This window comes from Ambystoma mexicanum, chromosome 3q (genome assembly GCF_040938575.1).
Source record: "Ambystoma mexicanum isolate Mex_15411 chromosome 3q, UKY_AmexF1_1, whole genome shotgun sequence".
NCBI classification, from domain to species: Eukaryota; Metazoa; Chordata; class Amphibia; order Caudata; family Ambystomatidae; genus Ambystoma; species Ambystoma mexicanum.
In genome coordinates, this window is record NC_090926.1 from 230,852,711 (window position 1) to 231,275,646 (window position 422,936).

Sequence of the window (422,936 nt, forward strand, 5' to 3'; positions counted from 1 at the left end):
ACTGACGTGTGCGCCATGCACGGGTTTGGCGCACATCCCGAGGAAGACACGCGCAGGGACTTCCATGAATCACACGCATGCGCCTCTTTTTTTCCGCTTGCGCCTGCTTGCGCGTAGATTTTCGGCGCACGTTTGTTCCATGAATCGGCCCCTTAATAACATCGGCGGCCATCTTGGAAAAACACTAGAGCGGTGCTTCCCAACGGCCGTCGAACGTAACGGCACCTGTCAATGGCGTCTCCACAAATCCCAGAAGCGCCGCCCGACAGGAATCATGACACACTCACTGGGATTGTAGTCTGTTTTCTCTTTTAGTTGAGCACTTCATTATTTGTAAATTCTTCTTCATCACAGTAGTGTTGGTTCCCAACCATTGAGCAATCAATACTACTTGCTCAGTATTCATCTTCTTCACAGTAGTTTTACTATATAGTTCATCAGTTTGGATCTTGGGTCTTATGTCACAATAACAAACAGATGCTCGGTTTGATGGATTGTTCTGAAGTTCTGATGTCACTGCTGTTCCAAAAGAGAGGGCCCCAGGGCATTCCTCTGTGGAACTGGAGTCCTTGTTCCCCTGAAGTCCCCCATGCAGCCACCGCTAGGGGGATAATTGCACAGCAGGCTCACCTCCATAGCCTCACAAGGAAAAGCTTCCCTCTGGGCAGAAGTGACTGAATCCCACGATTCATCACATTTCTCATAAAATACTTCCATTGGAAATTGAACTTACATTTTTACTCCCTGAAAAATCATTTCACTCCCAACTTTAAAAAATAAGGAGTAAAATGCTCCCACTTCCAAATCTTAACAGGAGCACTGTGTCAACTGTTTCTGATCTTTTGGGTCTATTGTCTGCGATTCCCCCCCATCCCAATGTGTCTGTCCAGTGTAAAAGAGGCTACGCTCTGCCTTTTCTGTAACCCAGTAGTCTAATTTATCTGTAGTGCTAAGCGTGTTTTTCTTACCCACTAAAGGATTACAGGAACTGTCCCCCTCAGCTCCCCTTGATTTCTTTTCTAGCTCTTCCTCCTCTGCCATCCACTGCTTTTTTTCAGTGTGGAACAAATCCAATTATCTTGCCTCTAAGTGTGGGCCAGTGCATCCCAGAAAACAAAGATATTCTGCAGCGTGCCCTTATTCTCATTCATACAGTTTATCAGTTCCTCTTTAATATACTGTTGAAATGTTATGTCTTGAAGGAAGGACGTATTTAGACACCATCTTTTATCTTTAGGTGCTCCCTCTCCTATACAAGCCAGGGTTCAAAATTGCTGGGGGCTGGGGGCTATTTAGCTCCTTCTTCCAGTCTAGGAGATCCTGATTAGCTTGAAATCAACAACTATCAGAAGCTACCTTTCGCTCCCCAGGCAAATGGTACCTTACAAACATGCATATGTGACATTAACTTTGCGTATTTGACAATGCTAATAGAGAAGAATTCAGACATGTCTAGTACATATTTAGACAATGGATCGTACATAATGGGAAAAAATGTAAGTGTGCATCTCATGTGGAAGTTAGATTTGCAGTTTGCTGGGTACTCACTTCTAGTTCCCCAGTAGAAGCTCCTGTCTACTGGGAAATTCCTGACACCAAGGAGCTAGTTTTAGCTCCTGCTCATCGCATCTTAATTTCGAACCCTGCAATCCAATATCAGCCAAACATCAGCATGATCAGACACAAATATCATCCCGATTCCGGCTGACATCACCACTAGTAGCAATGTTTCCAATATCAAATAATCAATTTGGCATGATGTACCATGCAAAGCAGAATGAAATTATATTTTTATTCACTGGACAGATCCCACATTTTAGGAATAATAACTCTTCTTTAGCTCTGCCCTCTGACTACAGCGAACTACCAGGTGATCTGTCTAATCTCCTAACTAGTAGCCCGTTAGAGTCACCTCCCAGTATTATTTAATCAACCTGGAAACAACCCAATATTTCATTCGGTCCTTCAAAGAACCCTCTTTGGTCAGCAGTTGGTGCATAAATGTTCATAAGGATAAACGGCTTACCTTACAGAAGTATCTCTACAGCTATATGCCTATCCTCTGTGTCTGTAACTTTCTTGCATATTGCCATGTGCAGATGTTTTCCAAACAATATGTCAATCTCCCTTGCTATAGCTCTAGAACCACTTGACACTTTTCGATCATAGGTTTTTAGTCAAAGGATGCTCCGTCTTTTTCTAAAGGATGTGTGTCTTGTAGAAAGACAGCGTCTGCTTTTTTCTTTCTTTCTGGTGTCAGCATCTTTTCTCCTTTCTGTGGACTGTTCACCCCTTGCAGGAAAGGAATTGTATGTGCGATGCCATTAGTCGCCTCTCATTAATTTATCTTGCATCTTTCCTAATATTAATCTCCAAGAAGAAGGTTAAGAGAGACTTCTGTTTTCCATTACTAAGCATGCCTCTTTACATATTTGATGGTCATTCTGAAACCTTGGTTCAATTTTCGAAGTCTTGTATGCACAGCCCAAACCTATATTCCCCCAAAAAAAGAAAAGCACTTAAAGTCGCGTGAATGCCTTTAATGGTTCCTGTGCACACAGGCTGTCAATTGTATGCCAGAAAGCACTTTCCTCCAAACGTTGTTGTGTTCCAGTTTAACTCATTCACATATAGAATTATACTGACGAGTAGACTCCAAAGGGTAAGAAGTCACACTTACCCGGTTAGCTTGTTGTGTTTCTACCCAGTGCTTCCACATATCCCTTCCGTGTGGCTCGGCACCCCTCATCAGCTTTCCACTTCCTGGTTGTGTGATGTCACTAGCAACCAGGGGTGTTGCTAGGTCTGGAAAAGATCCGGGGCTATGCTCATTTTGGGACTGTCGGGACTGGGGGCTACCTAGCCTTTTGGTTGTAACCCCTGAGCTTCTATCCGGGGCTACAACCAAAATACCCGGGGCTCTAGCCCCCTCAGATCCTCTAGCAACGCCTCTGCTAGCAACCATGGAGCAAAGCACGCATCATGCAAGCTGCATAATACTGTCCGCATCCAATGAGATCTCGCATTGGGGATCAACTGCGGTGTGTAGCCCATGGAGCAGAGCGCACGTCCTGCACATTAAATAATAAGGGTGTGTATCCTCAGAAATCCATTTTTTTAAAAAAAAATAACTGCCTAAATGGATTTGCGCCATTTTCTCCCATTGAAAGTATGGGGCATGCCCATCAAGACGTTAAAACGTTCCACGTGATTGTATAGCCCGATCCCGTGCTTAGAAACCAATCTCTGGTGTTAAGTGCTTTATAAAAACAACACCAGGGGACCACTCCAGTGGTGATAGTGCGCGGTACAAATATCCTTTAACATTAACATAAAAGAACAATTATAAATATTTTGCTGGACATTGCTCCGAAAGCGCCCCTGACTGCACTTCCCAATCCAAATAAAAATATAAATTTAACCAAATAACATAAAACAGAAACAACAAAACCAAACTATATTACACCTATATTGAATGAACATTATATTTATTATATTTATATTTTCTTTTAATAGGATCAAGAAATTGCAAGGCCTTGTTGTGATCCGCACATCTATGTATTTCCTCTTCATAAATCAGCGGCATGGTGGCCGGATGCAGCATGTAATAGTGTATTGCCATGCTAGGGGGGGACTAAGGGGGCTATAGCCCCTGATCTTTTGGTTGTAGCCCCGGATAGAATCTCAGGAGCTACAGCCAAAAGACTAGCTAGCCCCCAGTCCCAACAGTTCCGACATCAGCGTAGCCCGGTCTTTTCCAGACCTAGCAACTCATAGAAGCTTTGACTCTTTTTATTTTTTATTTTTTACATTTGTAAAGCGCACTGCAGCCCGAAGGCATAGAGGCGCTGATAAGCGGTGCGTAAGAAGGCTTGATTAAGGGTTACAAAAAATCCGCCCCAGAAGAGTTCTTAGTATATACATACAGTGTTACAGATACATAGGTCCAGGGTCAGGGTAGCGAACAAAAAACAGGCACATTATTTGAAGAGACTAGTCTTGATGGCCTTGCGAAAGGCAGTGTGAGAGTCGAGTCGTCTGATGTGCGGTGGAAGGGAGTTCCAGAGGGTGGCTGCCATGGTGGGAAAACTTGTGCCACCAGCACGCACTCTGCAGGTTTTTGGCACAGTTAGTAAATTGGAGTAGGCGACTCTGGAGGGACTGGAAGCACAGGGTTTAGAAAATCTCTGGACGAGATATTTAGGGGCCTGATCGTGAAGGCATTTGTGCGTGAGGGCAAGGGTTTTGAACAAGATTCATTCGTTGACTGGTAGCCAGTGGACCTCACGCCTGAGGTCAGAGATGTGGTCCCTGCGTGATAGTCCAGTGGCGGCCCTTAGGGCATTGTTTTGGACTAGTTGGAGTTTAGCAGGTTTTTTCCTGACGTCCCTATTAGAAGGGCGTTGCAATAGTCCACTCTTGAGCCAATGATTGCCCTGGCGATAGTTAGGCAATTCTGTTGGGAGAGGTACGGTCTGATTGCGTTGAGCAGTTTGGAGTAGTACGCTGAGGAGGATGCAATGGCATTGACCTGCCTGTTCATGTTCAAGTTCGGGTCCAGGTAGACACCCAAGGTCTTGACTATTTGGGAGACAGGGATTGGAATGTTATCTATGGTGAAGGAGTTGTATTGCTTGTCCAGCTTGCCCAGGGTGGACGGGGAGCCAATCAGCAGAAGCTCGGTTTTCTCGCTGTTGAGGTATAACCAGTTTTCTGCCATCCAAGATTGGATCGTGGTGTAAATGGAGTTGAGCGTGTTCAGGTCAGACAAGTAGTCCCCGGAGAGGGGGATAAGCACCTGAGTGTCATCAGCATAGTTTGTGTATGAGATGCCCAGGGCGTCAAGGATCTTGAACAGCGGCCTCGTGAAGAGGTTGTAGAGGTTTGGGGTGATGCATGATCCCTGTGGGATGCCACATTGGATGATGCTCGGGTCAGCGCAGGAAGAGTCGGAGAAGACCTTCATTGCTCTGTCCTGCAGGAAGGAGGTTATCCAGTTGCAGGCAGTCGGGGAGAAGTTGGCTGTGGAGGCAAGATGGTGGCAGAGGGTCTTGTGATCCACCAGATCGAATGCAGCTGATAGGTCCAGAAGGAGGAGTAGAGCAGCTTTGCCTGCATCTCTGAGGTCGTCCATCTGGTTTTTGAGGACAAGAAGTGCTGTTTCGGTGCCATGTGTTGGCCTGAAGCCTGACTGCCGAAGACCAAGAAGATGGTTATCTTCGAGGAATTTTTGAACTTGCAGGTATGCTATTACTGCCTTTCCAAAATTATTGAAAAACAAGATCATACTGCCCTCCCAGCCCTAAGCGCCCCCCCCAAACAATGTGTAATCCCCTTGCCCTCTTAACTGTCCCCGCAGGACTGCACGCATGCTGCACAACCACACATGTGGCCGCCTGCCCAGGGAGCAGAGCTTGGAGAGCTGCCAGTTCTCTGCACGGTGTCTCTGGGGAGGTTTGGCCATGTTCCACTTGAGCGGATTAGATAGCTTTGTTTAAATACTGTCATTCATTAATATAATTTGGACACACCCTGATTGTGTCCACTAGTTCATATATACGCCAACTTCCAGGCACGGATCTGCGCTTTGAAACCACTACAGTGCCGATTCGCGCAGTGTAACACGATGTCTAACATAACAGAACACATGAATTGATTTTCTATTATCAAGAGATAATTTTCCTATCGATTCATTTTTTTATCAGAAATGGGTTATTATGTATCAGAAATCTATTGTTTTTTTGTCGCAAATCAAATTTTAGATTAGATTTGTTTTTGTCACACATCCATTTTTGGTGCAAACAGTAGAGGTATTGTTTTTGAAAAGCACTTTACAGTGAACCTTGTTAGGTTAACTAGCTGTGTACTAAATTTAAAAAAAAAAAAAAAAAGAATATTCCTGTTTTGCTATTTTCTTGTCCCCTCCTGCACTTGACTTTCGGTGTGAGCTTTCAGTTTGGCAAGACAAAAAACAAAAAAGCCTGACCAGGTGAGAGGCTAGCGCAGTGAAGTACGGTAGGCACTCCGCTCACTACTCCTAGTTAGGAAATATACCTGCATGAGAAAATGTATAATGTATGATATGTAATGAACGATATGTACACTACTGCTATTCTCCTTTGTAACTAAGCTCCTCACAATTAAGAGCGCCGCGATGCCCAAGGGCTGCGTGTGCGCTATACAAATGTAAAAAATAAATAAATAAATAGCAGGGGCTGGTCAGAAGGCACTCAACCGTGGGGAAACAGCTGATTTAGGGGGAACCTCTATCTCCCGATGTAGGTTTAAAGATGGAAGAGAAGGCTAACCAGCCTTCTCCAGAGGGTGGAACATCGTCACCACGTCTGCAACCTGCGCTTTTCTGGATGTGTTGCACTACAGCCCCCTTCAGCTTTAGCCAGTATAATCAATAGTCGGGGTTCGTGAGCGGGGTAGTCCTGAGCACCTTGAGCCGCAGGCTGCAGAACCCTGGTCCCGAGGCTACCTGGTCAGATCAGCCCCAGCCATCATCCTCAATGATGAGGGATAGTGGGAGTCATAGTCCAACACCTTTGGTGCCATGAATAAGCCTCGCTGCATTACAATGTGCACCAGTAGTTTCACAGCATTGTAAACAATAGGGTGTCCAGTGATAAAAGTCGCCTGTGGAAATGGCCGCCAGGGAGCAACATTTCCCAAAAAATGCACCATCCTTAAAATCAAACAATTTCCCCAAATAGTCTACGATGTCAGTTTACAATATAAAACTATACCTCTCCTAGAATATTTGGGGAAAGTATTTCAGGGGTCAGGAAAAAAAAGTCACCTACCAGGCGACTTCTTCCAGGCGACATTATCACATGGAACCAGTAACAGATGCTTCCTGGAAACTCACATGCAGGTGAACCTGGCATCACAGGATGAACCCACTTAATTGGCAGAGGTAAGGTAAGCGTCATGCAAAGGAGCGCACTCAAGAGGAAAATCCTAAAGGTCATCAAATCAAGGTGAAGAAACCACTACCCCCTTTTCCCACTTAACATTACTACTTCATTCATACGCTTGTTTCTTAAAAGTGTGCTTAAGCCAAGCTCTAAAATCAAAATTCTGTAAGTCCTGCCGGGTTAAGTGTGTGCCATTTTGTATTCCTGTATACACTGTAAATGCAGTAGTCACAGAAATCATGATGATATGAATGTAAGCCCAAATAATGTTTATTTTAAATGTGACATGGTACAGTATGAGATCTCTGTAATCTGCCCTGTGGGTGGTACTTCTTTGAAGACCAAAACAGACCCCAGAAGGGTCTTAGTGATAAAGCCACATGTTTGTAATCACCATTTGACACAGGCATACATCGCTATGAATGATGTAGACAAGATTTTCACATCAAATACGTAACATTGACTTTTCAGAGATACAGGCCACTACTACGCTGTTTGTGGTGTCTGCCTTTGACTCCAATCAAAGGTCAGCCCATTAGGGGTGCATTGCTGAAAACAATGAGGCAGTCTGAAAAAAAGATTAAAGTTGTGCTCTTCCCCACGACCAGTAGGCCACTGGGCTGCTGGAGTACCTTTGTGGTAGCACCAGTTGGCTTAGATTTGTACCTGAGGGCCAGTGCCTCAAGACTGAAGCTACAAGGGGCACAGGGATTCCGCAAAACAGACATGCTGGGATGCAGAAGAGGCTACGTGGCAACCTTGAGAGACCTTCAGCCCTCAAACTGTCGCCCCCTCTCTGTGGAGACGCTGCTGCGCCTGCGTTAAGTGTGGCTAAGGGGCACTGATAAGACCACATGAGGATGAAGACTATTAAGAAAGCACAGGGCGCAGGCATGCCTTTCACCTCCGCTGGCCCAATCAGACGAACTAGTTGGAAAAAAGAAAACCATTTATAGGTGAGGGGCCAGAAAACTCAGGAGTGGGTGAAGAAAAAGGTAACCCACTAAACTCCTGCCCAGAAAAAAACAGGTATGGCACGGGTTTGCAGGATGTGCTAATGGGGAGCCTTACTAAAGAATGAGAAATAGTTAATGTGTGCCTGGAAGAACTGCCGACCAGTGGACATGGGCGGGACAGGCACCTAAAGAAAAGTAAAGTATCATGAGTCTCCGAGAGGTCCAGGAGAGCAGAGGCCGCTGGGAGACCCGCCTGGATGGGAGTCTTATGAGGAAAAAGACATTGAAACTCTTCTAACGCCGTTCAAAATCAACATGCGTTTCTACCCGGAGGACGCCACGTGAAGCAGGAGCTTCACTCTGGGCACCTTGACTGGGGCATTCTAAACAGGGAGCACGTGCTACTAAGGGCTCAAAGCATCAAGATCTTCACACAACAGTGTTTTCTCTGCAGGAAGGCAAGTTGCCTCATTGGACTTTTGAACACTTGAAAGAAAACAGAGAGTGAAGGGAACATTAATGAAGTTAGTAGATAAAGGAAAGAGGAGAAACTAGTTTCACATCTGCTTTTGGGTGTCGCTGATTGAAGCAGATTTGAAACTCTTGCATTTTTAGACAGAGTCCTTCCTAAAGGGCAGTCCACTGTCCTTACAACCACTCAATGTCAATCTGGCTCTCAGGGTATTGTAGGGGGAGTTGCTACCTTTGTGAAAAGTGATCTCTCCCACTGACTAATGTTTCCCCTTCTCGTACCCACAGACATCCCAGAAAACCACCCTTGCTTGTCTGAGAAGGAAAGAAACGACAAAGAGGTCCTGAGTACTCTTGGAGCCTACCAGGACTACCAGGGAGCCTGGGGTGACAGCCAGAGCCCCAGCAAATGTCATCCATGATTGTGGTTAACTAGATGTTGTGTTAGACCCATTCTGATGTACTTCTCTGGATATTCCGCTGGTTTTGAATCACTGCAAACTGGGTCGAGTAATGCAGCGTTGGCTGGACAAGATACCATAGTGGTGCACAGCGATACCCGCAGGTTCCCTGAGGACAAGCTCAACAATCTAACCATCAAGTAATTTGTACAGTTGAAGAAAGGAGGAATAAGGGAATACAAGAGCGGCATTCACACGTCGCCCCTGGTTTTTCTTAGCATCTTGCCATGCATTTTCTGGTCTGATTGTCTGTCTCTCTTTGGTGTTTGCGCGCCCTGAGGCCTGCAGGCTTAAGACGCGATGGATCAAACATTTTAAATAAAGAAAGAAAGACCTTAGTGGAAAAATGCAGCTGTAACCAAAGTTCACAAAACAGGAGAGGAGTTAGCTCAGGGGGTAATAGGTTGCACTATGAAACTCCAGGCGCAAATTGAAGGGTAAGAGCCCATGATAAAAGAGGGGTAACTTCAATAGTTTGGTCACACTATGATACTGGTGGCCAAAGGTCAGCAGTAAGACGTCATAATATATAAGACTGAAGCAGGAGTTAAGGAGCAACTTTGTGATATTGTACAAGAAGGGTGCTGAATGCAGGTAAGATTTCTCATCTGCAATACAAAAAAAAGCAATATACAATGGTAAAGCTGGAGACCAAGACGCATTTGCCAGTAAATAAGCTCCTGCCTTCTTGATGGAAAATGTCACTGAATGTATTATTTATATAGTTTACAGAAAGAATCATGCGGATTAAATCGAATATTGAACCTCCAAATTCACCACCAGCAACTCCCATAGCAAACACAACCTGATGAACGGAGCAAGTGCCTGTCTTATGCAAACACTTTACACAAATTGTGACCATCTTGCATTATACTCCTTCCTTCAGGGATGGTTTCCCTTTGACTAGTCGCGTTACCTCCTTTAGTCTCTTGACTAGCAGAAAAGAGTACAGTTATTGCCCCTTTTAGGTATCTTTCATGCTTTAAATTCCTTCCAACCCACCTCTCCTACCACATCACAGAAAGCGGTCTGCTTGCCTTGAACTCTGCTAAAGGTTATTGATGAGGCTCTCGCATTAGTCTTAGCTTCCTCTGACATACCAACCCAGGGCAGTGCTCAGTTGTTCCCTAGGTTCGTTTGCACTTAACAGTATCCAACATAGAAATACAAATTCTCTCTGCATACTTGACGATGAAAGCGCCCATCCTATCAGTCCTCTGAATTACTCAAACACTGCTAATGGCCACGGGAGACAATTGGCCATCCTGAAAACGTGTACGTTCTTTTGAGCAAGAATTCTAGACTGGTTCTTCCCATTCCGAAACAACAGAGAATTGACAACGGAATGTTCAAATCAGACCCCATGTCATGTGGTGTTTCTACGCATTCTATGCTCTGTTCACCACATGGGCTGTTTAATCCGAATTTAAAACTGCTGTCAATACTGATGGAGAACCAAACTCATTGGTAAGTGACAAAACTCAACTTCATTTACAAATGGCTTTCATCAAAGAAATCCACTGCCTCAAAGTCTAGTTGACCAAAATCGGAAACGGATTTGGATGGTGGAGGGCTTTTTAAAATGAACCCCATAAACATCTGAATTAATGTTCATGCCCATTAAACCGACAAACCCCAACAATGTAAACTCAAATTTGTCCCCTAACCACAGATCCATTGTCTCCTATCATTGCAGCACATCAAAATCACCTGCACCACTGTTTCACTCTCGCATGCACCTCACACAGCATATAAATCAAATCATATCAAATCTGCTCATTTGCAACTTCACTTGCTAAGGAAACTCAAATCACGGATTTGTGACTCCAACGCCAGTGGTTGTCCGTCGTTTTTACCAGAGAAACACTGTTCTCCCGGATCTCACAGCATCTAACTTGACTTCACTGAAAGCAATCCAGACCACTGTCAAAATAACCACAAATGGACATGAACTCCACCAACATACCAGTCCAGGTTTAAAATGCCTAGCCTGGCTGCTTATAAAAGTAAAGTTCCAAATTGATGACTGCGACAGGTGGACTCTGGGGGGGGTTGAAAAGTTGGGGAACTGTCTATGTCCTGAAGATGTGAGCCTTCTCAACATGTTGTGAGTCTTTGCAAATCTGCCTCGCTGTGTTGCACAGAGAGATTTCATAGAAGCCAAAGTGATCATGCAGGAATTTGTAAATTCAAGAAAAGAGGTTTCGTTTTCCCCTGACTTTCTTCTGTATATGACTGCATTTTATTTGCATCATCGACTGTAATGGGTCATCCCACCAAATAAACCTGCAGATAATGCATGAAGATGCTTCTACTTTTGAATTATTTTAGTTGAAAAAGGATTTGCCAGTAAACACATCACTGTTAATCACAGTGTATCCCGAAAGCTGTGGATCTTAACCCATTTTCTGATACATGTGCTTTAGCCTCACTATATAAGGCCTTAAATAATTTCATAAACCTTGGGCCAAAACAGAGCTCCCGTAGGACCAATTGTGAATAAGTCCAATTCACTATGTCGACTGCGTTCTCGGCATCCCAACTAACTGCTGCCAGTTGGTCGGGACAGTCTACACATAGAAGAACAATATCAATACGCTCTCTCATGTTGTCGTGAATATGTCAACGCCTAATAAATTATAGACACGCACAATAGACACACATTGTTCCCAACAATTTAATGTCAGTATTTAACAAAGATAGCTTATAATTGTCACATTTTGCATGGCCTCGCCTGTTTTTGGAATTAGTGTGATCAGAGCTAGTTGGATAGACTCAGGTATTTCACCCGTCCTGATGATCTGCCCAGACACCTGCCCAGACATACAAGAGGGAATTCTACCCCTACACTATTTATTAGTTGCGGCAAACCTTGCACAGGATGTATTGCTCTTAGTATTCCATTCTGGAGCAATGCAAACATGCACATAGACAGCAAAGTTTTACATTGGTAAACCTGGAGGGATTCTGTTTTGAAGAATATTAACCAAGACTGGTATGAAAAAACCGTAATCTACCTTTTTCGTCCCAAAAAGGACTCTATCACAGAGTCTCTATGGTGGATGCTTTCTTCTGGGATGTCTGCACCATAGAAAACGCCCACACACATTGCTTTCCACGACACATTGCTTTCCACGACACATTGCTTTCCACGACACATTGCTTTCCACGACACATTGCTTTCCACTCTTCTTGAATATTCTCCCAGCATGCATCTTCTTCGGTGTAAACTGCCTGGTTTACAAATCCCTGAATGGAAAAAAACAGGAGTAGTTAATTTCTCTTACTTAACAGAAGACTTGGCCTGAGTGTTAAACATAACAATGCAACATAGGAACAGACCGTCCACACGATTTTCTGAAATCATATGGGTCCTGGCCTATCCCAGAACTGCCAATCGGTGTTTGCTTTAAATGATATATGATGTGATGGTATGGTTGTTAGGATTTTGTTACTACTGTTTTATTATATATTATTGTCTGTCTTATTGATTATTCATCCGACATAAGCTTGAAGGATTGAGCTGCAAAGAGTCCTCCACCACAAGAGCTGCACACCCGTCAACATGCCCAGACGGAGCCCTCACATGTGTACAGAAGAAAGCACCGGCTGCACCTTGGAGAACCGCAAAAGACTTGTAAACATATCCTAATTGGCTCCAGAAAGTTGACCTCCATTTGGATTCAGTGGGAAGACATTCCATAGGTGATCTTTCCCATTGCCTGTTCTATTCTGAAAACAAAGACGAGGGCATCAGAGCGCCTGTGTCTACATCAATAACAGATTTCATCTCAATTGCAAATCGAACTTTTAATTCATAATTTGTGACAACAGCTCTACACCCCTAAAGTATATTACAGACATTTGACAGATGTTCACATTTTTGGCTTGTTGTATTTGAAAGAGTAATGTGATTACCAGTTCACAACACAAATCTGCCCCATTGCTTTTAAATAGTAATCAAAGCATTTGTGGCAGACACAATATTTCTTTGCAGTTTGATATAATCTAGAGGAATGTAGTGTTTTGAGCACTGAAAATAAACATCTTTCGGTAAACGATCAATAAAAATGTCTGTCTATCTCCAAGACTTTCCCTACGTAGTCTAGGACTGGAGTTTGTTTATATGATTGCACCAGTCCTAAAATATGTTCAGTGGTCCTCGAAGTCCCAGCATGAAGCTCTTCTCTGCAGGATATCATTCTCTGTGATCTGGAGGGACTGGCACTCACAGTATGCAGTGCTTCTTAGCAGTTTGCCTTTCTCCGTGGGCTCTTGGAATTGCCTCTCAATGTCTTCTCAGTATACTCTCAGGTGGGGATCGTGCTTGGCTTCTCTCAGTTACCTCATCTTCCACTCATCCTGGTGTCACAATACGTATGCTGACCCGCCTTCTCATCCCTGTGTGAACGGTGGCATGCTTCATCTCCCTTGCTCCACTAGCCTGGCAAGGCCCACCTGTCTGGACCAGGTTCACATAGCCGAAGCAGGTCATGAGACACGCCTATCCTCTGTGTCCCACTTATGTCTGCTCTCAACGTCCTCCAGTGTGGGCTGTTATATGTATGGCAGGGGTTATTTCCATATCCAAGTCACTGCTCAGCAGTCCTGCGCCACACAATCCACGGACCTTGGTTCTGCCTCCTCTGACCCTCCATGGTTCTTCCAGAGGCATCATTGCTTGTCTCCAGCTCCACTCTTCCCAAAGATGATACGCCCGGTGATGGTGCCACGTAAGACATAGCCACTTTTTCAGTTGGCTAATCTGCCGTGGCGGCGTCCCCCGATGGAGTCAAGGAAAAGAGACCTCCCATAAACCCTTCCTCCATAGTTTCCTGCGGCCACTTCATCACACATCAGTATCATCCACTACTGTGGAGTCTTAGTGGCTATAACATTAAATCCAAACTGAAACCATTCACTGATGACTGGATACAATAACATTGCAGATGAACTCAATTTGATATCATGAGCCACAAACGAGGATCAATGCACACCTCTACAGCATTTGGAGAACCATCTGATCAATATTGTGTTCACTACTATGGTTTTACATTACCTCCTTCTCCCGTCTTCCTCGTCCCAGTCCAATTTGAATGAGGGCCGTTGGCCGTGGGCAGATCCTTTACCAAAGCTGCTGTTTTCTTTTGCTTTGTTTTTATACTTAGCCCCACCCCTTATGGGTTTTTAGACAGCTTTGTGTGACCTTTCTCCCAAAAGAGATACATGTAGCGACATCGGGGACAGCGGGTGGGCATAAGGTGGCGTATAGAGCAAAAACTCCCCCAAAATATCAGTGACCGTGCTGAGCGGGTGCATCGGAGAAGGATGTGTCTGCCCTGTAGGCGGAGTCTAACCTCAGACTGAGGATGCCGTCAGAAGACATAAGGTTAAAAAGGTGCATGGGACAGCCTCCCGATTGCCTAGCAATGTACTTTCCTGTGCCAGAGAAGGTCTTTAAACAGTGGTAAATCGCACAGTGCGCTGAAGGTTTCCTGGTTGATGTTTCTGTTGGTGTTATCCTGCATGTATGCCTGCAACTCCTGAGACAGGTCGTTCCAGGTCTCTGGACAGGCACAAAAAGCACGACGGCAAGCGCAGGCATTGTTCAACGTCTGTCTTGCACCTGTCACAGACCTCCCATGGGATCAGATTCAGGTCATGATGGAAGCCACTGTGGGCATGGCCCTGCCTAAACACTTTTGGCCACCAGGCCCCACGGGGTGGTGAGCCTCCCCCAAGGGAGCAGTACCTTAGGAGGGGGTGGTGGCTACCTTGGGAGACCAGGGGGAGGGTGCTCGAGAGTATGGGAATAAGCATATATCTAGAGGTGTGGTGGTGTGAAATGGAGTATGTGTTCCACAATCTGGGTATTCAAGAGGAAGAGCCTTCTACCCATGTGGATGCTAAAATTAAACAATTAATAATAACACCTCCCAAAACTGGTCTCCTCCCGAAAATGCTCTACACTTTAAAGAAGTTGGCAGAACCCGAAAAGACCAGGGTATCTAGGTTCCTCACAAAACTCTACCCTTTAAAGAACTTTGAGACTAATTAGCCACCTAGTATAAAAACTGATTGGCTCCTGCCTACCTGTCCAGATCATACTGTGGTTGCTTCAGAGGATGTCGCCCCAGCAGACCTGGTGAAAACAAAAGTGGCAACTGCTCTAAAATTGTCGTATGCATCCACTAATTTTGCAATAAGAGCCTCTAGCTATCCACACATGTCATGCAGGGACTGTTGAGTATCTGTTCAGTTGTGTGGAAGGCAGTGGAAGAGGGCACTGACTGTTCAAAGAGACTCAAGGTTATAGAAAGACAGGCCCAACTGTTGTTGGTTGTAGTTGCTTGTGCTACTGCATTGTCATCAACTGTCACTGTGGGGCTAGACGTAGGTTCTGGCTTAGATTTTTGACGGTGGATGGGGCCTAGAAAGCTTCTCTGTTAAGGCTGCCATTTTTGGGACAGAAATTGTTCATGCATAAACTGGAGAAAATGTTGAAACATGCCCAGAATGACAGTAAACTATCGCTTTCCGATCAGCCTTGACAGCAGCTGTGTTGGAAGGATTCTCCCAGATGCTATCAGGGTTCTTCCATGTCAAGACCTCAAAGGGGCAGATGTAGGAGAAGAGAGGCTTCAGTCCTAAAGGCTTCTAGAACTCGATCCACTCCCAACCCACAACCTTCTTCCTGACTTTGGGAAGTACATCCCACAATGGCCTGAGCCCAATTAGGTGCAGAATACAGGGGTTCTTCAGCCAGTGGTGTTCCTCCATTTCCTATAAATGGGCCCTGGATATCATACAAGGGGTTGCCAAGATCTAATTTTGTGAGAAACTGTTGTCACCAATACTAAGACACTCCAATGCCAAGTCTGCTGGCCAAGAGTTTGGCCGTGGTCTGGGGTGTGGAAGACCTGCTGAGGAAGGGTGCAATACTGAGAGTCTGCCAGCAAGAGTAGAACTTGAAAAACCTCAACCGCTACGTCCATCACCTTTTGGATTGAATCAGTGCAATCCATTTGCAATATACTACATCCAGCAGAGTTTATGGCTTCTATCCATTTGAAAGACTCCTACTTTCACATCCCTATTTCTGCCAAACACAAGCAGTTTCTCAGGTTTTGTGAATGTGGTGACCATTTTCAATTTGTGGCTATTCCATTCAGGTTGAAAACAGCAACAAGGGTCTTTCCAAAGGTTCTTGTTCCTCTGGTGGGACTCCTGCATGAGAAGGGGATTACAGTGCATCCCTAAATCACTGATTGGCTGATTAATTCTGCTTCAACGTCCCAAACAGCGGCTGACGTGGGCACATCTGAGCCCTCCTGGAAGCCTGGTAATAAACTAGAAGAAATCTAGCCTGATTACGAAAAGGTTGCTTAACCTTTTTCCTCTGATTCCCCTAATCCCTCAAGTTCCTGACAAGATACAAAGAGAAGAGACTCAGGTTCTGCTGATGACTCTCCTCTGGAAAAGTAAATCCTGGTTCCCTCTTGTTCTATGACTTGCCACACACCCACCTTGGAGTCTCATTATAACTCTGTCCCAGCCTGCCTCCAAGCATGCACAGAAGCCTGCACCTGTTGATTTAGAAACTGACATGAGCACTGGTCCTATCCCACCTGGATGGGGGCAAGGCACTCCTTGAAGGCCTCCCGTCGTCCTCCTCTGTGCCCCTCAGAAGTGTCCTTCACGCGTATGCACGCCTCATCAAGGGTGTAGGCAGATATGACCACATCACCCCGGCCCTCATCGACCTTCACTTGCTCCACTGAATGCACACATCACCTCCAAGTCTTGCTGTAACATCTATAAGGCAGCTGCCCTCAAGTCACCAAGCTACCTTGTGGAGAAACTCAGCATCTCCAGCGGACAGCGCACCACCAGAAGCCAGGACACATGTCAACTTGAAATCTGCTGCTGCAAAAAGGAAAGGGCCAGAAAACAAGCCTCTCTGCCTATGCTCCAAGACTATGGAACCTCCTCCCGTCAGCATCAAATTAGCCCCCACGGTCCTACAATTCAGAAAAGAACTCAAGCCCCACCTCTTCAAGGAATCTCTCTGCCTCAACACCTAGGCCATCGCATTGCCCCTCGCGCCACCTGACTCACTAGACGCCACCCGCCCCTCTCCTCCCAGTTACCCGGTACAGCTGTATCCCTCCTCTGTGCCCCTCTGTGCCACTCTGTATCCCACCCCCCACAGTATATCTGTTCTGTTGTTACCTCTGCAAAGCGCTCCGTTGTGTATCTGTATTGTTGAAGCTAGGTCCGCACTCAATAACACCATCATAGTAATAATAATATCAAAAATGAGTCATGGGTGCGCTCGCTGTACCTTTCACAGACGGGAAATGTCCATTTGCATATCAGTCTTTGTCCCACCCACATGGGCAGTCCAGCACCGAAATGGACCCCTTGCTCACTGTGCTCAGAGAAGCACAGCTTCACCTCACTGATGAGGCCCAACAAGGCAGAAACACGTGTATGGGGCTGCTGTTGGTACTCTTGTTCAGAAGAGAATTACTATAGCATTTCGGTGCTGCACTGCCCATGTGGGCGGGACAAAGACTGATATGAAAATTGATATTTCCCTTCTGTGAATGTACAGTGAGCTAAAGTGTGGCTGCAGACTCTCGAGTGGGTACCTTCCCAAAGAACAGGTCATTTAGCCATGTCCGTTCTCCCAGAGGAGCACCTGTGGACTATTTTTTTTATTATTAATAATAATAATAATAATAATAACAACAACAACCTTCAATGGCCACTATTAGCCATCGTAAGTGCATCATTTTGGCATAGGAGCAACTGCTGGTCCCTTTGCCCAGGTTCCCCGTGGCAGGTCCACTAGAGGAGTTGCTGCTTCTTGGACAGAGTTGAAGCGTGTATCTCTATAAGAGACCGGTTGGGCGGCTACTTAGGTTTCTCCCTCGACTTTTGTCCACTGTAAATTGCCACTCAGAGAAGCATTTGAGGTTTCTTTTTTGTGCTGACTCAAAAGTTGGATTTCATCAAATTAATTGAAATAAAAGTGTAATTTGCTTTGCAGTTCACCTGGTGTTTAAGTGGTCCTATTTCAGTTTTCTGCTTACTTAACGATTATCTTCATTACTCCAAGTCTAAGTATTCCTCGTTGCAGTCACCTTCCCCCACCCTTCCTGGCAACCTGACTGAACTAAGTTTTGGATTTGGTTGGTATGTTCAGGGAGTGCTGTGGGAAGACAGGGCATTTATGGTCTCTCCACCGAAAAGGCAGGGCTAGGCATACAAACAAAGCAAAAGAAAGCACTAGCTCTGGAAAAGGATCTGCCAGGGACCCATTCTTATTGGACTGGGACGAGGAAGACTTGGAGTAATGAAGATTACTGGTAAGCAATCAGGGCATCAACATCCATTGCATCAATTTGTCGATACAGGGTACCTCTATCCATATAGTTGTCTTTGCCTAGTTTACCTTATGTGCGTTGTTTTATATTCCTTCTCACAATTTGTTTTAAAAAGGTAAAATATCAAATTGATTTTGTAGACTTTTCAGATTCATCTTTTAAAGCTCCCACCCCCCTCCCTTTCATCCTCCTTCGGCTGAGATGACTTTCTCTTTCTATCTTGCACCGTGCATTGTTACCACTTGTGTTGTCTCTTGGCTTATACACTAATATCCGTGACCAGCATGAATTAGAAGTACACAACACCAGGCCACAAGCGTACCTGGTTTGTTTAAGTTCTGAGGTAAGCACAGCTGTTGCCAAGATCTACATTGGCCGTTGCCACAGTGCGCATTGCAAAGCGTGATCAGAAGGTCATGCAGATCCTTTGACCCGTTGCGCTTTCAGTGCCTGAGTTCCGGAGTGAAGTGCGCATGCGCTGATGGCTTCCTCGTGCTTTGATGCTGTGGTGTGCAGTATCCCTTGGCAGAACCTCTGTGGAGCATCTACTTCTTGCTGCACATTACATGACACCCTTCGGAAGAGCGTCGTCTGAGCAGACATGTAAAAGACAGAAGATGAACAATGCATGCGAACATTTATTTCCAAATCCTGATGAGCAGAGAGATCACTACGTTAAATCAATTTTTCACGCAGCGCATATTGGAAAAGCATAGTGAAGAGCGCTGTGTCAGCGACTATGTATCCACCACAGCGCTTCGAGGCCACACTCCTGTCAATAGGCGCTATACAAATATCAAATAACACGATTTTTCCTAATTGTCCTTTTGTGTGGTTTTATTAGTCACCATAACATTGCACACATGCCAACCTTAACACTTCCATTCGGGAGACACTAATCCAGACCAAGTTTAACTTTGCATTCTGGTACCTGTAGTCCTGGATTTCCCCCTTTATAAACCCAGGACTACAAGTCCCAGAATGTAAAGTTAAAAACAGGGCAGGACTTTTGTCTCCTGGATTAAATGGATAACATTGACATATATGGGATTGAAATGGTTTCGCTCAAGGGATTTGAGGAATGTTTTGGTAAAAATACAACTCTTCCTACGATGACCAACTTGGATCACCTTCTTTGTCAAGTTTCATTTTCACCGGCACCTCATTACAGACATCACCGTTGGCTGAATGGGGAGATGAGAACTCTAGAAGTGACATGGCTGTGGTGAGGGGTGCCCATCACTGTATTTATTTATTCTTTATTCATTTGGCATTTGTAGAGCGCTTCAAGCCCGTAGGAATCTGTGTGCTAGGTTAATAGGGAAGACAAGCGAACACGCCTACATTGGGTTGGAGGCTGGTTACAGTGAGGCGCCGCTTGTATACGAATTGATCGTTTTACAACTGCTCGAATGACAATTGACCTTTTCACAATTGACCGAATTGTGAAGGTCAATTGTACCATATATGTGGGGGGAAACCCCCCACAACCCCCCACCCAACGCCAAACCCTCCAAAATCCATATATATATATATATATATATATATATATATATAAATATATATATATATATATATATATATATATATATATATATCTATATATATATATATATATATATTACCAAACCAATATATATATATATATATTCGGTCAATTGTGAAAAGGTCAATTGTGACCCTTTAAATTCAGTCAATTGTTCATTCCAACAATTGTAAACGAACAATTTGGGTAATACCGAGGCGCCAACTATCACTTACGGAGTTATTCATCAAAAATGCAAGAGAAGAGTGCATTACACGTTAGGTTAGTGGCTTGTTACACAGAGGTGCCAACCACCCCATATGTGTTATTTATAGAGGAGATAGGAGAAGAGTGTAGGCATGTTAGAGAGAGGCTCCAGGCCGGCCTGTGGTGGCGTTACTATGTGTTGGGGTGGATGGTTAAGGGGGAGGCGGGGAGGTGTTGGGGTGTTTAGGAATTGTGCGTGAAGAGCCAGGTCTTGAAGTTTTTGCAGAAGGTCCTGTGTGAGGGCTCCGATCGGAGCGGGAGCGTGTTCCAGTGTTTGGCTGCAATTACTGGGAAGCTACAGCCACCTGCTTGCATCTGGGGACGGCAAGGAGATGAGTACATGTTGCTCGGATGGGCCTGTTGGATTGATGTTTCGTGAATTTGCTGGAGAGGTATAGGGGCAGTGACTAATAGGCATGTATGTGTCAGAGAGAGCGTTATATCACACAAACGTGCCTTAGCATTATCCGGATGCACCCCCGACCCGCTTATAGGTCGGGAGGGCTTGTGCACCCAGGCTTCTTTGGCTTGTGGCATGTGAGCAGTGGTGGAGCCAGCCTCATAAGTTTCAGAGGGCTTGATGGCCAGGGTTGCCACCACTGCTGTAAGTGTTATGTATAATTGGGCGGGGCTCTTACGGGGCGTGGATGAAAAAAAAGGGTATGGCATAGCAGCAGGCCCGGCTCCAGGAATTGTCATCTGGGTAGGCCAGGGTTGTGACCAGGGGGGCCCACATTTCATTGGGTGTGGGTGTAGGAGTACCTTAATCAAAGTGCTGACGCTGATCCAGATTTCCCAGATCCGTGATCCAGCACATTTCTTTCCGTGATCTGCAAAAATACATTTGCACACCTCCATAAAAAACAGTACATAGCAAAAGAGAAGCAAGGAAAATAGTGTTGCAACATCAATCTACCTACGTTCCCTTCCCATCCGCTCTCCCCTTTCTGTTATATCCGATCCTCCTTCACCTTTCACCATCCAGTCACCTTCCTTCAGCTGCCCTAACCACTGTTCCTATGTACCTCCTCTCCCACCTATTCACACCAGCACCCACCATGCCTTTCCTGGCCTGGCTTGGGAGAATTGAGGGTGATGCCTCCTCCCCTTCCTCTGAGAGGGCTGAGCAGTGAGGCCCCCAGTCTTTGTACCATCTCAGATGGTGTCTGCCCAACAATACCTTCCTGAGCACTGTGGCTACTCCCAGCAGGCCGCGGAGGAGATGCTTGTGCTACCTCCATCTTGTTGTGAAAGATAGACCCTCACCCAGAATACTGAAGCAAGGAATAGGAGATTTTGTTTCCTACTAAATTACATTTTTTTCAAACTTCTTTTTCTTTCAGGAACAGAACATTCTATGCCCAATCAATACTGGTAGTCTTGTTGATCTTAACAATATTTAGAGCACAACAACATATCCTCCAATGACATACACATGTATACAATCCTCCCTTCACCCTACATTCCACAACCCCCCCCTTTTCCAACTGAACCCCTACAGTAGTCCCATTCTGAATGTCTCCCATCAATGGTTCATGTCCAAAATTACATTTTAAACACATGTTATTTTTTGTTGCATTTTTGCAGCACATTTTAATTGAGTTGAGAGTGCAAGGCGGTACTAGGGCTGTAAGGGCTGCATCAGGAGGCAGACAGTGCTGGTTGAGGGCTTTCCGGCCTCCTGGTATCGCTCCTGGTGGGGCATGGCATGAAGGAGAGGGCTATGCTCCCCTACCATGCCCCTGTACATCATTGTCTGGTACATACTGTTTACATACTGGTTTTACTATGCAATTGTCCACAATTACTTTTTGTTTGATGTGTTTACTTTGATTTGGTATTGAATGACACAATTTTGTTCAATAAATGTGACCCGGAAATGTTCGAAGTTAGATGTGTGTGTGTCCTAATGCCCGTGCTGCCCATCTATTAAACCATGAGTGAGGATTTTTGAAATAGCTTATGATGCTTACTGAATCACTTCTAGTGGCACCTAATTTTAACAGGCAAGGCATAGTGAAATTCAAAAATATGCTCAGGATCACACACTTTGGTTAAGAGGTAAACCCATAATTCAAGCCTACCGTGAAATGTAGATACTTGACCACACATCTTCTGAGCTCAAGTTGGTACAAATATGTGTTGAAGTTTGTCTTTGAATACCTAAACTAATACTCAATTTTATACAGATTACTTTAAAAAATGCACAAGTCACATGATAAACCAACCTGACAATGTCTTTTGTTTAGAATCCTAAACTGCATAGAGCAGCATTCTCCTGTTTGCATTTTTTTCAAAAGGAGCCATTCATTAATTTTCATTGTTTCCACCAAGTACTGTAAAAGTAAAGAGTAAAACATAGGCGAAAATTGCCTTTGCTCTTTTCTTTACCACTACGTGTCTGGAAAAGTGTAAATCACTTCCACCATTAACGACTGTGGGAGTCATCCACATTGGATTTCTTTTGACTCTGCCCACTTTTACCAGGTTTAAAAGTCAGGCAGATCCCATAGGAATCCATTGGTTTTCCGCCAATGTAAACATACTTGCTGGTGGAATACCAATCGGATTTGGCAGGGGGACCTTGTTAAGTCTGATCTGGTCTGCTCTCCAACTTCTCCTGTGTAATCATACAAAATCCTGCTTCTCATAAAAAGCAGAGCTAAATGCATTTAGCACCACTTCTTCCACTCCGCTTGACCTGGAAAATAATCCCTTATGACTGTAGCTTTATTTTCCCCATCCTGACTGGAACCCTAGAAGCTTCAGCATAGCAATTAATGAGAATTTACAAAAAATCCCATACAGCCACAAAGTGAAATGAAATGATTGACAAGGTCATTGTTTCACACAGCTTGTTCTGTATCCCCTTAATTACTAATCACCAAACAATCACACTTAAACAGCTTCTTAAAACTCTCTATATTGTTTTTTTAAAGTGCCACAGCAATGATCACTGCCTTGTTACCTTTTCTCATCTCTAATGTATTTATTTATTTAATTTATTTATAAAGCACTAGGACAGTGGCCCGGAGGCATAAGAGCACTGACATGACATACAATATAAAACATAACGCCCAGAGAGGCCTAAGAAGAAACCTGAGAGAAACTAGTGGAGGCCAAGGATCCATTTACTCAAAAAGAAAGGTTTTCAGGACATGTTTGAACCTGGGAAAACTGGCACACCGCCTCAAATCAGGTGGAAGAGTATTCCGTAAGTGAGAACCTGTGGCTGCGAAGCATTCATTTTGCACCTGTACCAGTTTGGCCTTTGGGGTGAAAAGCAACCCTGTGTTATCAGATCTTAGATTACATCTGTGCTGCCATATAAGAAGGGCTTATTCCATACATGCAAGCATGTGCAATGCAAAGGGTACAGAACTTGATTCTCTTTGTAATGGGGAGCCAATGTAATGCTCTGCGTGCTGTTGAGATATGATCTGTTTTACACATACCCATAATGACCCTCACTGCGTTGTTCTGGAAAACTTGCAGACGATTGCGTTCTCCTTTGCCAACCCCAAGCAGACTGCTGGCATGGTAGTCCAGGCGGCTCCCAATGATCGCCCTAGCTAGGGTGCCACAACTGGAGGCCTCAGGGAATGGTCTGATTTGTGCCAAAAGTTGAATGTAGTATGTTGAGTTAGACACTAGGCAACTGATAGGGGACCTCATCGAGAGCTCTTGGCCAATAGGGAGTCACAAGGTTTTTACTTTTTTCAAAGTGGGGAGCAGACATTCTGTGATTTAAAAGAATTAATAGGACTGATCAAGCTGGCGCAACTTGGGGCTCGTGCCAGGATAATAATCTTAGTTTTTGTGTTATTCGGGCTAGGCCATTATACCGAATCCAGAGCTGGATTTGGTTGTATGTGGCATCAATGACATCGGTGTCTTTGGAGGGGTCACCTGATAAAGGGAAAAGACACTGAGTATCATCAGCATAGTTGGCATAGCACTTCCTGTTGTAAATAATCTGTCTCTGAGACACGTTAAAAAGATACAATCTCACTGGTAGGGCCTGTTTAGCCCTGCTCTATGTATTTGAAGGGAGAGGGAAGAGCAGGGGCGGCATTGGTATTTGTCCCTTTTCCAAATGTTAAATCCACCTCTGATTGCACTCTTTAGAACATATTTAAATGCTGTGTTTTTTTAGTTATAAAAGATGTACACCTTTTATACTTTGCCCGCAACATTATAGAAAACGCTCTTCTTTTTTGTGATTTTACGGCTGTTCATGTTTAATTTCCAGCACTGCCTAAACACTGAACACCCAAGATTTACATCATACTTTCCAAACAAATCCCACAACACGCATGACATATTCTGTTTGCATACAAACTCTGTAAAGCTACTCAAACAGAATGAGGTTATCAAGTTAGTACTTATCTGTTTGAATCATGAAACGTTCTGGCGGAGTAGACTAGGCTTCCAAACAAAGATACATTCTATTTAGGTCGGAACCCCACTGGTAAGTATGCATGAGAAGATCTGAAACTGGTCAATACTTGCCAACCTAGCCTTATCATTTTCAGGTAGAGCCTTGTTGGACCAGCTCAGTGAGGTGCAGCTTGATTCCCTAGGTGTAGCAAGCAAGACACCCACATCTGGGCATATACACATTCACTTAGGGAGACAAATGGAAGCCAACATGCATTGGCAAAGCCAACAGCTCAGGCTTTTGATTAGGCATGGATAGGCATTTGCCAGGCACTGCCACAAGGGTACCACATAAGGGTACCACCTGGCCATAAGATGGGAACAGCTGGAAAATGGTGCCAGTAACTGGGCATATGATGGAATTGCCTGGCAAATGTCTGCTAATACCTATACGCAAGCCAAAACTGATGGCGTTCTGATTGCTTGTTTAAGATAGGACTTCAGTGCAAGTCACGGAGGCATTGACAAATATATAGCTTATAAAATCAACTGGCTGAAGAAACACATTAAGAGAATTTTATTTTGTATTTTATTTATTTATATTTTATTTATATTGCGCTCATACACAGGTGTATCAGAGCGCGACCAGGCAAAGGGAGGGGAACAGTGGAGAGAAACAAAGACAACGGTCTTACTAGGCCCAGTGACATTGAGAATGAATTAAACCAGGAGCTCATTTACAGAGGTAATTAAGTAATTAAACACTCAAAATAATGCTTAGATACAACACTGGCAGGCCCTATACAGCAACACGTTTGGTGTTACTTTGTGACAGAGCTTGCTCAAAAAGTTCGAGAAAGCTTAGATTTTGGTGGTGAGACATTAACATAGCCATGGCTAGTCATTAGGTGGGTAAATGACCAGACACACCCATAGGATGTGTGTTTCTCCTCACATTCTATCACCATCCTATCTGTGTTCCACTGTGTGCGTTCTGATTGTACCTAATAGGTAAAAAGTCTCTGAATCAATTAGAACCACTGTCATTGCTCTGGCCAGCCTTCCATGCCGTTGTTTGCATATCCGCCTTGGCCCTGTCACTAATATCAAAGCCCGTCCCAAACTGCTAGACCACAGGGCCTAAAAATCCATGCGGTTACTTGTGTTCCAGTGCAGATGGAACACAGCCTTGCAATTGAGATTGAACTGCACCTTACACCAAAAGTCATTTGCTAATGGCTTGTCCCTTTCTCTAATGGCACAGACATACTACAGAATTATGGCATGGAATGTTGCACGGAGCAATGGTAGTGGTAATGTTTAATTCAAAGCCTTGCATCTATCACTTTTTGATTTTTCTACACTCTCCTCTCCAGAATTACATTTTTGTTACTACCAACCTTGTGTTTTCACTTATACTCAAGTAGTTAATGCAGCAGAATATATACTTACAATGTAATTTGAAAGGGCCCCCAGTCAGTTGACGCACCTTCTGCAGAAACTAGTGTTCAAGCAACTTTACCTGTCATTTATATTGTTTGATATAGTTAACCATTGTATTAAGCATGATGTGAAAAACCACTATGTTCCTGCACAGAATAAACATACTTTAAATTACAGAAACCAAATTGTGATTTAGGTTTGAGAAAATAGTAGTAGGCAGCCTGCTTGTATACGTGTGCTACCTCACTTAGAGGTGTGAATGGCCCTCCATCTCCCTGGTCATTTGTACCTTCATGGCTCTGGGGGGGATACATCATTGTCCAGGGCCAGAAAACAAATCCTGGCTGGGCCTCCTGCAGTTCAGCCTCTCAGAATGATGTCTCTGATGTTGCTGATGAATGTTTAGAGTGATCCACCCCCTCACTCCCTTGGTTACCACTGACATGGCCTCCTGTCTAGGGGGGGCCAGGGGCTGGCTCTGGGGGGGCCTGGCCCCCCTGACCCCTCTGCTGGAGCCGGGCCTGCATAGCAGGGGGCCGGCACCGCAAATTACGAGGCAACACTTCCCTGACCTGAAGTCACGCATGTTAGATCACACCTCTTTTCTGCCCGGTCCCGTAAGAGCCCCAGCTCAATTTTGCAAAAGGGTTGTGGCCCAACAGGTGGCATTCATGTCAGGTCACTGCTGCCGCTAAATAGCGGCTCCGAACCCTGCCAGGCACCGCTTTGCATCGATCACCACCCATGGCACTGGGATGCGAGGGTGATGATCCGTTCATCTCCAATGAAAAGGGTGCCTGACTGGGGTCGCCACAAAGGAGGAAAAGTCTAGGCTTTTTTTTCTAAAGCCTGAATCTCTCGCTTATACAAGAAAAAAAATGCATTAGCTTGGAGTATGCTGTGGTTAGCATGGAAATCTAGGGAGCATGGCAGGGTCTCCTCTCAAACACAATTTTCGGAGACTGGCTATCCCCGGCCCACTTAAAGCCCTGGTAATCAGAAACTGGACTTGCGCCCCGCCCAGATTGTATAAACCCTGTCCCCTTTCACACGCCCTTTGTATAGATTTGAAAACGTTAGTTCAATAGCGACAGAAAAAAGATCTGAATTGTTTAAATGAATAATTATGTAAAGCTGAAATGACATTTCACTGAATTACATACATTTTGTGAGCTAGAAAAGATGAAATGCTGAGTTTGTTCTGACAACATTGGAACCAGTGCGCACTGAAAAATGATCCAGAGGACGCTTTTCAGATATTATGTATCAAAAATATTTATTTCACATGATAAAAAATGTACAAAAATGAATCAATCATGTATCCATCAACACTCAAAATCACATTTAGGTTGCAGGAAAAATAAGATGTAAAACATTGCCGATGACAAAAACTCACTCCTGCATTGAACAGTTCAGTCATTCATCAACAATCATTCCCATACATACATCTACATACAAAAATACATATGCCAAAATGTATTTTATATATAAAAAGACATTCTCATGGCCACACGGAGGAGATTAAGAAAACATTTCATAATATTTCAACAATTTTAGAACATGTCGTCAGCAGTTGGAGTGGATCTGGATAATAATTGTTACAGTTCATTTGATTGCATCTCCAACTGTCTTCGGTTTCCGACCGGTTTCGACGTGTTGAAATTATTTAATCCACGTCTTCATCAGGGAAGAATAGTGTACCACATGTGCGGCCGTTAGCTCCAAGGACACAAAGGGCTAGCCTGCAATGGAGTGTCTGTAAAAAGTGACACAAATGTCTCACGAGTTTTAAGAAATCATTTTTCACTCCCACTTCATGATGCTGCAACCAGTTATTACATCAATTTGCAGCATAAGATGACTGTAGTGGTCTAATGTGATGCCAGCAGACACGGTGCATATTCTGATTTGGCTGCACTTCAAGAAGGACATGTATGGCTCACGCGACCATTCAGAAAAATACGCGTCCTCCGACTGGCAACCGTAATGCTGTCTCAAAGTACATTGGACCCAGTACTGTCATGCTGATCACATTTTAACAAGATGTTTACTAACCCACTTAACCATCCTGTCTGATCAATAGATGACAATGATTTAAATTCAGAAAATGTTATTCATTTCAAAAGCAGCTGTAAAAACATTCCTGTAAGGTTTATTTTAAACTTTTAAAGCCAGTGAATTGTTGGTATAGCTCAGCCGGTTAAGAACCCCCACAAGAGCTCTAACTACAGGTTTCACATTAAGCCACATAAGTGGCCACATTAAGCCACCACACGATCATTCCAAAGAATCTCACGGGGAGGACATGATAATTATAAAGTGTACACCAATAACAGAGTGGTCTGTTGCAATGTTTAAGAAACTTTGCCATTATTGCGCTACCAAATTAATTTCATCAGAACAAGAACGTTTAAAAGCTGGTTTAGACTGATCTAGCACTATGCTGGCTTTGCCAAATTTTTAGAGGCATGGACCAGTCATGAAATCTGATAGGTTCTCCACCGAAATTGAAATAAGACAATTCCTGCATAATATCATATTACAGGTCATTTTTGGGGAAGACGCTGAAGAAGCTGTTACGAAGGACACTGGACTATGCCCTAAGCAGGGACGTAATTTCACCAAAATGCCAGGGGTAGCGCAAGTGACATCACCTGACCTTTGACCTTTGATGACATCACAAGAAGTGATTGTCATTTGACCTTCTCACCTCACAGTGACACCACGGAAAGCAATGGAACACGACCTTTCACAGCTTGACAAAAGAGGAAGTGACATCACATATTGTTCCTAAGTACACTACGAAAAATATGGTTGCGATATCACTATAATGTTATATATATTTAATACAAGAATGGATAACCATATGTATCGTTAATATCAGTGTGTATAGGCCCACATTACCAAATCACTCTGAATGCAAGCAGACGTCCAATGCCAAATGATAATGATATGTTATACCATAGCACTAACGCTTAACCGCTTTATATTGAACAAATATACATACAATATCACCCAACCTGTGTTGGTACTCATTAATCTACCTCAGAAGGATGAATGGCTGAGTTGAGTTGTTTAAGCACAGGCTAAATCATTGACTCACCCTCTTAAGTGTGCCTGGAAATATACCTTTATGAGTCTAGCAATTATTGCATAGAATTCCAGAAAGACAAATTATTTGTTATTCCTATTCTTTCTTATTTAGGGTCACTGCTCAAAGTGATACACTTGTGGAACCCCCTGTTTTTTAAGAGGCCTGAACAAAAAAGTCAGCCACTCCAAAAATAAAGAGCCACATGAAACTTGCCACAGCCCAGGAGCTTACATTAAAAAAGAAAATACATTTTTTCTCGGTGTAGCAAGGGAGGCCTCAGGGGTTGCAAGTGCGACCCCTGAAAACCCCCAAATGACTAATCTGGCCCCAAGTCGACATTCATGCCACAAGAGAACCAACTCCCAGGGTGAAAACATCAAGTATGAAAAGCGTGTATTAAATGATTTAGTGGCCCTATCCATGAAAGCCAAGAACACACAACACAACCTGTCCATGCAGAAAGACAGGCCTTGAAAAAACGTATTAACGACAGAGATGTGGTGATAAAACCGGCAGACAAAGGAGGTGTGATTGTCATAATGGGAAAAGACCAGTATGAAAGAATGGTTCTCGCTATGCTTAGTGACCAAAAAAACAATCGCACCCTTCATCAAGAACCGACCATGAAAGTCAAACAGATTATCACTGAAGTAACGTTGTTTGCCCTCAATAGCGATTGGATCACTAGAAATTCATACGACTTTCTTAACACCACATCTAAGAGAACACCCAATGCCTATGCCCTCACGAAAATGCCCAGGAATAGCACTAACCCCCCTGAGGAGGCCCATAGTGTCTGGGTGTGTTTCAGTATTGGAACCCTTGTGCAAATATATTGCTTTCTTCCTGAAACCACTTCGTCAAAACACTAGAGCATAGCTCGAGGACACTACCGCAGTGATACATACCTTTGAAGGAAATTAATTTGATGACAATAATGAGCTTCTTGTGACCATGGACATTCAGTCTTTCTATACCAACATTGCTCAAGATGGGGCCATTGACTGTATTCGGCAGATTCTATTTATGCATACAAACGCCTACGAAGCTCCCACTGAACTCATTATTAAAGTTAAGACTATCTGATGCAATGATGACCACACGTTCCTTCAGATGAGAACGTCATTATTTGGAGGGATAACTCAGTTACAGGTGCATGAGCAAAATGGCCGCCAGCCTCTTCTTGGTCCTCCTAACTCTCTAGCTCCAGCTGTCTCTCCATGCCCTGGATCTTTGCCCTAGTCTGAACTCTAAGCTGTCTTCCTTCAATGTTCCATGTTGGAACCATTACTCATTTCATATCACATACTCCTATGGGCTCATAACACATTAACTATTTACACAAGTAAGTTGGCTGCTGAGTTGCAGTCTGTGGCAGTCTACTCTACAGTCTTTCTACAGTTGCTGCTGCTTTTGAGGGTTGGACATAAAAACCCCTCTATACCGTGGAGCGGCCGCGGAGTTGGCCGCTGAGTTGCAGTCTGTGGCAGTCCGTGTGCAGGAGGGGGCAGGAGCCACTTAAACCTTCATGGAAGTTAGGCATTTCGACAATCCAACCTCGCCAACATCAGGAGGTGACGATGAGGAGGCCAGGTGGACGAGAAGTTCGAGCCAGAGCCTAAGGCCAGCTCCCCTTCGCTTAGACCTTTCACGACCACCAGCTGTGCGCCCTCTACCGAGACCAAAGAATCTACAAAAATCGAGGGTTTTAAGCGGCACCTCTTTAAAACTCATTGACATCGCTACACCTTCAAAACATCTGAATTCTGTGTCTGGCAAGGAGGCTCTACAAAGATCACTTGTGCCATCCATAACAATCCAGGGGCAAAGTCTACACGCCACGCCTCAAGAAGGCACCCACGGGGAAGACGCATGTCAGTTGGACTCTACGGCGGCTGAACCGAGAAAATCAACAACGGAGCAGGGAATTTCGCATGTCCAAAAGTCCCCAGTGCAACCGACCGAAGGGTGGGCTGCGAGTGAACTTCTTGCGGCTTCCCAACTTCGTCAGCCCGACATAGCCCAGGAGGGCTTGCACCAAACTGCCTCTCCCACAAACCCCGATCTTACCTCGTGGCCGGGTTCCCCGGTGACGGGGCTGGGGTCGGGTAGTTCGCCGTGCACTGGTGGGAGTCGCCCAAGCCCCAGTCGGGACGCGGACCTGACGTCGGGGAGGACGCTAGGCGCGGTGGAAGTGAGGGCGAGTGAGCCCGAAGCGAAGTGTTTGACGGAGGTGTCATCAGAGCAAAAGGAGGCCCGTGGGATGGTCCTCAAGGGGGAGGAGCCAAGGACAAACAAGCAACAAAGGAGGGTGAAAATAGAGAGATAAACGGGGACGTATGGAACCCTCGTTTACAAGATTTAAATGAAACTTCTCCCACAGACCAACAGACATCATTTAATTTAAAAAAAAAAAACAGTAAAACCCACTCACTCGGTAAAGCACAAACAAAAAAATCAAAACAAAAGGAAAAAACCATTGGGTAAAACCCTGCATCAAAAAAACAAACATTACAAAAGAAATTCATCAGAAAAGATGCTGGGAAACACTGCAATAGCCAACTGGCTAAAAGCGTACTTTGCCAGTCAAGGCAAACGAAAATACGACGTTTTGCTCGAGCTGACAGATGCAGAAATGCTGGATGACGAGATTGATGGCCCAAAGGCACCAAAGTTTCCTTATACACCAAAAGAAAGGATGACAGATTCTGTCGGCAATGAAAGAAACCAGGTAGTTTGCCCACCGTTGGGCAGTGCCAACGGAGCGCAAACAGTACCACTGGAAAACGAAGTCGTGTTTCAGCAAATCGATCTCCAGAGAAGATGCTTTTGCCTGCCCGAGAAATTTCAACGACAACCAGTACAAATGAGTCTCAGCACCTTCCACTTTTTCTTCAACCTAAAGAAATGCAGCCAACAGATAATGTAACAAAGGGTGAAAGAAATAGGCCGCTCATAGAGAAGCAACCATCACCTCATCCTCAGTCTCCGATGAAAGCAAAAGTCCAGCGGCCTTTTTCTACTGTCTCACTTGAATTAAAGTCTCCGGAACCCTTATCTAAAACAGCATCTTCTATCCTACAGGGTCCTGCCCATACTCCACCTCGAAGGGAAAGCATGGGACCTGGTCAAACAGAAGAGGGATCAAATGAGACCCCTCCAAGGAAGCGAGACCTGACAACATTAATGTCAGCATTGACTATTGCGCTCGCCCCATTTGGAAAGTTATATGAAGCAATAAATGACACATTAAAGGATCAGACTACACTGATCGCCATGACTCACACCAAAATGACCTTTTTTGAAGGCTACATTACCGCAAAAGAAAAAGTCGACAGTGCAATTTATGACAAAATCATAAGCGACCTTAAGTGTCCGAAGTCAAAAATCTCAACTTTCTCATCACATCCCATTGTAATAAAAGACTCAAGAGAAAGTGCAACACAAACTGATCAAATTGTTGGAAAAGTAACAGAAATGAGCACACAGACACAGTCAGTCGTCAACCAACTTGCAAACAAATTCTGCTTCAATTTTGAGAGAAAGCTTTCAAATAACCAAAAATCAAAAGAAAAAACAGATCCACCGAAGCATTTTTTATTCGAAGGCATGACAAAGTAAACACTCAAACCTTGCCTGAGAGAACCGGCTTCAAAGCCTCCTCAATTGCAAGTTTTAAACTGCCCATTGAAACCATCGAAAAAAAATCAGTTATTCTGATCCTGTTAACCTAAAGAAAGTAAGCAAAACACCAAGCACAAAATCTATGACAGCAGGTTCTTCGTCTCAATCCTCAGCTTGCCTGACACGCGAGCCCATCCACCCCCCTCAAGGGGAATGTAGCGAGACGGTCTCAAAACCAAACATGGACACAAGTCCCATTACATCTCCAATACAGATATGTCATTTTGCCAGGAGCCCATCAGAAGATTCACAGTCTCACTCTCCTGTCACAGTTGTCGACTTCCTACGAGACGAAACGATGATGAACATTTCCACGTATTCGTCTCCTGCAAGTGAAACTTCACCTAACACTGAAAAGCAAAATGAGGCGAGTTGGCCTAAAAACCACGAAAACGCAACTCCTCCAACGCCTAAAAAACGGAGGACGTTCAGTGAGCAAATAAAAGAGCGGTCGAGTCCAAATCAAAGACACCCTAGAGGTCCAGACGCCACATGGAAAAAATCAGTGGCAATCAAACGAAACTATGCAGACCTAAAATCACCAAAAGACAAGGAAAACAGTCGAAAAGAAGGTCAGCTTCTGCAAAACAAACCTACCTTCCCCACAGAGCGGAAAGAAGACTTCTACCTTAAATCCAGCATCCGAAATCAAAAAATGGCAAAGCAACAAAGACTGGCTCTTGCGTCAGTCTTTAAACTGGAACAGATCCCGGACAACTTTGAAAAGATTACCCTAAATAGGGGTACTGTTCTGAAAATTCTGAAACATGTCAAAAACTTCGAAGACCTAAAAACAAATGATCTGCTACTGGTAGAGCCCTATCATAAGGACAAAAAAGCAAAGGCGTTTTTACACGCAAGTGCAGAAGCCAAAGGCAGACTGACTAAAGAAGGTAAGGAAGATCTCCTGAGAAAGGGGTACTTGATTTCTGAGATAAAAAGAGGGCAACCCGGACCAAATTCAGAGTCCAAAAACCCCCCGCAACAACACGATAAAATTTATTACAGGTCCAAAACTGAATTTAATGACCGGAATTGGTCATCGACCCAAAGAAGAGATTCACCTCATCGATCAGCTAATAGAGAAAAGCCGAAAAATCGAGTCTCAACTATTAGCAAATTAGCAGATATAGACTCATACAGAGCCAATGAAAGACTAGAAGAAAGAGTGCAAACCAAGAAAAGAACCTTGTTGCCCTTGAGAAAAAGGTCGGAACAAAAATTGTCTGACAGAGTTATGAATCAATCAGCACCTAAAATTAATCTACCAACTTTTGCCCCGATTAAACAACTACTAGCATGGTTCCCGAAATTATCCTCTGGGCAGACAAAGAAATAGCAACAAAAGCCGTCTAGCATCAAGGCGGATTTCAATAAAGTAGATGCGAGTCCAAAAATAAAAAGTCTGCCACATGATCTTCAGTCACGTTCACTCAAAATGTTGTCTTGGAATACTAGGGGTTTTAACCATCTCACTAAACCTGGAGCAATAAACCTTGGAGCATTCGATATTATCACTCTTCAAGAGACTTGGCTTACCACCCCCCCCGACTATTGATGGCTTTGCAGTTGCAATCTCCCCGGCCAAGAAAGGTCGTTTGGGCCGTCCATCATCTGGGCTACTTGTGGCAGTCAAATCTGGCTCAGGCCTTTCAATACAGAAGAAGCTGGCAGCAACCCAATCCTACCTTGCAGTCTCAATAAAGTGGGATCAACTAGACAGGAAGAGCCAAACCTTAACCTCCCTTGTGATAACTGTTATTACGGTCTACTGGAACCCACAAGCCACTTCGGACAGGCTCTTCATTGAATCCATTGAGGGAGAGATAGACAACATAATGACAACCCAAAATAGTCCACTAATAATTCTAAGTGGAGATTTAAACGCCAAATGTCCGACTGATCCCTCAAGAACCACATCACCCCGTCCGAATAGCCAGGTGAAATCTCGTGGAAAGAAATGGGAATAACTTATGGCTTCAAGAAATCTTCGCAATATTGACCACTAACTTCCGCAGATGGTCCACATCCCAACCTGGGAAAGGGGCGCCCTGAATGGGACAATCGACTATATATATGTCTCAGAGGAGATGCTCTGCCGAATCTCATCTTTTGAGGTTTTAAGGGCTGAGGCGAGTGATCACAACATTTTGCAAATCGTATGGCCTACGGGAGGAGAAGACATATTGATAATGCCAGTACACATTGAATCAAATATTCAAGGAAATCGCCTAAGACTCACTGCCAACCGAATAGAGGAACTGTCCAGAAGCTACAAAAGCCATTGTCTACGGGGTAGTAACGAGTCATTAAAACCTACTGACTACCAGCCCTTATTGATTCCCTTCATGATTCCCAGAAGGCAAACCCGAAAGCTTATCCAGAATCCTATTCACACCTATGACAAGGAATTAGCATTAAAACGTTCTACCTTGAGAAAGCTAAAGAAACTGACAGCACAATCAATCTCAGAAGATCCTAGAAACCTCTATTTGAAGGAACAAAAAAAGTACAAATCTTGGTTACGCTTCCGCAGAATTTTCCTATACCAACAGGACTCTGAAGAAATGCTTAGAAAACTGGCTACCAAAAATTTGGGAGCCTTCTGGCAATTAATAAGAAACTCTAATGAAGGAGAAATCGCAAAAGGTTTAAATAATGTCCCAGAAGAACAATGGAAAGCACATTTTGCCCAAATTTTCCAAATTCCTAGTCAAGTCACAGAAGATCCGATGACGGAGGCAGACCAAACCGCATGGGAAGATTTTTCGGATAAAGAAGATATCATACTGGCCATAAAGCGTCTGAAATCGTCCAGAGCTCCAGGGCCAGACGGAATAACCAATATTGACCTAAAAAATCATCCAGAGAAATGGACAAACTTTATAGAGCAGGTATTCAAAAACTGCAGCGCTACAAGATCGATTCCTAACTCTTGGCGCACTGCAGTGATTGCACCAATCTACAAAAAAGGAGACAGAACCGACCCGAGAAATTACCATCCAATAGCACTCCTGGACGCAATCGGGAAACTTTATGGGTCATTTCTTCTAAGGATCTTCCAATCATGGGCAAAAACAGCACCGTGCAGAGACCCATTTCATACAGGGTTCTTGAAAAATTCGGGGACCACAGCGAACATCATGGCCCTGAGCATTATGAAAGCAAGATCTACGCAAAGACTTGGAAAGGTATATGTTGCCTTTATTGATCTAACCCAAGCGTTTGATCAAATTGACAGAAATCTGCTTTGGTCAAAATTAGGCAAATGGAAGTGTCCACTTAACATCCTTGACCCAATAAAGGCTTTCCACGATAAGACATCGATCAGGGTCAAGCTGGATGAAGCAGGAAGGCTTTCTGACGAAATCTCGACCCTTAGAGGCGTGAAACAGGGCTGCCCACTGGCCCCGGCTCTATTCATTTCCTTTTTGGGTGACCTTAAAGACAATTCGGATGCGATAAGATCTTTTCCTCCGAAAATTGGAACTACACCTGTGACCCGCCTATTATATGCCGACGACATCATCCTTTTAGATCAAACCGAAATTGGGCTTCAAAGGCAACTTGACAACTTGGGCAGCTACATATCGAACAACAACTTAGAAATTAACAAGGAAAAAACAAAAATTCTGATTTTAGGCCAACCAACAAAGAAGAATACAAAATCGTTTAAATGGTACATCGAAAATTCGCCTGTTGAAGAGGTAAAACTCTTTAAATACTTGGGGGTGTGGCTGGACAACTCGAAAACAGAAGCCTCAATGCAACAACACCTATGGGACAAGACCCGAAAACTAACTACACAGGCCAGAATAATCGATCGAAAATACGGGCGGTTTTCACTTCTCCCTGTTATTAAATTCTACAAGAGCAAAGTAATACCAAGTTTGACGTACGGTTGCGAAGCAATGCTAGCGATTCCTCTGACAATTTGTCCTAAACTGGAAGCATACTTTAGGCGCAAAGTCCTTCAACTCCCGAATTCCACAGGAATCTCGATCATCAGAAGAGAATTGGGAACTCTCTCCTTAAAAGCAACAATCGAAGCGGGAGAAATGGTGCTTTTCAGAAAAATAATAATGCTAGAATCTCCGCCGCTATACAAAATAATAAACTCTGAAATTACTGAAGGACGAAGCAAGGCCATTTCCTGCTGGGCAGCAAAACAGCGAGTATCTCTGGCCAATAATGGTTGCAGTTAAGAAGACCTAATTCAAAATCCTACGAGAATAAAACGCAAGATGGACCAACTTGATTGGATAGAGACCTTGACACTGGCTGGAAAAAACAAACTCCTCTGTCACGTGAACTTTGAACCAAAAAAATTACATACAGATTTCCTGACAAGTCGTTAAGATCCGTCTTCTTGCGTTCTCGCCTTAATTTACTGCCGACAAATGAAATAAGGGCTATTAGAGGCCAATCTCAAACAAACCTCTGTCGATTGTGTGGAACGACACGTGAGCCAGAAACCGTAAAGCATCTTCTTCTACATTGTCCCAAAACAATAAAGTGGGGAAGAGCTTACTTGAGACGACTAATAGACAGTGACTTGTTGTATGAAGAAAAAACCTGGTGGAATCGACTGATGAGTATATCGAGGACAACTTGGGCTTTGGCAACTTCCAAAATATTAAAGAATGCTTTAGAGTCTTGTCTACGCAAATCAGAGGGGCCAGAAGGAGCAAATTCCAGTTTACCGAAAGGTACAAGTTGAGCGTGAAATTCAATCAGACTTTTAAGTTCAAAAGGGTAACTGCAAAGCCCAAACAATAACTTCAAGTCGAATTAAGCTTGCGAAGAAAGAACAGAAAATAAATTTTGACTGACTTGTTCGTCCTGTTTTTGCAAAATCATTGAATTGATAGAAGCAAAATAAAAAAAATAAAAAATAAAAACCAATATAAAACACCTCCCATATAAAACAATGAATTCACAAAGGTGGACCCCTAAAACTGAGTTCACCCTCCCAGCCCATGCTACGCTTTCCCTCCTTCGGCATGAGCCAGTCTTCCCTTTCTCCGCACCGGGCCATCCTCCAACTCCACAGCATCCACCCATATTCTCCTGATGACCAGCGCCCCCAAAACCTTCAATCACACTTTGGTGCCTATCCTGGCTTCCTCAAACTTTGGTACCTATCCTCACAAATACTCTGCCACCTGTAACCATGCCAGGCTCCAGGAATTTTCATCTGGATGGCCCAGGTTTGTGATCAGGGGGACCCAAATGTCATTGGGTGTGGGTCTAAGGGTACCCTAAATAAAGTGCTGGCATTGATCCAGATTTCCCAGATCCATGATCCAGCAAAACATTTCTTCCCAAATCTGGAAAAATAAATTTGTAAACATTCATGTTACAATAAATATATGGCAATTGTGTATATATAAAAAGAAAATGTGCAACACTATGTTCTTGGTCTTTGGGCATTACTGATCACCAAACCCAATTGCAAATTAGAATCATGCAACATGCGCCTTTGCAACAAATGACTAATGTTCGTCTCGGTTGGTCACCATTTTCAGTGTTTTTGGAGGTTTAATTTTTGCATCACATTTTAATTAAGTTGAGGGTGCAAGAGAGTGCTAGCATGTGTCATAAATCACCAAAGTATCTAATGAAAAGGATACGGTAAACCAAAAGGATATAATTGATCAGGTCTTCCGGATCCTTGAATTCACATGATTTGATAGTAGTGATGTCAATTTAGACCTTCCAAATGATACAACTCTCTGACTGGTAAAACAGGCAGAGAGAAGGATCACTGGAAAGGGTGTGGGAGAGTAATAGGAAGGCAGCCTAGGAAAAATAAAGCATCATGATAAACTATCCCAACTAACCTCTCTGATAGAATGGCAATAACGCTAATTCCAACACTAACCTGTAGGTTTAGAACTGGAGTATCCACCAAAGTCTATGAAGAAATCCAGGAAAAGAACCAACGACAAAGGAGGGAAGGTTAGTAAGGGAGACTTATCCCAAACGGCACGAGGCCCACGCTAGATACCGGGTTGGTGCACCACAGGATAGCGTCCATAGTTCTGTGCACGGTCACCTTCAAATAAAAGTTGTAGATAAACCTTCCTTTCCCACAAAGAACAGAACAAAATTGAAATGAGTCCACCGATTATTTCCTCACAGGTTCAAACCAACCGCGTGCTGGATACACGCAACAAGAGTATACGCCGCCAGTACAGCTGCGCTCGATGAGTTCCAACGTCCACGTGTGATTTTACACGCGAACCAAGTACATGCAGCCGGGACAGCTGCGCTTGAAAACTTCCACCGTCTGCGTGAGATTTTACACACAAACAAAGTGCACGCAGCCAGGCCAGCCGCGCCTGAAGAGTTCCAGCGTCCACGTGGGATTTTACACGCGAACCAAGTACACGCAGCCAGGCCAGCCGCGCTTGAAGAGTTCCAGCGTCCGCGTGGGATTTTACACGCGAACCAAGTACATGCAGCCAAGTCAGTCGCGCTTGAAGAGTTCTGGCGTCCGCGTGGGATTTTACACACGAACCAAGTACACGCAGCCAGGCCAACCGCGCTTGAAGAGTTCCATCATCTGCGTGGGATTTTACACACGAACCAAGTACACGCAACCAGGCCAGCCGCGCTTGCAGAGGTCCAGCGTCCGCGTGAGAGTGAAAGTGGAAACTTACACGCGAACAGGAAAACAGCATGCTAATGGAACAGGAACCCACGTGTGAGAAGACACACTAACGAAACCTGCTGAAGGCAGATACAGGAGATCGCGTGTGAAGGAAACACGTCGATGAAGGCCAAAGAAACAACTGACGGGATGCGAAGACGCAGATGAAGAGTTCAACTACCAAGACGCCAAAATGTTCAATCAGAAGCAGCGAGCCACGTATCCACGCTGCTTATGAACGTTCTGCCGTAACACAGGTGACTATCCTGAATCACGTGAATTCAGCGACGTGAATAATGCAGACGTCGTTTTCCCGGTAGTACATCAAACAACCTCCATCTCGAATAAAACGGTCTAGCAGTTCTATGAGCATAACCCGTTCTGCGTACAGATGGAGTTCCAAATCCAGAGGTAAAATGTCCAGCATGCATGACAGTGCCACCCCCAAAGGAGCGGCATCTCCCCTCTTCAAGTGGAATTTTCTCAATAAAGCGGGAGCATGGATATTGGAAAGAGGTTCCCACGATCTGTCTTCTGGGCCATAACCTTTCCAGTCCACCAGAAAATAAGGCCTGCCCGACCGTAATCTCATATCCAGTATTTCCTGTACCTCAAATTTGTCTGATCCTTTCACAGAAACAGCAACAGGCTGTATAGGCAGTCTAATAGCTTCGGAGCATGGTTTAATGAGTGAGACGTGAAATACTGGATGCACTCCCCATCGTTGTGGCAATGCCAGGCAGACAGCAGTGTTAATCACGTTGAGCACCGCGTATGGCCCTATGTACTTAGGGAACAGTTTATATTTTCCCGGTATCTTCAAGTTCTTAGTAGACAGCCATACTCTCATGCCTGCTTTGTAGACTGCTGTGGGTTCTCTACGAGTATCAGCATAGTACTTATCTCGTTTTTTAGCCCGCTCCAATTGCTGTATTACCTTCGCCTGTATAGTCTTTAGATCACTGATATTATGAACGGCTGCAGGAGTGTCCAAAGACAAATCGGAATCCAACGGAATGGATTTGGGGTGTTGCCCATACAGAGCATAGAAAGGAGAATGGTAGGAATTATTGTAGGCCAACTCTGCTGCTGGCAGGACCGTGATCCAGTCTAACTGAAACTGAAGACACAAACACTGCAGGTATTGTTCCATAGTGCTATTAGTCCTCTCAGTCTGTCCGTCTGGGGATGATAAGCACTAGACATCCTGTCATCAATAAGCAATGTTGAGGTTAGCTCTCCAAAAACGGGAGGCAAACTGTGAGCCCCTGTCGGTAATTATCACTGAAGGTAGACCAAAAAACCGGAAGATATGCCTGATGAATAAATCAGCCAGCACCATAGCTGTTGGTACCCCAATACAGGGAACAAAAAGAGTCAATTTAGTAAAGTAGTCCACCACAACCCATATGGTATTGTAACCATTATTACTTGGGAGTTCCACCACAAAATCCATTGATATCATGTACCAAGGTTTGTGAGGAACAGGTAAAGATTGTAGTAAACCCACCGGTTTGCCGGAGTGTTCTTGCATTGGATGCATCCTGAACATGTAGAAACATAATCAATTACATCTCATGTAATAGAAGGACACCAACACCATCTCTTGAGCAGCTCAAGGGTTTTCTTTTGTCCAGGATGGGCTGCCACAATTGAATCGTGTCCCCAAGTGAGAGCCCGGTTCCGAGTGGTATCTGTTGGTAGATAAAGCACTCCTTGTGTGAAAGGCAAATCGTTGGGGATGTCTAGATTCAATTCCTGAACCAATCGTGGATTTCGTTTCACCCATTCCTGTAATTCATGTTTGAGAGAAGACTGTGCAGAACAACTACATATCACCTGATCTGCCAACAACGTATTTTGAACCGGAGGTTCTTCCTTCCCCTCCTCACCGATGCGGGATAAAGCATCTGATTTAACATGTTGTCTGGCAGGGCGATATGTGATTTGAAAATAAAATTGAGAAAAAAACATATGCCATCTAGCCTGGCGAGCAGTAAGACATTTCATAGTTTTGAATGCCTGAAGATTCCGTTGATCTGAATACACCAACACCTGATGTTTGGCCCCAAGAAGATGATGTCGCCATTCTCGAAAAGCATCCTTGATCACAAGCAATTCCCGTTCAGTAACGGTATAGTTCTGTTCATATGGTGTCTGCTTACGAGAAAAGAAAGCAACTGGATGCTCCTCTTTGGTTTCTGCACAGATATGTGAAAGAACTGCTCCCGTAGCGACACTAGAAGCATCCGCTTCCACAATAAACTGACAATCAGGGTCGGGATGCTGGAGGACAGGTGCAGTGGTAAATGCTTCCTTTAGTGTCTCAAATGATTCTTCTGCGTTCGGATTCCAACAAAATGGTACTTTGGAACTAGTCAAGGCTGTCAATGGGGCCACTATTTTGGAGAAGGTACGGATAAATCTGCGATAGAAATTCGCAAAACCTAGGAATGACTGTAGAGACTTGATATTATGTGGAATAGGCCAATTCAATATAGCTTTCACTTTGGAACGGCTCATTCGGACACCATGGTTGGTGATATCATAACCCAGAAATTCAACTTCCTGTGTATGAAAGACATATTTCTCTGCTTTAACAAAGAGTTTGTTCTCTCTGAGCCTTTGTAGAACAGCGGACACATGTTTTACATGTTCTGAGAAAGATGATGAATATATCAATATATCATCCAAATAGATCACCACGTACTGGTCCATCATGTCTCTGAAGATGTCGTTCATGAAGAACTGAAACATGGCAGGAGCATTACAGAGACCAAAAGGCATCACCAGATATTCGTATAGGCCGTACCGCGTCTTGAAAGCAGTCTTCCACTCATCGCCTTCACGGATGCGAACCAGATTGCATGCTCCCCGTAAATCTAATTTAGAAAAGTACACAAAAGTGCCAAGTTGATCTAACAAAACATTTATCAAGGGTAACGGATATTGGTTCTTTATGGTGATGTCGTTTAGAGTCCTGTAATCTATGCAGGGCCTTAGGTCTACCTCTTTTTTTGGAACAAAGAATAATGGAGAGGCAGCAGGCGATTGGGATGGCCGTATGAAACCCATATCAAGGGCCTTATCAATGTAGTCTTTTAGGACAGCATCTTCTTTGGGAGTTAAAGAATAGACACGACCAGTAGGTATCTTAGCCCCAGGAATTAGATCAATCGGACAGTCATACTGTCTATGAGGAGGCAGCTGTTCTGCCTGGCCCTTGTCAAAGACATCTGCATATTCAGTATATTCACATGGTATGTGTGTACTGCTCTGATGTACGACACTGATAGAAAAACCTCCCTCCATAGAGGCCAGAATATGTGATTTGGATGGCACTCCTTGACTGGTAAAGCAATGTTCGTTGCAATAGACATAAGGATATTGAATCAATCCCGTGACCCAGTCAATGGTTGGATTATGAAGAGTCAGCCAGGCAAGACCAAGCAATAATTTGTAATGAGGAGCCGCGATGACATCACTGCCAGGAGTCTTACAGGTGGCCAGCGACCTGATAGCTTCCCTAACATCCTCTGTAGTGATCTCCATTTCCAAGCTCCTCCCGCCAGAATTTTATAAAGCTTACGAAGACATCATCACTCCGATACTACATGAGGTCTACACGGAGGCATACGAAGTAGGGATACTCCCTAACACTATGAAAGAAACAATCATAATCCCCATGCTTAAGCCCAACAAACCGCCCACGGACTGCGATTCATACCGCCCATTAGCAATGCTAAACTACGACAGTAAGATCCTAACCACTATCCTAGCCAACAGACTTGCAAAGGTGGTGGGAACCCTGATTCATGACGACCAAAATGGCTTCGTCCTGGGACGCAACACACGGCCAACCTAAGAAGACTTCAACACACTATGGCGGAGACCGCCGCGATAGACAAGGATCTTGCGGTACTCTCACTCGATGCCGTTTAGGCCTTCGACTCCATATTCTGGGAATGGCTTGGAGAGGGTTTTGTGAGATGGATCAAGGTGCTCTACAACTCACCAATGGCAAGAGTGAAAACTGGAGTGATGACCTCGAAGCCCTGGGAGATCCAGAGAGGCACTAGGCAAGGGTGCCTGCTATCACCGATGCTATACATCTTGGGCCTGGAACCAATTGCCATCTATTTTAGACAACAGTTCTTCGACGCAGGCATTAAACTGGGCGACCAACACTCCATAATATCCTTGTATGCCGACAATGTACTCTTGTATGTGAAGGACCCACAAATAAATGCACAAGTCATATTAGACGTCCTCGACAACTACGCACTTTACTCAGGAATCAAGTTTAGCAGATCGAAATCCTGTGCATTCCCGCTGGCAAGACTCAGTCGCCTAGCAAAAACTGATTTACCAGTGGTGGGGTTAAAATGGCAACCCGAAGCATTCCCATACCTGGGAATAAACATCCATCATACCCCAGAACTCACACACGACCACAACACCGAAATGGCGCTGAAGGGACTCTGCAACTCTATGAAATTCTGGTCAAAACTGCCACTTGCAATGATGGGTCGAGCGTACATTACAAAAATGATAATTCTCCCCCGCTTCCTATACTTCTTCACGAACATATGTTACTATATCCACCCCACCTTCTTCAAGACACTTGAAATATTAATCCAAGACTTCCTATGGGGCCCTTCCAGACACAAACTACCCCTCTCAGTCCTCACGCTATGACACAAAGAAGGCAGAATACAACTCTTCAACTTTCAGATGTACTACTTAGCTGCACAGCTCAGCCACGTGATAAGGTGGCTTCAAGACGAACAAAATAATGAATCTGCGCTACTGAGACAAATACCCTCCAATCTCTTCCCCAAGGAAGTACTCTGGAACCCCCTCAAGCAGACACAGAATGTCCCCATGATAGCGAAATTAGGAAGACAGATCTGGACCAGAACTCGCTCCATTCTACAATCGAGCCAACCATATTCACCCAACTCTCCCATCCCAGCGGATGCATGTAAAACCACGACGGATCTGAGGGTAGCAAGAAGCTGGGAGAGTGCCGGGATCTACGTATGGGGGGACATGTTCGAAGAGGACAAATTCAGAGACTTTGAATCGATGCAGGTGTTCGAAGGACTCTCCAGCGGCCAATTTCTATGGTATCACCGACTCAAACAGATCGCCAGAAGCAAATGGGACAGCTGGCCCGAGGAACCCACTCCGGACCCATTATTACAGGAGATGTACGAGCTAGCGGACGGATGGAAACCGGTAACCCGGCTCTACAGCCGATTGATGGACAAACCTAACCCCAAAGGCATAGCACTCAAGAAGAGATGGGAAATGGACCTGGGCATCACACTACCAAAAAAGAATGGGAAATAATGTTATTGTACCCAAAAGAGGTGTCCCGCAACGCCAGGTTCAGGCAGATACAACTGAATACCCTATACAGGACGCACATGACCCCACAGCGAGTGGCTAAATTCAACAGGAAAGCCTCACCGAATTGCCCCTGGTGCTGCAGCGATACAGCCGACATGATCCACATGTTTTGGACCTTCAACAGGGTAAAGACACTCTGGTCCAGAGTTAGGCAGACCTGCACAACTGCTGGCATAACCAGATATGAGTGGGACCCGAAAGTCTGCTTATTAGGAGCTCACCCCAAAATAAGCAAATACAGACACGTAGTCAAACTGATGGACCTATCCTGCATCCTTGCGAAAAGAACTATAGCTATGGCCTGGAAGTCCCCAGGGGGCCCGAGATATGAACGTTGGATTAAGGAACTAGAGAAGTGGTCCGAGGCAGAGACCAGAGCATGGAAGGAAGGGGCCAACTATGGAACAGACGAAGCAAACAGCACCCTCGAATCATGGAAGGCCCTCCTAAGAGATGTGCCCTTTACTACAGACCACAAACCCCCCTGAAGGGAACCCCAGAAGCAACATAATGCCAGGAAGAGGCTCACCTAAACTTCCAAAGACGCCCGACTTGCCCCAACCTCGGCACCCAAACTCACGAATTCACCTACCTCTGCCCTTGTATAGACACTGAAGATACCACAACTTCTAATGAAGACTGTTTTGTTTGTTTGTTTAACACCTCATTTTTTGTTAAATGTTAACTATATTTAAATGCTAATAAAATACGTTTAAAAAAAATGAGGTGCTCCCACTTTTTCCCACCCCTAGGAGGACTATTGGGTAGCAGCCTCACCTCTCTTATTTTAATGCAATGGCTAATGTTGAAACATTACAACTCGGTGTCCGCCTCTCATTTCTGACCCCTCAAATATATTATTTGCTTCTCTGTTTCCATTTATTTGCATTACATGCATTCACATACTGGCAGTGCTCCAGATAAGATTTTGAAGAGAGAGTATTTTACTCCCTATTTTTGAAAGTTGGGAGTAAAATGATTTTTTAGGGAGTAAAAATGTAAGCCAAATTCCCAATGGGCAGAAAAAAATATGTTTTAACTGAGAAAGGTTTTTGTAATCATTATTTCTTTGCACCTAGTTATGCATGTACATTAAAAGATACATGTTTACTTTGTCCGATTAGGCTGTAATAACAGCAGTTTCTTCCTGTGGTACGACGTGCACTACTGGTCCAAATATATCCATGGAGCTGTATGAGTGAAAGCTGGGGCACAAGGTCATATGTGTCATGCGGCAGCCTTGGAAACAGTGGAATAAGTGGAGAATCCATTGTTTTCCCTACACGTTACTTTCAAACGCACATTGGCAGTCTTGTGTCTGGACCAACATGGCAGCCACCTGTATTTACTGGGATGGAGTCACTGGCTCGGCGCGTTGCAACCCTCCTCATTAACACAGGTAAGGTGCTTCTTAGTACTCGCTCCCTTCCTTGTCCTCCCCTTCCCTTACTTTCTTGCCTATTATTTCTACTGTTTCGCGTTTGCCGCCCCTCGGCTTATGCTACTCTGCCTACAACGCCGCTCCACGGCTTCTCAGCTACTCTTAGCCTCCCGCGGCTATTACTTTGCCTACTATGCCGTTCCACGGCATCTCAGCTACTCTTAGCCTTGCGCAGCTATTATGTTGCCTACTACGCCGCTCAACGGCATCTTGGCTGCACTTACATTGCCTCTGTTCCGCTTCCCGGCATTTCCATTGCTGAGCCGCAGTTGTTGTTCTAGAGGCTCCTTGTCGCCTGCAGTACCTGAATTTCCTTGTTGCCACTGCGGCACCTGCTTCTGCTCCTTTGCCGTCGCAGCAGCTGTCTCATTTCAGCTCCCAGGCATTTTCCTTGCGCAACAGTTCCTGGTGTAAGAGATACTTCCTTTCTCTATTTACTCAGTGTGCTGTGCCACACTGGAGACCAGCTGAGGCGTACCTGCTATTCCCACAACTGCTCTGCGACTCTATTGAAGTTCCACACTTGCCTGGAGCCTTTTCTCAGTATTCACTCTATCCTTGATCCTCCGTCACTCGAACCTGACTTCTACTCCTTGCCCTACCTGTTCCTTGGACACCTGTCTTGTCGTCTAAACCTTGCTATCAAGGAAACATACCAGATAATCCAGGAAGACATCAACCATCCACCAGCACAACGTCACAACCAGGGTTTTTCTGCCATTTGGCTTTTCCCTGGGCTGGGGCCGGCTCCCCGGAGTCCCCACTGCCTGGAAACCCCCAAACATCAACTAAGGCACAGTGGCGTAAGGGAGCTCGCCCTTATCTCTTCCAAAAGAAGAAAGGAAAGAAGGTAGTTTCAAGAAGAAAGAAGACGGAAGAAGCTACAGAGGAGACAGAAGACCCAGAAACCTTAGGTGAGGGCCCAGAAGGGGAGAACACCAAAGATTCTGAGAATATGCATCTGTTTCCCATTTTTTGTTGGGAGCATTTTTACTCTCTATTTTTTTGTGGGGTGTGGGGGGAGTATTTGACTCTTTTTAGGGAGTAAAAGTGGCTGTTACACCCCTTATCTGTAGGGCTGCATACAGGTAAGGGTTTTGGTTTCAATTCACTTTCCCTTCTTACAATTAGTCTCTTCACTTTCTTTTGTACTTCAGTCTGCTTTACTATTATTTGCATTTGACGCACCCATCAATATGCCCCAGGGTCCCCACTATCCTTGGGTTGACTCACCAGCGCTTTGTGGCATTCTCGGGCTCATTGCGGTCAATCAGTGAAGGTACTCGTCCCGATTTCCCTTTGTGGCTGCTTTCTCAGTGTCCTTTTTTTTTTCTTCTGAGGCTTTCCTTCAGCATGCCAGTTCGGTTTGGGCTCTCGCAGGTAAGGGTCTGCGTTCTGCGGTTGGTAAATGCCCATAAGTTTCATCCTGTCTCCTGGCTTCTCTGCAGCGCATCCCTTTCTCGCAGCGTTAAACTTCTTCCTCTGTACTGAGCCACATGGCTGCACCACACCTGTTCGGAACCTCGAGCCTTACAAAGAGGCGGTCTGTACTCTCGCCAAGAACAGCAGCCTTTGACACAGGGCTGCCGGTCTTTAAATTTCCCAAGCATAGGTATTTTCGGCCAACAGCTAGAGCGCTGGCTGGGATGCCTTTCGGTCTGCACTGCTCTTCTCCTCTCCCTGATCCCAGATCTGGGATAAAGAGTTGTAAGGAACTCATGGTGGCAACAGAAAAGACAGACACAAGTGATCACAGTTCAAGAGTGTTTATTAAACTGTATATGCAGGTTGGAAAACACCTAATCTAAACCTAAATCTAAGATGGGAGCAAGCTACGACCATCAAATAATAATAAGGCAGTCCTAGTGGCATCTTGTCAAATAAAAAGGGCCTATACTAAGAAAAACCTAATGCCTGATGCCAGTTGTTACGCTAAATACAAAAGAAGTGTGGGGTAATGTTCATCGGAAAAGAAGGAAGTGTTCTCAAAATGATAAGTCAGGACATTAGCTTGGGTTCTCCCTTCCCCACTTTTTCAGCCTGGGACAAGGTAAGGCTTTGGAGCACAGCACATGCTCGAGCTTTCCCAGCACAAGTTAACAGTTCCGCTTTCAGTTTATCAGGCTCGTCAGTGGTTAAGTCTCTTTTCTAAAAAGTCTCTTGCCTCCGAGGATCTGATGTCATCAACAAAACAACAAACAAAAGTTCCTTTCAGAATGCACGTCGGGTAACGCCTTTTCACTCTTGGATCCCCCTTGTGCGGGCTCAGACCCTTCTCGATTGTTAGCTTCCCTCCACCGGGTTCACTATAGCTTTCAACACAATCTTCATCTGTAACACTCACACATCTTAATGTCTTTTAAACAGTTCTCTGTGGACATCCCTCTGCAGGGATCACACTTGTCAACACACTGTTAATCGGGACTTCAGACTTCGCCCCCTCTTCTCGGCATCCCTCGATCAGATACACTCTTGCCAACTTTTATAAAGCGGGAGTTGCTTCCCTTAGTTTCACAATCAAACACTTTCAACTGTACAGAGGATTTTACGAGACCCTTATATGACCACTTTGACCCCCTTTTTGCCTTTCTCCTAAGGCCTTCTGTTTACTGTAGTTCAACAGCAGGGTAATCGCCTAGAGTTTCTCGAGTGGACACCTATATTGTGGTTGACTCTGCTATGCTGTCTTTCCCCTTGCGTATCAATAGTTATTTGTGCTTTCTTTAATCAGCCGCTTGTTACTTTCGTTCAACACAGTCTGGTTTCTTTATCGGCTCTCCCCTCGACTCACCAGCTGTGATGAACTGTTGGTCTTTCTTGTCTGTGGAGTCAAGGCCAGAACCATTGGGCCACGCGCCTCTCCCGAGCTAGGCTGTCAGCGGAGGAGGCGCCTGTGTACTGTTGACATCTACTGTAACATATGCTGGCTATTGTTCACGGTCTTACGATTCCTTCTCGGGAGGTTTCACAGGCCTCGGTCAATAAGAGCAAGGTTACTTCTTTCCTTGGTTACCTCTCGATTCGTGCCGTCTTCCTCCTCCTCTTGAACTGCCGTGCTGAGTTAGCTCCTCCGTCATGCAGTATGTCTTGCTCGTACTGTGCTCTCATGCTCCAGCTTTATCCCTGTGGGGAAGGGTAAGAGCCGACAGGTGTGAGTGATTCAGGTCAATTGCCTGACTTTGCCTGACCCTGGTGTTGGGACATGTTAGGTACATGGCTCGGGTGTTAGTCCATCATCCTTCATGATATGCGAAAGTGTTCACGTCAGAAAAAGGGAAGGGGTAAGAGAGGTTGAGTCTCCTATGAAGTAGGATAGGGAAGAAGAGGGGTAAATAGGAGTGGAATACCTCGTCTCACCCGTCGGCATTCCACTCCCTACGGACCCCCCATCCAGGTGACCCTCCCACACTGGTCCACCGCCAGGAACTGGATCCAATAGTGATGGCCGTGTCTTGGCCACCTGGGTGACAGATCCCCGGGGACTAGATTGGGAGACACCTTCAGGTTCTCACAGAGTCCATTGTTGATGTTTGATGAAAAGAGTTTGGATAATCAGTTTGAACATGCCTGGATGGTAAAGCAGTTCTGGATGATGAATAGATGGAACTGATAGAGGCAATCTTGCTATTTCCACATGGTAGACAATGGTTGGTTGTTTGGTTTATATGCTTTGGTAAAGAGTCTTTTCTATTCTTCCAAGGGGGAGGTGTAGAGGATATCGGGTATGAGAGAATTATCTTCAAGGGCAAATGGAGGATACTATGTCTCATCCAATGAAGCCATGACATTCCCCTGGAGACTGCCTCCTCCCATGTGATCCTCCTTCCTATAGCTGCCGACAGGTTCAGGATCAGGTAGTGGCTGCCGTTCCCTGGCCACATGAGTGGAGGTCACAGCTGGGGTATAGGGGATGACTCCATTGGAGTCATCACACTTTGCTGACACAGCCTATAGGTACACTCAGTGGCAGCCCCAGCTCTGCAATGAAATATTAGCCATGTGTAGTTTCATGGTGACTAATAGGAGTACACAATTAGACAGCCACAGACATTTGTATGGGTGGTAAGGTGAAAGGCTCTTAGCCTTTTCAACGAAAGTCTGCTATAAACATGTCCCCACAGAAACGAAGAGTTAGAGTACCTCTTGCATTGGGCCCCCCCGCAACCTCAACACTCAAAGGTTGTTTTCTGTGGGGGGGGGATGACACACACAAAGGGAGATCCTGCCGGTAAGCGTAAGCCCAGGTAGGCCATTGTACCTGCTGGTCTAATGGAGGAGGCCATATTCAGTATGGCCCTCTTAACCGATGAAGTCTCACCAGGCCAGGGACGGTTCTCCTGGGGAGGCCCCAGTTCCCGCCAATAATCAGTTATTTTTGGAACTTGTCTCCATAAATGGAGAAAAATATCTCGCTTTGCATGACACGACTCCTAGTGTCACCGTTTTCAGGAGACAATGAGAGCAGGAAGATATGACGTTCCTTCAGATGGCATCACTTCTCACCAGAGGAGAGAACACCCTCTCTATGAGACTAGGGAGCTGAGGACACTAACCAATAGTAAAATGAGGGAGGATCTCATGGAGAGAGGCTCCTCTCCTGGGGATAAGGATGTGATTGGGAGGCACAGTCCCGTTAAACCCCAACCCGCTAGGCTGACGCTAGCGGGTTGGGGTTTAAGAGCAGGGAAGGGGGAGGATGGAGAAGTGCAGGACAGAGGAGAAAACAAGAGTGCAGCCAACGGGTGGCAAGTGCAAGTACTCATAGGTGCAGCCAGCAGGTGGCACATAAGTGCAAGGGAGGGGACTTTAGGGTTACAGATACAGACCTCAAGTGCAGCGGAGCCAAGATACAGTGCAGGATTGCAGCTGGACATGCAGGGACCTGGTCCTGAATTCAGAGGGTGACCAGGTGTCCAGTGCATGGAGCAGGCAGGTGATCAGCAAGGGAGAGGAAGAGGGAAGGCAGAAGCAAAGAGAAAAGTCTTGAGTTGTTTCCGAAACCGGAGATGGTTCTGCTCAGGTTTCAGAGAGGCAGGGAGGCTATTCCAGAGGGAGGCCCCAGCAGAAGAAAGAGATCTGCCCCAACTCTGTGCTTGGAAAAGCGACTGACCCTCAGAGAGTTGGAGGTGGAAGAGCAAAGGGCTCAAGAAGGCAGATATTTAGGAAGACAGAGTTGGATGTAGTGTGGTCCCACGCACCAGAAAGTCTTGTGGACAATGCAAAGGGTCTTGAACTTTATCCTTGTCACCACTGGGAGCCAGTGAAGGAATTTCAGAGCTGGAGAGATACGATCCCTGGGCTCTAGGCCAAGGATAAGGCTTGCAGTCCTGTTCTGGATGAGTTGCAGAGAACAGAGCCTAGAGGCAGGAAGATTTAGAAAGAGGCTGTTGCAGTAGTCCAGTCTAGAGAGAAACAGACCTCTGGAGACAGTGCGCTTCTGGGGAAAAGTTAGGAAGGTGAGGAGGTGCAGCTGATAGTTTGACTTCTTAGAGATGTCGGAGATTTGAGAAAAGAAGAAGGAGAGTGTGGAGTCGAAGAGGACCCTGAGGTTCTTAGCCTAAAAGGTAGAAGAAGGAAGAGGGCCTATGGTGGGCACCCAGAGAGTGAGAGGAAAGGAGGGAGCTGGTGTTCTGATGAGGAGGATCTCAATCTTAGTGGCATTAAGGCAGAGATCATTGGCGGCACACCCCTCCTGTATTGCAGAAAGACAATCTGGAATGAGAGAACAAGTAGAGGTGGCTGATGGCAACCTGAAGGAGAGCTGAGTGTCATCCGCATAGCACTGGAAGTTGGAACAGAGGACGGCTATGCAGTGGGCAAGAGGTGCCAGGTATTGGTTGAACAGCCAGGGAGAAAGATTAGACCCATGGGGAACACCACAGGTAGAGAGAGAGAGATAGTGGAGAGGAAGGACCCGAGTTGGACCTGGGAGGGTCGATCAGTGAGAAAGGAGGTCAGCCAGACCAGGGCCTGATTGGTGATAGCCAGGATATCATTGTGCCAGTTGAGCAGTATGGCATGGTTGACCGTATCGAAACCGGAGGAAAGATTGTGGAGAATGAGAACAGAAGGAAGGTTAGAATCAAGGTTTGAGAGCAGGTCTTCACATATGTTCAGGAGAGCAGTTTCTGTGCTTCTGGCCGCTCTGAAGTCAGACTGAAGGAGACAACCAACAGATTCAGTGTGTAGGTTAAGCTGGGAGATGGCCAGTTTTTCAAGGAGTTTGCCCAGGAAAGGAGTAATGGAGATCAGGCGATAGTTGGCCGGACAGGAGGGATCAGCAGAAGGTTTCTTAAGAAGGAGGTGCACAAGGGAGTGCTTCAGAGGGGAAGGGAAGATTCCAGTGGTGAAAGAGCGATTGCAAAAAACAGGCAAGGCTGTAGCGAGGGTGTCAATGTGGTCCTTGATGGTTTTGGAAGAACAGGGAAGAACCTGTTTTGACAAGACTTTCATAGTTCAGACTTGTCTAGAAACATCATCAGGGGTGAACAAAGGAAAGGAGGAGAGGTAGCCACAGGAGGGCCAGGAGAGGAAGAAGGGGGTGGAGAGGAGGAGAGGGTGGACAGGATGTCCTGTGTTTTAGTGATGAAATGAGAAGCCGGGGCCATGCAGAGGGCCTGAGAAGGGGACAAGAGAAGTATAGACTGCAGCAGGATTGGCCAGCTCCTTGCAGATTTTCAAGAGTTCGGCTGAGTTGTTAGATGCCGCAGAGATGTACGGGCTTGGATGTGCGCTCTCTTCTTAGCAAAGACAGAGAGTCTGTATTGCCTTTGGAGAAGGCGGCAGGCCAGTTTGTCAAAGGGTGTACCTGTTGCCCTCCATGTCCTCTCAGCCACCCTACACTTGTGTTTAAGGTGACGAGGTCTGAGTCGTACCAAGAGTTGCACTTGGATTTGGGTTTCAGGCGGATCCTCATGACAGGGGCAAGTACATCAAGAGGATTAGACATAGAGCAGTGATGGTTACAAAGGGCTGTGTCAGGGTGTGAGTCAGCCAAAGGTGCAGAAGGAGGAGAGAAAGTGGCGGCGAAAGCCTCAAATGACACACGCTTCATGGGTTGGATGACCGAGAAGGTGGGTGGCAGAGCTGGATAGGCTTGGCCGGAGGGGTAGAGAGAGAGAGGGATGAGAGGAATGGAGAAAGGGATCACTCCAGGAGAGAGGAGTGGTGAGAGGGTTAAAGAGGAGGAGGTCTGAGGAGATCAGAACATCCAAGATGTGCCCTGCAGAGTGAGTCGGGCCAGAGGGGTGAATAGAGAGAGAGAGAGAGAGTCACAGAGGTTATGAATGAGTCCAGAAGGACAGGAAGCATCCAGGTGGATGAGGAGGTCTCGGAGAAGGAGAAGTTAAGATGTAGAGGCAAGGAGGGAGGAGGCGAGGTCCGCCCAGTCGGAGAGGAAGGAGGTTACCTGGCCAGGCAGCCGGTAGATAGTGGCCACAGTGAGAGAGAGGCCAGAAGAGAGAGAGAGTCTGCAGACCAGGCATTCAAGGGAGGAGTAGTCCTACATAGGAATGATAGAGGCAGGGATCCACTCCGGGAAGATCAGAGCTACACCCCCACCAGGACGGTTGGTTCTGGGTATGGATAGTATCTTGTAGCCATCAGGAAGGGGAGTGTCAAAACTTGTGACAGATCTGGCCGTAAACCGCGTCTTCGTCAGACCGAGAACATCCAGGTCAAATTCTTCAATGAGACGGCAGATATCAGAGGAGTGTTTGACAGCTGAGCAAGAGTTGAGAGTGGCAATGTGGAGCAGGTTGGCATCTCTGAAAGACTTCTGTGGTGGGTTACAGGCTGGTCTGCGGTATGCCCTGAGGAAGTGTAGAAAGAGCCAGGGGATGGGAAGAGGAGGAAGGAGGAGAGGGCAAGGTAGCCAAGGAGGAGGAGGATGCCAGACAGGTGGCAGAAGAGGGAGGCCACAGGGCAGCCAGAGAAGCAGCAGAGGGTGCCAAAGAGGTAGCGGAGGATGGAGGAGGCAGAGGAACCAGAGTGGGGAAAGAAGGGACAGCAGGAGAGGAAAGGAAGTCGATAAGGCTCGGGAAGCGTCTTTCAAAAAGGATGAAGTTGGCCTGAGGGCCTTGGACCAAGATAGTGCCATTTAGATAACATGTATGATGGTCTTGGAGGAGTGGAAGGGGGCCAGGAGTGCCTCCCACTGGGCCACGGGTTGCCACCATTAATGGGTGAAGAGAAGAAAGGAGAGAGCACAGAGGGTCCATAGCCCTGGCGAGGGGATGGCAAAGAGGATGTCGGTGAGGGTCTGTCTGGAGGAAGCACTGGTGTAGGTATCAGCGATCGGGAGGCCTGGGTTGGAGACCAGGATATCCCTTTTGAACTTCTTTATCCTAGACTTAGTGAGACGGACAGGATAGTCAATAAAAAAGCAGTTGGATGGAAAGGACAGTATAGTCAATAGAAAAGCAGTTGGAGAAGATAGGTGAGACAGAGAGCACCACAGAGGATGCAAAAGAGAGGGTTTGGGGAGGGGTGGGGAGGAGAGTGGGGGAACTAGTGTTGGGACACAAGGAGGAGGGGAGAAAACAGACAGACAGTGACAATCCAGAAGAAATAATAGACAATTAGGTTCACGTGGGACCTAGAAGGAGGAGTGGACACAGCAATCAGTAACAAAGCCAAATAAACAGAGCAGGTGACCAAGGGAACCTAAAAGAAAGATTTGTGCAACATGGATGCAGGCAGTACAATGTGAGGAGGCTCCCAAGAAGTAGACACCAAATTAAAGCACAACCAACCGAAGGCCTCTTACTGGAAAGAGTGAAAACAACAATAATGCAGGCAATTCAATGTGAACAGTAATCAGGAGAGCAGTCGACAGAAAAGGAAACCTAGAAGACGAAAAGAGCACAACAGAACACAGGGCAGTATGATGTAAACAACAATCAGGATAACAGGGCATCAAACACAGAGTAGTCAACAAAAGAACCTTAGAGGAAGGAAGAGAACAACAGAGTGCAGAGCAATGCACAAATGGAAAGGGAAACGGCTGGGGGGAGGGAGAGGGCAGGGGAAGGCGAGGGTTAGGGCCCTCAGGGGAGCAAGGACATGCAGCTGATGTAGGGATACAAGGGAACCCACAGGATCAAGGGATGTGCTGGAATACACGCAGCCCTAGGGGCGAGAGCGTCCGTGGTCAAGGAAGCGAGAGAACCACGTAATCGATGATGCACGGGAGAGCACGTAGCCTAGGGGGGCGAACGAGCATACACCATCAAGGACAATGAGGGAACCACACAATCACAGGGTGCGCTGAAGGACACGCAGCCCAGGAGGAGAGTGAGTGCACGCGATCAGGGATAGCGAGGGAGCCACGTGAACGGGGAATGTGAGGGCATGCAAGCAACAAGGGGCTGGCGAGCCAAGCGAATTGCAGGAAAACAAGGGAACCATGTGATCACAGGGTGCACCGGAGGACACACAGCCCAGCAGGCAAGTGAGCGCATGCAATCTGGGATAGCGAGGGAGCCACGGGATCGAGGAATGCGAGGGCATGCACCTAAAAAGGGGAGAGCGAGCCAGGCAAATTCAAGGAAAATTAGGGAACTGCGCAATCACAGGGTGCGCGGGGAGCATGCATGGGAGGGGGCTTGAAACAGGAGAATTGGGAGACCCTCTAACTAACTTCCCTAATGATCCAACAGTTTTGAAGACCTATTGTAAAAATTAGGCCTTTGATATAAAAAGAAACCAGAACATTAGGGACTTCAAGTCCCATAATGCTGTAGGTACTGGGACGAGGAATCGGGGCTCAGAGGCACAGAAATGCAGTGCAGTCTAGTGGTTTTAATGACCCACATCTGAGCTGGACTTTTAAATATTTAAAGTCCCTTCAGGTGCATGCCATTAGATTAAGTAGGAGAAGTAGGAGGAGTGGAAGCAGCAGAGGCAGAGAAACAAAGACGCCGGAGCAGCTACTGTATTTGCAGCGGATTATGGTGCTGAGACAGTCGAAGGAGTAGAAAACCTGAAGTGCAGAAGTTGCGCAGCAGGAAGCAGTGCTTTGGCATGCTGTTGCTTGGAAGAGTGAGGCTCTCCCTTGTCCTGTGCCCTATGCCGATGGCTGGCAAGCACCGGAGTACAAAAGGAGCAAGACAAGCTCACTTTTCGAAAGGCATAGACCATAGGAGTGCGACCAGAGTTGCTTGAAGCCCAGGAACCGACTGACGAACCAGACATTGAAGCAGCAGTGGGACAAGCAGACGCATAGACAGAGACCGGTGAGTTGGCCTTTGTTAGGTGACCCTGGGGCGCTCCACAGTTGACCGCTGACTGCTTGCAACCATTTTGAATACCAAACTAATGACATAAAGCCATATTGGTGTGATACTCATATTAAGAGAGAGCAAGAGGAGAAAGTTTGCAACTATCATTGCCAAAGTAAAAAGGAGGCCATATATGAGCAAGACAACAACCAGCATTGCCTAAGCCAAAGAAGGACAATTACAAATAAAAGGGGAAACAGTTTTCATTAAGAGATAAATTGGAACAAGAGACATTACCAGCAGTTAACTGGTGTGATAGTAGGAGACCAAAGGTGGCAGGGGAGCAGCCCTCCTTGTAGAGAGTGTCAAGGGGAGAGGAACATAGCCTGCATTAAATGTGGCAAACAAATCAGTGGAGCAAACTACATCAATGTGTATTGTATACTCATGGAAGAAATTGTGAATCTCACTTTTGTTGAAAGCCAAAGACTTTTCTAAAGTTGGAAGCAAGCCTCACCACAGAGTACTTGTAGAATTGGTAGGAGTTTTTGTGTTGGCAGACAAGTATTCCAGGAAAGTGATTATTAGTGGTAGCCCTGACAGGTTAGCGGACCAGGAAGAAGATACTGAAGTACTGCATTGTGGTGGAAGATTGTGGTGGCAAGAGAGTGGCAAGTCTACTAATGTGTTTATGATAAATTGTGCTACAACCATTCTGACAAAATATTATTGTTTATCAAGAAGGAATGTGGACGTAGTTGTTCTTCAAAGAGGAGAAGTTTATTGAATATTGATATTGATATTGATATTTTATTTCTATCGCGCTCATACACATGTGTTTCAGAACATGACAAGGCAAGGGAAGGGGAACAGGGGAGAACAAAAACAACAATCTTACTAGGCCCAGTGACATTGAGAACGTGCAAGTGCATGGTAGAGGGAGAAGGGGGAGAAGTGCATGGAATGGGGAACAAAAGGAGAGTGTGGAGCGAGAAGGAAAAAAACCTAAAATAATAATAAAATAATAAATAAAAAGGCAACAAACAATGGGAGTGCAGCCAGCAAGTGGCAAGTGCTGGGTTTATGGCAGCAGGCCATGTAGGTCTGAAAGTGCAGGAAGAAAAGGGGAGGTTCTGTATGGGTACAGATACAGACCCCAATGCAGGGGGTGGCTCGGAGGCAGTGCGTGAGGTTGGCAAGATGAGCAGGTACCTGGGCCAGGAGGACAGGGGGAGGCCAGGTGCATGGTGCCGAGGGAGAGTAGAATCAACAGGGGAGAGGGGAGGAGAAGGCAGAAGCAAAGAGGAAGGTTTTGAGGTGCTTACGGAACCGGAGATGGTTCTCCTCAGGTTTTAGAGTGGCAGGAAGGCTGTTCCAGAGGGAGGCCCCAGCCGAAATATTTACTCGAAGTGTGAAGACAAAGGACCGGCTGATTCAGAGTCCTGCAGGCAGGAGGTGTAACTCCCGCCAGGTCTGACCTGGCGGGAGTAACGCCACCCGCCTGCAGGCGCAAATGGAAACACCAGCTCCATTATAGACGGAACCAGTGTTTCCATCGTCCCCATTCCCATGGAGTCCTATGGGACTCCATGGGAATGGGGACTCACAGAATTCCGCCTCTGGAATTCCTGGGTCACCAGGGTCGTAATGCCCCGTTGATTTCGGTCTTTCCGCCACGGTTACCGCCAGACTCGTAATGAGGCCCAAAGTCTTTTTAGTTTTGTGGAAACTTTGGACAATCATTTCGAAGAGTGATGAATCGTGTTTAGCAAAAAGACAAATCCAAGTGAAAGACTCATGGAGTGAAAGGAACTTTGTGTTGCCTTTTGAATGGAACTTGGCTATTGAAAAGAACTTTATTTATTGGAACTTTAATTTCGAAATTCCTGCATTAATCATGGGGAAAGGGATCCTACCCTGGTTACAAGGATACATAGTTACAAAGTTTATGTTTGAATATAACTGTTATTTGGTTGAGCTTGAATGGCCATATGATACCTGTATGGTTTTGTTGTATGTATATGTGTGAGGGACAGATATCCTTTATTATAGTGTTTTCCTTTAGTCTTAGTTTAACAGGCAGGGAAATCCCTGTTAGGTTAGTGAAAGTGAGGCGTTTATCATACACTTATTATTTAATAAAATGGCTTCTTGTGAAAAATGTCTATCTACTTGTCCACCTCGCATTTCTGACCCCTCACAGGATTAAAGTCTGTCAGTAGGGATCCAGAAACCAGACACCCCTTGAACCGTATGCAAGGTGTTACCTTCTTAAGTACAATCCTAAGAAATCAAAACATGTTGTTAAGAAAGATTTCCCTTAAGTGCACGTTTCCCTCCTTTTATAGACCCCCAAACTTTTTGCTTTTTTTTGGGTTACCTAACCTGACTTTTTCCAGTGGAGCACAGCCTTCAGCTACACTTCCCTGGGCTTCCGCTCATTTGTTATGGGGAAACTGACACGTCCTTCAGGCTGTGTTTACTGGGAAACTTTGCTTCCCTTAATCTTTGATTATGTTACCATTTCTTGATAACTTTGTTCTATGTGCCAAGTACCTAACAGTACTGTGCATAAGGGTCCTTCTGTGTTGTGGCCCTAGCCACCCTCTAAGGATTTTTTGGTGTTTGTACAACTGTGCCTAAAATGAACTAGTGGCAGCAGTTTACTTTTGAGGTATTTTAACTTTGTTTTTATTGACAATAACGCATTTACCAGATCCGAAAATGGCTAAGTCTTTTGTTCTGTCCTTTGGCAATTCTGTCCCTTTACCCTCCCCCAGGTCGAGAGACCGGGGTATTCCTTATTTGGGCATGCAGCCCCCTGCGAAAACTACATCTTTTGCTGGCTCCTGCATGTCACGTATGATAGTGCCCCGGAAGAGGGTTGCCAATCCACACTAGTGGTGCCAATATGTCTGGTAGGCCTGAATGACTGCCAACACCGTGGGTCACGATTGGCCCATTCCTGCCATGCATGCAAGAGAGCAGATCTTCCATTGGTTATCTGAGATTTGGGCGCAAAACAAATCTTGGATAAGAGAAGAGGCTCTGCATCCATTCTGTTTGATCACCTGAAGTTCACACCGAACTACAGCAGGAGCCAAGTATCCTGAACAAAAGAGCAGACTTGAGGAACCACCGGAGACGTGCTGGAAGGTTTGGCGCCCTGACACTGCTGTTGTCCCATTGGACCCCTGCTTTTGTATCACACCAAGAACCTTTGGAGTAGTGAGACCAACTACTCTCGGCACCTCCTGCTTACCTTTGCAAAGAGCATCTTCGGAAGTGTTCCTGGGCCGTTCAGTGAACTGACCAGCTCAAACCCGGGGTATCGTACAGGAGTGCCACCATCCCGAGTTGAGACTCAAGACTCTGGCCAACGCTTACTTGTGGTCCTGGGCCCTCTCCTGTCAAACTTCAATGCCCTAGCTCTTATGGGTTGCGATTTATGAGAGTGCGCCACGCCACAAGCATTTGCAGTTCCTGTGTCGCCCTTCTGTGGTGACTGTCGCTGAAAGTGCCTGCAGACCTGCCCCACCAAGTCCTAAGACGTGCTGCACTGGAACTACCCCCCACCTTTCTTTGAAAGTTGAGCAACGGCTACTGTCCCACCATGGACGATCGTCCCGTCCCGCAGCCGCTGAGAGCCGGAGCGTCCTGTTACTGCAGCGGTGAAATCTACTAGCGAAGCAGACTAGACTGGCAAAGTTGGTCTGGATTGTGTCGAGGGTCTGTGAGTACTTGCATCACTTACAGGTCGCCCCCTGGCATATCCATCCGTTTTTACGCACAAGAATCCCTCAAAAAATACTCACCTTAGCTGGGATACCCTGCGCTCTCCAGCTATTCCTGAACTCCGAAAGTCACTCTATCTGCAAGGGCAGACCCTCCTCAGTGTGTAGGGCTCTAGTCTTCATCAACTCAGCCCCCTTCCTGAACAGCTACAGCTCCCTGAAGGGAACCCGCTTTTTTTGCTTTACGCACGACCGCGTGTTAACGCACTGCTGTGCTTTGAGCATAAGACTTCTTCGGGCTGGACTGCATAAGATAGGGATTGACTTCAAAGAGCTTCCTAATGCGATATCTGTGTTGATCTTACCCCTTCTGTTGTAGGTTGTGGTTATTCACACCTCATCAGCATTAGGCTAAATGCATTTCTTATATATGTTAACTAGTGAAAAAGTGTGTGTGGTAACTGTTTTATTATTACTGTGGTTTAATCGTGTTCAGTTATAAGGCCTATAATAAATGTATTTTTGATATACATCTGTCTAAGAGTAATCTGTGGAGTTTTACTGTGTGAGCTCATTGTGAGCTTTTAATCACTCTCATCACTCCTGAGACTTATGGCCTCATTCCGAGTAGGGCGGTAAGGGATACCGGGCACTGGTAAGGAGACCGGTGCCGGTAATCCCTTACCGCCCTACTACGAGTTCCCTTAGCGGGTCCCTTCCTTAATGCCTGGTCTGACCAGGTGTTAAGGACGGGCCCCGTTAAGGGACTTCAGAGCTAATAACGGTACCCCTATGGGGGCTCAAATGGGAATGGGGAATGTTTTTTTCAATGGGGACTTACCGGTCCCACAAAGGTCGGACTACACCGGTAAGTCCCCATTGAACAAGACCAGTGCCGGTACCATTATTGGACCAGTGCAAATAGCGCCATGACTACCTCCAATCTCGGAATGAGGCCCTTAGTCTTGACCACCTGCCAAGCTACCATAGCTTGGTCTGGTTTGCCCAGAAGGTTCCCCTGTTCCACTAAACTAGGGTGGCCTCATAAACTTCTGCCCACCAGGACAGAGTTTAGAAATCCATCTTAACACCGGTCACCCAGGCTTCTGAGCATAATTGACGAGAACAGAGTTCTCTGGAGGGTAATCATTGATAGAGATGAGAGGTTCACCTGGGCACACCCCAGAATCATCTGGTGCTGGCCCATCGAGCCAAACCCAATCATCCTCTGTCATCGGACTGTTACCCATTGCTGTTTGGTCCTCAGCAGATCCTGCCCAGACTCGTCCTTTCAGTTGATGACCTTAACTTTGCCTTTCTCAAGATAAGAAAAACATTGTTGTCATTTTCTTGTCGCTTGAAAGAAAAACAAGAAAACCAAGAATCCTTTGAGACTGTAAACCATAAAGAAATAGAGAAATCAGTAAAACATGTTGTGATACAGTTCCCAGGCCAATTCCATAAAAGGGTGATACTTGAAAGTCAAGAGGGACCCAGGAACGGCTTCATTGTCTCACTTGGGACACAGCAAGAGATGTGCAAAACTCAGAGATTGTGAAAGCTGCCATAAAGGAACTACACATCTTATTAAGTACTGGGAAAGACATTGGGGAACCAACTAGGAGAAGGAAGTCATTCTCCTAGCCCCAAAAGTACTTTATGTAACTATTTGATTCTCTGTTGGGTTATGGAGAATCCGAACCTTTATAGAACTTTTGCTTTGAACAACTCCAGAGGCATTTTGACGCTATGCATACAGGAGAAGGGAGTCATTCTCCTGGATTACAAACAGTAGCTGGACTTTATGGTGTTTTGTTGTAATGACAGGGATGAGGTAGGAGGATTTGTGACTGGGACAGTGCCTTTTTGTTTTGACTCACACAGACTTCCTGACGAGCACCTGAGTTTCTTTAGTTTAGGTAGCAAAATCCTATTAGCGTTAGGGATAGATTTGGTTTTTCATTTAATAAAATTCTATAGCAGCCACTACGGCACCACTTGGACAGTCTCTTCATTTCTTGTTGCCACAAAGGGTAGTAAAACAGAAGCCCAGATAACGGGGTTTGATACTCTTAGCTACTGCCCCTTTGCAGTTGTAGAGCTTAGTTGGAGGCGAAAGACCTCCATGCACTGCACTGGAGACAAAGGCTTCATTCAAGTAGGGTTTCAATTTCTGGAATGTGGAGGTAATAACCTCCCGATCCAGCTATGGTCGAAGCAGTCACTAGAGTGAGAGCTCTCAGAGCCGCAAGAGAGAAAGTGCTTGAGGCCCTAGGCCCTGAGGCTTTTTGTGCTGGAAACCATGATAGAGCAGTCTCACCAGTAGCTCCCCGTCTAGACCTGAAGTTCCCTGAGGTGCCTACTCCTGTGGGAGAGGGCCCAGCATCTAAGGTGTCTACAAATCTAGCATGGGATTCAGCGATCTCAGTGTTGCCCACTAGTGTATAACAGGAATCTGAGATGGTGGACCAGGTAATTTCAGACTTGTAGAGCCTGGCAGAACTGAGCAAGTAATCCTCATGTACAGGCCCAGGTCAGGTTGAATTTTACCAGGTACAGAGGGACAATCCCACTCTGGCGAGTCTGGGGAAGCAGACAGGAGACCATGCCCGGGTGAGAGCCCTGATTTATTCCTGGAAATGGAACAGGCCCAAGGCAAGATCCCTTGTCTGTTTCAAGTCCAAGAATCCAAAGGCAGGGCGCAGCTAGGAGGTGGTTGCTCTCCAGGCCGCAGGAGTTTCCTACCGGACTTGGCTGCTGAAGATCCAGCTGGTCACTTAAAGGTGACTGATAACTTTTAAGATCATTTTAACAGGCTCCAGGTGGTTGTTAAAATGAAGGAAACAGTGAACTTCCTCCCGTCTTGCCCTAGGTGCTGGTAAAACAGAAGGGGCAACAGAGACCCCTTTAAATCCATACTCTGTGTTTGGGTGGTATGCTGATAGGATAGGGACATTTCATAGTTGGGATTGTGGAGGATCAGGACACAGACGCAGTAATGGCGTGTTCTTACTGTGACGTGTATTTAAAGTAAAATAAGGCCTATCTCTCCCTATAACTGTGGGCTGTTCCCTGCCCATCTTTCTAACTAAGGTGCTTGTCAGTCAGGATAAATATCCAAGAACAAATCAGTCCTCTGTCCCATTGTAAGCTATCTGACCCTACTACTATTATAACTAACTAAGGTCAGGAGAATGACTCCCTTCTCCTGGTGCTCATCTTTTTCACAACTTTCTTATCACTTCTCTTACTCCTTTCAGTAGAACATCTGCAAATAGTCTCTAATGATTCACTATATCAAGTTCTGCATTTCGTTTAAAGTGGGCATAGGGCTTCCTCTTATTCTTCCTAGCCTTGCTTTCTTTGCTCTATCCAATGGACCATATGCAAATAGTCCTTTGTCCTCCACTGCATCAAGTTCTGCCTTTCTTATGGGGACTGGTATTTCCCTGGTCCTAATTCTTTCAGGTTAGCTTTATTCTATTTAGGTTCCTTTTCTCCCCTTTGCAGGGTTCCTGACTCTCTGTTCCATTCTTCTTTTCTCTTTCATAGTAGCTCAAGTTCCAATTACCATTTCCCCATTCCCAGGGTGCAGTTTCATGTACGAGTATGAGCCTCCTGGTTTCACAGGTTTGTTCTACCAAAATGTCTCTCTTTCTTGTACTCTCTTTCTTATTTTCGAGATATGGCTGGGCCTGGCCTTTTTCCCAAAGTGATAAGCCTTCACTTATTTTATTCCCACTCTATGGTTTTCGTTATTTTTTATTATCTCACTCGAACAGTTCTGTTTTGCTGGATTACTCCCAATAGTTTTCCCACTAGTACGGGGATGAGTTTTGCTTAACTTATAATGAGTCCCACTTGGCTTGCCGATATTCCCATTCCTTGTTTTACCTTCTGCGCTCTGGGGCAACGAGCAGCGGTGGTGCCTGCAGGCCCTTGGATTCTCTTTCTTTCTTGTCGCCTCTCTGTGGCTTGCTCTCCACAGCGTCTCCTTCCTGGATGTGCCGGTGTCATCTTTGGGATGTCACAGGGATCATGACTCAAACTGGCAATCGTTTACTCCCCTGGATGGTGACAGGTATAGGGTGGTATAGGCAGACTGTCCACCACTCTGATTATGTGGTAACGCCACCACCGCTCTTTCTCCTCTGCCTTGCTTGGCTTTCTTCTGCTCTTGCATGCCAGTTGCTCAACGTTTCTGGTTCTGCGCTAGAGCGGCTCTGACGCACGTTGGCTCACGGTCTCCCAGAGTCCTCTTCTGCTTTGTTACACACAGGGAGCTTTCCCTGTGGCGCTCGGCTGCCTCTTTGCTCTCACCCTTCTCTCTCTCTCTAGTTGGTCTTGCATCTCTTTTTAGCCTCCTCGTTGCAGTCCATTGGAGACTTGAAGTTAAAGGGATATCTTCCATTTATTGTTGTACATAATATAACTTCAGGTTATCTTCATGAGTTTGATAACAGTTTGGTATATTGTATAAATCCATATAAGCCATCACTTGGAGGCCATCGGGAGTTCCTCACATGATTGAGGGTCATTGATCCCAAAGGGGGAGTCTCTCCCTTTGAGGTCCCACTTGTTGCGACTCCTAGGGAGGGTGTTGCAGAGCGTGCTCCCCTCCCTAGCCTTACAGGGGGGCTCCCCACAATTCGTCACAGGATTCTCCAGGAAACTCAGATCAATCAGAGGGCCTGACTTCATGTCTTTGGCTATGCAGATATCACAGAAAGATCAGCAAACCTCTGCTTGCCCAACGGTTTTTCACAGCTGGAAAGATGGTTTGCGGAGGGTCCTAGTTCCAGGACACCAAGATACCTATGCCAGACAGGCACCTGCAAATCTGGAATTGGAAGCAGAATCAGTGCAACGGAGCTAATAGGGAGTTTATCAACCAATTGCTTACCTTAGCAAGTGGCTGGTGGAAAGAGAAAGGAACTAAGCAATAGTCGAGATCTCTACAGAGATCACTTATGGACAGACCGCCTAAGCTTGGAAATCAACACTTCAATGCAGATAGCCTCAGCATGTTTTCTCACCTTCAGGATGAGCCAGACACTTAGAAGTGTGGTGCTCAACCTTTTTGGCTAAGGGGCACGTGGCAAAATGCCATCTGGTTAGGGCATAATAGCCTGAGAGTTTTCTTACTTTTAAATACTAATATGAAATGGGTAATTCTGTTTCTGAAAGGGCGGTCTGCTAAGCAAACCCCCTTTGGTAAATCCCCCATGCCATAATTATAGTGCAAAGATCTGCTTTTGCTGAGACAGACCACAAGCACCCTCAGCCCCCGTTCTGCATTGGTACTTAGCAGGTTCAAAGGTCACTTGCATCCCTGAAAGCTGTTGTGGCACAAAGCTCATTCATGCAGAGGTGGCTTTTTAATCATCCCGCCTCTGATCTAAATTATAATAATTGTATGCTTTATCAGTCTGGTGGCACGTACATATTTATAAATAAGCCATGTTTGGTTGTGGCATGATGGCTGACAATAGCACAACATTATACAGCTACAGCAATTTGATATTACACTTAGGTCAGCACTGTGAGCAGGGTCAGGTGAGATAGGACTGATGTAAATTTGTGTCTGCTCTCACTCCACTATAGCCATGTGGAACAAGAGCCAGGATACTGCATCTTTGATTCCCCTGCAAGAAGGGAAACACTTTTCCGCAGGCCCTAGAACTTCCCCTGGGATGCCTCCCGAGAACCAGTTCCTCAAAGGAAGCACTGACATAAAAAAGCCACTCTCATAGCAGTATTATGACTACTATAGCCTGTTTGTAGTGAGAAGGCATAGGAACGTGGAGGAGTTGGTGTAGACAGAAGAGAGAGGTGGGCTGAGAGAAGGGTCCCACCAGTTTTGTTTATGTTAAGGTTATTTTCCTGTTCCTGTCCCCTCCATGTCAGCAAACAAAATACTCTGGGCATGAGGTCATAAGGCAAAGGGCACTTGTTACAACAACCTGGACTGAGCTTGTTACAATAGGTTTTCTTTGCACCAATCCCCTGTGAAATTTTGCCTTTAAAATGAGAGGGGCATCCTCTCATTTTGTATTAATCTTTGGGCTTTCAAAAATACTTGTTCTGTTTGAACCTTAATAAAGTTTGTTTTAAAAAAAATAGCAATACATCTGGATACTGTCTATGCCAAAGACCTCTGCCAAGGAGGCGTCCAAGGCAAAGTTAAGCTCTGTCCCCTAACGATACCCAAGGAACAGTGGGGGTGAAATTCTGAGGACCAATATCTGCCTCACTACTGGCTGTGGCTCTGGAACCAGCACTGGAGATGGAGGACTCCCTATAAGTGCCAACCAAGTTCCGAAAGTGCAAGAGAAGAATTGAGAGACTCACATTGTCTCTGGGGGCCCCTGGTTGAGCCTTCCAAGCAAACCAGAAGTCAAGGAACAGCTATGTGTCCTGATTGCAGCATCAAACCGACTCAGACATCACCTGCTTGCCCTAACGTTCTTTGTACCACGTGCAGTTACTGATTGTAAACCTCACCTTATGTTGATGGACCCAGTTGCCCAGGTCACCTACCCAACGCTGAATCACTGCCTGAGAAAGCACCTTAAAAGCCTGGCTTGAAGTGCTTGAGCTGCAAGAACAAGATAAAAAGGTGTTTGAAGAGGCCGTGTTCACCTCGTCTATTTTAAGGGACCACGGTGCATTTTAAGCCCAGCCTTTTTTCTCATTTAAATACATATCGTTGAACAATGACATTGCTGCTGAAATATTTTACTTGGGCATCCCTGCCTTTCAACCTTTAGTGCCTCTTTATTCTCAAAGTTCTGCATTTTGTGTGCTTCTCTTACTGTGGTGGGCTTTTAGTGCATTTAGTTAGTTGACTGCCTGTACTGTTTTTTTCAAAGTTCCTATATTTTTATAGAAATGATTGGACATTCTTTTAATTTGGAACTATTTTTCTAAGGCTGTTTGGGTTGCTGCTGTTACAGATCTCTAAGCTTTTTGTGTCCCTGAGAAGGGTGAAAACAGGGGATTTTGTTTTTGGTGGGTGAAAGCCCTTTGAAATGCATTGACGGTAAAATGCTTGGCGAATAAACTCATTCCGTGTTGGGTGACACCGGCCAAAAGCGTGTGATTTGAGAAGTATGCCATCATCTCAAACCCGTCCTGAAGAGAATAGTCTGCTCTTGGTCTTCGCCCATGTTACTAAAAGCAGTGAGTGGCTGTTTCACCTTTACAGAGCTCTCAAGCTTCCCGTGGCCATGCATGAGAAGGCCACCTATACCTGTTTGTTTCTCCTTGCATTCTGGGATTGCTGCTTTGTCTTTGTCATTAGATTTTTTTTTTTTAAACACATGTTCCAGAATTCCAAGCGAAACAGAACTGGATGTCCACCTTAGGCCTGGCCACGAAACACTTGAGAGCTTTGCCTTTAGGGTTGGGATCAATGCTGGGTTAGTAGTAGTATGGCGCTGAGTAGGTGGTGTGACTACTCATTCCTGTAGGCCTTCGAAGTTGGGCGTCCTGTCCAGTAGTTAGCGGTTACTTCCTAGGAGGGGGGATTAGGCCATGCAACCTAGTCTCAGCTCTTCTGCATTGTTTGGAGAACTTCTTTAACCTGGACCCATTTTCACCCACCCAAAGAGCCAAAAGCATACCTGTTTAACTCACTTTTGGCGGGTGACACCCACAAGAGTCGAATCCCCTACACATCATTCCCCTTGATGGGTGTCCATGGAGAGCACACCAACAAAAGGAAAATCTTCTTGTTTCATCCGCCTTTTCATTTAGAAACAACCTCTGCTGGTGCTGGTGCTTACCTGGTCCTTTGGAGCTGCAGGGCTGTCCTGCTGACCGCCGTTTCATCCCCGCTTCGTTCCCTGGAGGGGCGGAGCCTGCTGGAGATCACGTGATCCTTCACGTGACAAGATACAGACTGAAAAAGCACCCGCGGTCAGGCGAGCGGAGCGTTTCATTTCAGAAACAAACCTCTGCTGGTGCTGGTGCTTACCTGGTCCTTTGGAGCTGCAGGGCTGTCCACAGCACTGAGACTCCTGCTGACCGCCGTTTCATCCCCGCTTCGTTCCCTGGAGGGGCGGAGCCTGCTGGAGATCACGTGATCCTTCACGTGACAAGATACAGACTGAAAAAGCACCCGCGGTCAGGCGAGCGGAGCGTTTCATTTCAGAAACAAACCTCTGCTGGTGCTGGTGCTTACCTGGTCCTTTGGAGCTGCAGGGCTGTCCACAGCACTGGGACTCCTGCTGACCGCCGTTTCATCCCCGCTTCGTTCCCTGGAGGGGCGGAGCCTGCTGGAGATCACGTGATCCTTCACGTGACAAGATACAGACTGAAAAAGCACCCGCGGTCAGGCGAGCGGAGCGTTTCATTTCAGAAACAAACCTCTGCTGGTGCTGGTGCTTACCTGGTCCTTTGGAGCTGCAGGGCTGTCCACAGCACTGGGACTCCTGCTGACCGCCGTTTCATCCCCGCTTCGTTCCCTGGAGGGGCGGAGCCTGCTGGAGATCACGTGATCCTTCACGTGACAAGATACAGACTGAAAAAGCACCCGCGGTCAGGCGAGCGGAGCGTTTCATTTCAGAAACAAACCTCTGCTGGTGCTGGTGCTTACCTGGTCCTTTGGAGCTGCAGGGCTGTCCACAGCACTGGGACTCCTGCTGACCGCCGTTTCATCCCCGCTTCGTTCCCTGGAGGGGCGGAGCCTGCTGGAGATCACGTGATCCTTCACGTGACAAGATACAGACTGAAAAAGCACCCGCGGTCAGGCGAGCGGAGCGTTTCATTTCAGAAACAAACCTCTGCTGGTGCTGGTGCTTACCTGGTCCTTTGGAGCTGCAGGGCTGTCCACAGCACTGGGACTCCTGCTGACCGCCGTTTCATCCCCGCTTCGTTCCCTGGAGGGGCGGAGCCTGCTGGAGATCACGTGATCCTTCACGTGACAAGATACAGACTGAAAAAGCACCCGCGGTCAGGCGAGCGGAGCGTTTCATTTCAGAAACAAACCTCTGCTGGTGCTGGTGCTTACCTGGTCCTTTGGAGCTGCAGGGCTGTCCACAGCACTGGGACTCCTGCTGACCGCCGTTTCATCCCCGCTTCGTTCCCTGGAGGGGCGGAGCCTGCTGGAGATCACGTGATCCTTCACGTGACAAGATACAGACTGAAAAAGCACCCGCGGTCACCCTCGCGGCGTTGAGCCCGGCAGGAGTGGAGGGCGTCGGCTGTTGTGCGGCTGTTTGGCGAGCTGCAAGCAAACATCACAGCCTAGAATCGTGTAAGAACCGAACTGTGCTGAAATCGAGAGACCAGAGGTAAGTCCTCCAAATGGCTGATCAAGGCCCACAAACCCGTGCTAAACTAAAGCATTCATTACATAAGCGAGACGATGATGTCAACAAGAGGTCACAATGTGAGCTAGGAGGCAGACCTGATCAAACAGGGTCGCTAGAAGGGTACGATTGGTCAAGAGGAGAACTCGATGAGCGTGAGGAAGCCCAAACAGTTTTATGTAATGCACTCACTGAGTCAAACCAGAAAGTCTGCTCTACACTAGCTCCGCATCAAATTTGTGAACAACCAAACACTCTGGCACACATTGTGTCAGAGAGACTAACAATCCCAAAAATAGCCTCCAGACCAATTGATGCTATTGATATGTCTCTTTCACGACCATTGTTTAGAAATGAGCTTCCACTTGGTCCTCCAGCCGACGCAGATGGCGCATTGCCGGGTGAGGCGGAGGTCTTGTCCCGTGCGGCAGCAGTGCAAGTGGACTCTAACCCCACCGCTAAGACATCGACCGATAGCGGGGCCTGCGGGATTATGGCGAACAACATGGAAAGCGTTCCTACTGTGATTGAAGTGAACATAACGGCCTTTCAATCGCCGTTTGATGTAACTGACATTGAGCTACTAGAATTAGAAGTACCTGCAAACCAGCATGACTCAGACCTGGTCAAATTCACTTTTCCCTGTAATGTCCATGATGTCAGTGCAAGCCGCTCCAACTTTGTACACTCTGCACCTATAACACGTGATGCAAACCAAGACCGGGAGCAAATATTTAAAATCCCACAAGTGACAAATACACTCAATCTAAGTCAAGAGCCTATATTGGAGTTGAACAAACTAAAACCAAAGAGAGGAGAAGGCGTACTCGGCAGCCCAACACAAAACACGTTGTTAAGTTTAAACGCCAAATTGCCTTTATCTGAGTCCTATTTTCCGAAGATAAGCACACTTGGAATAGACTTAGCAGGCCGAGAAGCTAGGCTGACTGAACGCCTAAAAGCCGACTTTGAAATAATGAAGGGACGCCTGTCAGAGAGCTTTATAAGTGATAAAAACAAACAAAAAAAAACAGTGTGCTCCTCAAACGTCATATCTCGGATGGATGAATGGTCATATGACCACTCAAACAGTATTGCTCGCCAGTGTTCAGATGGACAAACTCAGAACATAATTAGCAATGCAAACTGTGGTGAAAGTCCACTCTCCCGGAATCAAAATACCATCAATCAAGTAAATACTCTTAACCTGAATCGTCCCACAAATTCCACGACAGCAATGATCTCCTCGCAGTGCTCTACTCCAAACACTCAACAACACATTAATAGAGTATCCAAGTCAGGGAAAGGGACCTCAGACTTCAGAGCTCAAGAAATTTCTGAATCAAGCTTATTGCCTGATGAAAACAACTCTGTCCACCATCAAAAGGAGGCCCTTTCATTTTCAAAATCAAATCTGTCAGCTGCTGCCGCGATACAGATACACAACAACGTTCTCGCAGCTACTTCAATAGCGCTAATTCCATTTACAAAATTATATGACAATCTCCACGAAGCAGTCCAGAATAATGGTGCATACATGGTCCAGCTTAGCAATAAGCTTTCCAAACTAGAAACCATGAATTCAATGATACAAGACCGTCTCGACAAAGAAGCAGAAATTACTAATTTGTGGTTCAACAGACTGAACGAATTTACAGGAAAGGACACTGCGGACAGAAAAATAATGATGGACACACTATCTGCATGTATAACACACCTATTAGACGCTAAGTGTGTAAAGCAAGTCAGTTCGAGTAATTTGAGTACCAATGAAGGCAAAAATTCGATTCCTACACCAAACTTGCCTGAAGCTGACGCAGCGCCCACCTTTATTGACGGGAGTTATCAGCCAAACTTTGGAAAGGGCATAAAGATCCTTGAGCGGATTGTGACTTCCGCGGACCAGTGCACCGTTATTTCGAGTAACAACAGTACCGGCAGCACTGCCAATCAACCTTATAGCAGCTCGAAGGAAGTACCTGCCCTAGACTCAATCGTCAATGCAGTAAAACCAGCAAGCAAACAGCTCCATGAAATAATCGAAATACCTCAGTCTCAAGTTGTTGCCCCGTGTCTGGCAGTAAAAACATCATTTGGAATTTTCAACGGGCCAGCAAAAACGCTGACGACGCAGATACCAACGCAGAATCCACAAGGGAGCAGCTCTGGACCAATAAACAAGAAACAAAAAGAAAAAAAGAAGCACTGCATTGCAAATAAGCAAACCAGTAAATCAAAGAAGTTCATAAGAAATCTGACTACACCTGTCAAACTTGGATTCTTCAAAAGAGGCACAAATGGCGAGTCAGCAAAATCTAGTCACATAAAAGCTTCGAAATTAGTGGAATCCAAATCAATGACATCTCAAAAAAACAACTCTAAAAAACGTCAGAGAATAGATTCAGATGTCGAATCCGCTCATTCACAGTCGTCAACTGATGATTTATGCAATCTCTCTACATATGACGATGAGATTGAGGAAGAGTCAAGCGGTGAGGCATACTCTGACAATTCAATCGTCGAAAATGAAATGGAAGGCGCGGGTAAAATGGCTAGGAAGACTACACTTAATCCTTGGCTTGCCATTCCAATGACCAGTAAAAACGAAACTGTAGCTGAACATGCGAAACCGAGAGCACCTAAAACACAACCAACGGGAAAACCAGTAGCCCTCCGCCATGCAGCCAAACAAGTACAACGCCCTGCCAGTATTGCGCAGATTCCGGAAACGAAAGAGAATCTGAACCCGAAACAAACGGCCTCACAGAGACTTAAAGCACAAAAACATATCGATCATGTAATGCCCAAGGAGAACAATGCCTTGGTAACAAAAATTCTTATTGAAAATGTTTTTGTAGATGAAAACGAGGTCAATCTAAATAGAGGAAACGTCATTCGGCTTTTTCACTCAGTTCCAGCACTTAGAACTGTGTCCTCTCAGGACATCCAAATCGTCGAGTACATCTCTGAGACGTATGCAGACAGAGTCTACCTCCACATAAAATCACAGGCGGTGCGTAAGACCATTGTATCGGCAAAAGATGAACTCTTGTTTCTGGGCTTTGAAGTCTCAGAAGTGCGGACTGAAAAATCTTGTATCCAGACAGAAAATAAACAAAAAACTATGAATACATCGGTCAATGCTAATCGTCGTGATGAGCTACGTCAGCACCTATCGACTGTATCAGGATCACAACCGTCGACAAGTAAATGGAAATCAGGAAGGTCTAATTATTAGCTATGCCAGACTCGGGAAGAAATCCCGCTAACACTGATTTCCTGGAACACACGAGGTTTCCATCACTTGTATGCTGACTTCCCAGTTGATTTGACCAACAATTTAGCAATTTGCCTACAAGAAACATGGATGAGGACCTTACCGATCAAAGATGGTTACGTGACTCTGTTGAATCCGGCAAAGAAAAATACACAGGGCCGCCCGTTTTCAGGACTTATAACCATGATCAAAATTGGAACCGCTTGGGAAATTATAGAAACGGACAACCCAAACATATTCGTCCAAAGTACGTTATTACAACATCAGAATGGGAAAAACTCTAATAGCCAGTACATCCTGTTAATCAACATATACTGGAACCCCGCCCAGATAATTTCAGAAAAATTCATATCTTCTGTAACAAAGTCCATAGACAAATATCAACAATTAGATGGTGAAATTTGCATTATTGTCTGCGGAGACATGAACACATCCTGGTTTGATTCAAATAGAAGTCGCATCGCAGAAACCAGGAAAGAATTGCCATGCCAACAATCGCGAAGTGTACAATGGTCACTCGCAATGGACGCACGAGATTGCGAAATGATAAACGGATGTGTAGAGGGCGACATACCACCGAAATATACCTGGAATAATATGGGTCACAAAAAAATATTGGATTATTTTTGGATATCAAGGCATTCATGGCATAAAATCAAGAACTTGAGAATTCTGGAGACAATAAATAGCGATCACGATGCGCTAGTCCTATCCATGACTCTCCCTTCAAAATCTACAGGTATGAAAATGAACCAGAACTTAGAGATAAATAATGGACGAAATAGAATAAGAATAAACAGCAAACAAATAAACAAGCTGCACAAAGACTTCCAAAATATGACACGGTCCAAGGACACAGTGTTAAATTATTGTGCGCTCTTACCATGCAAGAAAGAAACTTCTCTTTGGAAGTTGCCATCAGACAAAACGCACGCCCATGATTGGAGTCTTAAAGTCAAGACGGAAAAAAAGAAATTATATAAAGACATACACAGACTAAAAATTGAGGGAGGGGTAGGCATTGATATAAGGATAAAAAAACGCAAACAAAAATACCGTAATTGGGTGAAATCCTATTCCCTTATGCGCGATCAAGAACGCGGTGAAGCCATGTTGAAGCTTATAAAATCAAACAACTGTAGAGAAATTTGGCGAATAATGAACAAATGTTCTCGCAATCAAACCGACACAATGGCTAGTGGAGTCGCTGAGAGTGACTGGAAGAACCACTTTAGCAAAGTGTTTGCGACCGAAATTACCCACATGACCCCAGCACAAATAGAATCCAAAGCTAATTGGGATTGCGTTGAGAACATCGAAGACATCACTGCTGCCATACTAAAACTCAACAATTCCCGTGCAGCGGGTCCAGATGGTATTACAAATATGATGTTAAAAGCAAACAAACAAGAATGGGCGGCTTTCATCTATATGCTGTTCATAAAGATTGCAGAGCTCAGAAAAATCCCGCCCTCGTGGACAACAGCGATTATAGTACCCATCTTCAAGAAGGGAAATCGGACGGATCCGGCAAATTACCGCCCAATCGCTTTACTCGATATAATCGGAAAGGTATTTGCTGGCTTCCTACAAAAGAAACTCTCTGCTTGGGCCAAGTCGACGAACATCAATGACTGCCGTCAAACTGGCTTTACCAAAGGAGTCGGCACAGAAATCAACTTGACCTTGGTAACAATATTAAAATTGAACTCCCTTGAAAAACGTTCAAAGTTATTCTTGGCCTTTATCGATATGCATCAAGCATTCGATACAATAAACCGTACAAAACTATGGCAGAAATTAACTACGTGGGGCTGCCCAGAGAACTTAGTAGAACCCATTAAAGCTCTACACACGACGACATCTATACAGATCCGATTAAACGAAAAAGGAAACCTGTCGGATTCAGTGATGACCCATAGGGGGGTAAAACAAGGATGCCCAATTGCTGCGTGTTTATTCAAACTCTACATTGCAGACATGCCGTTGGCACTGAAAAATGTAAAGTGTTTTCCACCTAAAGTAAACGGACAGCACATTAACTGCTTAACGTATGCCGACGATATTGTTTTAGTCGACACAACCCAGATAGGACTTCAACGCCTTTTAACTAAACTACATCATTACCTGACAATAAATGACTTAAAAATAAATGTAAATAAAACCAAAATAATGCAAATTGGATCGGTAAAAGGCACCAAAAATAAAAAATTCGTGTGGAAGATCGACGATAATCCAATTGCTGAAATCAATGATATCCGATATCTTGGGATAACGATAAATAAATCGATCCGAGAATGGAGCTGGGTCCAGGATATCATACAACGCATGAAAACGTTGGCACTTCAAGGGCGCCGAATTCATAATCTTTACGGAAAATTTTCGCTAACACCCGTTAGAATATTCTACCACCAAAAAGTAATCCCCGCCATCACCTTTGGGTCAGAAGCTGGGTGGAACTTGGATCATCAAATTTGGCCCAAACTAGAAAGTTTGTTTTGGAAGACAGTGCTACAGCTACCAAAATATGCTCCAATTATCGCCATCAGACACGAGTTGGCTTTAAATGAATTATACTCGAGTGTCCTTTGGAAATCTCCGGCGCTCTTACGAAAAATGCAGATCCCAAATCCTGAACCATCATATGAAATATTTGACACATCAATTGGACATCCAAATACAGACGTAACCTCAAAATGGGTCCGAGGCCTACGGGAGATCATGCTAGCTGCAGACATTAAGATGGAGTTGCTCTTTGCGCAACCACAAATTGCAAAACGCAAGATACATGAATGGGCTTGGATGTTAAACTTAGAAAAACTAGATAAGCTAGCATCTGCGCTAAAACTTGGACCTATCAAGAACCAACGGAACGTAATGCCAAACTATTTGGTGCAATTTCCATCACGTTACCATCGAGATAAATTTCTCCGTTTGCGATTAAATGTCATCAACGTAAAGGAAATGCTATTCATGAGACATGACCAGTCTGCTATGGACAACATCTGTAGATATTGTGGAACTGCAGTAGAATCCTCTCGACATTTAATAACAGAATGTGTAACGCTTAAAGATCTACGATCACTCCATCTAGCGAAGTTCGCACCCTTGGACATGAATATGGATGAGTGGTGGTTTCATGTTTTAAGTGGAAGCTCAGTCCACTTGACATGTGCAGTCGTAAACTTTATGGACTCAGTGATACATTGTCTATGAAAAGACAGTGATGTCGACGACAGTGAAGACCGGCATGTCCTCCAGAATACAAACAAATAGAGATGGGAAAGTGAAAATGGGATTAGTTGCACCAAAGGTCATATTCAAAGTGAATGTTTTGTAACAAAAGTTTGTAATAAAACTATAATTTACAAAAAAAAAAAAAAAAAAAAAAACGGTTGAAAGCCATACAAAAAGCCTCGGGCATACAGGCACCGAGTACATGGGGGCAGTTGACCCCATACTTCTTGGACCACGGGGCAGGAGTGCCATTTTGCCCTTGTGGATATTCTGCATGTATCTGTATGGGGCTGACAAAAAAACTAAAACTAAAAAAAAAAGGATTGAGTGCTGTGCGTTTTTAGCTCGCTCGGCGCAACAGGGTTTCTGGCTCCTCTCCTGCTGGGCTGGGGCTCAGGGACGTTCTAGCATGATTTTTGCAAAATTAGCAAGTGCCTTCAACTTCAAAGGCTAGAGCCTTAATTGCGGGGTATAGGTGCAATGAGAGGGGTAGACTGGGCAAAGCTGTTTGGAAGGCAAAAGTGGGGGGGATGGGGTTCAGATCCAAAAGCAAAATGCTGTGGAAAGACAGCTCGGCCGATTAGGCGACTGTTGCAGAAATATTATATGTTTAGGTCTGCTTGTAAATCCTATGCCTTTTTTTTCAATTCTTGCTGTGAAATGTGCACTAAATGGGAATGGTACGTCTCTCTCGCTTCCCTCGGTGTCCGGAATTTCTGCAATTCTGCCCCTGAAGCGAAAAGGATGCCTCAGACTACGGCAGTGAACAAAACTAATGACGGACTCTATCTCCGATCTACCCTATGAATAGCAATGAGGCGACATCTTTGAAGAGAATCCTTTACCATCCGGTCAGGGGGTGGAGTATGACAGAAACGTTTTCACTGGTGTAGCTTATGTACGGTTTAACTCACGGACTCGGTTTTATTTATAGAAAAAAACATCCTTGTTATAGGGTGGTCTTGAATTCACATCGCGTTAGTGATTTTGTCAATGTACTGTCCGAAGATGAAAGAGGACCTTAGAAAAAATTGGAGTAGACGAAGAACGCGTTTTATCCGTTCCAATGACACATGATACGATAACTTCGTTTTCGCTCCACCCCTAGCAAAAGTGGGACGGGAATAGAGTAAATGAACTTCTCAAGCGTGCGCCAATCAGCTCGCAGGCTAGCCCTAACCAATCAGAGAACAGTTTGCAGCTGGAACAGGGTGGTTCTTCCTTGCCTCAGGCTATCAGATGTCAGTCGGCGCAGTGCACACATAGGTATTAGAACAGTACGGGTTACTTGAAAACTGGGCATAGCAGGGTAGCTCCTTGAACTTCAATATTCTTCTTCATTACATAGAGGCCAAAGCAACCGTGTACAAACCTCAAATGTCCTGTTAATTTATAAGCAGGACATATGTCCTTCGTTCAACTCCCTTGAATCTCACTTTACTCCCAGCCTGCACATCTCACTGCAGGCTATCAATACCTTACAAACAACTTCCCTCAGATCTGCCAGGTAACCCCGAATTTCTGACTAACTCCCGTGCCAGGACAGCATGTGTCCAGCGCCCACTACAAGAAAAAAGGTAAACGCATTTTTTTTGACTTTTTCATCACCTATTATTGTTACTTGCCTTTTGTGCGAAGATCAGCGCCGTGACACTTATTGGGCGCTGCATATAAATGCAATAAATAAATCCGTCATATTTTGATGTTTTTCAAGTATTAGAAGCAACGTGTTGAATGTCACGACCTTTTGATGTGTTTTGCTTGAGGTTAATGTTATTTTATATTTGTTGCTTGCACACATACCTTATTTGTATCAATAATGTGTGTACTTTAATATATAGTCCCTGTCCTTTATTTTTCTTGCAAAGTTAGTGTTCTTGGGGCATTAGGATGGGGATTTGAAGTACCTCGCTGGGGTGTTAGCGACACAACACGCCTCTGCTTTGCCTGGCATAAAATGGTCCTGCTTTGCTCACAACAGGAAGTTTCTGGTGTGAGAGGACGTGAAAACTATTTCTGTGCAACACAAAGTACATGTTTTAAGACGCAAAACCGAAAATGTTTGTTGTGCGCAAAAGGCAAAATCTCTCTGAATCGTGTGAAACAAAAGGTCGATATGCATATACACATTCGAAGTAAATCCATACGATACAAACGCAATTGTGTGTCAAATGACTCACTCCAGGGGTTTAAATAGATTGTCTCTGAGGGGGTGATAAAATGTATCTTTTCTGTTGGCAGTCGAGCTGAGTATACGCGAAAAATTAGGACTTACGCTGCCAGCCCTCCAGGAAGCTTTATATAGCCATACTGAAAGTTTACGCCACTTTAAGGGATAACGTTTATCCTGCTTGAGGTCTTCTGGCACCACTGTGTGAGGGATTGGGAGTTTGGATTTAGGAGGCAGGGCCTCTTGCCCAGGATTTTATAAGTACCTCAAATTAAAGAGCAACATAGATTCCCCTCCTGCATTACTACTTCGAGTCACCTTGACCCTGACAGCCTTGTCATGGAATCTGCTTTCTCTTAATTGCTGAACCGAAAGATGCAGACCAATTTATATGTACCAGGAATGCAAAGGCATCCGATTTGGTAATCTAATCGGAAGACTGGTTCTTTGTGTGGAGAAATATTCATTGCTGAAAGCTACCGATATCCAAGTTAGTTTTTCATGAATAAACTGTATTATAATTCTGCTAAATCACAAAAGAAGTATCCTTCTTTGACGAATAAATGCTCAAATAGGAGCCAATCACATACGTCAGTCATGTTGTTGCAGCTATCAACTCTTGTCAACTATGGGTGATACTGGGAATGCTGTTTGCAATTAACTACACTTTTATTATGCGCTTAATACCGGAGACCAGTCTCTAAACGGGCAACGGGATTCAAAGCTGTGTTGCTCTGCATTGTCTTGCTGCAAAGAAAGATAAGCACATTGCCCTCAAGCTACCCTCCCAGTCCATTACAGAATCACACACAATTAAGTAAATTAAGGAAAAACAAAGGTTTTCGAAGTGTCTGGCCCCATGTATGTTGTGACCGAAAGGCATTTTAACCCTGGTACACCTAAAAGAGGTGGGCAAGACAAGGCAACGCAATATTTGGTTGTTGATGGAAACAGCCAGGAACTTATATGTTTATGATGTGTTGGGCCAAAGAAATGGAAAGGGTCTGCATATATCAGTGGGGGCCAACCAGGGAAGATCACAAAAGAGCTGGCATTTGGCTGTGGCAAGGGAAAGAGTCCCTGTGACAGACACCAACATGTAGAGGGAAGGAAGAAGGGGAGCATGGTGCACAGTGATGTGATTGGTTATTTAATACCCAGAGGTTTCTTAGCATGGACCCGGGGATCAAACCTGCGTTGCTCCGTACCGTCTTGCTTCCAAGGCGAACACGTTGCCGCTGAGCTAGCCTCCCGTGGGATGCACGACTTGCTAGGAGATGTTTTACTCCAGTGTTCAAAATTAAGATTCAATGAGCAGGAGCTAAAAACAGCTTCTTGGTGTGGGGCATCACCCAGTAGGCAGTAGTTAGGAAATACAGCTGGGGAACTTGGAGCGAGTAAACAGCAAATCTAACTTCCACAGGAGAGGCACACTTTCTCTTTTGCCACTATGTATGATCCTTTATGTTTAAATGTGTCCTATTTCTTCATATAATTCTCAAATATAATGTTAATTTATGTATACTTGTAAGGCACCAGTTGGCCTGCGGAGCCAAAAGCAGCTGCTGGTAGCCATTTGTTTAAATCTGGGCTAGAAACAGGAGCTACATTTCTCCCAGCAATTTCGAACCCTGCATGGGGCGTTTACCTGCATTCGTATGATCAGCTTGAGATGCATGGGAAACCTTGATTGGCAATATTTGATGCGAGACAGCTCTGAACATTCAAATTCCCAGAAAAGGGTCCTTCAGGATTTGGTCAAGGAGGCTGAAAAAGAAATTCCTCCCGACTCCTGAAGCTGCAATGATTAGTTCTGTCACGTCCATCCCAAATGTGTGCTCTTGTAAGTTAGATCTTTTTATAGGCTTGGCAGCCACTCTGATTCCTTGCTTGCTGGAGTTGAGAAGGAAACTGAAAAGAGTAATAATGGGTTTGGAGACTTGTTTACTTATTGAGAATAACTTGGCAGACAAGTTCTTAAAACTTGTGAGTGTTATGACTTTCTACAAGGGCTTTCGCTGTCGTGCGGTGGTCCAGTTAGGTCAGAGTGCGATCAGTAAGGGGCCTGGCGTCAGGGGACACTCTGGGGCTCATTTTGATTGTTCAATGGGTAGAGCAAAGCGATTGTAATTCAGTGGCAGATATGTCAGTAAATTACAAAGCATGAGGTTTTCATGCATTTGCTTGATGGGACTGGGAGGATGTACTTGATGTCCGCATTCTCCTTGCTGATCAGCTATGAGTATTAAATGCAGATGCTTCTCGAACTGCTGTAGGGTGAGTCCCAAAAATCAATATTATAAAAGTAATCCAATGAGCCAAAAAAAGTGCACGCAAGCAAGAAAAACAGAAGTTTATTACATGCAATCGCAGCTGGGAACAATCCACAAATCATTACATCATTACATGGCAACTTTTCTAATGAGTCACAGTGTACGTTTTTATACAATGTTTCAAGATGTATGAACATTCATATTCGCTGATTGGACAGTCTTAGTTGCTCTAAAGATGATTCTATACAATACCTAGCCCTATTGGCTTATCCTATCAACGTGACCGTTCTAATGACTACCTTGTGGTAATGATCTCCTAATGGGGTCACCTTGTTTCACACCATTTTTGATTGGACAGTTGAAAGGTTACAATGTTTCACATACAGCTTGACTGATTGACTATGGCCCTGCGTATGCCCTTTGGAGGGTCGCTTCCATCATAATTGACCAATAGAATTGTTAGGTGTGAACAGTTTGGCAACAAAAAAGAATGCTTCACATCCTTTCCCATGAGACGCGAAGGTTGGTACCAACTTACTGTTCTCACCCTTGTGACTGTTCAATGGGCAGTTAATATTGGGACTTCTCGTTGAAAACATGTTATCCTTCGACTTCCTTTCTCATGATGTGTCTGCATGCTTCTTGGCCTCTTGCTCTGGGAAAATATGTACGTCTAAATGGTGTATTTCTGAATGCATGGAAGTGTATGGCCCTATTACTTGTGCATGTCTATATTTTGAGGGTTGTCGGGAATCAATGTATTATCTTTAATATATTCTCTTTTTATGTGCAAGAAACCCTTGGCTTCTCTTGGTCCTGAATATCGGTTTCTTCCTAGCCTGAGGGCTTGTGTTCTATGTTTGTGATTCCACTCCTTTGTGGATGTTTTGCTACTGGGGCAGTATGTATCTTCTCCCTGATCAACTTGTCATATGCACTTGTCTGCTCAGTTCTTATTCTTTGCAGCTGTGACCTTCATCTTGCTAGTTTCTGAAGCACAAGATAGGCATATGACTTGTTACATGTTTCATTTACTCAGGGCCTGGGAACCTGTTGCCCTTCTGCTTCTTGCCCATCACATGTGAAGCTCTTGAACTCTTCTTCATGTGATTTTCACAAAGTTGTAACACCTAATTAAATCTTTGCTCCTCATCTGGAGCTTGGGAATGAACTTTGCCTTACTGCGCTGACCAATCACAGCAAGTCTTTGCACCCTGTATGGGGCTGCTGACCTTGTCTGTGCGTCTCTAATGTGAGCTGGAACCTACTGTGTGAATTCTGAGGCATATTGAATCTAAATTACCTGCAAATCAATCTCAATCTTTGCTCAGGGGGAACGTGCCCGCCTTGGATGCCAGACGACACGGAGCACCACATCTTCGATCCCCGGGTCTGCGCTTAGAAACCTCTGAGTATTAAGCGTGTTATAAATACCCCATCATATCACAGCGTCTTATATTTGCTACCTTTTTTAGTGTTTCTAATGATTGCTTATATGACTACTTGAAGCACTTCTTGTGTCTTTGTCTTGCTTACTTGTGTGTGCATGCCTGATTAAGCCTAATGTTTGCCTACATGTTAGTAATCGCTGCCAGCATCCTAAATGAACTAAATTCTAAATGTATGTGTGTGTCTTGCTGGCAACTACTATCTCGCACCGAAGGGAGGTGGCCGGAGTGTCAGTGTGTCATGTCTGATGTCTTGGCCTCTGGCCTTCAGTGTGGTTTCAGACTCGTGATTCATGGGCTTTCTTTGTTTATATTTTCTCTCACGTGTAGTACGTTGGACGTTCATCCCAACATTTCCACCACTTCTGTTCCATCCGTAACACATTTCTCCATACTCCTTGTACCTTAGTTCTTGCTCCCTTGCTCAATCATGTTTATCCTTTTGGGACCCATATTTTGGGACCCCCGCCCTCCTTGCATAATCTCAGGGACTACATTTTAAAAAACTGCAATCTCCACCTGCTGTGGGATCTATGTAACATTCAAGGTCATTTTCAGGATCAGGAAGTGGTGTCCAAAGGTTTTCTGGCAGGCCTATTATGTGCTCTATTTGCACCATTCTGGGTTTTGGTTTTATCTCAACCTTGGCTGTGTCCAAGGAGAAGTGTCATCCTCTACCCTAACTGCAAGTAACTTCACACTGTCTCCGAGACACACACCAGATTATTATTACTTAGTTGAGGCTCCAAATTAAGGTTAAAAAGATTAGAATGGGTACTATTACACAACACACATTTGTCAACCAGTTCGGCATACAGGACAATATTTCAGTAAACCAGTATTGCTCTTTTTGATTCCTCTTTGCTCGCCATTACCTATCTTTAGATGATGTAAAGCCTTTATTGCTATGGACAACAAGCCATTGTCCTGGTCATTTGGAGGCACGTATGTGCAACATGTACTTCCTATCTTTTTGCAGGTCGCCACCCTCTATGGCGGTGAGGTCAAGCGCCATACAATTCTGCAATGCCATGATCCTAAGCACCCACATCACTTCTCACACAGCATTGAGACCATGCTCTGTTGCATTGGCAATCTGAACCCGGTCCCAGTGGACAATATGGAGCAATTTGGCATTTGTGGCAGCCTGCATTTCAGGTTCTAACAAGGATTCAAAGAATAGTTCCGTCTTTGTGAAGAGGCAGTACTGCGTTGGTAACTCTTCCAGGGCTTTGTCTCCTTCTTAGATAAAATCATTTGATCATTTTCTACTTGACAATGTCTGAGAACTGTTCTGTTTTTTTACTGTTGGGGGCTCAACAGGGGACTGGGTTTACCTTTTGGAATTGAAATGTGTTCTTCTGGGATAAAAGCACTGGGGGATGCAGATTCACTAGGGAGCACCCCCCGTTCCATGATGACAGTAGATTGCAGTAGGCATTGGTCCCTCACTGCCAAAAATATCCATTATGATGGCTTTGCCGTCTTGCATTGCTGTCATGGTGAGTCTTATTGTACATGATGTTTTTACCCATGGGCATGCTTCATTTGCATCTGAAACAAAATGAAATCGATTGAGTGCCTGTGCTTCTATGGTTCTATGTGAATAGACCTCTTTTTTAAAGGTCTCAAGAGAAAGACAGATTTTTTCTTTTGTTTGGAGGTCTTTGTCTTTTGAGCCGCCCATTGTTGTCCCCCAGACCAAAACACACCCATGCATGTACAAACCCCCAGCCCAACACCCACTCCCCCAAGCCAAAACACACACACCCACACACTTACCCGTTCTCCTGGTCCTGCGCTTCCATGTCCCGACCTGCCTGTCAGCCCCTGCGTGCACTCGTGTGCGGCAGGGGCGTGACAGTTTGATTTAGAAAGACCGCTCTGTGCGGTCACGGAGCGGTATTTCTAAATCTGTCTTTAAGTGACCGCTTTTAGTGGTTGTTCGCGTTGCTGCAAACTCTTTAACTTGTTGACATATGATGCCCGTACTTCTCTGCATTTTCCATCTACATCCTTTATCACATCTTCTGCGTACACCACCAGTCGCCCTGCTTTAAACACTGCTTGCTTCTTCACCCATTTTCTTTTTTTTGTTTAAATATATACAGCTGGGGTCTTACTGCACATTTGTTGTATTCTCTGCCTTTTTTCCCTTCACATTTGCTTTTGTCGATTTCTTCAAGCCTTATTTGTACTGGGTCTCCCTGGAACTACCCTTGTAACTTGTAGAGTATTGAATGTGCCAAGCACTGTGCCTCTAATGTTTGCACCTCTCTGGCTATGAACAATCTGGGGGTGCCAACCACATGCGGGATAAGCCAGCAAACATAACATGTCATTATACTGGGCTCTACCTGTTTCTTTCATAGTGTTATACCAATGTTTACTCCTTCAGAATGATGTTCACCTGTAATTTCAACTTTTATGCTTCCTTCTTTTTGATGGTTTCTTTTTGTCTGGTCACGAGGTTAGCTCGAAGTGCTCTTGCATTCATAATTTCACTCATTACTATTCCTATTTCTAATCCCTACTGTCAGTTGCATTATAGAATACGAAACAAGAGAGAAAAACAAACAATATATACCTATACACAGCTGTATCAACCTTTTTGCTTTTTTTCTACCTCTCAGCTCTTGTTCGCCCAAATGGTCGTACTCTTCTAAGATAAAATGTCATAGTCTCTACTCAACTTTGGTTGTTGGTGCTGTTTCCAGTGTCTGCTTCTTGTTGGAGCTCTGTTGCTGTGCTGTTATCTTTTCTCACATCGGACAGGTCCACCCACGCGTTTGTCTTTTAGCTTCACCGCAGTTGGCATAGGTGGCATAGACTACTTTATAGGGACTGGTGAATTTGGGATTCTTCCAAGTCCGGTTGTGCTGTGTAGCGGTCTGGTGTATACTTGGTCGTATGGGTATAGCTGTGTGGGCTGTGTCGTTCCTGTTTTGCTTGAGTTCTCTGGGGCCCTGTAGTGCACCTTGGTTGTTACCTGATGAGACAAAACTTTTGCGCATGTTGACAGATTCTTAAGATGTGCTTTAAACCCTTAACTGCTGAGGGGTTTTCCTCCCAGTGCTGAGCCCTTGTTTTTGGACATTTCGCTATGTTGGCATTCAATCCCTTGTAACAGTTGTGCTACAAGTGATATCCTTGCCAAATGTGCACCCTTTTCTTCCCACATGCAGGCAATCATATCGCCACCAAGGCTTTGTGGTTTGCTGTGGCGGCTGTGAGAAAATAATTAAGTGTCAATGTTGTGTTTTTTGATACAATGCCAATGAAGTGATTTACAAAGAAGACTGTGGTTTATTTCTTAAAAGAGCTAGGAACAAAAGGCCTGCAGTTCTGAACTCTCCATTTGCCAAGCCTTCAAGAACAGGTTGAGTGGAAACAAAAACATTTATTTTTCGTCAGTGTACCTTCAGTTTTGTGGGAGGTAGGTGAGTTTTCCCTTTTTTATTTTTAATAGAACATGCTTGCACAGAATGGAAGGGGAGGGTAGGAAAGCTCAGTGGGAACACAGAAAGGCATACATTTCTGAAAAGTAGATGGAATTCAAAGTTCAGGAAGGGGGGTCATTTGCGCACTTTGGGCAACAACTATGTACCCAAAATTCTAATAGTTTGGCAAACAATTTGAAAAAAAAGACAGAAATAAAAGTATGTGCTTGACATGTTTGCACTTGTATGGTAATGGCTTCAATTAATTTTCTGTAAAGCAATGTACCACCACATTTCCCCGACTCTTCCAGTCAGGAAAACGCACATTGTTCGTAATGTTTACCAAAACAAGCATTACCATGAGCCGAAAACCAATCCAGGGTACACACTATTTGTATGCTGATGTCCTAAACTGATGTACTTGGCATTTGAAAATAACGAAAACCAATCTGATGAAGAATGTCAAGCATACATTTTCTGAAAGGGCACAGGCTGACCTTTTGAAGGAAAGGTGACTTGCGCAGCTCACAAAAGCTTTCAGTGCCTAAATCAGCAACTTAATGTAGGACACATTCAGGGAATGAAAAGGGTTGTGTAACAAACCACAGTAGGAAATGTATAAAACGTTATCACAACGAAAATAAAACGCACGTCTTACCATCCCACGTTCCCAAAGGTGTCCCAGTGATGAAAACTGCACCTCACGTGTGGGTGCACTGACCTGGGTGCAAAAGGAAAACCACTGGTACACCACACCCTGGCGGAAGACTGGATTTGGCCTTTTGGACAAACCACACATTTGGGCCTGAGGTGTCGCAGCCAAAACGGAAAACCGGGAACCCCATGCGTTTCCAAAAAGAAGACCCCTGTGGGAATCCAAAGAGTTTTAACTTGCGTAAATCACGCTTGAATGCATTACCCAGAATGCCCACCGAAGTGCAACATGTGGGGAAAATAACATAGTTTTGAGACATTTGTGACCAGGAAACCACCGAACCACGTGGGCAACAACTCATGTCCTGCCTTCCCATGTTCCCACAGGTGTCCCGATGAAAATGGTACCTCACATGCGTGGGTGTGCTTACCTGGGCGGAAAAGAAAAAGGGTAAACCATTGGTATGTCAACTGTTCTGAAAAAGCAAGATTCATTCTGCCCCACAGATTTGGGCCTGGGGTGTCACAGCCACCAAGGAAACCAGGGAACCCCCCCTGCATTTCTGAAAATAAGAGACCCGTTGGAATGCACAGAGCCATCACGTGTGTGAATCGCGCTAGCATTTCTAACCCAGAATGCACTGCAAAGTTGTAAATGTGACAAACAAAAGACATTTCCCACTGGGAAATGACTGAAACGCTAGCAAAACAATGTGACATGGGCAGAGCTCCAGGCAGGCCAGGTGTACTACTTCTGGCCTTGGCGTCTGCCTCTCAATGGGTCGGCCACCCCCATGCTCAGCAACATTCATGGGAGCCCTGGCAGGGTCCCATTCCCTCCCCGCAGGGAAAAGCTGTAACGCAGCCCGGCCAGAGCCCTAGGACGGCCAGGGGTGCTGTCCATGGCCTTGGTCGTCTGCCTTGCACATGGGTCGACCGCACCTCAGCCCAGCAGCAGTCATGGGGCGACCCAGCAGGGTTCCTGTTCTGCCCGGAGGAAAAAGCTGTAATGCAGCCTGGCCAGAGCCCTAGGGTGACCGGGCGACAGTCATGGGGAGCCCCAGCAGGGTCCTGGTCCCTCCCTGGAAGGAAAATCTGTAATGTGGCATGAAATGACCACCGCTGGGCTGACGGGGGGCGGACTCACGTGCAAGACAGACTGCAACCTCTTCCGTTCTAGAGCTCTGGCCGAGTCGTGTTGGAGCTTTTCACTATGTGGAGGAATGGGCACCCTGCCGGGGCTTCTTGGGACCTCCGCTGGGCTTCGGGATGGTCGACCTGTCCAAAGCCGGGGGCAGCAGCCCCGGCCGTCCTGGAGCTCTGGCTGGGCAGCACTGGAGCCTTTCCCTCTGGGAAGTTACGGGGTCCCTATCGGGGCTCTCTGGGACTGAGCCCCCCTCCCTCCCCCCACTCCCAAAATCATTTTCCTGGTGGCCTGTTGGCCTTTGCTACATCCTAGGGGGTGGCAAAATGGGCCATGTCCTTCCACCCCCCCCCAGGGAAGCAACAAGGATGTACACCTCCTTAGGGGTGTGGGGGGAATTTGTGGGAGGGCTGGCCCACTGATGTCCGCAGATATGCTACTCTACATGGAGTAGAATGTTGTTTTTGCCTTCCTTGGGGGGGAAAATCGGTGCAAAACAGCACCCATCTGAAGGCAAAACAATATTTTCACCTTTTGTAACAATTTTCAGAAGGGGGTGAGGGTGTGGTTGGGGCCCCCCATCCCCAGAAGTGAGTGTGCGGGTGGGAGGCCCCACCCACAAAATTATTTCCCTGGTGTTCTAGTGGTCCTTGCTGCTACCCAGGAGTGACAAAATGGGTCCTGAACTCCAACTTTGCTCCAACATGGAAGCAGCAAGGATGTGCACCTCTTCGGGGGATTTGCACAACACTGGTGCGCAGGCCAGCCCCTTTATTCCCCCAAGTTTGCCACTCTGTACAACGTGATATGTTTTACCTAGCATGCGGGGCAAATCGGTGGAAAACACCACCACTTTGCCCCCAAAAAATGCAAAACATGTTGCCATCATACTGGAAAATGTTAAGATGGGGTGGGGGGGCTCTATTTGGCTAGATGGGGTGGGGTCTCTCGCCCCCAAAATAATTTCCCTAGTGGCCCTTGCTACTTCCCAGGGGTGACAAAATGGGTCCAGACCCACAATTCAGCCCCCCCCCAGGCAAGCAGCAAGGATCTGCACCTCCTTGGGGGATTCTTGAGGATGCAGGCCCAAAGGCGCAGGGCTAGCCCCTTGAGGCCCCCAAGTTTGCTACTCTACATGGATGTTGTTTTGCCGTCCTTGGGTGGGGGGGCAAAATTTGCCCCCAAAGTAGGCAAAATAACATTGTGCCATCTTGTTGACATTTTTGGGGAGGTGGGGCTGTTTTCCTCAGGGTGGTGCCCCCTAAATCATTTCCCTTGTGGCCTAGGGCGCCTTTCTGCTTCCCAGGGGTTGCAAAATGGTGGCAGGCCCTAAGTTCTGCCCCCCCCCCAGGTGAGCAGAAAGGATCTGCCTCTCTTTGGGAGCATTCCTAAGAAGGCTGACCCCACAGGCACAAGGATAGCCACCTGATGCCCCAAGTGTGCCTACTTACATAGTGCAATATGTTGTTTTGCCTTCATTGGGAGCAAATGGGTGCAAAACATCACCCACCTGCCCCCAAAGAAGGCAAAACATTGTGCCACCTTGGGGGTGGTGGGGCTGTTTGGCCTGGGTGCCCCTCACCCCAAAATACATTTTCGGGTGGTACAGTGGGGATTGCTGGTCGAGGATAGTTTGATCCTCGACCAGCAATCTGCTTGTGGGAGGGCTTGTTGGAAAGGGTAGAGCCCTCCCCCCCCCTTCACAGCTGGTGTCAGGAGTGTCAGTGCTGAAACGGGGGGGGAGGCAATCCACCCCCCCAAAGTTAAGTGCTGCGGCGGATGCAATACCTCGTACTCTGCAGTTAAAGGGTTACTTTCTGGTCCCCATGGATATCCACTCTCTTGTGAACGTCTGTCACTGTTTACCTTGGGGCAACAGGCATGTGCACCTGCCTACCCGGCACCACCTCGTGTGGTGACAATTGGTGGTCCTTGCTTGGCTGGTTGCGTAGGCTGAAGAGTGCTAAAGCCAGAAGCCAGCTCTTCTTTAGCATTGCACATATTTTAGATGCATTCTTCAATCAGCAATTCAGTCTCTAAACAATCCTGCTGGCTTGTGGGTGGTACGCTGTGCAGAGCTTGTGTTTGATAACCAGTAATTTTGTAATCTCGTTAAAGAATTTGTTTGTTCGGACCTCGGCACACTGCATATTCCCCACCCTGGAAATACCTCTGATCAGAAATGGATCTGTGGATTTTGCATCAGCGTTCACATATGGACCAGCCTCAGTTCATCCGGAAAATGGGCATGCAATAACTGTCATGCAGCGATAAGTACTGCACCTGTTCATTATGTCAATGAAGTCGACATGGAGTTCCTTGAAAGGCCCTGGTCGCTGGGGTAATGTTGCCCTGAGTGTTCTTAATGTGTATCCAGGGAGGAGCATGTGGCAAGTGGTGATATTGGCCACACATCTATCCACTTGCTCTGCGTGGTTCAGTACGAACCATTCCTCGCTGATGTCTGCAGCGATGTGCTGCTTAGATGAATGATTTGGGTTGTGGAGTTGGCCTATGGCAACCTTTAGTAGTTCCAAAGGCATTACTACTTAATTGGTGCTGTTTTGTCTCCATGCCATGTCTGTGGGCGATAATGTGCATCATCTTTTCACCCGTGGTGCTTTCTCTTCAGCTGGTGCTTGTTCCTGCAACTCTACAATGTGCGCCATGCACACTGAGCTGTATAATTCTGGTAACTTCCTGTTGCACTGCTATGACAGGTTAGTTGCTTTCCATTGGAAAGGGCTTTTAAGCTGCTTGTTTGGCAGCTGCGTTTCCACACAAAATAGCATTTTTTTCCTTAGGTGTGTGCTCTGCACTTCACAATCGCTACATGGAGAGGACATTTCAATGCATCTATTAATCTGGCTTATAGTGCGGCATGCTGAACTGGTGATCCATCTATCTCTTGTACCCTGTCCGCTTCCATCTTGATAGACCTGAATGTAATGTGGATCCTACATAAGCTGAATCTGTTTTATATGGTGACGCCATTGTCCGATGACTCTTCAAGTGCTTCTGTGAGTGCAATAGTTTCTGCTGCTTGTGCTGAGAAATATGAAGGTAGTGTTTTTTGCATTACTGCCTGGTATTCCTCCTCTTGTCCCTCCACGACGTCCATGTATCTTACCCCTGCTGTTCCTGTGTGCCTTTGACCATTCTCCTGATTTATTGTTGCTGACCCGTCTGCATAAAATACTTCTCCTGTTTAAAGTACATCCTCACTCACCCTGCTGCAGTCTTCTGGCTCTTCAGAGTGTACAGTCATGTATCTGATCTTGTGATTCAACAAGCTTGGCTACAAACTATGCTGAGTTTACAATGTGGCACCTAACTTTGTTGTTTGTTTGGGCAATATTATTTCATTCCCAGACGCTCTGTATGGTGAAGGTGGACTTGTTTCTCTCTAATATGGTGAACTGCATGCTCATATAATGTTATTGGGCAACCCATTGTGACGTTGGCAGAGTTCTGAATTGCAAATGCAGCGGCTGCCAGAGCCTGTTTGAATGGGAAATGACCCTGCATGACTGGATCCAAGAGCCCACTGTAGTAGGCTAGGGGCTTGTGTTTCTGGGAAGATAACTGTGCGAGGACTGCTGTAATTTCCTGTCCATTGGCATGTGAAAACATATAAAATAGCTTATTGTAGTCTGGTGTTGCTAACAGCGGTGCATTGCTGATTTTAGGTCATGAAAACATTGTCATCTTCCCTGTCCATTGAAGGGTTCCTTTCTTTTTCTGGGCATCTTTAAGTGCCTGCAGCGGGAGCCTGACGTATGTGGAATAGTTAAAGATCCATGACCTGTAGTAGTTGCGTAGCCCTAGGAATTGCTGCATCTAGTTTACTGTTTTGGGCTGTGTGGTGTGTTTGATTGCAGTGGCTCTGTCTGGTGTTGCTCTTCTCCCTGCTGAGGAAATTATCTGCCCTATTTACAGTACTTTAATGGCAATACTGTAACTTCTCGTTGCCCACTTTGTATACTTTGTCTGCGAGAAGTTGTAAGAGTTTGTGCCTTCTCTGCATTGTTCTTCTGTGGTGCCACATACTAGCAGATCCTCTACGTACTGCAGCACTGTGCTTGGCATCTGTACGTTCCCTAGCTCCAACTGGAGGCCCCTATTGAAGACACTAAGGGACTCGCAGTACTCCTGTGGTAAACGTGTGTACTGGTACCTCTGTTGGCAGTGGGAAAACACAGTAAGATACTGGGAATCTGGGTGTAAGGGCGCAGAGAAAAATGCATTTTTAGGTTAATCACTGTGAAGTATGTGGCATTTTCAAGGATGCTGCACAGTATTAAGGCTGGGTACTAATGGATACTCTGCTTCTACTATATTGTTCAGGCTCGATATCAAGTCTGAATCTCCATGATGAGCCTTTTGCCTTCTTCACTGGGGAACGACCCAAAAATACCTTATTTAAAATCCCGAATGGGAGATTTGGCCAAAAAGTTTGACTAAATCCCCCATTCGGTGGCAAGGGCTGTGGGGGTGTTCCCTGCACCGTTTTGTTCACTATACTGTGAGTGGGTGTTGCGGGGGTGTCCCCTGCAGCCGTTCCCATAAAAAGTTAAAAACAATTAAAAAAAGAAAGGACCCTTTCACAGAAGTGAAAAGGAACAGGCTGCAGGGACACAGCGAGTAGGCGACACACAACGAAGTGTACCACCACAAGGTAGGTAGGGGGTGGGGCAAGGGCAAAGTCTAAAATGTTCAGGGGAGAGAAGACCAAAAGTTATTTTCGGAAAAATAATTTTCGGTGTTTTCTCCCTTGAACATTTTAGTCACGGGGCCTCATTACGACCCTGGCGGAATGGGTTAACGGGTGCAGCAAATGGCTGCGGACCCATTAAACCCATTCCGCCTGATTACGAGGTTCCCTCGTGGGACGTCCTTACCGGGTCCCGCGAGGTGACCAAGGAGCTGACAACGGGCCGGTCGTAATCGACCAGTTGTTAACTCCCTGCACCCATTCCCATTGAGCCCTATGGGGGCTCAAAAGGGAATGGGGAAGGTCTGGGCCCGGGTTCCCTGAAGGAGGAATTACCGGGCCCTCCAAACTTGGAATGGCCCGGTAATTCCCCATTCAGGGAACCCGGACCCGGTTTTGGTGGCAGCCATGCCCTTGCTAAGGGCATGGCTACCGCCAAAGTCGTAATGAGGCCCACGGTCTTAAAACCCCATTCCTTCACTGGGTATATGTGCATGGCGATGTGGATGGTACTATGATGTACTACATCTGGTTTTAGTTTGATTTTCACTGCTCCAATGCTGTTCAGTAATCCAGCATCATGGGGGCTGCCTGTCCATAGTCGACTGGGCACTGCTGGCAAGTCTTCATACAGTTTTGGTGGTTGTGCTGTTGCAACTAATATTACCTGAAATGTGTATACATTGTCACATGGTAGTACAACCCAGAGAGGTACCATAAACGGTATTTCCCCTTCTGATTCCCTGTCTGCGAATAAATGCTTGTCAGTTATATCTCTCAATGGTAGTGTGGGGTTTATGCATAGTACTGTGCGCAATTCTTTTCCCTCTCTATCTGTTAGGAGGATGGCATCTCTTCTGGTGATCACTGCATCTGTATGTAAATTGCCTTCTCTTGTGGGACTGCTGGTCTAAATAGGAATTTTCCACTGACCAGCAAAATATCATGTGTTGTAATCCTGATAGTCATCCAATCAGAACTGTTAGTGCAGACATGAACATTTGTTTATGCATAGGTAGTGCTCGAATTGCATTTGTACTGCATAGTGCTTGTACTACTGCGGCTACTCTGGTATAGAGCATGCCAGGTGCGGTGCATACTATTCCTGGGTGTCTAGTAAAATGGTTGCGGACAAAAATCCTGCAGCCGTAAAGATATTTTTTGTTGCACTTTTGAACGCAATTATATGTGGGGGCGTGTTAGGGTAATCATTTAATGTAAGGGGTGTATGGGGGTGATGTGGGGGGTCTCCCCCGCATATAACTGGGTTGCTAAGGGAAAACAAAATGGTATTTTCGGCCACATAATCTTCCCATGACCATATCACATAGAACCTATTCCTTTTGTGAATTAAATGGTCATGTTTAGTTTACTTAATAGGTCTCTACCTAGTAGGTTTACTTGTGTCTCTGTACGTTACAGTAATGGTGCTAGAGTTTGCTGTGTCTCTATGCTAATGGGTAGGTCTTCTGTGAAAGAAACCTTTGTTACAGTCGTAGAGAATCCCTGCATGTCCATACATTTGTTGGTCCAAGGAAACCTTCCTTCCTTAATGCAGGACATAGTAGCTCCTGTATCCACCATGAAGGTGAACATCCTGTCTCCCTTCAGTCCCACCTTAGGTTTGACTGATGGGACTTGGTATGTCAGGGCTTACTGTGAGCTGTCTTACGGTAAATACATATTTGTCCCCGCAAGTGTTAATACATTGTCTCCCATGACACATGCTCCTGCTTAATGTGTTACTGCCCCTTGTGGCAGTGCATTCTGCTTTCATGGCTGTGTTATGGCTTGGGAAGGTGCCTGCTGTGCGGTATTTGGGGTTGGGTACTGTATGGGCCGTCCCTGTGGTATTGCGTCCTTTTAACGACACCCGTTTTTCCGACTGGTGTTTTGCCGCAGAAGGTTTGCTGAAAATTCCCATCTAAATGTTTTGGGGGGGGGGGGTGGGAAAGGGTAAATAAAGGGTTGGGGAGGTGGGAAGGCAAGCAAATAAATAAATAAAAGAAAAAGGGGCAAAAATAATGTTTAAAAAAAAAGTGTTTTTTGGCAAAACTCCAGCAGCAAAACACTGTCGTAAAAAAGGGGGTCAGTGAAATGACATGCAACCGTCCCTGGGGGGCTGCTATCTGCATTGAACCTGAATTTTGTGGCTGTGCAGATCCCTGTATGCTGGTGAACTGTAAGATTAATCATAGGCTAGATACTGATTTGGGGGTGCACCTGGATGATATTGCATGGGTGGGCTGCTTTGGCAATCTTCCGCTACATGTCCCATTATTCCACATGTCCACCATGGTCCTCAAAATCGTGGCCTCAAACCTCCAAATCCTCATCCTCGCTCTCTTTGGGAGCTAACACTGGCTCCTTTTAGCCCTCCCGTGTTTCATCTGTCATTTCCTGAATTACCTGCCCCCCCCCCTTGCAAGGGTTCCTGTTCTTGTCACCCATCTGTGGCCTTCGTAATGACTGCTCCTTCCATTCTCACCTTTGCTAGCCTTTTTTTGTGCATTAACTTTGCTTCTGCATGGTCTGCTTGTTCTTCCTTTTTCTTTCCTGTGCGTTTGCTTGCAGTAGTGCACTATATGTGCTTGTATTTCACCCCATGCTTTAATGCCCACTATTTTATCTAGCTCAGTTTGTACCTCTGTTAGGAGTCCCCTGCATAACGCATGGTAGAATATTGGTATGGGTTTATTCCATGCTTAACCTGTTTCTTCCCTCCACATTTTCTGACTTGAATGAATGTATAATGTTGGGTCTTCATCGGCTCGCATTGTGCACCCTGTGATTGATCCTATGTCAGGTTTGTCCGGGAACTCGTCTCAGAGCATCATATACATGGGCTTGACAATTATTAAATGCAGCCCCATTGTATGCATCATTGTCTAACCAACCTCCTGAGTACCCTGCTTTTTCCCAAATAGTGTTTGTCTGTTCCCCTAATCTGGTGATGAGTAAGCTCCTCATATCTTCCACTGCTAATGTGACTCCCGCTGTCTGCTTTTCAAGTGCATAGATCCACTTTCCTGCTCCTGTTGTGAGAGTGGGAAGTGTCTTTACCAAGTAGTTTTTGTCCATATGTGGCCCAGGCACATACTGTCTTCCCATCCCCTTCTTTATTAATGGTAATTGGGTCCCCTTTTACCCTGTGTTGTACATTTTTCCCTTTTCTTCACTCTTGCCACTGCTATTGAAAAGGGTCATGGTCTAAGTCTCCCCCTCACATGGAGTGCTTTCTCTTTGCTCTCCCTGTGTTGCGCAGTCTTCCTCGTCTCCCTCCTGATCTGTCACTTTATGCAGCTTGCGACTCATCATCAAAGTTTTGTTTATTCTGCCCACTACGTGACAAGCTCACCTCATGTCTCCCTTCTGTCTGCATGGCTTCCATTTCTAGCTTCACATACTTGATTACTGCTCTGTTCATTTTCAACAATACTTCCCCTGGTGTCCATGTATCAGCATTTATTACGGGACACAGTCTCACTCGTTCCATTCTCTTTGTTACCCTTTGAAGCTCATCCTCCATTTTTTGAATAGCTTCTTCTAAATCCCATACGCACTTGGTTTTCTAGCTTCGTTATAAGTGGATCTCGACCTTTATTATTCTCTGCAGCGCCCCAGGATGCTGTCGGTTTTGAATCTGTTCTGGGTTTGTACTGGGGATTTGTATATCCCGCAGTGGGTGTTTCAGGATATGTTCCAATTGTGGTTGAGTCTGTTGGCTCTGAAGGCACTGGAGCCTGTGCAGAATTGGTGCTTTCTCTGAATGGAGACAGGCTGACGACTGCGCAGGCGTCGCAGCCTGTGTCGTGCTTGTTCTGTTTCTGGTTAATGGTGGGCCGAGGCAACAACAGGTGTTTTCCCTTTTGCTGCTTCCCCTCCTTATGATCTTGTCGTACACCTTGCATAGTGCTAATATGCTCTGCCTCTTTTGTAGCTTTTTACTTTTGTAAGCTGATAAGTGTGTGTATGCATGTGTTCGATAATCACCTTTTCTGATGCTTGTGAAATCTGCTTAGATCACATGCTATGCATATGCCGACATCTAGTGGAAGCTGCAGAGTATTACAGTTGTTTTTCGAAACTCTAAAATGGAAGTCGAAAAGGGGCGTGCCAGTAATAATATCCCTATTGTGACGTCCCCTGTACCCATGATCCCTCACGCGTGTAGGTCCCTTAGATTGTTTTTTCCCGCCATCGTGAGCGGTCGCATATTTGCGGAGTGCATTTTGGCTTACGCCATTGACCTTTTTATAAATTAAGATAGTATCTCTTTCTGTCCTTTACTGACGCTGTGAAGACTCCAGGAACACTACAAAGCTGACAGTTGGATGAAGATTTTGACGGTGCCACCCGGCCTTGGAAGGCCCTTTCGGCCTTGGCCTTACAGTAGGGAGAGTGGGGGCTGGTCATAAACATGTATATTCCCATCATTTCCCATTGTCGCTCAGCTGAGACTCGACCTACCCCCGGGGACAAAGCCAGGGAGTCGGGATTGGTCCGTTCTGCTGATGAACAGACCCCCATGGGCCCTACCTCCACCCCTATCTCCAAAAAAGTTAGTTTCCTCTGAGAGCAGGGATCATAAAGAAAGCACAAGTCCAGCTCCTCTAAGGATAAGGACTCAGGGGATAGGAGAGACAGACCAAGACAGCAGTCATCCACCCCAGAACCTGTGGTTATTCCTGCACAAGACACCTATGGGGAGTCTGATCAAGTAGAGCAGCCTAATCCTATCTGTGTAAATGAGGAAGTGCTTTTTGAGGAAGAGCTATATCCCACCTCTACCCCTGCCTACCCAGGGGCTGTCCCCAGTTCCGCCTCATTGTCCACAAAGGATATTGATAGTCATGAGTCGTATGACTTGTTTGGCTAATTTTTTCGATGAACATCCACATGTTCTCACAAATCTTGCCAACACGCCTCCTGCTACCCAGACATCTGGCTCAAACACAAGAGACGCAGCCTCTCAGTCACAAATACCAGCGCAACCGGCTAAGAGAAGAGCTTTTCTCCCAGTGGAACTGTCCGTGGAGCCAGTCCCCAAAACTCCCAGCCTCTCCTTGGCCCTGTACGACCTGGATGCAGGGGGTGATGCATACATGGATGAGGATGACCCTTATTATGATGACGTCGATGAGTACGACGTTGGGGGCTCGATCAGAATCAAAATGACAGAGTCGGTAGTTTTTGCAATGGACTCTCCGGTCCCGCAAGACTTTACCCGACTCCCCTGTGGACAATCAGCCCCTGTTAAATGATAATCTCCTAAGGGCTGCAGAGCATTTCGGGATCGAAACGCAAGAGATCCAACAGGAAAAAGATTTTGCAGAAAATATTTTGGGCGGCAAAAGACCCGCAGCCCAATTCGTACCCCTGCTTAAGTCAGTCCAAAGGATTCAGCCTTCCTTAGACAGGCCTAATGAAACCAGGGCGGTAAACCCCAGAATTGAGAAGCCCTTCCGACCCTTTATATATAAGGGGACAAAGTCGGCCAGACTCTTTGGTAGGCACCACTACCAGGAAGAGAGCTGGTACCCCTTGGAATCCTCCGAAGCTCCCCCCGGACAAGGAGAGCAAAAAACTGTATGCCATGGATAGAAAGATAGTCATCAGCGGCATACCAAGCGCGGATAGCAAATAATTCCACCTTACTATCTAGCTACGACTGCACCAAATGGGACGAGGTGACGGCCCTGGCATAGTCAGCACCAGAGCCACTTAAATCCAAACTCTCCCTTTTGGCTGCCGAAGACAGAGCTACAGCTGGCGTTCTTCTGAAGAAAAACTTCGACGCAGCGGATAACACTGGCCGCGTAGTTGCAGAAGCCACAATTCTAAAACGCCATGCCTGGCTTAGACAGTGGGGGTGGGTTTAAATTGGAAACTCAAGCTACCTTACTCAACATGCCTGGTGAGCAGAATGTGTTGTTTGGTAAAGCAGTTGACGACGCTCTAAAGTCCGCCAAGGAAGAATATGAGACACTAAAAACCCTTGGCCAACTGACAAACAAACAACCAGGCCAAAGAGGTGGCAATAAAATAATTTTTTTCGCTTTCGGCGTCAAAATACACAGAGGCACCGGATATAATCAAAGCCAATGTTCCTCATGGAACACCAACCAACAGGCTACCCAGGGTTACCCCAGAGGTCAGCGCAGGGCTCGCGGAAGGAGAGGTTCCCCTACCAGAGGTGGAGGGACACCTTCCAAGCAATGACGTCCTGCTACAGGTCCCCTCCTATGCCTCCCCAGTCGGGGGACGAATATCTTTTTTCACCCACGCATGGGAGGGTATAACACCAGGCAAGTGAGTGCTGTCGACGGTGGGTTACTGTATAGAACTCGAGGGAAGACCATCAAACCGCCCAGAAAAAAACCATCACAGGAAGAACAACTCATCCTTCTGGAGGAAGTCAAGGCTCTACTCCTCAAGGACGCCATAGAAGTCGTGCCGTACAACGAGGTAAACAAGGGTATTTATTCAACGTACTTCCTTGTTCCAAAAAGATGTGACCATGCGCCCGGTACTAGACCTGCGCCCTGCAAACAAGTTTGTCAAGCCACAAAAATTTCGCATGACAACGCTACAAGAAGTAATCCCTCTGTTAAAACAGGGGCGGATTACATGGCAACATTGGACATGAAAGATGCTTACTTTCATATTTCAATGTTCCCAGCGCACAGAAGATTCTTGCGGTTCAAAGTAGCAGACCAACACTACCAGTTCAAGGTGCTGCCCTTTGGGATAGTCTCAGCTCCAAGGGTGTTCACCAAGGTACTGGCGGTGGTGGCAGCGCACCTACGCAGGGTGTCAATCCCAGTGTACCCTTACCTGGACGACTGGCTGATCACGAGAGAAACTTGCAATCTTTGCAAGCTAAACACGCAAAAAACTAGTCAAGTCTGGTACCAAACACATCGGAACAGTTCCTAGGAGCTGTATTAGATACAAAAACAGGCTTAGCCTTCCCATTCATGGAAAGAGTACAAAACATGCTTCAGCAAATACCCCAGTATCAAGCTAGTCTCCGGATAAGCGTACGGAAAGCTTTGCGTCTGCTAGGTATGATGGCATCGTGCATTTAACTGGTCTCTCACGCGTGCCTGCGCATGCGACCAATGCAGGAGTGGTTGGCGAAACAATGGTCTCAGGCAAGTGGTCAGTGGGACGATGTAGCGGTTGTTTCGCCAACACTGGTTCAGAACTTCGCTGGTGGTCAAGGGAGAATCTGCTCAAGGGTAAACCTTTCCACGAACCGGAAGAGCAGCTGATCGTCGCAACAGATGTGCCACTTTCCGGGTGGGGAGCACACTACCTTCACCACACAGCACACGGACTGTGGTCACAAAAGACTGCACAAAGGCACATAAAAATACTAGAGTTATTGGCAATTCTCAAGGCACTACAAGCCTTCGAAGAACATCTGACAAACCAGTCGGTACAAGTCCTAACAGACAGCACTACCGCTATGTTCTATGTCAGCAAACGGGGAGGTACACACTCTCCAAATCTGTCCAAGCTGGTGCAGAAAATATGAAAGTGGGCACTCGGACGAGGGATTTCCGGATCCTCCAAACATGTTCCAGGGGTACTCAACGCTATAGCAGACTCTCTCAGCAGAGATCCTCTGCCAAGAGAGCACGAGTGGCAACTGCACGCAGACATAGTAGACCACATCTTCTCTCTTTGGGGCTACCCCTCTCTAGAATTGTTCGCTACAAAAGAGAACAAGCAATGCCCAGACTTCGGGTCCAGATTCCCCCTACCAGACTCCAAGGGGAACGCCCTATGGATGAATTGGTCAGGGAGATTAGCTTACGCATTTCCCCCAACTCCATTAATCAGCAGGGTAGTGAACAAGATACACAGGGAACGGATGACACTCATCCTAGTTGCTCCTATGTGGGTGAAATAACCATGGTATCCACATCTGCGCAAACTGGCGATGTGCGACCCCATAATAACTCCCGTACCAAGTCAACCTGTTGACTCAACACGGGGGGTCAATACTACATCCACAACCTCACTCTTTCAACCTAGCAGCGTGGCTCCATAGAGTTCGGACACCTTAATCTTCCACAACGGTGTATGGACATCCTGAAAGAAGCACAGAAGCCGAACACCAGACACTGCTATTTCCACAAGTGGAAGAGATTAGTCATTTGGTGTCAATCTAGGCAGATAAGCCCATTAGAGTGTACTCCATCACACAATCTTACTTGCATGCTCCACCTATTGGATTCAGGGTTGGTCTTTAATTCTCTTAAAGTCCACCTAGCAGCTTTATCAGCATACACCACCTCTCAAAGTAAGATCTCATGGTGGAAAGTGCCAGTCATTAAAGGCATTCATGGAAGGAGTAAAGAGACTACACCCTCCAGTCTCTAATCCCCCGCCTGGTTGGGATCTAAATGTAGTACTAGCAAAACTCATGGGACCCTCCCTTCGAGCCTTTGCATCAGGCTACTCTTAGACACATAACCTATAAAACTGCCTTCTTAGTGGCAATTACCTCCATAAGAAGAGTAGGCGAACTCCAAGCCTTTAGCAAAACAGAAAGGTGATGGCTGGAAGGTTTTTAATTAATCATAACCACGGGCAAAGCTCTGGGCAACCCTCCAGACCATCATTTTTCAGCCTGCCAAGCCATTGCAGAAGGGGGAAAAACCATATGCAAATCAGGCTTGGTCCTACCCCAAAAGGGGCAGTCCACCCCGAACTGCTAGGTCGCATCCCTTCTGCACGAGACCACAAGCATCCCCAGACATGTTTCAGCCTTGTTGGGCGTCATCAGTGAGGAGTAGCTTGGGTCTCTAGGCCCGGCAGACTTGGGACCCACGTCTGGGCATACCCGTCCCACTCGGGGTGACTTTAGCAAAACAGAAAGGTTTGTCAGTGCAGGACCCTTTCTTTATCATTCATAAAGACAAATTGGTTTTACGGACGCACCCTAGATTCTCACCTAAATTAATTTCCAAGTTTCACGTAAACCAGTCCATCGAGGTCCCAGCCTTCTTCCAGAAGCCAAGGAGCTCAGCTGAGGTCAAACTCCATACACTAGATGTGAGGAGGGCGGTTCTCTACTACGTAGATCAGACCAAACCGCTGAGGAAGACTGATCAACTGTTCGTCTCCATGGCTACAGGCAGACGGGGAGAACGGGTTTCCAAAAGAGCCATCTCCCAATGAATAGTCCAATGTATACAATTATGCTGTTCATTATCAGACAAAACACTGCCTAGAACACCAAGCGCCCACTCCACACGAGGTACCGGGGCCACTATAGCCTTCATTGCAAATGTCCCCCTAGACAGCATTTGCAAGGCAGCTACATGGAGCTCGGTTCATACCTTCACTCGGCACTACTGCATTGACACCCATTCCAAGACAGATACACAGGTGGGACAAGCGGTTCTAAAACATCCATTTGCTGCTACTCCTTCTCCTGACCCACCACCTTCTCATAACACTGCTCGCTAATCCATGCATAGCATATGATCTAAGCAGATTTCACAAGCATCAGAAGGAATACATTACTCACCGTAATCGTATTTCTGGTGCTTGTATCTGCTTAGATTCACATGCGCCCACCCTTCCTCCCCTGAGAGAAGGTGCATAGATGTTACATGATCTTTTCATATATCTGCTTGGATACTCTGTCCTCACGCTAGTCCTCATGCTACCTCATGTTGGAAAAAATACAATCTGAGGGACCATGTGTACAGGGTACGTCACAATAGGGATAGTATTACTGGCACGCCCCTTTTTGACCTCCATTTTCAAGTTTTGAAAAACAACTGTAATACTCTGCAGCTTCAACTAGATGTCGGCCTATGCATAGCATGTGAATCTAAGCAGATACAAGCACCAGAAATACAATTACGGTGAGTGATGTATTCCATCGTGCATGCCTTCTGCTGACCAGGCTGTAAACATTTTCCCCTCAGTCCCTGTTGCCCACTCTTCATTATATTATTTTATCTGTATGTCGGGAGCTCCTCATACATATGGTCAACTGTTCTACACATTGTTAGGAGAATAACAGTGACGCACGGGTCAACTAGCTATCACAATAAATGAAAACGCCAAATATACCAAAAATGATATCCTGAAGTCGCCCCCTATGGCGCACCCCTGAGTTGCCACGAAAAAGACACAAAACAAAAATTCAACTGACTGTGCGTCCCCACACAACAACCCACAAAACATTGTGTGCCCCCAATGCTGTCTTTATTTAACACTCTATGCTCATTCTTTACACTCGTACCAAACTACTCTTGCCTCCAAATGCCAACTTTTCTTACTGCACTACACAGCATCGTCAAAAGATCAACACTTATACACACAGTGGTTTATTTTTGATCCTCTCGTTCCCTTACCTGTGGAACAGAGCAATACAGTCCTCGCTAGTGCAGGACTTCCCACTCTTATTTAAGCACTTCAATATCTACAACTACTGCTATTGTGACATCATTGCTCCTCCCTGGGGGAGCCCTCTTCTATTTCTACTAAAGTCAGAAACATATCTCTAAAGGTTTATACCACGTGGTTCACTCTTCACACACTCCGCTCTCGTCCCAATACTCACTCTCCTGTCTGTTCTTGCATCAGGTGCACTTTGCTCTCTGTTCTTCCAACGCCGTCTCGCCTACCCAAGAACACCTGCACACCTGGGGGCAGCGCCACATCCTTCAGCGATCAGGCAAGCCTCTGAACAATCTCAGCGATTGCTGGCCTCCTCGTGGTCTCTGCATTTTTCTGCTCCCTGCTGGCAGGTGCCGCTTACCCAGAGACTGCAGCAGAGGAGCTCTGGTCCCTGGTAAAATCTGGGAATCACAGCGGTTGGGTCACCAAATGTAGGGTAAAGCCCATAAATCAACATTTTAAAAGTAATCCAATGAGCCACTAACAGTGCACCGAAGCAAGAAAAACAAAAGTGTATTACACACAACCACAGCTGGGAACAATCTACAATCAATATTACATCATTACATGGCTCCTTTTATGGGGAGAAGTGGAGTTAGTTTTACATAATGTTGAAAATTGTATAAAAATACATATTCACTGATTGGACAGTCTTGGTTGCTCCTATGGGTGATTCTATGCAATTCCGAGCCCTATTGGTCTATCCTATCCATCATGACCATTCTAATGACTACCTCGTAGTAATGATCTCAAAATGGGGTCATCTAGTTTCACACAGTTTTTGATTGGACAGTTGACTGGTTAAAATCTTTTGCATACAACTTAATGGCTGATTGGCTACGGCACTCCGGATCTCCCGAGGAGGGTCGCTACCATCATAATTGACCGATAGAAATGTGTGCTGTGAACAATGTGGCAACAAAAACATAATGCTTCACATCCTTTCCCATGAGACTTAAAGGTTGGCACCAATTTACCGTTCTCACCCTTGTGACTGTTCAATGGACAGATAATATATTCGACTTCTCGTTGGAAACATACTACCCTTTGACTTTCTTTCTCATGATGTGTCTGTATGACTTTATGGGGCATGCTTCTTGGCCTCTTCCTCTGGGACCATGTGCACAGCTGAATGGTGTATTTCTGGATGCATGGAAGTGGATGGCCCTATTACTTGTGCATTTCTATTATTCGAGGGATGCATGGAAGTGTATGGCCCTATTACTTGTGCATGTCTATTTCGAGGGTTGTCAGGAATCAATTGGTTATCTTTTTAATATATTCTCTGTTCTGTGCAAGGACCCCTTGGCTTCTCTTGACTCGGAATATTGATTTCTTCCTGGGCTGGGGACTCGCATTGTTCTGTGTTTGTGGTTCCACTCCTAGGTGGATGTTTTCCTACAGGGGGCAGTATGGGTCTTCTCCCTGATCAACTTGTCTTGTGCACTCGTCTGCTCAGTTCTTATTGTTTTCAGCTGTGACCTACATCTTGCTAGATTCTAAAGCAAAGTATGATGAATCAGTAAGCATTCCTCCCAGAAACCTGGCCAGGGAAAGATAGACGCTTCCTGATCCCGCTGTTGGGGGTGGTGTATTGCAGGTGCATCATATTGGGGGTGGGTGGGGAACAGGCCAGGAAGACTGGGAAACCCTGTGTTCAACCTTTCCCCGTAATCTCAAACTTTTTAAAGCTGTTTGCCAAACAGCAAAAGTTAAAAGAACTAAATTTGTTGTTGGGGACCATGAGTCCCATAATCCCATGAATAATGGGACGAGAATCCCATGAGTACTGGGACAAGCAAGAGGACTGAAGAGGTATGCTGTAGCAGTAGTCGGGCAATTAAGCCTAACCGACTGCACCTGAAGGAACCTGGGAGGCATAAAAGGCCCCCTTGGGTACAGGCAATAAGGAGGAGCTGGAACAGTGACTGGAGTGCATGCTGTAGTAGCAGAGGCAGAAAGAAAAAGACAGTGTTTTCTATCCAGGCAGAAGTGGGAGAACCAAAGGGACGCCAGAACGTTGATGCAGCATTTGTCACCTGCTTGTTCTGTGTTGGTCCTGTTCCCCAAACCCTTTTCAGAGGCTGCGCAGCAGAGGGCATGCAAGGAGGTTGCTTTTCCCTATGTGAGCCCAATAGTGAATATTGCCATTCCAGAAGTGTGTCGAAGACCGAGGCGAGGAGCTGTGGACAAGCCGTGGGTCTCAGGAGCAAGAGAGGCTCCTTAGTCGAGTGGCTGGACTGAAGACACCTTCAGCGAGAATGGTTGTGGATCCCTGTGAAGCAAGAAGCAGTAGAAGTTGTGCTTGAAGTCGTGGAAGTTGTACAATCCGCAGAACATGGATCATAGAAGCCGGTGAGTCAAACCTGACATTCTGATTCCTTGCCCGAGCTCTGCAGGTCACAGCGAGCTGAAGCGGTTTGTTGAACTTTTCACAATGGGACAATGAGAAAGTAGCACTCGCGTATGACAGTAATTTCTTTTTTGACTCGCATGAAGAGTGCATGCTGCAGAAAGCCATTGTTGAATACTTTAACCCCTTAACTGCTGAGGGGTTTCCCTCCAGTGCTGAGCCCTTTTCTGGACATTTCGGTATGTCAGCATTCCGTCCCTTGTAACTTTTTTGCACCCTTTTCTTCCCACATGTAGGCGGTCATAACGTCACCAAGGATTCGTAGTTTGCTGTAGGTGGGGTGTGAGAAAGTAACAAAAAAGTGACCAAATGTGTTCAGAAAATAACAATAAAATGATGGTCAAAGAAGCCTGTGGTTTTTCTCTTCTAAGAGCGAGGAACAAATGGTTTGCAGTCCTGAATTCGCTTTTTCTACGGTTCAAGAACAGGTTGAGCGGAAACAAAAAAAAACATTTTTCATATGGTTAACGACCGTTTGAGAGGTAGGCGATTTTTTTTTTTTTTTTAGTTTGTTTTTTTTTTTTTTTTAAATTTATTTTCTTCCCCTTTATTTTATTGTTTTTTTAGGGCATGCTTGGATGGAGTGGAAGAGGAGGGTAGGAAAGCTCAATGGCAACACAAATGGATACATTTCTGAAAAGTACTAAGTTCAGGAATGGGTAATTTGTGGAGATCAGACTATGTACCTAATATTCCCATAGTTTGGTTAAAAAAAAATGAAAATGTGACAGAAAAGAATGAATGTGCTGGACATGTTTGCACTTGTAAGGTAATGCTTTCTGTGAATTTTGACAAAAGCAATGCACCGCTACAATTCCCTGACTCCTCTAGTTAGGAAATCGCCCATTTTTCATAATGTTTTCACAAAACAAGCAATACCACGAGCCAGAAACGGAGCCATGGTACACAGGATCTTTATGCTGAGGCCCTAAACAGATGTACTTGGCATTTGAAAATAAGGAAAACTAATGTAATGAAGAATGGCAAGCATACATTTTCTGAAAGAGCACAGATAGACCTTTTGAAGGATAGGGGACTTGCGCAGATTACAAAAGTATACAGTGCCCAAAGCAGCGACTAAATTTAGGTCACGTTTGGTAAATGAAAGGGTGTGTAACGTAGTGCAGTAGGAAATGTATGAAAACGTAATCAAAATAACAAATTTCCTACCTTCCCACATTCCCACAGGTGTACGGATAAAACTGATACCGCACATGTGTGGGTGCACTTACCTGGGAGCAAAGGGAAAAGGCTAAACCACTGGTACATCAATTGCCCTGGGGAAGACAGATTTGGGCCTGGGGTGTTGCAGCCACCAAAGAGGTCCCACTTGTGCGAATCGCCCTAGAATGTATTACCCACAAGGCCCGGCAAAGTCCAAAATGTAGGGAAAAACCCCACAATCTTTAGACATTTGCCACCAGGAAACCACCGAAACACGCCTGCAACAACACATGTCCTACCTTTCCACGTTCCCACAGGTTTCCCTACAATAACGTTACCTCACATGTGTGGGTGCGCTTACCTGGGAGGAAAAGAAAAAGGGTCGACTTTCCCCAGGTCCAGCAGCAATCCTGGCAGTGTCCCCATCCTCGCCACCCCCGGATGGAAAAGCTGTAAGGCAGCGGAGCCAGAGGTTACGGACGGCCGGGGGTGCTGCCCCTGGCCTTGGACGCCTGTCTACCATGTTGGTTGACTGTTCCCAAGTCCACTGGCAGTCCCAGGGAGCCCTGGAATGGTTGACATCCCTAACTGGAGGGAAAAGCTGTAATGCAGCACAGCCAGAGCTCCAGGATGGTTTGGGGTGCTGCCCCTGATCTTGGGCGCCTGCCTCCCATGTGGGTTGACGGTCCCCAAGTCCAGCAGCAGTCACAGGGAGGGCTGGCAAGGTCACCATCCCTTCCCAGAGGGAAAAGCTGTGACGCAGCATGGCAAGAGATCCAGGGCGGCTGGGGGTGCCAATTCCGGCATATGGCGCCTGTCTCCCATGTCGGTCGACGGCCCCCAAGTCCAGCAGCTGTTCCAGGGAGCCCCGGAATGGTCCCCATCACTCCCTGGTGTGAAAATCTGTACTATAGCGCAGACAGAGCTCCTGAACAGTCGGGGTGATGTGCTCGGATATGGGCGCCTGTCTCCCATGTGGGTCGACCGTCTCCAAGTCCAGCAGTGGTCCCAGGGATCCCCGGCAGTGCCCCATCTCTCCCCAGAGGGAAAAGCTTTAACGCTGCCCAGCCAGAGGTCCAGAACGCCCCATAGGTGCTGCCCCTGGCCTTGGGTGCCTGTCTCCAAGTACAGCAGCAGACCTAGGGAAACTGGCAAGGTCGCCATCCCTCCACAGAGGGAAAAGCTGTAACATGGCACCGCCAGAGCTCCAGGACGGCTGGGTCTGCTGCCCCCGGCCTTGGGGCCCCTCTCTCGAATGTAAGTTGAACGTCCACAAGTCAAGTCATGGTAACAGGGAGCCCCTCGGGGTCCCCAGCCCCCTGGAGGGAAAAGCTGTAACGCAGCCCAGCCAGAGCTACAGGGCACCCAGGGATGCTACCCCCGGCCTTTGGTGCCTGTCTCCAATGTGGGTCGACACTCCACAAGTAAACAGTGATCCCAGGGAGCCCCAGCAGGATCCTCCTCTCTCCCAGAGGGGAAAAACTGTAGCACAGCCCAGCCAGAGCTCTAGGACAGGGTGTTGTCCCCGGCCTTGGGCAGCACTCCCGGCCGTCCTGGAGCTTTGGCCGTGCCACGTTACAGCTTTTTCCTTTGGGAAGAGATGGGGACCCCGCCAGGTTGCCCCATGACCGCCACTGGACTTTGGGACGGTTGACCCACATGGGAAATGAGTGCCCAAGGCCAGAGGCAGCACTCTCCGACATTCTGGACCTCTGGTTGGGCTGAATTACAGCTTTTCCCTCCTACGAGTGATGGGAACCCTGTCTGGGCTCCCTGGGACCACGGCTGTGCTTGTGGACGATCGACCCACATTGGAGACAGGCACCCAAGGCTGGGACACCAGCCATCCTATAGCTCTGGCTGGACTGCATTACAGCTTTTCCCTCTGGGGAGGGATGGGGAAAATGCCAGGGCTCACTGGAACTGCCGCTGGATTTGGGGTCGGTCGACCCACATGGGAGACAAGCGCCCAAGGCCATCAGCGCCAACCACCCTGAGCTCTGGCTTGACTGCATTACAGGTTTTCCCTCCAGGGAGCGGACCCTGCTGGTGCTCATTGAGACTGCTGCTGGACTTGGGGGACGGTGGACCCACAAAGGAGATGCGTACCCAAAATCAGGGCTCATGTGGGTTGACCGCCCCCAAGTCCAGCAGTGGTCCCAGGGATCCCGGGCAAGGTTCACATCCCTCCCCGTAGGGATGAACTGTAACACAGCCCAGGCAGAGCTCTCGGGTCGCTGGTGGTGATGTCTCCGGCTTTGGGCGCCTGTCTCCGAGTACAGCGGCAGACCTTGGGAAACTAGCTAGGTCACCATCCCTCCCCGGAGGGAAAAGCTGTAATGTGGCACCACCAGAGCTCCAAGACAGCCGGGGGTGCTCCCCCCAGCCTTGGGCACCAGTCTCCAATGTGGGTCGACCATCCACCAGTCCAGTGGCGGTTCCAGGGCACCCCGGCGGGATCCTCATCCCTCCCTGGGGTGGAGAAGCTGCAACGCAGCCCAGCCAGAGACCCAGGACGGCCGGGGTATTGCCTCCAACCTTGGGCGCCTGTCTCCAGTGTGGGTAGACTGCTGCCCAGCCCAGCAGCTGTCCCATGGAGCCCCATCAGGGTCCCCAGCCCTCCCTGGAGGGCAAAGCTGTAGCGCAGCCCAGCCAGAGCTCTAGGACGGCCGGGGGTGCTACACCCGGCCTTGGGTGCCTGTCTCCCATGTGGGTTTACTGTCCCCAAGCCCAGTGGCAGTCCCAGGGAGCCCCAGCAAGGCCCACATCGCTCCCCAGAAGAAAAAGCTGTAACGCAGCTCAGCCAGGGCTCTAGGACGGCTGGGGGTGATGTCTCGGCCTAGGGTGCCTTTCTCCCATGTAGGTCGACTGTCCTCAAGCCCAGTGGTTGTCCCAGGAATCCCTGGCAGGGTTCCAATTCCTCCCTGGAGGGAGAAGCTGTAGCGCAGCCCAGCCAGAGCTCTATGACGGCCGGGGGTGCTGCCCCCGGCCTTGGGCGACTGCCTTGCACGTGCGTTGATTACCCTCAACCCCCTCCAATACGAGAGGTGGTCATGGGGCTGCCCGGCGGGGTCCCCGTCCCTCCCAGATGGAAAAGCTGTAATGCAGCCCAGCCAGAGCTCCAGGACGGCCGGGGGGGGGGGGGGGGTTGTCGAAAACTGATCGATTTGACATTTTTTTTAGAAAAATGATCAAAAAGTTGACCAACATAAACTGAAATAACTTGGCTTACGGTTTTGATTAAAGACCTGCACTCTTAATCTAGTTGCACTTTTCGATTGCAAATGTATTATTTTATCTTAGACTCATGTACTATGTTGGCATAAAAAGCTGTATAGTGGTTTTGCTATGTAATAGCATATTTTATTTTTTGGGGGGGATTTGGTTGTCGTTACCATTTATGTGCTTTGTGATGTGATTTGCTTCCTTTGTTGTTTTTTTTTTTTTTTTTTTAAGGTTTGTAAAAAACCAATAAAATAAAAATAAAAAAAAAAAGAAATTGTGGCATATTTTCTTTTGGCCCTCACCCACAAAATCAATTCCCTAGTGGGATTGATGATGGAGGATAAAACGATCCACGACCAATAATCTGCTTGCGTCTCCCCTTTCCAATAAGCCCTCCCCATGCAAATCAGGCAGAAAATGGCCGAGCAGCACACAAATGTGTGTCTGCTATATTTGCCTAAAGGCTTCAGCATGCAAATATCATTTCCTGACTTCATCACGTTCCCCCCAGGCACGGAAAGGGGAAGTCCTCCCCTTCACTGCCTGGGGGTCGGGGAGATTCGAGCTGTAACAGGGGGGCTAACTACCCCCCAAAGATAAGTGCTAGAAAGGACCAGATATTGCGTCAAGCACGAGGTATCTCGCCCTCAGCACTACTTTTTCAGTGCTGAGGGCGAGATACCTCGTGCTTGACACTTAAGGGGTTAAACATTGTAAACTATATGAAAAAGTGGTTGTGTGCCTAATTTCACTTTTCAAGGAAAGGGTGACCTTTACATCTATATTCACGAGACCCTTAAATGCTCATAAAAGATGTAAAGCATTTAAACATTGTATCTACAGTTGGAGAGAGCGAGCATTGCCCAAGCCAAGTGTATTCCCCTATTAAGAGTGAAAGCAGCCTTTCTTAAAGCTAGAAAATAATCTGACCAAGACTGTTGGCCCAATTGAAGTTGAATATAAGTGTGCATGCAAAGTTGGGGAAGGGAAATGTTCTGCTCATGAATATTATTTGAAGTTGACACAATCTAAATTGCCAAACTCTTTTAGGTTCAGATAGAAGGGGGTCATACAGGCAAACGTAAGTTGTTGTGGCAGACAGACAAGGGAGCCAAAGAGTCTGTCCCTTTTGAAGAGAGAGATTCAGAGGAAGACTGTCTTGCTGCCAGCACACCACCTCAGTCGTGCGCAGGCGCCTTCCACGTGTTCACCTGCCTTCCAACCCCTATTCCACAACACCTTACACCACAATGTCCTATGCACCAACCTATGGGTGATGTCACCAAGCTAAAGTTCAAATTAAGAAACAAAAGTGCACACAATATAAGTTTCTGTTTTCCCCCACTCCCCACAACAAGCCCAAAACCCCAAGATAATCCCACAGCTGTCTTCCCACCTCACCGGGGGTGGAGTATTCTCTTTATTTCTTGTGTTTTACTGCAACCGACATGTTGCGTGACGGCTGAAACGCCTCTCTCCGGGAGGCTTAACCAGACAAAACACCTTCCGCAATCTAGGATAGCTCCAGCTGACCCTTAAGGGGGATCTGTCATCTATGCCCCGAACTAAAACGGCCAGCACCTAGGAATACCAAGTATATACATATTGTCACAGTTCGAGCCTACTGAACTCACAGTCCTTGCTCATCACCAGAGCCCTTGGCCACGGTACCCGAACAAACACAGAAAAGGGACTCTACCTCGCTCAGGTCCCTACCACCATGCATGTGCTAAAGTAGATTTGGTAGCACTATTGATCTGTTATGTGGACCACAATTACATTCTTCTGTGTTTGTCGACTCTCCTCGGCCGCTGGTTCCCCGTTAATCGCTTTTCTTAGCCTCTATTCTGCGTGGACTCCTCGCCGACTGCGGGTGGGATATAGATTTCTCAAGGTGGCTCCTGATGGCCGATCTCCGGTTGCGCTGTCCGGTTATCTCGCAATACCCGCGGGGGTCCTGCAGCCTTTTTGATACCATCTGACATCACGGTTGTCGTCATTTTTGGGAACAGTCTCAAAAACCTATCTTCAACCAGGATAGGTCGTTGAGTAGTAGCTGCCCATATAGGAGCCTATAGGAGACTGGTGTTATTCGATGAGGTTGTGTCAGGTAGTACGCTTGGCCATTCTCAAAAAATGTGTTGGTGGGTAAGCCCTGTGATTGGTCGGTGACCCCCACTGTCCACCTCTAGGGACCTTGGTTATGATTGGACAATCTACGAGCACCAAAGCCTGGGACTAACATTGTTCCCAGCCCGCTGATCACTTTAGAATGGTGTCTTGTGCAACTATTTATCTACAAGGTGCAACTATGTGTCAGTGCCATAACGGTGTGTAGCCCATGGCTGCAATGAGCGCGCTCTGGTTCCCAACGCAGAACTGTAGCGTGCATGTAACAACTTTTTTGCAGCTATTGGCTGGACAGTGGAACAGGTTGCTCGTCCCAGACACCATTCTTGGCAGCTCCTCAGTTCGGCCAGATCACGTGCTTTGCCCTCTTCACTGTTAACCCACACAGCGCCCCTCAACCGCTCCTCCAATGTCGGTGCCATGTGGCCAATTCACATCCTCATTGTTTTGCCAGCAGGCACCCCAGGTTCAGAACGCGTCTCTTATGTCTCTTGGACGCCACCCCACAACCCAAACTAGCATCCCTTAGATGTCGCCGGGACAGGTATTTTTGCTATTTTGAACAATTTATCACAAACCCTTTACCATAATCTAGAGAGTCTGGCCAGTCACATAACATATGTACATATCTCCTTACCCCTTCACTGTGTGGAATACCCCCTCCTTTCTGATGACTGGGTCCCTTCTATTTTTGTCTTCTATGTTTTTCCTTTGTGGGCGCCCTGAGGCCTACGGGTTAGTGGCGCTATAGGAAAGAGAAGAAAAATATAGCCAGCGGCCCCTATGTTACATCGAGGACAGAGGCTTTTATCATTGGGGTGGCACTTTTTGGGTTTTGCTGGTGTATAGTGTAGTCTATTTAATATTTTAAATTGTATAATTTTGAACCTAGCATTTAGCGTGACCTGGCACTTCTTGTGGCATTCATTATCAGTGGTTTCCATACCCAGGTCTCTAGCACATTTGTCTCTCGCTTTGACTGATGTCAGGTGTTTGGTCAGTAACCATTTTAAATAGTTGCTACTATTCAGCAGCATCCATATGAATATGCGATATATGCTGCTACAGGATTTCTCTGCTGGTTCCAGGGGGTAAGTCGACCATTTCTTCGAGAACTCCGCCCTCAACCTGTAGTACTGCAGAATTTCTGTGGGTGTGCTCCTGTGCTTGTCCTTACAATTCTGCATGTGCAGAAATTTCCCCATGATCCATGTCACCTGTAGTGTTGTAATTATGTCTATCCCAGTTTGCCAGTAAAGTTTTATCTCAAGTTGGCAGAATGCCCGGCACCCTCCACATTTGTAGGATTTTGTACTAGTGGGTAGGTGCGCCTTTTTTAAAGAATATCTTGCACCACAGTAGTGCTGTTCTCACGCGGGTCAAACTGGCAATCATCAGTACATTCTTCTCCAACCAAGAATATTTTAAGCTCTGCTTTTCCAGCGGCAGCACGCTCCAGCTTAACGTGGGGCGGTTCTCCACCCATCCCAAACCAATAGGAGGCAAAATGTGCTTGGACTGCTCTCCGATATATTTCAATGTTCACGCCCATGTATCCGCCTCGGTGATATGGTATATGGTAATGCTATGTCTTCCCATATTTTTCGTGCATCGCCGTAGTGGCACATGAACTAACACAGTAGCCAATGTAGCGTAGTGAAGAATGTCTGACCCGGCCACAGAGATATATTTGATATGATATGATAGTTTATTTATATAGCACCTATACGCAATGTGTTTCAAAGCGCCTCAAGGGAAAATACAATGACATTCTTACAGGCCATGAACAATAAGAATGTGAAATTAACTATCGTACTCGGCCTGGCGACATTTCAGATAGTGCAAGAGGTAAGACATAGATAAGGGAGGGGGAGAGGAGGGAAGGAAATGGAAACAGACAGGCGACTACCGTACTAGGCCTGACGACATTTCTGGTACAGCTGGCGATTAACAAAAGGTGAGGGAGAGGGCTGCAGAAAGGGAGGGGAGGAACAAAACAAGCGACTAAAGTACTAGGCCTGATGACATTTCAGATAGTGCTGGAAGGTGTGTGTGTGGGGGGGGTGGGGAGAAAACAAGTTGGGGAAGGAGAGGAGACCAACAAGATTGCTATCATACTAGGTCCAGGACAATTTGAATAGAGAAACTGCATAGAAGAAAGTAAGGGGAGGAGATGAGAAAATGGAGAAAGAGAGAGGAGGAGAGAACAGAGCGTGAGCAGTGAAAAAGTGGAGAAGCAAGAGGGGAGAACGAATACAATTGCAGAAGTCAGTAGTAACACATAATGTTGCGAGAGAACAGCAAATACAAGCCAGGATTCAAGATGAAAATGGGAACAGCATGATTCGGGACCACCATGAGTACAAGATGCAGGGGACGTCCAGCATGAGGGTTGCTAGAGGGTGAAGCACCGCAAGTCAATGAAGTCCATAAAAGTCAAATCCAAGCATTGGCAAAAGGTGTTGATGGTGAAACCAGAATGTATCAGGACAGACTCTTGCAGAGGTAGGATGTAGGGAGGGGGAGAGCACGGGAGGAGAGGATGACTGGTGAGGGTAGGGGAGGGGAAGCAGGGTAGAAGACTCAAGCAAAACGGCACCACCTGTATGCAAGAAGGGGCGGGCATAACGGGACATTTCGGGGGCACCAGAGGAGGGTGGGGGGCACTATGGAAAATCACAGGGGGAATAGAGGGGGGTGGAAGGAACAGAACATCACGGGGGGGGGGCAGAGGGGGTGGAGAGGTACAAGGGAACATCACTGGGGGACTAGAGGGGGGTGGAAGGAACAGAACATCACGGGGGGGGCAGAGGGGGTGGAGAGGTACAAGGGAACATCACTGGGGGACTAGAGGGGAAGGGGTTAGCTTGTCCAATGAAGATTTTGAAAGCACAGAGAGATGGTTTTCTGCCATGGAATTATTGCAACAATTTCTCACCTAACATGGAAGCACTTACTAACCAAAGAAAAATAGAATGAACACCTGTTAGGTGAACACCTGATTCTCAAATACAATCCATCCCTATATTTTATACATATACTCCCAGAGTTGGTGTTTATTTCACTTCAACCTCAAATGGGAAGCACTTATAGCTTCAAGGTTGGCACCAGTGTTTTATATATTTGTATTTCTGTGAGGTTCCAATACATCTGAACTTCAAAACTGCAATGTTCAGCCAGTGGGTTTGCATCACTGCATTAAGAATAAATATAGTAATTTGGACAAAATCATCATCATCCTCATCTTAATCATGGCCATTCTACATGCCAGCAACAATGGTACGTGTCTACATTTGCTCAGTTTGGCCTCAGGTTTCCCTGAGTATATACCTTATTTGTGTTCTTGTAAGGGTTTCCTGCTGCGGGAAACCAGAACTCCTACATATTTAATACAGTCTTGTGCCCGTTTGAGTTGGTATTTATAATGGGGCTTAGCGGCTTTTTCCATCAGGGGAAACATCTCGGACTGTAAATACAGAGAATTCACCAGCAGGGTTTGAAATTGAGGGAGCTGGGGGCTATTTAGCTCCTGCTTGTAGCCTAGAAGACCCTTGTTAGTTTGACACCAACAGGTACCAGGAGCTACCTTTGTCTCCCCAGGCCAGCAGATGGCAAACAAACACATCTGCGATTTTAACTCTGTGTATATAAACATAAGGACACACCTATATGACATTTTAATTATAGGAGGTCATAAATAATGGACAAAATGATATGTTTGCAACTTATATTAAATTTAGATTTGCAGAACTCTTATGTACTAGCTTATTGCTCCCCAGTGGCAGCTCCTGGTCACTGGTTAATGTTGAATACCCAGACGCTGCTTTTAGCTCCTGGTCATCCAATCTTAATTTAGATCCCTGTGCTAAAGTGCATAATATCAACCATATTCGGATCCAGGTTGTCTTGCGGATTTCTTATAACAAGCACTATATCATTGGCATACAGGGAAACAATTACCAGGGTGCCAGCTATACTTATCCCACAGTTAGCATGCCATGCTCTGATCAGGTCAGCCAGAGGTTCTATGGCCATCACAAACAATAAGGGGGATAAGGGGCAGGCTTGATGTGTCTGCCCCTCCCCTTCCCCAATGTGAAGGGCTCAGATACTATTCCATTCACCAGCACTCTGGCCAGAGGGTGGGCGAGGAGGAGTTATGGGGGGGAGGAGTGGGGTTCTGTGTAAAATACTTTCACAAATTCTACAAATTGGGTACCAAACGTTCCCCTGGTGCGTGTTGGGAACAGAAATTCCCAGGACATCATGTCAAATGCTTTGTGAGCATCAAGTGAAACCGCCACTGTGTTAAATAATTCCGATCAGATTGGAGGCATATTAAATATCCAGTATGTATTCAACGCCATTGACCTTCCTGAAATAAAGCCAGCTTGGTTGTGAAGCACTATGAGGCATCAAGGGTGGGTATAGCATATATTTTGATATCAATCCACAGTCCTCGGCTGGCTTTCCAGGTTTAAGGAGTAACATAATGGTTGCTTCAGTAAGCATGGCTGTAGAGACTCCTCCCATACCCTCAGCATGTATGGGGTACGGGGGAGGCAGTCCCCTAATGACCTCAATCCAAACTGGGGTCCACTACCTGAGGAACAAGTGCATGTTTTGTACGTAAATTAAGTTTTATTGTACAAAAAACCAGAGGCAGTTGGATAGTCCTGTGGAACCAATCCAACTCGAGTCTACACAAACTACTTCAATTGATACATTTGTATACATTTTAGCAACCGTAAAAACACTCCCAGATATTGTATTACCACCCACTCACCCCTCAAACATGATTGAAAAAGATGGAACTTCTTTGTAAATGTTTTGTCCAAATTCATTTTTTCTCATGTGGTCACTGTCGATCTTTACGACCCTCTAGTGATCATATTTGAAGTCCGCCTTTGCTGGGGATTGGTCTATGGTAGATAGGGACATCCTGGTACAATGAAACATTCACATGTTACTAATCATTACTTAGTAAAAACTACCAGAGAGCCTTTTACCTTAAGTGTAATTGCACATGGTCTGCTTGGATATTGTAGCGTTATGTGGAAGGCCTGTACAAACATGTTACTCTTTAACAACTGATTGCAATCTCATCCGCCCCAGACTGCTGGCTCCTCTTCAGACATTCTAATTCATGCAACCACTACTCCAGCACGTACAGCCTGTAGTTTCAACCTGTGTAAACAATTGACCGCAGGACACCCTGACCTCGGGCCCCATCTTTATTGCCAGCGCAAATGGTCAACCCCTTCTACGCGACTTCAATGCAATGAGCAAGATTACATCTGTTCCCCAGAACTGTTAAACCATAAATCTTCCTCCTGTTTGCAAGCTGTCCTTTTAATGGATGACTTGTTCTTCCTCCGTCCCTGCTACCTAAGATTGTTCAATTGCTAACTACAACGTCTGAATAAACTCGCAAAACCCCACTTACTAAATCTATATAAATCCTTATTAAGCTTCTTTATGCGTTCCTCTGTGTGATCAAAACTCCTTAGATACATATCACTCCATGTGTATGTTTTTTAAATGTTATTCCTTCTTTACTTCGGTATTGCAGGACAGGCTCCCTCCCCATGTGCATTGAAACCCTTTGACTCCCTGTTTCCCTATATTTCAGAGCACCTTGTGTGTAATTCGTGTTCATGTTGCATTTGCGTTTTTAACATTGTATCTTTCTACATGCATGCAACTCTATATGTATAAATCCTAGACAAACGGGGACACTGAAAGTAACACATCCCATCCATAATTATTAAAATCTTTATTTTGGTTGTGAGACCATAAAAGAAACACATAAGACATAAAAAACATAATACTTCATTATGCATTACTCCTTGTTAAATGCTAAAAAGAGTAAAACCTTCATAACATTATATTGATCTTACTGCGATTCTACGTGCCCTAGGGCTTATCATAAGGAGAGTAAAACTTGCAGCCTCAAGGTTATCTCCCTGCAAATTTGTAACCCGCCCTGGCACATTGTAACCATGCTCTGTGGATGTATTGTCACATGCAAATACAACACAGACACTTTGAGGGTTGCTTAGGTATGATGGCGCCACTCCCGAATGGCGAATTCCAGCCAAGAGTAAATTTGTTTTGAAGTAACTACATTTTAACCTCGGAGTATTTTTACAGATCAGCATGAAGTGCATTACATTTTCTGTTGCCGCCTTACACATTGGACACAGGGCGGACTCTTGGGGATTCTAGAGCGAGGTAGTGCTTGCAACCGCCAACGTTCCTATACTGAAACAAACGATGGTATAAAGATCTTTCATGAACCGGTCTCATTAAATCAGCATAAGCTATAGTACCTTTGGACATTCTACAACTGACATAATCATAACCACCAGACAATTTCAAGGCACCATGAATTAAATCGCTCCTTAGCCGGCTGTTCACAGCAAAATTAACGGCCTTTTTCTCTATTGCATGGCAGGTAGTCGGATTTTCCCATGGGCTACTCGGGGCAGGTCAAATAGCCATTTTGTTTTATATGGATGAACCATTTCAAGCTTCTCCCTCCCTCCAACAAGCTCATAAAATGTAACCGGGCCTATGGATACAGTTGCAATCCTTCCTTGTTCCACAATCTCAGCCAATATTTGATTGGTTCATACTAGGCCCTGACTATCACAGGTAAAATGCCCAGCTCAAGATATATTAAGGGGGCATGGGGTACCTGAGATTATTAATAGCAGCTTTGTTTTAACAAGATATATTAAGGGGGCATGGGGTACCTGAGGTTATTAATAGCAGCTTTGTTTTAACGTTTTCTCTTGCAGCATTGTAGCTTGTTAATAGTCACATAGCCCCAAACATTTGCACTGTATGCAGCTCGGGTTCATTGTTTTTGGAATAGATTCAGAGCAGGCGAAACTGCTCCTCTACCATGCTGCATAAAAAAAGGAATTTATAGCCCCATTATATTTTGACATACAAATATTGGCTTTTACCATTTGTAGCACCAAACTCCCAAATTCCTGGAACCGGATTCCCAGGTAATTAAAATGGCTAACCTGTTATAGTGGAACATTGTTAATTTTGATGGCTACAGACCCTCGTTTGTGTAGACTGGGCCAAAAGACCATAATCTTGGACGTTTCTGTATGTAACTCAAGTTTCAGGTCTATACATTTATGCAAAAAGGTTAAAAGGGCCTTTTTCAGACCTGATGGGCTTGTTGATATTATATCTGCGTCCGCGACATAAAATGGGGCCAGGTATTTCACAGAGCCCATTTTTGGGCAGTCCTGGCACTCCTGTAACACAGAGTCAATGATTTCTTGGACATGCATGTTAAAAATCAGGTGTGCCAGGACAGAGTCCTGTCTTACTCCACTACATACATTAAATACTTTTTCCCGTTCCCCTGCCCAACCCAAAGCAAACTTTTGCTTCGTTTTGGGAATACAGTTGGGAAATAATCGTGATTAATTTCAGGGGGGCTTTTCGGGCTCCCAATATATACCAAAAGTAACTCTTGAGACCGAGTTGAATGCCGTTTTAAGGTCCAAAAAAGCAACATATCATTTTATCTTGGATATAAAAACATATTTTTGGATTACAAGAAATAAAAGAAAACATTGATCTATGGTGCCACTATTCGATGTACCTTCCACCTGAAGAGTGCTTATTTAGCGTCAGATCAAGACAAGACTGTAGGTGGCCAAGTATAATCTTTGTAAAGATTTTCCCAGCCTCATCCAACAATGAGATGGGACGATAATTAGAGGGCAGATCTCTTTGACCCTTTTTATATAGAGGAATAATCTCTGCCGTACGCCATGTGGGAGAGATTAAGCTTGTGAGAACAATAGCATTAAAAAGGTTATAAAAGACCAGACCCCACACAGTTTCCTCCTCTTTATAAAGATCAGTTGGAATCGGGTTGGGACCTGCAGCCTTAGCAATCTTCACAGCTCTTAGCGCTGCCCTAATTTCAGACATACTTGCACTTAAGCGTGGGCAGTCCCTAACTCAGCGTTACCCTTATTTACCTCATCACCAGTGTGGAATTTATAAAGATTAATCAGATAGAATACCACATTGCAATGCCTGGTCTCCATTCAACTTTTACTTACCACCAACGTCCAAAAGTATTGTTTGATTGATTTGATTTTGATGAATTTATAATGCGCACCAGACAGAGTGAACCGTATTCGGGCACAGATGACAACTATTGTCCCCCTGTTCCAGGGCATTATGTATAACCTGCCATTTTTTTCGCTTAAGAAGTAATTCTTTTTTTACTCTGATTAGTTCCTTATATCTTGCTCTGAATGCATCCAGTTCAGTTTTAAATGCCACTACCTTAGTTTTGACACGTTATGATTTTCGTTTTGGCTGCAACACATTCTCTATCATACCATCCTGTGGTAACAATGGCCCTTCTAATTTGGGCTAGGGTTATTAGTGAAAAAACCGAATCACAAAATCTCGAAAACAAAAATATCGAATCCAAAATCTCGAAAACAAAAATCTCGAATTTTTTTTTAATACGTTTTTATTTCGAAATGGGGGGGTTCCCCCCCAACCCCCCTTTTTTCTTTTTTTTTTTATTTTACCCTTTTTTTATACTTACCTGAACCCACAAATACATATAAATAAATAAATAAATAAATAATTCGAGATTTTTTTTTTCGAGATTTTGGTTTCGATATTTTTGTTATTCGAGATTTTGTTTTCGGTTTTTTGACCAACTACCCATTGCAACATCGCGCCCAGTTCACCGCCACCCCCAGTCATCAATACGGCGCACGCAACATGAACCCCTGGTAATCATCGAGACCCTTCCTGGCCACCCCAACTTTAGCAAGGATTTCACCAAACGCTTAGTAAAAGCATGTGCAGAGATTGGTCTTGTTTCTGGGCAGCACTTCTATTGCTTTTAGAATTTCCTCTACAGTGAGTGGGAGGTTAATCTGATCTCTTGCAGCCTCTGATGGCTTAGAAATGGGAATCTCTCATAGTGCATGTATTTCCTCTTTCCTCTTATTGGCACGGTGCAGGTTGCTGTAAAAGACTTGAAATATGGAATTCATCTCCTTATCAGTGTGATGTATATTCCCCCCTTTCATCCTGTATAAGTGGTATGCAGTTGTTCTCTTTTCTAGTCGTATCAGGTGTGAGCCCCCTACCCCTGCTGTCCCCCTCGTCATATTTCCTGACTGCCATGGGCCTAGCAAAGTATTTGACCTTCCTGTCTGCATGCTCCCTAAACTGGTCTAGGGATGTTTTGATGTCTAATTGAATCTGGCTCGGGGCTATTGCATTGGTATTTTCCAGTGCTCTAAGTTTTGTTTTGCATGATGGTTCAGGACTTCCATTTCAGTATACATGGCTATGCCTTTAATATGAGCCTAGAAGGCTTGCCAGACTGTCCCCAGGGTTGCTGCCATATTATCGTTGTGCATAAAATACAATTGTTTGTGGTCCCCAAAGCTGGCTTTCAACACAATGTCCGGTAGCGCAGCTGATTTATATCCCCATGCAGCATGTCCTCTAGCCGGTTCCCCCAGTGTCCTCTCCAACCTAATGGGTGAATGGTCTGAGTAAGTGCACGGGGGCATCTTAATTTGTGTTATGTGCCTCACAAGCTAGCGTGTTAAAGTATCAGGTCTATTCTGGAGGCCATGTCATGTACTGTAGAGTATCGTGTGCATTCCTGTGTCATGGGGTGTAGTGTCCTCCACCTGTCGCAAAGCTCTAGTTGTTCCATGCTTCTCCTTATCCTGTTGGTTGCTTTTGGTCAGTGGTCTAGGCACAGTGCCTGTGCGGTCGACATTTAGGTCTAGTATAGTGTTCAAATCCCCACCGCAGATGGTCAGTACTAGTGGATATGTCTCCATCAAGTCATGTATTGTATTAAAAAATTAGGGGGTCTGTTTGGACCATACGTGTTTACTAGGAGGGCTTCAATGCCCTCTATGCTGCACTGTACCACCACGCATCTCCGATCTGGATGAATGTGTCAGTTGATATGACATTTAGCGACTTGTGTATTAAGATGCATACACCCCGAGATTGAGTCGAATAATTAGTGAAATATTTGTTACCACCCCATGCTTTGGCAACATTTTCTTTTAGTTTGTCGGTGGTGCGTGTCTCTTGAAGAAAAAGGATGCCAACTCTGTCTGGTCACAAAGGCCATGCGCATTGATTTCATGAGATTCCCCATTCCTCTAATATTCCAGCTCATTATGCAAATATCAGCCATTATCGGGTGGTGTGTAGTTGTAATAGCAATATATCCCTGCAATGTCAAGTTGGAATGTACCATCACTGTGTACACAATTAGCCAACCGGAGCACAGTGAGTGTTAGCATTCTGTCTGTGTGCCTTCTGTAATTTCTTGTGTTGACCCCGAGGCCCAGAGATCGCCATTTGCTTGCCTTTTCCCACCCGCCGCCCTTCCTGCTTCCCTGTCCCTCCCGCCCCACCCCCTGATCTCATTGGTCAGTGGGTGCTACTGCTGGAGCCCTCTCATTCCCAATCCCTCTTCCTGGCTGCCTTCCCTGCTCCCGCCTCCCTGCCCGCCCACCGTGCCCTGATTGGCCCATTGGCTGTAGTACCAAAGCCATTACTAGCCTTTCCAAGGCAGCCCTCTGCCCGTGCAACCCCATCGGCTAAGGACCCCGAGGCAAAGGACGGCTCCTACGGAGATGGTTCCAGAGAGTATCTGCAGGTATCCGCAGGAGAAGCAAGAAGCCAGTAGCCTGCCGTCAACCAGCCACAACCAAAAAAGTGAGTGTTTCTCACAGTTAGGGTAGGGACTGAAGCAAAACTTCATGCCAGAAAGCCTTACCACTTCCAGCTAATTAGCGTCACTATGTAAAGCTGATTGTAGAACGTGTGCCTAATAACGTACTCTGTGGTATAGTTGAATCTAGAAAATGTGCCTAATAGCATCACTGTGGTATAGTTGAATCTTGATATTATAACCAAGCCCTAATCCTGCCCTCGCCACACCATGAGTCCATCCCACCCAGCTAGTTCCTGAGAAAGAGCCTTACTCTGGCACGCTTCCCCCTCCCATTCCAATCCAGCCCACCCCATATCCAACTCTCAAGCCAGTAGAATCCCCCATCCCAATCCACCCCACCCTCTACCATGCCCTCACCCCACCGCTGACCCAACCATCAAGCCAGAAGAGCCCAATGGCACACCGAACATCTGAAGACCCCTGTTCCTCCAATGCCTTCCACTCACCCACCCCCCAGCACGCCCGCACCCCCTGGCCCACCAACGAACCGCCCACTCACCCCCCCAGACCCACCTTGTCCGGCCACCAGCCCCTGCCCTTTCCTCATGACAACTCCCTCTAACATCCTCCACCGACCTCATACCTTCCCTTCCCAAAAAGCTGCACGTCTTGCTCTGGCAAGAACAGTGGCTGCACACCATCGCCCTCCGACACCCCCCCTCTCACTCGCACCAACCGCAGTAAAAACTTGGAGAACAAAAAGGAAACGATCCTGGTCTCCTTCAATCTCCCACCACTCCTCGCCCCTCCTGTCGCGACCCATCACCTCATTCTCTCAATCTCTACCATCACCACCCTCCTCCCCTTCTGCACCATGCTTCGAACCCCTCACTTGAATTTTCACCAGCCACACCTAGAACCCCTTACGCTTCACCCGTCCAACCCCATCCTCCCCACACCCACCACCTCCTCTGCCCGCCTAATCTTCTCAACCACCATCGACCAACCCGCCTCTCACCTTCCAGATTCTTCTCACTCCCCGCTCCACAGCTCCGACCACCCCCGCCACCCCTCGCTTCCTCCCACCCACTCCTTCCCAACACCACCCCTCTAACCTCCACAACTTCCCCCATGCCGAAGTAAGATGCATCCTGTTCAATGCCTGATCTGTAACAAAAAACAGACACAGCATCTTCGACCTCTTCGCCTCAGACAAACCCGACCTAGTCTTTATCATGGAAACCTGGTTCTCCGACGACTTTACCCCCATCGCCAATGAAGTCTTCCGCCCGGACTACTCCCTCATCCCACTCAACCATCCCTCTAGAGGAGGAGGAGGACTAGCAATCATTTTCAAGTCACACTTCTCCACCTCAATCATCGACTCCCAGACAATCATCCATTCCTGCGAATCGCTTCTCGTCAAACTATCCGTACCACCATCGTTCTCCCACAGCTTCCTAATCATCTACAGACGCCCTGGCTATGACGGACAATTCTCAAGCAACATCTGTGATTCAATAGCCACCATCCAAATAAACCATCCCACCCTCACTCTACTAGGGGATTTCAATATCTGGCTCGACATTCCCACCAACCCCATGACTCACTCACTGGTCGACTCCCTAGCTGTGCTTAACCTCTGCCTTCACATGAACGGCCCAACTCCCTCTAAAAGACACACCCTTGATGCCATATTTTGCTCCCATGACCAGATACATCTAAGCCCCCCTACACCTATCATCTGGCCTTATCACTTCATTGTGCCTTTCACCATTCTCTTGCCCACACCCCCTCACCATTCCTGAACCAGAACCCCCAAATCTACGCAAATGCTGGAAGAAACTAAAAATCCTCCCTGACCTAGCCGATGCGCTACTCCAAACTCCTCCCTCAACCACCCCACTTAATGCACCCGTAACCACTGACTCCTTTGACTCGTGGCTCAATATCTCATTAATCCCGCTTACCCCCACTTGCCAATCCTCCGCTCGCCTCAGGCCTTATCCCATATGGTTTTCACCAGAACTGAAGACTGCAAAACAACTGTATAAATCCCTTGAATGCAAATGCCAGAATGATAAAACCAACCTAAGTAGATCCAACCTGGCCCGTCACCATCGCCACTACAGATCCGAAAAGCAAAGAAAGTCCACTACAACTCCAGAATTCTCAACTGTGAAAACCCCAGCAAGGAACTCCACAAAATTAATTTCTGAATTCACCAGCCCAACCTGTACCACCACCCAATCGATCCCATCTCAGTCACTCTGCTACTCACTCTCTCTCCACTTCTACACCACTGCTCTCGACAGAACAAATTCACTAAACAAACTACCCGCCATGTCCTTGCCAGGTAATCCACCCGCCCTACCAGTCACCCCCATGCCTGCCACACCAAGTACAACTCAACCCACCTTCGACTCGTTCACACCAATATCCAGAGACCAATTTCTCAAACTTCTCTCTGCCCGGAAACCACCTGGCTCCCCCCTAGATCCCTGCCCCAATCCTCAAAGAAATATTCTCATCCACCTGCGCAGGAAAGTACGCAAGAACCATCATAAATGACGCCCTCTCCTCAGTAATCTTTCCCGACGCCTTCAAAACTGCTCATGTCAAACCTTCTAAAAAAAACTTCTAAAAAAAAAAAAAACTTCCCTCGACCCCAAAAACTACCGCCTCATCTCAAACACCAGGTTCCTTGCTAAACATCGATCGAACCGCATACTCCCAACTAAATGCTTTGTCGAATCCAACAATCTCCTAGACCCTGCACAATCAGGCTTCAGACCTCGACACGGAACCAAAACCACTCTGACCTCAATTTCGGATGACCTTAAGATCACTGCAGACTCTGCGGGATGCGCTGCACTAATCCTTCTCGACCTCTCCGCCGCCTGACCCAATCAACCACTCAATCCTCCTTGACCGCCTCCACTCCCTAGGAATCCATGGAAACGTTCTCAAGTGGATAGCATCCTTCCTCAAGAATAGGAGACAAATAACCCTCCTCTACACCTTTGCTTCCGCCGCCCGACCAGTCAATACCGGAGTTCCACAAGGAGCATGCCTATCGGCCCTTCTGTTCAACCTCTATATGTCCACCCTCCCAGGAATAATCCGCCCGCACAATATCCTGTGCTATAACTACGCCGATGACAACCAATTAATCCTAAAACTCCTCAACTCAAATCCCAACGGTCAGCCCGACCTCGCAGGCTGCCTCCTTGACATTGATCGCTGAATGACCATAAACCACCTCCTCTTAAACCCCACTAATACCGAAATCATGGTGTGCGGCAACACTGAGCTTCTCCCACATCCTCTACCATGGCCATCATCCATGGGCAATCCACCCTCCACCTCAACCACAGTAAAATTGGATGCACTCTCAACTCTGACCTCACCCTCTCTCGCCAAATCGACGTCTTTAAATCCTGCCATTTCCACCTCAAATTCCTAAGATGCATTTTTCTGTACCTCTCCTTTCCCAACAGACTGCCTGCTATCCAATCTATTGTAATGTTGAGACTGGACTATGCCAACTCCCTCTACCTCAGGGTCCAAGCATACCATCTCATTAAACTACAAAGAGCACAAAACGGTGCAGCCAAATTACTTCTAGCGCTTGGCCCAAGAGACCACACCTCTCCAGCTCTCAGAACTCTCCACTGGCTCCCAGTTGGACGAAGGGTGACTTTCAAAACACTATGCATCTCTCACCGAGCAGTGAATAAAATTGGCCCTCTATACCTACAGGACAATCTAAAACCCTACCGCCCACCGCGCAATCTAAGATCACTCCTTTTAGGGATACCAAACACCAACTCAGTCGGGGTAGGAGGATCATCATCATTCTCACCCCTGGCCCCCTCCTTATGGAACTCACTTCCACTTCACATTAGACACACCGAAGACTGTCTGTCATTCCGCAAATTAATGAAAACATGGCTCTTCCCTTAAAGAATCAACGGATGGAGCAAATGGAATGAATAGCCACAACAAACAGAAATTCAAGGTTGCTTGAACAAAGAAAATAAAAGAGCAAAGTGAGCGGATAGAAAAACTAAAACGGATAGTGTAACTAAAATGAATAGATTTAGCGAAACGTATAGAGTAATTGAAATGAATGGAATAGATCGAACTGAGAGTGGATGGATCGGGAATGGAAAGGTGGAACGGATGCAAGGAATGTAAAGGTAGAACAGATGAATAGATAGTACGTTTAGAGTGGGTGGAACGATTAGAATTGATGGAACGGATGAAGTGGATGGATGAAATAGATTGATGGATTGGATGGATATGAGTGGATGGAACGGACGAATAGAACGGATTAGAATCGATGGAGTGGTTGGAAAACAGAGTGGAGGAATGATGGAGTCGATGGAAAGAATGGAAAGGATTGCATGGATGAAGTGCATAGAATGGATGAGGTGGGAGGAATGGATGAGTAGATGGAACAGATGGAATGGATGGAAGAGTGCATGGAGCGGATGGAAAAGTGCATGGAGCGGAAGGAAAGGATAGAGTGAATGGAGTGGATATAGCTCTGTATATCTCTACATCTCCTATTTATGCTATGCATATGCTAAGTAACTGTATCCCCATGTTATCTGTATCACATGTTTACCCTAGCCATCCATCCATCCTGTCGCTTTATATACGTATGCCGCTATGTACGCCGCCTGTCCTGCTCTCGTGCTTGGTCGCAGGTGTATTGCTGATAACCACCATATCACACTACTACGCTTACTCTTCCCTATACACCATCATTCAACTAGAACACAGCTATGCTATGACCCATTCGGCCTAGCTGTTCTCATACTAACATGACCCCATGAACACCTCATCATCCTAATAAAACCCAGCTAGCTGAGCACATACCGGCTAGCTAAGGCTCTCCTCAATCCCAACGCAGCCAGAACTCAGTCTGGGTGTCCACCCTCCACATTCCAACTGATTTCCCCAGCATCACACCTAGCGCTAAGAAGCAGCTATCATGCAACAACCACACCAGCTGCACACATATCCGGTGCGCCCACGCGCCCTATGACTCACGACACTCTCTCTCTCTCTCTACTGACTTGAACTGCGGTTCCCGAGGGCATTCAACCTACCAGCTCTTTGAGGTCATACCATTTGAGGCGCTATATAAATGCCAAGTAACATAACAAAACAAGTACAACATTTGGTAACCTTTATCTACCCCAATTCCTTCCCGCCCGATCACACTCCCAATCAGTGCAATGCTAACCCGGATAACACTTATCAAACCCCCTCAACAAGTCCCAGCAACCTAGCATGGGGGGCTAAGGGGAACTGCTATCGATATTAATGGCCTGGTCATGCTACCTTTGTCACCCGCTCATAGCAAGGGTCTTATTTGTACCAACATTCTGAATATGTCCATTCAAAGCAACAAGAAAATGCTCAGTGTCCAGTATTACCTGACGAGGCTGCAGCATCTCAGTTTCTTCATTCCCGATTCCACAACATGCGTAGACTTTCCTGTATCATCGTTGTGGCCCACTGGTAAACATCCCACTCCATCTCCACCACATAATCACTCACTGGTGTACCCTCTTCTCCCTGAGCACTGGGTATGTTTGCCTCGATAAATTTCACTGCCTCTGCTGGTATTGTGAAGAAGAAAGATTTATCTTTCTACTGTATCCACAGCTTAGCTGGGAAGAGTACTGCATGTTGGACGGATCTCTACCATAACAATTTCTTCACCCCAGCAAACCTGTGTTCCGCCTGTACTGCCGTCGAGAAGTCTGGGTATATGCGGACCTTACTAGGCTTGTACTACAATGATCCCTTTGCATGAGCCAACTACAGTATCTTGTCCCTGTCTCTGTAATTTAGTAACCGGGCTATGATGGGCTTGGCACAGCTCCCGGGATTGGCCTCAATAGCGGGTGTGTTGTGCACTTGCTCCATGACTAAGTTAGAGGAGAATGACAGGTCATCCATAATTTGTCGCAGTAGGCATTCTATTAGTTCCTCAATTGGTCTTTAGCCCATATTCTCAGGGAGTCCTATTATGAAAATATTGTTCTACCTCGATCACGATTCTAGGTCATCACATTTTTGCAGTGCCGTTGAAAGTCCTTGGAAGTCTTGGCCACTTGGCCTTTCAGATCTTGCATATCATTCTCAGCTGTACTAATTCTGACCTCTGCTTCATTTATTCTGGTGCCTCTTGTTCCATTTTGGCTTTAAGGGAGCCACTGCTGACCGTTATATAGTCTAGTTTGGTGTTGATGGACAAAAAAACAGTTTGCATGCTGTTTAGTAGTTGCTGCATATCTGGGGTATCCTGATCCGTCTGCACCGATGCCTCGCCAGGTGCCGCACTAGTTTCGGCACATGTCTTAGGTGCCTTTTCTTTTAAAAGCCTCCATGTTGCTCTACTTTTTGTACCCACCACCTCCCTTAGTCATGGTAAGTTCATGGACTGGAGCCCAACAGCCCTTTCAATTAAAGGCTGATTTTCTGGGTGGGTCCGCAGCTCCGTCTTATCACACGTTGGGGCCTTATGCTCCTGCATTCAGGCCTCCGAGATGGAGGGACTAGCCCGCCTCACTGTGTTATCAGGCCCACGAGTCAGGGAGGCTCCTCGGGCCTCACCCCACCCAGGATGTTGCTGTGCCATGCCCCGTGTCATTCATGCTCCCTCCAGGGGCCTCCCGTGTGCTGCACTTGCATGGCCATCGAGCAGCTGTACCGCGGCACTGTCGCTGTACTGTTCAGCTCAGTTCTGAAGCAACTCTCTGGCAGCTCCCCACTCCCACCAGGTCACCGCAGCCCAGCGGCCAGCGTCGCCCCGTAGCTTGCAGCCTCCAGTCACGTGGCATACACCACACGATCCGCAGCCCCACTGATCAATTCCAGTATCTCGGTGACGCTGGGCTCCACGATCACTGCTGTCAGTGTAGGCTTGTTTCCCTTTCATGGGCTCTTGCCGGCGGGCTCCGCGGCCGCCTTTTTCTAGGGCATATGCAGGTTTCAGCAGGTGGCATGGACGGAGGCTCAATACAAGGCAGCTATTTAGCAGGCTGCTCAACTGTGCCCCCTCCCTGTTTCTAATTCTTTTTTTGCGTATGGTTGATTTAGGATTTCAGACTACAGAAAATTAAAACGGGCAGAGAACCACGCAACCATAGATTAGATTTCATGTACATGCTTGTTGGACCAGGACAGTCGGTTAGCAAAGGGGTTGACATTATGTGTCTTGGAGCAGTACTACAGTAGAATGACCCAGAATTAATTGGGCATATTCACTTGTACTATACTAAACTCACCCATCCTGTGTGTTGTAACGGGCAACCCTCTAATGTAACTGATTATAGGGCATGGCACATGTTAAGCAGATACTAGTCAAAGATATTTGTGAGACGTGATTTGCATTTTAGAATGTGACTTGCGGTAGCACTTAAACAGTAGCTTGCGAAAAGGTGGTCGGAAAGGCATCCCATACTGTACACTGAAATAATGGGAACTTCTTCATGAACCCCTCCTCCCCCATAGCACACCACCTTCAAAATCGCTGCTGAGCGGAAGCGGAAGCTGACCTTTTGTTACACTTCCCTCCACGCTGTTCACCTCTGTGTGCCCAGCCGAGAACACACTTTTAACCCCAAGTCCCACTTTGTATGCTGTAGTATTCAGACCATCTATCAAGGGTACTCAGCACTTACATGCTCGGGACTCTCTACCTGGTTTTACACATGGATTCAGTTGAATAGCACAAGTTTCATATTATGAATGCTGATTTTTTTAAAGTGAATATAACAGCTAGGTGGCAATATGTATGTTGAATCTTTGCCTATCGTGATTAGATTTAACTCCACCGAAAGGGCTGAAAGACTTATTGGTACTCTCAAAAGATCCTCGCACCTGCAGGTTGCTTGTTCTTGCTTTCGATTACCACTTTTCGGACTTTATAATATGAGCAACTGTCCAGCTGCAAATGTCTTGTGTAAGTACGTGAGATCAAAACTCATAGGTTCATCAATGTGCTGTGCCTTTTTAGTGGGTTTTGAACCCACATTAAGTAGCCCTTTAGGTGTGTCTACACCACTTCGATCTGATTTAAGTAGTGTCTGAGACGGAGTCGGAACCCAAATAAGACCCTGCACACAATGAATCCTTTACCAGAGGAAGGTTTTGGATAATTGTGTTCTTTTTATCCTTAGTTTTCGTGCACTTGGTGATCAAACCATTTCCATGTGGGACCAGCACACGACAGACAATATGCTCCGTGAAGAAGGCAGTGCCTATTATGTCCTCAAAGAGGACTATTGCACCTGGAACTTTCTTTTTCCAACATCACGACTCCAAGGTGACTAAATACTGCACTGTACAAACAGCAACAATGCATGTGAATACTTCCCAAAATGTAAGGCTGCTTTTTAACCTCATGTTACAGCCAAGATTCTCTCGGGTACCATGTTTAGCACACTGGCGGGGGAGCCAGCCAATCAGTCGGCTAGGAACGTGGGCTTGAACCGCCAGTGAAAGCCTGCGTTCCATCCTGCCCGACGGCCGGCTCACCCACTGCCATCTTCTCCCCCACCCATGTCCCGTTTTGTGTGGGTTTTGCCCCTTCCCACCCCTCACTTAGCGTATTTCTGCAGCTGCGGCACTCCCCGCCGCTCCTTCCTCTCTGCTCCTGCTGCCATCTTAGAAAAGAATGTTCCTTCGTTCAACGGGGCAATTAAGGAAAATGTATTGTTAAATGTTAAAGGTATTTGTACCGCGCACCGTCACCAACGGAATTGGTCCCTAGGCGCTGTGGCGGATCTGCAAACGATAAGGTGGGATGGGTTAGTAAGGTGAAGAGGGAGTAGAATAGTGAGAGGAGTGGTGTTCTGTTGGCAGCTTCAACTCGGTATACACCGGGTGCTGAGCTTTGGTGCAGGTATTGGATCGGTGCCAGTCCGCGTGTGCTGTTGCTCCGGCTTATGTGTTGGTGCAGTGTTGTGAAGTGCGTGCGGCTTGTGGTGCGAGAGATGGTTGTGTGAGTTTTTGGGTGAGATAAGTATGCAGAGTTTGAGGTTATATTTGTTAGTGGGTTACCTGACTTTTAGCATGCTAACATTCACAGTTTTGTCTAAGTGTGGCACTTGTTTGGCCTTCACAATCCTATCTAGACACGGCGAAGGCCGGTGTTCACAGCTCCAAGTGTGGCACATGTTAACAATCAGGTTTCATCTAGGCGCGGGCATGCTATCCTTCAATCAAAGTCCTATCCAGTTGCGACGCAGGCTAATCTTCACAATTCTATCTAAGTGTGGACAAGCTAATATTTATAATTCCATCTAGATGCGACGCAGGCTAATGTTCACAATTCCATCTTGATGCGACGCAGGCTAATGTTCAGGATTCCATCTAGGTGTGGGCATGCGAACATTCACAATCTTATCTAGATGCGACGCAGGCTAATGTTCACAATTCTATCTAAGTGTGGACATGCTAATATTTACAATTCCATCTAGATGCGACGCGGGCTGAGGTTCACAATTCCATCTAAGTGTGGACATGCTAATATTCGCAATTCTATCTCAGTGTGGACATGCTAATATTCGCAATTCTATCTCAGTGTGGACATGCTAACATTCGCAATTCTATCTCAGTGTGGACATGCTAACATTCGCAATTCTATCTCAGTGTGGACATGCTAATATTCGCAATTCTATCTCAGTGTGGACATGCCGATATTCACAATTCCAGCTAGATGCGACGCAGGCTAATGTTCACAATTCTGTCTAAGTGTGGACATGCTAATATTATGGCACTCTGTTATTTGGAGGTAAGATAGAGTGGCAGTGGTTTTCTGGAGTAGAGTAATTGCTCTGCTCCCCACCCATGCCACACTCAGTTTTTGTCGGTGTCTGTTGGCTGCTGGCTTCATTGGCTTCCCCTGCGGACACCTGCAGACACTTTCTGGAGCCGCCAATGGAGCCGCCGTTTATTTTAATTTTTTTTAGCACCCTGGATTAACACTTTGGCAATCCAGGGTGCTAATAGCCTTAATTCCCCCTTCCAGGGGCTGGAAAGGGGGTGTTCCTGGGGGTCTGTAATGGTCCTCTGCCTGCGTTATCCGCCCTCTCTTCACTTGGGCCGATAACTTGGGATGCTGGCCCATTACCCCACCCTCCCCCGTTCCAGTCTCTGGAACAGGGGATTAACGCTGTAGGAACAGTTTCTTTTTTTCCATTATAAACCAGGACTCCAAGTCTGAATTAGCATTTACAGATTGGAATGGAAATGTTGGCAAGGGTAGTCAGTCTTAATATCGTCCCAAAACAATATTGTCGGGAGAGAAATATTATTTTTGTTCCCACTATCCTGCACTTTTTCCATATATTCTAGAATTGGATTTTGCTGACATAATCGCGCCAGTCCTGGCCAGTTTACTAGGAGAAACACATATTGTGGATCCGAACAATATTTTTTCAAATGTTAAAATGACACATAACCTTTGGCAGTATAGTACAGTATGCCTACTGTAGAAGTAGAAACACCTCTCATAAACAGCGGGCACCTCCACCCACGTCAGGGCAGCTATAAACCGTAACTCGGGTTGCTGAGAACTCGTCCGTATCTTTGATCCTGTGACAAGAGGGCAGCAAACCGTCACAGTTCGTTCGTTATCTTACTTTAACATGGAGTTAATGATCTCAAAGAAGCACACAAAGTAGCACCCAGAGGCGAGAGGTAAGGTGTTCTGGAGTAGAGGGTGAGCGTGGAAGGGTAAGGTTAGTCAGTGGGGCTATGGAGCATGGGACAGGATCAGAGCCCCCACTACGAGACTGATATCAGATTAAGGAGCATGTTTGGTCGGTGGGAGAGGAGCATGTGGGCAACGTCCCCTCCCACAGAGGGAAAAACAGAACAACGGAGCTGGCGTTTTTCATTGAAAAAACATATTTGGACAAAGTTGAAGTAGGGAGTATCAGTGGTTGGGGTTCAGTGGGTGTGAATAGCTGGGCTGCATTCTTGGTAGGCATCCATTCGGGGAAGACATAGAGTCAATCAGGAGTTTGCCACCCTACTGCAAACGGGGATGGCTCGCATGTACGGACACACTGGCCTCCTATAGTGTAGTGCACAACACCCCATAGCATCCTATTTGCTACAGTACAACGCTTACCATACTGCTCTGTGATTCTAGTCTTCTTTGGCTGTGGTTTCTAACTGAGGTGTTTGTTGATAGCAAACCGTGTGTAGCAAACCATGAGAGTTGTATTTAATGCCAATGTGTAGTTTGCTTCACACTCCTGTATCATTGCTGTAACCGTCCCAAAGATGTTTTTGGAACCGAGAAACCCTCTCATTGTAACCCTGAATCAGGCTTGCGTACAATTTCATGTATAAGCGCCTTGATGCATTTTGGGCTGTATCGCGCTCTACAAATGCAAATAAATAAATAGTGATGATCCATTGTTGGATTTCTCTAATGGAATCGGCAGCACCCAAAAGCTCCTTCACTGTGGGGCTTTTCTCTGGGCTAATTGATTTTAGGCATTCCCATTAGAGGAAGTACAGCAGGTGAAGTGGCTGACAGGTTTCCGTGCACAACGAATATATGTACGGCAGTCTTCAAAACGGGTTTTTTAAATGGGGTATGGAGGAGGAGGAGGGGTACATAGGGCACATCAAGGCCTTCAGTTTAATTGTTTCATTGCCTACCTTTATTGACATTTTTCATCCTGGCTAGAGTGAAACCATTCATGTGAAAAGGTGCACAGACCTTGCAAGAGTATGGAAGTGGAATGGTGGCACCCTTGCCATTTCTGTGGGGTGCCCTCTACGCATAGCAACCCAATCCAATATTCACATGAAATAATTTTTAAAAAGGCATCCAAAATAGCATGCCTTTTAATAGACACCATTAGAATATTCAGAGTGTAACAGACGGAAGAGTCAAGCTATACCAAACCGTGAGGTGAATTACTACTACACCACGCTTACCTACCGTAGCTTTGACTATTGCACACAGTATGCTTATACAGTATGTTTTGTTTCTAATTGTCAACAGTTAAACAAAAGTGGACAGGGTTGAGCACAGACCAGATGGTTTAGAGATGCCTTTCTGTGGGCCTGCTCCTATTTTTCTACTTAATGCATTGTGGAACGTTTCTTTTTTTTTTTTAAATGACGAGTTTACCTGGTTGTTAGTATTTTTTGTTTGTCAAAACAAGTGTTAGTTGCCAAAGGTCTGAGAACCTGGGCAGTTTCATAGATGGCCAAATGAGTGCGCAGAGACCCTGGACCACTAACCCATGAGCGAATTGCTTCCCCAAGAGTACAAACAGTAAACGTTATGGGAAACATAAATTCACGTGCTGCCAGAAAGGGTCTCCTATCTGGGCCGACAGAGCATTGCGTATCAGACAATATTTCACCCCTCCCTTTCAAACTATTAGTATGTCGGTGTGCCAAAATTGATGTAATTTTGTTACCACTGCTATTTTACTGCACCGCAATACTCTGATGACCCCCATATTTTACTTTCTGAATTCCACATTTTAGAACCAGGTAAGCGGGACTAAATACCAGTTTCTCCACTTGACCAATGTATGGGAACCTGGCCAAATCACTGACCATCACTGGTCCTTAGTTTCATTATGTGACAAAACAGGTATGTTCTTGAACAGATTCCTTTTGGATATACACTCAACTGAGACTCTCTCATCCATGGGTTAACCGAGTTGAGTGTTCAATACAGAGAGTATTTATTAACCTTTTTATATAGTGCCTTCCATAGGCTCTCGTGTCACTCACAGATGCATCCATTTTGAGCCAAGGTTCTCTCCTCGTGGATTAAGTTTTTGTTTGATTATTCACTTTTTATGCGTACCAGACCCGTAAGTAACATGGCGCAGCAGTAGGAGAATGCAAGGCTTACATGGTTACAAAATATACAATAAAGGCTTACATAGTTTACGTGGTTATAAAATATACAAGATGTACAATAAAGGCTTATATGATTACAAAAATATGCAATGTACAAATATAGAAGTTACAGAGGCACAGAGTTTAAATGAGAATATAAGGAGAGTGAGACTCAACTGATCTAGGTACGGAGTTGGCATAGAGGGTTGGATACTAGGGGTCGGTAGATATGAGGTGTTTGATGGCATTTCTTCTGAAGAGTGGGTAAGGTTGGTCTACTCTTGGGTCTAGTGGCAGTAGAATCCAAAATTTAGTAGCCTTCACTGGGAAACTATTAGCACCAATTGTGGTAAGTCTGTATCTAGGTATGGCCAAGCAATTAGCATTGCCAGCTCTAGTAAGTCTGAGAGAGATTCTTTTATGAGGTTTATCTGTGAGGTAGCTAGGGGCAGCATTATTTGGAGCTTTGTGAGTCAGTGATAGCATCTTTAGCTGTATTTTGTCACCAGTAGACAGCCATTTATGTTGGCGTCTAATGGAGCAGATATGGGTTCTCTCATTTATGCCAAGTGCTGCTCTCAAGGCATTATTTTGTAATGATTAGAGCCGCTGAATGGTAATTTTATTAGCGCCACTGTATAGGGCATTACAGTAGTCAATTCTAGATAGTATTACGGCTCTGGCCAAGATCAAACAGCTGTCATTGGAGAGGAATGGCTTGTCAGCTCTTATCAGCTTGCAAGTGTAAACTGTGGTGGAGGCCAGGGATGTTACCTGTTTATCAAAGGACAGGGTGGAATCCAGGTAGAAGCCAAGGGTTTTTGGAGACTTTGATGGTATTCCCGTCGATGTTGAATGAGGAAAATTCCTGACCTAGTTTTTTGATGTTGGCATGTGTTCCCATGATTGAGTGGCCATCCATGCCTGGATGATCAGATACACCCTATTCACCAACTCCGTGTCCTTACTATGATCCCCAGAAAGCGGGAGGAGAATCTGTGTATCATCTGCATAATTGGTGTAGATGATACCCAGATCGTCCAAATCATCAAACAGGGGCTTGGTGAAGATGTTGTATAGAGTTGGAGGGACGCAAGAGCCCCGAGGAACACCGCACAGGATGGGGGTAGGGTCTGCAGCTGTCGATGTAGAGAAAACGCTCATGGTTTTCTCGCTCAGAAATGATTAAATCCATCTGATAGCCTCAGGGGAGAAGTGAGCGGCAGAATCAAGTTGTCTGCAGAGGATTTTATGGTCCACAAGATCAAATGCAGCTGAGAAATCAAGTAGGAGCAAGAGTACTGACTTCCCTTTGTCTCTCAGCTCATCAATTTGGGATTTTAAATCAATAAGGGCAGTTTCCGTTCTGTATAGAGGGCGGAAACCAGATTGTCTGTCTCCTAGGAGTTTATGCAATTCTAGGCGTTTCTGAATTTGGTTATAGGCAGCTTTGTCCAATATTTTGAGTAAAAATGGTACTGTGGTAATGAGACGGTAGTTGGTAGGGATGAGAGGATCTAATGTCTGTTTCTTGAGGAGAGGGAGCACCCAAGACTGTTTTAGGTTAGCAGGGATGGAACCTGAAGTAAAGGAGGCATTAATCAATTTGGCAATGAATAGATATAGTTCCCTGGCAGCATCTTTTATTAGTTGCGCTGGGCAGATGTCGCCTTTGCAATTAGAAGGCTTCAATGAAAGGATGATTTATTTCTACTTCCAGGGTAGACATTTTGTTGAAATGGAATATATTATCATGTGCCTTCAGTGGGTCATTAGGCTGAGGGTTTTTAGGTGAGTGCTGTAAGTGAAAATCAGAGATACTACAATGCTAGTAATGTGGGTGTAGAATTGTTGAGGTGATGGATTGAGAACGCAAATGAGAATATTGTGTAGGAGACGATCTCTGCAGAAAAACAGGAGACAATCCGAAGTTAAGAATTCTCAAATTCGTTTTTATTGACTGTTGTATTTTGCTCTTTTATCGTTTACAAAAAAGAACATTTCTTAGTATGTCGGAGGGATCATTTGATTATGCTGTTTGTTTATTGATATGTTCTTTGATTGAATAATTTTGATTTGTGTTCACAGAAAGTAATAGTTAAACAGAGATTTTAATTTAATGACATACTAATAAAGAGATTTGAAAAAAAAAATAAAGAATTCTCAAATTGTAGCTCTTGTGGTTGTCTGGCGTATGCAGAAAGAACCACTTTTATTCATGTTCATTAAAAGCTCAATTATCCTGCACCAATAGGGACCAAGTGGTGCAGAATATTTAAATAAGCCAGATAACCAAATGTCCGTTTTTTGGATGGCTGAATGGTGGAGAACAGAGGACAAAATAAGATACGTTTCTTAACCTTCTGAAACAAATGGATGCCTGGAAGTTTCATAATGTTTTAGTCGTCAGTGAGTAAGTTGGCTCTTTTCAACAATTAAGATCTTAAGTTTTATATTGGGTCCATTCAATCCCATTCCAAGATACTTAGCTTTGGCAGTGGGCATGCTTTTCTGCATTTGGCAACTTGAGGTGACGCACTCAATTTGCCAATTGTGGGAAGGCAAACCCCTCTGACAGTGCTGACCCCCTATTCACGAAACCAGAGTCATTGAAACATTTGTCTCATCATCCAGGTGATTGGTCTTCTGTTTCTGTTTCACCTCTATCAAGGACAAATTTGCAGGAGAGTTTGTTTTAGTTGAGGCAATTTTGGATTAGAAATCCTTGGCCCATGCACTCGTAGTTGTGGTTAATCTGAGAGCATGATCTCTCCAGTAGTAATGAAACAATTTATGGTTGAGTTTGTGCGATCTATATTTATTGGTATAGCCGACACGTGTTTCGACCCTCCAGGGTACTTTTCAAGGCTAGTTTATATACATTTGAGAAATACAATGTTAGTCACCCAGATAGTTTGTGTTCAGAAATTGTTGGCCGGTCCCATGAGGTGGACCCGGTGGGGTGTGAACAAGATTGTTAGTGGGCGCTTAGGTGCATGTGTTAAAGTAATGAATTATTGAGTACACATCGTATATTAGGTAAAACATGAAGGAAGGCGAGGCGCGCACTCCAGGTCCTGGTCAATTAGACCTGTTGCAAAAAATATATATATTTGGGTTTAATCCCAAAATGAACAAGTTGCTCAGTGTTACCAGGGTTAGATCCCTTCAGCTGCAGTTCTGTTGTCTGTAGTTGTACTCCATAAAGCGCTTTCTTATCTCAAATAATCATCAGGAATGCTGAGTTTTATTAGCAGGTGTTACTGATTAGTCTCAAAGACTTCTGGTAGTTGTAGTGAGAATGTTTTTCCAGTACAGGTGGCCAGCAACCGACACCCCTCCAATAGCACAAGTCCTTCCCAAGTTTGGGGGAGGGGAGAGAACCATCTTTATGATTCTACAAAGTGGGGCACAGTCACCCCGGTGCTGGTGACTCTGGAGCCCGGAACTCCCATAACAGTAGGTAAAACATTTATTTAATTTTTGCAACAGGTTTAACTGACCAGGACCGGGAGTGCGCGCCTCACCCTTCTTTATTTTTGCACATAATGCTATGGCAGTCCCGGGCTCCAGAGGCAGCGCTACGGGGTGACTGTGCCCCACTTTGGAGAATCATAAAGATGGTTCTCTCGCCTCCCCCAAATTTGGGAAGGACTTGTGCTGTTGGAGGGGTGTCGGTTGCTGGTCACCTGAACAGAAAAAAACTTTCACTACAGCTACCACAATCCTTAGAGTCTAATTAGTTACACCTGCTATAGAAAACACAGCCTCCCTGATGATTATTTGAGATAAGAAAGTGCTTGGAGGAGAACTACAGACCACAGAACTGCAGCTGATGGGATTTAACCCTGTGAACGCTAAGTACCTGTTTTGCAGCAGAAGGGATCTAACCCTGTGAATACTTGTCCATTTTGGGATGTGACCCAGCTATTTATTTAATTTTTGCAACAGGTTTAACTGACCAGGACCGGGAGTGCGCGCCTCACCCTTCTTTATGTTTGCACACATTGTATATTACAATCAAGATTGGTGTAAAAACACAGTAGTGGCCATTTAGCAGTTATGGTGACAACATACATAAGATTCGAAATGCAGCATGGCAATAGGATCATACAGATGAGAAGGGAAGAAAGGGGGAGAGAGAGTTGAGGTTAGATAGTGTTGATATTGGGGCCCCAATTGTGGGCCTATGCGTAGTGCAGCAAATGAGTTAAAGTAAAAAGACAGGGAGGGCTAAGCTTACCAATTATTACTTGGAAGGTTGCTCAGTGAGCAGATTATCCTGGTGTCCGTAACTTGATGTAGTGTTCTTAGAAGTTGACATCCGGAGCTACAGGTGGTGGCTGAAGGGACGTCCTGGAGCACACTCCAGTTAAAGTTAACCTGAATGGTGTTTGGGATTGAGAAGGCAATTAAGGCAAGGTTAAGTGCCCAGCTAGGAGTTGTAGTAGTTTGTCGGTGGTCCTGGATTGTGCGAGTTGTGTGCTGTATAGCCCGTGTTGCGCGGGTAGGCAGGTGGTATGCCTCGGTATTGGTGATTGCAAGGCTGGATGGTCATGATCTGCGAGTTTGCGAATCGGCAGAATTATGTTGGGCTCTTTAGCCAAACATGCAACGTCCGTCTGATGGATCATCTGGTTAAGACTTTGCTACTCTTATAGGTGGGCTTGTGGATGCCTCACAGTGTTGTCTAGTGAGGGGATGGTTGTTCTGCTGCCCAATGGACGATTGTCCAGATTGGGGAACCAAAGCAGGCTCAGGACTAAGAGCCCAGCCGCGCAGCCTGGTTCCTTGGAGGTGCCAGCGCTAGTTTTTGTTAAGTGCGCGTTGGCCAAAACCCTGCCGTGAGGAACGCATTGTAGTCTAGCTTGTAGACATGTCGGCTCTATGATATACGAGCTGATAAGTGGTGCGTGCTAGGAAGCACGGTACGGACAGTGCGTGTAGGGGTCAGCTGGTACAGGACTGTGGCAGGCCCAGCTGGTCAAGAGTCTCAGTTTGAGATGAAATAAATGGTGACTGTGGGGAGTAATTAGTGATGGGCGAATTTGTTTGTGGTACTTCTCTGTAGAACCGGGTTGGACTCGCTCAGTCGACTGTGCGGCTTGCACTATCATTGCAGTGCAGGCCGTCAGGCCGGGCTACCTATTTACAGAGCTTGCACGTCAGCGTGGTGACGTTTCACAATGCGCGTAGATTTCATCTCCAACTGAGACACACGAAAAGGCAGAGAGGCCTTAATGAGAGCAAGTCTTCTGAAGTTGCATAATAACCCTCCATGCGGGTGAGTTTGGCGTGCTAGTCCCGATTGGTGGCCTCTACTTTATTGGTTTAAGCCGGATAGCAAGGAATTGATGTTTGGAGTGGTATCTCCGGACCCCACTGTGACGAGTGGGCATCGGTTTGTAGTGAGCCGGGGCGGGGGGGGGGGTAATTGATTGCATGGTTGTGGGTGGCTAGGGGGATGGGCAGGGGGACGTCAGCTATGTTGCCCTAGTTAGAGCCCAGGCCAGTTATGGTTGGCCTGGGTCCCATATAGTCCACACACCTTCATATATAACGCATCATTACATGTAAGCATTGCAGAGTTGGTCCTGGAGGGTGACTCATCTATTTTATACATCAGTTAGTACCCTTAATGCTACTGTTAATTTAAATCGGTTTGAAGCAATTATTCACACAAAAACATTAAATTCATGTTCTATCTGGCTGTCATCAATCTGTGACGTCATGAGTCTTGCTTCTTGTTGTCCGAGGAGAACTTCGGATGCCCTCCCCTGATGTTGCAGGGGACCAGTTCTAGTCCTGCGAAGCGGATGTCCTTGTTGTTTAACTGGTGCTTTTCCTGCCAATGGGTGGCAAGAGGATACCTCGTGTCCTGTGAGCTCAGCAAGTTCAGATGATCCCAGAAAATTGCCAAAACCCAGCCAGGGGCAGCAGGGCACTGTCCCAAGTATACACTTGTACAGGCAGCAGGACAACCCCAAACTCACCCGATCAAGAGCAGTGTCTCGCCTCTTCTAGTGTTCCTGCTTACCCTTTTGTTTTAGTTAAGGTTATCAAAAAGCATACAGAAGTCAATGGGACAACCTTCCCAAACCAGAAACTCATTGTCTGCACATCTTAATTCATTTTCTTTCTCTCTCTCCCCTCATCCTTGACTTGTGATTTTGCCTGCTCTTGCCGTTTGTCACTATTGTGGTGTGTGAATCACAGTAGTAAACTGCCAACATTCTTCAACCACACCCACTGAGTTTTTTAATAACAGACGGGCTGTTCTGAGATCCTTTTTTTTTTTTTCTTTTCCAAACCGTTTTATTCACATACAAAACAAACGGGCCAGCCAACAGATATCCACAGTGACTCCAGGACCTTTTGTGCACAGCTTCCAATATTAATTACAAACATTCTTCATGCCCTCAAAACCTAATACTACCAAAAAGAATCTGTAGCATGTACACGGTATGGTTACAATTCAGCGCCCTCTGTGAACAGTTGTGTGTGCCTCTAATGAGCCCCCCATTTCCTGTAACATATGTCACTCCTTGACTGATGATACCGCCCAGGTGGACATGTTCATGGGCACTTACTATCCGAAGGGGCGAACATTGCCTGTGTCGATCTGTACTTATATTCCCTCATCCTGCTATATACCGCTCTATACCACGCTGTGGTCTCAGCTATCGACCAGCGCTTTAAGTCTGCCCACTGTGTTTCGATTCGGGGTCCCCTGGCTGACTTCCAGGCCATTGCAATTCTGCCTTTAGCTAATACACAGATTGCCTTTCACCCTAGAGAGGTGTTATGTGCTTTTTCACCCTCTGGAACATCCCCAACAAGCAGGCCTCTGGGGGCCCTGTGTGCATCTTTATCCTCCCTACTGGTCACCCTGTTTAGTGCATTCAGACAGTTCCCATGCCTTAGAAATCTGTTTTCCCCGTCCTCACTCTGGCTGTGGGTGCAATATAGACTAGCTTGACACACCGTCAGAAGCCAGCCCCGATGCCAAAATGTTTTAATGTCTTGTGCAGCCAGTCCCATCTGACCGAGTCAAATGCCTTGACTGCGTCTAATGGGGCCACTGCGCAGTCCACCCTAAGGAGTTTAGGAATATTGCATGGTGAAGTCTACTTAGATTCCATGAGGTGCTCCTACCCGGTACATACCAAGTTTGGTCAGTGTGTATCAGGGCCACAATCACTCTACATTTGCCAATAGGGCTGTGAGAATCTTGCAGTCCTGATTGACCATGGAGATGAGCCTATAAGAACCACAATATAGCAGGCAATTGCCAGACTTGAGAATAGACACTATGGGTGATTCCCTCAAGCTTTGGGGCAATACTCCCATAAGCCTCTTCTAGCATCTCTAAGAGTTAAGGTGCTAGTATTTTTGCATGTGTTTTGTAAAATTCCCCTTGCAGTCTCTAGCCCTCGGGTTTTGGCAGTCAGTAAGGTTGATGTTACAGTACGAATTTCATCCAGGGTGAGCGGAGCGTCCAGCATCTCTGCTTGCACTATATCCAGCCTTGGAAAGTCCATCTGAGCCAGAGCACCTCTGATGTCTTTCACAACCTTTTGGCCATGTCGAGTACAAGGATTCATAATATCTTGAGAAGACCACATTGATCTTGCCCAGAGTATTTACAGTGGTGCCTCTCTCACAGTTAATGATGCTAATCGTTTCCCTTGGCTCTTTCCTGCGGCATAACCATGCCAGTAGTCTTCTGCGTTTGTCCCCTTCTGCGTGTATTTGATGAAATCAAATCTACTCGGCCTTTCCCATTCTCAAATGCATTTCTGACGCAGTGCTGTTCATTCCACCGTCCCTTCCTCCTGCCCTTCCCCGCCACCTTCTGCTGCCACAATAGCGGCCTCTGTGTCCTTGAGTCTCCAGGATATACTTCCTGAGACAGCCTCATCTTTCCAATAGCCCCCCCTCGCATTACAATCTTAAACGCGTCCCATAAGGTGCTAATTTTCTTAACACTGCTGTATTGGTCTCAAAGTACTCCCCTATCTTATCCTCCAAGTATTCCCTGCGCAGTTCTTGCTTGCTCTGCCAAGGAGGGCTTTGCAATAATCTAAACACAGCATTACAATGGCTCTAACCAAGGCTTTGCAGTTCTTACTGGTGACGTAGGGGTTCACCAGTCTGAGTAACCTCAAATGGTATCAGGATTTTTTAATGACATTTTCCACATGGGGTTCTGCTCCCAGTGACTGATCTGCTAACACTCGCAAAGTTTTAACCTGACCCGAGAGTCTTGATACGATGCCCATCAATAAAAAACTCTTGACTATTCAGGTCCCAATTTTGTCCTCGCTTGAGAGGATCCAAAGACCAGTAATTCGGTCTTTCCACTGTTAAGGCAAAGCTAATGTTCTGTCATCCAGTTGCTCACTGTTCAATAAATGCTCTGCATGATTTTTGAATACTCAGTGTAGTCTCCACTCAATTCAACTAGCAACTGAGTGTCATCGGCATAGTTTGTAAATCTGGCCCCTACTTTGTCCAGGATGTTACACAGAGGACGCAGGTGAATATTGAAAAGTGCAGGGGAAAGACTGGCTCCCTGAGGGACTCAACATGTGGACAGTATTTGTGCAGAGAATGCCTGTCCCCAACACACTCTCGACGTCCTACCGAACAAGGACTTCATCCACTTCACTTCTAGTGGCGAGCAAAGACCTACCGAAGATAGTGGGGCCAATAATTTCTTATGGTCCAAAAGGTCAAAAGCTGCCGCGATTTTGGCATGTGCTGCTGTGATTTTTATCTATCAAGACTTGTTGGACTTTGGAACAGTCATCCATTGTAGGGGAGAACAGGTCTGATTTAAAGTGGGGTTTCTCTAAGGTTTTCAAGGTTTCGAACAATTTCCTGGTATTATTAGAGGAGCCCTCAATTTCAGCATCAAATAAGTTTTTCCTAGTTTTAAAATTGTTATCCTTATACTCCTTGTCTATGTTCTTCCAAATGCAATCAAGTAATGAAATTGGGTGATAACTTTCAGGACTGTCTCTTCCCCCTTTTTTTATTTATAAAATGGAACTATTGTTCTGGGGACTTCCCCTGCGCGAATAGCGGCATTAAAGACTACTCAAAATGGGAACCCATATGGCCATTTTATCTCTGTAGAAGTCAAAGGCTATCGAATCGGTACCTGCTGCTTTCAATTTATTTTTGTGAAACCAATGCCCCTTCCACTTCTTCTCTAGAATATACAGTTCATCTTTGGAAACCCTGATTTCTCCCATTTTGGTACTTAAAATACTATTGTTGTTTTGCATGCTTCCATGCTGGCTCACACCCTCCCGAAGAGTATATACAGCCTGCCTTCAACCAAGGCTACCTTAAAAGGCAAAGGAGGTATACCTGTTGGGCTGTACCCTTTTCTCCTTTATGATCGAGATCATTACTGTTCTAGTAGGCGTCTGGGGCGGCGTAGGAGCTATAGGGCGCCAGTCTTTAACCCTTCATTCTACTTGGGTGCCAGGCTTTCACTGCATACAGAAGAATGGACACCTGACCTATCGCTCTATTTGTCCATCTTTGCTTTCATTGACATGCACTTTTGCTTATCAGTCTATTCTTGTCGAGGCCACTCCTTCCCTTCGGGCTTGGAATTTTCAGTATTACTATTGCTCAGTTTGCTTGGAGAGAGCGTTTAAACACTTTCCCCACAGGATTGGAAGTCTGAAACATCACTAAAGCCTACATACAATCCTCCTTCCCACCGCCCTTTCTGCGATGCTGTCTACATCCATTTCATAGTCCTGTGCTATACATGCATAGATGTGCCTAATACCCAGTGTTACTCGCAAGTCATTCACTTCAATGTTAACCAGGCCATCCTTCATCCCTTTTGATAAATGTATGGGCTTGACGAGTGGTCGGAAGTTTCAAGAAAAAAAATCATCAAATTGAAAAAAGGATGCCCCAAACAAGGAGCTGAAGTAATCGGAGGCTAGCAAAAAAACTTCTTGGGCGAACGTGTCAGTAGTCTAGACCAAAAGGTTAATTGGCATCTGTGGAAATCCGTGTGTAAGATAGAGCTCAGATGTTCAAACCCTAGCAGGACTTATCAAGCCCCTCATCCTTGTGAGTTTAATAACAATGAAAAGCATTGAGAAAGGAAAGTTACACTTGTCTTTGACAGGGAAATAAATTAAAATGGCCGCAGAGATTATTTTCCTAAAAATGAAAGCTATTATCATTATAACCCTTAGAATGTTTTAAGAAAAGTTTCTTACAATTGTTCAAGTTCACGACTGTACAGATCAATTTACCACACAAATCGGTTTGGATAGTCTTTGAGTCTTTATAATGCTGCGTTCCAAGGCTATGGGCAGCGCACAGCAAACTCCCTCCAATCTATACATTTGAATTAACCTGCCAGTGTCATGTGTGTTTTTTAGGTACAGTGTAGAGGCGGGGGCGGGGGGTTTAAGGAGGAGGGTTAGACTACATTTGCCTGGTTTTAAAAACAGTACTGTTATTGCTTCCTAATTTCCTTCATAGAAGGCGTGTTCTTTGTAGTCTTGGGGCTGGATCTCTCCCTTATCTGCTGTATTAATCCTCCCACTTTTTTGTCTGTCTCATGTTCTTTAAGACATTTACTTCTGCTTTAGACAGATTGTGCTCTACCGTACACCTTTGTTTTGTGATTGTATCCAGTTTTACCAGCTCTTCCATAAATGTTTGTGAAAATAATTATGGTCGGCTGGTGAGGAAAGTGCTCTCATGAGTTCAAACCCGTGGAATGATTCTCAATATGGGTTCTCGATAGGAGTTGTTGGCCCAAATGTAACTTCCACATGAAAGACAAACTGTAACTTTAACTTTTGTCCCATTGTGTATGATCCATTATGCTCCAAATGTCTTATAGATGTGCCCAAATGCTCCTTTATACACAGACCAAAACACAGAGAATTAGGTATGGCACCATTGAGCCTAGGGAGTCCGCAGAAGCTCTTGGTATCAGTTTGTGTTCGTTAATCCATCTCTTCTAGGTTACAAGCAGGCGCTAAATGGCTCCAGCTATGTCCTGTTTCACTGGTGTCACAATGGCAGATTACTTCTTGGGTCCGAAGCATGCATCCTGTGGTTACCGCCCCCCCCTCCCCCGGGCCACATGGGTTTTTGCTTTGTTTGCATACATTAACACTGCATGCCCTCCATATAATAACTTGATAGCGCTTACATGACCTTTTGCATAGCATATTGATCTGTTGGACACTAACCTGGTAATTCCTTTTGCTTTATAGCTGTTAGAAACCGACCCTGCAATCACGTCGCCTGGAAGACAGCTGCTGGTAAAGCAGGAATAGAGCAGTACTTCTACACACTGGGAGGTAAGAGACTTTATATGTAATTTCTGACAAAGAAAGGCTGCAAACATCTCTTTCACCCATGCCCGGACAGTGGTTTGCCCAGAATTTAGTGAGTGGATTCTTTATCCACCCGCTGCGACAGTTTATTTAACCCGAAAACAAGTCTGTTAAAAATGTGTTATTGCCCACTTTGCCGAATGGTAGTTTTGCCGAAGGTTTTATTACCGCATTTTTTCCCCACAATTTTATAGATTCGTTTTGTTAAGGTATCTAGAAAGAGTGTGGGGGACAAAACGGGGAGTTGCCAGAGAGTCACCCCCGCTTCTTTTGCAAATTGCCATTGGCAAAAAGAAGGCAAACCTTCATGGATCAAGAAATTCGACTTTCTAGATGCAAAAAGCTGCATAGAGTGCAAGGACATACTATCTGAGAAAAACGTCCTACTTTCTTAGGATAACATTCAATGTTTTTTTTTTTACTGAGCATATTCTGCATACAGCACTCTGCACAGGAGCTTCACACAGACCACCCCTTTGGTGTTGGTCAATCTTCTTGTGTGGCTCCAAAGTCTAAATTCTCATCTGGTTCTCTTTTCGAGTAGCAACTAACAGATGGCTTCTAGTTATCCAAGTATATCTACTGATGGGAGCCCTTGGCCCCACATCTTGTCTACCCCTCTCTGGGTGTATGTTCCCTGCCTTCTCATCAAATGTATACATCCTACCCTGTCTATCCCAGCTATCTATGGAAAAGCTGCTCCATGGATTCTCACGAACTTCTGGAGTGTATCGTTGTTTCACACTTTAACATAACATATTCATCTATATGTGTTGTAATTATCCAGTGCCCTGTTCTCACCTGGTGTTTTGCATTTATTTGAAGCAAATTTGCTTGCCCCCAAGTACACTCGTGCATGCCTCTCAACGTTTTGTTCTAAGTGTTTATCAATTACAAATATTCTCTATTCTTAAGTGCACAATATTTCCCATCATACAGATCAATCAAATGGTGTGTATAGGCTTTGAACCTCCTACAGCCCCCATCTCACTAGTTACGTGACCCCCAGCTTGAGCCGGACCTCCTTAAGCTCCGGAAACTGCTCACAACTCTGCTCTTCTCTACCTTTTCCCCCTCTTCCCCTTTCTTGCTAATCACCCCACTGCCGCTGTGACCAGTGGCCTGATCCTCTTGAACCTTACAGGCTCTCAGGTTCTTCCTCTGCCATTATCAGCACCCCCCCCCCATTGCTGGGCCCCTGAATCATGACTCTGCATGCCATCCTTGAGAGCAGCTGCTTGTACTAGCACTTAGCCTGAGGTGCTCCTCCTGGCTCCCTTAAGCACTTTCCTCTTGGGCCTTCTCCACTCCTCTGCTCCACCGTTTGATCCCCCTCCCCCGCACTTCTCTTCATTGCACTTGCACGGCCAAATGCCACAAAGCCTAGCACGACTGTGTGTGTATGTGTATATATATATATATATATATAATATATATTCCCTGTTCCCTTCCCATTTGGCCTTTTGGCACTTTGAACACACAATCGTGTTGCATAAAGCACCTTACAAATGATCGATAAATAAATCTACTCCTTAAACCAGAGCAATATGATATCACTGTAGTATAAATCTTAGAGCCTCCCCAGTGCGACAATCCAAAGCTTTTTTTTCCTGCAGATGGAGGAATGTGCACCTTAGTAGAAAAGGAATCCATTTGGCTGTTGTGAAGATCCAACTAGAAGTCCCTTATCCGTAATGCTTGCATAAACATTGATAAATTAGTAAGATTACCTCTGCCTCGTTATTATCCACACTTGTGGAGCCTCAGCAATTAAGGTGTCAATCTCATTAAGAAACTCTGACACCAAGGTAGCGACATGAACATTTAAGATGTGTATGCTTCCAAACCTCTTAGCTCGGCATCAACCATTTTATAACATCCCAACACCTTTGTTCCACCAGATCCGGTCGACTTTTAACAACATTAGTTTCTCAATCAGCATTGCCATTGCTCCAGGGCTGTTCATAAAGATAGAATTAAAGACCTGTTTGAGTAGACTGCTGAAGAAAGGAACACTCCAGCCCCAACATGGCGTGGCCTTCTGGACTGCCCCTGTATGCTTGTCCGATGCAGTAGCTTCACCTGTTGTCACCGCTAGAGGGAGCAGTTGCCCTAGAAATACAACCAAACATACCACATAACGAATCTTCCCTCACGCACTTTGCCCATGTACATGGGCATTGAAACTAGTATTTAAATGACTAGGCTGTCTTTCATTAGCGCTTTTTAATTTGAAACTTTGTTGAACTGGAACGGTTTTGGCACGAGATTGTTTTAACATGAATGCTTTTGTCTTTAAAAAAGTGAAAGCAAAGTCTGTGCTTTAGCTTTCACTTTGTTAAATTATGTTAGAGTGTCGTGTTGAAGGAAATCGTGCTAGGAAATTGCATTGCTGTTTCTTGAATGCGGAGAAATGCTTTCTGTTTCCCTTGCTGCTTCTGAATTATGAATGTCTGCAATGCAGTCCATACCCGTGGTTATGGATTACGTTCCGAACATTGTGATTGGCTGAGAGGAGCTCAGCTATAACTTCCATGTGCCCATAATGTGTCTGTATTAGACTCCCAAACTATTTTCTCATCCATCCGTCACATTCATATTCAGTGGTCTTCAAAGAAACACCAACAGGTCTCCCTGATCCAGTTTATCGCCATCGAATAGTAATCTGTCTCATTGCAAGCCTGTATTGTGGATATCCAGTTACACCCCAACACACTCCTCTACCAACATCTTCATGCTACCAACAAAGAAGAATCTGTCACCCAGAAATATTGCAAACCAATACAGCAACGTTAAAATATGGAGAAATTACTATAATTAAACTGGACGACCAACCAGACATTGATGGGCCTGCTTAACTGGTTTTCTGGGTCTACACACAACTATATGGCAGTTGCAGGTCCCTCCGGTTGTGACCTTTGAATATATCCGTTATAGCTTTCGTTGTATGTCTGCCCTTATCTTTGACATCTCTCCAACAATCTAGCAGTTAAGCCCCTGCCAATATCAGCAGCTGCCCCTTCGTTTTTTAAATCATTCTCACCACCTCAATTCTACTCGCGCCCAAACCCATCATCTGACTAAGCAACTATACTAATGGTCTTAACTTGTACTAAGCTTTTAGATAGTGTGAGATGCCAGAGTAACAAAGACAGACACACTGGGGTGCTTCACAATGCTTTTTATTTAAATAATGAGAGGGATTGGAAGAAGACCTCACTATCCCTAACTCTGAGGGGTGTCCCTGCCTCAACAAAACTAAATAATGTACCAGTCTTTGGCAGGATGCCAAAATGAAATGTACACAGTCCTGTGTCCAAAACCTACTCTGTCCCTCACATTTAATATACCACAAAAAGATTACTTAGGAAAAAAAACAATACTTTTCTGTCTTCCTGCAGCTGTTTCATGATTCTTATGCCTACAGTTCTTGAGGTAGATGTTATTTGACAGGGGTCACTCCCCTTCCCTGGTCTTTAACCACTCTCAGGACTTGGAAACCCAAGATGCCAGGGGGATACTCCCCTTCCATGGTCTTTCCTTATTTTGTGCGTGTTGGTCACTTGGTAGGATCTCCTACCCAAATGCACAAAAAGCGATTGTCATTGGACCAAACCTTTACCCAGTTAGAAACGGTTATAAGCATAGATTCCTCATGGTGTCTTGGGTGGCCTGCAGTCTTGTCATACATAAACAATGATATGCCTTTATATGTTTGTGCCCGTTTCCCCCAGCCCATTTGAAAAAGCAAGTATGTGATTTGTGGTGCCAACTTGCCAGCTAACCTTTTCCCCAGCACGTTAGAAAATTCAAGTATAAATTGCCTTCAATAGTTGGCAAATGTTTATATTCGCTTTGCCTTCACACACCCTTTTCCTGCACTTTACTGCTTGTATGACCCTCAGACTAAAAGGGAAGGTCTCGAGTCATTCTTCTCCACCATCCGGCAAATTTGGCACCAGTTTCCAAAGCTCTGATTCTCTGGGCTCCTTCTCTACGTTTGTAGCAGACTAACTAATTCCTTGGAAGGTATGGACGGTTAAACGTTCTCTTTCCGTCTGTATCCTGCCTCCCAGTTCCACTGGATTACGCGAGGCCACTGCTGGTTGTGCTGGCGAACGCCGTCTGCACTCACGCCCTGCTGCTTAATGTGTCCCACTGCTAATGAGCTGTTCTGTTGCGTTCGGCTCAGTCGGCCAGCCTTCTCCGTAAGAAGGCTTGTGGGGCTCAAGTGCCGGTCTCCTCTCCTCTTCGGATCACAGTTGCTGCTCGTATTCACCCAACATCTTTTCTCATTTGGCCCGCTTTGCCAGCATTTCACACCGTCCTTCCTGTCAGTACAATCTCTTCTTCCTCAGTGGTTCCCACCATTCGGGTACCCAGAAGCACCACCTCCACGACTACCACTGCTTCTGCCAATCTCTCCATGCACGTTATTTTCACTGCTGCTACTTTCTTCCAACCAAAATCCCAGTCCTTCTTTCCTTTTCTTATTGACTTTATCAATCAAGATTTAAAAAAAGGACTAAAGTTTTGGATGTTGGCTTTCCCTCCTTTTCCCTCCGATGCAGCCTCCTTTTCCCAGTGTTTCTAGATGGAGGTTTTGCTTTACTATAATACATATACCTCTATGGTATATATGGATTTAATTTGTAAGAGGTGGGATTTTGTAGTATTTGTCATGGTTTTGGTGTGGGAACTCCATTCCTTTTTACTGATTCTGGCACGAAGTCTCCTGATTTGTCACAGTAGAAAAAGCTCTCCTCTTGTGGTCAAATGCAATCGAAATGTTGTGATATTGGATTGATTGCGAGTCTGTTTTTCTTTTCAAAGCTATTTGTCAAACTTAATTGCTATCTGAATTTGTAATCTATAACTTGAATACTGAAAACCTTGAACACAGGATTGGAACTGAAAATGTGTTTTTGCGGTTTCACATATGGATATCAATAGTTGTTTGTGTCTGCCAACGTAAAGGTGAGTTGGGCCATTCGTTGAACGATAAATCCATCCGACTCCCCACTACATATGAATCCTCTGGCATCCTTTCTGTGAATGCATCTTTAAGTGATCCACTCAATGTTAGTTATTTTTGCCTGTTGAAGTGTATATATTTGAAGAATACAAAACCCTGTAGGAGTTCCTTGCAGAACATACTTAAGTAAATGAAAATGTATTAATGATAACTGTGTTGCATTTATCGGCTTTAAAAACATCTAACTGGCCGTCTGGTAATTTAAGGACCTCCACAAATGTAACTATCCTTTTCAATCAACAACAGTTTTCTTAATGATTTCATCATGCGGGCATCCCAAATACTTCCCCCGGGGCAGCCATGCAGAGGAGTCTTTCAGCTTCTGGGATCTCATTCAGCTCGAAGTCCATCTCGTCCACACTTCTCTTCTAATTATTATCCCATTTATTTCGATGGCCTGCCACCCCCTTGTACTGACAGTGCTTGGTGCAGGTGGGGGGACATAAAGGGCTCAATGACCTTTTACCTGACTGCAAGCAAAGCCGGGCGATAGGAAGAGGCAAGAGAATCCAATGGTGCCACAACCCACCTTCAGGCAGTCCAGTTATTCCATCTCTTCGCAGGTCCATGCTGAAAGCCCCTTCCCCAGACTCCTCTGCAAGATAATCTTCATTGCAGTGTCCCCTTCATCTAGTACCAAGTAGCTGGCTGAAGTTAAGAATGTCAAGCACCCTTGTTCTGTGGACATTGAAAGTGTGGTTGCCAGGTGTCTCCTAGCAAATTTTTGATTCTAGTGTTTTAGGTGGAAGCAGATTGTAGAAGGCTTCTAGTCGTCTGTCCTTCACGCTCTCTGGATCACAACTGGAATACAGTAGTTATATATGTTGTTTGAGTCCAGCCCGCCGTACTAAAATGCTACCATAGTGCGTGCTGTGGTTTCTGATGCCTAGGCTGCTGAATGGTTTAACCAGTATCCAGTGATTTGACTGACACGTTTTTTCGATGGATTGATTAACTGAAACAAATCCATCTAAAAGCAGATTTTTATCATTTTTTATTTGGCTATTTTTTACGATAGATTTTTTTTTTTTCTTTCTGTAAAAACTCCACCTAATTTGTTTTCGGTAAAATCACAGTGAACCCGTTTAACCACATGCAGGATGCTTTCGGATGCTGTGGGCCTTGTTGATATGGACCTGAAAGGGTGGTGATGTAGTATTTGGCAGGCGGAGGGTGAGCTTGGAGGGTGAGCTTGGAGGGTAGCAGAGACAGTTCAGTGGGGCAGGCACAGGGAAGTTGGAGGTTTGGGAAGGAAAGCACGGCGGTCATGTGTGGTGTCCCTTTCCCCTCTCTCCCGAAAGGAAAGACATGGTGGATAATTGCATGAAAGCATAGGATATCAGGGGTGCTTCTACAGGGCATTAGGCGGGCTCCCTTAAGTTCCCTTGTAGCAATAACCGATCATGCCGCTGGAAGCCAAGCCCCCCTACCCCCCCCCCCCCCCCCCCCAAAGCCTGAATCGCTTGTGCATAAGCCAACCCCTGCCAGGGATAGGCACCACAATTAATGAAGAAAAGGCAACGGCGCTAAAAGCAGATTTAGGCTTGCGAGAAAAAAGTCCTTCGCTTTAAGTGGCCTTGCCTTTTCTCCCTTTTTTTGAAATTGTTTTTTTTTTTTAATGTAAAGCTGTTCCCAGCCAGGCACCCCTGAAATGCAGGGATCAGTGCCCTCGAAACTCCGGGTGAGTGTGATGATTGCAGCCTCTCTGGGATGCCTGGCGGAGGTTAGTGCCACACAAAAGGAAGAAATGATGAGACGGGAGGTGACACCTATCCCACATTGCCGAAATCAGGCCCTGCCCCCTTAGGCCACCCCTTTGGAGACCCCCGTCCCCCCCCCAACCTCCCCACCGCTCGATTTCACATGCCCTAACACAAGGAAAGGGTCCGGTGATTTGTTGCTCATTCTGTAATTCTTTTTTTTTTTTTTTTAGAAGGTGAAGCGCAAACTGGTCGGTCTAATGATGTCGGCATTAATGCACCCATAGTATTGAGACCCAGGAGAATTTGAACCTAGACCCCTGTCTTTAAATGATGTTTTCTCATCATTCAGTGGGTCTACTACACAATGGCTCACCCGACCCAGGATTCGCTCTAAAGAGCTAGCGCACGCTGTATTTGCCTGATACATAGCAGCCCGGTCAAGTGGCACAGCGCGCTTGCTTTGACATTGGTGCAGAGTCCCGACATTGGTGCTTCGAATCCCGGCGGGGCCAAACTCAGCCTTTCATCCTTCCGAGGTCGATAGAGGTCGATAAATGAGCACCACACACCGTGGGTAATAATAAGCAGCGGTCAGATAGCCGAGGGTTCGTAGCGCTATATAATTGCCAAATATATCCAACGGGCGAAGTGAGGTGTAAGGGTGACTACTTACAATTCTGCATTGCTAATTCACTGGCCTATGCACCACTTGTTGCTGTTCTACACCCACGGAATGTTCGACTCCCGGAACACCCAACAACCCTGGTTATGCACATTGCTACTTGGACAATCTCTTCTTGCAATTTGGAGTAACTCTGACCTCCCAGTAAGGACATTACTTGCCCTCTTGCCCTTTCCAGGACTCCAACAAGTTTATTTGATTTGCCAGGTTCTTCACCTCTTCTGACCTTGCTTCAAATTTTGTGCCATGCTTTGTTTTCAATGGGCCTGGCTACCTCTACTGATGCATTCGTACGGCACTAGGTACTTCCCGACTTGAAGCGCCTTCTCACCGGCCCCCCTCCAACCCCTGAACTGACAGTTTTTTTTTTGTGGTGCCTATAGCTCCAATCGGTTTGCAAGCTCACTTAATTACATTTAGTTGCAAGAGATGGCCATTGGCAAAAGAAGTTCGTGCGCTAGTCCTTTTTCTCCTCGTTAATTTCGCCTTTCTCTAGTCAAGTTACCTCTAAGAGCACTTGAGGCCGGGGGAAAGGGGATACAAAGGTGAGGGGGCGTGGGGGGGGGGGGGTTAAGAGGAAAGGTGGGGGGGGACACAAGCAGTACCTTAAGTGGCTAAAGAAAACGAGTCAGGGCTTATCAAGGGGCTTGGCCTAAGGGGGTAACCTTACAGAGAGCCCCCCCTCCACCCGCCAGGGAGCCCTTTGCAGAGATCAGTACCCTCTCCTCTGTGGGGGAGGAGGTGCTGATCTCTGCATCTACTTACAAAAGGGATGCCTAGCAAGGGACTGCACAACCACCAGGCATTTCTGTAGCTAAGAGATCACTGCATCTCTTAGCTAAAGAAATGCCTTGCAAGGGACTGCACAACCATTGAAGCTGAAAAGGTGATGCTCTTGTGGGAGCTTCTGGCGTTTAGAAAAAAAGGCCTCGGTTTCCAGAGGCCTCACCTTTTTCTTCATAATGGTGGTGCCAGCTCACAGCCATCTCTGGTGTCGTCGCCACCCTTATGGAAAAAAGATATTTTTTTCTGAAGCCTGACGCACTCGCTCCACTTTTTGTCACAAAATCAATATGATCGGCTGAGGATTATTTGTTTTAGAGTTGGGGTTGGCTCCATCCTAGTGACCAGGGCACTCGTAAGTTAAAAATGCAAATGCTCTTTATTGTAGTTTCAGCACCTATGAATTTCTTCATAAACCTGTGCATTTTGCTTGCTGTATTGTCCTGCTCCTTTTCCCTTTAGCCATTGCAGCACTGACTTGGCTTGTATTTCTAACGTTATCCCAGACAGACCACTCCCTGATTGCTGCCATTTTTTCATTCAAGTAAAACGGGCACAGGACAATTCCTAAAAACACGCTTGCCAGTGTGTCATATTTTTAGCCGCAGTAAAAATTATAGGTTTACAGCCATACCTTTTTCGTTTGGCCACACTTCTTGGCAGCTATGTAAATTACAATGGATGATATGGTTGTTGCTTCACGTGACTTCTAAATCTTTCCTGGATCGTATCCTCCAGAGCAATTATACAGGGCCGGGAGGTTGCCTTTGTATGGTACAGAGATGACGGATATCCCTCCAATGGTTCTTCTACCGCAGGGGTTTGCAACCTGTGACTCTCCAGAATGTATTGGACTACAACTCCCATGATCCTTCATCCTTGACCAGGTTGACTAGAGCTCGAAGATCAAAACATCTGGAGAGTCACATGCTGCAGATACGAGTCTGACTATCAATACTACAAACTGGAACAGATGTCCTGCAACCTTAGCAGTAATTTACTAAGACTCCATGGCTGGAGAGGTCTGGCAAGTTGCATTTGATCATTTGCAAATTTGTCCCCCCAATATTCTCCAGGCAGGAGCACATTTTCAAATGAGGAGTCCGGTCCATTCAGATCCAACAATATTCTGTTATGGAGCGCAGAGCGCAGGGACAATCCCAGGCTCTTTCCTTGAGGCCCTTGCTTCTCCGGTGATCAAACGGAAATGGAAGCCTGTAGTCAGTAAATTAGTGTTTCCAAAAAGGTTGTGGAGCTGTTCCCATGTGCAGCCTGCCCCTACTCTAAAGATGCAAGACAGCTGTGCCCTTGACGGCAAGTCTTCCAAGTCTGCTTTTTGTTCCAGGTGAGGCTGTTGTAGCCCTGCCACTTGCCTAATTGCCACCAACACCCTTCGCTGAATTCTGATGCAGCTGTCTTCGTGGTGCCCTGCGCATCTGACACAGCTTTGGGTTTGTGGTCATTGACATTCCAGGATGTCCCTGTTTTTTGGGTCCACGCTCCTGGGGTCCACCATTACAGTGGTCTGTGATGACTTTTAGAACAATGTGAGTTTCTCATTCAAGGATATCTACTGAATTGTAACCAGTTTCCTTGTCTGTGACGAGGTGACTCAGAAGCTTCATTGTCCTGCATTCCTCGTGGGTACTTACCGGGCTATATTTAACGGAGCTAGTCCCGAAGAATGGTGCTTCGCAAATCTTCCTGTTACCTGTGGCTTTTTACCTGGACTCTGCTGATCCGTCAGTGAATGTTGACCAAAGGATTTCATCGGATTGGAAATGTCTTTTGACCGGTGCATTTTCCTCCACCACAGTGGTCTCATTCAACTGTAGCTTTGTTTGAATGCCACGGTCTTTGTTCTATGGGGTGCATCGTGGCATCCTGGACGATTCGCCCATTTCTCTGCTCCATGAAATTGTTGGACGGCACTACTCCTGAACCGGTTCGACCGGATTTTGCCTTACCTAAGCCACTTGGTCGCTTTCCATCTTCAGTGGCCCGAGGGGGTTTTGCACACACCAATACTGAATTGTGCAGATCCAGGATTGGAAAATGGTAGCAGTGAAGGGAGCAGGGTGGTCAGGATGTTAGCATAGGATCTTTGTTATAAGGGGCCAGTGTTCCATATCTTCCCTTGCAGCTGGAAATTGAATTCTTTTGAAGAATTGTGGGTGTTGCTGACATACGCTTTCTGATTCAGCCTGATTCAGTACGGCCCTCTATGTAATGGCATCATGTCCCATGGAAGTAGACTCACTGTAACAGTAAACAAGTACAATTGTACTGGAATGGGGTGCCGGGCTCAACATTAATATGACCTGTGTAGCTTATGCTTGTAGCTCAGAAGAGCTTGCTTAGTTTCACACCAACAGCTACTTTTGACTCTTCAGGGCAACTGGTTCCAGACGCGCCTACCTTCCTGATAATAACACTACTTTGAAATGTGCATAAAGGAGCATGTAGAAGTCATGAAAAACATCATGGGTCCTATTTAACGAGACAAATCTCCCAAGGACGTTGTATTTGTGGCACACCATATACTAGCTCCTAGTTCCACAGAGGCAGCTTCTGCTTTTAGCTCCTTCTGATGACATCCTTATTTCGAACCCTGGTGATGCCCTGTGTGCCATTTTGAATGGCCTGTCCAACTGCCTGAACCCTTTTGCCTGCACCCTTCCCAGTTAGCACTACCCCTTAATGTCCCATTTCTGCCTGCACCTTTCTTTGCCCAGCAATCTTTCGTACCTTTACGAACTTGCCTGTAACGCTCCCTGCATTCATTCCATTTGCGCCTGCAATGCCCTCAACTCCTCACCCCCCACCCCCCCCTTACAGTAACACGCTGCCTGCAATATTCTCTTCATGGAACTCTCTGCCTGTACCCTACCCACAACCATACAATGCATTTTAGCCTGATATGCGCTCTATCCGCACCCTGGCTGGATCTTTCCTAGACTGCAATCCCCCTTCGACACCCTGCCTGCACCCCTCTGCCAGCCCCTTTCGCAGCAGTGCCGAAATGCAAGCATACTTCAGCTGCATTCTAAGGGCTTGCTTCCTCCTGCCGTGCCCTACATGCGATTTTCCTCGCACAGGCAGTGCGTCGTCCCCCCCCCCGCCCTCGTGTGTACTTCCTCTGAGCTTTTTTTGCATTGTGCTTAGTTAGCATGAGCTTCCTCTGCAGCGTGGGCCTCAATCACCAGTGCCCTATCTGTGAACTGTGCTTACTGTAGCAGAGCCTTGAGTGTGTCGTTCCACCAGAAGTGTGCTTAATCTGGGTTTCCCAGAGTACAACCGCATCAATGTGAGCTTCATCGATCTGTGTCCACCATGTAGGATTTCTTGATCATTACCCATAGTGCAGTGGGAAAAGTCTGTTATTCGCAACTTGTGGGAAAAGGTCTGTGTCTTCCCCCACCTCCCCTGTGATGTCCTCTTTAGTTGTAAAGTCTTCTTTCTATTGTTTGTTAGGAAAGGCAGACCCTATCTCCATTCTGTTATGGTGTGGGTTGCAACCCACGTGTGGATAGTCGGAGCTGATGCCCGTGCGCACGTACGCGCCTGATTAGTAAAGAGAAAGCAATCTGATCTCACGTCTCTGTGCTTTATTGCATTGAAGTACTTGTGCGTTATATTAAATGTATTCATGACAGAAGCTAACAATGGCCACAAGGATATCCCCACGGAGCGCCGTATAACCGCCCTCCACGTTCTGCTCGAACTAGAGCTTAGGACTGCCACAAGCTCCAGCTGCATTGTGCGACTGCACCAGCGGCACGGGATGCCACGCCCTGCAGTCGGTCTCCCGTGGCTCCCACCCATGCTATTTCTGAGGTCGCCGAGCCTTGGATGCACACAACGGGATCACTGCCACGGAGGAAACTAACAGCATGTGAATCAGCGGAAAGAAACACGCTCTAATTCACGCGAGCCCCACCCAGGCACTGCCACAGAGATACATCTGGCAGCCCACAACGTGAATGTAGCATTATCTGAAGTAAAGGGACTAACTTGTCAATCCACATCAATGCCAAAGGCTGTCTGCAAGAGACAAAGCACCTCTCCCAACTCACGTGCAGCAAGCTGGGGAGAGCATGGACTCTAGAACATTCTTTCACAACCACACGCCCAGTCTCAAGGACAGCTCACCACGACATCAAAGGCGAGCACTTGTGATTTGCAGGCCTCCCCTGCCGCCATGTCTAATAATAATGTGGGCAGCAGCTCTAAAAGCACCCAATCTAGTTCAACTCCCTGCAATCCTGCTCCCAGTGAGGAGGGAAGCCACGATTCACTGAAATTGCAGGCCGTGCAACATTTTGACATTTCAGATACAAGCAGTCTGGCGCCAAGATGGGCCAGGTGGCTCAAGGAGCTACATATATATATATTGATGCAACTGGTGTCAGAGAAGAACGCTGCCGGAGGAGAATATTAATGCACTCTCTTGGCCCGGTAGTAAGAGATATTGTATTTGAGATGCCGGAGAACACAACAGACACATTTGAAGGCGTAATTGATTCGCTGAAAAACTACTTCGCACAGCTGAAAAACATAGACTAAGAGGCATATTTTCCATGTGACCACGCTGGATAAAGGTGAGAACATGGACCACTCTGTAATGAGATTACAGAAAAGAGCAAAGTACTGTGATTTTGACCATTACTCGACAGAAGAGGCCCTCAAATCACAAGCCATCGCAGGTTGTGAATCTCCAGAGTTCCGGAAAAAGCTGCCTTGAAAGCGTAGAACTCTAGATGAAATCCTCCAACTTGTGAGAGCGGATTCCGCACTGTCTTTGCAAACAGTCACTTAGCAACATTAAAATAACATAATCTGCATCATCAGCAGCTTTGTGCCCCATTCGCATGTCGGAGAACACCACAGAACAGAAATGCTACCGATGTGGATACAAGTTCCCACTTGTCGGCCTCTGCCTGTCCGTAGGGCATCATTGGAAGTGGTTTTCCCCAACACACTTGTCACAATTAGTCTGCAAAAACATTAAATTCTTTCAATTAGCAGAAACCAGCAGAGACGCTAGGAAGCAAGATGGACGTAGCTCAACGCAGGAAATCCACGACAAAACACGTGGCGATCTCCTGCAACCTGCAGACGCAGCTCACACAGCAGAACCCGAGAGTCATCACGCAGAGATAGGCGACATGAGGACAGAAGAGACAACTCCAGTCGCTACAGGAGCAGAAATGAGTCGCAGAGACGGACACCTCGACAGAAAATCAGCTATCTGGAAGAATCCCCGAGACGACAAAATGAATCAACTCCTCCTCATCGAGTGGAGATCGAAAGAGAGGATATGTACATGCGCTTGGAAACAACACTGCCGCGGAATACAGTCCGACATTATTGTTGCAGATAAATGGACAGAGGCGGGAATTCCTCATTGACACCGGAGCCGCGGTCGATGTCATCAATGAAGATGCATACAAATCTCTGGCCACAAAGAAAGAGTTGAGCAATATGGCTCAAATAACCTCTCAACTGCAAAGGCATGTTCACAGCCACGTGTCAATATAAAGACACAAGCTTAAAAGTTAAAATATATGTAATTAAAGGAGAAGTACCAGGGGGAAGCATTCTCAGCTTTCGGTCAGCCATTCAAATGAGTTTAATACATGTGATGTACCAGATGTCCGCATATACAACCAGCCCAAAGAAACGGTAAAGAAAATGTACCTGGCACTGTTTAAAGGTCTTGGAAAACTGAAGGGCAAGCAAATCAAGCTACATATAAACACACAGATGCCACCAACGGCTCAACACTATAGGTGCATACCCCTCAACATTCTGAGGCATGTGAAGGACAAGATACAGTCCTTACTGGAACAAGGCATTATTGAGCCAGCATCGGGACCCACACCCTGGGTGTCCCCCATCGTGCCTGCACCAAAGAACACCACCAGCATCCCTATCTGTGTAGATATGAGAGCCCCCAATGTAGCGATAGAAAGGGAACGACATCTAGCGCCCTGGATGATGGACATGCATCTACTGCATGGAACAGAGTTATTTTCAAAACTGGACTTAAATAAGGGCCATCACCAGCTAGAGCTGCATTCGTCATCCAGATACTTTACTACTTTCTCTACACACCTGGGGCTCTTCAGGTACAAGCGACTCGGCTTTGGAGTATCATCGGCAGCTGAGATATTTCAAAACGAAATCCATCAGGTCATCAAACGTATCCCTCATTGCCTAAACTACAGCAATGACATCATGATATTCGGCACCACGCAAGAGACACATGACGACACGCTAAGGAGAGTATGCACAGCGCTTGAGGACGCTCATCTGACGTTAAACGCTGACAAGTGCGAGTTCAGCAAATCGACACTAAAATTCTTTGGACATATATTCTCAAGCAACGGCCGATAAACCAGACCCAGAGAAAGTACAAGCATTTGTGGAAGCCCCTACTCCCACCCCCGTTTCTGCAGTCAGATTGTTTCTGCGAATGGCGAGCTACTGCACCAGATATATTCATGATTTTGCGTTGGTTAGCACAAACCTCCGGTTACTCAAGGGGACAGAATTTTCCTGGTCCAGTGTGAGTGAGGAAGCTTTTCAGGAAATCAAAAAAGGTATTGCTTCAGCATCCTGCATGGCGTATTACGACCCAGAACTCAACACGGAAGTGACAGTTGATGCCAGCCCTGTCGGTCTGGGGGCTATCGTAAAAAAACAGGTGTCTCACCTGACTCGCCGTGACGCATGGTAGCATATGCAAGTAGAAGCCTCTCTGTGACAGAATGTGCCTATTCACAACCGGAGAAGGAGAGCCCTGCAGTTGTGTGGGCATGTGAACATTACCATCTGTTCCTATATGGACGTCCATTTACTGTCATCACTGACCATCAAGTCCTTACCACCATCTACGGCAAACCAACGGCCAAAATGCCACCATGCATCTCAAGGTGGGGACTCTGGCTGCAAGAATATTCATTCAACATAGTACACCGCCCGGGGAAAGACAACAACCCGGCGGATTTCCTATCCCAATTTCCCCTTCCATCTCAAGATGAGAGGCAATCCATCAAAGCCAACCAATACATAAACTATCTAATAAGCAATGCACTGCCCAAATCCATCACGAGTGCACAACTGCTAGAGGGTTTGAAAAATGACCAATTACTCCAGAAAATACAAGAGTGCGTAACGTTGGACCAGTGGCATACCAAAGGCAAACATGGTCGGCCCCTATCTGCCGATGGAGAGAGACACTTACACACATTCAGACTCAAAAGGTGCACGTTGTCTGTCTCCAGAGAGACTGTTGCTGAAGGAACACAGGATTGTTATCCCTGCAAATATACAAGAGCAAGTGCTTGCAGTGGCTCACTCTGGCCATCGAGGTACTGCCTCAACAAAAATGCAACTTAGAACCAAGGTGTGGACGACAGAGTAGAACAAGTATTAGGCAAATGTATTGCGTGCAAGGCGGTCGCCCCATGCACATTCCCAGAGCCTCTCAAGATGTCACCAATGCCACTACAGGTATGGGACAAAGTTGCCATCAATATGTTCGGCCCATTAGTCAATGGCAAGTACGCACATGTGATCGACGAAATGTCCAGATTCCCGGAGGTTTATCTAATTCATTCCACCAGTGCCCAGGCAGCGATACCGGCTTTAGACAAAACGTTTGCTGATTACGGAATTCCTTTGATCGTGAAATCTGACAATGGACCCCCTTTTAGCAGACACAATTTCGACATGTTCGCAGAACAGTTGGGTTCCAACATCATAAAATCACACCCTTGTGGCAGCAGGCAAATGGAACAGTAGAGAGATTTATGGGAAACCTAAAACACTCTACAGATATGCTCAATCACCAATGGTTCATTTATACCGGCAATATGCACCTTGTTGTGGGACTACAGAAACATCCCTCATAGCACCACAGGAGCGTGTCCCTCTGCGCTAATGTTTGGCCGAGTGATGAGGACCACATTGCCACACCATCCCAAAGGCTGCTCTACCTACAACATGTGCCGGCACTGCACAGACTAAAGACAACGAGAGCAAAACCAAATTGGAGTACGCTGACCAGAGGTGAAAAGCAAAGACCAGAAATGTTCAAATAGGAGATCAGGTACTGGTGAGGCAAACTAAAGACGCTAAAGAAGTTCCAGCCTTCAAGCCAGAACCAATGACTGCGACTCACATGCAAGAATCCATGATAACGGCGGCCAGACCCACTGGCATGGTCACCAGAAATTCGTCATTCTTTTGAAGGCGACTCGCCTCTTGGAAGCTGTGACATCATAGGAGGAGAGGACTCGTCTGACTTGGACTCTGAATAATACCTGCGCTGCCCCTTTTGCAGGGTGGTCCGCAGGCCTTCACGGTGGATCGAGGAAATGAACAGAGACATCAAGTTTCTTGTTAAGCAAGGGGGAGATGTAATGTCCTCTTCAGTAAAGTCCTCTTTCTATCGTTTGTTAGGAAAGGCAGACCCCGTCTCCTCTGTGTTGTGGTGTGGGTTGCAACCCGTGTGTGGATAGAGGCGGAGCTCCCGCCCATGTGCCAGTTCGCGCCTATTAAGTAAAAAAGTAATTTGATCTCACGTTTCTGTGCCTTATTGCATTGAAGTACCTGTACATTATATTGAATGTATTCATGACAGAAGCCAACATTCCCGGCCGTGGTCACCTGACCCACCTCCATGGTCCATGGGTTCCTGATCCAAGAGTCGTACCACAGTCAATTCTACAAGTCCGGCTGTGGAGCGCAAGGGAGTCTGGGTGGTCCACCTGGAGGCTGGCCAACGACCTAGAGCAGGGACAGCGAAGACACCAGCAAAGGATGCCAGTCTTCAGGAAAACCTATGCTGTCAACTGCTGAGAGTTCCCTAGAGACAAAGCTACCGGAAACAGAGTTGGGTCGTTGTTTCATACAAGTCATTGGCCCTCATTAGGACCCTGGCGGAAAGGGGTTTACGCCAGCGTAAACCATGGCGCCCCTTTCCGCCTGAGTACGAGTTCCCGTAGCGCCATGGTGATTTTTACGCCTGCTTTTTGCAGGCGGAAAAATCCATGGCGCTACGGGACTTGTTGTTAATTACGCCACCGTAATTTACGGTGGCGTAATTAACGCCTTCCCCACTTCCATTATACCCTATGGGGCAAAAATGGGAATGGGGAAGGGTAAATGGGGATTGGGGACTTACCGCCCCGCCAAGGTCGGAATGGGGCGGTAAGTCCGCCAACCCCCATGGCGGAGTTGGCAGCTTAGCGCCATGGACCATGGTGCAAATTGCACCATGGTCCTCCGCCAGGGTCGTAATGAGGGCCATTCTCTTCCAGTGAGGCCAAGAGCCGCGTTTCTCGGCAAGTGGGGCTACCGATGCGCACCCAGTAGTAGCCAAACACGTGCTGAGAAACCATTTTGTTGGAGGTAGGGAGGGAGAGATAATGCCAAAAGGAGAGGCAGTCGCCTCACCTTTGAGCAAACCCATTGGGAGAAGTGCTTACAACTGGGACTAGAAAGTCCACAAAAGAAGACTCGGAGGAGTTTGGAAACTCAAGCCTCTCCCATGTCGTGGAATGGGAGCCAGAACACGAGGATCTTGATCCAGTCCAGTCCAGTCCAGCAAGAGTACAGGATTGACCAGCTCTATGCCTGGATCACTCAATGGTTGCTAAGAAAATGATGTTGAAAGAGTTGAGGGATAAAACGTGTTTGCGAAAAAAGTGTCCACGTGTGATTGGAAGGCTACGTGTCTATAAAGTGAGATTTCAAGAATTGAAGAAAAAGGAGAGCGAGAGAGAGGTGGTGATTTTCAGGGTGTCAAGGAAGTGAGGCGAATTTCTGTCATTCAGGAGTTTCAAAGCGCCTTTGCCTATTCCAATGCAGAGTTGACCAGCTTTGTTCGAAGAATGTGGGCTGCTATGAAAGCCAGTGTGAGTACAGTGGAAAAAAGGCGTAAAGGAGACACGCGTCTCCTGTGTGTCCTGGAAGTAAAGCAGAGCCACTGCAAGGATGAATCGGCAACACCTAGATGTGTGTGCATGTGCGTCTCTGTGCCATTTCCTGCCATAACTGTAAGTCTTGTATCATTCACATCGTTCTGGTATTTGTTGAAACTTTACATACGGAGAAACTGCCACTCTTAGTTGGTAGTCACTAAAAGGTGCTTGCTTTAACAGCTTGTCCCAAAGGGTAAGAACTGTCTTTTTTCAAACACGACTTCATGCTTGGAATGAGAGTTTTAAAGTCCTAAATTGTCCTACAGTCAAACAACCCTATATCCTGGCAAGGACAATCTAAAAGCGCAGAGAAAGAACTGTACATCTAAAGGTTATTGGCTCGACGTGCAAACTTACAGACCTAGCTGATGTGTAAAACCGTTTTGAAAAGATGAACACAATTGAACGTTTGTATCACATATAACTGCCCAGTCTTCTTTGTTTATCATCAAGTTTGTCACAGATGGTGTTTGAAGTGGGATACACAATGGAACATGCCACTGAGGCCACACTCACTAAAATCTGAGGCCTACTGGAGGAATGGCACAAATATGAAGTACTAACGATTACCATAGTCCAGATGACCGACTAGCTACCATCTTAAGAGACCTGCAATATTTGGATTTGTAGTTCAAAACATCTCAAGCCAATTGGCCCTATCCACATAGTCAATGATGATGGGAGATGGAGTTGATAACTTTGGAAGAAACGCAGGTTGCAGACTACTTTTCAAGGTGGCACACAGGGCAATGGGCCTTAACGTGTGTAGTGCCAACAGATACTTAATTCCAGCCCAATCCAGATGCATGGTGCTGATGGACCTGAAAATGCACATCCCAACAGGGTATGTGGTCTGATTTTGACACACATCTGGGCCGCATCATCTATGAAGACATCTGGTGTGGAATGGCAGTGGCTGCAGTGACTAGAATGGGGCTAGGAGTGGAGTCCTATTAGGAAAATAGCATGCATCTTATTGGTGTTAAAAAAAAGGGTTAAAATAACACTGCTTTTCGTAGAGTCGTTCCGAAACGTGCACAAACCATATAATAAACCAACCTGGCAATATATGAATAGTTACAGTATCATGTTGAGTGAAAAGAGTTTGATTGTAGCTTTTGTTCTCAACCCGTTTAAGTGGCTACAATAACCAGAAGGCAAAGGAATATGGGCCTAAAAAATTGCCTACAGATAGAAATACTGGAAAAAGGGCTCATGGTCATCATTTTACACAGCACGCCGATTTAAGCATCCCTCCTATTTCTAATTGCTCCAGATTTGCACCTTGGAAGGGACATTGAACAGTCCCAGTTAACACGGTGTCTGCCGCCATTTAATTTAATGTTAATTGCACTTTAATGTACTTGAATTTAAAACCAAACGCAAAAAGACTAGGTGGATCACAGCTCTTCTGAATGTCTGAGCGCTGACAAAAGCTTAATACTCTAGATGTGATCTTGTACAGCGACATAGGCTTTTGGTTTTTCCCAGGTCTGGGTACGGGTCAGGCATTTCTTTGCCAGATTTGCAGTCAGGGGAAACCTGGCCAAACCTGGATATCCTACTCTGTCATTGTGGAGATCAGCGCCTTTCAATTCAGAGGTGCTCTTATTGCCCAGCTGATTGGCAGCACAGTCTTCTACCCTTTTGTCATAGAATTAGACAGTATCTAGGCACCGAGGGGGCAAGGTTCCACAAAAAACCCAGACTACCAGAGGACCCTCCTGTTGAACTACTGACTTCTGTAGCAGAAGGGAGACTGAATCCCTATCTTCTGACTTCCCTACTGCCCATGAAAGGATTTACTTGCTCAAGATGGATTTGATTTCAATCAAATCGTTTTTAACCAGTATTTTATTCCGGATTGAAATCACTTGATTTAAAATTAACTTTCAATCAAATATGAAAATGTGGTATTTTTATTCAATGTATAAACATTCATATTTGTTGATCAAAAGTTTATATGGAAAGAATTGGCAGTACTGAGCCAACTCCAAAATCAGAGCCTGTGTGAGCAGCTGCTATGTTGACCATGAAACTAGGATCACCACTTCCAGAATTTCTTGCAACTTACCCTGCAAAAGCCAGTTTGTACACATACTTGTTTTCCATCAAATTAATTTTGCCACAGCCCGGGTTTCCAGGGCCCAGCTTTTGCACTGTGGGTACATTTTATTGTGCTTTCTCCCCCTCACTACCCACCTTTTTATTGCTGGGAACGTCCCCATAATAACCCTCCTAATAATTGTGAGATCGCTCCCCTCGTCTGTGACATTTCATTTAACGGAAAGACCAACATTGTGGATTCTGTGTTTTTTTTTATTTTTTTAGCAAGCATTTTTATTACAAGCATATATAATATGTTAATAAAACAAGCATGCTGCTTTTTAAATGTAAACATTCAATTGTGTGTGTTCTGGTTTGTTTTTGTTGAAATTGTTTTTAACTAGTTAAATGGAGTATTAATAAACTGCCTGCCAAGTCAACATGACCAACTCCCAATATTGGTTTCTGCTGCTAACTCCATTATCTCCACCTTTATTTTAAGTTGGTCCCACCCCGCCTAAATGCGGCCCTCATCAACGCCAGATCTACCCCTGCCCATGCCCTTGACATTCATGACCTGATCACCGCCCAGAATATTGACCTGCTGGCCATTACCGAAACTTGCTTCACTAAGCTTAGCCCTATCCCTAGCAAAATCTGACGGCTTCACTATCCTGGGAAATGCCAGGACAAAAGCCAAAGGAGGGCGGTCACCCTTATTTTTAGAGATACCCTACCTATTAAACCCATCACGTCACCTATGGCAGACAACATGGAGCTACTCTCTGTGAAACTCTCATCCTCACCAATGGGGACTTCCTCTCTATCCACATCATCTACCGTCCACCTGGCCTTACCGGCTCTTTCGACAAAGACCTTCTCCATTCAATAGAAGGTAATATTAAAGGGATGGTCTAGTAAAAATTTTTATTTAAAAAATAGATGGGCAACATAAAAAAAGAATACTAGCATTCTCTGTTTTAAAACTTCCTATGTAACATTTTGAGCTATTCAAGCTCAAAATTCGCAAAAGCAAGCACATGGGCGCATCCATTTTGTGAAATGGAGGCCCTCCTGTGCTGGCTTTTGCTTTTGCGGCACTAATGAAGGAAAAGCCAGCCAGCTGTAGTAAACAAAAGCTACCGCTGGGTGGCTTTCCCTTCATTAGTGCTGTCGGCGGAGGACGGGGACCGGAGACCAGAGCAGGAAAGCTGCAGCTGAATCTCGGCAAGTGCTATTTTTTTTTTTTTTTAAATAAGCACTAGCTGCGTTTTTTTTTTCTACGTTTTCCGGGCTGGAGGAGCCCGGAAAACTTAGAAATAAAACCGCAGCTTTAAAAACGTTGTATTTTACAACGTTATTGTGTTGGAAAACGCTGCGGTTTTTCTTTCCAAGTTTCTCAGGCTCCTTTTTCTCAGTAAATGTTTACTAGACCATCCCTTTAAAGCCACTACCAGAGCTATAATACTAGGTGACATGAACCTTGGACGCGATGACCCGCTAGACCACAGTGCCACCTCCCTTGCCAATACGCTCTCTGACCTAGGCTTTAAACATTGTGTCAGAGCACGAACGCACAATAAAGGCAGAACCTTGGTTTCAGTGGCTGATCTTAATAGTCAGATCACCATTTCTGTGAAAACTGTGTCCCTGGTCGGATCATCACATTCTCAATTTCACCTTCTCATTGTTCAAGTCCTACCTACATGCACCCAGGGCCCTTCCCCCTACGTGCACTCGTAGTGCAAAAAAGATAACCAAAGAAACCATTTCCCCCAATATCACACCTCACCTGCTGGAACACATTGTCTCGACAGACTCCAGAGTTCTAGCAGACATCTACTCTAACACCTTAACCAAGGCAGTTAATGCTGTTGCCCCCCACTGGCACTGCAGAAAGCTAAGCCAGTTGCCCATATCAAGGCCTGGTTCACCCCAGACCTTCTGGCCTTATGATTAAAAAATATGACATGCAGAAGCTGCCCGGAGAAAGGCGTCAGCTAGAGAATACAAGTCGGCCATCATCGCAGCCAAATCAACTGACTACAATACTAGAATCACCAATGCCAGCTCCCAAGAAATCTTCCATATTCTCAGAGAAATAGAAACACCAGCTGCCCCGTCTCCCCCCCATCCACCGTCGAGAAAGACGAGCTGGGGTTCATACGGACACGAGAGCCAAAATGCACACCTTACAAAAGAAAATACCTCTAAAACAAGATCTCATCAAAACTAAGGCACCCTCAACTAGGGTCTAACTCCCCCCCCGTCCGCCCACCCCGATATTTACATTTCAGAGAGATTTTCGGATGAAGAAACCATGAATATCAGAAAGCTTAAACCCTCTAGATGCAAAGGTGATATCTGCCCCGCGACTACTATTAAGGACTGCGCCGATGTCCTAACACCATTCATTACCAGATTTATCAGTGCTTCCTTTTCCTCTAACCATGTACCTACCTGAAAGAAATGTGCGTCCTCACCCTAACCTAGACCCGCTAGCTCCCAACAACGACCGCCCGATTACCACAGTTCCATTCCTACTAAAAATCCTGAATAGGGCAGCCTACAACCAAATTCAACCCTTTCTTGAATCCAACCATATCCTAGGAAAGCATCAATCTGGCTTTCGACCTGGGCACGGAACTGAGTCAGCACTGTTAGACCTGAAAAATCAACTCGACATTTTCAGATACGAAGGAAAGACGGCCCTCTTCTTCTTCTTCCTCCTCCCTCTCCTCCTCCTTGACCTATTGGCTGCCTTTGACCTGGTAGACCACAAAATGTTGTGTCACCACCTCACAGATGCAGCCAACTTCTCCCAAGAAGCCATGGCCTGGGTCGCATCGTTCCTTGAAGGGAGATCCATGAGAGACTTCTCGGACTCAACCAGCACCTCCCCTGCACCGATACCCTGTGGTGTCCTGCAAGGTTCCTGTGTATACCCCCACCGTTTACAAAATATTTCCCAAACCCCTCTTTGACCGCCTGGATGACCTCTGCATAGTCTACACCAACTACGCCGATGACACCTAAATTCTCCTCCCACTATCAGGGTCCCATGAAGAGGACACCTTGACAATTAATAAAATGTTCCTTACCATTCAAACCTGGATGGCAGTGAATCACCTTTGTCTAAACAAGACGGAGATCCTAGTAGTAGGGTCCTCTACCATGCTAAAGAAACTCTCCCCGATACTCCTCATTCCTGATGGATGGCATCAAAATTCCTGTCTCGGCGTCTGTTAACACCTTGGGTGTGCACTTAGATGCCACCCTCTCCCTCACCAAACAAGTCAGTGCAATCGTCTCATCAGCTGCATACACAGCCAAACTTCTAAACGCAGCCAGACAATTCCTCACACCAAGCAGCTCTCTCACCATTGCACGATCAGTAACCGGAGCAATACTTGACTACTGAAATGCCCTCTTTGCATGTACATCCAGAAAGAATATCTGCAAAATGCAGGCAATACAAAACAATGCTCTACGCTCGGCACTCAATATTTCCAAAAGAGACCATATCTCAGCAGCAAGGAGGCCAGGAAAAGATTAACTTCAAAATCCTCAGAATCACTCACAAATGCCTATTGAACACAGCCCCTGAGTTTTCGGCCCAAATCATCAGAGCCAACACTATCGAACCCAAGAGGTCAACCTACATCCACCGCATTGCACCACTGAAATTTAAACGTGCCAGAGGAGGAGGTGCTAGCTTCCCGGTTGTAGAGGCATCTCACTCTAACTCCCTTCCGCCCTCTTTAAGAGCAGAAACTTCTCACTGGGCTTTCAGGAAAACTGTAAAAACTTGGCTCTTTAGACACCACTTTGTCCACTGACATTGGGAGTGAGGCGGCGAGGTTCGGTTCTGCTCACCTCTGTTTTTCTTGATTGGTTTCACCCCAAGTATATGTACTGTGTAACTGGTTCGCAACAGCTCCTTGATGCCCCTGGGCAGAAGCGTGTTACAAATGCAAATAAATACATACAAAAAGAAAATGATCTGTAAGAGAAAAGCAAGGGTTCCTGCTTTTTCAGGGTTCAAACAATTTGGGTCAAACTAGTAAATATACTGAAGCTACTGCTGTTAAGGGAGATTATAGGTTTGAAAGTCTCAGAATCCAAGAAGTTTAAGTGACTTCCACCAGTTCACTGGCATGACATTCTTTATAACCTATTCTGCAAATTGTATTAATCCTTTGCTCTGAAGTTCATTATATTCGTAGTTATCGGAGGATTATTGCTGTCACAGCCAACTCCTCTTCCTCAACAGTTTAAGGCTCGACGCCTTTCGACGGAAGATTCGGAATATTTGTGAGAAAATAAAGTGCAGCTGGGATTTCCATTCTTTTAATTAAAGCTATATTTTACAGTACATGTTTACTCAAAGTATATACACTTTAAAAAATCCAGTATTTCTTCTTTTTTATAAATGATTTGTATTTGCACTTCCCTTGCACTGGTATACCTCTCAATAAGTCACTGCATCGAATGAAGACCTAAAGAAAGTCCATGAGTTATTTACGGAGGAGAGAAATGCCTTTAGTAGCTAGTCTATCCAGATGAACAGGGGGATGGACAAAGTCAATGGCAGCTACTGCATTCAAATCCATTTAAGTAAGGAACTTAAAGAGCACATTGTTCACTCGACGAGCCAACTTGGAGTTGAAGCATTCAACATTGAGACGGTTGAAACATCAGGAGAAATGATGATTATTGTGGAAAAGACAAATATTTTAAACTGTCAGCGAAAAGCATAATCTGAGAGGAGTATAAATTGGACAAGTAGCAGATTTTGTAGACTTGCTACCTGGACTGAGAAATATATTACACCTGTGGTGAGGCAGACTAATGAGACCACTGACTGGTATGACAATGTTTTATTAATCTAGTGGTTTTGTGGTACAGTAGATTCCATACCTATTGGTTCAAGGGAAATTGCTATAACCAAAATTAAAAGAATTCCCATAAATAAAACTCATAAATGTGGGTTTCTTGTTCGACCGCCACCTTGGTAGCTTAGTTTCCAAATTATAAGTTCCAAATGTCTATTCTTAACAATGTTTGTCTCCTCTCGAGGCACCGTCTTCAACAACAGAAAAGTAAAAAATAAGATGGTAAATTAAGTTAAAGTTCTACATTTACACTCCCCACGCCCACCCATCCTACATTTACCCCCCAGGCTACCTAACGCTAGTCACAAAAAGTTCCATGGATTGCCCAAATCAATAGTTCAAAACCTAGAGTATAGACTTATTCTGTCACAGCAAACAGACCGGATTAGGAAACTTCTTGAAGCGGTTATTCACAGTCTGATCTCATCTTTGGGCCTCTCTGCTTTAATGAGTTTTCGTAAGCCTTTTCAGAGCCTCAGGTTTCACGACTCCTTCTCTGGTTAGGCGTTTGTCAGGATTACCACTACCTCTGGGCTTTTCCCAACCTGTTGGATAATCAAAGACTTGTTTCAGAAGACTGGTCTCTTCTGGACCCTTTCTTTGTCAGGGTACACAGTCCTTCATGGTCCATAACTTCTGAACCTCAGCCTTTACTCTGCATTGAAACCAGTCCATACTGGACCTTGGTTTCTTCTTGGCTTCAAACACATCCCTATTGGTTCTTGGCTTTTCGCAGGGTTAATATGTGGTCTCTAGTGGATGACTGCGCTGCAGAGTTTGCAGCTTCACACTGACCGAATATAAGATAAGAATGGAAAAGTGACCCAAGACTAGGCTCTCACTAAGGGTTTCCAGGTTTCCAGCAGCAGTCCTCTCCCTGGAGGACCTTGGTAGCTGAGAAGCCTAAAGAGGGGAAGAGGTCTTAGCTGGATGAGTTTGGAGACCTTGGTAGTATTTATTTTTAGATATAAATCCTAGGATTTATTTTTTATTTTATTGGTCATTTGTTAGGCGCTTATAGAATTACCAAATACTTGGCTTTATGTGGACCAAAGAGAACTTTCTATACCTGTGTTCACAATTAATGACCAGTGTTCTTCAATGCATTTGAAATTGTGTTTAGTTACTGTGATGCTGGAAATGCATCGGAGAGACAGGGCCTCCGTATCCTTGTCCTTTACGGCTTTTTATCGTGTGTTATGTCGTGTTTTCCGCGCAGGAGTTCATTTGGGACTCCTGGCGGTGCAGCTCTCTTTTGGTTTGGTGAACAGACCCATGGGATACCCTTATGGCACCCATGGGAGGGGGTACAACCCTGTGCCCCTAGTGTATGTTTTTGGGCACCTGTGGGTGGCCCACAGAGCAGGGTATGGGCTGGTGGCAGCTCCATGCTGAATTCGACAGGTGCTCTGAACATCCTCTATTTGGGATACCCAGGCCCTGCCATTGGAATCACTTGATTCCTGATAGGAAACAAGATGGCCCCTGTGGCCTCTTGCTTTCTATTGCTTGTTACCTTGTTTTCCCAAAGTCCTGGGAAGCCCTGACTCTGTCCCTTCCCCCTGACCGGCTGTTGGGTGGAAGTTCCATATATGGTGGTGTTGTGAAGTCCAGGCTAGACTGGCTGGAGCCTTCCCAGTGACTGTATGTTGTGGGTGCGACCTGGGTGAATGGAGTGTGTGACGAATACGCATTCTGTGTTGTGGGTGTCTAGTATCTGGTGGTTGATGCAATGACTGAGACAGCCCTGCCCGAAACTGGTATGAATACAGTGTGGAGTGTTGAATGTCTGGGTACTTGTCCCAATACACATAACTTGTTGTGAGTGTCTGGAGAGGAGTGAATGGCCTGAATGCAATATGCACCTGATTGGCTGCCTGCCTGCATGAATGCCCTTCTGACCGATTGGTTGCCTGAGTGTGACCCAGCAGAATGAATGGGAGATCAACTAGTATATCTGGGGGCCTCTCACTGCTAGAATTCGTGTTCAGAAGCTGAAGAGTAACTGGAGTGAAACTGAAGCTTGACCTTGAAGCCCTGCTGGAAGAGAAGAATTGATGTTGCTCTCTTTCATCAATCTGAAAGCTGCTGTTGTCTCCAAGGACTGACCCAGAGAGGACCTGGTAAGGCGCCCTCTTCCCGAGCTATGAGGCGCAGTGCGTCAAATCTCAACTTTTTCGTTGATGGCTTTGGTTATTTCATCCTCCATAATAGACTCAGGGTCTCCAAGTCGACAGGTAGGAGTGAGGGAAACTGCATGTCATGCAGGAAAGTGTGCACCTGGGCAATGTTTCTATTTGGGGGAGCCGCATATAGCGTTTTGTAGAATTCTGTGAATCGATAGTTAATGGGACCATCACCAAACATCAAGGATCCGTCTTTGTCCTTAACAGAATCAATTAATTGACTGCTTTGTCTAACTTTCAGGGCAAGTGCTATCATATGTGATGGTCTATCACCATCACTTTAGTACGTCTGGGATTGACTTGGTGAATGTTTTCTGTGTCCGTACAGTGGTAACGTGTGTGATTTCTGTGCAGTTTCACTATCTGAGCATACACCCAGGGGTCTCCAGTTATTTTATGTGTCTGTTCGGCCTTACCCATGTCCGAGGTCAATTGTGTATCGCAGGCAGCCCACGAATGCAGTTTGTGAGCCCCACGCGATATGCACTGACCACGCAAGTCTGCTTTGTATGCGTCCCACCATCTGTGGGCCCCATAATCCCCTGGTAGATTGTCCTGCCAAAAGTGATTTGTATGCTGTCTGAGATGTTCTACAATGTCTGTATGGTTAAGGACCATCATGTTCAGCCGCTTAGAAGGGGCACTTTGGGCTTCGACTGGGAGAGAGTTTTGAGACCACAGGTGTGTGATCAAAGAAGAGTATCGGTAGAGTGTCATATTTGTCAACCATATGCATGTTATTGGATGAGAAACGGCAGTAGTCCTGTCTCGAATAGCTATGATGAAGGTTCGAGTAAAAGATGAAGTCCCTTGTCACCCCGTGTGTATGGAGCCGAACATTGGTCAGTCGAAGCTCAGACATCAAGGTGCGTAGGGTCACACTTTTCTTTAGGGTATGTGTTGTTGAGTGGGCCTTAACTTGCCTTTACAGGCTGGGGTCAAAAGTAAGGTTGAGATCACCCACCAGCGTCAGCTGATTTTAAAGAGGCACAGGTTGAAAAAGTATGCGTAAAGAAGCCAGGATAGTTGGTAGCGGGGGCATACATATTCAAGATCGTAATTTGCTGATGTAAGAGGCTACGATGTAGCAGGATATAACGACCCTCTTTATCAGTAAGGGTGTTCAGAACTACAAAGGGTAGACACTTGTGAATTAAAATTGAGACACTGTGCTTCCGATGGTGCAGTGAATGCACTGCCTCCCCAACCCAACCCTACCTCTGGAGAGTTTGTCGATTCAACTGCGTCTAAGTGGGTCTCATGTAGTAGAACAATGTCCCCCTGTAAATCCCTCACATAGTTGAGCAACCTGCAGCTTTTTATGGGATGCCCGAACCCCTGGACATTAATAGTAATGCATGTGAACACGATGATAACGCTGTGTAAAGGGAGTTTTGGGAAAATCAGGAGACAAGCAGTGCATCAACAAAGATGTTCCCCTTCATTACGCTATCATAAAGAAGAGACCAAATCACCACCCACACAAGAACCACCTAAATGTTGTGCACAAAATAAGCATGAAGACCGCGCAAGCAGATTTGTACATGCCAGGTTTGCACTACCTGTTTTCCCTAGCAACCCAACAGACCGAAAAACTGAAATATTGGGGACCTATAGGGCCCCAACACAGGAGTATAGTAGGCAATGCGGAATGTGCCAGAGGACAGACCAAGTCCTGCCACCTGGTTACCGCATCGAAAGCCACCCCATCATGGGGGACTGTTAACCAAGCTAGAACTATGGTATGACATAATGCATAGGGAGTGGATGTAAGCCTTGCATTGTAAAGGGTATCGCAGTCAATGAGCAGTAGTCCGTAATACAATATGACATAATACAATACTACCACACCACCCGGTGCAACAAATGGGTGCAGGGGAGTGATCTGTGCCGGATGTCTGGCTTCAAAGGGTCGCCTAACATGAGAAATACCCCAGAGATGCAGAGGGTATGCGTTAAAGCCTGTAGCGGCCATGTGGGGCGAAACGTTGCAATGGTCATTGGGCCTTTGCTGATCCACGGAATGATATGGCCCCCAAATCAGGAGTTCAACATTAGGAGAGCCTGAGCTCAGACCACTTTAACATTGTGAAGGACGACATGTGCAGGGGGATTCCATTTCCAAAGGAACCATATGGTCACACTATTCCCCCAACCGGGCATGTGCAAAGCATAATCGTGTTCATGGAGCCACCCCCTCCTTGCACATAAAAATGCACTCACAGTGGCGGCTGGGGCCCCAGCCAGCGTGATTTTCCTTAAAGTAAATGGCAGTCCATGATGCAGTCTTCATTTTTTCAGACGTTTATCCTGGTCACGTTAAGGACTTATGGGCTCTCTAGACATTCTGCCCCCTTTGTTGTGGCCGGACATGTCCTGGTGCAGCTGCCCGTCACGTGAGGCCCCTTGGGGCCTCTGCCTTTGTAATCTGCATATCGGCAGACACCAAGTCAAATTGGTGCAAAAATGGCCAGGCCTCGATTGGGGTATCAAATGAGTGCAACTGTCGATCTAAGTGAAGGCACCAAGTAGCTGGGAGATTCTATCCTTTAAGTGATTCAAAAAATAGGATTCAAGTCCCTTCTGCGCTTGAGACTTCAGCTGTGAAGTTGTTAAAAATACGTATAGTGGAGTTCAATTGTGCCCGCTATGCGATACGCCTTGAGAATTGCCAGCTTGTGTTGGAAATTAAGCAGTCTTCCGGTGATTATGCACACGTGCTCGTCTGCAGCTAATTTTGAAATTTGAGTCTTGTGCGTGGACTCGATGGTGAAACTTTGGGGATCTGTACGTTTCTTTTGTCCTTGAAAGAAGCCATAAAAAATAGTTCCATATTGGATCCCTTGGTGTTTTTAGGGACCCCCACCAGCTGGGGTTATTGCGTCTGGATCTGTTTTCTTGATAATCGACCCTGGCTCCTAACCGCTGTACTTCTTTGATCATTGAATCGACCTCCGCTGAGAGGGACTCATGGTTGTCCTCCAAGGTGCTTGCACGTTCATTTTCTGTTGCACACTCAGCTTGGGTGTTAAGCCAGCTATCGATAATCTCTAGCTCTCTTTATGATATCCTGCACCCTACGGTTGATTTCCTGCATGCGTTGTCCAATATTTTTCAACTCGAGGATCGCTTGTAGCTGCGATAGAACATCCATCTTCACTAACCTTTTCGATGCCCTTTGTGCTTTGGTCCGTGATTGCCTCTCACTGGTGTGCTGTGGCTCTGAATCCAAGGTATTCACAAGGATATCCTATGGAGTTTATGATCCGGCTGTGGTCACTAGTATGAGCTCAGGAAATGGAGTATGCTAATTGTCGTCCTGTGTGGCTGGAGCTGTACACACAGAGCCAATATGCGGCACTGCGAAGCCCCGTTTTCATCTGTTCAGGGGAGTGAGGTAATTGGGCATTAACAGACATGCATCAAGCTGGCCTGCATTTAGGTGTCGGGCTTTAAATCCTGCAGGGTTAGCAGCCACCTATTAAGCCCCTATGGACGTGTCTGCAGCAGTAGGGCATTGTACTCTAGATGTGTATGCAGTAGAGGCTCCAGCGTGTCACAAGGACACAGTAAACCAAGCAAACCCAGCATGATGGCGGAGTGTGAGATGTACTGAAACCAAAACAGGGAGTAGGCCTGCCATTCATTCAAGAGCTCCGCACTCAACCACGGTGTGTGCCCCCAGTCGCTTGCTGGTCATACAATTGACCTCCGCTCCTTGCCCCTCTCCACTGGAACTCCCTTCCACTCTCTATCCGTTCCATCCCCACCTATTCCTCCTTTCGGGTCTCCTTGAAATCTGTTCTTCTCCACTCCCCTCCCTGACACTCCTATCCCCTCCTTCCACCTTCCTCTCTCCTCCCTTTTACCCTACTCTTCTTACCTCTCCCTGCTCCGTTCCTCTTAAGTCCCCTTTCCTCCTCTCTCATCCTCCGCCTATTCCTGTTTCCCACTTCCTTCCCCCCTTATACACCCTCTCCTCCCTCGTTTATCTTCACTGGCAAATTGTTCTACTTACTGTATTACTGGTTTGATTCATATTTTTTAATTGCTTCTACTGTTTTTTATTTTATCCTTGTTGTTATAATGTAAAGCGCTTTGGCGTAAAGCGCTATATAAACACAATAAACATAAACACACAATTGTGCTGATGAGATCCTACCTATACAGCAGGCTCAAGCGAGGACCCACAAACCCCGAACCAGCAGAAAGCAGCCTCCGGGGAGCTAGACCACATTGGAGCACACCGGCGCTGATGCAGGACCTTGCATCGTATCTCACTCTTCCAAAGGTGGTGACCGGCGCTTTGGTGGCCCTCCCTCCTACCGCAGCTCCAGGCACAGTAACGGCAGGTGAATCCATGCAGTGCACTGGAGCGGGGAGACCTCGTAGCTCAGGGTGTCTCAGCCGTGGCCCGCTCCACTGAGTTGGCCTCTCGCTCCTGCAGCCAGGTCAATGAAGTAGGTGATCTTCGTTGCCCTTAATGGGCTTGCAGGTTTTGAATCGAGCCCAGACTCGGGGAAGCATCGCGCCCGGGGTCCGTAGATCGTGGCCACAATCACGGTGGTCATATCCGTGCTGCAGTGGATCTATCTGGAGCGGGCCTGCTTATCGGCAGAGCTGTCGGGTTGCTCCCATCTTATTTGGGCTCACTAGCGCCTCTCCCTACACTCCTGTTTCAAACTAACCTTTGCATGATGCTCTCTAACGGCATTTAACATCGGGGTGCCCTATACTGTTAGGATTTGGGGCAAAAAATACTAGTATAACACAAACGTGTCCTAATAATTAGATTCAGAAATAGTTAAATTCATAAATCAATCATTCGTATGTGGTATCCAACATTAATATACCTTCCAATTGGGTTACAATTGTTCAGTGATTCAATTCGTTGGACATTGATGTGTTGGCCGTTTCTCATTGGCCTTTGTTTATTATTTATTTTTTTCTCCCAAAATTTGAACTGTCAGAGCTAAACCATGTCAATTCTCGTCATTATCACAGTGTAATGACCCGGGACCTTGGCACGAGGTGACGCGGAGGGCCTTTTGTTGATGAAAGGTCATTATCCCAAGTGATATTGACCCCCTACTGAGTTCTACAAGGCTTTTGGCACATACTGGAAATAGCATAGTACGTTTTAAAGTTGTGGTGTTGCAGTACAAAACGGGAGTTTAATAGTGAGTAGAGTAAATGGGTGAAATGTTAGATAAATGTAGTTTTATTTTGTAATCGAATGTGGCTTTAAACGGTAAGCGTTTTAATTGTAAACTTGGTTGAACAGTTTTAAAATGAACTTGCCTTAAGTGTATATAGAAGTGAACAGGTTCTATACAGAAGTAAAAGCATTGTTGTATGTTTTACTTTTCATTTGGTGCGTTAAATTGTTTGCCTTTGATGTTGAAGGTGCAGTGAAAAACGTATACACCCAGAGAAGTTGCCTTGTTGAAAGAAGTTGCACTGCTATTTCTTCAATGCAGATCTATTCTTTTGGCATGTTTCCGTTCTCCTGAAATTGGAATTGTTGGCATGCAGTCGATAATAGCAGTTATTGACTGCGTTGTGGACATTTTGATTGGATCAGAGGAGCTCAATAAGGACTTCCTTGTGATAGTAAACTGAGTCACTTGTTGCCAGTCCAGGGACACCCATGCGACTGCCCCTGCCTGTGGCCCTATCTGGGCCCAGTTCACTGCTTTCAGTCCTGCTCAGATGGTCCTTTCCACTTGCTTGCTAATGTCGAGGAATATATGCGGCCTGAAACCAATTCGGCCTACAAATAGACATGCCTTAATTCCTTAAACTAATAATAAACCGACTTCCTGTCACATGGCTACAGCAATGCCCCAATATGTGTACACCTAGCAATAGCTTGGGGGCCATTGGAGCCTCTCCCCTTTGTAAGATCATCAGTCAAAACTGGGTAGGCCAGGTAAACGTTGACTGAAAGCTTCCAGTTATCCTTCTTCGTATGTGACTAGTTTGTCTGGCCTGTTTTTCTGTGCATTCTGGTTTTTATAGGTTAGTTATTTTTTTTTCTGCCAGTACCAGGAGGCCATTTTGGGCGGACTTCTCACCCTGAAGCTGGAGGCAACCCCAAACTCAGAGAATGGACTGTCTGGAAAGAAGATTGACTAATGTTGCCATACTTGTGAATAAACTGAGCTTTTTATGGTCCACTTTTGAGATTCCTGACGTCGGGGGATGCCATCCGTTTGTCAGACCCTCATTTGTTAAGTGTAAAGACCTTACCTCATTTTGCAGCACAACCCGCTATTTGATATCTGGCCAGTATGTGAGGGGCGGTGGAGTGGATGCTTCCACAGCCTTTCGAGGGCTCTGTGGCTTCATGTCCAAACGGTGGCCCTCCAATTGTGAGTTGACCTTCTGCAAAGTTAAAAGTCGACCTTCCCAAGGTCTAATGACTGTTTTTTTCGTTTTGTTGCGGCAGTCTAAACTTCGACTTTGCAATATCGATATTTTAGCAAGTCAACCTTATTTTATATTTGTTCCCACCTTCATGTCTCCCTTTCCCCCACTTACCTCTTCTCTTTCACGCAGGTTTTTTTTATACTTGCCTTTAACCCTGATACTAACGTTATTCCTACTTTTTGTCGACTTCTGCCCGTTTTAAAGTGTTGGCAGGTCGACGGTGGCAGTCCCAATGTTAGTTTCGTCTCCGCATTTAAAGTAGACTTTTGGTTCAGATACCTTTTCCACCAGTGCTTTGTGTGTTGGCATATGGAAGAGTGGCCTTATTCAAGCGGCGCGGCTTAACTATTGGCGTGCAGTTTCGGTAGGGGTCCCTGTCTCCCTCTGCTTTTGCTACTTAATTGTGGTGCTGACCCCCGCCAGTCATCCCTTTTAGAAATGTAGCGATGGAATTGTTGGCATGCAGTCGATAATAGCAGTGGGCGGCGCCTGATGGAAACCCCTCTGCTCTGCGCCAGGTCTCCCCTTGCCGACCCACCCTGTAATCTTGTCAGGAAAAAGCCAGTACTGCCTGTAGGTCATCCCCAAAGAGTCATTGTTAACCAGGGTTGGACTGGGGCATGACATTGTCTCGGGCACCAATGAAAAAAGGCCCCACAATTGCAAATGGCTATTCATTCCTTTTGTGACACTGTTTGAATAGTAACCAAGGGGGAGTGTTTTTTTTTTTTTTTTTTTTAAGTGTGATGCAAATTGTGCATTTTAAATAATATTTATTCAGCAACAGTGGTCAATACTACTAGCCGCAGAGTGAGTTAACTAACGAAACTGGCTCACATTGGCCAAAAAAATGGGCCACACCAGCATTTTGTGTTTTTGATTCGGCTTTGCCCTAATGCCCTATAGGCCAGTCCGAGCCTGTTGTCAACTATGTAGATGGCGTTTTGTCAGTGCGCTTTCTGCCGTCACATCAACCTGCTGAAAGCAAACAGCCAAGCCATGCTGTAAATATACCGTTTAATTACCAAACGCATAATTAGGATTCTTGTGTAATCTGTTTAACTTGTTTCGCAGACAGGTGTGTACTTAAATGTCGCGTGCAGATTTACGAAGTCTTTAATATTAGTAATAAAATGCTAACCAACGCTTTTGAGATCTTCTGGCAAGTCCTCAGGGCAGGGATCTCACACATTTAAACATATGAAAGCAAATATTGTCATTGAATCAGTCTCCTGTTGGGGTGTGTACGAAGTAAGTCAATCAATCAAGGTAGGCTGGGGCACGGAGGGAGTTCTTTTCAGAAAGCCTCAGCCACTTGTACATGGTGAGAGGCGTAGGGCGTGCTTGCCATTCAGAGCCTAAGCCTCGCGATGTGCGTGATATGGCTAACACTCTTGTCCAGTTTTCGTTCCTTGTCTGACCCACCTCCTCTTCATCCCCCATAGCCCCCTGAGGTGGACTAATAATGACTATATGATATGATAGTTTATTTATATAGCGCCTATACACAATGTGTTTCAAAGCACTTCAAGGCAAGGGAGGGAACAAGGGAAAATACAATGACATTCTTACAGGCCATGAAAAGTAAGGATGTGAAATTAACTATCGTACTCGGCCTGACGACATTTCAGATAGTGCAAGAGCTAAGACATGGATGAGGAAGGGAGGGGGAGAGTGGGAAGGAAATGGAAACAGTTTACTACCGTACTAGGTCTGCCATTTCTGGTAGAGCCGGAGAAAAGCAAAAGGTGAGGGAGAGGGGTCAGACAGAGGTTGTTTCATTTGGATACCATTTGTTATGGTCACCGATTATATTTGACATAATATTTATGTGCAAAAAAATGATCATTGCAGTTTATACCTAGAATTTGTTCCACTCCTTCAAAAGTCAGCAAGGGACAGGGCCAGAGGTTGGCACAATACATTGCCAAAACCCCTTAGCGACTCCATCAAACATTAGAAGGACAGTCCGTGTCCTCCCGATACCTAAACTGGCCTGCCCCCCCTGCCCTCCCCTTACCTGCACCTTTGGGCACTTCCTTGAACCATGCTCTGCTTTGTGCCAGTAGGCCTTACCGGTGAGGGCAAACCTCCCGTCCCCATGGACGGAAAATATGGTGTACTAATGAGCATGGAGTAGGACAAACATTTGCGTTACCCTAACACCATAGAGTGAAGGTGGCCTGCTGGCTTCTTGCCCCTAACCCCCTAATGTCATTGTCTTTTATGAATCTTACGATGGTGCTACTGAACACCTGCTCCAAACGCAGGTAGATGTACCCCATCTTCATGTAAGCGCTCCTCAAACGTTGACCTGCTCTGCTGTGCCAACTGCAGTTTGCCCTCCCCTCTGATCAGCTTTTGACCACTGCATTGTCTACTGAAGTGCTCGTATTCACCTCACAGACCTGTGCGTCCATCCCAACCTTGGTATTATTGATGACCATGCCATTGTCGCCTGTGGAAAGAAATGTGGTGCCAGCCACACTTATTTTCATCATAAGAGTTCACAAATTGTATGTGTCTTCTGACCAACCATGTCACCCACACCCAAATATACCACCCCGCAACCGGGGCATGGAGCGAATTGTCAGGTCAATAAATCCACGTTCAGTGGCGGCCGCTCTATTTAATGCACCACCGTCGTTGGCCAATAATGCACCTGCCCTTCATATGAATGAATGTCCCACTACTCAGTCCGATGCCCTGTTATTGCAGATGGAGGGTAAGACCCAACATACAAGCTGCTCACCAGTGAAATACTTGCAACAAACTCTGCACCCTTCCTCCAGCCCACCCCTTAGCCGTCTTCCCTATGCCCTCCTCCCACTGCATCCAACTCGATAAAGCACCTGGGATGCACCATTGATGCTGATCTGATACTTTCGCACCACATCCACTCTGTGCCCAAATCTTCCTATCTGCACCTACGAATTCTCACACATCTGCCCATATCTCTAATACCCACAAAGAGTCGCAGCAATTATGGCTGTCCCTCTCTCCCACTGTGACTATGCTAATTCCATTTACCTGGGCTCCCCTGCATATCCACTCAGAATGTCCAAACGGTTCCGAAACACTGGAGATGGGCTCCTCCTGACCCTTGACCCCCGAGAGCACATGACACCTGCCCTGTTTAACCTCCGCTGGCTCCCTGTCGGGCGACTGGCCACTTTCAAAGCCATGTGCATCACCCACGTGCCCTCCATACGACAGGCCCAGAATACCTTCAACACAAACTCACTCACTGCCAACCCAATAGAAACCTTCGAACAGGCACTGCACTCCTCCTTTGTCCTCAAATCTACTAGAATAGGGGGATCCTCCTTTTTCATTTAAGCCCCCACAATCTGGAACGCAATTCCCCTTAGCGTCCGCCGCTTCCTGACAAACCCATGCCCCACTTAGATTATTTAACCACCTGTCAGATGGGTGACCCGGGAGGATAGCTCAGCGGCAACGTGTTCGCCTTGGAAGCAAGACAACACGAAGAAACACAGGCTCGATCCCCGGGTCCACGCTTAGAAACCTCTGGGTATTCAAGCGCATTAAAAATATACAACCAAGACAAAAAACAATTACGCAACTAAAAAAATAAAAAGAACATTCCTGTAACAGCGCCTCAATGCCTGCGGGCTGTGTGAGCGCTTTTAAAATATAAATAAATAAACCCCTCTTGAAATGTAGTGAGTAGCGGAAACTCCAGCAGACCACAGGACAGAATCCACATCTACAAAACCAAGAAACAGGCCAGGACACACTGGTATGTATCACACTCCATGTTGATGGAAGATAGCCGAAGACACGGCCACCCGCCCCCACGCATCTGCTATCATACATTACATTAAGACACACCGCGCAACACCTCTTCCATAAGAATGCAGCTACGTTGCATGACAAAAATTCGGTCCAGCTGGACACATACCGAGTCGCCTCAACTCGCATACTCTCCTGACTATCTCGCAGCACCCATCCACATGCCAGCTCAACATGGGTAGCTAACAGGTACTTGGCCTCACCTACCTACCTTCGTATTGGCTAAAATGTAAACACTCATTCTAAACTCTTCTGACGAATTTCCCATACCTTGGACTCCGGTCCCCCGAGGTCATTCACCTACAACGCTTTGGGGCCATACTAATGTTATGTTATTTTGCATTTATATAGCGCCTTATGTACCATTGGTATGGTCTGAAGGTGCTGGTAGGTTGAACGCCCTTGGGAACCGAAGTTCGGGTCAGTAGAGAGATTAGAGAGAGTCCAAGGTGCATGTGCGCACCGGGTATGTGTGCAGCTGGTGCGGAGTTCATGTGGTAGCTGCTTCTTAGCGATAGGTGTGGTGGTTGAGAGATCAGGAGTATGTGTTCGCTCTGGCCGGAATTATCCAGATCGAGAGTGGCTGCGTTAGGCCTGAGGAGAACGCCTGGCTGGGGGTGTGAGACCAGCGATGTTTACTTAGAGTGATGGGAAGAGAGCGGCAGATGTTGGTATGAGAACAGATATACCGAATGGTGTCATAGTATCTCTGTGTTCTAGTTGAGTGGTGGTGTAAGGAGAGAGTAAGCGTGGGGTGTGGTATGAAGTATGCTCTTTCAAAGGTTCAATGCATTCCAAGGCATACTGTGTACGTCACGCATTTCTGAGCGGTCAGGTCCGTTCTATGCATTTTTGGTCATTTCTGGCGTTCAAGATCGCACTACACATTTACGCGCTCAGCCGCTCTCCAACTGTGAATCTCTGTTATAACCCTACATCTCACATTGACCCCTCTTCAGATAAGCCTGGCTGCTAAGTCACTCTACCAACTTGTGTAGTACATGCTTATATCAAAAGGTTGGGTCAACTATTGCCAAGACGACCAGGCTGGCACATTCTCCCACAGGGTAATGCATACAATCTTCCCTAACAGGAGCGCATGCTCCCAGGGCCGCACCCCTGCGCGCATATTCATTTAAAGGGACAGTGTAATTTTTCTGGTGAAATAAGGTTCCGTTCCTGTCCCTAGCGAGGGACGCCCATGTAGGATAGAGGAAAGGGGATGGGATGTAGGAGTAACATAGTTGTGTGTCCAACTTTGCATGGCTTAGCACTACCAAGTATCAAACATAAAACTGCCAGATCAGGAAAAAACATACAAATATGAGGAACGGGAATACATCGATAGAAATATACAAACATTACTTGAAGGAGGTGTCGGGAATGTAAACACAGCGTAATGAGTCCAGTACAATATGACTAATATGTATTCTGCAGTTAGGCAGCAGGGATAAGAGTAAGACTTAGTTTCATTTCCACAAAGGCTAGGTTAAGAGTGGCACTTGCCATATGGAGAAAAAGACATACATTCCTATTAATTAAAACAAACATAGAACAAGATACATTGGATTTCTCCATTTCTACAAATATTGAAATTCATTTTAAATGTTTTATTTTTGAAAAGCAGACTTACAGAGGAATTGTTTTTAGAGGAATCTTCATCAGATGCAGCAGGCCCTGCAATTTTCCTTAATAAAAACCAAGTCTTCTGGCAAGGATAGGCCATAACCTTTCATGACTTCTTGAAGACCATTGCATGCAACAAGGTGATCAAACATCTCAACAGAAGCCACTTCATGCTTCAGGCCCTAGACAAATGACAAATAAAATGGGGGCGAACGTATTACTCAGAACACTCAGACTGGTATCTATCTTGCTCCCTGAGGCGTACGTGGTAGCCTATGTCCTAAATGAATGGATTGTATACCCCACACACCCGCACACCCTTTAAAATTGCACAATGAAGAACCACTCAAATGTCTCAGCAGGGATTCGCCAAAGGCAACTCACTGAAATATACTTCCTGAATGCCTTTACCACAACAGGCATCACCTGGGGCACTTGGCAGTTGGATCTGAGTGCCCTTTCCCAACTCAAATGTGTTAGATTGTTCCAAACTAGATTCCACTTTGTCCTGCAACAGTGGTCATTTTTAAAATCCATTCGCTGCCCCAAACTGGTCTGATTTAGACACTGCCACCAGCACACTCACCCTGGATGCTCCATGGAAGGCTTACCTAAGGGCCGCTTTCCAAAAGTGTCTCAAAAGTGTGAACTGCATACGGTCTCCAATACCCCCACTCCCGGCAGCGCCCCGCCTCAGACTCCTATTTCTGAGCCGGCCAGGTCTCTGCCCCCGCTAGCCTTGGCACACTTAAAGCCCTGCATACAGTGGCTTCTTTTCTTGGTCTATTTCTGCAAGTGGCAACGCTTGACGTACCAAGCACCCATGTGGCAACTTAACAGCAGGCTGGGTGGGAGGAGGAGGGGTGTCTGTCTCTCTGTCTGCCTCCCCCCCGTCCTCAAGTTCACAGGAGGGAAAAGAGGGTCTCTTCGTGAATTACAACAACCGCTCCCCGAGGCACTAGAAGTCGGATCTGATAGAGATCGTCGTGTCGGACCCAGATGCGGTTCTGAGTATGACATACTATCCCATGGGAACGTGGTAGAAAAAGAATGGCAGCAACCCCCGACTGAATGCCAGGTAGCGTTGTGGAGGTGGGGCCCTTGGGGGACTGCAGTACTGCTTCGTGTGGCGTGATATTTACTGGTGCTGCTGCCTGGTAGCAGTAGTGGTGGAACTTGGAGGGTTGAGGGGTTGAGGTATGAAGGCGCACACCAGGAGAAGGGGGAAATAACTGGAGGCATTGATGGGAGTAGTCCCCCCCCCCCCGTTTAAGGTGCGTGGCCAGGGCGCACCACCCATCTGCCCGTCCTTTTAGTTTTGAGAGGAGAATGGATGTGCTGATGGGTGGGTGGCAGTCAGGGGTGGCGCCAGACATGGGCTTGGGAGGGCTTAAACCCTCCCTGCCTGGAGGTAGCAGGCATCACTCTGCTGTTACCTCAGACCCAGACCTAGAACCTGTCACATTTCTCACCCCTGAGAGCAGTGTATTTATTTAAGGTAATACACCACTCTCCGAGGTGAGAAAACAGGCATTGAAGTGAATGTAGAGGCAGAGGACAGAAGCCTGCCATGTGGATATCTGTAGACCCTCCCGCCGCCCCCACCCCACACACAGACACACCACCATGTTGCAGCTAAAGGCTTAACTGCTGGCTCAGCTTTTGCATGGCCCATGCTTTCAATAATTACCATTAATTTTAAAAAGTGTATTTGTGTGCATATGGGAATTGTATGTATGTATGCGTGCATGCATGCGAGGGAGTGTGTAAGTGGGTGTATATTTGTATGCTAGGGGGTGTCTGCAAGTGTACACCTATAAATGAATGCAGTGTGAATGATGTACACTGCACGTGTCTAAATGTTGTTGGTACTCCTATGAATGACCGATCAGCTGTGTGGGTGCGTGACTGGTAGGTGAATGTGTTTGAATGTGTCTGCCTCTGTGTGTATGCACGTTGGGACCTGGGGAGGGGCATTGGAGCATAACATTTTTTGACAAGAGCATGGTATGTTTTACTGCCGTTTTTGGGCACAGGAAAGCCAACTGGAGTGTTTGTGATAGTGGGTTTGAGTGGGGGTTGGGGGGATATACTAGTGGGGCTGGCCTGGCTGGGTCCTTCTGTGGCATGGAATGTTGTACTCGCATTAAGGTCAAAGCCAACATGAGTGTTCTTACATGGGGAGGGCATGTTGACTTATTTTGACTATCTTTTTATTTGAGTGGTGTTAAGGTCAAAAGCAACATAAATATTCTTACATGGGGGATATAACATAAGTGCAACAAAAGTGTTCTTATATGGGGGGGATTTGTGTAATGTCATTTAAATATCGCTTTCGCCAAAGCGTTGTACAGAGAACATATATTTACATAAAATGTACCACCCAACCAAAGTTTGCACTCCTTTAATGAGCTTTATTTATTTATTGCATTTATTGACAGCGCCAAAACCCGTATCACAGCGCTGGTACAACTTGGTGATCAGGGAAAACCCAGTACAGTATGTTGATGTTAATGTTAAAGGATATTTATACCTCACACTATCGCCACCGAAGTGGTCCCCTGGCGGCTCTGAAAAAGGCAAGGGGTGGGGTGAGTTAGTGGGACCAAGCAGGGAAAGTGCAAGAGAGCAGTGATGTGCTGTTGGCATCTACAGTTCGGTTAGCATCGTTCGCTAAGCTTAGGTGTGGTTGCCGGTCGGTAGCCGTTGTGTTCTGTTGTGCGAAGCTATGTGCGATTTGTTTTGTTGTTGCGGTGTAGTGAACTTGGTGCAGTTTGCTCTGCTTTAGGGTTATATTTGTGTTTGTTTAGAGTTTGAGAAGTGTATGCAGAGGGGTGAGATTGTTAGTGGGTTGGTTAATGGACTCGCTATCTAGATCAGATACGTGCGTTAATTTCTAGATGTGGCGTCTGAATATCTTCCCATTTCTGTCTATATGCCTACAGTCACAATCCTGTCTAGAAGCGACGCAAGCCAATATTTACAGTCCTGTCTATGCGTGACACCAGCTAATATTCACAGTTCTAGATGAATGTGGCAGTGGCTGATATTCATAATTCTATCTAAATGGGGTGCTGGCTAACATTCACAATCCGGTCTAGAAGCGATGCAAGCCAACATTTACAATCCTGTCTAGATGAGACACAGGCTATATTCACAATTCTAAGGTGGCCATGGCCAATATTCACCATTCTGCCTAAATGTGGCACTTGCTAACATTCACAGTTCTGAGGTAGGGTAATGTAGAGTGGCAGGGCTTTCTGGAGTAGAGTAATTGCTCTACTCCCCACCCATGCCACAGTTACCTTGCTATCTTCACTGGACACCTGCAGACACGATATGGAGCCACCTCTGTGGGAGCCGAACTTTGCCTTGGGGCCCTTCACCGCAGGGGCTGCCAAGATAGGTGAGTTTTGAGCGCCATGCGGACCAAATAGCCAATAGGGGCAGGGGGATGGCACGGGAGGTGGGATTGGATGGGGGAAAGTTGGAGAGGAAGCACTTTGCTCCAAACACGACCAGCAGTGATGCTTGATCGCTGCTGTGCAAGCCTAAGGCCTTGCTAACAAGGTGGCTCCAATCCACCAATCGGGAGAGGAGGCAGGTCAGGGAGGAACAGGAAGGCCCGGGAAGCGGGAAACCAGAGAAGATTGTAATGCGCACCGAGTGCTCACAATATAAACCCAAGCAAAATGGGTGAAAAATGGAAGGTGCCTTAGTAGGCACACCTTACCTTGCCCCAAACACGATACGCAGTGATACCTTGTTATATGTATTGCTACACAGTAGGCCCAAATGCACTCCTAATGGAAGAGCAAGTCCCAATCAACATTCATTAATACTTTGGTAGACTTTAACCTATGGAGGCTTTAGATATATATTTGTATACTCCTAACTACAAACAGTTAACATTTATGTTATGTCGCAAATCTTTCATTAGATAAATACATGATATTCTTCATTCAATAGATTCAGCCTCAAACTTAATTCTCAGAGAATCTTTTAATTCTCTAGTTTTACAACAATACAAGCGATACATTTCAACATTGTCTTTCATGACAATATCAAAAAACATTGACACTTCAAACAAAAGGTTGATACTTCAAACAAATAGAAAGCATAGCAATAACAAAACAGTTTTGTGTTTGTTAGTATAAAGTGTGTTAGACGCAATTGTCTCTTGGTGTGTTTGGCTCCCTCCAGGGAAACCCTTTTTAGATTTAGACAATAAACCAACGCGTTTCGGATCAAAGATCCATCTTCAGGGTGGGGGTTTCTCTGTTCCTATATATGGTGTGCTACAAGGAGTAGTACATTCCTAATTCTGGTCCTGTGGGTAATTCAAAGGGACATTAATTTATTTAACTAGCAAGAATAAAGACAAAGTGAGGCTAAACGTAAGATACAGGGAGGATAAAGTTACTGACCTCTCGAGGGCCGGAGAGATCCAGAATCTGATCTATTATGGAAACAATCACAAATAGGGAGCCAGGGTAAGTAACCTAAAAAGAGTCAGGTTTAACCTAAGTCAGAAGAAATGTAGTTAAAGCAGCACCGCTGCACTCACCCATTCTTCAGATGGCAATCATAGGAGACTGGGAGGGGGCCATGCTCGTTACGGCGGGAACCCTACAATTGAATAAGTGATATTTACTACGAATTTAAGTTCTGTTCAACGATGCCAATATGGATTCAGGTGGTGGACAATAGTCCAATGTGTGCCCGAGCCTCAGGGTGGGATAAAGGAGACAGTTCCCACTCTACTTCCCTTCATGCCTTCCCAGCGTGCCGCATGCATAGAGGTGCAGCCTGCCCATATCGTAATCTCATTCAGGTCAATGCCTACACTCACCGTGTCACAAAGCTTATCCAAGCGCGCTGACTGCTGTACTGAAAGCAGCACGGCCGCGGGGAGCGTTCAAGGTTGTCTCGGCAACCCCGCGCATGCGCACGGGGATGCCGCACGGTGACCATCTTGGTGTGGGATCCCCGGCTCAAACATCCGTTGTCATAGAGATGGGGATTTCGTGCAATTATGTAATTAGTTCGGTTTGCGTGTCGGCGCTAACCTCTACACTGAATAAAACGATCATCATGAAGGATTCAGGTGAACCTGGACAACTATGTTAATTGTGAACAAGAAGGAAGACTAGTGTGCATGGGGGCACAACCGCAGTATGAAAAAGCCGTGGAGTGCCCCCATGGCGCACCAGTCATTAAGTTCCCTCTAGGTAGGGTTTCCCGGGGACTGCGCCAAGGCCATTAGTCAGTGGTGTCAAGTATGTTTGCATGTGTGATCCATGGAGTTAACCCGTTGCATGTAAACTCACACAACGCTCTTCTGGGTACAGTGTTGCAAATAAAGGTGTCTACCATATGTTATGTAACTTTATCAACATATAAACATATCTTACCAATGAGGCTTTCGTGACCCATATTTAAATACTGCATTATTAAAACCTAGCACCTAGCAATTTTGACTACCTGAATATTTAGATCAAAGATTACATTGAAGTACTTCAACACTGACACCAACAACTTGTCAACATGTCTCATATCAGATTCCAAATTTGTTCTTAGCTCCGCACAGACAAAGAACATAAATGTAACACTGGTGCTGCATCCGTATGGCCTAGCCCACATTCGCCATATATGATGGCAACGCTCGTAGTCATGAGTATCCAGATAACAAAATGTAATTGCATTTACATAGAATGACATCATGCGGGTATTAGAAAAATCACATACACAGTCTAGTCAGCAGATCTAAGGGGTAAAGATTCAGATAGATGAAGTTAAAATCAATGTCAGCCACAGCGTGAAAAAAGGTTTTACAGCATGTAGAGTGAACATTGCAGATTCACATGAAACACATTAAGTCGAATTCAATGTTCATGCCTCGAGGGCTTAGTGAGTCCAAGAGCTCAATCCATAGGATCTCCCCCTCTGCTTCCAGCTGTTACCTGCTCTAAAATAACACATTTCAACTGTGCTACAGTATGGCGTTTTTCTGCAAAATGGGCTGAGACTGGTGACTTCTGGTTCCTAGTACGGATATTGGACTTCTGTTCAGTCCATCTCGTTTTCACCTTCCTAGTTGTCATTCCAACATAGTAGAGCCCACATGGGCATTTCAATGCGTATATGACATTCTGGGCATCGCAGGTACAAGAATGTTTTAGCAGTATGGGTTTTCCTGAGTGGGGATGTGAGATGGAATTTCCTTTTAATGATATTGCTGCAGTGTTGACAGTTGTGGCACGGAGGCGTGCCTTTAAATTGAGTCGATATCCCTGAAGGTGGAATCTCGGCTTTCACTAGACTCTTCTGTAGCGATTTGCTATTTCTGTATGCAAATGTTGGGAGCTCGGGAAACAGGTGTAGTAGTTGTGGGTCCGACTGTAGCATTGGCCAGTGTTTCTTTATAGTTTTTTTGATTCTCATGCTTTGCACAGAATATGTGGTAACATAGACCAGTTGTTCACCAGGTTTCTGTGGCTTTGGTACCAGCAAGGTCTCTCGATTGATATTTCTAACTTTCCCTGCTACACTCGTAATCGGGGAAGAATCGTAACCTCTTTCAGTGAATTTGGTTTCCAGTGCGGACGATTGGCGTTCATACTCAGTGTTCTCTGAGATGTTTCTTCTGTACCTTAGGAATTGACTGTCTACTGTTCTCTTAGGGTGGAAGCTTGTTGCCAATAATAGGCTGTTCCTGTCAGTCTTTTTAGTGTAAATCCTGGTTTCCAATTTAGCCTCGGCTGCATATATTTCCACATCCAAGAAATGAATATTCGAGTTAAATTTCTGTGGTAAATTTAATCCGGGGATTCATCTCCATCATCTGGAAGAAGTTATCCAATTTGTCACGTCGGCCTGTCCAAATCCCAAAAATAACATCAATATACCTGAAGTATAGTGATAGGTGTCTCATCCATCTTGGTGACGTGAGGACCTGCTCATTTACTAAGTAATACATGAATGCATTCGCATAGCAAGGGGCCATGGCTGCCCCCATACGGGTTCCAGATATTTGGATAAAGAAACGGTCCTGAAATTTGAAAAAATTATTTCTGAGTACCACCTTCAGAAGGGTGAGGACAAAGAGTCTGTCTCCTTGGCATTTGTCTGATCCTGATATGAGCCATTCAATAGCTTCCAAGCCGGCTTCGTGTGCTATGTTCGTATATAACAAGGTGACATCCATAGTGAATAGTAGCTCCCTTTCTTGTACAAACTGCACAGTATTTAATTTCTGCAAGAAATGCATTGTGTCCTTTACGTAGGTAGGTGTATCTTGGATCAGGGGTTGAAGGATTTTGTCCAAATATTGAGCAAGGGGTTCCAGGAGGCTTTCTGTTGCTGCTATAATCGGGCGTCCCAGCGGTTTCAAAAGCCTTTTGTGGATTTTTGGTAATATATATAGTACAGGAATAATGGGATGTTTATTCTCAAGGAACCGTCGTGTTTTCCCCTCTCACTTTCACTCAGGCCGGCCTCTCTTGGCCCTGTGCCCTCACCCACTAGTGAGGCAAAAAAAAAAATCTGGGTGTCTTCTTCAACTACTCTCTCCACCTCCTCTCACATCTTGGACATCTCTAAAAAGTCCCACTACCAGCTGCACCTCCTCAGAGGTATTCTACATTTTCTCAGTTTTGCCCAGAGGCTTACCGTCTCCAGAGGCCTGGTTCTCTCTAGTTTGGAATACTTCAACAGTCTCTTTCTCAATCTTCCTACTTCTACACTCAGACCTCTACAACTCCACCAGAACAGAACAGCGAGACTTCTCATTGACCTGAAGCCCAGGGACCGCATCTCTCCTACATTTGGGGGTAGATATTTATCCTCTGCAGGTGCTTCCCTCTGCAACAACCTCCCTGCTTCTCTCCGTCTTGAGCCTGATCTCCTTAAGTTCCGGAAACTCCTCCATGCCGTCCTCTTCTTTTCCTCTTTCTCTCTCCCTCTCCCTTTCTAGCCTCCTCTCTATTCTCGCCTTCTTCCCTCCTCCTCTTCCCTTACTCTGCTCCGTTTTGCTGACTGGTCACCTGGTGCACCTCCAGAGCAACACAGGTCTCGGGCTCCCCCGCCAGTACTTGCACTTGCCCCAGGCCTCTGCACTCTGCTCACCACTACTGCACTTCGGGAATTTGTTCCATGAGAAGGGTAACCTCTATGCACTTAACCCAGGGCCCTGCTGGACTGTGCGCATTTGCCCCCCCTCCCCTTTCACTGTTGCTAGGCCTAGTCGGCTAGGCTTCGCACAGTAGTTTGTATTTCTGTATGTTCTTCTCCCCCCTTATCACCTCAATCTTTGTCATGGACTTACACTATCTGAAACGTCATTGGCCTCGCATGGTAGTTTATGGTTTGCATGTTATTCTCCCTCTTCTCCTCCCTTTCTCGCCTTCCTTCTTGTCATGCACTTGCACTGTGAAAATGCATCCATTCTGTGTTATGCCGTCCGGCCTTGTTTGCTAGTAATTATTTGTTAGATCATTCCGAAACTTCGAGGCCTAAGAATGACTGTGTTTCCTTCCTTAAAGCGCTTTGAAGAACTTCACTTGTGTATAAGCGCTCTTCAAATCAACAATTGCAATTACAATGTCTGAAACCAATTTCCAAAATAATACATTGTCCTTGGACTGATGGGCATTGGAGGCCCTCCCACTACCCGGTCACAAACGCTTTCTATCTTTTTTGAGACAATTACGTTTTTATATTCTGCTCTTAACTGCCGAAGATTTGGCTAATCAACCCCCAGCGGGTTACCAATGCATCTTTCTATTTTTGGGCGGCAGGCCCCATCACACCATCCCTCCTTGTCAATGGCTTTTTGTTTAGTCTCTGGGCAGGGAACGGAAACGTATAGTAGGATATTGTCCTTGAGGTTTTCAAACTCTGCCAAAATTGCAGCATCCTCACTCACTGAAGTGCAGATAAGTTCAGTATTGTCAAGAACGGAAGCATACATTTACTGCCTGAGCTCAGGGGATAGAACCTTTGTCCATTTCAATGACTTGTGTGCATGGCCCTCAGACACACAGTATGTTGAGAACCCAGAGCAATATCTCCAGTACAGGGAACAACTATATCCCACAAGAGGCAAAGGCATAAAGGGAGGTGGTCAATTTCTGTCTTTTTAAGAACTTCAAAATTGCCCATCCGTGCCCAGTCAGTTGCAGAAATGAAGATGTAGGCAATAAGTGTGCTACCATTGTGCCCCATAAAGGTCTTATTTGCAGGTTGGTCATTGACACATCTGCCATTGCAAGCTCTTAAATTTAAATTATACATGATATTGGATGATTGAACAGCTAAACAGTGCATTCTTAGGAGACAGACCGCAACCAATGCTGGAATATCCCAAACCTGGTCTTGGGCATCCCACAACCCTTCCAGATCCTGAAGTGGTTCTAGCTGTACATGAAAGCCTCCTAACACTAGTGTAAGGTATTTTAACTGCAGTTGGGGGATGTTATTAGTTATCATAGTTTGAAATCACTACAAGCATGCCAGAATGTTCGAGCTCGATGGCCTATTGTAGATGTTAATTAAAGAATCGTCTTTATTGGTCTTAATAGTAAGCATTTGAACGTCTACAAGAGTGTGTTGTAACTACCTTCAACTTCCAGCACAGGGACGCCACAATCCAGACCAGCATTCCACCACATGGTCTTCCCTTTGGTCCCTTAGACGCAGGAATACAAAAGGACTGATATCCTTGGAGCATAACTAGGTTCGAAGCCCAAGTCTCCTGCAGGGCAATTATATTGAATTCTTGAATAAATGAACGCAACGTTGGATCATCCAACAATTTACTCACCCCTGCAAAGTTCAGGAAAGGAGAATAAACCCCTGTTCGCCTGGGGCCGCCAACATCACTCCGGCCCCTCCTCTACCTATTCAATCTACTGCCTCTAAATCGGCAGGGTTAACATCCAGCAATTGTGGGCGGGAATCACAGGCCCAATAGTTACTTTAACCTCTAGTACAAGCATATAAATGGGCAGATGTAGTTTCAGATCCCCTAGAGTGTTGCACTGAGATATGCAGGGCCAAATTCCTAAAACTAAAAACAAGTGGATCAGAATAAGTATGCATTTGCAACCCGTTTACGACATACTGTAGGTTTGTACCCCAAAGACTGCAGAATTCCAGTACATGTATATAGTAGCGAGACCATCGCAGGCAACAAGGGTGTTGCTAGATCTGGAATAGATCAGGGGCTGTTGGGACTCTGGGCTAGCTAGCCTTTTGACTGTAGTCCCTGAGCTTCTATAGCCCCTTCAGCCCCTCCCCCACCCCCTCAAGCCCCCAGCAACGCCTCTTGCAGGCAATGCAAATTCAATTAAAACCCAATTGGCAGCACTACTTCACTTTGGTAGGTCACCTTTATACACGATTGTGTTTTCGAGCTAAGGCTTAGAAACGACTTTGCTCGGAAGGACGAGCTTTCTTTACCCACCTGCTTGTTTTTAACTGTAGCATGATGTGCATTTAACTGTAACTGAACAAGATTACATCATGTGCATTGCCAATAGGTCAGCCTTTATACATTTGAATGCTATATTTTTATTGTCGATGTTTAGATGGGATATGCCACGGTTGGAGCTGTGTTGTGCCAGGAGTAGGCTATGGGCGCTGCCAGCATGTGTGCGCAGGTGCAGCCTCCATTTTATTTATTGGTTGTAGAAGGAGACCTAATAACTGCGTGTGTGTGTTCCAAAGTGTGAATAGACCAAAAAATAGCCTAATATGCTGGATTAAGAGGAAAAAGTTGTAAAGTTTGTAGAGCAAGCAGCAATTTAGTGAAACTAGGTGCACGTATATTGGGCATTTTTTTTTTTAAGGCTTCACGGGTTGCCCGGGTATTCGCCTTCTGAATGAAGCTGCCTGTGGGGAACGAATTCGCGTTCTACAAGTTTGGGGCTTGTACTGGAAACTTCCTTCATATGCTTATTGCTTCAGCAATTTTGGTCCGCGAGAATGTTCCTGGAGGGGCGTTGTCTTGATGCATGATTTGAAGGTATTTCGAGTCCTCTGTGGTGAGCTGCCTTGCGAGTGAAATTGGTCAGGGGGGTGGCCTTGGGAGACAGTGAAGCAGTACGGAGGCTTGACTCATGTTTTTGTGCGCCTTTGGTTTGTGGAGATGTCTTGCTACCTTGTTTTTTATGGCTTGAGGCAGGGGGAGTGGCAGGTCAAGGTGCATGATATTGACTGGACCAGACTAGAGTGGTTGATGGCCAGGCTCGGACTGGCCTATAGGGCAATACCCGAATTGCAGGCCTAACATGCTAGTGGGGGCCTGTTTTTTGGCCAGCGAGAGCCACTAGTTACTTCACTATGCGGCTAGTAGTTTTGAATAGTGTTACTGAACATAGATCCTTTAAAATGCAGAATTTGTAACACATTTGACAAAAATCTCCCCCTGGGGTACTACACAAATCAACTTGTCACAAAAGGAATATATTGCTATTCGCAGCTGTGGGCCATTTTTTAATTGGTGCCCGAGTCCGTTTTATGGCCCAGTCCGACCCAGTTGATGACTTTGAGAGACGCATATGGAGCGGAAAGATGTTGGTGGCCAGGTGGAGATAGTAATTGCAGACGCTTGTGGGCATGTGGGCATGTGGCTATGCTCTTTCTAATGCTTACTTGCCATTAAATGGAACTTCTAAATCGTAGGCCGGTTTGATTAGGGATGAAGGGGCTTACTGTATTGCAGGCCTCTGTCTTTGTATGGGCGTGGAGGGTGAATGCCGAGGAGTAGGTTAGTTGTACTGCTGCTGCAGGCTAGTTTGTTTTGGTTCATCCAATCCAGTGTCGATATTAGATCAGTACGTTTCAGCAGGAGTGACCGAGCTTTGCAAGTTTCACCTGCTTGCGTTTAATATTCCTGGTTGGACCGTATATGACCTGTGCTAGTAAAAGTACATGCGCATTGTTGAAGCACAGAATGTACTACAAGATCCCCTAAGGCAGTCAGCGGTCCATTGTACACTCGGACGATGCGCACGGATCAAGCTTCAGTTTGTGAACATTTATGAAGAGGGTGGATGTCAGCCAAGCATGGGCTGAACCAGGCACACCAAACTTGTCCTTCAACCGATACGGCTGTTGTGAGGAATTCGACCATCACCATGGTGGGGTGTGCACTCGCCTGGGCTTTTTTTGAAATTTTATATGAAATTGAATGATGGTAGAGCAACCGCTGTAAAATGTGGGGGGCTAATCTGCACACATTTTTCTATGCTCTTCGCCAGTGGTCCAAGCGTAAGAAAAAAAGTAGTGGAGCTATGTTCCCTGCTGGCCTGCACCCACTCCCCACAAACCCCATTGCCCTGCCCCCTCCCAAACACATGTGCCTGCCGTTTAAGGGAATGTTCAGTGCAGTGCACTGAAAGTGCAAGTTTCAACTGCTTCCTACACTGTTATTTTAACACGAAACCGTTCCGGAACAGTTTCTTTTTTAAAATAAAAGTATAGGAGCTGTAAAACGTAATTTTAAAAAGTAGAGGAGCACCGCTCCCGCTCACTTCGACCACTGCTCCTCGCGCGACATACACATGGGTGGACACAGTTTACAGGTGCAGTCCTCCCTGTCATATTTTGTTGGAATATGACACCTAGGAGTACATCAAGTCATCTCAAAAGGGGGAGGGCAAAACATTCCTTCTGCCATGGCCAGCCTAATTAAATAACAAAGGCTCCATGGATCCGCCCTATCCTTTGTTGGCCTTGCTACTTGCAGTGACACATAGTGATGAGTTAATTTAAGCGGGCCCACGAGAGGCCTGGTCACAGGGCTAACAAAAGACAGGAAACCCCAATACCTTTGAGAAGCATCTGTGTCAACCTGAAGCCAGCTCCTGTCTCTTAGTATCAGTGACCTGTCATGTCTGGTACATGTGTTTAGAGTAGGCACCCCCCTGCAGGGGAGTATGTCATTTGATGGAGACAGAGTCTGTTCTCGCCACAACTTCAAGGGAAAACTGCCTTTAATCAGGTACCACAGAGAGCTAAATTAACCAGAGAGACCCTTTGATCCACAACAGGCAGGAAGATGGATGGGATTTAGTAGTACATGTTTTCACCCCTTTACCTTTCCTGTTGCAAAGCACTCTGGTTATGATCTCACACATAACAGAAGCTTGTTGGTGGGCACCCAGGATTGGTTCATTAAGGTAGGCTTAACCTACACCAATCATTGGGGCCCATTTGGCTTTAAAAAAGGGTTGAGCCCCTCTTTTGCGAGGTCTTCTGAAGACTTTGCAAGGAGTAGAAAGAAGAATTCATTGAGACCCTGGTTAAAGGTACAGTCTGCCTTACATCTTCCACCAGTGAAGGAAGGCCAGGAACGCCAAGAGGGAAGCCAGGTCCCTCCCCTAAAGGGCTCCAGGCAACAGAGGGAGATACTGAATCTAGAGAACCCTCCAGCAGCTCCAGAACGGGTACCCAGTAAGCACAAAGCGTGCCCTGATAGGCTTTGCAAGCAAACTTCCTAGGTGGGAAGCGCCAGATAGTCTCTGAACCAAACCAAGGACATGGCCGTTGCCTGCAACACTCTCCTCAGCTTTGGCCCGTCCACCTTAAAGGACATCACAAGCCCAGCAAAGAAGCTAGGAGGAGTGCACTGACGAGCATCAACCAGCGTCCACCTTAAACAACATTTTTGAGGCAGTCGAGGCCCTCCAGCTGCAACCGACTGCACTGCTGACCGTTGTCATGGGGCAGTCGCTCACGCCATCCGAGACGTCTCAACCAGTGCTTCAGACCCGCCAACCAGCACTGTGACAATGATTCCTGACCATGAGCAGCCGTGAAGGCCAGCTTGCAGCCGTCCGTCCAGCCTCACTCGCGCCCTGTGACCAACTCAATGCTGTCGAGCACCAAGAACTTCTACAAGCACAAGGTACAGTGTTTCTGTCCCCCTGGTCCTTCTCAGAAAGCCCCCTAATGAGTGTACGACCCCATTGTTCCCCTTGTGTTGAAACCAAGTATCCTTGAACTATTGAGATTAATTACTTTACCGAGAACCCTCTTGTCAGTATCCAAAGTGCATCCCTTTTCCTTCTTGAAAACTGTCTGTCCTCTGCATTCCTTTATAGGGTGGGTTGTATTTTGTAGTGTGCTAGAACTGTCTGTTGAATAATAATAAAGTAGATATTTGTAAACAACCTGGACTGGACAGTCCCTTTTATCATTGGGTAATAATTGTATTTTGCAACAAACCAACGATCCACGAACATGCGAAGATAAGCCTGCCCTTCCATCCACGTTACAAAAATTGGACAAGGGGGTTTATAATTTGGTTGCGTTTCCAATCTGTTAGGATCCCTTCTAGTGTACTCGAGCTGTTGGGCTTATTGATGGTTTAGAAACCCATATTCATCCCTGGACCACTGGTTCCCCAGCAGTTGATTAGTCGCAGCTGTACTTGTAGTCCACTCTGTCAACTGCCGCTGACAGTTGCTGGTGGGTTACCATTCCAATCTCGGTATTCAATGCCATGCATGGGTATGAAGCAATAATGGTCATTTTTTTGTAAGTGGTCGGAGAAGGTGTACGTTTGAGTAAGGATTTCAAATTCCTGGCCTCGTTCTCATAATCAACACATTGCCCCATAAATCTTTATTCCCACGTTGCTCCCCTGTTTCTCTCTTCCCCGTTTCTCCCTCCTCCTTCCCCCTTTCTGCCTCAATTTTTCTCCTGACTACCACATCAAATGACTGAATACTGCCATCATTTGCTTAAGTACAATCTATCCTTTCTCCCTCCCTCTCTTGCCCCCCCTCCCTCTCTTGCCCCCCTCCCCCTCCCTCTCTTGCCCCCCTCCCCCTCCCTCTCTTGCCCCCTCCCTCTCCCTCTCTTGCCCCCTCCCTCTCCCTCTCTTGCCCCTCCCTCTCTTGCCCCTCCCTCTCTTGCCCCCCCCTCTCTTGCGCCCCCTCCCTCTCTTGCCCCCCCTCCCTCTCTTGCCCCCCCTCCCTCTCTTGCCCCCCCTCCCTCTCTTGCCCCCCCTCCCTCTCTTGCCCCCCCTCCCTCTCTTGGCCCCCTCTCCCTCTCTCTTGGCCCCCTCTCCCTCTCTCTTGGCCCCACCATGCCTAGCACTAGAATGCAGCTTCACACCACTTTATCAGCTCTGGCTGCACACATACCAAGTGCACCTAAGCACTATTTACTACACTACTCGCTCTGCTGACCTGGACTACGGTCCCCGAGGGCATTCAACCCTCAGTGCTTTGGAAATGTACCAATGGTAAAAGGCGCTATACAAATGCATAATAACCTAACATAATATTGTTTTGCCCTCCCAAATCGCAGTAATTCATATATATTGTTAACTTATTAGATTCTCCACTTCACTTGAAGGTTGGAAGGCAGTGTGCTTTTTAGAAACAAATTCATTCTCACTCCATTTAGATTTTAAATTGGGTGCTTATCTGGCCTCTTTATTAACTGAAATACTTGCTAAAGAATCAAAATACAGGATTAAAGCAAGAACTAATACATCACGTTAGCTGTGTTTTGTAACCCATCATCTTTGCCAAGCGCTTCATTGGAAACCCCAGGTTGGCAAAGAGCCACTTGCCACGGGAACGGACTGCCAGAAATACGTCTACTTTCAGTCCAGCAAAAGTCAAAGTGACCCAATTTTGCTCTCTCTCTCCCTCTCTCTGATATCTTTCTCTCTAATGTAATCAAGTATATCCTGGCATTGTTCCAGAGAGGTCTAGTGGCAGTACAATTCCACAGCTACTCAGCCGGTCTAGCCACTGAATCCACTGACTTGTAAACAACCCACGGTTTCATATGAGAGTCGACAAACCTTGCTTTCGGCTTGTTGCGGAATGCGCAACAAACTCTGCCTGAACACGGCTTTAGCTAATGTACACAGTGTTCAGAAATTAGCTTTTACTGAGACTTAGAGTCAAATGTCCACTTGTACACCCAGGATGCATTTCATATAGACTCCATGTTTGAGTCAAAGAGATCACATTTTTTTAATGCATTACAAACATTTGTGGTTTGTTACTAAAGGAGTGTCCTAAGAAACACAGGGCCTCCATACCGGGTTCCAGCTCTGGGTTCTGTGAATGAGGAATTACTGGGTCATTCCAACCTAGGAGGACTCGGTAATTCTCATTCACAAAACCAATCCCCATTCCCATTTGAGCACCTATAGGGTTCAATTGGAATGGGGATGGATCTAATAACGGACCCGTTAATAAGGTGCCCTTTATTAGCTCCTTGGACCCTCGCGGGACCCGGAAAGGATGTCTGGTTTTACCAGACGTCTGTTCTGGGTCCCGCTAGCGACCTCGTAATGAGGCGTCTCGTAATGAACAGTCCCGTACCACCACCCTTCATTACGGGAGCGTCAGCCTCATAATGATGCCTACAGTCCTGTTTTCCACCTTTTACAAACTATACCTGGCATGAGAGGGATGCACATCTATTTTTTCTTTTTAAGTGTAATATAGTGTACGCATTTCATACTCAAAACTGTTCTGATCCATATAAGATAGCTCAGGGTGAAATTGCCTGCTGAGGAGGTATTCTTGTATCCTACGGGTCTGAAATTGCAAGAGGTCAAAGCATTAATGCTTGTGCTGCAGCAATGTTAGTGTAACATGCAGGACACAACTCCCTCACCCAATTCTTTCTCTGGCCGTGCTTTGGGCCACGTTCCCGGCCCTGCGCCAAACAGGTGTTTATGAATGGCAAGTAGTGCTGGCGATTGGGCCGTCTCTCGCCAGATCCGTGATCCGGCACCAGATGTATAGCTGGATCCAGCCAGAATCAGCCACCCCAAACCCATGCTCTGCGCTGTAAGAGGATTCAATTCAACACTACAGCTAAGTCAACGCCTAGTCTATAATACTGAATCAAAACCCTTATTGATATATCTTTATGTCCAGTTCATGCGTTCTGGATGACTACCCCTATATAACACCCCTCTCTCAGAATCCCCCTGACCCCACTGAGCCAAGAAGTAGTTCTGTTTTGCAAGTTAAAAGGTTTATTTGAGAAGTAAAGCAATATATATCTATATCACGCTTTATAATAAATTAATAATTGGATATCACACTTAATCTGGTATGATAAAGATTAACAACGGAGAATCTGGCACTAGCACACTTCTTGATAATCACTAAGGAGTTGACATGAAATGGATAAGATAGCAACAATACTTTTATGGTTTCAAATGGATGCAATGTGGAATGAAATGTAGTAAAGAAAATAACTTGATAGGATTTCAGCAAAAGACAATGTAATCACTTTCTTGGACAATTCACCCCCCCTTTTATGCAATGCAGGGAAATGGAAGGAAGGAACACAGTTCTCAGAAATGCAATTCAAATGTAATTCAGTTCACCCAGCAACTTAGACTACAGACGTTGAAAACACAGGCAAAATGCTTTGATATGTGCTGGCAATGGAGTGAAAATATGTTAATGCTTTTAATTCTCTCTAGAGGTTCAGGGTGAGTGGTATCTAGTTAATATTAGTCCAGGCTCACTTTAGCAAGGATCTAGGGTGTAACTAGCAGGTTAAACGAATTTTTGGCAACTGAAAGGCAAGCAGCAGCAGATTTTTACACGCGAAGAAATTTGCAAATCGCGGCTAAATTTGCGAATGCGCCGAGCGCGATTACAGAGGAACTACAAGGACTATCACTATCGTTTTGGGGTCCTAGGAAAGCCTAGGATCTCAGCTTCCAGATGAAAGTTACTGAAAGTCTCTAGCACAAACGGTCAGGGAGATATGAGCGATTAAATAAAGGTCGTTTTTCAGATTTGAAATTTTAAAGTTCAAAAAGACAAGTGCAGCTTGCAACTAGAAAATGACGGACAGCTTTACAAATGACAGGTGACAGGAGACAGTTCTACTTAGATTAAAATAGCTTGAATTATATTATCTTAACTAAGAGATTGGTTCTGCACAGTCTTGCTAGGTACTCACACTATATTCTTGAATTAGAAGGGGCCACGCCACAGATCTGGTCAGGTTTTAGACTGGACTCTGGTCTCTGCACTTCACAGTGATCTGGGTCAGCTCTCTCTGGTTCTGCTAACAGGTCAGCTCTACTCTGCTGGTCTGGTCTGGGTCTCTGAAGTTGATGGAGGTAAAGTATGGATTTTCCCGGCAGAGCTTCCAGCTGCAAATGGATTTGAAGGTCCCTATCTGTCCTGTCTGTCTGCTTTTATGTGTTTAGAATGTGGGTGTGTTCTAGCATCACTGACCCTACCTCTCTCTCAGCTTCTAATTGGTCAAACTTCCATTTCTCACTTGATTGGGGGAGCTAAGTTGTGTCAGAGTGATGTCATTTTACAGCCTGCAGAAAGTCCACTCCTCCTGTCAACTTGCACACAGATCTAGATTTGAACCAAATACATATTTGCAGAGGTACATATTGTTTTAAAATTACACGCACCCATCATGCATTACAGGAGGTATACCCTGTTCAAACTCTGCTCTTCCTGGGGGCTTGCATTCAGAAATGGCAATATTTTGCACTTTTTAAATGGTTTCGCAATTTCGGACATTAACCCAAATTTACACACATGTGCGCAAGGAGTGTGGGCATTAGTTGATGAAGTGTCAGATTTTTCACATGCACACATTTTGAGTAATATCCTCTTTTCCGCTAAAACCCCCCTGAACATGCCACCGGTTCTAAAAACCTCTTAAAATGTGGGCAGAAAAATCACAAGAATTATGGTATCATTTATAAAATGTTCACATGTCCGCTCTATGAGTTATTCATCTTTTTAGAGTTATGTTCTGGCCCCAAAGGGGTGTGGTTTTCCTCCAGCACAAGGTTGAATTTCTGGTTTTTCCAGTTCTGCCAAGCCAGCTTGCTCTCACAGGCAGTGCCCCTCCCCTTTACTTCCAGGAGGAAGCTCCATTTACGACTGCCGCCAATAAAACATTTGCCTGAGTCAGGACAGGGCTTTGTTCAGAGCTCCTGTATTCTGTGGGGGCTCCCCTTAATTCAATTATCAGAGAGATGGCATATCCTTAGTGTGGCCAGCAAAAGGCAGATAGGCCTGGGAACACAGCTGTGACTCAAGTTTCACTCCTGATGGGGGTAGCTGCCAGGCAGAATTCAGTTCCTTAAGCCAGGTTTCAGATAAAATGTCACTTTTTGTTCCCCAGTTTCTGCATTCCAATAAAACTAAACATTTTCACATATGCAGCTAGAATGCTGATTCTAAGTTTAAAACTATGACATTTAAACAATTGCAACCTATGTGACACTCAGAAGTAGGTCACTCAGTCAATTTAAACATTTAGATTTGTAGTGTCTTTCAGTCCAAATTTACTTAAATTGCTGAAATCCACAGCTCAGCCAGTCTTGTTATAAACTTTCAAGTCACTTCAGAATATAACTTTACATTGGATCCACCTCTTAAAATGTCTTTCTTTGGCATATTTTGGGTTCATTTATTCAGTTTTAAACAAAAAAAAGTAAAATCTGGTGTTTTAAAACGCCGGCTTTTGGATAGTGGTGAGTACTGGTACTGCACCCCTTTTTGGGATTTAAGAAAATGAATTCCCAACAGTTATGGGTTTGCTTTTGGCAATCAGCATTGCCATTCCCAATGGTTTCAGACTACTGTGTGGGTAGTCCAATGGTGGTTTTAGGCAGTGTCCTTCTGTGCCCATAACATCGGCAAAAATGGGTGGCAGCCTATTCTTCATGCATTTCACTGTGCATTTTCTGGGAAGCTCTGGCCATCATGATGTTTTCCATGTCAGTACTGCACAGTTTTGAGGTAGGGCTCGGATGCATGGGTAAATACATCCCACAGCGCTCGGGCAGAAGAAAAAAAGTGCCCGCAACGGCATGGAATAGGGGGACAGAGCAGCACATTGCCGCCATGACCAGCCCCTCCAATCGGAATGTAGCGCACAAAACTGCTAATTATAGGCCATTAGTCACTGAATGGTTTTGTGCCTGCATTCTGATGGGAGGGGAGGTACAGTGGGGTGTGGGTATTTGGTGTGCATTTTTTTATATAAAATGGGATGCAAATTGTGCATTTTAAAGAATATTTTCTCAGCAACACTGGTCAAAACTATTATCTGCATAGTGAAGTAACTCATCACCAGTGCCATGGAACTGGTTTAAAGTGGAATTGATATATAGTTTGGAAAAGCAGCATGAAAGAAATTGCGCCATTTTAACTATTATTTTGGACATTTCCTTTGGTCTGAGGTCAACTGCCAGCTCTACCCCCTTAACCCGGCCTCTTCGGTCACCGCCCCCGCCAAACTCTGCCACGGCCCTCGGGGGGGGGGGTTGGGGGGGAACCAATTATTTTCCATTTCCACCACTAATGGCAAGCAGACAAAAGGAGAATAGAAACTCGGAACAGGTTAGGACAACAAAATTGTAAATTAGCAAATGTATATTGTGACAAGGCAACGTAGTCAAACTATGTGATTGGAAGGATCAAAAAAAGAAATGGAGAAATGGCTTACAATTAAAACCAACTCTGGCGTGGACGGTCCCTTTTGGACACTTAGCTGCACAACATCAATGTTTGCCCACAATAGCCTTGTTTGTACAGCTATCCAGTAATAAAAGAAGAAAGCAGTTACGTTCAGAAACGTCAGCTGATGGCACCCTGGATCACTGTGTAAGAGGCAGGGCAGCCAGGCTAAAGAGGAGCGCTCGGGCTAATATAACCGTGCGGATGACAGTGGCCCCAGAAAAAAATAGTTTATGTATGAGGTCGGGCGGAGGCTCCGCTGTAGAGCAGTGGGTGCAAGGAGTGGGAGCAGCTGTTGGTTCCCTCGGGAGGGAGTCGGGACACAGAGAAAGATCGGATCATTAAGCCTGCAAAAGTAGGGAGCGGAAGTTGTGTCAGTAGCGCCAGGGTGGGCCGTGGTGGTGAATGTTTTCATTTTTTCCCCCCGATGTTGCCCAATAACTGAATATATACACACATGCAGAGGGCGAGTATACAATGTTGGCTGTTTCCAGACACACTGGGTTGGTAAGATCCGATGCCCCAGCTGAGGAGCCAGGGGATCGCTCAAGGGCAACGTGCAGCCTTGTGTTTCCTGTTTTGTTTTAAGCCGCTTGTTTCATGCAGGTTTCTGGGTTGATGTGCCTGCTGTGTACGGCCACCACGTGTCATTTTGTCATGTCAGAAATAGACCAAGGAGTACAATTGATTTGGTGATGGTATGGTAGTTAATGTGTATTAAGTTTAGTGGTTTGCGATGCCTAGACAGGTTGCAGCGTGGTTGATGTGAAAGGTGAGTAATTGCTCGGGAGTGGTTACAAATGAGACGTGCTTTGTTGATTGGAATGCGCCGGTCGCCGGCGACCTGTGCAGCCTCGCGCTGCAGAATAATGAAAAGTACTAGCTTGGGGGCAGCATTTAAACAGGGATCAGAACGTACAGGCTGTCGGCTGTGTGTTTTTGCGCTCCGGAATGAGGCTTGGGGGTGATTTTGTAGGGTTGGATTTTGAGTTGAAGAACACAAAGAAAGCTTTGTGTGCATTCCGCTCGGAACGCAGTTAATCCTGGCCCGCCTTCTACAGACATATTATGGCTTTTAGTGTTGGCTATTAGGTGACGCTGAAAGCGCTAGCTATGAAGCCAAAACTATTGTCATTAAACTAAGAGCTTTAACATGAGAGCTTGAGGCAGAGGATTGAATTCAGGTTTGTTGTACTGCTTTTCAATGACGGTTGGCATATCAGGATGGATATGTTTCCCACCCATTTCTGCCCATCTCTATCAATATGATTTCCTTCCATGTCTACCCATCTATGGACAAACACCCCTTTTTGCTCTCTTTGGCTGATTTTCTACTGTGTGGTGAAGTTGGCAGCCATGTTTACTTCCAACATGGCGGCCGCGATGTGTTAATGTTATTAAAAAGTTATTTGACTAGATTGATGCTTCAAAAAATATTTACCACAGATTTAAATTTGTTACACATTTTAATGTATTTTGTATTTAAAATAAAGTTACTGTAATAATTACGTTTTGTATGAAAAATGTCCACTACTTGCGTGTGGGTGTCTAGTGTTTTCTGCTGTTAGCCTCTGATTGGATATGCTGTATGTTGGTAGGCTGCTGTGATTGGCTCGGCAGTATGTGATTTTTCCGGCACGCTAGCCCTTTTCTTTTCCCGCATTGGTAGCTTGTTATTGTTGGAAGCACCATGGCAGGTAGGGGATCAGACGCGGCCTAACAAAACCGACTTTATTCTGCTTCATGGGTAAAGTCGAGTTGTAATGTCGAGGCTATCCCTGGAAAAAGAAGGGAAGGCCTTCCATGCATCCCACGGCATCAGCCACTACAGGGCTGTAATGTGGGGCACATGGCGTGGAGCGTGCAACTCTGTTTACACCTTAACGTTAACCCAGTTTATTTTTTGGGGGTGGTGGGGCAGGTGAACTACTCACAAACCCTGTTGCGTGCAGCACAGCGCCCAGAGGTACTCCGAACAAAGGTCTGGGGTGGCACATCGCTGTTGCGACTCCATATCCATTTTCAGGAGTCCCAGCAGTTGCCTTTATCCATATTTCGTGCGCAGGGTCGGGAGCTCATCCTTGCTGCAGTCCTTTCCAGTAGTCCAGTCCGTATTATGTAGCTAAGCTTGTTTGGGACTTGCTGTGCAGCGGCTGCACTGGCTGCCCCGATTAGAAGTGTGTGACACTCCTATGTGACTGTGTTAAACGCAGGTAGTTGCATCTTTTGCATTAGTGCCCAACCATTCCTCCCTAGTGAGCCAGCTCACATTCAACCAAATGTGCAAAGGTAAGGCCAGTCTCCGTTGTAAAATGCAGAATGTTCATGTTAAATTGCATGTCGGAAAATGCTTTTATTTCTATGCGCTTAACCCCTATCCGCCTTTCTACAGTTATGCTGTTTTGCAGTGGGTGGCAGAAAATGTCATGAATCTGTCCTTCTGTCCAAGGGTCTCATCATGAACTGGCTTTGGCCATCGGCAGCTTGGCCAGTCCGTAGTATGTAGCTAAGCTTGTTTGGCACTTGCTGTTGAGGTTTGTTTGTTTATTTAGTATGGTGCGCAAAACCCAGAGGTAACAGGGCGCAACAGAGAGCAGGAAAATAAGTTTACATAAAAGCTTGGTTGCAGAATAAGGTACAGGCGAGTAAAGGCATAGCATTACATTTCATAAGAACTGGTGAGAGGACATTTATTTATTTCTCTCTCTCTCTCTCTCTCTCTCTCTCTCTCTCTATATATATATATATATATATATATATATATATATATATATATATATATATATATATATATATATATATATATATATATATATATATAGTTCATTATATTACAGAGGGTCAATTAAGGAATGTACATATATACAGTCAGGTTGGCATGGTTCAGTCAAGGGGGTCGTTGGATCGTAGCCAGGAGAGAGTGTTTCGAGTGTTTCGCCTAAAGCTATAGTAGGATTGGTCTGTTCTGATGAGTGGTAGAGCATTCCAATGTTGAGCAGCCATGACCGGGAAGCTACTGCCGCCCGTTTTTTTCTGTCTGAATTTAGGTAGTTGAAGGCAGTGAGTTAATCATTCTGGCGCGGCGGGTGGAAGTTCTTTTTACTATTCTGGCTGCGAGGTAGGGGGTGCAGCATTGTTTAAGCATTTGAAAGTGAGTGATGCTGTTTTGAGTGAGATGCGGTCGCAGATTTTGAGCCATTTGTGTTCTCTTCTTTTATTGGAGATGTGTTCCTTGGAGGGTAGGTTGAGAGCTGTTCTGAGTGCATTGTTTTGCAGGGTTTGAAGTTTGTTGGTGATGTAATTGTTGGCTCCTAGGTACATGGCATTGCAATAGTCGAGTCTGGATAGTATGAGGGCATTGGCGATGATGATGATGATGCAGCTAGCTTGCGAGAGGAATTCTCTACTTGCCCTGATTAACTTGCATGTTTAGGCAGTAGAGGATGCTAGTGAGTTTACTTGCTTTTTTAGTGACAAGGCTGTCTAGGTGGAAGCCTAGGGTTTTTACTGTTTTGGCGACTGTGATAGTGTTGCCATCGATGTTGAATGCCTCGTAGTTGGAGCAGAGTTTGTTTAGATTGGCGTTGGAACCGAGGAGCAGAATTTTGGTTTTTGTCATCATTCAGGTATAGGCCATGTGTGGCCAGCCATGCCTGAATGATGAGGTATATTTTGTTTACCAAGGCCGTATCTGAATCGAAGTTGCCCGAAAGGGGTATGAGGATCTGGGTGTCATCTGCGTAATTAGTGTATGTGACATCCAATCTGTCCAACTTGTCAAATAAGGGCTTGATAAAAATGTTGTAGAGGGTGGGGGAGACGCAGGAGCCTTGAGTTACACCGCAGGTTATTTTGATAGGGTCTGCTGAGGCTATTGAAGAGAAGACGCTCATGGTTCGATTGTCCGGGAATGATTGGATCCAGGTTATGGCGTAATTCGAGAAATGGGCAGCCAAGGCCAGGTGTTCGCACAGGACTGTGTGATCTACAAGGTCGAAGGCCGCAGATGGGTCGAGGAGGAGTAGCATGATGGGGTTTCCACAGGTCCACAGCAAGTGGCAAACAAACTACAGGTAGAGATGCGTTTTCCTTTCGGCACTGATAATCATTGAATATTACTCCTCTGATTGCAATGTCTGTTGGAGGCGTATTACTGCGTTTGTTTGCCATGTTTTGTTTTGGCTATTTTCCTTGAGTGATGACTAGTATTTAAAGCTTTTCTCCCGTGAGCAGTCTTTTGTTCGTACCAATGGCGGGCGTTTGAGAACAAACGATCAAAGAAGGTAAGTAATGCCTTGTGTTGTGTTTCCTTTGTACAGGAATGAAGTGTTTAAGTTAAAGTAACGCATTACAGTGAAAACATACACATGCGCTGCACTGTAAAAAACTCCATGTTATGCTTGTTACATATACAATATAATATATATTATACAAATACTTTCATCTGTCTTTATTTGAAATTAATCTGAGGTACAGTGATAGCCTTTTATTCTCTCTCATGTGAGGAGGTCAGCAGTGAACCCTAAGTGTATGTCGGGTTACATGTACATATCGCCTTGTAGTGTGTGGCTGTGAATCTGTTAATCGAGCAACTTTATTCTTTAAATTGAGCCTTGGCTTAGCAAGCCACAAACTACATTCAGTGGAGCTGATTTTGCCCCAAAGGTGACATCCAAGACCCTTGCATGCTGGTAACTGGAATACATTTTGTTTCTCCAAGCAGTATTTTTAGCTTTAGATAGTAGTTGGTGTTTTACACCTATAAACCAAACCTATGGAATACAGCTAGAATGGAGATGACGTATGAGGAGGCACACACACCCATGGACTGTCCATGGCCATTCTCATCCCTCTGATCATTCCCCTACATGATTTGCCCCACCCCCGCACAAAACGCATCCTCCTGGAATCTGTTTGAGCTACCTCTATCAAGCACACCTTAGCCTGCCAGTGTTATTTTTAGGCAGTTTGCTGAGAATTAATAGCTTAATTGCAGCTGTAAATGTACTACAGGTGGTACATTTACAGCTGCAATTAAGCTATTAATTCTCAGCAAACTGCCTAAAAATAACACTGGCAGGCTAAGGTGTGCTTGATAGAGGTAATATATAAACATGTCTTGACCGAGTGTTTCAACAGCCATTAAAGGCCTTTCAAATCGTATGGCCGATAAGTAGCATCATGGCAATGCCTCTCCGTGCACTGTCACTGTCTCTGCGCTGTCACTCTTTCTTGCTCCGCGCGCTGTTGCACATTCTGCTGTAGCACTCTCCCTATGGTGTCGCATTTGCTCTGTCGCTCTGTGTGCGCTGTTAATCTCTGTGTATGCTGTTGCGCTCTCTGTGCACTGCTACTTTCTCGCTGCGCTGTCGCTTTCTCTGCACCCTTAGTTCTTGTGCCCCCCCTCACTGTAGCAACCTTGAAGATATCCCCTCTAACACCTTATTTCCATCTTCTCCATCCAACCCTGACCGCTCGCAGCACTTGCTTTTTATTTCATACTTCATCTCACACCTTTGCTTTTGCTCTTATCCTCCCCCTCTCACCCTTTCTCGCTCAAGTTTCCTCTTGATCATCATTGTGGCACCCTCCCTCAATGGCTTCCTCCCTTTTCTCTATGCCCCTTGTCATTCCTTTCTACGCCTGCATCCCTTCTCAAAACCTCCCTTAAAACTTCCCACTCTTCCTTTCACCTTAGTGCCTATCAATGGAAAATGCAGAGAAGCAGTAAACGCCCAAACTATTGAGTTTGCCAATGCTTGTTAGTGTTAATGACGGAGCGCAAAGGAATTATTTCGGAACAATAACGAGTTTGTTCCTAATTGAGGGTATGTGTACGGCACTGTTTACTTTGCGCGAGTGCTAATTTAATTATAAACCGGCTCCTGGGCTCTTCTTATAACACACCTTCGCACTGTGGCAGTGTTGTGCCTCTGCATACTTCCAAGGGCGGACCCGGATTAAACCCGATAATGCTGCCGGCCAGCCGCGATTTAATTACTGGGATTTAATTGTTTTGCACGAAAGGCAGCTTTGCAAATCGACGACGGAATAGCATGCATAAAAATATACACACATACATCTTGGCACCGCAGCTATTATTTGCTAACAAAAAAATTGAAAAGCTTCAAGTGTTTTTGAAGGAGAAATGCTTGATTTTCTCGTCGGCAGAAAAACGCGTTTATCTAAATATTGCACGGCCCTGTTTCAGTTTTCCAGGCTCACTTTAAATATTTTTGGGATATTGGCTTTGCGGTGGCTGCCGGGCCGGACCCCTCGGCACGGGGAACCCAAGCCAGAGGACATGGGGTCCCGCAAGGTTCAACATTTCGGGAGATAGTTGCCTTCTGCTGTAACCCAGGAGAGCCTGCTTATCCCGACGCCGACAGCTAGCAGGAGCTAATGTTGCCTCCCCAGGCCTACTATGCTAAACGGACGCACCCAGGAAAACGGAGTGTTTTGTGACAACCTATATTTAAAGACGGGCGTGAGGTGTGGGGGGGGGGGTTATGCGTCTCTAAAACCTTTGAAGGGGGAGCCATTAATAATGGGCAGAACGATGCATTTGTCCAGTGCCGCGGAAAGAGGGGGACCCCCTTGAAGCTCAAGGGCACATGCCTGTAAGCTTGGGGAGCTGCCCCACGGGTTACAGATGAGTAGGGTGACCACAGTCCGGGGAAATCGCCCTCTGTCCCGGAGTCCCAGGATTTTTTTTAATTTTAAAAACCCTTTCCTGGGTTTTCAAGGTGGGTGGCTACAGTCCCTGTTTTTGCTGGGACCCGATTTCGAAATCTAGTCACGGCGCAACTCTTCCTGCACGAATGGGGGCTTGAAAAGCATTTCACGCCTCCATTTCCTCCCCCTTCCCCGGGGCTCTCCAACAATGAGACCAGCAACATAGAAGTAGGACTACAGTTTTATTTTTTATTTACACTACTCCTACTTCTATGGCTATGGCCTGTCCGGTTTAAAAAGAAAATCTGGTCACCCTACAGGAGAGGGAAGGGGGAAAGGAAGTGGGCTATGAGGCGCGCCACGGCCGCCCATACCCCTCCCCCCACCCCTCCACCGTTTCATGCCACAGGACACGCACACAAAGAGCCTGACGGGGAGGGGACCCAGCAAGAAAAATCAAAAACAAATGGTCCTAACTGGCGGCTGGCCTCCACACCTAAACCTCCAGTGTCTCTCCCCCTCTTCAAAGGGGGAGAGAACACACTAGCATTAGGTGAGGGAAGAGGCAGGAAGTGACGAACATAGGTGCTAAGTGGTCCATATAGACAGGGCTGCTGCACTGACCCTGCAGAAAGAACACTTTGATCTCAGTGTAACTGGACTCTGCATTCGCAGACCCAGCTTCTCGTTTTTCGATCTGCTTGAAATTTGCTTTCACTCTACTCGGAGGCGGACCAGCCCCCGCAGGGGGCGCCAGAGGGACAGCCTACATAGTGGGCTGTCCCCTCTGGCCGCCACCTTCCAGGAGGTGGCCAGCCTCTACTCTTCCTCCCCAGTGAGCCGGAAGAGGCGTCCCCCGGGGACTGACTTCCGGTCGGATTCCCGGGGGACTCATTTAAGGCGGGAGCTGCAGGCATTCAGTCTCTTTATCCTGCAGCTCCCGCCGTTCTTGATCCAGTGTTCCAGGGTTCCAGTTTGCCATCGTATTGCAGGGTAAGTATACGGCGCTTAAATAGTGGCAGGGTTTTGGGGGGGTTACCGCTCGCTGGCCGCTGTCAGCTTGAGCGGCCACACAATTGCTGCTTAATCATGGGGAAATGTACAAAACTGTACCTGTTTTCTTTCTATGCCAGCCTCGGCTCAGTTTGGTCATGACATGTTGTACGGGTTTGCATTCTGAACAGTTGGAGTGGCCACTGCGTCCCGTTGATTGAGCTGCGCAGGACAATAAGTGGTTTTTACGACTTGTATAGACGCTGGGTCATGGCGGATGCTATATTCGGGTGCGTTACAGACGTTCTCATAGCCGCCGCGCCATTGTACTGATTCTTGGTTTGAGTGGTGCAAACGTTAGCATGCCCGCTGCGCCATTGTAACAATTCTATTTTTATGATTGTGGCCCAAACGCTAGCAGCACTGTGCCAGTGTACGGATTCTATGTTTACAATTGTGCGCCAAAAGTTAGCATGGCCCCTACGCCAATGTACAGATTTTATGTTTGACTGTGGGGCAAACGTTAGCATGGCCGCCGCGCCAATGAATGGGAGCTATGCATGTTGCAAAGGTGCATTTATGTCCATTGGATGTTAAGAGTAGGTGCATTAACTTTGGCTGCTTCATCGCCAGTGGGGCTCAACGGGTATTAAAGTTGGGAGGCTACTTTCATAGCACGCGAGTATCATTCGTGCACGTTTCATAGTTTGTTTAAAACAGGGCATTGGTATGAGTATTTCCGCACTGAAACATGTTTGGCAGGTAAGAAGTCCTTGACGAGGGCTCAAGCAATAAGAGCCTTGACTTGCCATGCAGGCACCGGAGCCAAATCCCGCAATACGCGGGCACGTTGTGTTACACCGCACGTTGGGTCCATAGAGGCGGACCTGGTGCTGTTTCATGTGGTGCGGCGAAGTGCATCCACAGGGACAAGGCGCATGGGCGATCAATGTGCCATGCACGAATGGAGCATTTTCCAATGTATGCACTTCCAAGGGCTCATATATTACTTCCTGTTTTGTCATACTTGCTTCCTACACACCAGAGGGTGCTTTCTGCCACATGCAGGTACAAGCAGGCCTATGTTTACTAGGTCAGGGTAAGTATGGGATTTCTGTTGGAGAATCGGAAAGATTTCTGGTTTTAGGTGCTTTACGCATGTTTACGGAAGGTGAATTGCTCTGTTGACAGGGTAGCACAGCTTAACTCAGTTCCACCTGCTTCTCCTCAGAAAGTGGGTGCAAGTGCATGGGAAGACAATTGGAGGCACAAGTTTAATAATGGACAGAAGTCAATGTGCAGGCCACGTGCACCATACAAACAAACGCCTGTAGGAAATCAATGGTCCACCCTAAAATGTCGAATTTAAATACTAATCGATTTAACACAAACAATTTTTCTGTACTAAATATAGGTCTCGTAGTGAGCAAAGACACAAGCACGGAGTGTAAGCTTTCCCGCAAAACGAAGAAAGTCGGTAAGGCGTACGGGCCAATGTTTGTCCCAATAAATGTTCTTAGTTTCCTGACAACTGCATAGGGTTAAGTGGACCAATAGCCCCATTAAGGCACCAGTAGCCCCGCTTGGTATTAATTTTCAATTTTTGCCTCATCTTTAGGGCAATATGTCTGTGGAGGGATCACAGGACCTGTTCCACACCATCGACGAGGATCCCAACACCCCAGGTTCAACAAGGATGAGGACGAAGGAGCACTTTGGGCCTTGTTCCAGGAAAAAATGCGCAGTGAAGGGAAAGGATGGGCTAAGAAGCTTTTGAAGGGCGAGCAGCGCCCGCCCACTCAGCCTTGGTAGTAAATGCACAGATTTGCCCATCTCCTTTGGTGGACACTGCACCCCCGAGTGAGGTTGCCCCAAAGCCATTACCCGCTAAAAGGAAGCATCAGAAGAAGGGTAAGAATGCACTGGAGGAAGGTCAGGTGGTGCGCCGCCACAAGTGGCTGGCGAGCTTGCCAAAACGGGGGGGTGGTGGCAATTGCTGCACAGTCCATTGCAATGCCGAGTTCGCCAGTAGCTAATGGCGTGCTAACGATGGCTACTGCACCAACACTGGTGCAAGGCCCAATTGCTAGTCAAGCTGTGGCACCTCCAGGAGGGGGCATACTGGGCAATGATAGATTTGGTTTGCTTTTGGAGGAAATGTTTTTGTTGGTCAGGGGTGGTGGGGATCTACCCAGAAGGGTAAGCGGGCTAAGCAACGGTCTCCCCCTCCTGGCTTCCACCCCCACTGCACCCCCCATCATTCAGAGCAGCAGTACCTTGGGAGCGGCTCCCACCATGCCCTCGCCTGCTCAGCCTGCAGGTCCTCTTTAGATTGGCATATCTCCCGGGACATGAAAGAGCGGGTATGGTCAAGAGAGTATTTTGACATATTAAGCTTGTTGGCTGTAGAGGATGCCGGCCCTTACTTAACATTGAGTGCTGAGGAAAACAACAAAAGGCAGAAAAAATATCATCCAGAAGAGAACATTGCTAATTGGGAGCAAGCGTTCGCTATAATGTCTGTGATAGTGATGGAGAAGAACCCCGAACACGGGCCAGGTTTGGTAAAATATAGGGAGACAATTGTAAGAGAGGCCAAACAATATGGGTCTACAGGTTGGCTGGATTATGACAGGAATTTTAGAAAAATGATGGAAGATTGCCCTCAAATGACCTGGGACCAAAAAGAGATGGAGGGATGGGTCACTTATATGAGAGGGGAGCAGAGGACCAGTATTGTTTGGGCCGATTTGTACAAAGGAGGCAAGAGAAATTGGTACGGTAAGAAAGACCAGGGAGGTAAGGGTCGCCCCTTTCATGAGGGTCGCCCCTTTCATAATGGCCCCCAGGGACGGGGGGGGCATGATTCCAGAGTTGCCAGCCAAATTAAAACAGAGCGCAAGAGGGGCGGAAGACAGGCAACAACACATGCCAGTTCTTCAACAAAGGTAACTGTACTTGGGGCCCCAAGTGCAGGTACAACCACGAATGTGAGAAATGTGGGGGAGGCCATCCGCTGGTCAAGTGCAATAAGCGAGAGGGTGCCTCCGGGTGAAGGGCCCAGCGTAAAGGACAGTAATTGCCCACATGCAGAATTGCCTCCCCCGGTGACCAGTTCAAGGAGGCACAGCAATGATTTACAGACCAATGGGGATCGCCCCGCGAAGAGGCGGACCAGCCCTCGCATGGGGCACTAGAGGGACAGCCTACATAGCAGGCTGTTCCCTCTGTCCGCCGCCTTCCGGGGGTGGCCAGCCTCTACTCTTCCTCCCCAGTGAGGCGGAAGAGGTGTCCCCCGGAGACTGACTTCCGGTCGGGTTCCCGGGGGACGCATATAAGGGAGGAGCTGCAGGCAGTGAGTCTCTTTATCCTGCAGCTCCCGCCATTCTTGATCCCCACCCACCCACACCGTGTTGTTCTGGAATTGATCAACTAATGTGTGTCTAATTTTCCTATTTCTGTTACAGGCAGAGTATCGGGGCGGTCCTAGCCGATGAGGGATTTTCACGCTGCAGCTTTGGCGGCAGTGGCTCAGGATTGGCCGGGCTCGTGCCAAATCCATCGACGTGCACTGACTCATGCTTCTTGGGGCTTTATGCCAACAACCTCCTTGTCAGTGCTCCAAAGTGTCCTACTGCTAGTAACCGGTGTTGGCCTGGTAGTAACCAGAAGTGTGTTCAGCTTGTGCCTTTGCCTTTGGCTGGTAGGGTGACACGGTTCACCCTTACCTGACTGTAATGTAATGTGTGGCTGGGACCATCCCAAGTTTATTGTTGCTCCAAATAAACTGTGACCTTGTATATTCCGAATAACCTTACAAAAGTTGTCTGTAATTATTTCATGATGTGTGTGTGACATTCTGGCCACAGGAGGTGGGGGCGACCAATGGGGATCTCCCCGCTATCGGTCGAGAGCGAGTGGAAAAGCAGGTCGTCACAGCGAACCCTGGTTTTGCTTTGGTTCCTGCGCCGGAAGTGTCTTTACACCCCGTTTGGGGTCAGGGGCACTGTAAGCAGCGGGCCACAGTATTATACCACTGAGTGCTAAATAAAATGTTCATTCTTTTCTTTGCTCCGTTGCGGTCAGCCGAAATTTCCATGATGCCCAATCCAAGGTGTGAGACCAGCGCCAACTTGACGTGGGGGCCCAAAGCTTGTTTAGCCCATAGAGGGTCGGGGGCTCTGGAAGGGAAGCTAGGAAGTCCTGATGTCCTCAGCTGTACACGGCTAGGAGAAAATCCGTAAAACAAAGAGCAAGCCAGAAGCGCAGCAGTGCAGAAACACCTGCACCAACACTGAGTAACAAAAGGGGCCTATGTGACCGGAAACAACACCCAAATGACCACCCGACCTACCAGACTTACTGCTTGTAACTGGTGGAACGGGTACTCAAGGACCAGAAAAGGCAGCTGGCAAACTCTGATCGATCGAGGGGGGTGGATTTACGGCATTTGGAAACAGGGCAAAACAAAAGCAAGTCTTGGGCGAAAGTAGCAATTTCGGAGCGTTGCCGTTGCAAAGCAATGCAGTGCAGTGCGGCAGAAGACAGAGTGGTGCTTTTCTCGGAGGTCGCAGAAGCAAAGATTTAAAGAAGAGTTAGGAAGCCTATTACCGGGCAAATTGGTAGCAAGGCTTTAAACGTTGCAAGAGAAAAAGGCCTGCAACAGATTCTGGAACAAACTATCAGAGCAGTAATAATTCCTCGCATCGTTTTAGGAAACAAAGCAAATCACGTTGCAGAGGTTGCCTCCAAAGAAAAGAGACAAAAATATCTGGCAATTTAAAAGTTGGTTAATTTGGGAAAGCAATAAGCCAACAAGCACAGTGACTGATACCCAAAAGGGAGAAAAGTCAGACTGGATGGATGCCAAGTTGCTGGAATGGGCAGCAACAGCGTAGAAAGAATTTGGCTGGGCATATATCAGAAAGAGCCTTGAGGACGACTCATCTGACGAGAACAGCGACAATCTGGAAGAAGACATGATGCCAGCTATCAAAAAAAGAAGGCAATAGGGGGAGCAAAGATGCTGAGATGACTGCAGGATCAACATGGGTCCTCCACGGAAGGAAGCATAAGGAGAACAATAAAAGTACAGGAATATAAGGAAATGTTTAAGAAAATGCTTTTGTAGCACAAATCAATGCAAGATGTTGATTTACTGAGTAAAATAGAGAGAATGGAAAAAATGTCAGTTTTGAGTGCAACTAAAAGGGAAGACAATATTACAAAGGCAAGCAAGGATACCATAGTCGGTGAGGTTTCAGATCGCGACCAACAGACAGCCTACGGAGACGTGACCACCCCACCCACAAGGTCTGATTACCAGTAAACAAGGCATTACTGCAAATACACAAAGTAATTAAACAGTGGGAGAGCCCATGCAGAGCACACCCACAGTAGTCCCTAATGCACAAATAAACAGTATAGGGGATGGAGCGTTATCCCAGAGCACACCAACTATGGCAACAGCACAAGGGGTGGTATACAACCCACAGAGCTAGTAGCCAATAGTGCCTTATAACAAACGCACCAGCAAGTGAAGCTGTGGGCATAAGTAGAAAAGTAAACACCACATCAGACCCAGCAAGAAATTGGGCATGCATCACGAAGTGGGTTAGGCCCACAGAGGAGAATGAAACACAGACACTAACATGTCTTATAGAACTAAAAATTGAGAAAAGAGTTCATTGCAATATTCACACTGCTAGAATTCAAACAGGGAGGAAATGACTTGGTAACAGGATGAGGAGGAGGACAAAACACAACTAAAATGAAGCAGGTGGAGCAAAGTTTCAAAAACTCATCACAGTAATGCACCCTTGGGGGGTTCGGGGGGGGGGTTAAGCCTGGCTGAATTATGATAGGGAATTCAGATAGTTCATGGAGAAGTACCCAGAACTGGGCTGGGATGGCACCCAAGGGTAATAACACCATTTGTTGGAAATATGACATGGGTTTCTGCTCCTTTGAGAAGGAATGTAGATATAAGCACCAGTGCAGCAGATGCAGGGGAGACAACAGCATTTCCAAATGCACAAGAAAACCCCCCAAAGAACCGTAGGCATGAGGACCCATAGAAACCACCCCCACATTGGCCACTCACCCATAAAGGTGCAAGCTATGAAGGGCTGGCTGAACACATGCCTTGACAGGCAAGCCAGCAAATGTTGACAGGAAGGTTTCATAAATGGTGTCACCATCCCTTTCAAAGGAAAACGTTCAGGGGACATCCCACAGACCCTCAAATCAGCCAGGGAAAATCCAGAAGCAGTAAGAAATAAAATGGAGAGATTTGGATTCGGGGAGGATAAGTGGTCCCTAGGATGCACCACCTTTCAGTAATTTCATCTGCTCCCAGTTGGGACTGGTTCAGAAGAAAGCGGAAGGAAGATATCACCTCATACATCACCTGTCATCCCCCCCAGGCAGGTCAGTAAATGACGGCCTATCGGAGCTGGACACAGCCATGTCCTACACCAGTTTCCAAGAAGTAATTTGATTGGTCAAAAAAACACGGGAAGGCACACTCCTAGCCAAGGTAGACATAGAAGCCATTTTCAGGTTCTTACCAGTACACAACCATGGCTATGCTTTCAATTTGAAAACAAAATATATGTAGATAAATGCCTGCACATTGGGTGTACCATCTCATGCGCATTTTTGGGAACATTTAGTTGTTTCCTCCAATGGGCTTTCCAAAAGCACATGCGTAGGCATCCATGGTCCGTTACCTGGATCATTTCTTAGTCGTAGGGACCAGGGCTTCAGACATCTGCAAGCAGGCCCTAGAGAAATGTTTCTGATGCTTGTTAATCTGTTTAGAATCTCATGCTGTGCATATAGTCTGACATCCGCAGAGTATTGCATCTTGTCTTTCGAGAATTGAAAGGGGACGTCGACATGGATGTGCCTGTAACACTATCCCTAATGCGATGTTTAGTGTACCCAAAATCCCTCCCGCATCGAGGTCCCTCTGATTTATTTTTTTTTCCCACCCAGTTTACTGGTCGCCTTATGTGGAGCTCTTCCAGAGACATTGCTATATAGTTATACTTATCATTTTTATATTATTTTACCGTCCCTTCCCTCAATGGCTGTTTTCTGACCTACCCCAAAGCCTGCTCTAAGCACCTTTGACAGAAGTTCATCCGGTCGGCACTGCCGACCATGTGGCCGAGCCTTCTTTGGCGGCCTACACAGTAGGGAGAGTGGGGTCGAGGTGGACATTTCATTTTAAGAATGCCTTTCCTTTTCCTCTTTGTTCCCTTGGTCTTGTCATCACTGAATTATTCCTGCACTATGGACAGGACTCCATTTAGGTTTTGTCCTTCAGGCAAGGCAAAATTCCTGTGGAAAGACCCACAACTTAAGTGTAATAGGTGTCTTCCCCTTAACCACATTGAGGCGTTCTGTGCGGCTTGTAAGCTCCTGCGTCTGAAGACACTAAAGGAGTGCCGTTTTAAGCAGGGGGTGGCCTATGGATTTAGACCTGTCATTGGAATACAGGAAACAGAGCAAATTTGGACTTTACTATTTTCAGTAAAGGAAATTACAATTAGGCCATTTTCAGCATTTACAGTCCATGCATCTAGTTTCCACGAGTATTCCCTCTTTTGCAATCAAATTGACAATTGAATTTTATGTTTGCTTTCTCTCTAAAACCAAACGAATTGATAATTGATAATTGAACTTTTGTGTGTTCTTTTCTTCTTGACTAACATTTCTAAATTATGAAACCATTTGTGTTTGCAGCTATTTGTTTATTGCATTGTTTTTTATGTTTTTCCTTATGTTTTTCATTGTTGATAAACCATTCACATTTAGTCTATTCAAATTTCTCTGTGAAATAAACACAAACTTTTTTACAAACTTGCCCTCATTGTTTTCAGAGAACTCTAAAAAAATGTGATACCGATCCTGGTACGCCTTTAGAAATTTGTGATTAGAATCCTTGCAAATTCAGTTTATAGCAGTAGGGACCCTCTTGTTATAAACGGCCTATGGAATGTTGCAGGCCGATAGTAGTTCCCCCGCCGCTGGAGCCGCCCAGTGTGACGAAGGGCTTAGTGACGACCAGGGCTCCAATTCAGAGGCCATTGACCACTCGGCGGAGCATTCTCGCTCTGCGTCGTGCCTCCCCGGCCCCAATAGGCACGACGTGAGTCCTGTTATGGGGGGCTGTGCATCCCGGCGACAAGGACGCCTATTCTTCCCACACTAAAGACGCAACCCCCGGTCTGTCTTTCAAACAGTCGAAACGTTCCATAGCGCCAACGGCACACTGGTTAGTTTGGAAGTGTCTGCCGATCGTCAGGATCGGCAGCCCTCCCCGCAATCGCAGGTGTGGCATGCGACGTGCAGTCTAAATCAAAGGGTGCTACCACCAATATTCAAGCGACCGTCGACACACATCAGAAGAAGGCGTCAGCCCACAAGGCCCCAGTTATGCCGAAAACAACCGCGCAACCGCAGGCCCAGGACAAATACTTTCTGTGACACCTAGTATTACCGAAAGCATCGCAAAGATCGTTTCGGCGGCAAATCGAGGAGAACGGTCGAAGGACTTGTCAAAATCTAAGGATAAACCTAAGGACTCGTCGAAACCTAAAGATAGGCCTAAGGAGTCATCAAAAACTACAGATGGGCCTAAAGACACATCCGAATATATGCTACAACCGTCGGAACCTCAAAGACTTTTCAGGGGGCCCAGAGTCTCTTTTTTCGACGTTAAGAGGAAAATATTGACGTTCTAGCGAAGATCAACATGAGCCTTTCCCACCCCTAGAGTCCTGTGGTTCCTCATTATGGACCAGAGAGATGTTTGAGGGGTGTATGAATAGGTTAGAGAGATTTGTGGAGTTCTCAGAGAAGATCACACCCAAAAGGCCTTGAGAGGAGAGCCTTTTTACTCCTGTTGCAAAATTTCAAACGACCTTTGATCCCTCTCAGGAACAAGAAACTTATGACCTTACTGAGGAAGAGATCCCTGTAGACCAATTAATTCAAGATGAATACCCCTTTGGGGACCCTGTGGATGAAACGACTGGGTTGGCCCGATTTTTGCCAAGGACATCCTAAAAGAAAAGCCACCGGCCAGCCAGGCTATTCCATTGTTGAACTCAATCAAGAGGCGCTTGGCTCCTTCATTGTCGACACCCGCCCTAACAAGGGCTGTCGATCCTAGAGCCGAAAAACTGTTTCGCCCCTCCCATTCTGATCCCCTTTACATCAGGGGACATGCTACTCCAGATTCCTTGGTGGTAACTTCAACCAGGAAGAGGGTGGGGGGGGGGGGTCCCTCTGTCCACAGGGGAAGCGCCCCCTGACAATGAGTGCAAAAGGTTATACACCCTGGGGAAAAGTCACAACTGCCACAGCTTTTTCCACTCGCATAGCTAATGACATCACTTTGTTGGCTAGCTATTCAGACGCACAATGGAACATGTTACAAGAGGGCCTTCAAGAAGTCCATGAACCGTTATGGGCTCTCCTGCTTTCCAGAGTAGTTGAGGGCAAACAGGTTAATCAAAGTATTCTCAAAAATACTTTGGATGCGGCTGAAACAGCTGGCAGGACCTTGGCACAAGGTACCCTCCTGAAGAGACATGCATGGTTACGAAACTCTGGTTTCAAACCAGAAGCGCAAGCTTCATTGATAAATAAACCGGTGGAGGAGACCAACTTATTTGGGAAAGCTGTTGATGAGGCACTTGAAACAGCTAAAAAGGAACACAACACCCTCATCAAATCTCCCAGAGGCCTTCCGCAAGGAGAGAGACCGGTTCTAGACGGTCCTTTCGTGGACAATCTCGCTTCCCTCACAACCAATATGGCTCGGGAAATAACTGGTCCTTGCCACAGGGAACCAGCTACGCCACCCCGTATTCCCCAAGAGGTCAACGATATGGAAAACGAAGGGGTCGAAATTCCACCCCTAGAGGCTCCCCAGCCTTAGGTAAGAAATGACCAGCAAATACGGGTCCCCTCCCATGCCTCCCCGTTCGGGGGCCGGCTAACATTTCTTCAAGCATGGGAGGGGATAGCAGACCAGTGGGTACTCAAGACCGTCGCCCACGAGTACGGTATAGAATTCTGCCGGACACCCCAATTCAGACCTCCACGATCAAGACGCCTGACGCCGGAACACCTGCCCATCCTGCTACAAGAGGTCGAGATGCTGCAGGAAAAGAGCGCCATATAAGTCGTACCTCTTCTACAGGTAAACAAGGATATTTATTCAGTGTACTTGTTTGTACCCAAAAAGGATCTCACCATGCGCCCTGTACTAGATTTGCTAACAGCAAACAAGTTTGTCAAACCTCAAAAGTTTCGTATGGTCACTCTGCAGGAAGTAATTCCCCTGCTTACACAGGGAGACTACATGGCAATATTGGATATGAAAGATGCATACTTTTCATATTTCAATGTTTTCAGCGCACAGAAAATACCTCAGATTCATGATAGAAGATGAGCACTATCAGTTCAAAGTACTACCCTTTTGCATTGCCTCAGCACTGAGGCGATTTACAAAGATACTGGCAGTGGCTGCAGCACACCTGCGCAGGCTATCCATCCCAGCTTATCCTTACCTAGACGACTGGCTCATAACAAGGGATTCCTACGGAACATGCCTGTCAAATGCTCAAAAAACGATAGACCTCTTATTCAGCCTGGAATTCTCCATCAACAAGAAGAAATCCAGCTTAGACCCCAGTCAAGTCACAGTTCCTAGGGGCTCTAATTCCAACAAAGGACAGTGTTGTCTTCCCCTCCAATGAAAGGGTCCAAAACATGTTGTTTCAAATCCGTCAATATGTAGCCAGTCAGGAGGTGACAGTACGCAAGGCTATGCGACTGTTATGAGTGATGGCGTCATGCATTTATTTGGTTGCTCACGCGTGGTTGCGCATGTGTCCAATGCAAGAGTGGCTCAACAGCCAGTGGTGTCAGTCCAGCGGACAATGGGACGATCTAGTGGTCTCCTCGCCAGCCCTTGTTCTCTCTCTCTGCAGTGGTGGTCTAGGGAAAAACCTCTTGAAGGGAAAATCCTTCACCACCCCCGCAATAGAAGACACTCACTACAGACGCATCTCTCATTGGGTGTAGGGGCTTACCTGCTTCAGCAAACGGCACACAGTCTGGTCCTCCGAAGTAGCATCCAACCACATTAATCTGTTGGAGCTATTAGCAATATTCAAGGCTCTGAAAGCCTTTCAGTCACAACCGCAGGGAAAGACTGTCCTGATCCTTACAGACAGCACCATGGCCATGTACTATCTGAACAAACAAGGGGGCACTCACTCTCCAGGGCTGTCCAAACTGTCCCAGAACATTTGGAAGTGGGCTCTCAAACACATGTTCCTGTTGTCACAACATGTTCCAGGGGAACTCAATCATCTGGCAGACATACTACGCAGAGTTTTCCCATTACCCATGGAGTACGAATGGCGATTACACGAAGACATTGTCTCCAATGTTTTCACAGAATGGGTCTTCCCAGAGATCGACCTGTTAGGAACTCTGGAGAACGCTCATTGCCAAGATTACGCCTCCATGTACCCCCAGAACCGTTCCAAGGGGAACAGACTCTGGATCAAGTGGTCAGGCAAATTCGTTTACGCTCCCCCCTACTCACCTAATCAACAAGATAGTGCACAAGATGCACCAGGAATCAGTCACCATGATATTGGTGGCCCCCATGAGGGCCCGCAAACCCTGGTTCGCTCATCTGATGGAGATGTCCCTATCTCCTCCAATGAAACTGCCTTGCCTGTACAACATGTTGTTTCAAGACAAAGGGGATGCACTTCACCCATGCCCGTAAACACTGAACTTAGCGGCCTGGGTTCTGAGGTCATAGAGTTCGGGCACCTACAACTCCCTCAGAGATGTATGAACATGCTCAGAGAGGCAAGGAAATCTAAAACACGATGTTGATTCTCCTGTAAGTGGAAGCGCTTTGTCATCTGATGCAATTCCAAGAGCATCAACCCCATTGACTGCTCTCCTACCCACATCGTTTTGTACCTGACTCATTTACTAGACTCCGGCCTGGTTTTTAACTCTCTACAAGTTCACTTAGCTGCTCTTTCAGCCTACACAACGTCACAACAGAAGGTGTTGTGGTGGAAGATACCAGTTTTTAAGGCTTTAATTGAGGGAGTAAAGAGAATTCACCCCCCTTTTCTAACCCGGCTCCTGGATGGGACCTAAATGTGGTATTGACTAGACTTATGGGGTCTCCGTTCGAGCCCATGCATAAATCATGGATCTTACTTTCAAGACTGCTTTTTTAATAGCGATCACTTCCATAAGAAGAGTCCGTGAACTACAGGCCCTCTCAGTTCTAGACCCCTTTGTTACAGTTCACAGAGATAAGGTGGTTCTGCGCACTCACCCTAGATTTACACCTAAATTAATTTCAAAGTTCCATGTTAACCAGTCCATAGAGCTACCAACATTCTTTCAGAACACCTCAAACGTGGGGGAGAGACGCCTGCACACACTGGATGTATGCAGAACAGTCATGTTTTACATGGAAATAACTCCACCACTAAAAGACAAATCAGTTTTTCGTTTCAGTGGTAGCGGTGATTCTAAGAAGATTAACAAGCATCAGAAGACATGCATTACTTACCGTAAAAGCATTTCTGATGATTGTATCTGCTTAGATTCACCTGTGCCCACCCTTCCTCCCTACTCGGATGGAAGGAACATAGACGTCTACTGCTTTTTTTCTCTTTTCTGTACTGACGTCATAAGGCTCCCTCACGGCAGGAAAAATACAATCCGGGGGACCGAGACGCGTGATGGATTTTGGGTATACTACACGTCAAGTTAGCGATAGTGTTACAGGCTCGCCCATGTCGACGTCCCCTTTCGATTCTCGAAAGACGAGATGCAATACTCTGCGGTTATCATTGGATGTCAGACTATATGCACAGAATGTGAATCTAAGCATATACAGCCATCAGAAATGCTTTTGCGGTAAATAATGCATGTCATACAATTCACAGAAGCATGCGGCATCCCTTTAGCCTACGAGAAAACAGCAGGCCCGACGAACACAATATCGTTCTTAAGCATCGAGATACACGGTATTAGGGTAATGTAGGATCTGCAAAGAAAAAATACAAAGCCTACTAAAAACAATCAGTTCTTTAAGACAGAAAGGGAATGGAACGGTGAGAGGATTACAATCATTAGCAAGTAGTTTCAATTTTGGAGCGAGGGCAATACCGCAAGGAAGGATTTTTCCAGAAGCCTAGAGCTAAAAACCAGAGGTTTCAAAAAACCACACCTACACATACAATTGGGAGAAGAGGTCATAAAAGACTTAACCACATGGGAAAACTTCCTGAAGAATTTCCATGGCGCGGTCATATGATGCATGCCATTGAATACGGAAAAGAGAAGCGTGTTATTCACTGATGCCTCTGGCAGCAAAGGTTTTGGTGCATGTTTGGGGGAAAGTTGGTTTGCAGGCCCTTGGCCAAAGGCATGGCACATCCACGGGTTCACCACGTATTTAACGCTTCTGGAAATCTTCCCCATATGGATTGCCTTAAAGCTATGGGTCGCAAATTTAAGCAACACAGAGCTGGTAGTCTGGTTGGATAATATGACGCTGGTCTGCATCATCAATCGAAGGACTACATCATGCCAATGGGTTTTGAGAGTGCTAAGGGCTATGACCACAATTTCCCTGCACAACAAAGTAAAGAGAAGGGCGAACCCCATTGCAGTGAAGGATGTTGTTGACGCTGTATCTCGCTTGCAATGGGATATATTCTGGTGCCTCTGACCAGACACATAGAAGAGGATGACAGAAGTGCCAAAATAGGTTTAGGAGGTTCTGACAGGAAGCTCATAAATACAGTTGATTGGTGCATGCCGAACGGCCAATGCCAGGAGAAGAAATTAGCGGGCTACAAACGAACCTCAGAGCAAGGTGCCTACCGAGGCCCACTCCCTGTCAGATACCCAGAGGCCCCCACAAAAGTCTTGATGGGGCTGGCTAACAAGGTATTGGCAGAAAAGACAGCCAAACAATAAAGTGCATTAAAAATGTCACAAACACTGAAGACCTAAATGAGATTGAGATAGAGATCAACAAATGTGTTGCATATAGCCAGCATGAAAAGAAAGCATGGGCTTGGATGCACCTATTTTGTGAAGATAGCCTGGGGGAGAGACCCAACCCACAGCACACTAATAGATTATGCTTTCAAAGGGTGGGACCAATATAAGACGTCTGTTGAATTTTGAAAAACATTAATAATAAAACTGGGAGAAATATGTTCACACATATGAGACCAAGTTATTCAGGGCAGCTTTTGCGTTGGCATACTTTGGGCCCTGAGGGTCAGCATGCTGATAGCTTCTAATACAAGGGCCAAAGATGGGTTGGCCATGTTGGATGTGCGCGCAGGGCGGGACTGCATGACAATAGAAATGAGAAAAAAAAAAACTGGAAAGGTAGGTTGATCAACCTATACTGCATCGAGGATGTGGTCAACTACCTGCAAAAATCCATCACCATTAGTGGCTGTGACAGCACAGAATATGGAACCGACTCTTTCAGAATAGGACCAACAAACATGGGGTGGGGCATAGGGCCGCAAATGGGGTCAAGAAAATATGGGGCTGCATATTGGGGTGTTTTAAAAAAATGCATGAGGCCAGAACTAATCTAATAAATATCTCTCAACAGATGAATAAGCCCCCTACATATCGGCCTCGACCGTGGGACATTCCTTTGTGGGTAGGACAGGAAGGTGGACCGAGGAAACCAGAGACAAACTACCTTTTTAAAATCACTGTCAAGTCCTGGTAGGGCACCGGGGGCATGAAATGGGAGGACATACATGAGAGGTTAGCAGACCTGGTGGTTTTCAGGGACACCCCTCTCCCCTTCCTCAGGAATACCTGGTAATACACCTGGGGGGGGGGCAACAACCTAGTAAATATAGGAAGACAACTAACACAAGACATATGTACATCCCTTAAAGGGATAGCAAGAAATTGGAAGGACACAGAAATATTGATGTCCGAAATATGGCCCCGAAATATATGGAGGGGCCTCGTCAAACAGAGCCATCGGCATAGCTGGGATGAAGCTAAACAGAAGCGTAGAATAGTCTTCTCTGGCCAATAGATATTCCAAAAAGATGGAACCCACCGATTCGTAAAAGGGATGGAGTTATTCCACACAGGGATCCTTGAACATGTTAGCAACAAGGGGATGCAAATAGAGGGAGGGTGTTTTGGGGGGAACCTGAGTGGCCATGACCCCACTCCAGCATGGGCCTTGAAGGAATCTACCAGCAGGCACATGAATGCTTACTAATTTACAGGTCCCAAACACATGGACCTTGGAGCCCACGCGGGGTGGGGGGCGACCCTGTGATCAAAGAAGGGCAACTTCCAGTTCCTGGCACAAGTGCCCAAAAGTACAGAACTAAGATAACACTGCACATCTGTTTGTTGGTAAATACCCATAATATTATGTTTTATTAGTATTATGTTAAATAAAAAGCCACAGCCTTTTTATTGCCAACACAAAACAAGTTTCCGCGTATTATTTATGTATATACTGTATAGAGTGTATGACCCATAGGGCTAGTGATTCCACAGCTTAAGTACCATAGGCGAAAGTTAGATTTGGGCAACGCTATGTGCAAGCTCTTGTTTACCCAGCGATAGTGCCTGGTTGCCTGTCAATGCTGTGTACCTAGGAGCTGCCTCAGTTGTTGTTGAACTGTTTTGGCGCAGGGAATGGTAACTCGCAAGGACGTTACCTCAGGGAGGTGGAGGTTAAAGGAATGTATGATCCGTTGCCTTTCATCTATTACAAACTATACCTGGCATGAAAGGGATGGACAACTTTTGTAAAATTTTGTTATTGTAATATAGTGTGTGCATTTCGTACTCTTAAACGGTTCTGATCCATATAAGAGAGCTCAGGGTGAAATTGCCTGCTGAGGAGGTATTTTTGTATCCCGCAGGTCTGATATTCCAAGAGGTCAAGGAGTTAATGCGCGTGCTGTTGAAAAGAGGCTGACCAGCCCCCGCAGGGGGCACTAGATGGACAGTTTATGTAGGGGGCTTTTCCGCTCTGGTCACCCCCTTACGGGGTGGTCACACTCTACTCTTCCTCCCCCGCGAGACAGAAGAGGCGTCCCCTAGGGCCTGACTTCCGGTGGCGGGCACTTGGGGGGGGGGGGGGTATTGGGGAAAGCTTATAAGGTGGGGGGCTGCGGCGGGTCACTCTCTTTCCCCCGGCCTTTTGATCCCTGTGTCGAGTGTTCCTGGACCATTGCCGGGTTGTTCCAGGTCGGCCATATTTATTGTGAGGAGCCTGTAAGTTTGGATTATGGCTTGGGTGGCATTGGCCGATATCAGCCGGCGGTTATTTATCCCGCCTGATTATCCCACGTGGGTTTCCAGCCTTGATTGGCAGCCTTGCGCTCAACTTTTGCCTTGCGGGGATCCTATTGCACGGCAGCGCGTTGGCTGCTACGCCGGTAATGTTTATGGCTTTGTTTTTCTTGAATCGGCTGCTGAGCCGTAATAATCACGAAGCATGTTGCAAGTTGCTTTAGTGGTTTTAAAGTTTGCTTTTCTTCGAGTTGGCCAGATGCAGGCTTCGTTTTCGGCCAGCAGAAATATTTAATAAGTGTTGATGATAAGCGGCCTTTGAGCCGCACGTGTCAATGTCCGTATTTAGCCTTTACACCCGAAGTAGCGAAGGATGCAACAATCTTCAAATCATGTGCATCTTCTGAATTATAAGTAGGGTTGTTCATGGCTTCGGCACCGCGCGTTTCTTTTCATTGTTTGATGCGACTATTTTCAAAACACGTGTATGTACTGTGAATTATACGCCTGGTTGCTCATGGCCTCCGCCGTCACGTTTCATTTTGTATATTTACTTTGAATTATACACCTGGTTGCTCATGGCCTCCGCGCAGCACGCTTCATTTCAGCGTTTTGTGGACGGCCCTTCCATGGACTACTACGCATATTTCATTTCTATTGTTATGGTTGGTTTATGGCCTCCATTATGCATCTTTCGAATTCATTGTGTTTGCAATTGCGATCAGCTGCATTTTATATCCATGCAGCAGCAGCGATTAAGGTAGAACAGCGTGTGTTTTCTCTACCATGTTACCATGTTTTTGTTCAGCTTCCAGCACGTACTGAATGTACGGTGGAATGACTAATAAGTTATTGGCATTAGGCCACAGGTGTTAGGGAGAATTCTTATTTAAGGCAAATTTCCCTCACCTAGTGAGTCGCCCAGCAGCTTTGTTGGACTTCTGGAGTTTAATTTTTTTCCACTAGGTAAGAGTGTGAGCTTTTCCCCCAGTCTTACCCATGTTTTGCCATGTGTCCTTTACCTGTTTTTGTGATTGTGGACTCTGGAGTACACCACTTCAGCCCCCTTCTTTTGTGTGTTACACAGCACCTTCAGTGCAGTGACACAGGGTTGTCTTTTAGACTTCCCACCGACTCCATTTCTGGGGCTGACTACAGTCCCCCAGAAAAGGGTAAAGTTGCCATTAACTTTACTTAGTCAATTTACCACAGATCCTGTGCACCTCAATTTACCACGGATCCAGTACACCCCATCTTCCATGGAGTACTGGAAAGGGTTACTTCGTATCCCTTGTATCTGTACCTCCCAGAGCATTGTTTCGCTCTTTTAACATTTAGACTTGGCAGTGGTATCTACCCTAACTTTTCTACCGCAATTATACTATATAAACGTGGTATTGTTTAAGGCTATTATATTAGCCTCGAACTTAAACCCGCTTGACCAAATACTTTTTCTTTTGGCTCTGGTCGGGTTTATTCTCAATTTCTTTTTGTTAAAGTCGTTCTTCTGTTTTACTTTGCGCGGCAAACCAGGTTTGCCTCCTTTGTTCACCGTCTTTTGGTGGGCTTCAGCTCAGAAGCCCTCCTCCAGGCGCCTGGGTGTCTAGGTGGCCTGAATGTGAGGGAGGGGTGTAGTCACCCCCTAAACGGGGTATCGTAGGAAACCCAAGTCGCACTTTGCCATGATTGGTTGAGGTGGTTGTCCGGGCTGGACAACCCCCCTGCTGCGTGATTGACAGCCAGGCTGTGTGAATGGGGGATTTTCGCATGAAAGGCAGGTCTCTTGGGCTAGAAGTCAGAGAGTCGCCACTGAAACTACCAAGAACCGAAGAGAAGCGGAGAAGAAGTCTGCTGCTTCAGCTACCCTGTCCCGGTGAAGCCCTGCTGTAGTCCTGAGCTATCTACCCTTCGACAACCAGAGAAGATCCAGTCCGGAGTCTTCTTCCCTTGAGCTTGTTGGGGATAACCAGCTCATCTTCCACAGCCAGATGATCCTCTTCTTGGTCGAAATCGCTACACACTGCTGTAGTGGTCTGGATAACCACCTGAAGAGCGCCTCCTGTTTTTAAGGAGCGCACCTTTTATTCATCGTCTCTGCTGCCGGCTTCATCCCTGTGTGGTGCAGACCCTTCCAGACTTCCTCCTTCACATCGAAGCTCCAGAAACCGTGGGTCTGAGGGAAACCAACAAGAACACCTGCCAGGGCACCAGCTTCTCCATTGAATAAGGTACTGTTTTCTGCTTGAGGAATTAGGCTGAATCCCTTTTCTTCATTTCCAAGGCTTGCCCTTGTCTTCCTTCCTTCTTATAACTTTTGCTTCCTCTGTTGACAATATCTAAGTACTCCTGGCAACGTTGAATCTCGAACTGTCCGACTGTGTGGTCCTTGACAACAGGAACCCGGTTCCACTTGACACTGGCTCCGGCCTATTATCTCTTGAATTTCTGTCTGAGTGTTCTCTGATTCTGTCTGCCTTTGCAAAAGTATTGCCTATGATTTTTGCCCCCAACTCTCTTGTTAACCCAGGTGCTAAGTGTGTTTTTACCCCGGTAACGATTCTTACAGCGGATACGCGTTTCATTAGTAAGACCGAATTGTCAAAATGTGATTGCAACGGTATTCCTGGTAACGTCTTTTGTTTCACACCGGTCCGTTAAAACACAGGGTACTTACCTTGAGTTAGAGTGTACCAAAGTTAATTGGTTGGTTGTAGTATATTTTACGTGTGGTTTTGAATTAATAGAAGTGTTGCGTTTATAACAAATGGTTTAAAAATAAATGTACTTATATTTTTCTACCTGAAACCTTGAGTCAGTGTTTGCTTGAGTCACAGTAATTGTGGTCCTTTTGTGTAATCTCTGCTACTGCTCATATACTCTTGAGATAAGCCTGGCTGCTCCGCTACTGCTACCACTTTAACATAGTAGTACAGGCTTGTACCAAATGTAAAACTTGTATTACCACCTGTGGTTTTAATTGTGTGTAGTGGTCTTAAGGACACTGCACAGGAGTCTGCTTAACAGGCTGCAGCAGAGTCTAGGTAATTTGTTGGGGCAGACCCTTTGGGATAAAGGGAGCGCACAGGTGCCTTTCCGGCGGGGGTGCTTTGAGGTACTAGCATGAGTGGTTGGAAAAGAGGAATGTAAGGTGTGATTTCGGACGATTTTGTTCAAAACTGCAACTGTGGGTGAAGCACAGGGCGGGGGCATGGGGTCCTGGAGAGGGACTTCAAACACAATTTATTTAATTCAATGGTGTGCAAGGCGAATGTATTACCTGGATTTGCTGATTTGCAATGAATAGGAGAATGGGTACAGTAACAAGTAATGTCTTATGTACTAAATGCAGGTCATCTACCGTAGGGAGCGAAGCAGCATGTAAAGATGCTTTTGCTTCCCAGAAGGAACAGAAGAAAGTTGGTAAAGCATACAGGCCTGTGAATTGTACAAGTTAAATGGGTTCTGGTCCGGTGAAAAGGGGGCGGAGAGGATAAAGACCAACGGCCACAGCTGCCTCACCATATGGACCCGCTTGGTGTATTAATTTTCAGTCTTGTGCCCTCATATTTCTAGGTTGCTATGTCTGAAGGATCAACAGACATGTTCCATAGTATTGAGGAGGTTCCCAACAGCCTCAGTGCGAGCGAGGATGAGGACGAAGGTGAACTTTGAGCCCTGTTTCAGGAAAAGATGCGCATTCTGGGAAAGGTCTGGGCAAAGAAGATACTGTGGAGTGAACAGGCACCGCCCACCCAGCCCTTGGTCATCCAGGTGCAGATTTGTCTGCCCCCCCCACAGTTGTAGATACCCCCTCCCCTCTGATGTACCCCCAAAGGCACAACCCGCAAAAAGGAAGCGCCAACCCAGGGGTAAGAAACCACAGGCGGGGGTTCAAGAGTTGGGGTTACCGCATGTGGGGAGCAAGCACTTGCAACCTGTACTGTTCCATGTTGTGGAAAAGCCTGCAGCAGATGGCGGCGCGTGGTGCTGTCTACTGCACCGGCACCCCCTCCTCCACAGTGGGTAGGCAGGGAGCGCAACCCTGGTGCTCCCGAATGGCAATGTGCTGGTGACAGATTTAGTATAGGTTTGGTGGAAATGCTGATGATCAGGGGAGGGGGGAACCATTTGCTGCACTGGCCAGGTGGCAAGGGGCGTATCAGAGGGTCCTGTTGGAACACACATGTATATAGGAGTGGTGATGGCACCAGCAGCCACGACTTGTAGCCCTGTTGCCACACTGAGCCAAGGGGACAAGGCCGTGCCTGCATCAGCTAATCTGGCCCTTGTACCAGCAGGATCTGTGCAGCAGGTGGCAGCAGTTGTAGTGGGCACGCCCGCACCACTTGTCACCATTTCCCCCATGGTATCGAGCAGATAATCCTTGGCGTGGCACATCCCCCTCTGGGTGAAAGAGCGTATTTGGGCAAGGGAGTATTTTGATATATTCTCCTTGTTGATGGTGGAGAGTGCTGGGCCTGATATAACTATCAGCCAGGAGGATGACAAAAAAAGGCATAATAAGTATAGAGCGAAGATAAATATATTTAATTGGAACAAAGCTTTTGCCTTGTTGGCAGCGGTATGGTTGTAAACATTTCCTGAGCATTGGCCAGCCCTGTGGAAATATATAGAGTCAATTGTGAATGAGCAAAAGAAATGAGGCTCAACGGGGTGGATTGATTATGATGGGGATTTTAGAAAGAAAATGGCCTTGATCCCTAAAATTACTTGGGATCAGTAAGACATGGAGGGTGGGCTTCCTTCTTGGGAGGCAAGGAGAGGTCCAGCATTATGTGGAGTGAGTCAAACAAGGGTGCCCGGAGGCTTGGTATGGTATAAATGAACAGAAGGCAAATGGTTGGCCCTTTCACAAAAATGGTCAGAAAACAGGCGGCTACCCATACCGTTCTTTTAACAAAGGTAACCGCACATGGGGGCCCAAGTGCAAGTATCCCTATGAGTGTGCCAAATGTGGCAGAAGCCACCCAGTGGCGAAATGTTTTCATACAGAAGGGGGTGGCATGGGCCAGCGCAAAGAGGGCCAGTAGTGGCTTGCAGGTCAAGGGTCCCTCCCCGGTCGATTTACATTTTTTGATGGAGTATTTGAGTGATTATCCCAAGCATTATGAAAGAGATTTACTTCTTGGGGGTTTTATGGAGGGATTCCACATTCCCTACGAGGGCCCCCGGACTGTCCGGTTGTTCAAAAACATACCGTGTGCTGCTGATTAGCCCATTGAGGTAGGAAAGAGGATATGTAAGGCACTACAGTTGGCAAGTATTGCTGGTCCCCCGCCCCTAGTGTTGAGCTACAAATGTATTCAGATGCTGTAGGCAGCATAGGATTTGGCAATATCTTTGGTCAGGAGTGGTGTGCTCAGCGCTGGCTACAGCAATGGCACAAAAAAGGTAGGACAAGAAACATCATGGTTTTGGAAGTGTTCCCCATTGTGGTAGCCCTCATGTTGTGGCCAAAGGAGTTTGGTAACAGTGCGGTTCTGGTCCGGCAACAAGGCTGTGGTGCAAGCCATTAATCTACAGTCTGCATCGTGCCCGGCGGTACTTAGCCTGCTTAGGACATTGGTTGAGGTGTGCTTGTACAGTAATATTGAGTTTAGGGCCCGGAATGTTGCTGCTGACGCTCTTTCTCGATTTCAGTGGACCAAGTTTCGGAGGGCCCATCCGGCAGCCAAGCTGAAGGGAGCGCAGTTCCAAAAGAAGTGGTGGCAGTTGGTAGCTCTGTGATTTATGTGAGCGAGTGCTCACACCAGACGTCAGGTCTAGGTACCAGCAGACCTACGCTAAGTTCCTGAGTGTTACTGTGGTTTTACAATGTACTGAGTGCACTGTAGAGGAGCAGGTACGCACATTTGTGGCATAGGCGAATAGGGAGGGTAAGTCTAAAAGCTGGGCAGCAGCTCATCTACCAGTGGTGGCTTTTATTGCATATTGGGAGGTAAAGCCGATCCCACAAAAGGATTCTTGGTGCGCACCGCATTAAAAGGCTGGGCCAGGCTGTAGACCACCAAAAAAGATGGGCGCAAACCCATTTAATTTGATTTACTGGTATGGTTGCTGTCCGCCTTGGCCGGAGTGTTTTGATGCATATGAATTGTCCCTATTTGGCTTGCATTTGCATGGGCTTTTTTTCTGGGCTTTTAGGATTAGTGAGTTGGTCTCTGCCTCTAAGAAAGACACATCGGGTAGGGCCAATGCTTTAAGGGATGTTTTCTTGTTCAGTAAGGGAGCGGGCGAGGGGGGGGGGGGGGTCCTGATTAAGTGGAGGAAATGCAAAACTGACCGGTTGGGTAAGGGCACAAGTATAGAGAAGCATGAGTCCCCACTGAAGGACAGCTGCCTGGTGCACCTCTTGAAGATATTTTCTAACAAAGAGGACTAAGGAAGGTGGTCCCCTTCTACTGTATGCTGACGCCTCCCCCTCTCTGTTTCAATTCAGGAAGGTTTTGTTGGCAACCCTGGGGGCACTGGTCATCCATGGTGAGGGCTGGTCAACCCCCCTCCCCCCCCATGGTTTCAGGATTGGGGCAGCCACCATAGCATTTTTACAGGGGATGTCATGAGGGTGGGCAGAATGGAATCCGGCCGTTGCAGGCTGTATGTACGGCTCCAGATGGGCCCCAAGCCAGGGGGTAAATTGCATGGGGTCCCCAACAGTGGGTACCCTTCCCAGGTGCAGGGGTTTCGAACAGTGTCAAGATGAGGGGAATTGCGGGGGGGGGGCAGGAGCGAAGTAGAAATGTTTTATGACACTCAGATGTATACCAACGGATGATGCAGTATGGATGATTGCTCAATCCTTTATAACACGGGCTGAGAAGAAGGCGCTGCAATGGAAAGTTGGCCCAAACCTAGGATTTAGAGGGACGAAGGTGATATGGCTGGATACCATAGGCATGAGGTGTCACTCCTTGCTACCTGCCATACATGGTCAGCTGCAGTGTAGGCCGGCAACGAGAATGATGGTAATCCACTTTGGCTGTAATGACCTTGCCAAGTTGGGTCGGGGTCGCTTGCTGGCCCAGGTGTAGGTTGCCCTGCGCATAGCGTCTCAAAAGCTACCTGGTACAGACAAATTGTGGTCTGAGATTGCCCGGAGGCAGCTCTGGCATGGCACCCTTTCCCAGGAAGTGATGGAGAAGTCTAGGAGGCGCTTCAATAGGAGTGTGGAAAAATTCGCAAAATCTGAAGATCTGGGCTTTGTGGGACATTGCTGTTTGAATTCTCTGCCATCGCATTTTGCTGCAGACGGTGTCCACCTGTCAGATAAGGGAATAGATGTCTTCCTCACAGCAATACAAGTGGCATTGAGAAGGGCTGGCTGCAGATAGGAGTGTTGATGAGTATGTCTTAGTTGTGTGGGGGCATTGTGGGCAGGGGTGAAGCCACCCCCAAAGCGGGGCGGAATGTTGGGGTGTTCCTAGCCAGTAAGGGTTTTGATGCTTCGGCTGTGAGAAGTTCTGGAATTTCCAGGCTTGACCAAATCCAAGCGACGGACACTGACTCCCCTGCAGGGCACTTTAGGCTACAGCATCTCATGTCAGTGATCCTGAAAATCTTTACTAACTGGCAGTCACAACCAGAAGCGCATGTCCGCTTATGACCCACGGCAGATGGGGACTGGCAGGGGTTATGCTGTATATGTAATTCTTCAGTATGTGGCTGGGACCGTCCCACTTTATGTTGCTCCAAATAAAACTGTGACCTTGTGTTTCCAAATACTTTACAAAGTTGTCTGTGGTTATTGTGTGATGTGATATGACATGCTGTGTCCACAAGATTTGGGGGAGGTGGGGGCGGGCGGTCAATGGGGGATCGCCCGCTATGTTCGTGTAACATGCAGGACACAACTCCCTCCCCCAATACCATGGGAGCCGTGCAGTTCTACACTTTTCCAGCCCAACCCCGAGACTTCAAGACTGAAAAATCAAACCGCATTTTTGTTGCTTAAAAGAAGCATTTGGGGAGCATGGAGCAGTGACTGGTGGGGGTGTCAGTGTAGCGCCTTCTGTGTTCCTCGGCCTCCAGAGATGAAGTCCCCCCCTGAAGCAGAGGCAGCACGTCACGACAGCAGGCCCGTTAGAAGGCCCTAACGTGCTGTGCCCTCTTAAAGCCCTGGCCGGCAAAGGAAAAGACTCCACTGAGCAAAGGCCGAGCAGGGGACAAGGTGGGTCAACAGTGCTCGTGTTCAAGTAATTGGCAGCCTGCAACCGACAACGCCAGGTGGCTTGCTTGTCACTGAACACACGGAGGTGGCTCCGGTGTGGCAGGTGCAGCGTACGTGGCAGGGCGTGTAAAGAGGTTATGTGGGCACAGAGCCCGGGCTGGTTGCTATGGGGGTAAAAGCATCGTGTCCTTTTCTGAGAATGCACAGTACTGTTGGTCACGGCGAGCAGCACAGTGAGAAATAGGTGTACTCTGGGCTCTCTATAACGCCGCTTTCATCGTTGGGGGAGCGGGGGGAGGCCAGAGGCTCCGGGACGAGACTGGCAGAGAATCGTAAGTAATCCATGCCTTCGGACCGTGATGCAAGAATGCAAGTTTTAGTCTCTGCAGTTCAGAGTAGCAGTTTCCAGGCAAAGCGTCTCATAATTCTTAGTTCCTGAAAATGACTGCCTGGCTACCTACACCCGCCGGGGCGTCCTGTCTGTTCAGCAACACGTGGGAACTGCCTGTGCTATACTGAATGCAGGGGCTTGTCAGTGGCAGGGTTGGACTGGGGCATAAAATCGTCTCGGGCACCAAGTAAAATGTGACCCCACAGTTGCAAATGGCAATTCGTTCCTTTTGTGACACTGTTCGAGTAGTATCCAATGTGGAAGTTTTTGAGAAAATGGGTTGCAAACTGCATTTTAAAGAATATGTATTCAATAACACAGGTCAAAATTACGAGCCGCAAGGTGAAGTAACTTATCAAACCGGCCCACTTTTACCCAAAAAAACCTGGCCCACACTAGCATGTTGAGTTTTTGGTTCGGGCATTTCCCTATGGGCCAGTCCGAGCCTGGCCAGTGGTCTATGCTTTGCACTTCAGCCAGCGATCACATCATAAAACCCAAGCTAGCGCCCGCACCGAAACTTTCAGGTGAATTTACGTTCTCTAGATGCTGTGACTTTTTCGGTTGTTCATGCATACAGTGCCTTGCTACGGGAGAGTTTGGCGTACAGTCAGCAGCCCCTACATGGACACTACTTCAGCAATGCAATTCAAATGATTATTTAAAGATGAAGTTTCAAACATGCATAATAGCCTCATTTCAAAAAGAGAACTACACGTTGCTTGAACAGTGGCCCGGATAAACCCTTTAAGTGGTCTTTCAAATAGGGGTGTTCGAGTAACGATTCAAGCAAGTATTCCAACGAAGCTGGTTTTCAGCTGAATGCTTACTCGAAGCCGATGGTCCGTGCACCCCTACAAATCATGCATTTCAAAGCATATTTGCTTAGTAACATTGGTCATCACGAGTGTAGCATCTTATGAAACTGGCCCAGTCTGGTAAAAAATGTGTCCCGTTCTTGACAAAAAAACGGTCCCATACTGGAATAATGGACTGGCACTTCGGCTAGTCTCAGCTTGTTGACACTACGAAGCAATCAAGGTATCACTTGAATTTGCATCATATGAAATTATTAATTAATGTTTCATAACATGCTTCAAACCAGAGACCAATCTCTAAGCGTGGGACCAGGATTCAAACCTGTTTTATCTTGCTTCCAAGACAAACGTGTTGCCCTTGAGCTATCCTCCCGTCCCAGAACAGAACTTATGACAGAACGTGAGCTACGCATTCCACATACCTGTGCCAGAAACCATATCTTCAAACAACCATGAGAGAGATGCATATAGGTACCCTAACGTGCCCACCCAAACAGCGCAGTCCTCTTCACCCACCTAAGAAGCAGGGAATATGAGCTGTGCCGTGATGAGGTACAGTCGCCTGACAGGAGTCAGTTATGGGGTTGCCCCTAATTCATACAGGCTTCCATTCATAGCAGATGATGGGCATGTCACTGTGCGGGTTGTCAGCCGGGCATCGTTATGCCCAGCCCTCGAGGACTGGCCGGTGTCCGAAGGAGTGGCCATGTACTACAGTGACACTTCACGTGGCTAGGAGCCGCCCAGCCCCATCCGCCGTCTTACCAACACGATAGACAATTCACATGATGAACACACACACCCCGCGGGCCAGCAATGAAGCTGCCGATGTGCCACAGTGGCACACAGCAGTGAACACTTCTACCTCCTTGTCACCAATAAATGTAGCATCACTGAGTAAGTGGGCACAGGATAGTCCATAAAGCAGTGAGGCCATGCAGGTAATTATGAGATACCAATGTTTATTACAGCAAAGTAAACATACATATAGTTGCCGTTTGTTCCAGCTCAAGAATGAGGTTACGTACCCTAACCTCCCAAATTCCCTGACCGCAACAGTTACCAGTTTATTGGTATCCACTACAGAGTGTAATTTGCTTTCTGACTTTGAGAACATTCAGACATGTAATTGCAAATTTTAATATAGCTGGTACGATAGCTCAGTGGGTTGAGCGCTCGCTGGTGCGATGTGTGTGATCTGCAGGTTCGAATCCCGGCAAGGCCAATTCAGCCTTTCATCCTTCTGATGTCTATAAATGAGTCGCAACATAGGTTGGGTGACATTGTATGTATATTTGTTCTATATACAGTGCTTAAGAGTAAGTGCTATATAAGAACACATCATTATCATTTGGCCTTGGACGTCCACTTACATTCACAGTAATTTGGTAACATGGGCTTTTACACTGATATTAAAGATGCATATGGTGATTCATTCCTGTATGAAATGTATATCACACTACAGTGATATCGTAACCATATTTATCGTAGTGTACTAGGTAACAATGCTGTGATGCCACTTCCTGGTTTAAGGGGTGAACGGTTGTGTTCCATCACTTCTTGTGGAGTCAGAGGTCAAGGGTCATGTGATGTCACTTCCGCTACCCCCGGCATTTTGGTGAAATGACGTCCCTGTTCAGCCCCTTTGGTAACAATGCCCCCTCCCCACCACTCAAATCACTTGGTTTGCCCTGTTCCAGAGTTCACCAAGCACGTTAAAGCAGGCATTGTAATAAAATGTATAGACAAAGACATGGTGATAAACTAGTAAGCGCTCTTCGCAGGGGTGCACCTAGGCTAACATTTCGTGGGTGGCTAACCCCTAAAATGTTGGTGTAAGCACTAACTTCAGAGACTGTGGGGGAGGGGCAAACTCAAGTGTGTGGCGGCATCTAACTTTTTTACACATTCTAATGAGACTATCCTGTTGCTGCTTCAATGTTACAAGCATTCAACTATATCCTTCACTTCTGAAACCACAGACTTAAGACTGCACTCCTTCCAATCACTCCGCTGACATGCAAGTACTGCCCCATCAAAATTTCATTTGCCAAATAATGTATGCATACGATTGCAGATGCTAACAATGGAAATGCTTTACAATAGTCATTGTTGGGACTTTAACTGGGCAGTCGCAGCACTGTTTATTTTCTGTGTGCTGTTCTATCCGACTGTGCCTCTGTAGGTCAGGGAGGTGAAGAAAACATAGCCAAAAATTTCAGAGGGCAGTGTGAGGAATTCGACCACCTGCATGCTGCGTGCGCGCTCGCCTGGGCTTTAAAAAAACGTTTTTAAATGAAATTGAATGATGGTAGATCAACCTCCGGAAAATATGTGGGGCTAATCCGCACACATTTTCCGATGCTCACTGTATGACATGCACATCGACCCATGTACTCTGGGTGGTCACAGCCTACAGGCGCTTTCCCCCTTCATATTTAGTAGGGAAATTACATCCAAGAGGACATCAAGGGATTTCAGTAAGGGGAGGGCAAAACCTTCCACCGGCCATGGCCAGCGTAATTAATAAAGGCTCCATGGATCTGCCCTGCCCTTTTGTGAGCTCTGCTGGTGGCAGCTTCGCATACTCGGAGTTAATTCAACCATGCTCACGGGGAGCCTGGTCGCAGGACTAACAAAAACAAGAAAACCCCAACAACCTTTGATATGCATCTGTGTCAACCTGAAGCCAGCTCCTGCCTCTCCGTATCAAGGGCAGTGACCTGTATGTCTGGGACAGCTGATTACAGTAGTCGTCCCCACAGGGGGGACCCCATTCAGAAAATACGAGTATGTGGTTTGGCGACGACCGAAATTCTGGTCTCGCCGCAGCGTCAAGTGAGACCTGCTGCTTTAAAAAGGAACCACAGAGAGCTCAATTAACCAGAGAGACCCTTTGACCCACAACAGAGAGGAAGATTGGTGGGACTTAGTATTACACACCCCTTTAACTTTTCTGTTTAAAAGCACTCTGATTATGACCTCACGCATACAGGAGATTGTTGGTGGAGACACAGCATTGGTTCATTAAGGCAGGTTTAGCCTACATCAATCACTGTGGCCCATTTGGCTTTAAAAGATGGTTGAGTCTATCTTTTGGGCAGATCATCTGAAGACTTTGCAAGGACTAACCAGAAGAACTTGGCATTGGACCCTCGCTGAAGGTACAGTCTGCCTTACATCTTCAGCCAGTGAAGGAAGGCCAGGACATCCAAGAGGGAAGCAAGATCCCTCCCCTAAATATCTCCCTGGGAACAGAGGGAGCTACTGAATCCAGAGCACCCCATCCAAGGAAGGATTGGATCCCCCAGGAGTTCTAGAACCAGCACCCAGCCAGCACATGGCATACCCTGCTAGGCTCTGAAAGCAAGCTTCCTAGGTGGGAAGTGCCAGAGAGTCTCTGAACCAAACCAAGGTCAAGGACGTTGCCTGCAACACTCTCCTCAGCTTTGGGCCATCTGCCTTATAGGACATTTTCGTACCAGTCGAGACCCACAACCTGCCACCGACTGCACCACTGACTGTTGTCACGCCGCAGTCGCTAACGTCATCCGAGACACCTCGACCAGTGCTTCATACCCGCCAACCAGCACAGAGAAAACACTTACTGAGCAGCCGTGTAGGCCAGCCTACAGCCTTTCAGCCAGCCTTTCTCACCAAGCTGGCAGCCGCCTGATACCCATAGCTGTCTTCCTTCTCAAACTCTGTTGCAGAGCTCCAAAGCACCCTGAAACTGACTCGACCCTGTCTAGCAAAAAGACCTTCCGCAAGCACACAGTACTGTAAGGAAGGCATGGTATCAAAGCAAGGCAGACACAATGGATCACAGTTTAAGGGTGTTTATTAAACTGTACAAAAAGGTGAGATAAACGCCTAATCTAAACCTAAATCGAAGATGGGAGCAAGCTACAACCATCAAATAATAATACAGTCCTAGTGGAGTCTAGTCAAATAAAAAGGGCCTGTACTAAAATACTTAAACCTATTGCCAGTCCTTATCTCTAAATACAAAATAGTGTGGGATAATGTCCACAAAGAAAGAAACCAGTGTTCTCAAAAGGATAAGTCAGCATGTTGTAGCCGGTATCTCCCTTCCCCACGTTTGAAGCACAGGACAAGGCAGGACTCTTTAGCACAGCACACTTCTGGGACTTCTCCTGCCAGAGTTTGCAGTTCCTTTTTTCTCCTATCGGGGCCTTCTGTGCCCAAGTCTCTTCATGCAGTCTCTTGCTTCAGATGGTCTAATACATCACAAACAACGAACAAAAGTTCCTTCTGTTTCTTCATGTCGGACGATTAGTCTTCACCCGAGAATCCCCCTCAGCCAGGCTCTGATCCCTTTCACAACGTCAGCCTCCCTCAATCGGGCTCACACCAACAACCCACTGTGGACATCCCTCAGTCGGGTTCACGTTTATCACCACAATGCAGTTCACTTAGTTTTTCGATTCACCATGCATCAAAGACTTTCGACTGTACAAGGGGTTTTAACTCAACCCTTGTATGACCGCTTTGACTTCTCTCCGTGACCTCCCCTGGAATCTCTTGGTTCTTGTAGTTTTCTCAGTTCAACAAATTCTCCTTGTTCAGGAGTGGCGTATTCATTAGTCTTTTGAATGAGTGCCCACGCAGTGATGGACCACTCTACCCCTAATACCTTGGTTGTTAACAAAAGACCTTTGTCTATTATCTTCTTTCCTTTACGTAAATGTTGCCCTGCAAACTTGAGCTTAACACAGTCCGGTTTACTATCCGTTTCTTCTGACTCACTGGGTGTGCTGAACTCGTTGGCTTTTCTTCGGCTGGAGTCCAGGACAGCACCACGGCGGCAAGCATTTTTCCACGCCATGGCTATCAGTGTGGGAGGGTCCCGTGTACAGTTGTGATCTGCCACACCAATCGGCAGCTGAAATTCCCAGTCTTACTGTTCCTTTATCGAAGGCTTTGCGGGTCTGGTTTGCAAAGGGCAAGGGAAATGTCCTACTTGTCCTTTCGGTTTACTCTGCCTTTCTCCTTCGTTTGAACTGCTGTCCCAGAATAGCTGCTTCCTCGTGCTCTCTGCCTTGCTCAAAGTGTGCTCTCGTGCTCTGCCTTTTATCCCTGTGGTGGAAGGAAAAGGGCCGTCAGGTTTGCATAGTTATCGGCAATTGCCTGACTCTGCCTGAGCCTTGTGTTGGGACTTGTCAGATAAACGGCATTGGTTTGTTTATTTTATTCATATAGCACACCTGACCAGGGGTATTTGGGTGCAGATGAAGGTAATGGTTACAAGATGCAGTTTATACATTTTATGCAGTTTATATAGTTTATACAGACAGATAATACATTCAAATAGCAAAGGAAAGCCATGTATAATGATTTATACAGTTAAGGGAATGGGGGTACAGGGTAGTGATGTCAAGTGTAAGGTTAGTGTTAGTTTTTATTCAGTAACCATGTGATGATATGACTTCTGAATATTTCGAAGGATGTAATAGTTTTGATGTCCTGTGGAAGTGTGTTCCCTAATTGGGATGCTACAACTGGGAAACTTGTTTCACCAGCTCTTTTTAGGATATACCTGGGCACCACCCTGCAAGATGTGTTAGTAGATCTGGTAATTCTGGCTGACGATTTCAGAGTAAATTTGTCCGTGAGATATGGTGCAGCTTGGTGGTTCAAGGCTTTGTAGGTGAGGCAGATGGTTTTTAAGTCAGTTTTTTCTTGTATGGAGAGCTATTTGCACAACTTTCTGGTTGCAGAGATGTGCTCTCTTCTAGGTACGTTTAATGCAGCTCTGATTGCATTATTTTGCAGAACCTGCAATTTGTTAATTACCTAAGTATAGGCCATTGCAGTAGTCCAGTTTGGACTGTATAAGTGCTCTGGCCAATATAAGGCAGCTGTTGGAAGACATTAGGGGTCTGCACGCCCTGATCAGCTTGCCAGTGTAGGCGTGGCTGAGGCAGTCATATTTACCTGTTTGCTTAGGTTGGTATTGGCATCAAGGTAGAAACCAAGGGTTTTTACATTTTTGGCAATAGCTTTGTTGTTCCCATCAATGAGGATGCTACTGTAGTTGGGGCTAAGTTTCGGCAGGTTGTTTGGGTGGGCCGACTAGGAGTATCTCAGTCTTATCATCATTCAGGCAGAGGACATGTGTGGCCATACATGCCTGAATGATGGTGTAGACTTCATTAATCCGGCAAACATCAGAGTCGTAGGTGCCTGATATTGTTAGGAGTATCTTGGTGTCATCTGCATAGTTGTAGGTGACACCCAAACGGTCCAGTTTGTCGAAAAGGGGCTTTGTAAAGATATTGTACAAAGTGGGCGATACACAGGAGCCTTGTGGGACAGCGCAGGTGATGGGGATCGGGTTGGCCGCAGCTGTGGGTGAGAAAACACACATGGGTCTGTTTGCAAGGAAGGATTGGATCCACGTGACAGCAGAGTTGGATAAGTGTGCTGCCGATAACAGGTGGTCGCAAAGGATTTTATGGTCAACCAGATCAAAAGCTGCCGATAAATCTAAGAGAAGTAGGATGGCAACTCTACCTTTTGTCTTTTAGTTCGTCGATCTGACTTTTGAGGTCAACAAGGGCACTTTCCCTTCCATGTTGGGGTCTAATGCCAGATTGACAGATTCCTAATAGTTGGTTTGTCTTTATTTTGGTATGCCATTCTATCTAAGATTTTCAGTAAGAAAGGGACAGTGTTGATAGGTCTATAATTAGTGGGTATAGATGGATCTAGTGTTTGTTTCTTGAGTAAGGGGAGAATCCAAGATTGGTTCAGATTACTTGGGACTGAGTTGCTGGCGAATGAGGAGTTTATTCGTTTAGTAATAAAAGCAGATACATCTCTGGCTGCATTTTTTATGATCTGAGCTCGGCAACTGTCATCTTTACAGTTAGATGGTTTCAGTGATGCTATTATTTTTTGCCCCTCAGGTATGGATACATAGTTGAATTTGAAACCTGAATTAAGGTGTGCAGACGATCGCATTATTGGACTAGTGAAATTGCCAGAGGTAACTTGGTGCCGTTTGTCAGCTATTTTGGCTTGGAGCCGTGTCATTTTGTTGGAGAGCGCATTTTGAATGCTGGTGCATCAAGGTTTGTCCTTGGTGCAGGTATCTACAGGTGGATAAGGGTTTTCTAATTCCTTTAAGATGTTAAATAATTCTCTAGTGCTGGATCCTGCCTGGTTTATTCTGACATTGAAAGTTTCTTTTTTGTGTGGATTATCTCACCTTTATATGTAGCAGTGATGTTGGTTAGGTTAACTTTATTTTCTGTAGAGGGGGTCATTTTCCAGAGTGCCTGACGGTTTCTTTTTTCTGTACGTAGTAGTTTAAGTTCAGGGGTGAACCAGGAGTTCAGATGTGCTCTCGGTTTGCCTTTGCACAGTTTTAGCGGGGCAGTGGCGTCTATGGCCTTGGTCATGGAGTCATTGTAGGTGTTAACAAACAGATTCAGATCAGTTGTGGCAGATAGTGCATTGAGTATGGGGACTACCAAAGGTATTATAGCCTCAGCTGTGATGTTGCATTTGTTCCTAGTCAGACAAGGTGGTGCGATAGTGGGCTTCCTTGGCTCTGAGTTGTTGACATTGATATCTAAGGAAAGGAGGTAGGCCTCCAGATAAGGTGTGTACAAGGCCTTTTTACGCATGAAAATCTTGTAAATATGACAGCTTTATATTTTCCTGTGTACATTCACACACACGTTTAGAGCAGAGAGCAGTGCAAAGGACAGGTTACTTGACAAAAACCAGAACACTTCTTTTGATTTTTATCTACATGGATATAATTGCAAGCCATGGATAAAAGCCTCTGAAACAGAATGCACACTGTGATAAAAGTAATAGTTTATTTCCATTCAGCTTCTGCTGTGTTGATGCTCATGGAGCAAACAGAAGCTCTGTATAACAATTTTATAATCAATACGATGGAAAACTAAGTTGCAATTGAGAATTAACATTTTGTAACAAATTATGTTTTTTTTTTTTTCTCCAGTGAAAGCAAACCAGTATTTCACAATTGTATTTTTCAGAGTTCCTGTGCTGTGTGCATAATCGTGCACAGGCAGAACATTTTTACACTTATAAATAATTAAATTTACACTCTATAAAAACAGTGTGTAAATTGCGTGTGCACAGTTTAGTTTACATCCATTTAACCTTGCAGTAAATGGGGTACATTACTATAAATGGTCAGTGGCAGAAGAGTCTTTGATGAAGGGTGAGTGATTGTCATTACACCAATCACAGGTGTTCTAGCCTCTCAAATCTTCAAGACTACAATTAAAACATCTAAAACCCGACTCCAGAAAGTGCAAGCGCACATCCAAAACCTGACTCTCCAGAAAGTGCAAGCTCTGTTCAAAAACAAACAAATGAAACTCAGCAAAACCTGTCCATGTGATAATCCAGATAGGTATTTACCTTTTATGTAGTGGTTCATACATGGTTCGCCCAACATCTAGGCACTTTGATTATTATACCTCTGTCGATACTCGGTTAATCGACCTCTGAAGGATGTTAGCCAATAACATAGCTCAGCCGGTTGAGCACTCATTGCTGCGAGCTGTGTGTGATCTGTAGGTTGCAGGTTCAAATCTCTGCAAGGCCAACTCAGCCTTTCATCCTTTCGGGGGCGATAAAGGAGTACCGACTTTGGTTTGGTGAGAATTGTTATAAATATGTTCTATGTACAGCGCTTTGCCAAAAGCGCTATATAAATAACCATTTGACCATAAGATTAGATATAGAATTTAGCATGGAGTCCTTGCCTCCCTGCACAGTTATATCATTACATTGGCATACCATTAGGTAGTAATAGCTCCTGGCAATGAGGACTTTAAACATCAAAAGACAATTCTGCTATCGAACCTCAAAACGCACAATACAATTCATGTTTGTTTTTCATGTAATTGGCTAGGTTTTTGTGTTTTCAACATTTAAATATATACAAGTGGCCAGAATTTAGAGAAATAATAAAGTGTATACTGTCACAATGCAGAAAGCTGCCGCATAGTAAGGATTTTCATACAGTTTGCACACGTCGACTGGAAGTCACATCCATTTTACACTTTCGCTAAAGAGAAAAGTCATGTAGTCATGTTTACTCTCTTAAAATCACATTTACTCTCAAAGTTTAAAAATTGGGAGTATTTTACTCCCACCTCAAAATCTTATCTGGAGCACTGAAAGGAGGGGATGATTAGTCTACACGAGTGGTGAGTCCTTTAGGGTAATAGTGCAGTTGGTCTGCTACCCAATCGAGTATCCTGCCTTTCTCATGTGGGTTGGGTACTTATTTGTAAGAAACCTTGTTCTGATAGTGCATTGGCCACGGAGGTGGCTGGTAGGTCATTAGGGTTATTGTCGACTAGGATGATGTTTTGCGCCATGGGTTTAGTATTCTCAGCTACTAGTGACGTAATGTCTTCTTCAAAAGATCCGGGGGCACCTGGAGGCATATATATTAGGTGGATAGTGATAGTATTTTTAGGAGACGTTTGGAACTTGACTGTGACGAGTTCACAGGATGCCAGAGGAGAAGAGGTAGCTAGTCTCATGTTTAGGGTAGATTTGAAAATGATGGCTATTCCTCCTCCTGGAGCGTTGGGTCTGTCAGCTCTGAGGATGGAATAGTTGTCAGGGATAGCTAAGGTTAGAGACAGGCCAGCTGCGTCGCGCAGCCAGGTTTCTGTCACGGCAAGGAAGCCAAAGTTGTTAGTCAAAATTACATCTACGATTTCGGTTGCTTGAGCAACAAGGGACCTGACATTTAGTAGTGCCCCTTTTTATGGGGTTTTTTGGGTACCCTTCTGGATGTTGCTGGTGCTGTTGTCATCTAGGATCTTTGTCATATTACTGTGGGACTTTTTGCGCATGAGTTTAGGATTGTTGGAAACTGTACGCAATTTACTGGTGGTCTTAGTGTTGGGCTTTGCAGGTGGGTTGATGTTCAAGGGAAGTCTGGTACCTATTCTGTTGTTACGCTCTGTTATGTTAGGGTTGGTGGTAGGTATGCCTGCTTGCTGCTTGGTTGCAGTGGGCACGAATATAAGTGTGCCATGTTTAAGATTAGGTGTGGTGTCATAGGCAAAACATAGTGTGTGAGATCTTAGGCGGTGATACCTGGTCTTGCCAGGTATTTTCTGCTGTTGGAGTGGAGGCGAGCATGCTCTGTTATGGGTGAATTGGTGCTTATTTTGGTGTCATATGTGTGGTCGTTAAGGCTGGTGATGTAAGAGTGGTTGGTGTCTAGTGGAAATGGTGGCATGGAAGGCAGAAATGGTGTAGGGCAAGTGATAGGGTGATGCCGAGGGCAGGCTGGTTTGGACAGACCATTTTTGGAGGCTACATAGTGGTTACCAATGCATGGTACACTATCTTGAATGATACAATACGGAACATGATTAAGGTAAGGCAGATTTGCATGGTGAGTGGATGTTGCAATGCGGGTAAAGTACCTTGCATAGTGCTCAGTCACAGTGGTGATACTGAGAGCTTAGGGACGGGGTAGAATGTATATGCTTGGAGGAGCTAGTGGTTGCTGTGAGTGTCTACTTGCAGGGGCGTTGTATGTAGCAGGAACTAAGCACGTACTGGGCAGGTGGTTGCACTAATGGGCATAATGCTTGCACATAAAGTTAGAACAATTTGGATGTACTGTCACACTATAGTTGTGGGACATGTAAAAGTGTTATGTAGTGGAACATTCATGGGCCTTTAAAAATGCAGTGACCAACCGTAACACAAGTGGTTCTCTCAAGATGCAATGGCAAGCAGTGACACAAATAATCTTTAAAATGTAGTGATCAAGCAGTAACACAAGTGGGCCTTCGAAATGCGAGGGGCGCTTTTGCTAATGCGTTGTAGCCGGGGACCACGTATCAAACACAACAGTGGTTAGCGGTTGGTGTGGTTGCAGAGCTAAGCAAGCACTAATACAACTTCCGTTGTGCTATAGTGTCAGCACACAGGTACAAATATATCATACAAGGCAATAGTTGAGCAGTCAATATGAATACTAGGAATAACGGACTACATCGTTAAACATTGAATAGGAGGAACAGGTAAGATTTAAATGGTATACACAGGTTGGAATAAACAGGAAATAGAGCAAAATACATTGGCGGTCAAGCTGGGTGTGAGCAACAATGTGCAACAGCTATAATATAGCAGTGCCGTGAGGCTGAGTCAAAAGTGGACGGTAGGCTCAGAGTCAAGTTAGTGACGATGCGAGTTTAAGCAATGAGGTCGGCATTAGAAAAGCAAAGTCAGGTTAGTGAGCCAACAGGGAGTTTACCGTGTAGTAATAATCCAGGCAGCCTAAGTGTATGCATTCAGCTTAACAGCTAAGTGAACAGGCAGAGATCCTGGCCCTGGCCTCTGTCAGCTCTGGACAGGCTCAGGACAGACTCAGGACACGAGGACCCTTTTTTTGTGTGCCCTGGGGTGTGGGCCAGCGCTTGCCTGCCAGCGAGGAGGGATTGGCTAAAGCAGCTGTAGCAGCCAACCCGCTTTCAGCCCAGGCTCCTTACTTGTTCGTGGATGGTGAAGGCCTGGCAAAAACAATGGCGGCCATCTTATCCTCTGTTCCTCCTCATGTCAGGTAATGGAGGAGATGCAGAAGGTGGCAAATGGATTGAAGGAGTCGATTTCTCTGTCTATAATTATATTTCTTTTTTTTTTTTCGAATTCTATCGGGTGGTGGGAGAAAGGGACACGGCTTCCCTGGGATGACAGAAGGTTGCAAAAGGGAGCCTGCAATAGCGCCAGGGCTTACCTGAAGGTATGCAAGTTCTTCCTTGGTTGAAGGCACTGTTCCAGCAGTGCAGGTGAGCTCCTGCTCCGAGTGATGTTAGTCTGTTGTCTTTCGCGTTGTGAGAAAGTGTTTGTGTAGGAAAAGGGTGGAGAGAATGGGGTAGAGGTTTTGAATATCCTATGGAGTAAGATGGGGAAAAGGTGTTATAAGGAAGGGGGTACTGCGTCTTTCACCCATCTGTGTCCTACTTCTGCTCCCCGAAGACCCCCACCTGCCCCCGTCCAGGTGATCCTCCAGCACTGGTCCACCCCCAGGAACCGGATCCAATAGCGATGGCCGTGTACTGGCCACCTGCATGACAGATCCCCGGGGACTAGCTGGTGAGACACCTTCAGGTTTCTCACATTGCATTGTGGTTTTGTCTCACTCGTCCTTCCCCGAAGGGCCCTAGTGACATTTTACAACCCATTGCTTCCTTTGTGTTGAAACCAAGTATCTTTGAACTATTGTGATTCATTACTTTACCAACTACCCTCCTGTCAGTATCCAGAGTGCATCCCTTTCCTTCCTGAGACTGTCCTCTGCATTTCTTTACAGGGTGGGTTGTATTTTGTAGTGTGCTAGAACTGTCTGTACTGATAATGATAAAGTAGATCATTTTATACAACATTGATTGGACAGTCCCTTTTATCATTGGGTAATAATTGTATTTTCGCTCTGTTGCAACTAACCAACGATCCACGACCTTGCAGAGATAAGCCTGCCTTCTGTCGACATTACCAAAATTTGACAATGAGGTTTATAATTTGCTTGTTTCCAAACTGTTCGGATCCTTTCTGGTGTACTAGAGGGTGGGGCTGATTGATGGTTGAGAAACCAATATTCATCCCTGGACCACTGGTGCCCCGGAAGTTGATTCATCACAGGCAGAGGTGCTAAATCCGATCTGCCCAATGCGCCACTGGCTCCTGGTAAAACCGCTCATTGGGTAGCATGCGTGCTGTTGCAATTCCCCCCGCCCACCCCCACTCGGTAACTCGCAGAGCATAGGATCGTGTCCTTCACTGGACAAGATGCCCTAAACGCCCACGAGGGGTCTCCATTCACTGCCATCCACGCTAACATGGCCACATTCTTCCTTAACCACATGACATACCAACCAAGCCACCCGCACCCCCTCCCATCCCACATCGGAAATCTACATCTCTCCCACCAATTCATATAATACAGTTCCAACTTCCACCCAATGCACCATTTTTTTCTTACAGGCACACAAGGCTTCCTTCTGGAAACTGACTTGCACACAATGCCCTGGTACGTCTGCGCTGCACACAACATCAATAGCATAACTTTCCTGCTTTTACGTCTGTACCTTATAGCCAAACCCAGCCCTTTTAAAGGTTTAGTGGCGCCAAGAAGCCACGAAAATGGCAGCAGAGCGTGGCAGTATAAGATATAATAGCTTAATATCCTGACAAGTCCACCTCAGTCTTTCTTCCTTCCAGAGACCATTGATGGAAGAGCGGGGAATCGACTTGACACAATTACTTTAGTTCTTCATGTCTTGTGGTTCCTAGAGAGAGTATAGGGTTGTGCTGCCCTATTAGTTGTGCTTGCGTTCCCCTAGATCGCAGAATCCAGTGGCGTGAGAGACAGTCTTTGTTATGGTTGAACTTCAGGGTTTGCTGTTGGAAGCGGCAACTCTGCTGCCACAAGCACCCAGGAGCCTGGGTATTGCAAGAGGTGACCCTGGACTCAGTGTGGCCCGCTTGGCATTGTTGCAGAGCAGTGCTGAATTTGTAAAAAAATAAAAATAGGTCCCAGGGCCCATGATTCTTAGGAGGCCCTTTGTGCTGCGCCGCCCCACTTCTCCACCAGAAGGAATCGTCTATATATAATAGTGCGAGTGTGAAGATAAGATACAAAATAGTGTTGTGGGCCAGAGAATTTAGTAGGGAGGGAGGGAGGGAGGGAGAGAGAGGGGGAGAGAAAGAGAAAAAAACGGCTTGGGTCGCAGGGAGCCGCCCCAGGCCGTCACAGACCCCCAGAGAAGGAAGCGGAGGAGCCGGCAGAGGAAAGGACCTAATCCGATCCTGAACTCAAGCAAGGGAAAGGGAAATGAACAAGAACACAGCAGTGGGACCTGGGACTTGCGGGGGGTGGCCTGAGCCCATGGTGTGAAGAAGTGAACAGACGTAGCACCCGTCAACATCCTGAATCGATCCAGTGCTACTGCGGTAGCAGGTATTAAAAGCAGCAAATGAAGGCACCCACGGGAATGGGAAACTGATGCCCAGCTCCTGAGCCTGATTTTAGCTCAATTCGGTGAGGTTTGCTGGAAGCAAGGAGGTCTGAAACGCTGACCCCAGGTGAAAAGATGATGGCGGACGGAGCCGCGCTGTAGAGCTGTGAGGGTGGAGGAGCTGAGAGGCAGCAACACAGTGCGTTCCAGGCAGGGCTCTCAGCAGGGATCTATGGTGGCTCCGGTGGCTGAGGCAACCTAATCGGAGGGAGGTCAGGCACTCGGGGACAGCGCCTTGCCAGCGCCTCAGCGAGGCCAGCAACAGCGGGCGGACCCGCTCGAGAGACGTGACGGAGGGACCTGGAAGCTGACTGGCGGACTCGGCGAAGGGCGATGACGGGGCTTGAGCTGATCAACAAGCTTGCCCCAGATGGTGTGCTGAGCTGGCCGCGCTGAGAAGTGAAGGCGGTCTACGTGGGGCGGCGGAATACAGAGGTTTGAGGAGCACCGACGGTGGAAACGCAGCAAGACGGTAGCCCAGTGGACATTACAATACAGAAGGCCTCTGCACAAATGACAAAGGAACACTGACATCGAGGCAGGTCCTGGGTGTGTGTGCCTCACTCTTCAGATTCACAGATGGGGGGGGGGGGGAATGGGGGTTGATCTCCTAGGCCCCTGTGGCCAGCTGTACCAGTGATTGGAGGGCTGAGCCCCTCAGACTTGCTGCCCTAACAGTACATTGAATTGGACCGATCCACCATCAGGAAGCCACAGCAATATAAGGCACCCGTACAGATGGCACCAGGTCCTCCTGAGGCCCTTGACCTAATGCAAACACCTGTCCAAAAACCTAAGGAGCCCCAGTTATACCCCCATGGCCACCTCTACTACTATGCAATGAGGAGACACGCCATTGTAATAATGGCGTGACGCCTGCAGAGCCGTTGGGGAGCCGTGCTTGGTCTGGGGACGGTGTGCAACAACACTGCAGTGCTGCCTGGTAGGTGAAAGAGCGCAGTAAGTGAGCGGATTGAGGGGGCTGCCTGCTTTCTGGGGCAAGCCCGGATCCCTGAAACTCCTTTCCTCGCTAAGGGGCGAATGATCACCCAACACCAGGTGGGCCTGAACTATAAAGCAACTGAGGGGACACTGGTGGAGAGTGGGGCTCGCATGGTCACACAGCTGATGAGCACTTGTCACCCCCCAGCGGCTTAGTACTAAGCTATAGGCACACATGGAGGGGGCTAGGATGCCCGGGGAGTGAGGACATAGCCCACTGGGAGACCTGTCATCCTAACTTGGGAGGGACGGCGGTTCGAGAGAAGAGAAGTCACTGGCTGTTGCTGTGCTTATGAACAGTGAATAGTCATAACCACTTACGCAGTACTCCCCGGGGAGTGCGATTGGAGGAGGGAATAGGGGGTACTGCAACTAGCAAGGCACCTTGTAACTATTGCTGTGCTGGATGAAACGTTACACTTAGCTTTCTGAGTTGTGTGGGCTGGGGAGAGTGGCTGGCCCCTGCTGTTAACTGCACTACAATGGCACTGCAGGATTGAGAGACCTGGAAAAGGGGCTTGGGCAAAAGGAGCAGTGCACCTCCTGCAGTATCAAATTGCAACCCGGATGGACTTCAGGGGAATAAAATAGTCAGACTTCAACGGGGTGCACGGAAACGAGAGCTGAAGCAACTGCACAAGTGGACTATGTTACAAGGGCTAGTGCTGGGTCGTTGGTTCCTGTTCGTCGAATGCTCTGACTCCAGAAGAATATATCCCTCGCCAAGGGCAAATGTAAGCCCATGATCATGGACTCGTTTAGCAACGCCAGCAATCCCAGAGACTCGGGTCAAAGTAAGGCGGCGGCGCAGAGGAAGACAGGGGTGCTGAGGTCATTACTGGGAACTAGAATGGTCGAGGTTAAGGTGGACGTTCAGCTGCTGCAACAGGATGCTTGTAATCTTGCATAGAGAGTGACATGGCTTTTTTTGTTCAAGGTGATGGAAAAGATGGGCCTGGGAGGTAATTATTTGAGAGTGGTCCAGACAAATTATGTATCCCCAATAGCACATCTCTGGATTAATGGTTCAATGTCTAAAGGTATTCAACTGAGTAAGGGGACAGAACAGGGGTGTCCTCTCACCCCCCCCTACTGTACGCTATATATTTAGAATCACTGTTGGAACTGATTGGGGGGGGGGGGTTTGGGGCGCAAGGAGTCCATGGGATCCCATTCGAAGGTTTACAACATAAAGTTGCAACTTTTGCAGACGACGTGCTCTTGATAGCAACCCCGGGGGAATCTTTGTCGGCAAGCAAGGACATTTTGTCAGAGTTGGGGGCAGTCTCAGGCCTTAAAATTAATTTTAAGAAATCAGAAATTCTGAACCTTACGGTTGAGGGAAGGGAGGTGGAGGGGCTGAAGGAATAGTTGCCATTTATATGGAACCCTAAAGGGATCAAATATTTAGGAATTCAAATACCCCAACCTTACTAGGCTGGTATACGGCAAACTACCCACCTATGCTGTCAACAATTAAGGCAGATCTCTTAAAATGGAAGAGGCTAAGAAATCTCTTGGATGGGGAGAGTGGCAGCTGTGAAGATGGTGACGCTCCCTATAGTGCTTTACCTATTTGAGGCACTTCCAGTTGCGGTTCTGAATACATTATTTTGCGACCTCGGGGAAGCAACGGGCAACTTTATATGGGATGGTAAGAGGGCAAGGGTTGATCGAGCGCTACTATCGTCCCCGAGAGGGGAAGGAGGGATGGGATTTCCTAACTTTAGGTTGTACTATGAGGGTTGTCAATTGCGCATCATACGTGAATGGTATACGAGGAAAGCGGGGATCCAGTGGGCTGCAAATGGACCGTGTGGTGGTGAGACAATATCTGATGTAGTTCTGTGGTTGAAGCAACAACATAGACTGAAACACATGCAGCTGAGGTTTATTGCGAGCCTGGTGGAGGAAACATGGGACAAATTGATAAGGAACAGATGCATTGATTAAAAAAATACCTGGCACGAAAGGGTGGCTCAACTCTACAATAAAGGTTGTTTTAAATATAGTATGTTTTATCAGCAGAAAAACTATCTACTATAAAAGAAATCAATTTAAACAAAATATCAAGTCAAAATAGGTTAATCCATATTTTAATCCATGTAGGACAGTGGTGCCCAATATATGGCTTGTGGCCGAATGCAGGCCTTTGGGCATTTATGGCCCTCCAAGTCCCCCGAATTGAATAATGAACTGTTACCTGGCCTAAAGTCCGTTTTTGGCTTTGCACCTGCAGTTTTACTTCAATTGAAAACCTGATAAACACAAATACATAGTAGTAATTCCATTACAAAGTAATGTATTACACATGGTGCAATAAATAACACCTCCAAACACAGATTTATTTTTTTTACTTCAATTCGCGCACTGACACTTCCAAACACCTATCCCCATAGACCAGGTGTCTCCAACCTTTACGTTGGGAAGAGCTACTTGTGTTTAATTGCCAATAGGCGGGTGCTACTGGGGTGGCGATGTCCATGAGTGTGATCATTTGTACTAACATGTTTTTTGAGTGGTGTATTTGCTCCTTCTATAAAGAAAGGAATAACATATGCATTTACCATGATATTAATAACTTCAAAAACATCTTTATTTAATTATTTTATATTAGTAGCTGTCTCCTTAAAATGTAGGAAACCAATTGGGACATTCAATGTGAAGGCTGACGCTGCATGCTTTCCACCCTTGAAACAGCAGCAGCACTCGGATGCTGTCACATGGGATCAAAGTTTTGATTTTAGGATGTTCATGTCTGAAAAAGGCAGATTCACAGAGATGAGCAATCACATTGGCTGATAGTGCAGATAGCATGCTTGCCATAGTGTTTTCACCCAACTGCACACCGGCATGGCAGACATAAATTCAGGAACGTTTTAAAAATCTCTTGCAAAAGACTCAGCCACGGGAGTCACTGCCCCCTACACATTTGCACAATCTGTAAAAGTACATTTATTTTTCATCAAATAATTAGCAGTTTTAAAGGATACCTCTAACAGCATTTGCATTGCAGCACTTAGTTTACAGACATTTTGGGATCGCAGACAGCTTCATTTGGGAAAACTAGTTTCTTAATGTGTGTGTATTATTGCAAAATGGCTATCAATGATATTCATTATTCCCACTGTAACTTAGGCACCATAGATGGAGATGCACATTTTCTTTTTACGCTCAAAGACAAAAATATAGCTTCCCACTCTAAATGTAAATGGTACATCTTTTGCCTTTTGTTGCATGGTGCGCCTACATCTGCATCCAGAATTTCAACAAGGATAGTTTGTTTCTTTTGGTGCTGCATGTGCAAAAACAATCTGAGGAGTATTTAAATCAATGTGTTATGCGATTTGTAAAATAGTCAGCATATACCATTTTCTACTTTGCCAAAAATAAAACCCACTGCCAGTTTAGCATGCCCCCAATTAGTGTAAATTGTTCACATGCCAGGTCCCAGTATTCATCTAAGGAAAAGTAAGCCAAAGCCCACTTTGACTACCCTTGATATGATGATATATGTATGATATGATAGCTTATTTATAACCCTTAAATGCTTATGTCAAAATAATTGGCAAGCTTCCCCTTTTGTAATGGCTTGGCAGGCAAAGAACGATGGTCTGGAGGGTTGCCCAGAGCAATGCCAGAGGTCAAGATTTATTCTAAACCTTCCAGCCATCAACTCTTTTGTTTTGCTATTGTCACCCCGAGTGGGAAGGGTATGCCCAGACGTGGGTCCCTTACCTGCTGGGCCTAGAGACCCAAGCTACTCCTCACTGATGACGCCCAACAAGGCTGAAACATGTCTGGGGATGCTTGGGGTCTCGTGCAAAAGGAATGTGACCTAGCAGTTCTGGCTGGACTACCCCGTTGGGGGTGGGACCAAGCCTGATTTGCATATGGTCTTTCCCCTTTTGTAATGGCTTGGCAGGCAAAGAACGATGGTCTGGAGGGTTGCCCAGAGCAATGCCAGAGGTCAGGATTTATTCTAAACCTTCCAGCCATCAACTCTTTTGTTTTGCTAAGCTTACATGGAAACCATGTGATCAAGTTGTATGCAAAAAGTGTACATCGTAGGGCCAAAATAACATTGTTTTAAAGCGTTGACTTGAAACATGCTCAAATCACATTACAACGCAACCAGACAATATATGAATCGTTAGTGTGGGTGACTTATTCATAGTGGGCAGCGACCTGCCACCCTTCTGCCCTTTATAAAGGAGGCATCATCACAGAGAACTCCTCATAGGATCGCTGCCTTTCTCTGCAGCACTCATGCAGGTCCTTCTGGTGCATGACCAATGGGGCCATGCTTAGCTTTTTTCATGTGTTAAATAATTACATGTAAATTGTGTGGTGTTTTGGCTAATTATGTAGCAAAAACAGTGCTCCTAAATTGCACTGCACCATTTCAACTCAGTATTGAACGGCTGGAAATCCCCTGCCAGAATGTGTGCATGTGCGTACAGGTTCTCCAGATCTCTAGATCTCCCGGTTTGTATACATAGCCAAAGGAGATGAACCCTATTAATTGTTCTCCCGCCCCCTGGCTCGCCTCAATGCTCTCCCTGTATTCTCCATCGTGTTTTGTACAGTGCTCTCTTTGGTATTTAGTAACTAGCACTATAACATCCTCAGATTCAAGCGTACAGTGTGAATTGTTTCCTACAGTATACAAAATTAGCAATGATGATGAAAAGCCAAGGACAAGAACAAAACAATTCATCAGCAGCTTGATGGGATCGAATTTATAGGACCAATTTAATCCTGAAACCCATGAAGTTCCTCATTGTGTCGAAAGGGTTTCAGTGTTCCCAGTTTAATGATCGAGCTCTATTCCAATCTCCGTAATTTGAATTTTGATTTTCCTTTCCTTTTGTGTTCAACAATATGTGCTAGGGTTACAAGAGATATTAGATCAAAGTTACTATTGTGTACCTCTTTAAAATGAACAGCCAAAGGTTAATTATCTGAATTCTTAATGGCACGATAATGTTGCAATATCCTCAAATTTCAGCAGACCAGTAGTTGAGCCAATGTACCCAAGCTTGCAAGGACAGTCAATATAGTATACCACACATTGTGTGAGACAAGTGATATTGTGACAAATATTCCAGGGTTTGGTCTTCGCCATATTGAACATTGTCTAATATTGTCAAATATTTTCACATTTGACTTTTGTTTCATTTTCTGAACCCTGCTGATTGGCCAAGAGCACTTAACCATTTCTCTGTTGGCTCCTCCAATTCATTATGCATGCTAGGTGCTAAGCATTATTTCAATGAAGGGAGTTTACAAAATGTAATCTGGGAGGTCGTTGATAAAACCTCTGCTAAATCTGGTTCATGTAATTAAATTCTGATTAATGAGACCCACATAATCATGTAGAAAAGATTGTCAATGTAATTATACCAATGTTTGACATGATTAAAAAAAGCTATTGCTCTGCCCAAGCAATTGTTTCCTCCCACCAACCTGAGTAAAGGTTGGCGTAGGTCGCGGCCATACATGATTCCATGGTTGTACTTGGTATTTTTTGGTCTATTTATTACAGTAAGGATTTAATAAGATCAGCATTTTCACAGTCTTAAGTGCCCGGGTTTCTTTTTAGCAACCCACGTTGCTTATTGATAATAGACATTGCTGTGAATGCTATGTTCGTGTGTGATATATATCACGGCTCACTTTTCCGACCCAATTACTTAATTCATATTCTTGTTTTGTAAAATACAGGCACAAACAGACCTCTGAAATAATGTTTTTTAAGTCCTGGCATTGAAAGCACGTGTGGTTTTACATTCCTGTTTTGTTTTAGAAATGTTAGTGGATAGGTACCAGAATGAAATGCAGCTAGTAGTTTTACATTTACTTAAATGTAAAATTGCAGTTAGCGCTTGATTTTCTGTATTGGGATGTGGGCTCCTCCATATCACAGCAAATTCCATGTTAACATTTAGTACATTTCAGGTACTACTGCCTTAAAAAAGAGAATTCAGTATCTTCAAATGAATAAAACAATTCGGTTTTACCATAAGCAGCAACCCTGAACGCTAGACCTTTTTCTTGCAACCTGGGACTCAACATGGATTCTTTTTTCTACACACACATGCTGAGCAAAAAACCATTACAGATGTAGATTGAAGTTCAATCACAAGCATGCAAAGTAATGCTAACCAAAATGAATCTAAAGAAATACAGTGTGACTGAAACAATCACACCCCCGCTTTGTTTCACATGCCATACAAACATTCATCAAAAGAAACAAAACATCTAAGCAATTACTACTTATTAATTTCCAGAAAACAAGGAAAAAATAAAATAAGAAAACAGAAAAAGTAAACAAACGCCACACCTTGCCATGTAGGTTTATACACCATTCACTTTCTAATCAGCCACCATTTGCACCTCTTGGTGACAGTGGCCACAACAAACCTTTCCTATGTACTTTTGGTATTGATAGTTGACCCCTTGTTGGGACACTGCCTGAGCCCTTCAAGTCCGGCTGCAGCCCCTCCTCACCATGCACATAGCTTTTGATTGTTTGCTTTGCACTAAGAGGAGAGGGAGGGGGCAGGTGAAGAGGCCCAGATACTTCAAACACCAAAATAAACAGAGTGCTCATTTTGGTGTCTGATGCAGAGATTACTGGAAAGCCTCAGGCCACAGTCTGGCCCACTGTATGTGACTTGTGTGGTACATTCAACCCTCCAGCAAAATCAGTTGTGCTCCCCTTATATAAGATAATTTAGTGTAAAGTGCCTGTTAAAGTTATAGTGATCTTGCAGGGCAGACATTCTCAGTAAGATATATCAAGGGGTTAATGTGCCCTGTGAAAGATGCTGCGTACTTCTCATCCCACCAAAACAGACCTGTGGACGCCCACACTATTGCAGCTATTGCAGTCCATCCCCCAGAAACTAAGAACAAATCCTAAACTCCTATGTGTTGCTAAAAAAACATTTAGTCTTCACCTTCTAAGGTGTAAAGTTTTCCTTCGAACAGCACTGTGCAGTGTTCAGTGGCAGTGAGGTGTCAATGGTACGGTTTGGCTTCTTTGTATTTCACTTCAGGCATTTAAGGATAAGTGCTGCCTTGGCAGAGCAAGCACTTTGGGCAAGAAGTGTGGTTGTGGCCATGTTGGGGCGCATGCCCCCACCCAACCAGTCTGCCTCCCTCCAGCAATAATGCCTTCTCACAAGGCACAGCTTCAAACTTTACGCCGGCCAACTTGCCCTCCCTAATGTATACGGAATTGCTCTAGAAGGGTTTAAGCTGGCACTCCTTCGGCTACTTGATGTCTCTTCTGGTGGGCATGCGGGCGATCTTTATTGGGACAGAGTTAGATTGATTTGTATACGGTTTGTCCGGATGTTTAATGTTACAGATTAGCTCAAGAACGACTGAATGCTCTCCGAGGACACAAGTATTAGCCCATTAAGCGTAAATGCTTTATCCTGTACTTTTTACTATCGACTGTCTAATGAGTGGTCGACCACACGCATCTCTTCGCCATCTACCATGCACTGGTAGGTCAACAGGCCTGCAACCAGCCCCTGCTGGTTTCAAACGTCGGTTCCTTTGACCTTGGTGCAGTCAGCGCATTAAGTGGTATATGAAATAGAGGGGAGACCCAGCCTTTCCACGAATCATTATTCGGGGATGGGACAAAAGAAGTGTCTGAAGTAGCCTAAACCGCTAAGAAATATTTCAGACATGTGACCAAACTAAAGGAGTAATCTCTTTTTCTACCTTTAAAAAGCAGCTAAATCTATTTTAAAAGGTGTCTGATGTATAGTACTATTAATCAACAATGAATATCTTTTGTTAACTTTGGTAACTTATCAGCCAGTCGCCTCGCTCTAAATACGCATCGGCCCCTAGGCTGGTAACCTGACTCAAATGAAACTGGTTGCATTAAAATAATCAAATTTGTTCAGTGGTTTTGGTTGAAAGGCCTGCTCACTGCAGGCGCCAATGAATTGTGTGCCACACCCCCAGCCTTTCCTATTCCGTTTAAACAATCTCTGCTGGTAAAAATGCATATAAGATAAGACAATGTACACATTTTATGGGGATCTCCCCACAACCAGTGCTTCCGCCAAGTAGGTCGACCACGCTGAATCACATCTGGTTTGATATTGGATGTGTGTGCCGTGGATGGGTGGAGGTGAGGTAGCTTCCTTTTACCTGTATAGTCTTTTTAACACATTTGAACCAACAGTAGCCATCATCAGTTTTGCATTGGAGTATGAAAATGTGGTAATTGAATAGCCACAATTGTTGCCACATGCCCTTATGAAATGGTATGGGGTAACATGCCGTAACCTTGTCTAGAGTTCCGTTACCGAATACCACAAAACATGCAATGGAGCCTATGTGTTTAATGGACAGACTCCAGTTAGAATTGCCAAGGCCAGTTCTAGGATTTTGGAGGCCGTGTGTGGAAATAGACGTGCTAGGCCCCCTGATTTGAATCCCTTCCTCTTCGCTAACAACTCTACCTGCTAATTCTCGACAAAACTCTTACATCCCTGACACTCACGTGGTTTCTTCTCCACCATCCTTCCTTCTCCCCTCCAACACCATCAGCCCCTCTTTCTGTTTTGTCCCGCTCTCTGCCACCACACTGGCTGAACTGACACCCTTCTTTCATTCCGTCAAGCCGTCCTGTGCTCCTGCAGAGCCTTGCGCATCCCAGGCACTTCAGGAACTGGCACCCCATACCTGCACGCACCATCTTCCTGTCCTCGGGGATCTCCGCAAACTGCTTCTATGTGGATGCACACTTACCCAACTAGAGCTGACCCCCAGGGGTCCTACAAACTGAGCGGCATCCCTTCATCCCCACTGTTCTAAAATCCTACAGTCCAACCTCATCACTATTTACCTGCAATCGCATAGGCGCACCAAGCCATCACAGTCTGGTTCCCACAGCTGTCGCTCCATGCAGACTGCACTCGCCCATGCTTAACGTCCTTGCTACTGCCCACAACTTCCAGATCCACACGATTTAGCCTGATCCTCCTTTATCTGGCCGCTGCGTCACTATTCTTTACCCCTCATCCTCCCTCTCGACTCTTCCCTTACCCAAGTTTCCAGAGCTCAGCTCTTCCTTGGCTACTTAACCAGTCCCTCCTTTTTCACTTCTTGTAATGCTGAAACGCCCTCTGCAACCCCTCAACCAGTCGGGGTCCCTCCCAGGTATGCCATTGGCCCTCTCATGTTCACGATCTATACCTCCTCCTTTGCAAGCTCATCACCTCCTTTCAGTTCGCATGTAAACTTTTTGCTAATGACAATCAAGTTTTTCCTTCCCTTTACCCCAGAGCCTTTGCCCCACACCTCTGATTGCCTGACACTGTTCGCCATAGGATGTAACTGGGTTGTCTGCTTAATTCCTTCAAAACGGAGGTACTCTACCTCCCGGCTTTGAGCATCTCGCCCCCTCATTGCCTATCCTTCCATTCAACACCCTCCCCCAATCACCATGGCATGCAAGCCGGGGTGCTCAGGCAGCAATCTTAAACTGCTTAAATTATGACATATTTCTGCAGCTGCCAAGTCAACCGCCAGAACATTGTAAAATGTGCCATTTTCTCACTTTTTGCTTTAAGACCTGCTCATGGGACTCTGGTTTTGTCCTTCACCCAACTGGACAAGGTCCTTAACTTTGCTACACTCACACTCTTCCATCTCCCGTGGTCGTCGTCCTCCTTCACACAGCACCTCTGTGATTGGTGACTGTGCACAGTTGTTTAAACTTTTAAATGTTTTCTTATTGTGTATAAAATCGACCATGGGTTGGGCCACTCCCACGTGGCAAACGCAATCCCCCCCCCCCATTACCCACTCTGACTAGCTTCTCTGGTCCTCACCCCCTTCATGTTCTACTACTCGCTTTTGTCCCTTCACCCTAGTTGCCCCGTACCACCGGAACTCCCTTACTAGCCAGTCTATCCCCCGAGGAGCTAACGCTGTTCAATTGCTGGTGATGATGCACAGACCCAGGGGTCTGGAAGAGTTGCAATAACGCATGGCGGAAGCCTATTCTGTGTCAGCGCTATATATATATATATATATATATACACACACACACACACACACACACACACACACACACACACACACACACACACACACACACACACACACACACACACACACACACACACACACACACACACACACACACACACACACACACACACACACACACACACACACACACACACACACACACACACACACACACACACACACACACACACACACACACACACACACACACACACACACACACACACACACACACACACACACACACACACACACACACACACACACACACACACACACACACACACACACACACACACACACACACACACACACACACACACACACACACACACACACACACACACACACACACACACACACACCCCACACACACCCCACCCACACCCCACCCACACCCCACCCACACCCCACACACACCCCACACACACCCCACACACACCCCCACACCCCCACACACACCACCACCCCCACACACACACACACACCACCACCACCCCCCCACACACACACACCACCACCCCCCCCACACACACACACACACCACCACCCCCCCACACACACACACCACCACCCCCCCCACACACACACACACACACCACCCCCCCACACACACACACACCACCCCCCCCCCACACACACACACACCACCCCCCCCACATGAATCAGCTGTCACGTGGTGCTTGCAGGAAAGGTTCATTGGATTGGACTGTATCACGGGGTCTAAATGGGGCATGTACATCTAGCATGTGGAAAAATGACGTTTCCAAATGCATTGCTGTGCTTTGGGATGACATCATGAACCATAGAATATTGCGTTCATGCGAACATGTGGTGTTTTACTTCAGTTTACTTATTGCTTTTCAATAGCACACGCATGTAAATCCTCACGGTGTTCATACACTACAATAATTGTAGCTATGTACTTTCTTGGACATTTAATGGAACTAAATATTTGAAGTGAGCTTTATTTTTTTTTAATCCGATTAAACTCGTAGAAGTGAATTCAGTAGAAATCCTGCACTATTTGCCGGTTATTAAGAATATATACACCCTTCCTTGATGACTCTGATTTATTCACAAAAGAGCTTGGCCTTGTTGAAATACCTAGAGACCAAGAGCCTAGCACAAGGCAGGATAGAGGGGCCACAAAAGCGACACCCAGGCCTTGAGAGCCGGTGGAGGAGTCGGGTCAGCAGGAAACATGGCTGCTAGGACTATAACAACTATTCGCTCTTGTAGGTAGACCACTGCCCTTTGAGATGCTTAGAGCTAAGATCAGGTACTCGAGACAAAGGATTAATTGGAACTTTCACAACGAATTGAAAAGGATTTAGATAGTTATGCACAGTAGTTGCTCTGTTATTCAGCATCCCAGATAGTCAAGGGCAAAGTTTGATTGGCCAATATGGAGACTGGGAACATAGTTTGTTCCACCCACATTTCTGGGCATGTAGAAAACACAACTCTACCCTTTCTTGATGCGCGACCCAAATATTCTGACTTTAAAAAAACAAGCATTGGCAATGCCAACAGTTATAGCTTTGGTGCAGGCATGGGGAAGGCATTTGGCAGGCTTCAAAATGATGTGAGTACCTGGGCATATAATTCTTAAGCACAAGCCCAAACTGTTGGCTTGCCCACTGCTTGTTTGGAGTAGTACTTCAGTGAAGGATACGAGTAGTGCTTATAAATGGAGTGGCTAAAGGCAGACCTGGTTGACATTTTTATTACACCAGTAACACGTTTACAGATCCAAGTCATTAGCTCTCAGAAGACCGCTTTAAAAACACTGGCATGCACTTCGACCACAAAGATTGATGGCAAGACTTGATAAAGCTAGCTCAACGAGATCCCATGAGGATGTGTTTTGTGCGGGAAGTGGTAGGAAGTGGCTGTAGGTATTCGCATGATCATGGGGTATCAATGGGTGGGTAAATAACCAAACGCCTACAAGCTTTCTGTCCCTCCTCATGTGCCATTTCTTCCTAGCTGTACTCTACTGCAATAGTTTCATCTTATAGGAGGTGCTTTAGTGCCACCTAATTGCCAACACTAAAAATACCAAGTTAATGGTCCAATACAGACTATGGTTGGCTTAATAAAAGAATGGTCCCGATTATGGCTGGTTTGCAATTATTACTCTTCTTGGCTAACACCCCACACAGGTCCTTGGCACTGAGTGGAGAAGGTAATTACTGCTGCACTCTCCATTACCTGCTTTGAACTTGCAGCATACTAAGGGAGGAGGTGGTGTGAGCAGTGAGGGGGAAGAAGAGGATGCAGGCTGGGCTGTGATTTCTTGAATAGGGTAATTTAAAATATCCAGATGTGCTACAGAAGTGCCAAGTAATTATCAAACCTGTGGATTTGCATCGCAAACTGCAATGTGACACTGTTTATATTATGTTTATATTATGCCCAGGATCTAAGGCTTAATTTTGGACCGTATTGATGGAGTATATCGATTTATTTTAAATATCATTTGTCCAGAGTAAAGCACGCTTTATGGGAGTGATGTGCTCCCTATGCCTGGCTCCTGTGATGGCACAGGCTGCAGAATGCTGTTGTTGTGTCCAGTCTTTCCAAAGCTACAATCACCAGGGTCTTCAGTTCAGCTCCCAAAAAGTGTGTTGAATCATCTTTAAATTGTAAATTGCGGAAGTGCCAGAAACTGTTCCAGACCAGAAACTGTGACCAGGGCAGTTTGTAGTCCATTTGGTGCCCAGGGCGAAACACTAGGAATGTGCCCCCACCCAAACCCCATCCCGCATGCCACTCCCACAGCGCCCCGTGCGCCACTCCCACTGCACCCCGTGCGCCACTCCCACTGCACCCCGTGCGCCACTCCCACTGCACCCCGTGCGCCACTCCCACTGCACCCTGCATGCCACTCCCACTGCACCCCGCGTGCCACTCCCAAACTACATCGTTCAGCAACTCCTACCCAAAGTCCAACAGTCCGTCACACATAGAATGCATTGCCATTTGCAACGGTGGGCCACTTTTTCATTGGTGCCCAAGACAATTGTATGCCCCAGTCCCTCTTAGGCTGCAGATAATGAAGACTGGATACACCAAGAGACCATGAATATGGCACAGGAGGCAATATATACAACCAACAAAGAACACAAGATGCTGAAGGGGGTTTGGAGGCAACCTAAACCAAAAGGGCAATGACAAGGAGACACCTGAACCCAATAAACAATCACTTTAAAATTCTTTCATTGGGAATCAAGTGAATGCTTTGATACAGTAAAGTCTGACCTGTTATAAGGATACATGGACCCGGATTATTTATTTATTCATGCAATGTTTGTCGGGTACCTGTATTTTTATGTATGCAATGTTCGTCAGATGCAGATATCCCACAAACATTGCATAAATAAATTATCCGTGTCCATGTACCCGACAAACATTGCATGAATAAATAAACAAACCAGGTCGTGGCTTAAAGAATATTTACTTAGCAACACTGGTCAAAACTATTATCAGCATAATGAAGTAACTGAGCACGAAAGAAATAGCGCCACTTTAAACTATTATTTTGGCCATTTTCTGTGCTTGCAGGGACCCACCATGGGCCGAAACGGGTCTCCGTTTGTACCGTGTTGGGGCCCACGGTACGTATCTGCAAGGCACACCCACTCCCCTCTGCACCTCCCCTCCCATCACGATGCCAGCAAGAAACCATTCAGTGATTAATGGGCCACTATTAGCAGTTTTCTGCCGGCATTGTGATGGGAGGGGCTGCTCTTAGCTGCAGGGGGACCTCAAGTGTTTTTATTGTTGTGCATATACCGCCACCCCCCACCCCCGTGCGAAAGTGGTCAGAGTGAGCCTCTGACTCATGTAATGTGAGGGCAGCGCCAGCACCTGACACGCAGAACTTTTCCCACGGAAATGCGCCGCCCCACAAACTGGGGAATTTGATCCCCTCCAGAGGCTCCAGGTACCGGGACAATTGCGCCCCCCGGGGCTATTGCACGCCGGGCAGCTGCCCGCCTCGCCCGGGCCAAGAAACGGGCCTGACTGTGACTTGAGGACTCCGGGCAAACTTGTTTTCCAGGATAAACTCCCAGGTTTTGATTGGTTAAGCAGGAGGCAGGCATTTCCCACGCTCTCGCTCAAAAAGTATGATTTCCAGACGGGGTGTAAAATGTGTCCACTTCAAAATCGTATTTGAATCCCTGCAGTCTCCCATCTTGTTGATTAGCCATCGGTGTGTAGATGAATGAACATATTTTAAAATTGAACCCTACAACATCTGAAACATTAAGTGTAGGTTTACACTCTGATGTCTGGCAAAATTATCCTTTAGTTCATGTCGGAACTTCACCTACAAAAGGTGGACTTTCTCCCGTCATGCTGCATGGCCTGCTGTACAATCCCCCTGCAACCCCACACCTCTAACCTCAGCGCACTTTTCTGGCTTCCCTGCAGGCCATGCCCCCTAAAGACCTACTTACAGGAGGTGGTCTTCTGTAAGCGGCCTTCCATAAGTAGGTCTTTAAGGGGTGCGGCCTAGACACAGTAATTGATTTTTGCTTAAGCAAGTAAACTTTTATTTTTTAACTTATCTTTTTGTAGTCTGTACTTCATTGAGACTAACAATTCGTGTATGTGTGTGAGATCGATCTAAGGGCAGGCTCCTCCTAAGTGTCTTTTGTTCCCTTTTATTTATTGAGAGAATTTTTACTCCCTGTTTATTTTTTGTTGCAAGTATTTGCCTGTTTCTAGAGAAAAAGTGACAGAAATGTTGCTTAACTGCAGCGCTGGCAGCCTGTCACTTGATCAGCGAGTTTCCCAATGAGCTGTATGTCAAGGGCACAGGCATAAGTAAAGAAATCCATGTCAGAAGTTCTGATTTTAGTTGTGGCAACTATGCGAAATTACCACCATAGTCGCCTAAGAGCATCTAGCCTTGTCCATAAATTGGTGTATTGCTCCTCCACCAGGGGAATCCAGACTTTATGGGGAAGAGCAAGTGGGAGTAGGTGCTACATATACAGGGCACAGAGGCATACACACGGAGAAGTGAATTGCTATGGTCGGAGCGCATCTAACTCTAGTTAGGAGGACCATAGATGTTTGATGAGGGTAAGGAGCAGTGGTTCTAGAAGTGTATGTAATTCTCTGGAGTCTAATTGTAGAGAAGGAGATGATTACACTATGTAATGTCTGGATGCATATGAGGCTGGAGATTTGTTTGGGCCATCCTAGAAAGATCTGGTGGCCTATATGCCTGCAAATACGTGTACCATACGTCCAATTCCTAAATATTATTTCTGGTGCTCCCAAGCATATAGGCCAAGAACAGACAGTGTAAGAAAGTGAATATTGGTTCGTAACATTGGGTAAGAGATTATGGCTTTCCAAATGACTAGAATAAAATGGACGTCCTGGCCTCTTGGAGTGAAAATGTTATTAAGTATTTGTTCCATGTTGTGCTGGACCTTTTGATTCACAAGAATAGATAAAAAGCTTAAAATCGAAAATGGGGTCTGTAGGAATGCGCATCCTATAGTTGGCCTGCAGACTTTCTTCAGCTAATTGGCGGAGATGAGAAAAATAAACCAATACTGACGGACACAAGTGAGACAGACACAAGTGAGAGATAAAGTCCTCAGAACCCAAAGATCCACATTTCACCTTCTGTATTACGCAGGGCCTAAACCTCAGTAGAAGCTCTTAGCTGGTGGCAATTAAATTTCGCCTGAATCCTCCAATCCTTATGTTCATATCCTCCCCATAGTGACAGAATATGCACATATAAAGGAGTGGCAACAAGGGATACTTGCAGAACTCTAGTTGAGGAAGGAGCTTTTCTATTTCTTTTCCTCTGTTTGGAGTTGACTTTATCTCCTATAAAGGACGCACTATACCCAAGAGCCTTGCCTGTGACCCCCAGGCATTCTAAACTCGACGGTAAGATGCCATGATCCACTGAATTAAGCTCTCCAGATAGATGGACACATTGTGCTGGAATACATTATATTTGTTCTATCTTCATTCAATTCCTGAAGTTGCCCCACCCAAATGGGCCCGTCTGGGACCCCTAGGTGCTGGTGACAACTGCAGGAAAGGAGCCAATGTGGACTGCCCAGCTGCAGGAATGCCGGGTTGTGTATGGGAACTACTGAGTAAGAGTTTCCTAAATCCAAGCTCGAACTCCTGAAGAACTCACAAGATCCCACATGGAAGATATAAACATAAGTGACAAGTATCTGCAAACAAGTGGAATGCATGCGTCGCACACCCAGACACACACTCGCTTATACTTCAGTCCTTTCTACGGGCTAACGACCTCTGAGGTTGGATCTGCGTGATTTTTCCGTCGCGGAAAAGTCAGCGACGGAAAAGTTTGCATGAGAAATGTGCGAACCACAAAAGGTTTGCACATTTCCCATGCAAACACGCATTCAAAACCCCTACATACCCACAACACTCCCCCGCCTACACCCTCAACACACCCCCACCCACACACCCAACATAAATAAACCCTACTTACCTTTTTTACATGCCGAGTCCCTGCAGCGCCATTTCCCTTTCACTTCCGTGATCGGGAATCGTCGCCGCAGGGTCCTTTTGGCTTATTATTTTTTTTTTTTTTTCGGGAGCTGCAGGGTTGTCCCCCGTGACCCCCAGTCACTACACCACACATTATAGTGAGCGGGGTGTTGCGGCAGGACACCGCCGTAGCCCCTACAGTCTTTTTGTTTTGATATACTTACCTAGAATGCTACCACTTAAGGTTCAAACGTTTGGTGGTAGCAATTGTACGGTCGGACCTTTTTTTTTCGGTCCGATCGTACATTTTCCTAAGGTCACAAATAGTTGGCAGGAGCATTTTCTCTTTTTTCCTGCTTCTCACTGTTTCTTCACGGGGAAATACTCTTAAGGCTCAGGAAGCCTTCTTTCTCCATAGAGAGTAGGGTTTTCCCTTAACTGATGGGATCAGCAGACCCTGGAATTAGACCCCCATGCTCTATCTTTGGAGTATTTGAGTCTGTGGGAACTCTTTTAGCTCTGTGACTTTGCCACTGCAAGCACATTTTGGAATGGCCTGCAGTATTGAGTGTGGATATTTAGGAGATCACCATCTGCAGATGTCACTTTCTCACATGTAAGAAGCAGATAAGTCCTGCTTCTCCTTTCTTTCCTCGGCACTCTGTCCCTGTAACACCTTTCAGGCAGTCTCGGGCCCCTTGAAGACTAGATGCAGTTCTAAGGTGATTAGCCATCAAGGAGCTGGTTCGACCCCATTGACCATACCAGTTCCATCACCAAAGTAATGACATGACCACGATCAGGGCTAGGACTGTAGACCTGCTCAAACAACCTTCCACTTGGTGAAAGCAGGGTTCCCCGAGAGTCCCACACCACTCTTACTAAGATTTCTCCTGAGGGCTTCTCTTTTGCTGGTACATTTGGGTGGTGTGGAAAATGACCCCTACCAATATTGCTCCACTTCGACCCCTATCACTGTGTCCGCTGTCCCTCCTCTAGCTTCCCCTCTATCTCTCTATCAACCTCCAGCACTACCTTGCAGTGGAATGACTTTAATGAAAATGTTGGAGGCCATGACATCTAAATGAAAAGGGCTCCTGCGAAATGAGTGGGACCTAATGTTGTGCCACAAAATTGGGGTGGGGGGGAAACACCCTTGCTCACCCCCCTAAAATTACAAACATGCTACCTTGACACGGACACTCCCTTGTTCCTCTCTCCCACTCCCTCCCTCACATCCATACACTTTCCACTTCTGCCCTTCTTGACTCCTCAAGTATAACCACTTTACCGCCATTCACTGATTTTTCTCCAAACTCCACCTGTCCACCTTCTCTGTCCTCACTCCTAGGTGTGCTTCTTCAGGTGGAACATGACCGAGAACACGAGCACATTCGCCTCAATCTCCGAAACTATTCTCTGGTCGGAGTTCTACAGCCTTCTCACCTTTCCCCTTTACATGAACTGCAAATTGGGGAGACCAGGCATAACCTTGGAGCACATAGCAGGCCATGCCAGCGGAATCGCACCCAGGGGCTGCACTGATGGAGCAGGTGGTTATATCTGGGATGTCTGCGTGATCAGGATCATGCAAGCCTGGACGTGTCCTGGTCCCATCACCCTGAACTAAAGCTAGCTGTGCAGCCAGGAGACACCCCCAGGTCAGCAGCCCAGGTGATGCATTTAAAACATTCTGATTTTCCCCACAGGCAGGAGTGCGGTTACATAAAGATAATGTTCTGCTTTATTTTATTTATTTATTTTATTTACTTGTTAATAATCGCCTTAGCAATTTTTACAAGACTCTTGACTGTTCGTAGGGCGCATAGCATGAGTAGAGAAGAACTAGTAACATCGCTGCTAAAGATTGAACACGAAAACACCATTTCGGTGGTCGCGAGGGTGAGAGAGAGTACATTGGTGTCCTTTTTAGTTTTAAAGTTCCAATGTCCGCATCGGCAGCAAGTACGTTAATTTCAGTCTAGTTCTAGTTCGGTTCACCGATTTCACCTTTTATCAGTTTCAAAAGTCTGTTTCGAAAACTACTGTCATCCAGCCAGGTTTTCTGCTTGAAGTGTAGACTGAGCTTCAGCTTGTACATTTATTTTTTGGAAAGCGGCTTTCAAACTTTTTGCCGCAGCTAGTGTCCAGGCTGTCTCTTCCCCTGGTATCAGCCTGTTCCACCACATGGCTTCCTCTTCTCCTTCGAGACCCGCCAAATCGGTGCACAGGCTGTTTAGGTAAGTCTCTCGTACTTCTCTTAGCTCCTAACAGTCTATCAGCATATGTCTTACTGTTTCAGGTTTGTTTATTTCTCCACATAATCTACATTCTTTGATGGCTGATTTTAATCTGATTGCCTGGATTTCGCGTGTCGGGAGGAAATTTAACAGCACCCTCATTTAAGTTGTCCTTAGTTGTTTGTCTGGGAACTTTGTACAATATGGCAGTGGTTTGTTCAGACTGTTGAAGGCAGGTGTTTTGTAAGTTTATTGCCATGTGCTTTTTCAAGCGTGTTAATCCAGTCTTGTGCTTCCAATTTGGACTTTAATCTTACTGGGTTGGTTTGCAAGTCTTCATCTGTGCATGCCACCTCCACCAGTTTTTCTCTTAGCATTTTCACCCACCTATTTATATATTTCAGATTTGATGATCGGTAGGTCAACGGGGCCTCAGGTAGTGAGGGGTTTCTGAAGAGTTGCATTGCACTCAATGTTACAGATTGTTCAAGGGAAAGCAGACCTAACTCTCGTCTGATGCGTTCCACTGAGACTGAGTTGGGCAGACCTAGTAGGGATTTCCACAGATACCCTTGCAGTTTACGCCATATGGTGTTCGGCATATTCAATGTTGCCCCCATCCCGTAGGTGAGGGTCGGGACTACTTTCCCTTTATAAAATTGAATAGCTGGTATGATTGAGAAATTTCCATATTTTTTGTCCAGAGTGTTCATTTGGGCTGCTAGGTTTTTTGCTTTATTCCAGAGTATTGCTTGCATCGTTTCTTCTTGGTTTGATGCGTCTATGGAAACTCCTAGATATTTGTAGGAGGGGACCACCTCGATGTTTACATTGTCCAGACACCATTTGTGATTTCTCTTCTTTTTTTTTTCGTCGAGCTTTTTTCTATTATCAGGATCTTTGTTTTTTTCTTATTTATTTGGAGATTGTTTTGGTCCATGTACGCAGCCAAGTTGTTTAGTTGGCGCTGAAGACCTATCTGTGTCTGATCTAATAGTATGAGGTCGTCTGCGTATAATAGTCGTGAGATGTTCACGTTTCCCAGTTTAGGCGGAAAGGATCTTACTGAGAGTTCGGCATCCTTAAAGTCTCCTAAGTAAGCGATAAACATGGCTGGATCTAAAGGACAGCCCTGCTTCACTCCTCGATTTGATGGTATTTCTCGCGATAGCATGCCTTGATTGTTAAGGCGCACTCTTAGTCTGGTGTTCTCGAGTAGGGCCATCACTGGATCCAATAGCTCTTTTGGGCATTTCCATTTTTCCAGTTTGGACCATAGTCTTTCCCTGTCCACTCTGTCGAACGCCTGCGACAGGTCTATGAAAGCCATATACACTGGCAGCGCACCTTGTTTTACCTTTGCCTTTATAAGGTTTAAAATGCAGATGTTCACTGTAGTGCTTCCATTTTTGAGAAATCCCATTTGGAAAGGGTCATTGGCAGGAGACATCTTGTGTGAAAGTGGCCTAGAAGAAGTAGGGTTGCGAAAAATGTTCCTATTCTCCAGCATGGGGTCTGGCATGGATTCACATGTTCATGAATATTTCCCGTCAGGCTGGGAATCCTCGGTAAAGAAAAAACCAGTATCGGTTTCGTTTCTGATCTGTCTTTCGTAGTAGTAACCAATCACTGATCTCTGTGTCATACTGACCACAGCCAATGACTGCCCTCTACCTAAGCCCCGCCTCTGGCAGCCATCTTCAGATTTTTACCGCACGTTCAAGTGTTGGGATCCTCGTGCTATTGCTCTCGAGCGTTAGTGCTATTTTTTCACGTTTCTTTCTCAAAACTTCAATTTTTCGGTCAAAAGAGCCTCAAGCTCCACCGTTTCTTCATCCGATCAACGGGGACCCGTGTTGGATTCGTCTACGCCCCTCAAGGGTGAAGATTTCGTCAAGCCACGCTTTTGGAGGACTCCAGAAGTTTCTCAGGCCCATCTCGGACATGGCCCAGGAGAAGGGAAGCTCGACGCCCGGAAAGCTGTTCAGGGTCTGCCCGGGATGCCAGCTTCAGAATGTCTTTAAGGAGGACGCACACTCCTTTTGTCTGTACTGCCTACATGAGGACAAGACGCACGTGGAGAAGGACTGTGCGTTTTGCGGCAATATGTCGGAGCGGACCATGAAGGACCGCCATCAACGTCTCGCCAGCTGGCTGGAAGGGAAGAGCCCGTCAGGCGAGAAGAAGAAACCCGAGTGGTTTTCTAAGACCTTTGAGGACGCACCGGCGACGGGGGTCCAACACAAGGCCAAGCACCGTGAGTCCACTGGCACCGGGAGCGGCGAACAGTCGGGCTCTATGGGCGCCAGGCAGGGCGCATCCTCCCCGGCACCATCAACCACGAGCCAACGCTCTGGTTTGGGTAAGAGGAAGGCCGAGCACCCGGCGAAGCTCCTGGAGAGGGTACGGACGACGAGGTTTACGACGAGGATCTGCCGTCGTCACCTCCCACCCGGGCTTCCCCGCCCGACGAGATTGGATCGTTTCACTCCATGATCGCCAGGGCATCCAAGCTTTTCCAGCTCTGCCCGGAAGAGAAGAAGGAAGGTTTCCTTTATCAACGGCACGAGGCCAAGAGGAAGACGGTCCTCTCTGTACCTCTACTGGACGATATTTGGGATGAGGGCCTCGCCCTCCTCAAGAACCCATCCACGACGCCGGCTAGAAGGGATCGGTACGAGAAGAAGTACCGGGTCCCGGACGTGGCCCCCTTGTGCCTTCGGGCACAGCCGACCCCGGACTCGGTCGGCTCCGCGGCGGCCAGGAAGAAAGCGGGGGGGGGGGGCGGCCTCTAAGTCGACCTCCCCGCCGGACGGCGAGGGAAAGAAATTGGATACGATGGGACGCAGGGTCATCTCGTCTGCAGCGACAACGATTAAGGCGGCCAACGCCTTGGCTATCGTAGCCCGCTACGACAGGGAGTTGTGGTACAAACTGGCCCCCCTGCTGGACTTCCTACCGGACGACAAGAGGGCGGATGCCCTAGAGATCTTGCAGGAAGGAGAGGTGGCGTCGGACCACGCCATTACGATTGCGACGGACATCGCTGACACTGGATTTCGCCAGTTGGGCAACGGCGTGTGCCTTAGGCGGCGTGGATGGCTCAAGGCTACTGACTTCCGTCAGGACGTGCAGACCAGAGTCTTGGTCATGCCGTTCGACGGAAACAACCTGTTTGGGAAAACAGTGGACGATTCCCTTCAAGCCATCAAGCCATCAAGGCAGACACGGAGACAGCCCGGGCTCTTGGGGTTCTCCAGCAACGGCGGCCGCCCTTTCGGAGCGGCGGAGGCAAACAGGGTGCCTCCAAAGGTTCTGGCGGCGGATTTTCCACCTACAGTCAAGCGGCCCGTTCGTCGTCGCAGGAAGCTTACAGGGGACGAGGCAAGTCAGGCGGACCCCGCCGTCGTCGCCAAGGAGGTCAAGGCGGCAAAGCCTCGTCGAAGCAGGACTGAACCGGCCGTGGGGTCGGGCCCCCACCGAAGCACCCCGGTGGGAGGCCGGCTGGCGAGCTTCGTCAGCGTGTGGGAGTCCATCTCCACCGACCGTTGGGTGCTGGACGCCCTAGCCCAGGGTCACGTGCTCGAGTTTCTAAAGAGGTGCCTGCGCGTCCCCCCTGTGGCCAGGAAAGAACATCACGTCCCTCAACTTCTCTTGGAGGTAAAGGCGATGCTCAGGAAGGGCGCCATCGAGCTCGTCCCAAAGAGGCTTCGGGGCTCCGGAGTTTACTCAAGATACTTCCTTGTGAAGAAGAAGACGGGAGGATGGCGTCCCATCCTGGACCTACGACGACTGAACAAATTCATCAAGGCACAGAAGTTCCGGATGGTCACCCTCCAACACGTCCTGGGTCAGCTGGAGGAGGGCGATTTCCTGTCGTCGTTGGATTTGGAGGATGCCTACTTCCATATTCCCATCCTAAAGGGACACCGAAAGTTTCTCAGGTTCGTGGTCCAAGGGCGTCACTATCAGTTCAGAGCCCTCCCCTTCGGACTGAGGTCGGCACCCAGGGTGTTCACCAAGTGCCTCGCACCGGTGGCAGCGCAGCTGCGCCGAGAGGGGATCCACATCTACCCCTACCTGGACGACTGGCTCATCCGAGCGAAGACGAAGGAGCTCGCCGTGGAGCACACGGCAAGGACCGTCGAACTTCTCACGGACCTGGGATTCTCCATAAACTACACCAAGTCCCACCTGGTGCCCGCGCAAGACGCACTGTTTCTGGGAGCGAAGCTCGACACAGTGTCACTTCTGGCCTGTCCGTCGGAGGAAAGGACGAGGGCCATTTTGGGCAAGGTGCAGCGGATGCTGGTTGCAGACGCGGCCAGAGTGAGGTCCATCAAGTCCCTCCTCGGAATGAGGTCTTCTTGCATTTACCTCATCCCCCTGTGCAGGCTCCGGATGCGCCCGTTGCAGGAGTTCCTGGATGCGCGCTGGATCCAGACGACAGGCAGCTTCGAGGAGAGGATCACACTCGACGAGAGTTTCTGACGAGCGATCCGGTGGTGGGGCACCCGCGCGCATCTGACGGCGGCCATGGACTTCCAGACCCCCGGCCACCAGGAGACGGTGACCACGGATGCCTCCCTGGAAGGGTGGGGAGCGCACACCGAAAATCTGCACGCGAGAGGCCTTTGGCTCCCGACAGAGAAATCCCTCCATATCACCGTCCTGGAGCTCCGTGCAGTGTTTTGGGCCCTCAGGTCCTTCCTTCCGTCCCTCAAGGGCAAGGTGGTGAGGATCTTCACCGACAACACCACCACCATGTTCTACATCAGGAAACAGGGCGGAACCAGGTCCCCAGCCCTGTCCAGGGAGGCGCAGGATCTGTGGCATTGGGCCGTCGCCCAAGGAATGTTTCTGGTGCCGTTTCATCTGGCAGGGATAAAAAACACCATCGCCGACTCACTCAGCAGGGAGCTGCGCTCATGCCACGAGTGGGAACTACGACAGGATCTAGTGGACCGCCTCTTCCGACGGTGGGGCACACCCCAGATCGATCTGTTCGCGACGGCGACGAACTCCAAGTGCCGGAGGTTCGCCAGCAGGTTTCCCCAGCCGAGGAGCATGGGCGATGCTTTCTCGTTCCCCTGGGAGGGCCTGTTTCTATACGCGTTCCCTCCATTGCCATTGCTGATCCGGCTCATCAACCAGCTCAAGAGGTCACGGTGCAGGATGATCCTCGTCGCACCTGCGTGGCCGAGGCAGACATGGTTCCCGGACCTTCTGGACTTGTCAGCGTCCCCGTCAATCAAGCTGCCAGTGGATGCGGATCTTCTCTCCAGGGAAGGAGGCGCCATCCTCCATCACGACCCAAAGTCGCTGAACTTGCAGGCCTGGCTCCTGCAGCGTTAGAGTTTGGAGGATATGACATACCGGCCGACTGCAGAGAGGTTCTTGCAAAGGCCAGGGCGTCCTCAACTCTTAAATGCTACGGACACAAATGGAAGAGGTTCTCTGTCTGGTGCCACGCACAAAAGATTAACCCTCTACGGATTACGGCTCCCCAAGTACTACCGTACCTACTGCCGCTGGCCAAGGCTGGACTGGCGCACGCGTCCATCAAGATTCATCTTGCTGCGATCTACCGATACACCAGAACCACGGGGCGGACGTCTTTGTGGTCTCATCGTCTGGTGAAAGAGTTCATGAAGGGACTGTTCAGATCGTTCCCGCCGGTGAAGGCTCCGGCCCCGGCGTGGGAGCTCAATGTGGTGCTGACCAAGCTCATGGGACCTCCGTTCGAGCCTCTGCACTCGGCTCCGTTGAAGTTCTTGTCGTGGTAAACAGCGTTTCTTGTGGCCATCACCTCCGTACGACGGGTGGGAGAGATCCAGGCCCTTTCCTGCAAGGCCCCGTACTTGACTTTTCACGACACGAGGGTAGTGCTCAGGACGCACCCCTCCTTCATGCCCAAGGTGCCGTCGGACTTCCACCTCAACAAACCCTTGGTGTTGCCTGTTTTCTTCCCGTCGCCTTCGTCGCCGGCTGAAAGGACTTTGCACTCGCTGGATGTGGCTAGAGCGCTGAAGTTCTACGTGGACCGCACAAAGTGTTTTCGGAAGACGTCACAACTCTTTGTGAACTTTGGACCTGTCAATCAGGGGAAGGCTCTCTCGAAGGCTTCCATTTCCAGATGGCTCTCCGGCTGTATCATGTACTGTCATCGGTTGGCAAACCGACCGCTGCCTGGCCGTCCGAGAGCCCATTCCACCAGAGCGATCGCAGCTACCACGGCGTTCCTATCTGGTGTGCCCTTGCTGGACATCTGCAGGGCTGCTACGTGGAGGTCGACGCACACCTTCACGAAATTCTACTGCGTTGATCGGGATTCCAGGGAGGAGTCCAGGGTCGGCCAAGCAGTGCTGCGCAACCTGTTCGCCTAAGGTGAGCCTGGTGAGGAGGTAAGATTTGCTTAATGTTGAGTTTGATGTAATGCTTAATGTTGAGCCTTTGCCACCTCCCGTGGTTGTGCATGTGTGTACTGCTATGTATTCTTTATTCATGAGCATGTGAATCCATGCCAGACCCCATGCTGGAGAAGGAATAAGTTACTTACCTGTAACTGTTGTTCTCCAGCATGGGTCTGGCATGGATTCACATGTGAACCCTCCCGCCTACCCCTCTGCGGCTCTTCACTTGGTCATACTGCCACTTCACGTCCTACCAAATCTGAAGATGGCTGCCAGAGGCGGGGCTTAGGTAGAGGGCAGTCATTGGCTGTGGTCAGTATGACGCAGAGATCAGTGATTGGTTACTACTACGAAAGACAGATCAGAAACGAAACTGATACTGGTTTTTTCTTTACCGAGGATTCCCAGCCTGACGGGGAATATTCATGAGCATGTGAATCCATGCCAGACCCATGCTGGAGAACAACAGTTACAGGTAAGTAACTTGTTCCTTATATCCAGGAGCGCTATTGGGCGATAGTTGCCCGGTTCTTCCCTGACGCCTTGTTTGAAAATCGGTACGATCACTGCTTCTGTCCAGGATGAAGGGATGGCTTTAGTTCCTCTACAGTGTTCAAAGAGAATACTGATGAAATCTGCCCATTGCTCCGCATTTTGTTTGATGTCTGTTACTGAGGCCATCCGAGCCCGGCGCCCTTTTAATCTTGTTATTGCTGAGCTTATCTCTCGTTTGTTGGATACATCGATCCATGGGGGACCTATTTTTTTTTTTTGTGGTGGCCCTGCCTTGGATGTAGGGGCTTTGAAGAGTTCTTCAAAAAATGTGGCGCATGTTTCTTCGCTCACTGCGTTAGTTGTTCAAGTATTTTTTTTATTAGGTTTTTTGATGAGGGTCCAAAAATCACTAGTTTTCTTGGTGCTTAGCGCCCTGAGCATTTCTTCTGCGTCTTTCTGGTACTGGGCATGTCTGTGCCCCAAAATCCAGGATTTATATATCCTTATTTCGGATTGCAGTTTTCTCCATGCCATCGGGGTTTTGGCTTTCTTAGCTTGTCTTTTCGATTTTAACACTCTTCTCTTTTCCACTACTTCTTTGTCGTACGCGTGGATGTTTTTGATTATAGCGTGGTTGCCCCCCTTCGTTTTCTTTCTGTGCTGTAGTAGGAAGGGTAAGTAGTCCGGTCGTACTGTTTTTGTTTCCAACAAGTGGGATTCTCTTTTGTAGGCCTCCGTGATGTTTGCAATGTCAGAAGCTGTCGGGCGCAGGCGAGTTCGTTGATTGTTCACCTCTATCGAGTTTTTGTTGCTTTGGGTTACGGGGCATGTTGATGATCATGCAATTGTTACCAGGTTGTGATCGCTCTCTGTGGTTCTGACTACCGCATAGTCTTCTATATATTGTAACATGCTCTCCGAAATAAAGAAATAATCAAGAGTAGCTTTCGATTCTCCTCTCTTCCAGGTAGGTATCTTCTCCCCCCATGCTCTCGATACTGCGACACTGTGTAGGTTTCTTGATTTCATTAGGGCGATCCATCTTGCTCCTCTTTCCTCAGTTTGTGGGCGGACTGTGTTCACCTCAATGTTGTCCGTGTTAGGGTTGCAGTTGGAATTTAGATCTCCACATATAATTAAATGTGTTTGGGGGTCTTCTACTGAGATGTTATCCACCACTTGTTCTACTTTTTTGCAAAACTCCGTGCTTTGTTCTCTGCTGATTCAAGTATACAGTTATGATTGCTATCTTTTCTGTTCCCAATTTCCTTGTTCCGCTCTGTTTTTGGCTCCACATTGTTAAAACCGCTAGGATACCATATGATTCTGTTATTTTCTTTGTAGTTTCAATTTCTGATCCCATTCGAACGGCTATTAAGAGCCTTGTCAATGGTCGGCCAAATATACCTTTTATTGCCGCGGCGAAAGCTATGTCAAAGCCGTCCAAGGCTGGTTTTGCCATTAACCATGTTTCCTGGAGACATAGTATATCAAAAAGCTCCAAGATCTTGGTTCTCTGGATTCGTTAAATGCTGGTGTCCTCTCGTGTTCCATGAGGCCATTGTCAGAGTGTTCTGTATCCTTGTTTGACGAGAGTCAGACGGAGGAGGTGGTTTTCCCGGCACTCCTCCTAGTGGTTGCTATTTGTCCGCTTTAGTGTTTAAGGCCACTTTCAACCATTTCCATGGGCCCTGGTTGTCTCGAGTCTTCCTTTTCTGGGCCAGTCTTTCCTCTTTCTAGAGCATTTTCGTAGTTCTTTTCTTGATCATATTTGTTGTACTGTGTCACTGATCTCTGATGGTAGTCATCTGATTCTGCACCAAATCCGTGGTTATGATGTTTTTCGGTCTTCCAGACCGGCGCCTCCTTTCTTACAGCCGTGGAGTAGATCTCTCTTCTCCGACTTGCCTCCCGTCTGGCCTCTCGGTTGTTATCCCTCCTGTATCTGTGGTTTCTCTCTGTTTTCAGATCTTACTTCATACCTTTTCTGATTTTCGGGCGCTTGAGGTTTCGACGTAAGGTAATGTCTGCGCTCGTCACTCTCCTTATTTCTCCCACCTCTTGTGTATTGTTTTTTTTCCTGTTTAATTTCTGTCAATGTGAGGCCTATCTTTTTTACTTCTTTATATGGCTCGGTTGAAAAGCTCCTTAGTGCCTTGCCTTTGATGTGCAAGTACGCTTTTGCTTTCTGCTCACGATGGTACGGTTCAATCAAGATGAAGTTGTCTGTATTTAGAGGTTTTAAAGATTCGGTTTTATTCAACATTTGTAAAACTGTTTTCCTATTTGGTCTGATGTAGTCGCTTTTGCATGATGATTGTTCTAGTTTAAACAGTCAGACTTCTTCCGAGTGGGTTTCTCGTGTTAGTCTCTCTTGCCTCGACCTCCTTCTTGTTCTTTCCTCTGGGGTTCTTGATGTTCTTTGTTTTCTTGGGGTTTGCGACCGTCCTTTTTCATTTCCTCGGGTCATTTGTTGTTTTTCTTGATTGTGTTCCAGGTGGATCTGCTTCATTTGGTTTTCTCCTTTTTGTTCAGCGAGTATTTGTCCCCTCTTAGTGAGCATCTTGTTTTCACTCTGGGTTGCTGCCTTCCTCGAGTCTCTCTTTAGATGATCTTCTTGCACCGTAGGCTCAATGTCTTTTTCTTGCACTATGTCCTTTTCTGCCTCTGCGTCAGGATAGTCCGATAGGTCCATTAGCTGACTTATCCTTAGAAATTCCTCCACTGTTTTTGGAGATTTTTCTATTTGAGTGGCCTCGGTTTGCCTTTTTATTGTGCTCTGCACGCCTCGGATTGGGCTCTTAGTCAAGTCAATGTTGATCTTTTCTTTATTGCCCTCTGATGATGGAATTTTGTTCTTTGCCGTTTCTGTTGCCAACTGTAGGCCTATTTTTTCCCTTTGATTGGTCCTGGGTATTGTTGGTTTTTGGGCGGGTCTCGTGTTTTGCCTTTGCATAGGTACGTTTTCTGGTTTTATCAGTTTTTTGTCTTTGTCGCAAATCTGTTCCATTTCATCCTCCTCCTCCTTCCTTGGTCGTGTCTGTGTTGCTCTTTCCAGGTCTCTTTTTTTTTTTAGTTTATTTCTCTGTGTGTCCTCCCTGAGATTTGTCTCCATATGCTCCCATTTTGTCTCCCACATCGCTGTCTGTTTTTCATTTTTGGCTTCTACCGCTGTTAGGTAACCTTCAATGAACTCAAACTTTGATAATAGTTTCCCTAGGATAACAGTGTTGTCTTTTGTTGCTTCGTTGATTGTTTCATACAGTTTCCCGAACAGGGCAAGCGCGATCGTAATTGCTGCCATAATTGTTGTCATATCTGGTTTTATATTGGGTGATTATTTTTTTTTCTGTGTATCCATCGAGATTTCACTATATCTTCTGTGCTTCCCTGGTGTTTGATCTTGGTTGTGCGATTGCGGATAGAGGGGGGTGAGGGGGTTCGACGCTAGTCGCTGGTCCCCATAGCTCCCAGTGCTGGTCATTGTTAATACTGTTTTTTCCGCAATTTGGGATGGGCAGTTTTCGCTCCTGTTTAGATGATAGAGATGGATTTTTGTCCAGGGCTGCTCACTCATTTTTCCTGCTGTCCCCTGTATTTGAGGGTTAGCCCTCACCTGCTCCTCCTGTGCTTTTTCATGTCTATGGATTTCTGAGACTAAATCCTTTTCTGCAGGGTCTGATGTTTCCTGTTGTAATAGGCTGCCAATTTGCTGTGGCACTGTCTCTAGGGTCACTTTTTTCACTGGCTGGCAGGCCTCTTTCGGACGTGGGAATGTCATGTCTTGCACCCGCTTATCAGAGTGCTGGCTATCCTTCAGGTCCGTTGGAGGGAGACTAACGTCTTCTTCATTTGGAGAAGTATTGGGATCATATACTTTTGGATTCTGGGTTGGATTTGTGGTCCTTTCTGGTCCCTTTACTGTTTTTGTTGGTCTGCATTTTTGGATCATCCGTTTTTCTTGCCTTATTTGATGGCAGTAGCTCTTCAACCGCTTCCAGCATTTCTGCATCCGATAATTCTATATCTGAATTGAGTTTCCGTTTGTGCTGTTGATTTTTGAAGAAGTTCAACAGATCGTTTGAAATTAAAGGATTTAGTAGTGTATCGGATCGATTTTCCACTTTCTTTTTTGCCTATTTATTTATTTATTTATTTATTTGGTTTTTTTGCTCTATTGCTCCAGCACTTGTGTCTATACCTCTAACACTGGCTGAGACGCTCCGACTTGTTTTCACTTTTCTTTTTACTTTTGGAAGCTTTTCTTTTTCTCTTTTACTGTAACTTGTTTTTATTGACTTTACACCTGACCCCTTTGTGATCTTTGTCACCGGGCGGTGTGCGCCCCTCGGGATCCGTCAGAGCACTAAGATCCTTTGCCGCCCCGTATTTTGTAGCCCGGGCAGCGTTTTCCTCCATGGTCGCCGTTTCAGATAAGGAAATTACTTCCCTATTGGCGGCATGTTGTAAGTCGATGCTCACAGGTGTTTTTATCCATTGGTATCTTTTTTGTTGGTTCCTGCGCGTTTTGCGACTCCGAGTCTGGGGATGAATTATGGCTGTTACCAGCATTGTCACTTTCCCCTCCTTTCCTGTTTTGCCATCATCGGGTTGGTGCTGCTCGGGCTCTTTTGTCTGTGCCCCTCCTTCTCGTACTTCAACCTCAGGAGGTTCGCTGTCCCCTACATTTGTACTTTGCTGGCTTGTTGATAGTTTATCCAGCGTATCTAATGGTGCCAACACTGATAAAGTTTTGTTTATGGTCGGCCTTGACTCATGCGGCTCGTGTATATTGGTGGGGTGGGCCAGAGAAAGGGACAGCCCAGCCTGTCCTCCGGCAGCCTCGGCTGTCAGACCTCTCGCCAAAGCGAGCTTCCGGCCTCTCTCGCCGCCATGTCCTGCCGCTCCCGCCTGCACCGCTGACAGCGTGGGCAGCATCAACTGCGTGGTTTTGCCCACGGGCGCTGCTCTTTTCATTTCCTGTGCACTGCTAGTAGTGGCTTTTTGCATTTTCTTTAGTTTATTTGGACGTTCTGGGGGAAAGTCGGGAAAAAAGTCAAAAAGGGTCTCAGTGACACGTGTGGGAGTGGACGTGACGGCGGTGTTCTTACCTCGTATTAATGGAGGTGATTTTCTATCCGAGGTCTACTTCGAATTACTTCTGAGGCATCTAGGGGGCTCCAGATCTGTCGGATCATCCACATCCACATCCATATTCACTCTTCACGTTTTGTCCCATTGCCGTTGGCGATGACTTGCGACTCTTCTCTGGGAAATTAGTATCCGCAAAGTCTGCAAAGTCCATATCCGTGCCACTGGTCCTCTGCATGACTGCAGACTGCTCGACTCTGCTGACTCCGCTGTCCGCTCCGTGGACACCATTTGTGTTTTGAAGTGGGTCCGCCCACTTGGCAACGAAAAGGGAAAGCAGACTCTGCAGACTGCTCGACTCTGCTGACTCCGCTGTTCTGCTTTATTATGCTATGCTGTCTGTGCCATGTAATGTTTGCAAATATTTTCGCAATTTGAACATTAAATGATGCCTGTATTGTCATGCTATATTTTGCAACATTCACCCTCAACCTTGTATTATAACCTACACCCACGTTCATCTGCATTGTCACCCATCTCATGCCATTTAAACATTGTAATACAGCAAGCACCTTACATCCTGCACACTCGCTTCATCTAACCTACACAGTATCTATCCAGCAAGTAGAACTTCCTGGTGCTTGCGCCCTGGCCATCTTGAATGTCATCGTTGGACAGCTGGTGGGATCAAGCTACCAGAAAACCCAGGCACATCACCCTGAAACATGCACATCATCAAACATTTCTTACTTGTTCCTTCAGCAGAGCATGGTTTGTCACTTCAATACCATCGCAAATACAGCCATGCAAATGTATCCCCCGTCTAACCGAAAAGCCATGCTATATAGAAGTCAACATCGGTGAAAAAAATGACCATGTGTTTATGAAATGGACCTGGAAATGCCTTCCCAGTTCATTGCAGAACGCCCAAAATGTATCTCGTCTCCTAGAATTCCTCTTTATCGGGGATGGGGGGGGGGGGGGGGATGTGGATTGGATCAGAAGGTCTACTGCGGATTTCGGTAATGCAAAACACTAAGCAGACCAGCAGACTCACCCCGCCCCTGCAACAGGCAGGGATATAAAGCAGCACTTGTATCGCAGCCGTCGGAATGACATCCGGAAATGAGGTCCATGATAGCCGACAGCCTATTTAAAGACTTCCTTCAAAATGTCAGCAATACTATGCGTTCCTGTGATTGTGCATGCTCGGACAGGCCATGCGACCCCAACAGCAAGTCGGAAAGAAGCTATCTGAGGTCAAACCCTAATTAGGGGTATGCTGACTGGACAGTAGTGGAAGGGAGTTCACGAGCGCAGAGACAGCGATTTGCAGTGTGGGCAGTTTGAGTTGGTGAATGAGAGACCGAGGTTGCAGGCAGACAGAGGAGGTCAAGAGGGAGAGCATAAGGGACGTCATTTCACCAAAATGCCAGGGGTAGCGGAAGTGACATCACACGACCATTGACCCCCCTGATGACATCACAGGAAGTGATGTCATTTGACCCCACCCCAAAGTGATATCGTGGGACGCGATGGAACACAACCTTTCACCCGTTGACAAAACAGGAAGTGGCATCACATAGCATTGTAAATTGAAAAAATATGGTTACGATATCACTATGTGATGTACATTTCATACAAGAATGGATCGCCATATGTATCATTAATATCAGTGTGTATAGGCCCATATTACCAAATTACTGTGAATGCAAGCAGTTATCCATGACCAAAGGATAATGATGGGTTTATTATGTAGCACTTGCGCTTAAGCGCTTTATATAGAAAAAATATACACCCTATATCACCCAACCTGTGTTGGTACTAGTTTATCGACCTCAGAAGGATGAAAGGCTGAGTTGAGGCGTTTAAGAACAGACTAAATCAGTGACTCACCCCCTGAAGTGTGCCTGAAATAAACCTTTAATGAGTCTAGCAATTATTGTAGAGAATTCCAGAAAGACCATTGGTATTCCTATTCTTTCTTATTTAGGGTCAGTGCTGAAAGTGTTAGACTTGTGGCACTCCTGTTCTTATTTTTCATCTTGTTTTTAAGGGGCCTGAACAAGAAAGCCGCCCACTCCAGAAGCAAAGAGCCACACATTGTTGGCCACAGCCCAAGAGCTTGCATTACAAAAAAAAGAACTTTAAAAAAAAAAATCTTTTTAAGAGGTCGCGAGGGAGACCTCTGGTGACCCCTAAATGACGTCCCTGGAGAGCATAGGAGTAGGTGGTTGTGAATGATTGCCACCTAGCATGGGCGTAGAAGGCCTGGCTGTATTGACTTTTTCTAAATATAAAATGTTGCAGGCAAATCTCTCTGAGTGGGTAGTCTTCTGACCAAACACCCTCTGCGCAAACTCTATGCCAAAAGCATAGTGTACACATGTGGCAATCGAAATAAGTGGCCTGGTCTGCAGCCCTGCTCTCACTTGGCTCAAGTCACAGGTGTCCTCTTGACAGCTGCAGTGACAACCAAGTTACGGCAGTACATGGGAAGTATTTAAGATATGCACCTTTGTTCCAAACCCGCATAACTATGAGAGTTACTATCCTGCTTGCAGTTAACTTGAAATATAAGCCATATCATTAGGGAATGGCGGCTAGAATCTCTCATACTTAGTACAGCCACATCCATTTGATATCACATGTGTCCACACTGTGGCCTCAACGCTGCTAAAGAAGGGTTACGTGTATTCTGGTCCGACAGCCTGGCCCTGCCAAGTGACAGTGCAGGAGACTGGATGGCTATGGCTCTCCATTTGATCCTTTTGTTTGGGTGGGGTTACTACGTCTCCAGTGAGCCAGCCTTTCAGCACGAGCTGGCTTGTGAAACCGAAATCAAAGGGCAGACCCATCCCAAAAGGACTAGCCTCACACGATGGTGCTGCATACCAACAAGTCCTTTGATGCTATTGACAAGGGAAGGGGGTGGAGTTAGTGTAGGTAGTCGGAGCTTAGACCAGCTGGAGGAAGGTTCCACCGTCTTGTTTTCTATCCCCATCTTTCTTCCTTGCTGTCCACTCCACTTCCTTTCACAGAAACCACTTTGGCTGTGATGTCAGAAGGTAAAGTCCATTTGTTCCCAGGACACGGATTGGACCACCAAAGCAGGCTTTTTTTAATCCAATCACCTGTGGGCTTTTACCTCAAAAAGAAGCAGTCTCCCACTCCTTTGATTCACTTTGGAACAAACACCTAAGGAAGAATTCATTGGACCTTTGTTGGGAGAGTTGACTTTTCAAAGCCCTTCATCAGTGAGATGAAGATAGGGTCCAAAGCGTAGGCGATTTCTGTTCTCTAACCATTCCCAGGGCGCATTAGGCTTGACCTGCTTCTCTGACAGCCACATTTCTACACAGGACCTAATCGTGGTGAATTATTCCTGAACGTGTGGGCCAGCCTACCTTGCTTGGCAGACCGAGAATAAGGACTGAACGTGTCCTTTAGACCCCAGAGTGGGACTTGCATCCTGAAAGGCAAGATGGCCCAGGCCACTGTTTCATCACCTCTGACCCATAAAACTGCATTCGAGCTGGGTTTGCAGCATTTAGAATCACAGGACCCACCAGTGCTGCTTTTGGCACTCAACCGAACCATTGATCCATTGTGCTTGCAACCTTGAACCAGCTCAATGCTGCACTATGTCCTTGAAGAGCCCGTTACCTACTCGGTATGAATAAACTACTCCTCGCCGTAACCCGACACTAACCGCTGGAGTGTCACTCATTGACTCAAACCAGCAGTTATGAAATGGCTCAACCTCAAACTGCACCCCAAAACATCGGGATCACTGTTTTGAACCATCGCCAACCTTCTACTCGTACTGCTGGAGCGTCATACCTCAACGCTACTGAGCAGTTATCGCACATTTCGAATGGACTCTCCTCCGAACCAATCCTGCAGAGCACTTCAACCTGAATCGCTGAACACCACCCTCAAACCTCTCTGAGCTATCTTATTCCAACCAACTTGATTTCAGCTTGCTGGTTTGACCAACACATTTTGCTGCACCTGAACTGAGCTCGACCCGCTCGCACACAGGCTTGAAGCCTGGTTTGATGCTGTTGAGCCGCAAATAAGGTAATATTGACCCATAACTGCCACATGGTCTTTTGTCAGCCATAGAGACCTGTGCACCTTTTTCTTCAAAGAACATTGTGGGTGCTGAATAGCCTTTCACCCGTGTTTTCTTACCCAGATTGCTGCATCTCTTTATCTGCATCTTCTCTGTTCTTTCCATAGAATGGGTTTAGTATAGTGTTTTTATATTTAGTTTTCCTGCAGATGGTGTGTTTTAAAGTATCTAAATATTTATACAAATTTGATTGGACATTCCCTTTATTTTGGAGTATTGTACCTTGCTGTTTCGGTTGCTATTAAATCAAATTCACACCCCTCTTGAGAGTATCGCCTTCCCAAGTTATCGCAACTGGTGAAGGAGGTTCAGCTTTTAACTGTGTCTGTTTTACCTTTATAAATGGGATCGCTGTTGGTTTGTAAAAGTGTGAGGGCGGAGAAAGTGGTTGTCCTACTACTCAACTCTTTTTCACCTGCAGAGCAAAAGTCCTTTTGTCGCAGTGGCACTAAGCATTAAGGAGGGAGGCGGAGGAGTGATGAAGTAGGAGGTGGGGAAGAGCTTTGAGGAGTAGAGTATAAAATGTGGGGGAGGTGGCTGGAGTGAATTAGGGGGAGGTTTGTTGACACGCACGCACACACGCACCCATCAGCATGCACTCACTCATAACGCAAGAATACACATAGCCATACACATATTTATGCTTTCCTGTTACCAGCAAAATCCAATAAACACCGGAAAAACACCCCCGAAAGGAAAAAAAAAAAATGCCTCCCAGGTTTAAACCGAAAAGCACTGTTTTCCCTATCCCAGTGGTGCCTTATTGTGAGCAGGAATGGGAGGAGGTTTGGAGGTGAAGGGGTGGCTGGAGAGGGGCTTTTTCAGACAGTAGGAAAAAGGCCCTACTCCCCCATGCATGCTTGTTTGCTTTCTCCCATTGCATCCCCTTCTGTCCCCTGACCTCATTCAAAAACACTGCACATTCAATGTTAAATTGTTTTCTTTGTAAAACAAAATATTTGTATTCATATGGGGTCATAGCTATTTTGAGGAATGTAGACACATTTGAGCAATTTTTCGGTTGCTGATTCACATCTTCAAATTGGATTACATTTCTCAAAATAGCCATTGACCACATATTTGTAATTACAAAAAATGGTCTAACCTGGATTTTTCAGTGCCTGTTTGTGGCCACAGATCCTATGTGTATCTGTCTGGATGAGAGCTGCAAAGTTTCAGCTGCCTGTCTGCTTTAAAAGGAAAGCTATGTGAGGCTTCCATGTATGAGGCTCACGTGAGGCCAGAGTGTCACGGTCACCTCCCAACCTCCTGTGGCTCTCTAGAGCACCCGCACCCAGTGGCCCATCAGAAGCTGCAGGCCCCTTTATTGTTGCTTAGCACTTTCTTTCTTTAAGGAGAGTTTTTAAATTAGGAGTGATTTATAAATAATGGCTCAACTAAGGGACCCTTGTTTTGGACAAGACGATCTTAACCTTTCTGTGTGAAGAAATGCAAATGGACATTTTATTCTGAAAGCACACACACAGCACTAGTTAGTCGCCTAAATCTATGCCGTCCATCAGGCCAATATCACACAGAACAGTTTTAAACTAACTACATTATTTCCAGATGTTCAAATTTAACACCAAAATGTTGTAATTTTTGGTAGGATGTAATACTTTGATCACATCATAGATGAATCCCGAATGTGTCAAACACAACCCGCTAACCCTTTCCCACATTACATTTTGTTATAAGCCTTCCAAAACCCAAAGGTCATTGTTTTCCTTTTGCTGAGTTGCAATCCTGGAGACTGGTGCGGTTATTTTTCCCTGATTGTGGCTGCTTTTCAGGGCACAAGTGAAGGATACATGTGGGTGGACAGCGTAACTTTTTTTCAGAGGGTGGACGATACCCGTTGGGTTTTTTTAGGTTGGCAAGCATGCTCAAGTGTTTGGCTACCAGGATTTTACCCAGGTTGTCAAGTTCCCAGTGCAGACGTGTACCCACATGAAAACAAACACTTGTCGCATATTTGGATTTTGTTTTCCAGGGGAGTAGTTCACTACAGATTGCTGGGTTTAAAAGCTGAGCACCTTTTATACTTTGACAGCATATTTATTGGAACACTTCCTCTCCTATTGGAACACTTCCTCTCCCAGGTTCTTTTTCTGGTGTTCATAAATGTTTTTTTTCCAAGTCCAATGCTCTTTTGTCTAGCACACTTCTTTGGAATTACACGAATACTTCGCCCCATCACTGCGACCTCTGAAAATGGCGACTTTGTTTTTTTTATTAACAGCGATTTATATTTTATTTTGACCCCCCCCTTTACACTACATATATATGGGGGGGGGGGGTAATGGCATATAATGCAAGTAGGGGTGACTGCAGGGGGTCGCCCCCTGAATATATATATATATTTCTGAGGCTTGTGGAATCTGCTTAGATCACATGCTGTGCATAGGCCGACATCTAGTGGAAGCTGCGGAGTATTACAGTTTGTTTTTCGAAAGTCGAAAAAGGGCGTCGACACAGGGCGTGCCAGTAATACTATCCCTAGTGTGACGTCTACTGTACCCATGATCCCTCACGCGTCTAGGATCCCCAGATTGTTTTTTTCCGCCATTCTGGTCGGAAGCACTTCATCGGAGTTCCCTGGCTTTGCCATATTTACACTTAAAACTAATTCTAATTTGCCCCATTTTCTCACCCCTACGTCGACCAGCATCTCGACGCCGAACCGGGGAGGAGATCAACGTCGAAACCCGACGGATTGGGCCTTGAGGCTTCCGCCTCGGCTCGGGCCTGGGCCGCTGGCCTCGGCCCTACAGTAGGGAGAGTGGGGGGTGGTACACTTCCACACTCGGTTAGAAACACCTTCTTACCTACACACACTTGCCCGCTGCCCACAGGCGCGTATGGAGGGTACGCCCTTTCAGTTTTGCCCCAAGTGTAATAAAAAATACCCTTGGGTAGATAAGCACGCTACGTGCAACCTTTGCCTGCCCAGAGACCACCCCGAGGCGGGTTGCAGGGCCTGTAGCAGGTTTAAGACAAAAACTCTTAAGGACCGCTCCACCAAGCGTTGGGCCCACCACGCCAAGCTAGCAGCTATGGAGGCGGAGGGTACCTTCAGCGACGGCAGCGACGCCGGACTTTCGGACGGCGAGGGCACCAAGGCGTCGAAAGACAGCCTAACGCACGTCCCCGGCCTCGGAAGGTCGTCCGTCCCGGCGACTATGGGGGAAGTCCCCCGGCGACAAGAGCGTTACACATTCACACACTAAACGCAAAAAACCCACCCGAGATTCGACGTCGTCGAAACCTCGGAAAGAGGCACAAAAGGAGCGGTCCGAAAGGACGTCCTCTGGGCGGTCCCGGTCGAAGTCGCCGCACGACGTCAGGCAAGCCTCCACACTTGCACAGAGTGCCTCGCCCATTAACATCACGGAAGATCACTCGTCCGGAGACGAACACGGCTTCCATCCCCAGCCCACACCCCAGGGAAAGGGTACATCTCTTGGGAGTGAGGAGGGCCCAGTTTCGAAGCCTAGTTCGAAACACAGGGATTCCACATCCGATCCTCGACGCCAGGCGTCGAAAGATAGGGGAAAGGGTAAACACACTTCCACCCACGGGGAAGGGGGTAAGCAACAAAGGAAACAACCCTTGCAATCCCCCACAACAATAGAACTGACTTCCCCGTCCAAGTCTTCTCAGGGACAGTCCTTAGAGAGTTCCAGCAGGGTCACCCCAAGCTCTAAACTCTGGTCATGCGAGGACATTGACAGAGTAATGTCAAGGATGTCCTCCTTAGCAAATTTCTTCGAAAGACACCCTGACCAACTACTAGCTTTAAACCCTCAGGAATCTTCTCCCTCAGGTTCAAGGGACCCTATCCCTTCAAATAAAAGGCCCCGGGTCGAGACACCAGTAAAGGCTTCAGAACCCTTCGAGGTCCAACCCTATTCTTGCCTTTTCCCTACAGGCCAAGGAGACTCTTCCCTTATAGAGGGCCAGGATTTTGAGACACCAGAAGATCTCGCAGTGTCAGACTATTACGGGGAGGACGAAGACGAGGATGAGCCAGAAAATAGCCCAGATATTTTCAGAATGGACTCACCAGTCGAAAGGGAAGCCCCAGTGTCTGATTCCCCAATAGATAATCGGCCCCTCCTAAATGAACTGCTCTCTCGGGCAGCTAACCACTTCCACATAGACACACAAGGTGTCCAAGAAGAGAGGGACTTCGCGGAGGAACTAATAGGGGAAAGGAAGACAGTAGCCCAGACCATTCCCATCCTGAAATCTATTCAACGCAGAATAGCACCATCCCTTGTCAACCCAAACTTGACAAGACCTGTAAACCCGAGAGTAGAGAAGCTGTTTAAAGCAGCCCAGTCGGACCCTCTATATATTAGAGGCCAATTTAAGCCAGACTCTCTAGTCGTAACTAACACCCGCAAGAGAGCTGGAACCCCATTATCTTCCTCGGAGGCTCCCCCCGACAAGGAAAGTAAGAAACTCTATGGTTTTGGTAGAAAAGTAGCTTCCACGGCAGCCTACCAAACCAGAATCGCGAATTCCACCACACTGTTGGCCAGCTACAACTGCCATCAGTGGGAAGAAGTGGCAGCACTAATAGATTCCGCTCCCGAACCCCTTAAAGGCCAGCTATCTCGCATTTGTGCAGAGGGAAGAAACGTCTCAGGCTGCATTTTAAAAGCAACTTTAGACGCCGCAGACAATGCGGGTAGAATTATAGCAGAGGGGACTGTCATCAAAAGACATGCTTGGTTGAGGCAGTCGGGATTCAGAGCAGAAACACAAGCTGCACTCTTAGACAAACCAGTGGAAAGTGATCTCCTGTTTGGAAAGGCAGTCGAGGACGCACTAAAAAACGCTAAGGAGGAATTCGACACCCTCAAATCCCTTGGCCAATTAACTACAAAACCACCTAACCAAAGAGGGAACGGCAATTTTCGTCGCCCCGCGGCCAAAATTCCAATAGAGGTAATAGCTATTCCCACACCCAGGGTACACAGTGGAACACCAACTCACAACAGTCTACCCAGGGGTATGGTAGGGCTAGTAGAAGAGGACGTGGTAGAGGCAGAGGCAGCCCCAGTAAAGGAGGCGGCACGCCTCCACCGAAGCAGTGACGCTCATTTCAGGGTCCCTTCCCATGCAACCCCAGTAGGGGGACGAATATCCAGCTTCACCCAGGCATGGGAAGGGATAACATCCGACAGATGGGTGCTGTCGACAGTATCCAAGGGGTACTGTATAGAATTACTGCAACGTCCCCGAAACCACCCTCCAAGACAAAAAGTCCACTCTTTGGAACATCAAAAGATCCTCCTCGAGGAAGTCTACAATCTGCTCCTAAAGGACGCGATAGAACTCGTCCCAGGACACCAGGTAAACAAGGGTATCTATTCAACTTACTTCCTTGTGCCAAAGAAAGATTTAACAATGCGCCCAGTATTGGACTTACGGCCTGCCAACAAGTATGTCAAGCCCCAAAAATTCCGTATGACCACGCTACAAGAGGTAATCCCACTCCTAAAAAAGGGGGATTACATGGCAACCTTGGATATGAAAGATGCCTATTTTCATATTTCCATGCTCCCGGCGCACAGAAAATACTTGCGCTTCAAGGTGGACAGTCGCCACTACCAATTCAAGGTACTGCCCTTCGGGATAGCTTCAGCACCAAGGGTATTCACCAAGGTACTGGCGGTGGCAGCTGCACACCTACGCAGGGAGGCAATCCCAGTGTACCCTTATCTAGACGACTGGCTCATAACGGGGGAAACCCCAGGAATCTGCAGATCAAACATTCAGAGGACTATCGACCTCCTCCACGAATTAGGCTTCTCTATCAACGAGAAAAAGTCAAGTCTGGTGCCAAGCACCTCAAAACAGTTTCTAGGAGCGATCCTAGATACTCAGAGAGAATTGACCTTCCCTTCGGAAGAAAGAATTCGGAATATACTTCTGCAAATTCCGCATTATCAGTCAGGTCAACAGATAACAGTACGCAAAGCTATGTGGTTACTGGGCATGATGGCGTCATGCATTTACCTGGTCCCCCACGCGCGTCTGCGCATGCGTCCCATGCAGGAATGGTTGGCGAAACAGTGGTCTCAGGCAAGTGGTCAGTGGGACGATCTAGTGGTCGTTTCGCCAACACTCGTACAGAGCCTACACTGGTGGACAAGAGAGAATATCGCAAAGGGGAAACCCTTTTACGATCCCGAAGTACAGGCAGTGGTTACTACAGACGCATGCCTGACTGGTTGGGGAGCTCACCATCTCCACCACACAGCGCAGGGTCTCTGGTCTCACTCAGTAGCCAAGAACCACATCAATCTGCTAGAGCTTCTGGCAGTATTCCGAGCGCTGCAGGCGTTCGAGCCCCATCTACTGAACTTGTCGGTGCAAATCAGGACGGACAGCACGACAGCCATGTTCTATCTGAACAAGCAAGGAGGGACTCGTTCCCCAAATCTGTCCAAGCTTGCCCAGAAAATATGGATATGGGCACTCAGACGGAACATCTTCCTGTCATCGCAACATGTTCCAGGGGAGCTCAATTCCCTAGCGGATGCTCTAAGCAGAGACCCCCTCCCAGAAGAACACGAATGGGTCCTTCACAGAGACGTAGTAGAAGATCTCTTCTCTCAGTGGGGTTTCCCCACTATAGACCTATTCGCCACAAGCGAAAACAAACCATGCCCAGGATTTGCATCCAGGTTCCCCCAAACGGACTCCCAGGGGAATGCCCTGTGGATGAACTGGTCAGGGAGGTTTGCGTACGCTTTTCCACCAACTCCTCTCATCAGGAAGGTGGTGTGCAAGATGAACAAGGAATCAATGACGCTCATCCTAGTTGCTCCCATGTGGGCGAGACAACCATGGTTTCCACACCTACGCAGGATGGCGGTGTGCGACCCCATCAGACTCCCAGCCTGGTACAACCTTCTGTCCCAGCAACAAGGTCAAACACTGCATCAGGAACCCAACTCTATGAACCTAGCAGCATGGCTCCTGAAGTCATAGAGTTTGGACATCTCAAATTACCACAGAGGTGTATGGACATTCTAAAAGAGTCCAGGAAACCAAATACAAGACACTGTTACTTTGACAAGTGGAAAAGATTCGTTATCTGGTGCCAGAATAAACAAATCAACCCGGTTGATTGCACTCCTTCCAACGTTGTAACATACATGCTCCACCTGCTGGATGCAGGGTTGGTTTTTAACTCTCTGAAAGTACACCTGGCAGCCCTCTCGGCTTACACCACATCCCATAACAGGGTCTCGTGGTGGAAAGTACCAGTGGTTAAAGCCTTCATGGAAGGAGTAAAGAGACTTCACCCTCCTATTTCGAACCCACCGCCAGGATGGGACCTCAACGTGGTGCTAGCTAAGCTCATGGGGCCCCCCTTCGAACCCATGCATAAAAGTAGTCTCAAACACCTGACTTATAAAACGGCCTTCTTAGTAGCCATTACCTCCATAAGAAGGGTCACTGAAATTCAGGCTCTGTCAGTGCAAGATCCTTTCTTTACTATCCACAAGGACAAACTGGTTTTACGCACACACCCTAGGTTCTCACCTAAATTCATATCCAAGTTCCATGTAAACCAGTCCATCGAGCTTCCGGCTTTCTTCCAAAACCCACAAAGCTCGGCTGAGGTGAAACTACACACCCTAGATGTGCGTAGGGCGGTCTTATACTATGTAAATAAAACCAGACCGCTAAGGAAAACAGATCAACTGTTTGTCTCCGTAGCTACAGGCAGAGAGGGGGATCGCGTCTCTAAGGGCGCTATCTCTAAGTGGATTATCAACTGTATACAGCTGTGTTACTCTCTTTCTGAAAAGACTCTGCCGTTTACACCAAGGGCCCACTCTACTAGAGGCATTGGGGCCACTCTGGCTTTCATTGCAAATGTTCCCCTCGACACCATTTGCAAAGCAGCTACTTGGAGCTCTATTCACACTTTTACTCAGCATTACTGCATTGACACTCATTCCAAGACAGATACACAAGTGGGACAAGCGGTTCTAAGACACCTGTTTGCTCATGACCCTTCTCACATCCCACCTCCTTCTTCTGGTACTGCTCGCTAATCTATGCACAGCATGTGATCTAAGCAGATTCCACAAGCCTCAGAAGGGATACATTACTCACCGTAATCGTATTTCTGATGCTTGTATCTGCTTAGATTCACATGCGACCCACCCTTCCTCCCCTCCGAGAGAAGGCGCATGGTTGCTTGTAGTCTTACCTTTCTGTCTATCTGCTTGGACTATCTGTACTCACGCTACTCCTCATGCTACCTCATGTCAGGAAAAACACAATCTGGGGATCCTAGACGCGTGAGGGATCATGGGTACAGTGGACGTCACACTAGGGATAGTATTACTGGCACGCCCTGTGTCGACGCCCTTTTTCGACTTTCGAAAAACAAACTGTAATACTCCGCAGCTTCCACTAGATGTCGGCCTATGCACAGCATGTGAATCTAAGCAGATACAAGCATCAGAAATACGATTACGGTGAGTAATGTATCCTATATATATATATATATATATATATATATGTGTGTGTGTGTGTGTAAAGGGGGTAGAAATAAAAAAGTTGGCAATTTCGGGGTCAGAGTTCTAATGGGAAGGTCAATTGAACTACATTTGCATATTTCACTTTAAGATACGTTCACTTACTGTGTGTATATTCATGGGTGCCAGCTTTTGATTTTCGCTATGGGGACAAAGGTTCCCACACAGAGTGAAGCGAGAGAACGATGCTCATCGCCTGTCAAGACAACACATTTTACAGCAGGAATAGGAAAAATGCCATATGAATTACAGGAAGGTATAAACATGCAACACCTCAGCAACAATCAACTAACCTGATGAGTTGCCTTTACAACATTCTGCTATAAGATCCCAGGATATTCCTACACCTGGCAAACTTGGCCTGTTCAACCCCTTCAGTCAAGTCTCAGGGGGTACATTAATGAGACTCCCTTCTCGCTTTGTAGTGAGCTGCACTTGATAAACCGTTGTTATCCGCTTGGAATTTATTTCTTATGACAGCCAAACTTAAGCTTATCCCCACCAAAGTGAGTGGTCTCGGGCAACCCTTTTAGCACACTAAGCCTTATCTACTAAAAGTTTTCATAGGAAGAAAGGAAAGGGCAAATATGTGCAAAAAGTCCCTGAAAAAGAATTGCCTGATTTACTAAAATAATTTTGTCTTGTAGAAATGTTAGATATTACTGGATTAACACATTCATGTTTATTCTCCGAAAAGTGTTTATAACATTGTGCTCTGGGAGACATTACCCCACTTGGCACGAAATGAAACAATAAAATAATATTTGTACATTTACACTGGATAAAACAGTTATCCGTAAAGTTTTGAAGGGGGCAAACATGAAAAGTTTTGAAAACACTGGAAAAACACCCCCGGAAGTAAAATAAAATAAACCCCTAGAACGGGAAACCCTACACATATTTAAGTAAAAAATAAAGGAACATAAACGTACCTTCTGCAGGGGCCTGCATGTGGGTGCTGAAATGCCTAGCTCCAGGTTGCTCTTTCTGTATGTGTGAGGAGGGGCGCAGGAGCTATCCCTCACACAGACATGTAGTGCCCCAGCAAGCATTTCCAATGAGCTTGGCAAGGCTGGTGAAGCAAAACACCCCCAGTCTTGCATGGCTCAGTGAGCATTCATGGCTGGATAACTGAACTGTCAAAGGGAAACACTGTTTCCCTTTGACAGTTTAGCAAGCCTCAGCGCTCTCCCTCAGCTGGAAAAAGTAGATGAGGGAGTGCTCAGTGTTCCACTGGGCTGGCTCCTCAGCTCCTCCATAATGGGTGAGGGGGCCAATGGGTGGACGCCCCCTTGCCCATTATGGATGAGCCGCCAGGCTCGGACTGGCCAATAGGCCAATGCCCGTACCAAAAATGTAGTGGTGGCCAGTCAAAATGGGCCACTTCTTTGGCCAATGTGGGCCAGTTTGATGAGTTACTTCACTATATATCTAGTAGTTATGACCATTGCTGCTGAATAAATATACGCTAAATATCACAATTTGCTTACATTCTAACAAACACACCCTTGGGTACTATTCAAACAGTCCGTGACTAAAGGAATGAATATCCATTTGCAACTGCAGGCCACTTTTTCATTGGTGCCCAAGACAGTTTTATGCTCCAGTCTGACCATGTGAGCCACCACTGCCCATTTCCTCCAATCTAAGAAAAAAATGTACATTTCATGCTGGGATCTCGCGCTCCCAACCCCCACCGCCCCACAGTTTGAAGACCTGTGAATTAGGGGGAGGTGACTGGAGCGAATTAGCGGGATGTAGCGACACAGGGGTAACAGTGGAGGTGAAGGTGGGTTGGGAGTGAACATGGAGGAGGAGGAGGAGATGGCTGCATGGGAGTGCATGCGAATGTGAGGGGACGGTGGTGCAGGTGTAAATGTGGAGGAAGCGGCACAGGAATGAATCTTGAGTAGAAGATCTGTAAGAAAGAGTATGCTGGAAGAGGCAAACCTTCCACTTACACAGGGAAAGCCTGGGACCGGTCAAGGTTCAAGCATGTGGTGAGCTGTCAAGGGTGTGGAGGAAGTCTGAGAAAGGGAGGGGAGTAGAGGAGAGAGATTCCTGTGGGCACTAGACTGTTTAGACTTGATGTGTTTGGGAAAATGAGCAAGGACAACTGAGTTAGGGAGTTGACCAGTTAGACGAAGTTGAATAAGCCTGAATTTCCTCGTGGATGGTTTAGGGACCGCATACCTTTTTCACAGGCCACGACTGTACTGCTGAAACCATTTTTAAGCTGTTGCCCTTTCCCCGTTACCAGTCCTTTTCTCTCTCCATCTCCTTTTGATTCAGTACTTTCCCTTTGAAACACATTGTTTATAAGTGCTATATAAATAAACTATCATATCAAACTTCCTTGAATTCCTTCCTTGATGTCTCCTTTCCCTTGTGTCGATTTACCACTTTCCTGTCTAGGCCACTCGCTTTGATCTTCGGCCAGCAATTCTTATTTGCCATCTCCTATCCTTCTGATCTTCTCTCATTGTAACTCGCCATTCACCCACGCCCTCCATTTTCCAGCTTCTGCTCCTTCGTTATTTTTATTTATTGGGATTTTATAATGCGTTTCAAGGTGCAACAAGATAAAGGGTGTGGGGGCGAACAGTGATGACAAAACATAAACGGCCCACCTAGGCCTTGTGACATTTGGATCATGCCAGTGCAGTAAAAGAAGTGCAGGGGAAGGTGTCGGGGGGTGGGGGGGGCGGTTGCTGAGGGATGCTGGAGGGTTTCTCAAGGGCCCGGGTAGGCTGATGGACATGGCCCAGGGAGATGAGTGCAGGGGCAGAAAGGTCCACATGCTAAGTGTGAAGAATGGGCTGGAAGGGCTAGGAGGGGGTGCAGGCCCAACCAGGCTAGGACAACGGGAGGGAGCCCTGAAGGGAGCGTGTAGGTTGTGGGTCAAAGGAGAGCAAGTGCAGGGGTAGACTGGTAGGTTGGGGCTGGTGCCCTATAGGAATCTGAAGGAACCAGGCAGCCAGTCAAGAGGCAGAGGGGGAGGGGAATTAGCAGGGGAGAGGGAAGGCGGAAGAGATAAGGAGGGTCTTGAGATGCTCTCAGAACTTAAGGAGATCCAGCTCAAGTCTGAGAAGGGCAGGGAGGCCATTCCAGAGGGAGGCACCTGCGGAGGAAAGAGATCTACCCTCACTCTGTCTGGAGAAGCATCTGATCTTCAGAGAGTTGGAGATAGAAGACCAAAGGGCTCTAGCAGGAAGGTATGTAGGGAGAGAGAGTTTGATGTAGTGGAGTCACAGGCTCCAGAAAGTCTTCTGGAAGATGCAGAGGGTTTTGAAATTGATCCTCGCAGCAGCCAGTGGAGATATTTTAGGGCTGGAGAGATGCGGTCCTTGGGCTCACAGTCTTATTCAGCATTAGTTGAAGGGGGTGACTGGAGGAGTTTGGTAGGTCGAGGAAGAGGCTGTTAGAGTAGTCCAGCCTGGAGAGGACCAGAGCTCTGAAGACATTGATCTTCTGGGGGAAGGTGAGGAAATGAAGAATGCCTCTGAGGCGGTGAAGCTGGAAGTGAGCCTTCTTGGCAAGGTCCATGATGTGAGGAGAGAAAGGAGTCGAAGATGACACCAAGGTTTTTTGCCTCACAGGAGGGTGGGGGAGGGGCCATGGAGGGCAGCCAGAGTGTAGGGGGAAAGGAGGGAGCTGGAGTCCCAACGAGAAGGATCTCGAGCTTACTGGCATTAAGGCAGAGTTTCTTAGCAGTGCACCATGCTTGAATAGCAGACAGTCCGGTATATGAGAGGAAGAGTAGGAGGCAGAGGAGGGAAGCTTGAAGGAGAGTTGTGTGTCGTCCATATAACACTGGAAGTTAGGAGAGAAGGCAGAGATCAAATGGACTAGGGGGACAAGGTAGATGGTGAAAAGACAGGGTGAGGGAATAGATCCCTGAGGGACACCACAGGCAGAGAGTGAGATGGAGGTGAGAAAAGGGCCCAGTTGAACTTGGGAAGGTTGTTAATAGAGGAAGGAGGTACGGCAGGACTGTGATGCCAAGGGTATCACATAGCCGATTTATAAGGGTGGAATGATTGACTGTATCAAAGGCAAAGGAGCAGTCAAGAAGGATGAGAACGAAAGGAGAGTTGAGTTGAGATTAGAGAGCAAGTCTTCACGGTATCCAGTCAATTTTTTCGAAAACACATTTTCGAAATGCCATTTTGTCGAACATTTCTTTTTTGTTTCGTTAGTAAAAAAAAAGTGTCAAATAAAAAAGGGGGGTTGGGAGGGAACCCCCTCAATTTAAAAAATAAAATAAAAAAAACATTCCATTTTTATTTTTTCGGCATTTTGGCGTTGGTGTTGAAAAAATGGTATTTCGAAAATGTGACATTCGAAATATAAACCAGTCTTCACAGGTGTTCATGAGAGCAGTTTCTGTGCCTCTGTCAGCTCTGAAGCCAGATGGTGGTCGTGGAGACAACCAACAGATTGAATATGGTGGATAAGCTGGCAGATGGCCAGCTTCTCCAAGGGTTTGTCAGGAAGGGGGGTAACATAGGTAGGGCGGTAGTTGGCTGGACAGGAAGGGTCGGCAGAAGGCTTTTTGAGGAGAGGGTGCACAAGGGAGTGCTTGAGGAGTGACCGTAAGGATCCAGTGGCCAAGAAGTGATTGCAGAAATAGGCCAAGGCTGGAGCAAGAGAGAAAATGCTGTCCTTGATAGTTCGGGAGGAGCAGGGGAGCTCTTGTTTGGATGAGACTTTCATAGATCGGACTTGTCTAGAAACCTCATCTGGTGATATGGCAGAGAATGAGGAGAGTAGGCGGGAAGGGCAGCAAGGGGCAAGGGAGGCCTGAGAGTGGGTGACGGAGAAGGGCCGGGTGTAGAGGACAGAGAGGACAGGATTTTCTGAGTTTTGGTAATGAAGTGAGAGGCCAGGGAAGGCAGAGGAGAAATGGAGACTGCAGTAGGATTTGGTGAGTTCATTTTGAAAAGTTCAGCCATGCTGTTAGTGGCCCTAGAGATGCAGACTTTCAGAGAGGCCCTCTTATTTGAGCAGATGGAAATTCTGTACTGCCTTTGGAGCAGGCAGCAGGCCAGTTTGTCAGAGGATGTGCTTGAAGCCCGCCACTTCCGCTCCGCTACTGTACACTTGCATTTCAGAGAGGCCAGGTTGGAGTAAGAGGGGGAGTGAAGGTGGCAGTAAAAGCAGCAACTGACACTCATTTCATGGGTCAAATGACAGAGGAGGTGGATGGTAGTGTGGACGGGATCATAAGCTGGGGGACCCAGGAGGTCCAGGTGGGGAGGACAGGAGAGAATGATCAGACCAGGAGAGAGGAGTAATGAGAGGGTTGGAGATGGAGATGTCTGCAGAGATGAGAGCATTCAGGGTGTGTCCAGCTGAGTGCATCAGACTGGAGGGAAGAATGGAGAGGGAAAGAGTGTCAGAGGTTGTGGAAAAGTCCAGAGGCCGCATTAGGGGAGTTGAGGTGAATGTTGAAGTCTCTGAGGAGCAAACGCTTGGGAGTAGAGGCCAGGAGAGTAGAAGCGAGGTCAGCCCACTCTGTGAGGAAGAGAGAGACCTGTCCAGGGGGCCAGAGTCGGAGAGAGGAAAGAAGAGACACCACGCGGATGAGGCATTTGAAAAAGGAGTAGGCCTGAGTGGGCATGATTGTAGCAGAGACCCACTCAGGGAACATCAGGGCACCTCCACCCCCGGACGAGTTAGGCCTGGGCTTAGAGAGGATCTTGTAGCCCTTAGGGAGTAGAGTGTCAAAAGTGACGAGCTGGCAGTGAGCTACATTTCGGTGGGAGCGAGGAAGGAGGTGGCAGATGTCAGGGGAGTGTTTGACAGGTGAGCGAGAGTGGAGCAGGTTGCCACTTTTGAAGGTCTTCCGAGTAGGTGTACAGGAGTGTGGTACACCCGTCAGAGGTGGCAGAGGGGAGGCAGAAGGAGTGGCTGGAGAAGGGAGGAAGTTGGTGTGAGACGGAAGATGCTTATCAAGAAAGAAGTTTCGCTGAGAGCCCTGCACCATGACAGTGCCATTAGGTAGACATTAATGTTGAGCTCCTTTTCTGCTTTCTCTCCTCCTGAGCCACTTATGTTTCATCCCACCTGCCCAACCCATATTCTTTCTCATGACTACCCTACCATCTGACAACGTCCCAAATTGTTCTAATATTTTCTTCGCTGTGTGTTCTGCTAATAAGATCACAAAAAAAACCTTGAAACGTAATCCTGACTTGCCATAGCGGACTCCTATGTGAATGTTGCTTCTAAAGGGACAGTGACCAATATCCTAATTTATGTCTAAGGCCCTTTAGCTCGAGAAGGCACCGGGCACATATACACTGTTCTATCTCATGTGGGTTACATTGATATAAATAGAGGAAAAAGATGGCTTGCCCAGAACAATCCACCCCAATGTATTAAACTGGCCATCATTGTCTACAGCAATGGAACCATTATGGCTCAAGGTATCCACAAAAATCTCCTAATGTTCAACTCTTTGACTACTCTACTCACTCCTGCTCTGTGCCCTCTATTCTCCTTCTCCCTCCTCTCCCCCTTAACCCACTTGTCTAAGTAGTGACCCTCTTTCTCTTCTTTCACTTTGGTAACTTCCACTCTCTGCATGGTGAAACCCACCGCCCTAAACCACTCAAACCAAGAATGTAGTGGTCCGTTACTACCCTTGATGCTCGGCCTGCTTTTTTAATATACAGTTAATATCAATGACCTTCTGGAGGACCTAGTGCTTGAATTCGAGGCTTTGAATGAATCGTGCTTTACAGAGTATCCTGGTTGAAGCTCTTATTTCGTACAAGTTCCAGGATTTTAATAGGGCCAGCAAAATGGGTAGGTGCGTAGCCCTTGTCTTGCATTTTACTACCCTGATTTCCACTACTCTAGCTCCCTTCCAAGGATGTATTTGTAAATGTCTCATTAACCCCAAAACATGTATCCCCTTCATAACGAGTGTAGGTGACCCTAAACTTTCTGATTGGATGACTGACCGTTGTTGGGTCTTTACATAGCACCCCAGATATGATTGTTGTCCTATGAGATTTCAACATCTGCCTTCATCAACTTTTGCGACTCCATGAACATTAAGATTTGTCCCAACCTGACCCTACTCGCATCGAAGGTCATAGTCTTGATGCCAGGCTTTCCTTTCTGTGTTCAGTTATCTGATGGTGTGGTTGGCCACCTTTCCTAATCTGACCATCGTCTCCTATAATCGTGGCTTGAGAAATGCACCACACATGGCCCCGCCTCTCCATTTGACCTGGGATCAAGCCTAGTCACACCTATGAGATTTGTAACACTAGCTTTGTTCTCAGATGATTTCTGTAGCTCAAGCTCAGTTATATTCACTGGTTTAGCTGAATCCGCCCTTGCTTGCCTGACACAGGAACTGATGTGGATCTTGGGCGCCCTCACTCTGATTTTTAAAATGAAAATCAAACCTGGGCAACGAAAAATAGGGCTTTCCAACACTAGTGCCACAAGACTATGTATCAATTTCAAAAGGCGTACTTTGCCGTGCTTGTGGAATAAGACATCTTGCCTTCACATTTTCATGGTTCAGTTGCCCAACCCATCTGCTCGACCTTTTTGAATGTATAAGGCACTGTGACCCCCTGTGAATTCTCCTCCAGTCCAGTAGTCTCTAGGGGTCTTGCAAGACTCCTTCCATCCCTTTTTGTTAGGAAGATTGCAGGCCTCGTGCAAACAATCTCTGGCTTGACTAGATCAGCTGCTATGCTGGCCCCTGACCCCAAGTCTCCTGCATCCTTCTGTGCCTTCAAGCCTGCCTCTGCATCAGAGCTGTTGATCTGCTAAGCAGATGAGCCCTTCCCCGGAACTGACTGGCCTGTGCCCTGTCAAGACCATTCAAGGCAATACCGCCAGTTTGGCCCTGGCCTCAGATGGCCTGGGCTTGTAGTTCCCTTCAATCTGGGATTTGTCTACACGAACTCAAAACTAAGTGCATCTTTCCTCTACTCAAGAAAGCCAATGATGTCCCCAACATCCTCACATCGCCCCTTTCTTAAGAAAGATTATTGTAAAAGCGGCCTCAAGGAACTTCTGGACTACAGTGGGACACTCAACCTTCTGCACGACCTGGGTTTAGACCAGCTATGAGGGTAGAATACAACTTGCTGTACATCAGAGATTAAATGCTTTTGACTGCCAGTTGACTTATACCCCTTCCATTCTCATCCTCCTAGATCTCTTTTATAGCCTTTGACACCATAAATCACACCACTCTCCTCAGCCTCCTTCAAACCATCTTTGGATGTTCTGGTACTACTCTTAAATAGATCTCATTGTTCCTTTTCCCCACGGAGAAATCCAGTTCAGATCTAGTGCATTTCTTTCTAATCACAGCAGATTGATCTGTGCGCTCTGCTTTCTCCTTTGCTCTTTAATCTATATCTGAAGAATCTCGCCAATAGCCTACACATGGTTTGTTTTCAAGCTTCACTAGCCCCAAGATAAACTCGAACGCATCTCTGAGGGCCTGCTTCAGTTGCAAGACTGGGTGATTTACAGCCACCTTTGCCTCAATTCTGCAAGGACAGAGATCATCTGAGACATCGCCCTGCCCTCGTGCACTGCCCGTTACCTGCTCTCCATCCCTTGCTGCTTCCCAACCCTAAGACTCGCATTTTTGTTTTCTACAGTCTCCTCTTTTGTGCCTCATATCCATGATCTCGCAAAGAAGTAAAGTTTTCCACTCCATGCCCTTTGGTGCACCCTTTAATTCCTGAACTCCTCTCAGAAACTTAGTCTCGCCTGCAGTGGTCGTATCATGCTTTGGCTGCTCAAACAACCTTGTGTGTGGTGTCCCAACAAGCCTGAAGGAGCAAATGCATATCGGAATAAGGCCACTGTAAGCATCCTTGACCTTTAACCCATTGACACTATTACATTAGTGCTCGTCTACTTTCATTGGCTCCCAGTTACTACACACATCAGGTCTAAAGTCCACTCCATCATGCATGGAGCCTATTGGAACCAAGGTCCAACCTACCTCAAAGTTAAGAGGTGCAAATGCCCTGTGGTTGCTGGCTCCCTATTGACTGACTGCAGCAAACAATAAAAAAATAAACTGGACGGTAGAACCCTGGATTCTGCTGAATGTCATCTGGAATGAACTTCCTAAATCCATCAAACCCATGGATAATCTGCTGCAATAATGGAATAAACTAAATGTTTAGTTTAGGTAAGCATTCAGCTTGCTTCTTGACCCTCCTGTGTCCTTGGATCTGCCTTGAATCGTCATCTATCCATTAAAACTCTGCATAGGCTTATTTGATATGATATGATATGATAGGTTACTTATAACGCGCTAAAATACCCAGAAGCGCGGACCCGAGCATCAGACCTGTGTTGCTCTGTGTCGTCTGCCTTCCATAGCGAGCATGTTGCCCCTGAGCTATCCTCCCGAGACAACGGTCTGTCCTTGTCTCTTTGTTTCCTTATGAACTTATGTCTGCCTCTTTGTACTTCTTGCCTTGCTCTTTCTTCACCCATACTGGTTTGTACTCTACCATTTTCCATGTATTGTTTTTTTTTGTTCTTTCTAACTGACCCGAATGTCTCCCAAGCCTGCAGCTAATTGGTCTTCCCATTTCCCTTACCTGTTGCTTATCAGTTACTGCGAAGTGACTGTGATCGCAGTTGGCGCCTTACAAAAGTAAATACCTCAATCACCTATCCACTGCCAGCATGGGTACCTCTCCTTTTTTTTCTCTCGCTGGCTCAAACCGAACTGGAGAAATGCCTTTGCACCCTTGAGGGATTTGAGCAGGACAGAAAGTTATTGTGTGCACGTTCCCGCGTTTCTCTCATCTGTGACATGTTTAATTAAAAAAACCTGTTTGAAGAAGGGAGACGGAACTTGTTCTTGCCTTAGCTCTAGTTCTTTCATGGTTTACGATTTCTCCAAAAGCTAACAAGAACAAGATAAACATGGTTCAGCATGAGCTGCAAGGGAAACCCAAAGAATTAATAGGCACAATGCCCTTTTCTAAAGGCAAAAATGGCTTCCCGCATTCAGATATTTTTATTATTGCAATGTTTGTAATTTACAATTTTCTACATTTTATCCCAATCTGGTAATATTGTTCTTTGCCTTTTCTTTCCAAAATAAAACAATAAGTTGGAACAGAAGGAAACCAAATGTGAATACTTTATTTCACGTCTTTGTCCTGGGATGTTGTATTGCCAAGACATCAAGTGGCTGAAGGCATCCTTGATTTAGAATTTGCATAACACCGTAAGGTGCTTGACACCCACAATTCACTTTCAACCCGGTACTTTTACATGCAGAAATGGCCGTTTAGAATGTTATGAGTCTTACTAGTAGCCTTCGAGGGACAATGAGCTTGTAACAAGAGAGCTCATTGGGCCTCACCAGGTTGTTAGCAGCCCAACAATTCCTTTGTCATGGCACCGCTGGCAGCCGTGTTCTGGCTGCCATCGAACCTTCTCCCTGTTCCATGGCGGGCATTTCTTTTTTTTTTCAGTTGCGCAAAACACCGAAGGCGTTGGGCAACTTTAAAAAAAAGTCACTATTAGTATCCCGGTCTAACGCTCTTAGGCGGGTGTGCACTACCGCCTCTGTAACTATGGGACCTGGGACAATACTTGACCCGGTAGATGCCTGACCCGGATCAGTGCTTATTTCTTAATTATGATGTAAATTACCACCATAGTGGTTCGCTGGTCCTGATGTTTTCCAGAGAATTATGTATTTAGTCCATGCAAACCATCTAAATAGGAGACGATTCTAGATGAAAGGCAGCAGAACGGCTACATTTTACCCATTACCTTTCAGACAAATGTTTCTGCAGGCGGAAATGGTCGTCATTTAAATTACATACATGGGACAGGAATTGGGACTGGTTATGGTACCGCCATATATGTCCTTCCAAAAATGCCACAAAACCGGTCCAAGCACACACATCCGTTCTATACCAAAGGTTTTATTTTATAATGAATGTGACTCTTGCCGCCTGTATTAGCCAAACACTAAAACTGAGCAAATCCATTGGAGGTGCGCGCAAATATTCCCAGTCAAAGCATACTAATGGGGTCTATGCTGGGCTCTGTAACTGTTTCAAAAACCTTACCAGGCATGCCAAGACGTCATGCCACACGTTCTGCAGCAGTGACCCCCGCTGGGCTGTTAATTGGCCGAGCCTCCAAGAAGTGTTCAGGCCGATTTATTTGCTTATGCTCGTGGAAGGAACAGAAAAAGATGGCTGCAAATGTGCCTGCTGCTATTTGCAGTCCCCACAAGCCTACTTTTTTCCAGCCTGCAACTACCCCTTGTAATTGGCTTGAGCATCACAATACCTTATTCACTACCACTCCCAGTCCCTGAATGCATTCTGGTGCCACACTTACATATTCTTTTCTGCATTCTCCTATTTGATAGCCAAACTATGGAACTCTTTACCAAAGGAAATTGGATCGACGGAAGACCACCTAACTTTCCGAAAACGACTGAAAACCTGCTTATGCAACTCACTGAATCGCGTGCCACCCCTTTCAAAGGATACTGTTGGACCAAAGCAGACATAGGACAATACGGATTGATCAACAGTAAAACCACTGCACAGCCAGAGCCAAACAGAAACCAATTATCCACCCCCTTCCTCTTTCCCACACCTGCATAGCTCTCATGTACTACACACACCCAAAAGTGCCTGCCAAACTACTTTTTTTTTATTTTTTTTTATTTTTATTTTTATTGGCATAAATGCCTTTAAAAAGGAGAACAGATATTGCAGTGCAGTTTATTCCCTCTTCTCTCCTCAAATGACCGGGTGAGTCTCGTCTGTTTACACCTTAACAGCGTATGTTTGTAAGTCGCGTTCGATCCTTCGCCAGTTGAGAGCCTCTTTGGTGCCACCTCACAGTTTGACTTTGTTTTGGGTATTATGTCAATAGGTTTTTCAACAGACTCAGGAAACGAATTAGCGCATAGTTCAGATGTTTCTCCCGGCTGTCGAACAGGGCTTGCCACCAGTCGTTCGCACTTGGCGTTTGAAATTTCATTAGATACGGGCCTAATGTCAGTGTTCTCTCCCCATGTAATCTCTGACAATGGAGTGTCAGATGTTTTAGAGTTTCTTCCTTCTGATTACAGAATCTACATGCCGCATTAAGGTCTTCAGTCTTACGTAGTTCTCTGGACCACTCTCTTGTTTTAAATGCGTTTAGTCTGAAGTGAAGAAACAAGGTTCTGCTGCCGTTGTCTGGGAACAGATCAATATAAGGCTGAAGAGTGTTTAGATTTCTTGCTTCACTCGGCACCTCCTTCATTAAGTTGTTAGCTGATCTTAAGTTCCCAGTCATGATCCAGTCCAATCGCCAGATCTTGGTTTTTGCAGCGTCCGGATTGTCATGTAGGGTTTTTTGGTCGATGTCGTAAAATGCCAAAATTTCCTCACAGCGTTTGTACCACAGCGATAGCAGACAGTTGGGATTTCCTTTACTAGGATTTTTTAGTATTTCGAATTGCAAGGCCACTTTCTTCATGGTCATCTTTCTGAAGAGACTCAATAGGTTCCAGCTAACTCGTGCATTAATTGATATTAGGTTTAGCTCGTATCTGATGCACGCAGTAGATGTACCCTTCGGTAATTGCAAAACTCTTACCCAGAAGATGTTTTCTAGGGTAGACCAGACATCGGCGGAACATCCGAGAGCATTTTCTGCACCAAAGATCAAGGCCGGCACTACCTTTTGACAGTAAAAGTTCCTTACCGGTTTTATTGAGAATTTTCCGTATATCTTATGTAATACGCTAGCTTGGCATGCAAATTGCCGGCATTTGGTTTTGGCTACCTGTTCCCATTGGCTATCATTCAGGCTTGAATTGATTTGCATGCCTAAGTATCTTGTGTTTGTTGTGTTGTTTAGCCATTCCTTTCCCAAGTGCCATTTAGGTTTTTTGTGCTTTGATGTTTTCAAGTTTTGCAATGTTAGCACCTCACACTTCTTTTTGTTGATTTGTAAGCCGTTTGCACTCACATATAGATCTACTGCATCGATCTTTCGTTGTAGCCCTATAGGTGTTACATCTAGCAATATTAGGTCATCGGCATATAGCATCCAGCTTAATGGGGCTCCGTGTATTTTTGGAGAGAAGGAGCGTACGCTGTCAATGGCTCCTCCAATGTCCGATAAGAATAAGTTAAATATTATAGCAGCCAATGGGCAACCCTGTTTGACCCCGCGAAAGGTGTATATCGCTTTGGATAGGGTGCCTTTTTGATCTAGGCGGATTTTGATGCTTGTGCCAGTGTGGAGCTCTTTGATGGCCGCTATCAGATCTTCCGGACATTCCCACGACTTCATTTTCTCCCATAGTAGCTCTCTATCTATGCTATCGAAGGCATGTGAGAAGTCTATCAGTGCGAGGTACACCTTGGATCTTGTTCTTATGGCTTCCATTTTGAGAAGGTTAATTGGGAGGAGATTCAAGGCACAGCCTACCCCCTTGACAAAGCCAGTCTGTCGTGGGTCCAGGTGGTTTGAGTCAGCTGCCCATTTCACAAGTTGTTGTTGTAGGAGAGTCGCATACACTTTGCCTAACACATCTAACAGCGCAATGGGTCGATAATTTGTTGGATCAGATCGATTCCCTTTCTTGAAGATTGGGATGATTATTGCACATTTCCATGAATCCGGGCTTTTACGATTAGCTGCTATTCTTTTAAACATCTTGTGGCATAGCTCAGCCCACAGCTCTGGATTTTCTTTGATTGTGTGGTTTGTTAGACCGTCCGGGCCTGGTGCTCTGGAGGAGCTAGCTCTTTTTATTATCTCCTCGATATCGTTTTTCTCAAATTCCAACTTCCATTTTTCTCGGATAGGTGGTAATGTCTCGGCTGCGGTGGTTCTCTTGCTGTATAGCTTCGAGAAATGATGTATCCACTCAGCTTCAGTAATTGCGTTTGTCAGTACTGCCATTTGCGGGGCTCCTTCGTGGTTGATTATCTTCCAGAAAGCAGAGGAGTTTTTATTTTGCAGTTTTTCCATAATTAGTTCTGCGTCGTTCTGCATCATGTCTGCTTTGTGTGATCGTAACCAGTTTTTATACTTTTGTTTGCACTCTCTTTTTGCAGTTAAGTAACTATTGGCGTCAGTTTTCGGTAGATGTCTTATTTGCGCTCTTAAATCTCTTTCTTTTTCTCAGCTCTAGATCAAATTTGTGTCTTGCGACAAAGCCACGAGCTTTGGATCCTTGATGTTTTTCTTTGAAATCGTCTAAGAGATGGATGTAATCGATCTCTTTTTGTTCGACTACATATGTGGTTAGTATGTTTTTAACCTCTGTTTTCTTTAGTTTCAGTCTGACCCTGTTGGATTCAATCATTACCGGGGATTTCCATGTTGTAAGTTTAGCTCCATAAGCTGTGATGCATGACAGAATAACTAAGTCATGATCACTATTGGTCATAGGGTGCACCACGAGTGAAGTTGCGTGTTGATGTATTTTCTCGCTGACGTAAAAGTAATCAAGCGTCGATCGTTGGGTGCCTCTGGACCAGGTTGGTTGAGCTGGAATATCGCCTGCTATGTTTCCATTCATCAGCATGAGGTTTCTTAGCTCCATCTCTGTCGCCCATTGACTGGCGAGTTGTAATTTATTGGTGTTTTTTGGATCTAGTTTGTTGTTTATTGTTAGGCAGTTCATATTCAAGTCTCCACAGATCACTATATCGACGCCAACATCTGCTTCGAACCAATCATCTATGACAGTTGTAACTTGATCTATGTATTCATTGCCGCTTGTAGTCTTGTGGTTCCAATATAGATTCAGGATGTGGGTTTTCTTGTTTCCTAAGTTGCTTTGTACAATTGTCGTGGCCTGAATGTAGGGAGTCACGTTTTCAGTATTGAGAATTTGATATCCAGAACTTTTTTAATCAAGGTAATAAGGCCTGCCATGGGCCTACCCGTCAGTTGTTTGATGGCTGGATTAAATGCGATCTCATATTCTCCAGAGATGGGGTGCTTGTCCAGCCACGTTTCTTGAAGGCACACAACATCCAACCCCGGAAAGCAGCTCTCTTGATATAGATGCACAAATCCTCTGGTGTTCCAGGAGCCGAACTTGACTGTCGGGGGCGGGTTTTCTAGTTGGCATTAGCTTTGAGTTGTTTTGTTCAGGGCTTTTGCCAGCCACCCCCAGTTATCCGATGATTCGTTTTCATTATTTTCCAGTTCGGCAGTACAGTTTTTTTTGTTGAGAGCTTGGGTGCCAGTAATTGTGATTTGGATTTGTTCCACCATGTCATTTTGGACATGTTCCGCTTTTCCTGAGCCACAATCACTATTGATGCGCTGAATTCTATTAAGTTGTCCAACCTCTTGCTTTTTCTCAGGACTCTTCACTTCATTACTTTTCTTCCAGAAGGATGAGACTAACTATGGTTCTGTAGTTTTGTAAGAGTGGGTTATGTGGTTTTCTTCATTATTTAGTTCCAGAATGTCGAATCCAAGCGACATCAGCTCTGGCGTTGCATCCAGGATACTGTTGGTTATCATTTTTGATTTTAGATGTATTAGTACAAGGTCGTTTTGACCTTCCTGTGGGAATTCCACTGTTTTGATGTCATACGATTGTATCGTTCTCAGACGCGGGACGCAGTGAAGTAATCGTAGAACATTGTTACGGTTCATGATCACGTCATCTTGACTTTCCAAACTTTCAATCTTTATTTTGTAAGTAAATGTGGAAGTTTTGTTACCTAGGTGTTCATTTTGGTAAGAGTCACTTCTTTTGTGTTCTCCAAGCATTTGTTTTGTTGCGGGAGCTTTGATCACCAGAGGTCCTTTCCCGTAACACTTGTTTGGTGCAAATTTTCGAACCTCTTCGTGAGGCTCTCTTACCTTCCTGGATTCTGGTTCGGGCAGGCTTTTGGGTATTTTTATGTTTTGACAATCTCTATCCTCAATTTTTTTTAGCGTCATTTCTCGTCTTTCTGTCAAAGTGAGGAAGATGGTGCTAGCTTCCACCAGTGGGGCTTTTTCGGTGTTTACGATCTTGGGAATCATTGAGCAAGTTCTTTGTGACGTTGTAATATGTGAGGACAACAGTGTAGATGTTGATTTTCGTTCGATGTTCGTATTTACCGTGTCTCGTAGAGGATCATTAAGACTTGAAGTTGACTCAGATGAATTCTTGTGGTCAATTGGCTCTAATTCGTCAGTGTCTTCGTAAGTTGACATATTTAACAGCTCGTTCATTTGTTCAGCTTCCTTGTTAGATTCCTCGCTTTTTTGATTAGAGAACTCACCTGTTGCCTCCTTTTCTGAGCTCTTTTTGTTCAGAGTTGGATCCGCAGGTTTTATATTCTGGTTTACGGTTACATTTACTGTTTTTATGTTACGTAAGAACTTTCTGGAGTTGTTACCACGTCGAGAGTTCTTAATGCATTGGTTTTTTGTTTTTTTAATTTGAGTTTCCTTTCTTATTAGGTTTAGGGGCGTCCCAGTAGTCTGTTTAGTGTTTTGCTTGAAGATCGCAAAGATGCCATTATTTCTTTCAGTTTCAGAATCAAGCTGCCCAGGGACGCAATCTTGCAGTCTGGCACAATTCTCAATATCAGTTGAGGTAGTTGGTATTTGGGGATCAAGAGAGGCTGGATTCAGTATCGATCTTGTTTTGTCTAAGATTGTTTGAAAACAAGGCTTGTTTAGTTGGTCCTGTGGGTGCATATTAGGTGAGATGACTTTTGTTACGTTGTCAATTAGTTCAGAATTTCTTATCTCCTCCGATCTTGTGTCATCATGTAAATTTAACTGCTGTGTGGCATCGTCTTTGGTTAGATCTATGGATAGAGGCAGAGGGCTAGTCACCCCTTGGCTTTCGATTGGTATGCTCTCGGCTTGTTGCAATGAAGAAACTCGTTTATTCAGGTCGGGCTCCAGGTTGGTGGTCACCTGAGGACTTGTTTTGGTGTTCTTACAGTTCCGCTCTTGAGATTCCGGACGGATAATGATTCGTTCTTCATCGGCAGACTCCGTTGTAATTTTCCTTGTTTTTAGAAGGTTAAGTGCTTCTTTAGCGACTTCTGCCAGTAACTTTTTTTCCGATCCGTTAGTTTTCCTATGATCCAGAAGAGTAGTCAAGTGAGTCTCAATTCTTTTGTTGGAGTCTCGTTGCACTTGGTTTGTTAATGTGATTTCCATGTCCAGACCTACCAATTTTGAGTTGATCATTGCAACTAGTGTGGACAGATCTCTGAGGTTCCCGTCAACTTGCTCATATAGTTTTAGAAACGGAGCTATAGATATTGCAAGAGAAGACATTACAAGTGGTTGAATCTCTTTCATTATGCAACCGACTAGTTCAGAGGAGAGCTCCTCGTGCTTATTTTGTGGGGGGTTTTGCGTTCGAGGTTTGAGGCGCCTTGGTATATTGTACTGTGACTCTGAGTAAGAAGAGTCAGATGATGATGACGGAAGGGGGGGTGATTGTCTCATCTCTGGGAGACCTTCGTAGCTAGATGAGAGTGTTGTTGGTCTCGTTAAAGTTTGTAAAGGGATTTTTTTGCCTTTTCTCTGTGAACACGGTAGAGTAGGAGATCGACTGTACTCGATACGCCTACGTTTCCCATAGGCATTTTTCCATTGTGATAGAGACGGCGCACCCAAGGTCTCCTTCATTACGTCTACAATATCTTCAATAGCTTCGATAACACTGGACTCGTGGATCGAAGAGACCAGACTGTCTTTTACTGTGGCACCTCGTGCTTTGTTTGTTAGTGTGATGTCGTTTAGTATCTTATTAACAACCTCCAGTGAGTTTCTCCTATTGGATCCCGAGGCAATAGGCTCTTTATTGCGTAGGGTCTCAGTTGTATCATGATTTGCTTGATGGAAAACCTCATCGTCATTTGAGGCACCGACGCAAGTGTCAGTGAGTCCCGTTTTTTGCTTTAGATGCAGATGTGCTTCTCCGTTTGCTTGCAAGTTCTTCAAGGAAGTTATGGAGGAATCATGTCTATTTATGAGTGGGCTTTCTTTCGTCGCTTCCATCTCGGTGCCCTCTGATAAGGAGCCACATTCGTCATGTATCAAGACCTGGCTCCTCTCGATTTCTAAAGGAAAATTACGAGGTGAACCATTAGTGCCTGGCTCGCCCTCGCAGATAACGTTGCTCAGAGGCACGCTTGGAAGATCACTTTCTTGGTCTCCTTCTGTATTGGTGAGAGCAAAGTCTAACGCCGCTGGGAAGTGTGCTATCCAGTTTTGACCCGCATTCTGTAGACTTATAGTGTGTCGCTGGTTATTGGTGATAACATTGGTAGTCTTCAGTTGTTCTTCTCTTGATTGGGTCTGATCTGAGTCTTGGTCTAGATCTTGTGTATTTTCGGGGTCAGAAGCTGATGGTAAACAGTTTATCTCCCCCGTGTAGTCGCCATCACCGTCTGACTTACCATCGGGTTTACGATTGGGCTTGGTCGACTGCCGCCGTAGGGGTTTACATGAGGTAGCCAGCGAGTTCCATCTTCGCAGCTGTGATCTTGTGTGTGGATGTGTCAGGCTTTCCGCCGGTATTTGGCCAGCAGACAGCGTTCTAATCGTTACTGATAGGTCCACATTAGGGTTTCCGTTGTGGCCTTGTGTGTCAGCCATTCTCCTTTTGGTGTGAGTGCTCGAGACTCTACAGCTATGTGGTTAGGTCAGCTCAGTTTTGGAGTAGTCACTGAACTGTGGGGGATTAGGGATCGAAGGGGTCAGGCCCCTCGCAGACTCCCGATAATGCCCCGCCCAGATGATGGACTATATCTATCAGGCGTTATACGATTTTTGATTGGCTTACAAGAGTATATAGAGTTGGATATCTGCTTAGACTACGGGATTAGCTCACCTTGTGTGCTCAATGCAGTGCGTTCAGCCTGTCTTCGATCTCAGCTCAGGATAATATCACCCAGATGTAGGTAATCCGTTAGTCTGTTAGCTTTGTCTTGCGCCCTTCCAGCGCCAAACCGCCGCACAACAGCCAGTAGACTTTACTCCCCCGGGCTTAACGCCACAAGGGTAGACTGGCTCGATTTTGTGGGCAGGGAATGTCACGTGAGCAGTCACGTGAGTTGCACTGAGCTCCGCCCCCTCCTGGGAGCGACAGATTGCCGTGCGCGAGTTTTAGAAAACTCCCAGCGCAGATTCAAAGGCGCAGTGTAGAGGCGTTCGTCTGCAAAAGGAAATGCTTCTCTGCAATATGAGAAGACTGCGCCGTGCTGCTGGACTGGCCGATTTTATGGGCAGGGAATGTCACGTGAGCAGTCACGTGAGTTGCACTGAGCTCCGCCCCCTCCTGGGAGCGAGAGATTGCCGTGCACGAGTTTTAGAAAACTCCCAGCGCAGATTCAAAGGCGCAGTGTAGAGGCGTTCGTCTGCAAAAGGAAATGCTTCTCTGCAATGTGAGAAGACTGCGCCGTGCTGCTGGACTGGCCCGATTTTGTGGGCAGGGAATGTCACGTGAGCAGTCACGTGAGTTGCACTGAGCTCCGCCCCCTCCTGGGAGCGAGAGATTGCCGTGCGCGAGTTATAGAAAACTCCCAGCGCAGATTCAAAGGCGCAGTGTAGAGGCGTTCGTCTGCAAAAGGAAATGCTTCTCTGCAATGTGAGAAGACTGCCAAACTACACATCAAAAAGCATGCAAACCACACACCCATCGCTAACCATGCCACAAACCAAATAGTTGCAAACAACCCAGACACTGAACACTGCCACTTCGGACACAACATGCCCAGTGCACACAACAAAGCACGCCCAGAAAGCTCACACGCACAGGAGCCAGTTTCTCCTGGTTCTGCAAGCATCAACAGAAGAGCAAAAACTCTAGCCTATCCCTCTTCCCCCACTAACCAACCCCACCCGCTTTTCTTACAGTGCCACGTGAGAGCCCGGAGATCATGCAAATGGCATCAGTGTGCTGTATAAATCGTCATAACTTAACAAACTTCTGTCATCCCTGTAAAGATTAAGCAGAAGTACTTCTGTCAGCGTTTTGGAGTTTTGGATAGCATGATCTTAGACTGGCTCGATGAACTCTCAGCCTTTGAATATTAAAGGCAGGCACCAAATCGGCAGAAATAATTTGGTCTTTTTTTTGTGTGCGGCCTAAAGTTCACAACTATCACATAGAACCCCCACATTCCTCAGCTTGTGGTATTTGAGCGACCACCTTTCAATACCATCACCGTCAGGTGCTGCAGTATGCCTGCCTGTGTGTACTGACTCGCTGATGTATTTAGACACAGGAAAAACATTGACATGTTTCACACAATCGGACCTTCTTAACTGCACTGAGTTTCGGGGTCTGAATCAACAAATTGATCACTGAATGTAGAGAAGCGATTGGGGAGCAGGACAGACCCAATGTTCTAGTTCCTCACCCGTGGAAGTACAAAAAGGGGTAGGCATTTACAATTTTAAAAATGCAAAAATAAAAAATATAACCTTAGGTCTTCTGTGATGGATGCTCTCCCATTTTCCCAGTGCTGGAAAATTAGCACTTGACTCAACACTGATAATTAACTAGTCCTTACTATTTTCCTTCCTCCAAAAGGAATCCTCCAGACCCCCATCAAAGAACAGGTTGAATAATTCTCTTCTCCCTTTTCAAAAGCCTTGCACAAGCTAGAAACTACTTGGCACAGTTAAAAGATCACACTGGCAAAGTGGCCTTTGTTGCAACCCCATTCCTCTCCACAAAAAGGGTCATTACTCTACCAATGGCATGGCAGACAATAAAAAGCTTAAGGGATTTCTAAATAGGTCCACTGCACTGCTGACCTACTTTCGAACTCGGGAGCTGTGCCACATCTTTTCATCCTCCTTTATTTAAAGGTTGGCAAAATCAAAAAGGACAAAACGCTGCTCCTTAAATACAACCTGAGTCAGCCTCCGCCCATTACACAATTCCATATGCCCTCTCCCAAGTTCAGTTTCCATCACGTAGGTTGAGACACCACCATCAAACTGCCGGCTTGAGAGACACACTGTCCTTCCCCGTCCTTCTACCATCAGAGCCACAAGCTTAATCTCCTTCACCAACTGCTCCCTCGCCTCCTGCAACTAATTGCACTACTACTTTAAAAAAAATAAAAAAATAAAAAAAATTACGGAGCTAAAGACGCAGGTGGTTGCCGTTCCTTCATGCCCCTTGACTGGCTCACCAAGATGATCAAAAAAGTGGCCAATGCCTCATTACAAAACCATATGGGATGCTACTTGCTCATACACCTCCACCAATCCTTGCTCTGGCTTTGCCATGGAACAGAATCTACTCTTTCCACTGTTGGAATGCCATTTTCGAGTCTGCAGGATCCATCCTGACCTTACTGGAACTACCCATTTCAGTTTATCATACAAATCTGCTGTCAAGCACTTGCAAGATGTTGCACGTACCACTGCCGACCCCTTAAATGGTTTGCTTTTTTTTTTGCACTGGATATTGAGTGCTGCCACTACTAGTTCAATTTATCTCACCCTATAGCCCTTTTGAGTGGGATGTTGCCTGGTGTCCTCCCCTCTCCAATAACTCCTTAACAAATCATGAACCTTTGCATCGTTTGAGATGCGAACATGTGTTTAATTTCCCAAATCGGCTCATTTGTCAGCAAAACTTCCTTTCAACTTAAACTGTATAGAAAGATTGAGCGATTTTTCTCGAAAGTACATCATCCCATGGTTGTTGGGGCACTGGCCAAGTAGCACCTGGCCTAAATCAACACCATGGACACAGGCCTGTCCTCATACCAAACCGTATAACCGCAGGAAGGCCAATTCAAACACAAAAGACAAATCTGAAGAAGCAAGCAGGTCTGAGCACTTTTCCTCTATCTTTGAAGGGGGAAGAAAACACCATCCAATTCTAGAAAGTCATTAAGTTGCTCTTCCAGCAGCCTTTCCCTGATTGGGGATGAGACATGTACCATGCAAGACACCAACAAGAGGTTCTCCAATTGACTTCCTGATGACTGGAATCTAATCCTTGTTGCTTTCACTGTTGTCCCATAAATCATTTATTCAATTTTGTTTCCCTCTCATTGATTGCACTGAAAGTAATGCCCCACACACATCTACTTCCCTCTTCCAACACCTTTTACTCTCTGCCCCGGAAGCACGATTATTGCATGCAGCATGTTTTAAAAAACAAACCTCAACAAATCGCACCATTTCCTGCCTCCTCTTTGGTCTCGAACATTTCTAGTCTGTGTTCACACAACTTAAATGTCCACTGGCTCGAATCAGATCGCCTTAAGTCATGCTTGCTGGTAGGACCAGAGTTTGTTACTGATGGATCAGAAAAGATCTGTGTCTGAATTTTGCTCATGGCTGGAAGGTGAGCTTTATTGCCGATTGTTAAAGGGGGCTATCCCTTAGTCCATTTCCTAGCATTGCAATCCATGTGCCTCCTTCAGAGCTGTAAAACATTGTGCCGGAGCTGGGTAAACTTTCTATTCGTTTGGGCAGAATAGGGGCATCCAAGGTTGTAATATTGCTGTTTATTGTTGGATTCTTCTGGGTTTTGGGTGCCATTCTGTGGATACATTTCTTGGTGAGGCAGCAGAACTTTACGTCAATAATAAATTTATGGGAAACAAATGTTGAGAATTTAGAGCCGTTATGAGTGGCAGGGCTTCTTTCCTGCAATGTATTCTTGCAGCAGTGTTGCTGACTGCTTAGCAGGGGTCAGGTACTAAGAAAAAATGTGGGGCGGCTCATTAACATACCAATTGAATGTGGTGTCACCAGAAATTAGCATATCAAGGTGCCCGCTGAAAAAATTGGGGGGACGTTTGAGAAAAGTGGGGGGACTCTGTCCACCCGCGTGTACCCTTGACTTGAGCCCTGCTGCTTAGAGTTAGGAAATGTCATATTTGGTCAAGCAGTCAAGTCTTTGCCTATTAATAGCTACTAAAGTAATGCATGGCGTATGAACATTTGAATATGGTGCTTATATGTAGGTGCAAAATCTTCAGTTAAAGTGATATGATGCAAAACCGCAGTACACCCAACTTCTTCTGTGACACCACTGTTGGCATCACATAGAACCTAATGTTTACAAATTATGAGGAGCTACTAAACTGAGGAGTGTAGTGTGAGTGTATAGTAAGTATATTTTCCTTATAGATGCCCCCAGCATCGCTGTATTCTTTTCAAATCCCTTGTGTCCTTGAGTCAGTCCTTCACAAGGCGTCCGATAAGTATGCGGCTTACAAAATGTCAAGCTTTACAATCGTCCTAATAGTCCCAACATAGAATTATATACGACGATGCAAGTAGGCATGTCTGCCCTTTTGTCACCTACACTGCTCAGGTGATGTATTCGCACTGTCATCAACATCCCATGTCAGACAGGATGTAAAATCAGCTCAATGGTCAATGCACATCTTTTAAGTAATATGAATTACAAATTACAAGAAAAACACCTATTTTTACATATATAGTGAATGAGAACTCCTTTTTTACTAATGAAAAATTATTTTACTGCCAACTTTCGAAAACCTTACCTAAACATCTTATGTGGTTTGCTAGTTCTCACAGTAAAAAGCATTTATGCTACCTTCAGTGCTGAGAAAATCTAGGAGCTCTAATGAAATGTACGGATATTCAGTAGTTTACTATGATTACCTTCTTGAATCAAAACCAGTTTTTTCTTAAATAACGAATTGCATTTATTTTGGAACAATACTTTGCATCAAGTGGTCAAACCATAAGCAATTAAGAATGTGAAAATGTTCAAAAGTAAGTTAGCGTCTGCTTTTATCATCTCAAAAAAAGTGGATAATTGGAATCATGTGTTTGAGGAATTAGGTAGATCTTTAGTGGTGAATTTGGGAGATACCACTTACTAAAGATCAGAATCTTGGTGTGATTGTTCTTCGTCATATGCATGTTTCAGAACATCAATGTATAAATGAGACAGAGCTCTAGGAACAGGTTGCACAACGGAAAAGGTTCCAAGAAGAAACATATTCCTCAAAAGAGACAATATATATACTTTTAATCAATACATGTTAAGAAAAAATAAATCACTCAGTTAACAATCATCACAATCACCTAAACAATTTACAAAAACAACTCTCTGAATCATCACATAAAACATAGGATTTTGTCAATTACAATCAAATGATGAGTTAATAAAAAATGAATGATACATTTGACATGGAACTGGCACTGTATCAGTTTCTTGTTACTATTAGATAACACAAATTAATTCCCTGTATCAATCAATCCAGGAAAGTGTCTCAACACGTTTATGTTCTTGGGGAATCACTCAGAGAACATTCATCAGGAGGGTTGACATAATCACGAAAATCCCAATTAAAACATTCAAATACTTTGTGAGAAGGAGGGTGTGTTGTAAGCGTGCAACTTGTAGGTTCAAAGAAAAGGGGACAAATGAAGAGCTAAAGCTACAGTTAAGTGGAATTTGTCATATTCCCTAAAAAGGTGAATAGGAGGACCAAACGTAAGGTTCACATTACCTTTCGTGGTGCTCAGGGGGGCTCACAACTTGGGTAGATGAAGGCTGATAAATAGCTCTTTACCTGTAACCAATACACGAAAAACATATTTAAGTGTTTTTCGAATGAGCTAAAACACAATGCTTGAAAAAGCTTGATAGATACAGAAAACTACTACTAAACAGGTGGGCAAACATAACAAAGAATCACCATTGGCACACCTGTATGGCGTCTAGTACATATAGACTAAGAAGAGAAGGGCTAAGCCCCTCGGGTGGCTCCACCTCGGAAATGAGCACCACTATCAAATGACGTCAAACATCAATAGGCATCATGGTATTCACAGAGACAGCCAACCACTGAAATGGAGATGAAGGGCGTTTGGCTTCTATTCATAGATGCCTACGAAAGAATATAGTAAAATATGTGAAGAAAACACATATCGGGCTGGCAACAAGCGACAACGAAATGATGCACACTTTCCTTCACCATAGTGAAGCTTGTTGTCAAGCGGTCTTTGGCCCTAGTGCGCCCAAAACAAAACTGTGAAGCCGTATCTAGACGGCATAGGACCTAGACTGTCTCCACATATTAAAGTGCCCATGAACCAAACAGAGAATATCACATTATTACCGTGCGGCACGGTCATTCTAAAAATTAACGAGTATCACTGCCTAAACGTATTGCAGGACAATCACGCAGGTGCGTTGTTATAGCTATCAGAAGCGCATCTTACCGCCTCAACAAAAAAAATTGATCTGATGGATCACTGGTCTATGTGGATTCACTGCCGGCAACGTTCACCCATTCTAATAGACCTATAGAGACTGGATCTGTTACAAACAAAACATGGGGAATCTCGCCGAATCAATCCGACCTAAAGGAGCATACCTCAAATAAGTCCAACAGGCATCCGAATGGCACGTAGCCACTTCTCCGCGAACTAGTCCTTCATGTCTGGAGGTCGGGTGCGCGGCTAGGTTTCAAATGTATACCAGTCGCCATGGCAACTCGGTACGTGAACACGTACAAGAGCAGGAAGAAACTCTTGGCATCGGTAAAAAAGGGGTCGGCCATCTTGGAAAGGAGTCTTTCTAGGCGAACAGTAGCGTAATACACCCGCAGTGCTGTAAAAATAACATGGCTAGGATCTAGAAGGCCGAACCTTTTGAATGTCAAATATGTAAAAAAGTATATAAAGTGTATAGAATGTGCAGGAGAAGATGAAGGACAACAAAACCTATTGAGTAGGTAATACTTTTCTGTATTTTGCAAAAAACCTCGTGCAGGACCTAGTGCTAGAAGGGGGCCTTTCATTGCATATTAAGTACTTAATCTAGAGTTATTGGCCATAATTCTTCATGCGACACATGTAGGTAAATGCTCAATATAAATGGCGAGTTGTATAGCCTGTCTACCAACAGTCAAGCATGTTATTCTCAGGATAAATAGACACTGGTATATTTGCATGTGAACTCCCTCAGAATCTACTTTAGTGCTCCTCATCATTTTATAATTCACAGAAGTAGAACATGGCATATCCGTATCGTCCCCCTTAGATCAGGATGTGTTCTTAATTCATTGTTAGAAATTATACAATCTTATGGATCTAGCCCTCTGATTGGCAAAGAATTTCAGTGATCTGAAACAAGGTGCTTCATCTCTACGCCTCTATTGAATAACAAAATAAGGAGCCATATCATATCCGTTGGGTTTGGATAAGACCTTAATACTGACAAATTTTATGCCATTCGACAGAATCGTTCATACCGCTTGTGTCACTTTGTAGTCTATAAATCATTTCCTGTTCTTTCCTAAATAGTCTATTTTCTAGTGTTTGAGTTCCCTCCTTTCAATGTCAAAAGTACAGTCCATGTGAAATCTTCATATCCGTGGTTGGCTAGGGCAAAATGTTTCACCATCGGGGCATCCTCAGTTTTGTTTTTTAGACAGCTCCGATGTTCCATGATACGCGTTTTCACTTTACGGATGGTTTTTCCAACGTAGAGGAGGCTACATTCACCTCTTATTCGATACACAACGTGATCCATATTACAGTTCAGAAGGTTTTTTTTGTACCCATGGTTTAATTAATCCTGCGTCAACCTCTTTGCTTTTAGTGGTAAGTTTACAAACCCCACATGCTCCACATGGGTAATGGCCGCTGGCTGGTGGTAAACCCCAAAGTGTGGTCAAATTAGTCGTACTGCCAGCTAACGATTTTAATTTACTACCGCTTACTGTTGCCTATTGTAGTGCTTCTTTTATAGGCAAACAAAGGCATCAGTAAAGGGGTTTTCAAGGTCTCAAAAATCTTCCAATGTTTTGCAATCACATTCTTGATTTTCAAACTTTGGTCAGTGAAAGTGTTCCCACATACAATTCTCTCATCCTTGGGTTTCTTAGGTTTCTCTTCCATTAGTGCTTCTCTGTTATTAAATGCACGCTTTGCAGCTCTTTTGACCAGTTTTTTGGGGTAGCCCCTTTGTCTCAACTTCTTAACTAGCAATGTTGCTTCCATTTCATAAGTGGTGTTGTCAGAACTGTTCCTTTTGAGGCGCCAAAATTGGCCAAACGGTAAATTATCCCGTAGGTGTTTTATATGATGGCTGGTATACTCAAGCAGAGAGTTCTTATCTGTCGCCTTATGATAAGGTTTCAATTTCAAGGTCCCATTTGTGTGATAAATGGTCAGGTCAAGGAAATCGATTGGTTTCCCTCCCTATAGTCATTGTGAATTGAAGGTGAGGGTTCAGATTATTAAGCCAAAACAAAGTCATTAGCATGTTCACTTGACCCTTCCCATATCACCAAAATGTCATCAATATAGCGATTCCATTTTTTGATGTTAGGTTGAAACGGATTGGTACTGCTATATATATGGGTCTTCTCAAAAGTCTCAACGTATACATTGGCTACACTAGGGGCCATGATTGCACCCATAGCCGTGCCCTCGACTTGTTGGTAGTAGATCCCATTGAACTCAAAATAGTTTCATTTGAGGGCAAGGTCCACACACCACAATATAAAAGAGGTGGGGTCTTGATCCAATCTGTTCAGTAGAATTTCTTCTACCACATCAAGTGTGGCCTGTTGCGGTATGTCAGTATAAAGAGACACAATGTCAAAACCCAGTAGAAGTGAAGTCTCTGGATTAATATTAATATCTTCATAGATGTTTATCACGTCCCTTGAATCTTTAAGATATGACGTCATCTTCTGGACATAGCCTTTCAGATAGTGGTCAGCAAAAGTAGAGAGCGGTTCTAAAACAGAATTGATACCTGCCACTATCGGTCTACCAGGTGGTTGTACCTTAGGTAGAGTATAGAAAGTGAGTTTAGAGGGTTTAGTATTCATCAGGAAGTCTGCCTCTTGTCTGGAAATCCACTTGCGATCTTTAGCTTTAGTTACTTTCTCCATAATCAGTCTCTGAAGTTCTTTAGTGGGATCTTCTTTAAGTCGTCTATAATAGTGGCTATTGCCCAATTGATTTTCTACATTCAGTGATGTAGTCGGACCGATTCAGCATCATAATTCCACCACCTTTATCTGCCTTTTTGATTATAATGGCAGGGTTATTAGCCAAAGAATTTAGCACACCCTGCTCAGTTTTAGTCAGATTTTGAAACCGTCTTCGGTGGTTGGCCTCTAGAATTGCTATGTCGGCATTGACTCTTTTTTTTCAAAAATAAAGGATTCGGGAGAAAAACTACATGCAGGAGGGCAGAACATGTCATGCCAGGATCAAACACAATCTAGGAGAACCTCACAAAAGCAGGTTTTGATGTTCATCAGTCTATGAAGGACAAGTCCATTTCTAGGCATTTGCGGCCCACCATTGTACTGTCAGTCCTCAAAATTCAGGACAAGAGCTGCTTTTCTCAGAAAATTCAAAACAATAACCATCGATAAAAAAATCTGGAAATTGAAAAAAGATATTGACATGTATAAGGAAACCAAGACCTATCCATATCTCGTCGAAACATACTATGAAAACATCAATAAAACGAGCCCCCCACGAGGAAGAAATGGATACCAAAGGAAACAAGATGTGACCTTCTCTAACACTACGAATAGTACCACAAGCAGTGACTCCGACAATAGTACCAGTGCCAGCACATCACGAGGAGGAAAAAATCAGAGGCAAGTTTTTTCAAGGGAGGGCACAAGGAGGCCGCAATCGATCCCAAGCCCCTCCACGGATGCAAACACGGAATTGGAACGGACCCGTGCAGAATACGCGATTCCCATTTTTAACCTCTCTACACATGTACTCACAGAGGGGGAGAGAAAAGTACTGAGCCGCAGATTAAGTTTCTTTCCTGTCAAAAAAGCGGAAAATTTCCAAATTGAATTACAAAAATTCTTCCGTACAATTCGGCTAAAATATTTCTTCCGAAACCCGACCTTGAGCAACAAAGAAAAGAGTACAACGGGTCTGAAACCACCCTCGACCTTTTGTCCCACAAACACCATGATAAGTCCAGCAATTGCTGCCTTTGAAAATAAAATAATAGAAGAAACAAGGAAACTTCTGTCAGCGAAAAATTTCTCCAAAGATAATCTATGCCCGATGGAAAGACAGGCACTAAAAGACCTACAAACAAACAATCTTTTTGTAATAGAACCTGCGGATAAAGGCGGGGGAATAGTCTTATGGAACAAAAATGCATAAACGAGGAAATCAAACTACACTTACTGGATCAGAAATTCTATAAACCATTACAGGGAGACCCAACACCACGTTTAAAAGAGGAAATATCTAGCCTGATGTCACACGCACAAGAAGAAGGGTGGATAGATCACGATGAGAAGTGCTTCTTGATCAAAGCCAATCCGACTATTCCGGCATTCTATTTGCTACCCAAAGTGCATACAAACAGTACAACACCACCGGGTAGACCTATAGTCTCGGCTATAGATTCGATCCTAGAACCCCTGTCAATTTATGTAGACTGGTTCCTAAGACCTTTTATAGCACAAATGAAATCGTATGTAAAGGACACCACTCGCATGATAAAAATCATAGAAAACATCATCATTGAGCAAGGAGATATCTTAGCAACACTAGATGTTGTCGCTTTATACACCAGTATTCCACAACTTGAATGTTTGCAAGTATTGGAACAATACTTAAACCAACGCAACATGAACAACAAAACTGTTCCTACAGCCTTTATTCTTGAATGCGCAAGACTTGCACTTATGGAAAACTATTTTCTATGTGAAGATGCTTTCTACAATCAAAGACACGGGACTAGCATGGGGCAACATTCGCCCCGGATATCGCTAACCTATATATGGATTCAATGGAGACCAAGTCAATTTATCATACGGACAACCCATTCATTCAAAACAAACATCATCGCGTGGCATCGTTACATTGACGACTGCTTCCTAGTATGGAGGGGGCCACCCTCACTTCTGCTGGAATTTCAGGTATGGCTAAACCAGTGTAACACAAACATCAAGTTTACCATGCACCATGATACAAAGTCCATCCCTTTTTTAGATCTGGAAATCAGAAAAGAGACAGATGGGTTCCTGACCACAAATCTCTATAGGAAAAAAACGGATAAAAATACTGCTGGAATACAAAAGCTACCACCCAGCGGGGCTAAAGGCTAACCTTCCGATCAGCCAATTCTTAAGAGTACGTCGCAACTGTACTAACCTAGACGACTACAAAAACCATGGGAAACAACTCAAAACACATCTAGAACAAAGAGGTTACCCAAAAAAACAAATTAATATGGCATATAAAAGGGCTAAAAACAGAAATCGAGAAACATTCCTAAATCCCCAAAATAAAAACACTCTGGAAAAGATGACATGCGGCACGACCTTCAGCCCGATTAGCCACAATCTACGAAAATGAGTTCTAAAAAATTGGCACATTATAAAAACTGAAGACTTTAACCCAGCACCACCGAGATTTGCCTTTAAAAGACAAAGAAACCTAAGCGATAATCTGGTCCACACGTACCCCCAGGCAATCAAAAAGGCGGAAACACAGAAAACACTCTGGGATCTACCTCCTGTAACAGGACCCTATAAGTGTGGTAATTGCTCTGTATGTTCATTAACGAAAAACATGAAGAATGTCAACCTGAATGGAAGAATTTGGCAACTGAAATCATTTACAAACTGTAGCTCCCAATAGGTAGTATATGCGATCCAGTGCCCTTGCCAACTCCTCTACATCGGAAAAACAAAAAGACATATAAAAACACGTATAGGAGAAAACCGTACTAACATTAGAAACCAAACACCAAACAAACCCCTGGTCACCCATTATCTCCATTTGAAGCATAACCCATGCGAAATATTTTGGTTCATTATCCAAACAGTCCAAATCTCAAAAAGAGGAGGCGACCGTGATCTAGCACTCCGAAAGTGTGAACAAAAATGGATTTTTGATTTGGACACAGTGAAAAATGGCCTAAATTCAGCAGTGGAGTGGGGTATTTTCTTTTGTATTAATATCCCAAATATCAAATATATCGACTGGATATAGATATTTTCAATTTTGTTCTCCACCAAACAACATACTTCTCACGTATGGCACCCTAAGCACTCCAACCAGAAAAATTTCCGGCATTTTCCAACAAGATAACATATATATATATACCCCAGGTATGGCAATTTTATCAACTAAAAAGTCACCCAAAGAAGGTAACACTCATCAGCTACATCGAGTGCCATCTGGCACCATCATAGAAAAGGATACAACTACGGACGTATTCAATATATTTGAGGACCAAGTCTGGTTAGACATTCTGAACATCCGAATAGACGCGGACGTAGTACTGCATTTACACCTTTCAAGATGGCCGACCATTCAGGACGTATATCGAATTACAAAGAAAAAGCACGGACCAGACGCGCAATAGGTGGTCATGTGACACGTTAACATGAAACACTAAAACTCCTCCAGAACACTGTATCAGACGAACTGGTTCTCCCGCATGCAGACAGAGAGGAGCCACAGTACATTGAAAGACGTCCGACCGCCTGGAATTACTCACAAGGTAAATCAAACCTGTTCCTAAACACCCACGAGTGGAAATGTAAGCACACAAAAAGACTACTTGGGACATGCTATACTGAAGGTAGTCCTGAGATGACCCGAAGAAAGTTTTTTTCCCTAATGCCCCTCCCACCTTTTGTCCTTTCAGGCTGGTGGGATAAAGACGGCATCAGTTTTGCAAAATTGTGCACCGGCCCAGCGTGAAACTGCTTAGCGACCCAGTGCCGAATTGAACAAAAATTGACGAAAGAAATTGCAGGTCAGTCAAAATACCGCACGATCTGTCTCACAAGTAACACTAAAATAAAGAATCTTGTTAAAACGCACCATATGACCTTCCTTGCACGTCTAGAGAGAAAGAGAGTTTCCCTGCTGAGAACAACAAGACAAATGACATGACGGCAGAGAAAAGTCGTGTAAAATTGTGTAAAGTCTGCTAAAATATCACAGAATCAGTCTGTTGTATGACACTATACATGGAAGAGGAAGCGAGTTCCCACTTCCTTCGTTACATCAACTAAAACCTGAGTCCAACCACAAGAGCATAAAAAGGTCAGTGATAAGCGGAGATCTGGATAACTGGTAATCCTAGTCACAAACTATTATCAAAATAGTATTTAAATATGTTTTTATCCTAGATCAAGCACTAACACAAATTTCGCATTTCCACCTTTTACAGCATTGGAAAAAAGTGTGAAAAATAAGTGGATTTTGTTGAATTTTTTTTGTCACTTCTGAAAAACAAGATTTTGTCCTGAAGAGGGCTAGAACTATAACAGCAGAACACCAGGGATGGCGTTCATGTAAATCCTGTGCCGAAACATATGTAGACATCTAGATACGAGAATCTGTGTCTTTATACAGCATTAAAACTCCCGTGCTGTGCATTTCAAGCATGTTCCCCCGTATATAACAAGACAATTAATGTTTTGAAAATTAATTTGTCAAGGTGATTTACTATACCTGTCACTTTACTAACTTTAGACACTACGAGTAAAATATGTGTTTTTGCTGGACTTTTTAATTTTTGTGTGATTCTAACTTGCTTTAAATATTTGTAGGTGTCTTGTGGAAAGCACCAACTATATACATTTGTATGTTTTTTTATTGAATTCATTATTAAAATATGTGTTTACACTTTGTTTATCCTTAGTACAATAATATGTGTTCTATGTGACCTCTAGATAGAAAAAATTGATAATCTATCATTTTGCTCTCCTTGTCCCTGGCCCACATGTTAGGTGGACTAAAAGAGGGGTAATTAAGTTTTGCTTTCTGCTGGTTTCTTCTCAGAGTGGACATCCTATCACAATCTCTCCAAAAACAAACCAGCAAATGGTCAAAGGAAGGCATAAGGCATGGCCGAGTAACATCCAAGGATCGATAGGCCACTATATAGCTGCACGGGTCAGGCAATGCTTGGCCAACCCGGACCAGAAGAATAACTCAGCTCACTGATTGGCCCCTGCCAGTGGAGAAGAGTTTTGCACAAAAAAGTGAAACAAAAAGCCCAATCACCCAGTGTTTGCAAGGAAGCATCTTCTGCCTGACTTCTTGTCCTGACCCTCAACCAACTCTTGATTGGCTGGGGTGAGAGAGAAAGGGTAAGAGTTTGACTGATGGGAAGTTCCCAAAGGCTGCACTGTGATCGCCATTGTCTACACTCTGCTCTGCCCCACCAGAACGATTACCAAAACACCAGAACAGGCAGGCTCCTACTTGCTGCCTACTGCTCAAAAAGAAAATTCTCCACCACATCCTCTGTGCTTTGCACACTATGGAGGCCCTTGCCCATTAACCCCCCCAACACCACTGGCATTGGCCAAGCAAAGCACTAACTCCTCCCCACCAACAGTGCTGCTACACTGGAACCCCACCCATGTTTACCCTAAAGCCTGAGGCAGACCGATGCCTCTATCACTACTTGCCACTCAAAAATTAAAACCTTTTGTGCCCTCTCGAACGCCCTCCCCTTTCCCAATATCCAAGCTCCGTTTCCCGTGGTCATGGATGAGAAGGCCATCCAATCCTGGCTTTGCTTGGAATTCTGGGACTTTTAATTTTTCCTATCCTTCAAATGGGAACAATAAAAATACAAGACCCACAATCCAAAGGTGAAAACTCAAGACTGGATGACTTTCTCATGCATTGGCCTACGGAAACTTAAAGAGCTCTGCACTGTTCAAACTCAAAAGAAATGAAGGTGGGTGCCAGTATCCCTGCCTCCCTCTGTAGTTATTGTATCCCGTAGGCATCTGCCAGTAGCCCTGCACTTCACAGCCTCTGCAACATCTTGGGGAAAGTCTTGGATCCAAGCTTAGAGAGGATCATTTTTTCAAATTGATACATATGCGAGGACAAATGTGTGATTGTTTTTTTTTAATAGGGGGAGATGTATTTTAAGGGAAGGCTTTCTACTGCAATGGTTCAACTTCAGATCTTAAGTAGTCTCAAGGTTTAAATGCAATGTGTAATGTACTGTATCTCTTTTAATTAGTGCTCTCCTAGACAGCCTCCTCCTCATTCTACCTTCTTCCACTCTGCAACCCCTTCAGCTAATCCAGAATAGAGCAGCAAGACTCCTCCTTGGTGTTAAGCCCAGGGACCGCATCTCTCCTGCCCTAAAATGCCTCGACTGGCTCCCGGTTGCTGCACAGATCTTATTCAAATCCCTCTGCATCATCCACAAGGCTGTCTGGGGCTGGGGACCACACTATCTGCAACTCTCTCCTATGAAATACTCTCATTCTAGATCTCTACCCTCTTCTGGCAACAACTCTGTGTAAAGCGTTTCGCTAAACAGAGCAGGAGGCCGCTTGTTTTCGCCAGCTGATTCCCTCCTCTGGAACAGCCTCCCCGTCCCGCTGCGTCTTGAGTAGGACCTTCTGAAATTCCAAAACCGCTCAAGACTCTCCTCTTTTCCTCCTCCTTCCCTTCTGCCTTCCTCTGCTAATCTCAGTTGCTGTGATTGGTGTCTGTGACCATTATGCATCCTCTGGGCCTCTGACCAGTCACACCCAATCTCCCCAGCATCTGTCTTCCTTCAGCACTTGCCTCGGCACACCCTCCGTACTAGAGATTTGCACTTGCCACCCAACGCGACACCTGGCCACATAGCACTTACCAAACCTTCCACTTCATCTGCGGCTTGCCCTCGAGCAGAGACACCACAGCACCTTCCCCATTGCCCTCTTCCTTCCTGCACTTGCACGTTGTGACTACTAACAAGGCATTGTAGGTTCGGCCATCCCTTCCCCCTCTGTATATTTTTGTATTTAATTGTACTGCTATCCCATGTTCCCTCCCTGATGCCCTGTGGGCGCTTTGAAACGGAATGCATTTCATGTATAAGCACCTAACAAGCAAACAATAAAAACATGAAATAAATAAATTGCACCCGCCTTTTAACTTGAAGGTTTGTAGTTTAGCACAGCAGTTAATAGCATCTTTTCTAATAGTATTTCGTGGACCATTGCTCCGATTTCTGTGTGCATGAATAGAGGGTGTTAATATGGAGTCCACATTGTGAGCTGTGAAAAATTGCCTTTTATAATGTAATGTTGGTTGTTACTTATAGCATCAGGGAATTATTTTGATAGGAAATGCAGCTGTTAAAATTATTATTCGAATGGATTGTGTCCTCCCACGTATTCCTCATCTTGTGATAATCGTTATCTCCAGATTCGCTGCTTCGGAAAAAAATGTTCTCGGCAGAGGGTGCTGTGCTCGAGGTCGTGGCGTCTATTGTCCCTCGACGTACTCCGTACTCTGTCGACGTCACCGATGGTATAAGTAGCTCGAGCCGCGCCCGTTGCTTCAGTTCCGTTTTTCCGATCGCTTCGCTATCGAGAACGGCGCGCTTCTATTTTCTGTGAAGAAAATGTCATCATCTTCGACACCTTCGACACCCAGGACTGGGTTCAAGAAGTGTGCAGATTGTGGATCTAAGATGTCGATTACCGATCCCCACCGGATTTGTCTCTGGTGTCTCGGTTCCAGTCACCAAACCGACGACTGCGGCTCCTGCCAATCAATGACCGAAAAAGCTCTTCGTGAGAGGAGAGGTAAACTGTCGGTGGGGAGGGAGGCCTCAAAAAAGGTTTCGTCGAAAAAACATAAAGCGACCGATTCTAAGGGATCCGATCGCCATAGACACTCGAAGAGATCTCGATCTAGAAGTAGATCGAGACATTCTTCGTCGTCAACGAAAAAAATGAAGAGGAGACATAGATCTCCCTCGTCATCTTCTTCATCAGAGTCGACCGAAGAAATTCGTTGTCCGACTAAATCGGATTCTCCCAGTAAGTAGGAAGAATTCCGCAAAAAGATGATGGAGGTTTTCGAGAATGCGGCCTTGACCCCCTCGAAAGAACCTCGAAAAAGCCATACCCCTAAGGTCACTCCGTTGGACGACAAAGGGAAGTCCAAGGCTACTATGGCTAAGACCAGTAGCGTCGAGGAATACAAAAATCCTAGAGTCGACGTAAAACCGTCGAAGAAACCTCGAGAGTCGAGCACCTCTCCGGTGCCGGCCAAGAAACACAAATCGTCAAAGACTTCGACGACTTCGTCGACGCCCTCGACGTCGATAATTTCGACACCAAAACCACATACGTCATCGACGCCATTATCAAAGTCCTCTTCGAAGACTTCGAAGACACCCTCGAAAACTTTGAGGGATTTGCCATTTCCTTCGAAGCAGATGGAAGAGGAAGAAAGGAGATTCACTCCTTTGCCCAGATCAGACTTTTTCAAGTCTGTCTGCAATTTATGAAGAGTCTGCTTCAGAAGAAGACAAAGTTACTCCTTTGGGGGTTGCTTATGGGACAAGACAAGTTCCTGAAGAACTTATTGACCAGGAATCTAGAATGAGAGACCTGAGTGATACTCTACATTCTGCCAGTGGAGTTGACACATCCCCAGAATTAGAGTTTGCCAAACCTGATCCTGCAGAGCATGCAGATGCTGGGAACAGGGGTCTTATGACCAGGGTAGTTGAATACATGGGTTGGGGTAATACTTCACCCATTTTTGAACAAGATGACATGACGGATATTATCGTCAAGGGACCTCAGAAGGATCCTGTTCTCCCTTTTCACAGGGCCCTTCAAAGGACTGTGGAGAAAAACTGGGAGAAACCAGAAACCATTGCTGCTGCAGACAGCACTTTTCCAAGAAAATACAGACCAGCTGGATCAGATCCAGAATATTTGAATAAACACCCTACTCCTGAGAGCTTAGTCATTCAAGCAGCATCCACTTCGAAACAAACTGCTTATCCTACTATCCCTCCAGATAGAGAGGATAAAAAAAATTGACGCCTGGGCACGTAAAGTTTTCACGTCAGGCAGTATGGCACTTAAGTCGGCAAATGTCACCTGTACCCTAGCCAGGTTTACCCATACCCTGTGGGACTGTATTTCGGCGGCGGCTGATCATATTCCGGAAGGCGAGGAAAGGGAAGGCTTCCTGAATATAGTCAAAGACGGAAAGGAGGCAATGGGGGAATGCCTCCAGTCTGGACTGGATACTGCTGATAGTATCAGCAGATCCATGGCTGCAAGCGTTGTGCTACCCAGATTTGCGTGGTTGAGGAAGTCGGGTTTGCACCGGATGTGCAAGCTAGACTCCTCAACATGCCCTTTGATGGCTCGAGGCTCTTTGGCAGAAAGGCTGATGAAAGCCTTGAAAAACTTCAGACCTCGAAAGCGGCAGCTAAATCACTTAGCGCCTCTTTGCGCCAGCCTCTAAAACCCTATTCCGGCTCATCTTCCTGGAGGGGTCGTTCTTTTCGATACTACTCCTCTTTTGGTAGAGGAAGAGGACAGGCCTCTCAAAGGGGCAAAAGGAACTTCCCTCGTGGAACACGGGGAAGAGGTGCAAAATCAGCCTCAGGAGCGGCATCTGTACCCTCAGCCACTCCTGCAGCCGCCTCCAAATCCCTCTGAGACCTTGTTACACAAAACACCAGTGGGCAGGATCTCTCAACATCTGAAGGAATGGCGAGGCATTACCTCAGATGCTTGGGCACTGGAAACAGTAGCCCAAGGTTACCGTCTCCCCTTTCTAAAAAGGCCTCAATCATCCACCGGGAGCCAATTCCGTCAAAATTCCGGATCCGCTCCTGTTGCAGGAAATTTTAACCCTGCTAGAGAAAGGTGCCATAGAACTGGTACCTGTAGCGGAGAGGAACGGGGGTTGGTACTCCCCATATTTTCTCATCCCAAAAAAGGACGGAGGACTGAGACCCATCTTGGACTTGAGAAACTTGAACAAGTTCCTCAGGAAGGACAAGTTCAAGATGGTGACTCTTTCTCAGATCCTTCAGGCTCTCCAACTCCAAGATTGGTTGGTATCATTCCCAGATCCCCCCAGACCAATAATTCAATTTAGACTTAAAAGGCATGGAGAGGGTAATTGTAAAATTGATCTCTTGTTAATTCTAGAGATCTCCCCGATAAAGAAGACTACCTTAACCACAATGCACCACTCTCAACACTCCCAAAACGGAGGTTGACTAATACAAACAGATCCTAGAGAGGGATCAAACTTGTAACACTGCTTCCCACCCTCCTTACCGAATCATTTTTGATACAAATGGAAGAGATATCATAGCTTTTTCAATTAATTATAAGAATCGGCAACTACTGTGATCTTGTATATTATAAGTAAACGTACGTAATCAGAGCTGACGCGTTAACATAGCAAAGTCTGGGGATTAGCCCAAAATATGGCAGCTGAATACTAAAATACAGAAAGCGAAGAAGGACCACAGGTCTAAGGCTCCATATGAACAAGGAGCTGGTTCCAACTAAGACGGGACCCCCGACGCATGAGGCGTGATAGAGATAATTTGCAGGTAAGCCCTAAAACCACCCGGATTAATAGAACAAGCACGCCTCCCACAGAGGCGAGCATGCTTCCTATCGTGTGACTTAAACAAACACGTTTGTTTTTAGGTAAACAAACTCGCGGAAGTGGGCACAACCGTAAACATGACAATATAATCAATTGTTTGCGCTTTCACTCCCTTAAGAAGAGGGAGGACTATAACTTTCATGGTCATTGCCACCAATTTTATAATGAATATTCCAAAAAGTGTGAAATCAATGGAGTAGGTGTGCCTTTCTCCAGGAGCCGAAGGGAAAAACACACGTCCCATATTATTGCCATCACGTGTTAAATTAAGTGTGAAATAAATAGCGCTGACTTGGATTTTCCCCAGCAATGGAATACTGCACTATTATTAGAACACAGGGTGCAATGCAAGTACTAAATTAAAATGTAGGCATGAAACCGTGAGGAACATATTTACAACAAGAGATGGATAATGATGAGAAAAATGGTCTTATCCCAGCTAACATCAGTATAAATGGAACATTTGGTTTTTTCTATTTAGGAGGGATCAAACCCTAGGACTACAGTTACGTAATTCGATTTAAAAAAAATATTTCCCGGAAGGAGGACTTCAACCTAGATAAGCAAGGGTAAGAGATTAATTTTGAATGTGTTTCATTTTGGATATATAAGCCAATACGGGTCTAACCTATTTTTTTCTGCGACGCATTTAATTGTTTGACTTTTTCTTTTGCTTCACTATTACACAAGGTATCAATTACTTGTCACTTTCCAGGTGTCTGTCACATTGAGGGATGTTTTTATAAGGCTCACAATAACAACCAGGTTCACTATCTCGTGTACACAACGTGTAATTAATCAAAAGATAGCAATCAGGTCACATGCTACTCAAAATGGTATTTTATTTCTATATTTTTTTTTGTGTTTATGTTTTTATATGAGAACAGCCCGGATTTGAAAAAGGCGCAAGTTAAACGCCGAAACACGTGTCATCCAAAAAGGGCAGAAACCGTACCAAATAAACCAAAGATTATTCATATCTAGCAATTTGACTTTTGTGAATTTAATTTGCTACGTAAGGAGTTTGGCGCAATTAGGTGTGGGCACAAACAAACTTTTTCTCATAGCAGTGTATTAATGATGTAATGGAGACTTGACTAGCAGTGAACCTGCTATGCAAATACTTAATTTGGATTTGAAATAACATTTTTGGAAACACCCTTACAACCTGCCTATTTCATTTGTGTTTTATTCTTGTTCTCAGGTTTTCACTGTGCAGAGCGAAGGATCTCATCGCTGGAAGATGGCCTTTCTCGGCAAGGTATCCTGGCTGATGTTCAACTCTGGGCTTGTAATCGGATTCGTCACAGTATTTTACTTCCTGAATAGTCTACTTGCAGAAAGCAACACGCAGCACAGCCAGCTGCCAACACCAGTTGTCGAGAAGAACCTAGAGTCAGTCATAGAGAAATCTGCTTTGTTCAACCTGGTCCACCCACATCTATCAGGTGAGCGTGCATGGAAGGCCTACATTTTAGTTAGTAAATAAATCGCTCCATTGTTTCAGTGGCGAGACTCCATACGCATACAGAAATCCTCCCAAAAAATGGTACAATATATGAAATGGAGGCCAGCCAAGGGTTCTTGGCCACCCTTCAATTTCCAACATCTTTAAACTTCCAGGTGGCCTTCCAGCATCCTTAAGAGATGGAAATACGAATGAGTGACTCCTACCGCTACCCTCCCCTACCTCCGGACTAAGAATGTGGATTAGTGCTCATTCTGTGAGTGAGGACAATAATATTTACAATATCAAAGGAGAAACTGTACAGGTAGGCAAAATTATGGGATTGGCTGCATTCTTGTTCGAGTAGCCAGAGCTTGACATTTTTCCTGAATATGTGGTATGAGGGTTTTGATCTTCGTGTTATGGGAAGCGCATTCCAGCTTTTTGCTGCTAAGAGAGGGAAACTAGTCCAACCTGCACTTTGTAAGTTGAACCGGAGGATCTTGATACAGTGAGTCTGAGCAGTTCTGGTTGGACGGGCAGGTGTATTGCGTGTGAAGCTGTTGGACAGGTATTGGGCTGCCAGGTTGGCGAGGCACTTGGCAGTGAGAGAGAGGCTTTTGAGTGATGGCAAGCCAGTTTGGGTTATCCCTGGCTAAAGAGATGTGTTGTGATCTCGGGATGTTCAGAGCTGACCTGATGGCGTTATTTCTTTATGACTTGCATCTTATTTAGGTTCCGTTGACTGGTGCCCAAATAAAGTGCATTTCAATAGTCGAGTTTTGAGAGGTCTAAAGCTGTAGCTAAAGTGATGCAATTGGTCAGCGTTATGAATGGTCTGTAAGCAGTGATACGTTTGCAGGTGTAGGCAGAAGAGGATGCAATAGCATTGGTTTGTCTTGTTAATGAGAGAGCAGAGTCGCTGTAAATCCCTAAAGTTTTTACATCTTTGAAAATTTTGATTGTTTCAGTCAATGTTGAAGGAAGTGAATTGTTCATCTAGTTTGTTCAGGTTGGCAGGAGACCCAAGTAGGAGCATCGTCATTAAGACAGAGTCCATGCTTGGCCATCCAGGCATGTGTAATTGGGTAAATGTTGAGTGTATTACTGTCTGTGGCATAGTCACCTTTGATGGGGATGAGTATTTGGGTGTCATCAGCGTAATTAGTATAGGTGACACCCAAATAGTCATGGTCCTCAAACAGTGGTTTGGTAAACACATTGGATAGTGTAGGTGACGCGCAGGAACCTTGTGGAACAACACATATGACTGCTGTTGGTTCTGTGGAAGCTGATGGTGCAAAGACCCTCATAGATCTATTATTGGGGAATGACTGGATCCAAACATTGGGCCCATCAGAAAAATGCGCAGCAGATGTTAGATGGTTGCAAAGGATTTTGTGGTTCAGAAAGTCAAATGCGGCCACCAGGTCAAGTAGGAAGAGCAGGGCCAGTTTGCCTTTGTCTTTGAGAGCTTGAACTTGGGTCTTAAGGTCTATCAATGCTTTTTCGGTCCAATGTCTGGGTCTGAACCCTGATTGTCTGAGCCCTAGAAGATTGTTAGACTCCAGATGATGTTGAATCTGCAGATAAGCTGCTTGGTTCAGAATTTTCAACAGACAGGGTACTGTGGTGATGGGTCTATAATTAGAGGGATTGTTTGGGTCTAAGGTTGGCTTTTTTAGTAGTGGAAGTACCCAGGCATCTTTTAGGTTATTTGGTACATTGCTGGATTTGAATGAAGCATTAATAAGGGATGTGATGAAGGGGGCGAGTTCCTTCGCTGCCTCTTTAATGATGGGGGCAGGGCAGACATCTCCCTGGCAGTTAGGATTTAATTTCAGGATGATGTTTTCCATCTCTTTGATCGTGAGGGGGAGAAATTGAATTGGGGGTGTGGGTTTTTGTCTAGCGTAGTGGGATTGGGAGTAGAGCACATGTTGGATATATGGAGTTTTTTTTAGTTGCTATTTTGTTTTGAAGCATTGTAATTTTGTCTTGTAGAGCATTCTGAATATTGGTACACCACGAGATGTCTTTGGTACAAGTATCAGGTGGTGGGGCAGGAGATTCTAGCTCTTTCAAGATGTTGAAGAGTTCCTTGGTGCTCGATTTAGCCATGGTGATGCGATCGTTATAATTGTCTTTTTTTGCTTGAATGATGGCTTCTTTATAGTTGAGAGAGGCTAATAAGAAGTTGTCCTTATTGGCTGTTGAGGGGATGCTTTTCCAGAGTTTCCTTTCGTTTTCCGTAGGGATCTAAAATAAGGGGTTTACCATGTATCAATGTGCACCTGTGGGTTAGATTTGCGCAGCTTTAGTGATGCTATCCTATTAATGGCATTGTGTAAGGTACGGTTATAGAGGTCAACTAAGGCAGTAGGATCCGTGATTGTAGTAGGAGGGTTGATAATTGCCTGGAGCAAGGGCAATAGTTTCTCCATAGTTATTTTACATTTGTTTCTGGTATTCATAGATGGGGCCAAGATCTGTTGGTTGGGTTGGATGCCTTCATTTATGGCAAAGGAAATAAGGTGATGGTCTGACCCATGCGCAAGGTGTATTGGACAGGGTTATGTCTCAGTTAAGGTTGGCTAACCAGTCTAAGGTTCCGCCTTTGTTGTGTGTTGGTTCAGTTATGCGGTGTAGGAATCCTCATTCAGTGATGGTGTCGGCAATGGCAGAAGCCTAAGGGTCTTTGGGGTCCTGAAAGCCCAAGTTAAGATCACCCAGAAGGATGACTTGAGATTTAGGTTTGGTGTTGGTTGATAGGAGCAGCGAGATATTGTTTTCCAATGTGGTAGTGGGGCCTGGGGTACAGTAGATGAGGTGTATGGTGATGGTTCTGGATGGTGAGGTAGGTAATTTAATGGATAGTAGTTCTGCCGAAGGCATAGTTTGATTGGCAATGATTCTTAAACCAAGTGTAGCTTTATAGATAAAGGCTGTAACTCCGCTATTGGAAAGGTTGGAATCTCGGCCGTGCCGGATGATAGAATATTAGTCCGGGATAGCAAGGGCAAGAGAAGGTCCTAATGCAGCGTGGAGCCACGTCTCTGTAATTGCTATAAAGTCGAGGTCATGTAATGTTATGTAATCGGCAATATCTAGTGCATGTGCTGGCAATGATCTTGCATTGATCAGAGCACCTTTGATTATGGACGGGGCATTATTCAGTTTGCATTTGTATTGTGGTGTGCAGTGCTGGAGTGTAGGGGCAATGGATACCGAATCCTTAAGGGAGTTGGCAGCCATGGTGATGCGCTTGAGGTTGGGAGAGGTGTGTAGCAGTGTGAATCTAGAACCTAGGCGAAGGTTCCTGTAATTTAATGGGCATGGAATGTTAGGAAAAGGTTTTGATCTCGCTTGGCGTAACCTTAGGGAAGATGTGATGCGAGTAGGTAAGTCTTTAGGATGTGTCTCAGTTAACAAAGGTGCCGGGGTCGTCTGAGGGTAAGGCTGTGGGAATCCTAGTGGGGGTGTGAGGTTCAGAGAGGGGGAGCTCAGAGATGTTCTCTGTAGGTGCTATTTGTAGGCAGGATAGTAAAAAGTCTGTGGGTGTGATGTTTTTCGTTTGTAGGCAGGCTGGTAAGAAACCTTTGGGAGGTGCATGGTCCGATAAAGGTAAGCTTGGCGCTCTAGATATGCAGCTACATGGCGTTCTGGGAGTAGGGATAAGGACCATGGTGGGCAGCAGTATGAGGCTAGTTCTAGTAGTGGCTAATGTAGAAATGTACGTTATCGGAAGGCAGGTCAGGGTGAAGCCTGTACCTTGGAATAGCATACGCATGGCTGGGCACTTTGCATAATATACTAGGGTCAATAGTAGAAAGAGGCTACGTGATGACTTGCTAGGGTAGGGTCAGCATGGTGGCTAGAAAGGTATGATCGCCTTATGGGATTTAGACACTTTAAGTTAGCATAGGCTAAGGCGCAATGGGCTTAAGAGAAATGCTAGGACAATTCCAATTGTAGGTCTCACAAGGGCAGATCATGCAGTACAGTTAACAATAGAGAGCAGGTGACTAAATAGAGCAGGCATGAATGTCATGAAGCGAGTGCAATTGGCAGAAAGCCTTGCATGTGAGATGGCAAACATTACAGGTACAGGGCAATACTAGGATTATTCCGAATTAGAATTGGCAGGAGGAAAATCATGCAGTACAATTATGAAAAACAGAGTGCAAGGGCCTAAATATAGCAAGCATACGTGTTATGAAGCAGATCAGAGTGGAATTGGCAGAAGCGTTGCAAGTAGGATAATGGAACGTTGCAAGTACGAGAGAGAGACCAGGACTCAATCACTGAACACATTTGAGTAGCAAAATGCGATTGGTAAAGCGTTGCATGTATACGAGGCAAAGAGCCAGTCGTACAGTACAATAATGACCCGCCCATGGAGCAAGTGTAATTGTCGTAGGTTCGAGGTTACAGCTAGTATATGCTAGAGTAGAATGCTGACATGCTGGTAATGCTATCATACAGGTATGTAAAAGAGTGCAAATCATGGCGTATAGGGCATAACAAATAACAAGTTGCTATAGATGGTGAGGCTAGCCCACGTAAATTGATAAATTGGGCGCAAGCTGCATATACGTTAGAGTAGCGCTATTAAACCTCTAATCCCGCTTCTGGAGGAAATGCAGGTTTTGCTGGAGGAAGTAATTATGCTTCTTGAAGTTGGTTGGCAAATGTTTATGCAGCCACTATTTAAGGTCTCCAGCACAGACCCTAGTGTGATGAACTTCAATGTGCTCTCCCCACATGTAAAGGCACCCATGCAGGGATTAATACAGGCGCAGGTGGGCAAGTGAGTACCAAAAGGACACCTGCTGGAATGGCCCTTCAATAGCAAAGCCGCATAGGCGCTGCCCATACCACTTACCTACGTCGCCTGGTTGCCGCTCTGCCCAGAGCCCAGTGGTTACCAAAGGGGAGATGAGGAAGGGAAGGTAGCAGGTGTAACAATGGGTTATCCCAACTACCTCCCATCACCCCCACCAATACAGAGAGCATGGTACTATGAACAGCCTAAAGCATTCAATACGGTGACGCCAGGCACTAATGCTTCCGACGTGTAGTGACTCGGGTGTACTTTGCTTTAGCGTTTTTTAGTGAGTTCTCGGCGCGAACGTATAGAAGTGTTGGGTAATCTCATCTTCGTAGTACACCAAACTATTCATGATTTTTCCATAAAGTTAAGCTGGAATCTACAGGTCGGGTAGGTGTGCAGTTAGCAGAATGCACTTGGGAATCTATTTTCCAGTTGTGACTTAATTACCAGAAGCCATCTACCACTACATACAAAAAAGACCTAACAGCAACTGCAGCAACCTTATAAACGCCACGTGAACACGACATGAAAGCGAAATCAGTCAAAGCCTGGCTTAACCTTTAGATGGGCAGAGTGCCCTTGTGTTGCATCAATTCATTAAAAAGGCCTAAAGGACTCGGTGTCAATATGAAGCAGAGGGGTGAATCTGGAAATGTATAATTCTGCAACACTGACCCTCTTGGCCTGTGCAGTAAAGCTGGGGCTCTGCTGTAATATTCCCTTGATGACCAGCAAAGATCATATCAGAGTAAGGGGCGCGCAGTGCAGGCAGGCCTTCCCCTTTCTGTCTCTGTGCACCAGCGTGCTCTCATACTGGCTAGTGCAGGCTGCCATCTCCTTTTTCCACTCTAGGGGCCCTCCAAACTCTTCAGAGCCAATCAGTGCGTTTTCTCTTGACCCACATCACGGTGGTGGAAACAAAATCAACCCACCATTGTGATTTACTGTAATCCAAAGTATTGTTCATGACACTTTCCATGTCTGCCTCTGGGGCGACTTGCAGACCACATCAAGTGAAATTGAATACATGCAGCATGTACATGCATAGCACATCTCCCGAAATAAAGTAGCCGCAACTTTAATATTGACATACGAACAAACCGATCTATTAAAACTATACCGGAAAATGGGGAACTCTCCCATGAACTTGTTATATGGTGATTTGGGCCAGCTATTGGAAAATAATAGACCAGCAACTGTGAATCAGTTCTTAACATGAGTGCTGACACCTTTTGAATAAATCCTGGTTGCGTTAAACTAGCGCTATATCGATCGTAAAGATTGGTGTATCACCATCGACAATGCCCATAAATACAAATCTTATGGCCATCTAAAATGGGAGCACAAAAGTATTGGTATTTCCGCACCCTACCTTGGAGTATTCCTTGATAGTGCTGCATGCCGCACCTTTGAGATTTAGATTCCATTTATTATTTACTAGGGAACTTCTAACCTCTCAAATTGTTGTCAAAAGAATTGGCACACTGTCGCTACTGCAACAAGTGATGCAATAGAAACCTTGAAACGTGTATTGGTATCATGTCCTGAACTTCTACTGCTCTGTTCTTTGCATTGAAAAAACAAAAAAAATCATTTTGTGGCAACGTTTGTTGGGGGGCCATCCAACGTCATTAGCTCTGGCATTGCTTGGGTTTGCTCAGGAAGTGCAAGCCCTGTTCGACCCTTCCACCAGCCCACGCTCGAGTTTTTCTACTTCCTAGTGGTCCATTCCCTGCTAGGTAGGGCTACCATCTTCACAGCATTCACCCTTCTAATGATCACCCTGTAGAGATTACAACCATTCCTAAGAGTCTCTTCAGGGCATTACAGAAGTCCGTAAAAATGTCTCTAGCAAATCAGGGCTGTCCCATGTCAGCCTAACCCCAAAATACCATGGAACCACCTACTCCCTTGTCTTGGGTTTTCTGGGTCACGAAATTCTGTGACCAAGATCAACAGCAGTGATGCAATTACTACTTTGCAAGGCTTACTAATCAAGCTTAATTCAAAGTGAGTCCTTTTTTGTAAAATGTGTTGGTTTTCTTGATTCTATATTTCTAGAAAAATTTAGAAACGACACTTTAGTCGTACCATCAATTTCCAAAACATAGAAATTCAAGAGACCCATCAAGATTGTTCCCCTTTTGCTATGCCAGGTTTTCGAGGTATTTTTCCATCTCGTTACTTTCTCATGCTGCCATTTTTACGTCTTAGTGACTTGTTCCCATGTTATGCTTTGGCATTCCAGTTAAAACTGCTGTTGTCTTATGCCTCTGGCGACTCTGAGGGGGCTTATAGGTGTACCCTATGGTGGCCACATCTGGGAAGAGAAATCCAAGCATGGCCTTGTTTATCCAGCCACACACAGTTCAATCATTTAAAACACAGAACTGGTCTACATGATGGCCACCAAGTGAGCCTGCAGTCAAGACCGCCCTCATCGCCAGGCGAAATTTCAATGTTCTTGGCACGGAAAGAAACCGTGAGCATGGGAACAGAGGAGACGGTTGTTGATGCCAATTGGTTTCGATTGTGCAGTTGTCCCTGGCTACTGCTGTGGGTTATCTTATGATCTGAAAGCAGGCTCGGCAACTTCACCTAGAATGCTGGGCCACAGAGGCTTGATGGCATCGACCGCAACTAGGTTAAGGAATAAAGCCTTTCCCATTTCAAACTCATGCTTCACATCAGAGATGGCTGAAGGCAACAAGGTCAATAGTGCCCTGGAGCGGCAACTTGAAAAGCATTTCTAGAACTTGTAGCTCAGTAAGAGAGCTAGCTTGGAATAGATAAACGCTTCAGCAAGGCTAATTTGCCCTCCCTTACCTGAAGCCTTGGTCTTCGAGTTACCACTCATGGACATGTAATGTTGGATTGGCTGTTCCCACCTATGTCAACGCAATCAAAATCAATTAGACTCTTAAGCCCTGGTTTACGTTATTTCAGCACCAGACATTTAATCAAACTTAGTTTGGTGTCTCTCAAAATATTTTAATATCCATAGTAGTGAAATGTCCCAACAAAGTCTCAATTAGTATCTGCTTGTGCTATGGCATCTTAAATCTGTCTTCAAACAGCTGAGCAAGCCCATTCGTGAGGGACTAGTAAAGAAGCGGACATCGAAAGGCAGATATAGGTATGCTGATTTTGGCACTATCTTGTAATATGTTTGCAAGATGAGTGAGCCGAAATCTCAGACATAATCTGGTCACAGGGGTGCCCCAGTAAAAGGGTTAGGGCGTCAGACAAAACGAGAACGGTCATGGAGTAGAGGGAGAGAAATGTGGGTATTATCTGGAAAAGAGGTACATGCACAATTTTAATTGAGTGTTGGGGTTAAGTAGATTAACTAGCTGGAGCAACAGTTCACTATTTCAGTGTGCTGAAAACTGCATGAATAGGAGGGTCACCTAATTTCCCATCACTATTATAAATCTGAACCATTGAACACCATCTCGTTTTCCTATGACCCAACTGGAAAGAGCAGCCCTGATTAGTAGATCCCGCGTGAAGAGCCTTACTCTGCAGCAGGTGTGACAGATAAAGCAGGTTCAGCTGTATTCTGTGTGATCTATTACTCGTGTCTGGCTTTCTGCTATGTTTCTAGTCTTTTAGTTTAGTTTCTTTATTTATACCCGCAACGAACCCTGCGGTAACTGGGCGCCAAAAACTTGAGCGTTTGTTACAGACAATTTACAAAAACAAGAAGTGCAGCTCGACCATGGTTACGTGGGGTTCGAAAGTTAGATTCAGTTACAATACCATTACAGTGAGACATAAAAAGAGATTAAGCAGGCATGGTATTTTGAGGGCTAGATAGTCGATCGTTACCGTTTCTTACCGAAGAGCCAACTCTTTACTTTGGCTCTAAAGGTCCAGAACGAAGGTTCCATTCTGAAGCTAAGGGGTAAGGCATTCCACTGTTTAGCGGCCAACACATGGAAGTTCGCTTCACTAGCTCTTTTTAGGTGGAATCTGAGGATGGTAAGGCAGTGTGACTACAAGACTCTAGTCTTTCTAGCTGGTTGGTGTCTGTTGAATGTATCTGCCAGGTACTTGGGGGTGGAGTTTGGTAGTCATTTGTGGGTGATGACAAGAGTGCGAAGGGCAATTCTATCCCGTACTCGGAGCCAGTGGTCATCCGTCTTTCAAGGGATCCAGTCCACTTTGCAGTATGGTTTATTGCAGACGGTACATGGAAATTTGCCTTGCATTCACTGAGTTCCTAGTGGCACAAGTGGAAGCCAGAATAGTCCAAGGAGTGCACAGTGCTCTGAGAATATACCGAATTGTTGCTGTTGTAGAAGTTATGGATTTAAAGGTCGTGCACGAGGAAACTGGAGAAGAAATGGCAGCTCTGCAGCTAAAACTGCAATATGTTGAAACCAAGCCCATACTACATAATGTCTGGTTGTTGGTGTCCCAGAATACACTGAAGAAACTGCAATGAATCTGAGATTGTTTTCTACCAACACACATGCTAAATGTTTAATGAAGACTTGGGGTTCAATACACCCATTGTCACTGCAGTTATGCAGGGCCGAAAAAAAGGTGCCCCTCGGAGCAATAATTGTCAAATCTATAATATAGACTAGACCAAAGGAGTGACTCTGTTAGATCAAAGGAGAAGTTCTCATTCAAGCTGGAATTGTTTTCATTTTTTCGAGTAAACATTCAGAACCAGAAGTGCACAAACTATGATGGCTAATTATTTTTTAAAAGAGAACGACAGAAATCTGTGCTCTTATGCCTCCCTTCAACAATCTGTTTGATAGGAGCTATCCGTGTCTGTCTGTGTCTAGCTACCGAAGTTAACAAAGCACTGAAATCAGGCGTGTCACTTTTTATCCCTCCAATCCCCTTTTGTTTTTCTTTTTTATCTTCTGGAAGGTAGACTGACCCACTATGAAGCTCCCTCGCTTGATTTCAGTGATGAAGACCTACGGTTGGTGGGGTAGGTGAGAGGAGCATTTCAGTATGGAATCTGTTGAATTGTGAATGGGTGCGTGGGCAAGACGTGCTGCAGAATACATTCCGAGTCCAATAGCACAAGGTATATACAAAACGCTACAATTCAAAATGATGAGGCACACAAGTGGTGTGAGGAAGAGGACAACATGACAATGTACTCTGGAGAAAAGTTCAAACATCATGAATTGTAAAAAGCAAACCTATTGGTCTACTTGAGAGCATAGCTGAAATCCAATAGAACCTCTCATTGAAACAGGCAGATATTTTCCTAACCTAGATATCTTGGAAGTACTAACGAGAGAATATGGTAATATAAATATGTTCAATGCTAGATAAACAGTCTCCACCATCTGAATATACTGTTCTGCTGCTGGTATACCTCAGCAAGGCTTATTGTGTGACCTGGGTGTGATGTCGCAGATGTTCATGGACTGCCCCAGGTGTCATCCGCATTGGTTTCAGCTTTTGACAGTGCTCCTAGGGTTGAGTGGAAAAACTATGAAATTGACAAAATGTATTATCTTCGGATATTCCCCGAGTGGTTCCTGTGAAAAGCAGACTGCATCTTCAAAGCAACAGAACTGGCCAGAACAATGATATCCAGGGCATGAAGGCGCAAGGTCTCCGTCAACCTTAATGTGCAACGTGGGTAAACATATCGATGAATCAATGTAGAAATTGATACTTTGGTTGGATGAAACCCAGATTTGTCAACTTTGTGGTGTATTGCCTTTTGTTTGTGTGCTTAATACCCTTAGTTGAAATATATTCTGGTTAAGAATTTGTAATGGTTTAAAACATATATTGTGTGCGTTATTCTCTGTAAATATGTAAACAATGAAGATGATCCCAAACTGGGTGACATTTCTGACTGGATGCGTACAAAACATGCTTACGTATTAATGGAGTAATATTTTTCAAGGAAACCAGTTTTTTGGCACTCTTCTCCTCCCAACAGAAGAATTACTACTTCATGCTGGTTCATAATAAAATTAATGTTGATGTACATTTCCGTTTTTTAACTTCTTTGTTGATGACTTTTCAGATCCAAAAGAATACAAATAAATCTGTTCCTAGCCTAGATGTGTCCTTCTGCGACCACAGCCAAGTCTCTGCCATGCATGCCCTGTTGTCGTGCTTCACGTCCCACTTAGTGCTGCCTCCAGAAACAGCGGGGGAATTAGCAGGTAGCATGTCAAGCTGCCTTTGAATGGGATCCTCAATGGAAATTCACTTGGTGCATTCCTGCTCCGCTGTTATGTAAATTTGCTGGTACGAGGACTGCAGGCTAGGCATCCCCTTACACAACTCTGTCCAGGAAATCGCACATTTTAGGTCCTCTATCGGGATTAGGATGCTTGGGCACTATGCTTAAGCATACTTCTGCCACTGACAGGTGCCCTGTGAACATTGTTTGCCAACTGGTAAATGCCCAAAGGAGCTTAGAGGAGCCTGATGTACTAGGGAAGAGGGGTGGATTGTGGTGACCCCCAAGTGAAACTGTCGGGTGCTTTTTCAACTTGGACTGTACCTGCCTCCACCTTATTTTTCTTTTCTCCCAAGAGTAAAGCAAAACTGGTTTATGGTAAAATGATTTGTAGTGGAGACTGGGTGGGTAGTGTGCAAGAGAGCGTATATTTGTGGTCTGAACTGCTTGTCCGATTGCATTTTCCTTCAGTTCCTGATTGATGATGGCCCTTTTTCAAAAATACATATGGGTTTTTTTTAAATACATATGGGAAGCACAAATGGACTAGGTGAGAAGAAAATACAAATAATGTTATTATGCATATTAAAACCTAAATCTGTATTGGACTATTTCAGGGGAAGATAGCCGTGTTGGAGATGAACTGTACAGCAAAGTGCGTATCCTCTGCTGGATCATGACTGGCCCAAACAACCTGGAAACTAAAGCTAAGCATCTAAAGGCCACGTGGACCCGGCACTGTAACATTGTGCTTTTTATGAGCTCCGTCACAGATGAGAAGTTTCCTACAATTGGCCTGGACACCAAGGAAGGGCGGGACCAGCTGTACTGGAAGACCATCAAGGCTTTCCAGTACGCGCACAAGAACTACTATAATCAGGCTGACTGGTTTCTCAAGGCCGACGATGACACTTTTGTGGTTGTGGACAACCTGCGCTTCCTGCTCTCAAACTACACCCCTGACCAGCCCATCTACTTCGGCAAACGCTTTAAGCCCTATGCCAAGCAGGGCTACATGAGCGGTGGTGCAGGCTATGTCCTCAGCAAAGAGGCCCTGAAGCGCTTTGTGGATGGTTTCAGTACTAAGGTTTGTAGCCACACCACGTCAGTGGAAGACCTTGCGCTGGGCCAGTGCATGGAGAAGATGGGTGTGCTGGCGGGAGACTCCAGAGATTCTGAAGGGAGAGAAACCTTCCACCCTTTTGTGCCAGAGTCCCATCTTATCGGCCATTTCTCAAAAGACTTCTGGTACTGGAAGTATTGTTTCTATCCCATTATAGAGGTAGGTGCACATGGTTCTTTGGTTTTTATGTTGATTATATTTATATATATATATAGATGTATAATGAAATTGAAAACTTGTATGCTTCTGGGCTTTCCAAACAAAGGCACACGCTGTGGGAAAAAAGCTAAAGATTAGGGAATTTGCATGGAATTACGAGGCTTGAGCCCTTCCCCAGGAGCCCTGGTGAAAGCGGTCAGCTCCCGTCGACGAGGAAAAGAGGACTGAGGTGTCGTGCTGGTGAGCGGGGTTCGGGCCGCACCCCCACACATGTATACATTTAAAGGGAAAGTGTTATTTTTGGGTGAAAGAGGATACGTTCCCGTCCCTAGCGAGGGACGCCCATGCAGTATGGAGGAAAGTGGACTATTGACTTGCAGTACGTTAGTCACTCGGGTGAGTAACACTTAATTTTCACATGGCAACCAAAAAACCTTATTTGCTTATAACCATCCTCTAAAGCTGACCTATTACTCCAGGGGTCTCCTTGGATAGGGTAAAACAAGATGCACCTGTTTGGCTGGTGTTGGTGCCCCTATTATGGGAACCTTCATGGCCATGCCCTGATTCCATGGGATGTATGAATAATGTCCAACAGTGGATGTTTTGCTTTTCACACAAGGCAATTGATTTTGCTGAGAGTCTCTGGCGTCTGTTCTTCTCTCTCATGTTGAAGATGATTGTCACTGAGTCATTGAGTATACACACTCGATAGCTGGTCTTGGTTCATGCATACAGCCGCTTACCATTGGAGCTTTGAGGCCTCTATGGTTATGCACCATATCTATGCTATCTTCTATATAAATAAAAATGTAAATGTTTGTTCAAAATCTTAAATCTCCGAAAGTTCTTCACCAATTGCTTTGAAATTTTGACACAAAGTTGCATTCGGATATGTACGTGTTGTTATGTACCTATATCATACAGATGTCACACCTGTGACAGGTAAAAACATGCTTTTTTCGAAAAACAGTGCCATCTGTTGGATGTAAAATCAACACACGCTATACTAAAACATGCTTTTTCTTGGAAAACAGACTGATTAAATTGTAGGGAGAGGGGGGTGGGGGAGCGGGGATATGTGGGGTGGGAGTAGGGATGGGGGGGTGGGTGGCTGGGGGGTAGGGATGCACAGACAATGGACAAAAAAATATTGGATACCCACAAGCATTGTCGAATTAAACAAATTAGAAACGTGTGCTTTCTTTTTTCTTTCTTTTCCATTTAACCAAACTGAACCACAGCAATGCGTGGCCGGGTACAGTAAGTAAAAAAAATAAAAACAATGTTCCTAAAACTGATATTCTGACTTTTCCAGTAGTATGTTGCTCCTCCAGGCTTTCAATGGCTTCAGATTAGGGAGGGAAGTCCACACCTCTTGGATGCAATTTTTGTGTTTGCAGTCGATGGTGCTCTCCTTCAAACCTTTGTTGCCTCCCCGGATGCAAGTTCTAGGCCTTGCACTCTCATTATACAGCTATAACCTCACCACACACAGTAGTCCCATGCCACAGATCATACAGCCCATGGGATCTCTGTAGCAGGTAGATCCATCACACCATAGCTCTTTAATAACCCCAAGCTTTGTATACCACAACCATTTCCCACATAATGATGCCCCGTTGGTCATATGCAAAAGAGCAACCATTAACAACATACATTGGGGTTTAAGGTTTTCGGGTTTTGTTTTTTCATTTTGCTTGTGTTTTGCCAATGTTTTTGCAACCTAACCCATATCTCTCGCATGTTCATCTCCCCCCTCACAAAAAATTGAAATGTGAACAAAAATGTGTTTCCAGTCTTTACAAAAGCAAACCTGCTTCTTTTGGTTCATGTAAAACATGCATATTTCCTTTGGTGCACTGCAGAACCTTTCTTATTGGTAGTGAAATACGAAAAGAGTACTGTTCTGATGTGCTTTGTATCTCCAACAGTGTCCGGGCCTTTCAACTTTTTCAGTTGAAGTGGGCCCCCGAGCTTCAGGGGGTCCTCCGGGCAGATAACGCCATGTTGGCAGTCTTACGGCATAGCAACAGATTTCTTAATGTGAGCTTTGCCACGCACATGTTACAGGCTGCCTTTGTTGCTTGTGCACTCGGGCTGTCCCCTTCATTTAGGGCATTAAATGTCCACTTTGCAGCGTGCACATTATAGGCTGGCTTTGCTGGCACCCTCAGGCTGTTGTCTCCCTCGGGCCTCTTGCAGCATTTAAAAGCGTTCATATCACCACATTTCCTTTTATATCAGCCCCTTGCTGACAAAGAGCAATTAATAGCTTTTCAGTGGATGTTTAGTATTTAAGCTTCCTGCTGATGCCCGTCTCTTGATCTGCAGCGATTAACATTCTAGCTACATTCCTTTGTCTCCAGTATAATTTAAGCACCCCACTGGTGCCTGGTGGTATTTCCGAACAGTAGGCAAGGGGAGGGGGGTACAAAACATGTTGAGATGGCCCTCTGTGGCCCTAGACAAATCGTCAGTCGCCCTGAACTCCCCAGTATGCTGTGCTGAACACTTTCCTTGAATGTATTTGTATTGGGGGTTCTATGAGTGGCATTCTGTATATCAGCTGGTGAATTGTATGGGGTCACATATGGGGAGCTAGCTGTGAGTGAGGATGTGCCAGTGGTTGGCCCTTTGCTTCTTCTTACTTGCTGGACATCTAAACAACATATTGATCAAGACTGTCATGTCATACATATTATTTTTTTCTCGATTCACCTTCTGCACGTACATAATTTGTTACTTGAGCAAATATATTTCTTTATTCTTATCGTTGAACTTTAAAAATAGGCACTATTTACATTTTGTACGGACAACCTATTAGCAATTTGGCATATTTACTGTGACACCACTCTCTGTAATGTTCACCTTTACAGACACAAAACAACCTTATTCACCCTATGACCCCTACAAAACCTGGGTCCAACATATATGTGTATACTCTAACCGAGATGCTGATCGCTTCAGGGACTTAAACAACAAAAAGTTATTTTATTCCTTGTTTACGTTTAACTTGCCCTTTCTTTGCAGTGTGGCGATTGCTTCAAAACAAGTTCAGTGTTTCAGCCGTGTCAAGAGTGTAGCCTTTCACTAGTATCACTTGCAGCCTTCATCAGGACGTAGTATATTTAGAATCCCACCAAATGTAATTTGTGTCTACAAATATAAATAAATATATGTACATATTAGGGTTGGGAAGGTATGACATGTAATTCAAAATAGGATGTCTTATTGCGTCTGGGGTGATTCAATATGTCAGTTATACTGCTCGGCCACCTACCTATCAGATAGTGGCAAGAGCAATATGGGGGGGGGGGGGGGCTTGTATGTCCCACTTCTTTATTCCAACGTTGTACCAATTACACCAATATCTGTAAATGAAGGGCATACTGTCAATGTTGCGCTATTATGATATGGGTGTGGAATCCTCCCCACGTGGGCACTTCCTACCTGAAATGAGAATCTCTCTGAGCGAAGCCTCTGTATTCTCACTTAAAGAATCCGTAAGCCAAAAATGCTTTTCTACCGGGTTGTAGTAAATCCTATGTCGACCAGACGGGCTGTTTTAGAAACATTTTAAAGTGAGCGGAAGTAATCTCCTTGGGTCATCTCATTATGTGGTACAATTGTTCCTACCACTGATGAAAAGTACTGTGCGGCCCCTGTACCCTGCATTGTACTGCATATCTTTCGGTCAACTACACTTTCTTGTGTCATCTAGTTGCAGGACGTGGGAAGACACTGTGGTGTAGTATGGGGCCAAGCGTGAATTTAACATAAAACACATGCAGTACGGTGCTGGGTGCAATAGTGTCTATGTAGATGAGGATGCCGTGGTGCCCACCCCAGTCACCTCAACGCTCAGCCTCCAGGACTACATCGCCTGATCTCAATGTCGGTGATCCTGCGATATGATGGGCAGAACCCCTAAATGAGTCATTTACACCATGCGCACGTCTGAGAATTCACTTCGCCCCGGAGAGTGTCTATACATGCATACCTCCATGTGCTGCTAGTGGCATGATAGACCCCAGTGTCATCTTTGTGATTCAGCATCGAACACTCGCCGTCGGAGCTCCGAAGGCAGTCCTCTATTACATTCGCTTTACGAGAAGCCCAGCACCACATTTCAGTATTAGTAACGGTTGCCAGGTGACCCGTGTGCAGCATTCAGTCACGTGAAATAAACCAGGCACTCAGGCGAACTCCGAGCAGGGTGGACATGTTTTAATTGAACGCCTGCATAGTTACTATTTCTTTTGCCGAATTGGACCCTCTCTACACCCTAGGAACAGTTTACATTTAATCTCATCACATATACCGAACAAACCACTGTACAATCTGGTAATGTAACCACCATTTTCTTCAGATATACAATTTTTTGTAATGTGTTCCAACCATAAACCACAAATGTGAAGTAACATCCTACAGTCAATCTGTTTTCCTCAGCATAGTAGATACGCAGCCCATGTGTAGTATTCTTTCACGCGTAACAGACAAGAGACTCCAAATGGAGCAGACCTGTTAAATGAAATGTCGGCACTGAGATAATGTTTTTTATGCCGGAATAGACCCTCTGTAAGAGCTAGGAACAGTTGACAAATCTCAGCTCCTATACCGAACACACAAACAGTATGGTAAAACATCAGTTTTGGAAAATATGTGGTGGAATGTTTTCATGGCGATACGTTTTCTTTTAATGTGCTCCAGCAATTAAAACCGTCCTTGTGACGTGGATCTTAATCCATCTTGTTTCCACAGCACCGTCCGTCTATGCATGTTGCATAATCCCCAACAATTACTATTTCATACAGTCTTGCAAGGAGTACCCTTGTGAAAGTTATTATATGTTAAATTGTAGAAGATCGAGTTCTCCAGCATGGGGTCTGGCATGGATTCACATGCTCATGAATATTCCCCGTCGTCAGGCTGGGAATCCTCGGTAAAGAAAAAATCAGTATCAGTATCAGTTTCGTTTCTGATCTGTCTTTCTCAGTATTAACCAATCACTGGTCTCTGGGTCATACTGCCTCCAGCCAATGACTGCCCTCTCCCTAAGCCCCGCCCCTGGCAGCCATCTTCAGATTTTTACTGCACGCTCAAGAGTTGGGAGTCCTCTTGCTCAGCTCTAGAGCTTTTGCTGCGTTTTCACACTTTTTCAAAGAGAATTTCTCATTTTTCGGTCAAATAGAGCCTCAGGCTCCACCGTCTCTACATCCGATTAACGGGGATCCGTGTCGGATTTTTCTACGCCCCTCAAGGGTGAAGATTTTGTCCAGTTACGCTTCTTGGAGGATTCCAGAAGTTTCTGCAGCCTACCTGAACCATGGCCCAGGAGGAAGCTCGACGCCCGGAAAGCTGTTCAGGGTCTGCCCTGGATGCCAGCTACAGAATGTGTTCAAGGAGGATGAGCATTCAAAATGTCTCTACTGCCTTCATGAGGACAAAACGCACGTGGAGAAGTAGTGTGCGTTTTGCAGGAACATGTCGGAACGGACCATCGGGGACCGACACCTTCGTCTCTCCAACTGGCTGGAAGGAAGGAGTCCGTCAGGTGAGAAGAAAAAGAAGAAGTCTGAGCGGTCTTCTAAGTCCTTTGAGGGCGCCCCGGTGACAGGGGCCCAACAGAAGGCAAAGCACCGCGAGTCTGCGGGCACCGGGAGCGCCGAACGGTCGGGCTCTTCGGCTGCCAGGCAGGGCGTGCCTTCCCCGGCACCATCAACCACGAGCCAACGCTCTGGTTCGGGGAAGAAGAAATCCGAGAACCCGGGTAAGCCTCTGGAGAGGCCCCGGTCGATCTCGGATTCGGCCGAGGGGGAGCGAGGCAGTGACCCTCCCCCAAAGGTGAAGGCCTTAAACGCGCCTTAGGCGGTGAAGGTATTGATTCACCCGGCCAAGGCCTCTAACGAGGGAGTCGCGGCGGCCCTGGCGCAGCCTGTGGAGGCTACACCAGTGGAGGCGACCTCGGGGCCCAGAGTCCCCCTGCCTCCGCGGAGGGAAGCCTCATTCAGACCTATCGAAAAGACCCCTGTGAAGACCCCGGTGGAAAAAGAGGGGGGGGGCTGGTGGCCATTGCGGACACGGACACAACATCCGAGGAGGAGTTGGCAGAAGTCCTAGAGGGCCTCGACGAGGGCGTCGAGGAGGCCCCGTCCCCACGGGAGGGATCCCGACGAGGGTGACTATGAAAGTGACTGCGGCACTGGCGAGGGTCCTAGTCAGCCGTCTCTTCCGGAGCCACAGGGTAACTCGGCGGCCATTTTGTTGGCGATACAATCCTTCTGTTCAGAGATGAGGACGAGATTGCCCTTACACTGACAAAGGACCCGGTACCAGGTCCGGTGGAAGAACCAGAGCTGGCCCCGGCGGGAAGCCCCACGAACAAGAGAAGACGGATCCACCCAGCCCTGCCTTCTCAGCCCTTGCGGCCTGCTCGGCCTTTACCCATATCCCCCGTTCCTGGGGATGAAACTGGAACAGACACGGCCACGACGGGTACCGGCGGCGGTGACGACGGGACGCAGCTCCCATCACCAGCCCGGGCCTCCCTGTCCGATGAGATCGCCAGGGCATCTGAGCTTTTTCAGCTCTGCCCTGAGGAGAATGAAGGTTTCCTTTACCAGCGGCACGAGGCCAGGAGGAAGTCAGTCCTCGCCGTGCCTCTGCTGGATGACATCTGGGACGAGGGTCTCACCCTTCTCAATAACCCTTCTACGACGCCTGCCAAGAAGGATCGGTACGAGAAGTACCAGTTCTCCAGCATGGGGTCTGGCATAGATTCACATGCTCATGAATATTCCCCGTCGTCAGGCTGGGAATCCTCGGTAAAGAAAAAATCAGTATCAGTTTCGTTTCTGATCTGTCTTTCTTAGTAGTAACCAATCACTGATCTCTGGGTCATACTGCCACTAGCCAATGACTGCCCTCTCCCTAAGCCCCGCCTCTGGCAGCCATCCTCAGATTTTTACCGCACGCTCAAGTGTTGGGAGTCCTCGTGTTTAGCTCTCGAGTTTTTTACTGCGTTTTCACGCTTTTTTCAGGAGAATTTCTCATTTTTTCAGTTTAATCGAGCCTCAAGCTCCACTGTTTCTACTTCTGATAACTGGGACCCGTTTCGGAATTCTTCTACGCCCCTCAAGGATGAGGTTTTCATCGAGTTTACACTTCTTGGAGGATTCCGGAAGATCTGCGGCCTACCTCAACGGACATGGCCCAGGACAAGGGGAGCTCAACGCCCGGATCCAAGCTGTTCAGGAACTGCCCTGGATGCGGATTATATAACGTTTTGAAGGAGGACGAGCATTCGCGATGCCTCTACTGCCTCCATGGGGACAAGACGCACGTGGAGAAGGACTGTGTGTTCTGCAAGAACCTTTCGGAACGGACCAAACAAGATCGTCATTCCTGCCTCGCCACCTGGCTGGAGAAGGGCACAGCAGGTGAGAAGGCGAAGAAGTCTGAGCGGGTTTCTAAGTCCTTTGAGGGCGCCCCGGCGACGGGGCCCCAACAGAAGGCCAAGCACCGCAAGTCCGCGGGCACCGGGAGCACCGAAAGGTCAGGCTCTTCGGTTGCCATGCAGGGCGCTACTTCCCCGGCACGTTCGACCATGAGCCAGCGCTCTGGTTCGGGGAAGAGGAAGTCCGAGAACCCGGGTAGGCCGCTGGAGCGGATCCGGTCGATCTCGAAGGGGGAGCGAGGCGCTGACCCTCCCCCCCCAAGGCGAAGGCCCAGGACACACCTAAGGTGGTGAGGGCTCTGATCCACCCGGCTAAGGCCTCTACCGAAGTGGTCGCTGCGACCCTGGCGGAGCCGGCTGAGACTACGCCAATGGAAACGGCCTCTGGGCCCAGAGTATCCCTGCCGCCGCAGAGGGAATCCTCTTTCCAGCCCATCGCTAAAACCCCCGCGAAGCCCCCCGGCTGAAAAAGAGGGGGGGGGGGGCGGTGGCCATTACAGACTCGGAATCAGCCTCTGAGGAGGAACTGGTAGAGACCGAGAAGGGCCTCAACGAAAGGTCCCTAGGCCTCAACGAGAGGTTCAGAAACCTCAACGAGAGGTTCGAGAAGGTTCGATCCCAGGGGACGGTCCCTGCTGACGTGATCGAAGATAGCGACGACGAACAGGGCCCAATGGAGCGGCCATCCCGTCCGTCGCAGCCATTGCCCGAGCCCCAGGATAGCTCGGCGGCCATTTTGTTGGCAATCCAATCCTTATGTACCGACATAAGGACGAGATTACCACGCATCCCGACGGAGGAGCCAGAACCAGGCCCGTCGGGAAGCCCTCCGAACAAGCGGAGGAGAGTCCACCCCGCCCCACCCTTCGTGCCTGCGAGACCGGTGTACCCCTCATCCCCCTCACCGGGAGAGGATACGGGGACAGACGATGGCGGCGGCAATGACACAGCAGACATCCCGTCGTCGGCGGCGGCAATGACACAGCAGACATCCGTCGTCATCCCCCCCCGGACCCCCTGCGTGCGTCCCCAGCCGACGAGGTTGGCTCTTTCCATGCCATGATAACCAGGGCATCCGAGCTCGTCCAGCTCTGCCCTGAAGAACAGAAAAAGGAGGGGTTTCTGTACCAACGACGAGAGGCTAAGAGGAAGACGGTCCTTGCGGTGCCTTTACTCAACGACATCTGGGACGAGGGGCTTGCTGCCCACAAGAACCCTGCCACGGCACCCGCCAAGAGGGACAGGTATGAGAAGAAGTACCGAGTCCCCGATGCCGCCCCCTTGTGCCTCAGGGCCCAGCCCACGCTGGACTCGGTCGGCTCGGCAGCGGCTAAGAAGAAGGCAGCGGGCACGGCGGCTTCAACTTCTACTTCCCCGCCGGACAGCGAGGGCAAGAAGTTGGACTCTATGGGACGAGTCATCTCGTCGGTGGTGACGACGATTAAGGCGGCCAATGCCTTGGCGATCGTGGCCCGCTACGACAGCGAGCTCTGGTTCAAGATAGCTCCCCTGCTAGATGTCCTGTCTGATGACAAGAGGGCGGAGGCCCTAGAAATTCTGCAGGAGGGCGAGGTGGCGTCGGATCACGCCATAACGGTGGCGACGGACATCGCCGATACCGGAGTTCGCCAACTGGGCAATGGAGTTTGCCTCCGACGACGGGGATGGCTCAAGGCGACAGACTTTCGCCAGGACGTCCAGACCAGAGTGTTGGACATGCCGTTCGACGGCAACAACCTCTTTGGTAAGAGGGTGGATGAGTCTCTACAGGCCATCAAGACCGACTCGGAGACGGCCTGGGCCCTCGTGGGTGCTTCAGCAGCGACGGCCCTTTCGGAGCCCTGGAGGCAGACAGGGTGCCTCCAAAGCATCCAGCGGTGGCTCCTCCACTTACCACCAGGCGGCCCGCTCCTCTTCCCAGGAGGCCTACAGAGGTCGCAGCAAGCAAGGGGGATCCTGCCGTTGTCGTCAAGGAGGCCAAAGCGGCAAGGCCTCCTCCAAACAAGACTGACCCGGCCGTGGTGTCGGGTCCCCACCGAAGCACCCCAGTGGGAGGCCGGCTGACGAAGTTCGTCAGCGTGTGGGAGTCCATCTCCACCGACCGTTGGGTGCTGTACACCCTGGCCAACGGGCACTCGCTGGAATTCCAAAAGAAGTGCCCTCGCTTTCCTCCCGTGGCCAGGAAGGAGAATCACGTCCCTCAACTGCTGTTGGAAGCAAAGGCGATGCTCCAGAAAGGTGCCATTGAGCTCGTCCCCAGGAAGCTTCGGGGCTCCGGAGTGTACTCGAGGTACTTCCTCGTCAGAAAGAAGACAGGCGGTTTGCGCCCCATCCTAGACCTGCGTCGGTTAAACAAATACATCAAGGTGCAGAAATTCAGGATGGTCACCCTCCAGCACGTGCTGGGACAGCTGGAGGAAGGCGACTTCCTATCGTCGTCGGACCTGGAGGATGCTTCCTTCCACATCCCCATTCTAAAAGGGCACAGGAAGTTCCTCAGGTTCGTGGTTCAAGGACGCCACTACCAATTCAGAGCCCTACCGTTCAAATTAAAGTCGGCACCCAGGGTTTTCACCAAGTGCCTGGCAGCAGTGGCGGCGCGGCTGCGCCTGCAAGAGATCCACTTCTACCCCTACCTGGACGACTGGCTAATCGCCATCGATCATACGGCGAGGACCGTCCGGTTGCTCACGGAGCTGGGGTTCTCCATCAACTACCCCAAATCCCACCTGGTTCCATCGCAAGTAGCACTGTTTTTGGGGGCGAAGCTCGATACAGTGGAGCAATTGGCCTCCCCTTCAGAGGAGAGGACCAAGACCATCATGGGCAAGGTGTGGCGCCTGTTAGCCACAGACGTGGCCAGGGTGAGGTCCATCAAGTCCCTTCTCGGGATGATGTCCTCATGCATCTACCTTGTACCCCTTTGCAGACTTCAAATGCGTCCGCTACAGGAGTTCCTCGACGCCCGCTGGTTTCAGGCGAGGGGCTGCTTCGAGGACAGGATCCTCCTCGACGAGGAGTTCCGTTTAGCGATCCTATGGTGGGGAACCCGGGCTCACCTCACGACGGGCATGGACTTTCAAACCCCGGCGTTTCAGGAGACCGTGACTACGGATGCCTCTCTGGAGGTTTGGGGGGCCCACACCGGAGATCTGCACGCAAGAGGCCTTTGGTTCACGGAGGAGAGGTCTCTTCACATCAACATCTTGGAGCTCCGTGCAGTGTTCTGGGCGCTCAAGTCGTTCCTCCCGTCCCTCAAAGACAAAGTGGTGAGGGTCTTCACCGACAATACCACCACGATGCTCTAAATACGGAAGCAGGCGGGGGCACCAGATCCCCAGCCCTATCCAAGGAGGCCCAGGATCTGTGGCACTGGGCCATCGCCCAGGGGATGTTTCTGGTTCCCTTCCACCTGGCAGGAATAAAAAACACCATCGCCGACTCACTCAGCAGGGAGCTGCGCTTGTGCCACTAGTGGGAACTGCGCCAGGATCAAGTGGTTCGACTCTTCCGACGATAGGGCAAGCCCCGGATTGACCTGTTCGCGACAGCAACGAACTCCAAGTGCCAGAGGTTTGCCAGCAGGTTCCCACAGCCGAGGAGCATGGGCGATGCTTTCTCGTTCCCTTGGGACGGCCTGTTTCTATACGCGTTCCCTCCATTGCCGTTGCTGCTCCGCCTCATCAGCCAGCTCAAGAAGTCCAGGTGCAGGATGATCCTGGTCGCACCGGCGTGGCCAAGGCAGGTCTGGTTCCCGGACCTTCTGGACTTGTCAACGTCCCCGGCAGTCAGGCTGCCGGCGGACGTGGATCTTCTCTCCAGAGAAGGTGGCGCCATTCTACACCACAATCCACAGTCGCTGAACTTGCAGGCCTGGCTCCTGCAGCACTAGAGTTTGGAGGGTACGATATCCCGGCTGATTGCAGAGAGGATCTTGCAAAGGCCAGGGCGGCGTCAACTCTCAAGTCTTACGGTCATAAATGGAAGAGGTTCTCTGTCTGGTGCTGTGCACAGATTAACCCTCTGCTGAGTACGGCCCCTCAAGTGCTGCCGTACCTACTGCCGTTGGCCAAAGCTGGACTGGCTCACACCTCCATAAAAATACATCTGGCTGCCATCTCCCGATATACCAGTACTACGGGACGGGCGTCCTTGTGGTCTCATCGCCTGGTAAAGCAATTTATGAAGGGACGATTCCGATCATTCCTGCTGGTGAAGGCCCCTGCCCCGGCGTGGGAGCTTAATGTGGTGCAGACCAGGCTCATGGGATCCCCATTCGAGCCTATGCATTCGGTGCCTTTGAAGTTCCTCTCATGGAAGACAGAGTTCCTCGTGGCCATCACCTCTGCACGACGAGTCGGAGAGTTTCAGGCCCTATCTTGCAAGCCTCCATACTTGACTTTTCATGACACGAGGGTGGTACTGAGGACGCACCCCTCCTTCATGCCCAAGGTGCCGTCGGACTTCCACCTCAACGAGCCCTTGGTGTTACCAGTTTTCTTCCTGTCGCCTTGACGACGGCGGAGAGGACTTTGCACTCGCTGGATGTAGCTAGAGTGCTGAAGTTCTACGTGGACCGCACAAAGAGTTTTCAGAAGACGTCACAACTATTTGTGAACTTTGGGTCTGTGAATCAAGGGAAGGCTCTCTCGAAGACTTCCATTTCCAGATGGCTCTCCGGCTGCATCATGCAGTGTCACCGGTTGGCAAACCGACCGCTGCCCGGCCGTCAGAGAGCCCATTCGACCAGAGCGATCGCTGCTACCACGGCACTCCTGTCTGGTGTGCCCTTGCTGGACATCTGCAGGGCTGCTACGTGGAGGTCGACGCACACCTTCACAAGATTCTACTGCGTCGATCGGGACTCCAGGGTCAGCCAAGCAGTGCTGCGCAACCTGTTCGCTTAAGGTGAGCCTGGTGAGGAGGTAAGAGATGCTTAATGTTGAGTTGTTGTATTGCTTAATGTTGAGCCTGTTGCCACCTCCCGTGGTTGTGCATGTGTATACTGCTATGTATTCTTAAATTCATGAGCATGTGAATCCATGCCAGACCCCATGCTGGAGAAGGAACAAGTTACTTACCTGTAACTGTTGTTCTCCAGCATGGGTCTGGCATGGATTCACATGCAAGCCCTCCCATCTACCCCTCTGCGGCTCTTCACTTTGTCATACTGCCACTTGGCGTGCTACCAAATCTGAGGATGGCTGCCAGAGGCGGGGCTTAGGGAGAGGGCAGTCATTGGCTGGGGGCAGTATAACCCAGAGATCAATGATTGGTTAGATCAGAAACGAAACTGATACTGATTTTTTCTTTACCGAGGATTCCCAGCCTGACGACGGGGAATATTCATGAGCATGTGAATCCATGCCAGACCCATGCTGGAGAACAACAGTTACAGGTAAGTAACTTGTTCTGTCCCCGACGCGGCCCCTCTGTGCCTCAGGGCACAACCTACCCCAGACTCGGTCGTCTCAGCGGCGGCCAAAAAGAAAGCGGGGGGGCGTTGGTCTCAACGTCAACTTCCCCGCCGGACGACGAAGGGAAGAAGCTGGACGCAATGGGACGACGAGTTATCTCGTCGGCGGCAACAACGATTAAGGCGGCCAACGCCCTCGTGATCGTGGCCCGCTAGGACAGGGAGTTATCGTTCAAGATCGCCCCCCTGTTGGACTTCCTACCGGATGACAAGAGGGCCGAGGCCCTGGAGATCTTGCAAGAAGGCGAAGTGGCGTCGGACCACGCCATTACGGTGGCAACGGACATTGCCGACACTGGTTTCCGCCAGCTAGGCAACAGCGTTTGCCTTAGACGACGAGGTTGGATCAAGGCGACAGATTTCCGCCAGGATGTGCAAGCCAAGGTGCTGGATATGCCGTTCGACGGGAAAAACCTATTTGGGAAAATGGTGAATGAGTCCCTCCAAGCCCTCAAGGTGGACACAGACTGCTAGGGCCCTAGGCGTTCTCTGGCAACAGAGGCCGTCCTTTCGGAGTGCCAGAGGCAAGCAGAGTGCCTCCAAGGGATTCGGCGGTGGCTCCTCTACATACCGCCAAGCAGCCTGCTCCTCGTCGCAGGAAGCCTATAGAGGACGAGACAAGTCGGGGGGACCCCGCCGTCGTCGCCAGGGAAGCCAAGGCGGCAAGGTGTCCGCCAAGCAAGATTGAAACGACAGGGGGGTCGGGCCCCCACCGAAGCACCCCGGTGGGAGGCTGGCTGGCGAGGTTCGTCAGCGTGTGGGAGTCCATCTCCACCGACCATTGGGTGCTGGACGCCCTGGCCCAGGGGCACGGCCTCGACTTTCTAAAAAAAGTGCCCCCACATTCCACCCATGGTCAGGAAGGAAAATCACGTCCCTCAACTACTCTTGGAGGTGAGGGCATTGCTCAGAAAAGGTGCCATCGAGCTCGTCCCGAAGAGGCTCTGGGGCTCCGGAGTATACTCAACGTACTTCCTAGTGAAAAAGAAGACAGGAGGATGGCGCCCCATCCTGGACCTGCGACGGCTGAACAAATACATCAAGGCACAGAAATTCCGGATGGTCACCCTCCAGCACGTGCTGGGACAGCTGGAGGAGGGCAATTTCCTGTCGTCGTTGGATTTGGAGGATGCGTACCTCCACATCCCCATTCTGAAAGGTCACCAAAAGTTCCTCAGGTTCGTGGTCCAAGGACGGCACTACCAGTTCAAGGCCCTCCCGTTCGGATTGAAGTCGGCACCCAGGGTGTTCACCAAGTGCCTTGCACCGGTGGCGGCGTGGCTGCGCCTGCAGGGGATCCACGTCTACCCCTACCTGGACGACTGGCTCATCCGAGCAGGGACAAGGGAGCTCGCCGTTGATCACACAGCAAAGACCATCCAGCTGCTCTCGGACCTGGGATTCTCCAACTTTCCCAAATCCCACCTGGTCCCGTCGCAAGTCGCACTGTTTCTGGGAGCAAAGCTCGACACAGTGGCGCGCCTGACCTCACCGTCGGAAGAAAGGACGAAGGCCATCCTGGGCAAGGTGCAGCGCCTGCAAGGTGCAGCGCCTGCTGGCCACGGACGGGGCCAGAGTGAGGTCCATCAAGTCCCTCCTTGGGATGATGTCCTCCTGCATATATCTTGTGCGCCTGTGCAGGCTTCGGATGCGCCCTCTGCAAGAGTTCCTCGACTCCCGCTGGATCCAAGCGACGGGCAGCTTCGAGGACAGGATCCTGCTCAACGAGACTTTCTGACGAGCGATCCGGTTGTGGGGAACCCGCGCTCATCTGATGGCGGGCACAGACTTTCAGACCCCATCCCACCAGATAACAGTGACGACGGATGCTTCCCTGGAAGGGTGGGGAGCGCACACCGGAGAACTTCACGCGAGAGGCCTCTGGCTCCCGGAAGAGAAGATGCTCCACATCAACATCCTGGAGCTCCTTGCAGTGTTCTGGGCCCTCAGGTCCTTTCCCCTGTCCCTCAAGGGCAAGGTGGTGAGAATCTTTACCGACAACACCACCACAATGTTCTACATCCGGGAGAAGGGAGGAACCAGATCCCCAGCCCTCTCCAAGGAAGCCCAGAATCTGTGGTATTGGGCCGTCGCCCAAGGGATGTTTCTGGTGCCCTTTCATCTGGCAGGGATAAAAATCACCATTGCTGACTCACTCAGGAGGGAGCTGCGCTCGTGCCACGAGTGGGAACTAGGTCAGGATCAAGTGGATCGACTCTTCCGACGATGGGGGAAAACCCCAGATCGACCTGTTCGTGACAGCGACGAACTCCAAGTGCCAGAGGTTCGCCGGCAGGTTCCCCCAGGCGAGGAGCATGGACGATGCTTTCTCGTTCCCCTGGGAAGGCCTGTTCCTTTATGCGTTCCCTCCATTGCCGGTGCTGCTCCTACTCGTCAACCAGCTCAAGAGGTCCCGGTGCAGGATGATCCTGGCCGCACCGGCGTGGCCGAGGCAGATCTGGTTCCCAGACCTTCTGGACTTGTCAGTGTCCGCACCAGTCAAGCTGCTGGCGGACGTGGATTTTCTCTCCAGAGAAGGAGGCGCCATACTTCATCACGACCCGGAGTCGCTGAACTTGCAGGCCTGGCTCCTGCAGCGCTAGATTTTGGAGGGTATGATATCCCGGCTGACTGCAGAGAGGTCCTTGCAAAAGCCAGGGCGTCCTCAACTCTCAAGTGCTACGGACATAAGTGGAAGAGGTTCTCGGTCTGGTGCCGTGCACAGAAGATTAACCCTCTACGGATTACGGCCCCTCAAGTGCTGCCGTACCTACTGTCGCTGGCCAAGCTCACGCCTCCATCAAGATACATCTGGCTGCGATCTCCCGATACACCAGAACCACAGGACGGGCGTCCTTGTGGTCCCATCGCCTGGTGAAGGAATTTATGAAGGGACTGTTCTGATCATTCCTGCCGGTGAAGGCCAGGCTCATGGGGGCGCCGTTCGAGTCCCTGCATTCGGCGCCGCTGAAATTCCTGTCGTGGAAGACTGCGTTTCTTGTGGCAATCACCTCCGCACGGCGAGTGGGAGAGATCCAGGCCCTATCCTGCAAGCCTCCATACTTGACTTTTCATGACATGATGGTGGTGCTGAGGACGCACCCCTCGTTTATGCCCAAGGTGCCGTCGGACTTACTCCTCAACGAGCCCTTGGTGCTACCTGTTTTCTTCCCGTCGCCTTCGTCCGAGAGGACTTTGCACTCGCTGGATGTGGCTAGAGTGCTGAAGTTCTACGTGGACCGAACAAAGAGTTTTCGGAAGACATCACAGCTGTTTGTGAACTTTGGACCTGTGAACCAAGGGAAGGCTCTCTCGAAGGCTTCCATTTCCAGATGGCTCTCCGGCTGCATCATGCAATGTCATCGGTTGGCAAACCGACCGTTGCCCGTCCGTCCGAGTGCCCATTCGACCAGAGCGATCGCTGCTACCACGGCGTTCTTGTCTGGTGTGCCCCTGCTGTACATCGGCAGGTCTGCTACGTGGAGGTCGATGCACACCTTCACGAGATTCTACTGCGTCAACGGGATTCCAGGGAGGAGTCCAGAGTCGGAAGGCAGTGCTGCGCAACCTGTTCGCTTAAGGTGAGCCTGATGGGGAGGTAAAAGATGCTTAATGTTGAGCCTTGCCACCTCCCGTGGTTGTGCATGTGTACTGCTATGTATTCTTATATTCATGAGCATGTGAATCCATGCCAGACCCCATGCTGGAGAAGGAACAAGTTACTTACCTGTAACTGTTGTTCTCCAGCAAGGGTCTGGCATGGATTCACATACGAACCCTCCCTCCTGCCCCTCTACGGCTCTTCACTTGGTCATACTGCCACTTTGCGTGCTACCAAATCTGAAGATGGCTGCCAGAGGCGGGGCTTAGGGAGAGGGCAGTCATTGGCTGGGGGCAGAATGACCCAGAGACCAGTGATTGGTTACTACTGAGAAAGACCGATCAGAAACGAAACTGATACTGATTTTTTTCTTTACCGAGGATTCCCAGCCTGACGACAGGGAGTATTCATGAGCATGTGAATCCATGCCAGGCCCATGCTGGAGAAGAGTTACAGGTAAGTAACTTGTTCCTTATTCCACTCTCCTGGCAAGTTGAGGCCTTTTTTCACTGTATCTAGTCTGTAGATTCAGCGCTGCTCTAACCTGTACAGTTGTGTAGCCAAATCCCCACCACGTGGGTGTTGTTTTAGCATCTGGATCACGATCCAAGATATATCTTGATCTGTATGGCCCATTTGTAATGATCCACTGGCAGCTTATCGGGTACCACATTTTGTATACATGAACGATGTTCCGAGATCCGTTGTCTCACCTGTCTGATTGTTTTCCCAACATAAAATAACTGACACGGGCACTCCACAATGTAAATCACAAATGTACTTTTACAATTTGTATGGGACCTCAGTTCCCATTTAAATGTGCCATGTTCTAAGGTCATCTTCGTATTAGTGAAGTTGCATGCTATGCACCCTCCACATTTGTGGTGTCTCACAACAGGGGGCAAACCACACAGTGCTAGAAGTCCTATAATGTGCCGGGGAATTTTATGTTTGTGCCTATTTTTACCTCAGGCTTGCACTCTTCTTAAATGCAAATAATGGTGTTTTATATAATGTTCCCGGTTGTTTCACCAAAGACCAATATTTTTGGATGATTTATTTTATTTGGTTACTCACTGGGCTGAAAGTGGTAACGCATACCAGTTTTTGTTGAGTTTCTTTGTTTTGTTTGGTGAGCGCCATATCTTTGTATTCACAGCTCTTTTCAGATTATTCTTTACCACCTTGGTGGGATATCCCCCATCGAGGAATCTCTTTTTGAGATGTTGAGCATGTCTTAAAAATCTCCTTTCAGTACAATTTTTACAAATTCTGAGAAATTGTAAGGCAAATTTAGCTTTAGACCTTCCGGATGGAAACTTGTAAAGTGTAATGGATCATTTTGATCCGTAGGTTTCCTGTACAAGGAGGTGGCATATCCATCTGTGTGTTTGTATATGGTGAGACTTAACAGAAACACATATTGCTGGTTAGTCTCCATTGTGAACTTTGTCTGTCTCACATTGGTTAAGCCATTCAAATACGTTTTTCAACCGATCCTCACTGCCTGTCCATATGCAGAACACGTCCTCTATATAGCGCAGTATGTCATGTATAAATTGGCCACGTCCGTGGCGAAAGTAAGTAGCCCCCATACAGACCCTTTTCTTCTGCTTATAAAATTGTGTCTTATATAGGAAAATGTTTTCCGTCATGGCCAGTCTGGCACATTCAACAATGAAAGCACCCGGAGGATTATTAGGATCACGCCGTGTTTCCAGGAACATGCCCAGAATTTCCGAACATTCCATTGTGGAATTGAGGTGTATAAAGACTCAACATCGAACGTAACCAGAATGTCAGTTTTCCACTTGGAATGGTGGTGAGAAGGTTAATCATATGTGTAGAATTGTTTACATAGGAGGTAATCTCTGTCACAAAAGGTTTGTGAAATAATTCTGTGTATACTGACAAAGGCTCTAAAATAGAATCGATGGCCACCACAGTGGGTCTCCCTGGTGGACATCTCATGTCTTTATGCACTTTAGGAAGGATATAAAAAGCTGGCATTTAGGATATTCCCTCTTCAGAAAATACTTTCTTCATCACAAATCGCGTTCGATGTGTGTGTGTGTTTGGGGGGGGGGGTGTGTGACAGTGTGTGACACCAGACTGTTGATTTCTTCCTGTAGATGCTAGGTCGGATCCCTGGGTAATTTTACATTTGAGTTTGTGTAAAAAAAAATAGACCTTCACATTCTGCTTTATATTGAATGGTATCAAGTATCACAATTCCCCCGCCTTTGTCTGCGGGATTAATAGCAATGTTAACGTCATTGCATAATGATGATCAACTCAACCGTTCTTCTTTCTTTCGATGAGCTGTCTCATGGTTTTGTTTCTTTATCATGTCTGAAGACTGTTTAATGATAGTATTTTCGAAAACAACGGTCTCTGCCAGACAGGTGTAGTTGGGCGGCAGGAACTTGGATTTCACTTTTAGACCTGTTGTGTTGGAATCCGCGTTAAGTGAGGTCCCCATCCCTTGTTGTTTGAGGAGGTAGGTCTCAAAGAAATACTTTATGTTTCGAAAGAACTTACAAAATTCTAACTCACGGAAAAAAGGGTCTGCCTTCATTACTTGTACAAAAAAACCTTTTTGTAGGAGGTCCATTTCAGTTTTTGTAAGGGGGCGCTTTGACAAATTTAAAATGGCCAAACTATCGTCTATTGGTTTTGGTACCAATGTTGTGTTCTCATCCCTTGATCGAACTGTGGTGGCCGCCGTCTAGGTCAGCCCCTTTGTCCCCCTCTGAAAAAAAAAACTGTTGTCCTGGGGCATTGAGCATACCCGCACTTGTTCCTGCTGGCGTGGTATTATCTGGTTCATTATCTCTTGATGAGCCCGAGATATTGGAGAAGGTCACACATTTATTTTGCCTTCTATTTCCTTGGTAATTTTTCGGTGTAGAAGCTGTCCCTGAGATGGGGGTATGTACATTCTTCTTTATAATTATCTACATACCTTTTCAGCGTCTGGATTTTTCTATCTGAATTTGTTGATTTTCTCATCCAACCTTTCTAGCTTCTTTTTTGTGTCTTGTATTGTTTGATTGTCCAGATATGTCTCTTCCAAGGCTACAAGTTGTTCTCCTTGTGCCTTGCACTCTTCCTTCGCTGTTTCAATTACCAGTGTATTCCAGTCTCAGGAGCATTTATTCCAAATTCCACAAGTTTTTCTTGATGGATTGGCTATAAAGATTCTTGGAATGTTACAAACTTGTAAACCCTCAAGAATAATGGCAGCTTTTAAATATTCCAACATACATTTCCCATGCTGTTCTGTTCTTATCACTGTTTATTTTTTGTATTTATGAAATCTAGCTCATCCTGATTTTTGTAGGATGTGCCACTATTTACGTTAGTTTGGAGTAATGGTTTGGCATTCATCAATTTTAATAATTGTACCACATAATGAGATGATACAAGGAGATCACTTCCGCTCACTTTAAAATGTTTCTAAAACAGCCCAACTAGTCGAGATAGGATTTACTTCAACCCGGTAGAAGAGTTTTCTTGGCTTACGGATTCTTGAAGTGAGAATACAGAGGATTCGCCCAGAGATTCTCCTTTCAGGTAGGAAGTGTCCCACATGGCGAGGATACCACACACATCATAATAACGCAACATTGATAGTATGCCCTTCATTTACAGATATTGGTGTAATTGGTACAATGCTGGAATAAAGAAGTGGGACATTTAAGCCCCCCGAATTGGCTCTGCCACTATCTGATAGGTAGGTGGCCGAGCAGTATAACTTTGACATATTGAATCACCCCAGATGCAATAAGATGACCTATTTCGAGTTGCATGTCATATCTCCCCAATCCTAATATGTATCCCATATGAACCTAAACCAAATCCAGGAACATTGGGTACACTGAACATTGGTCTATGACAATTGTGCTGCAAATGATGGTCTTTTGATGACAACTGAAAGTGCGACGCCTGCTTGCACGATATCTTAAACAAGCTATGGGTTGAATGGTGTTCGTCTCACCTCACCAGCACATCAGTGAATTTCTTCAACCTTGCTCTTGTTCCATGTGAGGAAGAATGCCGAACAGCAACGTTTTTTAAGCTGGAGATTGACTTGGGTGGTGAAGGTGAAGGTACCTTGGAAATGCGGTTCTTTTTGATTTTATTAGTTTTATAACACAACAACAAAGAAAGGATCGGTCAGTGAATCAGAAGCAAAATACACAAGTCGGCACATAGCCCCACTCCAGCGCTCACATTATCCGTTAGTAGAGCCTCCCATCGTCCCCAGATTTTATCCCCCTTTTTAGGGCATCCTGATGCAGCAAATATGCGGCACTTCATAGACACACAAATGTTTACATCTGCCACCCATTGTCTATCTTGGGGGCATTCCGTGCCCCTCTCCCCATTTTCGGGCATTGTTCTGTTTCATCAACCCAACCGTTATGGACAAAAACAGTGTTTCGTATTGGTTCTATGCGTTTTCACCACAGATTCCCAAGAGTAGCAGCTGGGATCCTGTGATATTTCCGTGCCTAGTGTCCTGGACAGTTTGACAGCACCTCGCCCAAAAGTGATGGATCCGCGGGCAGCCCCAGAGGCTGTGTATAAAGTTGCCCTCCTCAGCAAGATCATGGGGTAATCTACCCTATGAAGGATTTTAAGCTGCAACAAGTGGAGTGTAGACGATATTACACTTTCCTGGGGCACATCAGGGCTTCCACCCAGTCCTCGGGTTCAATGGGTCCCACATCTGCCTCCCATTTATCCTTAAGATTGGGGAGCTCTGGAGTTGCAAAGGTGGTTATGGCCTGTTATATGGTGGAGGTAACCTTAGTGGTTAGCAGAACGTTCCTCTGAAGGTGGGAGCATTGTGGTATGTCAGGCTGGTTTGCAAATTGTTTATGTAGTGCGTGTGATATTTGCAAGTAGTGGTATTGCTCCGTGTCTGGCAGCCCAAACCCCTGTTGTAAATCAGCAAAAGAGGTGGTCATACCTCCACCCATCATATACCCAATGGTTTTGATACCGGCAGCCACCCACCCTGGCAACACCAGCAATTTTTCCATTTCAGGCATAGGTAGTTTCCCCAAAGGGTTTGGACCAGGGTTCATTTCCTGTCCCTTCCATTGTATTTGTGAGTTACTCCCCACACCTGGACTATGTGCTGTGCCATGAATGAGGGCGGGCGGGGGAGGCCAGGTGCACCCGTCTGAATAGGTAACAGAGTGGAATCTCACCATCCATCCCTATCCCCTCCGCTCAAATATGTTGCGGATTTGGCTCCCTGTGTAATAGGTCATTGATAAGTCATTTGACTTTCCCCGTAGTAGCATCGGATATTCGGTAGCCCAATCCCACCCTCCCAAATCGAATGTTGCAGTGTGGTCGGGGCTATTTGTGGTTGTGTGCCTCCCCACAAAAGTTCCTGAAAGGCTGAATCTATCCTCTTGAATTGCCGGTAAGGAATCTGCAGGGGGGCATTCTGCATGATGTATAGGAAACATGGCAGCGCCAACATTTTAAACAGGGCAGCCCTGCTTAACAAACTTAACGGAAGGCATTCCAGTGCTGGACGTCCCTGAGGAAGTGGTCAGTAATTGGAGGCAGATTGCAGGAGAGGTAAAGTGTGTGGTCAACGTTGGTGTCCGGGCAAAGTTTAAAAAAAATAGTTTCAACAGGTAAAAGTTTTGACACAAAAGTGCCGAAAACAAGTTTAGAATTTTCTTTTTATAAATAGTAAAGGGTTTATTATAATTTGGTATAGTTAAATAGGTGTTTAAAAAAAAAAACAGGGGTTTAGGGGGGACCCCCCCTACCCCATAAAAATATTTTTTACAAAATTAAAAAAATATCGAAACTTTTTTTCGACACTTTTGTGTCAGAACTTTGACTCTCAAAACAGTCACTATAAACCGTCAACGTCTACATGAACCCCCAGGTATCCAAAGCCATAATTTTCTATTCAGTATAGGCAAATTGGGGGACCGTCTGATCTGTGCCCTGAACAGATGCATTTGGGCCGGACGCGCTATACAAATAAAGAAATACAAACTGGAAAGAGAAGAGATCTTCCCCAGTTCACTCGCAACCCACTGAATATTTCATAGTCTCACAACCGTTGTCACTATGGGGCAGGAATGGGCCTCATACAGAAGGCAGACCCAAGTCATAAAGCTGTCCCCAAACCCCATTCTATTCATAGTTTCCCATATACTGCCCCACACCACCGAATCAAATGCTTTATCGAAGTCTATTGCTAACAGCGCCAATGGTTCTTGTATCACTGGGGCCAGCTCCAGTGCTAGTTGCAACCTCCAAATGTTCATGCAGGTCGATTTGTCCAGCATAAAACTGCACTATTCGGGGTGAATAAGTCAAGATGACCTACAGCAGATGGTCCATAAGTACTTAAGCCAAATTTCTTTGTCTCCTCGCTAATCAACGAGATTGTCATGTAAGACCTGCAGAGCTCCGGGAGTTTGAATTGTTTGGGGATGATCACTATGCTGCCTTCCCGAAGGCCGGATAACCTGCCCCTCGCAGTATTGAAACATTTGTATAGGGGATTAACCACTGCCTCTGCCTCTCTGATCTTCTTCCAAGTCTCAAATGGGAATCCATTGGGCCCCAAAGTTTTCCCTGAATGAAGCTGGGCAATAGCATTGGCAATTTCATCCTGAGTGATATCTGCTTCCAGGTGAAGCGTCAAGTTATCCAATATGGTGGTTCCCCACGGCTTGCATCGGCTCTGATAGAGCTCTGCGTAATATTCGGCAAAGGCCTCTACTATATCTTCATCCATCCTCACCATTTCCCCCGGCCGTTCCTTAACTCCCGAACCTTCCGTGCCCCTCGTCCCTCCTCTCGAGTCATGCCAGCATTTTGCCTGCCTTTAGGCCGGATTCATAAATGTGACTATGCATTTCCCAGTGGACCTGCCTGGCATTATCCAGGGAGATGTTGCAGAGGATTTCCCTGGATGTAAGAAGAGATTAATGTGCTTCAGAAGAACCTAGGATTAAATACTCTGTCACCTCGTCTTCTGTCTCCCGCACCCATCAGAGATGGGTCTTCCTTAAGGCCGCAACCCATGAGATCATTTCCCCTTTGGATGACCATTTTGTATCCCTCCCACAACATCGCTGGGCTATCCACCAAGACACCATTTATGTCAAAGTATTCAGTAGTCCTGCACTGACTATGCTCCATAAAGTCAGGGAACCCTAGATGGAAGCTGTTCAGGCACCAACTCAGGACGGGCCTTGTCACATTGCTTTGGACATCTATCACCATTGGCGAGTGGTCAGAGCCGCCGTTGGCTAGGTAGTACGCAGCTGTCACTCTCTGCGTCTTGCTGTGGGGGAAAGAAATAGTGTAGCAGGGGGAAATTCAATTGGTCTCAATGGTTGGGTTGCACACCTTAGTGTTTTGTCAGATTCTTTACATAAATCACAATTCTTTATTAGGCTTTCCACCTGATCATCCAATTCCAGCAAACAGTAGTTCGCCCTTAGGTGTCCCTTAGTTTTGGACATTCCCAAGTGCACTTTATGGCCAATTTCTACTAATTACATCTGATAGGTTGTGGGGGAATCTATCTACTAGATGTGAATAAAAATCCTCCAACGCTTAGTTCATCTCTGACTTTAGGAAACGCACCCAAACCATCTTCCAATGTCCAACCATCCCAATTCTCCTGTACAAGTTCCATTACTTTGCTCAACTGAGTGTCTTTGCTCTCTGCCTCCCTCCATTCAGCTTCCTAAATGGAGGGACCACATGTCCAAAATACTTCTCCATGCAACTCCTCACCCATGTCACTTTCTCCATCAACCTGACAACTATCATATCTGGACAGAAAGTCAGCCATGACATTCTCTTTCCCAGCAATGTGCTGGACAACAAAATGGTGTTCTTGCAAGTAAGTGACCAACAGGAGCATTCTTCTGAACACACCGTCCAATCCTCTAGAGTTAAATATCACCACAAGTGGCTTGTGATCAGTTTACACCGTGTAATTCCTACCCTATAAAAATGCCTCGAATTTCTTGATTGCCCTTAACACACACAGCGTCTCCTTCTCATTAACAGAATATTTCTCTTATGCTCCCTTTAAACATCTAGATGCTAATCCTATGACTTGTCCATTCTGTCTCTGTATTTTTAGTAAAACTACTCCAAGACCTTTATTACTGGCATCAGTGCACAGGTTTCACATGTTGTATCAAAGTTGCCCAGCACAGGAGTATTTGCAATGTACTTCTTAATGTTTTCAAATTCTTTTTTGACATTCTATTGAGCACTGAAAGGGAACTTCTTTTTTACTTAGTCCCCTTATAGTCTTAAAATTATCAGCAAATCCATGAACAAATTTTGAGTTCTGCTCTACTAAACCTAAAAAAGATAATACATCTGGTTTGTCATGAGGGGCTTCCATGTTTACTGTGGCCTTGACTAAACTCTCGGAGACACTCCTTGTCCATTGAGTTTGTGACCTAAATCAATTTCACATACTCTGAACTTACATTTGTTCTTTTGCAGTGTTAAACCCACCTTGACTAACGTATCTAACACAATAAGTAATCTTTGGTCATGCTCTTCTTGAGAACTTCCTATGATAATAATGTTGTTTTGAAAGTACCACACACCTTGTACTTCACTAAATAGTTTATGCATCAACCTTTGGAAGTATGCTTCAGCTGACACCAGGCCAAAAGGCCTCCTTTTGTGCCTAAAAGTGCCCTCCTGAGTAACAAATGTAGTAACATTTCTGTAAGTGGGATGCAAATTGACCTAGTGGTAGGGCGATGTGAGATCTAAGATACTGAAGAATTTGGCACCTGTCATCCCACCTTCCATTTCCCCAATGTTGGGTGCGGGAAACTTAACTACACATTTATTTAATGCACAAAGGTTGACACACAGTCTGACATTACCGTTCCCCTTTCGCACTACCAGCGCTGGGGAAACCCACTCTGAAGCCTCTACTTCTTCAATCACACCTTGTTTCAATAACTTTTGTATGTACTTAGATACTTCTTCTCCAGTGATATGGCAACACACCGAGCTTTAGCCGTCACTGGTACGGAATCTCGCTTCAGCATAACCCTATGTGAAAAACCCTTTAAACACCCTATTTTTTCTACAAACACTCCTGAAAACGTATGTTCCAGTTTGGAGACATCTGTGGAAACAGCAACTACATGCACAGGTACTCTTGGAGCAATAACAATCCCCAACTTCACTTGCTCAAACCAACCTAAAAGGTTGCCCCCTTTGCTTGAGACATATATATCAACCTTTATTTTTTGATCACACGACGCAACTCAGTTTTAAAGTAACCCACAAACTCAATCGGTAAACCTCTGTATGCGTTGGCTTTGACCTTTTGGAGTTGACAAAGATATTCCCTTGATTGACTCTTTCCATACTTTGCAATCAATGATGGAATAATCAGAACCAAAGTCCAGTAGCATCTCCACTGAAATATCACCTACCATAATGTTGGCTTGGGGATTGCGCCCTTTCATGCTCTTGGCTCACTCACTGAGCAAATCATACTATTAGTCCATATATGGAATAAACGCACAATAACCATATACTAAATTACACGGTTTTCGTGAGGTTAGAATTCCAAACAGGTCTGGTTTATTAGTCAAAGTATCTCAGTCGGGCGACCGGGTCTCAACGCCTCACGACATGTGTTCCCAGACACCGTGAGAGAGAGAGAGAGAGAGAGAGAGAGCGAGAGAGAGAGAGAGAGAGAGAGAGAATCGCTAAAGCAGTCATATATATATACATAATCCTTTACAATACCATTTGGCCCGCCCTTATACATGACAAACAAGCTAGGGTTCAGTAATTGACAGTTATGACAAGTCTTCATTCAGTCTAAACATTAGTATTCTAGCAAAGGCTGCAGAGACAGTGATTCTGTTATGGGGAACACGGGGCACTGGCGCAGAGGAGGAGGAGGAGGAGGAGGAGGAGGAGGAGGAGGAGGATATGTTGTAGCAGGGAGACATTCCAACCAACTTCATCTGGTCGCTGTGGGTCAGACAGTTCTGAGGCAGAGATAATGCCATCCTCCGTGAAGGAGCACCATTAGTTGCATATAATTCACATTTAACGTCCTTTTACAACAGCGCTTGCAAGATAAACCGGCACCTGGGCTACTGATTAGGCGCGGCTCTTTGCACAGCTTCAAGCTCTCCATGAGAGGAAACAATGTATTTCTGTACGGCTCTACATTCCTGTCTACGTTAGCATTTCAGAGTTCAAGCTGTGGCCTCGCACCGTGTGTGGATTTGAATCATAGAATATATTTGCAAAGCGTTATAAAAAAAAAGGAAGTGACCAGCATTTACAAAATGGACTCCAAATGGTCACATTCAGGTTTCACGGTTTGCAATGTTTGTCACATGATGCGATTTGCTTCTGCCCAACATACTATTATATCATTCGGACTAACGCCTTTCTCACACATTTCATCACCATCCTCAGTTTTCCTCTTCATGTTCTGCAGTAATTTGTTTAACTCCACCTTTAGGGAAATGTCTGCAGCACCTGGCAAAATTACTTTTTTTGTTACATTTGAGACACACTACAGGCCCGGACAGTTTACAGCATTGGCATAATGTGAACAGCTTCGACACCTGAAAGATTTCCTCCCTCTTGGCATACTTTGGGTTGATTCCTTGGGCTTGCTATGTTTGCCACCCTTGTTACATTTGTTTTTACCCACCATGGCTTTTTTAGTAGGTATGGTCTGGCGACCAGTCGACACTGCATTGACATCCTAGGTAGGCAATTTCATTTCAAGTTCTTTAACACAGGCTTTGGTATGCTTGGCAAGGTTTAATGCTTCCTCCAAGGTGTGTTCACCCTTAGTCCATATCTCCTCTCGTGTTTTGTTCTCTTTAGCTTTGAGCATGAACCGGTTGATCCTTCAGTCTTTCATCATATGTTGAGCCAAATTTACAACTGTTTGCCAGTTCCTGCAGTGCAGTTATAAACCTTTTTTCAGACTTCCTCTAATTGATCCCTGGTGGAAAACTTGTACTTTTGTAACACAATACTCCGTTTTTTTCATGTGTGTCCATCTTTTTTGATGGCACCAAAGGCATTTGGTATATGCATCAGCTCTTCATCACCAGCAGCCAGCGACATTAAGATCAGGTAATCTTTTTCAAATGTGTCTACCCTCGAAACCCAAACTATGCATGAGTATTGTCATGCACCTTTCTTTGCTAAAAGTGGGTCCACGAACTGCCATCATGTAGTCCATGAAATCCTGTTTCCAGACTTCCCACTTAATTAGTGGCTCCCCTTGCTTAGGCAAAAATTGAATTGGAAGAGCACTCATGATTCCTAAGTTGCAACACGATAGAAAACACAAACAAAACAAGAGTAGCAGATGTGCTGACAGTACCCTCCAAAATGCTGTTTAAACACTATACAGGCACAAATACACAGGTAAAATGGCAAGTTAAAGGTCAAGCACAGTTACCAACACCAAAATGCAAGGGTACAATGCTGTGATGCAAGCTGCTGCTGAGCTGGGAGTACTGTCTTGGAGCAACACTAGGGTAGAGCAGGGCTAAATGGCAACTCTTGCAATGTACTTGCCGTCATAAATTGTTCAGTGCCAGTGGGCGTGGAGGGGACGATCTTGTTCCATGTAGTCCTGGCCACAAACTTGTGCATTCAGACGTTGTCAACCAAAGCCCGGAATGGTAAAGAGAAACTGCGCTTTGAGTAGGGACAGACACCGCTGCAGCCCGAAAGGGCGAGAAGAAACGGTCCGCTGACATGCTGCATGCAGCGTGCACTTCCTTGTGGGCATTTAGCATCCGACGTGAGCGCCGCAGGTCCCTTTCTTCCTGTTGCAGCTTCGCTGGGACCGCAGCAGTTGAAACTTTGTTCTGAGGCAGCGAGGGCAAGGACTCTGCAGCAAAGAGCGAATAGGTCCGGGGGTTGGGGGTGTTCATTTTGGGGGTTCCATATAAGCAGGAAGCCTGCCAGACACTATGGGACCCAGAATCAGGTAACTGAGTGTGCCAGCAGCCACCTGGGTCCAGAAAAGACTCTTGTCGGAGATGCTCTGGTAGTGGTGCGTTGCTCTCCCATCGCTCCCAACAGGAAAGACCAGAAAGCCGATATAGCGAGTCCAACGCAGGTGCAGTTGTCGTCAATGAAATCCGGGAGGTGCCGAGCAAAGCAAGGGCACTCCTGGGGCAAAGAAAATAATACACCAGAGGGCCAGACTGGAAGTACGCACTGGTAAGAGAAACTCTGGCTGGCCAAACTGGCAACTGGCACCACAGACAACCGTGGATGGACGCACCAGATAGAGCACTTCCACTTGGAGAGTTCGTTTTAATGTGTTCCTGCTTTGTTTCCATTTCCTTTGTTTCTGCCGAAATGATTGAATAAAAAAGCTGAATCTGCGTTTGGTGTGCATTCTGCATGTTAAAAAAGAGCAAAGCCCATAAAACCGAACAAGGGGAGCGGAGGTGTGCCCCGCTCCCCTAGTTTGGTATAATGGGCTGCTGAGATTGTGGGGGTGTCCCCCGCATACATTGAATGTGCAGCGGGGGGACAAAATCCTAAAAGCTTGAGTTACAAAATGCAAACAAGTGGGCTTTGCAATTTTGTAACTGAAGCTTTTGGGATTTTATTTTCAACGTAGATCCGTAGATGTTTCCTTAGGTGGAGATCTGTTGCGATTTGTGCTTTAGATCTCCCCTATCTCCTTTGTATGCTGTGATGAATGATTGGTGGAATGTCTAACATATTGAGTGTTCTCTGAACGGGATGCTGTATGTGAGCTGTTCAATGTTTATTTATTTACATTTTTGTAAAGCACCACTCGCCCAAAGGCTACAGAGCACACATGAAAGACAAACAAGAGGATGCACAGAAACTGGTGGCATAAAGAGAGCGGGTGAATCGATGCTTAGTCAAGAGTCTTGAGTCTTGTTTTAAACTCCTTTTGTGGACTAAATTTTTCTTAGGTCAAGAGGGATAGAGTTCCAGATAAGCAAAGCCTGGATATCAAAACTTGTGCCACCAAATCTAGCCAATCAAAATCTTGGCTGGATCAGTATAGCTTGCTCCTGAGACCTGAGTGTGTGTGAAGTTTACAAGGGTGGCTACCAACAAGGAAATGTTTTGGCGCGAAAAAAAAGGGCAAATGCAGTTGGGCAACTTGTTGATGAGTCTGCACGAGGCACAAATCTGGGCGACATGCTGCGTCATTGTGAACTCGACGTCTAAGATTACGCCCAAGGTCTTCACATTCTTTGCTACCATGGTGGGATTGCCGGCGACTATGAAGCATTTATACTCAAGGGAGTTCAAGGAGGCGACAATTAAGAGCTCGGTCTTCTCAGCTTTGAGGGCCAAGGAATTGGTTACCATTCAAGCGTGGATGGTGGAGTAAATGACATTTATGGCAAGAGTGTCTTGTGAGTGAGTACCTGTGAGCTTTAGGACGACCCGGGTATCGTCCGCATAGTTGGTATAGAGGACACTGTAGAGGAGCAGCTGAATGCCTCTGCAGGAAGCCCTACCAAATGTATTCCCGAAGAGACGACAATCTGAGGGAGCAACTCCCAGAAGGAATATAAGAAAGAGCGAAAAAGGAGCTAGTGACGTCACAAGAGATGAGTGACACACTAAGAAGACTGGCTGAAGAGAATGCATGGACCTTGGAAACTGATGACAAAGTTAAAATCAAATAAACTTTCATATATACGAAAAGAAGACCATGTGTGACGCACTGCAGAAAATTTAAGCTGTTCAATAACTGTACAGATGCAGCGACGCAAGTAATTTGATCTTAGAAGCTGGCTTTACTTAGTAATAGACTGCAGGCGGAGCTGCCATTGTACAGAAGGTGGACATCTGTGTCCTGAATTAGTGAGCCAGGACTCATGGAGAAGAAAGGCTGCGAGCTGTTGCAGCAAAGAATTAGCTCAGATTGTGGACAGTGGCAAGGCTGTCTGGCCTAGTACCAAAGTTGAAGCAAGCCAAGGCCGATTATCTCTTCTCAAAGGCCATAAAACATGAGAATATGAATCATCCCTTGTTAAGGTGCAAAGAAAGAACACCAAGTGTCCCAAGTTCTATTCAATTAACACATTTAAATGCTGCAAAGTGGTCTGAATCATGGTCTCCTGTCACGTGAGCCAAGGATGAAAAAGCATTTGGGCATGGACCTCCAGAACTAAAATAGTGTGTGCCCATACTCCCTTATATTCCCAGAAACAAGAATACACTGCAAGGCCAAGTTCAAAGACAATCTTCATGGCAGAAGGCATCTGTGATGAGACGTTGGGCTAAATGCATGGGGAGGTGGAGACGTGACCACCTCCTGGCACCTGGGTAGCAGCTTACGTGCCGCTAAAGTGAACCGAATGTTCCAGACTTGGCACAAGCATGCCAACCAATTGCAGAGGGCCATATAACCAAGGCCCTTATAGTTTGAGAACCAATAGTATACTGTGTACTTAACAAGTATTGAAGATGACTTGCAGTAGAGGTATGCACAAGTTGTCCACCCGACAGTAGACACCCAATCACAACCTCACACCTTATAGAAAGTATACTTAGATGTTCCCCTTGATCCTATCACAACCCGTCATAGGTTATTCTTATTTGCCACGTAGTATGAGGTCACTCATGACTAATTTTAAGTATAAAGATGTGATTTTTTTTTAGTGTGAAATGTGCTGAGGGACTCGAGCGAACGTCCGTTGATGTCCATTGTAGCTCCCTGTTTTAGACAATTGATAATAAAACGTCAAAGTTTGCCATCTTCCAGAGTTGGTTCGATTTATTTGGTGTTAGATATCCTGCATCCCATCCACTGCCTATGTACTAACCAAAGGGCTCTAAGCTCAACACCCAGGTCGTCGAGGCCCCAGAAGCAACAGGATGTAGATATTGAAAAGGGCAGGAGAGAGGTAGGAGCTCTGGGGAACGCCGCAGGTGATGGGTGCCGGGAAAGAACTTGCGTCGTTGATGGCGACTCTGGCCATGCGGGCCCCAGAAAAGATGCCATCCATTTAGTTGTTAGCCCAGAACAGCCCATCAGCGATTTCAACCTGGTTACCAATAGGGCATGGTCAACCAAGTCAAAAGCGGCCGACAGGTCTAGTAACATCAGCAGCGCAGGGTGACCCTGATCCACAATGCTGGATATTGGTTTTCAAATCAAGCATGGCTGGATCTGAATCCTGATTGCTGGGGCCCTAGCAGGTTATTACCTTGAAGGAATTTTCGAAATTGAAGGTAAACTACCCGGTCCATGATTTTAAGAATAAAGGGCACATTCGTGATAGGACAATAGTTTTTTGTGTGCAGGGGGTCCAGATTATTCTTTAATAAAGGAGTGATCAAGCTTCTTTAAGCAGTCATAGACCACATCCGTCTGAGAAGGAAAGGTTGATCAGTTTGGTAATCCATGGTCCTAGTACATTGAGGCAGCCAATTATTAGCCTGAATGGACAGGTGTCAGCCTTACATGAGGTGGGCTTCATACTAGTGACAATATGAACGATTTCACGCTCTGTGCACCGAGAGAACGAAAAACGCAATTGTTACTTGTCCTGAGGAGCGAGGGGACAGATTGTGTCTTCCGGGGGCATTTCCTGCGGGCAGGGGGGTTGACTTAGCTTGTCAATAGAATGTGAATGGGAGGAACCTTGGACACAAAGGAATCATGTATTCCCTGGCACCTGGCAGAGTCCATTGGGGGAGTAGCTTTAATACATGGTTTACCCTTGAATTCCTTCAGGATCCTAAATATTTCCTTGAAGTTAGACTTACCTCGGGAAATCCTGTTTATAGTGGGAGGTTTTGGATTGAACAATGGCAGGCTTCAGACTCTTAACCGTGAGTTTGTAAGTGGTCAAACTGGCCAGTGATGGGTTTTTACGCCATTCACGTTTGGCAGACCTCTTCATCTGTTTGAGGTTATCTGTCTGAGGTTAAGAATATCCTCATTGAACCAGTTTGGTTTGGGGTTTCAGGTTTTACACGCCTGTTGATAATAGGAGCAAGGGAATTGATGGTGAGGCTAAGGGTACTCATCAGGTTCGAGGCCAGGTCAAGTTGGGCAAGATTAACCCTGAGTGCCATAGAGAGCTTACAAGGAGAAACATGTTCCAATTTCTGGTCTTGATCATGCTGATGACAAATGGCAATAGGCGATGATCAGACCAAGGACAAGAAATGCTAACCAAATTAGTAATGGGAAGTTGGTGTGACGAGACCCAGTCCACGGTGTGCCCCCCAGTGTGGGTGGGCCCATTAACCCATTGGGAAAAGCCTATGGAGGCCAGGTCAGACAATAAGGAGAAGGCAGCCTTGTCTGAGGACGTATTGACACACAAGTTAAAATCCCCCAGTACCACAATTGGGGAGGCGGTTTAAGAGATTTAGAAATTGTTCCTCAAGCAGCAGTTAAATAGAAGTAATAGGACAACCATCAGCACAACATCCCTCACAGCCAGCAACTCATCTGTCACTCTAATGACAGAGTGACAGATGAGTTGCTGGCTGTGAGGGAGGATGTGCTGATGATTGTCCTTTTACTTCTACTTACCTGCTGGTGGTACCCAGATTACCACTAGATAAGAATATGCAAGAATACAAGTACTTCCGTTCCTACTGGTGTGACTTGAGGTTGCTGGCCAACCCTACGTTTCAAATGCATTTTCAAGAGCTTCCCGGACAACAAGAGTTAAGAAAAAAAATATGTTGGCAGTGTCAATAGGGACCTTACAGAGTAGGAGATAGAATGTATGCTGCATCTCCTCCCTGCTGGTTTCTGTTCCCGTCCCTGTTGCTCACATTACCCTGTGCTTTTCCCTGTTGCTGCTCTAGAAGGCATGCGCTGGTACCAAAGTTTTATGGTTTGATCTCTGCCTACACTACAGTCAGTTGGAGTGAGTTTAGAGAGTGTCGTGCATCCGCTTAGAGGGGAGAATTGCTCAGCCTTGAAAACCCATTTACCACTTATCTTACAGGGTTCGAAGCTGGCAGGCGCTAGGAGCTATTTCGCTCTTGGCTATAGCCAAGAGGAGCCTGGTTGCTTGAAACCAAGAGCTACCAGGAGCTTACGTGTGACTCCCCAGGCAAGTGCTGCCATACAAACATAGCTATCTAATATTAACTGTGTAGGTTTGGTAATGTGCATACAAGAGAATGAAGGATACACCAAAGAGACATTTAAAGCATATTGGATAATATACAGTGGCCACAAAGTTAGTCGAATTCGCATTTCATGCACAAGTTTTATTTCCTGTTCACTATGTACTAGCTCCTAGTTTGCCAGACGTAGCTCCTGCCAAACGGGTGATGTCTGATACCCAGGAGCTGCAAATCCTAATTTCAACTCCTTTTATCTTGCAGTATTTCCAGAGCAGCTACAGCTGCTCATTCATGCTAGATGCATCATCCGCTTGGTGGATACTCTGGATGTAGCAGGATAAGCTCCCCTTCTGTATAGTGCCATAAAGCAGCTCCACTTACTTTCAAACTTCATCTGAAAGAAGGCAAGGGAAAACAATGCACTGCCCACTGCCATCTTCCTTGAAATAATGAAACTCATCAGCCATGTAAGCAGTCTAGAAGTGTTGCTATGGGCCTTGTTCTTTAAACTATGTGAATGCTGGGTAGCTTAGCACCTAGGTATGGTACCTGCATGGCAGGAGTGCACTCTCATAAGTGCCAAATGGAACTCCTACATTGTTTGCAGAATCAAATGACCCCTGACAGCCCTACAGATAAGGGTTGTATCGGCCACTTTTACTCCCGAAAAATTATTCAAATATTCCCAAAAAATACAAATGGGGAGTAAAAATATTCCCCAACAAAAAATCAAACCGCTTAATAGGACCTTGTGCCCCTGCTTTTATCCACACAGCTCCATTGTTATGTTTGGACCAATAGTGTATGTAGTTCCACAGAAAAACTACTATTATTAATGCCAAGAAGATGGCTCAGCGGGTTAAGCGGTCATTGCTGTGATCTGTTTGAACTGCAAGTCACAGGTTCAAAACCCGGCACGGCCGATTCAGCCTTACCTCCTTCCGAGGTCGATAAAGGGAGTACCAATCTCGATTGGTAATAATAAAAATTAATAATGTGTGTAAATATATCCTATGTTAACTGCTTTGCATAAAAGCGCTATATAAATAACTAAATATAACTGCCTGATACAGAGGTAAAAATGCATCTTTTAATGTGCATGAATAACTAGGTACAAATAAATAATTATTACTACAAAACATTGTTTTCCAGTTAAAACCTGTTTTTACTCTCTTATAAAATACTCCAATTGGGAATTGGACTTAATGTTGTACTCCCAAAAAAATAATTTTACTGCCAACTTAAATAATAGGGAGTAAAATACTCCCACATCAAAATCTTATCTGGAGAACTGACCCCAGAAATCTCAACCTGTCCCAAGTACTGTATAATAGTCCATCCCGCCTCCACTCTTCTTGCAATCTGTTATCCGTGGGCCTTAATTTGCAATGAAAGTATAAAAGAAGTACAAGGATACAAACTAAGTAGGAACGAGGCAAGCTTCACACCCAAAATAGCGTGAGATCCCGGATCATTTCCTCCTTGGAAATGGTTGTAATGTGATGTAATGTAACCATATTTCTGTTGCTTGGTAATCTGCTTGGATCACATGCTATTGGCCCCATCACGCCATGCAGGCCGAGAGCTCCATTGACGTCGAAGAGGCGTCCAGCAATGGCAGCGATGCCGTCCCTTCGGACGGCGAGGGTGACGGGGAACGTCCATATTCCCCAGTACCAGCCCCGACCTTAACAGACAGGCCGGCAGTCCTGTTATGGGGAAGACACCCAGCGGCAAAGGCACCACACTCCCCCACAAACACACGCCCCACAGCGATCCGAGTGAAGTTGCATGCCGAGATTTGACGGCGAAGAGCAGATCTTCCGATCAGAAGTCCTCTGGGAACCCCGAGCGGCCGCCGCACGACCAGTCCACCAAGACAATGGACGCCCGGCTCAAAACTCCCCCGTCAGGCTCCGCGACGGCAAAAGATGCTGCGCAAGCCATCCCCGTGGTCGAAGTTCGGCCTACACCCGGGGACAAACCCAGGGAGTCCTCCGAAAACCCGTCTTTGACCCCTAGCTCCAAGGAATCATAAGGAAAGACACAGGTCCAATTCCGCTAGGGAGAGGGACTCACTTAGGAAGGATAATGCTAGGGAGCAACACTCTACCCAACATAAACGTATGCCCCTACAGGACGCTATAGTAGAGCCTGATCATGCACATCAGCCTGACACTATCAGTCTTGATGAAGAATGACATACCCCCACTACCCCCCTCCTACCCGCGGGTTATACCCAGTTAAGCCAAATGGACTGCACAAGATATTGACAATCATGAGTCGCATGACCTGCTTGGCAAACTTCTTTCCAGAACATCCACATGTTCTGGACAACCTTGCCTCCACGCCTCCCACTACACAGGTGTCTGGTTCCAATACAACACTTACAGCCTCTCGGTCCCAGACAACGGCTTTACCGTATAAGAAGAAATCTCTTCCCCCATTAGACTTGGCTGCTGAACCAGCACACAAAACTCCTCGCCTCTCCTATGACCTTTATGACCAGGATGCAGGGGAGGATGAATACTTTGATGAGGGTGACCCCTGTTATGACGACATCGAGGGTTGCGACACTGGGAGGGGTGAGGGTGGGAGACGATCAAGACCAAGATGACACCGAGTGTGGTTTTTGCGATGGACTCTCCAATCCCACAAGACCCTCCCTTACCAGACTCCCCAGTGGACAACCAGCCCCTATTCAACGATATTCTCATAAGGGATGCAGAGACATTTCGGAATCGAAACGCAAGAGGTCCAACAGGACAAACATTTTGCAGAAAATGTTGGCCGATAAAAAACCTGCAACCCAATTTATCTCCCTGCTAAAGTCAGTCCAAAGAAGCATTCAGCCTTCCCTAGAACTGCCAAACAATACCAGGGCAGTGAACCCTAGGATCGAGAAACTTTTCAAACCAGCACCTTCCGACCCCTTATATATAAGAGGCCAACTTCGACCGGACTCTCTAGTTACCACCACCCGCAAGAGAGCTGGTACCGCCTTGGCCTCCTCCGAAGCCCCTCCGGACAAGTAGGGCATATGGGTAGAAAGATAGCGTCCACTGCAGCATACCAGGCGCAGATGGCAAATAATTCCACCTTGCTATCCAGCTAATACTGCACAAAGCGGGATGAGGTAAAGGCCGTGGCAGAATCAGCGCCAGAACCACTAAAGGCCAAACTCTTCCTTCTGGCTGCCGAAGGCAGAGCTACAGCAGGCTTCCTGCTAAAAAATACCTTTGACGCAGCTGACCACGCTGGCCGCGTTATTGCAGAAGCCACCATATTAAAATGCCATGCCTGGCATAGACAGTCGGGCTTTAAACTGGAGACTCAAGCTACCCGACTGAATATGCCAGTTGAGACCAACGTGTTGTTTGAGAAAGCAGTTGAAGACGCTCTGAAGTCCGCCAAGGATGAGTATGAGACTCTTAAATCCCTTGGCCAACTGACGAATAGACAACCAGGCCAAAGAGGTTGTAGTAATTTTTGCCGTTTGCGAGGGCAAAACGCAGAGAGGAACCGGATACAGCCAAAACCAAGGTTCCTCTTGGAATACCAATCGAGAAGCGACCCAGGGTTATCCCAGAGGTCAGCACCGGGCCCACTTAAGAGGGAGAGGCTCCCCCACCAAAGGTGGAGGGATAACACTCTAAGCAATGATGCCCCGCTACGGGTCCCTTCCCATGCCTACCCAGTCGGGGGACGAATATCTTTTTTCACCCACGCATGGGAGGGGATAACATTGGACAAATGGGTGTTGTCAACAGTGACACAGGGTTATTGTATAGAGCTGCAAGGAAAACTTTCTCCAGCATGGGGTCTGGCATGGATTCCCATGCTCATGAATATTCCCCGTCGTCAGGCTGGGAATCATCGATAAAGAAAATTCAGTATCAGTTTCGTTTCTGATCTGTCTTTTGTAGTAGTAACCAATCACTAATCTCTGCGTCATACTGACCACAGCCAATGACTGCCATCTCCCTAAGCCCCGCCTCTGGCAGCCATCTTCAGATTTTTACCGCACGTTCAAGTGTTGGGATCCTCATGCTATTGCTCTCGAGCTTTAGTGCTTTTTTCGCGCTTTTTCTTAGAAAATGTTTCTCTTTCGGTCAAAAGAGCCTCAAGCTCCACCGTTTCTTTATCTGATCAACGGGGACCCGTGTCGGATTCTTCTACGCCCCTCAAGGGTGAAGATTTTGTCGAGCCACGCTTTTGGAGGACTTCAGAAGTTTCTCAGGCCCATCTTGATCATGGCCCAGGAGAAGGGAAGCTCGACGCCCGGAAAGCTGTTCAGGGTCTGCCCTGGATGCCAGCTTCAGAATGTCTTTAAGGAGGACGAACACTCCCTTTGCCTCTACTGCCTGCATGAGGACAAGAAGTACGTGGAGAAGGACTGTGCGTTTTGCGGCAACATGTCGGAGCGGACCATGAAGGACCGCCATCTGCGTCTCGCCAACTGGCTGGAAGGGAAGAGCCCGTCAGGCGAGAAGTCATCGTCGTCCAAGCGGTCTTCTAAGACCTTTGAGGGCGCCCCTGCGACGGGGGTCCAACAGAAGGCCAAGCACGGCGAGTCCACTGGCACCGGGAGCGCCGAACGGTCAGGCTCTACGGGCGCCAGGCAGGGCGCATCCTCCCCGGCGCCATCAACCACGAGGCAACGCTCTGGCTCGGGTAAGAGGAAGGCCGAGCACCCGGCGAAGCTCCTGGAGAGACCCCGGTCGAGCTCGAAGGCCCCATCGGAGGGGGAGCGAGGCGGTGACCCTCCCCCCAAGGTGAAGGCGCTGAGCGCACCTAAGGTGGTGAAAGCCTTAATCCATCCGGCCAAGGCCTCTATCGAGACAGTCGCGGCGGCCCTGGCTCAGCCTGTGGAGGCTACACCAGTGGTGGCGACCTCAGGGCCCAGAGTCTCCCTGCCACCGCGGAGGGAGTCCTCTTTCATGCCCATCGACAGGACCCCCGTGAAACCTCCAACGGAGAAGAAAAAGGGGGGGCAGGAGGTCGTCGTGGATTCGGCCTCAACCTCTGAGGAGGAGCTGATCGAAGTCTTAAGCCACGGCGTTGGCGTGGAAGAGGACCAGCCCGTCGGGAGGGACCCCGACGTAGGAGACGACGAGAACGTCGAGGGTGCCGACAGGGCTCCTGACCGCCCGTCGGACTCCCCTCAACCAGTGCCGCAAGACAACTCGCCGGCCATTTTGTTGGCTATACAGTCCTTATGCTCGGAGATAAGGACGAGATTGCCGTTACCACCAACGGAGGAACCTCTCCCGACGGGGGACCCGGAGCCAGGCCCTTCTGGGAGCCCTCCTCCTAAGAGAAGGATTCATCCTCCACCTCCTTTTCAACCATCGCGCCCTGCTCAGCCCTCCTCCACGTCCACGACCCGTGGGGATGATACGGGGACTGACACGGCCGCGACGGGCACAGACGACAAGGTTTACGATGAGGATCTCCCGTCGTCACCTCCTCCCCGGGCCTCCCCGCCCGACGAGATTGGATCGTTTTATGCCATGATCGCCAGGGCATCCGAGCTTTTCCAGCTCTGCCCGGAAGAGAAGAAGGAAGGTTTCCTTTATCAACGGCGCGAGACCAAGAGGAAGACGGTCCTCGCTGTATCTCTACTAGACGATATCTGGGATGAGGGTCTCGCCCTCTTCAAGAACCCATCCACAACGCCTGCGAGAAGGGATCGGTACGAGAAGAAATACCGGGTCCCAGACGCGGCCCCCTTGTGCCTTCGGGCACAGCCGACCCCGGACTCGGTCGTCTCCGCGGCGGCCAGGAAAAAAGCGGGGGGGGGCCTCGGCCTCTACGTCAACCTCCCCGCCGGACGGCGAGGGAAAGAAGTTGGACACGATTGGACGCAGAGTCATCTCATCGGCAGCGACGACGATTAAGGCTGCTAACGCCTTGGCTATCGTAGCCCGCTACGACATGGAGTTGTGGTACAAAATCGCCCCCCTGGTGGATTTCCTACCAGACAAGAGGGCGGAGGCCCTAGAGATCTTGCAGGAAGGAGAAGTGGCGTCGGACCACGCCATTACGATAGCGACGGGCATCGCTGACACTGGATTTCGCCAGTTGGGCAACGGCGTGTGCCTTAGACGGCGTGGATGGCTCAAGGCGACTGACTTCCATCAGGACGTGCAGACCAGAGTCTGGGACATGCCGTTCGACGGGAGCAACCTGTTTGGGAAAACAGTGGACGATTCCCTACAAGCCATCAAGATGGACATAGAGACGGCCCGGGCTCTTGGTGTTCTCCAGCAACGACCACCGCCCTTTCGGAGCGGCGGAGGCAAGCAGGGTGCCTCTAAAGGTTCCTGCGGTGGATTTTCCACCCATCGTCAAGCGGCCCGTTCGTCGTCACAGGAAGCCTACAGGGGACGAGGCAAGTCGGGCGGACCCCGCCGTCGTCGCCAAGGAGGACAAGGCGGCAAAGCCTCGTCGAAGCAGGACTGAACCGGCCGTGGGGTCGGGCCCCCACCGAAGCACCCGGGTGGGAGGTTGGCTGGCGAACTTCGTCGGCGTGTGGGAGTCCATCTCCACCGACCATTGGGTGCTGGACGCCCTGGCCCAGGCTCACGCGCTCGAGTTTCTAAAGTGCCCGCGCGTCCCCCCGTGGCAAGGAAGGAACATCACGTCCCTCAACTTCTCTTGGAGGTAAATGCGATGCTCAAGAAAGGCGCCATCGAGCTCGTCCCAAAGAGGCTTCGGGGCTCCGGAGTGTACTCAAGATACTTCCTCGTGAAGAAGACGGGAGGATGGCGTCCCATCCTGGACCTACGACGACTGAACAAATTCATCAAGGCACAGAAGTTTCGGATGGTCACCCTCCAGCACGTCCTGGGTCAAATGGAGGAGGGCGATTTCCTGTCGTCGTTGGATTTGGAGGATGCCTACTTCCATATCCCCATCCTAAAGGGACACCGAAAGTTTCTCAGATTCGTGGTCCAAGGGCGTCACTACCAGTTCAGAGCCCTTCCCTTCGGATTGAGGTCGGCACCCAGGGTGTTCACCAAGTGCCTCGCACCGGTGGCGGCGTGGCTGTGCCTGGAGGGGAATCCACGTCTACCCCTACCTGGACGACTGGCTCATCCGAGCAAGGACAAAGGAGCTCGCCGCGGAGCCCACGGCGAGGACCGTCCAACTACTCACGGACCTGCGATTCTCCATAAACTACGCCAAGTCCCACCTGGTGCCCGCGCAAGACATGCTGTTTCTGGGAGCGAAACTCGACACAGTGGCGCTTCTGGCCTCTCCGTCGGAGGAAAGGACGAGGGCCATCTTGGGCAAGGTGCAGCGGATGCTGGTTGCGGACGCGGCCAGGGTGAGGTCCATCAAATCCCTCCTCGGAATGATGTCTTCCTGCATTTATCTCATCCGCCTCTGCAGGCTTCGGATGCGCCCGTTGCAGGAGTTCCTGGACGCTCGCTGGATCAAGACGGGCAGCTTTGAGGACAGGATCACACTCGACGAGAGCTTCCGACGAGCGATCCGGTGGTGGGGCACCCACGCGCATCTGACGGCGGGCATGGACTTCCAGACCCCGGGCCACCAGAAGACAGTGACCACGGATGCCTCCCTGGAAGGGTGGGGATCGCACACCGAAAACCTGCACGCGAGAGGCCTTTGGCTGCCGACGGAGAAGTCCCTCCATATCAACGTCCTGGAACTCCGTGCAGTGTTTTGGGCCCTCAGGTCCTTTCTTCCGTCCCTCAAGGGCAAGGTGGTGAGGATCTTCACCGACAACACCACCACCATGTCTACATCAGGAAGCAGGGCGGTACCAGATCCCCAGCCCTGTCCAAGGAGGCTCAGGATCTGTGGCATTGGGCCGTCGCCCAAGGGATGTTTCTGGTGCCGTTTCATCTGGCAGGGATAAAAAACACCATCGCCGACTCGCTCAGCAGAGAGCTGCGCTCGTGCCACGAGTGGGAACTACGCAGGATCTAGTGGACCGCCTCTTCCGACGGTGGGGCACACCCCAGATCGATCTGTTCACGACGGCGGCGAACTCCAAGTGCCGGAGGTTTGCCAGCAGGTTTCCCCAGCCGAGGAGCATGGGCGATGCTTTCTCGTTCCCCTGGGAGGGCCTGTTCCTATATGCGTTCCCTCCATTGCCGCTGCTGATCCGGCTCATCAACCAGCTCAAGAGGTCACGGTGCAGGATGATCCTCGTCGCACCTGCGTGGCCGAGGCAGATATGGTTCCCGGACCTTCTGGACTTGTCAGCGTCCCCGTCAGTCAAGCTGCCAGTGGACACGGATCTTCTCTCCAGGGAAGGAGGCGCCATCCTCCATCACGACCCGAAGTCGCTGAACTTGCAGGCCTGGCTCCTGCAGCGTTAGAGTTTGGAGGTTACGACATACCGACCGACTGCAGAGAGGTTCTTGCAAAGGCCAGGGCGTCCTCAACTCTTAAATGCTACGGACACAAATGGAAGAGGTTCTCTGTCTGGTGCCACGCACAGAAGATTAACCCTCTACGGATTACGGCTCCTCAAGTACTGCCGTACCTGCTGACGCTGGCCATGGCTGGACTGGCGCACGCTTCCATCAGGATTCATCTTGCTGCGATCTCCCGATACACCAGAACCACGGGACGGACGTCTTTGTGGTCTCATCGTCTGGTGAAAGAATTCATGAAGGGACTATTCAGATCGTTCCCGCCGGTGAAGGCACCGGCCCCGGCGTGGGAGCTCAACGTGGTGCTGACCAAGCTCATGGGACCTCCGTTCGAGCCTCTGCACTCAGCTCGGTTGAAGTTCTTGTCGTGGAAAACAGCGTTTCTTGTGGCCATCACCTCCGCACGACGGGTGGGAGAGATCCAGGCCCTTTCCTGCAAGCCCCCGTACTTGACTTTTCACGACACGAGGGTAGTGCTCAGGACGCACCCCTCCTTCATGCCCAATGTGCCGTCAGACTTCCACCTCAACGAACCCTTGGTGTTGCCTGTTTTCTTCCCGTCGCCTTCGTCGCCGGCTGAAAGGACTTTGCACTCGCTGGATGTGGCTAGAGCGCTGAAGTTCTACGTGGACCGCACGAAGAGTTTTCGGAAGACGTCACAACTTTTTGTGAACTTTGGACCTGTCAATCAGGGGAAGGCTCTCTCGAAGGCTTCCATTTCCAGATGGCTCTCTGGCTGTATCATGTACTGTCATCGGTTGGCAAACCGACCGCTGCCTGGCCGTCCGAGAGCCCATTCCACCAGAGCGATCGCAGCTACCACGGCGTTCCTATCTGGCGTGCCCTTGCTGGATATCTGCAGGGCTGCTACGTGGAGGTCGACGCACACCTTCACGAAATTCTACTGCGTCGATCGGGATTCCAGGGAGGAGTCCAGGGTCGGCCAAGCAGTGCTGCGCAACCTGTTCGCCTAAGGTGAGCCTGGTGAGGAGGTAAGAATTGCTTAATGTTGAGTTTTGGATGTAATGCTTAATGTTGAGCCTTTGCCACCTCCCGTGGTTGTGCATGTGTGTACTGCTATGTATTCTTTTATTCATGAGCATGTGAATCCATGCCAGACCCCATGCTGGAGAAGGAACAAGTTACTTACCTGTAACTGTTGTTCTCCAGCATGGGTCTGGCATGGATTCACATGCGAACCCTCCCGCCTACCCCTCTGCGGCTCTTCGCTTGGTCATACTGCCACTTCACGTGCTACCAAATCTGAAGATGGCTGCCAGAGGCGGGGCTTAGGGAGATGGCAGTCATTGGCTGTGGTCAGTATGACGCAGAGATCAGTGATTGGTTACTACTACGAAAGACAGATCAGAAACGAAACTGATACTGATTTTTCTTTACCGAGGATTCCCAGCCTGACGGGGAATATTCATGTGAATCCATGCCAGACCCATGCTGGAGAACAACAGTTACAGGTAAGTAACTTGTTCCAACCTCCCCCCGTGCCAAAAGAAACCATCGCAGGAGGAGCAACTTATCCTGCTAGAAGAAGTGAAAGCTCTACTCCTCAATGACTCCATCGAGGTGGTGCCGCACACGGAGGTAAACAAGTGTATTTATTCAACGTACTTCCTTGTCCAAAAAAAGATCTGACCATGCGCCCGGTACTAGACCTGCGCCTTGCAAACAAATTTGTAAAACCACAAAAATTTCACATGACAACGCTACAAGAAGTAATCTTCTGAGTGGAAAGATTGAGTGGGTCCTTTTGAAACTCAAAGCAGAAAGCGTCAAATAAGAACAAAATACTTTCTTTTTCTCTGTTGAACTTGCAACTGCACCCAAACCCAATCGTTTATTAATGCCTCAACCAACATTCCCTGCTAAAGAATGGAAGCAGGATTTCCCTGCTGCTTATTTTGGGCATGGGCTATGGTCTGCATTTATCCCCTTACCCTTGTGTTCTCTCCCCCCCCCTCTTCATCAACTAATCTATTAGAACTTTGGCGTATAGATTCAAAAAGGATTGGCCATGAGGATCACAGAACGGGTCTCTCCTACGTTGATCATAAAATAATTGTAATCATTGGTGGCTTTGAGCCGGAGCGTGAAGCATGGCCCCTTAACTGCTCCTGGCCCGATCCAGGTAACTATGCCCTGATCTACAGTGCATTGCCACAGAACCGATAGGAGAAGCGCTGGCTGTGACGGGGAATGCTTAGGGAATCACCCAGTGCAGAGCGCAGGACGGCTCACCCCATAGCTATTGTCCCCAATTTCCTGGCGACCCTGCAACCAATATGGCAGCTCGCACCACAACACAGTGGGTGTGTCGGCAGGCATCTATCCAGCGCTGGGACGGACGGAAGGACGGACGGACGGACGGATGGGCGAGCGGGCCTGAAGAAACAGTGGCTGGTGCACCCCTACTGGTATTGCTGCTGGATGAGTTCCCTGCTTGATTTGGCCAGCTCTGCTGTTCACCGCGGCTCCTGGAGGCTCTGGCTCACGCTCGGCCCCACTGCACGATGTGCGCAGAGCTCCCAGGTCTCTAAGTCAACTGACAGACCGCCAGGTGTGGATCCCCCTGTCTCCGGGACCCGGCAGGGGTTGCTGCCGATGCCTCTGTGGGAGTAAGGGAAGGCTGCACAGAAGGACTACAAGTTCTACCCAAACTGGGTCACACCTGTGGGGAGTTGTGCCTTGCTGCGGCGCGTGCGCTGTGGTGCCACCTTCTTACTGAGAATTGAGTCCCCTACTGGACCCTGGGTGCATTATCACCCGAGGAGTGAGCATGGAGGTAGGGTAAACCTGATGCCAGCCAAATGAGTGGAGAGACAAGGTACCCTGCCTCCTGGGGGCCAACCTCCCAAACAGGGGCTTCACCTGTGTATCAGTGCTGCCACTATGCTCATCGGCCCTCGTGGTCTTGCCCCCAGCTGTCATCTGCCCACTGGACGAATCCAAGCACCAAGTAACCCTGCATAGGGAATACAGAGACCCAGGGGCCTGGCAGTGCTTGCATTCCACACTACAGCCACAGCAGGCAAGCACAGCTCATCTCACAAGGCTGCCAAATCACACGAAGGCTGCGGTCAGGCCGGAGAGCATAGCTGCCTCCCACCCTCCGCAAAAATGCTGCGCAACACCATCATATGAGATTATGGCGAAAACCCACAAGGCGGCGAAGCAATCGGACATCATAGCCCTACTGACTAGCAGCGAACGGATGCCCAAAAAGGAGGAGCAGTCTAAATCCATGGTCCACGCGGTGGACTCTGCAGCAGACCCTCCACCTCCCCTGCAAACAGTGATGCAGACCGACCTGCATGATGATCTGGCTGCCATGACATGGGAGTACCAGGAAGGCACAGAGGAACTCCTAAAAATAATCACTAGCTTAGACAAGCGCGTCGAGGAGGTCGAGAGCAGAATGGCAGAAGTGAAGACCGCCATATCCGAGCAGGACTACAAAATCAGTGCGGGGGCCAGTAGGATTATCGCGCTGGAGGCTAAGTCCAAAGCCTTAGAAGCAAAGCAAGAGGATGCAGAGAATGGCTCCCGCCAAAATAACATCTGCCTGTGGGGCATTCCAACCACCATCTCTCATGCTGCCCTAGAAGAATTAGTGAGATCTCTTCCACTTCGCCCTGGCTCTCCCTGACAGCGCCTCGCTGGAGCTGGACAGAGTGCATCACATCCAATCGAGGCCAGCAGGGGCCCCTCCTCCGGGTGTCCTGGTGAAAGACAGCTTTTACAAGGTCATGGGGGACATTGCCTCAAGTCCAGTTCAGGGATGCCTCAGTCTCACTGTACCAGCACTTGGCAGTCTCCACGCTCACGGAAAGGAAGGACCTGAGGCCGCTTTCAGAATGGCTGCGAGAGAGGAAAATCCCCTATTGCTGGGGGTTCCCCACAGACTGATTTTTGTAGCAGGTGACAAGCCGTGGAGGGTACGCTCGGTGAAGGAGGCGGAGGAGCTTCTGAACACGATGCCCCAAGTGGCAGAATCACCCCAGACTCCATGTTGGGTGCCACTGCCCCCGTTATCCCCCCCCTGTGGCGGCTGAGTGAGTCTTGGGCCTCCAGTGAACAGAAGAAGGAAACTCAACAGCCCAGTCCACAAGAACAAAAAGGCTCGGAGTTTGTCATTGAGGGCTGAAGGCGATTTCCTGCTCGGGAGTCTTGGGGGGGGGGGGGGTGGAGGAGGGTGGTTTGGAGGGTTTGGTGCCGCACAGTGGGATCGCAATATGCCTCCTGCTCGTCTTGGACTGTGGCAGGGTCTCCTGGTAGGAGTTGAGTGGGGAACGGCTACGAAATGTTGTTTGTTGAGGCATGACACTGGTCTTGGAGATCTATTGGATGCTCATGGAGTCCCCTCGGTAAGGGCATGCGACAGGTCTGGGTTATTGACGACAGTTACGTTCCTTGTTCTTCGGGGCCTGGTTGCCTAGGCGGGGCTAGTTGCCCTAGGGAATGTGAACTTTGCTCATCAATTCCCATGTTGGGGTGGGGTCCGAGGGGGGAAACTCCTAGAGGGATGGTTTCAATGTCACGTTGCCACCAGCGAGGCACTCCATAAAGGCGCAGGCCGAGAATCCCTCAGCTGCAGTGCTCCTCAGTTGTAGGCCAAGGGTAGCATGAATCACATCTGTAGCAAGCCATGGCTGACAATGTTACAGAACTCAGCATAGTGACATGGAACGTGCAGGGCCATAACTTCCCAGCGTAGCAAAAGTCAGTCGCCCACAGGCTTGCGGATGCAGGAGATGCACCTCTTACCGACAGACGAGAGGTGGGCCAAATTTCGCCAATTCCCTAAATTTGTATTTTGCCATGTCAGGGGGTGTTGGGGGCAGGGCGAACAGAGGGGCAGCGCTGCTGTTCAGCATAGTCGTAACATGGACAGAGGTTACGGTTAAGCGGGACCCAATGGGCAGGTCCATACCAGTGAATGGGCGGCTGTTTGAGCAAACACTCACATTTGCATCAATCTGCTGTTCGAACAGTGAGCTGAACCGGTTCCTGTGAGCCATTGCTCCAGGCATCTCCTTTGCTGAAGGCTGGATCCTCATGGGCGGGGTAATTCTAATCTGGTCCCTGACCCAGCAGCCGATAAAACTCTCCCACTCACCAGAGGACTACAAACAGATCACAGGGTTTGCCCGGTTTCCGGGGGAAAAGGGGCTTGTGGATGTCTGAAGGAAATCCAACCCAGGAATACGCGATGACTAATTTTACTCTCACGTCCACAGGGGGTCTCAAGAATCGGTTCAATCATTATGTCCAGTGCACTTTTCCCCTGCCTTGGTGGCTTTCACATTCTGCCAAGGGTGATCTTGGACCACTCCCCGGTGGTGGCCCATATTCAAGCCACCGGCTTCCCATCCCTGAAAACTTCAGGGCTCTTTGCTACAGGACGTGGCACTTCAGCAGGAAATATCCACTGCCCTACCCTAGGAGAACTCCTCTGCTGAATGCTCACCCTCAACGATCTGGAACGCCATGAAGGCAGTTATTCAAGGGGAATTCATTATGTGCTGCAGCACTCCGTAGAACTAGTACGTTGCTGCAAACCAGATTAGAGGACAGGTTTTGGGCACTAGAGCAGGTGCGTAAGATCAGTCGGTCCAATAGAGCATGGAAGGAAAGCAAAAAAAAGAGCGAAATCCCTGTTGGAGCTGCACTTGGCTAAAAAAATCCACCCAAGTCCTCTCACACAGCAAGCAGTTTTATTACACAAACGGCAATAAGGCAAATTGGTTGCTGGTGTACAAGTTAAAAGACACACGCGTAAAAATATCTGAACACATATGGGCCCAGACAGGTCTCTGAAAGTCGCAGAAGAGGACAGGTTAAACGCTATGCTAGATCACCATAGAGGCGTTGTGGCCCCCCCTGATCAGGAGTAATGTGCAAGTAAATTATCGAGCTACTATCCTCTCCCTTACAATTCCGCCGGGGATGCTGGACCTCCTTGAACACTCCATCTCATCCGAGAAAGTGGTGGGGGCCTGACTGCTTTACGACTGATTCTATAAAACCTATGCCCGCACTCTAACACCCCACCTCACTGTCCTTTTTAAACTACTTCCTGGTCACAGGGCGACTTAAGCCATCCATGGAGGAATCTCTAACAGTGTTAATCCCAAAACCTGGTAAAGACCAGAAAGATTGCAACTCGTTCAGGCCCATCACATTGATAAGCAGTGATGCGAAAATCTTCTCCAAGGTCCTAGCCTGTAGACTCTCTGGGGTCCTATGTCACCTGGTGCACCCAGACCAGACTGGATTCGTTACAGGACGTACCACCCATGATCATATGAGGCGCATCCTGAACCTCATTGAGAGCGCCACTAGGGAGGGAGTGGAGCTGGGCATTGGGCCACTGGACGCTGTAAAGCATTCAGTCTGGTGGACTGGGGCTACATGGATAAGGAGCTCTCCCACTATGGGGTTTGTCCCGAACTTCAGAAAATGGGTCTTGGCCAATCATCAGCAGCTTACCACTGTTCTTAGAATCAATGGCTGGAGGTCCTCTAAATTGGAAATCTCGCGGGGCACTCGGCAGGGCTGCTCTGAAAATGAACCTCGCCCGAGCCTGTTGAAGAGCCAGAGGAAGAGGTTTGAGCCCTGGGGGCACCACAGATGGAGAAGGAAGTGGGTGAGGAGATGGTGTCCAAGATGGCTTGGGACGAATGGTCAGTTATGAAGGAGGTAAGCCAGTCCAGTGCCCGCTCCGACATACCAAGGGTATAATGGAGACTCTTTGAGGATAAAATGGTCAAACATATCGAAGGCAGTGGAGAGATCAAGTAGGATGAGAACAGCTGGAGAGTTAGAGTCCAGAGATGCAAGCAGTTCTTCATGGGTTTTCACAAGAGCAGTTTCCGTGCATCTGGATGCTCGGAATCCAGATTGATGGTCGTGGAGACCACCAACAAGTTCACTGTGTGAGGTAAGTTGTGGAAAGGCCAGCTTCTCCAGCAGTTTCCCAAGGAAGGGGGAGATAGAAATAGGGCAGTAGTTGGCTAGACAGGTAGGGTATGCTGAAGGTTTTTTCAGGAGGGGGCGCCCAAGGGAGTGCTGGAGGGAGGGTGTGATGGATCCAGTGGCAAAAAGTACAGGGGCAAGAGAGCCAATGTTGTCCTTGATGGTTCTGGAGGAGCAAGGGAAAACCTGATTGGAAGAGACCTTCATGGAGCGGACGACTCTTGTGACTTCTTCCGGTGTGACAGGAGAGAAGGCGGAGAAAGAGGGAGAAGTAGGGTGAGAAGCCGTAGGAGGCAAGGGAGTGAGTGAGGGAGGGGTTGGGCACATACCATCACCCATAACTACATTTACATTTTTATTTTTTCTATTTTATTTGTAACAATTAGTTTGTATTCAAACTTCAATTACAATCAAAATTCTGATTCGTCAACTCTATACAGATGATCACAAAAAAAGCCAACAGATTGAATTGATGTAATAAATGAATTAGATTATCAGTCAACTGATAACATCGAGTGGAACAGTGATATCGCCGTTCAAATTATTCTCTAGGAAATCACACACTGCACATGTAAGTGGCACATTGATGCCAGACAGTACCCAGAACCACCATTTAGCGATATCGCCATCTGCAGGAGCGAATTTCCCAAGATAGCAAGATGTAGAGTGCGTTAATTTTTGACATTCCGTAATCAGGTGTTTCAATGATTCAATTGACTTTCCACAAAACCTACAAAGATTGGCGGTAATGTTTGTATCGCGTCTAAACCATAAGATCTCTTTTGTTCTGTATACATTCAACCGAAATCTTAGGAATTGGTTACGATGTTTTCTTGATGGAAATTTTTGAAGATATGTAGGTAGCTGGTCTGAGCTATTTGCTTCAAGTCCCAAATCAATTGAGGATTTCAACAGATTCATTTTTTCTGAATTTTGAATCCAGTTCCACTGTCTCAGTTTTTTTTTGGCAATTTGTGGCATTGATAGGAGTGTTTCCCAATTTATGTCCGCATAGTCAAGTATCAATTTTAATATGGTTGCCCATACCAACAACATACCATGATATTGGTTTGATGTGACTGATGTTAGGATTTGGTATGCGGGAGCCTGATCTTCCAGAGACATCTTCCGTAACACAGCCAAGGATATCCATACAACTATGTTATACATGGATTCAATCCCAAGCTCATGTCTTATCGAGATCATTGAAACACTCGTGGGCAGTTTTAGAATGCGTCTCCAAAATAGCCCCTCAAGAGATGACCACAATTTATGACTTAAGTTCCAGCCAGCCTCGGCACCAAATGTGATTGATGGAATCACTTTTTGAGTGTAGAAGGTTACAACTGGTTTCAGTGTAAATTTGCCGTATTCAGCATGTAATTTTTCCCCTTGAAGCGAAAATTTTGCCATTCGTTGTTTCAGGTCTGTCATCCATTCATATTCTCTAATTGAGGTATTGAACTGGATGCCTAAATATCGTACCACGGAACGAGCATGATTTGTGAGTCGGCAAGTTTCCATCTGAATTTTTTTATTCTCTTGGACGTTCCCCCAATTGCCATGATTTTGGTCTTGTCTGCATTAATTTCCAAAGCGTTGTCATTTAGATATCTTTCTAGAGCCAATAAGAGTCTTTGAAGACCAATTGGAGTTGAATCCATTAGAAAGATATCGTCGGCATAAATGGTCCAACTGATGGACTGACCATTTATTTTTGGAGGGAAGCAGCGAACTTGTTGAAATGCTTCTGAGACGTCTGATTTGAAGAGTTTGAAGAGAAGATCAGCCAAGGGGCACCCCTGTTTGACTCCTTTATTTGTCGTTATTTCCTCAGTAAGATCACCGGCTTCATTTATACGCACTCTGATGAAGGTTTCCTTATGTAGTGCCATTATTGGCTAAAGTAGATCCAGAGGACATGACCATTTCTTCAGTTTCGCCCATAGTTTATGGCGGTTAAGTGAGTAAAACGTTTGATTCATGTCAATGAACGCAATGAACACGTTTTTTCCTTGTTTAAGCGCTTCTAATTTCAACAAGTTAAGTATTATCAGGTTCAGCTCCGTGCCGACACCCTTGGTGAATCCGGTCTGGCGTATATCAAAACGACCTGAAACCATTGCCCACTTCAAAGGTTTTTGCTGTAGAAAGTTTGCAAAAATCTTGCCCACCATATCAAGAAGGGCAATGGGACGGTAGTTTGCCGGATCGTCCCGATGGCCCTTCTTGAATATGGGAACTATGATGGCAGAGTTCCATGATTGTGGGAGCAGCTTAGTGGTTGCTATCAGTCAAAACAAATGCTCAATGAATGCTGCCCAATGCTCATTATTTGTTTTTAACATCACATTTGTGAGGCCATCAGGTCCAGCAGCTCGTGAGTTTTTAAGATGTTTAATTGCTGTTATGATATCGTCTCTAGATTCAATTACATCCCAAGAGTTTACCAATAAGGGAATTTCAACACTCTGTCTGATTTTGTCAGTGTTGAAAACCTTATCAAAATGTTGTTGCCATCTCGCTTTTGATATGCAGTTATGAATCTTTACGTTCTGAAATACAGACTTGTTTATTATATTCCATAGTTTTTTTGTCTGATGGCATATGATCTTTAGAATTCGCTCACCACGCTCTTGGTCTCTCATAATTGCAAAACTCTTCAGCCAATTGTGGTATCGACAGCAGTGAAGTATAGTTTGATTTGTCTTTTACGGAGACTACATCTGAAGACATATTTCCCGTCAGGGTAATGATTTGTCGAATATTCATTTTAAGTCTGTTGCCTCTTTGATTTATTTCCAAAGGCTGGCTGAATTTTACATCAGATGTTTTTGATGGTGATGTCCAGGTTAATTCCAGCGGATTATGGTCACTGAGGGTTGAATCCAAGATCTTCAAGCATTCGATCTCATTACACAGTGAATTTGAGGCCCAGATATAGTCAATTATTTTCTTGCAACAATCACGGTGCCAAGTATAGTTTGGGGGAATATCTCCCTTTATTTGACCATTGAGCATCCAACAGTTCCTAGCTATCATTGCTGATTGAAATTGGTAGCCTCTGCATGTGACAGTAGTTTGATGCTTAGGCTTTGACATTCTTAAGATCGTCAAACCAGGAGAAATTCAGATCGCAACACAGGATCACATTTAGATCTATGTAAGTCTACATACTGTCATTGATCAGTTTTGTTATATACTGTATGAATCGAAAGGATGAGATAATTGCTGTTTTCCAATACGTATTGAGTAATAGCAAGTGTTTAATTTTTGCCGCAGGACCATTTTTGCTCTGTAGCACTGTTCCTTGAACAAAGAGGTTTGGGGGAACCAAGACTGCATTATCTCCCAGCCGTTTGTATTATTTATCATAGTCAACAGACCAGAGTAAGGTCGACCAAATTGTTTTTTTCCGACTGGATTCAGTATCATGGAGTATCCGTCTCTAGGTCGAATTTTGAGGGGGCATTTTGGACGGAATGTTGTGGATTTCTTCCACTTGCCACTCCTTCTTTTATGTTAAATTGTTTCCTCAGAGCTTCGCGTCTTTGCTTATGTGTGGACTCGGTGTCATCCGACTCTCCCTCCTCAACTATTTCTTTAGTTATTTTGGCTTCTAATGTCAAATTGAAGCCATACGACAGCAATTCGTCTTTGGCTGTGATTAATGTATTCTCGACAGCTTGTGAATTGATGTGTAGGTAAACCTTGTCGAGTGAGTCTTCGGTGATATATTCGACGATTGCTAGATCGTTAGAGGTTATCGTTCTTAACGAGGGAAAATTGTGTAGGAGACGCATCACATTTCTGCGATTTAAATTCACCTCGTTCTCATCAGGAAAAATGTTCTCAACCTGGATCTTCCAGTGCTTTTGATCTTTTTTCTGCATCGGGATTGGCAGCTCTTTTTTAATTTAGTTTGTTTGTTTGCACCATTGTGCAGCTGTCATTTTTGGATTTAGCTTTGTCGAGATCAAGGTCAGACTGGGACAAGAAATAGGCCTGATCACCCAAAAAAAAAGTGGCCCACCTCTTGCCTCAAAAAAGTGTCCCACGCCTTGCCTCACGACTCTTGAACCCTGATGGCATCACCAGAAGTGATGTCATTTGACCCCACCCCAAAGTGACATCCCGGGAAGCGATGAAACATGACCTTTCACCCCTTGACAAAACAGGAAGTGTCATCAAACAGCATTGTTCCTAAGTACACTAAATTACTGTGAATCCAAGCAGACGTCTAAGGCCAAATGATATGTTATTGTATAGCACTTACGCTCTTTTGCATACAATATCACCCAACCTGTGTTGGTATTCATTTATCGACCTAAAAAGGCTTTTCGAAGAGAATTTTTTTTTTTAAAGAATTTTTTTTTTTTTGTTCCAAACCGGCCCAGGCCTGGCCAGAAACCGGCCCTCCACCCCCATGGCTGAGGGGCCAATCCGACCCTTGTCGAGATCTCTCTTGTTTTTTGATCAACAGCCCCATCAGTTTTCCGTTTTTGGCTTATTTTTTTTTTCAAAGGAGACGCTTGGAGCCGGACGATTTGCTGAATCATTGATCAAACCGTCTTTTGCTTTTATTGCAAGCTGGGTTTTCTTAACGGTTGGTCAGGTGCTCATAACAGAATGCCGTGATATATTTTGTTCCTGGGAAGGCGAGATCACTTCATCCGACTCAACTGAATATGTAGATAGATCGCATAGATCAGTGACACTTAGGTCACGACTGTCGGAACCAGAATCTGAATCGAGTCTTCTTCTTTTATTTGGATTAATTTTTTTTTTAGCCTGGTGAGGCACTGGAGAAGCTATTGATCAGTTTGTCTTTCACAAGCTGGTAATCAGCGGTAAGTCGTTCAGTCAGCCGCACTTCCCGACCAGCCCGGTCTAATCTGAGGCTTTTTTTGAAGATATTTGTCGACCCAAGGGGCTGTGGTAGTAGGCTTGTAGAAGGACGTGCTGCACCGGCGTCAGAAGGATCCGACTTGGCTCTAGGGGTCATGTTGTCGACAGCAGCATTTCGAGAAGTCGACATGGGAAATGGCTGATCGCTAGTATGTGGCGCATTGTTTGGTTCTTCATCAGATATTAAGATTAGTGAAGTTTGGACTGCCGCGGTTTGTGGGACACTCGTAGCCACCTGGTCAGATTTAGTTGCAACGTCATTTGAAAATCCATCATTGTCATTACAATTGAGGTTTTGAGCGATGCACCCACACAACTGCGCTGTTGAATTTATCGGTTCGCAAATATGTTGCAGATTGTTGCAGATATCGGTCAGAGTGGAGTTGTTTCTACATGCAGTTAATGGAGGAACAAATGTAAAATGTGTGTGATCTCCCACTCCACTGGGTAATTTTAGTGCCAAAAGTTCAGTGTCCGTGACATCAAACGGTGATTGAAAAGAAGCGGTGTCAATTTCCACCGCTGCACTTGAATCGGGTATTTGGGCTGCTTTATTTTCAGTGTAGGCAGTGTGTGTGTCGATTGAAGGTGGCAGCAATTTGAGTTCCGCATCGACAGTAATGTCATTCACAAACTTTGAAAGAAAGTTTACATTCAAAGCCACACACTTGGGCTTGGCACACACATCATTACCCGGTACTGGGTTTACTATGTCGGGCCCACTCTCACCTGCAAGCGACACTCAGCCGTTGGTACTGAAACATTTGTTTCCATTCTTACAGCAGCGTCAACACCAGCCGTCTGTGATATAGGCAGGCAGGCTGGCTGGCTGGTGTCGGCAGTGAAGACAGGGAGAGAGGAAGGGGAAGGTGGGGGGAGAGAGTGCTAACCGCACCCAAAGAATCAAATGGAGCAGACCGAGCTGACACAGCGGGCTCAATATGATTGATGGTTCCCTGCGGCCGCGAGCATGCAATGTCTTCAGGCGAGTTTGTGGCCTAGTCTCAATCACCATTTTGCTTACCAGTTGCGTTCTTGGCTCTTGGTGCCTCTGCAGCTGAGGCGGACTAGAGGCAGACTGGACTACTCTGCACCAGACTCCGCGCCACGCTCCGCGCACTGGAAAGGTTTTTAAAGTACAAGTTGGTGGAAATAGAAATGGGACTGAACACGTCGTGCAGCTCCTCTCACTAAGTATCAAACAAAGACTGGAGGCAGACTGGACTCTGCACCGGACTCCGCGCCTACATTTACATACATCTCAAAATATGCACTTGCACTCACGCACTTCAAGCACATTTCATTACCCCTTAAAATAAGACTCTAGACTGCACTTAAACTTTGCACTCATCCACTTAAAACACAATCATGAGTGACTTTGGGATGAAATGCAGCACTGGGCAGAGCAGTGATGATCAGGCACTGGTCTGTGTACTCCAAATATATCCCTAAATATCCTAAAATTCAATATCCCAAACTTCAATATAAATACAACACTACATTCTGTGTAAATACATTACATTTCCCAATTTTGTGCACGCCTTCTCCATAAAATAAATGGCAATATCATATTGCATTCCGATTAAAATTTAATTTGCACAAAATACACTTTCATTCAACTTGGCACAAAATTGCATTTATAAAACATTTGGCACGACTCCCATTGTAACAGTTAAAATGCAGCATTATTTCTATACAGCTCACTTAAGAAACATGGTGTGAAATACAAAACTCCAAATCGCATGAAAACTAAAACTGCAGCTTTGCTAAAACCGCGCACTAACAGTTTTCCACAGCGGTGCATGTGTGTCCCCATTAAAAAGAAACGTGACATGTAAAAAGTCAGTCAACCGACGGGCTCCCGCGCCCTACGAAGGAGGGCCCCTCGGCGGGGGCCCCCCTTAGTACCGACTGCCTCACGAGGCACGGTGGTGGGAGGAGTCGCATGGAAAGGGGGGGGCGTGGGACAAGCATGTCCCCTCCTTGGAGGGGTGGGTGACGTCATCTCCCGCGCGCCCATTCGCGCCATATATACACCTGGACAAGGGTCGCGGGGTCTCTCCTTGTCGGCTCCTCGCCAACGTTGTTCGTGCCCAGTTGAGGAAGGAAGTGGTCCTGGTCGAGTAGGTCGGGTTCCAGTGAAGGAGTGTCCGGTTCCAGGAAGAAGTGAGGAGGTAAATAATTTTGTGGGTGGGGTGTTTTGTAGTCGGGGGATGCCAGTTGCGGATGGGTGCACGGGGGCGGTAGCTGCAGGGGGACTAGGCCGGAAGTGCAGCAAGCACGCAGGGGGGGGTGGTAACAGTGGGATCGCTCAAAGGTAAAGGGGGGACATTATTTTGATGCATGTCGGTAGCGTGGCAGCAAGGTAGCCGCTTTCCAGTTGTCCGTTAATGTATTGATCAACAGGGGGAATTGTTTTGTTTTTGGGGGCTTCGTCGGTTTGCCACGTGGGGATCATTTGGCATGTCGCAGCATGCGGATTACAGGAGGTCAACTGCGTAAGGGGTCGGGGGAGGCGCGTGGTAATGAAGGGGAAAGCTAACGGCAGAGGTGGAAACGGAGGCCTGGGTGGGCACAAGGGCTACAGTCGCCCAAATGATGTGGATTTAAATGCGCAAGAGTTTTGTTTTGGCATTCGGGGAAATGTGTATTTAAGGCACAAGATTTTGCTTTTGCCATTCGTGGAAATGATGTGTATTTAAATGCTCGAGAGTTGTGCTTCTGGCATTCTTGGATAGGAAGTGTATTAAAATGCGCAAGTTTTTTGCGTTGAATTGATGAATGGCATGGTTTTGGCGGGTTAGCAGTTGGGACCACGCGGTGGCATGGATGTTGCGACATCGGGAGACGGCATGTTACTGCTCAGAATGCGATGCCTGGCAAGGCTTGGCCGGGGGGCGTTCTTGCCGAAAATCCATGGTTGGTGCTCTCTTTCGCCGGGCAAAGGGAGGTGGGGGTCAGGAATTAGGGCAAAGAGTAGGGGCATGTGGGCAAGGTACGAGAATCATGCATAGTATAGGATGTTAATAAGGGAATTGTTTCAATGCGTCAGGGTATTGTAAAGGCGTGTCAGCCACCCGTTTGGAAGGAAGGAGTAGTTAGCTCCGGACAGTACGGGCCTAGGCTTCTGAATCGCAATTGGGGTAAGGCTTTGGAGTCGTGGCATTGGAGCAGGGGGGAATGCTGCACCAACAATTCATGGCCGAATGGGTTTGGGAAATATGGGGCGGTAGACGGGCAGCCCCGGGGTGGTGCAGGGCTGTTGGGCGCAACGTGACGCTCGAGATAAGCCTGAGTTTGCTGGCATCGTTTTGAGGTGGCCTTGCTTTGCTGGCCCGAAAGGCCCAAGGTTGCCGGGATTGCTTGGGGGGGTCCATATGTATCAGGCGGGACAGGCCGTGGGTCACTTGGGGTTGCGGGACAGTCCGTGCGTGGCGGCCATTTGGCGGACTCCGGCTAATGGCTGGTGCGTAGGGAGGAGGGCCGGCCATGGAGCACTGCAGGGGCAGCAGGGTTTTTTTTTTTTGGGCGGGTGGGAGCACGATCATCCAGGGTTATGGGCAACGAAGGGGCACCAGAGGGTCCGGTGGGTCGCCGCGTGGAAAATGGCGGCGGTTGCGAAAGTGGGGGGCATTGACTTGAGTGAGGGGTGCGGCCCAGGGGCCTCACAGGGATTGGGGGGTGGGGGCTGGCGGCTTGACGAGGATCCTGGGTTAAGGGGCACCAGAGGGTCTGGTGGGTCGCCGCGTGGGCAATGGCGGCGGTTGCGAAAGGGGTGGGCATTGGCTAGAGGGGTGCGGCGGAGGGGCCGCACGGGGAATGGGGAGCGGGGGCTGGCGGCCGGACACAGAGAGGGTAGAGAGGCTGCTGCCATTGGTTTGGTACAGGGCGAAGATCGCCTAAGGATGGATGGCATGGGGGTAACGGGGGTGGTGGCGGTCTGGGAAGGTGTTGGGCTCGTTCTGGGCAGTGCTTTGGGCATTACAGTCGGGGGGTTGGGCGCGATGGCACACGATGCGAGCGGGGGCAGGGGGGGTGCAGCCTGGGAACTTTTCATGTCCAGTGCTCGAGGTGCGCGACTGGGGATGGCTGGGTTGGGGAGGGGCGTTGAGTGTGCTCTGTCTGCTGGGGCTTGTGCGGCCGCAAGGGGTGCCGCTCGTTGGTCGCCGCGTGCCGGGATGCGGCTGACCGCGTTGTGGTTGAGGGAGTCGGGAACGGTGCGCCCCGCAGCAGGGGCGGGAGATTGGAGGGACAAGAAGTCGGGGTTGTGCGAAGGGGTTTGGGTCAAGGAGTGTGCGAGGTGCTTCCCATCTTTGGTTTGGTGGCGAGCACCACCATGTACGCTCTCATGGCATGGGGAGATCGCAGGTGGGGCGGTCCATGCCCCCCCCCTCGGTGCTGGGCGTTTGCTTACCTACTGCTAGAGGGCGCGCGGGGGGGGGCACATGCAGCGGCGCAGCTTTGGCACAAAAGGGGCTCATGATTCGGGCCAGCTCCGGGGCGTGGGGCTCATGGTAGCGGCAGTTATGGAATACAGCATATCCGCCGGGCCAGGGGTGTAACGTTACCAGGCGGCGGGTGTGAGCGATCGCAGGTTTCAGGTGCGGTTGCAGAGCAAAAGCAGCACACCATTGGGAGAGATGTATGGGCCATGGGCAAACGGGGTCGGAAAGGTGACTTGACGTGGGGGGGGGTACACTAGGTAGATGGGTGGGCCTGCTTAGTTTTGGGCAGCCAGAGGCAGAATGGCGGGCAACGGGTAGTGAAGGGTGAGCTCACCAACAGGGCACGATTTTCAAAGGGGCAAGGTAACGGTTGACTTTCCCATAGCTCATTGCAATTTCTTCCACCCCACAGGAAACACAGTGCGGAGGAGGGTTCTTGAACCAGGCCAATCGCAGTTAAAAAGGGTCGGTCGTGGAACCAAAAGTAATGGGGCCGCAAAGCATTCACGGCAGGCAACGGAAGCAGCCACGGGAGAGGCGGGGTAGGGTGGGCGGTAGTTTCTCATTCTTCCGTCTCGATGTGACAACTTTATATTTTCTACAGGGTCGGCATGTTCCACTCACAAGGCGTCCATGATATGGAGATAATCGCAGACACGCAACTTGACGAAGGGACAGTCGAGGTGGAGACAGCCCTTTCGCCAGCACAGGGACAGACCATGAACGCCGAGGCTTGGGCCACATTCTCAGTGCTTGCAAAATCTGTAGGGTGGGAAGCGGCGATGATCAAGATGGGGGCCCCCCCCAGTCGTCCGGCGACACGATTACCACGCAAGCAAGCATCTCCCCGTCCCCTAATAACAGCTCTGACTCTGTCTTCATCTGGATTGGGGGAGTCAATAAGCTCACGCAAGAGACAAGCCAAAATGAGCGGGTGCCCCAGGGGTAGAAAGACCAAGAAGGAACTGGAGGAAGACTTGGCCGCACTGACTGCCTTAGTGGCGGAAGGAAGAGACAGGGAGGCGTCAATATCACCGGCAGGTCATCGCCTCAGAGCGGGGCTTCCCGTACCTATTTGCGGGGTTCAGGAAGATGCTGGGCCTAGCAGGCGGTTTGGGGCTCCTCTGGCAAGGGGACGCTCCTTTGAGGGTGAGTTGGACTGGGGGGCAAAAATGGACATTATAATGGATGTGTTGCGCGGGGGGAATGCCAGGGCACAGGGGAAGGAGACAACCAGGGAGGAAGGGGCATCAGGCCCCAGCAGGGTTTGGGCAGCCGGGGAGAAAACCACAGCCAAAAACGTTGGCGCAGGGGCTGCGGGGGGCGAAGGGAACAGGTCAGGGGGGCCAGCGAAATGCGAGCACCCAGTAGGGCTCACCTCCCCTACAGGTAGAGCAGCCGAAGGGCTCCCGGCAATCACGGAGAACAACTATCTATGTTGGCACATACCTGACTGCGTGCAGAAGGAGATTGCGAAAGGAAGGTTCATAGACACCTTTTCACTTTTAGAACACGAAACAAAAGGTTATGACACCCTGCAGGCTAGTGGGAACAGAGAGGTGGTGAAGACGAGGAAGAGGGTAAGTCCCGAGGAGAATTTGCAAAATTGGGTGGCGGGTTTCAGAATCTTGGCGCAAATCATAGTACAATCCAAACCCGAGCAAGGGCCAGCGCTTTACAATTATAGCCAGTGCGTAATTGAGGAGTACAGGAAGTGGGGAGGTACAGCATGGCTTTTGAGGGACCAGAGGTTTAGGAAAAGAATGGAGATTGACCCCAAGCTGAAATGGGAGCACAAACTGGTGGAGGACTGGTTGGATCCGAGGCCGGTTTCGGCAGACAGCTTGATCACAAGGGGTCCCAGCATTCCAGGGCAAGCCTTGGATATCGCGCGCACAGTTCAGCAGGCGCTGCCAGCCACACCAAGGATTGAGCGTAAGGAATTTCCACAGGCGGAGTCCCCCGCAGGGAATGGTGGGGGGCGGGGGATGCAGAACCTACAGCCAGGGAGCTTCAGAGGCGGAAGGGGGGGTGCGGTCACGCAGGGCCCGGCGCACCCCCCCCACCCGTGCAGAAATTTTAATGAAGGGCACTGCAATTGGTTGCCCAATTGCCGTTTTAGGCACGAGTGTTCGACTTGTGGCAGCATGGCACACGCGGAAAAATTTTGCAGGTCATTGGGACCTGCCCCGAATACCTGGCCGCACAAAGAGGGAGGGGTGCCCAACATGTAACTACTTGAGCAGCCACAAGACTGCATGTGATCCACCTGTTCATGCCAATTGTGTACGCTAATAAATGTATCTCTTTTTAAGGTATCACAGCTCGTGTTTCGTGTAATTTACGGGAGCTCACCGCTTACCCGAGCACCGGCACATGGGGGCCTCGGTACAATGGTAATAACCGTCAAGGGAGGGGCATGATATGGGTTGGCGGCCACACGGCAAGGGGCAGAGGTCTGGGGAGGAACCCGTCATTGGGTGGTGGGCACCTCTTAGGGGGGGGGCAACGGCATACATTGGCCAGAATGGGGGGACCTCGCCCAAAAGGGGCCATCACCCATTGTACTACCCAAACTCCTGCTCTGGTTATCCCGCTACCCCGCAGTAAGGGAGAGGGACATCTTATTAAAGGGTTTCACTGGGGGTTTTGCAATTCCGTATGAAGGGCCACTGATGCCACGCTCAGCAGAAAACTCAGTCAGCCAAGGCTCACCCTGAGGTGGTACGGGACAAGATAATGAAAGAGCTAGGTTTGGGCAGGGTGGCAGGCCCGTACGCGCTCCCCCCCTGGACAACCTTATAGTGTCACCCCTGGGTGTGGTGCCTAAGAAAGAGCGAGGCAAATACCGCCTAATACACAACTTATCGCACCCCAAGGGCAACTCTGTGAATGATTGGCTGGACGAAAAGGTATGCGCAGTGACTTATGCGTCCTTTGACCCAGCTGTAGAAGGGGCCAGGAGGTTGGGGAGAGGCGCTCTGCTGGCCAAAGTGGACATTGAGGCGGCATTTAGATTGCTCCCGGTCCACCCAGATAGTTTTCACCTGTTGAGGTTCCAGTTCGAGGGTGGTATTTATGTGGACAAATGCATGCCGATGGGATGCAGCATATCCTGTGCCTACTTCGAAACATTCAGCACATTCCTGGAATGGGCAGTACACGTGTTGGAGAACAGGGGTGTCAAAACCCATTATTTGGACGATTTCTTGTTCATTGGGGAACGGGGCTCAGACATTTGCAGCTCCTTATTAAACAGATTCATCGGTTTAGCCACAGAATTAGGGGTTCCGTTGGCCGCAGGAAAGACGGAAGGCCCCTGCACCTGCTTGACCTAGCTGGGCATAGAGATCGACACCATGGAAGGGCTATGCAGGCTGCCTCAGGGGAAGGTAGCTGAATGCATTGCCCACATAGACACAGTGTTGAGCAGCCACAGGGTCTCTTTGAAGGATATCCAGTCTCTGATTGGTAGGTTCAATTTTGCAGGGAGGGTTATCCCTTCAGGGCGGGTGTTCGCTAGGCGCCTAACAGCAGCGGCAGGCCGGGGCTCCAAAGTTTGGCACAGGATACGCCTGGGCGCGGGGATAAAGGACGATTTGCGCATGTGGAAGGGTTTCCTGGCTGATTTTAATGGGGTGCGCTTGTGGAGGACCCCTTGGGTTTCATGCAACGAGCTCCAGCTATTCACGGACGCAAGCGGCAGACACGGGTTTGGGGTGATTCTGGGGGCTCAATGGTGTAGGGCGGATTGGCCGAGCGCTTGGGGCAAGAAGGGTTGGTGCAGAAACATCAATGTACTGGAACTATTTCCTATTATAGTGGCCCTGCATCTCTGGCCGGGTGAATTAGCCAACAAGCGCCTAACTATATGGTCGGACAACATGGCGGTGGTGGTGGGTATAAATACTCAGGTGGCCCATTGCCCGGCCACCCTGAGCCTGCTGCGCCACCTGGTGAGCATAGGGCTGAGGATTAACACAGAATTGGGGGCACGCCACATCCCTGGTGTCCTTAACATTGCTGCGGATGCACTTTCTCGTTCACAGATGGGTCGATTCCGGAAAGCACATCCAGAGGCGAACAAGGACATGGTACCGTTCAACAGCGAGTGGTGGAGCCTAGTGACCTGGAAACGGGTATGAGGGCATTAGCAGCCAGGGCACTCTCGGGGGGGTCAAGGGAGAGATACAACAGGGGTTTTGAGACCTTTTTGAAGATCACGGGGGACTGGGACAATGGCCTCGGGGAAGCCAAGGTTCAACAATTCATACTATGGGCCAGGAAGCACCACAAGTCCAAATCTTGGCTCTCTGGGCATTTATGCGCTATCGCCTTCCATAGCCAGCTGGCGGGTGGCAGCGACCCAACCAAGGGCTTCCTAGTCAGGGCGGCTTTGAGAGGCTGGGACAGGGAGGAACCCCCCAGGAGGGATGATAAACGCCCTATCCATTTCGAACTGTTGAAGCAAATGCTCACCCGTGTCAACCTAATATGCTACTCCCAGTATGAGTGCACTCTCTTCAGAGCTTGCTTCACTTTAGCCTTCTTTGGTGCCCTACGCCCCAGTGAATTGATCGCCCGCTCAAAGCACGATCGGGAATTCAAGGCTTTGCGGGGGAGCGATATAAGCATCTCGGAGGGAGAACTGAGGGTGAAGATAAGGAGCTCAAAAACTGACCAGCGGGGCGTTGGAAGAAACCTGGTGCTGGGGTGTTTGGGGGTGGAAGAACACTGCCCTGTCATGTCCATGGGTGCATTCTTGAGGGCTAGAAAAGGGGGCCCGGGCTACTTGTTCATACACGAGGAGGGCTCCCCCCTCACTCAATTCCAATTCAGGAAGGTAATGGCTTCGGCCCTGGCAGGCATTAGAGGCATCAACGGGCACTACACGCCTCACTCTTTCCGAATAGGGGCGGCCACAACAGCATTCCAGGAAGGACTGGGGGAGGTGAGCATAAAGAGGATTGGGAGGTGGCAATCGGACAAGTACAAACTCTACATAAGGCCTGAAGGCTTGTAGGACTGGCAGCACAGGGGGAGGAAGGGGGGGGGCAGGTAAGCCGGGTGCGGCGCAAGGACGCGACAATTCACCAACCCGCAACATTATCTCTCCACAGGTCGCAAGTCGGTGTGGGTCATCGGCCACCCATTTGTGGCGCGGGCAGCAAGGGGTGTGGAGAAGGAATACAATGATATGCTTATGGGTTTCGTGCGGACTCAAATGTACTGGGTATCCAGAGGAGGGATGAGATGGGACGAATTGTGGGGGGTGCTAGATGATTGCAGAGGGCGATACGGCCGTCCTGACATAATAGTGATCCACCTGGGGGGAAACGACCTGGTGGCCATGGGGAGAAGGGGGTTATTGGCGGGGATGAGGGCCGGGCTCACCCAAATTGGGAACAGTTTCCGGGGCACGACAGTGGCGTGGTCAGAGATCATACCCAGGCAGACTTGGAGGGAGGCACATTCCCAGGGAGGCATTGAGGAATCCAGGCGAAAACTGAATGTTAAACTGGGGAAATTCCTAATCAGCAGGGGCTTTGGATGGGTCAAGCATGCTTTGATTAGTTTGAAAACTCCGGGTTGCTTTGGGGAGGACAAAGTTCACTTATCCGAAGTGGGGGTAAGGGTGATGGTGTACAACCTAAAGGATGCTCTGCAGGGGATGGGCTGCAAATGAACTGCTGCGGGGGGGGGGGGCAGGGGTGAGTGTCTATTTGGGCTTTGGCAAACGAGGGAAGCCTTTAGGGGCCTGAAACGCTCCCCCCTAATCTTGGTGGGGGGGGCCTCCGGTTACGGAACGGTCAAGGGAAGACCTCATTCGGCACGCCGCTGCCAGGTCAGTTGGCCCTCCTGCAATGGAGCCCGTGGCAAGCAGCAAACAGTCAGGAGGAGCTCCAGCTGGGAAGGCCGCGACACAAGTCATCACGCCACCGGTGGTAGCCGGAGGGCCTGCGTGCCTGTTGCAGACCGAATGAATGTGGTGAAAGGTGCGTGTTAGGAGCTTAACTGGGGATTCCTGATCTAAGGTGACCAGGTGCATGAGGGGGAACTCACTGCGGCCGGTGGCCCGCTGTGAGTCGTGGCGGTGACACCGGTCGCAGCGACTGGTCTCTGGCAGACAAGCCCAGCGGATGTTACCTGGTGTTCCCGTTAGAAAGTACTGGCGGATACCACAAGGGGAACTGCACAGCCATCAGTTTATTAAGAATGGCGCCCAGGAGTATTAGACTCAGGGGAGGCCCACGTTAATGGGGAGGGTTAGGGGGCTTGGAAGACCTTTCCAACTCCAAAAGTGGGTGGGGGAAATGGGAAGTGCATCGTTGGAAACTGAAAATTGGAAAGCAACAATGAAGTCAGCAAGGGGGGGGGGGGTGAATTGAAAAGTTTGCACTGGAAACGGGGTTCCGGCAAGTACGTTGGTAACGAGGGGAAGGGGGGCCCCTGGGAGATTGGGGGATGATAGGGGGGGGCTCAAGAGAAGGGGGCCCTTTGTGATTGGCAGCTTAAGGAGATCAAAAGAAACTTGGGGGGGGCCTTGGAGTGCGGGGGGTAGGGGCCAGGAGGAGCAGGGGGGTTAGTTGGGCTGGACCCCTCCTTAGCGAAAGGCAGGGGAAGAGGATGGGGATAAGAAGGATGCTGGGCTCTGGGGGATAGGTAGCGCTTCATGGATGGGGCTCTCTAGAACAGGAGGGCGAGATGGGGGCCGGAGGGGATGGGACAACTAAGGCGGCGGGGACAGCTAGGGCTGATTGGGGTCTTGGCTGAAGGGGGGAGAGGGGCTCCCTGGCAGGATGGGCTGGAGGAAGACCTGTTTGGGGAGAGAAAGTTAACTATGATCAATAAGCCAACCCGGAGAAACGGGAAGAGGGAATACAGGGGAAAGGGAGCAAAAAGGAGAAAAGGAGACCGGAACCCATCCTTTAGAAGGAGCCTAAGCGGAAATGGAGAATGGAAAGAAAGTAAAGCACGGAATAAAATTGCACTTAAATAGCGTTGGGGAAAGAAAATGAAAAGAAAAATTGCAAAATAAAGAAATGGCCAAAGGGTAGAGGGGGACTGCTGAGGAAGGGACTGGGCGCCCGCGTCTGGTCCCCCAAGGACCCGAAGGGGCGAGGGGGGAAAGTTGCTTGCTCTCAGTGCAGAAAATCCTGAGCATTGAACGGAACACCTGTAAGCTAACTCCTGACTTTGTGTAATAAAGTTTGCTGTGGCAATTTTTTCTCCCACTCATCCTACTGGTCTCTGCCTATCCTTTGGGTGGATGGGGGTTGGGTTGCTTTGGGAGGAGGGTAGCTGGGCAGGAGTGAGAGTCTGAATGTGGAATGAGAGCAGGTGGAGGTCGGGGGGGGCATTGGGAGCAACATGGGCTGCCACCGAGCCACCCCACTGAGGGTGTCGGCGCTACGCTTGGCTGCAAATAGGCTAAATCGAGCAATACTGGCAAAGCGCCTTTTCTTTCTCGGGGCCGCCGCGAAGCTTTCAATTGAAGCACCGGAAATGCAACCAATCACTGGCATTGTCGGCAAGATAACTATACAAAATGGCTTTCCTATGTGACGAGCACTGCCGCGTACACTCAAGTGTGTACTAGATGCCGGCAGAGTTCTTTAAGACTCTTCACCCAGCGTCGCATTCGGTAAGCTCAACGCCGCCTCTTACCAATGGTGCTGTCCAGAATCACTTGTATTAAAGTACCTTTAAAGCAAATGGGCGCTTCTCATTCCGATGACCGCGATCAGGGTGGTTTGAAGAAAACTTTGTTACAGCAATCGGAATAAATTTAATTTCCGTTTCACGTTCTAGACCAACACAGGGGCTTAATTGAGCACGCGTCACCCCCGTCCCCCGCCCAACCAAAGCACCTCAAACCTGTCCTTAGAGGGCCTCTGCTCTCTTTTTAACTGACGTGGCACACATTGCGGGCAAAACGGACTACAGGTCCCATAATTCTCCTTAATGGTCACCGCCTGAACCTCATCACTTTCATTTGCCTGGCTGCTCATAATACTGTACTGCAGTGCAACCAGTATTTCTGCGCAGCACTTCCTCCAAGCTCCAGGACTACCACTTCTCTGGATGCACTTCTCGACTCCCAAACTCTCCAGATGCCTCTGCCATCTTACTTCATGGCAACCTGACTCTATCTTGGGATTCTCCAGCCTGCAAAGATCTGCACACCTCCATAGGCAGGACAGGTATAATCGGGGATCACTTTGCTTCACTCTTTGCTGTCCTTCACTCTCCCTCTCTTCTGGGCACTTTTTAAGGAATCCTCATCACCAAATGAAATATCTGAGTCAGGTAAGTGGACAAGGAGCAGGATGAACAGAGTGACCCAGGTGAGTAGAAAAGAAACAGGATAATTTATTCTTCATAGTTACAGCATAGCAGGTTGAAGGTGGGAGATAAGGTTACACGCATCATCTCTGATCCCGTCTTAACTGCAAGTCCCCAACCGACTTTCTCGGAACCCCCAGGTCTCCCAAGTTACATCATAACATTCCAATAGGCCTCTCACTACAACCATACAGCCACATACACTATAAGTCACAACAAGAATATTTAGCAACTTTCACCTAAGGGGGGGGGACTTCAATTCGGTTTTGGATTCTGAAATGGAAAAACCTTTTGAGCCTTTGAGCCTATAACGTCCTTGAGGACTGCCTTTCTAGTAGCAGTCACATCTTCCTGGCGGGTGAGCTAGATGCAGGCACTTTCACACAAGGGACCTTACATGCTGTCAGTCATTCCTAGGACAATTCACTTCTTCTTTCCTATCCATCTCTCATTTTCATCTAAAGTGGCTGATTTGCCTTCCTCACCCCCCCCCCCTGCCTCATGGTTCTCTGGCTGAGGAGGCTCTCCGTAATTTGGGTGTGGTCAGGCTGTTCAAGTTCTACTTGGGCAGGGCTCAACCTTTTCGCAGGTTAAATAATCCCTTCAGCACTGATACTTTGCTTGGACTCAAGGCAGCCATGGCCACTGTTGCAAGATGGATCATGTCCTGCATGGTCTTCCTGTTCCTGGTAGATTTCATGCACATTCCACCAGATCTAAGGCAGCATGTAGCATTTCAGAGGCATGCGCCCATATCTGGGCCCTCTCTGGGCGGCCGCCTGGACTAGCCCACATCCTTCTGCAAGCACCATTGCCCAGATCTCTCCTCCCTGGCGTGGTGCCCATTTCATCCACAAAGTGTTGTGTTGTCTTTTTGTCCGGAATATCTTGTTATATGCTGCATCTCTCCATAAAACATGTAGCTGTCTAATCTAACACAAATGTCCTTCATGCTAGTCCATGGCTACTTTGCCTCCTTCACATCTCCCACCTCGCTATCCCCATGTACGTATGGCAGTGCTATTTTTGTCTGTGCTCGTCATAACAACTGTTTAATTGGCGATTTGACGGTGGGACATGTATTTTTATTTTTTATAATAGGGGAGCAACTGTACCTGGATGGTTCACTTATCAGGAGTCTTTATTCTAAATTCTATTGCTGCTTTAATGCAGTATTTGTATAGCAGTTTTCCGTCCCATCCTGCTACTGGAGCAGGCGTTACCAACCAGTTGTGGAGTAGGTAGAGCCACGAACTCGAGTAACTTAATCACCATGAATGTATTTATCTGTATTTACTGCATGCTTGCCTTTAAATTCAAAATGGATTAGACACGTGCAAATGCCAGACGTATTAGCTTTGCCAATGCTTGTGGAAAATGTGTTTGTAGCTGGGTAATCAGTTTTGCAATCCCCACTGTGGCGTTGAGTATACTGGGCCAGTTAGCAGAGACTGCACACGAAGCCTAGACGGTGACTGCACACGAAGTCCAGATAGTGAATGCTGTGCGAGGTGTCCGTCAAGAGAATACTACTATGCCTCTAGCCTAGCTACTGAATACTACACCTAAAACCAAGCTATTGAAAACTACACATAAAGCCTGGCTGGTTGAATACTGCACCTGAAGCCTTGCTAAGTACTTCACTCAAAGACTAGCTGTTGAAAAATACACACGAAGCCTCACTGTTGAATGCTGTACACGAAGCCCAATCAGTCCATTCTGTGCAACACATCTGCTGGGGACGTCTGCATGTGAAGAGTATCTAGTGAAGCCTGGACAGGAGGCCTGGCTAGTGAATGCTACACATGAAGCCTAGCAAGCGGATGTTGTACTTAAAGCCTAGCTAGTGAATTCTACATGGGATCCTGGCTAGCAAAGACTGTACAGGCGGCCAAGTTAACTATTAGGTACACCATACAGGTAGTGGAGGCTGCACAGGACCCTGGCTAGTGAACGCTACAGCGGAAGCCTTGCTGGGGAAAGATGCACATAAAGCCGCACTAGTGAGGCCTGGCTAGAAATCCCACCTAGAGACGACTGAACAGGTCACCTAGCTAGTGAAAGTTGTGCATGAAGCCATGCTGGTGAGAGGCTGCACAAGAACTCCAGTGGTGGCTGGACAGGAAGCTTAGTCAGTGCAGAGTGCCAGAAAGTGTAGTTAATGAAGCCTATATTTTAATAGCTGCTGTTTTGATGTGGGTAGGTTTAGTTACAAGGTAAATCAGTCTTTTTGCAAGTTTATTGAGCATTGTCAAGGTGTTTGCCATCTTTTATTATCGTTGTGCTTCTGTCTGGCGGCCACTTGATTGATGAGACTAACTGGTGTGAATCTCTCTCTTCATAGGGCCCCCAGTGCTGCTCAGACTTGGCGATCTCCTTCCATTATGTCCATCCCGAACTGATGTATCAATTGGAGTACATGACCTATCATCTCCGGGCCTATGGATACCAATACCGTTACCAGCCAGCGCTCCCCGAGAACGTAGAGAAGCTCCCAGCGCACACTCGCCAGAAGATGGTGGACCACCGAAAGCCAAGTGCCTCCAACTCCACTCTTTCAGAAGACAAAGCCGAGAAACTTTAAATGAGCCGTCTAACCAAGGGATGTGTTCTATTTGGGTGGCGGGTCTCGATATCAGCGAGTAGGGAAGACAGCTTTGCAAGATGGCCGGTGTGGCCTTTTTATGTGGTGAACTGATTAAGGCAGATGTTGGGTTTGGTTTGCACTGCACGAGGTGCTGTCTCGCATGATCCTGCACTTCTACTCTGGCTGACTCCACAGTTTCGTAACACATAGAAGTAGTGGCGTAAACAAAAGGAGACATACATACAAGTTCCAGCTTCTCCCATAATGATGACTGCGGTTCAGAACAGTGGGCTGGTAGCTCAGGCATTCTGTTTTCTAATTTGTCTGCCATGGTGGTGATCCTTGCGGATGAGCTTTTCTTGGTAGCAAAAGCCATTTGACGTGAAGTTAAAAGGTCTATTTTTGTATTGTACAGTTGTGCAACTGAGAAAGGTGTGGTTCGTTTTCTTACCCCCGTCTCCATGCATCTGAAAGAAATTATTGGCGTTGTTGAAGCGAGCAAACTAGTTCAAGACAAACATCAAGAAATGCACTCTGAACCTGCCCACTGCTGTTGCCCCACGATAATTCTGTTTCCCTTTTGAAACGCATTCAATGCGATCCATTGTGTGCAGACGAAAATGTTAAATGTTAACTCTTATTGATCCAGCTTTGTGGAGTGGAATGCCTGACCGCTCTGAGAAAGAATATTTCATAAGGAGTAGACCTAAAGGACAACAAAATCAGTGTTTGGCTTGATACTACTACAGCCACTATTCTGTGATAGTTACTACAATGAGTGCCCATCTATCTTCTAAGCCTAATGTGTAGGTATGATTGGGATAACGACTCCTATATCCCTGTATAATGACCATGCATCTGCTTTAAGCTTCACCAACATGAGGGCACACAGATTAGCCTGGCCACTAGACGGATGTTCCAGATTATTATAGCTAAAGCTGAGGTGGCCTAGATCACAAGTAGTTATGTCTGATCATTGCCTTGGCGTGCTGTCATTGTGATGTGTAGTCATGGCTCAATTACAAACTCTGCAGATTATTTGCTCACAGCATTTATTGTGCCAAATTAATGGTGATGAGTTGTTTAAACACTCGCTGTGCATCGTGCCATCTGTTTGTCTGCCAAACTGGAGATGTGTCGGCTTATAAAGCAATCCTAACTGATACCAGTATTTTTTTTACAATGAAGGCTAAACTGAGAGAGCCAAATACATTCTTTTTTACATGGCGATGCTTCAGCCACGTAATGGCAACCTTCTGATCATAAGAGTTTGTCATTTTTCTCTATTAATTGATGTAACTAAATGTTCTGCCAAGTTTATTTGCACAGTACAGATTCTCCTTTTAGTGCCACGAAGAAATGTTTGTGGAAAAAACAGACCTCGTGATAATCTAAACCTCCCTACTTTACTGTGAACCTGGACTTACTGGAAGTTGTTTGATTGTATTATAGTCTGTGTACGGATATTAATAATTGGATCTTCAGCAAACTGGTCAAACCAGGTTCATCCTGGTCATTGTCCTCCTGTTTAGAAGACATTTGTAGGCCCTCTGGTGTGGTGTGGCTATTCCTTCCTTGTTTACAGAACCAGCATCTAAGCAAGTCCATCTGAATCATGACTATTGCACTAGTCCAGAACTTGCTCTCTCTGACACATTCTCGCACTGTCTCTTGTACCCAATGTGGCCACCAGTGCCTCATAGCTTTTTTCTTCAGATTGGAGATGACGTCCCACTGCTTTCTAGTGCAATAAATGGAGTATGATGTCTAACATTGGAACCAAGTAAACAGGCTTTGCCTCAATTCCACAGCCTGCTGCACCCTGACCCATTCATAGGGCAAAGTATATGATTAATCCTTTAAACATATGACCTTTGACATGTGTGCCTAAGGGTTGACTTTTTGGGGGAAGTTCCAATGTGGGCATCTAAGGGAAGTGAAGACCGGAAGATGACTTGATTCTCCCAGGTGCAGATAAGCACCCTAGCTGGGGTTTCGTCAGTCGGTAACTTAGCCAATAGACCGCATCTTCTCGAAGGAGTTTTGTGATTGAGAATAATACATTTGTGAAGGACCATTCTACAGTATCCATAATGACAATTTCACATTACATCGGTAATTATGAAAAACCTGTATGGTAATGAAGATTTTCAGAATGGAGAACACGTTTCCTAGCATTTTGACTGCTCCTCAATATTTTCATCTGTTTTAAACTATTTTTTAATAATGTTTGTTTATTAAAAAGGTCAATCCCATGATTTGGGCTGCAACCCTCATATGACTATATATGATGAATTCACTATTTTTTCCATTTTAATAATGATAGAAAGTGAAACAAATATTAATATCCGTCTATAACGGTAATTAAATCATGACAGTCCTGTTTTCCAATTTGTCTATTCATTCGACTTCAGTTTAATTGTAAAACGTGTGTCACACTTGTTTAAAATGTACTGCTTTTGAAATGTTGCTCCTGATTGCTAACTTTTAAATTTGCCAAATATACTCTTCATAAGAGATTAATTGCCGTTTTCTTCATAGAAAATTCCTCATAATCACATTATACCTTTCTCTCCGGATTATTTGGGGTGCGGATAATGAATGCATCTTCCATGCACATGGAACATAGCCTAACAGGAGGACAGTCAAGCATCTACTTAATTACTTAATCCCTTTAAATAAGGTTTATCTCCTAGACTTAACTTTTCCAGGCGCTCCACCAAGTCCGTCCCGTTCATTTTTCAGTTTGCGTGTTGCCTCTGACATGTTGAAGGAAGGAAGCCTTCTGCCATTTCCAAGCTGCCTTCCCTCCACACTCTCGCGAGTGCTGTGTAGCTTTTTCCCATATCATATTGGAAATTCACCTTTTATTGCTGACCCCTTTCACATGGTTCGCGGAGGCTACACGTTCACCTTGCTCAGCACGCTAGGGTGGGGTGTTTCGGACCAGATGTATCTTTAGTTTTGTGTATTTGTTTGATCTATACTTGATTTAATAAATTATTTTGTACTGAATTACCCAGCTTGCTTTATTTGTCACATATGGTGTTTCTCAATTGAGCAGTGCAGTTTCTACAATTTAGGGGGTGAGTCCTATTTTTTTAAGGTAAGAGACCCCACATGGTCATCAACTACTGAGTAATACTTATGTGAAGGATATATTTAGATACCTGAGATAGCTATGTGATCATGAAAAGTATTTTTCGAAACCATAATTGTGTGAAAAGGTATCCTCAAAAAAGCATTAAACCTTTCAATCCATATTCTTTGAAAAAATGCGGTAATCATGCACTTTGGCTTTTTCAAAGTCAGGTTAGTATTTAATGAAAATGAAAGGTTACAATACAAGATCCGACCCTCTTCCACCCCAAGAAACATCACGTATTGTACTGGTGCCATCATGTTCAATTCAACTGGCTCAAAACTTAATGTCATCAGTGTGGTGACAGGGTGTTTGGGAGGGATCTCTGAAGGATGATCATATGGCGTTAAGCACCCATTCCAAGGGTTGGAACGGGCGGTAGGGGCCAGAGTTAAAGGCCCGA

The 422,936-nt window shown here is 46.6% G+C and overlaps 1 protein-coding gene across 2 annotated transcripts; it reads left to right on the top strand.

Moving 5' to 3' along the window:
• The first annotated feature begins 77,102 nt into the window (after window positions 1-77,102).
• LOC138582361 (glycoprotein-N-acetylgalactosamine 3-beta-galactosyltransferase 1-A-like) lies at window positions 77,103-422,406 on the top strand. 2 transcript variants are annotated; one of them, XM_069653618.1, is made up of 6 exons: window positions 77,103-77,466; window positions 145,998-146,084; window positions 336,764-336,851; window positions 337,487-337,730; window positions 349,359-350,023; window positions 419,149-422,406. In XM_069653618.1, exons 4-6 carry the CDS (start codon window positions 337,526-337,528, stop codon window positions 419,386-419,388), a joined length of 1,110 nt encoding a protein of 369 aa, XP_069509719.1. In that variant the 5' UTR covers window positions 77,103-77,466; window positions 145,998-146,084; window positions 336,764-336,851; window positions 337,487-337,525; the 3' UTR covers window positions 419,389-422,406. The 2 variants fall into 2 exon arrangements, with proteins under 2 accessions (XP_069509719.1, XP_069509718.1); XM_069653617.1 differs by lacking the exon at window positions 336,764-336,851 and having other exon boundaries at window positions 77,104-77,466.
• The last annotated feature ends 530 nt before the right edge of the window (window positions 422,407-422,936 follow it).

Excerpts from the sequence above, each read along its gene's own strand:
- LOC138582361 (XM_069653618.1), top strand. The coding sequence starts at position 337,526 with ATGGCCTTTCTCGGCAAGGTATCCTGGCTGATGTTCAACTCTGGGCTT. Across the intron at positions 337,731-349,358 it reads GGTCCACCCACATCTATCAG|GGGAAGATAGCCGTGTTGGA; the intron begins GTGAGCGTGCAT and ends GGACTATTTCAG. Across the intron at positions 350,024-419,148 it reads GTTTCTATCCCATTATAGAG|GGCCCCCAGTGCTGCTCAGA; the intron begins GTAGGTGCACAT and ends CTCTCTTCATAG.